We start from the raw sequence: 576,716 nt of genomic DNA, 5'->3' as shown, positions 1-576,716 counted from the left end.
ATGTGCTGAATTCCGGTAACAGGATTCCACATTCTGGAAACCTATTGGAGCTAGGTTAATTTTGATCACAAATTTGGAAAGTATGACCCAAATTTAGTAGGATTACATACTTGGTTTATCAAAATTGGATAAAATTTGGATGTGATAGAGCAAAATTAAATTTTTTGGATTCTGATGACGTCATAAAGTTAAAAAAATCGTTTTTTTGATAACACAGGCAAATTTGATCCGATCTTATTGGAATTTATTTTGAAACCCACTATTTTTGGGTTATTCTTTTCAGTTCTGATGCCAGTTTTTCGCTAGTTATCATTTATGTGCTGAATTCCGGAAACATGATTCCACATTCTTGAAACCTATTAGAGCTAGGTTAATTTTGATCACAAATTTGAAAAGTATGACCCAAATTTAGTAGGATTACATACTTGGTTTATCAAAATTGGATAAAATTTGGATGTGATAGAGCAAAATTAAATTTTTTGGATTCTGATGACGTCATAAAGTTAAAAAATTCGTTTTTTGATAACACAGGCAAATTTGATCCGATCTTATTGGAATTTATTTTGAAACCCACTAATTTTGGGTTATTTTTTTCAGCTCTGATGTCAGTTTTTCGCTAGTTATCACTTATGTGCTGAATTCCGGTAACAGGATTCCACATTCTGGAAACCTATTGGAGCTAGGTTAATTTTGATCACAAATTGGGAAAGTATGACCCAAATTTAGTAGGATTACATACTTGGTTTATCAAAATTGGATAAAATTTGGATGTGATAGAGCAAAATTAAATTTTTTGGATTCTGATGACGTCATAAAGTTAAAAAAATCGTTTTTTTGATAACACAGGCAAATTTGATCCGATCTTATTGGAATTTATTTTGAAACCCACTATTTTTGGGTTATTCTTTTCAGTTCTGATGCCAGTTTTTCGCTAGTTATCATTTATGTGCTGAATTCCGGAAACATGATTCCACATTCTTGAAACCTATTAGAGCTAGGTTAATTTTGATCACAAATTTGGAAAGTATGACCCAAATTTAGTAGGATTACATACTTGGTTTATCAAAATTGGATAAAATTTGGATGTGATAGAGCAAAATTTTTTTTTTGGATTCTGATGACGTCATAAAGTTAAAAAAATCGTTTTTTTGATAACACAGGCAAATTTGATCCGATCTTATTGGAATTTATTTTGAAACCCACTATTTTTGGGTTATTCTTTTCAGTTCTGATGCCAGTTTTTCGCTAGTTATCATTTATGTGCTGAATTCCGGAAACATGATTCCACATTCTTGAAACCTATTAGAGCTAGGTTAATTTTGATCACAAATTTGAAAAGTATGACCCAAATTTAGTAGGATTACATACTTGGTTTATCAAAATTTCCAATATGATACTTTTTGATACCTTTTAATGAGCAATTTTTTCTTTGTATTACCTACTCTGTATTATTTATTTTATTTATTATCAACAAAATTTCGATTTTGGAGGTTAATCAGTTCCTTATGCAAAATACCCCAGTATCATTTAGGAGAGTAATGAGTTCCATGTTCTGCTCGGAAACATAGAGAGAAATCAATACTTTAATTTGATACTCAATTGAATAAATAAAAAAAGTTTATCAATTAAATGTACAGACTCTAAGGTAAAATTACACGATTATGGCGATTCTCTCCCATTTTGCTTTTACTCTTATGTTAAATACTATCAGTATACGAATTTTCATCAAAAAGATTAGAGCCGATCCCGATTTTGAGTTTGCTTTTCTTCTTAATTAATAAATTATAGTTTAAAATAACTAAAAAACATACTTCATTGTACTAAAAATGCTCTCTACATGAATTCTTTAAAATAACTGATTTGACAGATATCGAGAACCCCACGATTTGAACTTTACGTTACAATTAGTGCAATAAAGCGTGTTTTTTTAGTTTTTTGAATTATAATTGATTTTCTTGTTTTATAGTCTCCTTAAGTAAAAGAGTGTGCACTCTTAGAGTAACAACGTAGAATAAAAAAAAAAAAAAACTGAATGTGCTTCGACCTCACGACCTTCCACATTAGGAGCGGACACCAGCACCGCTATACCAACCAACAAGATATTACTAATAAAGTAATAAAGAGTGATCCTGGTCACGAAACCAAGATTAAAACTCTCTAAAATCTTCGATAATTGTAAGAGTGCAAAAAAGCGTGTTAAAAATACAATAAGTATTCCGTTCAAAAGTTACCATATGCACAAAGCTCTGCACATATATAAATCACAAAACGTTAAAAAGGTAGTAAGATAATTACGATAATTTTAAATAATTTCGCATACGGTAATATTTTGGCAATTTAAAATCAATTCACGGTCGTCACGTCATTGATTTATTTCAAAATATTATCAGGAAATTAAATAGCCAGCTGTAAAAGAAAAAAAAAAAAAAAAAAAAAAAACAAAAAAAACTATAAAAAAAAAACTTAGTTTATTTTAAAACTAATAATATTTAATGTACCTAAGTGTATTTTATAAATTCATCTATTTTCGCTACGATTAGGTTTATATATAAATATACACATACATGTATTATTTATACGCTTTAATAAGAGATGTGGTTGAATATAGTTGTATCTGGGGCCCTCAGGGGCCAACTCTCGTTTAGAATGTAGGTCTGTGGGGCCCATTGGCCAGTGGGTGGACCTAGTGCAACAGGCCGTGGCGGGGATTACCAAGTATCTCGATAGCTCACAGAGTCAAAAACAATCCGCTCACAACACAGTACTAGGCCGGCAATACCGGCAACAAATAAACTCTTTATATACAGTTCATCATTACATACATTCATAACAAAGTGTTCCATAAAAATAGTGCATAGTGTAACAATTCTTTAAGGTTCTTAAAAAAAAAACTTTAAACAGTGATGTTTTTTATATTTAATTGACGATACCAGAAAGGATGTATAAAAAGGATTAAGGTGTATGGAATTGTGTTACCTGCTGAATTACTAATTACAAATTGTGATCCAATTTTGAAGTGAAACAAATTTTTGTTATATAAAGTACACATTGTATAAAATTTCTCCAAAATTCCTTAATAAATAATTTAAGTTACTTATTGATAACTACTTTACAGTGATAATTAACTTTAGTAAACTTTACCATGCATTGAAATCACTTAAACATCTGTTTGGTGCAGTGAATTATTTATTGGAATATTCCTGCCATGTGAAAATAACTTCTTAAAAACGTGGTTGACGTGGAATATTTCTTGATTATTAATATTATTTTCGATGGAATATCTGTTTTAATAATTTTTTTTAATTGTTATTATTGATGATTTGTGAGTGTGCATTTTTTTAGTATAATGTGTTCTCGTAACTTTTTTATGGTATATTTAGTGCATTTAATTTTCAAGTAAAACGATTCAAGGTATGTACCCTATATTTTGTAAGAATTGTTTAAAATTAAATTTATAAAATAATTTTAATTTTCTTTTAATTTTTTGTAAATAATATACCTACAATGAAGTTAAAACTTCAGTGTATTCTAAATACAAGAACTGTTAGAGAAGTTTACAGTTAAATTTTCTCTTTTTGTCTTACATACATACATACATATACATTTAAAATAAGAAGTGATTAAGTATGTTATTTATTAATTTTTTTTTTAATTTGTCAAAAATATTTATTAATTATTAATTATTTATTATCTTAATCTCTAAATTAAATAGGTAAATTGAAAATGTAATTTGTAAGGGTTTCAGTAGCCGACATAGGTATTGAAGAATAAGATAAATTCCTTTCACAGGAAAATACATTTTCTTACGATCAGATATTTCTAAACGATGCCTGCAAGATTTTTACAGCGCTCTACTGGGTATAATGTAATTGAAAGTGAGTCGATTTATGAAAATAACGTAAATTTCTCCGTTTCGATTCTACGTGGCTCAGGGTCGAAAAAAATCAGGGCCGAAACCACAATAAAGCAACCCGGGGCATCCAAGGTGAGGGTCCCTCTCAATACCATTTCCACAAATTTTTCAAACTTATTTCACATTATTTACTGCTGTGAAGGATCAACCAGCTTCAAGCAGTGCAGCACTTGCGTTAGACTCTTTGGATAAAAAGTGTCTTGCTTGTTTGGATAAAAGGATCAAAGATGTAGTTCCACATGCAAATTTTGTACATTGCGCTTCCCATAATTTAAATCTTCTTTTAAAAGACGCAGTATCACCCAATTGAAACATTGAGGCATTTTTTGAAACTGTTGAATCTGTTAACGATTTTTTTGGCGACAGTATTACTCGACGGAGCCTACAGAGAGTTTATGAAAATGGCATCAACTTTAATAACATTAAATCCAACTCGCTTTTTTGGAAGGTACGACGCTGATCTTGCTTTGAAACAACGGTTTTGTGATGTATTTAAAATTTTGAGCCAAATAACACTAAAAACCAAAAAGTCGAGAGAAACAGAGTCGAGAGGAACATGGCATTGGAAATCAGGAAAAAAAAGAAACTTTTAATTTAGATTTTTTTCTTGTTTTTCAAGACGAAATATTGCGAATAATAAACTTTCCATCCAAATCACTGCAGTCAGAAAAAATAGACCATTTTTTGTATATGCTCAGCTCTAAAATGCGCTACAGAATAAAAAAGCTTGCGGGCAACTTTTGATTCATCACTGATAAATGTGTCTGAAATTTGCGACAAGTAGTAAATAGAGAAAAAGTTTTCAGACAAAAGAACGCGTAGGGTCAAATCTCAGTTCGATGAATTGTCCCAACATGAAAGAATTACCAATTCTGAACAACGCTTCTGTTGTTCAGAATGAGTCAACTAAGCAACGAGTCAAAACTTTTTACCCGATGATAGATGCAATATCATCGCAACTAGAAAATGGATTTGTTGGAATGAAGAATGTTTTGGATACTTATAAAATTCTGTAGCCTCAATATCTCACAAATTCATCAAAAATTCTTGTGTTGGCGCAAGAAACTGATCTGTTCAAAGCTTTTTCGAATTACGTGTCACCTTCTTTCTCTTCTCAGTTGCTTTCTGTAAGGTCGACATTTTCAAAAGAGATGCCTAAGAGTTAGCCCGTTTTTTGACCATCCAGAATTCGTCATTGTCGTCCAGTTATCGTAATGTGTGCACAGCACTTCTGATGTTCCTAACTGTCTCTGATACTGAGTGATTTTTGGATGGGGCTTCCAAATTTGTTTTTGCTCCAAGCCCATTTCAGCTCTAATTTCGGCCAGTATAAAGATATTATTTTGTCGAATGGAAAAACTTTTCCCGAAATAATGATCTAATCAATTCAGTAACATAGAACGCGGAGTTCTTTATATAAAAATTTTCTTTAAATTTCTACACCGCAATGAATGCACGGCATTTGAGATATACCTATAAAATCTAGTTTTAGTATATCAGTTTACAACAAAAGAACGTTTTTCTTGGTAAAATTCTATCCTTACTATCTTTTTAACCGAAAGTGATTACCAATTTTTAGATGTTATTGAGTCTCACTTGAAATTTCTAAAACTTTCTATTTTAATAGCTCTAGATCAATGATTAATGGCCACAATGTCCAAAATACACAGATTTATAAGATGTGTGTGGGGTTTTGGGTCCAAGCTCACATATAGACAATAATGCCCTTATTAGGACAATGCTCATATATCTCTACACATCACATTGTATGAGAGACGTTTAAAAAAAATCTTCAAGTGATATTTCTCCATCAGGCAATATTAAAAAATTGATATTTTACGAATCTTACTTATTGTATCCCTAAACAACAATTTTAAATGTTCGGGACTCTTCGCATTCTTTTATTTCAATATACATAGATATTGATTGAACTCACCATGAGAAAAAGCATTTAAATCGATACCACACACTTTTTTTCCTAAACTCTTGCATACTCCACGAAAACCTGTTCCCCGTCACGCAATCGTTATATGGAGGCTACGAATTCTTAAACGGCATTACTAATAAGAATTATAACCAAAAATTTTGTGATCGTTATAATTTTTATGTTTTTAAATCAACTTTAATCAATTTTTAGCTATGGCCCAAATATACAATTTGACACGTCAATGACCCATACCTTAAAAATAATGCACACTGAATTAATTATTCTTCTAAATTAGTTTGGTTTCTTAATATTTATTTATATTCAATGCCTGAAAAGTTATGTTTTAATGTAAAGGTTGTCGCGTGAAAAAATGATACGATTTTCGATCGATTTCCATTTTTTCTTGAATAATAGCTTAATTGTTAACTTATATTAATTTTTTTTTTCTATCATGAAATATTTTTTTTGATTTGGGAGATTTAATATGTAAAATTCTTCTATTTCATAAGGAAGTAGTGATTTTTGTCCTCAAAAATCCCAAAATTGTGAAAAGCTGACACATACTTTCATAGTCGCCTGAGAGAAAAAAATTTACTTAAGACCAGAAAAATGTCTTAGCGTAAAATTTTTTTTTGTTTTCTTAAGAAAATTATTGTGTTATTGGGCAATTTGACCAAAATAAATCTATTCCAGCTTATCAAATAATCTGGATTTATGGTGGTTTCAACCGGCTATAACACGCCATAATCATGAAAACTTCTTAGGTACCCACTCGATAAGACCATTAAATTATCTCTATCCATACGGAGGACAAGGATTGAAAGTGTTGAATTAAGTTTCAGTAAACTACTACAAAAAAGGTACTCTTAGTCTCTATGCTTGTGGATTACTCAAAATTTGCAATATTGAAAAATTATAATCCCATTTCAACGAAACTTTAAGAAGGTTCACTGTTGACTTTGTACTTTTACTGACATATGTATTACACCAAATCCGAAATATGTATAAGATCGATCTCGAGATATCTATTATAAACTGACAACACAGATCTTACAAAAACTAACTCTTCCTCCCCGGCGAGTCCGAGTTCTACCTTTCGGTTACCAAATAAAAAGCAGTCAAAACCATGCCAAAGAAAATACTGAAACCTTTCATGAATTTTCCATTGAAATTCCAAGTATAAAATAATAAGGACAGTTTTATTATTTAGCAAAACAACCACTGATAAAATTCTCCTATTTTTACTTGAAATTTCAATGAAAAATTCAAGAAAGGTTTCAGTGTTTTCTTTGGCATAGTTTTGACTGCTTTTTTTTTTGCTAACCAAAAGGTAGAACTTATCATAATGAACTTCTACAAATTATTACGCTTTCTACAATTATAAAAAATAGTATATTACATACACACCACGGAAGTAAGTAAAGAATGTCTCAGTGTTTCCTTTGGCATAGTTTTGTCTGCTTTTTCATTTGGTAACCAAAAGGTGGAACTCGGAGCCACGGGGAAAAACTAGTGTCAATATAAAGCATAAAGTCCTCACGCTTTTATAATTAACTATTTAATAACAGTTTCGTTTATGTTGAGTGCTTTAATATTCAAGTTGTGTTTTTAGTGTTTTTTAAGCTATAAATTTTTTAACTTACAAATTATTACATCCAAAAAATGTGTTAATCTAAATAAAATGTAAGATATTTAAAAGACATCTAATTTTAAGACATAAATAAAATAAAAACAATGCCGTATATTTGGTTTTTGTTATTATGAGAACCATTTATACTTACTATGTACTTAAAATATTATAATATCTATTTGCATATATTTATTCATTTTCTTCATTGTAATAAGTGTAATATTCAGTTTGTATGTATAATAATACAGTAGAATCTCGATAACTTAAACCTCGGTAACATAAAAACCTCTGTTACTTCAAAAAATACTATGTTCCCTTCCCATCAGAGCCCAAAACCTCTATAACTTAAAATACGCAACCTCTATAACTTAAATAAATAATCTCTGTATAGGCCCTCAGTAACTACATAGAAACATGTATATACCTCTATATTAACTAGGGTACATAGAAACATGTACATACCTCTATATTAACCTTTACCTAACATAGACACTTGATAACTTAAAACCTCTATAACTTAAAATATTTTGTGTTTCCCTTGGACTTTAACTTATCGAGATTCTACTGTATTTGTATGAGTGCAAACGTAGCTGTAGACATGCTGGACTGGACCGAAGTTACTAGGTTATTTTACTCGTGCATTGAAATCACTAATACATTTATTTTCACTTCTGTATACAAGATGCAATTGTATATACATAATTTATAAGAGTAAAAAGACCCAGAAAAATAATTATATGGCCCACAGTGGAGTATTTATAACAAATTTCCGGACAAAAATCAGAAAGCTCAACTATTTTATTTTCCATTGAAAGTTTTTTTTTGGTGTAGTTAGATAACCACTACATCACCATGACAGGCCACTTAGGTTTCCTCAACCTCGCCCCCGTCTATTTTGTAAGCCACAATCTATCTGCTCTTACGGATGCATGTTATTATTGTTGTCGTTCTAGATTTACCGTGTCCTTTAATTTACGTTTACTGTGTTTGTTAGTGCAATTGAGTAGATATTTATATTGGATATTGAAGACGAAGGTTTGTGCTTTTATGTTGCTATTTATATAACTAAATATTTGTGATTCATATTGACTGTTAAAAAAAGGTAATTTTTCAAAGCTTTTTGTTTATGTGTCAGGTTTTGTCCGGCAAGATTTTTTCTAACAATGTAAAGTTTAAGTATTCTTTAATGTTTATGCTTATATGCTTTTCTTTTAAAACCAAGATAAGCGTAGAGATTACGATAGATAAAAGTCAGAAAAGGAGCAAGCAGTTTTCCAGTGAAACTTTGTAAATTATAATTCCAAAATCACCTAACGTGGAAAAAAGCAAGCATAGATAAGAAAAAAAGTGGCTCAGAAGTAAAAAATATTTATAAAAATTTGAAGAAGAACATGAAATAATTGGGTTTGAAGACGAATATGAAAATTTTTTTTTTATTATTGCCAAATAAAAGGAACTTTTGCGTCTAAATATTCTTCTGAATCAATTTTGAGCATAAAAATCCCTTCAATATTTTGTCCGAAAATTTGGTATAAATACTCCACTGTGCTGCAGTAGAAAAATAATTCTGTGCCCGAATATATTTATTTTTCTATGCCAAAATATTTCTATGACACATTTCCTACTTACAAGTGAAATTTACAAAACTTAAAAAACCCCCGGCGTATATATTCTACGTAAAAATATTTCTATTTCAATTAATAAATTCAGGCAAACAAATAAAAAAATATTTTTTCAATTTTGATAGCGAATTATGTTATGATTACTTGACGATATAAGACGAAATGTAAGAATAAAAATTTTCGATATCGTAACTTTCAAAATACTGAAAACTTTCTTTAATTAGTCTGCGATATCTCGAAAACCAAGGCAGATATCGAAAACTTTCTTATTTTTCGTCTATATTCATATAAAAGATAAGATAAAAATAATTTCAACCCTAAAACTACCCTGCTCGTACACCCCTTATATAGTGGAGACACTGGGTTATATTTCTTTTCTGTGTCATTACTAATATGATTACGTTCTGTTAAACAGAGATTTTTGAGATTTCTCCATAGAGCAATGTATTTTATATGGATTTTGAAATATATTTAAATATGAGCCATATGAGTTTTTTTGTTGTTGCATATTTTCGAATTCCACTACGTCAGTTAGATGATATCACGAAATTGTGTACTTATTAGAATTTATCTTATCGCAAAACTCAAATTGAGGGAAAAGTGCGCTAAAGATTTGTTTCTGATGTGAAGCAGTTATTTGTCAAGGATATGGTGTATTTGTATCTCGTATCAGTTGCAATGCAAATCCTAATTTGAGAACTAACAATTTTTTTTTTAAAATTGTTTCTTCATTTTTTTTAATAAGTAGTTAGAGGTCGTATGGAGTCTTTCACATGTGTTTTATATTTTAGCATATTTGATACATTATGATATACAAACCTATAATACTTTATCTCATAATATACAAACTTTTGTTTCTAGGTTTAAAAATTTCATTTTTAGATAGATATTTTTAATGTGCTTAGGATGGTGGATATATTCTAATTTTTATAGTGATTTAAATATAATAACAATATGTGAATAAATTTATTAAAAACTAAAACTAAAAAATAAAAATAATAATGAACCATTATTTAGTTAGATGATACAATACAAAACAATTAGAAACGTACAATAGAATTAAGAAATTTATTAGAGTAAATTATTTTTTATAGGGTAAGATGTAGTACCTAGGATACAATGTATTCATTCTCAAGTGTCTCGACAGGTATTGCTATCTGGGAAATAGTATCTGCCTATATGAATACAAAGTTTACTTACTAGAAGGCAATTGATTTTTTTTCAAGTTGACTACTTATTATGTTTTGTGGTCTAAATTATACTTCACCTAAATCACTAGTAGTTATTGGTGGACATTTTGTTAAGCGATATTCCGTTTTTAAATACAAGGTAAAGTTTGAAATTATACGGAAAGTACGGGTACTTGATAGTAGGTACGCCTTAAGTATTATTTCTCCTTTGTTGTAGACAAGCATGTAATAAAGGTAATCGTAGTAAAAGTGTATACAAAGCCTCCTTCACCCCGAGTTAATAAAAGTCGATGCTGCCATATTGCCATCAGCCACGGATATCCATAATAATCTTTGGATCACAGGATGAACGCTAGGATAAAAAAACTGGCAGACTTGTGCTAACTCGAACCCATTAATGCATGGACAACCCGGGTATTCAAGCCATCCGTGTCTGAAATTATAGGCACTATCATTTTTTGAACTACAAAACCAGCTAATAAGCTATTATAAATTAAAACGACCCACCCTGTATATATTAGTTATATAAATTATAGGCACGGATATCCGTGGCTGGTGGCAATAGACACTCCGAATAAAAATACTAATGTTATAAACAGAGACTTTTTCTACTACAATATTTTAAAAAAAGGGCTTTAAAATATAGCTCTAAATTTTGATTCTTGGTGCTTGACTCTCCTTTCTATGTATTTTTAAATTTAGAGTATGGTATAATATTCATTTTTAAACGAATATTATATTAAAAAATACGTACGAATCCAATAGATATATCTTATTGAATACTTGGTTTTAATATTAATCAAACTAGTGAACTCGTGCTCAGCCTCGCCTCCGTCAATATATTTTATATTGTTCCTATATCTGGCTGTTTAATTTGCTCTCTTGCACATTATTTATGATTTCAATTGCCACGTGATAGCTTTTATTAAATAGCTTATATAAAAAACAAATTACTTCCATATCAATATTGGTTTTCTTTACTAAAACTCTTGTGTTGTATTATAGACTAATGAAATCTTGCAAAGAGAAACTATCTAAGCAATTTTGGAGAAGAAATTACGTGATAGCATTTTTTAAATAGTTTATATATAAAAAAAATTGCTTCCATAACAATTGGTTTTCTTTACTAAAACTCTTGTGTTCTATCTAATTAGAAAAAAATTAAGTCCTTCGAATTACCATCTCAGGTCAGAAATACGTGTTTATATCTATATAACGAAAATTATTACTATTAACGAAAGAGAAAAATATAGGTACTACCATTTATTATTTTTAAGAAAATTTTTATGAAAAAAATACTAGAATGAAACCCTGATTATATATTTTCAAATTTTAAATAATACAATAAGACTCAATCGAAACTTAAAAATTCAAAACATGGTTGGTGCAAGATCAAAAAGAAGACTCGACTGACCAAGACCAAGATTGAGATTATTCTTACAAGGAAAAGTCTCAACTCTGCAAGACCAAGACATATTGTTGGAAGAAGGAATAAAAGACCGGTACGAAGATTCAATCGTCATGATCAAGACCAAGACCAAGATAACTATGCTCTTGGTTTTGATCTTGTTAATACTAAATGTAAATAATTTACAATGCCTTACAATCTCACTAATCTGGCACTTCAATAGATCGATACGTCCAATAATCCGATACCCTTCGGTAATTGAATTTTATGAAAAAAAATTACCAAAAAATATGATTTTCCAATCTAGTGATCCAATATTCCGGCATCCTCTGGTTTTTAATACTACCGGATTAGTAGATTAGATTGTACTGTATATACCTGCTTAGGATATTAACATATTATTTGACAATTATTATGACTTATACTATAATGTATGTTTGTTTGGAAATTACAAATGATAAACAGCTCCGGGTCATGCAAAATACGTGTTGTATTTCTGTTGTACAGAAATGTTTACGGAAAGTACACAATGTATACAGATAAAAAGTTTATTGGCGAAAATTGGCAAAATGAACCAAAATTTGCAAACCAACGTCGAACAGTGCATTCCTGATGAATGATAGTGTTATCATTGCCAAATACCTGGTTAATTTTTTGGGCTCTTTCGGCAGCGCTTTAGTTCAATTTGAATTTGTAGAGAAAAATTTGCCGAAAATCGCTTAACGATATCATATAGTAATATGTCATAGCTTCATTTGCACAAGTTTTTCATATACACAATATACCGCATTGAAAATTCAAATGAAGCAATGCAGAAAAATTTAGTCAACAAAAAAGTATCTTAAATGACCTAATCGCATTTTTCTATGTCTTAAAAGATACTTTTGCTAAAAAAACATAAAAAATTTTAATTTAATAAATAAAGTGCTATAGTTCTAGATTGTTGAATTAACAAAGGTTTTATTTTCTCATTTTTATAAAATTTACTATATTTTTAAGGTTCGTAATATTCTGGAGATCTTTCATCAAAAGAATCCTTTGTTAACTAGGGCAATAACAATATCAAAGCAGTTATTGCCCTAGAAACAAAAAAGGGCAATATTGTTATTGCCCTAGAAACAAATCAACGACGTTGTTGAACTGTAATCTAACATTATATGGCTGCGTGGATATTTAAACCACAATAACTTCAAAATTCTTGTCACTGTTTCTTAAAAATTGTGGTTCTTGTGGTTTATATGTCCACAGGTGTAATTACTTGTTAGTTAGGTTACCGAAGCCACCGTAGCCCGTTTGATAAATGTTATACTATCAACATATACAGGGAGTTTCAAAATAAAGGTAATATTTGATCGGTTCACTGCCCAAAATGACCTCGCCTTATTTTTTATTTTTATTTTTTTTTTGAAAATAAAATGCAGCGCATGTTATTGCACTCACTGATAATGTAGCTTTATATTGTAGAAAGAATTTTTTAAATAGGTGCAGTAGTTATTGAGTTTGTACATTATAAAAAAAAAAAAGTTCTTATCGACTACAAATGATATGGGTCTTATCGACTACAAATGATATAGGTCTCGGGCCTCTCAGATGTACTACGTTTGCGCAGTGAGCCATTCAAATAAAAACTTTATTTTGAAACTTATTGTGTCTATTAAAATTTAATTTATTTGCATTTTTACTTTTATTGAAATACATATGACCAAGTATCAAACCTTTTGTATGTAGAAAGTTTTATATTTCCGAACATTCAATGATCGAATTTTGATATAAACAATTAATTGTAATTTTGGATTGCAATGTTAAGAGCGTTCAAAATGAGCAAAGTACGTACAGATTGTTGGAAAGTGTATGAAGATGTTGGAAAATAACCTGCATAAAAGTTGCATATGCAGCTGTTATTATTCTAATATAATATATCAGGGATTTTGCGGGATACATTTGACTTTGAAGGTCAATTTTAAAGCCATTTGATGAATATTTCTCTATTTTAAAGTACTTATCCTTTTCTAACTACAAAGGTAGAACTATCTACTCGTTAAAATACTTCGATCATAAAGTAAATCTACACATTAAAGTATTTGGACGCACGGCAACTTCAGTTTAGTGCAGTGCAGTGGAAAAAACATTGGAAGTAAGTTTTGTTAAGTTAACAATTTTAACATACTCTTTAGACATTTCTATACAAAATAGATAGAAAATATTTCACTAATGTATAGATCGACCTTAATACTTTTTGCCGATCTTTATATTAAATCTTCTTTAATTCATTTCTTTAATCACTATCCAATAAACCAACAAAGTAAATAACGACAGGACTGTGAATAATAATCTGATTCGATTATACTAATATATTTTCATAAATTTACTTTCATTCTCGTTAAAAATTAATTTGTAATTAATTAGTTCAGAACAAATCCTTGTGAAAAATTCTTATGAGAAAAATTTTTTGTAGGCCATTCCGAAAATTAATGTATGGAGCACACTTTTTCTCAACTGTAGAGATCATCTACACATTATTTTTATAAAATTAAATGTTTTTTATTGTACAGCGTGTGAAGATTTGTAAATTAAAGTTTAATATACCAACTCAAAAACAATACGAATATGAAGACTATATAATGTAATACACTTTTTAGCCCACAGATATTAATTCTTTTCAGATTGCATTTGTAAAAGAATATAATATAAGATACACATAGTTTTAACAATGAAATCAAAATCAACACCTCACGCACACCCACTAAAATAAACAAGTCGTGATGGATATGCCTTTTAGAGGTCAGTTCAACAACTTTTTGATTAAATAAATTATTACATTCAATGTTATATTGTAGGAAAATATATTTTTCAAATACATGTAATGCTTCAATTTAGTTTTCACCTACTTCCGGACTTTCGAATAATCTGAAATTTTGCAGGTGTAACGGAATTGGAATGTACGATACGAAATAAAAAGTAAAGCATGTAAACCACCCAACGAATTTAGGGGCGCATATATCTTAATTAGACTTAGTTCATGTACATTCAAATATAACTTAACACGCTACAGCTATTAAGCTGGAGCTAATAAAGCAGTTTATTTACAGCTATTAAGCTGCAGAAAGGAGTATGTTAACTTTTTTTTAAAAGGAAGTGTAAATGTCATGAACTAAATTTATCTACGATGTAGGTATAATGCATATGCAATTGAATTTAACATTCAATTTTACAAAAATAAACTTTCAACTTTTTAAAAAAATATACTAAAGAGAAAAACTTACGTGCGAAACAAACTTAATATTTGTTAACCCCCCCCCCTCCATCTTTTAGTTATGCAATATAAGCAAAAAATAGGCACTTATCATTATTTTTTATAGCTTATACCCATACAATACACATCATATAACTATTATAAATACAATCTTTCTTTGTTTATGTACACAAAAACTACTGGACGGATTTTCATGAAACTTCACAGTATTATAGCATATACATCAGAAAGAGACACGAGCTTTTATTTATTTTAGTATCTATATCACAACCCCCAAAAATGGGACACCCCTAAACTACCCTTTTCACAGTTACTCACGGTAAAATAATGGAGGTTCAATTTTATTCATCGAGTAATATAGACAATTTCACATAATACTTACTAAAATTTCAATATATACGTCGCAACATACTTAGAAATAAATCCCCAACTTCCTTCGATACATGCTAAAAAGGTGAACCATGCACCTTTCTGCAAGGATTTGCATTTGACTGAAATTCCATAAGACAGATGGTAAGAATCAAAAATTTTAAAATTTTCAACGCAAGCCCTCTCTTTTCCTCTCAAATCGAAAAAACAATCGATTTTCGGGATACAAAGTATATCTTTCTATCCGAAAATGAATATTATAATAACAATAACATTGTGCTATATTTTACTTGACACATTTATACAATATAATTTACTGCGCAAGCTGTAGGGTGCAAAGATATCAAAGTAATACCACCCATAGAAATGCATAACAGAGACACACCACAAAAAATAATAGTTAAACCTTGGAAAGCATCTTAATTTATGTAAATCTATTATTTGGTTCATAAAATAAAGGACGTTGCCTGCGTATTTACAAACAAACTTTCAAAACCATACAAAAAAGTTCAATGAACATCTCTCATCAAAACGGATTTAAAGTTAAATCTTGAGAAGGTCAAAGACACTCGATAACATTGAAGGCACACAATAAACACGAATAATACGATGCAAGAAGATACACAAATATAAGGTACCTACATAATATCAACAAGTCTCTGAACATATAAGCCTCGAAGAACAAATCACGGGTAGTTTCAGTTATCATTTTTATGAAAATAATTTTTGATTTTCGATCGATCAGAGTCTTTTTTAGTAGTTATTTTTCTTTCATTTCAGCAGGTAACAATCTTTCCAGAAAATGTTATTTGTCTTATAGCACAATCATTTTTTTATATTTTTGCCAGAAAAAATTTTCTAAAATTATCAACAAAAAAAAACTGAAATTTTTTGTTTAGAAGTCATAATAAATATTGATTTTCTTAGTCAATAAGTAAATAAAAATGTTTTACCATTTACATAAAAACTTGTATCAATATTCCTCAAGTTTTAAGCTTTAAAATCATACCAAAATTAAGAACTGTACATAAAAATGGGAAATTTTTTTAAATAAAAACACTAACTTTTTTTTTTTGATCATTTTCATTTTTTCGGTATCGAGTAGTTTCTTTGTATTAGTTTCTAAAAAATATTTTGAGATAAACGAAGTCTAAAATTCAAAAGACTTCTTTAATAAATCGAGAATACTGTTTAAATTGCTTTCTGGAACCCAAAATCATTCTCAAAAATTAAAAGGCAAAGAAAGAGGGTAACAGTGGCAGCCTTTCCAAACATTCTCTTCGTGTATTGAGTATTTTTCTTTTTTAATCAATTTTAACAAAAAAAAAATTAACAATTCGACACGTATGTAAGAATTATTGTTAGAACTGCAATATATTCACAAATTATTAGGTCTTACAATAAAAATATAATACTATAACTATTGTATATGTATGTTTGTATGCATGGTTTCCAACGCGTTTTTTCGAAATTATTAAGCGCTTTTGACCATTTTTTATTGGCTTATATTTCAAAAACGGGTTTAGTAGTTTTTAAGATATGAGTTAATAAATGCAAGTGTGACGACCTGGCTCAATGACACGTGCTACGGGTCAGAGGGAAAACATCTCAAAGCCTTGGCCAAATTCAACTTTCAAATTTTAGATTTTATTTAACTTGGTCATTAAGACGTATGAAAGTAGGGGCACAAAAACTATGAAAAGTACAAAAAATAGAACCGACTTCATTAAAATGCACGTAAAAGTAAGAAATAATTCTAAAGAAAATAATATTATCAATAGTTTCCTTTTGAGCAATTACGTTTTCAAGCCGACGCCAAGCATATCCTTAGCTAAAAATTGATTCCTTGTGTCAATTTCAAACGTAGGTAATTTTTCAGAAAGAAATGATTTATAAGATTATTTACTTTAAAATAATTTTTACTTTTTTGTACATTTTTTTAAATTCGATTCTACTAAAAAAAAAAAAACAATTAATTATTCCAAAAAACCATTTATCAAAATGATTTGTCTATTTATTTATAATTTTTACCATTTCATAAATGATTTGCTTTTCTCAAATTACTCTAATTGTTTAATTGGAACAAAAATTTATAAAAATTATTTTATGTGTTTCTAGATTTATGTTTGAGGGCAGTTTGCTAATGGATCTAGTTCGTTTCTGTTCACAAATATTTTTCTTGGAACATGTAAGTATAAACCCAACATTTACATTTATTGATAAAAGTACAGTAAAACGTCGATAACATACATATTACCTACCATGATATAATATCATTTTCTTACAAATAATTGTAATTTATCCATGTCAATCAATACTTCAGACGTTCATGTGACGTCGACTCGATCGAAAAGTGATAATAAATGAAAGAAATTAAAGTAAATGAATGGTAAATATAAAAAATGAACGGATAATTTGAAGAAAAAAAAAAAATTAAATTAATTAATAAACAATCCAATTATAATTCACAAAAATTGGAAATTTTAGTTTTGATATGAAAATACTGGCTGGTAAAACATTTTGAAAATAAGGACTTATTCAATTTTCAGCTTAAACTCTAGTTGAGGATCATCCGAATTAAATGAACATCAAATAATAATGAATAAACAGGGAATTCTATGATTGACTGCAGACCTAATTTGGGAGATATGGGTATGCCAAAATTGAAAAATTTGTTCATTCACTGATAGTCAGTAGACTGTGGTAGGTGTACATTTTGCAAAATTAAATACCTCCTGGTATAATATTCGTTTTCTCAGAATAATATAATAATAATGGAAAAAAGTGAGATAATTTGATAATTAAATAAAGACAACAAATTAAGCCAATTAAATCATTTTATAGTTTTGTGAAAGTCTCTTCCATATTCTGATTGTTTATTAAATGACACCAACTACGTCTGAGACTATGGTGTGTGAATAAAAAAAAAATTTTCAATTTTTACCATAACCATATCTCCTTTTTTTAGCTCATTCATAAAGTGAAGAGGTCTGCAGTCAACTATAGAACACCCTGTAATAGCGTTTTGTTTTTTAATGTACCCCTGTGCCAAAAATTTTTAAAGTTTTCTTAGTTTGCAACTTTAGTTTCTTACACAAATTTTATGAGCATTTTCATCAACTTAGATTTTTTTTTTGTTGAAAAATTTTCAAAATTGATTAGTTGATATTTTAAAAAATTTATAATTTCTTACATTTTGGTGTGTTCCTAATTCTAAAAATTGTTCACCATAATATCATTAACCTAAATAATGTTAGCTAGTAGATATAAATTTAATATTTTATAGCTAGCTAGGTATCTATTTATCACGTGACCATAACCTCATCAAATAATTTTAAATCTGATGTGAGTGCATTCTATCTATTAGCCAATAAATTAAATACATATTATAGTTAATGATAATTAAATATAAATTAAATTCTTCACAGAACTTCAAACAAACAAAATAACAGTTATTTGTAATTTTTTTTACTACCAAATATTGTAGAATTAAAATAATATTAGTTGTGATAATAAAAAATTTTATACTAGGTATAGGAAGGGAGCTCACTGCATCGATTTTATACTAATAATAATATGTGCATGTTGGCTCATTGCTTTTTGTTTTTAGTGAGCCTAGCCGATTGCCCGTTCGCTAAACCAACGATCTCAAAATCCCAACCTCAACAAGGTGGGATCTCAAAATCCCAACCTTTACTTATCTTGCGCTTGTAACATTTTCAACTGCAGATCCACCCATCATCTTTAATTCAGTTGACTGTTCATTTCCATTTCTATAACATTAACATGTTTATATTAGTTCTTAGTTTACTTGTATGGGAAACAATAACTGGGCCAATCTGGTTCCAAAGCTGGTTCAAGCCTGACAAGTGATTGTTGTGGATTGGGTCAAGTTTGTAAGCCATGGCTTATTAATAAATTATATTAAAAAGTATGCTTTAAAGATCATTTCCAGTTGTTTGTTATTTTCGGTTGAATCTCAAGCCCATCTTGGTCTCATAATAAAGATATCATTTTCCCTTAATATTTAAAAGATGCAATTTTCAAAGTTACTCTGGAGGGCAAGCAAGATCAACTTTATTTGCAATTTCTATAGATTTTTGCATAATAGGTAATACAAAATCGTCAGCAAACTTTAGATTAGTTAATTTTAAACTGTCGATATTTCTACGAAATTTTCGCCAATTTACATTAATAAGCACAGTCTTGAACTTCTTAAAGGGTGCATCAATGCCCAGCGATCAGGTTTGTATTGAAATTCTTTTTGTACAAAACATCTTAGACAAAATGCTTTAAATCTATAACCACTACTGATCAATTTTTCTGCAGTTAATTAGTACCTATATCTTACTTAATATGTGCTTCCCTGCACAATTGTATCTCCTAAAGGAGACAAAACTATATCACTCTTGTGTTTTCATTATTTTGTCTTTTATGTCTGAAACTCTTAAAATTGAGGACCATACATTCAAAAACATGCAGTTTAGTTAAGATCATATCCTCCGCTGCACGAGTGCCATTCTAGCCCCTTTATTTGATGCTATTTTATAGATACTTTTTGGCTCAATCAGTCGTAAGACATTGTGATTCTTACCTCTACAATCCATATATTCCACGTATATAGCCATACGAACATAGGCTCGGCCATCATTGACCACTAGCTTGGGCCTCGCGGTGAGAAAAGAACATCTATTTTTTGCATATATTGTATTAATTTATTGGATAATCCGCGAATGCAGAATGAAATTTAAAAAAAATTTAATAATCAGACAATGAACCGGCGAGACCATTTCCTAGTTTTTTGACCGTCGACCTACCGGAAATTCTCCTAAACTCCCATAAGGCCAGCCCCCCCTGGACGAAAAACAATTTCAGTTCAAACTTTGCCTAGTTCTAAGTATACGTATTGCTGATTAAAAAAATAGATAGTGCAAGAGCTCTCATACTAAATATATAAAAGGTAAGCAATTACAATATTATAAAACCAAAATACAAAAAAGACAAAAAAATTATTTTATTAAAATATATAACCAAAGTATAAATTAATTTTTTCGTAATACGAGTTTGATTTAAGAAGGTGGAGTAGAGCATGCTGTTATTTTGATTTACCAGATGGCAATTAAAGAAATATTAACTTGTTGCTATTTTCAATTTCTAGAAAAAAATTGTCGGTTTTGAGTTTAACTATCCATTCATATAAATTACTTCATTTAATTAAACAATTAAGCTTCATCCCTTGATTAGCATACATTAATTTAAATAAAAAAATAATTAAACAAAGCCTGAGTCACCTGTATAGGTACATAACTGTTTGCAAAAGCTTCAGGCGCTCTAGTTTAAAATGTTCAGGGTAAATAATTTTATATATATGGTACATTTCATGTGGTCATTGTGCCTAGCGGCCTTATATTAGCTTTTATGTATATTGTCGATGAGTCAGAGAAAAATTTATTTTCTTTATTTTACATACATTAAAATAAAAGGAAATATTTTTGAAAAATATTGTTTGCACAAATATTTTAAGGATCGTAGCACAGACACTTTAGGCATTATCTAGTTGTACACCCGTAATAAATATTAATCCGGTTTTCGGAATAATTCAGTTATCTAAAGATTAAATTTTTATATCATAAAACCTCCACCATATTAGTGATTTACAGGGAGTCTGTGGAGGGGACAACTAAATCAACCCCAACTCTGTTATCTTATAAAATTTGCAATAAATGCGTTTTATTTAAAATATTTAACATGTGAATATCAGAAAACTCTTATGTGGCTTTTAAACGGAACATTTCAGAGAATTTTTCATCAAATAAAAATTTTAAAGCTTTTCAAAATGTAGCCACACCCAAAGTTTCAAAAATTATTCCTAATATGAACCGGAGCCTCCTGTCAATTAGAACTAATAATTTTGATTTCAAGATCTGCACCAAACAATTATATACTAACAAATAATTAGAATTTGTAAAATTTGTATGGACCTTTGCCCTATAACATAGAAGTTTTCTTTTTGTTATTTTCCAAGAACTGTTATGCCAATACTTCTCACTTCAACTATTGAACTCATTTTAATAATTATTTTTGCATTGATATAATTAAGTCTTATTTTCAACAGCATTGTTCTGTATGTATTGAGTTACAGACTGTAAGCAAAGTCACTGGACCATTTTAAAATGGAATATTTTATTTTATTCAATTTCTTTTTTTCTAAACCATACATATTATTTGCAACTTTTTTAGGGAAATGAGTCGAAATATTCGTAAAGAAAACATTAAAATCATATTTCCTGTCGATTTTTTAATTAGAGAATTGTATGTTTTTATAGTAGCAAAGTAGAATTTTATATACAAAGTAAAGAAAGCTTTAAAGAACTTTACTGTTAAAGTCGCTGTAAACTACATGACTGTTAATGTAAACTACTGGACTTCTTTTCAAAATTTGTTTATTGCAGTCGGGTTTTTTATTTTTTTTATTATTTATTTTATTTTTGACTTTTTAGTGTTCCTTCACTAAAAAACGCTCTTATTAAAAATTTAAAGTCAATTTATTATTCCTAATTAAATATAAACATATATATATTTTTGTAATCCCCTTTTCTGTATTTTATTTATTTTGATAGGCTACTCAATAGGTTTTTAATTTTTTTTATTAACGTATTACCATTTCGCTTAAAAAATCCACCATTTTGTTTTGCTTTTTTCAAAAAACTATCTAAGAACACTTGGGTTTTTGAGAGAATTATAATGATGCCTTGTTGAAATCCATTGAACCGATTGGAAGGTACGAGGTAATAAAGAATTTTACAAACAAATACACATAAATACAAGATACGCGCAAAAACATAACCACTTCTTGACAGTCGGGTAAAAAGTTTATGATGAGGCACAGAACATGGTTCCAGCCTAGAATAATATGTTACCATTATAAGAATTTTTGTCCAAAATAAAGCTTTGATGTCTCTTGTTTTTCCTAATTTTATAGCAGCTTATTTTTATCAGGTTTTTTATGCCAAATTTTAAGCACTCCATCCCTGAGAGATTTTTTCACTCTTTATATTTCTAGCAAGCATAAAAGAAGTGAATTGCTTTTGAAAATATATTTTAAATCCTTAATTTTCTTTGTTCTTTCTTGGTTAAATTGGGATTACAGACGTATTTTCGAAGTTATAATATCTATCCTAGGTTTAAATTATGGGCGATTTCTAATATTTGTACCTTTTATTTAGTATAGTCATAATTCTATCTACTTATTCTAGGTTTATGCTCGTGAGTTATTATACAATACAGTAGATTAATTAGACATAACAAAGAAATTTTAATCAAAATTAAGGCTAATAATTCAGAATAAATTAAAACAGTATAAATAAAACTCATGCATCCCTATTGAAAGAAGAGCAGTGTCCATTAAAAAATTTCAGGATGGAAGTGTTTCATTAAAGTCATCGGACATACATATCAATAAACTATAAATAACAAATAGATAATTTTCTTTTTTTTTTTTGTTAAATTCAGGTTATTATAAAATGCATATAAAAAATTTCAAATGTCTCCTCATACAATAACTTTGATACCGTCAAACTATTCAAGCAGAAATATTTAGTTAAATAATATCAACAATACTTAGGTATATAGGCTGCTTTCTAGAAAAAATATATTATAGATGATATTCTAGTTAACACTTATATAAGAATTTTGATACCTAAAAATATTAGAGAAGACTATCTTAAAATCTTTGCACGCTCCAAATTTCATATAGTCAACGATATTAATAAAATCACTTTTATTAAGCTGGCCTTTGTTTGATAATATAAGACTGATGTAATTTGTCTGGTAGTGGCGAAATATTTCTTTTGTACTTATTTCTAGAGGGATTAGAATACTGAAATGATCGTACCTCTCCGATTTTTTACGATGCAATTCAGTCGTTTTCTAGTCGGCGCAATTCTATTTGTAAACTTAACAAAATCACTATTTGTGATTTAGTTAATATTCGTTTCCATTTTTTTTTTTGGGACGAAAGGTGGCACACAAATAATCGACTATTTTTTTATTCTTACAAAAAAATAAAATAATTTTACCCGAAATATTACTTTGTTGAGTGATAGTCCAAAGATTTTTGCATTTGTTTTCTATTTTATTGGTGGCGGCTCAAAAATTTGCCGAGCTCAGAATCTTAAGAGCGTGACGCTCTAAGTAACACTATTGTTCTGTGTTGTTGGATTCCGTAAAGCCTTCATACACGCTAAAGACTAAAAAATAACGCCAGTTTTATACCTACCACATGGATGTTATAACAGAAGATGGATGTTATAACAATTTGTTGTACTTTTCAAGAAGTCAAAATTCAAATTTTATCATGCCAGTGTTTTTTAAAGTAGAATCACTAATATTCAAGGAAATCGTTGGTGGAAAAAAAGACTTCTGTGAAAGTTCAAAAGAAAATGATCCTTTGATGATGTGGTTAATTAAATCTTATAATCTGACCTTTAGGGTGATTTAAAGGTCAACCAAATATAAATTATTGATAAAAGATGAAAGACGTGGCAGGTACTTTAAATTAGAAAGTTATTCATTATAAATAAACTAACAACATTGTAGGAAACATATGTAGAATATTGCATTTTTGTCGAATCTATTCGGTTACGAAAAGTTTTTTCTCAAAATTTGTTCCTCTTTAAGGAACAAAATTGCTAATTTAAATCATTTATCAGGATTCTAATTTACAAATAATTAATAACTTACAGCATATATCGGACGTTTACATATATACAGTTTATTTTGTTTCCCATTCTGTTTCCGAACTATTAAGGTGGGAACTTTTTGAAAAATCTCCTGCGCACAGGTTCTTTAAACAATTAGCTATAAGCGTAGTTAAAGTGTTATTATACACAAAAATATCCATATCTTTTCGTTTCTCAACTTAGGATTGCGATTTTGTGATTTTCAGATTACATTTCAGACTGATGGGCCCTTCAACATGTCTCATTTTGTATAGTAATTAAGATAACTACTAAATGCACCCATTGTCTGCATCTTCTACACCAGAATGTATTGTTAAATAAATCGGAAAATAATTAGTAAACAAATAAATGAAAGAAAAAAAAACATAATGAGAAAAATAAAAAATGTATAAAAAAAATAAATAAATATAAATAAATAAAAGCAAATTTAAAAATTTTGTTGAATGCAGTTAGTTTCTCTTTTTACTTCCGTCAGTGAATAAAAATGAATGCATTAATCAAAACCAATTATGACTGAATAATAAATAAGAAAAAAAACAAATATCAGAATATTTAATGGTCAACAAAATACCAGAACATTATATATACAGTCAAACCTGGGTAAGTGAGAACTGGATAAGTGAGAAAACTCTATAAGTGAGAGTAATAGCCAGGACCCGTCATTTTAAGCTCCCAAAACCTCTATTAGCGAGAAACAGAAACCTCTGTAAGAGAGAGTCGTTTTTCGCTTATGGACCTCCGTAAGTGAGACTGCTACTTATCTATACCTCTGTAAGCGACAGTCGAGCTTTATTTATTAATATTATTTAGGAGGAACTATAGCTACAATCATATTACATATTTACTACATTCGTACTTGCTATGACTTGTTATTGCTGCGTACCTCTATAAGAGTGAAACGCTACCCATGTACCTGCATTAGCGAGAAACCTCTATAAGCGAGAATGAGATTGTGCTCCCTTGAACTCTCGCTTATCCAGGTTTGACTGTATATAACTCAGGAGTTATATTCCTACTATATAATATGACTGGTTAGTTTAAAGATAATGTTATTTACTACTCGTATTCATAAAATCTATTTTATTCTTATTCTATTAATCCTTCGGTTTGATGCATTTCCAGCTTTTAGCAAAGTCCTAAAATTTTAGTTGTCTATAATACTTAAAATGGCAACTATAACTGTTATTTGTTACCAGTTCATACCATTGTGGGTGGGAACCTAGCGTGAACACACTTTCCTGATGAGCCCCTGAACAGTGTTTCTCGTCAACTCAAGAGCATTATTGATATTACCTCCTTTGATACCAGGTATTTAATTGACACCTGCCTATCTAAGTAAATTATGAAATAACTGTTTGATCAGCCATTATTGCTTGCTTGAATCTATTTTTGCAGTATATTGCAATATATTAAAGCATATCAGTCACGACGTGCGCCTTTTGATTGTCGAGTAGACACCTAGCCCTCGTAGGAGCTGTAGAACATTATAGTGTCTGTGTGCTTTTATTTATTGTCGAACACTTCGGAACAGATAGTCATCTATTCTAGCCTTCGTTCGAGCTACATAACGGTATCGATATTCATTTTTACCCCTTGCTCTTTAATTAAGGATTAATTTTCCCATTCTTCCCTTGATACGGATGTACATTTACACTTTCTTTTAATTTATCATTGAAGTTTTTATAGTCTGTTGGCCATTTCGTCTCACTGTTAACATCCTTGTTTTTCACAAATTTGTCTCCCTGAAACTGAGAGCTGTCTTGATTTCAACTTTTTAAACTCACTGAGGTCATTAGTAATAACTCTTCGTTATCCTCTTTTTAATAGTACTTGGCATTTGGAGCCCCCCCCCCATCTCGAAACCATGTTGAAAATTTAACAAATTAAAAGCACTAGTACGTTTTTAATTACTATAAACGCCGAATAACGCAGTCTCTATCATAGTTATGTTATTCTATAAAATTTATAAAGTCATACAACAAAATGGGGCCACTGAGGCCTCTAATCTAGCTGGTCCCTGGGCCAGAGCTTTGTAGAATAGTCGGAAATCCGGCGTTGGGTGCGCTAGTCAAATTCTTGAAAACGACTTATATTACATTACTCCAATCTGGCTCGTGTTGTTCGCACCATTACAAAACGACATTACTTATATGAAAATGGAATGCTTTGCATATTATATTTTATATAGATGCAAAGTAATGGAAGTTATAAGATGTAATATCTACTTTGTACTCTTTTCTTAACATATCTGGTCCATCTTTTATTAACATTATATACAATTCTGTGTATATTCTGTGTAGATGAATTTTTTGATTTTATGTACGATGATGAACGCTGCTGTGCACAGGGGGAAGCCATTCAATGGAATATTACATTTGACATTTCTAATGCCGCTCATTCCACTCGGCTCCTAGATGTCATGCTCTACTAACGTTCTTTAATGTTATTAAAAACTTGTGTGTGTTGTGTAAAATATATGTAAGTGTTATATGAATAACACTTTACAAACATATACTTTGTCTCATTTTAAACGATTTTATTTAAAATAAAAACTTTATAGCAAGAACTATAAATTGACTTGAAAAAAGAGCACTAAAAAGCACTTACAAAAAGAATAACAAATATTCTGATATAAAATAGAACAATTTTATTAATAATTTCTTTTGTCTTATTTTAAACGTTTTTATTTAAACGTAAGCTAAACCTGCGCTCTCGTTGGTAGCTTAAAATTCTGTACTTTAAGTTCATGCGAATCATCCCAATTATTACAGTTATTCGCTAAAACTGCAGAAACAACTTTGTCTTAACCTTTGTACCATGCATATGTATATGAAATATATCAAGGTATACTTTTAGTCCCAAGTTTGTAACGCTTAAAAATATTAATGCTACGAACAAAATTTTGCTATAGGTGATCATAAAATCCTAAAAAAACCATTTCCGGCTGTCCATTTGTGATCACGTTAACTCAAAAACGAAAATAGATATCAAGCTGAAGTTTTTATAGCGTGCTCAGGACTTGCAAAGTGAGGTCAAGTTCGCAAATGAGCAAAATAATTGGTTCGTGGGATTTGTACGACCCATCTTGTAAAGCGTTAGAGATAGAACAAAAATTTAAATGTAAAAAAAGGTCCTTACAAAATAATAAATAAACAACTTTTCTATGAAACATTTTTTTGTAAATATAACTGTTTACCCGTGAGGGCGCATATTAAATACGTTAAATTTATACGTTACATAATATTATGTTTGTATGTTATAGCATATATAGGTACTATATTTACTGAGGAAGTAAGAAGAAAGATACTTTTATTACTTTGTGTGTAAGAGTGGCTATCTTTCTTTACTTACCTGACGTAAAAAAAGAACAATTGCGTAATCGACACTGTTTGTACATGGTATTGCAACAATTAACTCAGTCTATTGTTTGTTTCCACTCGTTTATATTTGGGTTGTTCTACAATCTATGGAAGAAGTCTAGTCTTTAAATTGAACTTAATTATCAAGCGCATACAACGTCTTTTAAGCAGCACAGGATATTTTTAATAGAATATATAGATAGTTAGCAAGGCTAATTTAGAAACATAAAATAGTAGTAATCAAAAATTTAACCAGAATTCGGGTTTGAAATCTTAATAAATTGAAACTACCGGTTGAAAAATCTTGAAACTACTGGTGGACCTTGAAATAGTGCTCTTTTGTGAATAAACACTACAGCAACGTAATGTAGGTATTCAAAAAAAAATTAAATTTTTATGTGACAAAACTTGATTAACATAACTTACTAAATGTCTCTATTATAATATATTCAATACTAATAATCGGCGCCAACATCAAAATTTCACACCTTCCATTTGATCCAATCAATGTTGATTAAACTATCAAACCTTCTTTATTAGAAACTTTCATTTATTTTGTCTGAAAATATAAACAAGGGACAATAAATAAGACAAACAAATACCCTGAGAACATTAATTTTAAACCTAGAATAATATGTTTAATACCATTCTGCTGTCCGAATGCGGTAATTTCGAGACATTCTATATATTCATATATCGGTAACTCAAAGAAAATATTTGAGTAAGGAGTGCACGAAAGAATAGGTGAAGGTGTAATACCTTACTGAGAACAAAATTTACATTCATGTATATTTTACAACCAATTTTTATTCCTCAATTAAACAAATATAATGTAACGACAAAATTACTCATATGCCGGTATTTGAACCCGGATTCTCTAGATATTATAGTGTCTTGTACGTTACCTAATTCATCACTTCTGTTATATGTGATTGAAAATCAAAAACCTTACAAGTTTCTCTTAAAAGCATATCTTTCTTTGAGCGCATAGTAACAGCTTCTATTAGTATTTTTATTGACTCGGAGGGAATGGGTTTTTCTTTTTTCTCACTTTTACTACGCTTTTCTATATGTGGTAACCTAAGACGAAATAATTATATAATTATAAAAATATACCGTATCTTTTATTTTGTATCCGGGAGTTCAGCACCTCCCTTGATCCGAGCTTTATCGCGGGGCATCACTTAAAATTTTACTTTCTAAACATTTTACATTACTTTTCAAAATGAAATAAGACATAACAAAATACCCACCAATAAGTAATAAACTTGTAATAAGTAATGAAATTTTGTGAAACACTAAAATAGGTTACTTCCACTTTATTTGAAAACAAATGCAAGTGAGCAATCTATTATCTACGTTGCTTGCCTTCTAGTAACTGAACTTCTTTACATAATTGATTACCTTATATAGTCAGCAACTGTCGAAAAATTAGAGAATGAATAAAAGTACACGGTATTCTTGATAATACTCTGGTCTATCTTTCATAAGGAAAACCTGTTATTTTTCCTTTCAAGTGTTATTGGAGCTTGTATTGAGGTATGTCCTACTTTAAACAATATTTTTATAGCATGTATATCAAATATACCAAGGTATGCTAAGCTTAGTCCCAAGTTTGTAACGCTTAAAAATATTAATACTATGAACAAAATTTTGGTATAGGTGTTCATAAAATCAACTAATTAGTCCATTTCCGGTTTTTTGTCTGTCTGTCTGTCTGTCTGTCCGCCTGTCATCACGATTACTCAAACACGAAAAGAGATATCAAGCTGAAATTTTTATTGCGTGCTTAGGACGTAAAAAGTAAGGTCAAGTTCGTAAATGAGCAACATAAATCAATTGGGTGTTGTAAACGGTTAGAGATAGAACAAAAGTTTAAATGTAAAAAATGTTCCTTATAAAAACAAAACAAACAACTTTTGTTTGAAATATTTTTCCGTAAACATCACTGTTTACCCGTGAGAGCGCAAATTATGCGCAAATTGTATAGTATGTATTATATGGGAATATCAGTTATATATGTGTGACATGTATGTATGTGTAATGTGACAGAGTAATCAGCACTGTCTATACATGGTATTTCAACAATTAATTCAGTCAATTGTTTGTTTTCACTTGTTACAAATAAATTTTCGAATATTATCCTCAATAATTTCAATAATTTGAAAGCTAAAATCTATAACTAAACTTTCACAAAAACTTCAATACTATATATCTTAAAAGTACAAATGATTTTTCTTCATGACAACTTTTCATGAACTATAACTCCAGTCAATATGAAATGAAAATGTTTATGCAATCTTGAAGGTCACATATAATATAACATTAAAACATTTTTATATTCACAAAGATAATACGGATATCCTTTATACTTTTTAATACCACACTTCGTTAAGAATATTGTCTTTCAAATAAGAACGGAAATACTACTATGAGAAAAAACGTATTTTACGTGGATATTGATTTCTGTGTACAACCCAAAAAGTTAAATCAATCAATCAGCGTTTAAAACCATTTTGTTTCCAAATTCTATATATTATCCAATTTTATTACTTGTTCATATTTTGAAGTAAATGAGTAAATATTTGTATTGTTTACGCTGAAAAAATTCTTATTATGAATATATCTATTCAAAATAAGTGTCAATATATATCATCATTAGGAACTCAAAATCATCATTAGAAACTCAAATTGCCTTTCTGCGCAAACATGATTTAAAACAAGTGAAAACAACTGAATTGACTGAATTAATTGTTGATATATCCTGTTTAGAAAGTGATGAATGTCAGTGCTGGCATTATTTTTTATAAATTACAAGAGCTTAAAAAACAGCACATTTGGATCTCGAAAATTTCGTAAATTTTTATAACACCACTAGTTGAAACTATTTGCAAATTTTCAAGTCCCTATTTTTTATAGTTTTGGAGAAAATGGACACTAAATTTTTGTTCTAATTTGCGCCCTCGCGGGTAAACAAAGGTGTTAATGAAAAAATATTTCATACAAAAGTTGTTATTTATGAAAATTGAATATCGCTGCACCGTCTTTTTATGTTAATGATTATTCAATTTTCTTTTTGAAGCGCCAATATTCAAAGATACTGAAACTGTGTATAAAGTTTTTCTTATTGATTGACATGAGAATCTTTTTTTCATAAAGTCACTTAATCCTGTTGCATTGAAACCAAAAAGGGAGGGAGGGATCCTAAAGGAAGGTAAAGGGTTACTTACTCGGAAAATTTTCGATAAATCAGAATCTGTCATATAAAATGGAGGTTTCTTTTAGAAAAGAGTTTTAATGCGACAATACCCCACACAATATAATTCTGAACTTATTAAAACTTAACTTTATTAAATCTACTAAGGAAATATTCCTCTTGGTTTCGTAAATAGTATTGAAATTCACATTAAAATTAAAATGATTTTATACTTTTTAGTCCATATATTAATAAAACGGATGATAATACGAGCGATTGTACACTCTGTGTGCTTCAAATATTAAGTAGTATCTCTGGTTTGATTAATTATTTTGAATGAATGAATTTCTGAATGAAATTTTTCATACAACTAAAATAAACTTTCTCAAATTCTGTACTTCCTGTCATGTTTGTTTCTTGTGGTTATTAACATCGAGTAATCGGAAATGGAAAAGCTACATTTAAGGGCTTGCTTGTTATGTATGATATTTTAATTATAGTCAATATTTATTTACTTCCATTATTTAATATTTATAAAATATAAAATGAATTATGATCCAAAAATAGTCAAATTTCACTAATTTAACAAAATTTATGTTCCCCCAACTCGTTCTAATGTTCTTATGCATACACACAAAACACAAATACATATAGGTACAGTAAAATATATAATACCTCTATAAACAAGATGCAAAATAATTTGTATTATAGAGTAGCTATTCCATTGGATCTTTTTAAAATTTAAAGCGATTATTTGAACTTATGTCAGTCCTGAGATCGTAGATCGTAGTTATTAATGTTTAATGAAACTACTAGCATGATACCCGCCCGCTTTCCTAGGCAATTTCAAGCCCACCGCGTTATAGTCTTCATCTTCCTTACACACTCGAAATAGTTCCTCCAAATTCTTCCTTGCCCTCACCCCCTTCCATTACACTCGAAATTCTTTCTATTATGAATCTAAACTATTTAGTCTTTACTTTTCTGTAGTTTTCCATTCTGTAGTTTTCGAAATCGTCTAGCAAAGCGGCTGGGTAACTGAGAGTATCTTTATAAATTATAACCTATTTGTTAGTCTGATGTATGAGCTATATTATTATTAAGTTTCATTGAAACCCATTCGCTAGTTTTGTTCATGAAAGCGTAATAAACAAACTTAATTTCACTCTTATAACATGTAGGGATTCAGTCGCTTAAAATTATCTTCGAGCGACTGAATAAAGCTTCATATTAACCAAGTTTTTTGTTTCATTGTTGCTATAAGCGTAAGTTATCATATTAAACTCTATATTTTTATTATGAAACCAAATTTTTACATTTGTTTCAAGTTTTTGTTTACTTCATATAAGCCATAATCTTTCATACATGATACTTCTAACAGCTTTTTCTATCTGAACATATTATACCACGTAACATATGAGGGTGAGACTGTACACTTACATGGATAAGCGCACATTACGTATTTTTATTTGAACAACTAGAAAGAAACAAAAAATTTATTAAGATCCTGTTAATTTTCATTGGTCACATCCAGAAACAAGGAAATAAAAAAAAGTACCTGGGTTGAAACCATGGGGGTGAACAATGAAAATTGGGAAAATTAACAGGATTTTCGAAAAAAAAAGACACATATACAAATTTCAAATCGATAAACGGATAAAGTAAAGGATATAATCGCAGTGCTTGAAATTCAATTGTAACTTTAACCATTCTTATCAGGAAAACCGCTTTTCTTTATAAATTTTCTTTTCCACCAATAAATATTTAAGAGAATTCTTAAAAAAATTATATAGTTTCACGCCAATCAAAAATTTGTACATAACAGCCGTAAATAACAGCAGTCCAATATAATTTAGTAATTTTTTTCAATGTTTGATATCTGGTGCTCAAAATATGGAGAGAAATTTTAAGAATTGAAAAGTTATGCAAAATCGGATTAAAGGTAAAACACATGTACATGATATGCTTGTCCAAATCAAAAAGTTGAAATGGAAGAGGTTAAGTAAAAAGGAGTAATCAAATGAAAATGACTCAGAATCAAGAAAAGTCTGAAATGAAAGTTAATGACATATATTCGCAGTACTGACTATATGTAAAAGACTCTTCTAAGGTAGCGGCTTAAAACAGAAACCGGATTTTGTTGAAGGGTGTCTTTCTCAAGTAAAATTTTTGACTTATTATTATACAAAATAAAATAAATAACATTTTTCAATACACATATTGTATACAGAGGACATGTTAAGTATTTTATATAAGATTTTATAAATATAAGAAATCATTCTTGCAAAGTATGCTGGCATGAACAGTTATAATAGGCAGGCGGCCTTGAATGCCACTGGCTAGATACAAGAGTTGCTTGTTCTAATGTCTTTTGTTTGTACTTCCATTAACATATTGTATAATTCAATGTAGATGTAGGTTTGTATTATAATAATAACTCTTTTTAATTCGAAAATATTTATTTTATATTTAGTTTTATTAATACACCCTCTTCATATGAACATCAAGATATGGGTTTGTTTTTATTATATTATAAGTTTATATTGATTTTATATGCATATATATCTTTTGCAATCAAATGCCGGAGAACTATTATTGATGGTTGTAATCGATTTCTTAGACAAGCATATATGAAAATAAACTATTTCTACTAATTATTAGTTTCTTTGAGTACTTTTTGTAGGTGAATTATAAAAATCGTGGGAGTAAGAACATTTATACATCTAAAGCATTTAAACATTTTTTAAATTTATGAAAAGGCTATATGATATCCGCATCTTCGCATGGAATGTTTTTGCATTTTAGTAATTTAACATACTACAATGTGTTACACCATCTTCAAATCGATAAAATAAAGCTCTTCAATCTTTGTTTTGTGTTTGTTTGTCTTTGATTATCAATCTTTGATAATATATTTTGCTAATAACATTATAAATAATAGTTTAAGAAACTAAAAAACACGCTTTTGTAACTAAATAAATTAAAAGGTAAAAAATAATTTTTTTTAATAATTGTACATATTTTATAGATAGATATAGGTAAAAGTAAAGCCATTATAAAATATCTTTAATAGAACCCCACGCTTTTCACGATAAAATTATTTTTTTGAATGTGAAGAAATTATTTTTTACCTTTTAGTTCAGCTAGTTACAAAAGCGTGTTTTTTAGTTTTTTTAAACTATTATTTATTTGGTGTTTTTTAATTTTTTAGACTATTAGTTATTTATCAAAAATTCAGTATAAATATGGTGGGAGCGCAAATAAATGTATATTTTTAGATACGGAAATCGTTATTCCAGAAAATGCTGATCAGGATAACCGTCTGTAATCAAACGGTTAAAGGCGATTGCGCCTGTACTCGCTTGGCGATTGAACCAATTGCCGGATTATTGAACGGTGCTGGTCTATTGAAATGCCGGAATAATGAAATTGTAATATACATATATTGAAATAATAAGTCTAATATTTATTTATCAGTGAATCGAAGAAATTGACTTTTATAGATATATATATTTATGTGAAAATTTTATAACCAGAAACACCTGCAATCGGCGGAACCTTGGTGTTCAAACGGCTACTTTATAGTTTAATAAACCGCCCACACTATACTTTATATTACAATAATTATATTTTTATTTTTTTAATATTATTGGATAAAATGATTTAATTAAATTATCCGCTATTTTGACCTTTATCCTGTACACAAAAAATTAAAAAATATATAATCGCTAATTTAACGAATTTCACTTGGATAGAAAACATATAAATTTAGGAGATGGGGATTTTTAACTTATAAAATTAGAATAATTTTTATATATCAACTAGTGTCCGACCGAAGCTTCGACTTCGGCTTCGGCCACCTTCGGTCAAACATTCGGTTTCGGCCTGAATTCAGGCCGAAGCCGCAGCTTTGGCCGAAGGTTCCTAGCAAACGTCGGAATTGAACGAATTGTTCTAAATGTTATTATTATGAAATAAATTTCAAGGTAATTTTTTTAATCATCTTTAGATGGACTTCTAGATCAACTTCTAGAGATCAACTTTAACATTAAAGTTTTAAATCATGTTTTTAAACCTTCGGCTTCGGTCAAAAATCGACCTTCGGTCGGACACTAATATTAACGCTCCTTTTGTTATAATACCAAGTAAAGAAAATATTCAATTATCTGTCCAACATGTAGTTTATGGTCCATCCAAAGTTGTAATTCATTACCACAGGCTTTTTCCAAGATAAATAATTTTTTTAGTGTTTCAATGTAAAAAAAGGAAATTTAGATTAGCCCTCACTTTAATTGTGTTTCTTCTAATGTTTTTTATGTGTGATCAAATTATATCTCACGGTTCCAACAAGTGATAAGTAAATAACAAAACAATGTCCCCAAAATTACCACAAATTTTAATTAGTTAACTTCTCGAAACGCAAAGCGGGCTGGACAAAATGAACCAAGTGGTTCTCATTGCAGAAACAAGATCTTATCTAACGATGAAATAAAGATGCTAAATGTTTCTATTTATATTAACCTCATTGTAAATGCGCTGAGCTGCTAGCATCGACAATTATAAAGTTACAATATGCAAAATAGCTCTCCACAACTTCCTTTGATTTTTATTTTTTCTACATATTTTATTTAGCAGGTCCATTTTGCCTTAAGGTGTGCCATTTTACCTCGATATGACGATTAAATGAACCAAAATGATCAAGCGCAGATCCAGCCCTCAAAAAAGGTGATGGGCACGGCACAGCAACCGAAAATCGGCCAAATGCGAATCGGAGTATGAACACACTCAGGGTCGATACAGTGCATTCTTATAAAGGAGATGTTTCAAAATATATGACGCCCTGACCAAGATTTTGTACAGTAAATGAATAAAACTGTAAAATGTTAGTTTATTTGTTCACAAAAATTACAAAAGTAAATGTCCGTTTGTTTACACATCACAGTGTCACATTTAGTAGATATGGCTGAATTATTTCCACATTCTATTTTCCATTTTGCCATCCTGGGTCATTATTCATTTATAATAATGACCCAGATTTATAATATATAATTCCCTATCAGTAATGAATCGTCGGTACATCTGAATCACTTTTTTCACTGACTAGATATCGATATTCCAGTTCTTGATATCAACAATTTTTTCATTGATAAAGGAATCTAATAGATGGGTATGTAAATTAATTCCGAAAGTACTCTTCTACCGATTTTGCTAGGATTCTTTCAACTTTCGGAATCTAAATGCTTCGAAACGAATTTTTCAACAACAAAAATTTTCCCCCAAAAATTATCATATGGGGGCTTAGTATGAAATTAGGAACAATAGACTAACTATTTGAAGGGATTTATTGTTTTTTTTTTTTTTTTAAATTTTAATAAATCATAAGTCTATTTAGGTGATGGGCATTGCCTATTATGCTCATATGGGTGGATCAGCCACTGAAAATGAGGCTATTAAAAAAGGTTCAATATATTTATATTCTTTGAATCATTCCGTTCGAGTAATAAAATCATCCCCGAATGATGTAAAAAGCAAGATAACTAAAAAAAGTTCTTTTTAAGGACGTTGAAAGTTCTGTTCAAAAAAGTAATTAGTTTAAAAAAAAAAAAACTGATTTTTCTTAAAGGGTACCGTTTTTCCTTCCTTTCTCCTATACATATTCTTTAGCTGGAAATAGTAGGTATTATTATTCATTACCTATATCTGCTCTTATCTGTTGGAGATGCATGTTTTATAAATACAACTTCTTTAAATGCCTTCATTGCAAACAATTGTTTGTTGATTGTATACCTTGTCCACAGTTATTTCCAAAGTTCAATCTGGTTCAATCTTAAATGGTAAAAGCATTGAGTATACAAAAATTAATTTTTATACCATGTATATTATATGAAATATACTAATTATACCATGTATACTAAGGTATACTAAGTTTAATCCCAAGTATGTAACGCTTAAAAATATTGATACTATGAACAAAATTTTGGTATAGGTGTTCATAAACCTAATTAGTCCATTTTAGGTTGTCTGTCTGTCTGTCTGTCGCCTGTCTGTCCGTCTGTCAACACGATTACTCAAAAATGAAAAGAGATATCGAGTTCGTAAATGAGCAACATAGGTCAATTGGATCTTGGGTCCGTAAGACCCATCTTGTAAACCGTTAGAGATAAAAAAAAAGTTTAAATGTTTCTTCTAAAAAATAAGCAACTTTTGTTTCAAACATTTTTTCGTCAACATCACTGTTTACCCTTGAGAACGCAAAATTGTATAGTACATATTATATGGGAATATCAGCTATATATGTGTGACATGTATGTACGTGTAATGTGATAGAGTAATCAACACTGTCTATACATGGTATTTCAACAATTAATTCAGTCAATTGTTTGATTTCACTTGTTTATTCTTGAATTTAAATGTAAAAGCGTGCAGGATTTATTTCTTGTTTATGGGTTGCTATTCCGTTAATTATTGGTGAGTAAAATAAGATTGTCTTCATCGTTTGTATGTTCGTAGTAGATTGCATGTATTTTTGCTAGCAATTATGGTGGAGGGACTGGGAAATTTCATTTTTATGGAAAACTAGTTTGCTACCCGCCAGCTTCATTGGGCTTAAAAGTAAATGCCATCGCTTTGTAGGTAGAACAGATTTTTATTCAACAACATACAAGGTACCCCGATTAAACGGTTGTTTAATTTAAATGGTGTGGTTGAAATAGAATAACTTATTTTGTTAATTTTTGATCTTGTCAAACAAAGACAGATGGTTTAAAGGAACATAAAACTGCACAGTGTTTTATAAAGAACAAGCTATGAACTATTATTATAATCAAATGTTGCTTTAAATAACTAATTAATGGGTATTAAATTTAGCCGACTTTCATTGAGCTAATAATTCTTTAATTTTTCATTTATATTTTCACTTTTTGTTAAAATATATTATTGAAAAAAAAAAAAGATGAAAAACATCGAGTATGCAAAAAAACTACTGATTTTCACTCAATTTCAACATTTTAACGCTAACTTGACTTTAACCACCACTCTTTAAAAGTTATATTTTGTTAACTTGAGTCGGCAGGAAACTTTGGATTTGAAAAGTCAAATCTTACAAAGTATAGACCAAAGATGAAATTTTTATATAGAAATTAATATTTGAATGTCTGCGTACTCGTACGTTAGCTTTCTATGCGTATACCATTGATACTTCCGTTTCTGACATAGTAACGTCAATCTATCCATTAACCTTCATTTTGAGAAAAAAATTAAAATCCTTGAACTGTTTACTAAACTGAGCAAAGCGAGCTCTAATCTCTTTTGTTTAATAAAAATATGTACCGTATATTTAATTTAGGAATGCAAAGATATAATCTCTAAAGCTAAAAATCTCTTCGAGTTTCCTTTTCGCCTCAGCTATTTTTAGGGATGTATGCATAAATATATGTATACTGCATTGCGACCGAAAGGAGCACTGAGCCTGAGACCCTAAATCTAGTCGAAGTTATCCCTTGACTCGTCTTTACGGGTGTCAATACAAGAGGAATGTGACCGTATTCCAAACAATGCTTTAAGATTAATCTAAGTATCTGTGCTATATTATGAGCAATTAAGCGGCTTTCAATGGCATCTGTGATATCTTAGGAAGGAGACAAGGAGTAATAATATGTGGTGGTATTTGGTTATAAAGTTGGAATTGTCCAGTGATTTGGGCAGGTAAAAACTAGCAGTTAGTAAAATCTCAACGTATTGAAGTTTTTTCAAAATGTACAGACTCTAATTTTAGATTAAAAAATATTATTTAAATAAAGTGCTTATCAACAACAAAAAAAACCGTTTTTTATAGGAATGTTTATAGGAATTGGCCGGTATTTTTTTGATAATAAGAACCGATTCTTATGAAGAATTTTTTAATAAAATGAAATTATTGAAAATAATGAAATCTCTGAAACTTATGCCTACTAGAAACTTTATTCGAATTTAATTAAAGTTTTGAAACTTTGCGAAATTATTTAAATGCTATTATTTTGTGAATATTTTCCTATAATTTTATGGATTGGTTGAAAATATAAGCAATTTTTGAAAATTTATTACATTTGACATAATTTTTATACAAAGTATTTAGTTTTTCTCATACATTCCGTATAGAAAACATTCCGTATTACAAAGCGTATCATAGGAATTTTCAATGTGGAATTATAAATATAAATAAATATAAAGTTTGCTAAAGATTCAACACAAACATAGAGACTCCACATAAGAATATATACAGTATGCCCGAGAAGTTATTGCGTTACCAATACATTTTTTTTATACTAAAAATTCATTTATATAAAGAGCCTAAAAAATTATTTTTCAAATAAATATAAAATCAACCAAAATAAAAGCTATCAAAGATTGGCTTCTCTTTATAGCCAAACAAAATTTAGCATGGAGTAGTTATGGTAGCATATGGCCCTAGTAGCCTTTGAAATCGCAGTATCTTTCGGTTCTCACTGTCTCATTAGTAGTTTAAAATACATATCATCCTTATTTCTTGGTTTATTTTCATATTTTCACTTTTTGACATCTCTTTTTACGGTGTTTTCATATTTTGTTAAGAAATGCGATTACAAACTTCATGCATATTCTCTATTGGATTTTTTTCTTCTACTAACAAGTGAAATTTACAAAATTAAGAAAACTCTACGGAAGTCTAAAGTCGCATTTGAAATATCTAAGAACACTCTTCATTAAATTACCTTTCAAACAACACCAACAAAATCAAAATCATTTCATTCGTTTAGGCGCTATGATGCCACAGACAGGCAGACACACATACAGACACACACACATAGCGGTCAAACTTATAACACCCCTTTTTTTAGCTCGTGGGTTACAAATTTTCCACGCAAAAGTTGTTCGTATCAAATGGGGGCATCTCTTATACCTACATCTTTGGTTGGACCTTAGTATACTCAACATATTTATAGGGAAGAAATGTAGTATTTTTACTGAGGATACGCTCGTTTGTACTATTTTTAAACTATTCGGGGTGGAAACACTTTGCTTCTACATTCTACCAGTGTTCACTGTGGCAAAATATTTTAAAATAAGCCTCAATAAGTACTTCTAGTTTACAAAAAGCTGGAATCACCAGGTTCAAATATAGGTTTTGTAATAAATTTCGATTTTTGTCCCAATTCCCTAGATCAATTTTTGTTTTATATAAGTACGTATTTCGACTACCAAATAGTCATCATCAGTATATGAATTAGCTAATCGTAATTACTCTTAGGGTGTATGTTACTTGTTGCTAATTCGGTGGCGGACTGTACTTTATATAATACAAAAATTGATCTAGGAAATTGGGGCAAAAATCGAAATTTATTTCGAAATATCCTAGAATTCTAATTTATTATCTTTGATAATATTTATATACGTTTTGTGTAACTAATCTTCTAAGTGTAATAAGCTTGAACTAAATATTAAAATTATCCCACAAATCTAAGATATTCGAGGTATATCCGGTATAGATAGATTAAATAAAAATAATAATTCTAAAATCCTATTGTTTATTATGCACAAACATAAACATACATTGATTGCAATGGTATTTTTTTTTATTTTATTCTTGTACAAGTTTCTTGTACATTTTATTTGCTATTTAAATTCAAAACCTAACTAACTTGTATGTAGTTGAGAATTAATAAATTTATAATTTTAAAATAAATTACTTGGGTACATGTACAATTTATTATATACTTATGTTGTGTATGACTCATTTATAAATATCATTAATATATTCAATAAATAATAAAAATACACATTTAATATCAAAAAAAACAAATTTTTATCTTAAAATGGAAGTCGTAAGATGTATTCTATCAACTAGTTTTTTTTTATTATTGTATCTTATCACGACTTCATAGATTTATTTAAGTGTATAAAGTGTTTCAGTATTTATGCCACCACTTTCATACCAGAATTCCGACTTCCGAGAAAAAGTTTTTTTCAGTTTTTTTATTACCATTAAAAAATGGCTGAACGAATTCTGTTGAAAATTTTCAGTTTTTAAATACGCGATTACGCGTCGAATAAGCCACGTGTACATGTCATAATTAGTTCGCGAGATAATCGAGGCGAAATAATTCGAACGAACATACGCACATACATACACACACACACAGACATCACATTGAAAAGGTTTGAGTCGGATACTAAGGCATTGAAACCGCGGAAATATGTAAAACTGGAGATTTTCAAAATCGGCCCCATTACATTAACTCCCTCTGGGAAGTTAAAAATTCTCTCGACAGAATTGAATAAAAAGTAGGAGAGTTGAAAAGAATGTTTTTAGAATAAAATAATTTAAAAAATTTTAGATATTAATTTTCGTATTCGAGATATTAATTTTGTCGTAAATTGGTCAAAATTGGGCACGTAGGTATAATTATCTTGTGTTTTAAACGGCCAAAATTTATTAAAAGTTGGGATTTAATAGTAAGCGCTATTAAGTTCTTAAATTTAATTTCTCGTAAAATTCTGTCGAAAAAAATTGTTACCATAGCTTTAGCATAGGAACTGCTAATACCATTCTGGAAATACGTTAAGCCTAAATATTTTTTTTAAATATAATATTTAAAAAATTTCTAACTGACTTTTATGAGTTCAATGCTGATATAGATACCAATGCATTACTATAAAGGGCAACTATACAGTTTGATTGTTCTATAAGGTTCTAATTAAACAGACTAAATATTAGATGACTTTTTCTATTCACTATTAACACCTGGATGCATAATTGTATCACTGTTTACCCGTGAGGGCGGAAATTAGAACATAACTTTGGTGACCATTTTTTCCAAAAGTATAAAAGATAGGGAGTTGAAAATTTGCAGGTAGCTTCAACTAGTAGTCTTTTGAAATATTCTCAAAAAAGATACTTTCAAAAAGAAAAGATAAATTTTAAAAAACCAAGTAAATGGCGGCCGAAAGGTCGCCATAATTGCAATGAATTCTCCCTCGTAAAAAAAACACTGAAACACTCTTTATATAAATATATATAAAGTAAAACGCATAAACCAAAACTTAAAGAAATTGTATAATAATAAATTTAAAGAATATGAAGGTCATTTTCACACTTAGAGTCAATAATTGCAGTTATTTTATGTTATACAAAAAAAAAATCTTGAATTAAATCCGTTATTTTCAATTTATGAATAATATGAGTAATGTGTGTTTGGCTTAACTTTAGATGTATAACCCGACCTTGCCTGTAAATATACCTAAATATTATTTTTTTACTTAATTCTTTGAAAATTTATTTAATATTATTGGCCGGGGACAAAATCAAATCAAAATCTATTGTTCAATTTAATAATATTTTTTATATTATTATTATTATTATTATTTTTAAATGATTGATCTAATTCTTAAATAATATTTTTTAATTTTAATTATTATAATTTTCGGTGGTTTTTTAGGCGCCGCACCCGTATCCAAACATTTTAAGACAAAAATACTTTTAAATAAGTTTTTATTGCATTAAGGTTGTTGTCTTGCTATGGGCATGTCAACAGAAAATTCAAAATATGTGTATACTTATTAGGAATATAATAATACATTAACCAAAAAAATTTGAAGTCGATTGACCGTCTCTAACTCGAATTAAATACAATTAAATTTCGGATAATTAACATGGAGAGCATAGGAAAGGTTGCGTTTTGTTGTGTTTTTAACAAGTTTTTTAATTCTAGAAAAAAACTTGATTTAAGATATTTTCAAAAAACTAACTGAACATTCATGAATTTGTGCATGTGAGTTTAAAAAAAAACCAAAACTAGTTTCATTCTTGAGACATAATTACTCAAAGTTTTTTTAAAGTTTTGCTGACAGAAACAATTATATTTAGAGTACAAGTAATGTAAGAGAGATGTCTATTATATACAGAATTACATCTGTTTATTATCATGCTATTATCATACAGAATACGTGATAAATGTACAATTGAGTTAAAAGCATGTTAAAATTAATACTTATTTGAGTTTGCTAAGCATATTTATACGTACATACCACTGCTGTATGATGTAGTACAATATTTTTACAATATTGTACAAAGACAACCACCTTAAAATGCCTAGGAAAGTTTCATATTTTTAGCCAAGCAAAACCATTCTGTTCATTTGACGATGAAACCGCCCACTTATAGAAACCGCGATTAGAATAGATTATTGATTATATATAGTCTCATATAAAAGTGTCTCATACAAAACATTTATTTGTTAAAACAAAAGTGTATACTTTTAAAAATATTTTTTTACTTGTTAGTTAAATTTTTTTGAATTATTTGATGGGTTATTTTTACCATGCATTATTATTTCTAGGAATCAGGATTGTTTTTTCTGGTACATAGCAATAATTTGACATCTTGTTATGGTGGTTTTCGCTTTTTCCTTTCCAATACACACGAACCAATTTAGTTACCCAAATTTCTATATTTCTTATTTTATATGATTTAAGAATTTAAGAGCCAAAATGACACTCAATTATTAATAGGTAACGATTGTTTTTCTTCGGAGAATTTTATGATGAATTAAATTCTTCCAATAATTTTCAATATAGACCCTTGGCCCGAAAAATATAGAGTCCCGAGTCGGGACCCTATATCTAACGCCATTCAAATTATTAAAATTCCTTCCAAAAATATTTCTATCCTAATCCGATAATTCTACTTCGACTTTAAACTTTAATAATTAAACTTTTTTCTTAAATCAAATCGACATTTTTTGAATATAAACTAAAATTGCTGGATAAATAGCGTATATAAGGTAGTCAGAATTCAAAAGAGGTCAGGCAGGGAAAATGATTCCATAAATTTTGCTTTAATAGTCGCTCTCGCCATAATATAAATAAAAATCCGAACTCTGTTAATCAAGGTGCGTCATTTCGGTATTAAGTGTAGTAAATTTATGAATTTCAAACTAATTGTGTTTTTAATTTGACAATTTTCGAAATTCTACTCAATTTGGCCTGAAAACTTTCTAAAAGTGAGGCTGCTTCTTTTTGTCTTCGTCTTGATAAACATTAATGTTTATCCACTTTTCTTGCCAGTCTGTATACACTGCACATGAATCTAGTTTTATTACCTACACTGTATAAAATAATTAATAATACATAAAATACCAAAGATAATTGATTTTTTTATGTTTATGTAATTTATCCCTAGAATGGATATATAAAATTCATTTTAAATACCTACATGTACTTAGTTTGAAATATAAAAATGCTTATATATATGAGAAAATTTAAAAAAAAAAAAAAAAAAAAAGATGTTTTACTAAAAATTTTAATCTATAAGTAACACCTAATGAATTCTACGAAAAACAAAAGTTTCTACCTTTATTAACACAAATGCGGAGTTTAAAGAATCCGGTCAATTTAAACATCCGACAAAAAATTCACATCCAGCTGAAACTTGGTAGGATTGATCAAAACACCATCATAAATGAAATCTAAAAAGTCATTATCGATTCGAAGTGGAAAAAATTAACGCGGAGTCAAAGGTGACAAAAATGAGTTTTTTTCGATTTTCAGGGAAACGGTTTTGATCATATAATTAGTTCAGACGAAAACTGTAGATCAGATAATTAAATATAAAAATGTTTGAATACTTTTTGTCCTAAGAGCCACCAACTCTTCCAACTTTTTGAATCGTTATATCTCAGAAACGGTGGGTCTTAAGAAAACAAGTATTGAAACATTTTTATATTTATTTATCTGATCTACAATTTTCTTCTGAGTTAATTTTATGATAAAATATACCGTTTTGTTGAAAATTTAAAAAATGAAAAACCCGTTTTTGTGACCTTTGACCCCGATTAAATTTTTTTTCACGTCTGGGATCGATGACGACTTTTAAGATTTCACTTATGATGCTGTTTTGATCAATCCTTCCAAATTTCAACCGGGTGCGAATTGATGTACCTTCACTCATTCATTTAATTTTTATTTAATTTATTTTTATTATCTAGTTAAATTTTTTTTAAAAATTAAATTTTAAGAACAATACAAAATCATCTATTTTAAATTACAGATTAATGATCTTTAAATAAAAATAACTATATATAGGAGAAGGTGCAGTACCTCGAATTAAAATTTACATTTATGTGTTTTCTAAATCAATGCAATAAAATATCACAATGAAAATGGCCTCCATTTATAGCACTGTTATTCCTTAGCACTGTACATTTTTATAAGAATTAAACTATTTAATCAATTTTGATAAAAACGTGTAAACCATGGTACATAGTTTTGAACCGTGGTACATGATTGTGCATCATGGTACATGATTGTAAACCTTGGTACAACTTCATAATGTACCATGGCTCACGTACCATTATCTCAAAGTAGGGACGTTCAAAATCAATTTTAAAGTTTTATGGTAATTGTATTATAATATCTTTAGTATCAAAAAAAAAATTAGAATTATCTGACACTACACCCATAGCGAGACAACAACCTTATTGGACTTATACGACGGACTTTTACTCTAATGAAGAATTAAATGTGTTACTAGATGTGAACTACCCTCTTTGCTGGGCAGCATCCCCACTTTTACTCCTCCCCCATATCTCCTTGCGTAGGGTTACAGTTTTGTAATGAACACGTCATGCTCTTTTATTTGATACCCCACTTGGGTATATTTGAACTCCCCGAAGGTTAAAAAGAGATAAAACAACTTTTTAAATTTTTGAAGCACATCCCTTTCAACTTCTATTTCAACACCTTACTCTACTATATGCTGCATGTATTATAAAAATCTTCCTCTTGAATCACTCTATTAGAAAAACCGCATCGAAATTCGTTGCGTAGTTTTAAAGATCTAAGCATACATAGGGATTAACGACAAAGAGATTGAAGCTACTTTGTTTTATACTATGTAATTGTTAATACATAACAATTTTTCAATATTCGCGAATAATTTACTTCGCGCATATACAAAAAATGTACAAAATACAACATTAACCTAATACAGCATTACTCCAAGGCACTACATATTACCCTATTCAAAAAATAATAATTATCGGATGTTAATACATGCATTCGTAACTTTTATAAGTAGTGGGTACCTAACTAACATTATATGGACAAAGAATAATAATATTAGAAAGCGGTTAAATATCTATCTATCTATCTTCTGCATATTCAATGTTCAATGTATTTTTAGCTAAAATTATTTATAATTGCACTAATTTTGACATTAATGATATTTCAAACTGAGTTTGAAATTGTATCGCTTTATATGAAAACATCAATTATTTATTTTGACGCGACATGGGTTTCTTTTAATAATAAATGAAGATAAACAAAATATTTAACTATGCAAACCCTCAGGCTACATAAATAATATGAATAGTAGTTAGTAATTTTTTATTGAATTTTATTAGCTTTATTTATTAAAAAAAAGTTTTATTTTCAAAAAAATTTCATCTTGTTATAAACATCGTATAAAATAAAATGAGGCGATACTTCTCAAATACGGAGCTATCTCATGTACTTGATTATTGGTTCAGGAGAGAATTTAATTTCCGCGTCGAAATTTTAATTTCCAGTCAAAGATATCGTTATATCTGCCGATTTGCTTCAAGATTGAATCTCTTAACCCCTAATTAACTTTACGAGTAACGAAATTTCGTCAACGTATCTACATTAAAGGTATATTTTTCCCAGCAGTCTAGTCAAAAATTATTAGCTTATTACCCATGGTAAACGAATATACATAACTATATATACAGGGTAGCGAATTTTAATCTATACACCTAAATATCTCGCTTTGTAGTTAGCCAATCAAAAAAATAACTTAAACAAAAGTTGGAACATCATATCTTGACATCGTATTCTCCTAGTTCTTCGAGTAAGAAGAGAAAAACTTTTTAAATAAGAAAGTAGACCCTCTTAAAAAAACTAACAATTTTTGTTTAAAACATTTTTTCGAAAAAGATTAAGTTACCTTTCGGAGGAAATGCGACTAAAGAATATGCCATTATTGCATTTAATCGAAAGAAAACACGCTAAAATGCTTTAGCCAAAAGTTGTTAAGACAATAGAGGAAATTCGCCTGTGTCCATGACTTTGACCCACAACTATCGATAAATTTTAAGCGTATTTTCTATCGATTAAATGCAATAATGATATATTTTTAAGGCAAATTTCCCCCGAAACGTTTTTAGAAAAAAAAATATTATGAGGATCAACTTTGTAATTTAAAGTGTAATTCTCTTACCGTTTAGGATTTAAATTGGCTATTGGTCCAATCTGATGCCAGAACATGATATCCCTCAACTAAATTCCGCAACTTTTGTTTTAAGTTATTTTTTGATTGGTTTTGAACTACAAAACGAGATATTTAGGTGTATAGATTTAAATATACCACCCTGTATATGGTTATAAAACAAATTTTTAATTAATGAAGTAATTAATATTAAACAGAGCAATCCTGGCAGAATTTACATTAATATTCCTAAATTGTTTATATTGTAAAATAATCCTAATTCAATGCTATTTTCATCAATTAACAGATGAGCGTATATTTTTCTAACTATTATTCCGAAAAACGATTGACCAAATTAAGTCAGAAAATCAATCGTGAGAAAAAACACAAACTTACATCTAAGCTTAATAATAAAACTTATCAGGTATGGTAACTTATAATGCACTTAAGATATACCTGTTGTGACCTATTTGACTATTTAGCATTTCATCCGATCTTATTAACAACTAACGTATGATATAACTATTATCAACAACTAACTATTATCATTATGAAATGAAACAGAGATACATGTAATTATGGCCTCAGGTACTTCAGTGAACGGTGCGAGGGCTTTTTTTCCTGATTCAAATGTCCTTGTCGATAGTGTTTATTGAATATACAAAATAATCGAGCATGAAACATTTTGAACTAAATTATTTAGGTATTTTACTAATTATGTAAAATTCACTAGACCATGGTTCGATTGCTTAGCATATTTTATTCAAAGTATAAATGTCTAAAAAATCAAGTTCATTCATCATACAGAGTAGACAATATGTTAGTTTGGAATATCAAATTGAAATGTAGAATTGTCTCAAAATAAAATTTAAATAAACAAGTAGTCGTCATTTTGGTTTCAGATCTATAAATCTCCCTTATTAAATCAATCAATAAAAAAGAGTGACCAGTCTATCACCTGAAACCATTTTAACTATCATAAAGAGCTGAAAATCACCGGATAACAGTAAATACTTTTTAAAGTACATCTTTTGGTTGCTCCAAAAAAGACACACGTTTAAATATATCACCGTAATATTGTAATTTCCGTCAGATTGTAAATGTATTGAAAAAAACCACTCAAGCGCTATCTCAACATCTAATAAACAAAATTCAACTCAATGCGTTGGGCTTAGTTGGTCTGAGTCAAGATAGCATGAGTTAGGGTGGTTTTTTACCCTTTTTTGTAAGATAAATTTACAATCTTACTAGCTGGTTTACAATATAAGGATGGACAGCAGGTCTGGATTTACAATATTGAGCCTCATGAGCCACGGGCTTAGGTGGCAAATTGATCGAAAGGGTGGGCGACAAAATGATGGAAAGTACAATTGTACGTTGACATATACAATGCGTATTTGCAGCTGCGTGAAAATTATACTAACCAACTTTATTCTTAAGTATCCTAGATTTTTATAACCAAGGTTTAAATAAGTATTCCAACGGATAATGGAAGTTTAGAGATGTATTCCAATTTGCATCGGTTGGATGATTTATTACAGTTATAAACAAATTACTTTATACAGGTTACTGACTTTTTTATTACACGTAAATTTATATAAATTATTTGTAGGAAATTTTAAGGTATAAAAATAAAAATATGCGGATATGTATATGTACAATTTTACTAGCAAATTAATCATATTTTCGCTTGAAACATAAGTACTATATTGCAGAAGTTTCAGAAATATAACATCTCCAATAATAAGAATATAATTCTGTCCGAAAATACGCAAGAAGAAAAAAATACGTAACCGAAATATGTATATTACCTATATATTACCTACCTCTCAGGTCGTCTTTGGATGTGTAGGAGAAAATTTATTTAATGCAAAGTGTTCTATATGTTTTAAGTGTGAAAAATCAAAAGGTAAAAATATTCGGAACGAAGCTACACAAAACAAAGGAAAAAGCCGAAGCTCAATGATTCTGAAAAATGAATCGTCAACCCTGTAATATGACAATAGAGTTAGAAATATAGTTAACAATTTAGCTATGAAACAAAAAATTCTGTTGGTGTAAAATTAATATAGGTAATAGATCCCATTATTAGATATGCTGTTAATATAAAAGTGGTGAGGCATCAAATATTGAAAACTAGAGGCTAATCAAATGAATCAACTTCAAATGAATGACTATCATGAAAATTGCATGATTCTGCCTATATTATTATAATATACGAAAAGTTTCCTGAAAATTGCACTGCTTATTTGAGTAAGTATTTTATCACCATGGTTTTTCTATTGACGACCAAAAGCATATCAAAAATTATTCCAATTTTTTACAAAGCATTTGAAATAATGTTTTATAATTTCCTTCCAAGGCATATCGTTAAAACTTATAGGTAGGTACTTATAAAATTTACCTATACTTATATCGAATACCTGGAGAGAAGTGAAGGCTTATAAAGGCTTCAAGTTCTAGCGTGTTTTCCTTAAGTATGTTCCAACAAAAAAAAAAAGTATTCAATGCAATATTGCTTAATGTTAAATCAAAAAATATTCTGGAACATCCAGAAAGCGAAGTAGTTAACAGTTGAAGAATGACCTCACCCGTATCCATTAACCTTTAGAATGGAATACTTTTATAAAAATGACGTGAAATAAGTTTAATTTTCGTTCATTTTAAGAAAAAACCTAGAAGTTAAGCGTACGCAAATTCAGAATAAAACGCTCCGTAGCCACGTTCCTATTCAAATATAAATTTTCTATTTTTCACAAACTTCAATTTCTATTCAAAATTGAGTTGAAATGAATACATCGAGATATTTTGTAATTTAATACTTGACAAGATAGAGAAAAGATTAAATTAAATTAAAATTCAATAATAATTAACAAAAAAAAAATATGTTAACTAAAACAATAAAAAAAGAGATTACTGCCCCATAACGAATCCCTTACATTTACAATATTTAAATTAATTCTATTCAATATTTAAAAACATTTTAAACAGTGTGGTCAAATGATTCTTCTGTTAAAATGTTTTTGTTGATCAGCGGTCATCCAACTTAAAAATGAACCTACAACTATTAAAACGATTTTTTATTACCATAAAATATCTTACACCTAAATAAATTAAAGAAAGTAAAAAAAAATTAGATGTCTTTTTTGATGAAGGTAAAACTTTCTCCAACTATTATTAAATACAAAATTAACACTAAAAACTAATTTATGTCATGTCAAACACACGACCCTGAGACATTCTTTCTAATTGTTTTTGTTAGAAAAATTCGAAGTAAAATATAAAAATAATACTTAGTATCTTCTACTGGCCACGAAAAAAATTCGAAGTTTTACATACCAATATGCCACCAGTTTGTTTATCGACCCTTAGGTCATTGACACGAATTATGAGCTCGAATTTGTCTACTCTAAAATTTGGATAAAAAACCATTTTATGTTTGTTTGACTCGCGTCAATAATCTTGAACTGACTCTAAAAAATAAAGTGATGGTCGAATAATGTTGGTATAATTTTCTTTCCTTCTTTGATGAAATATATTACTTACCAGTCCTAAATTAAAATAGATAATTGGAAAATCAACAAAAATAAAATGTTTCCAAGAGATAAGTTAAGAGTCAGCTTTGAAAATTATACATTTTAATAAATATTTGCTCACCAAGAAAAAAATTAAATGCTTAGTTGGCACAGTGTTCGCAATCAAATGATGACTCATGCTACTGTTCGATATGTTTACGGTCATAGACTTCAGTCATAATTATTCAATATTTCTCAAAAGAGATCGTTTTACTGGCCTTATAAGAAAATCTAAGTAAAAAGATTCCATTACATTTTTTACCAAACAGTTCACATAAAATATTACTTGTTCTTTTACGAATTAGAATGAAAACAAAACGATTAGAATTAAAATTACTGATAAAATGATCTAAATCAGCACATTCAAGACCCGCCACATGATGGGGGATCATTTTTCCTATTATAATTTTACTTACAAAATAGGAATCATTTTAACGTATGTAAATAAAGTGGATCCTTTTACCTTTAACGACTTATTTGAATATCATCGTCATAAAAACTGACCTTAAAATCTATTTTACCTATGCCTATCAAAATGTGTTATAATATTATTAACAGTCAACAGAAGCCAAGAATTAAACAACCAGCCGGCGAAAACTAACACAAAAAAGGTACATTAAAATTTGTCTTACTATAAATCATAATAAAAATTTATTATTTTTGCTACTAAACACAAAATAGCTTACATCGCATAAGTCTTTGTTGAACGATTAATTTGATCACGATAAATATAGTAGATGGCTTAAATGGCTCACCTAAATAATGAGGGATCATTTTACCCTCAGGGATCATTTTATAGCACTTTCCCCTTCTGTCTTCTTCGATTCAATACAGAAATAATATTTTCTCACATAAGAGGATGATCTAAGCTTATATGAATTTAATATTAAACGACATATACAATCATTACTAGATACTATTAGTCTTCTTAATACAATAGGTTATTTTTGCCAAATAAGGCGAAAATGATTAATATTGTGAACTTTATGTAATACAAACTTTTTTTTTAAATATCAAATTCTTATTTGAAGAAAAAAATTTTAAGAATTTTATAGTTGAGAGCATTTTTTAACTGATTTCTAAATTAAAATAAAATATGTAAATTATTTATATTAAAAATATAATGATTATTTTAGCATCTATACATGTTTTTTCCCAATATCTTATTGGGATATTTTGACACAGAAAATTGTTTTCGTTATTTGAACTTTTTATAAAGTTTTGTTTTATATAGAAATATTTATTATCTTTAAATAGCGATTCAAATACTTTTCCAAAAACAAAATCTTTTAGTGATAATTATCAAATTTTTCTTAATATTATTTAATTTCAATTATTTTGTTTTATTATGTAACTAATAACAGATTGTTTTTTCTTTTCAGGCATTTTAATGAATCGATTGTTTTGTATTCGTCTTCGATGTTTGTTGCAGAATTATGGTTTACACAGGTTAAGTATAAGATTAGTTTTTTTTTTAAATCATATAATAAATATAAAAACAACTAAAATAAAAACCTTCAAAGATTTGTTGTATCTTTTTCTAACAAAATAGAATTTAGTATAAAGTAGCTTTGGTATGATATGACTAAAGTGTCACAGTATTTGTCGGATCTCTCTGTCTAATTAGTAGTTTAAAATATTTATATCATACGCATTCTTGGCCGATTTTAATTTTAATTTCATTTTTTGTCGTCTCTTTTACGGCATTTTTTTTCTTCATATTTTGATAAGCGAAAAAACCTTCATACATATTCCTTATTCAAGAATACCAGTTCACCAATACCAGATTTGGAAAATTTTTAAAAGCTGGCCAAACATTAAGAAAAAATAAGTGAAATTTGCGACAGAATCTAGCAATAGAATCAGGGTCTATAGAGTCTTCAAGATTTTAACACGAATGACAAAAATTATATTTGCAGAAGATATTTGCAGTTTTTCAGGCCAGAAAAATTCCAAAATATTTATGTATAACTTTTTTTTAAATTATACTCATCAAACATATACCTATGTTTCCTCATAGTTTCCTCAAGAGGTGAAATCCCGAGATAATTGTATCTACTAATCTACTTAAAAACGCAGCACTTTCCGTGATTTTAGCTTGCAACAGATTTTTATAATTAGTACACACGGAAATGTATACTGAGACTGAACTATATACCTATTACTTACTATGGGCAAAAAATTGTGGCATTAGGTAAATTTGTGCATTAAATTACAAGAGTTATTTTTTTATTTAAATAGGTTCAGTATCACGTACTGAATGTAAATGCACAAAATCCTTACAAAAATAAGCGGGGGAAGTGCCTCCATTTTAAGGAAAACCGTTTTGGGCTTTGTCTCCATAACCGTGCACTTTAGACCAAAAATGGTAATAGTCTTTATTGTAGATAATTAATAAAAAAAAATTATTTTACAAAAAAAGGTAAGTAATTTAATGATCTACAATAAAGGTTATTACCATTTTTGGGCTTAAGTGCACGGTTATGGAGATATAGCCTAAAACTGTTTTCCTTAAAATAAAAGCACTAGATCCATCTATTTTTGTAAGGATTTTGTACATTTACATTCAGTACGTGATACTGAAACTATTTAAATAGTAAAATAACCCCTGTAATTTAGTGCATTATGGGCAAGAGCTAGAGAACTATCTTCTATATAACCTATAGTAATATAATTATTATGCATCAGCATTTAATGACATAATGATTGTAAATGTAATTGCAATTGAAGGTATAGGAACTGAACTGTGCAATAAAAGACTTTATTTATTTTAAAACAAATAAAATAAATATATAAAATAAAATCAATTTACTTTTAATACATTATATTTTTATTATTATACTTATATTATATCTATGTACAGTTTACATGTGAAAACAAAGAATAATCATAACATAGATACAAATCGTGTATTAATCGACATTCACTTGTACCTTATAATAAATTATATTTGTGAATGACTTTTAAAATAATAATTTTTATAAAAAAAAAATATTATTGTGTGAACTCTTCACATAGCCTCCGTATATAGAATAAAATAAAAACCTATATGGTATACAAGTTGTATTATATCCTGGAATGAAAGCCAAACATGTGAAAACGCTCCCTTTCAGTGAAAATTAGTTTGATACGAAGTTATTTGATTACCAAATATACATCTATGTACTATGTATGAATGGAGACTTCTCAAACATTTCGAAAATGCGACCAAAAAATATGAGAAAAGTGAAAAAAGGAAATCAGTAATCTTTTTTTATGTATATATATGAACCCCTATTTATCCTGGTCACGCTATAACTCGAGAACGGATGGAGCAATTCCGCTAATTCTTTTTCGTTAATTATTATTGACAAGAGAAGGTTTGTAAGAAAGAAAAAATTAAGGAAGTTGAGCGGAACATTTAATAAAAAAAAAAAATTTAATAAAAAAATGTTAAATGCAATAAATGGTGGAAACGCATGTAAATATTGCATTATAGTACACGTACTATGTATTATGTATTTATTTGCGCTCCCACCAAAAAAATTCACTTGTGCCAAGAAAAGTTTTTTGACGCAAGAAATTTGCAAATTAGATAAAATGATCCTAAATCGAAAAAATTCAATTAAAAATTAGCATTGAAAATATTTTGATTATTTATATAGAGGTAAAAATTACACTCTTATTTCAAGGAACTACATAAGAAATTTTTTAAACTTTTGTTGTAACAATGAAAAAATTGTGGTGTGAACCATGTGAACCATGGTGTAAAATAGTGGTGGCAAACTTGAAAAACCAGTTAATCGTATGACGACGTGTTTTGTATATTGAACAAAATATCAAAAAACCTAACGATTTTTAAAAGCGTTACGAAAAGTAAATTTAATCTCCATTCTCATTTGTTATTACGATTTTATTTTAACTTGAATTGCAAACCTTAAAGGTAGTTTCTTTGCTTGAACTACTGTGAAATCCACTTTTCACCTAAATTTAACGAATTTTTGTCACAGACTAAGAATAGGGCATTAATTATTTCGTGTGTAATTAAACGGTCTAAATTTCTGAAATTTTTGGATTTAATAGTAAGCCCTAAAAGTGGGTTTCACAATAGTTCAATCAAAGCAACTACCTTAAGTAAACTAAAGTTAACTTGATAGTAAGCAAATTTTAGAACACACTTTCGTCAAATATTTATCATACAACCTAATATTATAATAAGAATGGAAAATACGCTACTATATAAGTCTTAAGGTAGTCCTTTCACTGGCTGGAACAAAAAAGATGCTTCTTTTCTTTTAATTAACATTGGCAAAAAATATTGTCTTAAATCAAAGTATTTACTTGCTGCCTTAAGAACAAATTTTCTTGCTAGTACTTTTTTCAGTTTATTATTTATTTCTCAATAAATTTCATGGTATACATGGTATAGCTGTATTCGAGAGTCACAAGAAATACACTTGGAATTGGCCAAAGTAGTCATTACTGAAGAGATAGCTGCTTTTCCTCTTTGCACAGAAGTCTCTAGCGCCTGATGGAACAGGGAAGAACTTGTGAACGGTATTCCCAAGAAATTGAATGTGTTAACAACTTCGAAGCAGAGTTTTTCAAATTTAAGCACTTCACTCTTTGGATTTTTTCCACCGTTTTTAAATATCACGATTTTTGATTTATTGTGATTGATTACCAAGCTGTTATTTTAAGCATAAGAGGAAAGCAATGAAATTTTCTAGACCAGATCCGAATAGCTATCACCCAGAATGACGAGATCATCAGCGTGCAGAAGCATTAAACTATCGTTGAGACCATCGACATTTAGTCCACATACTCCATTGCAACGAAAAAAGTCTTCGATGTCATTAATGAATGTCGAGAAAAGCCACGGACTCAACGATTCACCTTGCATTACGCCTTCTTTTACGGGAAACTCCTTACTGAACTCACCATCTACTTTAACATGGAAATGCGCATTTTCATACAGATTCTTTAATATTCTTATAATCTTCCCACTGATTCCAAAAGAAAAAAGTTTATCAAAGAGTTTATAGTGGTTCAGAGAATCAAAGGCCCTTTTGAAGTCAACGAATAAAGCGTAAAAGTGTATGTTGGTGAAAAACTTGGCAGAACGATTACAGATAGCAATGCCACGATAATTTTCATGGTTATTTACGTCACCTTTTTAATGTAACATCTGTATAATGATTTTGCACCAGCGCTTTGGAAGTTCTTCTAATTTAAGTATTTTATTGAAAAGAGTACTCAGGTACAACAACCAATTGTCAGGGAGATTTTTTAAAAGCTCATATGAAATCCCATCAAAACCGGGAGCTTTAAAATTTTTGCTATCGTTCATGGGTGAAGTCAATTCCTCGAACGAAATATCAACATCAAGAAATGGATGTGTGACATCAATATAGCATTTGTCTACTATAGTTATATTATTGACAGGATATTTAAATTTAGAGATGAGTAAATCCATTGTAGACATTCAGCTATTCAATCTAAAGTATCTAAAAAACAACGTATATAGAATAATAATTTACTGCAACTTATTGTCGCAAATATAATGCAAAAAAATTTTCTGAATTTTAAATTTATAAGGTGCGTCAGTCAACTGACATACCTTCTAAAAACATGTTGAAAAATGAAATCATAAAAACTAAAAATTTCAGTTCATTATACATTGATCTCGCATTGAAATCTCTTAAAATATAAACTAATTTTACCTAGATTTGTTTTGTATTCATACATGTATACGGTGAACTACAAACGTCGAATATGCAACAGTCGCTACTTTATATTTTTTGAATTATGAGTAATACGTAAGATCAGTCTAGTAGATCTTACGCATATATATACAGGAGAATGCATAAGCAAATATAAAACCATACAAATTATGTGTAAAGATGATTTATCATTTAGATATTGTTTGCATTCTAAAGTCGTTAACATTTTTAATTAAAATTAATTAAAGTTAAATAATCAAATATTTAACATAGACATATTATACTATATATATAGGGTGGGCCATTTTATTATGCATCATTGCATTATGCATCGGAGTATCTCGCCGGAGGCGAAACCTATTCAAAAATGACATAGACAAAAATTATAGAGTTTGATGGGGGATATCATGTTCTAACATCAGATTCGGCCAAGTTCTTTGGGTTGCTTTAATACCCAATTTAGATTCTAAACGTAAAGAGGTAGAACTACACTTTAAATTAGAAAGTTGATTTCGAAATTGATGATTTTTTCGAAAAACATAATCTTCCGGAAGAAATGCGACTTAAAAATATGTCATTATTGCATTTAGTCGAAAGAAAATACGCTTAAAGTATATCCATAATTGTACGTCAATGTCATGGACACAGGCGAATGTCTTCTATTGCCCTTGACAACTTTTGGCTAAAGCATTTTTCAAATGCAATAATGACTTATTCTTAAGTCGCATTTCCTCCGAAAGCTAACGATTTTCGAAAAAAAGTATTAAAGAAACCCGAAGAACTAGATCCAGTTTGATGTCAAAAAATGATGCCCCCCATCAAACTCTATAATTTTTGTTTAGTTATTTTTTGATTGGTTAATTATAAAATGAGCTATTAACCATTATAGATGCAAATAGTCCATCTTGTATATATATAACATCATTTGAAGGTTGGTACTATATAAAAATAATATGCATTTAATACTAGCGACGCCATTTATGTGTCAGACCGGGGACTTATCAGCCAACCTATTATAAATGCACCTTTCTGTATTATCAATAGATATGTATTATCAATATTTGAAACCTACCCAGATATATTAGTGAATAATGATAAAAGTTGAGTGTCTGTATTAATAGAATAATCGTTGGTGCCCTCATTATGAATAGTGTTGGCATTTTTCCTTGACTATCCTATTAATATCTACTTATTTTATAATAACAATTGTTAACCTTTAACCTAAAATGTTAAGTTCTTCTGAAATTATTATTGGAAATTATATACGAAATTAGTTTCTTCTTGTATATACCATACTAGTTTTGTTATTTACAGAGCATGTCAGATATCTCTAGATGGTAGCAGAAGTTAATACCTTCTATCGTCTGATCCATTGTTGTCTTCCTTTTAGTATGTATTAATTAAACAACCGTTTCTTAGTACTTAGGTAAGTCAATCGTTACCAAAAACAAGTTTTCTATTTTTCTTTCAATTGCATAACTTTTAAATTTATGAATACGTTTTATAGGAGTACCTAAATAGCTACATATAATTTTACCTTTCCGAAGTGTCCTGAACAGTAAGGATATGTAACCACAATAGCTTACGTAGCCACTATAGACATAGAGAGCTATTGTGCTCGATAACTTAACCATTTTATCTCATCTGGAAACTTGGCAAAACTTTTGTTAAGTTTGTCTCAACAAAGAAATGGGGAACAGTGGAATAAAATGAAACTTTATCCATTTTAATTAAGCCCAAATGAAAGGAAACAGTTTTGGGGACAGTCTTGAACTTCAATAACCCCAAAGTAGGAATAGCCGATACGGATGAAGGATGTCGATGCGGGCATCTTTAGAATTCTGAAAATGTAATAAAAATGCAAATTTTACTAATTTAAATAAGGCTCAAACTTTTAGTAATGCAAGAGTATTATTCTATTGACCAAACAAAATTACCATATCAAACAATACTTGATTAAAAAAAAATACTCAAAAAAATAAAGCCCAAAGCACAGCATCTTATATTTCTCAAAATAGGATATTCAAAGAGCCATGCCCGTCTCTTACGCTCATCAAATTTGCTACCATTATGTTTCATACTATTCCTTGAAAGTTTGGAAATTGCAACTTTATACTTATTTACATTTTTACATCATAATCGGTGAACCGATCTTGATAAACTTTCAAAAAGAAATGGTTTTAGATTTTAGAAACGAACAAAAACTACCTTTTTGGATGTACGAGCACCAAGGCAATTTTAAATAAAAAGCATGATTTTTTTATGAAGTTGGGCTAATTATTTGCCCGATTTTTTAAATAAATAAATGGCTTCAAAAGTAAGCATATTTAACATTGGTTTTACGGTAAAATGGTAGATGGATTATATGTTTTCATAGATTTATCCAAAACTAGTCGATGGAAATTTAAAAAAATCTATTTAAATTGAAGTAAAACTTTAATAAATTATTGAAAAAAAAACCGGTTGTGTCTGACTAATTAAAGATGTATGAGCAAGAACGGTAGTGGGGACACAAATTAAAAAAAATTTTTTTTCTTCAATTTTGATGGTGAATTATGTTATAACTTGACAATATAAAACGAAAAGTAAGAATACAATTTTTCGATATCTGGAGTAATTTTCAAAGTATGGAAAATTGAAAATTTTGTTTAATTATTTAGTATTCGATATTTCGAAAACCAAGGCAGATATCGAAAATTTATATATATTTTTCGTCTACATTCATGAAGTTATAACAAAATTCATCATCAAAGTTGAAAATAAGGCACAGAGAATTTCAACCCTAAATCTAAAATTGCCTTAGTTGTCGTACTACCTTAACTATAGAAATTTACCTTGCCTGCGGGAATTCATAATTATATAAATACGAAAATTATCTTTATTCTTTGATAATGTGTTGTCTTTTCAATGCGAAACCGCTAAGCAGACCATCATTTGGAATAGGGCCATTAAAAATTATTAGTATGTGCCCTTATTTCACGCATACGAAGCTGCAGATATTAGAGACTAGTTTATAATTAACATCGAATATTTTAAATCTTTGATTCTGATATCGTTTAATAGGTACTCAAATAACACATAAGTAGTAAATTTAATTGAGTATGATTGCCAATAATACGAATCAAATAATATACAACAAAAATATAGCATTAAATGGCAACAAGTTTTACCTTTTACATATAATGTATTGGTTATTATGTTGGCAGGTGTTCAAATAAAATAATCAGTATAAAAAAACATAACAAGTAAGATTTTATTTATAATATATTTTTATTTATATACGTTTATTACCTGTAGCATACATAATATGGAGATTGCAGCTATATGTTCTATTGCCCCCTTCTGTATAAATGGCTATAAATGCATTATAGATATTCATAACATTATATATATATATATATATATATATATATATATATATATATATATATATATATATATATATACATATATATATATAAAATACCAATTCAAATTTACTACTTTGTGATAAAACATGCATTTTCATCTCAATTTAAATAAAATAACCTGAAATATTGTTTATGAAGTCTGAAAACATTTTTCCTACGCCGAAAATTCCTTAATAATAAGTAGGAAACCTACTAAATGATGTGACTGTTTCAAATTTCCTTCCTAAATTTCTTCGTGACAGATTAATTGCTTCTAAAGTACACTTTTCTACTATAGACCGATTTTGCCATAATGTACACCACTCATTTGCATCAATATACCTTGAAAAAAGGCTACTCGTTTCAGTTAATTAATTGGTGAGACAAAATACGTTATAAAATACGTTATAGAAAGCAATGGATAGGGTCTGGTGCGACCCTTGAGGTCCAGAATAACTTCTCAGCATAATAAATAGTTACACCGTTAGTACGCTTCGATCGACACCTCAACGAAGTCGATATCATTTTGGGTTCGCGCGAAATCGATCAGGAAAAAATTTTTTAAAAAACTCGCTCGACTCGACCGAATTTTATAATATCATTCCTTTCGGTTCATATTACTGTTAATACGCTTTGATCGTCACCTTAACAAAGTCGATATCACTTTTTGTTCGCGCGATATCGATTACGAACAAAATGACCACGAATGAACGTACGTACACACACACACACACGCACATACATCTCCAAATTGGTGTTAAAAGATCGTCCTAACCATGAAACGTAAAAATATGTTAAAAATTTCGATTTCGAAAATCGGACCCAATACAATACAATATAATAACTTCCTATACTGGGCAAGTTAAAAATGGAACATTGTTCTGGGGTAATCAAAATCTTCAGTTCGTTGAAATATCCAGGCATGGGCAAACGTGGGTTAGAGTAGTCACTCAGGCTTCTGTAATAACACGAGTAAGGCAGTGATACCCTAACCAGTGACAACCAAAAATACCAGTAAGGCAGAGAGATAACATTTTTTTCATTACTATTAGAGAAACTGAGATAGGTAGACGAAACGTATACCGATACGCAATAAAGTTATAATAATGGTAATTTCGACTTAAAATAACTCGCCCATGCCTGAAATACACCTCTGTGTCATTATCGCCGTATATAAATATGCGACCATCAACTTCTTTAGGGAAGATGTCGGTGAGAATAGTGTCTCTCAAATCTCGATAAAAATTCTCTGCGGCTTTATTATATCTTCTTATAGCAAATCAATTAAGTATCTAAACATCTGTCAATAATTTCCTTATGTTCGAGAAAATCACGTCGGTTTTCATTCAGCGTTGGGTTTCATGCCGCTACGATTATCAAAATAATATTTGTCCATTTATCAAATCTAAGATATTATTTAAAACAGTACTTAGCTGCCCGTGTATTAAAACTTGTCACCGAGCCATTATATAGTTATATCTCTTAATCAGAAATTGTTTATACCAAATGAGGCTCTTCTTAATTATTCACCGCAAATATTTTGATAGGAGAGTAAAGTCTCCAATAAAAACTACTCTTTGAAATATGATCTTCGAAAGAAAACATCTGTTTTTTTCTATAAATTTAGCCTTAATTATTAGCATGAAGTTAAGTAACGATGTTGTTTCATGTTCTAAGAAGGGTTATACTGATTGGCCAATATTGGGAAGTTAATTTTAACTAATAAAAAAATTCGAATTTTAGTGGCACTGAAGAAAAGAGTTCTTATACTTGTTCGCGTTATCATTTTCAATTACGCAGCTTAATATAAATATAAATACCTGCACTATCTTCTTTTCATTCATTAGGATATAATTAGCACCTTATTATGGCTTACTTACAATGCAGGATACACTGTGATCAATTTTTAAACTAAAGGAAGCCTTTAATTTAAATTTCACTGTATCCTGAAAGGTGTAAAGAAATTTTGGCAAATAGTTATTTGACTAGACATATACTAAGAAGCCTCTTGTTTAATTTCTAATCAAAAATAAAGTGAAATTTGTAAATTTATTGTATACAAATCGAAAATTTTTTTTATATATTTATGTCTGTCTATTTGTTCATCAATATGGGAATAGGGATTCAGTTTATATGATCGTCTTTCATAGCTGTTAGTTGGACAACCGAATGCGAATTCAACACACGAAAGGAATGTATGATGGCATCCTCTTACATTGACATTGAAGACAATCTACGTGAGCATTTTCACTTTCACTCATTCAAAGAAGCTCACTTTGTACAGATTTCAATTCGGAGATGTCGTCATAAAATGTCTAATCAAAGTGTGCAGTTCGTTCATAGCAAGACTTGGATCAGTAGTTTCCAAACTTTTGCTATCCGCAGACCCCTTGTTATGTGTGATCCTTTGGAGGAACCCATCGTGGTGATCTTCAACTCACGACAACATTTTTTGTTCCCCAAAGATATTGAATTCACTTGTTTTTTCCCCACTCAATCTTCATTCTGGGGGTCAATATTGCCTACTTTTGGAACACTGACCTAGACAGTGTCGTAAATAAAAGATTATCATCACCTATTTCTTCTGACTGCGACAGCAGTAAGGAAGTCCTAAATTAATCGTGGTTTACTGACAGTTCGCTAAAGTAAACCTGAATGATTAGTGGTGCACACGTAAGGATTAAAACTTAGGGATTGATACAATGACCTGCCAGTCAGAACAGTAATCATAATGTGACGGGGAAAACTAAATTTACAGTTATTCATTAAAGAAAACCCTAGAAATGTGGTCGTTGATTATTGGTGAATTCAAATACATAAGGCTTGTTAATTTGCTTGACTACATTTTTCAAATGCCTAGCCGTATTCTTGCTTCCTTAAATCTATGTTTTTCAAATGCCTAGCCGTATTCTTGCTTCCTTAAATCTATGTATGCTTCCGACATATATAAAATACATATAATGTATAGTGTATATCTTCCATCTTTGTGTGTAAATGTGTGTGTCTATATACATGTACGTGTAATGTTAGTATATTTTGTTATATGGGAGATTATATACCTGCGATCAGCTTCAGCGCACAATTGGTATGTAGGTCACTCGTGACGTATAATACCACCCTCCATAGCCAGCAACCAACAACTTTTAGTGTGTAGGTATGTAGAAATATTATATTTAAGATACAAATGAATAGAATACGATTTAAAAAAATATTATACATTATCATTTATTTTTTAAAAATTTTTGATCTTTTAATAGTATTTTATTAATATTCTTTAATTTTATTTGAAACAAATCAAAGGTTCCGCAAATTGTAGATTTACCTTTCTTCCAACAAAAATTCAATTATCAATTAGATAGATACTTTATGCTCTATAACCATAAATAGGGATTTTCTTGGTTGGTCACCCTTCCTTTTTCTTGTAATTAGATATACGCTCCATCTTATCATGGTAAACACTTAGCAATCCATTATCGATCTTTTCTTGGTTCTACGTTTGTATAAACTCCTAATTGCCTTACACTAATGGCTTGTAGTTCTATAATAATAATCTAGGCATACTAAGGTGATGAAAAGAGGCATGGCAAAATTGGATGAATATACTATACGCCTACTTTACATTCTCGCTTTATCTCGAATAACTTGTTCCCACTCTTTTCGAGAAACAAAATTTGTTTGATTCTTTCGACAACTAGCATTAAGACCTACAACTCCAACAGCAGCATAAAACCTTATCGTACAACGACACCTATGTTTTTTAAACTTCATTTCATCTCTATTAGTACCAAAGTTTTTCTTCTTAAATATGGCTCGTTGTATTAGGGTGTATTTTTGATGTGTTCGCGTGGTTACAAGCCATTTGTTATTTCTCTTCATTATTATTTTCGGTTGGTGAGATAAGAAAAGAATGTTCTCTCTAGATGGCCTGTACATTCTTGCCTCGTATCTATTATTAACCTCGTTTTCTTGCCTCGTATCTATTATTACGGCTTCGTTTTTTAGAACCTTGTGGTGTATAATCAAGGGCTATTCTTGGGTCTGTGTGTAAACATTTGGTCTCCTTGCATGGGAACAAGCCAGAACTCATTGTGGTATATATTATTATACAGCCGTTAATAAAACGCCATCATACTCCAAGAATACCAGTAGGAAGAGAAAATTTAATGTAAGAGACAAAATAGTTTAAATGTATTAACTTGGCTCAATTCAAACCCCTAGTTTATTGTAGTTTATATCTCTCAATCTATTAGTTTTACTTGAAGTTATACGATAGTTGACGTATGCTGTAAACAAAATCAAAAACTTTCAACTGGAACTTTCAAGAACTTTCTGTTTAAACTGGATTCTTCTAGACATATTTAAGGGGTTTTCTTTATTGGTAAATATAGAAAGACGGGGTTGGCATGCACCAACATGGTTAACAAGTTGCTTGTATAGATAGTTATTATTCTTTTATGTTCCTAAATGTGCAAATATGATTTAGAAATGATCTTCTAGGAATGAAGCCTTTCCGCAATCAACTATTTGAAGTATAATTTCTTCTCTTTAATGTTTTAAATTCAAAAAATTTGAAATTTCAGCCTCTCCTTATGCACCATAGATTTTCTTATCGAACTGCACTTTTTTGGACAATTAATATACATATGATAATCCAGCAAAGACACATAGCAAGTGTACAGTTTCTCCTTTTTCTAAACTGAATTATTCTAAAAAACTACGTGAATCCATTCTGCCATGATTGATCAATGCTTTCATTACTACTGAATTGTACAGATAAGAACAATGGTCTTCCCTAAAAAACAAAAATCAATTTTGTTCTCTTTTCATGTAAAACAATGAATGGTAGGTACACTCAGTATTTAGCCAATAGATAGATATACCTGTAATGAGACATTGGTATTCTTTTAGCCAATGCGTGGAAAAATATATGTATACCTAAACCTTTATAGCATAAAAATGTGGCTGTATATACACTATAGCTAGATACATTTTTTCTTTCGATTATAAGTAATAGGTAATCAGAAGCAATATTATCTGTAATAATTGTATTCGTACACATTCTATACATGTATATTATAAAAAATACATTTCTCTTTTTGACCCAGTTAGATTTCTCATTACTCTTACATGCATCGTGTGTTTTAATAATAATGGACTATGTTTTTTAACTCTTTCTTACTCATAGTATTATTTATTTATTAGAAGGTAATACTTCAGGTACCTACCTGAAGTGAGATATGTGAGGTTATTTGCTTTTAAATCTATTTCAATTAATTTATCGAAAAAAATTATTTTACAATTTATGAAATAAAATAATAAATTTATAATATTCAGCTTATAAGCGACTATTTTTGTAGTTGTATTATAATTGAATAGAAAAAGATAGAAAAAATTATTAGATATCTTGTTGTTGTTTCTTGTTGCAGAGCTGGATTATTAACAATTTGGGCTAAACATATGCTTTTAATATACATCAAAATCGTACAATACTTGTTTACAATTTTTTAAATAATACCATAAATTATTTTAATTATTATTATTTATATTATTAAAAGTCATAATTTTGGCAATATAATTATTATTATCTACAAAACGGTAATTATTATGCAGAATATAACCCGTGTATGCCTATATTTCTGAAAATCTTATTGTACATGAAGCATTATGATAAAACATATCAAGACACCAAACGAATTACGACAAAGAACTCTTGAATACTTTTGAATATGCATCGAGATAAAAAGTACCCTATATTCGAACTTGGACATAACAATCTGTTTACTTCGTCAGACATTGTAAATACAAAATAAGATGTTTCTAAATTATGTTTTTCTCAATCCAAAATTATTTTAATAACATAATTTTTTTAAATAAAATTGAACGAATACATCATAAGTCCAATTTTCGACGTTTGAATCGAATAGCTGCATCATACAGCGGCAATAACTCGGAAAATGTTGACTTCCATGTGTTCTTATGTTTGTAGTTTATTACTTTTTAAACGTTTTGTTGACGTAGGTATATCAATTTATGGTGAAATGGCAAAACGCACTGAGCAAAAATCAACTATCAACCGTCAAATTGACTCTCATCAGAAACAATGGTGCTGTGCATAGTTTTCACACCACTCACACTCTATGCGTCATTTGAGCCAGTTGTCGAGTCATTGTTAAAGCCACTACCATGACGATTAGCCACAATGTGCCACTATTTTTGTCATTAAGAGAGAGAATACTGAGGTTTGAAGCTTTAGAAAACCTAATTTGTACAACTCTGCTATTTGCAAGAAATGTAAGCAATCATGCCAAAATGTTTCTGGGATTATTGCAAACATTAGTGGCACTGTTGGAGAATATATTTCAATAATAGGAATAGGAATCCGAGATATGAGGAACACAAATCATACTAATATCAGTGAATTTATAGTTGCCTGTGAAGTTGAAGTAAGTTACTGGAAATGTTCCATGCAATTAGAGTTGCCAACCATATTATTTGATATAAAATTCTACTATATTTTTGGTAAATAAACTGTTTACTTTTGAAAAATACAGTATACGGAAATTGAGGCTTCACATTTTTCGCTGTTTTTTCTCTATGTACAATTGTGCCCTTATGCCCAAAATCTCAATCACTTCAGCTCACTGAAATATTTCTGGGAGATTTTGTAACTGTCACAGGCCTAGTGGAAGCAACTGGGAGGTGTCTAACATTAAAATTGTGTATGCTAATTTAGGCAATATGTAGTAGTCCAACGAATGCATTGGTCAGTAGCAGGAGGTAATTTATTATTAAATCCAAACTAACAAAATTTTTTTACGTCCCCCTTCCAAAAAAGATACCTACTATATTTTTTTCGATAAAAGGTGGCAACATATCCTATGTTTACAATAGATGTTTAAACTTACCAAACTGAAACTTAGAGCTAGGCTCCATTTACACGACATGTAGCGGAAAGCGGCAACCAAACGAAGCCATGTTTGATTTCCATCATATCATAGGCAGCCAATAGCATGATTGCATCTAAGGAATACAATCAAAATTTAAAATAATTTGAGATTATGACGGTAAACAAACATGGCTAGGTTTAGTTTGCTTCCTTAGCTTAATAAAACATCTTATCAGAAGTCCTTATACATACTTCCAAAGACCAGCCATCACTTTTAAATTATTTAACCTCTACGTTTAGGACTTACGATGCCACAGAGAGAAACACAAATAGACACCATTAGCAAACCCTAATCACTATAGTATATATAAAAGGTATTTATGAAAATACAACTATTATTTATTAACAGATGTCGTGACGGGGGTCTCTTTAAATTTTTAATTTAGTATTTTTTAATTCAGCACTCCTAATTTAATAATTTTTTGTTTCAGATTCCCAAAATCAAAGACAGCATCAGTAAACGCTACCTACAGCTTTTTTAAAAGTCTCCACAATTCTATTTGAATTTATCAGCATTATGGATATAACAGAAACTTTCCGTACTGAAGATATATCTAAAACCGATTTTTTTGATTTCGTAATAGCCCCGGATAATAATCAATCATTCCAATCATTTACAAAACAAATGCGTGCAGTGAATGTATATTTAGAAGACGACAATGGTGATCCAAAAATCGAACCGAATAACAACACATTAATAATTGACCAGGATCATCAAACACTAAATAGTACAACGCTAGATGTAACTAATTCAACCTTAAATTCATCATCAATTTCCACATCATACGATCCATTATTTTGGAATTGTGATAAAGAAACTGTACGCCTAGAAACAGCAATATTAGAAGACTTAAATAAGTATTGTTGGAGTCAAGATACCACTGACACCATTGTAACGAATAATATAAACAATGCTAACAGTGGAAGTTCATGTGATACTGCCAATAACAATAACAATCCTAAATTATTAAATAATAACACCGATGGACATATATACACATTAACTGTATTAAATGGCGTGGAACAAACACATTGGTATCGCCCACCAACAACTTTATTATCACACCAATCAATTGTTAAAGATGATCATGATGGATCATTACCTGCACCCAGTCCAATGGAACATATACCACAACCTCAATTAGACATTGATTCGATATTAAACATAATTCCAAATGGTTATAACAATAATTATGACCAACAAACATTAAGTCCTCACAATACGGTACAATTAACAACGGACGGTTTAATCAAATCTGAAACATTCACTTACGATGATAGTGGTTATGCAGATACAAAAGATGAAATTACGAATGCGTTAATGATTGATACACCGATGTTAGAAGCACATGATAACTTCAATAATAATAACAATAACGATTGGAAAACTGATAATAATAATACGAATAACAATAACGATAATAATAACAATAATAGTAATAGTAACAATAATAATACGAATAGTAATAATTCTAGTGGAAATACAGCTGAATCGTTATTACGTTCTGCATTACAAGGTAAAACATTTCTTCGATATCAAAAGAAAACTTTACCTCATAGTGAATCACATAGTGAATTAAGGCGAGCATTATCTACTCCACCATCAAAAACTGAAGAATTACCACCCTCTGCTACCACAAACGATCATCAAATGATGACTTTACAATTAAGTAACAATAACATTATATTATTTGATAACAGCAATCAAATGATTCATCATCCAGAATCGAGTACACAAAGTATGGATGATTTATTATTATCACAATTAGATACAACCTCCTATCCAGTTGAAGATTATGAAAAGCTAAAACATATTGCAAATGAAGTAGTGGAGTCTGTACAACAATACTGCCAATTAGATAGGGTAGCAATTGTTGATGCAAATAATATTTATGTGAATGCAAGTGATTTACAAAGTCTTGGCGGTGGTAATAATACTGAGATTATTGCACCCGTTACAACAACATCGTCGGGTGCAACAATTATCCAAACAACAAATATTAATCCATCACCACCCACAACAAATTTATCAACAATAACTACCGCTGTTGTAACAAGTTCCAAACCAACAACAAAAAAGTACAAACGTACAAATAGTAATAGTTCAACAAAACAAAATACAAATAATAATAATAATATGCAAACAAATGTTCAAACAGCAACATCCACTAGTAATGGTGTTCGTAAAGAACGCTCCTTACATTACTGTAGTATATGTTCCAAAGGTTTTAAAGATAAATACTCAGTGAATGTTCATATACGTACACATACTGGAGAGAAACCATTTGCATGTAGTTTATGTGGTAAAAGTTTTCGACAAAAAGCACATTTAGCGAAACATTATCAAACACATATTGCTCAAAAGAATGCTGCTGCAAATGCAACGAATTCAACAACAAGTTCCAATAAAAAAAATACTTCTGCTATTGTAACAAATAATAATAATAGTACGACGAATAATAAAAACAATAACAGTGGTGACACAACGAGCAATAGTAATAATAATAATAACAATATTAATATTAATAATAATAATAATTCAACCATTATTGTACAATCAGTAACGACACCAATTTCTATAAATAGTATTAGTACAAGTGCATCAGTAACTTGCACACCTATGACACCCACAACGAATGTAATAACAACAAGTAGGTAGCTTTTTGTTCCAAGTACAAGAAGTTAAATTGTAATTATTTTAAAATGATGCTAAAAATGCTTAAATATTTTAAAAGTATCAATTGAAAATGAATTTCAGGACGCTTGTTACCAATTTACCAACAAAGTATTATCATTTAGCATGTAATTTATAAATAGATTATAAGTACTTTATATACGTTTTAGAAATTATATTAGAATTAAACGAAAATATTAATATTATGAGCTCAAATATTCAGAATCACATTATTGAAAGCAAGTTAACCATGACAAAAGGCATTTTAAAAATTCCTTATTATCACAAATATCTGAGATATTTTTTTTTTTTTTTATATAAATCAAAATATATATTTTTTTTAATTATTCTCTCAATGAATAATTATTTCTCATGTATGACAGTTTTTTGTCAAGATTATATTTTTTAAATTGTAATTTAATTATAATAATATTGTTCCTAAGCTTTTCTTTATTGAATAATAAAATATTATTACAATTAAACGATAAGTGTATACTTATGAGCTGTGATTAACGAATGTTCACTTTTTTCAAATTTTGTAACTATTTTTTCATGTTACTGTAAGTTCTTTAGTGTACAATATTTAATAATACTCCTTTTCTATATGTTAAGACTAATACCCCAGTACATAGATACATTAAAAAAAGATTAAGATCTAAAATATTCAAAGCATTTTGGTTAAATCGCGATATTGGAGACAGATTCTGCTGACACATACTAAAAGATTGCTTGCATGATTACCAACTTGTAATCTGTGAAATGACATAAAAATTAAAAATGTATTTATTAAATCTCAGGTCCGTGCGCACTGGATGGGGTTATAGGAGTCAAACCCCTCCTATTGAGAATCTGTCAACATAAATTTTGAATGAACAATATAGTCCTGTATATTCACTCATGTATGAAACTCATTTCCTCTGACTAGTCAGATATCCTTGCATATTTTGAGCTCGATACATTCTTTGATTTTGTTTTTAAGTTTACTTCAACCAACAAACAGAAAACCTGTACCTTGGCGAGGCTATAGAACTAGCTGAGGATATTGAACTGATGCTGAGAAACAGATTTTGATTGAAAGAAGAGGAAACGCTGGAGAAGAGTTCAGGAAAATTTTCAAAACCATGAGCGATATCTGCAATGAATACAACATAGAATTGCAGAAGGCAAGGTTCGCGTCATAACAGAATAAACGCTTGGACATACAGACTGATTCAGTTGAAGATTATAGATGAATTTTCGAATCATCGCAATATTCTATAAATTTAGCTTGTCTCTTTCTCAATAAAATGAAAAATTTTGATGCAAATTCTGCTCGACTTTTTAAACTAGAATATTCAACTTTGCACGATGCTTCCCGTGACACCCGTGCCGACGAAGTATAACTTGGCGAAAACGCATTGCCGGACGGATATTTTCAATAAAGATGCGTTTCCGAATGTCAACTAAATGCTTCGCGTTTAGGCAGTTTTGCCTGTGATAACAGCGACGAATGAAAGCTCCTTTTTAACCTTGTGACGTCTCAAAACATTTCTTATATCGAAAATGTCTGAAGATCGGCTAAACGATTTAGTCCTCGCTCAATATATAATTGTAATTCATAAAATATGTAATGCTAAAATTCAACAAATTCAGAAGATTGTCTCCCCGCATAATTGAGTCACGTTGTATCGAATTTTATAACAAATAAACAACGCTTTCGATCTTCGTACTATAAGGTATCTTCCAAAAACTTCATTAATATTTATCTCATACCTATTTTTGAAGAACGTACGATCTGTATTTTGTACTATTAGCCATAACATATAGAATAATATTAAGAATACAAAAAAACAGTAAAATCATTTCTAATCTATATAAATACGTATTTTCTATTCCAAGTTAAAAGTTACCAGGCTTGTTTGTACACCAATTAAATAATGAAAGTTAAATTTATTTCAAAGCATTATGTAATTAAAGAAAGGAACGTTATGCTAAGTTCACATAATGAGATTAAAAGTTTTGATAATAAATGCTTTTAAGTTATAAAGCTTACACAACGATTATCAAATTTTATGCTCATTTTCAAAAATAGATACCAATATACTGATCAGTACAATACGTATATAACAATGTTAAAAAGATAATAATTGTTAAACAGTTAACTGAATAATACTGGTGTCTATTTGGCAACACAAGCTATGTATTCCAAATTTCATTTAAAGTAGTTCGGCCCTTGATCACAGTTTTTGCTCCTCTTGCGGGAGAAACTTGTGAATTATTTCATTGTTATTTTTAACACAGTACCTTATGGAAGAACTCACATTAATATTCAGCTTCAAAAAAGTTTTCATCATGAAGAAAACTTATCACAGATTGTTTATGCAAAAAAACATTACGTTACGGCGCTTTCCAAAAATAAAAAAATAAAAAAACTTTAGTTTTTGACGTTTTGGAAGCGGATGCCAGACATTACGTTGCACTGCTGCACTACTGGTAACAGCTGATTGAAGCTTTGGCCAGAATAGGAAATCGCGGGAATGTTCAAATTCTTCTCGAAAAACTTTCAAAATGATCGACATTTGGTTTTTTTTTCATGAATGAATTAAGTTTTACAAAGAAATTATCATGGATAATCTTTTGAAATATTACTTTATTTATCAATAAAAAATAATTCGTAATAGGTACGTTATGCTGCCACCAGTGTCACCGATAGCGGCATTTCATGGGTGGGAAGGGCAGCGATCCGACTTTATCCGAAGATCTTATAACCATAGCAGGTTCAATCACTTAACTATTCAAATTGACGTATAAATTTCATCTTTTACTATATTTTTAAAGCATTTTATTACATTTCCGTGATACGAATATTTTCATTGTCAGTGTTCATTAATTTTTTGCATAACTTAGATTTAAATTCAATGAATATAAATTATTTGGCAACTTGACTAGTCACGTGACGGCCGAACTACTTTAATTTTAATGAAACTAAACAATCAATCTTAAATTATTTTGAAAGACATTTTATGAATTTTGTATAATATTTGTTAATTACATACAGTACAGTAACATACAATGAAGGTTATGAACTAAAATATTTTGCACACTAGTACGGTAAAATAAAAACTGCTTTGTTTCATGATATGAACAAAGTTTTAAATTAATAATAAATGCAGTATCTGAATTTAAAAAAATGATGCTACATATAAATGTTAATTCATTCCAAAATTATAATGAAAAGATGTGACATTTTTCACATTTCGTTCACATCGTCAGCTCTTAAATTACAAAAGGTCACTTTGAATACTAAAAATAAAAACTATCGTTCTAGTAGTTTTTTTGTGTAAAAGATGTAGGTAATATATTTATTCTTGCCATTTTCAGGTTTAAATGTATTCATTATTTATATTAAAATGTAAAACAGAAGTACTTAATAATTATAATATTTAACTAATTTTATCTACCAAGAAGTTGAAGGCATTGAATATTCATTTTTATTTAAATTGTTATTCTTTATATTCTTGTTAACAAAATATTTATTACATTTTTATCGCAGTTATACAACTTAATATTAAACTACGGAGGGTAGAGATAAGGAAAACTATCTTAAATAGGAGTTAAAGTAAAAAAGTGTCCATCTAAAAACAGCAAATAACAGTTACAAAATTGACCAGAATGCTCTGGTGTAGCAGGAGGTGTTTGATGTGAAATTCTTTATCCTTCTCGAACAACTTGTTTAGATATTTATCTTACTCTTATTACTTTGAGCACTTCTTTTAAAACTTACACTTTTGCTACAGCAGCGCCACCCTTATTTTCGATGGACACTTTTTATATACAGAGATGGTTCTCCTTATCTCTACTCTCCATATATTAAACCGAATTGAACGGTTGCCATATTTAATGGAGTGTTACACATCAAAAAAGAAAAATGGATCCAAATAATTGTTTACTTAAGTATTAATAATTCTACTCATTCAATATATCAATTTGCTTTTTGCTATTAATTTTTGAAAATAAAACGATTTATAATTATTGTGCCAAATTTTTTTAAATATTTTTTTCAATAATTTCATAATGAAAAGCAGGAACGTCAATATATCTGATTTCGCTTAATCTATCGTAAATAAAAATTTTAATTATTATTTTCATTAAAACGATTGTTTTATATGCATTTAATAAATAATTTAGTATTAGTGATAGCATGTAAACAAGTTTGTTAGAATATTTTGTATGTGATGTTAAAACTATTGTGATAGGTTTATCAGAATAATAATTTGGTGTTATTATTTTCGAAAAAACTTAGCGATAATCACTTAAATTAAAAGTATTGTATTATTTATTGTTTATTATGTAATAAGGATGTAATTAAACGTCCATACATTCGCATTTCTAGTAAAGAATAGAATCAAATTGAATCTGTCAAATATTGTTTATAATAACATGAATCAAGATTCTGTAGATATAATTTGAATTTTGTCTACAAATAACTGCCAATTTCGCATTTGTATTTCATTTCATCAGAAAAGCTACATTGACATATGACATAGAAAACGCTTCAAGTTTCACCATTCATGTTATTGTAAATGAGGCTTAAATTCTTTTAATCGAAGGTACTTGTACTCTCTACTAGCTACAGTTACAAAAGCCAGATTCGAGGGCAACATACTTGTGTACAAAACTCCCTTGCAACGTTTGCTCTACACTTGTAGCTAACTAATGTGTTCTAACTTCAATCATAATTGATTCGTTTAAATGTATTTGAAGAACTTTGGCTATATTTCATGCTATATTGTACAGGTGCCTGATTATTATAGTCAACTAGCTCTAGATTTCTCAACATTTTCATTTGATTTGATTTAATTTGATTCGGCCAACATCTGGATGCACGACTAACCAATAGTACATTGTTTTATAATACGGAGATATTTACTAGCTATGTGTATCCATTGAAAATCAACTATTACATCAATGATTAGATCTCGTATTATTACAGTATTTAAAAATCAAAACAAATCTGTATAGAACTATTAGTGATTAGACCTTTATTGTGCTATTGCCTACTAAATTTCTAATAGTTTATTACATTTGTTTTTACTATTTACCATTATTATGTTGTATTAAAAAGTATTTCTTATATTTAAAGTTCTTTACTAAAAATATGTAGGTATCCATATTGTTTGCATAAGTTGTTACAAGTTTTCATTTGCTTCTCATGTACATGTCTTTTACAAAAATTTTTACATTCTAGTTTTGTTGTATCTCAGCCACATTTCTCATATTTTAAAAATCCATAGTAAATGTTCGAACAAAATAGAATCAAATGGAATCTGCCAAATCTCGCCTATAAGAACATTAATCATAAATAGTAGTAAAAATCAAGTTTTTCTATCTTAAGTGCTGTGTATATGGATCCAATTCATTCTTGCGGTACAATCCAATTTAATTCGAAAATTTAAAAGCCCATACTTGGATTGAACACAATACAGACAAAATATAATGTAAAAATGTTTGTTTAATGATATAAATTAGCCTAATATTTAGAAACTATCTTTACATGCATTTATATCCTTGAATGGAATTATTTCGATTAAGGTAAATGTAAGATTAAGCTCGCACAGCGATCAAGGATAAACCCAAATATGTTATACTCCTATATGGTCAGTTCCTGTAAGTGGAAGCTGTTCCGGTAAAGTGAGACACATAATGTCTTGTGTTCTCTATCCTCCGAGTGACGAAACCTGTTCTGCGCATCTGCTACTGTTATCTAGAGAATTATCAAATTTACAGGCATGCGCATTGTGGTCAACATCTCTCGGAGGATAGGTGAATAATATATTGTCGTCAAAGTTATGTTTACTCTTCAGAGCTTCTTCCAAGTCTTCCAGGTAGAAATGTATACTCTCAATGAGTATCATCCATCTCACTTCGGAACATACATACAGTACACCGTCCATTTCACTTCGAAACATACCTCTTTTGCTAAAATTCATTCAAAGTCAGCCCACCACTGCCATATAGAAGTATAACATATTTGGACAAACCTTATAATACATTAAAAATATTTCTATTTCCATGACGAATTAAATTAGGTAAACTTCTAAACATTCATATTATTGTAAATTAAGACTGAAACAAATGAAATACAAACTAATGTGAAATTTTCATTTAAATGAACTAAAAGTGACAAATTCCTACTTCATGAATTAACTCACAGTCTTTGATTAAATAAGTCTTTGTGTAACATCATCCATCCCCTTCCATGAACAAAATTCTCTTTCAATAAACATTAATGCTCTGTTGAAAGTAAATAACTTTGTCCAAGGTATATTTAATTCACTATTGCCTATAACGTGGCTATAAATCATCATAATAAGATCCGAAATTTTAATATTAATTACATTTGCTAAGTATAAAATTTTAGTAATCATATTTGAAATCAATCAAGATGTACGAAGATTGTGTCGAAAAATTAACTGAGAAACTTATCCCGCATATAATAGTAGCCCGCATAGAGTAGCAGCCCGCATATAATAGGCTTTTGTCCACTAAGAATAAATTGATTGGATAAAAGTTCTCGAGAATTAATCATGACATGTAGATAACAAAACACAAAATTAATTTTAAAAAAATATAAGGGTTATTTTTATTTAAAAAAATAAATTCTTTAAAATTATACATCCGGTCACGTGATAGCAAATTCCAATTAGATTTACTTTGTAGGTACTACGTCACGCCATATGAAAAGCTATGTAAGCTTACAAATACTAAAACATGTAAACTTGCATATACAAAAATTATTATATCATATGCCAAGTAATGATGTCATTCAAGACGCCATGATACTCTCTATACTGTTTAAGTAAATTTGAATTTGTTTTTTAAAATGCAAAATATATACTGTAAATAGTATTTTTTTTTTTAAATAGTACTTTTTTGGTATAAACCAATTTTTCTTTAGGACAAAAGCCTATTTCGTGTAAAAATTTATCCATTAAGGATACACAAATTTTTCTGCCTCTGCCCTTCATCATATTTCTGGCACAAAATTACTCTTTCTTCATTAAAATTTCGGTTTTTACACAGATATGGTTCCTTCACAATGTACGATATTCAAAATGAGAATTCACCATAGGAATTTGAACTTTTAGGTTGAATGCAGTATTCTTATTAGTATAATTATTTTCACTTTATATTAGTAGCTAAAAATGAATGTAATATATTTAGTATTTAATTTTAATATTACTACTAAAATTTGGTTATTGTTAGATATTTTAAATTCTATGAATACTTCTGAATATAGAAATAGATTTTATAATCTTTTTATTTTCTTAAAGCTAATATTCATATAAGTAATGGATGCCACAAGTTTTTCTTCTTGTATGACTTCTTTAAACGATTATCTTGGCGGCGATTAATATTGATAATTTTTCAAATGTGCAGTGTTTCCAGAATGTTTGTAACTGTTATTGAAAGCAATATTTGTAAAATTGCCAGGGAAAAATTTGCGGTAAAGTTAGCAAAATATATCTTACTTTTACCGTTGTAATAACAATAAATACTCTATGAGCAATACTATGAGCAATTTATGATATAAGACTGTACTATATTTAATAAGTTCAAAATTTTAAATTAGATTCTAAATTATCGAAAGGCTGTATAGCAGATATGCTGAAGCCAATTTTAATGAAATAAAAATAAAAAATTATTGAAAAACTCAATTCTAAGAAAATTAAGGTGAAAATCTTTCAAACAATAGGGAATATTCATGTATTTTTTTATATTTTTAATTCATTGTTTACGCCGCTATATAAAACTATAAATACTGTTTCAAAATGCTGTAATTAAGTGTAAAAAAATATTTAAAATGGAGAATAATTTTGAGATGTTTAAACGCAGTCCTATTGGCGATCTCTGTTGATGATGTATTAATATGTGAGCTGTCAGTTGGTGACAGTTCAATGTATTGTTTACTAGAGGTGTAATACCTACGGATGTAGTAATTATAGTATATATCCATGGTAATACCATAAAAAAATATAAGTAATTAATACCATACAGTATGTCAAGTCTGACAAGGCACATTCTATGACGTCACGTCCGTTTTAAAAATTTGAATTTCTCTCACTGGATTTGTACTTTTATTAATTAATTTTAAGTAATTAAAAAATGGTTTAGTTCAAATGTCCAGCCAATGAAGTTACGGAAAAAAAATATTTGAACCAAATTTAAATTTCATGAATATTCCCTATTAGAAAATCTTCAAACATATTGTAATACTAATTAAAGCATAAAAATATGATTGCATTTTCTTAAACAAAACTATTTTCACATGTGCATGAGAAATATATAATAAATAAAAGTTGATGATAAACTACATTTTCATATAGATACAAAAAGTATACATACATATATAAAAAGGATACAACTACAATAATTGTTACCCCTTGTACACAGAAATGCAGTTCTTCAAACCTGCCACGTCATTACTACCAAGCTTATTCCTTATAGGTCTCACTTTGAAAGTGCTAATACACTTCCTCTGTTTAAATATATTCAAGCCAAATTTAATTTGCTCTAATTTAACTCGCTTAAAAAACCTACAGCCTATTTTATATAGTGTACTGAAAAGACATTTTCCTTCGATTCTTGGTGGAATGAATTAGGCTGGAACGATCAAAAGACGAGACAGAAGAATATGAGGAGAAACAAATCTCAAGTATGTAGCAGGTTAAGAAATCTTTCTGTATACACAAGTTTGCAGTTTCAATTAATTTGAAATATTTATGCAGGCGAAGCCAATATAATCATTATACGAGGAGCCAATATAAGCAGCGATGGAGCTTGTATAATATACCTACTTTCCTGTAATTCGAATTAATTACAAATAATTAAAATATCAATTTATAAAATTTATTTTTTTAGTAATTCGAAGAGTTTAGTACATCGAACAGGCTTGGCTTTTATATTTATTTGTTTGGATTATAAAGGCTGTAACCGTACCTTCCCCGATTATCTTTAAATACAAATTTAAATATTGTTTGTGTATAAAATGACATGTTTTTTTAAGGTATTTTATTAATTTATTTTTTATATAATGCTACAACTTGCCAAGGTAACTGGGGGATGAATAAATTAAGTTTTTTTTACTATTTTTTTATTTTTTTAAATATAATTTTATCATATTTATTTTGGATCTCATAAGGTTTGTTACATTTATATTATTATTTCGTTATAAATTGGGAGCCATAAATATTATCCAATTGTTTGTATTTGCAAATTCTATCAACAGTGTTTTTTATTCGTTAGAATTATATATTATTATTTAATTTTTCTATTGTTCTGACATTATTATTATTATTAATATTATATTTCGTTGTGTCCTTAAAGAAATTTTATTAGATTACCTACTCATAAAATTGATTTTATATTTTTAACATTTTTTTATATAAATTTTTTTACTTGTATATGATCGTTTTATATTAATAAATTTGATATGAAAAATTTTCTACATTATTTTTCTTACTTTAACATGCTCTAACGACCCAAGCTATTCACTGTCAAAATGCTGTAGTAGCTCGATTCACTGATGATTGGATTTTCACGACAGTTTATTTTTATAAAAACATAGAAAGGTTTAAAAATTCACCTTTGATGAATAAGTACTTCATTTAATTTAATAATTTTTTCTAGCTTTTATTTTATTTAATTTTCATGTCAAGTCTTCATATCCCTTAATTTTGAATAAAACAACGAAAAAATAAAAATTTAATTTAAAAAACTGAACTTCAATTGATTTATTGATGCTTTCGCCGAACTTTGGTACACATACCAAACTTCTCTTAGATTAGTTCATCATCCTAATTTTTTGGAGAGAACTAAATCAGCTCACAACTGTAATAAATGTATAGTATGATGATTTAATTTATTCTCTGAAATCTTTGTGCCTGAAATTTTCTAAGCCCATCAACTGGTATGTGTTGTTATGTATTCGTTGGACGTATTCATTCACTTTACGGATCGCTCGCAAGTCTAACTTGCCAGAGTTGGCCATCCATTGACTGATTGGTCCACCGAGCAAGTCTACAAATCCATCTAACAAACTCGTCAATCATAGATAGTTGTAATGATGCTTTTTATACAATAAACAAGTGAAAACAAACAACTGACTGAGTTAATTGTTGAAATACCATGTATAGAAAGTGTTGATGACGCGATCGTATTTCGTATGTCTGGGTTTGCTATTTAAATTTCGATTCAGTATTGGAAAATATTGGCTCCAAAGTCAAAGGCGAGCGAAGTTAATCTCGATATGTATGAGGCGCAATCTAAATATTTGCCACTACGTACCCTCGTTACGTCCTGATCACTGGGCAATTTTGACAATTGAAATCAAAAAAGCTTAACATTATGTCGACGCGTAACGAAATCTTAAAACATAATTTTATAAGCTTCAAGATGCTAATCATACTACATTAGAGGATGGATCATCGCTCTACACCTATCCCTAATTGCAAATCCCTTCCCATACGCCAATACAAATGTGCCAACTTACAAAAACAGCAATCAACACAATGTTTTCTGCGGTGCATACTATTCTTGGACGATTCCAATAAATATTGTCCTGTTTCCAACGCACTTAGTTTATGAAATCTAAATACCCGACGAACGTGAATTAGAAAGCGTAGTAGATCGTAATGGACACGTCAACAAACCAATCGTTACATTTAATAGAAAATCATTGTGTCAGCTAAAAATATAAAGACAAATGATATTGCCAACGATAACTCTATTAATCGTCCACCTCGTCTTTTTTACTTTTGTTTCAGTATCAAAACAGTTGCATCGTTTTGAGACACTATTATGTTGGACTTTAGTACAAACATAACAATATACTCGTGATTTTTGATCACACTAAATATAATTTAGAAAATTATGTAAAGAAAACTACTCAAAAAGTTATTTATTCAAATTGATAACAAATTATTGTTTAAAAAAATGTTAATTGTTAAACAAAAAATATAATTTGTTTTGTAGTTAATCAGCATTAAAGATAGCACTCCAATGATAACTTCAACCAAAGGTTAAAATCATAGTCAAATTTTTGTTCATTCTAAATACAAATCTTTGACTCTTAAATAAGTAATAGTTGTCTTATATACAGCAATAAAATGAGTGAAAAAGTTGTTTTAGCATATTCTGGGGGATTGGACACAAGTTGTATTTTAAAATGGTTACTAGACCAAAACTATGAAGTCATCTGTTATATGGCCAACATTGGCCAAGAAGAAGATTTCGATGCGGCAAGAACAAAAGCCCTTAAAATTGGTGCATCACAGGTAAACTTTTAAAAAAATTTGTAAAATGAATTTGTTGACATTGATGCACAGTTAATGAGGAGGACAAAATATCACTATACTCGAAACGCAGTCGTTGTAAAAATGTTTTTAACCGACGATAAAGTCAGATCACTTTTAGATGTATAATGAAAATACTGTTCATTTTTTTGAGTGGAAAATCTCTTTTTGGCAAATCTCTCTACGAACTTAGTAATATGAATTGCATATAAACTTTTATAAAGCGATAAGACTTTAGAGATTGTAGAGTCCCCCTAAAAAGTGTTGAAAGCAAACCGACCACTTTCAAGTCTGGCAATATGGATATATTCTTAAACTTGGATGACCTCTAAAAAACCCATAAACAAACTTTGGTTCGCTAATTTTACAAATTCAAAGACAGCCAGCGCCTGCAGTAATTTGTAAAGTGAATTGGCTCAAATTTGAGAGAACGGACGATGATTGATGCTTTATTACTTTTTTTTTTCAAAGATGTAAATATGGATTCAATCTGAGACTCAAAGTAAAACAGGTGTCTATAAAATTACTCATTCGGATTGTGAAAAAATTCACTTAGAACAGGTTCTGTGGCAAATTTAAATTTGAAAAAAATGGTAATAGAAGACGTTCGAATCGAAAAATCTTTCATTGTCTAACATTTATTAAATTCACAGCACAAAGTTGTTACTTTGTAGATCCTCAATTTTCTTATCCAAATAAATCAAACAATTCTAGTTGATTAGCACATCCCTCCCGATGTTAAAAAACAAGGTATCACATTTTAAAAACAAAATAACATCACACATACCACAAAATTACAACAAATACTAGGTTAAACCAAAGATTCATTTTGGCACTTAGTTTTAACTTTGTTTGCTTTTTAATTTTTTTTGTTCATAATAGGTTATTATCGACGGATTGAATGAAGATTTTGTAGAAAATTTTGTTTGGCCAGCTGTACAAATGGGTCTGATATATGAAACTAGATACTTACTCGGAACATCACTTGCTCGACCTTGCATTACTAAAGGATTGGTGGCTTGTGCGAAAAAAGTGAATGCTAAATACATTTCCCATGGTGCTACAGCTAAAGGAAACGATCAAGTTAGATTTGAATTAAGCTGTTACGCTCTTTGGCCAGAGGTTAAGGTATTTAAAAATTAGTTTAAAATTTAATTATTAAAATAACACATTCACTCGTTACACTGGACAATTCCAAGTCTGTACTCTGTACATCTCGGTTTTAATAGGATATGAAGGAATTTTAATATACATAGTTTGCTGTAACTAACTACATTAGGAATTGACATGGAGGCGTGGCTTAAAAAACATGTCGGAAAGTAACTTACACTTTTAAATGTTTAACCCACGTGATACTTATTAAAACAATTATTAACTAACTATATTAAAATTATTCACACACAATCAAAGATTTTGTAAATTAATAAATTAGTGCGCCCTCTTTGAACAGGAGTTATTCAAACTACACAATCAGGTAGTTCACCTTTTCATTAAAAACAGACTAAAATTCCCACTGAACTGTTACAAGGAAACTAACAAAAGATATTTAAATATCTTCTAAAAAAACTAGGTGGTAATTAGGTATCAAAGTCAGAAATTAAGTGCTCTGTAACTTATACTACTCAATACTGAAAGAAGTGTGATGCTAGGCAACGCAATGAAAATAATAATGAAACGATGAATGTTAAGGAAACACAATTAGGTGCTTAATAAACGAAACGTACAATCTAATATTGGCTTTGGAATTGGCCTTAATCCAGAAATCCGATGTTAATGCTAATAATTTCAGATCATAGCACCATGGCGCCTAAAAGAATTTATAACTCGTTTTGGAGGCAGGCAAGATTTGTTAAAGTATGCAAAAGAAAATGGAATACCTGTTTCAGTAACACCAAAAGAACCATGGAGTATGGACGCAAATATTATGCATATAAGTTATGAATCTGGAATACTTGAAAATCCAGAAAACATTCCTCCAATCAATTTATATCAAATGACAAAATCTCCAATTGAAGCGACTAATACACCACTACGCCTGACTGTCGAATTTTCAAAAGGATTACCAACATCCATATCCACAGTGTATAATTTAGTTGTCACCAAACCGTTGGAAATACTTTTGCTTTTAAATAAAATTGGAGGTGAATATGGTATTGGACGAATTGATATAGTGGAAAATCGTTTTATTGGATTGAAGGTATTTTACTCCTTTTCATAATTTATTTTTCACTACCGACTTTACCCTATTTAGAAACTTGCACAGAAATTATGACATTGATTTTGTGTTAGTTTCTTCCCAATAATTAAATTAAAAATCACGCGTGTTTATTTTAAAAATAAATAGAGTAATAATATAAACTTTAACAATAATTTTATGACTTAGAAATTAAATCTTATACGTAATATACATCTTCTCATCATTTATTTTCTTTTTTACAATACGATAGTTGCCAGTTTTCGAATTTGCCATATTAAAGATCAAATGTAAAACTAGACTTGATACCATAGCAAAATTTGCAAGTAAAATTAAAATTGATAAAAAACGAAGAAGTTAAAAGTATTCAAAGATTGTTGCCCATCTCCTTTTAGCAAAATAAAGCTTTATATGTAATCTCGCGTCACTAAACTATATCTCCCTCTTTGTTTAATTAGGAATTATAAACGTTCATATATTGCATACTACTAAAGTATTCTACATCCAGTGAGAATTCTTCACCTGAAGTTATAAAAACAAATTTGATCAACATCCATATTAAGACAAAACATATTTTATTTTCAGTCACGTGGTGTATATGAAACTCCGGGTGGTCATATTTTACAAACAGCTCACTCGGACCTTGAAATATTTTGTTTGGATAAAGAAGTGTTACGCATAAAGCAGTATTTGAGAGATAAAATGGTTGATTTTGTTTATAATGGATTTTGGTTTTCTCCCGAAGCAGAGTACACTTCAAAATGTCTAATAGAATCACAAGTTAATGTCAATGGAAAAGTTATCGTTCAACTCTATAAGGGAAATGGTTTGTATTTTAAAAGGTCTTATTTAAATTGCTTTCATAATCGCCTGCAGTACTTGTACCAATAGAAGAATAACAGCCTACGGCTTATTTTTGCATGATACAAACCAGAAATTGAGATTTTATTTATTTTTCAGTTCAAATTTTGGGTCGCTCTTCCAAAGTATCACTGTATAACGAAGAACTTGTATCAATGGATAAACATGGTGATTTCAACCCCGAAGATGCCACTGGATTCATCAATATTCAAGCTATACGATTAAAAGAATATAATCGTTACAAAAACCAATTATAAAACTCAATAATTTTTTTAAATAAAATATTAAAATATATTTCGAAAATTAGACTATACATCATTTTTTAATTTACGATTCGATAATTTCTATTTTAACATTATTTTGAATGGAAGAATAAATAACATCTTGGTCATTCATTAAATTCTCATCATTTTCCATCAAAACAATATTTCCCTCCGACATTTGTATTTCAAATACGTTGCTTACATCATCCACAATTACATTTTCCATTTTCATTACTTTATTATAATTTTCGATTTCCATACTATTTTTCGCTTCATTCGATTCTACCATTTTCGCCCCCTCATTTACTATATCAGTAGATTTCAAAATTGTACCATCATTTTCATTCAATATAACAATCTGATCATTAAAAAATTGAATTGTTTGATTCGGCAAATTCGTTAAGAAATTATCATTCACATTTTGAAAATTTGTTTTTGGTTGTTCAATTTGTTTTTCCACATTATTTTGACCCTTATTTTGATCGTGAATTTTTGCATGCCTTAATAATTTTGCACGAGATACAAACCGTTTCGAACAGACTTTACATTCAAATGGTTTCACACCTGTATGCGAACGTTCATGAATTCTTAGATGTCCACTTTCGTAATAACATTTTCCGCATACATTACATTTATATTGCTTGTCACCTTTGTGATATTTTAAATGCCTATTGAGTTCCGGTTGTGACATAAAAGAATTTTCACACAAATCACAAGGAAATTTTCTCGTACCAGAATGAATTTGTTCATGTCGTTGTAATTCAGAGTTAGAATAATATGCTTTATTGCAGAATTTACACACAAATCGTAAACCAAGCTCGTGTCTTTTCGAATGTAATTTATAACTAGATAAATTTGAAAATAATTTATTACAAACTTTGCAATTAATCGGACCTTCCTTTGTATGTACAGTTTTTTCATGGTTACGTAAATCAGATATTCGAACGTAGCTTTTACCGCAATATTTACAAAGGAATGTCGTCTCTTTAGTATGTTTACGCTCATGTTCTTTACACAATGTAATAGTAACAAATTTTTTATCACAATATTTACATTGAAATGGCCTTATACCAAGATGTCGCCGCTGGTGTAATATAAAATCATATTTTTGCGTAAAAGCTTTTGAACAGGGTGGACACCATAATGCCCCTTTATAATGAACAGAAGATAAATGACTTTGGAGTTGTAGATAGCTTTTAAATTTATTGGGACATAAATTACATTGTAAAATATAATGAGTATGCCGTAAATGAGATTTAAACATTTTTTCATTTTTAAATGTCTGCAAACAATGTTTACAAATAAATTTCTCATCAGAATGCTCATTTTTGATATGTTCATTTAAATTTTCTGTACAAATCAAACAATATTTGCACACAAGAGGTTTATTTGATTGTTTTAAGGTATTTTGTTCTTCTTCTATTTCACCATCGGAAAAATCATCAACTAAAGTTTCGTAATTATGAAATCCGTCGAAATGATTTGAAATGTGTACTTGAAGTTGATCGTATTTAAGAAATTGTTTCAAACATAATTGACAGCTTACAACACATTTATTTTCGTTGAAATTATTGCTAAACTTGTTGGGACTAAAATTTAGTTTACTAAATTCATCTTCCGCTTTTTGTGTTTCAATCTGTACACTCTTCTTTTGATCTGATTCAATGAACTTATCATTATTTACAATATTTGTACTGGTACTTTGAGCCATAATTTTTGTATCATCTAGGTTTAAATTTGAATTTGAAGATGAAATATAACTAACGTCTATTAGATTTAAAGGCAAAGGCGCATTGATTGAACTTTGTTTCTTTGGATAGAGTACTACTTCATCTTTTTCGTTATTATTAATATTATCTTTCAATTGATTACCGCCATTTTTATTGACTGGAAGCACTACTACACTGTCATCGCCATTATTAAACTGTTCATCAAGAGTGAATACTTGAGTACCATCTTCTTCCACACATACCAACTGCATCTCATCATGGTTTTCATCGCAATCATTCTAAAACCAAAATATAAAACCAAAATATTGTTTGTGTAAACCAAGTCTATTTTTTATGTAGAAATATGTTTTACTTACCGAAGTTTTTATATTTAAACATTTACGTAAAATTGTTTCTGTTTCAATGATCTGCGAACGAAAATCATAAAATTCATCAATTTTTCTCTTGCATAAGAAACAAACTACATTTGGTAAGCCATCATGGCACGAGATCTAAAACATAAAATTTAAAAAGGAAAAATTAGTTACGAATCTTAAATTGCATAATGACTAATACAAATTTTTAATTGAAGGAGTCCAAATGAAATTTGGAAAGCATAAATAGTTTACATAGCACGAAAAAAGATTTAATATCTCATTGCTCAGAAACGGAAGAATATAAAACATGATATAGTTTTGGAATCCTCAATCCTGGTAGTTTCTTACTACACCTTTATTCAAAAATAATAAGATTTACATTGATTTTGGTTTTTTTATTTTTTCACTTTCGAAATATTAAATTTTATGTGGCTTTTTGCTGCGAAATAAAAAACGAAAAGCTCATCTTATTAGAAGTCTGATTCATGGTAATCGTTTTTATTTGCGAATTCAAACCGGAATCTTATACTTTGTAAGGCATAAATTGTTCCGTTTCCAAGTTTAATTTTTATCGACATTAGTCACGAAAATAGAAATTATTGATTTAAGCCATATCTAATCTGAGCTTTAATTATTTTTTCAAGTCTTTCAAGTATCATTTAGTCCCTCATAAAAAAACTATCCAGAAATTGGAAAAAATGTATTATTCGATATAAACCTTCTCAATCAATCGATTTTGACTGCAATAATATACTAGGTGTCCCAATTAAAATCCAGCTGAAAATTTTTTTAACGTAGATCTTTTGAAAAAAATGACCCAAGTAAAAGTTGTTCTATTTGAAGGGAATTAAACTCTCACAGAGGCCTTAAGTTTTTACTTGCAATATAGTTTAAAAATCAAATTTGTGGCCGGTAGAAGATAGAGCTAATGTAGAAAAAGTTTTAATTAGGAAGGTATTCCGTATAAAATAACAACTTTTATTGGACACATTTTTTCGTCAACTTTATTCAATTTCTACGCAGTAAAAATACTTTAAATATCTTTTCGTTGTAGTAATTTACCTTGATTGAACTAATTTTGTAAACTTTTTCTATGAAAGAATTTTGATTTTCGCCCTCGTTATTAAAATTTTGGAAACACATCATCGAATCATCAGTTCTTAAACACAATCTACATATTTCATCATTAATTTGTTTCATTTTTTTATTATATATAAATATTTTATTATCGAGCTGCTTCACATTTTTTTAAATCAAAAAATTGTTTCGTGTTCGTTGTTATTTACATAGACCTAACCTCAATTTTAAATACGTTAAGGGGCTATAGTCATATGAAGATTATCGACATTTTTTTAAACAAAGTATTTTATGTTAAAATGACCTGAAAATTTGCATGCATGTTCAAAATGATGTTACAAAGGGCTAAAGACTTAAATTTTGTAAATTTTAATCAAAAAAAAATTTACAAATCTATGTACCGATCCTATGTGAAGTTATTATTTTTGTTAATATTTTAAATTCGTGTTTATAAAATGTGAAAACCAAAGTCTTAAAAATTTATAAACTTTGGTTCGTGTATTAGGACTATTATGTGCTATTCAGAAATTCGTGTATAAACTATTAAAATATTTTTGGTGACAAGAGATTATTATTTATTTATGTAAATTTATATGTAAGAGTAGATTATTCGATTTTAATGTAAGTTATGGTTTTAAATCAGACCAGATAAAAATTTTGCATTTTGCACAAAATACTTTCAAAAAGGTTCGTTTCCATAATGCCAAAATGTATATAGGTAGCTTTATATACATGTTTTCTTCTCGACGCCAGATGTCAGCAATAGGAAAATAACATGGCCGCGCCCATATGATCAAGAAATATCGTTACCCCTTAAATAGATGTCACACAATTAACCCAACAAACGTACCAAAATTTATATATGTTTTGAATTTTGTGCTTTTTTTTATATGAATAGCAACTTTTTGTGAGTAAATAATGTGAATTTAGTTTTCAAGATAATAAATTAAAAAAAAAAAAGTATTAAAGTGCCTTTAATTGGATTTATGCACAGAAAATGAGTAAAAGAAATCAATTTAAAGTGCCAGTATCAATATCAAACACAACATCGAGTTCTACAGATTCTTTTAAAACTCCACAAGTTCGTCAACGTAAAATATCTTCATCATCATCAGATCAATCGTCAATATGTTCAAACTCATACATACAATCTTCATCCAAAGCAGATTCACAACATCAGTTAGATTTAAAATACAATGATTATTTACGTGCAAGATTAACGAATAAATTACTGAAGAAAAAAATGAAAGAAAGTAAAGATTTATTAAATGAACAATCAATACAATTAGCAATGATCACGAAAGAATTAACAGACTTAAAATGTCAACTTGAAATCCAAAAGGAAAACAGTTCTTATTCAAAGACAATCAAATGGAAAATTCATGAAAATTCAATAATCGCCAAAAAAGTACTAGAAAATCTAAATAAAAACTGTACAAATTATAAAGAAATGCAAGAATATTTTAAAATAATGTCTAGTCAAATGCCATTAAATAATGTGGATTTAACTGGATATAATAATGAATTATTTTATAAATCGTTATCAAATATTAATGAGTTGTTAACCAATATTTCAAATAGTTTTGCAACATGTCAAATTAATAAACTGCAAGGCATTTTTGAAAAAATTAATATAAAAAATGAACAATTAACAAAATTACACAACGAATGTTTAGAACAATTAAATTTTACTGCAACAAATGTAATTATTAATGCTACTATTCAATTAAGTATAGAATCCAAAAACGAAACGGAGCCCTAGTTGTATTAAATCCTATTTAAAATAAAACGGAAATGTAAGTTATGTTTTATGATCGAAATTAAATAGGTACATATACATAAAAACAATAAATGATTCGGCATGATATTAGCTTTACAGAGAAGCTAATTTTATACCATTTGTGTTTAAATATGAATTTTTGCCTAAAGACACCGTAGAGCTATTTCGAATAGTGTGAGTGGTGTGGACACGATATTTATCTGAATGATTTGAACGAAAATGTGGACATTTGCAACTTTTTTGTGCAACACCTCTATTTTGTGTTTGCCACACCTCTATGGATGGTTTTCTGTGGCGATATGTGAAATCGGTAAATAATGCCACAGGCATAAGACTTGTATTTGTGATATCTTGGGAACTTGGGTTAAAGATTTTTATGTGAATTGATTTAATGTCAACTCTCTGCCCTTTTAAGTAGATATTTCATGCTAACAAAAATATGAAAAGACAAAAATTCCAATTCAATAAAAATCATCTCAAAATAAAAAGCAACTGACGAGGGGGTAAATATGAGCTTAGTGCTAGAGCTTTGCTGCTCACGAATGTACTGTGTATTTCAATTAAAAAAATAACTTGAAAAACACCCGTTAATTATTTAAATAAAATTAAGACAACAATTTTTGTATAATTTATTTTTAAATATATATTTTTTAAATTTTTATAACATTTTTATTTGAATAAATAATATTAATTCTTATTAATTGGTTTATCGCATAGTTTTATTTCAGTAGTTTCCATGGTAACGGCGCACGATTTTATCAATATCATCTCGATCCGCGGCTAAAACCAAGGCTAGAGAAATTTACTTTCTTTTTATTTATAGGCAATTTTATTACAGATATGATATGCAAATTACATACTGAACAAAATAAAATCTTAATATTATTTCTCCAGCCTGTTTTTTCCTAAGAGGTACATTTTTATACCTTGAGTCTATTTTTCGTCATTAGCCGCACGATAAGCTTTAAAATGAGGGATAAATCATGGAAATTGAGAAAGGAAGATCTTGTGATGTTATAGAAAAACAGGCTAATTTATGGATGGAATTTTTCGAATAAAACTAGATTGATTTTGTGTGGATATGACTCAGTAATCATCGGTCGAGATCCTCGTAAGAGATATAACAATGTCACCAGCTCCCACTCGTCTCTCAGAAGCGAGGTTGTCTTTTTCTTCATAACTGCGCAATTTCTTCAAAAATTATTTAAAAATTTGTTTTTGCAGCTACACCGTTAAATAACACAAATCGAAAAAAATGTTTCAAATTAGCATCTACATGATCACTTCAATTATATGTTTAATACTTTCTATTTTTCATAAATCTGTCAAATTTACCAAAAAATAAATAAATAAAAATTTTATCGATTTCTAACGTTAACTAACATGAATCGAAATAAATGTTTCGAGTATATTTAAATTTTTTTTTAGCATAGAGAATTTGAATCTGTACGTAATATAAAATGGGGTATTTCTATTTTATTTAAGATTTTAAAATTGATCCTGCCAAAGATCAAGGGATGAACGATGGAGATTTTATTTTCGTTTCATTAGAAAGATTAAAAAAAATATTGAACAACAAGGTTTTTCTTGAGATTAATTTTTGAAAACTCTGTATAATAACAATAGGAGTGTACATGCAAATTTTCCCTATTTTATATATAATTTTCGAGAAAATCGAACCAAAGTTTTGTCGATTTTTGTCAAAAATTTACGCCCTCACGGGTAAACAGTGATGTTTACGAAAAGATTTATCAAACAAAAGTTGTTTCTTTTTTAATAAGAAACATTTAAACTTTTGTTTTATCTCTAACTGTTTACAAGATGGGTCCTACGAACCCAAGGCCTAATTTACCTATGTTGCCCATGTACGAACTCAACCTCACTTTTTACGAGCACGCTATAAAAATTTCAGCTCGATATCTCTTTTCGTTTTTAACATGAAGCTTATAAGGTTTTTAAGTTATCGTGATGTCGGTCGGACAGACAAACTTGTGACTAAAATTAGTTTACCTTGATATATATATTTCATATATACAGGGTATAAAAAGTTTAAAGCGCATGTTGAATATTGTTGACATATTTTTTTGTATCATTTCATAAATGTCAAAACATATAAAATAATTTTAACTTTCAGGTGTTGGAGGATGAAAATATTAAGATGAATCAAAATCTTAAAGCATCTTTGATTTTGAATCAGACAAATGCTTTAATTCTGAATTCAATTGAAAGTTTTAAAAACAGTATTCTATCTACTTTTTGGCATAAGTTTATTGTATGAAATCCAACTTAAATTCGGCAGGATACTTTAAAAGCAAAAAAATTGTTGTTTGTTTATAGATTCATGAAGGTGCCAGTTTAGATTCAAAACAAGTATTAAAAAGTGTTGTTCAATGTGGTGGTGATATATTTCCAATACAATATGAGCTTGATGGTGAAAACGCAACATTTATTGCACGAAATTGTTCAAAAGCAATTGAAAATCTATGTGCACGTAATTTAGTACTGAAGTATGCCGAAGGGAAACCACCGGTAGGGTACTTAAGCATATTTTACAAACTATTTGTAAATTTTAAACAGGTTTAAAGAAAACTTTTATCTACTAATGTTTTCTGTTTTCTTTTAGGCAGTTTTGAGTATTCATGTGAATAAAGGAGTTCCTAATCAAACAACCTTAAATATTCAAGATGTTATTACACAAGTAATTAAAAAAAGATATACAAAAGAAACTGGTGTTTTAAATTTGGAAAATTTCGTGGATGATCCTGGTACAGTTTAGTACTTATACATAGTTTATGTGTTACAAAAATGGGCATTTTAGTAGCATTTATGAGGGGGTCTCAAAATCCTAAATTTAGCGTGACGTATTTTATGAACGGCCCCTAATAAAAAAGTCCGATTCATGAATATGAAATTTTCCATTTAATCGATCGGAAATTTCTTCATTAATCGCACTTTTTTTTTATTAAGAAATGTAAATCCATACTAATATTATAAATGCGAAAGTTACTCTGTCTGCCTGTCTGTTACTCTTTCACGCCTAAACGGCTGAACGGATTTTGATTTTGGTATGGTGATAGATGATAACCTAGAAATGGTCATAGGCTATAAATAATCACGCCATCGTTCTTAGGGGGTAGGCAGTAGGCAGATAACTAAATTGAGTTAGTGATTTTTAGTCGTTTTTGTTGGGACTTTTGCTCTTTCACGTCTAAACGGCTGAACAGATTTTGATGAAATTTAGTGAGGTAATAGATGGTTACCTAAAAACGGATATAAGATCAAAATGATCACGTCATCGTACTTAGGGGGTAGGAAGTAGGCAGAAAACTGAATTGAGTTAGTGATTTTTTTATGGTTTTTGCTGGGAGTTTTGCTCTATCATGCCTAAACGGCTGAACGGATTTTGATGAAATTTAGTTAGGTGATAGATAGTAACCTAGAAAAGGATATGGAATATGGGGGGAGGGGTGAAAGTGGGAATGTTGCCCAGCAAAGCGGGTAGTTCACAGCTAGTACTTAATAAAACAAAGTCCAATTCAATCAATCGGAATCATTCCTATCTATTTCGATTGATTTTCTATTCTTGAATCGGGCTTGTTTATGAGAGTGTATATAATACGTACTGAAATGAATATAAGTGTTTGAATTTAAATTCAAATAAGTTGAAGTTGAAATTAGGATAAATCTAATGAGTTTATGAAAGCTAACATCTTAATCGCATAGTTTAATTTTCCATAAAATTAGAAACATATTATATTACTTTTCATTTTCCGTTTCATTGTCAGTATTGCTATCAAAAAGTGTGGATAGAAAAAAACTTGAAAAATAAATCCTATTTTAGTACATAAATCCACATTTTTTAACATTCTGATAGAAAGTAATTGAATAAATCGTGAAAATTGAATATAAAATTTTTTTATATTTTTACGTTTTGATGTGTTCAGAATTTGTTTACGCTTTAAAAAAAATCCCGTATTTTGGCGTACGATGACTGGACGAACAAACGATTAAAGTAAAAATTATGATTTCATTTATAAAATACGATGAATCTCCAAAGTGTATTTAGCTTGAGATAATAGACTTCTTGATTCTAATTTTCATGTTGATAAATAATTATAAAAATAATTGAAATTGTTTCAAGATAAATAAAATAGTTAGTTTACTTAATCAAAAAATGATTAGTCTGACCTTCCAAAGTCATACCCACCACACCTTGTGAATATTTATTTAATCTGAGGTAATTTTTTAGATTTACGCAACAAAGTTTTCTGTTCAATCAGTCAGCACAAAGTTTTGATGTTCGTTTTATCGTTAGCGAATGAATTAAATGTGAGATGTTTACAATTAAATAATAATGAGATATCAAAAATTGACGGTCTGGAAGTGATGACTTATATTTGGACCTTCAAATTACTTCATTCAATTGACTTACGGAATAATTTAGTAAATAAATTTTCTTTTAATTTTTAGAAAAATTTTATTTTTAGATATAGCGCTGCACACATCCTGTTAGTCAATATTTTCAAATTGAAGAAACTGGTTGGGTGTCATAAATACTCACAACTATTTTTTTACACGATAATTCCAAAAAACATCCTTTGTTTTTGTTTTTTTTTTTTTTAATTTATTTAAAACATCCGATTCAAACTATACGATTCAAACTTTCGATTGGCAGCACACTTTTAAAATACTTAAAAAAGCAGAAAAATGTCATGTTTCCTTAGTAAATCATGCCCTTATTTTCAACCCTTTTTCGTGAGTATTTTGAAAAATGAAAAATAAATTTTTCGATACATTAGTTATGAGCAAAAAAATTTTTTTCCATTCTAGTTAAGTGATGTGAGACTGGAACGATAAAATGAGCGAACTTGACTTGTCATCATCTTGTGGTCTATTAGTTATCGAGTTATACTTTAATAGCCCAGCAAAATAAATATTTTTATGCTTAAAAAATTCAAGTGAAGTTTTTTCACCGAGATTGTCTTTATTCGAATGCAAAAAATGAACTATGAAAAGTCCATTGTAAAATAGTGTGCGCAAACAAAATGTTCAAGGTCAAAGGTGGCGAAAAAAGATTTTTTTCATTTTTAAATAAATTAAAAATATCTTGAGAACTATTGCTTCTACCTACAGATATTTTGTAGAGAACCTTTTCTATGTAAAATTTACAAACAAATTTTATAATAACTCAAACTGCGATAAACTTTATTAGAGTTTACGAGATTTAAAAAAAAAAATATTTTCGCCATCTTTGACCTTGAATTTGCGCACATAATTTTGCAATGGACTTTTCATAAGAATTTTCTTGCGTCTTGGAAAGATAATTCTTGTGTTAGAACTTCACTTGGATTTTTTAAGCAGATCGACTTTTTTATTGTCTCATTTCACTGGACTGTAAAAGAAGCAATTATAAATAGTATAAAGTAACGTGTTCAGCCTATCTCTAAATTTGTCTCTAATGTTTAATATTATTATTAGATTTAATTAAATAAAGTATTAAATTTTTAATTTTTTAGATCGCTGACATTTCAGAACTGAATTTGTTACAAAAATTTAATATTACTGAACTTTGGTTAGATGAGAATCCAATATGTAATGCATATGAAAATTACGAGTATGTTTCGAACGTAAAAAAAGTCTGCCCAAACATAAAAATATTAGTAAGTGTAATTCTACAAGGGGCCTATAAATTATTTTAAAGGACATTCTGTATTTAGCTAACACTATTTTTGTGAGTATGACTTTAATATTAAAAATGTTCCTAATTTTACTTTTTAGGATGGTGAGGAACTATGTAAAAATGGAATACCGATATCTCGTAAAAATTTTTTAATAAAATATTCATCAATAAATTTAGTTGATCAATTTTTGGAACACTATTTTAAGCTATATGATACAAATCGTGAATCGTTGATTGATTTGTATCATTCAGAAGCGTTGCTATCGTTAACTTCATCATTAATCCCAAATCAAATTACATCAACAACTGAAAAGTAAGAAATTTAATGTCCTGAATCGAAGGTATACTGTATACACCACAAATATCAAAAATTTTATCTTTATGTTTTGAAGTGCCTTTAAGACATCTGATTTAAAAATGTATGCATTTCATTAGATTCTCAGCCAATATTGATTTTAGAAAAGGGAGATGATTGTAGAAAATAAGGATTAAGAAACGGAGAAAAGCTCGACTTGGAATTTCTCCAATCAACTTTCGGTGGAGAAATTTTTTCTATTTATTTTTATGATACTAAAAACTGAACGCCGAGTAAATGTGTATGAAAACAAATATTTCTTTGGCAAGCTTTTTTATCTTTGTACGACAACGCTGAATAGCGCTTTTTCTAGATCAAAGAACAAGCTCCATGGTCAAAGAATAATATCTGTTTTCGTGTAAAATACTCGGTGTTCACTATTTTTGGAGTCGGAGCTCACAAATTTTACAATCTAACTTATAATATATTTTATTTTGGGTCCCGAAGGGGATATATTTTAACAAAATGAATAATCTTTTGGTTCAAAAAAGGGGTTACCTGGAATGTTTTCCGAGACTTTTGAAAATGGGTGATTTCATAGATTTTAAGGTGCTCTTTTCGAATTTCCCTTTTGCTACCTCGTATCTTTCAAAAAGGTCGCCAAATTCGAAAAATGGCATCGAAAAGTAGTTTTTTGACGATATATTCTTTCCGAGTCATTTTACGAGGAAAATATCTATATACAAAATTAAACTGGAGAAAATTTCTTATAATATTATGTCTTCATCATTTTTTTTCATAAATTCAATAGTTTTGGCGTACGAGCGCTGCAATGTGTGGTGCTGTGATTATGCTGAATAACTCGTTTAAACAAGCTAATACCTCTCTAACATACCTCTCAAAAGTGGTATGTTTGCTTTATGATAATAAAAGTCAATTTTTCATTAAAGTTTTTATCGAGTTACTGCTCATAAGGTATCATATATTTATCGCTTGATACGCAATAGTTAATTGCCTGATATTCACTAAAACATTAAAAAAATAAAATTGTTAACAAATTGTCTGTCCGCAGAACTCAATAGAATAATTAGTTTGCGTTCATTGAGCCATTGTTTCTAATAAAGGAAACTGTTTTATTTGCGAAAATCTACTAACGGATGGTGAAGTAGCTGAAGTTAAGCAAAAAGGATTATAGCTACATTTAAAAAAAAACGCGCCGCTCACCCTACCTCAAGTTGGTGTGGAAACGAGCTATTCTGCGAAAACGCGCATTAAGTAAAACTTTGTGGCGTTCGTACGCTGAAACTATTGATATAAATTCTGGGAAATTTTTTCTGGTTTAATTTTATAGATATTTTTTTCGTAAAATGACTCGAAAAAAGATTTTATAAAAAAACTAGTGCAAAACTAGCAAAGTGGAAATTCGCTGCTTTGAAAAAATTGTGGATTTATGTTTGGATTTTGACTCGAAATGAGTTAAGGGCATAAAAAATGCTATAAGTTCTCTAGTTCAATTCTGTTCTATTGTTCTATTCCTTATTTTATAGACTTGATAAATTCCAAAGAATTAATCGGAACTTATTAAATAATAAGGATTCCAAAAAGTATGAAAAGTTTTTGTATCATTCTCGAGAAGATATTGTGAAAATTTTATGTAAATTGTCTGCCAGTGAACATGATTTGTACTCTTTTACTGTAGATGTATTATATCATGTGGTAGGTAACATTTTAATTTCTATTTCAATTTGTTTGCAATATTTATTAAGTTAGATTAGGTTATATAGGCTGTGCACGAAGGCCATACTGAGGCTATAGAGCCCATTGTGATACCTTATATGTCTTTTACCACCTTTTCCGATGATAATTTCATTTATCAGCTCCTCAATTATTTTGAGAGACTGAGTGTACCTCCTTCATGCATATACAATGCACTACACCAGCCCAACTCAACTATTAAATTAATTTTTGTTTTGACGGCGGGAATCGAATCCGCTACCCTATGCTTAACGCGAACGGAATTGGTTACACTTTAAGCTTTAACCAACTGCTGAGCTTCTAGAGTTGACTATTAAAAATAATCTAAAATAAGAGGATAACATAAAATGTATCCGAGCATTTTAGAAAAAAAAGGAAATAAATAAATAAATAAGCTGATAGATAATCATTTTTATTAATTAAAAAAATTAAAATTGTATTGAATGTGTAGAGATATCTCAGTAAATGTTGCAATCAATTCTTTTTGTACTTTCTGAGTATAAACTGTAATAAAAATAAAATTTCTAGGATAAAACAACTGTAATTTCAGTAACAGGAGTTTTTCGAGAAGGAAGCGATAAAGAAAAATACGATTCTAGAAATTTGTTAAATTTTTCTCGCACTTTTGTAATATTAGCAGCAGCGGATGGCGAATATCACATTGTCAATGAACAATTGTTTATTTCAAATGCTACAACGAGTCAAGTAAAATTGGCTTTTCAAAATCATAACGAAATTAAACCAAAAACTTTTACCGACGAAGAACAATCATGTCTAATAGAAACAATTGTCAAAATATGTGAAACTGACGTGGAAATTGCAAAAAGGTTTTTGTTTGATAAATGTAGCTCACAATTTAGTTAAGAGGCAGTATTTCCTCAATTTTGAAAAATGCCTGTTAACTAATTTGTGAAATATTTAAATAATTTTTTTAATGAAATTATTGTAGATTATTGGAAATAACGAATTGGGATCTGAAGTCGTCAATAAAAATATTTGTAGATCAAAGTATTCAGCAACTGATGACGTCATCAAGTCCACCAACATCATCTGACAGTAATCCTTCTTGGCAAATTTGTAATCATATTCCAAATCAACCTGTTGGATTTTCAAATTCATTTCCAGATCCATTTATTGCTGCTCCTCGTCCGCCTATTGGAATTACAATTCCACCCATTGGAATTGCAAATTCACCCTTTGGAATTACAAATCCACCCATTGAAATTCCATACACATCTTCTGAAATTATTCAAAATACACATGTTGAATTTTCAAATCCATTTCCACATCCAACCGTTGCTGATCCGCATCCACCTATTGGAATTGCAAATGCACCCATTGAAAATCCATATCCACCATCTGGAATTCCCTATCCTTCTCTTGAAATTTCAAATTCATCTTATGGCGTTCCAAACCCAAATGATGGAAACATAAATTCATCTCTTGGATTTCCAAATCCATTTTATTTATCGCCTCAATCATCCCAAATAACAAGTACGACAAATGAATTTGTCTCAGGATTACTGGAAGATGATGTTCTGAACAAAAATCAAAATATTATTGAGAACAATTCTGAAAAATCGCAAATTGTACCCGTGTCAGTAAAAGAAATGATTTGTGATGTATGTTATTTTTATAGCAATCATCGGAAAGATTGCCCAAAACATCCAGAAAACTTGGAAAAAAGTCTCGAATCGAATACCAACACATCAATTGTACAAATGTATTCGTTTATAAAAAAATTAGAAATTGAGTCAACACCAAATAAGTTTCCAATAAAAAACGTCCCCCAAGAAGCACAGAAAAAAAATAATTCTCGACGTAAACGAATAAAATGTACAAAATGTCAAAAGCGCCATTTTTCAACAACAATATGCACTAATATTTTAAATTTAGTATCACCTTCAACTAATAGTAATAACATAATTAATATTAATAAATATGGCGAAGAAATCAATTGTGGTAAAGATAAAAAACTTGATGAAGTTTCAACAAAAATGTCATATAATACAGGTATGTAATTTTTCCAAGAATGAAATATGATCGATCAAGAGCGATTCGGATTAATATCTTAAAGGTTTTATGACAAACTATTTCCCTAATCACGAATATGAAATAGAAAACATTATCTGGTGCATCTTGGGATAATTATGCTCTGGTGACCTAATGGGCTTACTGCCTGAGTTGTTAAGATGTCTAGGTCAGTAGGAAATCCAAAATCATCCATAAAAAGCGTCCAGTGAAACAAATTAGCTACTGTATAATATTAGATGGAATTTTACCAATTATTAACCCCTAGGAAGGAAAGAGATCTTAGTGTGGCTTATGAGTTTGTGTTAGTTCTCAGACATCACATATTTAGCAAAATTACATCTATAGAAAATATATACAAGGCAATGTTAGTTTTTGATTTCTATTTTAAAAAATTCCTTAAATTTACACAATTTTTTGAAACTACCTTACTTATTAAAAGCCTTGGAATGAAAATTTATGACAATGGGTTTTCATGATTACTTGGATGTTTAAAAATCAGGAAAAATTGTTATCAAATGTTTTACCATAAAGTGTGGGTTTTATGCTTTTAGCGTCTCAGAGAACAAGTTATCAGTTTCAGTCAGACAACTTTCATTTCCCAAACGACCAGATACAATTTGGGTTGTTGACAATTGACTTGAAATGTTAACCACAAAAAATGGGTACGTGTGTATGTATGGTAACCTGTTAGTGTAACCCAAATATTTTTATTTATATAAATTTTTTGGATTAGAAACTCTCGTAGACGTCCTCAGAAAGCCTAACAAAGTTTCATCACAATCTGATAAATAGTTTAGAAACGAATAGAACAAAAACAGAAGACTTACATACATACAAACATTTATTTTTAATATTTATTAGATTAGATAGATAGAAAATAATGCAAGTACCGATACTCAACACTGTCTATGCAGAGTATTTCAACAATTAACTGATTTAGCCAAAATCGTTTAGTAATCAGTTTAGTTAAATTCAACAGCCACAGAAATATGGAAGGGGTAAACTTGTAAATCTTGGTGATAAATTATGTTATAAATGGACGAAATTAAGCCAAAATTAAAATTTTTCGATATCTACCTCAGTTTTCGATATATTGAAGAAATCATTATTCAAGTTGTCTACTCTATTGAGATGCCATTCATTTTACCAAAAATATCATCGTAATCAGTAATTTAGGAAAAAATAGTAAAGATGAAATGGATCACTTTTGAGTATTACTTTTCCAATTTTAACTATTGTATATTATTTTTCCATATTAATACCAATAAAATTATGATTGATATTCTTATAATCAAAAATAACACAAAATTTTGGGGGTCTTTAAGAGTTTTTAATTAATTTTTGGATTTAAAAATTAGTTTCAAACATAAAAATTCGAAAAATCAAATCTATAAAAAGAAAAGAAAATTTTTTCCGTCAGCAAAATTATTTTATGGGAAAATAAAAAGAAAAAGGGCATAAAATTTCCCCCCTATGCGTTTGCATTCTAACTCGTAAGATTTTTTTTGATGTCACGGAATGCATTGCAAATTTTACTAAAGAGAATTTATTATTTTTCCCCATGACTTATCGTGTAAGTACATCCTAAAACATTTTAAATCACTATTTTTCAGATTCATCAAATCCACTTGAAAAATTTATAAAAATAAAGTCAGATAGTAGTTCTAAAGCATTCCAAAGAAACTCTGAAAACACTGATAGTACCAAAACAAATTCTAAGAATACTGATCTTCATAAAAAAAACCAAAATGTCTTAAATTTAAATAACGGGAATATAGAAAAAGCATTAAAAGGTAGTTCTGAAACTACTGAATCTTCGGAGGCAGAAAAATTATCTACGACCGAAGAACAAAAATCGGAAAGTAGTTCTCATATAACTTTTGAAAAAAGTACCAAAACTGATCTTAAAATAGAAACAAATTCCAGTAATACTAGGCTTGTTACAAAAAATCAAATAGACTTAAATTTAAAATCAAATAACGGAAATAAAGAAAAAACTGTACAAAGTAACTCTGAAACTATTGAAATTACGAAGACAGAAAAATTATTAAAAACTGAAGTTGATGCAAACCAAAAAATCGAAAGTAGCTTTAAAACCGAAAGGAATTCTAATAATATTGGCAACAATTTGAAACTCTTATGTTGGTATTGTAATAAACCAAACCATGATGTATTTGAATGCCGAAGTCGTAAAAGACATATTAGAGAAGGAATTTTTGATTTCGAAAAATTTTTTGAAACTCTAAAAACAAAAAGTGCTGTAACAAACACTACAACCGCTGACGTTCAAAACATTACTGAAGCAACATTAAAATGTAGTTCTGAAATTATTGAATCTATAAAGATAGAAAAAATTGAAGATGAAAGTGAAAAACAAAAATCTGAAAAAAATAATAGTACCAAAACAGCTCTTGAAACCGAAACGAATTCTAATAACACTGGTAAAAATTTGCAACCCTTATGTTGGTATTGTAATGAGGCAAATCATGATGTATTAGAATGTCAAAAGCGTAAAAGAGACATCGAAAATAGAGTTTTTGATTTCGATAAATTTTTTGAGACCCTAAAAACAAAAACTGAAGTGCCAAATACCGAAAAAGCATTAGAAAGTAGTTCATCTACGGGAAACCAAGTTTTAAAGTGTACAAATTGTAAAAAAGAAGGCCATACAAAAGAGTCAGTCGAATGCATATCGCAACCTAGTAAAACTGATAAAAAATTACATCCTATATGTTTTTATTGCAACAAGAAAAGGCATAAGCTACTTAATTGCGAAAAACGTAAAGTTGACATTTTAGATGGAATTTTCGATGACGATAAGTTTCTTAAAAGTCTACAAAAATTTGAAGCGGAAAATAGTTTTAAAATTTCAGGTGTCACACAAAAGAAAATTTTATTATGTGACTTTTGTTCATCAGAAGGACATACACAAAGTTTATGTAATAAATTAAACGGAATCGTGACAGAAAATTTAAAACAACTTGGTACACTCGACCCTTTTCACATGAACTCGAGTGGCACTATAGTTAAACAATGTGGTTACTGTGGAAAACTTGGACATTCAAAATATTCCTGTAAAATAATAAGAGCAGAAATAATGGTGATTGCAACCGAAAATGTAAATTCTGAAACTTTGCAAAGAATGTTGGATACAAACACCTGTAGTTATTGTAAACAGAATGGACATATAAAACGTCAGTGTGTTAATTTTAAAAAGAAACTGCTTAAGCATATCCAGAGGATGGCCTTGGTTAACATCCCAAGACTTGATTACTGAACAATCTGTTAAATGTGTATTTAGGAAAGTTTTTTTTGTAAAAAATTGTAAACTATTACCGCATCGTTTAATATCATGAAAAGGAACCTTAGGTATTTCTTTACGAACAGCTGAAAATTGATGGATCTATATTTAATTCACTATAGACTAAAATTAAAAACTGAAAGCTCAAAGCTTTCAGAAAACGTGATGAGGTCTTTTCTAATGGCAAATGTTCTTCAACCCTATTTCAGATATACTAGTCATTTTTCATTTGTTTGTAATTTTCTCTTTGTTTGGGGTTCTAGTAATGGGTGAACTCTATATTTGATGTGAATATATTTAATCGATTGAGATTTTATAATTAAATAAAATAAAGTGCACTCGCTATTCTTTTTCGAAGTCTACACTTGAAATGAAACAAAATATATAGTATAATTTTTTTTAAAATTAAGTTGCGTTCTCGTTTAAAAATGTTGATCATATAAATTTTTTAATAGTGAATAAAAATTTGTGTTTAGTAATTTGATACCCGCCCCTTGAAAATAAATATGTTTTAGTTAATCTGCAAATAATTTTGACCATATATAATACAAATCGAGAATCAAAAATAAATAATTATCGAGGAGTTTTTAATTTTTTTCAAATGTTTTCTTAACAGTTTGCTGTTTAAAATTGTTTTTTTTTTTTATTCAAAGTTGGTTTTTGATTTTTTTTTAAATTCAAGGAACACCTCTAATATTTACATGAGTTTACATGCCCAAATGGCACGAGCTAGTTTTTCAATTTTAATAATAAGGGATACAACGAGCTATCAGGTATAGTTTAGCTCTAAATAGAGGGATTTAGCTAAACTAGCTTTTGTACTAAATAGCTACGTTTATGAAAAAGTTGAAATTTTGAAGTGTTTTGTTTTAAATAAACTTAAAACGGAGTAACAGATTATACAAAAATTTAGTACAGTGGTACTGCTTTATCAGATACAATTCAAATCACATGGCAAACATTAAAAAATGTTTAGAAGTTTGGAAGTTCCACGATTTTGTATATATCTGACATTAGCCTAGTCGATGTCTGCCAAGTCTATACTATTGGTAGATTTGTTACAACAACGTTGAACCCGGTTGAAATTTCACTTCTTTTTTTACTTAATAGACTGTATAGCAGTGTTTCTCAACCTTTTGCGAACCGGTAAATACCTCAAAAAATTACACAAACCGGCAGTTTCTTCTGGAATTTTACTATTATAAAAAGTTAATACCGTAGCGTACTAATCAGATGTAACCGGGTACTGTGTGTTAAACTATTTAGTACTATTTATTCATTTTTGATATTATGAAAAGCTTTTGAGTATGATTTTCGAACCCCACCTATATACGTAAAAAAGAATACAATTCGACACATGCTTAAAAAAATACATAATTAGATTCACTGTTTTATCAAAACCATTGAATTTGCTTTTGTACGAATCGTTAGACACATTCAAATATGAATTACACCTGTAAATAGTATTAATTAAGGCTAAAGAAATGTGAATAATATATTGTAATAAAATTAAGGAATAAAAGAATAATAAATTTTTTTCAATTTCGTTTTTTATATTGAACTTGAACCAATTTACCGAAAAAAAGTTTAATTAATTTTGATGGTCGAAATGCATTAGACCGTGGGACAGAAGGGGTGCTTTGCTAAGTGATTAATATATACCTACTTGAAACTTCGTGAGTGAGTTCCGTTTGGCGAGTCTACCAAACTTCTTTCTGCGACTTTTATCGAAAGTGCTGCGTTTTTAAATGAACATGATAACGGCATATTTAAGCTATTGGTCTAAAAAAACGCGGCATGGAATTTGTCGGACACTATGAGTCTATGACCACTTGATAAATTAAATAATGATTAAACAATTCGGCAAAAGTGAACCATGTATGTATTCAAAAACAAAAGTTTTTCTTTTATTTGTGACGTAATTTCGTTTTACTTTGAACATGTTTAAATAAAAGGAAAAAAATGAAGTAATTTTTCAAAACCAATCAATTTTTATTCGAATTATCTTTTTATCCAAACATAACAGTAAAGTTATAATAATACATGTTAACTAAATAACTTTTAATAAATCATTTTATATAATTTTATAATTATAATTTAATCAATTCGAAATTTCACAATCTACCTTTAATTAGTTTCGATTTATGAACTCTCTTTGGTATTTGCATTTGCATTATATTATATATTATACTGTTTTGTAACATCACGTGAAACTTGACGTTCTAGTGATGCACAATATAAAATCTAAATACAGTGAAGTTCGTTTATAATGATATTAAAGGGAAACGATAATAAAAAGTTTGAATACAAAAGCCTATTCTACAACTGGAGTAGTACGCCGTTTGTCGGATACAGGCTGCATCCGAATATTTGAATTTTCAATCCAATCCAATAACCGACATACGATCATGAAACAAGTGTGTCAAATTTTCACCTTGTCCTAGTCTTCTTGCGTTAGTATACATCGATTAGGCAAGCGACATTTATACTTTTCCAATTATTTAGAACTTCTTGTATCCTCAAAATATCATTGGTCACATCATTTTAAACAGCGAACAATGAAATATTTGTTATGAAAAAGTGGCAAACCTCGTTTGTATTAATAAAATTTAAAAAAAGACTCTCCGATGAAGATCTTTTACAACAGACTTTTGTAAAAATTTATAATTATTAAAATTTGGCCAACTTTTCGAGTCTAATACTCTATGCAGTGCTCAAATTCTCCAAGTATATAAAATTGATTAAACGAAGTCTATTTCTAATTTCTAATTTAAGCCACCAATTTCTAATTTACTTGTGGACTAAGTATATACCATTTGCTTTATTGATATACACAAACGAAAGATACACAGAACACCATGAAAATTTGGAAAATCTGCCTCTTGGTTTAATTGTAAAAAAGCAAATGCACTTCGAAATACTTATCAATAATTCAATAAAAGCATAATTTGACTCTACATTGCATGAAATCAGCCTCATTTTTTTGCTTGCTTTTCTTTTATCTCTTTTGAAAAGGGCAGATTAATTTTGCTTATAACTAGTTGATAGATAAAGTAATTTTAGCCAATTTAAAGTTCAAGGCTGATTTCTCTAAATAATAAAAAATTAGCCTGCCTTCATGAAATTTAGGAATGAGCTCTATTTCTGCATTACTTTATTAGTCTAAAAATTATATCCTTAAATAACTTTTCTAGAACTTTTTAAAACTTATTTATGGCGCCCGACTTAAACACTTAATCGTATAATTGACATTGTATTTATTGAGAGCAAGATATATCTGCAACAAGCAAGTGGTTTGTTGTCGGATGTGATAAACAGAATTTGTGCTAGTATTCGAATTAAAAAGTAATGCTCCTTCATAGGCGATATTTTATTATTTATTTAGTTATTATATTAAACGATTAGATATTGCATTCGGATTTATAAATAAACGAATTTCACTGCCACCCACTTTTAGAATCGTAATTAATATAATAAACAATTTTTTATATACGTGTAATACAACTATTATATCATTTTTGGAATGTATTTTATAATTTCCCGAAATAATAAGTAGACAGTTCAACAATTGTAATTTAAAAAAAAGTCTGAGCTAGAGTACGAAAGCAGAATATGGCAACTGTTAAGGTGGTTCGATTAAGTACTATAATTTTGAAAGCTATATGTTTAAAAGCATATATACAAAGGTTAATTTTTACATGGCCAAGGAAATTTAAAATAGTACAGGCGAGAAATTTTATTAGGCCATAAATACTATAAATAAATGTATAAAAACATTTAAAACGGTAGCTTTTTTTTACATCTAAAAACACTTCCAAAAAACTACTGACCCTTGGTCTACTTTATATTTGGAATAGGATCTTCTACTATTTTTCACAATATATTTGAAATGCAAAATAATTTCAAAAGTAGGAAAAAATAGCCGGAGTAATCTAACCTATTGTTAATTTAATGAAGGAATCTACGATCATGGAAAAAAAGATATTTAATAAAATACGGAAAAAATTAAATGAAATCGACACTTGGTTTTCGATCTTTCTGTTTAGTTTTACTTGTACAGATATAAAATTTGCACAAATAAAACAACTAACACTTGGCTTTATTTATTACAGTTTAAGACCCTATTCGTGTAAATATCAAACCACCTTAATTTAATTATTAACGAAAAGAGATATCGAATACATTAATAAAATACTGAAATTTAAAAAAAAAATATATATAATACTTTCTTTTCCTAGTATTCCTTACATAGTTTTTTTTATTTATTCAAAAGCGCTCAAACGATTTTTTGGTGAAAATTAAAATAAATTTTATAGAATCTAAAGTAACATCCAGTTAGAAATTCTACATTTAGAAATTCCGACAAAATGAAGACAATTCTTCATTTATGTTTTATCATTTTGAACTATATCGATCCAAATCGATTTTTAAATAAATTTCACATCATAAACCTGAGGTTTTAGTTTACAATGCTTGATAATATCTACTACAGAAATTCTTACAAGTATAAACACATTTTCTTAACATAATAATACTACGTTTATACATTTTATTAACATTACGTTACATCAGAGAGGCTAATTCAATAAGCATGTCTTCATCTTCATCACCAGTTTTGATTTTTAATTGTGATAACAATACATTAGTTTTCAAGAAAAAGGCGGAAGATTATTTTAATTACATATTTCCTTAAATTAGTAACATCTCGTTTTTCAAACGATTCAATTAATATATTCGGGGTCCAAAAAGTTTGTTTCCATCCTAATACAAAATTTCGAACATTTTTTGATGGCATCTTTATGATATAAGTTTACTGAGAAATAACATGACCGTAAACCAGACTCCTTCAATTGACTATTAGGTAAGTAATTCCTAGATATTAGAAACATCGATTGATCCAGTAGAATAATACATGAATATCAGTTAAGTTTTAAAAATCAACTAGTATTGAAAATATTCAAATTTGAATTTTTTTTTGTTTTGTTCGCGGCGGTTTTTGATTCTTGATTAGACTGAAATTCATGATGAAAATTATTTGTAACATTCAAATAATGTTTTTCTATAAGGCATAATAGTAGCTAATTTTCGAATTTCCATTTTCAAACGTGTTACCGTTAAAATTAAGCGAGTACTCGAAAAAATTTGTTCGTACTTTTCATCTCATTTCATCAAATTATAATAGAATTCTTCATTAGAATTTATCACTCACAATATTGTAATCACGCTTAGCAATTCTTTATGGCGGTTTATCTACGAATTTTTAATTATCAGAATTTCAGTAAAAATATCTGTAGACCTTAATTTGTGGAAAATAGCTATAGAACTTTGACCCAGCATTATGTCTAATTTTTTTCAATTTAATTGTCTTTTTTTCTAAGATTTGATACTTTTCACAGAATGTATATTATTTTCTTAAAAAATTATACAAATCTACAAAGACAAGTTAAGGAAGTCTTGCGAAAGGATTTAGCATGAACAGAAATCGTCTCGACTATGTGAACATAAAAGGCTTGACAAAAAACTAGTAATATTAAAATTATAATATATCGCACAAACTGGATATCGATATTAAGAAAATAAAAAAACAATCATTTGCTAGTGTTGTATAAATAAATACTTTATATGCACGTGAGCATTCAATATACCGAGTCTAACCGGTTGAAATGTAAGATGTAAATTTTCTGGTTGATTGCATTGCGATATCCCAAAAGGTTCAAGGATATATCTTGTCATGGTTTTTTAATAAATCTTCTCATGTGGAAATGATCAAAATATTATGTAATACAAATCGAAATTTTGTATTAATATGGATTGTCCCACGACTAAAACGGTCATAATTAAATAGAAATAATAAATAAGGAAATAAATATTAAGTAATTTGAAAGGAAACTTTTTTCAGTGATTTCTAGTTGCTTAAAGAAGCAAGGTCACTTAAAAATCCTTCAGGTGTTAATATGTGGGAAGAACCTATAATAACTTCCCAATTTTTAACGGCATTTGTGACTTCATATGCACATCGTATTTCAGAGAAGGAAATTCCACCAACCACAAATACAAGTAGTCGTGGTACATTTTTAACTGTTTGTTGACCTTTATCTTTATGCCAATGACCATATCGTGCACTAAAAACAATAGTAAATAATTAGTAAAAATTGAAAAATACTTTTTCAATAGTTTCTTCTCTAAAAAATATAAAATAATAATAGCGTTCGGTTTAAAAAAAATTAAATTGCAAAAAAATTGAAAAAATTTATTATCTATTAATCAAATTATTCTTTTTTTTTGCAATTAAGTACAGTAAACGTAGCTCAAAATACATAAAATCTCTTGTTTCGATTAACAGAAGGATCAATCCTGATTCATTGACAATTGGGAGTTCAATGTTACGTTCATTGAATTAATTTGAATAATGGGGAAGGTGATTATGATTTTTATATATTTTAGGACGTAATAAGCGATTTTGGGTTCTTTTTCGAGTTAGATAATAGGTCTGTTATATACATACCTTGTGGGTGCATGGTAACCAGAACTTTGTGCACGTCCAGCTAAATATGGGAAATGTTTATGGTCGAGTTTATCTTCAATACAATCTTCCATTATGTCTTTAATCACAGGCGTCCAACGGGACATTTGATATGTCTGTTCAGTTATGCGTTCTTTACGTGGTACAGTGTAAGGCTTTCTGCGATTGCCCTGTAGAAATATTGCAAAATAATTAAACACATAACTCGATCTCCTCAAAGCAATATACTCTGCTCCACAAAAAAGAGTCAGCTTTTAAAAATTCGTTTTTGTTTTGTAATAAAATTATTTTATCTCGAATTATATTTTAGTAAATATTGCATGTTTTTAATGACACGGGCTACGACAAAATTATACGAAAATAATATCAAATAGTAAACCGATAATTACACTTGGATTAAAGACCGGATAAGTTAGGGCTAAATGTTTCTCCGAATTAATAACTAAATAAATACCAGGCAGAAGTTCGCGAAGGAGCAGAGAGGTAATATGCATCATACGATTTAAGTACAAAGTACAAGCTAGTCTCTTCTACTAATTTCGTGATAGAATCGGTTTATTTTATAATAAATAATTTTAATTGATCTCAAAATTTTTCGAACTTGCGTTCATTCTTAAGAGAATCAATCTTGAGAATTGGTTTATTTTAATTATCGCACTCCCAAACCGGTTTTCAATACTCGTGAGACTGCTCAAAGTATTTGACTCTTGCATTTTTTCAAGATCACCAAAAGAAGTATAATTTTGTAGCAACACCTGAAGTAGGCTTAACACAAATGAAGGAGCGAATTGTCTATTTTTATTTCCAAAAGACAGGTAAAAATTCATTGAAGATTTTATAAGAATTACTCTGCGCATAATATCGCTAAATTGACTGAAAGGTAAAAATTTTATCTCTCGAAATACCGATTTGCTTAGTGTAAACGCATGAATGAACATAAATTAAGAACATAAAACCAAACTTTGAATACTTAAAATTGTTATTCAAACCGAAGGAATAAACGGTGTTAAACTTGTTTAATTATTAGAAATAAATTCTTAATTACTCTGCCATTAAAAACATAATATTTACTTAAACAGCATTTGGTACGAGTAGTGTAGCACAATTAAGCCGAAATTCTAACTTACCTCTACGATAACGTTTACACCAAGATGTTGTAAATTAGCGATAGTTTGCTTATCCTGAATTTGGGCATGAGTAACAAGCTTAGTTAAATTTTCATCGGATATTCCATTTTTAGACATAACGTATAATGCAATAATGCGCATTTTATCATATGGATTTGTGATTTTTGGATCAAGCAATATCGGAACAATATTTCGCATATGATCTTTTATTTTTTCACCTTCAGCATCAGTTCCCATAGCTAAATCTTGCTCCACTTTGCATAATTTGTCCACATATCCTTGATAGGATTTCATGCAATCTTCTGCTAAATGCAAATGTGTTGCATATTTGGATAATTCTTTTTGGTATTGTGGCATTTTTTTGATCATTTGTGATAGATCACGCATTGATTGTTTATCTCCTTGTGGCATTCTTTTTGAATCAGTGAATTTTTTTAAATTTTTTGTTACGTTTTGCGATACCACAGCAATATGTTGATGACGCAAGTCTACCCATAGTTCATCATTTTCATCTAATAAAACTTCTTTTTTATCTGATGATCCAGCAGATGCTTCATACCTAAAATAAGAGAAAATGATTTACTGATTTATATCTCGATTCTATTATAGTAGGTTCATTTGATGGTCTCGACAAAAAAAAAATTTAAACTAGTATAGACAAAAGTCTATTTTTTGGTCTAAAGTCAATAGATCTTGAGCAGTTAGCTGTTATTAGTACAAAATATTAAAAAAAACTCGTTAGCAACAGTGCTCCATCACTATAATCATATTTCCACCTAATTATATATTTAGCCAGAGTATTTTTGATTTACCTCTCAAAGACTTATCCAACAACAACCTACACGAAAAAAAATTTTCTCTCAATATCTACAGCTAAGTTCCCTTTAATTAACGTATTATGTTCGAAATAATTTCGTTTGAAAGTAGTCACATATGAGAATATATGTAAGTAAAAATATGATCCACCTTTTGTCTCTTCTATCAATAAAAAAATCAGCTGAGTCTCATCAATATTGGTTTAAAATTTTTTTACTTGTGTTGTGACATCTTAGCATTAAAATTCCATAATCAAAACTAATTTAATTATCTTAAACTTACTTGTAAACATCGTTTTCAATTGGCAGCAAATCATACGCCATAGCTTGAAGAGTTAATTCATGAAGTAAAGGAGAAACACAATCGAAACCTCTATCCAGGATTAAAAGTTGAGAACGTGCTTTTTCTGGACCTTCTCCCATTGTTGGTTCGTCTGCTTTGTAAGCATCCAATTTCTGTTGTAATAATTGTGCTAACTCAACGTTTCTTTCCCAATCACTATAAAATTCAAAATAAAATAATTTTAATAAATTCAAAAATAAAATATGTAAAATATAAAAAATCGTAGATTGAAAATAGAATTCGGGAATTAAAAATTATTTTTCCATTACAAAATATTTTATTAAATCTAGCTAAAAAATTACAGCCAGGTACTTCAAACTTATAGCAGCTGTTTTACAAAAATTAACACTTACGCTCTATAGCGAACAGATGGATACTCTCCCAATGTAGCGCATAATGTGGCAATTTGTTCTGCCATTCGCTCCATATTAGCCATTCGAGTTGAAATTAAACTGGGATTATAACTGCATTGGAAAGTATCGGGAGAATCCAAAGAAAATACCTTAATAAAAAAAACATTTTCTAATGAAACAAAACGAATAGTTCATTTATACAGCGTAATCTAATAAAAGCGCATTTCAAATAGGTTTATCCTAGCTTTCATGAGGGAAGGCCAATTTTTTTGTATTACGGAGGGGAGCTGGTGACAGTTTTTATGCCACATTTTATCGATAGAACTGATTCAATAAATGAGGAAGCTATTGGTATTCCAAGCCGTACACGTTGCAGGGCCCCAAATATCACCAAAAAAAGAAATCACAAAATAGTCTTCAAATAATCACAACATCGTCATCCGTCCATTGCAAGATCCGCTGCCGGACCCAGCATCGTATGCGGCTTGGACCAATAGCTTACTCATGTATTGGGTCAGCACTATCGATAATATGTGTGTAATATTATGTGCAAAATATTTTTTTACCCAATTTGAAAATTGAAACAAAATTCACTTCAACTGTAGAGTGTCCTTGCTCTCCCATGAAATGTAGGATCAAACCCCACTTTTTCAAAAATAATTTATTTATAGGAGAACGTAAAAAAGCATAATTGAGAAAAACGAAAGCATAAATACAAACTCATGCAAAAGTTATTAATTTTATTAAAGCAACAACCCAATAATGAAAAGAGCAAAACAAAAGCAAAATTTTTTTATAAAAATAATTGACTCGACCTACAGTGGTGAAGAGGAATTTCTAATTTAAAAATATTAACACACCTGACTTTCATAAGGCAAAAATGCAATGTTGATTTCCTTCAGAGTTTTAATTTTTTTAGCAGCACAAGATTTGCAGAGTTCATTGAACAATTCCTCTGGACACACTGATAAGAAAATTAATTTATCAGTATCTTATTATATCACTGAATTAAAAATATTCTAGTACTCATTTATTTCTCAATTTTATTTTTATTAAAAAAATCCTCAAAAACTTTCATCGAGTTTCCTAATACAATGAATATTTTATACAGGGTAATGTAAAATTAAAAAAAACGTGATGAGGTTGCCATACCACATTCTTTAAAGGTTATGAGTAATTAATAATTATTTAAATTTTATTCGCCAATTACCCTCATCGAGTTTTCTTACAAATTATACATAAAAATGTAGCTGTTAATATTACGAACACGATGGTTTAGGACTGTCGTAATATAATAAGCAAATCTTAGGATTGTCGCGAATTGAAGTTCAATAACTGAGTAAAGGATAGTAATTCAAAATTTCACGTTTCTTAAGCGATATGGCCTGGGGCGTGATTGTATATCGAGATTTTGCCATTTATCTCTTCAATTAAGAAACCCCCACTCTCCAAGCGTCACACAACTCAATCGGTGCTACATTCAACACATGCCTATAATAAATACCACTTTCCTAGATGCATTGGTTAACGCATGTACTCATGGAAGATGTCATACTCGTGGAAGATGTCTATGCGAAGATGCAAAAGAATGCTCTCAACAAGCATCCTAATCAAAAGTGTCAATGGATTCAAAGTTATCAAATGAACATTTTTCCAGATATTTCAGTTTTGTCCGAATGGACTAACATGGAATGCGGTTTTAAACTTTTATACTTCGTTTTAGTAGACAAAAATCGAAAAATAACGATAACTCTTACAAAAAGATTATGGCTTCGCAAGAACTTGAATCGTTTAAGCCCGTGTCAGAAACGTCGGCTCAGTTTCAGATCCTGTAATATATGGTCGAAATTATTAGATGTCTTTCTTCTTCCCTATTTGTAATCTATTGATAGAACACTTAAGTGTATTTATGGATTAGTAAAATTTATTAGTAACGCCAAACCACCAAAGCAACCAAATTGAGTTCTAAATCGTAATATACCTGTTCTTCGTATGGAATGAATGCAATATTGATTTCTTTGAATGTTTTTATATATTTTACAACTTTAGATTCGGCTATTTCTTTGAATAAGTTATCAGGACACCCTAAAGGAAACATTATTTTAATTACTCTTTATTCGAAGATTTAAATATTTATGTTTAAACTTAGGGTGGCGATCGATTTGTGTTACAAAATGTGTTATTGTAGACTGATTCCAAATTAAAAACAGGTTTTTGGGGTGCTGAATGAATCCAACTATGTCATCAATTTATCATTTATTAAACTCTTAGAAGCCATTCATTCATTACGTAAGGGTCCCGAGAGGGGAGGGGTTAAAAAACTCTACATGTCCTTATATTGAGGGGTGGCTATTATTTCCATGTAATAAATAAGGAAGTACAACAAAATAAAAAATATATAAAAGGTTTTGAAATAAGGATGCTCAAAACTTTAACAACATATAGCGGAACCAATTGTTGAAAATGCGGCTGTCAAATTTGGGCGTAATAGTAAATTGCCTGGCAAGTCTTCATAGAAATTTACAGTGATGAACTAAGTATTAAGCAAATCATTAAACTATATTACTATCTTTTCCATAAATCCAAGTACGGTTAACAGATCATAGTTCGTTATATCTCAGTTAACCAAATTTCAAAAATATAGTGCTACTTATCACATAGAGCATATATCAATGAATTTTTATAACACCGCAAATTCGCGGCATTACATCGGCCTTTACGCATAAAAATAATATTCCATTGATAATGCCATCACAAAAATTCAAGCTGTCTCAATTGTAAAAACTTTTAATTTCTATAATATTTGTTTATATTTTTTCTGGCACATTAATGCTCAGAATTTATAGAATCTAATAATTTTTAAGTACGCAGGTTCCTCGCCACCCTTAATCCATACATTTTTATATACTATAATACCAATAAGACTTAGATGAAGCCTATTGAATAAATACTTAATTAAATATAAATTATGTAACAATTCTGCATTTACTTTAAAGGCGAAAAATTTAAATTATTATTATTATATTAAAGACTTTTTGTTAGAACCAAGATATTTGTATTTAGAAATATACATTACCTTCAGTAAAATAAACGTGTGCAGACCGGTACATAGTACGATTGGGACTAGCAAAATCATTCATTAAGGCATGTACTGATTTTTCACATGGGGTTATTAAATAAATAGCCTCCATTGTCGATAATGGTTCTCGTTTTTTATGTATATCTTCAACAATTGTAATTCCTTCAGCTGATATATCGTGCATTTTACAGCAAGCCGAAACCATTCGCATTGCTAACTGATCAACAACAAGAACACGCCAATCGACATTATTTCCTGGAGGTCCATTCTTTTTGGGTGCTTTCTGTTTGATGACTTCGTTCATAATTTCTATAAAAAAATATATAATATTTAAAAAGCAAAATAGTTGGAGAGATGGAAGTCATAGAGATTACTTTTGATACAGGGCTCTAAATCTCATACTGCTTAGAAAATTCGTATTAAAATTTAAATTATTAAATTATTTTCGTAATGTACAGGATGTCCGAATAACACATAAAAGTATCAAAGTTGTGTTTTTTTAAATGGAGACACCCTTTATATTATTTTATTTGCAAGTTCTGCGATGAGAATAAAAGTTAATAAAATATTTTGTTGTTAACTTGCTGTTTGTAACAAGTAATTCTGGGTTGTCAAAAGAGGCAATATAACCGCTAATTTAGTTTCTGAATTTTCTGTTACAGATTTTCTTTTAATGGGCGGGTTTTTCATACTGATGAAAATATTTGTTTTCCATGATAACGTAAACAGTTATCTATATAAAGTTTATAGTATTTGATAAAGAATTACATTTTACATCTGCTGTTCACATAAAATACAAGGTGTTCGATTTAAGTTAAACAAGTTATTAACGTTTAAAATTTGTAATTCTTTAGTCATAATTCTATATACGTAGTTCAATTGCGACAGAAAACTCACGGGTCAGAGCATTATTTTAGTGTGAAAGAATAGAGACAATACTTTTATTGTCCATTAAAGTGAAGGAGTTCAATTACAATTCAATCATGTCAAATAGAAAGTCTCGTGTATGCATTTTTTTTAAAATCAATTGGGATATGATTCCCGTAAAGTCAAGTATAAGCAATATTAAATGATAAAGTCGGATATTCGGTGCATTTTACCGAATTATCGCCGACTACGTAAGTGGCCGGCCAGGTAGTTGGCCGACTAGTCGGAGTATCACTAGTTTTAATACATTGCCTATTTTCCTTTCCCAGAAATCGGAGTTCATCGAAGGACTAAAATCTATATAAATTAACAATTTTTAAATGAATTCGTCAATAAGGTTAAAAGAAAATTTTGCAACATGTATATTGTATGTACATTGTACATATTGCTTATATTATGCCATAAATGTGTATTGTGTATGACTCACAAAGTATTACACATAAATAGTGAAGATAATACAATCAATATTTTTATCAATCTTTCCAAGGAAAAATTTTACATGTGAATAAAATCTGTTTTAATAAAAACAATTGATTTTCTTTCAAGTGCCATATAAAATGGCACAGTCCGGCATATTATAATATTGATTGAAAGATAAATAGTGAGCTTAGCTATATATGTTATTAATTGCGAATTATTATCCTTTCCTAATAAACGACATGAAGTCATAATTTTTTTCAACTCCCACGCAATTTATTTATCCGCCTACATTTTTTCCCCAGCTATAATAAATTTAATCAGAATTTTCGACTTACAAACTATTAAATGTAATAATATGAGTGTGACGTCATTCGTTATTTCTCACGCATACACCAGAATATCGACAAATCAATATTATTATTACATTTAAAAAAGAATTGTTTTATAAACACGCATAAATTAATATATTCAACAAAATAATGAATTTTCATGTGATTAAATCACGCATGAAATAATGTAAACTAATGAAAAACCAAATATTTAAATAAAATAATTGCATTTAAATATGATACCGACAAAGAACCATTCATATTACCACTACCCATAAAATAATAATCAATTAATATTTAATTAATTAAATAATTATATGTTTCATTTGATTTGATAAAATGAAAATCATAAACTTATTTATTTTAAAGTAGTCACAAAAAATTGTACTTACTTAATCCAACCTGTGTTTTTAGAGCCATTTTTTATATTTTTGATTAAATGAAAATGCAGTCAACGAATATTATTGTTTAAAAACTGTATTAATTTATAATTATTGACTCGTTAATTAAACTGACACTTTTAATTTATTATTTGTAAATTAACTTCTTTAGGTACACAACAATCATCACTAAATTGACACTGACTCGAAATTTTATCAATTTGACAGAACAGAATTGGTTTGGTATAATTAAAAAGTAAATGTACTACTAATGTCATCTATCTTCCCTTTATGGAAGGAAGAACCAATGGTGTAAAAGAATCATACGGCCTCTATATATGGTTCTATTTCAAGAAATGTAAATAAAATAATACGGTTTTATCTCCGATTTATAACAGGTCTAGACTCTAGATAATCACCTAATTAGTCCATTTCCGGTTGTCTGTCTGCCATTTCCGGTTCGCAATATAGGTCAATTGGGTCTTGTAAACCGTTAGAGATAGAGCAAAAGTTTAAGTATAAAAAATATTCCTTATAAAAAAAATAATCAACTTTTGTTTAAAACATTTTTTTGTAAACATCACTGTTTACCCAGAAGGGCGCTAATTAGGTGCAAATTTTATGCTAAGTATTAATATGGGAACATCAGTTGTGTGTGCGTGGCTAATTAAAAGTGAATATCTTTTTTTATTTACGTGATGTCAAAAAACAAACTATTGCATCATCAACACTGTCTATACATGGTATTTCAACAGTTAACTCAGTCAGTTGTTTGTTTTCACTTGTTTTATATAATATTACTATAAAATACTATATAATACTATTTTAAGACTAGTTTATGTTGTTACTTATATGTATGAAAACCTATGTGATAGAATGTTTTGAATAGCTTTCCTGTTTTTGGGAGGTCAAAATCTATAAGAAAATGTAAAAAATCCTATGCAGTTTTTTAGTCGCAGAGTGCAGATCTGTGTTATCATTATTTTATTTTTCTGTGGTGCCTTTTCTCTATTGTGCCCAGCACATACCGGTAGAAACGCAAACAGGCTTATACTTTGCGATAGTGGCGCTACCCGCTACGAATTAACTTTTGCTTCGCCTTTTGGAGCACGCTGTACATCTATACCATAATTGTCAATTGAGTGAGTGTATACATATCAAAACGTGATTTTCCTCGTTTTTTGGTGATCATAAATAAACTTTTTCGAATGTAGAAATAAATTTTACATTAAAAATAAAAAAGAACGTTATTATATATCAGTCCATATATGTTGTAAATAGTTAAAAAAAGTTTCCGATGGATTTATTTTAGAATTTGAAACAGACAAATATTTCCATTATGAATTCTTTAGATGATTCTAATGATTCAGATTCAGAATTAATTGGCAATAATGATTCAATAATTGGAGAAATATTAATACAGATGAAATCCGAATTTAATAAATCTGTAGATCCTTCAATTATAAAAAATAAAATTGTTAATAATCAAGTAACCACTTCGGAGTCTATTGACACTGCCAAAGATAATTGTTTACCACAAGAAAGTACCGTGACGGAGGAATTTGTTACGAAATCTGTAACTAATATCTCTACAAAATCTATTGAAAATGTCGAAAATTCTCTAGATAAAGAAGTCTCAAATAATATTGCAAATGGTAATAATCAAAGCAATGAAACTACTGAAAATGGAAATAAAACAAATTTTGTAAATAATACGGAAGATAAAGTTGTTCATATTGAACAAGAAGAAACAGTACAAAGAAAAACTAAAACTAAAATTAATAATACAATTTTAAGTAATCGTAATGAAATGCATGAAGAGGAGAACGAGTTATTGACTGAAGACAAAAATCTAACCGTTCGAGAAAAGAAAAAGTAATATTTCCTTTTATAAATTTAGTAGTTACCAATTCTATTTCTAATTTATTTACCAATCTAGAATGAATTCGTATATACCCATACCAAATAGTCCTTGATTTCCTATTTACTCCGATTGAAATCCATTCAAAATTTTGAATAATAATGAATGGGGAAAAATTTATTTTTCTAATCATTCAGATTCACATTCTTGAATTCTGATTTATTTTCGATTCAATTTATTTAAATAAGAAATCAATCGGAATTACCAAAGCTAAAACGTGAACAATATTTAGGTTCTATTCAAATATTATTTAGTTTTCCTTTTCATGGGCGATACATTTTAATGATGGAGTCTTGTATTCGACCATACAATATTTTAATTTAGAGAACATAATTTTTCGAGATCTCGCTTATTTTTCATGTAAAATACTGAAAATGAAACTTTAGTTATTTACCATTATGGCTTTAAGAAATGCGATATTTACGATAGGAAAATCACATCTTAAGTGTAATAAGGGGGTTCATTTTAGGTCTAGCTAAATGAAATGAGTGAATGAGCTTTAGAAAAGCCTAACTTAGACAGATTTATGGTTTTATATCGATGTTTCTATTTTATCTTCATGGTAAAATAAATATATTACTTTAATTTTATGTAATTAATCAAGTTCCGGTAATTAATCAAGTTATTACTAACATGGTGACTACTGTAAAAATCTGAAATCTCAAAGTTTTAGAAATTTTGACCGTTTAGAACGCGAGATAATTAATGTCAAATTTCATTTTGATGTAAATTGATCAAAATTGGGAATTTAGGCATTAATTATCTCGCATTCAAAACGGTCAAAATTTTGGAAACTTTGAGATTTAATAGTAAGCTCTATTCTTTGTGGAAACAAATTGGTTAAATTCTGTCGAAAAGTTGGTTTTACTCATCGTGCTGAAAATACCTTAACCTTAGTGTAATAATATCAATGAGAACTCTAATCCAATATTTTTACATATCTCCAAAACCATGCGACTTAAATTAAAAGTTTAAATTTTGTAAACAAATTTCGATTTTTGCCCCAATTTTTGTATTATATTAATACGTATTTTAACTACCAAGTAGTCATCATCAGTATGAATTAGCTAATCGTAATTATTCCTAGGGTATGTTACTCGTTGCTAATTTGGTGACGGTCTGCAGTCTATAAGAATAATTGTGATTAGCAAATTCATACTAATGATGACTACTTGATAGTCGAAATACGTATTTATTATTATAATACAAAAATTGACCTAAGAAATAGACTCGTTTGCTGTTTCATTTTAAGACTTATAACCCGATTCAAGGCTAAGATAGTAGGTTGTAAAGCGTTTATAGAAGCAAGCGTATAATATTCATAATAGCAGATATAGGTTGTTCAAATCAAAATGAGAGTTTTGAGAGTGTAGATTTCTGTCAGTTATTTACACATAAATATACATTCACTTTCCTTCTTATTCGGTTTCTTTTCATTTTGATCGAACTGTAATTTAGTACTAATAGAATTTCTTTACTTTCTGATAGACCACAAGCCCATGCTGAAATTTTTCGAGTAAAATGACCCACCAAGAAACATGTTCAAAAAGATGCTCCTATATGTAAAAGTTAGTTTAAGCACCATGGTGTCAGTTTTGCGCGGTACAGGAGAGTACAGATGAAAATATGGGTGTCACCACCTTAGTATCTCACCCATGCACCAGTAAATAATATGGCGTTGCTGGATACTAATTCTGCATAAGTATTTGAAGCGAATTCCATAAATCCAGTACAGAAATAAGTCCGATAACTTCGGTAACCGAAATTTTAAAAAAAACTTTTAATCTCCCGTCAATTTCCGAAGCCCTACGTGATTATTTCTGTGCGGTATTTATGTCATTCACTAAGAATACTTATGCAGAGTAAGTATCCACACCGCACATATTTGTTGGTGCAGGGGTGGGATATCAAGGGGTGTGACATTCACATTTTCACCAGTACTCACCTGTACTGCGCAAAACTGACACCACGGTGCTTAAACTTAATTTTCCATATAGGAGCATATATTAGGTTACTATTAGGTTAACCATCAAGTTACCAAATGAAATAAAATGTTTTAAATTTGTGATGTTTTATCTTAGTACAGGTGTTTGTTTTTATTGTTCGACATATAAAATCAACCATATAGATTTAGAAATATATTTTCTAAAGAGCTTTTCCAAATCGGGCTTTAGCAAAAGTTATAATTAATAGTCACAATGAATAATATCCAACATACCATACCATCCAACATTATGAATTTAGATATTCGGAGTCCAATAAAAATTATTTCAGTAAAATTAAAAAAAATAGTTCTATAAATATTTGTTGTAGGGAAGATAATATTCGTCCACGGTGTCGCAGAAGAGCTTTTCCAAATCGGGCTTTATCAAAAGTTATAATTAATAGTCACAATGAATAATATCCAACATACCATACCATCCAACATTATGAATTTAGATATTCGGAGTCCAATAAAAATTATTTCAGTAAAATTAAAAAAAATAGTTCTATAAATATTTGTTGTAGGGAAGATAATATTCGTCCACGGTGTCGCAGTTCGTTACGTAACAAATTAACAGTTGAAAATCCGGGATTAAAACGATCATCACGTCGATTAAGTAAAGATTTCGGTGAAACTGTCTTACAAAGTGCAATTGCGCGAAAAGAAAAGTCGTACAATGAGACTGTAAAGCCACAGAGATTAAGTCGCCGCTTAAAACCGAAGAAGTTAAATAATACGGAAACACCACCGAAAAGTCCTCGAAATAAACGTCGAAATTCGATTAGTGAAAAAATTAAATCGAACGATGAAAATAATTCAAATGAAAATATTTCGACATCTTTAGAAAATAATTCTTTACTACCTCAATCCAATGAAAATTTATCTGAAATAATTTCTGAAAATATTGATTCAGATATAAAAGAAAAAACACCTCCTAAAAAAAATAAAAATGTAAAAAACCTAAGGCTTCCAAAAAAGAATGTTGAGGCCGTAATTGACAACGCGATTTTAACAATTGAAAATACCTCAAATCAAATTGAAAGTATATCAAATGAAACTGAAAATCCTTCGGATACAATTGACAATAAATTGTCACCGGAAATTCTCGAAAATGATAATGCAATTCCTTTAATTTCATTATCAGCAGAAGCCAAAAAACCTTTAACGAGACGGAAAACAAGTGACAGCGACAGCAAAAATGTATTGGAAAATGCATTGCCTACAATTGTTCGAAGACGATCACATCGTCAAACTACTTCGCCACAACAAGTAGATCAAACTGATAAACTGCCACCAGATCAATCAAAGAGTCCACCAGCAATCCCACAATTGGAAGGCTTGAAAACTTGTCTATGTTTAAAAAGAACCCAAATTGAAATAGAAATTTCAAACGAAAATGGTAATGATAAATGTTATCTAATTGAAATTATAATTTAACTTTAGATTTTGTAATTTGATTTTTTATAGAAATGTTTTGTACTGCTGTGGATAGTGTAAGTGGAAAGTGTATTGGATGTAATAATATGGCAGATATTTCGGATATTCGGCGTCCGTCTAATAGAGTACCATTTTTAATTCTTTGTACGGTGCATTTCCAAAGAATTATTCGACACAATTGTTGTCCCGGATGTGGCATGTTTTGTACTGAGGTAAAATAATAATAAAAATTTAAATTAAAGCTGACATTTGCTTCCTATTCCTATATATAGCTTCATAAATGTCAACATATTTTACTAGAAAGCCATTTTCTATAAAAAATTTGCATGATACGATATAGAAGAAATAGAATATAATTTTGTATGGTTGTATTGTACGATGATAGCAGAAATAACAACAACAAAAAATCTATTTTAAAAATGGTCATATTCCACTTAGTTATTTTTTTAATTGTAGGGAACTTTTATTTGCTGTAAAAATGGTCATCAATATCACCGTGAGTGTGCTAGTATTATCGATGTGACGTATGACGGACAACATTTGGAAGAAAGACCTCTGCAATGTTTACATTGTGGATTAATAGAAAACCAAAAAGAAGTACAATTAATAATGAAATCTTCAATTAAACTTGCATTTTTACCATTCCAAAGATCTTATTAGTAAGTTATAACAATTTTTTTTTGTAAATTTTAGTATTGTGAATGTTCTTAATTTTTAGCCCTGCTGCAAAAATGAAAATCCAATATATAGAACACGATCAATATAAGATGGTTGAAGATAATGGATATTATTTGGAAAATGAAAATTACAAAAAACTTTCAAAATTATGCACAAACAAAAACGATAATGGATTTTTGTTTACATCTGAAGATCTTTATGAAGCTGCTGAAACTGGGGATATAGAAAAATTATCTGAAATCATAGGTAAACAAATATAAGCCAGTCAAGAGATTTATCCCCATAGTTTTATCTTGATACCTTGATATTTAGAAAGCTTTGCCTTCGATAGTGTTTACAAAAAGTAGTGCTACCATTACTACTACAAAATACGATTATTAGAGTATTATAAAATATTACTTAGCTAAATTCTATGCTTTTCGATTTTTTCTATCAAAATAAGAAAAATTTACAATGATTCAAAATACAATGGCAGATAACCATTTGTAGAAAAATTTTCATTCTTTAAGTTGTTTCTTAGTAACTTTTATTGCATTTTCCATATTTTCAAAGATATTTGCATTGAATTTTTTTGTTGGGCAAAAAAGACTCCAAATATTTTGTCCCCCAATTTTTTACCAACTTCTTTTTATTAGATTATCATTAGAATTATCTTTTTTTTTTTTTTAAATTTGAAACACCAAAATTAAAATTAATTTTTTCTATATTCTCATCGACCAAATTTAAATATAAAATATAAAATACCTCTTTTAGAGAAATTATAATTTTTCAATTCGTTTTCAACCTAGATAACCTTAAACCTTTGCTTTGGCGTCGTAATAATATCTTGATCGTATTCAAAATGAGTTTCTTGTTTTTAGCAAGTGGAATCGACTTACAACAGTCTATTGACAGTCACGATGGTGATACAGCATTACATGCAGCATGCACAGGTGGTCATAAAATAGCTGCTTATATGTTATTAGTAGCCGGTGCATCTGTGAATGTTATAAACAATGGTCAAAAAACCCCGTTAATGAACGCAATACTTGGATTTCATGAAGAAATGTTATATTTCTTAATTAAAAATGGTGCCAAGATATCGTTTAAAGGGCCAGATGGAATGACTGCTTTACATTTAGCCGCTAAAATAGGGTTTTTAAACGGATGTAAAATATTAGTGTCTTCGTCAAATAACGATAAACAATTTATTGATGAAAAAGATGATGGAGGATGGACACCATTAGTATGGGCGTGTGAACATGCTCATGGTGATATTGCAAGATTTTTATTGTGGCGTGGTGCCGATCCACAAATTAGAGATTTAGAACATAATGTACCGTTGCATTGGGCTGCGTTTGGCGGAAATTACGAAACAATAGATTTATTATTAAGTCTCGGGGTTGACGTTAATGCTAAAAACGTTCATAAAGAATCTCCTTTGTATGTTCATTTTTTATATTCACAAAACTAATAAAATTATTTTCTATTATACTTTTATTTACTGACAACTTATCAGTACCTTTAAAAAAATGCAATGACAGTTTGCGGCCGGCATTTGTCTTTAAATCGATGAATACTTTGATTCTGTGTCCTTATTGATACCAGAAATTGAAAAGTCTACAATACAAATAAATCGTTTAGTTAATTAACCAAATTTAATAACAAAAAGATTTACGAATCTTTTAAAAGTTTATTATGCAGTTACATGACTGGCAAAAAGTACAAGCATTGCAATTCTTTTCTTTTTTAACGCCCTTCACGAAATTACTTATAATCGTTTCATGATTTTATTTATTCGAGTTTTCACACAATGATTTCATAATTTATATAATACATTGCCTGTATCTACAAATTGCACTATTAATGATCAAACATTGTGTGAAACTCAAATTAATAATAAACCCTATGAATTTGTATTTGAATAATTTCATAAAATTTTTTTATATGACGGTTAAATATTTTTTAGGCATATTGCTGCACGTCAAGATCGATATGACTGTATAATTATCTTGTTAGCTCACAAAGCAATACCAGATTATGTCAATTCTGATGGTGAAACACCACTGGATTGTTGTGGTGAAAAATCACAAAAGTGTAGAGATATAATATCGTTAAATATACAATTACGAGCCATGTTTTCAAATGTTCCATCTAAAGATCCAGTTTTAGCATAGTAAGTAAAATGTTTCGGGAAGAAAGGTGCATGCAATTAAAAATAATTATGACATTTATTCACGTATTTAATCGATGGAAGCGGTTTGCCGTTTGATAGAAAGTTAACGCATGCTAATTAAAAACTGATTAAAGGTAGAATACTGAAATTCTACTTCCAAATAAAAAAAATGGCTTAAATGAGTTTGGATGATTATCAAATACGTCTGAATCCACCTTTTTTATTTCTTGAATCATAGTATTAAAAAAATTATTTTAATTAATTTCAGTGATATATCTAATGGCAAAGAATTAAATCCTATTCAGTGTATTAACTCTTGTGATGACGAACCAAAGCCTTCCGATTTTATTTATATAACAGAAAATTGTATTACTGCAGATATAAGAATTGATAGAAAAGTGACAACATTACAATTCTGTCGATGTGAGGATAAATGTGGAACACCATCTTGTCAGTGTAACAACATATCGCTGAGATGTTGGTACGATGATCAAGAAAGATTGTTACCTGAATTTGATTATTTAGGTATTATTTTATTTCTTTGTTTCTCTTTCGATGTAAATACACTAAAAAAGTTATAAAATTTGTCTAGCTATCTTTCGACAGCTACCCTGGTGGAAAAGTATTTGAAGAAAGAATAAGCATAAAAACTCGGAAAAAGTCATAGAAACTCTGAATAACTCTGAATTTTTCAACGTTTTTGGACAATCTAATTCAGAGTTATTCAGATTTATTAAGTCTGAATTAGACAGTCAAAAAACGATGAGAAATTCAGAGTTCCTAAGTCATTTTCAGAGTTTTTAAGACTTATAAAGACTTATTCTTTCTTCAAATATTTTTTCCACCAGGGTAACCTCATCACTAAAGGCTGTGTTTAAAAATATCTCCCTATTAAAAGAGCTTAAAAATATTAAATATTGAAATGTATCGGAAATTTGGCGATTTCGATTCAATTTTTTACAAATCCATTCAAAATTTGAATCAGAATGAATAGTAAACTAAAGTGATTTTTTATCTATATATAATATACCTTAAAAATTTAAAAGAGCCTAATATTATCGAATCGTTCCTATTTTCTAATAATTTACAATTACTAGGATAGATCAAAAGTCTTCGTTTTAAAAAAAAATTCTTTTTGAAAAATAACGATTCAACATTTTTTTTTTAAATTAGCAAATTGAATCTGATTGCCGTTTACATCAATGATAAAGAATTCAAAACAGAAATAAAAATTCTGAAAGGCTTACAGGCATAATAATATATTTTTATATATTTTAAGGCGAATTTATTAAAAACACATTCAAATTGTTATAATTCAAAATAAAGTTTTTATAAAATTGTTTTTTGGAAGGCTCCTAATAATTGAAGAGAGTGGTGTCTAGTTTAGAATCTCGAATCTTTTTTTAGTCTAAATTTTTATACTGGTCCATGAGTTTTTCGGTGTAAATTATATTAACAATATTATTAATATATTTTGTTTTTTTATCCAGATCCACCAATGATATTTGAATGTAATCAAATGTGTTCCTGTAATACAATAACGTGTAAAAACCGTGTTGTCCAAAAAGGTTTAACACAACGGTTTCAAATATTTAGAACAAAAACAAAAGGATGGGGTGTAAAAACTTTACGATTTATTAAACGTGGTACATATGTGTGTGAATATATTGGAGAAATTTTATCAGATTTAGAAGCAGATCAACGTGAAGATGACAGCTATTTATTTGATTTGGATAGTCGTGTATGTACAATTGGTTATGGTATTTTAACAAAAGTAAATATTTTGTTTTGTTTTGTCTTATCTATGTTCTAATTTAGTCGTGCTTGTAAATCAAAAGGGTTTTCGTTCATTTATCAATTTTTATTAAATAGTTACCCGCGTCAATTTATTCTCTTCTCTCAACCAATATCTACCAATTGGTATAAGTTGAAAAAATGAAATGTATAGGTATGTTTACAATAACGATGGCGTTAACAATAGCCGAGCAGCGACAAGAGTACATGAAATTTAGCGGATGCAGATCCCACTTTAATATACGTGAATTCCGTCGCTCTCTTTCAATATTGAAAATTTAAATGTATGTACTACAAGTAATTAGAAAACGTTGGTTCATTATCGGTCTTTGATTCGTGCAATTGAGACTTTTGATCCAGACTATGATATTTGTCCAAAAAATGATCACATTCATCTCTCTTCAAAAAGGTCCAACAAATTTGACTATATGACCATATGGATCGAGAGTCGAAAATAAACTGTTATCAAGATATTACAATTATCAAATGTTCTCTTAAATGCAACACCCACTCCAAATGCTTGGCGAGAAATGTCTGGTAACAAACCACACGACTAATAAAATTTTTAAGACGTTTTTTATGAAGAGGTTACTCGAAAATCATTATACACTTGGATTGGTAAAGGTTATCTATCATTGTATTACCGCAATGTACCAAAAAAGTGATTACAAAAACATAATTTCAGAAACTCGTTGTAAATATTAAAATAAATACACTGACAGGCGTTATTATTAAAAACTATGGAAAAAATTATAAATTGGCATTTTGTAGATGGAGTGCTAAAACAGCATTCATTCAAAAAAATAACAAAGTGCTTCTTCACAATGGAAATCCACAAAACTGGTGTATCTCATAAATAGCGTCGAAAAAGTCCTAGAAGGTAAAGAAATTGATCTTAATGGAAGCTGTGAGAAATAAAGGTTCAAGCAACACCACTGCTAAGTGGATAGACTCAGTACTTTCCCACAATCACAAAGACATACAAACGCACTTAATTGGTGTCACCACGGTAAAAACATTGTACCGGTCTGGTTTTTTAATGGGTCACTGTTGAAGCCGTTATGTAGACTACTGGATTTGTTTTTTCAATATTAAAATCTATGAAATATTTCAAGGTATACTAAGTTTTATCCCAAGTTTGTAACACTTAAAAACATTGATGCCACGATCAAAATTTTGGTATACGTGTTCAAAAATCACGTAATTATTCCATTTCCGACTGTCTACCTGTCCGTTTGTGAACATGAAACTCAAAAACGAAAAGAGGAGATATTGAGCTGAAATTTTTATAGCGTACTCAATACGTAAAAAGTTCGTAAATGAGAACATAGGGCAATTGGGTCTTGGGTCTGTAGTAAACCGTTAGAGATAGAATAAAAGTTTAAAGGTAAAAGGTGTTTGTTATAAAAAAATAAGCAACTTTTGTTTGAAACATTTTTTAGTAAACATCACTATTTACCCGTGAGGGCGCATTTAGGTTATAACAAATATAGTATGTATATATATATATATTATATTAAATTAGACATGTTGTTTATATGTATGTGTTTGTTTATTACGATGTACATTGTGGAAGTAATAAGAAAGATACTCTTATTAGTTAGTGTGTAAGAGTGACTATTTTTCTTTACTTACATGACATAAATAACAAACGATTGCATAATCAACACTGTCAGTCTATACATGATATTTCAACAATTAACTCAGCTAATTGTTTGTTTTCATTTAGTAATTATTTTTAGACCCATGTGTATTGGATATTATGAGTGATTTTATATAAAGGAAAATTTTTAATTGGGCAAGTTAAAATGAAACCTGTTAAATTTTATGTAACTCAAGTACGACTAAAACATAGATTAGTAAACTTTTAAATTTGAATTAAGAGAGATTTCTAAATTTTCATGTCTTGTATTTGGTTTTTCAATTAAGATTTCACGTCAATCTCCTTTGCCGAGCTATAAGCGCCCGTGGCTGAATTTACGTAGCCTATTTGGGTGGGGTCTAGTCATCGGTCGATGCGTACTTTGTACTGTGCATCGAGCTGTCTAAATGATTGAAAACAATTTCAATTGTTTTCAATCACTTTCAATAGATTGAAAACAAAAGACAGCCTGATGCGCAGTACAAAGTACGTAACGACCGAGGAATAGACCTCCCCAGAAAGGCGTCTTTTTTCCTGCTACCATCTCTACTCGAGTTTCACGTACTTATATATATGTTCTTGTACCAATCATTCTCCGATAAAACAGCTGTTTTTTGTTTACTAAATTTTTTGCGTCTGGCCAAGTAAATCACTTTTATTATTTATTTTAAATTTTATTTAAGATCAAATACCTACATTTTTTTTTAATCAAAATATATCTTTAACAACATAGAAGTATATAATAACAAAAATTGAAAATTATTATCAATTTATGTCATATAATTATTTTTTCCAATTTTTGACAGTACAAAGCATTACTTTTTTAATTTTTGAAATTTTTTGATAATTATTTAGATTTAAAAAAAACAATTCAATTTTGATTCCTTGAAAACAAAAAATTGAACAAGTGTTTATCGAAGATATGGGCTCTTATAAACGCTAGAAAGAGTATCTCTTAGTTGGAAAACCCAAAAGGCTTATTATCAGGCTATTTACAGCTGAACCAAAAATTATATTTTATTCAAGTTTTTTTGAACAACTTTAATCTTTAATAAAGTTTTATTTCGTCACAACAACAGTCAATCCAAACCGTTTACAATCACGTGACAACCGCTAAAAAATTTAAATTTGTTTCGGGGTTTTTTAAATAAATAATAATCTATTATATTTTTACCATACTATGGCAAATAGAATTTGAAACCCACAATCTTTGCAAATATCATTAACTATAACAATATTTTTTATACTGTCAAATAGTCATTTATTTGTTTCATCTCAATATTTAAAATTTATGGATTTAATAAATAAACGATAAAATACTTTAAAATCTCTCTTAAAGCATTTCCAAATTTTGTTACTTCTTAATAATACTTATTTTTAAAATATTTTGCTTAGTTTATTTAGTTACTATTAACAAGTGTGGATACAGAGTATTGTTTGAGAATATTAGCTTCATGCTTTATTATTAATAAAATAATGCAAAAAAATAAATAAAGCAACGCCTAGTAAGGGAGATCCTTAGACCATTAAGTACATATCATGAAGCATATAGGCAGGAGAACGATCGCTATAGAAAATATTGTCCCCGAAATATGGATAAAATAAGTGAGGCGCTGCGATCAATACGTAGTATCAATAAAAGCGGGCTGTTGTGCGCTAATTTCAAATGATATATCAATTTGTACATTATGCTATCAACAACAGCTAACTTCACAGATACTACTTCTTGATGACAGCGCAGCTGGTGGCTTAAAAATGAACTATAAATTCTACAAATTTTTAGGGACAGGTACGCTAATGCTTTAGTACATAGCGATCTTTCTCCTGTTCTATAACCTTCATGGTACATATAATGAGTACCGCCTATCTTCTCGTACAGTGAGAGGTGTGTCAACATCTGAGGAGTGCTAATTGCTTGGGTCAGTTAAAAACACTTATAAAAAAAATACATTTATTAAAAGAATATATTGATATTTATCAAAAAAATGTACATTGAATATAGGGACATTTATCAGAAAAAGCATACAATGAATGTCAAATTTTCATATCAAATGTTTGAAAAATGAATCTAAAATGACAATTATGAAAACAACACTTTGTTTCGACATGATGGATTTGACCCAAGCAATTACCTCAGATGTTGGCACACTTTAAATCGTTTGACGCTCGGTGCATGTACTAAATGGTATAAGGGGAGATCCTCTCTTCTTGTATCTACCTTTGATTAATAATATATATCATGTCTTTGGGCACTATATTATGTAATCATAAATAAAATTTTGTTTTTTAATTTTTCACACTAAATTTAGGAAGGTGAAACTTACTGTATTGATGCTAGAAAATATGGTAATTTAGCTCGTTTTATTAATCATCATTGTTCTCCAAATCTTTTGCCAGTACGAGTGTTTATAGATCACCAAGATCTACATTTTCCAAGAATAGCATTCTTTGCAAATCGAGATATTGCTGCCGATGAAGAATTAGGGTGTGTATATTATAAAATTATCTAATATATTGCAATATAAAAAATAAATAAAAGTAAAAATAATAGATATCATGATATAGAAGAATTTTACACAGTTATTACCAATTATTTAGTGCAGGGATGGCGAATATTTATGTGTCAACGTGTCATTTTTTTCTAAAAAATATTTAATGAGCTCATAGACCGTCGAGATAGTGCCGTCAAATAATTTTGACTTCGTGATTATTGAGAAAATTCAATTTTTTTTCAAATCAATTTCATTCCCAGCAAGCGAATTTTTAATAGCCGTACAAATATCTGTACCCTTTGTAGTTGTTAGCAACGATGTTATGACAAATAATTCTTCTTTAATGACGTTTCAAACGCAATATCGACCAAATACAGATTAGTGATGCCACCGGTTTCGCCAAGACATAAAAAGAACGGAATTAATGCCAATTTTCTTTACATTTCCGACTAATTTTAAGATTCTTTCTTTTGTTTTGTTTCTAGATAGAGTATCTTTAATGTGCTGAATTATCTTTATTATCGAAATCATCATAAAGTGAAAGCGTCCATTCTAACTAGGCTTCTTTCAAAAACTCCCCCTCTTGAAAAGATATACTATGTTTTTCTGCACTCGTAAGACAATTTTTGACAACATATTTAATCATAGACGCTGACTGTTTACTTCTGTCATTCATTGTACTTGTAATTAATTCCTTTTGCTCTGGTTCGCTTTTTTGACCAACGGATTTGTGATTTGTTTTAAAATGCTGTTTTATAGATAATGTAGACTCTCTCGCGTTCGTTCGTACAGTAATACTTCATAGTGAACTTTGTGAACGATGGCATGCTCAAAATAATGTGTCACGTGTCATTGGTTCGCCAGCCCTGATTTAGTGACAGTTAATTATATTGCTGGTGTGCAATCTTACAGAACGTGGTTTGGATCTCCGTTCATTGTATTTTCTTTATATTTAACATTTGTGCTAAAAATATGACTAATATTATTAATTTAGTTAATATTATTCTTACCTTGCAGGTTCGATTACGGTGAAAAATTTTGGATAATTAAATGTAAATCATTTACTTGTACCTGTGGTGCTAGCAATTGTCGCTATTCGGATGCTACAATTGAATCGACTTTAAAAGTGTATCAACTGAGAGAAGAACAAATTAACTTACAGCAACAGCAATTGCTTTTACAGCTAAACAAATAATAAAGAAATATTTATTTATGATTTTAAATTTATTTGAATAAAAATGCTGTAAATAAAAATATATTGTTTTTTTTACTTACCTCTGTAGGACAAAATACCAGATATATCTATCCATACATAACTGTGCGTGTACAAGTTCTTTCAATTTACAAACTAATCTTAATTTATCTTATATATAAATATTATAAGATGAATAACAGATTATTGAACTTGGCGTAACTACTACTTAGACACAGCAATTGGTCATATTTAGGACCGCTTCCATAAAATAGGGACTGTAGTCATTCTATACGCAAGTAATCTATAGAATTCACGGTGAAGACGCAGGAATTTACCAACATTGATTTAACAGTCAGTTATATTACAGTATCAAATTTATTTTACGAGAGATGACTCAAAAAATTGAGTCATTTCTCGTAAGCCGGGTGCATGTGTGGGTATAGCACTTGCCTGTGAAACCAAGGTACGCTGGTTCATATCCTGGAGTGGTTAACATTTTTATTTTTAAATTAAATGAATTTTTTCTGATGTTAAAAATTTTCGCCTCCTTTTCTAGTTTAAATTATCTTTAAACCCGCCCTCTTGTTATAAATAATGTCAGTTTTACATATGTCATAAATCACTATTTTGTCAGGGGGTGGGTATTTAAATAATCAAAAATATATCTCACTCTTTAAATAAATAATAAATATTCTCCTGTTACAAAATATTAAAAAATATGTACAAAAAATTGAGCTCCGCGATCTTAGCACCTCATGTGCGGAATTTCGATTGACCAATTATACCATCTGAAAGGTCAGAAATTGGTCATAAAAGGTCAGTTGGTCTCATTAATTGGTCAGCATCAGAAAATTTTTTATTCAAGATTAAAGTTTTTCAAGGTCAATTAATAAGTTTAGCACCTCATTCGCAGAAAAAATAAAAAACTCCACCTATGCGCGATCGGGAAGCATTCGCTGATAATTGGTCAGCTAATATAAATAATTGGTCAGTTTAATTTAATATTAAAAAAAATGAAAAAAGTTGTCTCTGTCGTAACGCGCATGCTTTGAGCCGGATGGTTTTATCAGGGCAGTGAGTACTTACGCACAGCTCTTCACTATAAACCAGACAGAGTAGGGGAAATATTTTTTTTATAATTTTTTTTTTTTGATATGTACTACTATCAAATATACATGTATATTTGATAGTAGTACATATAAAAAAAAAAAAAAATGGATAAAATTTTTACTTTTAAAAAAATGAATTTTCCCTTTTATTTAAATTTTTCACTCTTTTTATACCATGTATATATGAAATATACATAGTTATATTAAGTTTAGTCCCAAGTTTGTAACGCTTAAAAATAATGATGTTAGTATAAAAATTTTGTCATAGGTGTTCATAAAATCACCTAATTAGTCCATTTCCGGTTGTCCGTCCGTCCATCCGTCCGTCTGTGGACACGATAACTCAAAAACGAAAAAAGATATCGAGCTGAAATTTTTACAGCGTACTCAGGACGTAAAAAGTGAGGTCAAGTTCGTAAATGAGCATCGTAGGTCAATTGGGTCTTGGGTCCGTAGGACCCATCTTGTAAACCGTTAGAGATAGAACAAAAGTTTAAATGTAAAATTTTTTTTCATAAACATCACTGTTTACTCGTGAGGGCGCCAATTAGGCGGAAATTTTATAATAGGTACTATACTTGATTATCAGTTATGTATGTGTCACATGTTTGTATGTGTAATGTGATAAATAAATCAACACTGACTATGCATGGTATTTCAACAATTAACTCAGTCAATTGTTTGTTTTCACTTGTATTATATATATTTGTACATATGTCACCTATAAAAAATTTGAATGAATAATAATAATAGTTATTTTATACAGTAAAAAATCAATTTTCGGGATAACGTTTTCAAATTAATATAAATAAATAAATATCGTTATATATTTTAAATTTTGTTTTATTTTATTCTATCCCATTTTTCCTTTCAGAACAAAATTATTAATTAACTAATTAATTTTTTTTTAGTAAAGGTACAAACAAATTCTTATAAAATATAGGTGAGATAAAGAAGTTGGATTGTAAATACGTAATATTCTTTTTGGATTTTCATTTTATTTTTGTGTGGTATTTGGTTTGTAAAAAAAAAGTTGATGCAAAAAAATTTTTTTAAGATGAAATTAATTATATGGAATTATGTGCAAGTAATTCGTAAATAGTTTTTATGTATTTTGATTTATTTCATTTAAATAAAGTTGAAAACTCAAACCCTGTTTTTATTTTATTTTTCCCCATCTCTCTGTAGCTATACAATATTATTTCAGTTAAAAATAGGTGAGTATTTCGAACTTCACGATAGGTAAGTATTTCAAACTTCGTTTGCCATTTTTTTTTGTAATAATACTACTCAAAATTTTCCGAAAATGAGTACTTTTTGTTATAATTTAAGAAAGTCGAAAATATCAATATAATTATTTATTAATACGAATAACAGAGCCCTAATGGTATAATGGTTAGCGTATCTGACTTCGAATAAATAGTCCCTTGGTTCGAAACTAGGTGAGGACATATATTAAAAAAAAGTTCATTAAATCTTTTAAGCAAAATCTGATTTTTATTTTCATTTTTTTTCAAATTTCCACCACAGCATGTTTGCCTAGTAAATGATGAAAAAATTAGTTTTTTTTCGTTTAAAAACTTCAATTTTTTTCACATTTCTACTAGGAGAACATCAAGGACGGACGGAATAAGTAGTACCTGATAGCAAGGTAATTGTTGTCACCTCGTAAGTCAGAAAGTTAGTGGTCTGCACACCCGTGTTTGGTGAGTGTGACCTCTAGTGGGCAGACCAATAACTTTCTGCCAAAATAAAATTTTAGACTTTCGGGGTGAAAACACTTACTCACCTTTCTCCTTATCAGGAACTACTAATTCCCACTTATGTTCTCCTAGTACAAATGTTGAAAAAATTGAAAATTTTTTCGAAATTATATTATTTTTTGAATATAAAATTAAACTGACCAATTTTATTTATATTAGCTGACCAATTATCAGCGAATGCTTCCCGATCGCGCATAGGTGGAGTTTTTTCAATCTTTAATAAAAAATTTTCTGATGCTGACCAATTAATGAGACCAAATGACCTTTTATGACCAATTTCTGACCTTTCAGATGGTATAATTGGTCAATCGAAATTCCGCACATGAGGTGCTAAGATCGCGGAGCTAAAAAATTGTTTGGTTATGCTAAAATTTGAAACTTTTAAATTTTTATCTCACTCATATTCTCCTGTTACAAAATAATAAAATTTGTATTTATAAAATTAAAAAATCGCTCGGTAAGAAAGACTAAAATTTGAAATTTTGTAACAGGAGAATATGTTATATATTTTATCCTTTTTTTTTTTTTTATAACATTCGCCTATTACAAAATATTATAAACATACTTATTTTGCTTGCATTTTTGTTGTACATGATAGATAAAATTTTTCTTGTTAAATGAAATTTTATAAGATTTTATTATAGGAGAACATGTTATTTCACAAAAAAAATTAATTATGTTAGTCTCACTTTCCTACTCATGTCATAAATCACTGTTCTGTCAGGGGGTGGGAATAAAATATACCTCGCCCTCTTACTTATTTGCCGCTTTTGGTTCTCATAACAATTATCTAAAAAAAATGACATTATCTCGGCACAATAACTTATTTAATTAAAAATAAATTGGTTCGTTGCTAAATTCGAACCGAGGTACTCTGTAACCTGAGACGACTGCGCTAACCACTACTCTACCTTTGACATATTAAACATATCATTAATGTAATATACATACCCTTTACTCACCTCTTTTCAATAAACTTGTTTTCTTCCTAGTATTTATTTTTCTTTTACTAACCCATTTTTCATTAAACTTATCCATATGTATTTCTTTTACCTCACCTTTTTTCAATAAACTAGCTTATAAATGAATAATTGTAGTAATATTTTGTTAAAAGACAAAGGCAAGTATAATATTTAATAATAATTAAATCAGAAAAATTGATAAAACCGATATTTTATTATAATATATTTTTGTACATATTTCACCTAAAATAAATATGAATGAATAATGGTTATTTTATACAGTATAAAATCAATTTTCGGTCATTTTTAACAATTTTTTTATACGGTATCTATAAAATCATTAAAATTTTTTTTATCAGTTCTTTAATGTTAAGTTTTATTTTAGGTTTTGTTGAACATGTTCTCCTAATCATATATGTACAAAAAATTCATGGATGTAAAGCTAACGTAATTTGCCCCCCCCCCCCCCCACAAAAATTTCTTTTCGGATTAATTAATTATAAATATATATCTTTTTTAGTCTATTGTCCGTCGTTTGCTCTTCATTGTTCGAGCATTAAAATTATTTGTTCGATCGTTGTTTATTTATTATTTACTAAACAATTATTTGTTATTAAGTTAGCCCCCCATAAGATTGATTTCCACTTTTTTCTCTTTGTTCAAAAAAAAAAAAATTAATTAATTTGAAATATTTATAATGCAATAATTGCTAATAATAAACGAACAATCAATAATTCCTTAAAATACATTGATTAAGGAAGTAAAAAGTGGAAATCAATAGTAGGGGGGGGGTTAACTCAACGATCGAAACTTTGTGGGGGGTCAAATTACGTTAGCTGCGGACTTAAGTGTATTTGGCGCTCTATAGGCTGATGATGTCCATGAGCTTTTCTTTTTTTCTCTACCTTATCTTCAGATGATTGATTTGATGCAAGCACTGACATTCAACACTTTCTATACAGGGTATTTCAACAATTAACTCAGTCAATTGTTTGTTTTCACTTGTTGTTGAAGATATACCTGCCCCTGAAATCATCTTGAATGAAAAAATAAACCTTACTACATTAATTTTTCTTTAATTTTCCGGTTGTTGCATTCAACTAGAAACTATAAACTGCTTATTCGAAAATTATTCAACTACTAAGTTAAATAATTTTCCAATTGTTCGAGTTATATAGTGCTAAAAAATGCAGAAGTTTATAGAACCTATACGGCATTGAATTTTTTGGTTCACAATTACAATGATCTGATTAATACTAACAAGTTCAAAACAAATCTCTAACTTTATTATAACACAACAGAAGAAAAATTTCAAGAAAATGATAAAAGATTCGACACCGTTATCAAGGTGATAATTCTATCAACCTAAGATATAATTATAAATGGTAAATAAAGATTAGTAAATAAGACAGCAAACAAAATTTACTAATTGAAAATTTTTTCGTAAATTGACTGTTTATAGTTATCTCTAAAATGATTAGATTATAAAGATTTAAAAATTTGCATCCGTTTGTTTGTAAATAAATTGATTTCAAATTGCCAATCAAATTATGACACTAAAAATTTTTTATTCATAAGTAAAGAACCAATAAAATTATGCCAGAACATATTAAAATAAGTTTTAATTAAAATTATCATTAAAAAATGTTTATCAAATGTTTCTACGAATTTTTCAAAATATAATAATAAATTTATATGTTTATTTTATATTAAGAAATAGCATAGTCGCAGGTATATTGCGCTGACTTTAAAGTCAACAAAATCAGCTATTATATCTTTGAAGTATCCAAAACTTAGTTAGTATTAAAGTTATATCTTTACGAAAATTAAAAATGCTCTAAAAGAATCTGAGATAAATGCAAAAAGTACCAAACTTGGTTAACGCCAATTCCGTTACCTATCCTAAACATTTCGACATGCATATACCTACACAGTTTTTAGACCAAATATTTTTGTCTTAACGGGGGTTAATCAGAAATATTTGGTATAAAAATTTCATCAAAAAATTGTCTACACATCTAGGGAGCAAAAGTAAAGAAAAATAAAAGTGTTTGTCACCCTCAGCTTCGCCTCGGGCGACAATGAACATGAGATCTGAAACATCTTTACTTATGCTCCCGTGGTGTGTATATTCTTTTTCTCCCAAACGGAGGCAGAAGGCGGTAACTTCGTTTTACACAGTGGGCAGAAAGTTGACACTTTCAGCACGGAGGTGAGAAAATGGCATTTTGGTATAAATACTTAGCCAACAAAATCTAGGGTAAATCCACGTCCATAGGAGAGGGAGAGTCAACTGGGTGAAGTTTGTTGAAATTGAGGGTTTTTTTTTAAATAATACAGGCGTGTGATTTTTTTATTGTTTCATATTAAACGACTTTGCGATCTTAAAATAAATGTAAATCAGACAATATTCAAAAAAAAAGTTAACAAATTTTTTTACATGGGTCCCGTTTTGCATCTTTGATGACGTAATGGCCTAAGAAACAGGCTTATTGTTTATCTAATTTGCGTAATTTATTTGATTCCAGAAAAACATTAAATTTTATAATACTATTAATATCAGTAATTTTATCTACTTATACAAGTATTATTACCACAGATATGTAAATAAATAACACGATTCAAAGCAAATCATGAATGAAACATTCATCTGACTTCCATATACAGGCAGTTAAGAAACTTAAATACCTATGGGATTATGACAATCGATCTTGGGTAGTATCATCACGACATCAATTATAATAAATAATTAGAGATATGTGTTAATCCGCCTTCTAACAGTACTTTTTAAGATAGTACTGATAGAGAGAAACTGATAAAATGGGGAAAAACTCAATAAAAAACCAATAAATTTTATTCGAAACGCTTTTTTTTTAAAACTTAACGGACTCGGAACAGATACAAAATAATGCGTGTAATTCAGACACATATTTCTTATACCAAAAAGATTACCACTTCTTGAAATAAGACCATTTGCTCAAAAAGATTCCATACAAAGTAATTTTAAAAAGTTTCCACTCTTGTATTTAAAAAAACGGAACGGAAAATCATAAAACGTGAAAACATAAATGGGTCCATTTTTAGGGGGAATGAAAATAAAGTATTTGGTATTTTATACGGTTAAGTTTTCACGGTCAAACAAGTCTCAACTTTGTTTTTAAAGGGAACTATTCTGTTTCTTTGCTGCAAAAAGCCACTGTAAGAATATCATATGGAAAAAATTTGTGGACAAAGTTTTATTTTTCAATGAAAAATGAGAATCGGTAAAAAATTATTATTTTGAGAATTTGCTAGAATTTTCTTAATAGAAACTTTTATCTGAAAATACCTAAAGTAGATGGCCAAAAGCCTTCAAAAAATTCAAACAAAAGTTGCTTCTTTTACTTCAAAGAACAAAAATTTGTAACAAAAAATATGTTGTTCTATTAAAAAATGCAAAATAAATACTATATTTTTAATCCCCCTAAAACTATTACATATTTTTCTGTTTTTTAATTTTCTTTTCCGTTTTTGAAATACAATGGTGGAAACTTTACAAAAATCGCCTTGTATATAAGACGCAAAAACTATCCAGGAGGCTAAAATATTTTGTAACACACATTTTAAAAAATGTGTTAAATTTTAAATTATATTAATGAAATAAATTAGATATTTTTTTTAAGAAATTAGGAATATACTACAATTTTTATTAAAACCAGAATCAGAATTATTTTACTACTTTGTAATTTGTATACAGAGGTAAAAAGTAAGATATTAAATTAGATGATTGAGAGTTCGTAGTTTTATTTGTTAGAAGATTTAAATGAATTATATTAAAGCTGTTCTGGGCCTGGTTAAAGTTTTATTTTTCGATCTCATTGAATTATCATTGATGTAAAGTTATTATCACATTTCATAAAAAAATATGTTTTGACTATTTGCAAAACAAATTTTTACCTACTAGTAGTAATATAGAGATAATGTTTAACTACTACCCAAAAATTCAGTGATGAGTTTTCAACGAAACTTTATGTATTTAGGTCCCCTGATCAAAAAATCGTATTTTACACCATTGGTCCATATGGGTGGATTGTCTGTGTAAGTATCTTATCAAATTGCTTCCAAACGAAAAGACTTATATATAGCATGAAAATGTTATGGAAAAATAAATTTATGATTTATCAAGTATAAATTTATGATTTTAAATTTTTACTAAAAAAATCTCAATAAGAGAAAAATCTAAAAAACTATTTTTTGAAGTTTTTCACCTTTACTCAATATCGGGAGTAAATAAAAAATCTAATTTTGCATGGTTGCTTATTTTTTGCATGGTTGCTCATGCATCGCCAGAAAGATCTTTAAAAATAATCAAATTCATGCAGTAACCAAGCGTGGATTTGGATTAAGAGCGGTTTTATTACCTAAATTAGTTATAATCCTGATTTCATTCATTTGGATTGGAAAACTATATTTTACAAATGATTTATAATAAATCATTAAGGCTGTATTAATCGAAATGAATCATTATCACGAGCGAAGCCGCGGCAAGATTAAAAACCACCGCACATTCTAACCAAATATATTTTTTCCGTAAGCTCCACGAAGTGAGTGAAATGGCCAGTAAAGTATTGATAAAATATCATTTAAATAGTTTGTAAAATGTAAAATTGTGGTCCGTGCTAGAAATGTAAATTCAATAAATTTTAGGTTCTTGGTTGTATTCTACGGATCCCAACACTTATCTCATACTAAAGAATAAGATATTAACTAGCCATTTAAATATAAATAATGTGCCGGTTTGTCAAATTTGTATCATTCAAGAGTAATCATTTATTAGACAATTGTTGTAATAAGAAGCTAAAATAAAATGAACGGAGATTTACCTTCAACATTTGTACAAGGATTTCATGATGAAGATGCAGTACGGAAAATGAAATATGTACCTTTGGGTGACACTGGCTTAATTGTTTCACAAATTGGGATAGGAGGTACTTGTTTCAGTTCTTTGTTTGGGTAAGTACATTAATTTTTTTTTTTTAATTTTTTAAATTGGCTAGCATCTTTGGGCAAAATTTAATTAAATCTTAACTAGTTTAATCTTATCCCTAAAGGGCAAGATCGCGTAATGGACCAATTACACGATCAATAAAATACTGTTAGTATATATTTGACTATATGGTGTTATAGTATTATTTCGTGCAATGTTCTAATATAATATTTACACTATTTTTTTGTTGAAGTAAGAATATAAAGCTAATCCTTTCAATAAAAAACTAAAATTTTAGGCCTAAAAAATAAAAAATACTCATAGTAGAGAATTGTATAAGTAAATTCTTCAGATTCCTAGTAGCAAATGCCTAGCTTGATTATAAAATCATGGTTGCGCCGCGGGAGTATTGGGAAATTCATCCTTGTTAATTCGGTCCTCAGCCCCGAACATTGCCACATTTACAACTGCTGTAGCCCGTAGGTGGATTTGAGCCCTTTGACCAAAAATTCCACACGGGAGCCCTTAAACTAAAAATTTTATTAATGATAAAATAAAAAAATTTAAATATTTATCTCGGTGGAGGACCTTTTTTAGTGGAGGCTGCTTAAATGGTAAACGCGTCATTTACCAGAACAATTGCCTTACACTCCCGATATTATCAGGCCCCTGATTATTAACAATTTGCTATATTATAGGTCTACGAAATAATACATGTAGGAATCTTTTTTTTCTTTTATGAGTCAACTGCTTAACGGAAGAAAATGGGCTCAGCATAAAATACATGTTATAAAAGCGCCTCATGGCATTACTGTTAATTTATTACCCGTTATATATTTCTTCCGTATCCTAATGTATGAGAAAGTACCAAATTTACAGAAAAGGTGACCTCACCTTTACTTTTATGTATTTATAGGTATGATAAGTATCGTTTAATGTTTCAGAGAATATGATGAAGCTGAGGCAATTGCAACGATTCACCAAGCATTAAAAAGTGGTATCAATTACATTGACACTGCACCGTATTATGGACAAGGCTCGTCTGAAGAACTAATAGGAAAGGTATACTTTATAATTTTATAATTTTTAAAGGACTAATAATATTCTAAAATAATGTTGATTCAAAAAGCATGATTTTGCTGCGATACGAAATATGATTTCTTTATATGTATATGATAAACTGAAAGGAAACCATTCTTTATTCTATTTTGAAATTTTTAAGGCATTGAAAACAGTTCCACGTGAAGCATATTACATCGCAACGAAAGTTGGACGCTATGGAGTTAAAAATTTCAATGATAAATCAGATACTGGATTTGACTATACTGCTAAACGTACTCTTCAAAGTGTTGAACATAGTCTTAAATTGCTTGGAATAAATGCAGTTGATGTTATTCAAGTATGTATAGTTTGTATGTTTTTTTATTAGTGCAGACGTATTAACATTTTTGAAAAATAAGAGAAAACTAACAATTGACTGAGTTAATTGTTGTAACACCATGTATAAACCATGTATTGATTGCAAGCTGTCACATTACACAAACATACATGTCTCATATACATAACTGATATTCCCATATCACACATACTATACAATGTGTTAACAAAATAACAGAAAACATTGAAAAATTACATTACCCACATCAAAAATCCCCGAAAAATCGGAAAACCCCCCAAAATTTTGTTTTTCTATTCTATACATGCTAGAAAGATGGGACTTTCACTTTGCATAATCGTAAGCTACTAACATTTAAGATAAATAAGTTTTGGAAAAAAATTTTTTTTAGATTCATGACATTGAGTTTCCAGAAACAATCGATACAGTATTGAATGAATGTTTGCCTACTTTGGAAGAACATGTTGTAAACAAAGGCAAAGCTAGATTTATAGGAGTTACAGGCTATCCAGTTTCAGTGCTAAAGGACTGTGTAGCAAGAAGTAAAGTGAAAATTTCTTCCATTATTTCGTATGCTCGGTTTACACTTATCGATGATACTTTAAGTGAATATCTGGAATTTTTCAAGGTAATTATTTATTTTAAAATAATTTGACGCAAATATGCATATTTAATTTTGTAAATTGCATGTCAATATCCATTCATTGACAGCAAAGATGGATTTATGGTAACGCTTTATTAACGGAAGTGATTAGTTAAACCTCAAACTGCATTAAATTTTCACAAGCTTGCCCAATTACTTTGTTAATGTCCATTAAATACCCTGGTGGAAAAAATATTTGAAGAAAGAATAAGTCTTAATAAGTCTTAGAAACTCTGAAAAAGTCTTAGGAACTCTGAATAACTCTGAATTTCTCAACGTTTTTGAACTGCCTAATTCAGACTTAATATGTCTGGATAATTCTGAATAAAACACTCCTAAAACGTTGAGAAATTCAGAGTTCCTAAGACTCTTTAGAGTTCCTAAGACTTTCTCAGAATTTCTAAGAATTATTAAGACTTTTTCTTTTTCCAAATATTTTTTCCACCAGGGCGACACTTTTAATAATTTAAACTTCAATATTTATGATTGTCGCTATCGTAGTTTGAACCCATAATCTCCCAATTACAAAAAGTAAAATGTTCGTCAAACTGGCAGTGTTAACTGTACATTTTTCGCTATATAGTGCTCTTTTTTCTTAATGTCATAAACTTTAAGAATATAATTGAAATTTTGTAGTAAAGTAGTTAAGCTGCAGTAAATTAAATATAAAAATTAATGTATTAAATTTTCTTTTTTTTTTTTTGTTTATAAACCAATCAATAAATATTTCATTTTACAACAGGAAAATAATGTGGTGGTAATAAATGCAGCTATTTTTCAAATGGGTTTATTATCCAATGATGGACCTCAACCTTGGCACCCAGCTCATGAAAAAACAAAACAAATTTGTAAACAAGCTGGTGATTACTGCAAGGTAATTTTGAATGTATATATAATCAGCAAATATCTCAGAATTTAACCATCTTCTCAGTTTGTATAATAAAAGTAAATATCTATACCTAAGTAAAAAAGTGTTTCACCTTTGATATTTGGCACTATTGTTTATTTGTTTGTAACAACTTCGTATCGTAAAACCGACTCCTCAGGGGGAGGTGGTGGCTTAAAACTCTTTTTTAAGGATTAATAAAAATCAGATTTTTTCCAAATTACAAAAAAAATAGGCAACCAATAAAACTATTCAAATAAAAGTTGAAGCTGAAGTATTTGTGTATACACTGTGTTCTGTTATTGACTGCAAAAACCCAGCTTACCAAAATAAGCTCATCAAGAGCAACAAAAAATCTCTTTTCCAAATTTGGATCTGAGGCCTAATTTGGGAGATACGGGTATGGCAAAAATTGATAAATTTGTTCATTCGCTGACTATCATTTGATAACCAGTGGCCAATAATAATCAGTTATATTACATTATATTTTGCGTCTGAATTATATCGTATAATTTTATTTTTCGTCTGAAAGAAGTTGAAAATAAGGTACAAACAATTTCAACATTAAATGTAAAATTGCCTTGGTGCTCGTACTACCTTAAGGACTGATATGTCGCAAATATCATACAACGGAATACACAAAGAAGACAGCTAAGACAGACATATTTTGTGAGAATACGCATATACGAGAATACGACATATACGTATCGATATCGTACTTCCTGTGTTCTCTTTTTAATTTAGTGATGTGTGTTGTTCGCCACATATCTGGGAGCACCTTTTGTCATTCAAAAATTTTATCTAATCATGTTTTTTTCAATCGTAAATTAAAAAAGTTTGTTTTTATTTTTTATTATAGGCACATGGAATAGAATTAGGCCAGTTGGCTTTGTATCATGCTTTAACAAAACAACCGGGTCCTCCATTACATTTAATTGGAATGAACAATCGAAATATATTGCAATCTAACTTAGAAGTCATTCACAATTCAATTAGCGATAAACATCTTGAAGTTTTGAAAGAAATTAATGAAAAGTAAGTAAAGGAAACTTAATTATCTTAACAGAGCAGAAATGGTAGACTATTTATTCTTTCGAGGGATAGCCCAATCCAATGATATACATTTAGATCAGAAAATAGCTTGAAAATTTGAGGATGATAGTTTTTTTGATGATAATTACCAGTCAGTAATGGAAGCGATCATATTCCTAATTCTTAAATGTAAAACATTTTTATTTTTGAAGAAATTTGGTATGCTGTGATGAAAGACGGGAGAGAAACAAATTTTTTTCAAATAATGTTATTCATATAATAATCTTAAAAGAAATTTAAGTATTCTGAAATTCTGCGATTTATATTCTTTTCTAGATTTTTCTCAAAAGTGGAACATCGACACTGGGAAGGAGTTGAAGTTAAAGCGTATCGTCAAACATTTGGATTAAAATATTAATATTTTTTTATATCTAACCGAAAACCAACAAATGCTTTTATTTATTTTCCGAAATAGGTTGCCATCATTCTGAACATATTATTCAACGTGAACAAAGTTTTCCTCATTTAGTAGATATACAACCGACAGGCCCTCGAAAACAAATTTTGTAAAAAAATTAGATGAAACGGTTCAGGGATTATCTTCGAAACAGCAAGTCTCAGAAAAAAATGAAAGTTGTCTTTGAAATATAATATTATCATTACCTCTCAGAATTGACCTCGCTCATGACTGAACGAGGACTTAAAAAAAGTTGAACAAAATGCACCAAAATTTATGAAAATCAGTTCTGCGTATCCGGAGATAATCTCTGCACCATATAAAAAATATGATTTTTAGAAAAACGCGTTTAAAGTTTTTTTTCTTATGTTACGCGTGACGAATAATTTTATTACGTTACGCGTAACGAATTTTGAATTGCAATTTTATACAAGCAACTAACATCATCAATAACAAATTTAAAAAAAATCGATTTTAAAAAGTTCTGCCAGTGGATCGACTTTTCTATAATAAGTAAATGTTTATAATTATATTTATATTTATAATAAATAAATAACTATTAATAGATATATTGTTTAATAAAATCATTTGTATACCCTTCCAGGTGACCCTGTAATCTTCGTTTCACTTACAATAATTGTTTGATTATAACTTTGGATAAGCGATTATTAATCTTAATAAACCTGCAGCTCCAATTCAATAATGTCAATTAGACAGCTTGCGGCCTGGCTTCTCCTTCGGCTATGGAGCTCACTGGGCTCGCATATAACTAGAATTCATTTTACTATGCTTGGTCCCGCTTAGTCCTCCCGGTAAATACAAACTTTACTTTCATCTTTTGATCAATTAGATGGTCTTCGACCTGGCTGAGCCAAAATGGCTTTTGGAATTTTTACTTTTTTTATGCGTTTTCATATATATATATATATATATATATATATATATACACAAAGTCCTTTTTTTGTCCCGAAGACGCCTATAAAATTTTCAGCTCGATATCTCTTTTCATTTATATGTTATCTTGATGACGAAAAAATTTATATTTCGTACAATGATTTCATTTAGTTCCCAGACACCCATTCTAAGGTGCTGGAAATACTTCAATGTTAAACATTTAAATTTATTTTACGCCATATAGATTCTCTATCCAGTTTTATAGAAGTGAATTTTACACACAAAATAGGGATCATTTTGTAGCACTTTCTCCTATATATAAATTGAAGTATAAATATATACTTTGGTGAAATATTTTTATCTATTTATCTCTCGCAAGTAAACTATGACACTAATTATTTTTTGTTAAAAAAACACTAAAATGATAATAGTTTTAATCAAATTAAAATAAATAAACTCTTAAATGATAAAATATTTCTAAATTTTTCAAAATATCAAAATATTATTAACATTTATATGATTATTTTATAAACAGTGAAATTATGCACAGAATAATAAAAAAACCGTAGCGCAGAAGCTGCTTTAGCTAAGTGAATTACCTCATAGATTGAAAAAATAACACATTTTTCTTAAAATCGAATATTGCATTTTTAATTTCAAATACTAAGCGCTTAGAGAAAAACTTTTTTGCTTAAAACTGATCAAAAAATATTTTTATTTTGAAAAGAAACAAAATTTTGTAATTTGTGTACCAACCTCCTCCCCATCCCCCATTGTTAATTTGTCGATTTAGCCCAGGCGGAGGACTTTATTGCTGCTTACTGGCTATGGTCTATTCATTCGTGTTCTTTACAACATTACACATCGAAATACTCCAAGATTATATTTTTACTTAGGTACTTTATATCAGATCCATATCAGATCTAACAACTAAGCTGTACATAGAAGTCAAAAGTATTTAAACAAGATTGGAAGCCAGTAGCAGTAGTAAAACATCATTAAATTTCAGTTTATTTATTTTTATAAAACAGTGGTGAATTTTGCTCAAAGTACTACCTCGTGTATGGTAGCGAGTTATGGAAGCTGAACCAAAAAGAAAAACAGACACTGAACATATGGGAGAGAAATATTTGGAGACCGGGAAGTAGGGGATTTTTGCGAAGATCAAACCAAAAACTATACGAATTATATAAAGAGCCCTGTATAATAAACGTGATAAGATCACAGATACAAGATATAGCGGCGAGGCAAGTACTGATCAGAGGAAATAAAGTCAGTGGAAAAAGATTTGCGAGAACTGGGAACTGGGAACTGGAAATTGGAAACGAGAAGCCGAGAACAGAAGCAGATGGAGACATGTCTGCTCGAAAGCCAAGGGCCTTCCTTCTAGACCTGTAGTGCTGGTCTATTTATTTAAATTACCTAATACATATACATATTAATGAGTTATTGCTTAATGGCATCCTATTTATGTTAATGTAATATGTGATAATCATTTTCATAAATTATTTCCTAAAAGTCAAGTATTTTAAACGCAAGCTTATTTCAAATGGGTATCTTTTGGGCAAATATTTCCTGCTTGTCTAAATCGTACGGCACTTCTTATCTATTGATTTTCAGGTTTATATTAATAACATGCTTTAATATGTATTTTATGAATTTTTTCTTACTAATTTATATAGTCATGAGAGAGTAGGTAAATAGCAAGTTTGAAAGTTCGACGGATATCGGGATATTTTTTTGTGGTATAAAATCCACAAAAATTATGAATTATTATGAAAGGATTTTTTAAAATTCTTCAAATTTGACTTCCATAAAAACTGCATTCTTCGAAATTGTAGAGCATATAATTAATTTGTAGAGCATATGTTTCTCAAGCACTTTTATACTACAGGTACATAAAGCACAAAAATAGCTTGCTTTTAAAAAAAGTCGAATAGATGAATCTTGAGACTGAAATGTAAAAAAAATGCATTCTTTCCCGAGTTCGGCCTCACTTTATTTTAAAGAACATCTTTTACCATGATACACTTTTGACAGAGAGCGTTTCCTAAGGTACCGTCAACTGGGGTAACTTTGGCCCAACTTTCCCAGTTTTTTGTGAAACAAACCAGTTTTTACCAATCTATTTGTGATGAAGATTGTGTTTTAAGTTTTTCCAGTTATTATTCGATTATGTGCCACAAATTTAAGCATTAGTATAAGTCCCTAATAATTTTCCTAACCTAGATAAAAAATTTTTAAAAATTGGGACAAAGTTACCTGGGATTGGGGTAACTTTGTCCCATCCATTAAAACCTTTGAAATTTAGTACCATATCATAAGTGGAGCAAAGTTACCCTATACAAGATTCTTTTCAAGTATTCAGTTTTCAAGTTTATTAGATTTTTACTTTTAAACTTTATGATTTGGACAAAAAAGTGGAAAAGGAAAACAAACTGCTAAGAAAACCACACTTTATTGTTACAAAACGAAGTAAAAATCACACTTTATTGTTACAAAAGGAAGTAAAAATATTTCAAGTTATTCCACGAAATTGTCTAGTTCTGGGACTGTGAACTGGTTCCTCTTTGATGCTATTTTAGGAGGATTTATTTTTTCCCAAACGTCATCCCAGTCATAGGCCATGCGGTCTTGCTTCTCAGGCCAGCGCCAGAATTTTATTTTCTTCTCCATGCACTCAACTACTGGGCCATGATCAAAAATGCTTACTATTTTGCCAGGGTACTTTTGACCATTGTAGATCACAATTACAAAGTTATCAACGGCAAAATCTTCTGCTTTCCATTTTTGTTTTTTTGTTTCAGCAGTAGGTTCGGCTTTCTTAGATTCTTCCTGAAGGTCTTCTAGGTCTGAAAATGATTCACTCACTCCATCTGACTCTAATACCATTTCCACATCGTCTTCATCCGAAGAAGAATTGTAAGTCTGTTTATGCTTCTTCTTGGGAACTTTTTCTTTCTCAGATTTTGACGAAGTCTGCTTTGACGAAGAGGGTTTATTGGTTGCTTCTAAGATACCGGTAGCTTCTTCTACATCCTTAACCGAAACACTCTTTCCTGCGGGCACTTGCAGCTTCTTCTTTCTCTTTTTGGGGCCATCTTTCGTCAAGTATTCAGCTCTCTTTTTCTCCAGTTGCTCAAGAAAGGCTTCTCCTATTACTGTGTTGTCAACCGGTTGGTTTTCTGGCAGCCTGTCTAGTAGTTTCTGTTTGTTAAAAGGATGGATTCCACACTTTTCAAATCCAGCCATCAGGTTTCTTTCTTGATTTTCTGCCAAACTAGCCATTAACTCTTTTAATAGAGTCGGAAATGCGTCCTTTGGAATGGTTGTGAACTTAGAGCCAGAAGCGGACTCTTTCCATTTGCTTAAGATTGCTCGCCATGACTTTTTCATGGGGGAAAAGAAGGCCACATCTAGAGGTTGTGTAAGATGGGTGGAGTTCGGTGGTAAGCAGACAAATTTAACATTGTTTTCTTCACAAAGCCTAAGTACGTTTAAACTAATGTGTGAAGACAAGTTATCCCCGATAATAACTTTTGGCCCATTTTGAGTTCTCACATGAGGTAAGAACAACGACTCAAACCAATCTTCGAAACATATAGCGTCAAACCAGCCACTTTTAGAACGATTATAACGAGCCCCTGCTGGTCCATTCTCAGTCCAAGTTGTCCACATGTTATCTGCCTTGTACACTACATAGGGGGGGAGAAGAGTCCCTGCAGCATTTCCAGAAAACATGAGAGAGGTTGCACTTTTACTATGATTGCATATGTTTTCCACATATTTAGCTCCCCTCTTACAAATTACCTTTTTGTTTCCAGGGTCATCTGAAAGATTTGTTTCATCGTAGTTCCAAATATGAGTGGCAGGAACGTTTTCGATAACTTCTTTCAGGTTTTCCATGTAATTTTCAATATCTTTAGCACCAACTTCAGCTCTTACTTTTTTTATGTTAGAGCTGAGACGACTTGTCAGCTTCTCATGCCTTTTCAAAAACGATTTGGTCCATTCGTAGCCAGGGAGGTTGTTTTGAAACCTATCTATCTTGACACCTTTCTTATCTAAATAGCATTTTACTGCATATCTGAAATCAGTCTCAACAACTGGAAATCCATAGTCAGATAGTGTTATCAAGTGCTTTTCAAAAGCCAGCTCTTCTTCATCGCTAAATGTTCTTGCTCGACCAACTGTATTCATATGCCTGCCTTTCAATTTATTCTTAATTGTAGAACGAGGAATGCCATACCTTGTTTCTGCAGCTCTTTGTGTTAACTCACCTGATCGTATGGCCTCAAGACATTCATCCAATATTTCTGGTTTGTAGTTACCGTAATTTCTAGTCCCTAGTGGTTTTATCCGGTTTCTTGGCATTTTCCCTGCAACAAAACACACAATTGTTATTATATACAGTTTAACAGGGATATACTGCAATGATTTAGCATCTTAAATGGATAAATAACAGCAAAAAAATTTTGGGCCATGTTGGGCCAAAGTTACCCTAAATCTGGGACAAAGTTAGACCAACCTACAAAACTCATCTCAGTTTGTAAACTATAAACATAAACAAATAGTTGTATTGATATTAAGTTAAACAAAGGATTACAGTAAAAGAAAATTCACTTACCAGCTCTCAACAGCTTAAAAATAAGCTTGAGGAAACAAAAGTTGGAAGACAACAAAATCCAGCACTTTGACAACACCAAGATGGAGCAGCACTGCATTGGTGGTGAAACGTGTAACTATACCCAGGTTGGCTCAGAAGTCTGGCCAGTGTTGCTATCTATCGGGAAATGCTAGAACTTAGTGAGTAAATCAACCTAGATGTCAAAATACAGAACATTTAAACTTTTTCTAGTTTTGGGCCAAAGTTAACCTCAAAGGGCCAATGTTACCCCAACTGACGGTAATGATATTTCTGATTTTTTTCCCACGAAACTATTAATAGTACAGGTATTTAAGCTTTAGGGTTTGCTTGGCAATATAATGAAATATTTATTGTAAAATTTTCAAGCAAAAATCGTAAAATCTTCGTATCTAGGCTTCTAATCGAGCTTTTATGAGGATTCCCAGGGCGTTTATTGCGATCAATTCAAGAAAAATTGGCTCAAATTTTTCCATTTATTTAAGTTGTAAAATTGTATTTATCGGTCAAGTGTGGGTTGAAAAATGAACAATTAAATTTTTTTTTTTTAATTATCGAATATAAAGTCTATAATTAAATGGAACAGCTTTTTGCTAGAATGACGTTTTCAAATAGTTTTCGAATATCCATAAAAAATTCACAATTTTTGTAAATTTTTGGCCACAGTAAACTATTTTGACCTCGAACTCATCAAATCGTTAAAAACTATTTTTATATTATGAATGAAAGATAACTCTTCATTATCTTCTTAGAAAAAGTAATTAATTATAATGAAATATTTGCTGTTATTATTATTATTGTTAAGGTAACCGCACACTATCTGAAACTCTGATGAGAATATTTTTACATCGGTGGAAAGTATGCCAGTATTTAGGATACAATATCAGAAACTTATTTCTAATACATGTAATATTTCTCACGAATAGAACTTCGTGAGCACAAAAGGCGGAGTCTACTCAAAACTAAAGCAAAACTCAGTATGAATGATGTCATTAAAAAATACTAGTATGCTTCCCGGCCGCTCCGGTCACAAAGTACCTGAAGCCTGATGAGGTGCCGGATCTTGTTTAAACATCTGACGAGAGAATTCTTCTTACAGTGTAAGGGTGGCCTTAGATTGCATTTCTATAGAATCATGCAATAAAACCAAACTAAATTTGAATTAATTAAGAATACTAATTTAAATACTTTTGCTAATTAATTTTAATCATTACAACATATGCGCAATTCAAGTAAGAATAGTTTTTTACATATTTTTTTACAAGTTTACGACCATCGACTCATTTTTAGTAAATAGTTCCTGCAAGGTTATACCTTAAAAATTAAGGTGACTAGTGTTTATCAGGGTTATTATGCTGAAACCAGATTAAATGAAGTGAAAACCTGGAATTATTAAATGTATTATATATGAATTCAAAATTTAGGTTCTCAGTTGTATCCTACTATCCTCATACGCCTATTTGGAATTGATTCGTTTGGGGGTAATTAGTAAGCTTATACTAGCTCTTTTATAAATTTAGTAGTACCTATATTTTGTTGGAAGAAATACGCCACTGTTGTGCGGAACCCAACACTTATCTCTGATGATTATAATAGCTTCTTTAATTGAATATAATATGCCGGTTTGTAATCATTTGTTGTAGCAATCATTTATTGAAGTACACTGTAGAAAGAAGTTTTGCAAACAATGAACGGAGACTTGCCACCAACATTTGTACAAGGATTTCATGATGAAGAAGCGGTACGAAAAATGAAATATACACCTTTGGGTGATACTGGTTTAATAGTTTCACAAATTGGTATTGGAGGTGCTGGTTTCACTAATTTGTATGGGTATGTAAATTAGTTGATTTTATTCATACTATTCATTTTAATTGACTAAACTCCTGGTATTGATATTTTATGATTGAATATTGTTGTATGTTGATGTTGCATTCTACCTCTATTAGCTTTAAATTAATTGAAATTATCTCATGAAAATAGTTGATGGAAATTTTGTGTTATATTAAAGCCTAATCTACACTTTAAGACTATGTTCGAGTCGATTTACGCGTCCAATCTAAGCTTAGGTTGTTGAGTGAGATTGTAATAACGGCTATCAGGAGGTGGAATAAAACAAGTTAAAAAAAATTTGATGTAAATTGATTTTAATTTTAGGTAGGTCAGAAAGAGTTAATTTTTCTACTTTCTCGCTATACCAGCTTTTGCAAAAATTCTTCAAAATTCTTCTAATTGTACCAAGTACGATCTAGAGCAGGTCATGGTGGTCATAAAAACTTAGTAAATAATTTTGTAAAATATAGTTTTCCTTATAGGTCGCTTTGAGATGTCGGTAAATGTCTTTTAGTTCTTCATTCTGAAGTAAAGTTTTTCACTAAAACATTAAATTAAGATGAATTAAAATCAGTTGATCGATTTTCAAGTTTAGCTACAAAAATTCTTTGTATTAAATATGATGTTTTTCGGACAAACCAAAATTTACAAATCCCACCCCGTAAAGTGGTAGTTAGACTTCGATAACTGGAATTATATCACCTGTAAAACAAACACCGGGGTAATCATTCCATGATTGTGGGTAATCAAAACGGGTAGTTTTAAATCAATCTCTTAATTTGATCTGATAGAAAATCATATAATCTTGAAATAATGTTTTCTCAAGAAGTTTGATTTTAAATTGATAATCTTCATTTGAATGAATAATTCAATGTTTCAGGAAATATAACGAGGATGAAGTCATCGCAACAATTCATACAGCATTAAAAAGTGGTATCAATTATATTGATACAGCACCTTTCTATGGAAACGGTTCTTCAGAAGAAATATTAGGAAAGGTAATAAATATATAAAAAATAAATATAAATAGACTACAAGAGCATGCTAAAATTTTTCGGGTGAAATGACCCACTAGGAATCATCAATCATGTTATAACATTAATAATTATTAAACAATAATTTATTAATGTTATCAAGTGATCATATAGTGTCCGAGAAATTCCCTGCTGCGTTTTTCCAAATCGTTAGCTTAAATATGACGTTATCATGCACATTTGAAAACGTAGCACTTTCGAACACATTCGTAGAGAGAAATTGTGGCAGACTTGCTAAAAAGAAGCCACTCACGAAGGTTCAAATATGTATAATAATCATTTAACAAACAGATTGCTGTCCCGCGAACTGGCATCTTTATACCTTTATACACGCGAATAATAGTCATTTAAACCAATTGGATGTTCCAAATTTTTGCAGAAGGAGGGTGGTGATAATGAAGTGTAAACAATTTATTTTAGGCGTTAAAAACTGTTCCACGTGAAGCATATTACATCGCAACTAAAGTTGCACGTTATGTAGTTACTAATCCTGATAAATCTGTTGGTGTTAAATTTGACTATACTGCTAAAAGCACACTAGAAAGTGTTGATCAAAGCTTAAAATTACTTGGAATGAATGCAGTTGATATTATTCAGGTAAGAAATTTTTAGTTTTGAAAAAATTGGCAATAATTTTTGGGGATAAATTTCTATTTTAGATTCATGATATTGGATTTTCAGAAAATCTAGATATAGTTTTAAATGAGTGTTTACCAACTTTGGAAGAAGTTGTTAAAAAAGGAAAAGCAAGATTTATAGGAGTTACAGATTATTCACTTTCCACACTAAAGGAGTGCATACAACGGAGTAAAGTGAAAATTTCTTCAATTCTTAATTATGCACGATTTACACTTACCGATGATGCTTTAAGTGAATATTTAGAATTCTTTAAGGTAATGTATTTATGAGTAGTTCTAAAAAAGAAAGATGAAAATGAAATCGATTTTGACTGAATATTGTTTCCGAGTAAAAATAAAATTAACACAGAAACCAATTATAGAAAGTTATTTAATTGGTATAATGCATCTATATAAAAAATAAGTACCTTGGCAAAATTTACTCGTTTCCAGAACTACTCCTATATAATTTCCAAAAATATTATTAACTAAAGTGAATAAACTAATCATTATTCAAAATTACAATAGAAAAGAAATGTGGGCGTAATAAATGGTGCTGTTCATCAAATGGGAATGTTAACAAATTTTGGACCTCAGCCATGGCATCCAGCTCACGAAAAAACAAAACAAATCTGTAAGCAGGCTGGTGATTACTGCAAGGTACCTAATATTCGATAGACAATTCGTAAAACTGTAGAAACATACTTCTTCATTTGCTAGAGTGTATTTTAGGCTAGATATAAACGTCTACTCTTGCAACTGAGCTATAAAATGAGTATGTAAATGCATTTCTATTGGTACAATAATTTGTAAGTAACTAATAACAGAACGGTAATTTCTATACATACTAACTTGTGGATTGGGGTTCATTTTAAAATATTTAAGATTATTTACTGGAATTATACATATTATCCCTATTTTTTATTTTTTTTTTACAAATTTTGCAGACACATGGAGTAGAACTAGGCCAGTTAGCTTTGTATCATGCATTAACAAAACAACCTGGCCCCGCTGTTCACTTGATTGGATTGAACAATCGAAATATATTAAAATTTAACTTAGATATCGTTCACAACTCACTTAGTGATAAACATTTAGAAATTTTGAAAGACATCAATCAAAAGTAAGTGGGTACATAATAAAAACTTCCTTGGTATAATAAATAGTTGAATTAATTATGTTTGCTTTTGGGTGTTTTCTGAAAATTTATTGTATGATCTGTATACTCAAAATGTTTTATTTCAGCTAATCTTCTGCAAATAGTTCTTTAAGTCGTTAATTTGTTGATTATATTCAAAAAATACTTACTATACATTTATGCTTTTATAAAATAGTAGCTGTGAACTATCCGCATCGCTGAGCAACTTCAATTTTAAACACAAAGATTATTGTGTTATAACCTTCACTTCATATGCCGTCACTTACCCTCCTTTTGTTCACAATTTAGTTTAACCTCTAAAATAATCAGTATTTCTCTACTATATTATGCATGTTTATACATAAAAACCTTCCACTTGAATCACTCTATCTAAAAGAAAAAACCGTTACTTAGTTTTAAAGATCTAAGCATACATATAGGGACATAGGGACAGGTAGCGGGGAACGACTTTGTTATATACTATGTATTGATTTGTTAAATAAACTTCTCTTTCTCTTTTAGATTCCTCTCAAAAGTGGAGCATCGAAACTGGGAAGGAGTTGAAAAAGAAGCTCTTCGTAAGGGAACTGCATTAAAATATTAATGTTATTATATTACTTGCCTCCTTGTTGTGAAATAAAGATGCACAGATATTTCAAGTTTAACGGTTGTTAAATGCTACTTTTATTAATAATGGGGCTGCTAAATTAGCATTTTTCAATAAAATTTCGAAAGCACACATAGTAAATAAAAACAATTGGCAATATAATATATTGCCTCCGTATCTACCATTTGTTATTATAAACATTGTTATTGTTTTTACTTGTTTCAAGCTAAATGGGACAGTCTGTATAAAATCTGTAATGCAAAAGATAAAACTAGTCAAGTTTTTTTAAAGCAAAATAATAAAACCTATCTTTGAAGACTGGCAAGAAATGATCGTCCGTAAAAATCTTATATAGATACGCCGTTAGCAAATCTGTGTATCATTCCTTTAGGCTTATTATTTGAATTAGATAGTTCTGCTTAATAATGTAAAATTAATATTAAATATAAACGGTTTTAAACTAACTTTTATTAAACCAATTGTTAATAGTTCTGGACTATGATAAAAATATTATATAAAAAAACTTACCTAACTAAATTTTTTCAATTGTATACCAAAATAAAATTGTAGAATTATTGTATATCAATATTTATGTAAATAAACACTCCATATCAATAGTGGAAAATAAAAATTGTTTCACATATCGTTTAATTTTTTGATTGAATACATATCTGTATGTGATAACTGTGGGTCATGGATTACGAGTTGTTAAAATATTCCGTAAAATTTTAAACTTGCTTCTGATCAAATGAAAACATTGATAAATTTAAGCAATATATAATAAGTGGTAGAACACACGTCGCATTAAATAGAAGAAAACGGCACTTGTTATAATACACAGGCTAACAGATACATTCTTATGTTAAGTTTCAACTTTCCTTGATCTTCTATGAATGCAATAGGTTAAATACAAAAATTCAAATTGGTTCAGCCACGATCTATGGTTTATATATTATACGATTATATTAACAACCGAATGGGATTTTGTCATACGCCGTTATTGTTTTCATATAACACTCTACGCTACAAATAGACCATCTGTAGGACTAAAATCCCATAAAACACCGATATTGTAAATGGGCATTTTTAATAAAAAAGCATTTGTCAAAGATAGAATTTTTGTAAATATTTCTCGATAGCTTTTGAAACCGAATTAAACCCAATCAAGTACCAAAAACGAATCATCATTCTTTAGTTTCGTTTTAGTCTCATAAATTCTGTTAGTATACCTATTGGGAATCGCAATCTGCGTGTTGTTTTTTTTTTTAATCTACAAAGGAACTCAGGATATGGATAAAATATTATGAATCCTGAAAATCTTAAAATCAAGACTATTTGACACCATACAACTTACAAGTTCAAATTCATTGCTTCGACAATAATTTATTGCAGTTTTTCATAAATATCAATACTCTAAATAAATAAATATGTACATTGACAATAAATATATAATTTAATATATATTGACTTTGGTCGCTTTCTAGAAATACCAGATAGCATTCAAATTGTAAAATATTGTATACGTTTTTCAAAATTATCACTGTAACCTCTGAATCGATTACAAGTCGACTATAATTTCAATGCCATTTACTGGTTTTTCTTGGTAGCATTAATAATAATACTTTTTTTAGACATATGAAAAATCTTTGAAAAGTTCGTTCCTTTTTTTTTACGTATGCGCCATCAACATTTTTACGTAGAGACTTTTTAACTTTAAACAAAGTTTTATATGCTAATAGTACTTTGTGATAACTATGTCATTACAAGACTTTGCGATCGCGAAGTTGTTACCTGTGTTACCTTTTTTGTCTATTATTTTTATCGATTTTTTAAGATCCCCTGCTCAGGTGTCAAATGTGCGATACATATCTCAAATATGTCACATTCAGATTTTTAATAATCGAAAAAATAAATGAACAAGAAAAAGTCAAAAAATCGTAAACAAAACAATCAAACAGTCGTAAAGACATTTGTCAAATGCAAGTACTATTCATTTCTTGAAAAGAATTTTAACTGTGCTTAAAATTACTAGATCACTACAAATTGAAAAAAACGATATAAAACAAAAAATTTGTTCAATTTCCATCCTTAATCAACACTTCACTTCCTGGTCCAAAAATATTTTTATTAAGTACTCATTTTCACCGGTTAAAAACCAGAAAGAAATCATAAAACCTTCCAAAGATTTTGCATACTTTAATTTTATATATTTATATATAATTATAACAATTTTTTTAATTAATAAATACTAATTATATATTGTTCACAAAAACATTTGGCCTTTTCTGTACTTTTATTTTAAAATAATTTTTGGTCTAGTCTTAGACTAGGTGTTTTTTAGGAATTGTGTGTAACAAAATAAATCATGCAAAAAATGTTGTTTATTTTTGTTAAAATAAAAATTATTTAAAGCAACATTTTTTCGCATGAATTTTTTAATGTGTTTTTTTGTATTATTTGAACGTGTAAGTTATATTTGTGTCAGTGATTTTGGAATATTTTTCACTATGTAAATTGTGAAATTTGATACCGTGTTTATTTGTTGTTTTTGCATTGTTTTCAGTCAGAAGATACGTTGCCATGTAAAAATTGTGGATTGATATGTCATTATCACTGATTTATTAATTTTTAATTAAAATACTTTAAAAAAGATGTGTTTCAAGTAACACATTTAAATTAAATAAATAGTTATGAAAACATGAAAGTTATAAGAGAATCACTTTTATGTATAAAATACCTTTTACCAAATTTTTCTCCAAAATTACTTTATTTGATCTTGAAGGGCATTAGCAAGATTAACAATTCTCGTATCTCATTAACTATATAAATTTATCGGTAGATTTTCATTACAAAATATTCAACTTTTCTATTGCTTCTTTCTATCGCATTTTTCTTAATTTTAATTAAAGTAATTTTTTCATAACTTTGAGTTTCAAATTCAAACTTGGTTATTGTTTTTTAAAATATAATTCCCAAAAAATAATGTAAACATTTTAACAGATGATAGAACTCATAAAAATAAGAAACATTCGAATTTGGTACTTATTCTGGAGCAGAAAATCTCCTTCCAGAAAAAATTTTCATTAATTTGTTTGAAAAACTTCTTTTTCTATAAATTCAGAACGTTTTATACACCCATACCCACATCAACCTTTTTTAATGAGCTCTACTAATATGTGAATCATCTGTAAAATTTTTACGATATTTTTCCGAAACTCTTTTTCGTTTGAATGAAAAACAGGTAAATCAATCATTTTCGCATTCTCAATTAAGTATGAAATTAAGTGGCTACACCGGGTATACGTACAAATAGCAAAAGAATCCTTCCTACAACGTGTACAAACTTTAGAGAGTTGCATTCGAATTTGGAAATTATAACTCTGATAAAAAAAAGTTGAAAAGTTTTTTAGATTAATTAAAATATCATTTTTCTTAACCGCCTTAATTTTGTTCAAGATTCTATCGACCCGTTTCATTTGAAGAACTATCAAAACTGTAGGCGCGTTAGATGATTTTTGGTAAGGTAAAATCTTATGTCATCATCATCAACATGCTGTGCTAGAAAACACTGTATGTTGTTACTTTTTTATTATTTATAATAGTTTTTTATACACACGTTAATAAATTTAATTTACAAATTTTAAAATTTTAATTAATAACAAAATTTAAAAGAAACACGTTTATTCCAAAGTTTTACTTTCATCGACAGTCTCCATGACTGGCTATCTTTTTTTTTAATACCGTAGAAAATCGAAAGGTGGGTGGTAAGTTTTAAAATTTTACATGTTTTTATAGCTAGGTTTCTGAACCTTTAAGATTTCGAACTTTCTGAATTACATGTTTTCATACCAGAGGTTCTGATCGTTTTTTTAGATTTCGAACTTTTTGAATTAATCAGTATCAGTAATGCTTAGTATGTATATTACATTTAATTGAAAATGTGAAAGATTTAATTATCAATCAATATTAATAAATATGCATAAATACTTATAAAATAATAAAATATGAACTAAAAAATGGGTTAAATCAGTGATAATTGGACAGTGATGGATGTAATGTTTTTGATGGTGTATTTGGTGGATAAGAAAGACAGAAAAAGAGTAGAGATATTATTCCTACATTACAATAATAATGCGGAATTTACACACTATAGGCACAAGTAATTGACGTAGCGAGCAAACTAGTTTACATGACATTCACATATTTTTTTTTTTGGTATATTTATAATACACAATTATATTATTTATATACTATTATTGTGACATCGAGAGAAGAAAAAAGACAGAAGACACACATTGAAAGAATTTATATGAAATATTTTTGAAGAATTTGTATATTTTCTTCCTTATTCCTCGCAATGTTGGTTGTAATAAATGAATCTTTTTTTTAATATAATTGTGTGATGGTACTTTTCTTTGTAAATAAATTAATCCAACCAACAATAATTTCACATAAAGGTACATTATTTTATTCTTTTTAAATACATTACGTTTATTATAGCCTACAAGAATTATTTTTAATTAGTTTAAATTACATGAGAGTTTTATATTTAAATATTTTTCTGAAGACATTCTAATATTGTCAATTTTATTTGCTAATTTTGTTATTTCTTTCTTTAAAAAAATTTAGACGAAATATAAAATTGATTCATATAAAAAAAAAATAAATAAGATTAAATTAAATATATTTAAAAAGTATCACAGAAATTTTTTATTTATCGAGAACAATTTCAAATAAAAACAAAAACAATCGTATTCAAACTCTATAGAATTAAAAAAAATAAATAAAAAACTGTCTATATGCTTCCAAAAAAGGTATCTATAAATTTTTGAATTTTTAAATATCATAAAATTTTCTTTTATAATATTATGCAAACAATTTTAATCACAATCTCTATAAAACTTTAGGTGGGAGGATGTAACTTAACACGCGTATTTTGCCCCAATCCCCAACTTCAGATTATTCTAAGAAACTGAAATATTCCCTTTCACTATACTTGATAAATCAAACTGACTGATGCTTTATATCATGGCAATATCAATGATAAATAAATCTTAAAATACGTCTTTAATAATTTATGTCTAAAACTGAGAAAAAATTTTAGTCAATATAATTAAAAGGAAAATCTACGACTTCAAAATACTTATTTTCAATTCACATCCAATAAGTTCCAGATGAATTTCAGTAATGTGCGTAAAACAATGTTTCAATTTTTAATCAGCAGGGCATAAAATATCTTATTAAAATGTCTTCAGATTTGGCATCCCGAAATGTATCGTTATTTATACCATAGAAAAATCCGTACAAGAAATTACATCACTATAATTGGAAACAAAAAACAACAAATTCTATTAAACACTAAACAAAAAACAAAAAAAATATGAAATTATACAATAAAGTGGGGTAATGTTTGTTTTAACTACATCTATATATAATTATTTCTATTATAATTATACTGTCTCTAATTAGGTTTTACTATATTCTAATTGTCTTTTATTTCTTTATTTTAATATTTTTACTTAAAAACTAATAAAAAAATTATTTTCATAATTTTGTCATTTTTGTTTTAAACAATAAATTTTTCAAATATAAAATAAAATGTTTCAATTAAAACAAAAAAACATACCTATTTCTAACATGTACTAAAACAAATAAGAACAACTTTATGAGATTTACAAGTAAAAATGAGATATTGGATACTAAAATAAATATCAAAAACATTATTGATTTATAAAATTATGATAGCCGGGAGTTGTAAGTGTAAGAGTAATAAATAATTATCATTTATACATTTCGTTCCTTATATATTGGAATATTCTCAGTAACAAAAATATAATAAATAAAACAATCAATTGTTTTTTCAAAAATTAAATTGAATTCAAATTTTATTTAAAATTTCAATAATTCCTTCGAAAACGACTTCGGCCAGCTTGATGTTAAAATATAGCTTTACCCTTGCGTATTCTGTTCATTATTTGCGAATTTAATATATTTTGATTAGCATGTTGGTTATCTTACTGTTTGTTTACTATTGATTTATTTTAATACTATACAAAATATATGGTTTTACTATAGTTACGCTCGACACTACTTGAGTAGAAAAATATACAAAAAGACAAATTTTGGAAATTATTTTACTGAGAAACGAGACAGTGGATCATTTTGAAAATTTAAGAATACATAATAACTTAAACATGGAAATTTTACATAAGATTCGTGGTAGATTTGCTCGAACTTCCGTAAAAGACTAACGTTACTTTTTAATATCAAGATGGTCGATGGTGATGATTTTATTTAAGATAAATTGTAGATTAGTATTATTATTTACAACAATTTTCGTTAATTTTTAAAAATATGGAAAATGCCTTATTTTGAATCATAAATACTTATGATAAGTATTGGGATCAATAAACATTTTTCAAGTTTTTTAAATTATATCAAAATATTCCGATGCTAATATTAATCCACAGTTTAGCCTAATTTTGTTCAAATAAAGTCCTGACAATCGTTTGTAACTGCTTATTAATTATATTTTAGTTAGATAATAGAAAAACAAGGGAGATGCGAAATATTGAATGGTTTCATTCATGAAGAATGTAAGAGAAGGAAATTTAACTCTGGGTTTTGAGTATACGTCCGGCACTTGTAAGTTCGCATATCTGAATTTAGCGGCGCTGATTGTGTCTCACGACCATAGCGTATAATCTTCACAGTATACATAAAGTTTCGCAGAACCAATACGCATGGTCATGAGTTACAATCAGCGCCGCCAAATTTAGATAAGCGAACTTACAAGTGCCGGACGATATGGGCCCATCGAATGCATTGCCCAAGATCCAGTTAAGTTAAGTCTCTTTCTTTTATAGTCTTCACGGTTTCATTACCAACGCACATAAAATTATACACTATCATAATTAAATGACAATAATGGAAACGAAATCAACATTATTGAAAATAGCATCTGATATTTGATGCACTGTTCTAAAATGTTTTTTATTACTAAAACATTAAATATTTAAAATTTTTTTAAAATTTAAATACGTTTTTTTTTTTACAATTTGACTAAATATGGCCGTTGAAACCAACTACGTAAAATGTACGTATATATTGACATTTTGTTGATATTTTTTGTGTATATTTCACAAACAGTACATTGTTATAAGAAAAATAGGAAAATTTATACATTGCTATTAATTAAATTTAGGCCTTTTAAATTGTTTTACAAAGAGTAAAAACTTTATTTATTTCGTTTTTTATATTCATAACATTCTCTTATTTTGTGTACATATATTTTATCTCTATATAATATAAAATTCTGTATTACCTTCATCCAGAAGTGCAATATTATTATCAATCTAAATATTGAAAATATTGAGCCCCCGGCTAATCCGGCGCCCCTTGTAATCCGACTATTGTTTCTGTTTTGAAGTATGAATCGTACTTCAGAGTATAACATATTACAAGGTACTCTTTTGTCAAAAATTCCGGACTATTGGGTCTTAGGCAGTACTCGATAATCCGACAAATTCGATAGCCCGACACTGTCCTGCAAAACGTTTGCCGATTTACCGTTTTTCCACTGTAGTCATGTGTTTGAAAATTCTATAAAGTTATATTTTAGAAACTCGTCTAAGTCGAACGAATAATTCTTATTGAATGGAACAATTGTTCTAGATAAAAAAAATCTAGTATTCTGCCCTTGAGTATTCTGCCCAAAAAATGATCCTAGATTAAAGTTATAAATGCAAAAATTTGTATCCTTTCAGCGATGATAGTCTAAAAGAACGTTTGTAATAAAAACTATCTGTAAAACTGCGACATTATCCGAATAAACAAAGCAATGGGTGCTTTTTCGATGCTGCAGTTAACGAAGATATCTTACCAACTTGATATTATCAAAAGTGACAAGCAACGTATTTTTTTAACGATTGTCAAAACTATTTTGCAAACTGCTTTCATATATGAATGCGACAATAAAAAAATGAGGGAAAAATAGAGAGTGTTCCAACGTTCATTAGAGTACCTTTGATGAGTATATTCGGTAAATTTTTTTATAGCAAATCCAGAATTTGTTTGTAGCTTACAATGATGTAGGAATTAATGTATAATATGAATCGTGCAGTATAAAAACTGAAGAGAGAATAACAAGAAATTATGTTTGGTTTTTTCAATGACTTTGTTTTGTATGTTTTAATATTATCTATAAGTCTTTAGTTGCAATACGAGAGTAGAATGATAAGAATATAAAAAATAAAATATAAAATACATTCCTTAGTAATTTAAGCATACGAAAAACAAAACATTGATAATGTGTCACAATTAATTTAAATTAGATATGTTTATGATATGTAAAAAATTGGACACTTATGTATCATACTAATTAGCAATCACTGTATAGCAAAACCGCTGGTTTGTAAGATTTTATTAAGAATTTTGCTTCAAATTTATGTATCCTAGAATAATATAAAAGTATAAAAATGTTGGAATAATTTATTAACAATGTATTGCTTGTGAAATTTTTTAGGAAGACTGTAATTAATAATGTAATAATAATAAAATTTTTAGCAGCTCTTATTTAGCTGCCATACATTTTATTACAAATATAAAATATCTGTAATATTTTTGAATATTTGCATTGACTATTTTAAAAAACTACACTTTTCAAGCACAATTACATAACAAATCACAAAGAAAAATTTAAAAAACAAAAATTTAAAGATAAATATTAATTTTAGGAATGGATTACAGATACATTATTAATATTTATATACAATAGCCATAAATTGTTAGATCTACATTAAGCTTTTTGATAATTCAGATATGAATAATTTTATTTTCATTTTACTGAGATATGTGTGTGTTTTTTTAATGAAATGTCTCTTCATTATTTTTTTAAATTCATTTTTTTTCTTTAAATTTTTTAAGTTTATTAAGCATTTTTGTTACCTACATAATGATACTGATATGTTCCTACATATATGTCAAAATTTTCTATTTAGTAAATAGGTCTAATTATAGTTTGACACTTACTTTAAGAATTTTTATTATTTAGTAAATAGTTTAGGGTGTTTTTATTTATATTTTACATTTAAATATTATTTTTTATTTGGTACTTTTATCAATATTTCAGGGTTGTTATAAAAAAAGCCTTTTTTTACGGGAATATTATTGAATTTTTAATAGGTCAGAATTCGCCAAACTATTTTACGAATATATTAAAGCTCGCTAATAAAACTAATAAAACTTTACAAAATTGGTAAAATACAATGATTTCAATTTTAAAACTCTGATATAACATCAACCAGAAAGAAAATAAACGAAAAATACACCTGTTTGAAACAATTAAAATTAAAAGCAACTTAAGGCTGTTCTATACACATTTTTGATTGGCGTGAAATCATTCTTTGATTGACATGAAAATATATAACTTTTAATAACTTCTTTTTTTTTTTTTATTAAAAAAAAAGAAGCGGTTTTCCAGATAAGAATGGTTAAAGTTACAATTGAATTTTAAGCACTGCGATTATACCCTTTACTCTATCGATTTGAAATTTGGATATGTTATAGGTATTGATATTCTATCTGCCCTGGGTACTACTAAAAACGGTCAAATAATGATAATTAATTGCTTTGTGATCATAACGTCAGTTGGATAATTGTTTATAATTTAAAAATGAGTTATTATTCTATTTGTCGTTGATGCAAGAATACTGTGTAAAAAATAAAAAATAATTTTGAATGCAAGAATACTGTGTAAAAACTACGAACAGATTGTGGATTAAAGTGCCAACTGATATAACTATGAGAAAACTTGGTTGCAAATTTGCGAGAAGGGATCCCGAACTGTTATCTGAAGAAACTGCTTTAAATGAATCTGTTATTGCTGAAGTTAAAAGGATAAGAATATTTATATCTAAAAATTTTGCCCAAGACCAAATAGAAGAAGATAATGCCATAGCATCATCATCTTGCGTTGAAGGTAATTTTACATAAACGTATTAAGTGTTGCTTACTAAAGTTTACACAGCTGTATGACGTAATAACATGGTAGCTACTATTTCATGGTGTTAAAAAACAGATTTAAAAAACTGAAATACTTACTTGAATTTAATTATAAAATTTATTTTGTTATTTTTTGAACTAAAACTAACATTTTCCGACTATTCTGCCTGAGCTATGCCAATAATATGATTTTAGATTTTGTCTCAAATAGAGTAAAACACCCTATTGTGTATAAACACTATTGCATAAAAGCAACCGCTATTACCGCTATATACGGAATTTAGTACGTATCTTACGATTTATGTTCGAAATTATGAAAAAGTTTTTTTTAATCAAAATATTGATATATCCATAAAAGTACCTTTTTAATTATGTAAATTTAATGTTTAATTTGACTACTATGGTAAAACCAAATTGTTTCATTATTCATGTGCCCGAATGAATTTTTTTATACAAGTTATAGCAAAATAAAATGTTTCTTCAAGTTAATATTTTTAAAAATGTATACATCATTGTAATATTTTATTTTTAATAAATTATCAAAAATATTGGACATTAAAAGGACACTGTAAGTTTATACAGTTTTCAAGATTTGATACAACTTTAAAAGAAATTACAAATTTGGCTTTTTTCTTGTTTAGAACGAGATATTGAAATGGTCACGTATTTATTTTTAAATTGGGGGATATGTGTAAAATATGTTTTTTAGTTTACGGACCATGCCGTTAAAATTATCTATTTGCAATTTTAACAAGTTTGAATAGTCTACAAATAATAGTTTATTTTGAATTTCATTTCGATTTCTAAGAAACAATTTTTCTAATTAAATACATTTTTAAAAGCGTATTTAACATATAATGGAGGTTATGTTAAAACAGTTAGAAATTTATTTTACATTTAAGCATTTGGTTCTAGAATCTTACTTTGGACATATTGACTTATCATTTACCGTTTTCCAATTTTCCGACATTCAATCTGATACGTGTCTCTTTCGATATTAGTAATATTTCAGAGAGAAAATAATATAGAAAATTTGAAAACAGTGAATTATCGTTATCGTTTACTATGAAGTGTTAGAAATGAGCATTGTATTTTAATTTACTATTGAACAATGTTTGATTAAAGTAATATATTTATAAAGAGGAATTTGCGGGAATTGCAAGAACTTCTTTAATAGACCACGAACATCACAAACATCGCGAATAAACTACAGCCACCTCACCACAGTGAAGCAAAAAAAAAAAAAAAAAACTGAATGGTATGCGGTAATGTTGTATTTCTAGTACCTCCATGGTCAGCGTTAGAAATAATAGCTAGGACATTTTTTTTAGCAGAATAGTAAATTATTCATTAAAAATGATTTATGCTAAAAAGTATAACGTTTTGAGAATCATTTGTATTTCTAAATTATTCTAACGGCTAAGTATAAAAGAATTACTGAAAATAATAATTTTAAAATTAGATTGTTCCCCAGCACTTGGTTAGTTTTACAAAAAATAGAATATGAGATAAATTTTGATTATTGATAAAATTGTATTACGGTCCCATTTAGATAAAATTTTCAATTTTTCTATTCACGTTAATATAAATATCAAAAAGAAATTCAAAATAGTAATAACAATAATTTGGCTAGAACATAGACATTAAAATCTAAACAATTAGTTTCGATATAATTAGTAATAAAAGATATTGCTCATAACATTTATAAACATAGAATTATAGAAATTTGACTACGTTTCACATTTGATTAGCTCAATTTCATTTTCAAAAATTCTAACTCATACCTTCACACAAATTTATCTAATAATTTTTAACGGAATTTTATAGAGTAAACGTCGAAAAATATTGCGTAAAATGTTAATTAGTCTTTAAATAAAGAAATAATTTTTGCCAGAGATTTTACCTACTTAGCCGATAATGTATTGACACGTGGCATGAAAGCGAGACTTATAATATTGGATTACATATTTTTGTGATTGTACATCTGAAAATTAATTGATCTAGGAAATGCACTGTTTTGTGCTAAAATGTAGAAATTATAGAAATTATTTAAGGGGTGCTTTAAGGCTTTCGAATGTCATATTATACTCAAGAAGGGTATAGAGAATCTAAAGCAGTACCCTGCCGAACGTGGTACTATTCTTATTCAATTATTATTATTATTGTCTCGTCAAAAAATCTGTGAAAATATAAATCACCAAAAAGAAATATCTAATTGATATTGATTGATCTATTTTGGATCACTTTATTTTAATCAAAAAGTGGGAGTGGGGCAGTGGTGAAGCTTGTAGTTGACAATATACACTTCGCGGATGAAAACCTTGTTTTCTGAAATAAGATTCGCAAATAATAGCTAATGAGTATTTTGAATCAGTTGAATCACTTGAGTCAGTTTTGAGTTTTGAATACGTATACAAAAAACTGCTAATTTTAACGCACAGGCAATAGCAAAATTAACATTGCCACAAAAGCATTTGACAAGAAGTATTTTTAAAGGATAGAGTAAAGTGAGGGATGATTAGATCTAAAACGTTGGTAACTATTTGTTAAATCGGTAACTAATGCTGCTGATATTTGCAATCTCACGCCATACTAGTTATTTCAAACGTGCTAAAAGATGTTTTTGTTAGACAAGTTGTTGGTGAATGCGAAAATTAATGTTTTTAATAGTAATTTTATTTGTTTTTCCTATTTAACAGGAAAAATTGCAATTATTCCTCTTTTAGTTAAATTATTTTACTTTTCCACTGACTTGGAAAATGTTTATATAAACTAGGCTATTAGCTATTTGATAACTCGCTTGTTAAGAATAATTTCAGAAAAATACTAATAGATTTCGTCGTTTTGCGGTAATGATGGCTGTCAATACATTTTACACATTTTTTTAATTATTTTTGTTAGATAAATTCTATGTCAGATTGGTATCAACAATTAATGCACTAAGTTATTTATACGCTATTGAAAATGAAATGAAGCTGAATTTTTTTTTTTTAATAACTAATTGTATAAAATACATTTTTCTTCAAGAAAGAGTTATTCTATATTTTTTTTACTTGAATGGTTCGTTTTGGAATAGAATTGAACACTGATAGTTTGACTATCTCTGTTTATCGCATATAAAATTGCACACAAATCTTCATTTATTCAAAAAATGTGAATGACACAATATTCAAGAAACGTGTATTGTAAATACTGAATTTTTTTATAAATACAAACAAAATTGTGTTTTTTCTTTTGTAAAACGTCACTTTCGGAAAATTTTTGACCATATTTTTTTCTTTTTAAATTTTCCATTTATATTGTCATTTATAATAATCAACTTCATATTAAATATTAAATTTGTATATATTTTTTTTTTTTTTTTGGAAAATATGTCGTAAAATTACAATTTTTAAAAAATTTTCTTAATACTTTTTTTGTTTGTTTGCAATATTGCATTTAATTAATTTGATAATAAATAAACAAATAATTGATTTTTATTGATCTATTATTAATAATATAAATATTAATTAACATATTACTTAAAATGATATAACTATGTATATATAATTAGGTACATATATTTTTATATAGATATAGATACATAATTATATGGCCTGTGTGAAGGGGACGTTGTTGTGTTTTAATGATAATAAAAAATTAATTAGTTTTGTGTTAAAACCTTGCATTATTAACACGTTGCATTTACATGTACATATGTGGTTTCAATTCAGGAATCTTGATCCATTCTTGCATTGTTTCCATTATTTTGTGTCGTACCATTATTATCGATAGAATGACGGGCCGATGCCATATTTCGTGTTGAACTGAAGCAAAGTTTCATTATGAAGGGAAACTTTGTTCCTGAAAATTTATTTATTCATATTAAAAAACTTATGTGAAATTTATAATTAAGTGTCTATAGTCTATACATAAAATAAATAACATTTTCAAGGGGATGTCCTCCTCCCATCTAAGTCATGATTTATTTAAGTTTCTAAAAATTTGAGAGAGATTCTGCTGTAGATATTTATCGATTTCAAGTGGATGATTCCGTCTATCACAAGGATTGAGAAGGTTATGCAAGAATTTTTCTGTCCTTTTTTTTATAGCTAAAAATTTGTCCAAGGGAAGTTGTTAGGTGCTTCAACAAAACTGAGCTAGGGCAAAATTGAGGTTGCTGTAGGAACTACACTTAAGTTATATGCTTTTAATTGTCCCTTTTTCTTATTTTAATAAGAAAATCTTGCTGATACTGTAGACTTTGGCCGACACTCAACAAAGCGGTATATCTGGGCATGGCGGTAATCCGATACCTTCTTTGTTTCAAATTAGAGGTCGCTAATTGCAAAAAACAATTCTATAGGATATATACTATTAAACTAAGGATTTATACAACGTTTTATACTTAAAAAAAAAACATTTTCCAACATTTTTTAAGTTAATAAATAAAAATTAAACGTAGCTTTAAATTGTATGAATTATTAAGTGGAACAAATAAGTAATATTCAAAAGCATTAAAACGTCTGACATATGAGCCTACCGCTCTATAGACTGATTTGTAACAAATTGATGCCAAATTGGCAATCTATTTTCGTCCAATTTCAATAGATGGGAGAAATAAAAGTGATTCTTTTACACTTTTAAAAATGGTTTCTTATGGATGTCTAATATGGATTAACAATCACACATTCATTTTGTAATTAATTTAATAAAAAATACCTGAGTTTTCAATTGCTGCATGATTGCAACACATCACAGCTGAAATTGCTTCTCCAACAGTAGGGAATTCTAGAAGACCTGATGATGACCGTTCAGATCGCATTGGAAACATGCGTATTGTTGTTGGGGGTGTTACACCATAGTCTCTGAATACTTGTAATAATGTTGCTTCACTTACATTTGGTGGTGTGTTGAAAAAATGTAAGATCTATAAAATTCAAATATAAAATTCGGGATTAAGTCATACTGGATAAAAATAACTTAGCAATTAAAGCAATTATTTTTAATTGCTTTAAAATAAAATAAAAAAAGTGATTTTATAATTATTCTGAGCATATTCCAACTTTCTTTTTCTTCAACAAGTGAACAGTTCTGATCTGGAATTTGGGATTTTTTTAAATCAAAAACTAAATATATCCTTGAATAAGTAAATCATTTCAGGATTTCAGAACTCAACCTTGAAATGTATTCATGGATATTTTTATTTTGTACAAAAATAACTACGAAATTGGTTCCGTTTCAATGGCTGCTAGTCCGCTACATGTATAATAACGTATCCTTTTAAAGGAATATTGGGATTACAAACTACCCCCCACGGTTATACCCGCGATTAAAAGAGATTTTTAGAGTTTTTATTGTTACGGTGTAAATTAATCAAGTCTTATGGAGAAAAATGCGCGAAAAATTTATTTCACGAACTTTTAGAAAACCCTTTAAAAAACACGGTTCCTGTATGCTATCTCATAAGAACTGTGCCTTTTCCTAAACTATCACTACCTATGCAAAAAGTCATGTTAATCCTTTGCTCTATGAAAAATTGAAACAAATCTATCCCACGGGAACTATACATTTTACCGGAATAAAAGTAGCTTATGTCATATTCCAGTGTTATTTCGTGAAAGAGTAACAAACATCCATCCATGCATCCATCCAAACTTTCACGATTATAATATATCTATATCAGATTTATAATCAAAGGTATACACCAGCAAAAGACTCCACAAATTATATTTTTTGTACCTAAATAGTATTAAATTATACATTTTTTTTAACTTACTTTACTTGGTGGTTGGATACGATTTTTACTAGCCATTGCTGGATTTAAAAATCGATTATTTTTATTGGAAGTATATTCTTTAAAACTTGGTGTTTTGTCGGGTAATGGATAAGGATTTGTTACTTCACCAAGGAAAGCTTGTTTAGAGAACGCTAGTTGTAAATGTTGTTCTTGTTCGCCTGCTACAATCACATTATTTAGGTTTTGTACACATCGTTCAACTGCTACACTATCACCCATTTGCACCATTGCTGTACCTTCTTTTGTTTTTAAAAACTTAATCTGTAACAAAATTAAAGTATATTTTAATAAATTAACAAGTACAGTAATTTGTGTATTGGTGATGGGCGATTAATATCATCATGGGGTGCTTTTTAAAATTAAGTAACATTCAGCAGCCGCATGACAAATGCGGGTTTAAGTACTGTCTAAATGTATTTGGTAATAGTAAACGATTTATTGAACAGTGATGACTAATGTAGTTATTATCTTCTTGAGTAAACTGGTGTTGTGTGTACCTCAAGATACCGCATATTATACATAGTGTGGTTTGTCTGTTTGTCCATGTTAGTTATGACAAAAACTTGCTGTGTGTATGTTATTTTCGAACGAGAGTACTTAAATATAAATGAGTTCAAATATAGCGGACTTCGTGCTTACACATCTGTCCCTTTTACAAAATTACTACCGCAAAAAAATATACAACAACCGAGCGGAAAGATGTTACCTACATATAAAAAAATAACATTGTGTGGACATACTCATTCAAAGGTTGCTAAGTGACAACAATATTTATTTCACTTCCAGAATAATAAGGACTGATTTTATCTACCATAATCAATTGCATCTGAAGCCCCAGCTAGATATCATATTCATTTATTAATAAGTTGACAATATAGGTAACATTGCATTGCTTTTGTTACTAATGTATTCATCGAACGATACAAGAGTAATTAATATCAAGCAAATATCCTATGAGTAATTAATCTTCATCTGCACAATAATATATCTTGATTATTGTGTAGATGGAATTTGTATCATTCTTTAGACAAGGAAAAGCAGGACCGCTTGAGCAAATTGACGCTTTTTGGTAAACTCCCACCATAGCGGCAAGGTGACGAGGATCAAATTCCACACTGAAAAAACCGCGACACTTTTTATTTCGTTAAAAGTCACAATGTTTGTAAGTACTTAAATTTGTTATCGTTGGTACTTTTGACTTACATCAGGGCTCATTTTAAGGGTAAAGAAGTGAGATTAAAAAAGCACTAATATACGGAGAGTGGAAGTATTGTTATGGTAATCGGAAACTCAGGACTATTTGAAGAAGGAAAGTAATTCCTTATAAAAAATTGTTACGCCTTTTAAAACTTCCATTTTTTTTTTCAATTTATATGTCCTAAAATATTTTTATTACGATTTTTGAATTTCCTCCTTGGCATCTAAATAGCTGTGTTTTCACTCAAAACAATAATCACATCTGGTCAAGAGTTATTAAGGGTGGATACTTTTGAAATGAACACACTGTAGATATGGTTAGATATGTAAAGGTATGCAATTTGTATGCTTGAAATTTTGCGGCTGTATATACACGACGTCAAATCTATTGCAGAAGGAATCTTCAAGTTCACTACTTTATTGTTAAGATGGACTTTAGTAGAGCCCAAAAGGATCAAGGATAACATAGTTACATGCCAACGAATATTGTGCATTTTAATTCAAAAAAGAGTCGTTATTTTTTTTTGTTTAGTGAAATTGCATACACAACAACGGATTTTTATATCGTTAAGTCAGCTTTGTAAGCAAAAAAATAAAACAAACAATAAAATATCTTCGAGCAAAACTATCTGTTCAAACACTTGCTTGATGGGGGATTTAAACACTAAACAATATTTGCTATGCCAAGACAGTCCCGTTTAACACTAGCTTTATCATTACAACCTTGTATACTCACTGTCAAAAAAAATGCCACAGTTAAAACATTCTAAGCGTACTCAAAATATGTTATGTTATAATAGTAACACTTAGAATGTTTTAAAACGAGAATTTTTTTTGACATTGAGTATACAACAAACTATGGCCCTCTATTTCAGAGCTTTCTTGCTCAAAATGTAGATATATTTGATCAAGATTGCATCAGTATAAAAGTATAGAAATTAACGAGATTTATTGTGAGTAAATGTGATTTTATTGTTATATCTCCATTTCCTGCTTTCTAGAGAGGTGGAATATATACCAGTTTTTATCATAGGCTTTTAGCAAATCAAATTTTATCAAAATCGGGTCAATATTTTGCTTGCTGCTGGAACCGCCAGACAGAGAGACTACAGTGTTGTAATGGCAGAGATTTAAATGGTAATTAGATTAACAGTTCAATAATACTTACACGAGCAACATTCCCATATAAACAGACAAGATTGAATAATTTGTCTGTGTTTGCTTTTTGTGGATCTAAGCCATACACCATCATCACACATCCTTGTTGTGCTCGATTTGAAACAATTGTGCCTCCTTGAAATCCAACATTTCTATCGCCCATTGGACCAATTGCGCCACCTGAAACAAGCGATAGCAAATTGAATAAAAATGGTTTTTTCTTGTTATTTTCAATATAATAGTATTAATGGTCAGTTCGAATTTTGGGCCTTTTATGCATTTTTCGAATCACAAAATTAGTAGAGATATTTTACTTTAAAATTACAATATTTGATTGTTTCTTCTCATTTTATTCCGTTTTATAAAACAATTAATTATTCTATGACGAATAAAATTAACTAATTTAGTAACATGCACTATTGCTTCAATAATATAATCAATATTTTATAAAAATAATGATTTTAAAATAACTGTGAAAAAAATTATTGACTAAAAATAAAAATATTTCTTATAGCGAAAAAAGAACATAACAGGTAGGATAGATAGTTAGATTTTTAGGTACCTGGTATATTGGCCGTGGGCATTGTAGGACCTCTAAATGCACCACCAATACCAGTAACAGCACCACCTCCACCGCCACCAGCAGTGTCTTTCATCAATGGTGGTCCACCACCGTGATGTGGTGCATGGTGTGCGGCTGCTCCGCCCCCACCAGCACCAGTTGCTGGTGAATAAGGATCTCCAGCACCGTAACCAGTACCAGTACCAGTATATTCGTCAAACATATGATCATTAGCATAATTTGCATTTGCATCTGAAAATTAATATTATACCTAAGTATATTATTTCATGATATGTAACATGTTATTATGTATTTATTAGCAGTTACGTGTTCTATCAAATTTATAGGTATATAGGTAGTATCTGTTTTTGAGTAGATTATGGAGTAGAATTACACTGAGCACAGTGACCTATTTCGCTTTGGAGATAGGATGTATACAATTTTTATACAATGTCTATCATAATTTTTAACGATCGGTTTTTTTAACCGTCTAATTAATCTGAAATTAATGATTCAATATTGTATTTTAAAATGTATAAAAATGTATTAATTAATACATTCATTTTTTCAATAAACTTCACAAACGATACAAATAAGCTAATAAGTTGAAATCCATGATATTTCATGAATATATTTACGATTACAAAAAATTCAGTAAAACAAGTTAAAATAAACAATTGATTGATTTCACTGTTGAAATGCCCTATGGAGACAATGTGAAATATCTAGTATTATTTTTAAGTTTGAAAAAAATATCCATGTATAGTACGACAAAACGGCGCTCAGATTCCCTCGAAAATTTCAAATGTTTGTTCGAAAATAAAAAATTTTTACATGCCTTAAAACGAATTATTATTAAATAAACCCTTTTGAATTTTTTAATATTATCAGATTGATTTAATATGAAATTAAAATCAATAAACTCACTATTTGAGCTCACTACAAAATTTTCAACTTTATGTTATGTAAATTATGTTTTATCTCCTACGGTTTACAAAATGAGTCCGGCTCATTTACGAACTCAAACTCACTTTTTACGTCCTGAGTACGCTATAAAAATTTTAGCTCGATAACTCTTTTCGTTCTTGAGGTTATCATAATGACGGACGGGCGGACAGACGGGCAAACGAAAATGGTCTAATGATTCGATAATCACCTATATAAAAATTTTGTTTGTAGTATCATTATATCTAAGCGTTGTAGACTTAGGATAAACTTAATATAAGTACTCTGTATAAAAATTGCTATATTTAAACTGTCACAGATAGCTTGCTAATGGAATATTATTTTGATCTGCCCAAGTATTTTCTATGTATTTTCTATATATTCTATAAACATAGAGGTCGTGCGAGAATCATTTACAAAACAGTTTTGTACAAGAATTAAATTACAATATGTCAAGATAGTATCATTTTAAATTTATAGAAAGACATTTGATTTCATTGTATTCGCATGGTAGACATGAAACATTATAATTAAAAAACTATCACTTTGACAAATAGTATAGTAATAATTAAAAACATTAATTATTTTTTAACTATTTAATAATCTTGACATAATTATAATTTAAAATGTCTAACCAAATAATAATTAATATTAATATAAAATGGTATATTATGTTTCACAACCTAGATATACCTACTTTAAATTATCTTAAAGAGATCAAAAAAATTTCCATAAAAGGTAATTTAAATCAAATCAAAGTGAATTAAAATAATTTTTAAAAACAACAAACTATACTGGAGTTATTTTACCAAGGCCAACATTTAAAAAATCAATGTACGTTTTTAAAGCACACAGTTTAATTTAAGTGGTTCGATCATTTAATTCTGATTTAAAATAACTTATATTTAGCAGAAATATAAATTCGGATCAGTTAAATTGTACAATTAGGCTCGAAAACACACTTTAAAGTTCAAAAAGTTGGCCTAGGTAAAATAACTCCAGTATAGACACAAATGGTCTAGAAGCCTTCGATTACATGTTCAAATTTTATGCAGTTAGATTTTTAATTGATTTTACTCATGTTACACATTAAGCACCTTCAAAAACCTGGAGTATGACATAAATAGCCAAAAATGATAGCTATTTACCAAAATTTTATCATTTTAGTTAAATTTTAGTTAAATCGTATGTACAGAGTGTCGCATTTAAGATGAAAACTTCCTCATATTTTCGTAATTTATAGAAATAGCGATTTGAAATCGATGAATGAAATTCAATGACGAAATCAGTGAATGAAAAATAAATCAAAAAGCCAAAAAACCCACAGACCCGTGCTAACCCGACCCCATTTCCTGTAACATATACACAACTTATATATTCAAAAACATACAACGCTTCAATTACATTCTTCTCGATCCTGTCAAAAATACGACCATTATTTATGTTAATTGTATATAATTTTTTTCGAATTTTTTGGAACGTTTTGGAACGAAAGTTCTTTAACGCGGCTAGCCATAGTGAGCAAATTGGCAAAATTCATCACGTAACATTGTGACATATGCTTTGTATGTGTGAGTGTGTGCCATATCCATGACAATCAATGTTCACCTACTATATATGATTTTTATTTATTATAGTATACGAATTTTTCCATTTTTTTACTATTTACATCCAAAACTAGTTGTGTGACTATGTATATATGCATATGCATAACTAGTTTTGATGTAAATAGTACAAAAATGACAAAATTCGTATACTATAATTATGTGTCCAAATTCATTACTATTCTGTCAAACGAACATCAATTTATAATTCCATAACAAATTATTTTAACATAACTAATTAGTTTATAAATTTATTTAGCTAAGCAATCAAAAACAGATTATATGTATAATACAGGTTTACAAAAGTAAGTTAATAAAATTGTATATAAGTATTTATTTAACGTTTGCATTTGTTTTTGTACAGGGTTTTATAAGGTACCTCGTTCCTAGCGGGGGTCCCACGACTGCAATTTTTTTTTGCATATTTTTATAAATATTTCGAGATTTTTGAATTTTAGAGCATATTAAATCATCTCTTACAAAATTGCTCAAAACATGACAACGAACAATACGGTTATGGATCGTATATGAAATGGGGGGGGGGGGGGTAGGCCTCTCTAAAAATCGTTCGAAAGGACGTGGCACGTGTTTTCCTCAAGGGAACATACTGAATTACCTAAATTAATTAACTCAAATAATTATCAACCCAATTAAACTCTATCTAGCATAACTTGATACACATTTAATTTGCAGTGATTTGACAAACGTTTCACAGTGGAGTATTTATATCAAACTTTTGATCAAAGGCGGAAAATTCTACTTTTTTGTTTTGCTTTGAAAATGGTTTATTGGTGTAGTTAGATAACCACTCCATCACAAACAGGTCACTTGAGTTACCTTAACTTCGCTCCCAGCCTGTTTTGTAAGCCGTAATCTACTATAACTTTTTTGATTTTACAAATGTCCGTGAATTTCCGATTGCCATAATAACACTTCAAACATTAGAGTGAATTATAGTAATGCATCTATTATGGTAACAAACAAAACGTGTCACGCTTTTAATTTTATGAGACTGTATATGCCGGTTTCTATGTGTATTCCCAAATTATTTAGGTTGTCTCCCTGTCTTATCATACAGGTTATTTATAATTTAAGACACTATATGAGAAAATAATTTTCTTGAATCAAAGTAAATAAGTTTATATAAGCATATTTCAAGCTAACAATTAGTTGAGTAAATATTACAAATTATACAAGATTGGCCATATTAATAATATTTACAGACAGTCCTTATTAAACAAACTTTCTAGGAAGGTACCTACCATACAAGACGAACGAATCTCTTATGAATAGTTTACAATAATACTTGAAAATATTTACATAAACTACATAACTTGCTTTTATCTTTAAAAGAGCACTACACTACTTCCTTATATTTCCATGTCAAGAAATTAAAATTTAAGGTCACTTACATTATTCAACTCAACAATATTAATAACTACAACATAAAATTTGTAGTTTGTAAATTGAAAAATATCTAAAAGGAAAAAAATGTTGTATCTTTGAAATTTTCCACAGGTCGTGATTAGGTTGTAAATACTTCGTATCAAAAAGTCGAGAGATTGCCGCAACAAAGAACATAGAACAAACGATGAAATATAAAAGTTATTTCTTATAAAAAAAAACAACTTTTGTTTGAAACATATTTTCCTAAACATCGCTGTATATTCCTGAGGGCGCAAATTAGTACAAAACTTTACTATCCATTTTCTCCAAAAATATAAAGGATAGGGAGCTGAAAATTTGCGAATAACTTCAACTAGTGGTCATGTAAAACATTCTCTAAAAAAAAAAAAACTTTAGACAATACTTTCGAAAATTTCCAAATTTTAAAAATTTTTGAACGTATTTTCTAGAAATTTTTCTGTTCTTCTAAAATGTTTTACAAGAGCACTAAATGCAACTACTTGCCAAGTTTCAACTCCCTATCTTTTATAGTTTTGGAGAAAATGGACACCAAAGTTTTGTACTAATTTGCGCTCTGTTTCAAACTTAAGAAAATGTTTCAAACAAAAGTTGTTAATATTTTTATAAGGAATAACTATTAACTTAAAACTTTTGTTTTTTTTAACGGTTTACAAGATGAATCCTTTTCATTTTGAATGAGTAAAAATGCACCATTTTAAAATTGGCATATCTCGGTCAATTTTGAAGCTAGAAAGTCGAAAAAAAATAAAAATGTATACAATTAAATTAGATAGTACGTAAATGAACTTTTTTTTTTATTTGATGCACAGTCTATTATAATTTGAAAAATAAATTGATTAAACTCCCTAACTACTCCCAAAAAAGGGGATTAGCCCCGAACCTGAGAGGTCAACTTTTTGATACGAAGTTTTTACAACCTAATAAACAACTGGAAAATTTCTAAGTTGCAACAATTTTTCTTTATTATCATTATTTTTTATTTAATTTTGTTGTGCTAAGTGTGCAATATTTGGAATCATATTTTAATCTTTAATGTCAAATCTGTAAGTTTGACATAGCAAAATATTTTAACAAAAGTTGCCGGATTTAACGGTCAGAAAATGCAGAGTGGTAGAAATCATTTTCCACTCAAAACTTGAAAATAATGCTTTAACTGAAAACAAGTTTCAAAATATTTTCTGGCATAAAAAATGGCAAAGATATGATAGTAAAGTGTCGATTTTGGATGATAAATAATTTTTAGCGAACAAGTCAAAGAATATTTTCGAATTTATGGCTTAATTAAATTTAACATTTTGTTTAGGACTGAAAACATTAAAGCGAGCGAAAACTACCCTTTAGGCTCCTGAGGAGCTGCAGAGCCATGCTGCAAAGGGTTTTAGTTGAAAGTTTACGAATTTAACTTTTCATTCAATTCTATATATTCATCTCTTATTTTTCAATTCGTTGCCTTATAAGCCTGATTCCTGGACATCTTGATATACTTTTAGACTAGTCAACAAATATAAATTGATAAAATAATAGTCTTAAAAATACGTGTGATAGCTCGTTGGATTTGGAATGATGCCTAAAAAAATGCCAGAAGAGTTTTTCAAAAAAAAAAAAAAAAAAAAAAAAAAAAAAAATTGCAAAAGTTATAAACAATTAAAGCTAAGATATAAGAAATTTTTCCGCTAATATTTCATAAAATAATAATATTAAAGAAATTTTAAAATGATATTCTTAAAGAGGAGGAAATTTCCAATAAAAAGCTCCCACTTCCGGAAGTCTATCTCCATTAATTAAAATCTTAATTTAACGCTGAAAATAGCATCTCTTTACATAAACAAAATTTTGTATCACTTTTCGTATACAAAATTGAATAAGAAATTCTTAAAATTGAATTTTATGCTAAAATAAAATCAAATAAATGGTTTCATTGTTTCGATTCTGCACTTTCATTAAAATTATGAGTGTACAAATATTTGTTTAGGCGTATGTATGATTATAGACCAGGCGAGGAGTTTGTAGAATTGATAGCAGAGTTCTTAATATAAAATCTATTATTGTAGTAAAAGTTTTAAAAGTATCAAATTCAGTTAAAGTATAAAATACCTAAAGACCTGCTACATAATTGTAATAAGTATTTTCAAAATTAATTAATTGACCTATATATCGTATATACTCGTGTATACTGGCTGAATTATCTAAGTTAATTAACCCAAATAATTACTAAACCAATTAAACTCTACCTACCATAACTCGATACACATTTAACTTGCAGTGATTTTAGGATGTACGAGCTCCAGGGCAATTTTGGATAAAAGGCTTGATTTTTTTTTTAAATATGAAGTTGGACCAAGTCTAAATAAATTATGAAAATTTTAGTGGGTGAAAGTAGGCATATTTAACATTGGCTAGTGGGAAAACGGTAGATGGATGATATGTTTTCATAGATTTATCCAAAACTAGTCGGTGGAAATTAAAAAAAAAACTATTATAATTAAAGTTAAAACCTTAATAAATTATTGAAAACCAAAAAAGCCCGTTGTATCCGACTAATTAAGGATGTATGAGCACGGTAGTGGGGACACAAATTAAAAAAAAATATATTTTCAATTTTGATGGTGAATTATGTTATAACTTGACAATATAACATGAAGGTAAGAACAAAATTTTTGTATATCTGGAGTAATTTTCAAAATATCGAAAATTGAAAATTTTGTTAAATTATTTAACTTTCGATATTTCGAAAAGCAACGCAGATATCGAAAAATTATATTCTTATTTTTCGTTTACATTTATGAAAATTTAACAAAATTCATCAAAGTTGAAAAAAAAGTACAAATAAATTCAACCACAAGTCTAAACTTGCCTTGGCACTCGTACTACTTTAACTAACGTTTGTTAAATTACTTCAAACTTGTGGAATCTTTTTCTTTAACGGTAACATATTCAATACAATTCAATACAAGCATTATAAGTAAGTACCATACCCTTCTTTTCAATTGATATTCTCTCTAGTTTTTAATTTCAAGTATAAATTCAAATCTTATATTGATGTCTTATTAAAAAAAAATTTAATTTCCTCTTCGTGTATGAAAATTATAAAGTAATCGTATATTTTCGTGATGATTTATTTCTCTGCGTCTGATCTAAATGGGATGTTTACATGTACGTATTTATCAACAAACAATTTACTTGCATGCAACAGTTGTATAGCCGGTAAAAAGTCATTGAATTCGTTGCCAAAAACATGTAATGAATTATCTATGAAATCACACCTGTACTTTTAATATACTTATATGAGGTTCATTTTTTTTGTCTCAAATTGTTTTTATAATTCTCAAACCTTGACTCATATTTTATGATTCATTGACAAAATATATACGCATTCACCTGAAACTCCGTGTTATTATTAGATCAAGAATGAATTCATCGTTAATATTGATTGTGTTCATTAATAATAAGTTTTAAGATATCACTTACTCTTTGAATTTTAATTGACACGTAATTTGATTCATCATTACAAATATAGATCAACTTAGAAACGTCTGCCAAGGAATTCCTAATTCATATGTAAGTATAACATAAAAGTTGTTCCTAATTTGAGAATGTACAGTCGTTAAATTATGATCCTATTTGGCGAGTCACATGTCAATTATTTTTACGCGAATAACAGTTTACAAGAGTAACTTGTTAGTTTGATGATATATTTATATGGTGCAGACCAAACCATTATAGTCTAAAAGCTGAAATTTTTCGGGTGAAATAATCCACCAGGAATCATATTGGAAAAGATGTTCCTATATGTAAAAGTCACTTTAAACACTATGGCGTAAATTTCGCGCGGTACAGGTGAGTACAGGTGAATGTAACACTCCTTGGTATCGCACTCCTGCACCATCAAATATGTATGGCTTTGCTGGATACTAACTCTGCATAAGCATTCGAAGCGAATTACATAAATGTCGTATAGATCACGTCACGATCATAAATCACGTAGGGCTTCGGAAATTGACGGTAGATCATTATTTTTATTTTTTGCTGTTACCGAAGTTATCGGATTTATTCACTTCGAATGCTTACGCCGAGTAAGTATCCACCAACGCCGTACATATGTGATGATGAAGGGGTGAAAACCAAGGGATGTGACATTCATGTTCTCACCTGAACTCATCTGTACCGCCCAAAATGAATGCCTTTTTGCTTAAAGTTACTTTTATATATAGAAACACCTTTTACTACATGATTCCTGGTGGGTCACTTCACCCGAAAAATTGCAGCATGGGCTTGTAGTCTATTAGAGAGAGGCATAGCAAGTTTCCGTTTCGATTGAACACTTTACAACTTTGAATAATAGTATTTTTATCTTAAATGGGTAGTTTTAAAAAAATTTTCAAAGAGCTGTATAAGAGATTGTATATATAAATTGTAGATAAGAAAATCAATCTTTTAATTTTTTTGGACATATGAAAAATTTTGTTCTACAAACTTGGCAAAGCTACAATTTGGCAGGGGTGGTATTGTTACTTTTTTACCTCGTTAATTCGTACCTATTTTGCATAGATAATCACGTCCCAAATAAATGGATATTCTTTATGAGAGAAGAATATACGCTGATCCAATTTCTTTTTCAATGGCTAGATCATTGAATCTCTAGGTTTAATTATTATTATTTAAATATTCTTTATTCAATAAGCGTATTGTTAAAAATTTTTTGGATCAAGTTTCGGCAGCAGAGATTACTAATATTTCATTGTATAATTAGTCATAAAAAAAAAGTACCTTTAGTGATATAAATTCTAGATGTTTGGTCGTGTTATAATAATCCATAATGATAGGTATATATCTACACTAAAAGACACACCTTATAGGCTTATATGTTAAATGTTAACAAATGTAATACTTAATACTTTTTTAGGTCACCTTACATGCGTTTAAACTAGAACACACCCACAAAAAATTGTCAACTGGCTTGAGTAAAATAAATTTAATTCATATTTAATAAATATATTAATTGGTAACTTATGAAATTGATGCATATTTTTAGAAATGTATTGGAAACACTAGTCAACCTTTTGTACAGCTTGCGATAAACATGATATGACTCCATAAACTCTTAAAGGTAATAAAGTGAAATAGAACAGAAAAACCCTTTTTTGATTCGATGTCACACTAAGGTTAATCCATTATAAATGAAGTCCATAATTAGGCTGATTTATATAGGGTCGAATTTATTTAGATCGGCTACTTTTTTACAGCTGAGATGATATATCATGTTAAAAAAAATATAAATGGTTATTTCCAATGAAACATTCCCTTGAGTAGAAACGTCTATTTACATAATCTTCAGATTTCATAAGCTATTCACTTGAACGGCTTATTTTTAAGCCTTGAAACGAGAAGGATGCTAACTCTAAATGCAAACTCTACATTGTTTGTGAAAAGTCCTTTATTTCTAGATGCTATTTACCAAATTTTTGGTACATTTTATATTGAAAGATAGATGATATATGGAGCCAAAGTGTACTATTATATATCCTAGTACACTTGATAAATATCAAGTCTTCTTTTCAAAGTGTCCTCTGAAATATTCATTAATAACATTAATTATACCATTTAAGTATGAAATATATCAATGTATAGTAACTTTAGGCCCAAGTTTGTAAAGCTTAAAAATATTGATGCTTCGAGCAAAATTATGATATAGGTGTTCATAAAATCATCTAAAGAGTCCATATTCAGTTGTCTTTCTGTCCGCCCGTCCGTGTGGCTGTATGTAAATACGATAACTCAAAAAGGAAAAGAGATATCAAGCTGAAATTGTTATAGAGTGCCAGGACGTAAAAAGTGAGTTCGTAAATGAGCAACATAGGCCAATTGGGTCTTGGATCCGTAGGATTCATCTTATAAACCGTTAGAGATAGAACAAAAGGTGAGGGTGCAAATTAGTTTATAACATTATATAGTATGTATTTATATGGGAATATCAGTTATATGTGTGTGACATCACATAATCTAAGAGTGACTATCGTTCTTTACTAACATGACGTAAAAAAACAAATTACGTAATCTCGAGAGTTTTGATTGTGGAATTAATAGCCCTTTATCGTGTCATCGAACTCATAACTATTACATTAATTTATATAACGCATTACGTAAACATCATTAACAATTCAGAAAAAAAAATTTCCCTGTCGCATAAAAATGTACCTAACTAGAAGTATTATTAATGAAGCTATTTACAAAAGAACTAAACGTGAATAATAAAAGGTTAAACAATTAGGAGTCAGTTTTTATATATAAATGAGGAATTAGAGTTTATGACATGAAAAAAGATAATAAAACAAAAGAATAATTCGAATCGGTCAGGTGAAAATTACCTTTAATGGATTTCATAGTAGTAAAACAAAAATATGAAAAATATGAAAACAAGCACGTGAAAAAATATGTTTTATTTTAATTTCTGTGGAAAATTTATTGAAAATTCAAAGTTTCCGAATGATCTTTTGCTAGAATTACAAAAGTATTGTAAATAGTTTAATGTATTTATCAACTGATACAGCCAAACAACTTTTTTATAACTTAAGCATTTTGTTTTATATTTAATAAAATAACTTAAATTATTCAGCTCTATAATACTTACTGTAGTATTGTTTTTAATGCTATGGAATTCCTTAAAGGTAATTTTCACCTGACCGAAACTCTGAGATGCTTTTGTGGTTTGCATTTTTTTGACTCAGTACTTTCAAGCTCGGCTATCAAGAAAAATAGTATACACCCATGGCTAGAATGTTGGATGTCCTGACGTATGTAATTTAAAGTCTCGGCTTTGCAGTGGGCGTAATCAACTTGACGTAGCCCATGCAGGAGAACGCCCTGTTATCGAGAATTATTTTATATAACAAGTTGTCTAACAGGACATAAAGAATATATCTGCAAAGTCTCAACGGAGAAGTAATCACAAAGTTTTTTAACGTGCCATTATAAATTTTTGGTAAATATATAGTTTTCTTAAAGTTTTCAATAAAAATTTTGTAAAATTACACACGACACACGTGTGTGTTAAGAAATTAGGTTGTTAACCAGTTTTGACCTAATATCGGAAAATCGAAAAGTCTCATGTATTTCTTAAGGGGAAGATATTACTGTGAAATTATTGAATCTAAAGAAATTGCAGAAAACTCAAGTCTGAACAGAATATAATATAATATGGAAGGCAGAACCGTTTAATTAAATAGCTCAAAATTAAAGCGTCAAATGAAACTAAAACTTAAAATAACATAATCATTTTTGTTATTTTATTTCTTCTAAAATAGGAAAACATGGAAGGCTTTGGAAACTCTTTTCTAGAGAAAAGTCGAATTTTGAGGATCCAGCCAGTGCAAAAAATGAGACAAGTTTTGCAATGCACGCTGAATAGTTTGAAGATTTGTTCACCTTCGAGAGTCTTGAGAATATTATGCTTTTTGTTAAGGATTTTGTAACATTCAGATGAAATAAAACATAATAACATATCTAAAGTGCCTTTTTTTATAATTATATAAATGTAAATATAATCAAAGAATGCACGTAGCGACCGTATTATGAATAAACCACAAGGTTTTTACAAAGAAAATGAGTATTAAAAGTGTACTTACGTTTCTTTCAACTACAATAAATTGTGAAAATTTTTTAATAAATAATAAAAAATTCAACAAAAATAACTTGAATGTAGGTTTTTTAACTACGGATTCCATACAATTATAAAAGTACCTATATGATATTGTTCTTTCTGCTAAATTGAAGAAATTAATCAAATATAATGTAAGAAAGAGTACGTTTGGAGGGATACTCATTTATTTGATTCGTTTTTACTATGTATTGGGTTTTCCATTTATGGGTGTCATTTTAATTTTTGCTCAATTTTTGTACTGTCAAAGATATTAATGATATTTTTTGGCAATGTGTAGTAAAATCTATAATAAAATTTATGAACATCTTGTGGTGTACGCTCCAACAAAGAATAGAAATAGCGAAAATTTACAATAGATATGGTGAAAATTTGTCGTGTGATTTAATCATAGAAGTAATAACGTACAACCGTAATGTGACCATCCAAACGGTTGATCGTTCTAGAGAGAGACCTAAGAAAAGTACGCGTATAGCTGTCTTATATTGCCTCTATGAAATACACAGACATGCACGTGTATATACAATAATTTAAAATATTACTATTCGCGCTTTGTCAGGCTGCGAAACAAAGAGGGAAGACAGAACCTTTTTTCTTCCTCTTTTTTAGCGGTCAGTAAATCACTTATTGCGTTTCCTATGCTTTTAAACCTCTATGTTACATAATCTCTTTGGATTTAACACAACTAGATTTTTTGCTATGATACTACGCCAATGACAAAGTTTACGCCAATAAATTAATATTCGGTTATTAGCGAGAGAGCAGCTAATATGCGGCTGATAGTTGCAGTACTTATTTCAAAGAATGGTTTGTAATAGTGATCGTCGCTATTTAATTGTTATTGTGTTCCGTAAAAGTAAATGCAGAATTTTTTGTGAAATATGATATCATTTGACTATTATTACACCTACAGCAAATATAGTCGAGATAGTAGGGCGCTTGGCATTAATACAAGAGACCCGGGTTCGATTCCTAGTATAAACAGATTACTCGAGATAAAGATTTACTCGAAAAGTTATTTGTCTTTATAAGTATGCGCCATTGTAACACTATTAATAACCAAACTAAATCGACAGAAAATTCTCAATTTGTGTATACATATTAAGAATATAATAATACATTTACCATAAAAATTTGAAGATACGGCTAATCACGTCTCTAACTCGAGGTAAATTTAATTAAAGTTCGAATAATTAACATGGAGAGATATTGGAGACGTTTGGTTTTAAACAAGTTTTTTAATTCTAGAAAAAAAACTAGATCTACGATATTTTCTAAAAACTAACTAAATATTCATGTAATTGTTCTGAGTTAAAAAAAAAAATGTTGAACGATTCATTCTTGAGATATAATTACTCTAAGTTATTTAATTTTATTGTTGAACAGAAACAATTATATGTATAGAGTATAAGCAGTTGAAGAGATGTCTATTATCATACAGGCTTTAATACGAGAATACCGAAGTTTAACTACGAGAATATCTCGCGTTTGTACATTAGAGTTAAAAAGAATACTTTATTTGACTAGGTATGTAAACTAAGCACGTGTACTATGTATTATTGTTCATATAGTACACAACATTTTTACAATATTGTACGAAGACAACAGCCTTAAATATAATTTGTTATGAGGACGTTAGGCATGAATCGAAGAAAAAGCGCTCGATTATCTTAAATTAATAATATCTACTTGAATTGAAGTACAATTAAACTGAACATTTTTAGTAAGAAATGTGTGTTATAAAATTAAAATGACACCGATTGATGGAAAACCTTTATAATAATATTTTGTTCGCACATAAAAAATATTGTAGCAGAGCAATAAAAAACATAAATAATATTAATATGAAAATTAAATGTAAAATATGCACTTGAGGCAACCTAAATGAAACTCTTAACATGGAATGCTTAATATCAGCTTTATGTTATATTTTTCTTTTAAGTAATTATTATTCTTTTAAAGTGATTATTTTTCGTATTTATGAAAGTACGCGTAGTATACTTATACAATACAATGAAAATTGCTTGCAACACAGGACTATTAATTATAAATCATTTTCATCACTAAATGAATACTTCTAGTAAAAAGAGAGCTTTATTCATTTAGAGTCAGTTTTTATTCATTTAGTAATTCATTTAGCTTAGAGGTTATTTTGACTGCAATGACTGAATTTCGAGTTCCTATACTTTTTGAAAATTCTGTATGAACCTTACCATGGTTTTCTGTTTTTATGAGTCTCGTTTTGGATTAAACATGAAACAAGTTATTGCAAATTATGAAATATTGCGCTAATTTATTTTATTTTTATTTATTTTTATGTGCGTGTAGAACAGCAGTTTATATTAATTAAATACTACCTACAGCTATGTGGGATGAGTGTTACACACTCAGGAGCAATGAGTATGGTGACTGTTAATTAAAAATTATTTAAACAAACTCAAAATTTGTTGTATTCCGATTTTTTAACACCCTTTTTATTAAGATGAGTTACATGTAACAAACAATCCAGAAATTTATGGTAGGTTATTATTTCTTAATAGAAACGTATTGAACAACACTTATTAAGCTAATTAGTTATACAGGGTATCCCTAAACGGTCGGAACAATGCTCTAGCAGATATATTAGGTACAGCTCAAAATAAGTCGATTTAGCTACATTTCTCTTAGTATGAAGTTGTTTCGGCTGGGAGCTAGATAATCCTAAACTTTTAAAATCGTTTTTTCAAGCAAAACCCCAAACGCGAAATACTATTTTACTAAAATTAGTAATGTTGACTTTGTTTTATAGGACAAAAAAGCTTATTTGAAAATTTTAAAAATGATGCCTCTGGTACATTAAAATGAAAAGGAAACAAAAGGCTTATTGAAAAACCCCGATCAACTATTTTATAAATTTAATACTAAAGAGAAAGTTACTCTAAAATTTATTTATACATTACTTTAACCAAATATTTCATTCACGAAATACAATATATTGGGTTTAATAACTAGTATGAAACGTACTTAGGTACCCATATATCAAAGCACATAATGATATATAAGTATTTACAGTGAGATTAGTTTTTTCGTCGGGGCAACCAGCTTATAATCCTCAAAAACCCAGAAATATGAATATTTTTAAAGAAATAATCAGAGAATTTTAGTATAGAAAATTACATTAAAGCAGGAATTAAAAAAGTTGCCGAAGTCCTGGCTTCTTTTTATTCGAAAATGTTCTGTTTTACGACCGCCGGGTAGTTTTTAATTTAGTGGCAAGGTTATATAATATATTTTATATGCTTGAGGATGAAAAGACACTTTTTTCAGTTTTAAATTATCTATTAATTTAAATTTTGATTTTGAAATTCAGATGACTTAAATTACCGGCATCCAGTCAATAAATCTTTATAAAAACTGTTCGACTGCAATTTTTAAAGCTGATATAACGAAGTTAAAAATAAAAATTCGTGCAATCTTGGCTTTTAAGTAAACTGTAAACCGTAAGAGATACATCAAATGTTTAAATATAAAAAATGTTTCTTGTAAAAAAACTACTTTTGTTTGAAACATTCTTTTGTCAACATCATAGTGTTTCTCTCTACCTAAGAAGAAGCTTCGAATGGCGAAGTAGGCGCAGCAATGGAGCAAATTTTTAAATACATTGAGAGAACTGTAAAGCTGATAGTTTTCAGTGACAGAACTAACAACTCCTAATTAATTAATTTCAAATGATAAAACAATAAAAATGAGACAAATAAACCATTATGACGATAATATTGTATTTTCCAGTAAATTTGGATATAGTATAATAATATGCTTTAATTCAAATTATCTATTTTTTGTTTAATTAAGAATTGTTAATAGATAAGCTTAGCCGTATGGAATAATTTAGGTTCGGGCTTAATTAGTGACATCACGAGTAAGCTATGATGTTGACAAAAAATGTTTCAAACAAAAGTCGTTTGAAATTTGTTTACCTATAAACTTTTGTTGTATCTCTAACGGTTTACAAGAGTCCAACCCAAGACTCAAGATCGTACAAATTTTTGTTTTTTATTTCTTTATGTAAACTTTAAACAATGCAATCGAACAGTTTTTATAAAGATTCATTGACTGGCTTACATTCCGAGATTTTACGATTTTTATGTCCTACGGTGCTCTATTAATATTTTTGAGACCGATGAGAAAAATTGTTCTTCAATTTTTTACAATTTTCAATTCACTTTTTAATAGTATAATTCGTAAATCATCGATAAATGAACTTCACTGTATTTGATTCGTTTAACGAAAAGGAAATGAAATTTAATTCTAAATTAGTTTACTAGAGCAATGAATGAAATGAACACAATTCAATAGAATGAAATTGATATAAGGGTTGTGTTTATACCATCACACACACCTTCATTTAAAACCTACATTAAATGGTTAGTAAAACCCTATCAACTACCCTCCTATCCCAAAAATACTGTTATATAATAATTATAATGAAATCCACATTGAAAATTTATTTTCATGTTATTATTTCTAGACAGGGGTGTCTATTATGTGGTTTTATTGTGGAATACATTTTTTTAAAATGTTTTACAAATTTTATTTTTTATAAAAAGTTGATATTCTAACGATATGAAAAATTATTAATTAATTTTTTTTATGTGGATTGCTGATGAAAATCAACTGTGGTAGATGAGGCCTATAGGAACTAGTACCATACCTTCCTGATAATTTTAATTCCTCAATCCATCACAAAACGATCCAAAAAAAATTTTATCTGTAGACTGTCAAATAACTCGCCAGTTAATATTTACCCATTAATATTTAAGTGGCATTAAAACAATATTTAATTTTTTCATAAAATCTAACATAAAAATATAACCCCTTCTTTAAAGTAAACCAAATGTGTCATATGAACAACCAAAAAAACGTATAAGACATCATTTCTCTATGAAAAAATCAAATAATGACGATGAGCTGTTCAACATAGTTTAGTTTTAAGCAGCATTCCCTGAGTTATTTTGAGCAAATCGTAAATCACCATTCAATTTTCAGTAAAAGAGTTAATTGTTGACTGAGTTCATTGTTCAATTGACCTACGTTGCTCATTTACAAACTTTAACTCAATTTTGATGGCTTGAGCACGCTAGAAAAACTATTTCAGCTTGATATCTCTTTTCGTTTTAGAGTTATCGTGTCGACGGACGGACAGAATTAGATGATTTTTTGAACCAAAATTTCGTTCGTAGCATCAATATTTTTACGCGTTACAAACTTGGCACTAAACTTAGTATACCTTGTTATATATTTCATATATACAGGGTATAAAAATACTAACGTTATAAGCACTTAAGGCTGATCGAACATTATAAACTTATATATTTTTAATGATATTATATATAAAAATAATAAAAAATCTAATATAATAAATATTTTTTTTTAGTGCCCAGTTTTTATTAAATATAATATTTTTAGAATATTTTTAGAAAATTCTAAAAGTTCTGATGAGTGAAATTGCAAAATTACAATTAAAACTGACCATACAAAGTATTCTTTGTAAGTAATATTGCCATGTAGAACACTGCCTCTCTTCTCTGATTTAAAAGCTCATCATATTTTGACTAATACCCTGTTTAAATTATCACAGAATTTGAACCAAGAACTTTATCCAATAAATTTTTCATATAATAATGAATTAATCTTTAAATAATAATAATAAAAATTAATGGAACTCTGAAATTAGCAACAAGTTATACTTTATCCAAGTATTTTTTTAGCAAAACTTGTGTGTTATCAAAGTTTCAGTATCGTCAAAGAACTATGCCCCATTTGATTTATAATTTAAACGTAAAGTGTATAAATAAAACTTCTTCGTAAACATTGATTTCCTAATCTTCTGATTAAATGAACGCTGTATTTTTTTGCAGGAAAATGTAATATTTTGATAATAAATTATAATAGAATATTTAATTAATAAAACTTAATAATATTGATATTTGTATAAAATCTCAATTAACATAATACTAATATTTATGGAATATAAGACAAGGTACCAAATAAGATTGATTTCCTGAATAAATTAAATAGGGGAAATAACATTTTATTTGTAATAGTATCTACTTTCTTGATTTATATGAATAAAGAAGCAGATAGATAAGTCTATAATACCTACTCTAAAGTGAAATATGATTATATTTATTGGGTAGAAAATTAGTTATTATATTATACGAGTATGATGGTGTTCATTCCACTGAACCAAATCATTAGACAATGCTTGATTGGTTGCATTTTAGTATTTGCTTTATCATTTAAAATTCATTGGATTTTGTGCCCTAAATCGAATGTAGGTTACAAGTAAATTTCATAATTTTAACAAATATGTTATCAAATATTGTATACATTTGTAGCATAATTTGATCTCCAATTGAAATATTATTTAAAATGAAATGAGTTTCCATTAATTTTTCTTTAACTTAATTCGTTTGCAAAAATCTAGAGCGGGGTTATCATTCGGCTTTAAAAATTAAAAGTCAAAAACTATTTTATAACAAGTGAAAACAAACAATTAACTGAGTTGAAACTGAGTTAACTTGTTGAAATTCCATGTACATACATTATTGATAACGCAATCGTGTGCTTTTTACGCCATGTAAGTAAAAAAAGATAGTCACTCAGTAATAAAAGTATCATTCTTCTCACTTCCACAGTGGACATATTAATAAACAAACACATACATATATTACAATAAAGATACACTTGATACAATACAATACATGTACAATGTTCTAATTTAATTTGCGCCCTCCCGGATAAACAGTACAGTTTTTCTACTTGTACAGAGTGTTAAAAGTGAATAAATAAAAAACTATACTAATGTTTGATTAGTGTGCGATGGCATGTAACATAACGTTTCGTGTAAAAATATTTTGCTAAAACTAGTTTAATCAATATATGTTACGAACCAATAGTCTAACAGTCTATTCTTTATCCAAAATAATTTGAACAATGAGTGTTTGATACAAATAGACTTGGAGCTACTGATACAAAATTACATTTGTTACACATAAAGCCATTTATTACAAGTGTGAGGCTCAATCGCAGTACGATAACTAATACTATATATTGTTGTGATAGCAAAAGATTTGGCTTTCGATGCCGAGAAAATGTTGAAAAAATTAATATAAATATAAAAAAAAAATTGGCATTTTCATAATTTTTTGAATTCGCTGGAAAGGGAAGACAAAATTTCCCTCTTAACCCACTTTTTTTAAAACATTATACACTAACAATAAAACACCAGTCGATGGTTTTTATTTATTTTTATTTTTTATACTATGTACATATAAAATATACATAGTATATTAAGTTTAGTCCCAAGTTTGTAATGCTTAAAAATATTGATGCTGCGAAATAAATTTTGGTATAGGTGTTCATAGAATCATCTAATTAGTCCATTTTCGGTTACCGTCCGTCCGTCCGTTCGTCTGTGAACACGATAACTCCAAAACGAAAAAAGATATTAAGCTGAAATTTTTACAGCGCACTCAGGACGTAAAAATTTAGATCGAGTTCGTAAATGCGCAACATAGGTCAATTGGGTCTTGGGTCCGTAGGACCCATCTTGTAAACCGTTAGAGATTGAACAAAAGTTTAAATATAAAAAATCTTCCTTATCAAACAATAAACAACTTTTGTTTGAAACATTTTTTTGTCAACCTCACTGTTTACTCACGAGGACTCTTATTAGATGCATATTATATAGTATGTAATAATATGGGGTTATCAGTTATGTATGTGTGACATTTATATGTATGTATATGGGTAATATGATAGAGTAATCAACACTGTCTATACATGGAATTTCAGTACTTACAATTACTGACAATTTACTCAGTCAATAGGGTATTATCGTTAGTCAAAAATAAATCATGAAATTTGAAAAAAGTTAAAATGAAATATGAAAGAAATATTAAAATGAATAAAAAAGGTTTAAAATTTAATTTAAGTTTTTGGCAAGAAAGCGTGTGTATTTTTCCAAAATAAATTTTTGGTGGCTTTTTATTAGCAAAATCAACATTTTGAAGTACTTTTTCAAAAATAGTGAAATACCCTACTGCTTGTTTTCAATCGTTTAAATGTTAATATTTATAATAAATAAATATAAAATGCTGTGTAAATATAAAATGCAATAAACTATCTGGTACGTTCAACAGTATAAATATTTAGATATAATAATTATGTATTTGAACAAATTAATTATATTTTACTAAATATGAACACATAACAATAACCATTAACCTGTATTTGAATTTGTACATAACATTCGTATGAAATATGAAATGGTAGCTATTAAATTTATTATTAAATCATCTCACATGAAAATATATTGAACAAATATGATGAGAATCTGTAAATGAATATAAACTAATGAGCATAGATGGATAATTGTTATGGTACGTCAGTGACCTTTTGACTTAATTATTCAAAGGTAGCTTGTAATATAAATGACGTGCAATTAATTTGCTATAAATATAAGTAGTTAACAATTGTTTAATAATACATCTAATAATTTCAGTATCTTCTAATAATTTCAGTATCTTTATGACTATGACGTAGTTCAAATACAGAAATGAAACGTAGTATCTTTTTCATTGTATCCTTTTAGCTGCAATTACACATATAGTATAATAAAAAAGACAATTCTTCTTGTTTCTTAGCACTTAAACAGCCTCATGAAGTACAAATAAATTATTTGAGACAGTTTTATTTTTACATTTACATTGCCTATAATTAGGGCAAAACTAAGCAGATTAGCTTATGTCACTCAAGTTGGTAGCAGTAGTTATTAAATTTTTACACACTTGTAATACTACAGTAAAAAGGTGACGCACAAAATTACTGTGATTTTATATACCCGTCGAATTAACAAAACCATATGCTAGGATTTAATTAACCCTCAAGAAAATATCCTAGGGTGCTCTCTAGGGTGCCAGAAGAATGTCCGTAAAATAAGGAACAAAAACTTTTAATGTGTCGCGTTGGGTATAAAATATTTTTATACAAGTCAACGAAACTTTTTCAAAAGCGGTTTTAAAACATTCACTCTCCTACTTTCGCTTGTTATACTAACAAATGATAGACAGCGCTAAATTCGATTAGATGAAATTTCAAAAAGTGTAGGTTTCTATCAACGACTAAGAAACCTCCAACTCTCAATACTTTTTTTATGCAAAGTTTACTTGACAGTTATTATACGAACTGGATACAGAAAATATTCATATTATACACTTTTTGTATTCATTTATACGATCTGGAAGGGCCGATCTTGGACATATTCAAATTATACATATAAGGTAGGACATACAATTATACAAAATAGCACCCCTGTTAGCATCACCGGTAAAAACTTACGAACCAACGAAAAAGTTTATATGATATGCTTGGGTGTATGGTACCTTTCCACTTTTTATAGAATGCCATACACGAGTCATTACTTTTTTATTTGTATTTAACTTTTTTTGCACGGCGTAATAGGAGCGCTTTTTTTCTATTTTATATTTTTGTACATAAAAAATGTAATATTGAAATATGCTTTTCATGAACTTCGATTTAATACACCAAATGATACATTAAATGACTAGTTAGTTTTTTGTTCGTAATTTTAAGGGTCTACGTTTGGCGTCTAAGGGAGTTCAGCAACTCTTACGGGCTTACCTCTGGCACCTTAGAGAGCTTGGAAAAATATCAGGATATCAAATATACCCCTGAAACATATCGTGGTCAATGCCAGGAACATATCAGGGTATAATGATTTTGTACAAAAAAAACTCTACCGGCCTAAGTCAAGATAAACTCATCTTTTTGAGGGTGGAAACAAAAATACGGGAAGGCTGTAAAAGTACACATGAACATCCGCAGCTTTTGGTTCAAAGGGCGGCAACACACGAATGCCTGGGAAGGCACAACTCAAAAAATGCACCAAAATTTATGATAAGTCCACGTTGATTGGGGAAGCTGCCCTGGCCTATTCCCTTCGGTATACCCATGCAATTTCACAATTGCATGGGCGCACCTTAAAAACTTCGAAAAAAACGAACTTACTTGCAATAAGTTAAAAATTTGTGGAAGCATTGTTCTTAGGTGGTCTAACAATCCATAGCTTCCTCCAACACATGTAGATAACATTTTATATCAAATTTCAAGGATTGAGCAACAGTCTCGAGCTGAATACTGTTAGACGTTTGTTTCGTTTGTTTTAAAAATTCAATTTTGTAAATTTATTCTTTCATTATGAAAATGAAATCAAAGTTATTTTCCCTACAACAATAAATCAATTCTATGAACAAACAAAACTTTACGACGAATTATAGTATTATGTAGTTATTTTAAATGTCATAATTTAACCTTTAAAGTCTCAAATGCTTTTTTAAATACCATTACAAACAGATTAAATGTGAACGCAAATTGACTATTCAAGGTATTATCTTAAAGTCATGCCTGGCAACTTAAAAATTGGCTTGTAAACCAGTTAAAAACTTAATTGCATACATTAATATCTTGTCTTAAATTTTCTAATTTTCAGCTCAACTTCCTTATTTCAGTTCTAACAAACAAAAGTTGCAGAGTTTGATGGGGAACAATATTTTCTGACTCAGATTGTACCTAGCTCTCCGAGTTGCATTATTTCATATGTAAATGTTCGAATGAAATTAGGAGGTTGAGCTGAACACTAGAAAATTTAAGACACAATTTAAATACAATAAATGGTGGAAACGCATGTAAATAATGAATTATATTAACTCCCTTACCATGTGCTTATGTATTTATGTATTTATTTGCGCTCCTACCACATTAACTTGGAATTATGAACAGGTATTTTAATACTATTGAGGAATACATTTATTATTATTCAGGTATTGTGAATAGCTATTTCTTAGAGCTGTATGCGAGAGCAGTAAGCTCCACTGTCGAAGGCTTCAGCCAGGCCGAAAGCCGAAGGCCTGTCCAAGAGATAATAGTAAAAATTGTGTTTAGCAAGTGGTCTTGCGGGTGAGCTTAACGGACTTAGGGGGCGAGCCATGCATAGTAAAGCTAATAATGAATTGGAGCTGCAGGTTAATTAAGATTAATAATCGCTGATTAATAGTAATAATTAAATAAATTTATGTGAAACGAAGTTGTCCGGGTCATCTAGTTAATTATATTATCAAGAAGTTTTCAATGCGAGATAGTTTTTTTGTCTAAAAACGGTTAAACAACTTTATTTTCACAATTTTCTTGCTTTAACTTTTGAGCATGCGACAATTTTGAGCATCCCGAATTCTATATTATATAAATACGGTTCACATTTCCGTTTAATAATAGAAATTTTAAAAACAAACCTCTTTGCAGCGATCGAACGTTCGCTACAAAAAATAAAAGTCTAAAACAGATAATAAGCAAGCATTTCTTTGGATTATTTTCTGTATACCTATACTATCAAACATATGTTATACACATTTTACGTGTTACTATTGAAGACAGCTAATATGTTATCGAAGATATATAGGATGATCTAAAATCATAGATAGTAGAAAAGAGTTGAGTAGAAAATGAAGTTTTAAGATGAAAATTTTTTTAGGTTTTAAATTTATTTTTACCAGGCTCGAATCCTTTTAATATATCATTATAATCATACCATTAACATACAACAACTGTGCTTGTCTCTAAAAAGGAGATTACATAGTATAAACCAGATAAATATTATATAATATAAACAAGAATTTAAATCTATGATCAAAGAAAATACTTTGTTAGAAAATATAATAGCTGATTCATTCATTGCTTAGTAATATGTACAAAGAAATCTTAGACATGTTTTGGCTAGTGTGTGCTAGTGCCTAAAAACTAGTATATTGTGTAAACGGATACACAATACAATAGTTTTTAATATCATCGCTTTTATGAATGACATATTGTATTAAATGTATCCCCGGCTTATTATAAATACCGTTAGTTTATAATAAATCTAGTAAGATTTGAAATTGACAATATTTAGTGAAGGAAAATAAAGGACCCCACACACAATACATTGATTTTTTGTTTCGCTTAAAATATTTTGAAAACTATGGATTAAGGTAGTTTTGATCATGCTGATCAAAAGTTCTTATGAACTGCACACACACACTTACACTAGACATGCTTCCAAAGAAAATAATTTGCAAAAAGAAAAAAAGTGTAGAACAAGACAGAAATGGTATTAGTATGGCTATATAAAAAAGAAGGAAATCTTATATGTTGAGATGAAGAAAAAGATTTTTGAGAGTTGATTCCATAAATTTTTGAGCAGCATTGATCAAAACTACATTAAATCATTGTTTTCAACAATTTTTTACCGAAACTAAAAATCAATATCTCATGTAGGCATAACCTTTGAAGGGCTGTTTTCTTGGAAAAATATAATAAAAATAAAAAAAGTAGGATTTGAACAAACCAATGAAATACTTTTTTAAAATGTTTTTTCAAAATAATAAAATCCAATTGAAATAAGTTCATATCCCTTCTTTAGTTTAATATTATTAAATGAAATATACTAATATCTACTGATTATCATTGGCTGCTGGTTATCGTATCATAGTTAGTGAATGAACAAATTTATCAATTTTTGCCATACATGTAGCGCCCAAACTAGGGCTTTAATCCAAAATTGGTAAATGACTTTTTCCTTCGTCTTTATGAGCTTATTCAGTAGGCCGACGATCTGCAGTTAATAACAGAACACCTTGTATATATATAATATCAGTTTACAATCTGGCTAGATTTATTATAAAATAATGATTCTTACAACAATATTTCTAGATCTATTATAACCCAACGATTCTTACAGACATATATAGTTTTGCAAGAAGAATAGCAATATATTTTATTAAAATTCCAAGACCGAGCAGAATATGATTTAAAATGTATAAAAGAAGCTAAAAAGCATCCCATCATACCAGACAGCAAAATTATTAAGAAAATAATTTAATTTTATTTTTCGAGTTTTATGAGACCAAGAGAGCTATTATTTAGGTAAAATAATTTTACTAGAATGTCTAATGAAAATCGATTTGGTTTTTTTCGTCTACCAAAAATAAGAATACCACTGAACTAAAGCATTATTATATTTTCAATGAAATCTTAGGAAATCAAAACCCATGTATTGCCGATTTTCCACTAAACGGAAAAACAAAAACAAAACACAAACTCAAATAATAACTTAGCTTTTCGTAAATATCTTGAAGACTGTCTTGTTTTGCGACAGTTGGATAAAAATAACAATAATCACATCTAGTTTTTAAAAAATTATTATTTTTGATTTGTTTCAGTATTAGTTTTGTTTTTTTCCGGTTCTAGAAAATACAAACACAACATAAATTCAACTGTCCATTTAGTGGAAAACCGTCTTAAAAAAATTGGAAATTTATTATTTGAGGGTCTCAAGTATACGTACCACCAGATCTTGTTTCTTATATTTTCATACTGAAATAGTAACCGTGAGTTTCATAATGTGAGCTAGTATCACCTGAATCGTCAGCTGCCAAAACCTGGCATTGATGGAAAAGTGTGGTTTCGAGCTTGTCTACAAATCTAATGTCTGATTTGGCAATTGGTTAAGATAATGAATATTTTCTTACAACTTTGAGGGGAGGAGCTAGCGACTCCCAGTTCAACTCAGGATTGGATATTATATGGAAATTGTTGTTCTGGTCTGATCACAAATGCATGACAGTGCTAGGTTTTTGCCACTTGACGACATTTAGGTGTCACTAGCTATACTTATAGAACCTACTCTTTATAGCTCAAAATAGGAATGATTTTTGAGATAAACTCCAACTTCTCATTTTAGCCTAAACACAAATTAAAGTTTCAAGCATTTGTTTACGAATAATCATCTTGTAAAATTTTATATCATTTTCAGACGTGTTTTACTCTTGAAAAAGATTGTGTATATCGAATACGTTTCTAATGTATCTAACCGTAAGCTTCAAATATGTCTAATAAGAAGAGAAAAATGTTATTGTAATGTATAAAAATTTGCACAAAAAAATTCGTATTATTTATACAGGGCGTTTCATCATAAAATTATATAACTCATAGAATAGGGTTTAGTATCAAAATATATTTAGTATCAAAGATGTATCAATCTGTCTGTATCCACGAGTTGCCTACACGGTTATCAAAAAAGTATATATTTAAATTTACCATTTCGCATATGCCCGTTAGATTTATTTTATTCATATAAATCGCAACAAAATTCTTTTATTAAAATTTATGTTACTCCGTAAAACGTAAAACATAGCCCTTTCTGTTTTACCTTATATTTTATTTTCACATTGTTCATTGTATGTTGTAGAGAATAAAATACCTAGGAATAGAGTATAATTAAATGAAAATTCTGAAATTAAAGCTTGGCTGAATAATTTCTTCTGAAGATGGAACAAAATGAAAGAATTAACGTACTGTATAATATGTAATTAATTGTAAAATAAATGAAGTAAGTAAATAGTTTGATGAAAACTTACTCAACAGTCAACACATTAAACAAATAGTAGTGCATATTGATGAATTTATTCACTGATAAAGTTTGTGCTAATAAGTGAAGTTTAACTGAATCAGACAGACACGTCTCATTTATTTGCAATTAGTAGGGGAAGATGTAGTGCCTAGAATCAAAATTTATATTTATGTGCTTTTAACACTTGGGAAACATTCGAAAGGCCCCGCAATACTAGATAGGAACATGACTCGCTTTAAAAATTTTTCCAACCACTCCCCAAATGTGATTCAGATCGTTTTAATCAAAAACTGTCACTAAAACTTCTAACGATACGAACGATTTATAGTACCCATATGACTAGAAAAATGGCTTTGTGTGAAACTTTTTCAAACCGCCTCCCAAAATGTTCTTTGGATCGTTCTGGTCAAAAACTTGCACCGTCATAAAACTTTTTAACGGATAGTTTTCGAGCTAAGGACAAAATGCAATATTTAATTTAATATTTTATGGAAAGTAAATGGTAAAAAATTAATATAATATTCATTCAAATATTAGTTTTTTGTTAAAACGGTAATTCTCCTCCACTTAAAAAGATTTTCACACTCTTCTAATATGCTACGTGTGTCAAAAAAGTCATTTTTAATTTCAACTGTTCATATTAAAAGTTTTGAAGATTTCTTAATATTTTGCTTACGTGACTCAACTACCTTAAATATTAAACAACTATTGATAAATTAGTATTAAGCATATACTTAATATGTACCATGATACAAAATCACAATCTTCCATGGTTCACACCCTAATTTACCTAGAAATACCAAATATACCTGAAGGTGCTCTTTTCAATATGTAATATTACATAATGTACTGGAATATAGTATTACAACTTATTCACTAATAACTAATGATTTACGTTGAGTATAATTTAAAAAACAATATGCAATGCTTAGCTTGAAAATAGCCAGAACAATTAAATTTTTTTACTTTTTCGCAAAAAAATAAGATGAATTTTTAATATATTCGAAAACAATTCAAAATTAACAATTAGTAACCAACCCATTCATTCAATGTAAATTTTATGATGCATTCGAATAAATAAATCCTCATTTCAATACATCTCAGGTACCTCAAATCTTCATTTAAATACATCTAGAGCCTCGGTACGGCATCTTACCTATATTTTAGTAATAATACATACATTTGAGAAGTTTTACATTGGTTTCGGTTAATAAATGACATATTTCATAATTAAGGGCCCAGTTCAATATTTTCTGATTAAGTAAATAGGATATTTCAATTTTTATGTATTAAAACTTTTAAGTAATCAATTTTTATATGTATTGATTTATTTTATATTAGAAATGAAGATTGCAAATTTCGAGCAAATTATAAGGATAGGCGATTTTTGCCAATCAATATAATCAATTTTAACAAATTTCTGCTTCGCGTTTTGAATTTGACAATTGAATTGTAATTTTTCATGGTTCAATTTTTAGTTGAAACTGATTCCAATCATAAAGATTGCAAATTCGGAGCAAATCATAAGGATAGGCAATTTTTACCAATCAACATACTCAATTTTAACAAAATTTCGTTTCGCGTTTAGAGTTAAGTTTATAAAAACGATTTCAAAATTTCATGTAAACCTACTTATTTTGTATTATATTGAATCTGTATTGTACTCTATTGTATATCTAATTGTAATACTATTTTACTATACGTTTCCAATTCTATTGAATAGTTAATAATCCTCCTTTTGATTGTAATTGTATTAAATGATTGAACTGTTCTGTTTCTTCGATTATTTTGAAATGCATGCAAACTTTAAATTGTTATCGTACAAATCAATAAAACTAGCGTCAAAGTTCTATTTCAGACATAGCTTAAATTTAATTTCAAGAAATATTTATTTATATATTGGAAGTGACCTAAAATTATTGAATAATGAATAAAACAAGCCGCATTAAAAATAACTTTTAAAGTCAGATAAAAAACTTTCTGATTTGGTAAGTAAAACTTGTTTTCATTAACCATTGTATTCATTGAGTGAAATTTAATAAATTATTTTCTACAACTAAATCGAGCATCATCTGATTAATGCTGTTGTGCGAAATGTGAACCTCAATTTATTTAAGTCTTTGATTAACTGATAAGTTCTAATTTGTCTGTTCGAAATCGAGGATTTATGGTTAATTCAAATTAACTTTAAATTAGTCTTTCAAATAGCCAATAATCTATTTATATATATTTCTAACAACTATTGTAAGAAAAAATTTTCTTTCAATATTTGAAATAGTTTGAAAATGGGAATGAGTCTTGGAAACGAGCTAGTTTTACAATTAAAATATTCATATTTGTACGATAAGATAAAAAAGTTTGAGCTAAAAAGTTGTAAGAAATAAGCTACCCAATAATTTTGGCAAAATCATCTCAATCTAAATATATATAAATGAACCCTTATTTTGCAGGTAATCTAATCATGCGTGAACGAATCGAACAATTGCGCTAATTCTTTTTTTGTTTTGTTAATCATTGCCAGGAAAAGGTTTGTATGAAAGAAAAAATTAAGAAAATTGAGCGGAAGATTAGAAAATTTAAGAAAAACATCAAATGCAATAAATGGTGGAAACGCATATAAATAACGCATAATGTTACATCTTCATATGTACTATGTATTTATTTGCGCTCCCACCATATTTATCCACAATTGTGAACAGGTATTGGAATAGTATTGAGGTATAATTTATTATTATTCATGTATTGAGAATAGGTATTTATTAGAACTATATGTAAGCGCAGCGAGCTCCACTGCTAAGCGGACTAAGTATGAGGCGGGCTATTGAGTGGACTTAACGGACTTAGCAGGCGAGCTTAGCATTTGTAATGTCGATAATTAAATCGCAAGGGAAGTCCCTAAGAGTTTGTGGCATCAATATTGAAAATTAACGATTCAAATTCAATTTCTATAGTTAAGACAACGTCTTTCAGGTCAGCTAGCACTTAAAATAAATATAAATTAAATTAAGGTGAATTGTTCACGGCTGCTTTCTTTCCGTACCATTAATATTTTCAAGTGCATTGATATGGATTCAGCTTCTCTTTTGAGGCGATAATAGTGTTCCTAATATAAAATTATCAGCCTATTCAACTTTATGTGTGAAATAATGTTTAAATTTTCTGGATTGAAGCTTCTTTTTTGTGAGCTTATGCTCAATTTTCCTAGATTAGTATTGTATGGTATAAATAAAATGCGGTACTTCTTATATGATATTAATATTATATTCTTGATAGTCCTCTTAGTATAAACTATATGTATAGTACAAGAAACAGATATTTTAAGCTAAAAAACTTTCGAGATTCGTTGAAAATTTTGTTATAGGTAGTTGAAAAGCTTTTTCTACGAAAACTTAAATTTTATTGATTAACTGAAAGAAGTAAAATTCTGTATACTTCTAGAATTAAAATTGCCTGACTTATCTACTTTTATAATAAGCTCATTAAATAACAAATAATTTTGAATTTTGAAATAGGCCTCTTATTTTTTTACCAAATAGTAATTCATTTTCTCCATCATTAAAGGTTGAGGAATTCCTTAGAAAGTGCAGAAACGAAAAGCAATCAAATCTTCTTATTATTTTAAAAGTTTTTAGTAATATTACAATTATTTCACTTGAAGGATTCTGAGTTATCCACGAAAAACTGGTAAAATGTGGAGGATTCGTAGATATCAGTATATAGTAAAAAGTAGCATTTAACTTTAAGAAACTTTTAAGTTGTTGAAGGAAAGTGGTATTTCTGAATTTTTCAAAAGTATCAGGTGACAGCAACTTTGATATGTTATTTTAAATGAGAGTTGATTCGTTTCTCTATTACCTGTGCTAGTCACTATGTTTTTAATGGTTTTTACCTCTTTCTATAATAAATGTAATACAAGGAAGTAACATAAACCTCGATTGTAAACATGGTAGGGAAGGTATAACAAACACAATACAATAGAACAATGCTTACAATAAATAATACACATTACATTTAAACCATTTTGTAGACAATACTCTACAACTAACAACTACCCATATACATTTAAAAAATGTTCCATTTACCCTTATAACACTAACCATTTCAGATGTTTAGTTTTAATGTTTTAAATGTAACCTCGTTTAGTTTACTCAAATATATATTAAAAACAAAAAATAATATCATTAAGGAAATACAATCTAATCACGTAAATTCAAATAAATAGGAAGCATAAGATTCTTGATACTCGAATAATTGTAGCACGGTCAGATGTCAAGAAATCTTGTTATTGGTACAAAGCCAAAATTTCTTATCTTCTACAATGGATTACAAAAGGCCCGTGCGCAGGAATACCTAAGGAGCGAAGAGGGGCGCCTAGATCACAATACCACAAAAGCAATTAGTGATGAGCGAGACCAACACCAAGATCAACCAAGATTGTTTCACGAATTTAGTGTAATGGGCTTTCACGAATTTAGCATCTTTGTCTTCCTTATTGGTGTTAGTCTTTCAAGTCTTGTTTTGTCTTGCATTTTTCATTCTTACTTCCTATATAATTGAGTATAGTCGAGTCGAATAGGCCTCTTATTTTTTTACCAAATAGTAATTCATTTTCTCCATCATTAAAGGTTGAGGAATATTCATATTTTTTTCACGTCAGAAAATTAAAAAGGCCAGTTTATTGACTATTTTTTATATAAAAATAGGCGATGAATGGTGGTGACAAAAAATTTGTAAACCCTGGCACCAAGGTCTTCATTGTTAAAAATTATGATTTTTGCAGCAATTTTCATGTTTTGAGGTTTTTCGACTTTTTAAGAAAAACGATGCGCTTTACATAAAAGTTAAGAGCCAAAAAATTAAAATTTTAACAAAATACGCCGATTAAGACTAGTTGGGACCATTTATTTTTCAATTGTGAAAAAAAGGTCAAAATTAACAATTTCTTTCTGATTTTCGGCTCAGCAAAATAGGTCATATGGATATTTTATTTCAGTCGAAATGTTGTATTTGTTCATAGAATACACAGAATATTTGTTATTATTTCTCACCCATTTTGCAATTGTTTAAACAAATTAACTTTGTTTATAAGAGATTTGCGACTTTCTGTGACATTCTTAGAGCTTCTCACTCCGAATGAGCATAAATATTAATAAGAACTAACAACTGCATCAAGATCTTGTCCAAAAATTTTTATGTTTCATCCCTCTCCCATTGCTCGGAAAATAAACGACTTATAAACAAATATATTGGCTCGTAGAGTCGTATCAAGAAGACGGCTGAACCGGATTTGTTAAATAAATGTGTTAAAAAATTATTGCCTGTACATTACTTTTTCACTTATCCTGTACTAGTCTATAAAATAAGGTAATTTTAAACTTATCTAATATAATGTTTGAAAATACACTACATTGGATAAGTTTACAAAGTGAACGTTTTTTACATGAAATAGATTATTATTGTTCTGAGAAATAATTTATTCAACTAACCTAAATACAGGCAGTAAATTTGTCACCATAATTACCACTAAAGTCCTAAAGCACCTGGAATACCTATGCCTAAGTATACCCAACAAGTGTTACGTTATAAATGTAAAATCAATATATTCATGACATAATGTACCTATATTGAAACATACACCAATACACCATTCACATGAATATTCCTTAAAATATTTTAACACATCGACTTACAACACGTTCATGTTCAAAATTTTTGTTACATTACTTATTTTTTTAAACACACACCTTTCTAAGAGCAACACACTTAAATTACGAAAGCCTGAATGTTTCACTGTCAATTTATGAGAAAGTGGCGCTACACCAGCTTATTTTTTAAATGTGTACTACCCACAAGTATAAAACCAACTTTTAAAAAAGGCACTAGTTCATTTTCAACAAGTGCACTTGTGACTTGTGGCATTAAGGAAACGAATCTTTTTGAAGATGTCAGTCGGTGATGACTATCCTTTAATTAGACACTACCGAAACTGTCTGGAATTATTAATAATTGAATGCCCGGATTTAATAATAATATGATAATGTTTATAATTTGTCTTATGTAGTTAGTTCAATTTTCTTTAGTATTATTCAAAAATATAATGCTTTAATTGTTGATGTTTTTCTTTTACATCTGCACATTTCTAATTTCTAACCTTTAAAAGTAATAATAAGTGTTTATTATGTCGTTACAATTAGAAATCTGTACATGACAAAATACTGAATCTTAAAAAAGATTTGTTTCCATAATGCCACAAGTGCACTTGTTGAAAGTGAACTAGAGACTTTTTAAAAGTTGGTTTTATACTTGTGGGTAGTACACATTTAAAAAATAAGCTAGTGTAGCGCCACTTTCTCATAAATTGGCAGTGGAACATTCAGGTTTCCGTATTAAATGCACATCAATTATTTGCCTGTTATAGATAGTTTTGAACACTAGTAACCTTTGTTTTGAAGGTATAACCTTGTAGAAATGTATCATCAATTTAAACATTGTATCAACACATGGAAAACTTCTACACATTAAAAACGTGGTAGCTCTAATGGTTAGAGGATTGCAACTGGTTAGGAATGCAGAAACATGGATTCCTTCTCAAAATGTACTTAGGTTCATACTAAATTGGATCTGGTGCGACCACATGAATAACTTCTCAGTATAATAAAAAGTTATAAAAAAATTTAAGAAAACAAAAGCTCGCGCGGCTCGAAACAACTCGACCGAATGTTATAAAATTCTTTTCGGATCATGTTGCCGTTAATACACTTCGATCGGCACCTAAACGAATTCGATATCGTTTTTTGTTCGCGCGATATCGATGACGAAAAAAATGTCTACGCACGTGCACACACACATACTTCTTCTCCAAGTTGGTGTTAATGCCTTGTCGTAATCATGAAACGTAAAGATATGTTGCAAATTTCGATTTCGAAAATCGTACCCATTAAAATAACTTCCGATAGTGAGAAGTTAAAAATATTGGAATATATGTATGTTTATAGCGCAGAATAAATGATGCACAAAACACATATTAAAAATGTATCAAAATAAAAAAATAAAAAAACAAGAAATAATTATAATAAAATAAAAGAATACATTTTTGCACCATAGCTTGTTAACGGTCTGATCAAAAGCTCTCACGGCCACAAAAACATAAAAATTAAACGAGTAGTTTCTGTGCTACGGGAGACTAAAGCTATACATATATTATAGTTATATTATATGACTACCTTATGTGGTATGCGTGGGTGTATTATTAAGACGATTGTCATACACTATAAATATATTATATGTGAGCTTTAATCACCCGTAGCTTGAAAACAACCCGTAACAAAATTGTGTGGCCATGAGAGCTTTTAATCAAAACGATCTGAAGAACATTTTGGGAGTGGTTCGAAAAAGTTTCACAGAAAACCATTTTCCTATCTAGTCGTGGAAGGCCCTTCAATCCTTAAATAGTAGCAACGTATAATAATGATACATGTTTTTTGATTCAAGTTTAAATAATTTAATTTAGCTTTCCTTATGAATTATAAAAAAATTACTCCGGATGACATGGAATTTAAAATATACATAGTTCGCAACACTGATACTCATTCATACTAGATCCTCATGCATAATATTGTATGTTTGAACATTAAAATTCTGAAAAATGTGTTATTAAATATTTTTATTTATAGTTTTTTTTTCTGACACGATTCGATTACTGATTTTATTTCAAAACCACACATATTGTTTATGTCGTCTGGTACCATGACAAAACAAAAATCCTTTTAGCGAAATATATTCGTAACGACACTATAAACATTTGCCATTTTGATTGGCAATATAAATTGATAACATACATATATTTATTAAATATGAAAATAACCATTTAAATATATTTTATTCATTTTACACGTATGTATGAGGTTTAAATAAATATATAGTTTAGTATAGTTCGTGATTTCATGTTATACTGGCTGTGTAACCCTTAAAGTTCACAACAGTAATATTATGTCCCAACAGTTGATTTCCGTTCTTTTACGAAATATATTATTTATATATAAATAGAACAATTTATTATACCGGGTGCTACCAACATCAAACCTGATGATAATATTACACATACTCCAATCATCTTAGGGTTTCACCTTGGAATCTAACGGAATAAGCTGAATTTTTGTACGATCTTTATTTTGATAGTACAAATGTTGTTTCAAAAGTCACATATGATCCTGCGTGCGCGACGCAGGTAGATATTCAAGGTCAAAGATCTCCAAAAACAGTTTGCTGCGAATATTTCGTGTCTTTAGCCTTCCTTAATATTCACTATAATAGTTGTAGAGGATAAAATTTTCTACAAATTTTGCCTGAAACTTTTCTTTGTATGTTGAACCGTTTTTTAAATAGAGGGCACAGAAGGTGTTGCGCTCAGCTTAACGTACTTCGGTGCTGAGTCGCTATTTATAAATATAAGGTATTAAATAATTATTTAAGTAGTATTTAATGAATAATTATTGAAAAAAACCACATAATAGACTGGGAATCACGATTGACCTTGTCTATTATACAGTTTTTTCACCTAATTATCGATTAAATACTACTTAAATAATTTTTTAATACCATATATTTATAAATATCGATCCAGCACTAACGTACGTATAGTTCAGCACTCCATCTTCTGCGCTCTCTATTTCAAAAACGGTCCAACGTATAAAAAAAGCTTTCAGACAAACAGTATCTCAGCGATACGTATTTTTAAATATATGGTATTAAAAAATTATTTAATTAAATAGTATTTAATCGTTAATTAAGTGAAAAAACCGAATAATAGACAGGATCAATCGTGAATCCTAGTCTATTATTTTTTTTCCTTATCTATTCATTAAATACTACTTAAATAATTATTTAATACTTTATGTTTATAAATATTGACTATATAACTTCACCACTCACTTAAGAAACCCTGTGTCGTGAACAATATAATAAAAGATTTTTAACGGTAATAACGTTTGGCATGGTGATATTTGGATAACAAATTGGTACAGTTACGAAAGAGTAGATTTTTCTCAATCTATTAGATTTGTAGATAGTGGAGCGGCAATTCTGTATGTATTACGGTTAAGACTATTATTAATTAGTAAGAGAAATCTTAACTTTTTTTACTCTTCGTTAAGAAAGGAAATTTGGTCTGTTAATTTTAGATAACGTTGCTATGTTTTAAATAGTTTGAATGATACACTCGGTAAATATAGCAATTTATTATATATTAGCAAGTAGAATTGTAACGTTTCTGGAATATATATTCTTTCTATTTGTTCAAACATATATGTATTGATTTTAGTCACGCAATGCCTATACAAACTACGATCAATTATATTTTCCAAATGTAAATGATCATCAAATTATGTTTTATAAGTAATATTTAAATAAATATTATTAAAATGTTGTAGGAGTGGCTGATTTAAATCAGTTCATTTTAAATTTGAAACTAACACGGCCATCAAAATCAATTAAACATATATTATTTCAAGATCAATAGCCGAACAAAAAAATTTGAGCATATAGAAAGATTGTAGAAAAACGATGTAAATTGATAATTATACAAAGAGTTTATTTTTCTGTTAACTATTTTTTCGCTGAGCACGAACATTTTTTATAAGCGGTTCGCGTGTTGTTTTGTTATTTACTGAACCATTTTATTTTTTAGTTTGCCTAACTACGGATAGTAATTAGATCCAAAAGGAAAAAAATACGCCAATCATGAAAATAACTTACATTAATAACGTACAGAATATAATTTCATGAATGCGTTAATCATTTACATTTATACTTTCACTCTGTCTAATGTTCATTTTCCTAATTTTCATGTCACTAATTTGATAATGACATCCAATGACATTCAGCAGTGTTATCTCGCAAAATTTTTTGGTAGCAATTCCATATTAACCAAATGACTTCCCTAAATACAGTCAAAACTAGTTATAACATACGCTATAACGGCGAATCGCTTATAATGTATGTTTAAACTGAGCTACAAATATATAGCTCGTGCAATTAGGAGATTTGTAGAAGTATCGATTAAAATGAAACACCTTGTAGATTTAACAACAATTAAGATTTTATGTAACAAGCAAGAGAATTTGAGATTATAGATTTTGATATGTCATTATATTACATAATTAAATATGCTTCGACTTCATATCATTTTCATTGTTGTTTTCATATTTGACATTATATATTAATAATATTTTTGTTTGATGTTCATAATTATTTGAGGTTTAATTACTGCAGGTAATAGCTAAACACCACATCTAAGTTTGTAACATTGTAATTCCACGAAAAAGTTAGTTCCTTTATTTAACATAACTAAGCCTTGTAACTATGTAATTCTTTGACAAGCTTTGTTCGTTCATATATGATTTAAATATTATGTCGGAAGCTTATTTAATTTGCAATCAAATACATCATAACTTAAAATATACAAGTTAAGTAATTTTAATTTTACTCTATAAAAAAAGGGGATAATCCTGATGTCGAATTGGTCATATCACTCATAAAAATGTAAAACTAGACTTGATACCATGAGATTTGAAAATGAAATTAAAATTGATTACAAAACGAAGAAGTTATAAGCAATCAAAGATTGCATCCAAAGGTTGCCCATCTCCTTTTAACAAAACAAAATTTGGTATATAATCTCTAAGGCGATACTTAAGTATGACGCCACTAGTGTGCATCTTTAAACGTTCATATCTTTCATACTAGTAAAAATTTTTTAAAACCAACTTCACTTTTCTATTTGTAAAGTGAGAATTAATTCTTCATTTGAAGTGATTTAGTTCGATCCCCTATAATTTTATTTGGATTAGGTTGAATCCGAATTACGAAAAATATTCGAATGACAGATTATGGCACTTTGTTTAAAGGTTCATACGTTTTAAATCTGTAAACTGTACTAATCAAAAAATAGCAAATCATTTTGGTTGACAGGTAATAGTTGAATAATTTTATAGTCAATATTATTTTAATATAGAGAACCACGTAAGAAAACTTCGAGATAAATTTATTAATTCAATTTGTATGAATAGTCATGCTGTAAGATGTTACTCACGAGTTTGCCGGGCGCAAACTTGCTAGATACACCAATGTTTTTAAAAAATTTTTTTAATCACGTCATATTAACTTTTTGAAACTTGAATAGAGTTTTTTTTGGATGATTTTACATAAAAAAGTTCAATTATAAGTTATGAAAAATATTTTAAAATTTTCATACCCACGAAATATACCAATAAATTTTCATTAATATCGGTCGAGTCGTTTCAGAGGAATGCAGGCTATGTCATATGTCAATTAACAACGAATGATAAAATCATGCCAAGCTTGGTCCAAGTCTGGATATCTGGTGCTACCCATGCCTGAATTTTCCACCTCCGCCTTATATCAAGTGCAAATAAACATACAAATTATTCTTTCAAATCGTTAATTGGGTTTTTTACGGTACCATATTTTGTTCTTACCTGATAATTCGGTGATTGTTATGTATGTATATGATATGGTAGGTTGTTATGTATTATGCTGACATTGTTTTTAAGGTATACTAACACTCCAAGACTTGATTCCGGTGGTAATTGAGACAAAAATTTTTTCGATGTTAAAATGTTCATCTTTTAAAAACTTAAAAATCTGTCAACTGGTTTTCAACAATAATATTAATTTATTTTATCAGGATAAAATACGTAGAATATAAAAATCTCTTCGTATATTAAACTGAAGCTGCGATAATATAATTGTTGTTTTTCAATTATTTCCCTCCATTAATATAGCATTACTTTCCACGTCTAGGTTGTATAATAGGATGAATATGCAATAAAAATGTAAATGACTTTTGAAATACTTATATTACCTATCTCTATACCTTTCTAACCTTACTTACATGTATGAATGATTTATAGGATTTTTATATTTCTCTAGAAAATAATTTAATTTCTAAGCTGAAAAAACATTTCAAATAAAAGTTAAACGACAAGATACAAATATTTTTACAGCATGAAATTTATTACTTGAATACTAGGTACTTTTCATTTTCAACCTTTTTAAATCAAATCTAACAATATAGGATAAACTCTTTCATTTACAGAATAGCGCTGACGCTATAGGTAGCACGTTGAACAACTTCATATGATATGACTTTTTTAAACAGCAGGGTAAGTTGAAGTATATAGTGTTTTTTACCCATACATTAAAATATTATATTGAAAATTGTCTCTGTTTATAGCACTGTTATTTCTCAATACTAAGTAATTTTTGAGAGTTAAACTACATTCAAATAAAAAATTGTGACCCATAGTACAAACCACAATGTACCATGCTTCACAACAAATCTTACTCTATATACAATAAATATTAAATACCCGATATAACTTTGATGTGTTTTCCCTCAGGACGTTATATCATAAAACCGTAACTGACATCATGCAGTCAATATGGAAGATATAATAATAATAATAATGGGGTTTTACCTTCGTTTCTCTGACATATATGCCTACAACAGAGGCCACTCACATCATTATTTGTTAATCTTTATTTATTAGATTAAATTCACATATACAATTACAATTTTATGATGAGGGTGGATTCAGTTACTTCGTTCTTATCAAAGCGACGACAATGTGATCAATTCTACTGCCCAATTAATTAAATTTTAATTGCTCACACTGCCGCTGCCCGGATTCGAGCCCGCAACCTAAGTCTAAATAAAAAAATTGGTTAACATCTAATGCCTTACACCGCTCGGCCACTTCTGGCTCTCTATATGGAAGAGATAAATACGCTTAAATCTGAAAAAAGCAGTGGTCTATAGAATCACTAAACCATTAAAAAGAAAGGCTTTTTCTAGTGCACAGTTCATTCATACATTTGAAGAGACTTATTGTAAATTACTATGGTCTCTCAATATACATCTATTTATACAACCCCTACTAAAATAGAGTTTCCGTCTTTTAAAAGGTCATTAAGTATTTCATAATAAGCGCAAAGAAATGACTTAAAACTTGAGGAGTTTGATCATGTTTTGACATCAGATCTATTTCTCCGAGTTTCTTTAATAGCTAAATTAGATTCCAAACGTTAAGAGAAATAAAAGAGAAAATACTTCAAATTAGAAAGTTGATCCCCATAAAAAAACTAACATTTTTCATCTAAACCATTTTTTTCGAAAATCGTCAGCTTTCGGAGGAAATGCGACTTTAAAATATTATTATATTCTTACAAAAATAAAATGCTTTAGCCAAAAAATGCCAAGGGATATAGAGGACTTTCGCCTGTGTAAATAACCTACAATTATCGACTTTAAACGTATTTTCTTTCGATTAAACGCAATAATGACATATTTTTAAATCGCCTTTGAAAAAATGTTTTAAACAAAAATTGTTACTCTTTTTATGAGAATCAACTTTCTAGTTTAAAGTGTTCCTAGATCCAATCTGATGTCGGAAAATGATGCCCTCCCCCAAAACTCTATGATTTTTGTTTCAATTGTTTTTTGATAATGAGCTATTAGTCATTATATATTAAAATGGTTCACCCTGTATAACAGTTAATAAAAATGTTTGCAAATTTCATTTGTAGCAAATTTTTTGTAATAAAATGCCATTATTTGACATATTAAATATTAACCCGCTAGCAGACATTTTCTCTATATATAATAAACACGTACCACAAAAACGTTTTCTAATATAGAACAAAGCAAAAAATGCTCGTATGTTTTCTTAAAATATGAAATAAAGATGATATACGAATATCCGATAGCATTTTTATGACATATTAAAAATAATACGAATGCAGTGAATATTAATAAAAAAAGACGACGGCATGGTATAATGGTAGTAGTTGTTATATTAAATAACAATTTTTCTTCGAATATAAATTGAATTAAAATGAAATTGTAATATAAGGAAAAACTAGAAACTCTCACAATTGTTATTTTAAAAGTATTCCTTGCGTGCAGAACCGAATTTAGTGTTGTGCGCTAAATTATTTATTATTGAGACTTTTAATTATATTTTCAAGATTTATTTTACAAAATGAGTTCATGACTTATGTATTTTATCACTTCAGATGAAGAATTCTTACTTCACGAATGGAAAAGTGAAGTTGATTTTTAAAAATCTTTACTAATATGCAGGGTATGTGCGTTTAAAATTCCTTATTAAACTAAGAGGAAGATACCCATTAGTGACGTCATACATTTGTTTCGCCATAGAGATTACATATATTATTTATCGCTTTGTTTTGTTAAAAAGGGATGGACAACCTTTGAATGCAATCTTTGATTCTTAATAACTTTTCGTTTTTTTATCAATTTTAATTTCACTTAAAAATTTTGCCATGGTATCAAGTGTAATTTGACATTTTTGTGGGTAATATGGCCAATGCGATTTTGATTCAAATTTGACCACAAAATTTAAGCGAGACGGCGCTAATTCTGATTCTGCACGCAGTAGCTAGTAAATATTACAACAGTAAATGAAATGGAGTCGATATGATAAAGTTTGCAAATAAATTGTGCTTCTTTTGAAACATATAGGTCGGATATTTTATTATTAAGCTCAACATTATATGAACGCTTTAAAAAAACTATTAATATAATACTGACTTAGATTGTATATAATGTTTTGCATATTAAATGAAATTTGAAATGCTAAAAGAGTACGAATTTAACACCTTTTTTTGCGATGGCTTAGAATTGGAACAAGCAGAAGATGACATTTTGAAGATGGTATTTATCGCTATGCATATAATATGGATTCATTTTTCTTGAGCAGAATTGTACCAACACAATATTTAAACGGGAATTTGTCATTATTAATAAAAACATAATACACAAATTTTATATTTAATTATTCAATAATTGTTAGCTTTAATTAATATACCAAACCACAAACAATGTTCAAACAAAATTATTATGTAGGTTATCTTATATATATAGGAGACTCATCACGATATCTCTGAAACTATAAGACCTAGAGAATTGAAATTTGGCAGGAATATTCCTTTTGCCAAGTAGAGGTCAGCTAAGAACGGATTTTACGAAATTCCACCCACAAGGGAGGTTGCGGGGGTGTTCATGAATAAAAAATTCATATTTTTCAATTATGGCTTTTAATAGTTCAAAACTTGCTCAGAATGTTTTAAATTACATTTAGAAATTTTTTTAACCTTCGGAGGGTAGAAAGGTGTAGCGAGAAAGTGGGAAGGAAATATCGAATATTTACAAATATACCTAAGTGGGGTATCAAATAAAAGAGCATGACGTGTACATTACAAAACTGTTATCCAACGCAAGGAAATGTGGAGGGAGGGGTGCAAGTGGGGATGTTGCCCAGCAAAGCGGGTAGTTCCCAGCTAGTTATTAATAAATTAAATCTTATTAAAATTTTACTTGCTTTTAGCTTCCAATTATCATATTTACTAAAAATGATAAAAGGAAGCTATTGTAAGGTCATATTTTAACTTCATTACATGTTGATTTTTATTGAAATGATTTTTTTTATATGTTTTAAACATGAAATATCATACATAAAAAAGCGGGAAGGGGTCTGAGAAGTTGACGATACCAAAATGTATTTCTGTAATAGTTTCTTAGCATAAAATCAATTCATAATCAAATTTTGAACCCTCTAATTCAAACTCAATTCGGAAGAGACTGTAGAGCAGACATAGGCAAATGTGACTCAGAGAAGTCTCTTGGACTCCTCACTTAAAATACGAGTAAGACAGTGACAACCTAACCAGCGACAACCTAAAATAGGAGTAAGACAGAGAGACAACATTTTTTTTTCTACCTGTTACTTGATTTTTGAGAGAAACTGAGATAGGTAGAAGATTCGTATATCCGTCTCGCTTACTCCTCTATGAGCAATGCGGACTTGGATAAAGAGACACACAATATAGTTTGTGACACACAATAAAGTTATAGTAATGGTGACTTCGACTTAAAATAACTCGCCCATGCCTGCTGTAGAGGCTCGCAAAGCATTAACTGCCGCAAAACAACATAGATATTTCAACAACGAAAGGGCGAATGAGGGGTGGAAAGTTGTAATACCCAAAAGGATGTTCCTCGACTTTTACTTAACTAAGAAACAAAGTTTCAACTCTCTATCTCAGTTTAGTGGGGTTGTAGAGGTATTTTAAGCCATAAAACGAAGAAGAAATTAGATTTCGATGTAAAAAAGAATGAATGGGGATAGGAAATTGACAGTGCCATAAGGTATTTCTTATCTATTGCAAGGTACTTCTTAAAAGCAAGTTCAAACTATCTTTTGGTTGGTCGTTTATAGATCCTTACGACATACTAGTGCGATTCGATAATATTAAGGGGGTAAAATAAGTAAATTTAAAAAAAATCCATCATTATTGGATAAAGTATGTAAAATCTTTTATTTGTAAAAATTCGTTTCAAAGTATGACTAAGTATTTCAAAAATAATTTATTTATCAGGCGAATAAATTTCAAATAATATAAATTTTTTTTTAGTAAAAATTTTTTTTTAAAAGATACAAAATGAAAATTGATAAAATACATTTGCAAGATTTTTTTTATACGCAAGATAAAATAAGCACCTGTAAACTGAACAGTATGTGTTTCTTTTACTTTAAATGGATGTGCTTTTTGTTTACATGTTGTTTTGAACTTCAAATGTAGGTAAGTGGATACTTTTTTTTCTACATTTTTTTTAAGAGAGCAACACAAAACAATAAGTGGCTCCTGTAATACTTCATCTTCTTAACGTCAAAGCAACAGCAATTTTTAATTAATATCCTTATTTAGTTGTTTTCTTTCTTTTATTATCATAATTTTTTTCTTTTCACTTATTAATACCACAATTTTTTTCACGATTTTATAACATTCAATTGAGCTTTATTTTACTATTAAAGTGAAAGCAAGTAAAAGGATACTTTGTCTTTAATGGAAGAAAGTATTTTCGTCTTTGTAAATTAATTTCCTACTAAATATATGTAATACAGATTTTTGTTACTCTTGTCCATTATGCACTAAATTAATTATAGGAGTTATTTTTTTATTTAAATAGGTATAGTGTCAAAAACTGAATGTAAATGCTTACAAAATTCTTAAAAAAAACAGGACGGAAGTGCTATCATTTTAAGAAAAAACCGTTTTTGTCTATATTCCTGTAGCCGTGCACTTTAGATCAACAATGGTTATAAGGTTTATTGCAGATAATTAAATTTACTATCCTTTTTTTGTAAGTTTGTTTTTGTAGCACTAACCGTTTATACTTTAACTTATTGACTATTTGAGCAATATTCTGGCCAGCAAATAATAATATATAACTCTGGCCAGCAAAATACATTGAGATAACTAATATTTTGGCAGCGGAATTTTGAAGCATTATAATAATAACAATAATTTTATTGAAAAAGACTCCTACAACAAAAGTATACAAAATGTCAAAGGGTACAATTAGAAAAGTAAATGGTATGGAGCTATTTCAGCTAAATAATCTTTTAATTTAATTTTAAACTGATTTAGCCTCTGATTGGATTTCTTTCGGTAATTTTGAATACAATTTGAAACCCGTATACATCGGGGTTCTTTCAAAGAAACTAGTTTTGTGAGCAAACTTATAGTTAAGTGTCAATCTTGTGTCATAAACCTTATCTGTATTATTTTTAAAATATCGATTTTCTTTCATATATACTAACAATTCATATATATAAATACCCCAATAAGTTAAAATCTTATGTTTTATAAACACTTTTTTGCAAGTACTTGTACTGCTAATCCGAAAGATATTCCTTATAATCCGCTTTTGGGCTACAAAGATTCTATTTGATTCATTACTTCGTCCCCACATTAGAATGCCGTATTTAATGTGTGAAAATACATTTGCATAGTAAAAAGCCAGAAGCTGTTGGTGATCTAACTACGATCTTAAAACTCCGCTAAGCTTTTTGCATAAGTGCGTTATATATGTGGAGTAAATTTTAAATTTTGATCTATGATTATACCTAAAAACCTTGTTTGATCGACATATACAAGATCTGTAAGATTAAGAGAAATTAACGTATGATCAGGTTCATCATTAAGGCATTATTGATTCTAATAAAATGAAAATACCTTCAATATATCTTTGGCATATCATAAACCGAAATGGACATTACTTTCCACCTTCATTATAATTGAAGGTGAGACCCTAAAAAATACAATTTGGCCATTTTAATTAATATTTTCTTTTTGAATTCAAAGTGAAATCAACAGGAGAATAGTTTTGAAAATAATAAATGCAAACGTTATTATATTGAAGGTAAGAAGAAATGTTTGTTTTGAAAATACTAAGGGATGGTAATTTCATATAAAAATTAAAAATATATATACATATATCACTAATAAAAATTTATTTATCGAGTCGAAACATTGAGTAAAAAAGTAAGAGTAAGCAAGAGACAAGAATATGTGTATACTCGAATTTTCACTTGAAATTATAATAAAAAGACGTCAAACAATCTATATCTGACTCGAAGGTAAATATTTAATAAAGTTTCGTACAAATACGTACGTACAAGTGAACTCTGTTATGAACGTGATACGAATTCTAATTTCAATCATCTACATCTTTTCATTCTATGTGCTTACTTATATACATCGATTAAATTATACCGGATATCCTATTTTGTTCATACTGTCAATACAAAATTTTTGTGAATGACAACATAAGGTTTTCATACATTACCACAACTGAAAATTTCGAAGGTTTGTTTCAAATTAAAGAAATTTTTAGGATTTTTCTTTATTAGAAGAATATAAAGGCACTGAGCCTTTAATTATTTCGAAGATGCTGCGTTAATTGAAAAGAGGGGGGACACTAGACATATAAATCTTGCAAAGAAAAAAACGCGACACTTTTTTTCGCAATTACTTTTCTTGGGATCGGACAGGGACCTTTTAGAAGTGAGTTTGAAGGAGTACTCCAATAAACTTCGTATTATTTAGAATACAATATTATTGTATTATTATATTCTTTAGCTTTATTTTCACCCTTCGATTTAATAGTCGTTTTACAATTGTACGTTTTTTCGCATACTAACTATGAAAATTGGAAAATGTCAGTTGGAATTGATATCTACACACTATATTCTTGTTCTGTACATAAACTTAAGTTATGAATATGTGACCATTTCGTTGTGAAATGACACAAACCACCAATATACACGTTACGATTCTCGCTTAGGGCTTTCCGGTTATGGATGAATTGGGGACATTATGTAAACCACAAAGTCGAAAAAATTAGGTCATGAATAGTAGACCATGTGACTGAAGTAGTGCTTTGTTAAATGATTAATACATACTTGAAACTTCGTGAGAGGCTTCCTTTTGGCGAGTTTACCAAACTTCTTTCTACGACTTCATATTTACTACGCATGATAACGTCATATTTAAGCTATCGGTCCGAAAAACCGCAGTATGAAATTTTTCGGACACTATGACCACTTGATAACATTAATAATTGTTTAACAATAAAATATTTTGCCCAGCAAAAATACTGCGCTGATGAGCTTGGCTACCACCTCGAACATGCCGTACTCAAGTACTTTTGGTTCATTTTTACTGAATTATTTAATTATTCATGTAATCAAGGTGTCATAGTGTCCGACAAATTCCATGCCACGTTTTTTCAGGCCGGTAGCTTAAATATGCCGTCCGTAATCATGCTCATTTGACAACACAGGACTTTCAAAAATAATCGTAGAGAGAAGTTTGTAGACTTGCCAAAAGGAAATCACGCACGAAGTTTCAAGTATGTATTAATCATTTAACAAAGCACCCTTTCTAATCGACGATCTAAGAAAAAAGGTTTTGATTGAAAATGAAAAATACACCAAAAAAATTTTGTTCTTATACAAAGGAAATAAAAAAAGTGCTAAATCTCACCTGAACAAACAATTTAAAATCGAAGTTGTTAGCGTTTTTAAATTTATTCTGTTCAAAAAATTTATAATATGTTATGAAAATGTTCCGTTTATTGAATATCACTCAGTATTTACCACCAATGAATATAAAAAGCCGAACGTATTCTCTACTGATCTGATAGTACAGATATAAGTAGTACATATTATACTATGTTACCTAGTATCAATACCAACTTCAGAACAACACATTTAGAAATAATTTAAAATCTATTTGCAAACATAATACTATAAAAAAAAATGTTATGTACTAACGTTATCAATTTTTTTCCCCAATGAACAACATAAATTTTTCGCGATAAATAGAATCATTATTCCTATTGTAGTTTTTCTTTTTAACCAGATTTCAAAAAGAAATGTTAGGTGTTTCAGTCTGGTGTAGTATTTATCCTTTACATTCCCATTCACTTTCTGAGTGAGTAATTTATAAATTTTAACTTCGTAAATTTGACTTTTTTGACACTTTAAATCAGAGGTCCTCAATCCTTTTTTGTCTCGTGGACCACTTGTCATGTTTTTCAGTTTTGTATGCAACGAATGTAGTGCGGTGAAAAGTTTAAAAAAAAAAAAACATATTTAAGTACTTAAATGAGATTCTCTAATTCTATTTTTTTATCGAATGGATCTTTTGTAGGTCATCGTGGACCACTGAGGTTCCATATGGACCACTTTGAGAATCACGACAGTTTAAACTTTTGTTTTTAGTTTTAGGTCTTCGATTTTGAATTGTTCTCCTACTATTTGGTAAGTCGATTTAAATTCGCGAGTTATTTGTTTTTTATAATTGAGGTTAGCAAGGAATAATCAAATCTGTCTGCAACATGTTACGACATATATTAAAAATTTCTTATACATTGATCAGCGAAAAAATAGTTCAACTCATTTTTATGAAATGTGAGACATCTGTATCTCTGAGAAAAATAACCGGATTGAGTTCATCAATAGCTCATTTGAAAGCTAACAGTTTATAATTTCAATATCAGGAAAATTTCACCCCCTATCGGCTTGTGTCATGGCTTGGAAAATTAATAAAAGTTATCCATTAATTTTATGTTCTTCGGTAGCGTACAAGGTGTGAAAATAATTTTTATATTTATATCTTAAATAACGAATAAAAATTGAAATTATGACCTGAAAATGATACCAATATGCAGTTCAACCACAAAATGAAACTAAAACTTTGATCATTTCTAGACATTCTTATACTATTTTTAACATATTTGTGTAAAAAATTGTATATATTAGAAACTTTTTGGATGAAAGTCAACTAAGTCAACAGGTTTATTTCTCATTGAGTAACAAAATATACTACAATCATATTAAATGAAGTGGGTAAGTTTTCAGCTTAAACTTTTTTTTTTAAAATTATGGTAATAAATATATAATTTATTTTTATAACTAAAAGGTATAAAGTGTTCCAATTGTATGGTATATAATAAACAGTGGAGTCTGTGGCTTTAATTGTGTTAATTTCCGTCGGAATGAGATAGCTTCTCTCAAAATAAGCATTTAAGTTGAAATTTACGAATGAAGTAAACAATTATAATTGAGAAGTTAATAAATAACTTGTTGGTGTTTGTTTACAAAAAATATAAGAATTTGAATAAACAGTTGAAAAAACAAAGGAATAAAATATACAAGACATCAAAAGAAGTATGTATGACTTGAAAGAAAATCATGCTCATCATACAGTTTCAGTAGCTCAGTGCGAAAGCGCTGGTCTGGCGGCCAAATGCTCTATTCTACTTCGGAGTGATTTTTTCATAGTAAACACTTATTGATAAAGAAATAACCTTGAGGAGTCCTTTACTAACAAAAATGGATAGACGTTAGTAAATAAATAAAAAATAATTCAGTGTGATTTTTTAGTTTCTAACTAAATTTTTTGAAAACAGATTGGAGTATTAGATAGTGGGAAAAAACATTTCGTTTTCGAAAAAATTAGCTGGAAACTTTTAAAAATCATCTCTATAATATATTAACAGATGAAGGCAACAAACGGTGGAAACACAAATAAATTTTGTAATATATCAATTTGTTGTGTATGCAATTAATTTTTTTGCGCTGCCACCATATTTATTAAACAACTATTAATATAGTTGATTTTAACAACAATTTAATTGATAATTTATATATTTTTTTTGGGGGTGGGAAAGTTTTAGCTGACCAAAATGTTTTCAAACAGTATAGTTATTTCGCGCTTAAGTAACTTACGTTCATAGCGATAGTGATTTTTTTAAATTTTAGCCAATTTCAGCTTTCAGAATGGACTTGTGGAATCCAATTTTGGAAAATGGACCTTTTGGTGTTTAATAACTAAAAAATGGCTAATCTGTAGAAACTAACATCATTTTTTAACAAAATACATAACAACATATGAAAAAACCGCCTTATTATGCCCTTTTAAAGCCCGCTTTTCCTAAAATTTCCAGTTTCTTAAAATTTTATTCATTAAGCTGCCAATCCATACATGAATAAGGTAAAATGCTACAGATTGATTAAAAAAAAATTTATCAGACGTCACACGATCGTGATTTAAGAGTGTTATCTCCGTACAATAAGTAGTGCGTTACTTTTAACTCTAATGTAAAATGCAGAGATATTCTTGTAAAAAACAATGTGTATCGACCCCAAAATTTTTACGACTCAAAAAAATCGACTTCAAATTTGGGGACGGATTGAAAAAGTTTCTCAGAAAGACTCCCACAAGATTACGTTTTTCTACGTAATCTTGCGGGGTCCTTTAAGCTAACAAAAAATTTCTTCAATTCAATTAGATTGCTGCAGAATATCAATTTATCTATATGAAAGTAGAAAATGGATATTTCTTGTTCGTTTGTTTCATCTTAATAATCAAAATGTAAAATATATGTAAATATTTACTTTTTTAAGTACAAAATATTATAAAGCTCTTATATCTAAATCGCACACCACTGTATAATATGTATAAAGTTTAAAAGTTGTCATATACACATTTGAGCATGTGATGTCACATATATGCAGTGAATTTTATATGTGAAAAGCAAAAAGCAATGGATGGACATTTGTGAAGTGAATTTAAAGTAAAAATAAAAGTTTAACGATTGTTTCACTTTACAGTTAGTTTTCAAAACAACATAGTAAAATAGAGAAGTTAGTAAGTAGACGGTTTATTGAAAAGCAGTTTCCTATAAATGTACCATTCACAAAGTAAACAAACTATGTAACTAGTGCAATAATAATGCACCGAACACTGAAAAGTAATAACAGATGGATGGCAGTTTTATACATATACAATACACATACAGTGTGATCCAAATAACAAATATTTCACAAATCTGCAACTTAAAAGCTGCTCAGGATTTTTAAACTGCTCCTTAAAGGTTTTTGCCCAGTGTAGTTGTTTCTTGCAACTCTTAATGGAAAAATCGAAAATTCTGAGAATTCAGGAGGTTAAATGGAAGGATGTAGACTAGAGACCGAATCTCGCAGTATTAAAAATTGTTAGTTGATCATATATCGACAAATAAACAATACTTAATTAGTTTGTAACAGCCCATGCGGAAAGCAGAATATGGAAAGCAAAATGTTTTCTGAGGAGCATCAAGAAAAAAAAAGTTTCAAAGAAAAAATAGAAAGTTTTATTGACCCTAAAAACATATAATAGTTTTAAAAAAAACTAAAAAACACACTTTTGTAACAATCTGAACTAAAGTGTAGAAAATAATTTCTTTCAATTCAAAAAAATCAATTTATCGTTAAAAAGCGTGGGGTGCTAAATTTAAATTATTGTAAATATTTTATAGACAGATAAAGTAAAATCATTTTAAAATATCTTAAAAAGATATACTTTTCTACCTTTTAGCTCATCTTGTTACAAAATGGTGTTTTTAGTTTTTTTAAACTATTATTTATTATTTGTTTTTAAGAATTTTAGACTATTATTTGTTTATCAAAAATTCCGAATGAAATATGGTGGGAGCGCAATTAAATGTATGTATTTTCAGATATGGAAACCGTTATTCCTGAAAATACTAATCAAGATAATTTTATAAACTTATTAAAGTATTTTATTGTCATTGGTAATAAATATGCCAAATTTCGAGTTATTTCGACGTCTATCAGTTCATAGTTTTTTTTTTTAACTTAGGGAATGCGACGAAGAAGAAATGATAGATTGGATGAGACTACTATGCTTTAAATGCTTAAAGCAAAAGTCTAAGAGAATGGGTTTTTATTTTAATAAGGGGAACAAAAATTGCCTTAGTCATTCAGTAAGAGAATCCAAACCAGCTTTTCAACCTATCTTGGGTGGCATAAATATAATTACATTAGTAGGGTTGTCTATCAGTTCATAGTTTTTTTTTTAACTTAGGGAATGCGACGAAGAAGAAATGATAGATTGGATGAAACTACTATGCTTTAAATGCTTAAAGCAAAAGTCTAAGAGAATGGGTTTTTATTTTAATAAGGGGAACAAAAATTGCCTTAGTCATTCAGTAAGAGAATCCAAACCAGCTTTTCAACCTATCTTGGGTGGCATAAATATAATTACATTAGTAGGGTTAAGTACGTTATCAAAAATATTTTTAGAAACTTCTCAAAATGATTTTTTCTTATAATTTTATTCTCTAATCTATCTATAATCTAACATCGTATATAGAAAATCGTATTTCGTGAATTTTATAAACACAGAATGAATAATTATAAATATGTACAAATGCTTTATTTGCTAGCTATAGACATACCTCTTAAAAAGGACTCTAAAATTTAAGCTAAATGTGTTGTATTTATAAATACAACACATACGTATACGTCTTATATTTGGAAATTAATTATTTTTTAAATCGTATTGTAATTCGTTTTATATGACGAAATAAAAAAGCTACTTACTAAAAGGTTGTGGACGTGAACTGAAGTGTGGATCTTGAAGTAAAGGTTGTGATCGACCATTTGTGTGGTTGTCTTTGTTAACTGTAACAAATGAAACATTTATATTATTTCTTTTTATACGAAAATATAAAAAATAAAAGTTTTAACAAATAAATAATGAGAAAATGAAAACTTAAATGTGTTTTATTATTAAATTTTTTATTCGTATATACCTACCGACATCTTTTATATTTTATTTTCTTTTAAACATTATAGACTGTTTTGTGTTTCATAATGCGTTTTATATTCATATTTCTATAGCAAAGTTTTTTTTATCAATAAACTTTTAAAAAAAATCAACATAAAGTTACTCAACTTTTATATTAATTCTTTTTTATAATAATTTTGATTTATCCACAGAATAAATCGATAAAATTTCTAAAAAATTTTAGAAAGAAATTATTTTTTCTGTAAAAGCTAGGCTTTTGTGAATCGAAATTTAATAATTTATTAAATAACATTATTATTATAACGCTTATTAGTCCATACTCTTATTTATTTAAAACTGTTATCTTTTGATCGTATAAAAATTAAAAGTTCAGTTTCAAAGTTAAAACATTAAAAAAAGAACTAGAAATTTGAAAATAATAACTTTTATATGAATGATTTCTTATTTATTTTTATAATTATATCATGGCGAATTTCTGATTAAGAAAGATCAACAAATAATTATAAATTATTTGAAATCATAATTAAACTTATTTTATTGAAACTGTAATATACTCCCACATTAGACTAACACATGAGCTATAATTTATAAAGATATATAAAGAAAATTAAATTTAGTGTATGACATTTCATTACGCCATCACTTAGAACGGTTCAACTTTTGCTTTTATTTTGACTTAGAATGTACATCCGTGGTCATTTTTTTCCTGATCGATGTTGCGCGAGTAAAAAATGATATCGACTTCTTTGAAGTGTCGATTGAAGCGTATTAACGGCAATATGATTCAAAAAATTTCATAACATTCGGTCGAGTCGTTTCGAGTCGGGTTTTATAACTATTTATTATGCTGGGAAGTTATTTGTGTGGATCTTAAGGGTCACACCAGAGCCTATCTAGGGCTTGTTTAAATACGAATCAAAGTACTTATAATTATAAATACTTTGAAAAAATATTACTTACAATTAATTATAAGTACTTCAAAGTACTTATAACTATATTACTTATAAGTACTTCAAAGTACTTATAATTATAAGTGATAAGTTTACCTGCCTAAGTAACGGCATTGCTGTGGTATTGTTGATACAGTATCCTTGTATCCAAATTGATAATGTATAATTGATTACAAATCGTGAAAAGTTCAGAGCTAATGATTGAAGGTCTATTAGAAATAAACTGTATGAATTTTAACCATATTAATTTATTTTGGTTACACCTACTTTGTTATTCGATTTGTGGTAATCATTCCATTAGTAACAAAAAAAACAATGAACCAATACATGGTAAATAAATGAAATTATATTCGACAGAAAATCACTAGTAAAAATTTGTGGATGTGACCTATAAAAAACAGACCAAAGACTTTTATTCGCTGTTGAAATAAGCCGTATAAAGACTGTGAAACGGTTGGAATTCATATTTCTTTTTTATCCTATGCGAGATCAATGAGATCCATGGTTATCAACTCGCTTACAAATACCCTCAAAGTGAACAAGACATCAATCAAGTTGTTTTCATTTCTGCATTCATATGTAAGAGCACTCTCTTACATTTTTGGTTCCAGTTCCGGGAATCGGTTCCAAGCCACCTGGATGAGAGTCAAGTATTACTCGGGTTATATTCCCGGTATCAGCACCAAAATGTGAACTCATGATTTATATTTAACTCACGTTATTGAGTTGATGTAAATTGTCGAATTGATTTGATTGATATAAATTTACTTTAATAAGTAATTTTGGTTACCATATATGTATTTGCTTTAATGGATATCTTGATTCAAACAATCCGTTATAACTGCATACTGCATGATCTAATAAAATATTTTAGTAAAATTTATTTTCTACAATTCAGTAGATGATATAGAATTTGCCACATTAGACATAAAAATGTAAAAGTAGACTTGATACCATAACAAATTTTTAAAGTTAAATTAAAATTGATTAAAAAACGAAGTTATAAGCATTCAAAGATTGTTCTTGTAAATCTATCTCTTTCTATCACTCAACAAATTCTATTACTCAACAATGATGCCACTTTTAAAGTATCTTCCTCTTCGTTAAATAGACAGAGAATGTAATGAAATCAATGCAGAAAATGCTGCCATCTATTGAGCAAAGCAAACAAATTTGTTATGAGTATTATTTCTTATTCAAATTTTCATTTTCGAAGCGAAAACAATAATTTTTTACCAAAACGTTAACGTTAACAAGAGTTGTTCGGTATAAAAAACAAAAAACACAATACAAAATAATAACATATCTAGCAGTACCATTATTTTTGTTCAAATGTATTCACAGTTCATAATATATTCATTACACAAAAACAATACCTATACTGAATATAAAGTATACTCAGAACATATATGTATGTCTATTTATTTTTAAAAAACCAGTGTTGGATTAATTATTAATTTATTTTCAATTAGAAATAAAAAACGATGCTTTATGTAGGTAGGAAATAAATATGTTATACAATGATTGTTTTTGAGTTATTTAAATATGAATTACTTTCTCTATTCATGAAATGTATTATTTTGCAGATTTTCGTTAAAATTTACAAAATATTTGACAAAATTTTATTTTAACTATTATACAGGGTGCACTGAAAGGTCCGGACAATGCTCTACTACATGCAGCTTAGCTCAAAATAAGCCGATTTAGCTAAACATGTCTAAGTAAAAGTTGCTCCGTTTTGTCGCTATACGGTCTTGAAGTTGCAATTTTGAAATCTTCCATAATTTTAGAACGGATAGCGCGATTTTTATAAAACTTGATGTAGTGACACACAAACAACCTTATAAGTAATATCTAAAGCCTCCCACATTTTTACACCCATGGAATCATAAAGAAAGTAGCGATACGAATTATTACTGTTGTATAAGTCTTATTTTTATCTAAAAAATATCGGAATCAAATGTAAATAGTTTTATAATAATGGATTTATACGAGCACCCTTTTGGTATAGTAAACAGTGAACGTCATCTAAATTCCATACTTAAAATTCTTTACCTTCATGGGCGCAAAGCTACCTGCATATGGGGGATGTTAGCTACCAAAAAGCCCAGATTTTATGCCCATACATTGATATTACTTATAAGGTTAATATGAGTTGTTTTGTATGAAAAACAGTATCCATACACCAAATTTTATCTAAATCGCGTTATCCGTTCTAAAGTAATGGAAGAAAACCGATTTCAAAACTTCAAGAGTGTATACCACCCAAACTTTTATTGGGGCATGTTTATCTAAATGGACTTATTTGATCTAAGATATGTGGTGGAGCGTTATAAAGACCTTTTAGCTTTACCCTGTATATATTCTCGATTCATATTGTTTTAGTCATTTAAAAACCTTAAAAAATTTTTCGAAAATAACATATATTTTGATGGAATTTATGATAAAGGATTTAAATAAAAATTAAGAATTGATTATTATTATTTATTTTAAACCCTACTCGATTTAAAATTTTTTTATATATATTTAACTTGAACACATAACAAGTGAAATTTACAAAAATTTAAAAAGCCCTCGGCACCAATTTTTCGGCAACGGAACCATAATCTCGCATTTGAAACATATTTAAGAATACCCCCCAAAAAATTGCCTTTTTACTTAAAACCATTTCCAAACTGAGCCGATTTGGAAGATCATCGCAAATTTTTAGTTTTTTCGGAACAATAAATTCACACATAAAACAAAGCTAAGAACACTGTCCATTAAATTACCTTTCAAACAAAACCAAAAAAAACTAAATCGGTTCATTTGTTTAGGCGCTAGCACAGACATAGCAATTAAACTTATTAAACCTCTTTTTTTTAGTTCGGGAGTTAAAAATAATTGGGCAAAACCTTTAAAATTTCTTTTAGTTAACAGACCTGACGTGCGTCTAGATTTTATTTATAAAACCAAAATTGATTGTGGGTCAATTTTTAATAAGTAGGACAAAAGCTGAGGTTTTCTACCATAAATTCAAACATGTTTACATGCTCTTACTGAATGAATAAACAATTTCTTTACACTTTCATAATATAAATGTAGTCAGTTTCATTGTCATTGTTGAATAGGTTTTCAAACTCCACTACCTACATATTATTTTCTCATTTCTTTCTGTATAATAAACAAATGTATGTAAAAATAAACTCAATTACAAATAAAATGGACCCTTAAAAATGTCTTTTTCGTTTATTTTATTAACCCCCGAACTAAAAAAATGAGGTGATATAAGTTTGACCGCTATGTGCGTGTGTCTGTATGTGTGTCTGCCTGAGTAAATATCATTAATAAAAAAACTCGACCGACTCGAAAAGACCCGACCGATTGTAATGAAATGGTTTTTGAATTATATTGACGTTAATATGCTTCGATTGACACCACATCATGATATCAATTTTTGTTCCCGCGATATCGATGACGAAAAATGACCACGAATGTCGAACAGACACACACACACATACTTCATCTACAAATTGATGTTAATTCCTTGTCCTGACCATGAAATGAAAATATAGTTTTTAAAAATTTTTATGTCGAAAAACAGACCCATTACAATAACTTCCTACACTGGAAATTCCTTCCTTTCAGGTCCTAAATACTTTTCCTGCTTTTGGAAATGAGCCCCTCAAGATGAAAAATATTAAATAAAATGATAAAGTGGTGAATATTTAAATAAATAAAGATTAAAAATAACGATTTTGGTGGCCTGTGTTATAGATGTATACGTCTGAGAAATGCAGGTTAAACTTCCAATATTTAGATTCAGTGACCTTGAAAATTCCTTTGACTTCATTAAGTCGTTATAAACTTTCAAAATGAATAGTTTAATAACGACAGTGTCTCATTTTTTTTGTAACAGAGTTTGTAAATACCTACCAATACAAAGAAATGTATGATGGCATTACAAAAATATAAGTATTAAAATGAAATGTTTTCTATCGGCGTGTCAAAGTAGTACAACAAAACAGGAAACGTTGTTGTGTTCCATATTTGAAAGCTTAGAAAAACAAGTTGACAGTATTTTCAATTTTTGTAACATGTAGCATTTAAATATGTCATCGTACTGTCAAACTAAGCATGTTTTGAACAATAACTACCAAGGAAAATTTTATTTCTATATCGTAGTTAAAGAATGGATGCCATTCATATTTATCATGGGTATAAAACTTCTTTTTTTTTGAATACACGCATAGAAATTGAAAACAAAGTGTAGATAAATCAATTAAAACAAGTTGAAAATGTCTTTTTAATACATTTAATAAATACAAGACTTAAAACAAGTATTAATCAAGTCAGTGTGATATCGAAGTCGATTGCACTTGAGACCATAGTTGGAAGGGCTCTTACGGGTCGAGTGAGAAACCACAGTCTTTTAAATTTTTAATCTCGTTTAAGAAACAAAATGAGAGGTTTATGGAATTTAAAAGCTAAGATGTCAGCGCCACGAAAAAAAAAAAAATGTAAATCATGCCTGTTCGACTCAACAGACTTATAATTTTATGTACTTTAGTCCCGACTTACTTTTTTTTCAGAATTGCACATTGGAACGCCACAACGACATTTAAACCACATATAGTGACCCAAAGTAAAATAAAAACAATATCTTACATACAGGACGTCTACTTAAATTGGCTACATATGGAAAAGTTTTTTATTATAAGGTTTACGAAAAAAAGTTATTCTTTATAAAAATCTCTGGTTTCAAACTGTCAAAAATATTAACATTCAGGCACTTGACTTTTTACATCGAATGGGTAGGTTGTCCACAAATTGAAAAAGTTTGATAGGAACGTTAATGGTCGTTTAAAAATGTAGATCATTTTGAACAGATGAATAAAGGAACGGTTCAAGAAATCAAAAGTTTCGATGTCAAAAGTGAAGTGCTGAATGTTGAACATTTTTGAAAGTAGAGATTTTTATAAAAAAAACTTCTAGCATGCAGCCAACTTAAATGCACCCCGTATGTATGTTTTATGAATGGCATACAAGATAGGTACAGGTAAGTAAACAATATTTTCGATAAATATATTCGAGCTAACACCTATAGTTTTTTTTTCTATCGCTAGGTAGTTTTTTTAGCATTATATGAACTGTAAAGTATGTAGTCGCTACGAATTGTTAGAAATGCATTTTCATAGCTACCAAAATTAATTTTCATAGAAACTCAATTTTTAAATAGGTTTCAAAATTATAAAGGAGCTACTTACTCAATGGTCACTTATATAAGAGATCTGCATAAATATTTTCATACAAAAACATATCTCATATTCATTTTAGAGGCGCTAGTACCAATATGAAATTTAATATGTCAGTTCCTCTTTTATATTCAAAAATGTAACCGATACTAAAATGCAGTAAGAACTTATTAAAGAAATTCTACGTGTAAAATTATTAATATAATTATTTCAATTTTCAATAAAGTTTTTCATTAAACCCAATTTGTGTAATAAAATTCAAGAAGAGACATAAAGAAAAGGCGGTTGAAAAGTTAATTTTAAATATACTAGAATTGAATATTAACTTTAAAATCATGATTGCCTAGCCCAGTAAAGTAAGAAGTTTCAATGAAGCTGAAGTTGGCCGCTAAAAAATACCCACCAAAAAAAAATAGTCGAGAAAATAAAGGATAAAAAAAAAAACATTATTTGTGACTTAGAATGGAATAATTTAGAACGCTATATTATAAGATCAACTCCCAGTATCATTAAGCTACCCATAAAAAGTGAAATTAATAAGAAAATCTTGGGAAAATCATCCTCTTTGTATTATTATGACCAACAAATTTATTTTGCTTACGCTAGTTTTAAGCAACGTTTAACAATGAGTAATAAAAATAAGATATTCAACAAAAAAAATATGGAAAATTTCGGAAAATATGTAAGAAAATTTTCTTATGAAAAAAATTTTTTTTTGGAAAATTTTCTTGAATTTTGAAAGACATGGTAATGTGCGTGAGTACAAATTTTTTGTGTTACGTTGCGGGTGTTTTTTGGAAAATTGACAATAACTTTTTTCTGCAAAATAAAATTTTTTTTTAAGGTAATTTTTTGGAATAACGAATGCATTTCGAAACTATCTATCATCATTAGGTCACTGTTTGAAAACTATATAGTGAATTTTAGTTGAATTTTAAAATGGGTATTTATCTTATAGAATAGTCATGTTTGGAAAACGTCATAATTTTCTTTAGCAAAATAACTTTTTCTTTTAAGCAAATTTTCTCGATAAATGAAAGGCTATTGAAACAATTAAGCATCATTAGATCAGTGTTTGAAAACTATATAGTGAATTTTAGTTGAATTTTAAAATGGGTATTTAACTTATAGAATAGTCATGTTTGGAAAACGTCATAATTTTCTTTAGCAAAATAACTTTTTCTTTTAAGCAAATTTTCTCGATAAATGAAAGGCTATTGAAACATTTAAGCATCATTAGATCAGTGTTTGAAAACTATATAGTGAATTTTAGTTGAATTTTAAAATGGGTATTTAACTTATAGAATAGTCATGTTTGGAAAACGTCATAATTTTCTTTAGCAAAATAACTTTTTCTTTTAAGCAAATTTTCTCGATAAATGAAAGGCTATTGAAACAATTAAGCACCATTAGATCAGTGTTTGAAAACTATATAGTGAATTTTAGTTGAATTTTAAAATGGGTATTTATCTTATAGAATAGTCATGTTTGGAAAACGTCATAATTTTCTTTAGCAAAATAACTTTTTCTTTTAAGCAAATTTTCTTGATAAATGAAAGGCTATTGAAACAATTTCGGTAGAATTGGTCACCGTTTGGCTACTATTTTCAATGATTACCCTATCTAATATAAGTACATTGTTAAAAAATTAGCGGGTGTTTTTCGAAAATTGACAATAATTTTTTTCAGCAAAATAAAATTTTTTTTTAAGGTAATTTTTTGGAATAACGAATGCATTTCGAAACTATCTATCATCATTAGGTCACTGTTTGAAAACTATATAGTGAATTTTAGTTGAATTTTAAAATGGGTATTTATCTTATAGAATAGTCATGTTTGGAAAACGTCATAATTTTCTTTAGCAAAATAACTTTTTCTTTTAAGCAAATTTTCTTGATAAATGAAAGGCTATTGAAACAATTTCGGTAGAATTGGTCACCGTTTGGCTACTATTTTCAATGATTACCCTATCTAATATAAGTACATTGTTAAAAAATTAGCGGGTGTTTTTCGAAAATTGACAATAACTTTTTTCTGCAAAATAAAATTTTTTTTTAAGGTAATTTTTTGGAATAACGAATGCATTTCGAAACTATCTATCATCATTAGGTCACTGTTTGAAAACTATATAGTGAATTTTAGTTGAATTTTAAAATGGGTATTTATCTTATAGAATAGTCATGTTTGGAAAACGTCATAATTTTCTTTAGCAAAATAACTTTTTCTTTTAAGCAAATTTTCTCGATAAATGAAAGGCTATTGAAACATTTAAGCACCATTAGATCAGTGTTTGAAAACTATATAGTGAATTTTAGTTGAATTTTAAAATGGGTATTTAACTTATAGAATAGTCATGTTTGGAAAACGTCATAATTTTCTTTAGCAAAATAACTTTTTCTTTTAAGCAAATTTTCTCGATAAATGAAAGGCTATTGAAACATTTAAGCACCATTAGATCAGTGTTTGAAAACTATATAGTGAATTTTAGTTGAATTTTAAAATGGGTATTTATCTTATAAAATAGTCATGTTTGGAAAACGTCATAATTTTCTTTAGCAAAATAACTTTTTCTTTTAAGCAAATTTTCTCGATAAATGAAAGGCTATTGAAACAATTAAGCACCATTAGATCAGTGTTTGAAAACTATATAGTGAATTTTAGTTGAATTTTAAAATGGGTATTTATCTTATAGAATAGTCATGTTTGGAAAACGTCATAATTTTCTTTAGCAAAATAACTTTTTCTTTTAAGCAAATTTTCTCGATAAATGAAAGGCTATTGAAACATTTAAGCACCATTAGATCAGTGTTTGAAAACTATATAGTGAATTTTAGTTGAATTTTAAAATGGGTATTTATCTTATAGAATAGTCATGTTTGGAAAACGTCATAATTTTCTTTAGCAAAATAACTTTTTCTTTTAAGCAAATTTTCTCGATAAATGAAAGGCTATTGAAACATTTAAGCATCATTAGATCAGTGTTTGAAAACTATATAGTGAATTTTAGTTGAATTTTAAAATGGGTATTTAACTTATAGAATAGTCATGTTTGGAAAACGTCATAATTTTCTTTAGCAAAATAACTTTTTCTTTTAAGCAAATTTTCTCGATAAATGAAAGGCTATTGAAACAATTAAGCACCATTAGATCAGTGTTTGAAAACTATATAGTGAATTTTAGTTGAATTTTAAAATGGGTATTTATCTTATAGAATAGTCATGTTTGGAAAACGTCATAATTTTCTTTAGCAAAATAACTTTTTCTTTTAAGCAAATTTTCTTGATAAATGAAAGGCTATTGAAACAATTTCGGTAGAATTGGTCACCGTTTGGCTACTATTTTCAATGATTACCCTATCTAATATAAGTACATTGTTAAAAAATTAGCGGGTGTTTTTCGAAAATTGACAATAATTTTTTTCAGCAAAATAAAATTTTTTTTTAAGGTAATTTTTTGGAATAACGAATGCATTTCGAAACTATCTATCATCATTAGGTCACTGTTTGAAAACTATATAGTGAATTTTAGTTGAATTTTAAAATGGGTATTTATCTTATAGAATAGTCATGTTTGGAAAACGTCATAATTTTCTTTAGCAAAATAACTTTTTCTTTTAAGCAAATTTTCTCGATAAATGAAAGGCTATTGAAACATTTAAGCACCATTAGATCAGTGTTTGAAAACTATATAGTGAATTTTAGTTGAATTTTAAAATGGGTATTTATCTTATAGAATAGTCATGTTTGGAAAACGTCATAATTTTCTTTAGCAAAATAACTTTTTCTTTTAAGCAAATTTTCTCGATAAATGAAAGGCTATTGAAACAATTAAGCACCATTAGATCAGTGTTTGAAAACTATATAGTGAATTTTAGTTGAATTTTAAAATGGGTATTTATCTTATAGAATAGTCATGTTTGGAAAACGTCATAATTTTCTTTAGCAAAATAACTTTTTCTTTTAAGCAAATTTTCTCGATAAATGAAAGGCTATTGAAACATTTAAGCATCATTAGATCAGTGTTTGAAAACTATATAGTGAATTTTAGTTGAATTTTAAAATGGGTATTTATCTTATAGAATAGTCATGTTTGGAAAACGTCATAATTTTCTTTAGCAAAATAACTTTTTCTTTTAAGCAAATTTTCTCGATAAATGAAAGGCTATTGAAACAATTAAGCACCATTAGATCAGTGTTTGAAAACTATATAGTGAATTTTAGTTGAATTTTAAAATGGGTATTTATCTTATAGAATAGTCATGTTTGGAAAACGTCATAATTTTCTTTAGCAAAATAACTTTTTCTTTTAAGCAAATTTTCTTGATAAATGAAAGGCTATTGAAACAATTTCGGTAGAATTGGTCACCGTTTGGCTACTATTTTCAATGATTACCCTATCTAATATGAAGCTGAAGTTGGCCGCTAAAAAATACCCACCAAAAAAAAATAGTCGAGAAAATAAAGGATAAAAAAAAAACATTATTTGTGACTTAAAATGGAATAATTTAGAACGCTATATTATAAGATCAACTCCCAGTATCATTAAGCTACCCATAAAAAGTGAAATTAATAAGAAAATCTTGGGAAAATCATCCTCTTTGTATTATTATGACCAACAAATTTATTTTGCTTACGCTAGTTTTAAGCAACGTTTAACAATGAGTAATAAAAATAAGATATTCAACAAAAAAAATATGGAAAATTTCGGAAAATATGTAAGAAAATTTTCTTATGAAAAAAATTTTTTTTTGGAAAATTTTCTTGAATTTTGAAAGACATGGTAATGTGCGTGAGTACAAATTTTTTGTGTTCGCGAATTTTCTGAGTGTTTTTTTTACGTTGCGGGTGTTTTTTGGAAAATTGACAATAACTTTTTTCTGCAAAATAAAATTTTTTTTTAAGGTAATTTTTTGGAATAACGAATGCATTTCGAAACTATCTATCATCATTAGGTCACTGTTTGAAAACTATATAGTGAATTTTAGTTGAATTTTAAAATGGGTATTTATCTTATAGAATAGTCATGTTTGGAAAACGTCATAATTTTCTTTAGCAAAATAACTTTTTCTTTTAAGCAAATTTTCTCGATAAATGAAAGGCTATTGAAACATTTAAGCACCATTAGATCAGTGTTTGAAAACTATATAGTGAATTTTAGTTGAATTTTAAAATGGGTATTTATCTTATAGAATAGTCATGTTTGGAAAACGTCATAATTTTCTTTAGCAAAATAACTTTTTCTTTTAAGCAAATTTTCTTGATAAATGAAAGGCTATTGAAACAATTTCGGTAGAATTGGTCACCGTTTGGCTACTATTTTCAATGATTACCCTATCTAATATAAGTACATTGTTAAAAAATTAGCGGGTGTTTTTTGGAAAATTGACAATAATTTTTTTCAGCAAAATAAAATTTTTTTTTAAGGTAATTTTTTGGAATAACGAATGCATTTCGAAACTATCTATCATCATTAGGTCACTGTTTGAAAACTATATAGTGAATTTTAGTTGAATTTTAAAATGGGTATTTATCTTATAGAATAGTCATGTTTGGAAAACGTCGTAATTTTCTTTAGCAAAATAACTTTTTCTTTTAAGCAAATTTTCTCGATAAATGAAAGGCTATTGAAACATTTAAGCACCATTAGATCAGTGTTTGAAAACTATATAGTGAATTTTAGTTGAATTTTAAAATGGGTATTTATCTTATAGAATAGTCATGTTTGGAAAACGTCATAATTTTCTTTAGCAAAATAACTTTTTCTTTTAAGCAAATTTTCTCGATAAATGAAAGGCTATTGAAATATTTACGCACCATTAGATCAGTGTTTGAAAACTATATAGTGAATTTTAGTTGAATTTTAAAATGGGTATTTATCTTATAGAATAGTCATGTTTGGAAAACGTCATAATTTTCTTTAGCAAAATAACTTTTTCTTTTAAGCAAATTTTCTTGATAAATGAAAGGCTATTGAAACAATTTCGGTAGAATTGGTCACCGTTTGGCTACTATTTTCAATGATTACCCTATCTAATATAAGTACATTGTTAAAAAATTAGCGGGTGTTTTTTGGAAAATTGACAATAATTTTTTTCAGCAAAATAAAATTTTTTTTTAAGGTAATTTTTTGGAATAACGAATGCATTTCGAAACTATCTATCATCATTAGGTCACTGTTTGAAAACTATATAGTGAATTTTAGTTGAATTTTAAAATGGGTATTTATCTTATAGAATAGTCATGTTTGGAAAACGTCGTAATTTTCTTTAGCAAAATAACTTTTTCTTTTAAGCAAATTTTCTCGATAAATGAAAGGCTATTGAAACATTTAAGCACCATTAGATCAGTGTTTGAAAACTATATAGTGAATTTTAGTTGAATTTTAAAATGGGTATTTATCTTATAGAATAGTCATGTTTGGAAAACGTCATAATTTTCTTTAGCAAAATAACTTTTTCTTTTAAGCAAATTTTCTCGATAAATGAAAGGCTATTGAAATATTTACGCACCATTAGATCAGTGTTTGAAAACTATATAGTGAATTTTAGTTGAATTTTAAAATGGGTATTTATCTTATAGAATAGTCATGTTTGGAAAACGTCATAATTTTCTTTAGCAAAATAACTTTTTCTTTTAAGCAAATTTTCTAGATAAATGAAAGGCTATTGAAACATTTAAGCACCATTATATCACTGTTTGAAAACTATATAGTGAATTTTAGTTGAATTTTAAAATGGGTATTTATCTTATAGAATAGTCATGTTTGGAAAACGTCATAATTTTCTTTAGCAAAATAACTTTTTCTTTTAAGCAAATTTTCTTGATAAATGAAAGGCTATTGAAACAATTTCGGTAGAATTGGTCACCGTTTGGCTACTATTTTCAATGATTACCCTATCTAATATAAGTACATTGTTAAAAAATTAGCGGGTGTTTTTTGGAAAATTGACAATAATTTTTTTCAGCAAAATAAAATTTTTTTTTAAGGTAATTTTTTGGAATAACGAATGCATTTCGAAACTATCTATCATCATTAGGTCACTGTTTGAAAACTATATAGTGAATTTTAGTTGAATTTTAAAATGGGTATTTATCTTATAGAATAGTCATGTTTGGAAAACGTCGTAATTTTCTTTAGCAAAATAACTTTTTCTTTTAAGCAAATTTTCTCGATAAATGAAAGGCTATTGAAACATTTAAGCACCATTAGATCAGTGTTTGAAAACTATATAGTGAATTTTAGTTGAATTTTAAAATGGGTATTTATCTTATAGAATAGTCATGTTTGGAAAACGTCATAATTTTCTTTAGCAAAATAACTTTTTCTTTTAAGCAAATTTTCTCGATAAATGAAAGGCTATTGAAATATTTACGCACCATTAGATCAGTGTTTGAAAACTATATAGTGAATTTTAGTTGAATTTTAAAATGGGTATTTATCTTATAGAATAGTCATGTTTGGAAAACGTCATAATTTTCTTTAGCAAAATAACTTTTTCTTTTAAGCAAATTTTCTAGATAAATGAAAGGCTATTGAAACATTTAAGCACCATTATATCACTGTTTGAAAACTATATAGTGAATTTTAGTTGAATTTTAAAATGGGTATTTATCTTATAGAATAGTCATGTTTGGAAAACGTCATAATTTTCTTTAGCAAAATAACTTTTTCTTTTAAGCAAATTTTCTAGATAAATGAAAGGCTATTGAAACATTTAAGCACCATTAGATCAGTGTTTGAAAACTATATAGTGAATTTTAGTTGAATTTTAAAATGGGTATTTATCTTATAGAATAGTCATGTTTGGAAAACGTCATAATTTTCTTTAGCAAAATAACTTTTTCTTTTAAGCAAATTTTCTTGATAAATGAAAGGCTATTGAAACAATTTCGGTAGAATTGGTCACCGTTTGGCTACTATTTTCAATGATTACCCTATCTAATATAAGTACATTGTTAAAAAATTAGCGGGTGTTTTTTGGAAAATTGACAATAATTTTTTTCAGCAAAATAAAATTTTTTTTTAAGGTAATTTTTTGGAATAACGAATGCATTTCGAAACTATCTATCATCATTAGGTCACTGTTTGAAAACTATATAGTGAATTTTAGTTGAATTTTAAAATGGGTATTTATCTTATAGAATAGTCATGTTTGGAAAACGTCGTAATTTTCTTTAGCAAAATAACTTTTTCTTTTAAGCAAATTTTCTCGATAAATGAAAGGCTATTGAAACATTTAAGCACCATTAGATCAGTGTTTGAAAACTATATAGTGAATTTTAGTTGAATTTTAAAATGGGTATTTATCTTATAGAATAGTCATGTTTGGAAAACGTCATAATTTTCTTTAGCAAAATAACTTTTTCTTTTAAGCAAATTTTCTCGATAAATGAAAGGCTATTGAAATATTTAAGCACCATTAGATCAGTGTTTGAAAACTATATAGTGAATTTTAGTTGAATTTTAAAATGGGTATTTATCTTATAGAATAGTCATGTTTGGAAAACGTCATAATTTTCTTTAGCAAAATAACTTTTTCTTTTAAGCAAATTTTCTTGATAAATGAAAGGCTATTGAAACAATTTCGGTAGAATTGGTCACCGTTTGGCTACTATTTTCAATGATTACCCTATCTAATATAAGTACATTGTTAAAAAATTAGCGGGTGTTTTTTGGAAAATTGACAATAATTTTTTTCAGCAAAATAAAATTTTTTTTTAAGGTAATTTTTTGGAATAACGAATGCATTTCGAAACTATCTATCATCATTAGGTCACTGTTTGAAAACTATATAGTGAATTTTAGTTGAATTTTAAAATGGGTATTTATCTTATAGAATAGTCATGTTTGGAAAACGTCGTAATTTTCTTTAGCAAAATAACTTTTTCTTTTAAGCAAATTTTCTCGATAAATGAAAGGCTATTGAAACATTTAAGCACCATTAGATCAGTGTTTGAAAACTATATAGTGAATTTTAGTTGAATTTTAAAATGGGTATTTATCTTATAGAATAGTCATGTTTGGAAAACGTCATAATTTTCTTTAGCAAAATAACTTTTTCTTTTAAGCAAATTTTCTCGATAAATGAAAGGCTATTGAAATATTTACGCACCATTAGATCAGTGTTTGAAAACTATATAGTGAATTTTAGTTGAATTTTAAAATGGGTATTTATCTTATAGAATAGTCATGTTTGGAAAACGTCATAATTTTCTTTAGCAAAATAACTTTTTCTTTTAAGCAAATTTTCTAGATAAATGAAAGGCTATTGAAACATTTAAGCACCATTATATCACTGTTTGAAAACTATATAGTGAATTTTAGTTGAATTTTAAAATGGGTATTTATCTTATAGAATAGTCATGTTTGGAAAACGTCATAATTTTCTTTAGCAAAATAACTTTTTCTTTTAAGCAAATTTTCTTGATAAATGAAAGGCTATTGAAACAATTTCGGTAGAATTGGTCACCGTTTGGCTACTATTTTCAATGATTACCCTATCTAATATAAGTACATTGTTAAAAAATTAGCGGGTGTTTTTTGGAAAATTGACAATAATTTTTTTCAGCAAAATAAAATTTTTTTTTAAGGTAATTTTTTGGAATAACGAATGCATTTCGAAACTATCTATCATCATTAGGTCACTGTTTGAAAACTATATAGTGAATTTTAGTTGAATTTTAAAATGGGTATTTATCTTATAGAATAGTCATGTTTGGAAAACGTCGTAATTTTCTTTAGCAAAATAACTTTTTCTTTTAAGCAAATTTTCTCGATAAATGAAAGGCTATTGAAACATTTAAGCACCATTAGATCAGTGTTTGAAAACTATATAGTGAATTTTAGTTGAATTTTAAAATGGGTATTTATCTTATAGAATAGTCATGTTTGGAAAACGTCATAATTTTCTTTAGCAAAATAACTTTTTCTTTTAAGCAAATTTTCTCGATAAATGAAAGGCTATTGAAATATTTACGCACCATTAGATCAGTGTTTGAAAACTATATAGTGAATTTTAGTTGAATTTTAAAATGGGTATTTATCTTATAGAATAGTCATGTTTGGAAAACGTCATAATTTTCTTTAGCAAAATAACTTTTTCTTTTAAGCAAATTTTCTAGATAAATGAAAGGCTATTGAAACATTTAAGCACCATTATATCACTGTTTGAAAACTATATAGTGAATTTTAGTTGAATTTTAAAATGGGTATTTATCTTATAGAATAGTCATGTTTGGAAAACGTCATAATTTTCTTTAGCAAAATAACTTTTTCTTTTAAGCAAATTTTCTTGATAAATGAAAGGCTATTGAAACAATTTCGGTAGAATTGGTCACCGTTTGGCTACTATTTTCAATGATTACCCTATCTAATATAAGTACATTGTTAAAAAATTAGCGGGTGTTTTTTGGAAAATTGACAATAATTTTTTTCAGCAAAATAAAATTTTTTTTTAAGGTAATTTTTTGGAATAACGAATGCATTTCGAAACTATCTATCATCATTAGGTCACTGTTTGAAAACTATATAGTGAATTTTAGTTGAATTTTAAAATGGGTATTTATCTTATAGAATAGTCATGTTTGGAAAACGTCGTAATTTTCTTTAGCAAAATAACTTTTTCTTTTAAGCAAATTTTCTCGATAAATGAAAGGCTATTGAAACATTTAAGCACCATTAGATCAGTGTTTGAAAACTATATAGTGAATTTTAGTTGAATTTTAAAATGGGTATTTATCTTATAGAATAGTCATGTTTGGAAAACGTCATAATTTTCTTTAGCAAAATAACTTTTTCTTTTAAGCAAATTTTCTCGATAAATGAAAGGCTATTGAAATATTTACGCACCATTAGATCAGTGTTTGAAAACTATATAGTGAATTTTAGTTGAATTTTAAAATGGGTATTTATCTTATAGAATAGTCATGTTTGGAAAACGTCATAATTTTCTTTAGCAAAATAACTTTTTCTTTTAAGCAAATTTTCTAGATAAATGAAAGGCTATTGAAACATTTAAGCACCATTATATCACTGTTTGAAAACTATATAGTGAATTTTAGTTGAATTTTAAAATGGGTATTTATCTTATAGAATAGTCATGTTTGGAAAACGTCATAATTTTCTTTAGCAAAATAACTTTTTCTTTTAAGCAAATTTTCTAGATAAATGAAAGGCTATTGAAACATTTAAGCACCATTAGATCAGTGTTTGAAAACTATATAGTGAATTTTAGTTGAATTTTAAAATGGGTATTTATCTTATAGAATAGTCATGTTTGGAAAACGTCATAATTTTCTTTAGCAAAATAACTTTTTCTTTTAAGCAAATTTTCTTGATAAATGAAAGGCTATTGAAACAATTTCGGTAGAATTGGTCACCGTTTGGCTACTATTTTCAATGATTACCCTATCTAATATAAGTACATTGTTAAAAAATTAGCGGGTGTTTTTTGGAAAATTGACAATAATTTTTTTCAGCAAAATAAAATTTTTTTTTAAGGTAATTTTTTGGAATAACGAATGCATTTCGAAACTATCTATCATCATTAGGTCACTGTTTGAAAACTATATAGTGAATTTTAGTTGAATTTTAAAATGGGTATTTATCTTATAGAATAGTCATGTTTGGAAAACGTCGTAATTTTCTTTAGCAAAATAACTTTTTCTTTTAAGCAAATTTTCTCGATAAATGAAAGGCTATTGAAACATTTAAGCACCATTAGATCAGTGTTTGAAAACTATATAGTGAATTTTAGTTGAATTTTAAAATGGGTATTTATCTTATAGAATAGTCATGTTTGGAAAACGTCATAATTTTCTTTAGCAAAATAACTTTTTCTTTTAAGCAAATTTTCTCGATAAATGAAAGGCTATTGAAATATTTAAGCACCATTAGATCAGTGTTTGAAAACTATATAGTGAATTTTAGTTGAATTTTAAAATGGGTATTTATCTTATAGAATAGTCATGTTTGGAAAACGTCATAATTTTCTTTAGCAAAATAAAATTTTTTTTTAAGGTAATTTTTTGGAATAACGAATCTATTTCGAAACTATCTATCATCATTAGATAAGCGTTTGAAAATTATTTTGTGAATTTTAGTTGAATTTTAAAATGGGTATTTATCTTATAGAATAGTCATGTTTTTTGAAAAACGTCATAATTTTCTTTAGCAAAATAAGTTTTTCGTTTAATAAAATTTTCTCGATAAATGAAAGGCTATTGAAACATTTAAGCATTATTAGAATAGTGTTTGAAAATTCATTTCAATGATTCCAATATCTTAAATGAAAGTATAATATGAACATTGTTAAAAAATTAGCGGGTGTTTTTTGGAAAATTGACAATAACTTTTTTCAGCAAAATAAAATTTTTTTTTAAGGAAATTTTTTGGGATAACGAATCTATTTCGAAACTATCTATCATCATTAGATAAGCGTTTGAAAATTATTTTGTGAATTTTAGTTGAATTTTAAAATGGGTATTTATCTTATAGAATAGTCATGTTTTTTGAAAAACGTCATAATTTTCTTTAGCAAAATAAGTTTTTCGTTTAATAAAATTTTCTCGATAAATGAAAGGCTATTGAAACATTTAAGCATTATTAGAATAGTGTTTGAAAATTCATTTCAATGATTCCAATATCTTAAATGAAAGTATAATATGAATGAACATTGTTAAAAAATTAGCGGGTGTTTTTTGGAAAATTGACAATAACTTTTTTCAGCAAAATAAAATTTTTTTTTAAGGTAATTTTTTGGGATAACGAATCTATTTCGAAACTATCTATCATCATTAGATAAGCGTTTGAAAATTATTTTGTGAATTTTAGTTGAATTTTAAAATGGGTATTTATCTTATAGAATAGTCATGTTTTTTGAAAAACGTCATAATTTTCTTTAGCAAAATAAGTTTTTCGTTTAAGAAAATTTTCTCGATAAATGAAAGGCTATTGAAACATTTAAGCATTATTAGAATAGTGTTTGAAAATTCATTTCAATGATTCCAATATCTTAAATGAAAGTATAATATGAATGAACATTGTTAAAAAATTAGCGGGTGTTTTTTGGAAAATTGACAATAACTTTTTTCAGCAAAATAAAATTTTTTTTTAAGGTAATTTTTTGGAATAACGAATCTATTTCGAAACTATCTATCATCATTAGATAAGCGTTTGAAAATTATTTTGTGAATTTTAGTTGAATTTTAAAATGGGTATTTATCTTATAGAATAGTCATGTTTTTTGAAAAACGTCATAATTTTCTTTAGCAAAATAAGTTTTTCGTTTAATAAAATTTTCTCGATAAATGAAAGGCTATTGAAACATTTAAGCATTATTAGAATAGTGTTTGAAAATTCATTTCAATGAAATGCATTCGTTATTCCAAAAAATTACCTTAAAAAAAAATTTTATTTTGCTGAAAAAAATTATTGTCAATTTTCCAAAAAACACCCGCTAATTTTTTAACAATGTATTTATATTAGATAGGGTAATCATTGAAAATAGTAGCCAAACGGTGACCAATTCTACCGAAATTGTTTCAATAGCCTTTCATTTATCAAGAAAATTTGCTTAAAAGAAAAAGTTATTTTGCTAAAGAAAATTATGACGTTTTCCAAACATGACTATTCTATAAGATAAATACCCATTTTAAAATTCAACTAAAATTCACTATATAGTTTTCAAACAGTGATATAATGGTGCTTAAATGTTTCAATAGCCTTTCATTTATCTAGAAAATTTGCTTAAAAGAAAAAGTTATTTTGCTAAAGAAAATTATGACGTTTTCCAAACATGACTATTCTATAAGATAAATACCCATTTTAAAATTCAACTAAAATTCACTATATAGTTTTCAAACACTGATCTAATGGTGCTTAAATATTTCAATAGCCTTTCATTTATCGAGAAAATTTTCTTAAAAGAAAAAGTTATTTTGCTAAAGAAAATTATGACGTTTTCCAAACATGACTATTCTATAAGATAAATACCCATTTTAAAATTCAACTAAAATTCACTATATAGTTTTCAAACACTGATCTAATGGTGCTTAAATGTTTCAATAGCCTTTCATTTATCGAGAAAATTTGCTTAAAAGAAAAAGTTATTTTGCTAAAGAAAATTATGACGTTTTCCAAACATGACTATTCTATAAGATAAATACCCATTTTAAAATTCAACTAAAATTCACTATATAGTTTTCAAACAGTGACCTAATGATGATAGATAGTTTCGAAATGCATTCGTTATTCCAAAAAATTACCTTAAAAAAAAATTTTATTTTGCTGAAAAAAATTATTGTCAATTTTCCAAAAAACACCCGCTAATTTTTTAACAATGTACTTATATTAGATAGGGTAATCATTGAAAATAGTAGCCAAACGGTGACCAATTCTACCGAAATTGTTTCAATAGCCTTTCATTTATCAAGAAAATTTGCTTAAAAGAAAAAGTTATTTTGCTAAAGAAAATTATGACGTTTTCCAAACATGACTATTCTATAAGATAAATACCCATTTTAAAATTCAACTAAAATTCACTATATAGTTTTCAAACAGTGATATAATGGTGCTTAAATGTTTCAATAGCCTTTCATTTATCGAGAAAATTTGCTTAAAAGAAAAAGTTATTTTGCTAAAGAAAATTATGACGTTTTCCAAACATGACTATTCTATAAGATAAATACCCATTTTAAAATTCAACTAAAATTCACTATATAGTTTTCAAACAGTGACCTAATGATGATAGATAGTTTCGAAATGCATTCGTTATTCCAAAAAATTACCTTAAAAAAAAATTTTATTTTGCAGAAAAAAGTTATTGTCAATTTTCCAAAAAACACCCGCAACGTAAAAAAAACACTCAGAAAATTCGCGAACACAAAAAATTTGTACTCACGCACATTACCATGTCTTTCAAAATTCAAGAAAATTTTCCAAAAAAAAATTTTTTTCATAAGAAAATTTTCTTACATATTTTCCGAAATTTTCCATATTTTTTTTGTTGAATATCTTATTTTTATTACTCATTGTTAAACGTTGCTTAAAACTAGCGTAAGCAAAATAAATTTGTTGGTCATAATAATACAAAGAGGATGATTTTCCCAAGATTTTCTTATTAATTTCACTTTTTATGGGTAGCTTAATGATACTGGGAGTTGATCTTATAATATAGCGTTCTAAATTATTCCATTTTAAGTCACAAATAATGTTTTTTTTTTATCCTTTATTTTCTCGACTATTTTTTTTTGGTGGGTATTTTTTAGCGGCCAACTTCAGCTTCATTCATTTAAGATATGGTATGGTTTTCAAACAGTCATCTAATAATGCTTAAATGTTTCAATAGCCTTTCATTTATCGAGAAAATTTTATTAAACGAAAAACTTATTTTGCTAAAGAAAATTATGACGTTTTTCAAAAAACATGACTATTCTATAAGAAAAATATCCATTTTAAAATTCAACTAAAATTCACAAAATAATTTTCAAACGCTTTTCTAATGATGATAGATAGTTTCGAAATAGATTCGTTATTCCAAAAAATTACCTTAAAAAAAAATTTTATTTTGCTGAAAAAAATTATTGTCAATTTTCGAAAAACACCCGCTAATTTTTTAACAATGTACTTATATAAGATAGGGTAATCATTGAAAATAGTAGCCAAACGGTGACCAATTCTACCGAAATTGTTTCAATAGCCTTTCATTTATCAAGAAAATTTGCTTAAAAGAAAAAGTTATTTTGCTAAAGAAAATTATGACGTTTTCCAAACATGACTATTCTATAAGATAAATACCCATTTTAAAATTCAACTAAAATTCACTATATAGTTTTCAAACACTGATCTAATGGTGCTTAATTGTTTCAATAGCCTTTCATTTATCGAGAAAATTTGCTTAAAAGAAAAAGTTATTTTGCTAAAGAAAATTATGACGTTTTCCAAACATGACTATTCTATAAGATAAATACCCATTTTAAAATTCAACTAAAATTCACTATATAGTTTTCAAACACTGATCTAATGGTGCTTAAATGTTTCAATAGCCTTTCATTTATCGAGAAAATTTGCTTAAAAGAAAAAGTTATTTTGCTAAAGAAAATTATGACGTTTTCCAAACATGACTATTCTATAAGATAAATACCCATTTTAAAATTCAACTAAAATTCACTATATAGTTTTCAAACAGTGACCTAATGATGATAGATAGTTTCGAAATGCATTCGTTATTCCAAAAAATTACCTTAAAAAAAAATTTTATTTTGCTGAAAAAAATTATTGTCAATTTTCGAAAAACACCCGCTAATTTTTTAACAATGTACTTATATTAGATAGGGTAATCATTGAAAATAGTAGCCAAACGGTGACCAATTCTACCGAAATTGTTTCAATAGCCTTTCATTTATCAAGAAAATTTGCTTAAAAGAAAAAGTTATTTTGCTAAAGAAAATTATGACGTTTTCCAAACATGACTATTCTATAAGATAAATACCCATTTTAAAATTCAACTAAAATTCACTATATAGTTTTCAAACACTGATCTAATGGTGCTTAATTGTTTCAATAGCCTTTCATTTATCGAGAAAATTTGCTTAAAAGAAAAAGTTATTTTGCTAAAGAAAATTATGACGTTTTCCAAACATGACTATTCTATAAGTTAAATACCCATTTTAAAATTCAACTAAAATTCACTATATAGTTTTCAAACACTGATCTAATGATGCTTAAATGTTTCAATAGCCTTTCATTTATCGAGAAAATTTGCTTAAAAGAAAAAGTTATTTTGCTAAAGAAAATTATGACGTTTTCCAAACATGACTATTCTATAAGATAAATACCCATTTTAAAATTCAACTAAAATTCACTATATAGTTTTCAAACACTGATCTAATGGTGCTTAATTGTTTCAATAGCCTTTCATTTATCGAGAAAATTTGCTTAAAAGAAAAAGTTATTTTGCTAAAGAAAATTATGACGTTTTCCAAACATGACTATTCTATAAGATAAATACCCATTTTAAAATTCAACTAAAATTCACTATATAGTTTTCAAACACTGATCTAATGGTGCTTAATTGTTTCAATAGCCTTTCATTTATCGAGAAAATTTGCTTAAAAGAAAAAGTTATTTTGCTAAAGAAAATTATGACGTTTTCCAAACATGACTATTTTATAAGATAAATACCCATTTTAAAATTCAACTAAAATTCACTATATAGTTTTCAAACACTGATCTAATGGTGCTTAAATGTTTCAATAGCCTTTCATTTATCGAGAAAATTTGCTTAAAAGAAAAAGTTATTTTGCTAAAGAAAATTATGACGTTTTCCAAACATGACTATTCTATAAGTTAAATACCCATTTTAAAATTCAACTAAAATTCACTATATAGTTTTCAAACACTGATCTAATGGTGCTTAAATGTTTCAATAGCCTTTCATTTATCGAGAAAATTTGCTTAAAAGAAAAAGTTATTTTGCTAAAGAAAATTATGACGTTTTCCAAACATGACTATTCTATAAGATAAATACCCATTTTAAAATTCAACTAAAATTCACTATATAGTTTTCAAACAGTGACCTAATGATGATAGATAGTTTCGAAATGCATTCGTTATTCCAAAAAATTACCTTAAAAAAAAATTTTATTTTGCAGAAAAAAGTTATTGTCAATTTTCGAAAAACACCCGCTAATTTTTTAACAATGTACTTATATTAGATAGGGTAATCATTGAAAATAGTAGCCAAACGGTGACCAATTCTACCGAAATTGTTTCAATAGCCTTTCATTTATCAAGAAAATTTGCTTAAAAGAAAAAGTTATTTTGCTAAAGAAAATTATGACGTTTTCCAAACATGACTATTCTATAAGATAAATACCCATTTTAAAATTCAACTAAAATTCACTATATAGTTTTCAAACACTGATCTAATGGTGCTTAAATGTTTCAATAGCCTTTCATTTATCGAGAAAATTTGCTTAAAAGAAAAAGTTATTTTGCTAAAGAAAATTATGACGTTTTCCAAACATGACTATTCTATAAGATAAATACCCATTTTAAAATTCAACTAAAATTCACTATATAGTTTTCAAACAGTGACCTAATGATGATAGATAGTTTCGAAATGCATTCGTTATTCCAAAAAATTACCTTAAAAAAAAATTTTATTTTGCTGAAAAAAATTATTGTCAATTTTCGAAAAACACCCGCTAATTTTTTAACAATGTACTTATATTAGATAGGGTAATCATTGAAAATAGTAGCCAAACGGTGACCAATTCTACCGAAATTGTTTCAATAGCCTTTCATTTATCAAGAAAATTTGCTTAAAAGAAAAAGTTATTTTGCTAAAGAAAATTATGACGTTTTCCAAACATGACTATTCTATAAGATAAATACCCATTTTAAAATTCAACTAAAATTCACTATATAGTTTTCAAACACTGATCTAATGGTGCTTAATTGTTTCAATAGCCTTTCATTTATCGAGAAAATTTGCTTAAAAGAAAAAGTTATTTTGCTAAAGAAAATTATGACGTTTTCCAAACATGACTATTCTATAAGTTAAATACCCATTTTAAAATTCAACTAAAATTCACTATATAGTTTTCAAACACTGATCTAATGATGCTTAAATGTTTCAATAGCCTTTCATTTATCGAGAAAATTTGCTTAAAAGAAAAAGTTATTTTGCTAAAGAAAATTATGACGTTTTCCAAACATGACTATTCTATAAGATAAATACCCATTTTAAAATTCAACTAAAATTCACTATATAGTTTTCAAACACTGATCTAATGGTGCTTAATTGTTTCAATAGCCTTTCATTTATCGAGAAAATTTGCTTAAAAGAAAAAGTTATTTTGCTAAAGAAAATTATGACGTTTTCCAAACATGACTATTCTATAAGATAAATACCCATTTTAAAATTCAACTAAAATTCACTATATAGTTTTCAAACACTGATCTAATGGTGCTTAATTGTTTCAATAGCCTTTCATTTATCGAGAAAATTTGCTTAAAAGAAAAAGTTATTTTGCTAAAGAAAATTATGACGTTTTCCAAACATGACTATTTTATAAGATAAATACCCATTTTAAAATTCAACTAAAATTCACTATATAGTTTTCAAACACTGATCTAATGGTGCTTAAATGTTTCAATAGCCTTTCATTTATCGAGAAAATTTGCTTAAAAGAAAAAGTTATTTTGCTAAAGAAAATTATGACGTTTTCCAAACATGACTATTCTATAAGTTAAATACCCATTTTAAAATTCAACTAAAATTCACTATATAGTTTTCAAACACTGATCTAATGGTGCTTAAATGTTTCAATAGCCTTTCATTTATCGAGAAAATTTGCTTAAAAGAAAAAGTTATTTTGCTAAAGAAAATTATGACGTTTTCCAAACATGACTATTCTATAAGATAAATACCCATTTTAAAATTCAACTAAAATTCACTATATAGTTTTCAAACAGTGACCTAATGATGATAGATAGTTTCGAAATGCATTCGTTATTCCAAAAAATTACCTTAAAAAAAAATTTTATTTTGCAGAAAAAAGTTATTGTCAATTTTCGAAAAACACCCGCTAATTTTTTAACAATGTACTTATATTAGATAGGGTAATCATTGAAAATAGTAGCCAAACGGTGACCAATTCTACCGAAATTGTTTCAATAGCCTTTCATTTATCAAGAAAATTTGCTTAAAAGAAAAAGTTATTTTGCTAAAGAAAATTATGACGTTTTCCAAACATGACTATTCTATAAGATAAATACCCATTTTAAAATTCAACTAAAATTCACTATATAGTTTTCAAACAGTGACCTAATGATGATAGATAGTTTCGAAATGCATTCGTTATTCCAAAAAATTACCTTAAAAAAAAATTTTATTTTGCTGAAAAAAATTATTGTCAATTTTCGAAAAACACCCGCTAATTTTTTAACAATGTACTTATATTAGATAGGGTAATCATTGAAAATAGTAGCCAAACGGTGACCAATTCTACCGAAATTGTTTCAATAGCCTTTCATTTATCAAGAAAATTTGCTTAAAAGAAAAAGTTATTTTGCTAAAGAAAATTATGACGTTTTCCAAACATGACTATTCTATAAGATAAATACCCATTTTAAAATTCAACTAAAATTCACTATATAGTTTTCAAACACTGATCTAATGGTGCTTAATTGTTTCAATAGCCTTTCATTTATCGAGAAAATTTGCTTAAAAGAAAAAGTTATTTTGCTAAAGAAAATTATGACGTTTTCCAAACATGACTATTCTATAAGTTAAATACCCATTTTAAAATTCAACTAAAATTCACTATATAGTTTTCAAACACTGATCTAATGATGCTTAAATGTTTCAATAGCCTTTCATTTATCGAGAAAATTTGCTTAAAAGAAAAAGTTATTTTGCTAAAGAAAATTATGACGTTTTCCAAACATGACTATTCTATAAGATAAATACCCATTTTAAAATTCAACTAAAATTCACTATATAGTTTTCAAACACTGATCTAATGGTGCTTAATTGTTTCAATAGCCTTTCATTTATCGAGAAAATTTGCTTAAAAGAAAAAGTTATTTTGCTAAAGAAAATTATGACGTTTTCCAAACATGACTATTCTATAAGATAAATACCCATTTTAAAATTCAACTAAAATTCACTATATAGTTTTCAAACAGTGACCTAATGATGATAGATAGTTTCGAAATGCATTCGTTATTCCAAAAAATTACCTTAAAAAAAAATTTTATTTTGCAGAAAAAAGTTATTGTCAATTTTCCAAAAAACACCCGCAACGTAACACAAAAAATTTGTACTCACGCACATTACCATGTCTTTCAAAATTCAAGAAAATTTTCCAAAAAAAAATTTTTTTCATAAGAAAATTTTCTTACATATTTTCCGAAATTTTCCATATTTTTTTTGTTGAATATCTTATTTTTATTACTCATTGTTAAACGTTGCTTAAAACTAGCGTAAGCAAAATAAATTTGTTGGTCATAATAATACAAAGAGGATGATTTTCCCAAGATTTTCTTATTAATTTCACTTTTTATGGGTAGCTTAATGATACTGGGAGTTGATCTTATAATATAGCGTTCTAAATTATTCCATTCTAAGTCACAAATAATGTTTTTTTTTTTATCCTTTATTTTCTCGACTATTTTTTTTTGGTGGGTATTTTTTAGCGGCCAACTTCAGCTTCATGAAGTTTCAACCTGTTAAAAAATTTATTTTTAATCAGATAAAATTCCCTATGTTTAATATTGAATTTTTGTTATCTGTGTAATAATATAACAAATTCATTTTCGTAAGGTTATATAAAGAAAAATTACAAGAGCATTACAAAGAGATACTTTTATAGACCAGATAGAGTATATCCAAAATTAAGAAGAAAACTAATACATAAGAAATGAAGTTTTTCAACTTGTTTACGATATCGATTTATCTTGAATTTGAAGGCGCAAGTGTTAGAGTGCAAAGTGTAAAGAAAGTATTAGGAATATGAATAAACAATAATTTTACTTCCATATTCAAATTCAAAAAGTACAAAGTTTTGAATTTTTTTATCAGTTTTAAGCAAAAAAGTACCCTTGTGATTTTTTCCCTACACTTAGTTTTTGAAATATAATTCTTGAAAAAGATAAATGCAATATTCGATTTTTAGAAAAATGTGCTATTTTTTCTATCTCTGAAGGATTTCGCTTAGCTAACGCAGCTCCTGCGCTACGAAATTTTTCATTTTTATTTGACAGATGGGTACTTTTTTCCACTATCCCTATCCCTAGATAATTTGAATATGAAAGAAAGTAAGGATGTTTGTTTGTTAACGTTTTCACACAAAAACTACTGAATGGATTTGAACGAAACTTGACAATCATATAGCTCATACATCAGAATAACACACAGCTATAATTTATAAGGATTTATTAAAAAAATTAAAATAGTTATATTTATTGGTTTGACATTTCATAAGACAGGGTGCAGGAGATACAATTTTTGGATATCGATTCAGCCCAAGGTTATCAGACATCAACAGGGTGAGTTTGTTTAAATGAAAAAAATTACAGTAGAAGAAAACTCCTGCCCAAATACTTCGACAATATATTCCATGTATGAACACTATTGGACTAATTACATCCATAGAAGTAAAAAATTTATGGTATTTATGGAAAACATATTGCCATATGGCTACTCAGAGCTGGCATACGTGCTTGTTAAGACAAGGAAGTCTGTATAAGTGGAGACAAAAATAAATCTTCCTTCTCCACCCTGGCAATGCTTCTATTATACTTCTTAAAAGTAGCCCTAGTACATATACTTTACAAAAACTCATACTCTAAGGTTGAAATTGAAATAACTAAATTACTAAACAGTTGATATGTTTGAAATTACTTTTCACCATGCAAAATGTTTGTATATTCAAGATGTATTTATTTGATGTATTACATTTACCGGCACCTTCTACGATGTATCAGCAGAAGAAAAATAAATTTATTTCTTCGTTCTAGCTCATTAAATATTTCTAAAGCTGTTTTTAAATATTGAATGTACAACTTTTTAGATATTATTGTGAGCAAAATTTTTTGTTATACGTCCATGCAAATTAAACTGATATAATTTTAACTATTTAGAGCCAAAAAAGCTTTAGATCAAAAAAATTCCTAAACATTTTTTCTGAAAATAACACATAACAGAAGAAAAATTAAAAATATTAATTATTTGTTTTTCTTTTTAAATAAACTTGTATTTGATAAATTTTTTTACAAAATGCAACTGATTACAAGAATAACAAAAATTTATGGGTAATAACTTTAATTTTTTCCTTGACTCTAATTGTTTGTCGAAAAACGATTAATTGTTATATAATTATTGGATTAAATAACTCTCAGTAGACTAATTCTTATCTTCACTTATCCGTTTTGCATTCATGATAAACATAAATGTACAAAACAAGTGAAAATAAACAATTAACTTAGTTAATTATTGAAATAGCATATATAGATAGAGTCGAATGTGCCAGTCTTTGTATTATTTTTATAAATAGGCCAAAATGATATCAGGAAAAATTTATCTAGGATTTATTTGATTGTTTTTTGGGATTTACATACTTTGGAACGAATTTTTCAACAACAAAAACTTTTCCTCGAAAATTGATCTCTTTCAATAGCTCTTCGAATCTACCTACAATCTTTTTATTTTGTCAGCTAATAAATAGAAACTTAAGTTTAGGTACATCTAGTTTGGGTTCTCATGGATCCAAAAATAAAGATAATACAAAAACATATTTCAAACAAAAGTTGTTTTTTATAGATAAGATAAATTTTAGTTAAGAAACAATTGTTGTATTTGAATTTTTGTTCTATCTTTAACATGCTCCAATTGACATATATTCCTCGTTTACGAACTTAGTCACTTTTTACGCCCTGTAATTTTAGCTTTATAACTCGTTTTCGTTTTTGAGTTACTGTGCTCACAGGCAGACTAAGAGACAAACGGATGGGCATGCGGGCGTACAAAGATAGAGTAATTAGGTGATTTCATTTGTAGCATAAATATTTCTAAGCGTTACAAACTTGGGACTAACCTTAATATACTCTGATATATTTCATATAAAAATAAACAAATTATCTTATTTAATTTTATGCGACAACTCTGTTGTAAACTGTTTTATGATGGTTATTTCACTTGTCTTTTGCATTAAAAAAAAGTTTATATAAATGACATATTTTAACATAATCTAAATTTTCTCGCAATTCCACATGGATTGCTTTAAGAATAGTTATTGAAGTGAATAAAAAAAGAATCAAGCATTGTAAAAATAAAGTAAATTCTATATAAATGTAAATTTATATTTTTACATAATTTTTTTTTTCAATTTCTACAACCTAAAAATATAATATAATGTTTGAGGTTTAAAAATAATGTATGAAATGTAAATCATTTCAAATGTGTTTTTTTTTTCAATTTAACTAGGAATTGTTCATCAACAGGTATGCGACATGAAAATAGGTTCTTTAAAGTATAATATCTGGATGACCGATCGAATCGGTATTTTTTGAGTTAAAAAGACAAATTTTATCACTAATATAATAACCGTTTAAAATGTCTCTACACAAATAAAAATTTGAATGTCCCGCTAATGTACTTTATTTCGTTAACTACAATAAACACCAATTTTACAGTAAATATTTAAGTTTTTCCAGAAAAGATGGTCAAAACGACGTTTTTAACAATGATCGCCTAGCTAGATCGACTTTTCGCCCCAACAAACCCCTGCATATCTATTTTCAAGAAAATCGTTGGAGCCATTTCCGAGTTCGTTGATATGTATATAATATATACAAGAATTGCTCGTTTAAATATATAAGATTTCTTGTTTATTATTATAACGTAAATCAATCTGGATTATAGTATTGAATAATTTGAAAATTGAATATTTTTAATATCGATACGTACACAAAGATTTATAAAAGAGAAGGTGTACAACTAATACAATCATCCTAGATTTTTTAATCGCATTTTTGGAGGGAAACCCAGGCTATTTTTAGCGAGCTCTTGCTCGATCAGTAACCTTTGATTCGTTTGGAAACCAGTAAATTGAAAATTTGAAATTTTTGAAACTTAAATCCAAGCAAGAAATACCATTTTGTCAAATTTGGGTACGTTGTCATTGTTTTATAGGACCCACATAAAAAGTTTGTCATCAATTCATTGGCTTAGAAAGTGGGGTTATTTAGATTAGGTACTTATACCCCGAATTTCTACGCCCATGGAGATAAACAATTGAAAGTATTGAATTTAGATTCAGTAAACTGTATAAATTTTAAACGTTCTTTGATTGGCCTGAAACTTTATAATTTTTTTAAGAACTCTTTTAAATATTAATCAATGGAACAAAAATTTATAAAGAAAAGTGGTTTTCCAGATAAGAATGATTCAAGTTACAATTTCAAGCTCGGCGATTTACTATATCAATTTGAAATTTGGATATATTATCTACCTGCCCTGGTAATTTATTTTTCGAAAATTTTCTTAATTCTCCAATATTCATTGTTCACACCCAGGTACAGTGGAATATGAAAAATTTCTATACTCCCAGGGCAGGTAAAAATACCGTCCTATTAAAATGGGTGAAAGAAAAATTGCAAAATTTTCTTTCACCACTTAAAAGGAGCTTTATTACTATAAAACAGTTAACAAAATTAAGAAAGATAAAAACAAACAATCACATAACATAATTGTGAATTTATGCTTTGTTCAATTTGTAATGTTTGTAAAATGTTAGTTGAGTAGATTAGGTCAAACAATACCTAGAAATATTACAATAAAGAAAATTATAAGAAATTAGTTGAACAAAAGAGGGCAACAAACATCAAATATGTATGGTTTATTCTCATATAATATTCATGTAGTGATTTATTTTTCGAGAATTGGTATTTGTTCCAACGAAATTACACATACAATTTCATAAGTTATTTAACATTGCAAATGGTAATGCCATTATGAAGATTTGTTCAAGGAAAACTAAAATTTTCTTTTCGCTCATTTGGTTACATTTATTTTAGTGTAACAATTTATTCTTGTCCAAAATCCCATTGAGAAAAAATTCAATTTGGAAAATTAAATCTCTAAATATTATAAATGCGAAAGTAGGCATGTTTGTTTGTTTGTTTATTTGTTACGCTTCCACGCTAAAACTAGCGAGTGGTTTTTAATGAAACTGTACAGAAATATAGCTCATACTTCAGAATAACACATGTGATATAATTTATAAAGATAAATTAATAAAAAAAGAAAAAAAAAACTTTAAAGATTAAATTAATTTGACATTATCATAAATTACAGATTTCTGTAAAAGTAGTCATTTGACATTACCATAAATTACAGATTTCTTTAAAAATGGTCAATATAAAATATTTCACGGCCGTCTTTTCTGATATACTCAATGAATAATTACGACCATTATACATTTAAAACCTAGAAAACCATACACATATTTTACCTGTATAAAATAATCCTTACCATTATTTCGAATGTTATAGAAAGGGGATAAGCGAGAGCAATCTTTATCAATCTTTACTTTTAAACCTAGCGAAGCGGGTGGATCCCTCGAGTGATAGTCTAACATAAATTTATGCAAAAAATACAATAGAAATAGCTAATATAGTCCATGCAGTGGTATTAAAAATGTCCGAATTTAGTGGCAGAAATCATATTAAATTAATACAAAATATGAGTGCGGAAATATATGGTTCTTTTTCTGCGACCTATAGCCGTGGTGGAGACATTTTTCCGTAAATCGAGGTAAAAATGAGGTTTTACCAAACAATTCTAAATAAGTTTTGCTAACATTGCCTTTAAGCAAATATTTGGCACTACATATAGTGGTAGATTATTTTTTCTTAGGTGTAAAAATAGCATTGATATTAATTATCCAGCAAAGTGACCATACAAAGCCATTATTTCGATCGTGTCTAGACTACACATTCGGGGGAAAGAGTGTTAAAATTCTTAGTAAACTACGATTGTATTTTTATAAAAACCTTCTGCGTCACAGTTTTCATACTTTGTTTTTAAGTAAGAAATTTTTGTTAGTGAATTTTATATTCATTTTCAGTGTATTCTGTCTGTGTTCTACACTCGAGGAATAATAAACACTAGTTATGATAAAGTAATTAGCTTAAAAACAAAATTAAAGAAAGTGTTACGAATAAAAATTTATAAAAATATGGGGACATTTTACTTACAATTACGAAGTTATACAACATAGTATAGAATAATATGCAAAGAGAATATGGTAAAATTAGTGGGTAAAACATATAGTCATGACTATCTTTGTATATAATCTCTAGATAAAGCTCTACATAATTTATTAGAAAATTTGACCAAACCCAGAACTTAATTACATAACATTGTCATAAATATATCATACAATTTTAATTTTCCATTTCTAGAACTATTATTTCTCCTCTCTACATTCAAAATTAATTTTGTTACCCGTCATATGAATTTAATATGAATCAATATTTATGCGACTTTAACAATCGGATGCATTATTGGGAAGGTTCGAGCCAGTGTAGATTTTAATGGGTCCCGACTGTCAAAGTCTGCTATGTAAGCTGCAGGACTTGTTTTTTTCTTTTCAGTTTATATTTAACTCGGGTATTTGGTCGGGTTTTCTGATTTTTTAAATAATTTTTTTTTAAGTTTAACGAGTTAAAATTTTTTTTAATTGGATCTAAAATGACGTTATGGGTTTACTCAAAAGTGGATATTAAAATTTCTTAGGAAATAAAAATGCACTTACTTATCAAAAATCAAAAATGTCATCATTTAGGCACTGTAATTTCATACATTTCTTTGTGAGATTTTAACAAGCTTTTTATCTTTGTTCTAAGTTTAACATAGAACCCGAATCCTCAGACACTTTTGACAAACATAGTAATGTTTTAGTTTATAAATATATAATTTATTGAATGCAGTTGGTGCATTGCTCTAAGGGCCAAGCTTCTACAATACCTAAATGAAAATTCAGCTCTAGAGAATTGATAAAATGTTACCATTTGTCGTTCGTTATTTTATATGATTTCGAAAGATAAAATAAAATTACCTAATATTAAAAAATAATTGTAACAATTTTGTTATATACACTCAAGTAGTAGGTACTTGAAATGATTTTTCGTATTGACTAACAACCACGTTTGCAATTGAAATAAACAGAAAACGAATACAAAACTATATGATTAAATCCTCAAGGAAATTAAATATGATTATACTCAGGAAAACAGGATGTTTTAAAAATAAATTTTGTTAATATTGTAATAAGTTCCTTTCATGACGATTAAATACAAATAAGGCACACAATATTTATTTACTTTTAGTTCTTGCATGTACAATAGAAAGCAAAAAAAAAAACATTGTATGATTTGTATGATTATATACATAGGTACCTACTTTTAAAACGACACACGTAATAATCAAAATTTAACTTTAGGTCGATTGCACACTATAAGATACTACCGCCTAATAATTAATACTAGCTTACACCTACCCGCGGCTAAAATCAGGCTGGAGAATAAATATAGGTTAGGTTAGTTAGCCGAGCCGAGAAGAACACAACTTTAAAACTTCATCTTACCATTTGCTGTAAACAATATTATTGAAGAAGAACTGTTTTTAACGTTTCTCATATGTACTGTTACTGTTACTTATTTACTTCACCAGTTGATTAGTGCTTATTCTTACTAAACAGTGTTCATTAATTGATAACACTAACTACTTATGCTTTACTTGACGTGAAAATGAATAAATGAAAATGAATCACTGTATCTACATCATCTGCATGTTTATAATTGAATTAACCAATAGAATAATTAAAATGCTTTTAATTTAATTGAAAATGTGGTTGGTATTAGAGTTTAGTATTTTTCATATAAAAGCTTATCTATCTAATCTCGTTTAAAAAAGTTTATGGATTTAAAACTCATTTAGTAATTCAGACGGATGCAATTTTTTATTTTTTTTTTCTAAATTTTAAATAAAATAATTTGTGATAACTATAAAGTGCATACTGCCACAATAATCAATTGCAGAAGGGGGATAATTTAAGGATGAAGCGTTAAAATGAATTTGCACCTGTCTGTGGATTAGTTGACCTTTTTTTGCGGATACTTTATATTTGAATGGTACTTTTTGAATAGTAGTTCAACCCAGATGGTTTAACAGTGTTCGACTAAATTTCGAGCGTGAAGCTGTTCGTGGAACATCAACTAAGTTTTCGTATCTGAAAAAATTATCGAGATTAGATATTTATCAATATCTCCAATCAGAAAAATATGGAAACCTATATGTTATAAATGTGAAACTAAGCATGTTTGTTTGATTGTTTGTTTGTGACGCTTTCACGCTAGAACTAGCGAATGGTTTTTAATGAAACTGTACAACAATATAGCTGATATATCAGAATAGCACATGAACTATAATTTATAGAGATATATTAAAAATAAAAAAAATAAATAAAAAAATTTAATTTAATTTGACATTTACTATTTTTTAAATTTTTACAGAAATATTTAATTTATTTAATATATTATATTTTATTGTTCAAAATGATGATTATAGATGGAGCATTTTGAACCATAAATTAAACGATTCTGTAAAAATTTTTAATGTCAAACAAATCATGGAAAACTTTTCTGATAAACTCAATGAATTATGACTATTTTACATTTAACAAAATTGAAAACTGTGTATATCAAGAGAGGGTGGAGGCTATAAAGCGGTGGTTTTTACTTTTAAGCCTAGAGAAGGGGGCGGGTATCAATCTAGTTGGAAATAAACAATTTTTATATTGCTACTTGCACTTGCGTGAATGTTTTTGTCTTTCAGTCTGTCTGCAAAGTACGGCTTAGTTGCTGTGTAGAGTTTAAGAGAAAGAAGAGGCGGTACAAAATATTTTTTGTATTAGAAATGCCTCGGGGAATATTATAAAAAGGGAAATATCTCGCAAAATGGGTGACGAATATTTGTGAGAAAGAATGTCAATTAAAAGATGTTACAAATATAAAAAAAATTTCTTGTGATTGATTTTTGAATATTAAGAAGTGTTTGGTCGAAAACAAGAAATTACCTTTCCGGTTCATAGTTTGTATTTTAAAATTATTTTCTAGTATTAATTATTTCACGATGAAATAGAGCTCGAATGACAATACAATATTATAAAAAGAAATTTTTTGGTGGAGGCGTTGTGAAACTAAAGTGATTAAACCATTTGCTGCTGTTATGACCTAGAGTAGCCGGTCGCATATGTGTTTTTACTCAGGAAAATGCTTATCACTTTAATCTAATGTAACCATTTTAGGCACAGACAATCGCCAAGTATTTCGGCGATCGTGAAAATGTATAACTATTTATAAAATGAAACAATTGTCCACCTGCAATATAACTGCAGTGTAATTTAACTTTTAATCATTAACCTTCATACAAAAAAACTAGTATAACAAATAAATAAAAAATTGAATTGCTGGCTGATAAGCTTGAAAATTTTTTAATATTGAAGTGAATAAAAACTTTTATATTCGAGATATTTTCTATTACTCGAAAAAACATAAAAATGAATGTTGAATAACGAAACAACAAATCAACAGCGTAGCCATACAATATGAATCTAATGCTATATATTTTTTTTTAGGTTTTCAACATTTTACGACAAAGAATAAATAAATAATACAAAATATAATCATAAAAAAAATCGTCACAGGAGCTGCGCAAACTAAAAAAATTATAAAAATTAATTATAATAAGTAGGGAAGGTGGGATAGGAAAGGTTAATTTGAAAGGCTCGAAAGGCAAATTCAAGGCAACCTTAAACACAATTTAAAAAAAGAAGAAGGAAAATCGGTTTTCTTTTCACCGTCAGCACAAAGAAAGTTTTCAAATGAGCATGATAAGAGTTTAGATAACACCTTTTATTATAAAATGGCAACCAGGTGAAAAAATGCTCAAAATACGGAAAAATTTTGTTTTTGAAATATTTTAAAAACAAAAAGTAAGAGAGTGTTAAAATATTTACAAAACATTATGCAAGGGCTTCAAACAAGGCAGTTTAAGTTTTCGAAAAGAAAATTTTAATGCAACAATTATTTCAGAAGATTTTAAATCCACATGAGTGTGTCAATTTTGCTTGGAAAACGAATATCTTGGTCCAAAAAGATCGCACAGAAATTTTTTATAGCTCATTTACAAGAAAAATAAACAAGCTTGCAAAGTAATTTTTAAAAATCTAGTAAGCTTCTAAACTTCATACTAAATTTAGGGATAACATTTCTCACCTCCTTTTCAATCCTCCGTAAAATATATTCCAAGGGTACCTATAAACTTTCAAAGGATCGATGGACATTTTAGAAAATTTTTACAAAATTCTATCTTCTTTATTGAAGCAATAGCTCATTTTTCTTTAAAAGGATATTCGCTAAAAACTAAAGGTATATAACAATGACTGTAACTATCAACTATATGGTTACTATATATACTTTGACACGTTGAAAATATGTGACATACTTCCGCCATGTTTTTTTCCAATATAACATTTTTAATCCAATTCAGCATTCATATAAACACGTTGGTTTTGAAAATATAAGAGACAATTTTCATGATGTATTCAATGGTTATTTAAAAACAAAAAGTTTTTATAGTTATAGTATGTAAAATATATACTGTTTTTGCTAATATGCTTCAGAAGAAAAATGGAAACTTGTATTCAAGAATTCATAGAATTTATTATATTTTTTCTACTACTATCTACATCTTTGATTTCCTCAGAAAAAAAACAATCAATAAGGTCATATTTCCCCCTCAATTAATGTTTCGTATTGTCAGATTAATCTCATAAAGCAATACATAAAATAGTCATTCTCAGGGACTAAATAACTGATACATTGACGGTCAGCCTAAATCACTAATGATGGAAGTTTGAAATTTCGAGAGGATATTGATTTTATACTATAGGTGTTATTTAAGAACGGATATACAAACCGTCATTTTTGAGTTCACCTTTCAACCGATTTTAAAAATTGCTTCACCTATAGAATGAAACATTATCACTAATTAACATGGGCTGAATTTTATTTTCAAAAAAGTTAGGGTTCCATAATAAAAGATAAAACACCCTTTTAGGGAAAGAATTTCGAAATCCTTTCTGAAAGGACACCTACAGTATAAAATCAATTTCCTATCGAAATTTCAATCTTCTATCATAAGTGGTTGAGGCTGGAAGTCGATGTATCAGTAGGGACATTACATCTTTCCTCTCAAGATTATTTCGACCTTCTGGGAGATTTCTCTGAATCATCAAAATCGGAGCTGCTATTGAGGACTGCCGAGTAAAAACATTTATTGACGCGATTAGATATATTACAATAGTTTCGTAGTTCTTGGTGTGAGAAATAAAAATCTCAAAAAAAAAATGGTACTTTATTTGTTTCAGGCCCGGCTAAGCAAGGCTATTTCTGTCCAAAAATATTTATATTTAAAAAGACGGTCGGCATTCTGTTGAATGTAAGCGATTATTAAATTATCTGCGACACCAAATTTATATTTAACCTTTAGTAACTAAAAATCCTACGTTATGCCATCTTGTCTTTTAAAAATAAACCTTATTAGATTAAATATATCTCCGAATGCACCCAGTGGCGGATTAAGTATTTTGCCGCCCTAGGCCCTGTCTGATTAGCCGCCCTTTTTAAAAGATGAAATTTTATTTTTTTGAATCCGTTTATATTATTTATCCGTTTATAATACTTATATCAATTCATATATGAAACACCAGAATCATTGAAAATAAAATAAGAAAACATTGTGCAATTCTAGAAGCGGCTTACATGTAAGATTAATTTTACAAAACATTTTTTATCAGTATTGCACTCACAAATAAAAAAGTTAATCAGAAAATAAATTCCATTCTATTTCATAGAAATTTATTTGTAAATTTATATAAAAAAAATTCGAATAGATCCTTAAAATGTATTGTCGTTACATTATATCAGATTTAAAATTTTGACATTCTGAAAAATTTGCCGCCCCCCAAATTGTGCCGCCCTAGGCCCGGGCCTCACTGGCCTAGGCGGTAATCCATCACTGAATGCACCTCCATTTAATATGATTAAATTTATTAAATTTATATATTTTAAACATTATCAGACTTTGCATATATTTTATTGAACTAATAAAAGAGAAAAAACTCGAGCATCAAGTAACATTGTTGGGATGAATTAAATCAATTGAATCGGAATTGTTCATTCCAACACTATATTTTAAAGCTGATAGTTATAGGTCATATATTTACATATAAATAAACATACATATATTTCTGTATGCATTAATGCAAAAGCTCTGCTTTGTTGCGCGTTTGTGGCATTCCACATGACCAAAGCTACTTTATTATATGAACACGTACTGAAAATAAATTTATTCAAAAATAATGTATATGAAAGAAGAAACAAAACGTAATTATAAACAAGTTTTTCAATTACTCAAATTTGTTTTACTACAAAAATTTATGACAGTATTTCATTTTTAGCTAGTTTTTTATTTCAAATTTTACAAATATTTCCTGAAAGTAATTATGGGTAAGCATATTTTGAAACAAAAGGAGGTCTGTAGTAATGATCAATGTGACTATGAGAAGCGATGGGAAGAGATAAATTATGTTAAAAATTACTGAGGTTATTATCTTTTTTATCTCCTTATAATTCATTAAATAAGACTTACTAAGTAAGTACTTTTACTGATTCCAACAGACAAATTATAAAATGGTTTTTGGTATTTATTCTTTTAATGGTACTAATGAACTGTTCTCATTTGCCATTAAATTTAAAAACATCAATTTTCGATGTTATTATTCTAATGAACTAAATAGAGGTCTATATATAGTTTTGATATGTTTGTAGTTCAAATAGAGAAATCCGGGACTAGTTGGTTACAGTTGATTCAAGAAATTGATTAAACAAAAGATAATTGTTTTATATATTGAACTTTTTATCGTACGTAACAAGAAACGATATAACAGTTTCAGTAATACATTTTTAAAAATTATTTAATCGGAAAGATTGGATTGGTTGTAGGTACACTAAATCTTTGCTTACCTAACTCAAATTTAATCTTAAAAAATGAGTTTTCCCAAACTTATTTTGGCGTTTATTACTCAATTAAATTAAAATTCAATGATTTTATAGGCTTAAAAATGTGTGTTGATGTCAAAAGAAAGGACGTTCCCAATAAAATGAGAAAATCACTTATAGAAGACGAAACCCACAAATACCCTTCATTTCATCACATCAAATGTGTTTTATAGAAAAACTAGTGATATAATTTTCTTTATAGAAAACTAGCTGTTACCCGCCCGCTTTGCGTGGCGTAAAATATACCCTCTTTGCTGGGCAACATCCCCACTTGCACCCCTCCCTCCACATTTCCTTGCGTTGGATAACAGTTTTGTAATGTACACGTCATGCTCTTTTATTTGATACCCCACTTAGGTATATTTGTAAATATTCGATATTTCCTTCCCACTTTCTCGCTACACCTTTCTACCCTCCGAAGGTTAAAAAAATTTCTAAATGTAATTTAAAACATTCTGACCAAGTTTTGAACTATTAAAAGCCATAATTGAAAAATATGATTTTTTTATTCATGAACACCCCCGCAACCCCCCTTGTGGGTGGAATTTCGTAAAATCCTTTCTTAGCTGACCTCTACTTGGCAAAAGGAATATTCCTGCCAAATTTCAAGTCTCTAGGTCTTACAGTTTCAGAGATATCGTGATGAGTGACTATCTATCTATCTATCTATATCTATAGAAAGTCTCCTATATATTTATAGATATCATGCTTTCAACAAATGAACATTAGTTTTCCAAAATAATCTTAAGAAAATTAGCTTTGTTACATAAAAAAGCATACGTTTAAAAACACTTCAATGTAGAATTTATATGTTAAAAACAAAAGCTTTAAGAAGCTCAAACCAAAAAATTTAACACCGCAAGGGACATAAAAAAATTTACCTGATTGTAAGGGGCATTAATGAGAATGCTTATATACGATTTAAAGATAATCCTAAGAAAACATGAATTTATGGGAACGTCATTCATAAGACAATTTATAAAAAAAAAAAGTTAAGTTGGTAGAAAGAAAAAAGTTTCAACACTTCCAATTAAACTTCCTATCATATTGTGCAGTCTTTGAACAACAAAAATTGTGAAAAAAAAAATTCCTAAAAAACAGAGTTATAGAATTTTTATTTCATTGAGAGCTTACGGTCTCAATATTATGAATATAGAAATTGAATTATTTAAATTTACGTAGTTATTCAAATCTGATACAAAAAAATAAATAAACCATTTAAGACAGGGTATAGAAATGAAGAAAAACATTATATAATTCAATTTGATGAAAGACGATCTGTTGAAGACAAAAATACCTTTATATTCAGGTCAGATATAATTTCCTGCACCGCACACCAATTTCATTGAAAATGTAATTAATTTTAGAAACGTTTCTCATTCGAACAAAGATATACAAAACTGATGTAGGCAGGTATACTTACATATACCTACCTACCAGTGAAATGTAATTGGAATGAAATGGGATTATGATGAAGGATGAGTTATTTAGTGAAAATTCATTCATTTTGTAGGTTATTAATTTATACCCTCTATTTACGTTTAACTTATACTCTTGAGCTAGATTCATTCATGACTTTTGAAATTAGACATTAAGATCATTTTTAACCCCCGAACTAAAAAAAAGGGGTGCAATTAGTTTGACCGCTATGTGTGTGTGTCTTAGTGTTTGTCTGTCTGTGGCATCGTAGCGTCTGAACGGATGAACCGATTTTAATTTTTTTTGGTTTCATTTGAAAGGTAATTTAACGGAGAATGTTCTTGGCTATGTTTCAAGTGCTAGCTTAGGTTTCCGTACTCGAAAAAATTAAAACATTGGCGATGATCTTGAAAATCGATTCAGTTTATAAAAGGCATGACACATAAATTACTATGGAAATGAATGGTCAAATAAACCTGATAAAATAATTAGGTAATTCAAAACAATTATTCAAAAGAACAAAGTCAACTCAAATATACCATTTTTTATAATTAAAATATTTCCAAAAATTGACCATCACTTTGATATTGATTTAAGAAGGAGGATAAGTTTAAAGTGTTTATCGGTGCGCCTATGTGTTTCTCAGTGGCAGCATAGTTTAGGAGCTAAACGGTCGAACCGACATTAATGAGAACATTTTATAGCTAAGTTTCCAAAAATCGGTTTACAAGAAATAAATCGCATTTGTCGGGGGGGGGGGGGGTTAAATTTTGTTTTCACTTTTTATTTTTATAAGTCAATATGGTTTAGTTGATAAAATCATTAAACGTTAATATTATACTTCATAAATTATTTGGTAACTTAAATAGTACAAAGTGAAAAAATTTCATTCTGAAAACTTTAAAGAATTTTCTTATAGCGTCCTACACATATGACTTAATTAACATTAGCCCTTTTCAATCGGATGTGGGCATATGGTAATATGTTTACTAATCTAAAATGAACTGAAAAATACATATATAATATCGACTCCCATTGATGTAATTAGCATTTAATTAACTATTTTATCCAAATGTTCAGGTAAGAGTTTTAATTATACTGTAATTCATAAAATTTCAAATTTATCTACGATAAAGGACAAAAGTATCTTTAAAAAAAGGATTTCAAGCTGGAAAGGGTTAAATCCAACTGATATAACTCCAGAGTAATATTTGTTCTACAAATTAAATTTCCCTAAATTAAACAAATTTAGTAGTCATCGCTTAGTTAGTGGTTTAATGTTGCATAAAAAATTTTAAAATTTTGGAAACTTTTTCACTGAAAACTAAACGTTTTTGAAATTTTAAAAGACACCTTTTTACTTTAAATAACCCAAATAATATATAGAATTTTGTGTTTATCGAAAAAATCGTATTAATTATGTTTCTCGAAAATTTCCGAAAACCTTTTCTTTCACGAGTTTTTGATATTCCGCGAAATTTTCGAAATTTGAGACAGTCATTGTTAATGTCAACTTAAGCCACTTAATATTATAAACTACTTGTAAAATTCGGCGTTGCTTGGGTATTTTCCTTTCTACAATATTATTTTAGACTCTTGAGTTTTAATAAAAATAATCTTCGTCTCATACACTCCTGAAATGAAATTTTAACAGCGTATTCTACATCCTTAAAAGTGATTTTTAGCTCAAAAACGCGTCGTCGACATATGGAACTTTTAAAAATCTGTTTCTTAACCCGTTAGAGGCAGAAGAACATCTAAAAAATTTTATTTTTTTAAAAATGAACATTTTTATTAGAAACATTCTTTCATAAAATTTATAAAAGTTATATTAAAATTTTATTATTATATCAACTGCCAAAATTGTCACGAAAACCAAAACTGCCACGTTATATCCTTGGTCGGTTGTATCTCCCATTTGTTCACAATTTCCTGGTTTTTAATTTTTACCGCAGAAAATATATTTGTGTAATTTTATAATGTCGACTAGTATTTTTAATTTTATAATAATAACTTGTAGACTACCGCTTCACTTACCACGCTTTCACTTTTGTTCACAATGGATTTAAAATTTTTGGTGCGAAATCCTAATCTTTTGAAATTATAGTTCACATAGCTCATGTTTGTCGCTTTATAATATAGCTTTTCATAGGTGAAATCATTTTTAAAATCAGTAGTTTTTTAGTTTATTCATTACAAACAAACATGCAAAATATTTTCTCTTTATAATATTAATTAAGATTATAATCATTATTATTAAGGGTTCACCGATTGATATTCAAGTGTAAACAGATTATTTAAACAATTTATTGTTAGTTGTTATTTTCGTTTTGTTTTTAACTTTATAATTCAAACATTGTACACTTGTGATAGAAATTTCAATTTTATTATCACGGAATATACGAAAGTAAACACAGAAATATTATAAACATTATAATAATTACATTAACCAATTTATCATAATAAATGCAATTTAAACTTTAGTACAAAATAACAAACAATCACAATTAAAAAAATAAAATAAAGCTCATGCTATAAATATAAATTAATGAAATCCCGCAATAAACGTTGCGATTCATAAAATCTAATTAATATTAACTAGAGCATTTATCTAACCCTCGATTTACTAAACCACTATGTAAAACAGATAAATATAATGCGATAAAATTTAATGAAAAACAGCTTTAACACAATTGTTTTGATAACAAACCATCCTTATTTTTATGTGAAAAAGTGCTGTGGTCTGGTGAGACATGCATTGATGATTAGGGCAAAAATTAGTCATTAATAGAGAATTGAAACAAATTTGCATATCGCAAGAATTGAAACTTAATCTCTAAGATTCATGTCAAGAAGGTTACCAGATCGACCGGGTATATTTGTAGGTGCATTAGCAATGTTTTTTTTTTTCAATGACGTTATTTGGCTGTCACCGACGATTTTTTTCTATATAAAAAAAGTTACTCTAAATATAATTCTTCCCTATTATTATTTTCAAACGCAACAAATTCGATTTTTATACTGTAGTACTTCGTACTATATCGTAAATTTTTTTGGCTTGTATCATTTTCAATCAATAAAAACAGTGAAAAATATGGAGAAAAATAATATAGCTACTAGAATGTGTGTAAAAACTTCGTTTATTGACATTCAATCAATCATTATTATACAAAAGATTATCGTTGATAAGAAGTGATCAATAATAATTTTGTATGTACATTTAGAAGAAACACTTTTATGTGACAACATAATGTTCGCTTCATCAACGATGGATAAACAACAAATTGTTACAATTCAACTCTATTTGTAAACTGAAATTTATCTTCATCACAATTTTTTTTTAAAAGTATAATTTTCCTTTAAAGTAGTTCACCCGTTAACTCATTTTTCAAGAATTTTGAAACGTGATGTTAAAAATTAGTAGAAAAAAAACTTTGACACAACTCACTAGAGGCAATAATTTATATTAAGGAAGTACGAGCGCTAGAGCAATTTTGAATAAAAGGCTTGATTTTTTAAAAGTATGAAGTTAGACTAAGTCTAAATCAATTCTGAACATTTTAGGTGGGGTTGTCCGATTATTTAAAGTAGGCATATTTAACACTGGTCTACTGGGAAAACGGTTAATGGATGATATATTTTCATAGATTTCTCCAAAAAACTCGTTTTGCCCGATTAATTAAGGATGTATGAGCACGGTAGTGGGGGCAAAAATTTAAAAAAATATATATTTTCAATTTTAATGGTGAATTATGTTATAACTTGACAATATAAGACGAAAAGTAAGAATACAATTTTTCAATATCGGGAGTAATTTTCGTAAATTGAAAATTTTGTTTAATTATTAAGCTTTCGATATTTCGAAAACCAAGGCAGGTATCGAAAAATTTTACTCTCATTTTTCGTCTACATTTATTAAGTTATAACAAAATTCATCATCAAAGTTGAAAATAAGATACAAATAATTTCAACTCTAAGTAAATCGAAAGTTACTACTATCGATTATAAATTTTCATTGTCATTTTAAGTAATATTGCTTTGCAGAAAAGTAAAGAACTAGACGCTTTTTAAATGTATTTGTTCAATTCAATTGGTATAGAAAATAAGGTATAGTCTTGACAATAAGTTATAAAAAAATTGTTTCTCAATAACAAAAAAAAGAAGAAATTAGATTACTTTTTTATTTATTTTTTTATCAGAAATACATTTGAATATTTTAAATCTTGCATCATATGTTCACATGCAACGAAAAGTATTAAATAATAGACTAAAACCAATCTATTTCATTGCAGTTTATATAGTTTTTATACCATTTTCACAAGTTTTTCAATAAACCTGTCATGAATATAAATAATGCTCATATTATTATTTTTCGACCATTTATTTCTTGTTTTAAGAAACAATAAAAAATATAATAAAAAAAACTTTTCCCATTTATTATAACAGCTCTACGTATGTCACTGTGTTTTGCTCTTATATACAAAGGCTGTTCTTCGTGGGGAAGGTCTAATTTAAAACGTTAAAGTTATTTTATTTATTTTTCTTTCAGCAATTTTTAAATCAAATTCGAAAATAATTTTGGAAACTAAGACTATGATAAAATACCCGAAGAATGTATGCAAAATTTCAAATCGATATTCCAATAAGTAACGAAAGTATGAGGGTGTCTTCATCTTAAATGAGACACACTGTATATTACAGCTTGTAACGTTGCCAGATTTGCTGTACTAATACACCTACTTAAGGTATCACGTTCATCTCTCACTCCGATCAAAATGCTAGCAAATATTAATTCAAAATCAATTATACCATACGACTGCAAACAAAATTTTTTTTTGTAAATTCCGTTTGAAGTGCGGACATTAAAAGTCGTCTGTCTTAACAGATTTACTGCTACAACTAATTCTACTTTTCTTAATCCATTTCCGCAAGTGTGTCTACATTTGCTGGAAATTGTATCTCTATGTTCTGTGTTCCATGAGCAAGAGTGAAAAGTCCTCCAAACTTTTTTCAGCATAACTGAACAAAATTGTCTTTCCTCATAATAATGGTCCTTTGTCCTAAAATTTTTTTATTGCTTCAGAAGACGTTCGTTCTCGAACCAAACATCGTGTGAAATTTATTTTTGGATTATATCAATAACTACGAAAATATGAAGGGTTTAAATGTACAAATAAAAAGAAAGGAAAATAACAATTTCTGACGCCCTGTTAGCTCAGTTACCAATTCCGTCCGCGGTATGCTTAGAGTAGCTGGTTAGATTCCCGCCGTCGCAACAAAATCAATTTAATTAATAGTTGTCATGGGCGGGTGTAGTGCATGGTATATGCATGAAGGAGGTGCACTCAGCCTCTGAAATTGAGGAGCTGATAAATGAAATTATCAGCGGAAATGTGGTAAAACACATATGGTATCACAATGGGCTCCATAGCCTAAGTGTGTCCTTCGTGGACAGCCAATATAACCTAACCTAACCTTACAATTTCTGACGTCATACATATCAAAAATGTTTTTGCAATAATAAGATATTAATATAAGAATTGCTTATGCCTTTTATGTTTATCGATTTTAATTTTGATCAATTGATTTTGATATCAGATCTTGTCATCTATTCCCGATTGAAATTCACATCAGGACAAAGGATATTGCGTTTGTTTAATTGTGCCTCATGTTCCCCTATTTAAAGCTCCCAATCTAAATTTGCTGATGATGTGCGTACGTGCCGATATCTATAAGTCTACTTTGAATCAGTTTTATCTAAATTTGATACATGCCTACAACATAAATAAAACAAGTGTTACATTACGGTATACATTAATCTCCTTATGTTTGCATACATAAATACATACATAGACATTGTATAAACACATAGAACACAATATATTGTGTATAATCTGTATTCAAAATGTTATACCTATCTATTGTATACAAATATGATTTGCATACTTAAATCTCTTTGAATGATTGGGTAAATGTCAAATGCGGCTTCAGACTTGTAGTAGTTATATACATTATACAAACAGTATAGCCTTTTATATTATGTGCATGCAAGGAAAAGGTGAAGTGCCTAATATGAAAATTTACATGTATGTATTCTTTATAGATATGCATTAAAATACCACAATGGAAATGGTCTTGGACGAAGAAGCGAAGCACAAAAAATGATAAAAGTACGAAAAATTTGAGCAGTAAGTGACATTTGAATGAAAGGTTTTCGGCATTCGATTCGTTAGAGCGACAGGAAATTTTGTGACCTAGGCTGATTTATAAGAAATTAAATATATGCAATTAGCATAATAAATATGCATTCTATAATTGCATTTTAAATTGGCCGTGAATATTAAATTCACAATTGAAATAGGGGTGGAAAAGAGTGTGCTTCAAAAACTTTAAAAGTTTTCATTGATTTAGCTCAAATTTTGACACACACGATATACAACCAGCTTCTAGGATTGTTTTATAATAATAATAATAATAATAAAGGGGTTTAACCTCCGTTTTTCTGACGTATGCTTATAACAGAGGCCACAGAACATCATTATTTGTTAATCTTTATTTATTTAACTACATCCGTATATATACAATTACATTTTATGATGTGGGTGGGATCGGATACTTTGTTCTTATCCAAAGAGCATGACGTGTAGATTACAAAACTGCTACCCCCCCCCCCCATAAAAGGATATGGGAGGGATGGGGTGAAATTGGGATATCCAAGTCTTGTATCAAATAAAAGGGCATGATGTGTACATTAAACAGCTATAAGTTACATGTAAGTCAGTTCCACCGTTTAAAAGTTGTGAACTCTACAGCCTACCTGAATTATCATAAGATACCCACATTTCAATAAAATTATTAGCAATATCTATCGAGAAACTACAGAGGATTTAACGAACACATCACTCTAGGTCCTTCATCTTACCCTACATAACTACTTACAAACTTACAAACTTATTGATAGATATGTGGCAGTATCAAAATAATAAGAAATCGATACAACCACTGTTCTTTCTACAATCATACACAGTGCTTATAAGAATTTGGTGTCAAATATTGATTTTCTTTTATCAATGGCTCCTAAAGTGACTTTGTATGATTATTTAAATTTACACCCGAAAACGATTACAGACAATTAAATAAATAAATCAACACACTTTATTTACATTTCCCACCTTCAGTTCAATAAATGTGTGTTTCTTTATTAATGAGGTTTGAATTTAAGGCAGAATCGATTATTTAACAATGAACTTTGTTGGGTTGATGTAAACCCAGAACCATACTTGAAATCCTGTATAAGAGTTATTTTTACTATTGTTTGATGAAAAAAGAGTAGTAATTTCTCGTTATCTATTAATATTTTCGAAAAGATCTATTACAGTTTTGGAGAAACGACCGAATCATGCCGAAAAATGAGAAAAGCCTCGAAATTTTTGATCTTATTTCAGTTTTGGAGATACCGCTTTTCAAAGTTTGTCTATTTTTTCAAGTTATAAAAATGAAACATTTACATCACTGTTTACCTGTGAAGGTGCAAATTAGGCCATATTTTGGTATACAATTTTTCCAAAACTATAAAAAATAGGGAGTTGAAAATTTGCAGGTAGAAAATGATTCTAGTTAGCTAGTGAAGCTAACTAGTGTAGCTACTTCAGTGAATCATTCTGGAAAAACGAAAAAAATTTTGAAATTTTTTTTTTAATTTTCGAAATTTTTGAAAACCAGTGATGTTTACGAAAAAATGTTAAAAACCAAAGTTGTTTATTTTTTTTATAAGAAACATTTTTTCCAGTTAAACTCTTGTTGTACAGCTATCTCTAACGGTTTAAAAGATGAAATTGAATTTCACAAAATAGACAAACATTGAAAAGCTGTATCTCCGAAACTATCGGTGATATAAACGCCGGTCTTATCTCAAAATTGTTGCAAATTTAATATGCTTTAAAAATGAATACCACAATTTTGGATGAAAAACAAGTATTTCTGCAAAATCGGCAAAAACTGAAATAAGGTCAAAATTTTCGAGGCTTTTCTTATTTTTCGGCATGGTCCGGTCGTTTGCCGAGGTCGAAAACTTTTATTTAACATTGCCTTAAAATTGCAAACAACATATGAAAAAAACAAAAATATCTGATTGGATGCAAGGTTCCCCGCCTTTTCATGTATAATTTGACTGAATCGATATGGTTTTTTTACAAAAGATGTATAAACGAAGGATTAATTGATAAATAAAATTAAAAACTATGGCATCATTTCCATTTACACGTATATTAGACTCTCGAAATAGCTTGAATGAAGAGTGTTTAAAATGAAAAGACAATGAATACATAAACACCCGGTACGTAAACAATCACCAAATAAAATATATGATTTGTAACAGTATGATTAGTCTAGTGAACGTATGATTGGTTCAAATGAAATACTAGGAATATTGTTTGTTGTTCATTCTTCCTGATTGGTATATTTTATTATTATCAGTTACCTATAGTTGTTTTATTTTATTTATAGTAATCATATTGATTTGGCACAGTTTTGATAATCATGTATCTACCTATCAACCTATCTAGTACATACCACCCACCTTCTACAACTATACACATCCAGACTACCTACCTACCAACTTCATTTATAAATATTGTGTACCAGTAGTAGTATAGACCGTGAGCTCATAGTGAACCGAAACTTCGTTGGTTCTTTTTGTTTGCCATTTGGAGGATTGATGAAGATTCGAGTGTGTCGAATTTATAGTCTTATCAACAAGTTACAATTTGTGAAACAGAGAAATAATGGTCGTAAAAATACGTGTGATACTTTGTTGGATTTGGAATGATGTCTAGAAAAATGTGACAGAAGCGTTTTTCAGCACATAAAAAATTGCTAAAGTAATAAACAATTAAAGATGAAAAAAAGAGGCATTTCGTTTTTCCAATCTATATATCTATCTATATATTATAAATGCGAAAGTAAGCATGTTTGTTTGTTTGTTTGTTACTCTTTCACGCATTTTTTTTAAAGTTTTAAAATTTAAAATGTTTTGACGTGATCTTGTTAAGTATATATATAAGAAGGGCTCCACGTAACCAATAAATTTACGCCAATTATTTTTACAATGCAAACAAAAATTCCAGAAAATTCGTCGAAATCGTTGAAAAATACAAAAATTGAAAGACTCGATTTCCATAAATTTGAATCTTTAACCATGATGAAAACCTAAATTTTCTTTTAGTTAAATTAAGATACAAACTTCACTATCACTGACTAAAAAATCCCTTGGGATAAATTCTCGCAGTCAAATGTTAGTTTGTCAATTCTAACGCTAAAAATACCACGAATTCCCTATTGGAGTGAGTGAGGTTTGGTTGAATTTAGACCTCGATAGATTCGGCATCTGCGACCAAAAAATCCATTAGAGCAAATTCCGGAGGCAAAATATTTATTTCATAGATTATTTCTTATTGGGATATTTTGGGAGGGGTGTTGAAATTCCCCCAATTTTTAAAGTGAAGGTGGATGTTAGTGGTAATGAATGTTTTTGAAAGTTTTTTTTTCCGGCTTATTTACTGGACCATTGATTACTAAACTTGTCTTTATGAATCCTGCAAATGATTGTCATAAAGAATCATAGAAATTTCGTTTCATTATAAGTTCACGATCTAGTAGTCAAGCCTCTATATTTAATACCAAAATTCATTCATACTGAAGTCCCAAGGGTCATCAAGTTAATCATTATCGGATACAAAACTATATGTAAAAAAACTATAATCCAAAATTGATGTACAATTGGGAATTCATTGTTTTCATGTGACGTATATTACATATACCAAGTGTCTTGCTTGAATAAACATCGTATTTGTTAAATGAAAATAATGCCAAAATATAAATGCATTATTAATCGCCCGGAAAGGCTAGTTTTAAAATAAATTGAAATAGCAAGAAATATATTTGTAAACAAATTATATACATATGCCGGAAATCAAACTTGAGCCTACCGTTATCGCGATAATTGCAGTGTAAATTCTTCGTCGCATTTTTTACAATCATTTTTTAAACAACTATTTTACTTACAAAATTTCTTGTAAATGAGGCGTTATCTTGTCGCGATTTGAAAAATACAGATCGTCCAATAAAAGTCTCGAAAAGAATTCAATAGCAAAATATTTGAATAACAAATAAAAGAATTAGTTTTTTTCTTACCCTGAATTAAAGAAGAACTTTTTAACGAGATCCGAATTGAAACCTGCGAAGGCGACCAAAATTTTTCCGGTCCTCATTAGAGAGAACTCCTCATTTACATGAACTGTCGTAGATTTAAAATTTGTCATACTAAGTTGATTTAATCCATACACCTATTTCTAACGGCCTGTTTATTAATGAATATGTATACTGATGAGCATAAAACAATGAATAAAACATTTCAATTGTAATGTAAAATTTAAAGCCAGGGATGGGATAATTAACAGAATGAATGTAGAAACCATCCCATCCAATATATATCAAGATGATATTACTGAAATAATAAAGGTAAGATCGTTAATCCTGATGATCCTGATCACGATACTAGGGCAAAATAATTAAATAATTTTCATCGGACTTTGCTATGGTTACCAATTTTCAATTTAATTAATAGTTTTCAATTAACAATTAAAAATAGGTAAAAATTGACTTATAGAATTTTATTACATTGCTTGTTAGTTACAACAAGTTAATTTTTATTAAAACGTATTAAAAATTACGTTTTGCAAGTTTGATAGATATATTTTTTTCAGGACAACTGATATATTCGTCACGTGGGAAATTAACTACTGGAAAAATAAATTAATTTCTACAGAAATAAAATTTCTTAACATTATTTTTGTCAAATTTTATAGTTTCGTTAAAGTGACGTAATTAGCCGTATGTATCACAAACACACGAAAAAAAAAATTATGTAATATGTAAATGTGTAATTTGGACAAGTCGCAGCCTAAAACTTAATTTCTTCAGTTCTTTTTGCTATCAATAATACGATTTTCAAAAATTGTTACTCTAAAAAAGCTTTTAAGTGTATATATATATAAAGATATTTATCAACTTATCATATTGGTACTTATTTTTTACTACATATATTTAGACAATGTTTAAAACTTAAGTCTTTTTGATTATCGTGTATAAAGTAACCGAATAATGGTATTTTCTAATAACAATCACATTATCTATAGAATGACGAAATTTTGTATTTGGGACTAGTATAACATCTACTTGACCACCTTTCCTGCAATATCTTGTACGTATCAATAACAAAAATTATCGATTCACAATTAAAATAGAAAAATTCACTTTGCTTATTCCTGAATCCATTATGGCTAGCTTATAACGTTATACAAAAATTACCATGAATTTTTTACAATATAAATATTAAATTTCCTTTTTTTTCGTTTTATTAATTAAAGACTGCTTACAGTTTTTGAAGACCCTGTACCTATAGTATATATATTATAGAAGCAAAAATAATTCGTTTATAGTCTTCGTTTTCCTCCATTTTCTAATTCCTGTCTTGTTTGCTTTTGTTATTCACATTGTATGTATTTCCAATAGTTTAGTTTTAACATGCTTTATTATTAAACTGTTGATGGATAGAAGCTTTTAAAAGCCATTTTATAATCTTATTTCAGCTGAATAAATAATTATTGACTTTATAATAGAAACATATACTTGAAAAGAAGAAGTATTCGAAATCTATCACAATAAGTATGTCACATAGCTCCTTTCCAAAGGAAGCAAAACAAATATAAATGCTCTACTCTATACTTGCAAAAATATTCTTACAAGAATAATTCTTTGAAAATAAGATAGTATTCGAATCGATGATTGTACGTTTCCACATAGTTTCTACATAGTCTGCGAAAATGGGCAAAGTGCACGGATAAAAGGATATTTTCATATTTGCACTAGTTGAGTAACGAACCTTAAAAAATTCCTCAAAGTATTCTCATTTTTTTTATTTTATTTATTTTCGAGCACAACAATCAATTTAGTATTAATTATCCAAGTAATTAATAGTATATGAGTAACGCTCATAATTTTATGGTATGTCATATTAATGATTTTTGCTTCTTTTATGTTTACATGGTTATGTATGAAGTAATCAATGCGACAGTAAAATTCATACTCTGATGTTCATTTTTCTATTCTCGTGATACCTTGGAGTGGATATTTTGAGAAAGAGATTATATTAGCTATATTTTAAGCAAACCGTATTTATTCACCTTTTAGTAATTTGGCTGAAATAATTCCCCCCACGGTTTCCGACAGTGACTTTAATTTTAAGCAAAATATTATGCCAGATATTCAATATCGTGAGTTCTGCGCTCGAAACCATGGTTTTTCTTTCCAGTATAGATCTACATTTATTATAATTATAACTATTTGCTCTGTACATTTGAAAATGCTAATTTAATATGCAAGTCTATATTGCAATGCATTCCGTTAAAATTGGTGTTAAATAGACAGACATAAGCATTTGTATATTATTTTAAATTTTAATTCCTACAGGAGCATCATACAAGAAAATGCTTTTTATATTAACATGAGTACAAAGAATAAAAATAGTCTTTCTATGTGTTTTAGCCATTACATTAGCATATGAAAGGCACACAGGCAGAACATGCAAGGCCACACAAACTGAAAATGTACTTTTGATCAGAAAGTAAAATATCAATTAATTAAATTAACTTTCGAACCATTTTTGTAAACATTGCGACATAAAAAAAAAATTGAAACCATTTATCACCATTTATTAAAAGCTAATTAAGAAGAGCTAATTTATTAATTACACGCAAAAAACATGCTATATGTAAACAAAATACAGGTTACACGAAAACAATTTTCGGATTTTTTTTAAGCCAATTGAAGTTTTTATTTCAAATTATTGGATAATTTTACACAAAAAAAATCTCGCAGGATATTTTTTCGAAAAGATAGCCGTATTATATAATTACTTTCGAATTATATAATGTTTAATGATTGAAAAATTCAAAAAAGACCATTTTCAAGACTGAATAAAATACCAAAATATGTTAATAATCTTTAAACAAAATCCTGAAAAAAAATTACAGATTTTATTGTAACATCAAAATTTTAAATTGTGAAAGGGATACTGTATGTAGAATATTTCCCTGTCTAATAGTGTATGTTAGGGGTATAAGACTATGAATTTAAAAATAAAAGCATGTCTTTAGCATGCACCTATGACATGGACGTAGTATGAATTGCACTGAATAAAGAAATTTAAAAAAGCGACTTCTTGTAGAGATTTCGATTTTTGCACTTTAAAAAACCTTACCGCAGTTAAAAAAACACAAAAATGTGATATCACATGCTTTTACTCTGTGCCCTTTATACATCGTTACTTATTCAGTTAATAATTAGTATATTATACGATTAAAAAATTGAGCATTGTATAAATGTAAATAAGTACATTATAACGAATCTATCAACTTTATAGTAAACTACTGTTTTTAAATAAATTAAAACTAGAAATAATTGCAAACAACTAAACTATTGTTTGCAATTATCTAGTTTTTAGTTGAGTAAATTAAAATATCTTTTCTCTTTTTCGCCAGATCATTGGAATTGCATTAAGACGGTAAAATTTTAGACCAAGCATTTTGAATTATTATTGAGGCACAATATAACTAAAGATTACTATCTGAGGTGTTCCAAGGACATACACTCCTTTTAAAGGAAATATATATATAGCTTACGTAGAAGCGATTATCAGAGACCATCTTAAGGGAGAATTCATGGTTTTGCCAGTATATTACTACAGTTGCCCGAACGAAGAGAAAACGATGTTTCAAGTATAAGAGAGTTAATTTAATAAAAAGACTGTTCAAATTCGTTAACAAGAAAAATCGACCTATAAACAAGGGGTTGGGTGATTTGCAAAATGCAAAATTTAGAATTTTTCAAAATAAAAAATATTTTTGTATTTTTTTATTAAAAAATTACAGTGATTTTTTCTCTAGGCGCTTAGTTTTCGAAATAAAATTTTTGAAAAATTAAAAATGTAATATTCGATTTTTAGAAAAATATAGGTTTTTTTTTTTTTTTTTTTTTTTTCAATTACTTAAGAAATTCGCTTAGCTAACGCAGATCCTGCGCTACGATTTAAAAAAAAATTTATATTTAAACAAAAGTTTTATTAACTTAAACTTTAAGAATGTTTGTAAAAACAATAATCGGGTACTTCGACATTTTAACCTGTTAAAAGTTTAAAATTTACAGGTAATACAGACTCCATCATTTCAAAACTAATATAAAGTCGATATTTACTTAAATAAAATAAAATTTCTATTATAAACAATAACCAAATTAACTTATGTATAATGATTTCGGTACACATCCCGTATATTTTTATAACAATAGATTAAATTTGTTTGGCATGCTTTTCATATATCTTTGTTCAGTGAATCTAATATATATAGACATAGGTTGGTACATATAGAAATCGACTTTGAATATATCTTAAATTATTTATTGAAATAATAATATTCAGTTATTATTCATTTGCATAAACATATTGTGTTCTAATTTAGCATGTTAAAATATTCAGACTTTTTATTTTAGTAAAAAAAGACACTTGTGCAATCGAACGTTGCAGAGTACAGACAGACAAGCTCAATTTAAATGTTGGATTATAAATAATAAAAGCCATTAAGGAAACATCAAATATACTATAATATGTATATTATTTTAAAACTGTAGATATATGCTTTTAACATTGTTGCAAATAGATTGGGACTTGAAACAAAACTATGAATTTTAACAAGAATCTATTATTGCATTCCAATTGTACTTAGAATAAATAATGATTTATTTAACGAAGAATGAATGGTACAATATACTAGTACTAGGGCTGTAACGTATTTATATTTATTTTGGCGTTACACATTATTAAAGGGAATAGTAACATTTTTTTAAGAATTAATAATTGAGACGATACTCGATAATATCTTTATCTTACTCATTGCTATGAATGGAAAATCTTTTTAAGAATTAAAAACTGAGATTCTTGTGACTGTTGCTGTGGAAGAGGAGGGAATATACAAAAATTTGAGAAATAGGGTTTCTGGTAACATTCGAAATATAAGAATATAAGAATATAAATCTATAATAAAATGCGGAACACACATTTTGCAAAATCAAGTACTTTTGGAACCTGGTTTATGTAGGGCGGAGTTTAAATAATATTATTTGTTTTCGTTTTTAATAATAAAAAAAAAAGAGACAATTTGATAATTAAATAAAGACCACAAGTTAAACCAATTAAATCACTTTATAGTTTTGTGAAAGCCCCTTCCATATCATTGGTAATTTAAATGACTATCATAAACAAATTTTTCAATTTTTTTCATAACCATATCTCCTAAGTTAGGCCTCAGATCGAATATTGGTAAATAACTGTTTTTCTACGTAATTATGAACTTATTCAGGAAGACAAACGTTCTGCGGTCAAACATGGAACACCCTGTATAGTATAGAAACAGATACTATAGTATACTACAGTATTGAATAGGATTATTCACCAAAAATATTGTGATATCATAAATTGCCATATGCTGGGGTAATTGGAGTTCACACAGATACTGACATAGTGCTAGCCACAAAAAATTTTTTACTCTGTACTTAACTCACTGGTTTCTTTTGAGAATATTGGGAATGAGATCTAGGAATCTCAAGTGAATATGCAAACTATCAATTTCAGTTATATTGAAAAATAGCATAGAATGCTTTAGAAACTTTTAGAACTTACCCGAGCAACAGGTATGGACCATATGAAATTATCTTGAAAGGACCTAATAAATAGACAGACCAGTACTTATACTGTAGTACTCATTAGTGTGCAAGGAAAACTGCATTTCGTGTATGTTGTGCTCCTATGACAAATTTTGATAGACGTACTGTACAATAATGTGCTGTTCTTTTCAATTTTCTCCTTTTTGAAGGGTTATCTATTAACAATAAAAAGAAAACTGCAAAAATCTAAAAGGTTGTCTTTTTCTAAATTTTTTTACACATTGTATCATGTATATTAAGTACTCGTAACAACCCTATATAAAAATATAAGTGTAATAATGTTAGCCTAGCTTTCAAGTGTGCTGCTGCCAAGATAAAGAGTTTTCATCATACCATAAGAACTAAGAAGATTCCACACTCTTTGTGAAGTATATACATACATATTCGTATAATGTATTACGTTTAGATACACACAAGCATCTAAATGTATCATATCCTTTATGTAACAATTGCTCAAAACATTCTTAGGCGCGGAAACGAAGTACTGAAATTCGAACATTCTAACAGTAATGAATGAAGTTTTCTCCATTCGATTCGTTAGAGCGTCAGGAAATTTTGTGACCTAAAACTTGATTTATAAGATATAAAAAATATGCAATTTGCATAAATAATATTCATTTTATAACTACCTGACACGGCGAACCTCTTATCGCCTAACAGTCGATTTTTTGTAATACATATTCTGCTATTTGGGACACCGGGTCAGTAAAGAGATGTTTAAATTTCAATTGACATTTTAACACAGACAATTTACATTTTGCCATAAACAATTTGTTTTTGAGTAATGTTACAATAGTACATATATTGAGACGTCACTCGATTGTTTTGCTTTCCAGGAAACCCTCTACTAACACATAAACCTTATGGTATGGTATTTAGGTTCAAATTTACTTTTAATTATGGGAATATAGAAAAGTGTTGATTTAAGATTTTTCTAGGCAATTTTTTAAATTTTTCTCTCCGTATGAACCTTCCTCGCACTTCAAGAAACATTATTTAAAAAAATTTGCGAAATCGGTTCAGTTTCTCTTGAGATTTGCGCTTAGCAACACATTCAGCGATTCATTTTTATATATAAGGTTGCATTTTTAATTGACCTATAAATACTAAGTTCACAATTCGGTTAATAGTGATGAAAATGATTCCACAAGCTTGTTACTCGAGGGTTTTTGGGGTCGCTAAACACTAATATCGCGAAAGAATTAGTCTACGAGGTACCTGGTGCCCAGGGAGAATGGTATCCTCGTTTTCCTCATAAATTTATGTTATTAGTACATGATTTTTTATTCTCACGTAAAAATAACATTAATTCACGGGGAAAACGAGGATACCATCTGTCTCGACATTCGTATTTAGCGACTCCAAAAACCCCCGAGTAACAAGTTTAAAACCATTGTCATCACTATTATTAAAATGCATATTATTTATGCAATTTTGACTTCTTATAAATCCATTGAGGTCACAAAGTTTCCTGAAGCTCTGACGAATTAAATGCAAAAAAACGCATTCAAATCCGTCTTACTGTTCAAATTTTTCGAACTTTGACTGTTTTTAGTGTTTGGTTCCGCGACTATCTATATAGTTTTATATCTACAACTGAAATAAATTGTTGTTGAGTAATTAAAATTAACAGCAAATAAATACGTATATATTCAGAAATTTTATTTGTTTAGCAATTAATAATGGTAGCCAAATCATTTTCCCTTAAAATGGTAAATTGTACCATTAATATTTATAACTTTTTCATTCTTTCATTAAAATAATTGTTTAATGCTTAACGTTAATACCGTATTCTAATTATTTATGATAACATTCATAATAAATAAAGTAATTACTGGGAAATACGAACACACTAATCAAAATTTTGTTTCTGCCATTGGTATTTTTCAGCATTACATAAGGAAAACATTCATGTCGGATATAACCTACAGATTTCGTAAAGTTTAAAAAAATACGAATTCAAGGCAATTACAATTTAGCGTTAATCCTATTCAAAATCATTACAAGAAGCAAACAAAGTACACAGAAAAAAATTAATTAATTTAAACAACAACAATTTTTTCTTATAAATATCACACTAGTTTTAAATAATTTTCTCTTCGTGGATCCATCTTGGATCAAAAATAGATTTGTTGCTTTTTGAATACATATGTAAGTTAGTTTTAAGCAACATACCTAGGCATTCTACTCCTAATTCAGTATTCCTAGGGCATGAACTTACATAACAGGAAGTAGTTATTATTAACAATATTTCAATTAACAATTTAAACCGGCAAGTCGAGACACTTCTTGTGGGGTCACTTAAAGTTTAATTAATTGTTTTTAAGTAACTATAAAATATTCCTATAAACTAAATACCTACGCCATCTTTTTAATTTTGTTTGTTTTTCATAATTTAACGATCAAATTAATTCAAAATATCATACTAAACAAATTTATCTTTTAAAATTAGATAGTTCCATTAGGTAAGGTAATATATAAAGACCAGGTATCCCAATCATTCATACGGTTGCGCCGCCAAGAGTGAGTCCAGCATACTAACTGACAGATAAATAAAGAACTTCCATACTAACTCCCATAATAATAAATATATTTTTTAATAATTAATTAGTGACTAAAAAAAATTAACATTAGGTTGATAAACGTATACTTAAATATTCGAATATATATGAAAATAATAATAATATATTCAAATTTCTACGTCAAAAAATTAAAGATCTTCATTGCTTAGTTGATGAAACACAGTATATCATTGAAATACCTGGTAATTGCGAATTTACAAAAATTAAAAAATACGAAGTGTATTATTATTATCTTTGTGGTTGGGCAGTATTTGTTTCGTCCTCTGATTCCGAATGTGAAAGAGCAATTAATTCTCCAGTAAATGCAAGCTCTGACAGCACAGATGTAATAAATCGTTGTCACTTAAAGCATCCTAGTGAGGCAGTATATCAACTTCTGAAAAAAGCCGTAGAAGTTTTCATTAGCTATGGGAAATCATTATTGCATCTACAGAATGTTCATGAGCTTTTAAGCTTTTAACAAGAATTATTCAGGAATGCTGTAAAAAGTTCACTTTCCTGGATGCCACAAAATTCACGAGAAAGTTTTGAAGAAATTCATTTCCTTATGGTTTCTTGTTAAAGAACGGTGCAACCAAAGAACCAAAATATTGTTGTTTTTAGTTCTCGAAGTACATATATGCGTACGTACTTCTACAAAGACTGTTCGCACATAAATTGTTAAAATTTTTGCAATAATTATTATATAAATGATATTACTAATTTACTTGTTCTCGGTATTAAGAATACTTTAGACATCCACAAAATATAATAAAATTATTTATTATTATTATGGGAGTTATGGGAGTTAGCATGAAAGTACTTCAGTTGACAGTTAATATGTCAAACGCTGGACACATTTCCCATCATGCATTGCATGATTGGAATACCCGACTTGTATATTATCCTACAATTGGGTAATTACTTAATCCAAAATTTAAATTTTTAATTGGCAATGAACTTACTGTAAATTTCAACAAACCAAATTTATGAGGCAAAAATTATATTAGATAGATTGTTAATATTTTCGGAAAATTAAAAGTGCGGTTACTTTCATAGAAAGTAAGCAATATAGTTTATATAAACGTATAATCAGATTCCTTTATTATAAAGAATGTATTTTAAATTTATAAAAAAAATATTGTAAACATTCGAACTATTGAAAATATAACAATACATTTCACTTGAACACAAAAAAAAAAAGATTGAAAAAAAAACGAATAAATAATACTTACAAATTGTTGATCCAGAAATTTTAATCGATAGGACAGCTCAATTCAACCATCAGGAATCAGGTGATGATGGAACAAATGATAGATGGATGCATGCGCTCTACGACCCATTTGAGAACTCGTCTGACCCACCAATAACCTGCACACACAACAGACAAACACTCACAACGGTGACGAAAACTCGATAATCGTGTGTGTCTTATTACAGAACGAGCGATAGAGACAGATAGCAAATAGAGAATTGATTAATTAATATATATATTAATTGATTAATGTGTTATTATGTCGAGTTAAAATAAGTGTTCACGATATTTAGGTTGAATATTTTTATTTCTGTGGTGAGATTTGTAGTATAAGTTTTTATATAAAAAAATTAACTATCTTTAAAAAAAGTTTAATTAATTTTACAAGTTATTGAAAATTCTAACCTATATTTGATCGATGTATTAGATGGTTATATCGGTTGTTGTGAATGTTTGTCTGTATTGGTGCGTTACAGGATGTATAAAACATATTAAGTATATATTTGAAATGTAGCGCTATATCTGTGGATAGGGATTAATTTGGCTGATTGGATTTTTTTTGGTGATACACGCATTTGTGTTATACTGCGCATATTATTTTTTTTATTTGTAGATGTTATTGTGCTAGAGAAGAAGGATGCAGAATAGAATTTGTTAATAAACTTTTTTTTAGGAAAAATTCAATTTATTTTTAATTTATCGATTATAGACAAAAACACTCCCAAAAATACCTCGTATTTAAAAATATTGACAGTATTGATTGTGTAAGAGGTTCTTGTAGCATAAATTATACGAAACGCAAAATTATATTAATAGTAGAGTGAGAAAACAAAAAATTTACAGTAGCCTTAAAAGTGAAGTTAAATAATTTTATAATTTGTTAAACCGGGGCTAGATGTATTAAACCGTAAGAGGTGTGAAATTTTTTACACACTGATAGATATATTGCACTCACTGGTACATCTGGTACATCATTTCATTCTAAAAATAATCCCATCTTGGCCCTAAACAACTCATTCGTAAGGAGCATTTTTTTTAACATGTAGCTCAAAAATTATTATTATTTTTTTATCGCTTGTGGTAACGGGTTACAAGGGCAGTGGAAATTTTGCTGATTTATTTTTATGATTATTAGCACATTTAGATTTCTTGGTCATTGGCTGGGTAAATAACAAAACTTATTTTTGGATGCCTACATGAATTATTTTTGAAGATGCATTGAAAAATTTACTTGTTGATATTAATTATTTGGCACTCAAAATCTCAAAAAGAATTAAAATAAAGAATGCTATTTGTTATGATAGTATGAGAACGATGTTTATTATGCACAAATCATTGCTCTGTTTAGAAACACTCAAAAAGATACAAGTGGGCTTATGTAAGTATTTTTTCAAAGAGTCAGGATGGCACTTTGACAAATTTGCATTGATAATTTTTTACGAACGCTTCCAGGAATTTAATCGATTGAATAACACAATCCGATGAGCTTATGATTTCCGGAGCGAGAGGCTAAGGGATGTCAACATTAAGCGCCATCGATATTTTATTGTACATACAAAGATATATGATTATATACATTGTTTTTTATATTCCTTTTTAATTTCTAAAATTTCTGACTTAATATGGCCACCCGACTTAATATGAATCCGAACTAAGGAAGCAGCTTTGTATCAAAAAAATATGCTTATTTATAAATCCGATTATTTTTCGGATAAATCTATATTGAGCAAAACTTTCTTCTTTGCAATCCGTATTGTATTAATCATGAATAATTGCATCCTCTATTCTAGTTAGATCTATTTTAAAATTACGCATGTCAAGAAAAATAAAGACGGAAGTTGATAGATTTTCAATATATAATAATAGGCTTTTGTCCTGCTGTCGATTTCAATGTACCTTTCTTTAAAATTTGAAAATATGCAACATAAAAAATATAAGCAATTAAATAATTTTTTCTATCTTATTCTTGCAAAACAACTTTTGATATGTAGTCTCTATGGCAATTTCAGGTTATGACGTCACTAAGTGTTATTTTCCTTTCTTTCTATTTGTACATTTAATTCTTCATATTTTCGTAGTTATTGATGTTATCCAAAAATTGATTTTACATGATGTTTTGACTCGATAACGAACGTCTTTTGGAGCAATTAAAAAAATTTTAGAACAAAGGCCCATTCATTTAGACATCAAAAAAAAAACTTTAATCATTTTCCCACACAAAAAAAACCTTCGACCTTCAAGAATCTACTCATTATCTAAGAAGAATCTATATCTATCAGAGTTTAAAAAAATCCACACCTCAATCGGTTTAATACTTTGTAAAATTATTTGATTCCAATTCTAAGATTTATGCAATTTTTATTTTATTTTTTCGGAAAATAAATGTGTAAGATAAAAATGAATTGAAATTTCCCAATTTAAATTTTCTTTACAATGTGTATTAAGTATAATTTTTTTTTACGTTTAAACAGAAACAAAATTGACAAGTATTACATTAAGCAATAAACAAACACAAGCATATCAAAAATTACAACTACACAGCAACTAAAAAAATTAATTAAAAATATTATTTTTGTTTGCAGTCAGAAACGTTTTTATTTTAATTTTTTTTTTTTAATTAATGGAGATAAAGCGTATGTTATCCATGATAATATTTTTAATCTTGTAAATAATATTTTGGATCCTGTTTTGCTTCATAAACATTCACATTTGTTTTATGGTTTTTGATGTATGATGTGTACGTGTATAATTAGAGTACCTATTGTTATGAGATTACTAAAATAGTAACTGTTGCTTACAACACCCTATGTGGGCGAATTTACATCATTCAGGAAGAATATGAAGGCTAAAAACTTTTTAGTGGAGTGAGAAAAAATTCAAGGATATACAGGGTAGACCATTTTAATATATTGTGGCTATTAGCTCGTTTTGTAGTTAAGCAATACCAACCAATAAAAAATATCTTTAACAAAATTTTCGGACTTAGATCCTAAAAGGTGAGAGATAAAATAACACTTTAAATTAGAAAGTTTATTTTCATTAAAAAAACTACTATTTTTTATAACACTTTTCCGAAAATCGTTAGCTTTCACAGGAAATACGAATTAAAAATATGTGATTATTGCATTTAATCGAAAGAAAACACGTTAACTACAGAAAAAAGCTTTATCCAAAAATTGTCAAGGGCAATAGAGGACGTTCATCCGTGTCCATGACTTTGACCTGAAATTTTAATTTAACCATGATCATCAAATGATCTTGAAAATTTACATGTACTTAAAAAAAGTTTTAACACAATCGAATAGCCTTTATTGTCTTTGATATTTTTTCTCTAGAAAAAATTTTTTTATGTGAATCAACTTTCTACTTTAAAGTATTATTCTATCTCTAACTTTTAGGGTCTAAATTGATCATTAAAGCAACCCGGAAAACTAAGCCCAATCTGATGTCAGAACATCATAATATCCCCCCAACAAACTCTGCAACTTTTGTTTAAGTTATTTTTTGATTGGTTAACTACAAAACAAACTATTAGCTATAAAAGATTAAAATGGCCCACCCTATATACTTTCATTTTCATTAGAATACAGCAAGAAAAATAGTAGTTTATTCTAACAAGTGTGAATAGCTGATGATTATATACCGTTAAAATGAATACTACTGTAATAATCAAGGAGCCTAGCCGACACGCGAGTGAAGTGCTTCATGCGAGGACTCATTTTAACGAAGTATAAGCAGGTACAAATGTATTAGTTTAATAGTTAGTGAGGTAAAATAACTTGCACACATACGCGTAATTTTTTGTAATACCTATTTCGAATGTTAAATTTGAAGAAAATTAGAAAAGACAGCAATACCAACTTTCACAAAAAATAATTTGTACACTTTACTTATTATATTTGGATAAATAAAATTATTTCTCTAATTTCCGATAATGTGTTATACTAATTTGTAATAGAGCAATGCATAAATTATATAGGAACTGACTTTCCGCACTGCTTGTGGAAAAACAAAAGACAATCGGATAATGTAGCTGTTTGTTATATACGTGAGCTGTTGGTTAAAAGTCTAACGCTAACTTTTCTTGTTATCCAAAGAGGAACCGTTCGAAAAAAAGAGTAATTTTGGATTGTGGGAATTTTTGGTGTACACTACCGTACTTAAAATATGATTCAGGTTGCTTGCTGTTTGTAACAAACCTTGAAGGTTTGATAAATTCCAATTAGAATATCTAATTAAGTCTCTTCAACTGCTCTAGCTAGACTCGCAAAATGGTAAACTTTAAGGATTGTAATAAACAATCAAAAACAAAATCGGAAGAGTTTAATGTGGCTTCAAAATTATAAGCAAGCTTTCGGCACTATTTTCCAGAACATTTTTCTAAAACAGACCATTTCGATGAATTTTAATTTTTTCTGAATTACGAGAAATTTTTTTTGTTACATTGTGTAATTATTTATTCAAAAGTAACAAAGTAACAACTTCCTGTATGCATTTTCAACGATCAGACGCTTTGTTGCTATATCTGATCTTCTGGTCTCTTCTCAAACAATCAATCTGCATACATTGTTGTATAGAAAACAACATTAAGTGATCTGCATATGTAGCTTTGTCTCCCGTGTCATATTCATTCCGAAAATTTTCATAATCAAAATTAATGATGATTATGACACTATTGTATACATATTTTTGATAGAGGAATGATTATATAATTCAAATTTCAATTAAATAATGACAATATAGTGTCTGTTTCTAATCAGTTAATTACATCTCAAAACTGTTAATTAATATTTTAGATGAATAGTAAAATATCTATACACCGTTGTCCATTATATATTGCATGTAAACTATTTGATGCGAGCATAACTGAATTTAGCGCCACCGCACGGAAACATATTAAATAATCATACTAAGATATTTTTATTTAAATAACAATCCAGTATTAATAGTGAATTACTATATAAAATTTAATAATTGCAGACATTTTTTCGAAATTCAAATATCTGAAACATTATGAGTTATGTCTACACAATAAATTTATCATTATTGTAAAAGTATTGCCTAAACTCAACAATGATTCAGTCAAATTATACATGAAAAGGTTGTGAACCTTACATCAAATAAGGTATTTTTGTTTTTTTCGATAGGTTGCAATGTAAAGGCAAAGTTAAATCCAAGAGTTCGACCGAAAATAAGAAAAACCTCGAAAATTTTGACCTTATTTCAGTTTTTAACGATTTTGACTTGAAGGGATTTCCTAAACATGATGTAGCCGAAAAAATGTTTCAAACAAAATTGTAAATTTTTTTATAAGAAACATGTTTTATATTTAAACTTTTGTTCTATCTCTAACGCTATAACTATACAAAATAGACAAACTTTGAAAAGCCTATTGCCAATATCTCTGTACCTATCGGTTCTATAAAAACCGGATTGATCTCAAATTGTTTATAAATTTTACCTTCTTTAAAAATAAATACTACAGTTTTTGATGAAAAATCAGTCCCTCTGGGTCAAAATCGAAAAAACAAAAATACCAGATTTGATGTAAGGCCCAATGTTTAATGTAATTGAATCATAAGTGGAAATTATTTTTAATAGTACTTAAATGTGTTATCTCTGGCGCAATCTCTGTTCTGCACTCAACGAATACCACATTATTGAATTTTCATAGAAATTCATATATATTATATTTTGTATTATATGCATTATCGAATGTCTATTATATTTAATGTCATTAATATAAAATTATATTTTGGTGATAGTGGTGAATGTTATTATAAAAACATTTTGATAGACAGGTTTTCAACTTGTTTTGATGTTTTTCGATTGTATACTCGTTTTTCCTTTATTGGGTTTATTAAATTTACTGGGTGTAAAATAATTTAGAAAATACTTTAGAATAATATAGAAAATAAAATTTATTCGATTTTATACAGGCAATGAACATTTCATAAAAACGAAGAGTGTAATTGAATTGAAAGGGCTATAACACCTCCAATATCGAATTTAAAAAAGAAAAATATAGGAAAACAGATATTGAAAAAAAATCTATATTTTTTCATCATATTTTTCATATAAATAAAAATGAAAGCTTTCAGAGCCCACAAGAAAGCATTTTCACCTACTCTTAAAAAGTTTCAATTATGTAGTTCAAAAGCTTTCAAATATGCTTTAATTTTAAAGGATATGGCATATAAATTGAAACATAATTTAAAAAAACCTAAAATTGAAAATATGATATTTTTGAAAAAATAAGCTGAAAATTAGATGTTTTTGGTAAATGTTTCTATTTCTTAATATTTATATCACTTTAAAATTTTATTAAATAATTTGCGGTATTCATCAAAGCAGTCTTTTAACACAAATTTTCGTAGCATTGATATCATTGCCGAAATAATTTTTTAAGAAAGTTATCGACAATGGTTAAAAGTCTGGCCAACTTTAACGATCATTTCATATTTGTTTATTCCTTACTATTTTTAAGTAATAGAGAACTTGTACTAATTTTTTTTTACCACAAATTCATATATAAATGAAAATATAATTCATCTCAAGTATATTTGAGGAATTTTTTTAAAATATATAATTGCATTTTGTTATTAATTATTAATAAAAGATCTATACTTTTTAATAAAAAAAAAGGGTAGAGACGTATTTACACCCGTAAAGGTCGTGAGCCAATCGGAATCACGCTAAATATACATTTTTCAGTTTGTTTCTATGGAAAATTACGTTTAATTAGACAAACCATTCATCATTCTGCATGTTATATCATCGTTGCTAAAACGAAGTGTTGACGTCACTGAATTTATAGTTTCGAAAAACCATTTTCAATTATAAAACTAAATGAAGAATCAATTTAACATTTTCTTTTAATTTTTCTTAGTAATTTTTAGTAAACTTTGGAAAAAAATAAAATTAAAAACATGCAACTTTTCTATTCAAACATTATAGCATACAAATGATATTCTAAATCTGTTTCATTAAACTGCGCAATAATAATTCATAACAATCGTGTAAGACAATATTATAAAAAGAATAGACAAAATAAAGAAAGCATATTTGAATAAGATAACGCCCTACTTGTTCAAGAGTTTTATTATTACTAGTAAATTTTTGAAAATAGTAAATATGATTTGTCTCAACTCCGCGAGTCATAGAAACTCGTGTTAGTATTATATTTTGTTTTTTCTTTTGGTAGTAAAATAACCAACCTTAAAGACTTAAAAGAATAATATTCTTGTCAAGTATTTTTCACAACACACAATACAGTAAAAAGATCCTTTTGTTATGACTATTAAATATCTGACGTTTTCAAGTATGTTAAAGCCACTGTATTGTATTACGTTCATGTTTTTGTAATATTTTTATATTCAAAAGTTTTACATTTACCTACCGGAATTAAGAACTCACGTCAACGTTGCGAAATACATTTGTAAAATTTGTAATTATTTCCACTTTGTGTCCTATTTTATAAAGACTATTGATTTTATAAACAACTTCTCATGACAAGAGTAAGTTTACTTGGGAATTATTATCTGTAGCACGGTATGTACTTAACGAGATAAAATCATGTCTTAAGGTAAGAGTTTCAAACTCTTAAATTTAAAATCAGTTTTTTAGTTTTTTGTACGAAGTTCGGTTTTGAAGTTTTTCGGATTTAAATGGATATTTCCATTTTGACCATTCTTGAATTTTTAATTAGTTTCGACGTCTGTATGTTTACACGTATATGCATGCTTCAAAATGGCATTAATAAACAACGAGCCGTAACTGTCGAAACTGGATTGTAAATAATAGGCCATAATAAACGTATAAAATCAGACCTGTAGATAAATCAGGGTTTCAATTTGAAACATTTGAATGTTTTCAAATAAAATAATTATAAAGTGTTACAAAAGATGAACAATGAAAACTAACTAGCTCTAAACGAAATTTGCGTTAACAACAGTGTTTACCCGTGAGGGCGCAAATTATATAGTATATATTATATGGGAATATCAGTTATGTATGTGTAACATGTATGTATGTATAATGTGCTAGTGTAATCAACACAGTCTTATACATGGTATTTCAACAATTAACTCTGTCAATTGTTTGTTTCACTTGTTTTAAATTATTTTTAAGAGGACCTAATTTTCAAAATTTTTAATGAATTTGAAATACCTTTGATTCGACTTGATAACGTTTAACAAAAGAGTTCAAAATGTCTTTCAAGTGTCTCTCAATTATTAAAAAAAATCCTATTTTGTGTTTCAAAATTTGAGTATACTTGACTTGTATGATATATATTCATTCATTTTCGTTCATAATTATTTAATTAATTAATTAAATAGTAAGTAAGCATACTTAGAAATATCTTACAAATATTGTAAATATAATAAATAATACTTGTTAACAACCAATTATAAAAATGTGAAAAATCATAAAAAATTATTTTTAATACATGACATACAGTTTACATAAATTGTAAGTATGTTTGTATTATGGCATCACTACTGCGATTGACTGACAAACTGATTTTTATGTTGCCAGATGATTTTTTTAAATCTTTTTTTATTACTGTATGTATTGAAAAATGACACAAAGTAAGTAAAAAATGATTGTCAGTATAACAAACAAACATTAAAAGATGTATCATAAAATTCACAGTTGTTCTGAGAATCCGATGTCCGATTTCACTTATAAAATAGCTTAAGAGGTAGGAAAAAAAACAGAGAATTAAAATCGAAATCTCGAACATTTTATGGTTACTACTTGATTATTATTCGTTGTGTGCTGAAATAATTATGACTTCTATGTCGTTTCATTTTACTTTTAAGTTTGAGGCTTCACACAATGATTTCATCATTTATGTTATAGTATTGCCTATATCTAGAGCTAAATAATATCATTATTAAACCCCCAACTGCAATTCACCCCGAACCATTTCTTCCGTGATAAGAGTTTTTAACTTCCCAGAGGAAGTTAATGTAATGGGACCAATTTTGAAAATATCCAGTTTTACATATTTCCGCGGTTTCAAGGCCGCAATATCCGAATCAAACCTTTCCTGATGTCTGCCTGTGTGTGTGTGTGTGTGTGTGTGTGTGTGTGTGTGTGTGTGTGCGTATGTTCGTATGTTCGTTCGTTCGGATTCTTTCGCCTCGATTAACTCTCGAACCAGTTATGACATTAACACGTGACTGGGCTTCTTCGACGCGTAATAGCGTATTTAAGAGTTTTCAGCAGAATGAGTAGAGCCGTTTTTTAATGGCAATAAAAAAACTCGAAAAAACTGAATAAAGGAATCTGAAAAGTGAATAAAACATATCATTTATGTATGGAGATAATGATCGATCCAGCATAAGCTGCAGTACATGTTCGAAGAACAATCTATGAAGGCTAACAAGACCTTTTTTTAATATTTTTTGACCCTTTAGGAAGTTAGCCGTGTGGGCTGAAGAGGTCACACTCACACGACCTCAGTTCCACACCGACGATGTACTACCAAATTTTAACAATTATTTTTGTCGTTAGCTCCATATATAACTACAATATTATTAATATGCCTTGATGAAATGAGACTCTAAGAAATTCAGTGAGAGCGTAAAATACATTAAAATACAATTATTCTTAAATAAGGGGTTTATGATAAAAATATGACATTGAATCAAAAAGTCGTAATAATTACATTGTTTTTGCAACAAGTTTCTTCTAATATCATAAAAAAGTATATTTATTAAAAGTTCAGTGTTGTTATATTGTTTGTTTATAGAACCATTAATTATAATATATTCAAGTAAACTTCTATACTTTAATATAAAATTTGTGTACATTTTTAGCAAAACGTTTAAAAATGATTATAAATATAAATTGATGATTATTATTATTAATGGCGTTGACATTAATGGATGTTATATGTAAATTCAATATGAACTGTTAACTGTACTGTATGTGTGTATATTATAAACCTCAATAATAAAGTTTTCCCAATTATAAAAGTGATCAGCTTTTCTTCCGCTTTGAGAATACTATAGCTTTACACATTTTTAACTTTTTAAAATTATACTTCCTTTTATAGGCTGTGGAAATTATCATATTAATTCATTAAAAAATTGTACAAACTAAGACTGTGAGCCCATAAAAAAACGATATTTCAATGATGATTTTTGATTATATTAAAAAATTTTAACTGGGACTCGAATTTATGGAAATTGATTTTTTCGATAACTATTTTCTGTCCGCTTTATACGTTAAGCAAATCGAAAAAACTTGATTTCTATATATTCGTAACTTGAGTAACATTTGAAACGTCAGATTTCGTTTTTACCAAACACACTTACCTTACAAGTAAGTCACTTTATTTTTTTTTACTTAAAAAATTTTTTATTTACTTTTCCACAATAAAGACAGTTTAAAAATATGGTGGAAGCGCACATAAATGCATAGAGCATAGAAAAAAGTTTATATACTTTCTAAGGTATCACCAGCATGATTTGGCCTATTTTTTTCACAGGCTCAGAATAATGTTAGCTGTGCGATCCCGAAGTTGCAGAATTTTAGTAGTTTAGCGATATAACCAACTATAAAGTTCGTTATTTTGAAGATCAAATCAGAAAAAGTTTTGTAAAGTAAATTTTAAAAAAATTCCAACTATACATATAACTAAAGTCATACTCACCCGCTTCGCTGGGTTTAAAAGTGAAGATTGATAAAGATTCTCTCGCTTATCCTTTCTATAACACTCGAAATAATGAGGAAGATTGATTTACACAAGTAAAATATATGTATGGTTTTCTATTTTTTTAAATGTACAATAGTCGTAATTATTCATTGAGTATATCAGAAAAGATGGCCGTGAAATATTTTATATTAACTATTTTTACAGAAATCTGTAATTTTTGGAAATGTCAAATGACTACTTTTATAGAAATCTGTAATTTGTGGTAATGTGAAATTAATTTAATTTTTTATTTTTTTTTTTATTAATATATCTTCATAAATTATATCTCATGGGTTATTCTGAAGTATGACCTATATTGCTGTACAGTTTCAATAAAAAACATTCGCCAGTTTTGGCGTTAAAGTGTAACATACAAACAAACATGCTTACTTTCGCATTTATAATATATAGAGATGTTGTATATCAAATGAAACAGCTAGTTATTAGGAATTCGAATTTTTTACAGTTTTAAAATTTAAAGTTTGAAAAGAATTGAAAAGTAATATAATCCACAATCGAAAAGTTTATAATACCCTTCGTATAAAATCATCGTAAGCACTCAGTCTAAAATTTCTTGACTCAAATTTACATGAAACGGAATCATAAAATCTTCAGCTTTAATTTTCAGAGAAACAGAATTGTTTGTGAATAATGTTGGTTAAGAAAACTTAATCAAATACAAACAAAATAATCATCAAAATTACAGGCAGCATATTCAAAAATATTATTTAGAGGAATACCATGCCGTCATAGAACACACAGAAACGCATGTGATTGAATGGACATAGTAGCCTTAGTAATGGGACCCTGAAAGCGCTCTCATAATGGACGGAATCATTGAAATAAAATACTTCGGCAGTCAAGTCATTATTACCATTTGTTTTCAGTTTACCTTTAAATTTTATTAACAATATAAAAAGAAATGCAACTGTTGCATTCTTAATGGCATAAAGTATATTTTTCATTTTGTTTGTTTAAATTCTACATAAGCATAAACAAACCATCACTCGAGCAGCATTTTATTGTTATTGTGTTTAGAATTAGACATATAATAACAATAACAATAACAGTATAATGCTATCCATATACTAACAATAGAATAATATAACGATAATGCAATGGTGGCCACGTTTACCTGCAATTGCTTTATACTGTGGCATAAAAATAGTTTAAATGGTACGGCTTACATGACCTAAATAAATTAAATTGACTGCCAACTACTAGCTAGAATTTTTCTATATAGTTATTATTAAGGTTAACAATTAAAATGCACTGATTCACTTTTATGGTTGATCAGATTTGAGATTTAACTGACTATGTAGAAGAATTAAAATTTCCCTTTTTGTTTTTCGAAAAGTTACTATAACACAGTTGTTCCAACGAAAAAAAATAACATTATGGATAAACGCTTTATGATTGCAACATGAAAAAATTTTGGAAACTTTTTACTTGTGCCATGCGTTTATTTATTTGCGCCCTAACACATTTACAATTATTAAATTAAATATAAAGGCTATCAATTTCTTTTTCCTGGGAAATTAAGAAGGGAAGATGCACAACCATTCGTAATACAAAATTTCCAGACTCCCAGGTTAATTTCTAAGCTAATTGTATTTAAGTTAGGATACACATTTTCGAGGTGCGCAACAAGATATAAAATTCCAAATATAAAATTCTACGGTTCATGGTTTTTGAGTTATATATTTTTATGTTCAAAATGAATATTTCCGTTAATAAATCGACATTTTAGTTTAATTAGCAAAAAGAAAAAAAGGATCTTCAACAGAAGTATAAGAGAATCTTCAAAAAGAGTTCGAAAAATCATTTTGCATTTAGGAAATATAGCTAAATTATACCGAAATTATATCACCTCTGAAATATGCAGCGTGATTTACAGGATGAATTTTCCACCTTTATATTTTGGAAAATAAAATCGGAATGGAAAATAACAAACACGTATCGAGCTAGCCCTTTATTTAGTTTTTTTTTTATACGGAAACATCTGCATGGTCTAACAGAGGTTAATTTTGTATTGTTTTAAAATAATTTCTAGTTTTTTGCTACAAAAAAACAATAATTGAACAATTTTTTGTAGACAAAATTTTCCTCACTTAAAAAATCACCTGTTTAGTGCTTTTACTATTTCTGTTATCCATTTATAGTATTTAGCTGTTAAATTGACGACTCTTGAATTCACCAACTTTGTGTAGCACACAACTTTTTAAGCTCTTCTAAAACATATACCAACGCTATACTCTACACAATTTAATTTACAAGAAAAGAACAACATGTTAATTTAACACTCAAGGAACATAAGACCTTGCGTGAAGCTGAAATGAAGTTAAAATATTAATATTCTTGAATTCTTGCAATTAGTTCTTATATTTGACTGGAAAATAAAATATTTCCGTCTTTGAAAAAAAGTTAAAATTATTGTCGCGTAGTTAAAACAAGTCTGTTTAGTTCATACAACAAATTTTAATATTTCAAATTTTTACCTTGATGTTTTGAATAAATATTCATTTAGGGAATAGCAAAATTCTAGGAAAGGAATAATTTCAGAGGATCAACACACAAAAGATAAATTATTTATGTAAACATGTAACATAAAATGTAACGAAACACTATCTAATATTTTGAGTTATGCGTTCAAACGAAATAAATTTTATATACAAATTATTCAAGTTAAAGTGTACAAATACAATATACAATTAACCTTAAATAAACTCGACAAATATAGCAGGTAATATTTTCCCTACATTTCAAAACGAAACTGAAACACGTTGAAAAATCAACGTTATTGATAAGATTTCATAAATTTCTTGAGTCAAAGCCGAGTTTGTGGCACGACGAGACATAAGTAGTAAATTTGGGGACATCATACGTATTCTTTGAACAATTCTGAGACAGTTGTTAAGGAGCTATATCCACTATTTAATTTAACCAATAAAGACATTGTTGAGTACATTCATGTGCGTTACTAGAGAGACTATTTTCGACCATGTTAAGAATAGCTTCTTCGTCAGAAAATTATTGCTATACAGGATGTACATTTAAGAACACTTGTTTATTAGTAAATAAAGTAAATATCGGCATATTCTTGATTTGATACCGTAGCCATTAAATTAATCTTAAAATAACAACTTAAAAAATAAAAAACACAAACATTAATAAGCCAATGTCACCATAACAATAATATGGCAAAATAGTTACATTGTCTACTAGATTTATTTACTATTAAGTTTACAACTTTTGACTATTAACTTTGGAAACATAATAGTGCACATTGCTCCATAACTATTGGGTTTTGGACAAAAGTACCCATACAAGGCACTTTCGACTTAAAATGGTCCAAGGAGTACGCTTCTCAGCTATGTCAATTGAGTCACGGAACACCCCCTAAATATGCGCATTTCTATTTTTTTTAGTTTTCATTATATATAAATTTTGCCCAATGTTTATGCGTTCATTCAAATTGTATAAATTTGCTTTAGCTACCTTTATCGTTAATTCATTTCGGTACCCACCAAATATAGTTCTTTAGAACAAACTAGCGATTCGCTAGGGCTTCACCCGGGTACTTAGATGACCGCCATGTATGTAGCCGATTGACTCCCAAATAGGCACACAAAGGCTTATAAAATTTTGTATATATAGACAATTTTTTTACATCTAAAAATAATTATAGAACTTTAGAATTTATTATTTAATTAAGATGTACTATACATAAAAAAACTTCCGGAAAATGAGTCATCATCTTAATATCTACATGTTGGTGAAAACCGTTTCAAAATCCGTTATTTGGAAGGAGTTAGAGAATAAATCGAAAGATGTCGAACGCGACTTTCTTTTATACTATGTATAGTCATCATATTTCCTTGCTAATTTAATTACTTTCGAAAATTCTCCTTTTAAAATTTCTTCGAAACGGTATTACATAATATTTTTAATTAAATAGAAAAGTACTCTAAACGCAAATCAGCAAAGCAATTTCTTAGTTTTTTTCCTCATTTTTTCCTTCTTTCTGACAGCTTATAGTTTCCTAAAGACCACAGGATTCTTTTTAGTGAATACTTTAATGGAAACTTCCTATATCAATTCATTTATGTGATAAACTATCACTTTACATATACATATATATCACACATACATAACTGATATTCCCATATAATACATACTATATTATTTACGCCAAATTTGCGCCCTCACGGGTAAACAGTGATGTTTACGAAAGAATGTTTCAAACAAAAGTTGGTTATTTTTTACATTTAAACTTTTGTTCTATCTCAAACGGTTTACAAGATGGGTCCTACGGTCCCAAGACCCAATTGACTGATGTTGCTCATTTACGAACTTTTCTTTTTTTACGTCCTGAGTACGCTGTAAAAATTTCAGCTTGATATCTTTTTTTTTTTTTGAGTTATCATATTGGCAGACAGAGGGACAGACGGACAGATAACCGAAAATGGACTAATTAGGTGATTTTATAAACATCCATACGAAAATTTTGTTCATAGTATCAATATTTTTAAGCGTTACAAACTTGGGACTAAACTTATTATACTTTGCATATTACAAATATGCAAGGTATAATAATTAGTTATACTGTAAACGAAGAATAAACACTTTGCATTAAATAAAATAAAACATCCATGAGACTATATTACAGAACATAAATCATTACTTTCATATTAAACCTAAAATAATGACTACGAAAAATATTTTTGGAATGTATGTACTATCCAACACTTTGTTCTGTGTACTGTGTTTTGTATCTCTCTTACGCCTGAAGAAAATATTCATATGCACGACTTATTACGAAATTTCTGTATAATGATGCTAATTTTTTTTTAAACGAAATAAGGTGACATTTTATAGAAAAATAAAAAATTACAAACAATCTGTATAGTACACTATATAAATAATGTGTAAATTTTTCACCATTTTCTTCGTTCCGTCGTAATACGATAAAAATGATTAAGTATATGAAAATTAAATATTTTATTTGTAGAAAAATAAACTAAAATGCAAGAAATGATTTACGTTTCGTGAGATGAGTGTAATATAAATTTTGATAGTGTGTTTACAATAATATAACGATGATAAAAGAACTTTGAACTTAATGTCGTTATTTACACATGGGTAACTATCAAATTTTTTTATTCTTTTCGTAACGACTAGATAAGAGTGGAAATAAGATAAAATAAATCATTGATAATAATCATATGTATAATATTACTATTCATTATTTACAAGACTTATACAAAATTTTAAATAAAAAATACTTTTTTAGATACAGTCAAGTCGATTAATCGATTAATTTAAATAATGCAGAGCGTCTCAAGGTTTTACGTTCATGTGTGATGAATGACAGACAAAATTATTTAGTTCAATAAAAGCTTGATCTTTAAGAAGTATTTGAAGGCTTGAAATACATAAATAATACCCTATACCGACAGTGTTGCATATCATTGCTTGTATCATTTTTAACCGACTTCAAACAAAAAAGGTGTGTGTGTTACCTTTAATGTGTGTTACCTCCAAAATTTCGAGTGGGATTTTGATGATTCTTTATCTATTTGAAAGCTGTTGCCTCCCGTGTGGTCCCATTTCATTTTGGCCCAGTTCTGAAACGGCATCCATGAGAAAACCATATAAGTCTTAAATTTTCATTAAGTATGCACGACAAGATTACGAATAACTCAATATCACGTCAACTGATTTCGATGACTCTTTTTTTAGTGACAAATTAGTTAGTGTACTTCAGATTCACTAAAAATCACAAAATAAAAAAAAACTCTTAAAAAAAAGAAAATCGACTTCAAAAGAAAAACTTTTCCAAAACAAATTAATATGCACTAAAAAATAAAAAAATAACGATAATATAATGTAGTTAAAATTATTGTTATTTTCGGATTTCGTATCAGCCAAGCTAATGTAGCAAACTGTTCTGTCAGAATTGTTTCCTTGGCTGACACCGACTCCAAAACAAAAATAACAATAATTTTAACTACATTATATTATCGGTATTTTTTTACTTTTTAGTGCATATTAAATTGTATTGGAAAAGTTTTTATCTTGTAGTCGGTTTTCTTTTTGTTGAAAGTTTTTTATACTATAAATAAGTTTAATACCCATAAATATTCATGTAGGATAAAATAGTAGGAAATATTCCTCAAAAAAATTTTCTACGACTTTTCCATTGTATTTTTTTTTTCTGCAAGGTTTGAAATGAATTTAAAATAAAGTATCTTTGAAAATTGGCTACTATGACCCTATGAATATTATCGGCTGGCTTTAGTATGAAATTTACATCAATAGGCTCAATATTTGAAGTTACCTACAAATTTTCAACTGTCTATATAGTTTTTGTGAAAATAGAAATTAAAGCTTTGCTCTAATTTAACAGTTTTTACAATTAAACTTTTGCTGTGTCTTACAGTTTATAAGAAAGCAAGATCAAAAAAACCGTTTTAACTCGTATTGTTGAACATTTTGCCCAAAAATGTTTTTGCTTTATTACTATGTGTTGAGTCATGTAAGTTTTTAAATATGTATATATATTCTTTATTGATATACAAAAAGCAAATCAATTATTACAAAATTACAGCTTGTGTTACAGAATAGTGCAAAATTATAAAATATGTATTTACGTAAAAATTTAAAAAACAAATTAAGTAAAATAACATAAATTCTTTACAATTTACTAGTTAAAAGTCAGAATGGCTCATATATACGTTTTCATGTTTTAATGTGTGTAAAACAACAAACTTGGTCATCAAAACAACAAACTTATCCTCTTCGATAGTATGAAATTTGTATAAGTCGTCACTACTCCCATAGCATGTTTCGGTCGACTGAATCGAGAGCTTTTTTTTGAGTCAATATAACAACAGTAAAGTTTTCGCCTTTTCATTGCTAAACATTTTTCATAAGGGCATCTATTATGACTATGTTGAGTTTTTAAATATGCATTTTACTTAAAAAGAATATTGCTCATATCAATTTGTCAGACACTTAAGAAGTAAAAGCTAGTATCTATCGCGTATTTTCGAATGCCAGACAGCCAATATTTCTTTTAAATTATTTTCTTATTTGATGCTCGTCCTCAATGAGTATCATCAATTTAAACCTTGCGCTCTGAAAGAGTTCTCCTTGCTATGAAAATTTTCGTAGAGGACAGGATAGTTATTAGACACGAATTCGACAATAGCGTCTTAAATTTTCAGTTGTAGTATGTTTGCAATGCTAGTGACAGAAAACAACCAATATTTCTGGTCTAAATGCTAAACACCAAAACATACCGGTTATAAAAAAAGTAAATGATCAACAGTGTTTATAAATAAAAAGCATGATAAAAAAAATAACTGAATAAAAAAACTGAAGGCAGCTGTGTTTAATAAAAAAAGAGTGTAAAGAAAATGTAATATTTGAAATAACAAAATGTAATTTAAAAACAACTAACTGTTCGAAGAAAATATTTACAATAGAAATACTCTCATTGTTAAGGCTTATAAACGATTTTATAACAGCAATAATATTGTGTACGCTATTATGAACGATATAACATCATAATATGTGAAAAACCACAGGGAAACACAAGATCGAGTAAATTATATTTGAACTTATTTCACTCGACGTAGTAAACTCAGCAGGTGACATATGTTTGAATTGTATTAAAAGAAATAATACATTTGTTATTTCTACCTGTTCATTGAATAAAATTCTAACAAGGTAATGTAGACTGAGAAACCATGAGTCTAATATGCAAAAATTCTAAGATTCTTTTTGGTACAGCTTTAAGAAATTATAGGAGACTCGGGTAATAAAGAAGATTGGGCTTTTGACCATGCTCGAGTCATGGCTACGCCAATTGAAATCGATTTTAAAGTTTTCCGAAAACTTTTTTGTCTGCCAATTAACAGAAAATAATTGGCAACCCAATAGGGAAAAATTTTTTTTTTTCAAATCTTGTTTTTCCTAATCTTTCACCATAATAAACCGTAAATCTTGAAAGATCCTTAGCTCGTACTGTCAATTTCTAACTTTCTAAGCAGATGTTTTGTTAATATTCATAAAAATATACTTTTTCTTTCAAAACTTCAACCCCTTGAATCTAGCAAAGGATGCTTTTCTGGCTATAAGTGTTTCGAGAAATCATCATTATTTTAATATCTTTCTAGAAAAAAACGCTTTTTCAGCTAAGACTGTATTGGGAAATTGTCACTATTTTAAGGATATCATTTGATGAAGCCCTGCTCTTATAACTTCGTTCTCCCTATATAAGCTTTTAATAAATATTTCAGTATCTATTTGATTCAGAAGACCAGCTTGAACAAATTGGCTTTTAAATTTTTTAATATCTCTTTTTTTGCTAAAATGCATATTTTTTTAGCGAAAAAAAAGAAGGATAATTTCAAAAATATGACATTTTAAGTTCAGTTTTTTTCATGTACCTAAGATTATACGCTTTATACATATGAAATATACAAGGTATACTAAGTTTAGTCCCAAGTTTGTAACGCTTAAAAATATTGATACTATGAACAAAATTTTGGCATAGATGTTCATAAAATCACCTAATTAGTCCATTTCCGGTTGTCTGTCCGAGTGTCCGTCTATCCGTCTGTCTGTCAACATGATAACTCAAAAGCGAAAAGAGATATCAAGATGAAATTTTTATAGCGAACCCAGGATGTAAAAAGTGAGGTCGGGTTCGTAAATGAGCAATATAGGTCAAGTGGGTCTTGAGTCCGTAGGACCAATCTTGTAAACCGCTAGAGATAGAACAAAAGTTCAAACGTAAAAAACTTTCCTTATAAAAAAATAAACAACTTTTGTTTAAAACATTTTTTTGTAACCATCACTTTTTACCCACGAGGGCGTTAATTAGGTGCAAATTTTATAGTATGTATTAATATGGGAATATCAGTTATGTGTGTGCGGCTATTTAAAAGTGAATATCTCTTTTTATTTACATGACGTCAAAAAACAAACGATTGCGTCATCAACACTGCCCTTACATGGTATTTCAACAATTAAGTCAGTCAATTGTTTGTTTTCACTTGTTAATATTAAAATAACCTCGTGAATGAGACTTAAAAAATTACGAATTCAAAAAAAACTATGAATTAAACAATTTAGAAACAATTTTTTTTAGTTATTTTGTTCTAATTTGTTGTAAATTCGAATTTTCAAAAACTTGAGAATATCAACATGAAGCTTTCGTATCGGAAATATTGATATGAAATTTTTTTTAAAAATATTTCATTGTATACTTTAAAGCATTTATAAAAGTTTGATTCAAAATGAACTGAAATGGATTCGCTTAGATATCATACATTAAAAGTATCAACAAAAGATACAATTGTAGCCTAACTTTTAAGAAAGTAAATAGGGTAAAAATATTTTATTGATAACGTTTTATGTGAGAATAAAACTTATTCAAGTTACAGTAATGGATATTGTTATCATACTATATTTGTCATATCAAACTTCCCTATATGATAAAAATTGAATAGGGTAGCAACAACTTTCAGTAAAGGCTTGATTTTTTTTATATGTAGTTCAAATATGTTAATAACTTAAAAGTATTTAAAATTTGAAGGAGAAAAATTCTATGATATTTAAAAAAAAAAGACTCGACTGCTATAAACAAAACATGGAAAGTAAATAACAAGCTCAGTAGTACATACAGCGATTTTAACAGTCGGGACCTATTAATGGGAAGATTTAATGAATCCCGTCAGTTAAAATCGCTATTTAAACTACTGGACTTTTGTTTTTTTTTTCGGTATTTGACTAAAGCAGTCGGGTTATTAATTTTTATACCATGTATATGAAATATACTAAGATATACTAAGTTTAGTCCCAAGTTTGTAACGCTTAAAAATATTGATAGTATTTTTATAGCGTGCTTATAGCGTAAAAAGTGAGGCCAAGTTCGTAAATGAACAACATAGTTCAATTGGGTCTTGGGTCCGTAGGACTCATCTTGTAAATCGTTCGAGATAGAAACAAAGTTCAAATGTAAAAAATGAACCCTATAAAAAAATAAATAACTTTTGCTTGAAACATTTTTTCGTAAACATCACCATCACCATCATTTCGTTAACCCGTGAGATCGCAAATAGTTGAAAAAATTTTTCAAAATTTAATCATGAGTACAAAGTCAATAGCTCCATTTCCTTCGACAGTTCGCTAATAAAAAAGGTTCTTTTGAAAACTTAACGGTTACGAAGCCGTGAATGCACCTTGCTAGAAATTTAATTTAATGAGTAATAATTGGAAGAAAGTCTTTAAAAGCTTGCGAATATTCAAACAAAAATTATGATTACATAAAATGTAATTTAGCAAAACACAGTTGAGTAAGCAAATATTAAAATTATTTGTATAACAAAACTAATATGAATGTTAATCCAAAAAGAATTCCCAATAGATTCTTAGGATACCATCTAGCATTCTAGCAAAACAAACAAATCCTCAGACAAATGAATAAATGATAAAATAATTTAATTTTAAATAATAATATGTAAAAACATTATAATTTACACAAATAAGTATTTAAAACAGAATAGCGAGTTAATTAAATTATTCATTATGGGGTGTATGGTTATTCTAAATCCGTTGTGGTAAATGGATGGGTAAGTAATACAAGAGAGAAGTGGAATTTTAAAAAAAAAGGAAATTTAACATAACGTCGAATTCTATATACAAAAATATAAATGAAAAAGCTTTCATTTACATTATTAAAAAGGTAAAAAAGAGATTAAGGATGGATTTTCCTATGCGGAAACGGTTTCAGCAGGAACCTCTATAACTATTATGTACAATATACAACAATAAATGCTCTGTAAATACTTACATATACATTTTTTTCGGCATTTATTTTTTTAGGTATGTTTATTTAACAGGATGTAGCTCTCAATTTTTTGTTTTCAATTAAAAAAAAAATTTAAGCCTGTTTAATATTTCAAAACTAATAAAAATGAACAAAACACATTTGTACTGTAAAATATCGAAATGTAAGAAACTTATTTTCATTTCTAAAGTAAAGTTATTCATATACTAATCGAAAATTATATTAACTATCAAAAGATTTATTGAAACTTTTTTACAGAAAGAATTTATTTAAATTGACTCATCTTACATAAGTTTTTCATCGAAAAAATAAAAAGCTCACAAGCTTCATTAGTCTACAATAAACTTTATTCGACTATCGTTTTCTTAAAAAAGAAGAAACTGATTCGGAATTATTTTTATATGTAAAGTTGTATCAATAAATATTTAACATATGCGATGAATTAATAAATGTATTTGCTTCGTGCATTAGTTTTATTTCAGGAAGTTACCATAGTAATGACACACTTTTATAAAAACTATATTAATATAATTGTATAGATGGACTTTTCACTGACAAAATAAATCAAAAGTACCTTTGACCTCAGGCTTTCGACAATAGTACTTTTGACTGAAATGACAGTCACAACAATTGTAACTACTGTTCAATGAAGCTGGTCAAAAGTAGTTTTGATTAGCTGAGTTAAAAGTACTTTTGGTTGGCTGAGAGTTTTGATATAAATTGAAAATTTAATACTATTTTCTAATAAATTTAAATAAGTTAATTAAATGTAACTTATGTTAATTTACAATTAAAAAATATTATTTATGCACTTTCGCCTTTTATTTTCACAATTTCAAATGATTTTAATATTTACTATATCATTTACACAATTGAAAATTAGACATATTTTAAATAAAACAGATAATTTATCGGAAATTTTAATATTCTCCCATCCAAAAATGGTTTCGACACAAGATAACAAAATTTTTTGCAAACGTTCTATCTTAGTAAAATCTAAAAAGCGCGAGCGACTGGATTTGATTTTCCCTTTTAGTAAAATGTAGAAGAAAGTAAAACTATTTTATACAAAAGCTAATTTTTTTAGGAAAGTAAATACCTCGATTAAAAACACGACTAAATATGGTAAAAATTTTTCGTATTCGAAATCGGGTTCTCAATAATTCAAATTTTTCGTAGAAATACTGCTGCTTGATGCGATGATGCCTTAATACTGTTTAAGTGTATATATATTACATGAAATCAATAAATGCTAGATAATATTGTTTATAAAGTCCTGCATTTTAAAAATAGTCTCTTTATACTTCATAAAAATCGATTTGTATTTCTTCGAATTGGAAACTAACAGTAGGTACCTCCCACATCTTTACACGTATTGAATAAAAATAATAAATTTATTATTATTTAAAATATAAAACAAATTAACCTACATATTCAAAGTCTCATTATCCACTTAGGAAATTTATAACTATGTTTGTTTTTTAAGTAAAACAGATTGTAGCTTTACAGTAGGTATTTATAAATTTATTATTAAAATACAGGAAGATCAAGGCATGAAAAAGCAAAGCATTATTTTATAAATATTGTATAGAAAAACTTTTGTATTTATCTCTAAGTCCGTAAATAGTAGCGAAACTATGTGAATTTGACACGTAGAAAATTTTATATATTCGAATTGACGTAATGGATCACATGTTCATACCAATATTCGATAAATAGACAAGATATTCGCGAGAGGAGCGTAATAAATTTATTAAAGAGGATTTCAAGGTCTCTAAATTGATATTTGAAGGTGAAAAACGAGCCAACCAGAAAATGTCAACTTTTAACAAAACTTTTCTATTTAAAAAAAAAAATTTAGTTTCGATATATATATATATATATAATTTTCGATTAAAAAAAAATTTAGTTTCGATATATATATATATATATATATAATTTTATAATATATAATTTTGGAATTTGAACAAGAATAGAAATCTGTCTATGGACATAATGCTTATTTACTTAGAATTTCGATGAAAAAAATGAAAAGTGATTTCGACAATACTAAACGTATACACAAAATTTCAGAACCATTTTCAAAAAAAATCGAAAATTTAACATGAGTTCTTATGGGCGCAGGGGTTTCTCATACCATACTTAAAATTTCTATGAACATCTTTCCAGTTGCACAGAATTGTTTTATTTGTAAACTGCACTGTCGAACATGCATTCCTACTGCACCTATTTCGCACAAATAAATAATTAAACAATTTGATTGATGACAGCTATTTTATTGACAACAGTGTACTCAAATATCAGTGTAAGTGTTAAATAAAATGGTATTCTGCGTGAGAAATTCAAATAAAAATTTTATAATTTAAGTGTAAATTAATCGAACTATTAATTATTTAATATTTTTGATGGATTTTGTTTGATTTGTTTTATATGATTTTGAACTAAATGAGTTTATATCAAGATTGTCTAAGGTAGGGAAAAAAAAGTGTGCGACATCAGGTTGGCATTATAATAATTATTTACTACTACTAATACATATTTCGTGCGAAGTTGCCAGATTCAAAGCAACATCACAAACTGTAGTTAGCGTAGACCCACTTTTTATTGCACCTTACTTCATTGTGGGCATAATACTTTAAATATTGCAGCTGTTGATTTGTTTTTGCTTCGATTTTACAGTAACGACATAATATATGTGGAAAAAATTTACGTCATTATGAAGATCATCTTCACTTTTTCACATGTTAATGTTTACTATTTTTTATTATAAAATACCATTCACCTACCGATGGGGAAAATATAGAAAATATAGAAAATGTTGCTTTTTATACGCTATTATGAAGTAGTGTTCAATAGAAAATATTTTTCTAAGTTTGCATCAACACAAAGAAAATAATCTAAACGATAATATAAAAATATACACAAACATACATATATGTACACATACACACACATACACATTCATACGTATCATCAATATTATGTTGATATGTCATAAACCTTCTTATTTCTTTGTAACGGGTGATTCAAACTTAAACAATATAAAAAAAACTTTGACTTTTTCAGGTTTACTTTCACGCAGCAAAACCCCAAAGCGGGTCAAAAAGATTATATACCAATATCATATCTACGTTCTTCGCTTATTTACCTAAGGATATCTGGAAACCTATTCTTGTGTAGGTACCTGTACTTAATAACAGTGAATTTAACGATATATTTTTTGAATACATCATTTTCTTTATATTAATGTTTTTTAAAGATCACAAGAGATGAAGTGAATTAATTTTTATACTCTGTATATATGTAATAAATATCAAGGTATACTAAGTTTAGTTCCAAGTTTGTAGCGCATAAAAATATTGATGCTACGAACAAAATTTTGGTAGAGATGATCATAAAATCACTTAAAGAGTCATTCCTGGCTGTCTGTCTGATCGTCTGACCGTCTGTGAACACGATAACTAAAAAAGAAATGAGACATGAAGGTGAGATTTTTATAGATTCCTCAGGACGTAAAAAGTGGGTTTGAGTAACGTAAATGAGGAACATAGGTCAAGGTTATGGTCCGTAGGACCTATCGAGTTAACCGTTAGAAATTGACAAAAGTTTAAATGTAAATAAATGTTTCCTATAAAAAATCAATACCTATTCACCATGGCTTGGACTACGCTCGCATATAGCTCTAATAAATACCTATTCACAATACCTGAATCATAATAAATAATACCTCAATACTATTCGAATAGCTGTTCACTATTCAAGATAAATATGGTGGGAGCGCAAATAAATAATAATTCAATATTTAATCTGCCGGCTATTGGATGGTTGCCCATACAATACCAATATTACTGTTCATGATTTAAAAATTATATAATTTTGATTAAATAGAAATCCACTTTTTATAGTAAAGAAGAAAATGTTGAAAAGTTTTACCTGAAGGAGAGAGCAGGAAATCAGCGACTCATCAAAGATACAGTATATGATATATTACTGTAACATTTCAGAAAATTCTATCAATTGAATCATCTATTAGTACTTGTACTGAGTTGTACCAAACATGATTACATTCCGGCAAACTGTGGTTGGTTGTTCACTACCAAAAGTACTGATAACCAACCATATCACAAACAAGTGTCATTCCTTGCTTACATCTATCTGATTTATAATGAATTCCTGCCAGAGGCGGAGTATTATTAAAGTACAGGCTGCGCTGTGTATAATGTATGATGATAAAAATATTTTTATCCTTAGTTGCCATGAAAAGATTTTTATCTGGAATCAAATATCTACTCATCTATTAAAATATAATATGGAAATTTTTATATCATTTACATGAGACTTTTATTCGAAACTTTTAGTGCTTTTTTTTTATACAATTCTTAAATGATAGACTATGGCAGATATCGTGCACTGAATGATAGGCTACGAAAGCACGCTACAAATATGTATTATTTAGTTATATACAGCGTGTCTATTTAAGTTGGCTACATCCGGAAAACTTTTTATTATAAGGTTTGCGAAAAAAAGTTATTCTTTATATATCTTTGCTTTCGAAAATATTAACATTAAGCTACTATTTTTGACACCGAATGTTAAAGACAGGAATGTCAAAGGAAATGTCATAACAGGGCGTTCACAAATTGTGATAGTTCGATAGGAATGTTAATCGTCGTTTAGAAATGCAGACCATTTAGAAAAGATAATGAGGGAAACGGTTCAAGAAATGACTCCCAAGATATATAATAAAAAGTTTACATATGTATCCAACTTAAGTAAACACGCTGTATATATTGTTATTATATACTATTGAGTTATAAACGTAAAATGCTCGGCTTTGATAGGGTAGGTTTCAAAACAATCCAGAACATTTTTTTTTAAATGTTATATAACTTCTAAAACTTTCTATACTTTCCTATTATCCACAATGACTCAAATTCTTCGCTTAATTCACTTTGAAGTTTCAAATGTTGGCCACTGTGTGTCGATCTTATTTCGTTCGTCTCGAGTTCCTTCAAGTATTAACTGGTCAAAATTTTCGAAAAAGCAACAACTTTGGGACCATCTGAAATCGAGATATTACGACAGCAGTAGAAAAAAACATATTTATGTGGCAATCTCTAATATAGAATCAAGAAATACTGTATATAACTATAATATATATTTCTTTAAATTTAAATTCAAAGCTTCCATTTTTTTCTACTTCTACTCATTAAGGTGATATGCCCCCTTAATCAAACTGTGAGAAATACCAACATTTTTGTTTCTTGCCCACGCTATTTTCACGGTGTATAAATTTCAGTACCAGGTAGCAGAAAGTGGAACTAAATTCAAATAACTAGGCTAAATAAGGAACTAAATGTTATCAATCTAAGTCATTTGCATAGCTTTTTGATTGTATGACTGAATATCGGCGAGACGGCTAGTTTAACAGTGCCGTTAAAAAAGGCTAAAATCTTAATTAAACAGCAAATTAAGGTAGTTGGCTGCGACATACGCGACGCATACATAGAGGCAGTGTTTGTTAACATTAAACATTTCTCTTAAAGAATTTATTTCTTGTAAAAGAGATTTATGGAAATATTTGTACCTGTTTTCAAAGTATATATTTTAACATAGATAAAAAAAAACAGAATTAACGAAGCAAATTACCCTGCATATATTAAAATCTATTTGACTTTCAGTTGCTAATTAATCGTTTTATGAACAGCTATCACACCAAAAATCTACTAAGATTATTTTTCTTATATTTAAATTCCTCGGGAAAACGTTTAACGCCCTTATATGACACAGAAATGTTATTTTAGCATTATAAATGGCATTATAAAAGTATAAAATTTTACATCCAAATAATTATTCATTTGATACAGTTAAAATTATTCGATAGTTCAATTCATTTAAACAATATTTGAACTATACATAACAACTGAATAAAGTATAAGTAAGTAATCTAAAAAGAATAAACACAAAGTAAATAAAGTCATTTATCGACGATAATTTACTTGGAAGTGTAACAAATTAACAAAATATATTAGAGTTTTGTTTGGAAGACTACAGTCAGTCGGTAGGAACTAATACTACATGGATTAAATCATATACGAAATTGTACCATTTTAAAATGATACACAATTTAACAGTTTAAATAGTAATAGTGAATCTGACACCGAATACGAAACAAGAAGGAAAATAAACTCATATATATTGTAACATGAATGCATATATTTTACACACATACAGATGATTCGATTCTTTTAAATCACTCTATTGACTTTCTTTAACTTTTCGAAAATAATGCAGTACGAATGCAAAGTAACGGAGCCTCTAAGATTAAAAAGTTGTTCAAAGGACGGTCCCCCGACTGTAATGAAGCTTTTAATTATCATAACAGATGCATATACATTGCAAATATTTGTATTTTCAAACTTTCAACAAATACGTTGTTATAGAAGAAAAGAAGCCAAGAAACATAGCGTTTTTTGATTAAGTCTAATCAATGGCTAAGTCTTACCAATACAAAAAAATTTAATGGAGAAGTCCTAGATTTCAAAAAAACTTATCGAATGACGTCTAGCAAGTCCGATTTGAATGCGTAGGTGCCGAAAACATTTGAAAAATGGGCGAAAATAGTCGTTTTTACTTTTGCTGATAACTTTTTTTATTTTTCGATTTCAAAGTTGATAGTCAGCTAAGCTATGAGCAATAGGTTCACAAATCTTCAGTATTTTTTTTAGCAAAACATTTTGAAAATTTTTCGACATAGCACATTTTTTCGAAAAAGAACACCTTTCGTAAAAATTTTCCTCTTGGTCGAGTGATTGTAATAGAGCAGTTTTTCGGGACGTAATCTCTTCGCCTAGACTTTTTTGATCATGATATTTTAATGATATTTTAGTAATAAATTAAATTTTAGATACCGAAATCCGGCAACGGAAAGTGCACTTTTTTTGAATTTGTTTTTCGCGGAAGAAAGTAAAACTCTCAGAGCTCTGAAACTTGCACAAGTTACTAATAAATACTTACTTTACATTAAAAGAAATATTTCCAATTTTTTCGTGAAACGACGGCATATGATCCCGTTAAAAAATCCCGTTTCGGCATCAAAATGAAAAAATTTCACTTGCTGCTAAAATATAGCCATGTTCGAAGAAGTCTAGACAAAGAGATTAAACTCTGAAAACCGCCCTACCATAATCCCTAGACCAAGAGAAAAGTTCTTACACAAAGTGTCTTTTTTCGAAAAAATGCGATATTTCGTAATTTTATTGTGTTATTAAAAAAACGCCTCTATAAAGTTACATTTACACATAAAATGAGCGGTTGGATGTTTGTTTATCCAGGATTTCTACTTTTCGCATATATTTCGATATAATCAAGTAAGTTGGATATATTTATACTATGTGTTTTTGTGTATTATATATTAATGGAGCTAAGAGAACACCACTTTAAAGGATGTAATATTTTCTAAAAACTATGTTATCTTCATAAATTTATGGTTTATTCTCAAAACTCTTTCAATGATGCATATCGTAAATATTAACTGTATTTAAATTTTTTATATTATTAGTTTCGTTTTCAACCATATTTTTTTAAAGTAGGTCACAATAATTTTTACTTGTGACCAACTACCTTTATTCAACGATGGAGGTTTCTCGATGGGAGAGCTTTATCCCGTTGTTGTGATAAGGAGTTGCTATAATTGCTTTGCCTGTAAGTAAAAGGTGTTAAAAGATTATATGAATTTGCATATTTTGTTAAAACATTTATCCAGGTGATGTGATGGTTCACATTATTGGATATTTTCTTGTTTTACAAAAAGAGAATTTAAAAACACACTTCAGATAAAGAATTCACACAGTACGGACAGAAAAATGAAATTGATTTCTAGTTGAAAACTTCCACTTAAATAAAGAGGACGGCATAGATTAGTGACATCTTTTTGATCTGATCCCTCTGTTCAAAGTTTCAAGAAAACCAAAATTTCCTTATTTTATTAAAATATTGCGCTTAAAAATGACCATATATTTTTTTCCTTACCTTGGGGCAGCAAAATGAACCAACAATTAAATATCAGTGCACAAAATAACAACCCCTTTGAAAAGTACTTTCAGCTATTCGCAACGGGTTTCGAAAGGGGTTCGATTTTGACTACCATGCTACTGGCTAATAATTCTGAAAAATTTAAGGTGATTGTAAACCTACAGTATTGTAAAAAAGTTTTGGTTTATTGCACGGTACATACATATAAACCAAATACCTGCTTTGTAGTCAAGTAATGAATTATTTTTTGCTTTACAATACCACGCAACTACAAAAATATATAATATATTGTATGCAAGTGATGCTTATAAATTTGATAATATAGATATCGCTCTTCAATCATGAATACTCTAACTATAGTCGTCTCTGTTCATCAAATGATGTATCTTCGAATTTTCATAATTAAATTAAAATTTTGTTGTTATATCATCGGAAACCTTAAATTTTTATGGTATTATTATTTTTGATACAGAAATATCCAATTAAACAGGATAACCTACATGATTCATCATTTTTTTAGACAACTTTGAACGATAAAATAATAACAAAAATCCCGGTGATCTAGAGGTTTTTTGTGATTTTTGGAAACTTTGTTATTCAAAAAAAGTGTTAATAAAGTTTTATTGAAATCCCTATTATTATTCAATCCTTGCATATCTTTTTAAGTCACGTCTCATGAAATTATAAGCGGACAAGTTTCACATCTTAGTATTGCAAATTTAGACGTAAATTTGTATCCATTATTCAACAAAAAGTTCTAATTCCATATGTCTACTTTTTGTAAACTAAAATTTTTTACTAGTAACTACCATAACTTTAAATATGGGATCTACAGCAAATCGTTTATCCATGCATGTAGAAAATATTGTGTTTGTATTTTCATCAAGATAATTTCAATTTATTTTACGTAATTATTTATAAATTTTTTCAACCAATTGAGTAAAATAATGAACCCACATAATACAATAAAATAATGGATTTTTCAATGCACACTTGAACCTAATTACATGAACACAAATAATAATTTTAAGAAGTAGAATGTCAAATAAAATTTACCATCATATTTCATTAAACATAATAATTAATTAAAATGAAATTACATCGAACTCTCAATATTATAAATGCTTGAATAGACATTTCTGTTCGATATAATTATAACAATTAATTTATCTATTTCATTTCGTGATAAATATATTTATTTGGGTATTAGTCGCAGAAACGAAGCAATGCAGTTCGAAATATTTGAAATGTAAGTCAGATTTGAATGCGGTTTTCGGCATTTGATTCGCTCGAGCGTTAGGACCTAAATTGAATTTAAGAAATTTAAAATATGCAATTTGTATAAATTAATATGCATTTTATAATTGCAATTTAAATTAACCGTAAATATACTCATTCACAATTGGTTTAATAGTGATGATAATGATTCCACACTTATTTGCGGGTTTTTGGAGTCGCTGAACACGAATATCGTGTCAAAATTGGTCTTTGATGCCCAGGGTAAATAGTATTCCCACCATTTCCTGAAATTACTGGAAAATTCTCTATATCTAAACTCGTTACCCGGGGATTTTTGAAATTGCTGAGCACAAATATCACGGCAGAATTGATTCTTTAGGTACCTGGTGGTCAGGGAGGTTTGGGTACAATGGGTACCCGAGTACCAGTGCCTGATTCTGTCACGATATTCGTATTAGCGTATCATGAATTTCCCAAAAACTCCGAGAGACGACGGGGATACCATTTACCCTGGGAAGCAGGTACCACATAAAATATTTTTTACGCGATATTCGTGTTTAGCGACAAGTTTGGAATAATTTTCATCACTATTAACCGAATTGTGAATCTAGTATATTTGCGATAAATTTAAAATGCAATTATAAAATGCATATTATTTATGCAAATTGCATATTTTAAATTTCTTATAAATCAATTTAGGACACAAAATTTCCTGACGCTCTAACGAATCGAATGCTGAAAACCACATTCAAATCCAACTTACTGTTCCAATTTTTCGAACTTTGACCGTTTTTAATGTTTCGTTTCTGCGACTATATAGATATCTAAAGTATTATATATAGGGATGAACTTTGTAAATGAACTTGAGTGTATAATTAGTTTGTAATACTAGGGGTTATACATATAATCTATGTATGGTATACTTTCGTTATATTGATTCATTGATTGGAATCTATTAAAGTAGTTACTACATTTCACAGATAAGAATTTTATTCGAAATATTGACTTTATTTATAACTATTAATTATATATTGAAATAATTAAATATTAATTGAAATGGTGTTTTCTAATTATTTATTGTACCTTCTTTATTAGTTTGGTGGCACAGATACGGCTAATGATACGTGAAAAACTGTATCGAATATGATGTAAAAACTTTTTTGTTTACTAACAATGTCGCAAAATAGTTTTTATTTATTTTGTAAAAATTTATCCTGATACTTGCAGAAAATTTTACCTAAAAAACAAATTTTTTTGCCTAGAACACATTTTTCGAAATTTTACGAACTTCAGTTAAATGTTGACTAAATAGTACAGTTAAAGATTTTAAAAATAAAGGAATATGAAAGAAACTGCTCGCATTTTGCTCAAACCTCATGGAATGAGATTCTTAGGTGTCAAATATCATTAGTAACGCATGCGTTAGTGGCGCAAATGTTTCTATTTGTTAACAAACAATAAATTGTCAATTCAAAGGAACGATTAATGTTAAAGTTGACTTACAAAATTAATAAATAGGCAACTTGAATTGCGTATACGTTATAGATGTATAATAGTTTTCGATTATTTGACAAACACTTAACATTTACGTAATACAAGTTGCCTTATTACAAATTTTCTAAGTGAACTTCTTTTTCGAGTCATCCCTATCCTTATTTCTGTATTATAAATGTGAAAGTAAAGTTGTTTGTTTGCTACGCTTTCATGCAAAAACGAGTTTGAATGAAATTTTACAAAAATAGAGCCTATACATCAGAATAACTCAGGAGCTATAATTTATAAAGAAATTTTAAAAAAAAAGGAAAATTTAAAAAATTTAATTTCCTTTTTTGATCTTTTACTACTAGTTGTGAACGTCATTTAAAGTATTAATTAAAGATTTCTGTAAAAATGGTGAACGAGATACTTTTTGTGGCCATCAGCTCTGATATATTCAATAAATTATGACTTAAAAATAAGAAAATTGTAAATATACTTTTACCTACGTAAAACAACGCCTATGCCTGTTTCGAGTGTTACGGAAAGGGGATAAGTGGCAGCAAGGGGGGTGAAAGTTATAGCGGGGTAGTTTTTACTTTTAAGCCCAGCGAAGCATGTGGGTATCAAGCACATTAACGAGGATGCAAACCCTCTGGAATAACAGTACTCATTTTAATAAAGAACACAGACAATCATTTTTGTCTTCAATTATATTTTGGACCCCACAATGCTACTTTCATTTGGTCCTTGTAATATATGGCTTAAAAATGCTTGAATCCATCTGTATACGCTCTGATTTTGAATTAACGAATGTATTTCAAAATTAGCTCAGATCAAATTTCATTTCGATCGAACAATAATTGCAACCTTAAATCGAAATCTAGTATATTGGATCCATAAAACATACATAGCTTAATTCCTTGAAAATGAAATTTGCTAATAGTCAAGATAGAGAATCTCATTTACAACTTTCATATCGATCTTGATTATTGTGATACTAATCTTAATTATTATTAATATGTGATACTTAATAAAGCAATAATAAATGCAAACCATTCCTAAGGTATGTATATTCAATGGATTTACGTTGAATGTGTAGATAGTAGGTAATAGTAGGTATAACGGTTATTGCATGTCACTATTTTGTATATTAAATTAATAGCTGTGAAGCCATCAGGTAATAAACAATATCATGTCTAACCATAAGAGATACATGCGGTATACCATTGGTATACAGGGTGGACCATTTAAATCTATTATGCAGTTGGAGACTTTGATGAGGAACATCATGTTCTGCCATCAGATCCAGGTTACTAATCAAGTTTACATCCTTACAACATCAAGTTTAAACCCTTAAACAATTTAAATTGGAAAGTTGATCTTCATACAAAAATTAACATTTTTTCGAAAATCGTTAGCTTTTGGAGGAAATGTGACTTGAAAAATATGTCATTATTGCATTTAATCTGCTTTAGCCAACAGTTTTCGAGAGCAATAGAGGACATTCGTCTGTGTCCATGGCTTTGACCTACAACTATCGATAAACTTTAAGGGTATTTTCTTTCGAAATACATAAATTACAGATTTTTAAATTGCATTTCCTCCAAAAGCTTACGATTTTCGAAAAAATATTTTAAATAAAAAAAGTCACTCTTAGTATGAGGATCAACTTTCTTTAAAGTGTTATTCTATCTCTTTTCTTTTAGGATCTAATTTGATTATTAAAGCAACGAAGAGAACCAATAGGTCCAATCTGGTGTCAGAGCATGATGTTCCTTATCAAACTCTACAACTTTTGTTTGATTTATTTTGTGATTGGGGAACTACAACGAGCTATCAGCCATATTAGTTTAAAATGATTCACCCTGTATAGGTACTGTTTTAGATTATTGATTAGTTTCCCATATGAATACAAGTGGTCAATCATTGGTACTGAGAAAGGTTCAACTTAAATTATTTGTTAAATTTAATAAGCACTATTATTATCTATAGATACATCAATATTGAATATCGGAATGTATTGTGTCGCAAAATTTTATTACTGTTAAATTTAAGTGACCTATTGATAGCAAATAGTGAAGATCTGCAGGTTTTGGTAAATAGAGTTCGTGAGGCAAGTGTGAACGCAGGTTTAAGGCTAAACGTTAAAAAAATGCTTGAATGGTGTTTAATAAAAGAAAAAATAATGAAAAAAAAATTTTAAGTGTAAAACTACAATTAATAAGAGTAAAGCACCTGTTTAAGATAATAGACAGTGATATGGAAAGTGCATTGAAAACTAAAAAAGGGTTTAAATCCAAATATTAAAATGTGTGCTTTTATATTGTTGGAACTATGTTCCTTATCGACAGGTACCTTCTAAGGGCTACCTAGGAAACTAAAACTGTTTTAATCAATTTAAATTGACACTTTTTGTATTTAAAATCGAAGTTCGTTTTCTGTGTTTCCTTCCGATAGTGAAACATACAATGAGATCGATCAATAGAATATTTTGGATATTCTGACACAAAAAATAATGTAAATAGAGTGGAAGAGTTGTAAAACTAGATGGAAAAATCTTTCTTTCTGAATCGTCTATATGGACTATAAATCAAAGGTTAAGATGCTCAGGTGAGAAAAAAGAACTCTATCAAAATTAATGAAAATAATTATCCCTTAATAAATACTAAAATTTGATTGCATATATTTGATATTCCTGTTAATATTATTTTATGTTACAAAAGAGCATAAATTTAAATAGAGTATAATACGTTAAGGTAACGTTCAATGAGTATAATCTTTTCTTTTTCAACACCTGTTTCCATTAATATAGGAAAATCAACTAGGTTGCAAACTAAATTTTGAGATACCCGATATATCAAGAATACTGTTAAGTTCATCTATGGTGGTCGATGATTTCATTACTGGTATAGAGCGCTGCTAGCAACAATTTCATTTAAATACACTGCTTGCAATTTATAACATATCGTATGAAAATTTACAAAATTATAATCTGGATGAAATTTCGAGTTATATTTAGTTTAAAACTATATAGCCTAATAAAATTAAAGTCTTTCGAAGAATTAATTTCCAGCAAGCTGGAAATCGTTTTGATACCATTTGGTCTGGTCTTAAATGCATGTAATCCAAGTTTGCTTAATTCGGGGAGGTTTGCATAACTTTTTGAATCCAAATAATTGCGAAATTTTTGCTTCTTCTCAACGGGAAATATCATTTTATTCAATATTAAAGAGGATTAAATTCTACGTCAAATGAGCATCTAAAACTTCAATGGAATCAAAATTAAACTTTTTAATTAAATTTTTTAATATTTTTTTTACACTTACATTTTAATTACGCTATTTTTATTTTTTTGTTTGAGAATTATTCACAAGACCATTAGTTGAGGCTACTAGTTGAGGATATGTTAGATCTTCTTTGAAAAAGTTTCCATGAAACTTTGCATTTTTCTAAAGGAAAATTAACCTTGGCACATTTTCTTTAGATATAGAAAAAAAGACATCTTTAATACATCAAACGGATATTTTAATATTAATTATATCTTCGATTTTATTCCTACAAGAGAATCGTGTTGAGTCTGATGGATCTTTGAAAGACTAAGCACCGTTGATCGATGAAAAAGCGCTTTAATTGTTCTTCTTGTTCAAATTAACACAAATTTGAGATGAAAAAGTGCTGAATTCAGAAAGAATAACCTCGAAGATTATTTATGCACATGCTAATGGATGCTTAAGTTTTTGTTATTTCTTTTCATTTTCACTTCATTTATTAGTTGTTTTAGTCATATTAATATACAATTCATATTAAAATACGTACAGAAGAAAAAAAAAAGTAAATTTTAAATTTTATATTTCATTTAAATTTTATGGATTTGCATGTAGAATTTAAAATCAAGGCTTTAAAAAATAACTATGTTTGTATTAAGTTACGAAAACGGTAATTTTAAAATGTACTTTTTTTAGTAGAGAAAAAAAAATTAGTTGACATATTAAAACATCTGTTCTGTTATATGTGGTTTGGAGCTTTTTATATTCAACGACTGTAGCATGACACAATTACTTAATATAGCGGCTTGCATCAGGTATAGATAGGTTCATATAGAGATACTGTATTACATAACCTAGTAGTACAATCATCTTGGAATTACAGCTTCGAAAGAATGAAAACAAGGGAAATTTTGTAGAAATATTTCTTGTTTAATATGTGGAATCAAATAAAAACAGTATCCAACTAAAACGAAGGCAACAGAGAAAAATAATGGACCTTTTCTGCCAATAAACTTTATTGGGGCAGTAAAACGCACTTGAAAAGTTACGTTTCCAAAATTTTTTTACAATATCCTGAGAAAGAACAAAAATTTAAGGTAAGCTTATTTATGAATATTGATTTTCCTTTGTTTTCATTTTTACGCTGGTTTGCGAAATAAACTGTTTTAAATGACTGTATTATAGATATAGCTTTGCTACTGAAAACACACTTATATACTGTATATAAACAAAACAGATGCTTTGTAAATTATATATTAATCTCCTGCTTTCTAAATATTGACATCGGTAAACATAATTTTATCCACAAATCCAAGAAATTGAAAATCGAATATGATGCAAAAATTATTATTATACAATTATCTTTCGTTCATAGTACAGCCAAGCTTGCTATACTATAGACACGTTTTTAAAACTTTTTTGTAAAATTATAGAAAAATAATATTAAAGTAGTTCTTTGCCTGCATAATACAGTATAAAATTATTGGCTTATTTCTCATTCTATACGTATATACAGATCTATACATCTACACTGTATACATTTATGTTTTTTACTGCTTACTGTAGTGTACACTACTACAATCAAATACAATAAATACACACATACAACCCTCTATTAAAATTAATACTATAAATGTAATTATTTCATTTAATATTTTAGGAAAACTAAACGATGAATAATTTTATATTTTATTTTTAATAAGTCTAAACTCTTCAAAATATTAGTTTTTTGTCAAAATGTTATTTCTCCTTCACTGGTAAAAATTAAAAAGATTGCACACTTTCACACACTTGCTACGGTAAGTGTGTTAAAACTGCTATTTTTAATATCAATTATCTCATTTTAGGCGCGATAAATTTTAACAGCGTGTGTATTAGGCTTTTATAATTACTTGCCACCAAATAGTGCCTAAAAGTTAAAAGATTTGATAGAATGTTAAATAATAAATTTAATTATCTTGTATAACGGAGTGCCAGGAAAATATGAAAAAAGAAAATTGACACAGAGAAATCTATTTTTTTGAAACCAATCAAAAAGTATGGTTTAAGTAACAACTTTCTCGGTATCAAAATTGACTGAGACATGCATGTTACTTTTTACCATAAATATTTTTCAACATAATATACGAAACCCCAAATAAGCTGTTATGCGAAACACGAACACCGAAATCCAAAAAGAGATAGAACTTGCTTCGTGGGACACAAATTGTTTCATTAACTCGCCTTAAAGTATTAAGTTCGGAAAATATTAAATTGATAGAAAAGAAAAGCAATCGAATCTCCAGTTATTTCATCAAATGTATGATGATATTATACCCTTTTCGATTGAATGTAAAAATTTGGGGTTTCGGGAAATCCAAGACAGAAGTGAAACTTCAGTAGCACTATTATTTAATGTACGAATGTAATCTGTAAATGGGAAATAGAACTTTTGTAAAATTTTACAACACGAGCGTCACTTGTTGTGAATGGGAATTGGAAGAAAGAAGAAAAAAATGAGCGGAGTTTCAAGTTCCGTAGCTTCCAGTGCGATGACGTCACGTTCTTTTTTACCGATCCACTCTCTGCATTTCTTTTTTGAGTGATGCGCATAAAGGAGATTTCATCACTTGAAAAATGATAATTCGTAGAACTTATATTCGGCTATAACTTTTTCTAGCTAAAGGCATAGGTCCTTGGATTTAATTGAGAAAATCTGATTTCTCGATGTTAATTTTCCATTTTTCAAATTTTCCAAGCACTCCATGATAAATGCTAGTCTTAATTATTATTTTACATCCTATCAACAAATTTTCATCTTCTTCACTTATTTTTTAGCTCAAAATATCTACTGTCTATGTGCTATTACTATATTTATAATAAAATTAGAATCAAATCAGGAACGACTTTCAACAAAAATATTGAATTTGTGTAAAAATGATATAACTACATTTATTTTAGTAGCTATTATTAAAATTTATGTAAATTATTTTTAAACTTGATGTCACATAAATATGTTTCATACATGCAATATACACGAATGATGGTTTAACTTTAAAGGAAATGCTGTCAATCATATTATATACAAACATAAGTCATTCATGTAGAATAATTGATGGGCATACATATTACTATGTTGTTATTGTTATTCGATAACAAGTAATGAACGTTTAGAAGATAAAGTTTAATTGATTTAGTTTTGTGTTCAATTAATATTTGTAAGTAAAGATGTTAAATTTTAAGTGGCACAAGATGTATTAAGATACTGAGGGAGGCAGTAAATCGAACAATGTAGTTTCCACTACATCTCACGTAATTTTTCAGTTATTAGCACAAGTTCCAAACTTTGTGAGTGGCTTCGTTTTGACGTGTTTGTAATCCTTCTTCATTGTATAACCGTTTATTGATTATTTACGACGATAAACATTGATTAAACACGACATATTGATTATTTCACACGACAGGCCCCTTTTCTCTGAAGGTCCCTAGAAATTTAACTGGTTAATTATGATATAATAATGGACAACTATGCCAAGTTTCATTAAATTCTGAATGCAAAGTCTATTACCGATAGACAGTACTCCCTTAAGTAATAACTAATGAGACATTAAACCTTGCATGCGCTCCCGACCTAATTTTTTATTAATTAAAATATAATGAATGCATTTAAAAATTAATTAAACATAGAATAACAATAATAGAATCAATTTGGTGTGTTAACATTGAATTTGAACAAAATTTTATAAACAATAGTGTGCAATAAATGATGTAAGTAGAACTAAACAGTTAAATTAAATTAATATGTGTGTAATATACATTAAAAAACAATAATGAATGATATATTTATAATACATAACTGAACTTCACATTCATTCAATTTATTGATTGATTCAATGTTTGTATTGTAACCAAATAAATCAAATTCAATGGTAAAAAATTTTTATATACAATACATTGAATCGCATCATTCGCTAGTTACCAATATTCAACTTGATTGGCATTGTTACCATTTTTTATTTATCCACAACGATTCAGATGAGAATTTAGGATCCATCAATTTATATTTAGATAACAATTAGTGAAAATACATATACGAGTGGAGGATTAATACTTGTACAGTATGTTCTGGGATAAATATTTGATTCTAAGAATATTGAAAGGACAACGCGCAAATCTTAAGGCGCAATTCCACTGAGGCAACATGTAGCATGCGCCATTGACACATGCTACACACAAAACGACAAAAAATATGTTGACTGTTATTACAAGATGTCGAATGCGTCATCTCTCGACATGAATCCACGTGTCGAACGGTGTCGGCGTCTAGTGAACGCATGCCACACTCATGCACAACAAAGCGCATACGACATGAGGCAACAAGTCCGCATGCTACATTTAATTGAGTTTTGTGTTTCGTTGTCGCACGCCTACATTAAGCAACATTTGGCAACGAAGATCGAGCGACATATCGCCCAGTGTTGCCTCAGTGGAATTGCGCCTTCATGGAAATCGGTTCCCACCTAACCTGTGTAATTTTTGATATGTTATAGTTCTAAACATTCTAAATGAATGAATGTTATGGGGTTAAAGATTAATAATCAATACTTTTGGGGTTGTTAAATATTTTCTCCACTGATAAAGCAATTAAAAGCAATTTTCAAGAAATAGATTCCAAAACAAGAAAGTAGGAGTTTTTTTAATAAGCACGATAAGATTTTAGATAATACCTTGGTTTACAGGGGCCAGATGAAAAAACGCCTAAAATATATGGAAACATCTGTTTTTTCACATGTTTTAAAAACGAAAATTGAGAAAGTGGTAAAATTTTGGCAACTTTGTCAAAAATCAAAAAAACCGTTAAAATTTCGTAGTTTATCAGATTTACGAAGAATTAGGGTAAAAATTATTTCAGAACGACAGAATATTGCCAAAAATTTCAAATAACTTTGAAAGGCATTATCTCGGAAACTATTGCATTGAGTTCATTCTAGTCTCATATTGTAGCCAATTTAGTCAACTATCAAAAAATAGTCATTTGCCGAAATTTTCACGGTTTTTTTAGATTTTTGACCAAGTTACGTTCTGGGCCACAAACTTGGATTATTCATTGGGCCAACATAAACGAATCTGCAAAAAATCAGAACTACCGAATTTGACGCAAACTCTGAGGTATAAAGCTACGTTGATGAACTTTCAAAAGGTTATCTCGGAAACTATTGAGTTTACAGAGACAATTCTAGTCTCATATTGTAGCAAATTTAGTCTTCTTTAAAAACGTCCAGAAAAAGCATATCGACTTTTTTGATCTTTGACAAAGTTGCATTCGGCGCTGGAGGTTACAAATTTTGATTATTTTACACAAAACTGACGCCATGGTGCTTAAACTTACATGAACATATAGGAACATCTTTATCAGCATGATTCGTGGGCTGTCAGTTCACCTAAAAAATTTTAGGATTGGCTTGTAACCTATTATGCTTTCTTAATGAAACTCGACGGAAGTTGCCACCCTTTTCGGCAACATATTATGAAGGTTTTTATGCATAAGCAGGAGTGCTAAAAACTATTTTTTAAATCCATTTATACTAAAAGTATTTTGCTGTGTTAGTATGTACGCCTAAATATTCTTGAACATCGAATACCCAGACGTTGAACATATGTGATTGATTCATTTGAAAAAAAAATGCCTACTAACTCAAATATTTACAATTCAATATTTTTATGGTTTCATATTTGCAAAATAATAAAAGTTATACTTTTAAATAAAAGCTTTGATTGAGCTTAAACTATATAATATTATGTGGAAGAAAGAAGTAACAAATATCCTGTATGTAATAAAAAAAGTAATGGATTATAAAATGAAATGGTTGATCTTTCGAAAATTCATGGTATTATTTATACCGAAAAAATATTTTTAGATTAGATATTCCATTTTGTAGTATCTATTATTTTTTCCTGACCTAAATCCTGAATTGAATGTTTATTTACTATGCCATTCTTTTTAATATTTTAGTGCATTCTTGAAACTTACCTAACGTACCAATACTATTCGTGTGGCATTTATACGTGCGGCAGTTTTATGCGTTACAATAAAATCATTTTTAGAGAAAATAAGTTTACTACAAACTCTGAATGAGAAAACAAAATGGTGGATATTTTTGTCATTTTGGTTTACAAAGTCATCAGGTAATGAGAAAATGCCATTGTTTCACGTTTTTTATTAAAACTAACATGAAAACTAATTTCAGTTTTCAATATGAATTGGGTTTGAAAAATAGGTATTATTGTTTCTCGTCTCGAACAAATTTAACAAATAACACACAAGTTTTTGCCTTACTTGCAATTTTATGACTTGCGGTAAAATTATCGATATTTACATTTCTATGCACTATTTTTCCAAGTCATAATTTCTTGACCCAAACTCATAGTTATAGGTATATAGTGCCGCAGAAAGTTCCTTTGATATTTGACCATTTACCGGGCATTAATTTGACCATTGACCATGACCTCGCTCTCCATTGGCTTTTTGTTTTCGCGAATTGTAGATAGATACTAAAATCATCCAAGGAAACTAAAAAATTACGATAATGGACGCGCTATGAACTATTTATTTATAAACCACCCCAATAATACAACTTTTTGTGTAATTAAAACAAACAAATAGTAGTGTGATTGCAAATAAATCGAATCGAAAAACTTTTAAGTGCTCTATTTTTCTTTTAGTAATTGTGCCCTATTAGCATTGATTCAACATTTTTACAGATAAGAATACCCCAAAAAAAATAACTTTTTGAGTAAAACGGGCAATATTAATGTGTTTGCAAATAAATCGAATCGAAAAGCCTTTAAGTGCTCTATTTTCCTTTTAGTATTTTTGGCAGGAAAGATATCGTCTGTTAGTCAATAATTTTTTTTTATGAGCGTTTGGAACTAAGTACCATAAAAAGTCATATTATTCAATAGAATTGCAACCTTAAATCGTACACTTCACATACATTTATGGGGCTAAAAATTACAGAAAAATAAATTTTATCTATATAATTCATTCATTTAAATTACTTCATTTAAATAAAAACTTTTAATGTGTTAAATGTTGAGTTTATTTTGTTAGTTGAAGCGGGTAATCATGTAAAATAATTTTAATATAAAAAATTACGCTATTCTACATTTTTTCTGTTCAGTTTTCATTTCATTAACTTAAATTTAATTCAGAAATTTTAATAAGTAACTTGTTTGTGTATCGTAAGTAATAATCTTAGTGAAATGGAGTCAACCTACAACAAGGATATAAAAATGTGTAACGTAGAAGATAAACTGTGTAAATAGGTGACGGTGTAAGAATAAATTTTGTTTCGTTATGTTCATAACTGTGACTGACTGTATGGTGAAATTTATATAAGAAACTGAATAAAAATCTAGAGAATGTTTCATTAAAATGGATATTATTAATAGTAATACTTTATTCTATATAATTTTTCTTTATATTTTTACAACATGGCCGTAATCACAAACTACAAAAAATTCATGAATGTGATTTTCACCCACTTAAAACCGTCGGATTGAATTGAAACTTCGCACCCTTATTAAGGACCAATGACCAATGAATACAATAATTAATAAATTTGTCCGATTATCCTAATCAGAATTATCAGATGAACTAAAAAGTAGAAAAAAATTTCTATAACTTAAAAAAATAAAAATAGAGTGAGAAAAATAATTTTATCGTAAAAGAACATGCGGTACTGTTTAAGATATTTTATAATGACTTTACTTTTACCAATAAAATATTTACACACATTGAAATCTAGCACTCCACGCTAGATAAAAACTTTCTCCTAATCACTCTTTTTTCTTTGTTTCTTTTTTTAACATATAAAAATTATTCTCTACTTTTTAATTCAAATTTCAAATCATTGGTGACATTTTATATTGAGCGCTTCAAGCTTTTACAAATAGTAGTACAATTTTTTAGTACAATAAAAGCTTGTGCTGTAAAAAGTATTTTTTAATTAAATTTATATTATTTACAAATAAATAAGGAATATTATGATAAAATAATTGCACTAAAATCTTCACTCTCTCTCGAACAGTATCATTTCAGTTTAAACGACCTATACATATTTTGCTTTTTTTGTAAGTACTAGAGAACGTCTTTATAGTAGAGGTCCGTGCTTTTCGGAAACACCATAGATAAAAAGTCATTACCTTAAACTTCCAATTAAAACATGCAAGTCGTATAGATTTTAATATTAAATATAGAAATGTAAAGAAAAACAAACAAGAAACAAAAATAAAACTTTACGCATAACAAGTGTGATAACTTTAAATTATTATAATTACACCAGATAATATTCGCATAAAACAAATTTAATACGCAATAACCATTTTTAATGAAACATTCTATATATTCTTCAATAAAAAAGTAACTAGATTGAGGATGTAAAAAAATGTATCCATCCCTATGTAAAAATTTAATTAAAACCGTGGTGCGATATCAATAAAGTAGAGAAAAAAGATACGAGAACAGTATAAAAATAAGAAAAAAAAACTTACTGCCAATTGTGTAGTCCCAACTTTCTGCATCATTTTTGTGTACATTTAATTTATCCGGCTGTAACAAAAAAGAAATCGTTCTAATCAAACAAGAAAGAATACGAACAAATTATTATAATATTATTGTTGAAAAAGATATAACACAAAAAGATATCAGATATTTTTTATAAGATACGAACACTGCCATATGTTCATTAAACGCCATCAAAATGAATACTTTTTTTGATGTAATCTTGAAATTGAGAAAGACGTAATAAATAGGTATAATACAAAAGCCTACAGTTTTTACACTTAAATATAGAAAAGAAAGAAAATTTCCTTTAATGGAAATATATTATTTCTTCTTTAAACATTTTTCAAACAAATTTTAGATTTAATCAATTGTTAACAATACAGTGTCCATTAAAAAGTCTACATTCCAAAGAAATGTGTTCTTACTGTTTAGGGAGGGAGGAGATGTAAGTGGAGTAAATCAAGCATAGGAATTCAAATATTACAAAGTCTAGGAGGTCTAGGAAGAATGAGCAACCACAACCGACTTTTTGATGAGAACTGAATCCTTACAATCGTCTGGGATTCAATGTAAAATAAAAATAAAAATAGATTAAAGTAAGTCGTATTTGGATTGACTACAATGATTTTTCTATTTATTTTCAATTTACTTTTCGACTCTTTACGACAAATAACAATCAATATCTATCCTTTTTTAATATTTTTGTAACATTAGACTATGTGTATAATTTTGCAAAGTGAAACAAACAGCTGAAGTTGAAAATAAAGTAAACGACTGAAATTGAAAATACAGTAAACTCCATAATTTTTAGGTAATCGGACAAAATTGACCGAAAATTTTATAGATCCGGAAAATTGTTGTAATTACGAGTTGATTGGCTCGAGTTTGTCGACTATAGAGGAGTTGGTTGAGTTCTAAAGTTTTTAGCCCTTGCGTTCACAATTGGGACACTATCACAGAATTAATTTATTTTTAAAACAACCTATTTCTAGAAAATTTTTACCAAATTAGTGCTCAAATTAAAACATAGTTATATTCACATTATAATTTAATAAAATTAACGTGATTATTATGCAAATTCGAGATATTGGATATTTTAGAATTGATAAATAGACTCATCTCTTATTAAATTATTAGATGTTATTGTTTTTTTAAATTAATCTAAAAAGTTGACATTCATTCTTAATAAAATATATTACGTTTAAATTTGAAAATAATACTTTCATAAAAATTGTTTAATCTGAATTTTGCAACAGAAAACCAGAGAATTAGGTAGTAATACGTCTATTATTTAAAAATATTCAGAGTTTATAGATAGCATGATAACGCCATGCTCGATAAATATACTTTGTTGTTTTTTTTTTTTTATTCCACAGAGAAGTTGTGGTTGTGATTTTTTGTTTTATAAAATACTCTCTCATACTTCTGGGAAACATAAATCAGTTTTCACTATAAATTTATAGAGATTGTCATTCTATAACTGTTGTAGCAAATCCTCTTACATATACAAACAAATCTATGAGCTGTCACTGTAAAATTCACGATTCATAACTAAACATGAATTATGTGTACACACGCAGACAGACGTAAGTAAATTCAGCATTCTTTTCAGAACTTTCGTTTTGCCAAAAAAATAAGCAGAACTCAATTCTTAAGGAGTATAAAACAAAACCAATTTTAAGCTTTAGCACGTAAAAAAATCCATGAACACTAACTTTCTACCGCGTAGTAAATAAGTAATAATAATTTTGCGAAGGAGGGCCTGCACAAAAGTTATTGGTTTGCTGTCAACATTTTAAAGTCATACCTTTTAGATCCTGACCAAATGTTTTTGTCGAAAAATAAGTAGAACCCGAGAAATCAAGATCAGAAATTCTAAAAAAATATTTTAGAAATATTATACTTTCTAAAATAATAGAGGGAAAATGTGCTCAATTTACTTTTTGCCAATCATGCTTCGTTTATACTATATTTTTGAGTGTTGTGTCGTTATATTTACGTACCAATATGGATAAGACAGGCAAATATAGAATAGAATAGTTTCTAGCTCGAATCATCAATACGTATAGGTGCCTACTCTGTATATAATATTTTTTAATCCAGAATAATGTCAATAAATACACGTCAAGTACTATTGTATACAAAATATAAAAAGTGAGATACTCGAAAAAATAGTTATACATAGGAACACAATTTGTAGGCCCTATCTTCATCCTTAGCAGAAACATAAGTGTGAGAAAAACGAATTTAGGAAGAATGAAATTTATATTACCCCCTATTATCTCTTAAACTTTTACCCGAAAAAACAAAAAAACCAGTCTCTCTTATGTAATTAAATATGCGTTAATTTTACAAATAATTTTTGCGATATAACCCTTATATTGTTGGGAAAAGAATTTTTCATCGTTTATATGAGAGCTAGTGGCCGCCAGACTTGCAAGTTGCGGTGTTTTTACAAACTACACGGTAAGAAGTTTTTTATGGATATCACTATGTAAGTGTGAACGCCATGCCATACTGATTTGACAATTGAGGGAATAATAACATTACCAATAGTTCTGGCGGACGAATCAATACGGTATGGGCGTCAGGCCCACACTAGTTGGCAATACCCACAATACTTCTGGTGGATAGTATCTGTCTCAATACCATACCAGAATTGTAGTACACCTCAAACATTTCTTACCGTGTATATATTTTCATAATGTTTATTTACTTTCTTATATAATCAATAGTCTATCTGATGTCATTAAGTTAAGAAAGTGCAAAGTTATGATTTTTAGAACACAAGATAAATTATGCCCGTAATGTTCGAATTTACGGCATAATTTTCATTTTTTCATTTCTTTTTGCTCCAGTTTCACAAGAGCAAGAATCACTACATTCCGATAAATTTTGTAAAACTACCATTTACTTTCCAGTATAGGGAATTTCTTGTAATCGGTCCGAAAATCCAAATCGGAATTTTCATTCCTTCGTTTTTTGCGTGTGTTTGGGGCATTTCTCATTCGCGATTTTTCGTGAATAAAAGGTAATATAACATGCGTAACATGCGTAATATAACATCAAGCTGTGGTGAAAAGACGGCAAATGAAGCACGTAAAAATTTTTATGTTAATATTAAAAAATTGAAAATTTTGTTTATGGGTAAAGTTGCAGAAAAAAATATTAACAGAAATAAAACTAATATTATCAGAGCTATAAAACTCTAAAAAAATACTTTTCCCAGTGCTGGATATTGATCTCAGTACCTGCCTCTGACATAGTGAGCGCGTATTCACCCTCTAAGTAAGTAATAAATAAGGAATGTGTGTACCATAAGAATAGCACTCACGTGAAGAGCTTATTTTTTTTTACTATTTATAAGCTTTCGATTTTCTTTATAATCTATAATTGTTAACATTATTTCATTGTTTTAAAATTATGACCATGCGATTTATTCTGGGTGACACACAATGTCTGAGCCGAAAATAAACAAAACAGCACTGCTCAATTTAACCTGTTTGTATATGGACATTATGTAAAAAATGTTTTTCTTTATATAAATATCAAACAGAAATGAATAAATTAATAATAGATAAAAATACTTCTTTACGCTCACTTAATAAGAAAATAATATAATATATAATGCCTGTGTATTTATAAAGCATATTTTTACTATCAACTTTCAAATTCCTGTAAGAAATGACGCCAAGCGTTCCAAATTATTACACAAAAAGAATTTCTTTATTTTTTATTATCAGGAAATGAATCAATGATTTATAAAGTATATAGTACTATTGTTATTTTTTTATTTTGCTTTTTTTATAATTCTAGACACGTTACAAAAAATTAATATCGTTTCAAAAGAAATTGATATTTTGTTTGTTAAATTCTTTTGGCATACTTTTTATGTCTTATTGTTAAATTGATTTGCAAAATTTAGTTTTGTAAGTATAAATAAATGTTTAATATAACAATAGTAAAACTAGACCATTTGCGACAAAATATTTTACTTAAAATATTCAGTCAGTTCAAATTAAAGTCAGTATTTTATCCGGCGACGGGTAGGGTTATGTTTTTGACCGATATGTATGTATCGCTCATCTGTGCCCTTAAATCTTCTAAGACTACATAATCACACTCTAAAAAGTATGAAACCAATAAATATTTCCATTTGAAATTGTTATGATAAGTAAAATTGTCATTACATTCGAGCAACCTCTTTTCTGGCCTGTGAAAATCTTTTTTAATCTTAGAGGCTTTTTAATCTTGTTTTCCAACTTTTTGGAAGGGGTTTTTTAAGCTGTCGAAGTTTTAGTTATTGAACTTTATTTTATTTTCTCTTGAAGTCGAATAGAATATATCAAAATCATATTGCCCAAGACGAGGATTGTCTATTAGAGCCGTATAAGCAAATAATACTTGACTCGGATGAATAAGATATTTTTTAGTTTTTGAGTTTAGGTTATGAAAACCAAAAAATTTGTAATTTGGTCCCCCAAAATAAATAAAATAGATGTCAAAAATGAATACACAACATGCTATTACAGTCCGAGTTTAGTTCTGTGAGTATCTTTCTTCAATAAAAAATACATTCAAGCATGGGATCAACCGCTGTATTTGAAGAAATTCATCAAACGATAGTGTAACGCGTAATTTTAAATTTTAAAAATTTTTATGCTACGCCCACTTTTGCCATGATTTATGGAAATTTAACGAACTGCCACCTAAAAGATTAAAAGTTACATTTCTCTGTGATCGTTAAAATATTTTATGAACTCTAAATTGATTTATGTGTTTATTGTAATTAAAACAATAAAAATTTGTTTACATATTGCTGATGATTGTTATATTTAATGGATAAATTATGGTAATGAAAATTAACATTTGTTTTTCATCAACTTAATTAAAAGCATTTCATTTTAATAACTTCCTGAACAAAACTTTTAGCGTTAATTCCTCTAATTTATGGAGTTACAAAAAATTAATGATAAAACATTTCCCAAATTACCAAAATACATAGAATTATTATGCACAATGAAAAGGATTGTTGTTAAAGGATTACAGTTACACGTTGTTCCAAGTGCAACAAACAAGCTTTTAATGTACTAATAAAAGGGTTAAATATGAATAACACCTGAGTTTCCTAAGCGACTAGAAATTTCGGTTAGGCTTTTATTAGATATGAATGAAGCATTTCTACTTCTCGTTCGGTACAAAATAAGGCCCAAATAGACAACGTAACGCACGTCCATCTTCACGTCTGCATAAAATTCTCTAAAGCGGCATGTATTCGGAAGCCACTCTTGTTAGGAACTCTCCGTTTGATACGAATGAGGCAGTCACATAAGTCTCGAAAGGAAAACGTAGCGCAAGTCTATTTCCCCGCCTAATGTGGCATGCATTTGGAAGACACACTTAAATTATGCTTAATAATTTGAGGATCTCGAACAGAAATTAATTTTTTTTCTTTTACAATTCATTTAACAAAAATGTTGTAAAATCAATTTAATTTTACATCGTTTCTATGCTTATATTTTTTGTAATAATAGTCTAGTCGATAAGATGAAATGTAGAAATAATGGTCGTTGGATTCGGAATGATATCTAAAAAAATGTAATGTTTTTCAGCACATGAAAAATTGCAAAAGATGAAAAAAGGCATTTCGTTTCGTTTCGAAAATATTTCATAAAATGTTAATATTTAAGAAATTTAAAAAAAAACGATCCTTAAAAAGGTGGAAATTTTCAATATCAATAGTTTAATTATGGGCAAAATATACATTTTTAAGTTAAATCGCAGCACCAAAGGGTTTAATGATAATTTTAAGGAGGAGGTTATCAATTCGAGGAGGTTAACGATTTTGAAAACAAATTAATATGCACTAAAAAGTAAAAAAATAACGATAATATAATGTCGTTAAAATTATTTTTTCTTTTGGATTCGATTTTCTTTTTGTTAAAAGTTTTTTTTATGATTGAGAGTTTTTATCATCTCTGAAAGTTTCTATCATCTCTGGTGTTGCGATACAATCATCATCAGAGTGCAAATTTTTATTTTTTAATGATTCTTTTATTAGGAGAAAAAGACGAAAAAAAACAAAACGTTTGTATAAAAATAATATAAATAGTATATATTTCTAGAGAAGAGAAGGATTCAAATAGATAACCTCAATTGCAACAAATTTATTACAGTATACAATGCATTCTATGTCATACATAATTGCCAATGTTTAAATGATAATAACTCAATTTATTGGAATAACGTCAAAATATAAAGAAGAATTTTATTTTATGTCTTTGTAAATGAATATAATAAATCAAGCTATTCGTAGCATGAATAGTTTGATTATTGTTCTGAATTTACAGTCAAAGGTCTTTAGGTCACACAGTTTTTTCGAAACCCGTCAAAAACTCATAAAAACATCAAAGTCTATCACGTAGTATCGCACAAAAGGTTTCTACCAGAGATTCTAATCCGTTAATAAACTTGATAGTATAGGTTTGGGTATCATTTTAGGAAATTAAAACTATTTCGGTATTGGTTTCGGTTACAATATCTATACACATAAAATGCTTTGTCCTGACTGACTGATATGATTGACTGACTGCCTGACGGCATCAACGCACAGCCTTAACCGCTGATCGTCGAGACTTGACACTTGGAGGGCGTGTCTTTGTATGACATAGGCATACGATAATCCACTCTTAGGGAGTGAAATAGAGAATGAAAAATTGTATGAAAATCCGTCATTTTTTAGTGCACTACTTAACCGATTTTAAAAATTCTTTCAACCATAGTATGCTATATTATCAAATAGTAACATGGGTTGCATTTTATTTAAACATTAAATTAGGGTTCCGCATCGAAAAATTAAAATCGAAATTGTAAACAAAAGGGAGGATAAGTGAGGGCTATGAAGCCGCAATCTTTGTTTTTAAAGTTGAAATTATCCAGCGACGTTTGCGGATATCTGCTAGTTTTAAAATAAATCAGTTGTAGTTAAAATTGATAAAAAGGTTTACGGTTATTTACTAGTGTAATGAAATATTATTTAATAAAGCCATTTAGTCATTTCACTTTAATAGAAGTTAATTAATTAAAATTGTAGAAATGAAAGTTAAAGTTTTTGCATAAAATTCAAATTTGACTTTAATTGAATGTCACACAAATAAAACCAGTTAAAAACTAAAAAAGTTTCGATAATAACATAATAAAAATTGTAAAAGTTTCGGTCATGAATATTTAAAAAAAGGTTTTATCCGAATTATTTTATTTCCGTTAAAAATTACTGATTTTCCCTCATCAGTATTGTAGACACAATGTGAATATTTTTAGAGAAATCATCATATTTAGTGTTTTACCTATTTAAAAAAAAAAAATTATCTGACTTCTCTATTATTTTTTATTTAAGAATCACTTTTTCTTTATTCTGCAATTCCAGATCCAATTTATCAATTCGTCTAGAATAAAATATTAAACGTACAGACACAATTTGAATATGGGTTTTTGATAGTTTTATATAATTCAGCTTACAGTTAAAACGCTGGATATATTTAACTAGTCTCCAGATTTACTAATCTAATGGTTATTTCAACTTTTCGTGATGATTTATGGACAGCGATGATTTGTTTTATTCAAGGAGATATGCAAGGATTGAACAATGCTAGAAATTATAATAAAACTTTATAAATAAATTTCTTGAATAACAAAGTTTCCAAAAATCACAATTTATTCCTAGGTCATCGGATTTTGTATTATTATTTAGCGTTCAAAGTTGGTTGAAAAGACTTTGAATCATATAGGTTATCTTTTTCAATTGGATATTTCTATATCAAAAAATCTAGAGAGTGTGATAAAAAATTATCTAAAATATTTAGACAATCTTGTAGTTTATAATAATACTATTAAAATATAAGGTTGTCGATAATATAAAAACAAAATTTTCATTTTATTATGAGTTCATCGAAGATCTGCCATTTGATGAACAGAGACGACTATAGTTAGAATATCGATGATTGAAGAGCGAAATCTATATTATTAAATTTATAAGCATCATTTGCACACATTATATTATATATTTTTGTAGTTGCGTGGTATTGTAAAGCTAAAACACATTATTTGACTACAAAGCATGTATTTGGTTTATATGTATGTACCGTGCAATAAACCAAAACTTTCTTACAATTCACTTGAATTTTGCGTACCCATATATTGTTGAAATTAACTTTATTTCTTCTCTTTGCCAGCTAGCCAGCCTGAACTAAATTAAAAACAAATTATGTTTTAAATTATCTGTAATGATAATCTAAAAAAGTGATATTTTCTTCAGGTATAAAAAATAATTCATTCGTATAAGAAATGGCACATATACATATTACATTTTCAGTTTTTACTCAATGAAACAAGTTATATGATTCACTTGACGAACGTAGGTATGTACGTTCCAAACATTTATTTCCAATAGTATCGATGCCAAAAAAATAATTATAATTTATACAGAACAGTCCATAAATATGTGTTAAATTAATTTTTTTTATTAACTAATGTTCTCTGTAGTATAGATAGATTACAAACAATTTATAATTACTTAAAGCAATCACGTGAACCAACCATAACAAAATAAAATTGCAACATATTATATTTGAGAAAATTTAAAGCAATAATTTTGATAATTATTTATTAAAAGCATATTTTCGTGTAGATAATTGTACAATAATAAATATTGAATATATCATGGAAATTTTAATAGAAGTTATAAATTGGAAAAACATTTTTGAAAAAAATATTTGTAGCTTTAGCTGATGCCAATGATTTTGTAAAAGAATTTCAACGTAGGTTATTCGTTGTGTGCGTAGTCATGGTAGGGATAATAAAATCGATGCCAGCGCTTTAAGTGAAAAATTTTGGAGATAAAGTGGGCTGTTATGACTAATTTGCAATTCTTTACATGTTAATGATATAGAAACTGTCAAATTAAAATGATTGAAAAACACTTATTAATTAAACTTAATGCATTAAAAATTGTGAAAATAAGAAATCAAATTGTACAAATATTATTTTTCAAATGTTAATTATCGTAATTATTTATTTAAATTTGTGAAACAAGAATATTAAATTTTAAATGTAAGTTTTCAATGCAATCCACACAATTATATATGCATCCATTAATTCTATAATTAAAGTAGTGTATCGTTGTCATGGAAACGAAATTCACGCTCGGAGCGAATAATAGGTACTCAATGGAAGTCATACCAGCCACAATTGATGCCTTATAAAAAAAAAATTAAGGTTTAAATTGAACCATCAATTTTTTTGAATTATTTTTTCATGGCTAAAAATTTATCCATGCGAAGTTATGACTTTAGGTAGGACAAGACAGAACAAGGGTGGCGTTGAGAAATCTGCATTACTTAAGTTGTGGACCCGGAAAATTTTTAATTTCCCCGCTAACTCATTTAAATTGATGAATAATTTCTTTTTTTCTTATTTAAATAAAAATAATATCGACTCTACGACACCATAGATCGTTGTCGAAGTACAGACACACCTATTTACTGGCTGTCGGCCAGGTCCGAAGAAAGATCTCTAGTAGTACAAACACAAAGTACCAAAAGACGGGCAGGATAAATTTAAAAGAAAAATATTTTTTCTAAAAATCTAAGGAGTGAATTTTCAGTGAATTTTTTATGTTTTGGAACTTGGGATTTTAAGTCACCGCTAACAAGTCTCTACGTCAAATCCCGTACATGGCTAAGGGCCTTGTATCGATCCGAGGTCTACCGTATCGGAGAATCGATTATCTTCGTAATAAAAAAACAAAAATTCTTCAATTTAAAGCTGACTGGGCTCCAAAAAAATTTCCGGATCCATAACTTAAGTAGTACAGCTATCAATATCGCCCTTATGTTATGTCGAATTACCTAATAACTTCACAAGGATAAATATTTAGCTGAAAAAATAACTCCAAGAAGTGTACTCCGGCTTCAGGACTATATGTGAAAAGGTTCAAATATCAATTCATTTTATTAAAGTTTTCTGGAATATAGAACTGAAATGATCAAGAAAACTAAATATAACATGTTGAGTTAAAAATATTGTAAAATAAAGCATTACTATAAATGACTTCTTGAATTGCATACATACAAATACTATATTAAATTAGAATAAAATTTGAATAAATAAATTTAAAGTTTATAAAATATAATTTGTATGCAGAAGTAAGTTGTAAATGTAGCTTCCGTTTTCATATTTTTATTCACTGTGTTACTAGCAACGAGGTAGGTAGAAATAGGTAGGTCGTTGTCATTCTGAAGATTTTTTGAAATTTATTTTTAACATGAAACTATATTAATTAGAATATTTTGTAAGGATAATTTATATAAGATTATAAACTTTTTATACAGACAATGTTGTAAGATTTGTAAATTATAATAAATTTACATTTACTTAACTAATAAAACATTTGTAAAAAACAATAACGAATGTAACAAATAGAAAACAAATTGAAGAAACTAAAACATGATGCTTTTATTGAGAGAAAAAAATATTTAAGTTATTTTTAAATGTATATAAAATATGGCAAGCTGTATAGCATTTATGACTCATATAGACCAGATCAATAAATTCCGAATTAAGTAAATTATTTTATGAACCATAAATTAATTATTAAAATTTTCATTAATAATTATTATCTTGCAAATTGGTTATTTTAAATAAGTTTTAATAATAGACAGGGCATAAAATGGTACAATAGACTTTATAAACGTTATATGCTCCATAAAACGGCTAATGTCTACCTCGTTTTTAAAACCCGTCGGCACTCACGTTATTTTGCTCACGCTTGATTTAAAATATAAATAAATTTAATATAATTAATTGTATCTGTTTTCGAATTATGCACTTTTCGAAAGGTAATGAAATACACCCTACCAATATAAATTGATTTAAAAATAAAAAAAGCATGTAAATTATTTACTGCTGATTACTCGTAAGTTTTACAATTTACTGCTGATTACTCTAACTAAGTTTTACTGTTAAAACAAGTGAAATTTACGCAATTTAAAAAATCCCCGAATTTCAGGATCATCGCCTATTTTTAATTGTTCCGGGTACAGAACCCTAAACTCGCACTTGAAAATTAGCTAAAAACTAAGAAACATAACTAAGAAACGTGCAACAGGATCAACTGTAATGTTCTGAGTAACTATTCCTAATCCACGTTCCCTGTGATTCAATTTGGTTATATAGAGCTAAGAACACTCCCCATTAAACTAACTTTCAAACGAAACAAAAAAAATCAAAGTCAGTGCATTCGCTTAGGCGCTACGGTACCACAAACAGACACACATTAATAACACCCCTTTGTTGTTCAAGGATTAAAAAACGCAAATTGTTTTAAACCTGAAATTCTTCAAAAATTTAGCCATGTAACAGCATGTTTTCAATTAGAAAATTCAAATTCGCTTTGCATATCCAAGCAAATAGTTTATTCAACATGAAATGAATCATTCGGAGAAGTTTCAAATAATTTGAATGAAATCTGTATTTTCTAGTTTAGAATTTTATCTCTGGGAAACCAATACTGCCGTATTAGTAAGTTATTCTGTACTAAAATATATTTTTTCCCAAAAAATAACAAATATAATAACAAACATAAATACAATGAAAAACAAACGAAAAGTAAGTAAATAGTTAGCAATAAAATAAATATTAATTTATAACATTATTTTATTTCTTAAATGTCGGTTTATTTCAATGGTGACAATGAGAAGATAAACGAATTATTATTTCACCACCACAGCAAACGACAAATTAAGTTTCTATTGTGTTTACTAAAATAACAAATGTGAAAAGATAAAAATTATTCTTAGGAAAAAGTATTAGTAGAAGATCGATTTATTTTGCTATATTTAAGAGCAGACGCTAGATGCACAACACTCACCGGCACCGAATTTCGTGTGCAAAAACAACTTCGCATGAAAAACGATACAAACATTGGTAATATTGCAAAAGAAGTGAGGTATTTACTCGTTAATCGTAGTTAAACCTTTGAGAATTGTATTAAAATTTCAAGTTATTAAACCAGATGTTTAAGCAATTTCAAAAATCAATTTCTCGACAATTTTTATTTTAGAAAAAAATGAAAATCTATAATGTTGGGTATTGAGCTATTATTTCATAATTTTTAAGTTACAGTGTTTATTATTAATAAACATGATACTCAAAAAGCAAATTATAGTAATATTTAAGTTGAAAATGCATGTTTTCGAATGACCTATATATGTATTATTTGAAATTACGGTCATTTTTTATGATTCTATTGACGTAATTGTATGCCGGTGACTGGAGGTATACAAATGGAAAATTAGCGAGCAAAACTTTACTTACGTTTTGATTAGAGGAATCATAAAGTATAAGAAAGAATCAATCAAAATTCAGAGTCGATGAGACTTAACGTCTTTTAAGAGTCAATAAAAAAGTAATCGGGATAAACTAACCACTTTCCAAACCAGCAACACGAGTTTTCAAATACTTAGATAATTCCTGTAGTAAAACTTTTAGTTCGCTAACATTATATACTTAAACTCAGATAGCGCCTGCACTGTATTGAAAACATATGAAAAGACGATAACATGAAACTCTTCAACCTCAATAATTCGATAAATATAGATTTGGTTACATTTCTTCTTGTTCTTACTTCTGTGTTCCAATTCAAATTTCCATAAAAACTGTTTTCATAACATACAAATACGGTTTATAAATAGAATAAGAATTTATATTTCCTTAAAATTTCGTCCTGTTAAATTGGAGAATTGGAATAATCTCAATAGAAAATGCTGATAATTACGATCTTGTTATATGTAGAATATTTCGATAACCTTTATATATAGTTATTCTCGGGTATTCGATTTGGAACTTTTGTTTCTTTCTTTGGCCTTCTATCGGTATTTAAAAAATTGATGATAAGGAGATTCACTTTAATGAGATAACTATCCAATAATTAATTTTGAAAGTTGAATGCCTGTTTCGAAAATCAAATTGATAAATGATCAGGTACAAGTTTAGAAACTATCCATTATATTCGATTTTACCATCTCTAAAACTAAAGACATTGGGTATGTGTACTTTAACTCTACCATCTCTAAATTTTTTAATAGATTTTACCATCTCTAAAACTGGACGTGTACCTTAACCTTTAAGTATTATAAAAAGCTTATGTAAGTTTCATGTACTGTAAATATACCTGCTTCTAAATATTTAATAATTTACTTTTTTCGATTTTTCTTTGTAGGCAGTTTTAACGAAATTATTTCCAAGACAAACTTACAATTACAAGAAAACAAAATTATGTAAATAGGTATGTATATTTCAAACGATGTTTTATGTTTTTAACTATGCTTTTTGAAATATTGTAATTAAGATATAATTTTTTTAATAAAGCCCTTAATAATTCAGGCACAGAATAAGAGTGTTATGTATTCGTTGTCAATAAGTGTAGTGTGCCAAAATAAATCTTGAGTCTCATTTCCCTGTCCTCGGTTTCGATTTCTTTTCATTAGCAGTTCAATGAAATCAATGAAAGTGGGCAGATAATGTTACTAGATTCGAATGATGGAGTAGTCATGCGATGTGATGTTTTACGTCACGTATTTCCAACATGAATGGTATATGAGGTATTTCCAACATGAATTTCCAATAAGGTATTTCCAACATGAATGCACTTGTCGACAGATTTGGTCTATTTTTTTTTCACAAGATCATAACAATACTAGCTGCGAGATCCCGAAGTTGCAGAATTTTTGGTCGTTTAGATCGTGAGATAATCAGCTGCAAAGATCGCGATTTCTTCATTATTCAAAGCGTATAACTCACTGTCCTTGCAGCTATTTTTTACGATATTAAAAATTTTTTTCGATAGAATTCGAAAAACAAGATGGAGAGTTTAACTGAATGTTTTTACGTAAATTGAGAACGTAGGAATAATTATCTCTGTTTTAAACGGCCAAAATTTCTTTAACCAGACTTTGGGATTTATAGCTTTAGCATATTAACTGCAAATACCATGCTGGCAATACCTTAAAGTTTATGCTTGAAGTATGTGATAGGACTTAAGCTTCCTAAATTTCTACACCAAGAGATAGATACTGGTATTAACAGAAAAAATATGTTCATTTATTCCAGATATTCATAAGATCTAAAAATATTGTTTTATATTGTATGATAGCAAACTGCGTACGACTCTGCTCAAGTTTTATTTCTAAAAAATTCGTGACAGTAAGTTAGTTCCTCGACTATTCTTTTTAATTACATACACCTTTACTAAGAGTTACGGGACAAAATATAATATTTTTCACTCTAACCTAAACCTTACACACCTACCCTCTTTCTAGTTTGAAAATAATACAAACATAAATTTTGTATGAACAAATTTTATTTCAAAAAATATAAATTAGATGAAAACAATGAAGGAACAAACTTTTTGAAAGGAAACTGAATAACAATAACAGAAAGATTACATGAAAAACATCCATTACGAAACAACCATAATACATTTCGAACCTTTAATTATTCTAATAAAATTATTTGTAGTTAATTTTGTATATTAAAGGTATACTAGACCGTTTTTCTTTTATTTATAATCTATGTGTTCTAGGTTTTCAGATTTTAGGTACCAAAGTACAACTACTTAATAGTGTGGTAACAAAAAAAACATCAAGTTTTCGCCTTGGAATTCCATCCCTTATTGATCACTTGTAGGAACACCCTGTATAATTAAAAATTGATGTACGTCAGTGTCAATTTTCTATAGGTCCAATCAATCATTAAATTAACCTGATTCTTATACTTCTTGGATCAAAATTACCCCACCCACTAAGTTTCATCAAATTTCAAAACAAAATATATAAATTATATGTAATCCGTGCATTTTTTGTGACACTGAGATATTTGAAGAACATTATACTAGCCAAGAAATTGGAAGCTTCAATCTTAATATTGTAGAACAATTAATAAAAACAATTTGTTGCGACAAATGATTTGGCAGATGCATACACCAAAAATAATGACAAACAAAAGATTTATATTAAAATTTTTTGAAACGCATGATAATAGATAAAATCCATTATGCTCCATTGTACAATAAATATACAAATTAGTAGGTATATCGAACGGCCATTTGTTTGCCAATAATATATAAACAGCCCATAAATTAAAACTAGACTAAATAATTTTGCATAATGAAATAAATACACTTAAAACAGGCTTTTATTTTAATTTTATTACCATTAAAAATTTATTAAATTGTTATTGTCTCGTCTAGTGTAAATGGCGTTTTAAAATTAACATAATAATGGTGAGATATGTACATTTGTAAACACCTAATATTCAATATTAAATCACTATAAATAATTTCTATGAAAATTGTAGATTCAATAAAATATAATTTATATTGCATTTTTAATTACCACTAAAAATTGAAAATATTTATTTATTTTAACATTTGCCAAGGTTTCTTTTCATTCTTATGTACAGAGAGATTCCGTATAAAGGGCACTGAGGAAAAACACGCTAAAACGTGCAAGTCATACACACCACATTGAACTGAGATACTTGCAATTAAAAGTTTTGAACATCCTGAAAATGAACTTTTTGAAATAAAGAAACAATTTTCTAGTCAGACGAAAATTACAGAAATTGCTAAGTTACACCCAAAACATGCTCATGTCAAAGTCCAGAAATACACAGGTAAAAAATATAAAAGAATATAGAACAGCAAATAAGTTGTAAGATTGGAAACGAAAAACATGGGCCCCAAGTAATTGGTAGAAATCGTTGCTGAAATTATGCTGAACGAGTAGGGACAATTTCAGCAACAATTTCTACCAATTAAATGGCCAATCTTATTACTAGAGTAGGTGCTGGTTTTTTTATGATGAAACGCCCCATGTTTTTCATTTTCAATCTAGCAAGAAGTATTTTAATAGCTATCAAAAGTTCCCAAGAATGAATTTTCAGGATAGTTTAGAAAAAGTTATAAATCTGTTTATGGTTTTAACCTCCATAAGGATTAGAAAAATTATTTTATACTTTTTAGTCCGTTATTAAAACATGACAATTTAAAAACAAATTTTATTTTATTATTATTTTTGTCTTTTTCGTTTCCTTCACCTTTCTGTGCTCCTTTTCGATTTTCTTTTTCTTCTCACATTTTCATTTTCATTCACGGGAAGTTAGTTTAAAATCAATTACATTAAATTCCACGTTGACAGACATACAAGAGAGCGAGTTAATAAAAAACATAGTAAAAGAACACAAAAGTGTGACTTAGCACGTTCTTCCATGTACCCTCCATACGTAAGGAATGAATAAGATAGCCGTCCGTCACAATGAATAAAATTTTTAATTTATAGATTATTATTTAATACACAATGGCAGAAAGGAATATGAAATTTTGAAATTTTTATTTTTATCGATAACAATAGACGTCACCAGAGAAAATATTTTCACATATGCAACAGCGAGCGTGTCATATACATTCGCCGTGTGAAGTAGTTTGACAGGGAACAAATTGTATTTCTTATATTCTCATCGCCAAGAAGAAAGGAATTAAATAAAATGTTAGTTTCGAGATATTTTGAGTTGAAAATTTATTGAAAGTTTATTTTAATATCCCGCAGCCACTGAGTTGATAGTGGATAAAATATGCTGATAATATTTTAATACATTGAAGTAATTTTTTTCATTACTACTTCAAGTAACAATTCACAGTATCTGTAAAAAAAACTAATAAAAATTGTATGCGGAACCTTTTTCTGTTAGATACTTTTTGAAGTATCTATTGTAGCAAAAGTTTACTTTAAAGCATCTTGAAAAGGTACTTCAAAAATTGCCCGTTTAAGGTTATAATCGTCAAACTAAGAAAAATTTTCGAAATTTTCATGGGTTTTTTCGATTTTTGACAAAGTTGCGTTCGACGCTGGAGATCACGAACTTCGATTATTCATTGGGGCAACATCTTAAACAAGTTTACTAAGAAGCAGAACTATCGGATTTGACGTTAGCTCTGATGTATAAAGTTTCGGTGATAAATTTTGAAAGGCTTTATCTCGGAAAGTATTGGATCTAAGTCCATTCTCTTCTTATATTGAAGCATATTTAGTCTTCTTTAAAAACGTTCTGAAAAGAATTTATACAAAAATTATTCCTTCAGGGTTATAATCGCCAAAATCCAAAATTTCACGGATTTTTCGATTTTTGGCAAAGTTGCGTTCAGCGCTTGAGACCACAAACTTGGATTATTTATCATAATCATAAACAAGTCTGCAAAAAATTGGAACTACCAGATTTGATGCAGACTACCCCGTACTTTCAAACGACAAAGTTACTGTATTATTATATTAAGGCCCCTAAAAATTTAACTGGTTAATTATGATATAATAATGCACAACTATGCCAAGTTTCATTAAATTCTGATTGCAAAGTCTATTACCGATAGTACTACCTTAAGTATTCTGAATCTTATATTAAACAGTCTTTATTAAAAATTAAATGTTGACTCTTTTGTTGAATATTAAGTATTTTTTATTAGTATATTCTAAATTATTAGTTTGAAAACAATAAAAAAAATAAAAATGAACTATATAATTTGAAATTTCATTGTTAATGTAAACTATGAAATATAAACTATAAAAAAAAACTATGTCTACAAGTATAAATTATTGTATATTAAAGGTTATCCTCCATAAATTTCATACCCCAAAGACACATTGCTGATATTATTTTACACAAAAATTCGATATTTATTACTGTGTGCATAAGAGTTTGTAGATATTTGAAAAAACTCATTAGTTTTATAATATGACGTTATCTTTTACTATTTAAGTTTCAATCCACAATACGTAACCCAATTTTTATACGCCTTAGTACGGCTTAGATGGACCTTGACATTTACCTTAGTTTCAACTTTGATGATGAATTTTGTTATAACATCATGAATGTAGCCAAGGAAGCAACTCTGACAGAACAGGTTGCTACATAAGCTTGGCTGACACCGACTCCAAAAATAACAATAATTTTAACTACATTATATTATCGTTATTTTTTTACTTTTTAGTGCAAATTAATTTGTTTTGGAAAAGCTTTTCATTTGAAGTCGGTTTTCTTTTCGTTAAAAGTTTTTTTTTATTTTGTGAATCTAAAGTACACTAACTAATTTGTCACTAAAAAAAGAATCATCGCAATCGGTTGGCGTGATATTGAGTTATTCGTCCTCTTGCCGTGCATACTTAATGCAAATTTAAGACTTTTATGGTTTATTCATGGATGCTGTTGTCAGAACTAGAATCATCAAAATCGGTTCACCCAGTCGAAAGTTCTGAGGTAACACACATAAAAAAAACACACAGTCGAATTGATAACCTCCTCCTTTTTTGTTTGAAGTCGGTTAAAAATAGATTTGACCATATTTTACATTTTATAAAAATAACTTTCGTTGGGAAAACAGATGGATGAAGTTCGACCCTAATTCGGATCCTGTACAATAAGTTTTAAATTGGTTGCTAAATGTTACGAGTGATTGCTAATTTCAAGGCGACGCGATGAATGCACTTTTTGCTTTTCTTCTCATAAGAAATGAATGCTTAAGTGAATACATTTCAATATTGTTTTTGCAACAGGACTCGTCCAAGATCATTCCATCAATACCATAATGATTACATATTTCTATTTTAAAATACCGTAGGTTTTCGTATAGAAAAAGGGTCATTACATAATATGTATGCAGGAGAAAATGTGATTTAAACAGAATAGTTGATAACAGATAAAACATAAGTACAGGTAGTCAAAGATTTATCGACGTGTATGGAAAATACCATTTTTTTATTTATATTCTATAGTGGTTATATAGTCGCAGAAACGAAATACTACAAAAATTTGAACAATAAGTCGGATTTCAATGCGGTTTTTGGGACTCGTTACGTTTGAGCGTCTGGAAATTTTGTGCCCTAAATTGATTTATAAAAAATTAAAATATGCAATCTGCATAAATAATATGCATTTCAAATTAACAAATATACTAAATTCACAAGTAGGTTAATAGTGATGAAAATGATTCCAAACTTGTTACTTGAGGGTCTTATGGGATCGCTAAACACTAATATCGTGTCAGAATTGGTCTCCAAGGTACCTGGTGCTCGGTAAGTGGTATCAACGTCGTCTCCTGGAGTTTTCGGGAAGTTTGTTATATAATCGGTCCAAACATGTTTCTCGGGGGTTTTTGTGATCGCTGAACACGAATATCGAGACAGAATCGGACGTCAGACCCGGGTCGCGATGTTCGTCGTTCTGCCATGATAATCGTGTTCAGAGACTCCAAAAATCCCCGAGCAACAAGTTTGGAATCATTTTCATCACTATTAACCGAATTGTGAAATTAATATATTTACGGTTAATTTAAAATGCAATTATAAAATACATATTTTTAATTTCTTATAAATTTATTTGAATAACAAAATTTCCTGACAAATCTAATAAATCGAATGACGAAAATCGCATTCAAATCCGAAATACTGTTCAAATTATTCGAACTTCATTGCTTGGTTTCTGCGACTAATAGCCTATTTATAAAATTTATATGGAAAACCGCATATTTTCTTTTTTTTGCTTTTAGTATACCTATATATATATATTTTTTTTTAATATTGAAGTGGTATTTTGAATTTATCGTTGGTCAGTTGTTAAGTGTCACATATTTCCTACTAAAAAGGTTTGCCTTTTTCCTGTTCAAGTAAACATGAATTTTTTAACGTTGAATATTATTTTCATTGTTAGTCGTTATGATAATGAAATGACATAAAATAAGTGGTACAAATATGAAAAAAATCTTCTTGATTTTGACAAGAGTTGATAAAGTGTTTTTAACTGTTTACCTTCTTCTATACCTTACCTTCAAAAGGATCACTTGTATGGAATTTGATTTGAAATATTTTTAAGCACACTTTTTTGTTTTCAGTATAAAATTCAGAAAGTTGAGCAAATTAACTAATCTGGAATTGAATCATTTTAGACAAACACCTTTTGTTCATGAAATATTATTACTTAAATATTTCATCTATACTATCTTAAGATGATGACAAAGCATGGTGTTCCATTTTCTTGCGTCTTCCTAATTAGTGAGTGAAAAGTAGTCTGGTTTGGATACGAATAAAAAACAGTTCCAAGGTTTCTCTATATGGTTAACATATATTTGGTAATAATTTATTTTCTATTTTAGATTTTTTTTAAAACACAGGTCTAATATTTCTTTTATCTAATGAAATGTGGACTTCGAAGATCCCACATACAAAATTTCATCTTATTTGAACAACAGTGGACTTATGGAGGTGTCCAAAAATAACGGAGAAAAATGTAATCAGACATTCCGAAAACGCAAGAAATAGTGTTCTAACTAGATCTACAAAATAGATTTATAGAAGCGCCTTCGACTCCTTAGAATATGAAAGATTGATATAAGGATTGAATCGAAATTTTATGAATAAACTGTTGTATAAATGAAAACTCGAAAAAGGGCTATAATTTTGATCTGCTAGACGAAAAGAATGACGTTTTAGATGTGTCATATCGATCTTAATTTGGAGACAAACAAAATCCAATATACAAACCGGTATTCTGTGATAAACATAAAAAAATTTTAATAAAAATACTTTTTAAGGGACAAGCTTTTATTGTACTAAAAAGTAGAAAATAATTTTATCTATAAGTCACTCATACCCGACTATTTGTAAGAGCTTGAGGCGGTTAATTTAAAATATCAAAAATTAATCGTAACGCCTCATCTACTCCACATGCCTAATTTATTTTCGATTCATCCTTGATATTAAGCGCCTCAAACTTTTACAAATAGTCGGGTATGAATGACTTATAGGTAAAATTATTTTCTACTTTTTAGTATAATAAGAGCTTGTCCCTTAAAAAGTGTATTTTATTAAAATTTTTAATTTAAGACTAAAAAAATGTATTTATATAAAATATGGTAGAAGCGATGGGAAAATCAGGACGGCGCAACCTTACCATGTATTGTCATCCAAACTAAATGTGCATGCAAAATTTCAGCTCAATCGGTTGAAGATATCTACTTCAAAATTGAGTTAAAAGAATCCACCGTAACATACATACATACATTGCAAGTTAAATAAAAGCTTTTAACTTGCAAAAAGGAAATTTGTTTTTATATATTTCTAATTTTAAGCAAATTATTTTTATTTTTGTATTCAGAAAAAAAAAAACAAAATTAAAACGAAAAATTAACAAATCTTCATTAAATAAAAGAAAAGTTTAAAAAGAAAAAAATAACAAATCTTCATTAAATATAAATATACTAAATTTAAAAAAATTGATACAACAGCATATAATTAAAAATGGTTTGAACATAGTTTTTAAACAGAAAATAAATGAAAATATATTTGTATCTACTTAAATATTTATATACATTCATTAATAATAAAAGCGAATTCTTTTTAAAAACAAAGTAAGGAAGTAAAACAAATTACATCAAAAAGATCTAGACTAGTCGAAAGTGGCGTACTTCAGTGTAAAACTGTTTTTCTGAAATCCAATAATCTCTATCTCTATCTCTATATATTATAAATGCGAAGGTAAACATGTTTTTGTTACGCTTTCACGCTAAAACTAGCGAATGGTTTTTAATGAAACGATACAGCAATATAGGTCATACTTCAGAATAACACATGATATATAATTTATAAAGATATATTAATAAAATATAAAAAAATTTAAAAATTAATTTGTCATTACCATAAATTACAGATTTCTGTAAAAGTAATCATTTGACATTACCATAAATTCCAGATTTCTGTAAAAATAGTCAATATAAAATATTTCACGGCCATCTATTCTGATACACTCAATGAATAATTACGACTATTATACATTTAAAAAAATATAAAACCATATATATATATATTTTACCTGTGTAAAACAATCCTTACCATTATTTCGAGTGTAATAGAAAGGGGATAAGCGAGAGCAATCTTTATCAATCTTTACTTTTAAACCCAACGAAGCGGGTAGATATCACTCTAGTAGAGTATATAAAAACTTACGTACTGAACCAATTTTATGTGAACATATTATGATTACCCTTGTACGCTTATATAAACGTGAAATTTATAAGAATCAAAAATGGTTTCAGGATAGTCAGTATGGATACATATTAGATTTCACAAAATTTCAAACTATTCTCTACAGTAATAGGTCCAATTAAGTAGTTATTGAAAGGAACATGTTTATACACTGAACAATAAAAGATTGGCATTTGGTTACTTTCCTCCTGCCCGTTTCAGGACGCCCTTGAGAATAGCACGTCCTTGGCAAAAATGAAAAACTATTTGAAGTTCTAACGGAGATAAAATTGAAATTCTCGGAGCATTTTAGACCCTACATCAGTGGATGCTCTTTACTGAGAAATCGTAAACTCTTCGTACTGAAATGCTAGAAAAATTTCGGTATCAATATCTTTCGAATAATTCACGCCGGTAACGTCTAGACTACTATTAAATACAAGTTAAAATACCTGACGAAGTAGAGCATGTGCTGACCTTTATTTTAAATAAGTTATTTCTGGAGAAGTAATTAAAAATTAGAACGTGTTGTTGTAACATCTTACAGTTTTATGTATTAAATATAGACAGTCGGTAAATAAAAATTTAGTGGATTTGTGTTTAAACAGATCTTTTACTGCTACAATAAAAAAAATATCAAACTGAACTTGCTATTTTTATTCTTCACCGTTAAGCTGAATTTACAATGAAATGGAATTTATGTAAACAATTCAAAAGAAAAATTATTTTATATAATTAATATAGTTTTGGAATTTCAATTTCATATACTATTTAATCAGATTTAAAATAGAGTTAGAATTACACAAACTATCTATTTTTTCATCTTTAGCAGACTGACCAGCTACTTAACTTTCCGACGTTGTTTTATAAAATAATTCAGCTTAATTATGCTTTATCCAATTAAGATTTTTATTTGTTTAAAAAAGAAAAACAAGTGTTGATTACGCATAAGCATTGATCACATTACACATACATACATGTCACACATACATAACTGATATTTCCATATAATACATACTATACAATTTAAGCATAATTTGCGCCCTCACGGGTAAACAGTGATGTTTACGAAAAAATGTTTCAAGCAAAAGTTGTTTATTTTTTGATAAGGAACATTTTTAACACCTAAACTTTTGTTCTATCTCTAACGGTTTACAAGATAAGTCCTACGGTCCCAAAACCCAATTGACCTATGTTGCCAATTTACGAACTCGATCTCACTTTTTACGTCCTGAGTACGGTTATTAAATTTTAATGTGATATCTTTTTTCGATTTTGAGTTATCATGTCCACACACGGACGGACAACCGGAAATGGACTAAGTGATTTTATGAACACCTATACCAAAATTTTATTGGTAGCATCAATATTTTTAAGCGTTATAAATTTGGGACTAAACTTAATATACCTTACATATTACATATATGCATGGTATAAAAATTCAAACTATTCAGGGACACATAGAACGTCATTTTAAATTGAAAGAAAACAATTTATTGACGAATTCTGTTATTCATATGACCCTGAAAGTGTGTCACTCAAAAAAATAGGAATAAAAAATAATAAATAAACTATAAAGAACATTAATAATGCCAAAAATCACGAACAATTGCACGAGCAATTGACTGCAATAAAGAGAGTAAAGAAAAAACTATATGCACTACATTACACATATTATATAAATTCTACACTTGTGTCTTTTGATGATTTATTTAAAAAAACGTAAATATTGAATCTTCAGGATTATAAATCTAATAAATATAATAGCCAATAAATCCCTATCGCTATATATTATAAATGTGAAAGTAAGGATGTTTGTTTGGTTATTTGTTTGTTACGCTTTCACGCAAAAACTACTGCCTCAAGCAGGGGTGGAGGGGTTATAAGTGAGATCAAGAGAGGGGGAGGCTATAAAGCGGTGGTTTGTACTTTTAGGCCCAGTGAAACGGGCGGATATCAAACTAGTAGATTATATACACTCTCAAAATACCGAACTGGAAACGAAGAAGTTGAAAAATACAAGCTGTGTTCTTCCTGGTGAACAGTAAAATTTTTAAATAAGGAGTAATTATAATCAAAAACTTTTATTTTTATAAAAGTTTGTTGTAATAATAAATTCTTTACAAAACAATTCAAGTATCAATTATTCGAGTTTATTGACCACTATCCAATTTATATCCTAAGTTACTCAATTACCTTTACCACTAAAATTGACAAATGTGTAGCCGTTTTTAATTTATTATATCTTTATTAGAACGGTGTTCGATCAGAACAAAGCTATGATTTGAACTCCGCTCATATAAGCTATATTAAGACTATAAAACTAGAGACTTTAACATTAATTCGAGAAAGAAACAAATGGGGTATTAATTTCAGACATTTGAGTCTACTGGGCAACGAACGATTACTCTTGAAAAAATTAAAAAGCTCTAGTGGCCATTAAGCCAAACTCGATGAAGAATGAAAGTGTTTTTTGTTATCTTTATTGCCATTTTCAAATAAGAAACTTCCTATAAGATAATATAATTCAGAAAGCCTATTTTATACGGAAAAGGCTTTGAATTCAATCAAATTTTAGTCAACATTCATTTTTCGGGAAAAAAATCAATCAAGGAATGATTCAGAAACTGAAATGATTCCTAGTCAGTATACTACAAACAAACTTAAGTAAAATGAGAAATATTGACTAGAATTAATTCAAAAATTTCTACGAGAATCAATGGGATCTCCTGTCTTTTGGAGACGATCAAAAATGATATAAAACATGACTCAAGAACTAAAAGTACTTAAATAAAATAAAAAACTGTACTTGATATAAACGACAAAATCTATGATAATAACAACACTTGTCACTACTAAAATATTTCTTTATTTTGAATGGACATTTGCCAATAATAACAATAGCTGTCACAACCATTTTCAAAATTAATTATTAAAGATTTTTCAAGTTTTTTATTTTTATTTTTTTTAAATATGTGTGTTTACTTACACCAAATGTGCGTAATTATTATAATCAATAAGTAGTTTACTTCATCGTAGATGATTAAATTTTAGAATAGCAGATGTACCCATAAAAACTTCCGTTAAAGTTCATTATAAAACTGTGATCAATTTAAAATGATTGACTTATCTTAGTATACGAAATACCGACAGCCTGCCACTCAAAAATAAATTATTTGTACGTTCATCATTTTACAGAAATCTTTAATTTGACTTTAAAATGATGTTCATATATGGCGCAGTAAAATCTCAAAAACAAAGTTAATTTTTTTAAATACATATTTATAAAATATTGCTCATGTGTTATTCAGATGTATAAGCTATATCATTGTAAAGTTTCATTCAATCCATTCAGTAGTTTTTGCGTGAAAGCATAGCAAACAAGCAACCTTAATTTCATATTTATAATATACTAGCTGGGAACTACCCGCTTTGCTGGGCAACATCCCCACTTGCACCCCTCCCTCCACATTTTCTTGCGTTGGATAACAGTTTTGTAATGTACACGTCATGCTCTTTTATTTGATACCCCACTTAGGTATATTTGTAAATATTCGATATTTCCTTCCCACTTTCTCGATACACCTTTCTACCCTCCGAAGGTTAAAAAAATTTCTAAATGTAATTTAAAACATTCTGACCAAGTTTTGAACTATTAAAAGCCATAATTGAAAAATATGGATTTTTTATTCATGAACACAACCCGCAACCCCCCTTGTGGGTGGAATTTCGTAAAATCCGTTCTTAGCTGACCTCTACTTGGCAAAAGGAATATTCCTGCCAAATTTCAAGTCTCTAGGTCTTATAGTTCCAGAGATATCGTGATGAGTGACTATCTATATCTATAGAAAGTCTCCTATATATTTAATATATATATATATATATATATATATATATATATATATATATATATATATATATATATATATATATATATATATATATATATATATATATATATATATATATATATATATATATATATATATATATATATATATATATATATATATGGACAGGCACTTGCATTAAAAGATTAAATACATAAATAAATTACAGTTTACAAAATTAAAAACACACGCTTTATTAAAACTAAAAAGTGAATAATAATTTTTTAAATACCCAGGGGTGAAGTTAAGAATTGCTTATTCAGGATAACAAAGTAAAATTTAAGAAAAAAACTATTGACGTGGTAGGGTTACTGCCTGACGACCTTTCGCTAAAAGACCGAGCACCCCAAATATAATAACAGGTCCCCGTTGAGATTAATATTAAAATTTCATGAAAATTTTATTACGTAATAAAGGTAAGGTTATTCTTCATGACTCTGGTCAGGATAGTGGGATAAAATTATTATATTATTGTATTATCATCGGCTCTCGATGCCAATGGAAATTTACAAGTTATTCGGGCAATCAACGTAGGTTAAAATTGACTTTTAAGATTTTATAACATTATTAGTTACAAGTAAAGTTAATGAGTGTGAAAAATTGATAGATGTATCTATTAAAAATTAAATTCGAAGTAAGTTGAGGAGTTTATTTAATGCTTATGGAAATCTAGAAACATTTTTAGATGATACCAAATATTGAGATGTAGTGTGTGCGTCCAAATTTAAAATTAAAACACAACGTAAGTTTAACAAAAATTTCGACAGTGAAAAAATACATTTTAGAACAATTAGTTTGTAAAATCAATTCGTTTTGATATACATGACTAGAAACAAGTGAAAACAAACAATTGACTGAGTTAATTGTTGAAATACTATGTATAGACAGTTTTGATTACTCTATCACATTACACATACATACATGTCACACATATATAACTGATATTCCCATATAATACATACTATACAATTTACGCATAACTTGCGCTCTTACGGGTAAACAGTAATGTTTACGGAAAAATGTTTCAAACAAAAGTTGTTTATTTTTTTATAAGCAACATTTTTTACATTTGTTCTATCTCTAACGGTTTACAAGATGGGTTCTAAGGACCCAAGACCCAATTGACCTATGTTGCTCATTTACGAACTTGACCTCACTTTTTACGTCCTAAGCACGCTATAAAAATTTCAGTTCATATCTCTTTTCGTTTTTGAGTAATCGTGATGACAGATGGACAGACGACAGACGACAGACAGACGACAGCCAGAAAACCGGAAATGGACTAATTTGGTGATTTTATGAACACCTATACCAAAATTTTCTTTCTACTGTCCATATTTTAAATGTTACAAACTTGGGACTAAACTTAGTATACCTTGGTATAAAAATTTCATTTCATATACATGGTATAAAAATATATTCTAAAGCCATGATATATTCTAAAGAATGCTTCAGTGATGATTTCAATTAGCTAATGTTCCATATTTTTTTAATAAAAAAATAAATACCGAGTATATATATTTTAACAATCAGATATAATGAAAAAAAAAGATTTTTTTTGATAATTAAAAAAAAATTTTTTTTTCGATAATTCGATAAAATTTAAAACAAAAATTTCTTGAAAATCGAAGAAAAAGTTCTTAAATATACAACAATTCTTGCATAGTTCAGTATTTGCAATTTCAGTGAATGCGAGCACGCGCGCTTAAAATTTGAGAAGGGTCGATTTTCCGGCTCATGAGTGATTCAATAAAGCTCCGGGTCGATTCGAGGCCGATCGTCTGCTGTGTCCGCCGCGTCGCTTCTACTACTGAATCCAGCGATCACAGACTTTTTCTTCAACGACTTTTCTCGTTAGTTCAAGCATTGTTTCATAAAAGGTTTAAATTTTTATCTATTTAAAAATACTATGGTATTACTCATACACAAACAAACAGGTACAAAACCACCGTTTACATATAAGCCATTGTGATAAAAAAACGTTTACACTTTCGTTATTATTATACCACTATTGAAACCTTTTTCAATTTTCATAAAATATAGAAAGGAACAAAAGCAATAAAAACTCTGTCATGTTTCCTTTTAAAAGTATATCATATAAAATTTTTTTATTTATTAAATTGACAGAATTTTTTTTTCAAATGATTTTCTATTTGTAAGGAAATGAAAAGTAAAACATAGAAATCATCCATAATATAATTATTATACAAAGAATATAATAACCTATTTACGATACCTTTTTTACATAATCGATAGAAAATACTTCCAGCTGTTAGCAATGAATGAAAAAGTTACCTGTAACAAAGGAAAAATAATATTAGATCATAGGCTTATAAAAAATATGCGTAAATAGTCATTGTATTCTTGTTCTTGTTATTATTACTTGTAGGATAGTGTGTTTATTTTGTCATATTGGACTAATAACAGACGCAATTTCAAATGGCACTTCCTGTTTTGTGATACTTCATTTGAAAGGGCATAATGTTCTCTCTTTAACCGCAAATACCTGGTCATCCACTCGGTATTTTTTGAGTGACAAAGACACTTTTATCACTAATATAAGAACCGTTTATAATATCTCCACACAAATACCAATTTGAATGTCCCGGTAATGTACTTTACTACTTCATTTCGTTAACTATGATAAACATCAATACATGTCAAGAAGAGTCATACTTTGAAGTTTTTCCTGAAAACACAGATAAAATAGCGTTTTCTAAGAATGAAATCTAGCTAGATCGATTTTTCGCCCCAAAAATCTCCTGCATACTATATATACAAGAATTCTTTGTTAAAATATATAAGATAAAAATGAAATCGATCGATTGGTTCTTAAAATAGACTACACAGAAGAAGGAGGGAATCTTCTTCTTCTGGAGAGTCTATTTTAAGAACCAATCCATCGATTTCATTTTTTTTAATCATGGTGAACAGAGAATTTCATGCCCTTTCAAATAATGGATAACAAGATAGGCAATGTCATTTGAAATTTCAAAGTGAGGGTGGAAAGGGACAAAGAGGTGGATTTTTTTAGGTACCATTTTTGAACTTCGCCCTCGATATCTAAATCGATGTGGTTTCACTCAAAACAATAATCACAGAAGGTCAACAGTTGTTAGGAATGGATGCTTTTGAAATGATCACACTGTACTTTAAAGTGTAGTGTGTTTCTTAAATCGCACCATGACCTATGTGTTAATTGCGATAAAATGGAAATTGTTAATCGGTAAATAATAAAATAAAAGCAAGATCCTAAGATAAATGTTTGGTTTTGAAAAGCAAATTAAATTTTATCTTTAACTGAAAAATTTATTGAGAGACATCGGCACATACAGTAAGTAGTTTGAAAGCTTCGAAAAATTATGGTAAGGTTTTATGTCATGATTGCCTGTTCAAAAATTATTAGTTAACAAATTAGTGGGTAACAAACACATTAAATAAATTCTGTGTCAGTATATTCTGGCCACCAGTATAGTTGCTCTTATTTTTGTTTTAATAGTTACGTAGATTACTTAAAACAAATGTCTTTTGTGTCTGTGTCTCCTCCAAATCAGAATATTTATTTCTTTTTTTTTTTAATTAAGAACCACTATATGCATATTTTTTAATAATAAATCTATTTGTTTGTCTACTCTCCTATTTAAATAAATTATATTCTGATTAATGATTGTTTAGGCTTACAAAAGACAGACGATACAATAAAGATTAGAATGATTTCATTTGTTTGCTGGTCTAATTTTTAATAAAATATTGCATAAAATACTAAACTTTTCTGCGTAATTAATTTTGATTTAATGCCATTTCATAAAAATAATTAATTATAAAAAATATTATTGAATTTGTATACCAACTGCGCATTTTCGAAAAGAAAAAGAAAATTTATCTTTTTATCGCTAAAAATTAAACAAACATTTTTTAATTTTCTGAAAACAATTAAAAGAATATAATTACTAAACGTAACGTTAAACTAATTACAGTAAAAATTTTTAATTTATTTTTTATTTTAGTAAGCAAAACATAAAAATATCTACCGTTTTAATTAGAACTGTTTTTTATAGGATAATTTTTTTGTTGATTTTAAAACGAAGAAAAATAGAAAATTACACGGAGAAATTTGTCAACAAAGTCAATGGTTTGTTTTATAAAAGTCAACAATATGTGATTGTAAGCGAATATATTTATAATATCCATGACATTTGAATAAAAATTCATTATAAGGATTTACCTAAATAATTTTTCTAATCCATCAAATCTACTACATAACGCAACCAAAGATTAGTGCAAAAGACAAGATTTTGTTCGATAAGTCCTATGCTATGAGAACTAGTAAGGGACAAGCCTGATAAAGCCTAAGATACTATGCGGCATGCCTAAGGCAGGGCTTCCAAATCTCAGAAAAAACATGTTTTGTACTTAATTTACAGCCCTATAGCTTTTTTTTTTTTTTATAAATCTGAGTTTTTTAAGAGCTTTGATCAATAATATCAATTTCGAAAATTGATCAAAATCAAGAGAGCAATAAGAAGGTTAGTAAATGTATAACATTCTTCAGTTCGCTCTCTAAGTCAAACGTGCCTGAAGGAGTTTTACTTCAATAAATAACCAGATACCAAAGGAGCCAAAAGCCTTATTATACATTGAAATAGCCTTGGAAATTAGCTTTAATGAAATTTTTTATTGATGAATTCCAAGTTTGTAGCTTAAGTGTATAATAGAGCAACAACCGCACGAAGAGAAGTTGCAACAAGTCATTTTATTTTGAATATTTATAAAAAGGATAGCTCCGTGTAGAAGAGAAAATTAATAAGTAAGGATAATATCCATTACCAATAGAAAAGTAAGATTTCGTTATTTTACCTTGATAACATGTTACATAATACAGATTTTGCAATAAAAAATAGCAATTAAAAAAATAATCTTCTTTATATTACATATAATATAATATTCATTAAACAAAATCTGGTCTAGACTTTTCATCATCAACAACGATTGCTAATAAAATCAATAAGGCCGAATTAAAACGCCTATATTATTTAGGCTAGAACATTACCTAAGCTTATGGCGATTATGATGAAAATACTGAATAAAAAAAAAGATGAAAAAGTTTTCGTTTACTCAAAAATAATTTTTTGAATTAAAAGGAAAAGAATTAGATTTTGTTCTTCCAATAGACTCGATTATGGTAACCAAAAACTGCATGATTTGATAACACAATCATAGTTTTTTTATTCAATTTCCCACCAAATTATTGTAATATTCTTCATACATAACATAATACATAATAACATAAATAATATTGCATAATAAATAATAATGTAACGTCATTCATTGAATTTTTAAATTATTAATTTATTTAAATTTAAAATACATCAAACCATCTCGAAGTACAAAATTTTGCAAGCTTTTAACATGTATAACTTGTAAACAACACTTCATGGGTTGTTTATTATTTAAATGACTGAAAACTCAGGGATAACAAAAAGTAAGCAGGATTTGTTATCCCTGTTATGTGTTACTAATCATTGTAACATGTACAAAATTTAGCAAAAAAAAACTAAATAGAATATTATGGTAATAAAGAAAAATTCATGCGTCTTTGAAACTTTTATTTTTTATTAGGTTGAAAAACTTCGCAAAAAAAGTCGCTCAGGGGCGCGCCTTACCTCAAAATTTTCAGGTTAACATAACGTTAGCATTATTTTGACGATTTTTGAACACCCCTTTCCCCACGTAAGCATGCATAAGATTTATCGATACCCCTTCCCCATTTTACGTATGATTCAATCTCATTTTGCCGAATAATAAAACGTTGTTAGAAAAGAATCAGTTACACTAAAACTCACAAATAATTCTAATATTAAATTAAAACCCCCCTCCCACCATATAATCACATGATAATATTTTTAAAACACCCCCCCCCCCCCCCCAAAATACTTACGTAATTAATGAATGAACCCCTACATCAAGGTATATTGTTTTAAGTCCCAAGTTTGTAACGCCTAAAAATATTGATGCAACGAACAAAATTTTAGTATAGGTGTTCATAAAATCAACTAATTAGTCATTTTCAGTTGCCTTCCCGTCTGTCTGTCTCTGCGTCTGTAAACATGGTAACTCAAAAATGAAAAGAGATTAATTTCGTAGAGAAGAAGACAGGTAAAGATCGTAAATGAGCAACATAGACCAATCCGTAGGACCCATCTTGTAAACCGTTAGAGATAGAACAAAAAATTATGCGTAAAAAATGTTCTTTATAATAAAACAAACAATTTTTGGGGAAACATTTTTTCGTAAACATCACTGTTAACCCGTGAGGGCTCAAATTAGGTTAAAAACATTATTTAGGATGTGAACGATATTGTAAATATTTTAAATTTATACGCACATTTATTATATATGTGTTTGTTTTGTTATTACCATACCCACTGAGAAAGTGAGAAGATACTCTTATTACTTTGTGTGTAAGAGTAGCTATCTTTCTTTACTTATATGACGTAAAAAAAACGATTGCGTAATCTATACATGGTATTTCAACAATTAACTCAATTGTTTGTTTCACTTGGTTTTTAAAAAAATATTATAGACTTTCTTGTGAATGTATAATAATTAAATAAAATACAAACGCACGTTGCTAGATCAAATATAACTGACTGACTAAGTAATTATAATAATTATCTGTATATACTAGATTGACGATTCAGTGAAAAAGACTGGAGGATTTGTTTGCGGACCGATCAGACTCAGATCAGAGTTGACAGTGTGGACAAGTCTGATATGTCAGGGTTACGGGTTACTAAGGCTAGGGTTGAGTTTTGTCAATTAATCAATTAGAATAATTCACTTTAAATATAAGCAATTTTTCTTCTTCTTTAATTTCGAAAGCATATTTTTCGAGTAAAATGAATATCAGTTCAGCTTTCTTATTAGTAGTAATAGTTAATATTTTATCAGTTTTAATGAAACTATGATTTCATGTCGTATTACTTTAATATAATTAAAACTATTCATATGTAAATCATACTACAGTTGAGTATAATTAAAACTATTCATTCGAGATCCTTGATTTAATTACCCTTTTAAATTGAGAACATGAATAATACTAAAATATAAACTTATACGTGTATTTAGAATTAAATAAGTTCATTGTATCTGGAGTTGTTTGTACTTTACAATTCCATTAAGAAACATCTCTTGGATAAATAAAAATAAATTATAAATGTGATTAAGATTTGAAATTAATTATTAAAAATAAAATATACAGCAACTGACATAGTTTATTAAAATAAGTTTGTTTAATTAACAGAAATATAGGTTCGAAGAAAATCTTTGTTTTCATAATCGTATCCAGTTACAAGAGCATTTTATTTTGCTTTTATTCTCGAATTATTGTTTTCATTGTATGTCATAAATAATAACCATTGATTAAATAAAAAATTTTAAATAGAAATGTTTATAATTTTTTCCCCAAAGTATACGTTAGAGTTGTAAAACTCCTTGTATGCTTGAAATTAAAATTTAAGTTTAAAAAATAATTTTCCCTTTAAATAATGAAAAAGTATTATTAATAAATCATCAGAAAACTAACTCATAAAAACCAAGTTTTTAGTACGATATCTCTTAAATGTTAGCCACAACAACAATCAAAAAAATCTTTGGAAGAAGACGTGCTGCCTCCCACTGCCAGAACACTTCAAATCTTTGAACACTTCAAATCAAGCTTCGAACATTTCAAATAAATCGTACGATCATTAATGTAGTGGATTTAATATTAGCGAATTGCGAAGGAAATGGAGAAATTTTGGCTGTCGATTTTGAAAAAATTTCTTCAAATATTCATCGATTCTACCTAATAGATGTCAAAACTGACCTTCGTTACAATTTAAAAATTGGTATTTGAAAGGTCAAGTTTGTTAATGAGAAATCAACAGATAAACGAGGGGTGGAGGTTCGCAAAGTACAAAATTTACTCTTGCAAAGCAAAAAAGTACTCTTATGATTTTTTTTCTCTAGACGCTTAGTTTTCGAAATAAAAATTCTCACAAATGGAATCTTCGATTTTAAGAAAAATGTGTGTGTTTTTTTTTTTCAATCTCTGAGGGAATTCGCTTAGCAAACACAACTTCTGCGCTACGAATTTTCGTTGGAGTGTATAAATCGTATTATTTTCAGAACTCATTTTTTACTACACAACTGCTAAAAATATATGTAGGTACTTATATTTGACAGTATAGCTATGGAACTTTTTAATAGTAGAACTTTTAAAATTAAACCTCTCAAATGGAGAAAAATGTCAATAAATATTTCAAAAATTAATTACGTCATACAGATTTAAATGTTTTTGGAATGGGTCCGAAACTCCGAATGTGTTTGTATGTGTGTATGTGTGTGTTCGGGAACATTTTTTCGTCCGGGACAAATTGATAGGATCTAAAGTCAATATCGATCATAGATAACAGCGATCTCAGATATGTGCCAATCATTGCATAATAAAAGCATGATGTGCTGAAAAGATTTCCAAAAGCGACGATTTAAACTTGCAGTGTTGAATTGGAGGAGAAGAAACCTCTAAGCTACAATTCTGTTCCAAAATACTAGTTAATATTGCAGTGTCTTAGATAGTTATGGGAAGTTATTTTCATCTTTTTGGAAATTGAATGTGTTGGTCATTAAGGGTCGGACTCACATGAACAGATATTTTTAAACCCTCGAACTAAAAAAGAGGTGTTATAAATTTGATCGCTATGTGTATGCCTGTGAGTTTGTCTGTCTGTGGCATCGTAGCGCCTAAGCGGATGAACCGATTTTAATTAATTTTGGTTTCATTGGAAAGGTAATTTAACGGAGAGTCTTCTTATCTGTTCTTTAAGAGAGAGTGTTTCATGTGCGAGCTTAGAGTTTTGTACTCAAAAAAACTAAAAAATTGGCGATGATCTTCAAAATCGATTCAGTTTGGAAAAGGAATGACATATTTTTTTAAAAGATAAAAAATTAATATGGAAATGAATGGTCAAATAAGCATAGCTCAATTCATTTCGAAAAGTGAAACGGTAAAATAATTATGTAATTCAAAACAATAATTCAAAAGAACAAAGTCAACTCAAATATTTCAATTTCAATTAAAATATTTCCAAAAATATGTCCCAAAAAATGATAGCTTTCTAAGTATCTTTTTTATCTCATCTGATGTCCTTGACCATCACTTTGATATCGATTTAAGATGGAGAGTTATAAGTTTAAAGTGTTTATATGTGCGTCTGTGTGTTTCTGAGTAGCATCGTAGTCCCTAAACGGTCGAACCGACTAGATTAAGAACATTTTATAGCTAAGTTTCCAATCGGTATTCAAAAAATAAATCGCATTTGTCGGGAGTTTTTTTAAATTTTGTAAATAACACTTGTTAAACATGTAGTTTAACTGTTACACCAATTGTAATCATGAATATTAGCCTTTGTTTGATATTGAATAGTCACAGACTACACAGAATACGTAAACTGTTTACTGGATGTATAATAAGAGTTAAATAATCGTCTTGTTTATATTCAACATTCAAATGAAATAATAAGTTTACTTTTTCAATGTTTGTTTGTTTAGAATGTTTTTATAATGTTATAGCGAATGTTTAGATTTATGTAATGTTTAGAATACAACACATAAATTTTGATTCTAGATTGATATTTTCGTATGAGAGCAATAAATTACTAAAATATATGTTATAATTTATTTGAATCATTCATCATTTTATAAATTATATTTAATAATTACACAGTTTTTTTTTTTTTAATTTTATAAAAAAGTATGTTTATAGTTTTTTTTTTACTAATAACATTAATTCTTTTATTTATTTTGAAATTGAATGATTATTTTTTTACATTTATTTAAATGTTAATTTTGTATTTAAAAAAAAATTGTTTTTTATTATTTCCTTTTTTCAATAACATTACAGGTTAGTGGCCGATTGAGAAAATCAAGAGCAATAATGTTTCGTTTAAAAATTAAGATTATTAATTAAAATAAACCTTGGCCTAGAGAAAATTCTTGCGACAATCTGATTAAGCTAAATCTTACTAGTCTAAATGTAGTTATTACAGTCAATGTATCCAAAAAAAAAGTTTTAAAATAAATACACACACATGGTTATCCAAAAAGATGTTATCACTTGAATAAGAAAGACGAGTATTTTAAGCGGTTAAAATAAGTTGTTATATATCATGGCAAGAACCTTCACCTACTGAGCCATATATGATTTAGTATTATAAGTGCAGTTTTTTAATAAGCTACCAGTGATTAAGAAGAAGCCATGTTCCTATGATAGCCAGTCCACTTCCAAATTCTCATAATTATAAATGTTCACATAAGTTTTAATTTCACACTCATGTTCCGTAAGTACACAGAAACTTCATATCAAGGGTAGGAAAAGATCACCTTTGTATTGGTGACAGCTCGTCAGTCACATGACAAATTGCCTACGATTTATAACCGCAAATGCACAAACTTGTTAGTGTTTCTATAGAAAAACAAACTGTTATCATATTTTTTTTGTTTAATACAAAAATCCTTGTGATATATGCATATATGGCGGAAGTTACGGGAAGAACAATAAAAGCAATTCAATTTCCCGACTCTTTGATTAAACCTTTATCATAATAAAGAACGAAACTGACACCTTATATATGAATTTTCTACCTCAACTTAAGTTTTTAATTTTCAAACACCAGATTTCTACACTTAATAATAAAAAGCTTGCTAAAAGAATATTCTAAAAATTTAACGTTTGCATTCACTCCATATATTCACTGGCACAAGTCCTACCAATATCAAAACGTAAATAATAGATTACAACTCGAAACATTGATTTTCGACATAGAAAAGTAATAATTTTACATTATAAAAATATACTAAAGGTGTTTACGTCTAGGGCCATGCCAAATTTGTGGAACTCATTTTTATACACGAGGTAGCGAGTCAAGCCAAGTTCAACCAAGACAACGGAATCAAAATCAATTTAACATTAATATTTGAAATCCTGTTTATTTGTTAAAATCCCTTAGATTACTAAAACCGAAATTTCATAAATACACCTAAACGGTTATTGAGTAATCAATATAATTAAACTTGTCGTGCAATTTAATAATTTTCCGGAGTCTCCAAAAAAAAAACTAAAAACAAAAACGAATCAAATTTCCGTACGTCCTAAAATGATTATCAAAAACGTACGTTTTTCATAGACCTATCTGTAAAAATGTAAAAACTAGAATAATAGTTTGATATATAACATTTAACGTCATAATCAATAATAGTCAAAAACAGATTCTATGTAATTTAATTTGTATGCATGCATTTATACTGAGTAACAAAAGTGAGGAGACGATCCAAGAACTTTACAGAGAACCATTTTTCTGAAAACTAACAACTTTTTTTCAAAAAAACGGTAGATATCGGAAGAAATGCGACCTACAATTATGTCATTTATGCTTTTAATCGAAAGAAAACACCCTGAAAGTTAATCGATTTCTTAGGTCAAAGTCATGGACACAGGCTAAATGTCCTCTATTGATCTGGAAAAATTTTGGCTTAAGTATTTTTTCGTAGTTACCGTGTTTTCTTTCGATTTAATGCAAAAATGACAGATTTTTAAGTGGTATATCCTACAAAAGCTAAATATTTTTGAAAAAATGATTTAGATGAAAAATTTGTGTTAATAAGTGTTAATCTACCACTCACCGTTTAGAATCTAAATTTGCTATTAACGCAATCCGAAGAACTACGTCCAATCTGATTAACAAAACATGATGCCCCACACCAAACTCTACAATTTTTGTCGAGACCATTTTTTAATAGGTGCGTCTTTGGCGAGATATTCAGATGCATGGATTAAAATACCCTGCCCTGTAAATGACCCTGATCTTGAAACGGCCATGGAAGATCAACTTCAAAATTTCAAATAAAAACTAAAACTTATTTAAACTCAAAATTTATTTTTAAATACCTAGAATTTTAATTTAATATCTTTGATAATACTTATATCACGAACTTTTGTATGAAACCTTTTTCAAAATAATAATTCTCTGAAAAGTGCGTCGCGTTACTTTTGTTACACAGTGTATAGACTAATATAATTTCCATCCATAGTAATTACAAGTTTGAAGCATGAAAAAAAAAACATAAAACATGGTTTAGTTTTTTTAAAATAACACACAATTACATTTATAATGCATTTCATTATTCAAATATACACAGAATCAGAATCAGAATGTAATGTAATGTAGTCAAAAATAAACATATCACATTCAACAAATGATTCTCATTTGTAATAAATTTCAAAGAACACGTGTTCATAATCACTATTATAAACATTTATAATATAAAAAATATTAGAATGAATTTTTTTTAATAATGTGATTATTAATGGGGATGTGGAGAACTTATAAATTATGTATTCTTTTTAAAAAAATTTACAATAAATAATATTGTGAATTGTTATAGGTGTTTACTTCTATCAAGGTGTCAATATATTGGTCAAAAATTGCTTACAGTTGAAATGGCACCTTACATAATACATTTTTGACAGCAAATGCTATATAAAAATAATATAAATAAATATTAACTCAAGCCCAAATCATACAGCCTTATATGAAATTTCGGACAAAATATCCTACCAACTTAGCTGTCAGGTGGATAGTGGATATGTACTTTTCTTCTGCGTCTTAAAGTTTTATGATGATTAACAATATGTTGAATTAGTGCTGCCAATGGGCGGACTCGGATTTACCCATTCCCTCAAACGAGATTACCTGCTTTTACAGGATACTTGTGATCCTTACCAGTGGCGGATCCAGAATTTCGTCCAGGGGGAGTTAAAATTAATAATAAATATATATATAGATTTAACACCATTTATTTTGAAGTTAAATTATATAAAATGTCAAAATAATAATCCTTATGAGAGGGGGGGTGGCTTGAACTCGAATTACCCCCAGTGTATCCACCAATCCTTACCAACTCTGTAATTAAATACATATATTTCGCTAATATAACGTCACTGTTTTTCGCTAATCTTACGTCACTTTTGTGTCGATTTTCACCAAAACTATAAAAGATAGAGTGTTGAAAGTAGCTTTAACTGGTGGTCCTGTGAAATATTTTCAAAAACGAACAAAAATTCTAGAAAATAGTTTCGAAATTTTCGAAAACCAAATAAATGGTGGTCCAAAGGCGGCCATAATAGTGTTGGGTTTTTAAACTCTTCTAATTTATAAGAAAAAATAATGCCAGCACTGATATTCAACACTTTCTATACAGGGTATTTCAACAATTAACTCATTCAATTGTTTGTTTTCACTTGTTTAATTTAAATTTCTGGATTAATTTATTTTTTGTTAATTATAACTTATTGTAGCAGGAGCTATGAATTACAACGAATACTAGAGCTCTTTCTATAGCTCGTTATTATAATACGCAGCCCTTCAATTTACATTAGAAACAACTTCCGCTTAAATCACGAATGTGTGATTTCAGCCTTAATGTTGTTTGTTACTTTTACATCATTATGTTTATATTTTGCAAATAATAACTTGCAAAAATAACTTATCTCATTTGTTGTAGTACATTATCATTAAATTTAATTTAATGTCTGCTTATTAATAAAAAATATTTTGATGGTTATTTTGGGTCAATAACTTTCAGTTATTTTAAACGAATGTACACCATATTAATTTAAGCGGAAATGAATAGCAGGAAATAAAAAAATATTATTGTTGCTTCATTTTAAATTTAAATTAGCATACATATTTTAAAATTTTTTTCATTATTTCCGAAATTGTCAATTTTTTTAAATTGAAATATACTGAAAATTTTCACAATCTAACAAGCTTAGACACAAAGATAGATTTTCTAATAATGGCTTTAATTGTTCACTGCAGTAATCAAACTATCTAATTTTGTACAACGTAAAAATCATCATTTCACCTGATGAATCGTGAGCAAATATGCAGTGGCAAAAACTGAATGAAAGATTATCTTTCCAACTATTATTGACACAAAAGGATATGACGTATGGCTTTCTAGGTATAGGTTTTAGATCATTTGATTGGGAATAAATCATTTATAATTTTTCACATTTTATGAATTAATCGTTCGCAGTTAATTTATAGGAAGAAATAAATAATAAGAACAGAAAAAATGTTAATTATTATTAAATAAACTAGCAATTACTACTAACGAAGCAGTGCAAGCAAGCTAAAAATACGTGTACTTAATAACGGTTGTGGGATTAAGAAGAAGTTAATGGATAAATGGACAGGCAGATGCAGATAGCGACTTTCTTTTGTCCTATGCATAAATACTAAATCTCATTAAATTCGGCTACTATGGGCTAGATATTTTTAATTTTCCGTCAAAATTAGAAACTAAAACTTGTATACCGCCAGTATAGACCGATTGATCAAGCAGATTATCATAGCTATGATGGTTTTACGAATTCCAGTCTGATTTCGTTTTAAGATATTGTACATGACATTTGGCGTCTTTTTAAAATAGCGTTGGTGACGATTATTTATTTAGTCATGAAATTTAAAGGAGCTGTAGCAAAAGTCATATAATATTCATAATTCAAGATAGATTTTAAAAACTATTAAAAAAATTAAGGATTTTGAAGAAATAAAACTTCTAATTTTCTTTGCTTGGTCCACTATATTTAATTAAATTTATTCTGACACTACACTGCGTCATCTATGAGCATCATTTTGAACCATCAATTAAAGATTTCTGTTAAAATTGTAAACGTTAAAATGTAAAAATACAATTCATGGCCATCTGTTCTGATATACTCAATGAGTTAAGACTATTTTTCATTTAAAAAAAATTGGAAACTGTACAAAAAAAATTTTACCCTGCCCCTATTTCGAATGATATGAAAGGGGGATAAGTGAGAGGAAGAGAGATGAAGGCAATTACGTGGTAAACTAGTTTATTAATAAAAGATGATTAAGGAACAGAATGAAAGTGCAAGACAGTTAGTAGGTGTTGTAACTCAATTAAAATGCAACGGTGGTAATATTTATGTGATACTAATAATATATGAACAAAATAATAACAACGAATATATAATTTATTTGTGGTTACTAGATACAATTCATTTTAAAGTTAATAATACTATATAGTTGAAGTATAATTAATTTGGTTAGAAGTTGTAGAGTAAACTTGAAATGCATTAATTCAACAATTTCATTCGTCTAATATATGTGACGTATGTGAAGTATTATTAAGTAAAACAGTTTTTTACTTACTTTTACTTCTTAACATGTCTCTACTGCATATTTATATTATAAAACTAAACTTTTTACATTTATTCCAAATTTTTATAAGTCAAAGTCTCTCATACATGATAATTTTAATAACTTTTGTTATATTAACAAATTATGTCTCTTAACATATGAGAGTGAGACTATATACTCCAATGGGAAACGCCATTACGTATTTTAATCTGAATAAATAGAAAGAAACGAAAAAACTTACGCAGAAGCCGAGACTCGAGCTTGAGTCTTCTAGTTACCCAGTCTAGGACGTAACCAATTCCGTCACTCCTGTTATATGTGACTACAGTTATATGTAACCTCTTCGTGTCTATTCCATTTGTATGCTTGTTATGTAGAACACAAAAACGTTATCGTACTAGTATACATAGTCATATATATAGCCTAGGAGGGACATGAAAGTTTTACTATCGAACAGGTACTTGGGTTTTCTGATGCGGAAAATAAAGAGTTAAGGTTACTCAAACAACTGCCGGAAAATCAGTAAGACGGCCGGGGGCCGTAGGCCTGGGCGGAGAAACAAATATGGAAAAAAATTTAGTAATATAGCAAAACTCGCCTTGTTGCTCTAATATTACATAGTTTTATTATAAAACTAAACTTTTTAGGCATTTATTCCGAATTTGTTGTGTACTTAATAATAATAAATAATTACAAAGTAAAATAACTCGTTAAAAATAATATCATTTCATACAAAATCAAATACCCGATCATCTTAGTCAAGAAAACGGGTCAACCTCGGAATCTAACGGAATAAGCTGAATATTTGTACAAACCTTTATTTTGACAGTACAAATGTTGTCTCAAAAGTCTATCTATTTATCACGTGTGCGCATCCTTAAATATTCAAGATGTCGCAAATAATAGGCTGCAATATTTTATTTCTTTTGCCTTCAATCGTATTTATATTTATTATATAAGAGTTGTAGAGGAAACATTTATCTACAAGTTTTGTCTGAAACTTTTTTTTTAAACGTTGAACCGTTTTTAAAATAGTTTGCGCCGAAGAGGGAAGGCTCAGCAAAACGTACGTGCAAGGTCAATATTTATAAATATAAGGTATTATATAAAAAAAATCGCATAATAGACAACATTCGTACTATCAAAATAAAGGCTGGTACAAATATTCACCTTATGTCGCCAGATTCTGAGGTGAAACCCTAAGATGATTGGACTATTATTTTTTGAAATTGCAGAACGTACACCGTTATGTTTGAAAACTAGATTACTACATCTACACCGAGCATAATTTATTATAACACCGCACCTTTCATCTAATAGTAACGTATGTTTTTTATTTTAAGTATTATTTCGGCATACTATTAACCAAACATCGCCTCACGCAGACGATAACATCAAATATTCAATAATGTTACAAACAACAATTTTTTACGATCCGATGATAAATTATAGAAATAATTTATTTTAGATGTATTTTCGTAATTTTTTTTAATATCTTTTAGAACTTGATGAAACATTTATAGACAAAAATATGATTATAGTGTGTCAGGCGTTATGTATATTATTATCAGCGTAGGAGCTACGGTAACAAAACAAATTCCCTCGAAAGATTATTGAAAGAAACTTATTATGGCCTAGTCAAAACAAAACAAATTGGTGACGATGTTTACACAGAATGATGGTGGTTGGAAGGAATTCTAAGAGTTAATAAAACTATTTAGGCTATATATCCGTAATCATCAATATTACAGAAAATACATCTAACAAAAAAAAGTAATATGGTTGAGAGGTTGTAAAACCAATTTGACTCCAAGATAGACAGTTAAATTGCCCAACACGTAGGCTAAAAACAAGGATAAAGTTGTAAAATCGACACCGAAACTGATAAAAAATGTCTACAAAACAGAAACTCGAATTTAAACACGTTGCTTGCCCGAACTTCTCCTCCCTCGATAACTTTTAGTATGTTATATTCTAGGTTTTAATAAAAAGCATATATAGAAGCTTTATTTAAAGTATCGCATACGATAACGATTTCAAACCTGAGTTAAAGTATTTTTACGCTGCGTTTTTAGCTGGCACATTAATAGGACACATTCATTCATTTCTGACATCTAGGTACAAAATTTGAGATCTAAATTCTATCATCGGTACAAATGCAATAGCCCCATTTTCTTTACATTTTTCTTTACATGTTATAATTATAAGAGGATTATAATTATTTTATGAGTGGAAAAACAAGAACATTGATATACAATTTGGGAAATTTTAATATCAAATCATTTTTGCACTTTAGAGAATCATAGCTATCTATTTAATTACAGTTGGCAATCTAACTTTCTTTATTAATAAAAGTTAAAAGAACTAATAAATTCCATTCAAAATAAATGCAAACAAATAATTTCGAACTAACAATCTAGCAGACTAAAGCATAGATGTAACATCGAAAGCTTCATGCCAGAAAGGTGCATCCGTCAAAACACAACTTCTCTGGATTACCGATTGCAGTCGAAGACAAAATAATTTGTGCTTGATTTAACAAGTGAAATTTACAAATTTTAAAAAAACCACGGCAAATTTTTCCGGTACGGAACAATAAACTCGCACTTGAATCATCATACAACAGAAGCACTTTATAGTTCCCTTTTTAACATGAATGAATTGTTAAATTGATTTAAAAAGCTTATGAGTCATGTAGAAATATTGTTTTAAAAATATAAATCTCTCAAAACAGCGGAACTTCAAAGTAGCATTGGAAGCAAAAAACCCATTTTGATAAATAAAATCATAATTATTAATAATTTCGATTAAAAAATATTTAAGTTTATTGACGTTATTGCTATAAAACAGTGTTTTCTTTATGGGAGGTACTTAACAGTATAAAATGGAATGATAAACTAGTGCAAACACAGTTGATTTATGTACAAAATTTATTACAATAGACCTCAGTATTGGATGATCGGAATGAAATTGAATTTAATAATTCAGCAAGTTTATATATGACTTACAAAGACTTTATAACTAGTAAAACACTATTTCATTTTAATATTTAGTCGTAAAAAAGAAGTTGGCTTAGGTCACTGCTGCGCTGATAGCGACAAATCATAAAAAGCGAAAATCTAAAAAAAACTAACCTTTTAATTATCATTCACAAGATTTACATTCCATATGTATATCATTTGATTTTCCATATGTATTAAATGACTCTTTAAGGAGTATTTAATGAATAATCAACCAAAAAAGCCACATAATAGACTAAGTTTCAAGATTGACCCAATCTAGTATACGGTTTTATTACTTAATAATTCATTAAATACAATAGCTGAGTGCTCCATCTTCGGCGCGCGTTATTTCCAAAACGGTTAAACATTTAAAAAAAGGTTTCAGACAAAATTTGTCAAAAATTTTATCCTCTACAACTTTTATAATAAATGTTAACACGATTGAAGGCAAAGAAAACCAAATATTCTCAAAAAACTGATTTTTGCAACATTTTACCTTAAATATCTGAGAACGCGCACACGTGATCATATGTGACTTTTGAGACAACATTTAAAAAAAAAAGTTTTTACAAATATTCAGCTTACTCTGTTACATTCCTAGGTGAAACCCTAAGATGATTGGACTAAAATAAAATATGTTATAATGTACAGGTAGTCTGAGTTACTCTGTACAGGCATACAGTGATACTATTAATTGTTTATGTAATAATAGACAAAAAAATGACCATAGAGAAAGAAGATTCAACTTCGGCTGATTTGTATCGAATTTAAAGACTCTTTTTATTTAGCATATAAATATGATATTTTAATAATTATAAATATTTAAATATTAAATGATAATTATAATTTACAATATAATTACAATATCATATTAGTGTGAAATTTGATATAAATTTTAGAAATTAATATGATAAAATATTTTTATTTAAAATAAATATTCATAATTCGATTTCATACAAATTTAATAAATCAATTAAAACATGTGGCATGTATGTATGGTATTATTTTAAAATTAAATAATCTGTATTTATTACTAATTTAAAACTTTAAAAATCAATACATAATACCACAATAATTTTAACAAATATTATTAGAATTATATATTGGGTTTTCCAACTATTAAGAGATACTTTATCAAGCGTTTTTGTTAAGAACCCTCATCTCCGTTAATTAAATAATCTGTTGTTGTAATATCAACACACATCAGTAGTTTTTAAGAGACTTGTGTGGTAAACACTCCAGTATGATTCCAAAAATAAAAAAAAAAAAGTAACGTTTTGAACTGTTAAAAAATTTGGAAATAAAAATACAGCTTTTTTTTTGTATTATGGCGCTGAAATATTAATTGTAAAATCCAATAGCATTCTTCAATTCATTTTAATTACAGCTTGATATTCCTATAATCACCTAGCTTTATCCTATGTACTAAAATAATCCTCTAAATTTTTGCACAAGACAGGTCCGTTCCTGTATTAATTTTAGAAATCAAATAGTTGTTTGATTCTTAAAAGAACTTAATTTTATAGCTACTTTTAGTTTTTACTGTATGAAATAATTGTAATTAAATTATATTTCTGATTTAGAAGTCATTCCAATATGTGAGTACATTACGTTTGGTTTGATAAGGATAATTATTATGGCATAACATAAAAATTACATTGTCTTTACTTTAAATTATCTCTGTTTTCTGATAACTTTCACAACTCAATTTTTTAAAATGATAAGACATAAAATTTTGACATAAAATACAAATTGACAGATATAAAAAGACTTTTGCAATTTCTCAAAATTCATGACAACCTGAATCAATTGAAAAAGTTTTAGTTTCCTAGATGTGGGTTTTTGGTGGCAGTTTTTCTGGTTTTAATTCCCAACCAGCAAACAAATATCGAGCGATAAGGAACATAGTTTCAAAAAAACAGCGAAAAACCGAAAATTTAAAATTCCATAATTTTGAAAGCTTTGTCGCTTAAAATAAATCACGATTCACCTTCATGTCGCAGAATTCTGCAATTAAAAGAACAACATAAATACGATTTAAATATAAAACGACATTAAACCATATGACATTTCAACCGGCATGGCGTCGATTCAACCACACTTGATTATTTTCTAGTGTAAAAACGCCCCTAGCAATAAACTCATTATAATTAAGAAAGTGATGGATTAGACCTCCCACCTCTAAAGGCGGAAAAATAAAATAATAAAAATTTAATACTTTTTCGACATCTTTTTTCATATTATATTCTGTTTGATGTAAACACGACACGCGTTTGTGTGGAGTAAATTGAGTCATGTAATGTGTTGGTGGTACGTGCGAATATATATATTTTTTTAAACACACTATGTAATTACAAATGCCAAAATAAAATAAACTATTTCTTAAATTCTAAAAATAAAATGACTTAACTGCATCAATTCATGTTCTTCCATCGTAATTAATATTAACACATATATTATTATTTATTATATATTTGTACTCAGTGTTTCTACACTTCTATATCAACCGCGCCATCATTTTCTATTGAATAAATAATTTTATTTATTTTATTATATTATATAAAGGACATATAATTTTGTTTGAAAACTTTTGTGAATTTATGTCGAAATTAATAGACATTTAATAAATTTTATTAGTGCATTTACGACAAGTATAAAAATCAAGCATTTAAATTGATGAATAGAAATTATTTTATTTTGTAAAACAATTATTATTCAAAAACATGTCTATCACATACACAACAATTGTGAATATATTAATATTAATATTAATTATTTATTAATATATAATAAATAAAATGCTTTGGCGGCGGATCAACGCACAGCCTAAATCGTTCGATCGTAGAGACCTGAAATTTGGAGGATGTGTTCCCTGCATGGTGTAAGCATACGATAAAGAAGCATTTTCCAACGGAGGTGAAATAGGGGATACAAATTTGTATAAAAATCCATCATTTTTGATTCCACTACTAAACCGATTTTAAAAATTCTTTCACTTATAGAAATGACATTGTTTGCAAGTAATATGAGCTGTATTTTATTTTAAAAAATAGGGATCCGCATCAAAAAAGTATAAAAACCAAAAAATTGTGAACAAAAGGGAGGATAAGTGAGGGCTATAACATGGTAGTCTTTTAAACGTGGTAGTCTTGTATTTTAAAGCTGAAATTTCACAGCGAAGCGCGCCGGGAATCTGCTAGTTAAAATATAAAGATTGAAATATAAGAACATTATGTTTAAACAAGTACTTTCGTCTCCGCTACTTTTTAATATTTCCAGCTAATTTGTTCTAAGAAGCTTAAATGAGGTGTGTAGGATTGTTTCGTAATGTTCTACAATAAAAGTAAACAACGTGTCCAGAAAGTATAAATAAAAATGTAACCCCTTGGTGTCATTTGTACAGCGTCTCTCCGTACCACTCCTTTGTGCAGTTATTGCATGTTTTCAAACTTGAAAAGACCAAGATCCCATTTTAATAAAAACCATCTTTTAATACGGAAATATATGATGAGGGGTGAGGGGGAAACATATTTTTAAGCCCAAAGGATTTTTTTTGTTATTCAGTGATCCCAAATAGAGTAATGAAGCCACAACACGTACAAAATATCTGTTAAGGATTCAGGAAATTTTTAACTACTTCTTCTTGTAATAGTATTCATAATTGTTGAAATTTTTCTGTTTGTTTAATCTTACCTATCTATAGGTTTATGAAACGTCGAGAAGAGACTGACTCCATGATGACTCAATTAGTTAATATTTGTACATTCAGATAAGATAATTTGTTCATATATTTTTATTACAAAAATCAAAATATATGAAGTTTTCAAAATAAAAAATTATTACATATATTTATAAAGTAGTTCATTCAACCCATTTACTTGTATAAAGATGTGTTTTAAAAAAACTTTTAACGAATACATTATATATTATATATTATATACTTGTTGATCAATAATCTATTTTAGATGATAACTTTTAAAATAAATATCTCAGTGAAAGAAAATAAACAAATTTAAAAAAAATATGATTCAATCATTTTTATCTGATGAATATTTTTGTTATTTTTTTAACGATATATAGATATACATAATATATTTATAAAGTTTCATGTCAAACACATTCTACAGTGTCCGTCACATACATATGGGAATTAACTTACTTCTTAAATTGCTTTTTAGATTTTATAGAAATGTCAGCTTTCAAAATACATTCCGTAAATGCACGTTTATTGGCTATTAAAATTTTTATACTCAATATACCTTTAAAATTAAAAAAAAATTAATTAAGTGTGATTACCGTAGCTTCAAACAGATTAACTCTTCCTTTTTGGTTTATGATTAGAAGAGGGTCACCAAAGTCTTTGAATAATAATAATTTGGTGTGTAAGCTTGGATTAGTTAAAAAAATACAAATTGATCAAAGATATTTTTTGCAATAACCAAGTCTGCATTTTTGTATTAAGATATTATGGGAGATGTATCTAAGATCTGAATTTTCAGAACGCCTCAAACACCTTACCAAAAATGTTTACCAGATTTCGGGATAAAACGTCATTGTCATATGTAACAAGTGGAATTTAATAATGATTAACATTCAATATGAGTAATGATAAGTAAAAAACGATCGAATCGAAAGTGCTGTGTCGATAATTGTGAAAACACACCCAGTAATAATCCAGAATTACAATTTTTCCGTTTTCCCGGATATTCTTATGAATAAGAGAGAAACCCAAACCACAAAATACAATAAAGTAGAACACGAGATGGTGTTCTACTTTACTAGCGTATAATTCATCATTAAAATTGAATATATAACTTTTTTTTTTAAAATCAATGAAAAGACTTTAAGGCTGATCGTAAATAAAATAATATGATATTCTTATAAAAAGATTGTCTGCGTTAGCTTTGTAATTAATAGAGTTGTTTTAGAATTATAAAGTTTTATGAAAATTGGTAACTTGATAGCTACATGTTAATTGAAATATTTTTAGTTTTAAATAATCTTAGAAAATACATGACCTTCAAGTCTAGAACAAGGTTTTATTGTATTACCTACCTATTCATCCCTTAAATTTAGTAAAAACATTTAAACAAAGTTTTTAATTTGCTCAGTAACCTTCCTGATACTTCTTACGCTATTAAATTCATTATGATTCAACTTATAATAATAATCCTTGTAGTCGTTTCCAAAAGCTCCCATTTTTTCTCTCTGAAGTACTAAAAATATCAACTCATTCTTGAAAGGTACATCGATTGTTTATTAATGTGTCAAATCAGAGTTGAAAGATATTATATATAACTACAAGGTCATGTTAAAATTGATGGAAATAGTTGAGTTACCATTGGATAATATGGAGTACTAGGAAAAATAATCCGTATAAGTGATGTATGAATGAAGTCGACATCGTACATATTTCGTATGGTTGTGAGCGATAACGAAAGCTCCCATAAAGATGAACTTCTAAATATATATAGTATCTTTTTCCTGTACCACTCTTTAACTGTGAGGGGGACGAAAAAAAACCAATATGATCTTTGGTGACATATTGGTTTAGTGAATTTATTCCTTTCATTCCTTAATTAAGCTGATGAGTCCAATTTGAAATTTGTCCTCTTTGGCAATTATAGATTAGGTAGACCGAAAATACATTTTAGTCCATATGTTATATAATATTCCGAAAAACACGATCACTTGACGGACGTATTATTGCGTTTTTAGGTTTAGTTGTACCTAATCAACTTGTAATTTTTATACCACGTATATTGAAATATACATAGTATATTAAGTTTAGTCCCAAGTTTGTAAAGCTTAAAAATATTGATACTACGAAAAAAAAACTTGGTATAGGTGTTCATAGAATCATCTAATTAGTCCATTTCCGGTTGTCTGTCCGTCTGTCTGTCAACACGATAACTCAAAAACGAAAAGGGATATCAAGATAAAATATTTATAGCGTACTCAGGACGTAAAAAGTGAGTTCGTAAATGAGCAATATAGGTCGATTTGGTCTATCTTGTAAACCGTTAGAGATAGCTCAAAACTTTGAATGTAAAAAATGTTCCTTATAAAAAATAAACTTTTGTTGAAAACATTTTTTTGTAAACATGACTGTTTACCCACGAGGGCGCTAATTAGGTGCAAATTTTATAGTATGTACTAATATGGGAATATCAGTTATGTGTGTGTAGATATCTTTTTTTATTTCCGTGAAGTCAAAAAAAAAACAATTCTGTCATCAACACTGTCTATACATGGCATTTCAACAATTAACACAGCCAATTGTTTGTTTTCACTTATTTGGCATGCCATGCATTTTCGTATGATGGACTCTGTATTGATTTGAAAAATTCAGGATACGTATATAACTAAATTATGAATATATTTAAAATATAATCACAATTTATAATACATAAATATGCTTTAGACAGTAAATGCAGCATGCACTTAGAGAGGGATATAAATGTTCTTGTCAACATTTACAAAACTTAAAATTTCTATTTAATATACAAAATAATAAACTGCTTGATCATATATAATTGGCAATATGACTTAATGATTCATGAAAAGTAATGTTTACTACAAATTAGAAATTATAATAAGCGTCTACCATGATTTGGCATCTAACTAATTTTCAAAAACAATTCCGAACAAATAATTATACTTTCTATGCAACAAAATTAATTAGAAAAGCATTCCTATCAAATTTTTAACATTATTCGAAAGAAATAAGTAAACAAAGGTGATCAAATTTGGATTATTAATTTTTAATTGTAATAGAAACAAAATTATATTGGATGAATAACATAATTTTTTTTAAGTTTTGTACATTGGATTATGGCATTTCTATTTGAAAATTTAAACTAAAAAATAAAGTAAGCACTGATATTCAACAATGTCTCTACAGGGTATTTTAACAATTAACTCAAAAAATGGTTTTAAAAATTTCAATAAGAATAATAGTTTACTTAAATTTTTTAGGCAATTATGGAAATTTTTCAAAAACCTCTCGCAAGAAGAAGATAAAACGTAGTTAAAAATGAAAATCAATTTTTTTTTTCTGGTAAACCATGGCACAGTGTTTCGTCTAATGCAAGCTAGCGGGACAAAATTATTTTTTGACTTATTTTTATTGTTTATGTATTTTCTAGGTATATTATGCTATTTTAAGAAAGAAAAAACATAATTTGTACACATTAATGTATGTAGACCGTAGATCGGTATTGATATCACAATTTCGCACGTGTCATTATCATTCCCGGGGTGAAATGTAGGTAAACACGCTGTAATTAGGGGTATATACCTAGATACGTACCTTACTTACTACCTAATTTGGGTAGAATTTATCATTTATACTTCCTAGATTTTAACATTAAAAAAAAAAAGAAAACATATGAATTGTCAAAAACTATATTTGATTCGGTTTCAATATTTTTTCAAATTTTTATATATTAAATTAACTAAAATATGGTAAGAATAAAATAAATAAGCTAAAGTACTACGAAATTATTTAGAAATATAAAAAAACTTAAAACTATGTAGGTTAGTTGCTAGAAATATAAATCTTAAAACGAGTAACATATACTATATTTAAAAAAATATATAATACTACATTAAAAATAAAAAAAATAAATATTAAAAAAAGTTAATCAAGAAAAAATGTAAAGTTAATAGTCGTCATCAGATTCTTCGTCATTACTATCCCATTTTGTAGAGTCTGACAACAAATAATCCTCCTCATTAATTTCGCGTACTAATGACGTGGATTTTGATGAAATTGAAGGTGGGGCAATTAACGGCAGAGTCTCCGCTGGCAAAGAAGTATAATTCTTCCGTGGTAACTCTCTAAATGCGTTTATTACAGGATCGGAAGTAATCAGAAGCATTCTCAATAGATCTGTATTGGAGGCAACACGTGCCCTCTTTCTGGTGTTTTGCTCACTGAATCTACGGCAATCTTTATTTCTTACTTCCTGAGCTTCCTTGGATAGCTGCCCAATTGGAAGAAGACAAGATTAATGACTTCTGTACTGTCTATAAGACTTCGTCTGTAGCGTTGCTGTTCTCGAATCTCTGCTTATATAGAATGTGCCCCGAACTACCATCACAGCCCCATTCACTTATCAAAATGTAGGATGAACGAGGTAACACACTTCTGATAACTTTCGACTGAGCTGCAACTTAGTTCATTTGCAGATCGAGTTTCCAACAGGTCTACTACTCTTCGTCTCTTTGTTTTCATTGATAAGTCATCAAATGACTTTTCTGGTCGGCCTATATTCTGACCTCCTGAGGTCGTTGAAGATGTTGAAGGGCACGGCTGGTTTACACATACAGTTAATTCCATCCCGCACCCATCCAACCAGTTCTTATGTTTCATTAAAAATATTTACCTATTGCATTTTGATGATGCCCACTTTTCACTAAATTTCGAGGAAAAACTTGAGATTTTCGTCTTGAGTTTTCTTGTAGATTCTTCAGACATTTTATTCAGGCTATGTTTATTACATAAAACATCAAAAATGCGATGAATTCTTTCACTTTTGTCATATTTTAGCCATTCTTCGAAAAAATCCGATTTCGTCATAGTTACGACTCGCTCTGAAAAAAGGACAATATTTTTCCTTGCGGGGGTTTTCGGGCCTTAAAATATATATGAATCTTTTCTTAAATGTTTGAAGTATAATATACAGAAAAATCTAGCTGGATACATGTGGATACAAAAAGTTGCAACCCTTTAAAGTTTAAATTTCACAAAAAATATTAAGTACTTCTATGATATTAGTCTAAGCCATGGTACACGAAAAATGTGAGTGATTTAATTATAAAAAAAACATAAAAATAGGGTACATACCTTCAACTAAATGATCCATCACGAAAATCACTTTCCACTATACGACAAATTTTAAGATATGCTATCGAAAGTGTGAAAAAAATTCAACCGATTTACAAATGCTACACTACCTTTGTTATCACTGTACTTTGAACACAAACACCTACCTGGGTGGGATGTTTAGCCCAATGGTATCTTCGAATTTGGTACCTACAAAGGGTTGTTAACATAATGTCCTTATCATTTTTTTGAAATTGCGTTATGACTTTTGTCCCGCTAGCTCCATTTAAACGAAACACTGTGCATGGGTAGATATTTAGATAATAAATGTTTTTCAAGTGTTTCTGATAAGTATATTCGCTTAACTGTTTTATTTAATGTATAAAAAAAAAACATAGGAGATAAAAAAAGTAATCCTATGTATACATCATAAGATTTTGAGATTCTCTACGGAATATCATATTTAGATAACCTTTCTTGAGAGACATACACGAAGGACTACTATAATTGCACTTAGACATTCATCCCTTTATCCGTTATACTTTCTTTTAAATCCAACAATGACAGTTCTTTCAACGACACTACAAAGTAAAAATTTATTGATTATGATTTGATATGACAAAATGGGTCGTATGTTTGATTCAAAAAATGAAAACAAACCGTGGTGGATAAGATTTTTAGAAGCCAGAACAATAAACATTTTGTTTGGGTAAATTATTTTCCACAATCTTGAGCAAGGAGTAACCAGGAATTACGTAGTTTCATCATTGCATCATCAAAGTTATTTTCCCTATCCTGTCGTCTTCGTAACCTTTAACAAATTTCTTTCTTGTGTTAACAAAGCTGCTCTCAAAAAGTATATGAATATACTGGATCTTACCGAATAATTTAGAGGATCAAATGAATTACTTACTCAGCCTGGCGAAGCATTCTACCTATTCCCTTCTCTCACATCAATTCATGTAGTAATAATAAAAACCGAAATATTCCAAAATTTTGTGTTTCAAAATATATCTAAACTTACAGATGATCAGATAATTGATAAATTGTGGTTAAATTTATTTATTAATGAATTATTTTGGTTTTTGAAGTGGAAACAACAACTTTTCATTAAAAAGTTCGATTAAATAAGTTAAATTTTAAGGTAATAACTATTTTGAATGTAGATTGTATACAGGATGTTTGATAAATGATAAATCACTACAAAGTTTGAAGGAGGATATACTAAGGCTAATTTGCAACTTTACTTAAATTGTAGCTGTTTTTTTCTAAACTTGGTGTACTTATTTCAGGAAAAACTTTTTCACGTCATTATCTTTGGTATAATTCAAGTATTTCGTAAGCAAGATAAGGAAGAGCAGTTAAATTTTTTTCTAATTTTGGTGTTATAATAACTTCCTCACGTCGTTGGTATAATTCAAGTATTTCGTAAATAGGCTTAAGAGCTTAGCTTTAATTGGTTTTACCATAAGAAAAATAGAAAAAATGCTAAATCAATGGCTTATGTAAGTGGTGATTTGATAATATAAAAGAAGGATTAAATAATAAATATTTGGAAACAACATAAGGGGATAAGTAAGATTTTTGTACCGAGTTACCAGACATCCTATAGAGAACTTTTTCTATTTATGGCGATAGAATTTACAACTATAAAACACGCAAACATTTGTTGCTAAATTTATTGTACATGTCAAACACAGACAGAAAATAGAGAATTAGAATATTAAAATAAATTAATTGAAGTGTAAAAATATTTTATTATATTAATTACTTAATATTGATTAAAATATTGTTCAATTCCTATGTGCTTTCCATTCTTTTAATGGAAAGTGAACATGATATTAACATTTAACCACAAAAAGCAATGAAATTAACCGATAAATATAAATATTTTTCATAGATCAAGAGCTGGATGCCTAAAAATAGAAGATAATTTCAAAAAAATATCAATACTATTTTGCAGTTAGTACCTGTATACAAAAACGACACTTTAGCCTAGTAAAAAAATAGATCGATCTATGTGTGATTAACGATAATTAGTCTAAACCAACTTCGACAGCTTTTTAGTAATATTTTCCCTCAAAATGACTTTATTATCAGAAAGTCAATAGGGAAATGCGGCGGATATTTAATAAATACGCTTCATTAAGCACGCTATAAAAATTTCAGCTTGATTCTTTTTTTCGTTTTTGAGTAATCGTGATCACAGACGGACAGACTACAGACAGACAGACAACCGGAAATTGATTAATTAGATGATTTTATGAACACCTATACCAAAATTTTGTTCATAGCATCAATATTTTTAAGCGTTACAAGCTTGGGACTAAACTTATACTTAATATATTTTGGTATATTTCATATACATGGTATAACAAATTAGTTTTTTTAAGCAGCTAGCTCTTGGACTGTATTCTGTATAAAAATTTTAATTAAAGTCATAAAAATAATAATTATTTATTTACGAATTTTTTTAATCACATTAACAGAATAAAAGTTAAGTCTCAAAGGTCTCCAAATCATATTTGTCTATGTGTATACCGATGATTGATAAATACTGAACAATTAGTAACATATTAGTACACATTATACTAATTATTCGTAACATATAATTAATTATGTAAAATATGTAATTAAACAATACATAATTAATGTGTTTATAACACTTGTGTTATGCAGATAATTTAACTGGTTAGGTATTAAATTTTTTAAACTATTTCTTCAGCATTATCGTACAATTTTAATAAATTTCTTTAACAAGTAAAATTTACAAAATTTAAAAAACCCCCGAGAAACTTTTCGGATACGGAACCCTGAACTCGCACTTGAAACATATCTAAGAACATGCTATCCGAATAGCTTTTTTGAAAATACTATCTGGTTGATGGCTTTTCGGTAAAAAATTTCAAGTCAAAAAATGCTTAGAATAGTCACAAAAAATTTGACTCCGGAAACAATAACTTTTTTAGCCAACCGTCTATCATGCAAGGCGTCTAAGATACCAATAAGTAACTATAAAATACCCAATAACTACAGAGAAAATTCTAGAAATAATATTGCTTTAGTTCGATTTGTTCTTTACTTTTGTGAAAATTTTATTGTAAGTTTCAGGATAATTTTCAAAAACATCCTGTATTAGGATTAATCAAACAAATGCACTACAATATTGAGTTCACTAAGACGTTTTATGATGGAAGTTGAAATATCTAATTATAACTTTAATAATTTTGTTAATTATAAGACATTATGCTATAATAATTTTATTTTAATTAATTGCACTTGCAGGAAATTCATAGTCAAATAATTATTATCCATAGATATTTTATAAAATTTATGATGTGAATCTGGATGATGTTAATGACAGTAAAATTTTACAGTCAATTCTTTTTTGATTATGAATATGTATTCACCATAATTCTCTAATTAAAAATGTTTAGTGTAAAGCAGAATGACAGAGAAAATAGTAGGTTTTAATGAAATCCATGTTTCGTTATTAATCTCTTCAAATCATTCAATTATATATTATATTCATAATTTTTAATGAATGTTCAAGTAATCGTAAGTTTAAAATAAAATTTGTCATTACTATGTGATATTCGTTTATTTCCGTGTCTTAACATTTATTAACCATGCTCAACTTTAAATCCTAAAGACCTTTTTAAAAACTACCAGTGTCGAGAGTATAGGTCAGGACTATGTCAGTACATAAAAAAAAGTGTCCGTTGAGAGGATTAAATGAGGATAGCGCTGCTGTAGCTGGAATTTTTAGAATAAGTGCTCAAAATTATGAGGGTAGAATCTAAAACGAAACAAGTTGTTAGAGTAGGACAGAGATTTCCTAATCAAACAAGCGCTATTATGGTTAATTCTAGAACAGTTATTTAATGCTTTCAGCTGGACATATATTATATTATAACTTTGGCCTATACTTAAAACTTATTTAACAATCAAGTGCAAGTTCATTTGCTAATATGATTTTTGCGTTTTCATTTATTACACAGGTTAAGGAAATTTATTTCAGGACGTACAAATTATTGTATATAAAAAATTATTTCTTTTATTAAAAAACATAAATTTTACTTGTGAAATGAAAAAGTTCTGTTCTGCCTTCTTATAAAGCATGTATGCAAGATCCGCAATAAGTAACACCTTTTTTTAAATTTATTTCATTTTCAAATGCTAACTCTTAGCCAAAACACTGTAAATATCTAAGGAATGTCTATTTTGATTTATTCAAATCTAAGCTGTGACCAAAATAATTTTTTCGGCAAAACATTTAAATGGGATGGGAAGATTAGGGGACCAAAATCAAGCGTTCGAAAGTTTGGTTGTCAAATTTCGTTCATTTAGGCATGATAACCACCGTGGAACAAGACAAGACATACACGATGGAAAGGTGGAACAATATAAGACATACAATAATTTCCATTAGCTCCTTTTGTAGATAACCAATCAAAAATTACTGGGGAAAAAATTGTAGAGTTTGATGGGGGGATATCATGTTCTGACATAAAATTGGACCTAGTTCTTTGAGTTGCTTTCATAGCCAATTTAGATCCTTAATGGTAAGAGTTAGAATAACACTTTAAATTGGAAAGCTGATCCTCATAAATAAACTAACAACTTTTATTTAAAACAGTTTTTCGAAAAAAGTTAGCTTTCGGAGGAAATGCAAAAAATATGTCTTTATTGCATTAAATCGAAAGAAAATAAGCTTATCGATAATTGTAGGTCAAATTTATGGACACAGGCGAATGTCCTCTATTGCCCTTGATAACTTTTGGCTAAAACATTTTTCCTCAGTTCAGCATGTTTTCTTTCGATTAGGTCCAATAATGACATATTTTTAAATAGCATTTTCTTGGAAAGCTGTACATTTTCCAAAAAATTGTTTAGATGAAAAATGTTAGTTTTTTATGTAGATCAACTTTCGTATTTAATGTGTTATTCTATCTCTTGCTGTTTAGGATCTAAATTGTCTATTAAAGAAACTCAAAATACTAAGTAAAATCTGATCTCAGAACATGATGTCTCACATCAAACTATACAATTTTTGTTGAAGTTATTTTTTGATTGGTTAACTACAAAAGGACCTATTAGCTATTTTAAGAATAAAATTACCCACCTTATACATATACATTAAAATAAACAAACGAGAAATAACTAAATAAAATACTATAATAATACTGAATAATATACGATAACCATAACTAAATAATAAATGAAAATATACTTTTAATATAAAAAATTTATATTAAACAGGAATTGGTTACTTTGGTCTGTTCTAGTTTGGTAAGTTTTGCGGGTTTTTTACCTTAAATTTATTTAAATTTTAATCTGATTTAACCAGGGAGCGTATTATCTTTTTTAAATTTCCTTCGTACGGTTCATGTATACGACTACTTTTATTATTTATTATGACTCTATCTCATACATACTTAATAAAATCGTAATAATTTCTCGAATTATACTTTCATTTTTTTTTTCATGCAAAAAAAAACGTAAATATACTTTTACATACATGCAATATGCAAATTATACATGGATATGTTATATAATTAACATGTTGCCGTGAAGTTGATGAGTTAGTAATTACTGTTTATTACATAAACAAAATATATAAAAACACAGTTCACACTCTACTAATCATATTTATCAAATTGGTAAAAAATAAATCACAATATTCTAGGTAAGAAGAACATCCTCGACCTACATAACTTGTATAAGAAATTATTCACACATGTTTTTAAAAAAATGGGGGATATCTGTCCGTAAATCTTCTTCTGCACCAGCAAGCAAATTTTCTTATTTATATGAAGTAAAACACAGAACAAAATAAATAATAAAAAAAAATAAAAACCCGACTGCGTTAAATAAAATCTGCAAGAAAGAAACAAGGTCAGTAGTTAACATAGCGACTTTAACTGTCGGGGCTCATTAATGGGAAGATTTATGAGTCCCGACTTTGTAAGAGCCCCGATTTTAATGGACCCCGAGTGTTAAAACCGCTTTGTAAATTGCTGGACTTGCTTCTTCCTTTTCAGGTTTTGTTTCACGCAATCGAGTTTTTAATTTTTTTAAATTTTAAGTTACTTATATATTTATTTTTTATTGATATAATTTGCCATTTTGCACCAGAACTCGAAATCGTAATCTCAATCAGGAGGGATATAAACCTTAAAATAACTTCGGGTAGGTACGCTTTTTCGACAAGGCTGCATCACGAAACGTGGGTAGATAGGTAGTGATGGACTTATGGAGACTTTGTACCAAATTGCGTACATCTTCCTCCCTGTAACTCATTATTTTTGCAAAAACTTACGATCGAAGGTATGTAGATAAAATGTGCTGCCATGTAGAATGTGCTGCCACAAATCCATCGCTAACTTTCTGTCCATGATTCACGTTGCAGTCAAGTTTTCTCAGAATTAGTTTAATTTAAAGGGTTTATAACTTCTCCTGATTGGTATTACGAAATCGACTCTGGGTAACGATAAATAGGACGATATCTTTAACAGGTATTAAAATCTCTCTAATACACGTAACCATCTCAAATGGATTTTTACTGTGTATCTCACGGAGTATATGTGTAAATTGAATTTTATTATTTACTCATGATGCGATTATTCAAAGAAATTTAAGTAACCGTTAAAATAAAAACAAATTTTTTCAGAAATTCGTTAAAATTCTAGTTCACTAAAAATAATATTTATCAAATTGATAAAAAAACAATATTCTAGGTAAAGATATCCTTGACCTACATAACTTGCATAAAAAATCATCCATACATTTTTTAAAGTTGGTGCATGGTAGAGCAGCATTACGTTAGTATAGATAGTAATATGAACGATGAATATACATGTGATGTATGTTAATTGTCACATCTTAAAATAACACATTAATTAATCATACGGCCGTCATCACTTCTGTCAGTCCCAAATATATTTCAATCTCTATTTTAAAATACTGCTTTCTAGAGAAATGCTGAAGTATAGATGAAAAATTATAATAAGGAAAATTAAAATTAAATTTTCAAATTAATATCTAACGAAACGCTCATTTAGATTATTATAGTTTCGTGAAAATTTTTTGAGAAAAAAGCAGCTCTATCTCTGATTAAAATTGTATGAAAATCGATTGCAGCGATTTTGATTAAATATATTTCAATAATTATGTAATGCTATGAGTTAAAGAAATGAAATAATATATTGACAATCCTTTTTATTATTATCCACACTGGCGGATCTACTGGTAGGCTGAGAAGGCTGGAGCTGGAGCGGCAAATTTCAGGGAAATATGTCTCAAAAAATTTGTTTTTCCTGAATATATAAAAAATAACATGGAACAAAAAAGTATCGAAAATTTACCAAAAATTAAGATACTTTAGTACTATACAGTATATAGAATACTCCAAAGTGTATACACTTTTATTCATTTGATTTTTCAAACATATTGACATTTCAATAGTACTTCAGACTACAGATAATGATTGACTGCATTAAATTAGAGGAGATATTTTATTAAGTTCAGTATCACGTACTAATGGTTTATTTAATTTTATTATTCGACCTATTTAATTTCTCGAAAAACTCATTCTGCATGAATTCAAAAATTTTCCATCGTTTTTCCATCAATTGAAAAACAACCAAATATCAAGTTTTTTGCTGAAAAATAACCCTAGACAACTAGTCATAGCTGAAACTGCAGGAAGTTTTGCACCAAAAAACAAAAGCTATAATCAGGGCCGTATCTACCGTCCTATCAGCTGTATCAATGATACGGGGCCCCGAACGTGTGACCGTAAGCAACGTGTGACCTAAGTTATATGTTTGAAGTATTACAACCGGAGAAATTCCTATATTCTTCAAACGAAGTGATGAAAAACGCTTCCGGAAAATTCTCTGCTAAATACAGTAAAGACATCTAAGTTAATCTTTATGAACGGCTCTTAAACATGCTTAAAATGTTCAAGTAGCACCAGCTTAAAGAAATTTTCAAAATTAAAACTGATAAAAAATTACCTAAGGACTTCGATGAGACAGGAACGGTTATCAGATTTGTCACTATTGTCTACAGAGGCTGAAATTCTAGAAAAATTGAAATAGACCTATATTATTAGTTTCTAATATTTATTTTAATGCAAGCACATTAAATTATTTTTGTTCCTTTTGTCAGAAATCTTTTCCTTTCATTTGAGCCCCCCAATTAATTTTGGCTCTAATATATATCTTTATTTTAGAATAATCGACTGATCGCCAATTTCTATAACATTTGCGGTGTTAAGGTAATAGTTATTAGGTAAATAATTTTTGCTTATTCGCTATAGGTAAGAGGCCAATGACTCAGCTCTCAAAAGCCTTAAATAATGGTGATTATACTGGCTTATTCAGCAAGTACCACTCTGAGCTAATGTAACTTAATGTTTAAAGGTTATATTCTTTCCTAAGTCATCGCCAACAAACAACCATTGAAAAATTCTATACAACTTTTATGATTCATTCAATAATAACATAATAATAAGTTTCAAAATTTCATTACTGTTCAGTTATTTTTTGCAATTTATTTTTCCATTATCAAACTAATAAATAAAGCAATAAGTTATAGCTATGATACACAATTACAAAAAAATTTACTGTTATTTCATCTTGGCAATGAAATGGTTGTGTTATACGGATATACGGACACACAAATCAATATTATCCACCAATGATAAGCTTCATATATCCATATTATTTATAACTTTTGAATTAATTTATAGGTTTACTAAATATGGTAACACATTTACATTGTATTTTAAGTATACACGTACTGTCACACGTGTTAGTTATAACATTGACTGCCTCTGTTTCATACCACAAAGATTTCTCCATTGATTTAAAAAATACATTCGACATGCGCCATTGTCAGGGTTAACATAAATCTCATTCCATTTTTTGTCTAAGTTTAGTCTTGATGTTGGTATTCTGGTGTTTGTTTTGTTGATACATCAGTTTGTATAATCTGGTGTACCACCATATTTTTAATACTATCATGGTTGGATATTAGAAATAAATAGTTGGTATTTATATTTGAAAGAAAATATAGTTGACAGTTTTTATTTATTGGTTTAATTTATATAAAACCGATTAAAATATTGAGATAAAGTTTTAAAATTTAAGGCAGTCTGATTGTTACAAGGTGAGGAAGTCTCATTTGTACTCTTTCAACTCGGAAGAGGTTAAAAATTCTAACACTATTGGTATACTTGAGCAAAAATTTTCAAGTGAAATGAGAAATTCATTTGCTTTTTCTACTTTTTTTCGCTAGGTTTGTAGTCGGCCCAAAAATGTTAATTGAATGAATTCAATGATAGACCAGCAGTTTACCACCCGCTTCGCTGGGTAACTTCAATTTTAAAAACATTCAAATACTTAAAAAATGACAGAGTTCCATAAAAACTTTCATCCTCTATTTAACCCCCTTAAAGAATGAATTTTCATAAAAAAGTGATGCAGTCTTTCGTCTGAAGCACATATATCAATTTTTACAATTCTAACTTCAAAAATGAAAGTTTTATATAAATACTGCTAAGCGAGACCAAGAGAAAGACCAAAACCAATATTTAATTCGACTATCTTTGTTTAACGAATTTAGTGCAGCGGGTTTAATATCTTTGTCTTACCATTGGTCTTGGTCTTGCAAGTCTTGTTTGCTTTTGCGTATGTGTGGAAGCAAGATCAAAGTAGAACACCAAGTATGTTATACAGAAGCAGTTAATTACAAAAGAATCAAGATCAATGTGTATGACACAGAGCGAAGTTCACACCTAACTCCTTGGGGGATTAATTTCGAAAAATCTTCTTGGTGCATATTTACGTCATTTAAGATACGTTTATGCAAAATTTCATGTTTCCAGACCCGCCGGTTTTAGCTGTTCTTTGATCCATCAGATAGCCAGTTAGTCAATTTCTTCTTTTTATATATGTAAAGATTAACATTAATGGTACATAAACAATATCTAAAGTTATAGGTTCGATTTAAAGCCCACGTTTACAAAAAGAAATCCGCGTTATAGACTTCACTTGCCTTGCCCTCTCATGCCCCTTTTGCTCAAAATTTCATGAGATTCGACTTTTTGGTACGGAAAAATATTTTTTTGTAAATAAAATACAGCCTATCTTACTCGCTGACAATATAGATTTATACGTAAAAAATTTATTAAATCGATAAAAATAGAGTTTAACCATCCATTACCAACAAACATACTTTTTTCTTTATATATTTAGATCTTTTTCCTTTATGTAATTAGTTTGTTTTTATTAACTTTAGATAATCAGCTTCTGAATTACCAAAGTAGAGAGATTAAAATATTTTCTTATTTAGTTCAATTAAAATTATTTAAAGTTTATAATTGTTGATTAAAATATTAAGATATTGAAAAAAAGTAATTATAATAACGGTGTTTGAATATAATCGATCAATTAATCAATATAAATTAGTTTTTGAAATTAAAAATGAAACGTTATTCTATGACTTACAAGATACTTGATGTATTATTCTTATATATAAGTCTTACCTGTAACAAAAATGGAATAAAGTTATGATCGATAATACAAAAATTATTACCATTCTAATAAAAATAAATCGTATATATAGCACAATTTATGTGCAGTCAAATGAACTTTTATTGAACTTTTATGTACGGTGGTGGTTCAATTTATGTGTATCACTGCGGGAAAATATTTCAGATGAAATGAATTAATAATAAATTTTATTTTACACCTTACTTTTGTTCATGTAAATGCCAAACTTATTACTTGTAGTAGATATTTTTGTAAGAATTCGTATCAATCTCTCAGTTTTTGCACACAAGAGTAAACTTTTGGTGATATATAGAATTTGATAAGTAGAATCCTATATACATACTATTCAAATAGCTGTTCACAATTCTAGATAAATATGTTGGGAGTGCAAATAAATACATTTGAATGCCTAGATGCTATGTTATATATTACTTATATGCGTTTCCACCATTTATTACATGGGTTTTAATTTTTTTGCGCGGAATCCACAAAAACATTTTGTAGTGGACCTAATGGTGAATATAAATCATCCTCGCATCTATTTGAACACATTAAAAACATTTCATCAAAATCGGTCCATCTGTTTAGGAGGAGTTTCATTACAAACATACGCGATTGAGGTAATTTTTGGTGCGGAATTCTCAAAAACATATTTTAATGGACCGAATTGTAAATCACGCATCCACTTAAACACACACACAAACTTAATTAAAATTGGTTGCTCCATTTAGAGGTTCAATTACAAAACACGCGATGTAAACACCCAAAAAGTACTCAACGTCCCAAAAGAAGTTTTACTTAAAAAAGTTTTTAGCAACATAATTTAAAAACAAGTGAAAACAAACAATTGACTAAGTTAATTGTTGTAATACCATGCATAGACAGTGTTGATTACTCTATCGCATTACACATACATACATGTCACACATACGTAACTGATATCCCCATATATTACAAATTATAGAATTTACGTCTAATTTGCGCCCTCACGGGTAAACAGTGGTGTTTACGAAAAAATTTTTCAAACAAAAGTTGTTTATTTTTTGATAAGGAAGATTTTTGTTCTATCTCTAACGGTTACAAGATTGATCCTACGGATCCCTAGGTCAAGACCCAATTGACCTATGTTGCTTATTTACGAACTTGACCTCACTTTTTACGTCCTGAGTAGGCTGTAAAATTTCAGCTTGTTTCCTTTTTTCGTTTTTGAGTAATCGTGTTGGCAGACAGACGGACAGACAGCCGAAAATGGACTAATTAGGTGATTTTATAAACACCAATACCAAAATTTTGATGAAAGCATTACTATTTTTAAGCGTTACAAACTTGGGACTAAACTTAGTATACCTTGCATATTACATATATGCATGGTATAATGAATTAAAAATGAATTAATAAATATATATCATTAAATAATTTAAATTATAGTTTAATATTTATGTACTCTATTTCTAATATTTCGGTTCATACTTTATTTTTAAATAACGATTTATTTTTGGCAGTACTTCGATTCTTATTTCCATATGAATGGAAAACTATTAAATTAAATGTGTGTTTTAAAGGATCGTTACATTTCAAATCTGATACACTTTTATAATTCAATCAGCTTAATACAAAGATCATGAATAATACAAATTTTATTACGAAATAAACTTATTTATTCAAAACGCAATACACTCATATAGTGATGGCAACACTGGGATAACCGTACAACATACAAAAACCTTATAAAACTTACGCATAAAAAAACGCAGATATCCATACCAAATTTATACATAATAATAAATTTTTACGCTATTATGTTGGTATATACCTATATAAACTTCGTGAACGGTTTACGATAATTTTATCAGTATTTTCTTTCTAGACTTGTAGATGCTTTCATTAAATTATCAGTCAATTGTTATAAGTATGGTGAGTGACGAAACTTAATAGGTCTAAAATAACATGAATATGAAAAGAAAAATGATGATTACGGGCGTAATTTCAGGACGATTAATCGAACTTGTCGATTAAACAACGGTTTTCAAACAAAAATTTATTACGTAAAAGTTATTAAATTTTCCGGTATAAAAAGTGGGCGCAATCAAAAAGCCTACATGTTGAAGCTTGCATGTGGGATATATTTGCCAATATCAATATACCAATACAAACTAAGTAGGATAAGTTAATTTTCAATCTTCAATTGCTTGTTACAAGCCAATTTTTTAACTAAGAAGAGTCAATAACGAAAATCATCATGTCATACTTTTATGTCGGTTCAAAGCTGTCATAATACTGCTGCAAAGATACCTTAATTTAATTTTACAGCAGTATGGAGCCTATTAACATGATGATTTTCGTAGGCATCTGTTCGAAAATGATTAGTTAAAAAAAATTATTCCGGAACAAATGACGGGCGATGAAAGAGAACGATTTGTTTTTTTCGACTAAACGGGTCCAGTAACTATTATTCACGTTTTAACAGTTTTTGCAACAATAGATTATAGATTAGTTTAATTTTCATAAGATAGATTAATTTTCATTGGAACTTTCACCAAACTATTTAATACAATTTTAGAATATAAACTCTCTGAATTGCCAGGGGGAAATCTCGGCTTGGTAATCGATGGATCAGGCTCTCTAATTTAGGTTTTGCGGACGAGGTGGCTTTGCTTTCAGATAATCCAAAAGACTTACAAACTATGGTCAATCAATTGAATTCTTCCTGCAAGAAAATAAGGCTGAACATAGCTCGTAGTAAAACAAAGGTCATGTCCAATAGCCAAATGACATTGATAAATTTAAAGAGAGTCGCTCTTGAATATGTGCACCAATATAAATACCTTGGGAAAATAATAACGATGCAAAACAATTTGGACGAAGTTAAAGCCAGACTTGCCGATGCATGGAAAAAGTTTTGATCTTTAAAACACATATTCAAGGGCTGCATTCCAAAAGGTTTAAAGAGAAAGGTGATGGATGTTTGTTCCTACCAGTTCTAATATACGCCCCCCAGGTTTCGTCACTGCCAAAAAAGATTACACAAAACTCCGTTCATGTCAACGTGCACTAGAAAAAGCATGCTTAACATAAAAGAATCGCAAAAAGTCCCATCTCGAGAGTTAAGATACAGAACAAAAATAAAAGATGCGACTTTACAAATTAAAAAGTTGGGGTGGCAATGGACTGGACATGTGTCGAGAATGGAAGAAGGGCGTTGGACTTTGAAGAAAACTGTATGGACACCGTATAATTGTAAAAAAAGAAGAGAGCGCCATTGTAAGCGATGGAAGGATGAGATTGTAGAATTTGCCGGTGATCAATGGATGCGCGAGGCCGAAGATAGAGAAAATTGAAAACTATTAGAGGTGGCCTTTGAGGTGGCTTAAGGGCTGATTATAGCCCTTATTATTATAATAGATCAATTTACCCGATTATTAAGAGTTTTATTTATTAATTTGATCAAGTAAAGACCGCCATACTTGTATCAAAGGACGGGCAAGTTTGTGTCAGTATCTCCAAGTTCATTCAATTTTATTAATGTATTCTAACATTGTAATAAAATTCGTGAAATCAATAACATTTTCATAGGATAAAAAAACTTATTTTGTGTGTATGGAAAGTAATCAACTTATAGAAAATATCAGAGGACATTGCGCTATCGCTGATGTTTCCCTGACAACGGGGAAAAAAGTATACTAGAAACATCAAGTTATGAATGAAGTAGGAATAAAATAATGTTGTTATCTCGGAAAATCAATAGAATAAAAAGAAACAACAATACATACAAATAAATAAATAAATAAAATAAATTGGCTGGTGTGATCTTGAGTGTCGTTTGTAACACACTTTTATTACCTTCGATTCCTGAACATTGTTAACTTTTCATGAACCCACAACTAATTATCGTATCGATTTGAAAATATGTGCAAACCTCGTGGCCATATAATATAATACTGCCATCTACCTGGTAATATCATGGAATTCGCAAACATTTCATTCCAATGACATAGCATGTACAAATGCTTAAAAAGATCTAACCAAAAGATATCTAATGCCATTCAATCAAAACTTTGTGTAGGTCAAAGAACAGTAGTGATGAGTGGGGAAATATGCGAATAGACTAAATAAAGCAATTTTAAAATGGTGCATTTTTTGGTCATTCAATAAAATTTAAAAGAATTCATTTTGTGAACCGTTAGAGTAAACATAAATTTAAATGTAAAAGTTATTCCTTATCAAAAAATAAACAACTATTGTTTGAAACATTTGTTCGTAATCATCACTGCTTATCCGTGAGAGGATGAAACTTTAAAAATTTTCAAAAATATTATCTAGAATTTTTGTTGGTTCTTCTAGAATGTTTCACAAGACCAGCTACCTGAAAATTTTCAACTCCCTATATTTTATTGTTTTGAAGAAAATGAATATCAAAGTTTTGTACTAATTTGCGCCCTCACAGATAAATAGCGATGTTTACACCAAAACTTTTATTGTATCTCTAACGGTTTACAAGATTGATTCTTGTTCATTTGATTAAATGAGTAAAAAGTGCACCATTTTAAAATGGGCATATCCCAGCTAATTTTGAAGCTAGAAACTCGAAAAAAAAATGCACAATCAAATCCGCTAGAACATCAAATTGAACTTTTTTATATTTGTTGCATAGTTTTTCTTTGATTTTAATTTGTAAAAAACTGATTAAAGGCCCCAACTATTTCCTAAAAAAGGAGGTTAGATCCGCCCCTGCCAGGTCGATTTCTTGGTACGAAGTTTTTACAACCTAATAAACGACTTGAAAATTTCAAAGATGCAACATTTTTCTTTATTACCTTATTTAATTTTGTTGTGATTTAGACCATGCACGCTTTTAAAAGAATGATTAGGAACATTTATAAAACTTGCGGATCATCATAACCAAACGCTGTTGAAGTTTGTATTTTGTCAAGCTAAATTTCCAAACTATACTGAGAATGGTTTTTTAAATTATGAATATCCAGTTTTCAATACACTTTTAAACTAAAAATCATTCGAAAAAATCTAAATAATTTTTTTTGTAGTTAACTGTATACATGTTTTGACACAAAAGATTGCAATGAAAAGTGAAGATAGATATTCAAATTTCTGTACTTTTTAAATTTAGTTCGAATCACATGCAAAAATGTAAAGAAGTAGCATAAAATATTTCTTACGTTCTTCCAATTTGTTATTAATGTGCTATCATCTATTTAAGTTATGGTTGAGTATTCACACAGTTATTACAGATAGATAAATTGCAATTACTTGCATGATAATCGTCTATTAATTAAAACCATATTCTCGATCAACTAAAATACTAGGCACGAAATTCTTTGATCCGGATAAATGACTATTTATTCAATCTATGTATCATCTGTCATGCTTCTTTGCGCAATCTCCTTATCTATAATCTTTTAAGCCAATAATTTAACGCTTTAAAACCAACGTTGCAATCTCTATATTATACTTTCTTCGGAAACTGGGTAGCCGTTCATACTCCCAACTTTTCTTTAAAAAAAAAAAGATTTTAAATGAAAATAATTTTACAGCCTTTTCTGCGTAGATTTATATGAGTAAAATATAATTCGTAAGTTTAAGTTTTCAACTGTAATATCTCTTGTGAGAAATATAAGTTCAATAAACTAGCCCATTTAAAATTAAATGTGAAAAGTCTTTTGTTTCAATGTTAAATCAAGTAGCCCAATTTTGTTAGCGGTTGGAATATAATTACTGATGGATTCGTTACTTTACCGAAATAATCGTGATTAAATGTTGTACAGATTTCTGTGATCGAATGGGAAAAACAGTTTTCACTTATGTTTTCCACAATTTTCTTAATTTGGAATTCTTATTTATATCAGTATTATTATATCTCGTGAAATGTTTAGAAGAAAAATTACTTAATGTCTTTTTTTCACTTTAGATCACCCAGTGAAAGTAAAATATTTTATCTTTATTTGGATTTGGAATCCATCTTCTTTCATAATTTTGAGTTTAATCGGCTTTAAGAATCGATAAGTTAAACCAAAGGAAATTGTAAATTTTTAAATGTTTTTTTTTTTTTACCAATGCGGCACGGGCTTTTAGATCTCAAGCTGTAAAAAAATTAAGTGGCGGTCGTCACATGAAATTGAATTCTAAACAAATTGTGTGGTTATTGTAGGTGGAGGGGACAGCTGAATCGATCGAACGCTATCTTTTTAAAAAATTTACAATTATCATGCTTTTTATTTAAAATATGACTACTTACATGTAAATGGTATAACAAATGTCAAAACAAAATTATTAAAAATAATAATTAATTAAACCCGTTGCATTCGAAATTGTGAAAATAAGAGACGAAATTGCATAAATAATATTTTTTAAACATAAATACTTATTTAAAGTTAGAAAATAATATTAAATTTTCAATGTAAACCTTATATGTCATTCATAGAATTATACATACATATATACAGTCACACAATATAAATAAAGTAGTGTATCGAAACCATGGAAAATGCCTGATATAAAACTCATACACGGAGCCAATACACAGATAACACAGAAGCTACCAATAGTAGCTTCTGCTATTAGCTCTGTAATAACAAACAGAAGCTGCTTATGTGTTCACTTTTTATAGTAATTCTTAACGTTGTTGATTTTATGTAGTACAATTTTTTTTACAATATTTACAAAATATTTTTTATGTACATAAATTACTTTTTCATGGCTTTTAATAATAACGGTATATGAGCACAGATATTATAGGTGAATAAAATAAATATTTGAATTGCTAAATAAATAAATAATTCAAATAAAAATGAAAAAAAAAAAAAAAACAATAGAAGTGCATCTATGTGTGTAAAATGCATAATATAATATATGGAGTGGGTTAGTAAAAAGTTTATTATTACAACGCTGCAAATAAATTCTTACGCAAAAGTTTATTATGTTGAAAAATGTATACTAGAAAGACTTGTACCACGAAACGAAAAGGTCGTGAGAAAATTGAGCACCTAAATTTTGTTTTGTATGACGTTAGTGTTTTTTTCCAGATCGCAATTATTTATTTTTAAGACTGGCAAATTAATTAATATTAATATCTCATATTTGGAGATAATTTTCTAGAAGTGTATAGCAACCATTTTTTCGGTATCGAAAGTAAAAAAAATAGTTGGTTGTTGATCGGCCTTAGTGTAGACGCAGACGCGCCCCCTGAATGTAATCATGGTGGCGCCTATGCTCTCAACACTTCTTTATCTAATTCAGGCATGGGCGAGTTACTTTCAGTCGAAGTCACCACTGTTATAACTTTATTGTGTGCCAAAAACTTTATTATGTGTTTCTTTATCCAAGTCCGCATTTCTCATAGAGGAGGAAGCGAGACGGGTACACGACTCTTCTACAAATCTCAGTTTCTCTAATAGTAATGAGATAGGTAGAAAAAAAATGTTGTCGCTCTGTCTAACTCGTATTTTTGGTTGTCACTGTCTTACTCGCATGTTAGTTACAGAAGTTTGAAAGACTTCTCTAAGCCACGTTTGCCCATGCCTGATCTAATTCAATTATTACAACAGTTTATTATTACATTATAAAATAGTAAATACAACAAGATAGGCACTTAAATATGAATACAATAAAAACGAATAGTACCTATAATAAAACTACTACAGATGCCCCGCGGCTTTATACATTATTACGTTCAATTACTATTTAAATATTTATTGTTGGACGATTCTGTGTGTGGGTAATGCAATCGTACATAACTTTAAAAACATTTTGTTATTTTCTCTATAAGTCGAAATGAATAATACATTATTGTTATGATCAAGATTTGTGAATAGCAATAATAATAAGCGATTAATATGTATAAATTTTATTTTGTTTGTATTGATTATAAAGTGATTTATTATTTATTATTATATAATCATATTTATTTCATGATGATTAACATTTCAACAGAATTAATTATTATATTCTGATAAATTAAAAATAAATTAGCTTGCATTCTATTAAAATCTGATCAAAACAAATTTAAATTTAAGGAAATATCACCAAGGCTGTGTATCTGTACAAGAATACCATTATATTTTTCGGAAGGTATACTTTTCAGTCCCTTCCGAAATAAAAGTGAGAAAATGAAGCACCAAAATTTTTCAATCAATATCTTCCAGTCTAATTACGAAAATTCAAAGAAATTAATGTAATATTCCGAGAGATTATCGGAACAAATCCATGCGAGAAATTTGAATAACCAATGAGGGAAGAAGAAATTTCCATAGCTCCTCAAAATCGAGTGAAATGTGGGGAGATTTTTTCGACTTGACTATATTGGAAAGCATGGTCGGATAAACAGCGGTGAATCTATCTGCCACTTTACATTAAATACTTTTCACTTACTATCACTCAGAAACGACTTATATTGCCCCAAAGTTTTTCAAAACATATATATTCGCTTAATATCCACAATTTTATCTTATTTATTTTGTTTAGATGATTTTATCATCTTCCCCCTACTTCGGATTAAGACGCCCAAAGTTGCAAAATGACAATTTTATGTCCTATAATTAACTAGTGAATATTCACTTCTAACGTAGTAGTATAACCATGACGAACAAAGCAACTATAAATTTACATTTTTCGGTGTTTATATCTGGCTTCCTATTGAGTCTATAAGCACCTAATTTGCCCCACAATTTAGATCTTTTGATGTAACTATATGTCCTCGCTGATTGTTAGATCTACCTCAATTTTCTTTTATCTGCTCTTCTATCCTCAAATGCTTCCCTGATTTGGGATAGGAGAGCGGCCCTTGAATGAAAACGGAACACAGAATAATTTCAATGGTTGGTATTATAATATCGAGGCAGCCATCTCGCACGGATTTTTCTGTGCATTTCCTGAGGTCTTCTTTGCTATCTCTGATTCTTATATATTAGTTATGTATATTTGTTTGTAATTTTCTTTATTTCCTCGTATCTGCCAAACGGCTCAATAGATTTCGACATTGATCTTATCATTTGTATCAAAAACCCAAATGTTCTTAGATGGGTGTTTGAAAAAACAAAAATTAACCAAATCTATCGAGTAGGATATCAAAATATAGGAAATTAAAAGGGGATTACAAAAATATATATAAATTATATGTTTAATTTTTCTAAGGAATAATAAATTACCTTAAAATGTTTTAAAATAGTATATACTAAGAGGTTATTTTTAGTGGCGGGACACTAAAAAGTCAAAAATAAAATATATAAGTAAAAAAATTAAAAACCCGACTGCATCTGAAAAGAAAGAAACAGGTCCAGTAGTTTACATAGCGACCGAAGACCTAAAATGAATCAAATCTTATAATGGGTGCCCACTTTTAAAGTCGCTATGTAAACTACTAGACTTTCTTTTCAGATTTTATTTAACGCTGTAGAGTTTAAAATTTTTTGAATTATATATTATTCAATTTTTTAGTTTATATATTGATTAATTCATAGTAAGTACTGCATACAAAGTAAGCAATTAAAATAACATAAATAATATATTATTCATCATAAAATTTAACAATCACATTAATGTCATGTTAATAACTAACAATGCACATTAAATAAAATATGCACATGTAAGAAATATTATAATTGTTTAAAATAATAACTACACATCCGTTGCAAAGTTATATTTCAATCAACTTCGAATGCACCGTATGTAATTGATAAACAAACAGCCAAGCAATAACATACATCTACCTATCTAACTGACTAAACATCTACTAATGTTCGTTCAAATACTTAGAACAAAGTAACTATCTTGTAACCATCTCATCCGTCGTAATTTATAACATTTGACACTCAGTTTGTGTTAAACTTCTTCTTTATGAAATTATACTTCCTGTTTACATGTTCCAGATAGTACTAGTAGATAGATATTTAAGATAGGCACCGCACCGCACCGCACTGTTTGTACTATACGTAACATATACGTTAGTAAGTGACTCTACTCTCTTAGCCCCATGGAGGCTGTCAAAACTTTAATTAATATTAAACTAAGTGTATCTACTAGCTTTAACAAAACATTTATCTAAACTTTAAAATGATTGCAATTGTGTATTTTAGTTTTGTTTTCACATATTAGAGTTTAAATTTTACTTCGTATGTATTTAAAATTTTAATACATTTCAGAACGTATGCTTTTTGTTATTTTGAAACAACCCGTGATGCAACTATTTAATAGCATGACGGAATACTTCTGTAAGGATAAGATAATTCTATTAAAAAACAGTAAGAGTAGATTCATTTTTATCATAGGGCAGAGACGAGTTCAGAAACTTTTGCCGAGCGGCCGGGCTTTCAAAAATTTTTCCGGGCCACCGCGTGGTCAGGGTCGAAAAAGCAAAAATTAGCATTATGATTGCTGAATCCCCACCACGATTGATTTGATCTCAGGTACTAGAGTAGTGAGAATTGATTTTGTTCATGATTTTAGTGTTTATAGGACTTTTCATTTTACTTTGTTGATTTCACGATAGGAAGTCAGTTGTAAAACTTTTATATTCGTTCTATTTAAGTCACGTTCTTGCCGAATTTTCATGTTTGCTCGTTTAGTTCGATTCATGTTTCTGTAAAATTTTTATGTCTGTACCTTGTAATTTAATGTTGATAGATACTTAAGGATCAATGCCAAAACAAACTGACTGATAATTTTCGTACAAATTTATATTACTTCATACTTATATTTTTGATGTAGTTGAAATAAATTGAATATGACGAAATTGGATTTTTTAGAATTTCCCGCTTCTCACTGCAATTCGACCCCCCTCCCCACAACATTATGTATGTTAGTATGTTTATCCAGAGTCTATTTCATAATTTATCTACAGATTTAATTTTAAAATGCGTTGAGTAGGCAGCTACATCACTGATTTTGAAACCCTGCACTTCTTACAAAATTTCAACGGGATCATAGAACATTTGGTAATAATCTAAAATATAATTAAACAATACCATACGAATAAAAATTCCTTTAAATATTATTTATTCGAATAATTTTATATCCACGTCACAAAAAATTTTCGTAAACAATATTTTTATCAAATTTTAGCATTGATGGAAAATTTATTTTTAACTTTTTCATTCATTATCTTAAAATTTTACTTTTAAAATGAAAACGGTAAAAAATGAAAAATATAATGTAATAATAAAAATGTAATGTTTCTTTTCATTTACCAGAAAGACATTTGATCTATTAATAGATGAATAATAATAAAAAACATAAAATCAAATGAAGTAATAAAATATAACAGCATAACATAGACTGACAAAATCAGCAAAATATAAGAAAAAAACAATAATCTATTTTTATGATGAATAACACAAAAAAAATGTCGCTAATAGCCGAATCGAATAACCTTTTTTTACGTCAGAAAATTGAGAGGCAAGTTTATTGACTATTTTTATATAAAAAAGAATGCGCTAAATACTATAGTTACAAATAAAATTTGAAAGCCCAGGTCTTTATTGTTAATAAATACGATTTTCAATTTTCATTGCTTAGAGATTTTTTGACTTTTTAAGGAAAACGGTGCGCCGGACATACAAAAGTTAATAGCCAAAAAATTAAGATTTATTATCTGATTTGGTTAATTATCTCGGAAATTAGATCGAAAGGTAAAGAACTTTTCGTTCGTTTTTATAAGCGAATTAAGGAAGTCGACAGTTCTGCAGTCCATTATAGAACACCTTGTAGATATCTATACACCGTGTTCTGTTATTAACTGCAGAAACTTAACTTTTCAAAATAAGCTCATCAAGAGCAACAAAAAAACTCTTTTCCAAATTTCGATCTGAGCCTTAATTTGGGAGCTACAGGTATGACAAAAATTGATAAATTTGATTATTCATTGGCTATCATTCGATATCCAGTAGCCAATGATAATCAGAAGATATTATTAAATTTTTTTTAAATAATATTCAACTGAGGTAGGGATTTTTAGAAATTATAAAATGATTTGATTCGATTATATTATTTTGCAAAAACATTAAATTATTGTACTTAAACAAACAAACTATGTGACAATGGGTGTGGTTTGCGTGTTTACGTCCAATGATAAATTGTTTACTTATAAGTATTATTATTTTCTCAGAATAATAAAAAACAAAAAATGTATAAAATTATTAAATTGTCCCACTTTTTATAATTTAAATATTTTTATTCTATTATTCTTAGAAAATAATAATAATTATAAGTAAACAATTTATCATTGGACCTAAGCAAGCAAACCACACCCATTGTCACATAGTTTATTTGTTTACGTACAATAATTTAATGTTTTTGCAAAATAATATAATCGAATCAAATCATGTTATAATTTCTAAAAATCCCTACCTCAGTTGAATATTATTTAAAAAAAATTTACTAATATCTTCTGATTATCATTGGTTACTGTTTATCGAATGACAGCCAATGAATAATCAAATTTATCAATTTTTGTCATTCCTGTAGCTCCCAAATTAAGGCTCAGATCGAAATTTGGAAAAGAGTTTTTTTGTTGCTCTTGATGAGCTTATTTTGAAAAGTTAGGTTTCTGCAGTTAATAACAGAACACGGTGTATATATTGTGTATCAAAATATCTTGCCAGTTGGAAATGTAGCCGAGAATTGCCTAAACCACTTTATTTTATTTTTATATTTAAACAAATATTTCTAAAGCTATTTTCGTATTTTGAAAGTCAAAGAACACAAAATAAACTCGTCATACATTTTTCTCTTAAGTAGGTTGTTTAAAAGAAACTCTAAAAATAAAACTTCTTCACTATTACTTGTTTTGCTAAAATATTTTCAGAAAACTTCGATTTACTTTTTATTTTATGTTGTTGACAAATTAAGTCATGGGCTTAAGGGACAAACATAGCTATAGAGGACTAATTAGATCATTCTACGAACACCTGTACCAAACATTTTACAGTAGGGACAGATACTAATGACATACTTTCTGAAAAGTATTACATAGTAAAGTTGTAAAGTGAAATACAAAATTAATATTAAAAGACCTTTTCTATGACATGTCACATAATAGGGAAAATATATACATTATTAATACAGATTATCCCACCTAAAACCGCATATCCTACATCCCACAAAATCCATAATTGCATTAAAAACAATGATTATTGACCATATAAAAATTTTGCAGTATACAAAAATGTTAATTTGTAATAGTTGGCTTGCATTGATTCGAAAACTTACATACCTGATCATAATCACAATATTGATCAAGTGATAAATTCCGCGAATGAATCCAGTATTCAATTCATGAACATGTGTGTATTTTGCAATTTTCTATTAAAAAGTGGTTATTTAAATATTTGTGATTATTTCATCGAAATATCGTTGGAATTTATTTATGGATGATTGTTTCCACGGAACTGAAAACTTAAAACTTTGGAATATCTAGCCTTCGGCCTGGCTGGAGCCTTCGTGAGTGGAGCTCGCTACGGTAGCACATAGCTCTTACAGTCAATTCACAATACCTGAATAATAAATAATACCTCATAATTACTGTTTAAATAGCTGTTCGCAATTCAAGATAAATATGGTGGGAGCGCAAATAAATACATTTGAATAGTAAGATACAAGGTAATATATAATTTATCTGCGTTTCCTCCATTTATTTCATGGTTTTTCATTTTTTGGTGCAGAACCCTCAAAAACATTTTGTGGTGGACTGAATTGTGAATATAAACCTTCCTCGCATCCACTTGACAACACACAAAAAATTTCAACCAAATCGGTCCATCGGTTTAGGAGAAAAAAATTCACATTTACCAGGAATCAAACCCGAGTCTATTGTATTCATTAATGTTGTAAGTCAATGCGCCAATTTTTCAACGCAACGAATTTGAGTCTAAAATTGTTGTAACATACATATATGGTCAAGCTGGTAAGACGCTGGGCATGAATCTAAGAGATGCGACTTCGATTCCGGATAAAGCTGTACTTTTTTTACAATTTTAATTAACCTTTAATTCTATAAGCATTATTTGTCTTCAAAATGTAAGCCTCTGTATGCAAAATTTATAAGTACACGAACAAAAATAATTAGTTAAACTACGCGTTTAAAAAGTGCAGTATTTTTTAGATGAGGAGCCATTCTGTATGTTCGACATGTACAACTATGACAAACGAATAGAAACCCAACCCTAATTATGTAGTGTAAAAGCGTTTGTGGTAACTGCAATTTAAAGATGTTTAAAAACACAGTACAAACATTTTAGTTAAAATCGTGTACGTGGTGTTATTTTAACAATCAGCTTTTAACACCTGTCATAAAAAACACCCACAATCATATAAATTTAATGAAATAACATAATTACGGTAGCTAATACGAACTAAAAAAGACATGATAATTTATAGGCAAGCATTGTGTGAAATTAGCACCTTAGGTGGTACGTAAATATCACATTGAAGAAAATATTATAAAATAAATTACAATAATTTATCTATAATTACATAAACGCCAACTGTCTGTTTATATCATTTACGGTTATTTTAGTTTTGGTTTGTTCAGAACTTTTGTCAAAGATTCAGTGTACGGTAGGTGTACCTCAAAAATTATATTTATGTATTAGCACAAACTACATATAAAAATTTTTGGAAATTGAGACTCAATTTTTTATCATATTTTAGATTTTGGCATCCTTAAAACAGTCACAATTAATTATGTTCCAGATACCAACGATTTAGTTCTATTACTAGTGGTCTACCATTTCATATATTGAGGGTAAAAGCATATAAAAAGATTCTCCGATATTTTTTAGTAATTAAAATTAAGTTTTCATAAAAAATATGACAGGACCTCGCACTAATATTATGAAAATTAAGTATATAGGTATCACTAATAATGCAAGAAATAGGATGATTTTGACATACGCATCAAAAGTGTCAATAGGCAAAGGTGTAAAACACGATTCCCAAAGTGAGCGCTACCGCCGCCTGGGGGTCGCTGCAGGAAACCAGGGCGGTGGTGTAACCATAAAAGACAAAAGAAAATAATTAGAAAAATTGTAACGCTTATTACAAATTTATAAGTGTGCTGCTAAATTGATAGCAGCACACCAGGTTCATCCTTCACATTAAAATTAAGATACTTTTTTGTATCATCTTTATTCGTAATTTAATAAATAGTTGCATAATTTCAAACTTCGATGTTCTTAATTTACAACTTTTTTTACTATATTTTACTCGTTAATTCTTCTTCTCACAGATATAATAATATTTATATTCCTTATTAATTGCTATTAAAACAAATAAAAAATTAAGGGGGAACTTTGTAATATTTTTTCTGGAAAGGGGGCGATAGGTCAAATAAGTTTGGGAATCACTGATGTAAATGATCCAAATTCAAACCATTTTGGGTTTCGCAAATGAAATCAATTTTCTGTGTAGTTGGTATAACTACCAAAAAAATTCAATGAATAATTTGTGTTGTAAAAGATGGTTTTAGAGCCAGGTCAAAAAAAAATTCAATGAATTTACTAGAGCTGATAATTTGAGGATTGGTTATAGTAGTTGTGTACACACACATACTGCGCTCAGTCAAGCGAACGATAGAACAAGGGTCAGATATATGCTATCGGAACAGTTAAGTTTTACGTGGTACTAAAATGAATTTACTAAAACTGAAAATCGTTATACAGATTGTATATTGCATATTAATAACAGTTATGATTGTCAGTCAATTAGGTGTTAGAACAAGGCTGGTCAGTCAGCTTTTGTTTATGGACAATAAATACATCAGATTCACTTATCCGTGGTATTTAAATGAATTTATTAACGCTAAAAATTAGAAAATAGATAACAGTTATGATAGTTAGTCAGTTAAACATCAGAACAGGGCTAGTCAGTCAGCCGTTATTTATGTACCAAAATTAAATAAGACTCATTTACGATTTCCGTGGTGAATTTATTAAAGCTGAAGGTTCGACTTTTATTTATTGTTTATTCCCTGAATTAAAATGAACTTCTGCTAAATGATAAGCTTTCCAAAATAATATAATTTTCTAATTCAAATCTATCTGCGTATATTTGAAAGGATAAGTTGCTCAATTCATTTCTCGGTATGATAATTAATTAATCTAAGATTAACGACTGCATTCCATTATGACCACATACAGTAAGAATGCGAACCAATTAAAATTAATATTTTTATCAAGATCAATTTCAAATTAATATGACATTTCAACTAAAATTAATAAATCATCGTTAAAATGACACATTATGCTTTTCTGATTGGCACCAATTCATGTTTCCACATCATGTAGTTCAGGTTCTTCAAGTCAAAATACGGAGAAAATTGATAATATAATGCACCATTATTTTTTACATAAACATTCAATTCTGTCAGTTTTCCTCTAGATATTCCGGTACTATTAGTATTGGTGCTCCAAAAATAACATAAGTGGAAAATTGTTATAAATTAATATCCAGCGTCTTCTATCTGGAATTTAGAATAAAATAAATGCATTTTAGCATCCCCCCCACACTATCAAATAGCTAATTCTTTCTCAAAAGGAATGAATAACATGAAGTAGAATTTCTCCTGTCGTCAGTAGTATGACAAAATAGGGAATATTCATGTACTTTTTTTATATTTTTAATTCATTGTTTGCACCGTCATAACATAGTAAAAACCATAAATACTGTTTAAAAATGCTGTAATTAAGTGTAAAAAAATATTGAAAAGAGAATAATTTTTTAGATGTTTAAACGCAATCCTTTTGGCGCTCTCTTTTAATGACGTATTAATATGTGATCTGTCAATTGGTAACCGTTCAATGATTAATTTACACTTTAAAAAATGAATTTACAACACAGAATTTACACACGTTATTATTAAGTTTTCTAATAAAAAGCCGTAGAATAATATAACTCAATGTAATACCATACAAAATATAAGTAATTAATACCATACAGTATGTCAACAAATCTGACAAGTCACATACTAAGACGTCACGTCCGTTTTAAAATTTGGATTTTCCATTAAAGAAATATGAATTTCTCTCACTGAATTTGTACTTTTATTAATTATACTATTCAAACCACAAATATCCTTTGGGACCACTCTGTATTTATAATAGAGCTCTGATTATAATTCATTTCATAACCTGTGTAACTTATACGAATTAAATTATTTAAATTGAATTAAAATCCCAAGGGATTACAATTTAAATTAAAGACAGATACTATGTATTTAAAAATAGAAAGAAAACAGCTTTTCTTAGATTAAAGATAGAGATTACGTATAGCTGAAAAAAAAGAAAAACGTAAAAAAGAAACTTACCTTCGCATAATCAATCTTCAGTGTACAACAACCGGAATATATATCAGCACCATTTAGTGTATCTTTGGCACGAGTCGCAGAATCAACACTGTCAAATGTATACGCAACAAGTTAAGGATAAAAGAACAAACAATATTGATAAAAGTAAATATACAAGAAAAAAAATATACAGTTAAATTTTATATAAATAAAGTCTAAAATACTATGTTCAACAGTTTATTATTGTTGTTTACATAAACAATACCAGTGAGTAATGCGTACATAACATGAAACCAAATTTGTATTTTATTGTTATTTTTATTATTTTATATTTTTGGTAAAAATTTTCCAAGCATTTCAATTTTCTCAAGAGATCCTCAAGCTTCTTGTCGGTTTTATATCGTTATTTAAGAAGGAAAAAATTTATTTAGGTAGAGACTACTATTTACAACAGCTAAATTTTTCGAGGTTTCTATATTTAATCCTATGGCATTCTAGCGACTAAAGTCTGTGGCATTGTAGCGACTAAACGAATGAACCTATTTTGATGTTTTTATTTCGTTTGAAAGGAAATTAAATGGAGAATGTTTTAAGCTATGTTTTAAATGCAAGTTTAGAGTTCCGTACCCGAAACAACTAAATAAATTGCGATCGGTGGAAAAATCGGTTCAGTTTGGAAGAGGCTCTAAGGAATAATATAATTTTTAATGGATAGTATTTTAAGATATGTATAATATTTCAATCTCGTAAAAAAATGACGATCTTATAAATAAAATATGACAGCAAAAGATTCAACGAGATATTGTTTTCACACTTTGCGGGTATTTTTCCTAAGAAAAATTTTGCATATCTTGTAATTATTCGTTTTGAAAGCTCGTGCACTTCTAAAACTGTACATCTCAAAAAAACTACTTTTCATAGAAAAATTTATTGTGGACTTTTGAAACTTCATATTTCCTATGATTTAGGAGAAATTATAAATTAAAATTTTTGTCTCAAATTTGACCACTTTGATACCCTTAATATTATTAAATGAGTTGGAAAAAATTACGGCCAATTACGGCCAAGATTTGAAGCTACCTACAAACTCGCAACTGTTTTATTTGAAAAAGTTTCATGAAAGCGTTAAGGACAAATTTTTCAAATAGAAAAATTTTTTCCTATAACTATTCTTGACGGTTAAAAAACCTACAAACGAATCATTATTTATGAGTATAAATAATTTCTTTTTGGTTAGTTTTGGTAGCATTACTTTTAAGATCGATTTCTGTTAAATATCTTAAAAAATGTGATCAATCACCTTATATGACCCTATGCAAATTTTCAAATTGAGATGCCTATAAATAACGAAAATATGAGTGAGTTTTCATCTTAAATGAGACACACTGTATAAAGCTTATCTTAAAATGTCCAACAAATGTGTACGTAATAATATAACCAATAGATTTGTTATTATTTATCATTTGTTTATTTAACTGGTCCCTTGGTGGCCAAATTGTATTGTTTCCATATCGTTAATATAATGCTCCTGTTTTATTCAATTCTCAAAGGACATTGTCGTAAATAATGGTTTTAAGCGTTAAACGAATATTAAAAAAAGGCAAATAAACAGTAAAATTATGTAAATTTAACTCTACTTTAATTTCAATAAAAAGTGACTGCATGAAAAGAGTATCGACAAGTTTCGATACTCACCTCGGCCAGGAGCATCGAATTTGTAAAATAATTGCATAGTGGCATATAGGAGCCTAGCTAATTGCACAGTGGCATAATTCAAAAAAAGAAAGCATTCGAAATTTTTCCTAAAATTTGGCTTTATCTTCGAGAAATTGCTACATATTCCGGGAAAACAATCGAATCGTCGAATCGGTTTATTTTTTCATAACCTTATACATGCAAGGTATAGCCAAATAGTTAGTTATTTTGAAAAGCCTGTAAAAAATATAATTAATGTTTCCAACTTAAAATAAAAGAAAAGCTTTACATACAAGATAATTAATTAGTTGTATGTTTATGTAAATCGTAATAAATTCAGTGAATTGTGAATTAGTTGGACCTAACTACGTGCATCTTTTTCTTTCAAGTTAACCAAAAGAATAAAGTGTATCACGATAGCCCACCGTTGGTGAAGAACTGAAAGAACGGGTACGATACAAAGTGCTTAACGTTCGACAGTCAAAAAAGATTACGCTTGCAAGATGACGTCTTCCGAAAGCCACTTTACTTTCAGTTAATTTTCTTGAATACTATTTAAGGATGATAATGTTATGAAAATAGCTCATTATAAATAAATAGCTATAAAATAGCTCTAACCTTGCCTATATAGTTTATTTTGAAAGCAATCCTAAAAAAGCATTCGAAAGCTTATTATCTTATCAAGTACTCATTTTTTTTACTTATGAAAGTCACGATGAACTGTTAATTGAAAATTAAATAAAAGTGGCTGGTATTCGTGTTCAAAATGTAAAGCAACTGTCTAAATTTCATCTTTTGGGAATTACCAATAGCAAAACTTTGGAATTATCAACAATTTTCCAAAATTTGGTGTGGACGTTGTTTATAGGCTTCTTTTCTTCTTCTTTAAGAAGATAAATAAAAACCAGTGCATTTCAATTCATTTTTTCTGACAGTAGGGGAGAGTGGGGTAAACACGAAGCACGAGTAATCAAGAATAGTGGAGTTTTGAAGTTTTTATCATTATTTTTACTTCAATACATTCATTTAGACTTCTTTTATTAATTTTAGTCTATTTTTATAAATATTTGGCATATTATTCAATTGGTTCTATTAATATTTAAATTATTAAATATATATATATATATATATATATATATATATATATATATATATATATATTTAAAGACTCTTCCTGACATCTATTGGTGTATATCGTAGTTAATGAAATACAATGCAAATTATAACTCTTCCTGACATCTATTGGTGTATATCGTAAAATTGCTCGTTTAAATATATATATATATATACAAGAATTGCTCGTTTAAATATATAAGATAATGAGTTTCTAGTAAGTTTTTATTATATATATTATATAACAGTATTATCCTAAAAAATGGGGTAGTTACCCTGGAAATAGTATAATTTTAATGGATTTTTTCTTAAATCTAAATGTTACATTAACCTCTCTTATATATGTATGTACATATCTATACGAGCTATGATTTATAGTTATATTTTCTTCCGATAGATAGAGTATTTGTTAGCATTAAAGTCCTGTAAATATATTTACTCCCTGTACATAACGATAAGTCTTGTAACTACGAAATCTTGTAAGTTGTTGCTATACAACTGAGAATAATCACATTAAAAGTTATGTTAAACGTTTTATTTACAATATTAATATTGATTTATAAAACTTTCAAATATTGTTTACAATATTACGCACTAGGTAGAAAACTTTCAACAAAATCATTTTCGTGAAAACAAACAAAACTTAATTATACCTACATCGTTTCTTGTTGCTCTTGCAAACAAATCTACTTGTAACACGTTTACAAAACCCTTAGAAAGTTTCCTATTTAACTTTGTATAGAAGAAAATTTCTTCTAATTATTATTATACCTATTACGCAACATTATAATACGTATTATTATAAACAAGTTTTATAAACAAAACAATAAAAACAATGGTTCTTAATTACCTGAAATAAGGTATTAAAAAATCAAAAACAAATTTGAACAATTAAATAGTTAAAATAAATATGAAATGTTACGTAATTAATTGTTTTAATTAGAAAAAAAAAAAAGCAAATTAAATGAAATATTGCAAATCATTATATTTATTTAGATTCTTGGCTATTTATCAGTGCAGTCGCTGGTCAGTATGGAAATAATTCATAATTGTATTACGAAACGAGTATATTTATTGTCAATGACACATTTTGAATTAAGGGGCTTAGTTCCCAAATGTTGCCGTTATGAAATATAATCTGGTCACTCCCACTAGCAGGACCTCTCTGTCGATGGTTGGTATATAATAAATAAACAAATAAATAAATAAATAAATAAATAAATATATATATATATATATATATATATATATATATATATATATATATATATATATATATATATATATATATATATATATGTATATATATCGTCGTTTAATAATAGTAAATTATTAATTTCAAAGGCCATTTTATTACTACGTTTACTATTAAAATGGCCTTTGAAATTAATAATTTACTATTATTAAACGACCAGTGTGTCAGTTAGGCACTCTATAGTCCATATGATTACTTATTTCTAAATCGCACGTTCTTGGTTTCGATTTCTTGTATAATAAAAAATTAATTTGTTTAAACCGACTTCAAACAAAAAAAGAGGAGTTTCTCAATTCGAATGTATTTTTTTTTTCTACTTGAAAGCTGGTGCTATAAGTCTCAAATTTGCATTAAGTATGCGCCCGACAAATGGACGAATAACTCAATATCACGCCAACCGATTTCGATGATTCCTTTTTTAGTGACCAATTGGTTGGTGCACTTCAGATTCATTAAAAATCAAAAAATCAAAAAATTTTAACAAAAAATAAAACCGACCCGGAACCGGTTTGGAGCCGTTGTCAGGCAAGTTAATGTAGCAAACTGTTCTGACAGAGTTGTTTCGTTGGCTGACACCGACTTCAAAAATAGCAAAAATTGTAACTACATTATATTATTGTAATAATTTGATTGACTTTTAAGTAGTCTGACATTTTTTATTTCATTTTACTTATAAGAGAACTCTAATTATTTTGATTACTGTTTGTTATTCAAAAGAATACGCAAATAATTATTTTTTTACTTTTTAGTGCATATTCATTTGTTTTGGAATAGTTTTTTTTTGGAGTCGGTTTTGTTTTTTTGTTTTATTACTTCATAGTTTCTGATCAAAACGCTTTATAAAGTAACGGTACAATTAACGGACAAACATAAACTTAAAATGATGGGTTGACTAATATTCAAAAGATAAAAATCTGATTGTTCATAATATGTAAAATAAAATGAAGACATCAATTATTTTGCATTAAAATAATAAACAGCCACAACTTATACCTACAGTTCAATATATAAGGTACATACACTGTTAGACAAAATTATAGACAAATATAAATAGGAAATTGTTTTCTACAAAATACATCTGCTTTTAAAAACAGAAAAATTATATGACGACAGATTGAAAATTTATCGAAAATATCAACTGACTCTCCTTGACATTTAGATAGACGACTGTCAGCTTGAGACACACCAAAATAATCAATTTTCAACAGTTTGTCAAGTTACAATAATAATAATAATGGAGTTTAAAACCCCATTTCAATTCGCCAATAACTCGAAAAGTATTGACTTTTCGAAATATCTATCTTAAATGACACTTTTTGCTTAGATTTCATCGTTCTATCGACTCCCTAGAAGGGTTGGTTACCACCCCATTAGGCATGATATAACTTTTGATCTAGAGGGTGAACAAAGCTTAATTCAAAATTTTCATCGGAATCGGTGCTATAGGTCAAAATTGAGAGATTTCGTCGTTCTTTCTTCTCCTTTATTGGAGTATATATCCTATAACATTTAAAATAATTGAATTCTGTAAATGTATTTAACTGCGTAAAACAAACTCTACCCCTATTTTGAGTGCTAAGGAAGATAAACAAGAGCAAGGGAGGCTATAACGCAGGTCATTACTTTTAAGCCCAGAAAAGTGGGCGGGTATCAAGTCAGATACTATTTTAATAATTAAAACAAAAAGTTTCAAATCATTTTATTATACCTGTAATTTTATTTTTTTTTTTGCTGAATTTTGGTTGGTACGGTATTTCAATAAAAAAAAAAAAAAAACTGTAATTATTTTTTCAGATAATTTTAACCGTTTTTAAATTAACTCTCGAAAACATTTCCAATGCTCGTACAAATTTCTCTGTGATAAAGTTTTGATAATAAACAGAAACAGACATTATATGTAACAAAAGTAGGTCCAAATACCTCTTCAATAATTGAACATAATTTATTAGAATCAAACGCGTCATCATTGGAGAACATAATGTTGTTTAACTCTGTACTTATATTTATATCTACGTCATAGAGGCTTTTATATCCATTCTAGATTAAAAGATTAGAATTTTAAAAGTTGAAAGCCATTATTTTTCATTTTAACCTTGAGAAGAAAAGTATTCATAATGAATATTTAGGATTATAAACGTAAAAACATTATAACATTCCATAGATTCGAATGGGCGAGTGGTATTTATAAAAATAAACAATTTCTTTTTTTAAATTACTCATCTAGTAAGTCTAGTAGTCATTTTGGTAAAGTAAAAAGGCATATTCAACGTTTTCATAGATTTCTCCAAAACTAGTCGGTGGAAATTTAAAAAAAACTATTTTAGTTAAAAGTTAAAGCCTTTAAATTATTTAAAAAATAGCTGTTGTGCCCGATGAATTAAGGATGAATGAGCCCGATATTCTGGACACAAATTTAAAAAAGGATATATTCAATTTTGATGGTGAATTATGTTATAAATTGACAATATAAGATTAAAAATATACCATTTTTCGATACCTGGAGTAATTTTCTAAATATCGAAAATTGAAAATTTTGTTTAATTATTTAGCTTTCGATATTTCCAAAACCAAAGCAGATATCATCATCAAAGTTGAAAATAAGGGACAAATAATTGTAACCGCAAGTCTTAACTTACCTTGGCACTCGTACTACCTTCGGCAGTTAAAATCTTGGGCAATATTCCCCTCTACAGAAAAGTGGCTTTACGTTTTATATTTATTTCATTTGAATAGGCATGACCGGCGATACCCCACACAATGAGTCAAACGTATCGTATTTAAAAAAAATACTCGGTGAAATAATTTATGTAGTTATTATTATTATCTTGAGTTGTATTAGATTTCCGAGGCCTGAGAAGAATCATAAGTACTGAAAAGTATGAGCAAAATTTTTGAGGTTCAATACACATCACTCAATATTAACGTTAGAAGAAAAATCAAGGCAGACTATTTATTTTATTTTCAAAGATCTGGCCATATATTTCAATCGTAATTCAATCGTAATTAAACAAAATAACGGACAAGGGCTTCGGCTTTATCATTTAAAAATTAGAGAATCCATATAATATTCAAGTCTACCACATTCTACCTCAATAAATATCAAAAGAGCACGCTTCTAGTTTTATTCGTTTTAATAGAATGTTTTCCATTTAATATTACCGGGGTAAAAATAATTTGAACGTTGCTATTCGACTATTCGTTCTATTTTTATTCGCTTGAATATTTTATATAATTTATGTAACACAAAATTAATTGCGATAGTCGCACAACTAAAAATTATATTACTGACAATAAATATATCATGCATAGACAGAATACATTTTAGGATCTATTCAAGCAGAACTTAAACATAAATTGTCCGTAAAAACAATCTAACAGCTAACGCAGTACGAAAATAATAATATAATCAATTCTCTGATTGATATAATGTATGTCTAAAAAGTAATAAATTTATTCAACCAAATCTCGTATGTCTATTTCTATAAAGTTGATAAGTATTCACGAACTAAACGAAGATATAAAAATATCATCAAGCGTGCTTAATCAAAAAAGAAATACACGCAACTAGAAAAAGTGACCCACTAGAAAAAGTTTTCACAAGATAATTTATATGTTAAAGGAAACACAGTGGAATTATTATATTATATAAAATATTTTAGGCTATAGACAGGAACAAGCTTTTATTGTGTTAAAAAGTAAAAAATAATTTTTCCTACGAGTCTCTCATACTTTGAGTTTTGAGGCGTTTCGAACCCTTGTTATTTTAATTTGAAGTAAAAGTTTGACTTAAAATTAATTTAAATTATAAACGCCTTCCTACTATCGATATGCATTTACTTCCTAAATTGATGCAATAACTTATATACAGGGTGGGCCATTTTAATCTGTACACCAAAATATCTCGTTTTGTAATTAGCAAAACAAAAAATAACTTTAAAAAAAATTGCGGAGTTTGATGGAGGACATCATGTTATGACATCAGATTGCATCTAGTTCTGCGAATTTCTTTCGGAGCAAATGCGACTTAAAAATATATCATTATTGCATTTAATCGAAAAAAAAAACGCTTAAAGTTATCTATCGATAATTGTAAGTCAAAGTCTTGGACACAAGCGAATGTCGTCTATAGCCATTGGTAACTTTTGGCTAAAGCATTTTTCCGCAGTGAACGTTTTCTTACGATTAAATACAATAATGATATTTATTTGTCGCAAAAACTGTTTTAAACAAACCTTGTTAGTTTTTTTATGAGGATCAACTTTTACAATAAGTTTAAAGTGTTATTCTATCTCTTACCGTTAAGGATCTAAATTAGATATTGAAGAAACCCGAAGAACTAGGTCCAATCTAATGTCAGAACAAGATATCCCCATTATACTCTGCAACTTTTGTTTATTTTTTAACCCTCAAAACAAAAAAGGGATATTATAAGTTTGACCGCTCTGTGTGTCTGTCTGTCTGTCTGTCTCTCTGTGGCATCGTATCACCTAAGCGGATGAACCGATTTGGATTTTTTTTTGTTTTGTTTGAAAGGTAATTTAATGGGGAGTGTTCTTACTTACGTTTCAAGTAGAGGTTTAAGGTTGTGTACCCGGATCAACTAAAAAATAGGCGATGATCCACAAAATCCGATCAGTTTCGAGAAGGTTCTAAGGATAAAGGTAATTTAATGGAGCGTGTTTCCTTGTCGGGGGCTTTTAAATTTTGTAAATTTCACTTGTTAAAATAGGGGTCCTACCCTGAATTTGGATTATTTAAATATAATTTAGGAAAGTGCTTTGAAAGAAATTTAAGCTTAACTATGTTTCTTAGTAAATTTGCATTACTTTTAAACAATAAAAACCTAACAGATACTTCTATCTCCATAACATATACAATTTTGAAAGAGACTAGTATCACATTTTGGAAACTAGCACTGATGTATGTTGGTATTTCAAGGCTAGACAAAAATTCAGTGGGGGTAGTTTAACGCATTATAGTTTCATTGAACTAAGAACTATCTAACCATAACAAATTGAAATTAGTATAATTCCATACATTCAATTGACATAAAACTATCACGAACAAAAAATTAAAAATAAATTTGATACCTATATTTACCATTTTTTGGAATTTATCATGCATGAATTCTGACGAGTAATAGTTAAATAATAGGAATGGCAAATTTTTTTGAAATTAGTTAACTACCAGAAGAAATTGAACCTAGAAGTATTTCTTTAAGTCAAAAAGTTCAATTTTCCTAGTGGTTAATAGGGGACAATCCGCTCTGAAACCCGTGATCAGTAAATAACGATGCTTGGGCAGATAAGACTAAGCGAAATACGGAGTGTATGGTTCATGAAAAGTGTATTCTATTCTTAAGCAATATCAAAAAATTGTACCAGATCAGAACTCAACATCCGAGTATAAAAAACTCCTTAAACAGAAATTATATCAATGGAAACTTTCTCATCGAATCATTGATCGATATGCTAGAAATTTTTTATTATAGAACCGATACTGAAGTTATTTCATTTGACAAATGGCGCTAATTTAACAAATGCGAGAGTTTAATAAACTTAAAGCTTGTATTTAGACGCCACACGCATCGATGTTGTTTGGCAACGTCCACGTTTGTTTGGTGCAGTTGTGCGTCAAATGTTGACATGTGCAGAATTGTTTTTTATATTTTAATGAATATGTAATAAATATCGGCACTGCGATCAACATAAGCCCTTCTGGCAATCAATAATCATTCATGGTCAGAAAACTACCATTCAGTTACATGTTAAGTAAAATCTTGTATTAAGTAAAATTTTCATAGTATATAGCTTGAGCGTCTCTTGAACAAGTTACGAGTAAAGGGTTAAACAAATTGGCTTCAGTACAAACTAAATAGAAATATGCAACTACATGAAAATTATTAAGTAGGTAAATGTAAATAACTGAAACAAATCGAAATTGGTACATCGTTGTAATCAAGTGAAACGCAATTTTTTTACACACACGGAATTTAATTAAAACTATAAATATAAAAAGTGTAACAGTGTATTTTCAAAGTTATTTATTTTGGAGCATGGTAAATGAACTTTTGCATAAAAAATAAAATAAAAAAAGATTATAAATTATTGATGTTGACACATATATTTTAAATATATTAAAAAAATTATAAAAAATGTAGATCGTCTGAGTGAGCATATATTACAATCTGAAACAATAAATAAAGCTAAACTTATAAATGGCAATATGCCACATAACGAAAATATTAGAAGGAAATACAAAATGTATCACGATATTCTACAGGTTATGAGAAAAGTACTAGAACACGAAAAAAATCATTTTAGAAAACAAATTCTGTACAATTTTTGTTGTGTTGGGGATGGTCTGAAATTTAGCCCGACTTTCAATTTGCATCTTTCGACTGAAATTCGCGTACTATTAGTGTAGGAAATTTATATTTAAAACAATAAAAAAAAACTTTTACTAGCTTTAAGTACCATTAGTAAATAAAGTTTAAAATAAGAAAGGTACCTTTGCCCTTCCTTTTGTGTTCCTAAGAGCTTTTTCTGATTAAACTGCAAACATTGATTGCGGCGTATCATTTGGCATGAAAATGAAATTCAATAAAATTATGACAAAATGAGTACTTGGCGTTCTGAGATTGATCCCATATTGCTGTTTCCCTTACAATGATATCCTGCCATTGATGGCTTATAAGTTACTTACTATAAATTTGAGCTTAGTTGTTTAAAAAAGCAACGATTTTAGCCTCAAAAACTCTTTTTTTTCATTTTAGTGACTAACTTTTCGATTTTGTTATTGCTAATTTTTTCATAATTATGGCTCATGAAAATTTTAGAAAAAAACTCATAAATTTCTCCTTTTTGTCGATTCTTAAGGAATTTTAGAATTGCTTGATTGGTCGCTTAATATGGTCAATGGTTTTTACTATGGTCAGCTTGTGAGTCTAAAAACCTATCTAGAAGGTATAATGTTGGATATTACTATTCCTTCCACAAAGATTGTAAATTTTAGCCCAAAAATACTGACAACAAAAAGAGAGAATAGGAGAAAAATTGACAAAATTTAACCAAATTATTAGAGAAGGACTTCAGACTTAATTTTTTCAATTTCTGGTAAAAGGATAGAAGTTGTTGAGTTATGTATTTGGAAAAAGTTTCCAATTTCTTCAATCTCGTATCAGCTATGAGTTAAAATTCACTTTTTATAATGACCTTGAAAATCAAGCTACATTTCAATGTAAAAACCTAACTTCTAAAATTATTTTTTATTGAGTTACATTGGCTATTCTGATACTTTTCTACCACTCTGTACATGCTGACGGAATGTATTTCAATAGTAGGTTGTGTCTACTTTTCATTCCAAATCAATTAAAGTCAAAAATTTTCAAATATAAGAACTAATTTTGTAAATCCGAAACCAATCAATCATATTTATTTTTGAAAACTATAAGGAAATTTTATGAAACATTTTTCGAATTAAATGGTAATGAAATGTGATCTATTGAAATTTTTATTTGTTTGTAATAAACATTCTAAATTTTACTGTTTTAAATATACGCCAGTCAAATCCTACATTTGAATCGCAAAGTATAACTTTTTCGGTCTGTTATTTGGACTCCTGAGAGAAGTGTGAAACTACGTTTTGCAAGAAAAAAAAGTTACTTTTTTGGTCTGTTATTTGGACTCCTTAGAGAAGTGTGAAACTAAGTTTTGCAAGAAAAAAACTGCAAAATTTGCTGACTTTTTTAGTTTTTGCAGTTCAATTCAAAAACTATAAGCTTTTGACATTAGTTGCTTCTATTATTTGAAAGAATTAAATTTTTAACAATTGAGGCCAACCCACAAATCTGTATGTATAACAGTTTTTGAGATATGAAGCTTGAAAAATGATGAATTTTGCAAATTTTGGAGTTTTTCACCTATTACGCTGGTAGGACAACTTTCAATAAATTTAGTATCGCAAAAGAGCGTAATAATCGTAGCAAATTTTATAAATGAAGCAAAAATGATATAACTTTGTTTACATAACTGATTTATAGACGCCTACAAATAATTATATAATTTTATTACGAAACGCTTTTCAATAAATTTTTAGCTTTGAAAAAACTAAATATCCAACCGCTTATAATATATCAATTGCCGGTATCTGCCTTGGAAGAAGATGATCAGCTATTAAATAATATTAGTTTTAATTTTAAAATATTCCATTATAATATAAAAGGGCGTTAAACCAGAAAAGATTTATCTGTTTCATATGACAATATAAAACCTTTTGAATTCTAAATCAGAAGCTCTAGAGAAACTAAATCAGAAAAGAAAAGTGACCAAAATAATTCTTTTTTAAATTAACATAATAATATAATATTTAAAAAAAAATATTCATACAAAATATGTTTTTATTTGTTGACCAACAAAATAAAAAAATTCAAATTAGATGCAAAAAAATTTAAATCCATATCCGTTACAAAAAAATATACAGAGATGAGAAAAAAGTTCGTCAACCCTGAAATAACATTCAAATTGTTCTATATTAAGGGAAACTGATAAACGTTCAAGGGGGTTATAAAGCGGACTTTTTTTTCGCAGATTAGCAAATAGTTTAAAATAGTACACAAGAGAGGAAGTGTGGAGTAAATAAATTATGAACCGATGACGAAAAACGAAGTCCTTGTTTTTGCTAGAACACACACACACACACACCCATTGACCGCTTCATTCTTCAGATATAATTACTCAAAGTTAAAAAATTTATTGTATAACAGAAACGATTATATTTCTAGTATAAGTAGTGTAAGAGGGATGCCTATTATATACAGAATCACAGATATCTATTATACAGAATACCTACTGTTGTATATACATCCGACATCTCTTTTAAACTACTTATATTTAAAACTTTGAGTAATTCTATCTCAAGAATGAAGCGGTAAATAATTTTGATTTTTTTTAAACTCAGTTTTTCAAAATATCTTAAATTTAGTTTTTTTTTTTTCTAGAATTAAAACATTTTTTAAAAACACAACAAAACACAAACTTTCCTATGCTCTCCATATTAATTATCCGAACTTTAAATGAATTTATTTCGAGTTAGAAAGGGTCAATCGACTTCAAATGTTTATGGTAAATGTATTATTATTATATTCTTATTGAGCCCATAGCGAGACAACAGCCTTAATATAATAAAATGCTACTAAAAACGACTACTTTAAATCATCGCTTTAAGTTCGTGGAAAAAAGTCATAGCTAATTTTTCCAAATACTTTGTATGGCTTGAGAATTCCTTTCAAATAAGGGGTCCCTTAATTCTCCGTTCCATTAAAAAAAACGTACTTCGTCCCCTTCGCCCACCTGTTTCCCTAAATAGTAGTATGAGCGGCATTGTCATTAAAAAACCCCCCAGCCTTCAACTTATAAAAATTGTAGCCATTTTTATCTTAAACTATTTGAAATCAATTAAAGGGTTAGCGACTCTTTCCCATCACTGTATAAAAAAAAAAAAAAACTGTATAAATTAGTGAACTACACATCTTAACCACAATTTTATAATAATAAAAACTTTGCCAATAATATACGTGTAAGTGTCATGTAAAGCATACATTATAACTCGTATATTTGTAAATCATCTAATTTTCAAGTTTAATTCTTTAATTCATTTCTTAGTTCTTGTAAAATATTATTAGTCACATTTCTGAAATTATAATTTATTTTTGTACACACATTTAAACTGTCTTTACTGAATAATTTTTCAGACTTCTATCAAGAAAATAAGTTGTTACTTATTTAATTTCTTTAATTCGTATATTTCATATATGAAAAAATTTATTTGAAAAAATAAACTTGAAATCTATAGGTTTTTTAAACTTTATTTTATCTTTATTAAGGAGATTGTCCCGTCGGCTGTAAATAAATTACGCACTTTTTATGGAAATAAATTTTTATTTTATTGTTTGTTTAATATTTAAACAAGCACAGCGTTTTAAACAATATAAAAAAAAATTACTTATTTCAGCGAAAAAATTACTATTAATTTGCTTTTAGCCTGTTTAGTGACCGAACTAGTAAAAATGCGTAATCACCTTTAACGGTTTGACTACTAAGACAGGGAAGTTGCGGGTTCGAATCCAGGCAGCGACAGTCTTTTAGGGCGGTAAACTGATCACCCTGTCGTCGCTTGGATAAGAACGAAGAAACCGATTCCACCCGCATCATGAATTTAATTCAATGAATATATTCAAATGTAGTTTAAAAATAAATAAAGATTAAAAATAATGATGTAGGTGGCCTCTGTTATAGACGTGTATGTCTAACAAACGGAGGTTTTAACGCCATTATTATTATTAATTTCCTTGTAATACTTTATTCCAAATAGAAGTACGTCAATATCCGCTTGACATTATCCTTTTAACAAAAAATTATACTAAATGTTATGGCAATAGGGTCGGAGGAAAATTTTAGTATTTTTTTTAAATTCTTTAAATTTATGAATTGTATTTGTTTTTTTAACTATTATACCATTAATATGAAATATACAAGGTATATTAAGTTTAGTCCCAAGTTTGTAACGCTTAAAAATATTGATGCTATGAACAAAATTTTGTCATAGGTGTTCATAAAATCACCTAATTAGTCCATTTCCGGTTGTCCGTCCGTCTGTGGACACGATAACTCAAAAACGAAAAAAGATATCGAGCTGAAATTTTTACAGCGTACTCAGGACGTAATACGATAAGTATTACATAGTATAAGATATTTATACTATGGACCAGTGAAGGGATCTCCTTAAAAAAAATTGTATATTTATTCTCTACAATATTAAAAACGTGGTGTGTTTTTTTAAATAAGAAACGAGTCATCATTTTTTTTTATTTGTAAGTTTTTTTATATCATTGGTTCACCACATAAAACAAAGTCAATATTCTGCCCATGGACCAAAAAGGTTTTTTTCAAGATAAATAAATAAAAGCAAAGTGTCTATTTATGATATTGATATTTTAAGAAATGAAATGGATTTCTTATATATTTTATTTGGAAACGTAAACAAATTTTGCCTTCTGGTTTTCTAACCAATGTATCTATTATTGAGTTTTCTGATTATCACAACATTTGAAACAATAATGATATACTAGTTCAACCCTAAGGACAATGTTAATGAAACTGGGAAATAGCTACCAATTATCTGCCATGGCTTTCTTTGATTTGATCTTTAGTATAATTAAACGTTAAAAATCTATAATATAAAAATAAATCGCTAAATGTGTTGCTAAGCGCAAATCTCGAGAGCAGCTGAACCGATTTCGCTTTTTCTTTTTTTTTTATAATATTCCTTGAAGTACGATAATGGTTCTTACGGAGAGAAAAATTAAAAAAAATCGCCTGAAAAAGTCTAAAAACAACACTTTTCTATATTTCCATACAGAAGATTCGTAATAATAATTAAAAGTAAATTTGAACATTAATACCATTCCAAACAGTTTAAGTGTTAGTAAAGGGGTTAAAACAGTTGAGTGATGTTAGTATCGTATAAATATTAATGTCAATATTTATCAATATTTATACTTTTGTAACATTACTCAAAAACAAATTGCTATGGTAAAATGTAAATTGTCTGTGGTAAAATGCCAATTGAAATGTAAAAGTCTCGACTGTTAGACGGTACGAAGTTTGCCGAGTCAGCCAGTATTAAAATAAAATGCTTAAAAAATTGCAAAATACTCATTATTTTCACTTAAAGATAAATAAAAACAAACTATTAACTAAGTCAATTGTTTAAATACTCTGAAAAGAAAGTATTAAATGTCGTTGCCAACATTATTTTTAATAAATTAGAAAAGTTTCAAAATCCAACACAATTATGGCGCTATTAGTTTTAGTTCTCTTAAACTTCGAAAGTAGTTTCAAGGATTTTTCGAGAATCTCTCACAAAACCACTAGTTCAAGCTACCTGGAAATTTTTAAGTGTCTATCTTTGCAAAATTTTTGTAGGAAAAAATATTTCCAACAAAAATTGTGTATTTTTTCATAAGGAACATATATTTTGTATATTTAAATAATTATTTTTAGCAGCCAAGTAAAAAAATCAAAGATCGCGTGGTCAATGCCTGGCGAAATTTGTCTAATCTGATCTGTAGAACCGACTAGTCGACTGAGTAATAATTTATTCAAACAAGCTAAGTCTTCGGTTCTTGAAAAGCAGTCGGTCCTAGAAAAATCACTACACCGCTCAATATTAGGAATCACTACAGACAAAAATTGTTGATTCCTGATAAAGATGCATTTATTTGCGCGTATTTTAATTAGTTTGATATAAATCATCAATTATTATTAGAAAATTCAAGAACATTAAATTATTATTTTCTTAAAAATGAAATGAAAATACTAATATGAAAGATAATTTAATAATTCACGTACATATTTTATATTATTCTATTCATACCATCATGTAGAATATTATTATTCCGTCATAGTTCAGTGAATCTGACAAGAACCGCATATTAAAACAAACCAAAAATCTTTTTAGTTAATTAAAATTAAAATGTACAATACTAACTAAGTATATATTTTTATATCACCGGTTTACTGTAAGAATCGTTTGTTTATAAAAAATCTAGACAGCTTGTAATTTGTCGAAAGATTCTAAATAAATTATTATTATTTACAATCTAACATTATTATTTTCGTAGGTTTATAAACATAACAATTGCTAACTGTAAACCAAACGATTTTCAGTTGTTAGTTAATAAATGAACATGTTATATAATCTACGTGACGCTATTCAAGTATTGTTTATCAGATGGTCGATTTCCTAGAGCTTAAGCTAATTTATTTTGTTTTAAATTAAATTAATTTATAACTATTTATAAATTTAAAATATATCATTATATATTATATTATTAGTAAACTATCATTTGATTTGACCTAAAGTCCGTCGACTTAAAAGCACTCCTGCTGTTCTTAAACAGCTCCAAAAGCTTCATGGAGTAGTGGGCGGGGATGGGTCAACCCTTTTCGGTATCACAACGGACCCTATGGTCTAAGTGTGTCCTACCCCAGGACAACCACTCTAACCTAACCTAGCCTATGATTTGATTATCAATATAGAATAACGACTTCTTCAACCAATGCATTTTGTCAAGTGCTAAAAATTAAGATTTGACTGATAAACATTTTAACTCTATAAACATACGAAAATAAAAGCGGTTTTTTTCATATTGTTCGTTAGCAAACGATCGTCAGTTTACAATCTTACTAGATTTATTATAAACGATCCCTGTAATGATCCGGTGTCTTTTATAAACACATAAAACAATGTTTTTAAATCACATGTTTGTTGTATCTAACAATCAATGTAGGAAATAAAATAATTTAATATTTCTTTACATATGTCTCAACACAGCAGTTCTCAAACTGTGATAAGATGTTAAAAAATTGCATCAAATTTGTTTTTCTTAAAAGATGCTGTTATAATGCAGTCATAGATTTATTAAAAAACATAATCGAGAAATAATAATGACCCGACTGAATGTTATTTAAAAAATATTAGGTTGGTCTTTAATGACAATTTAATCGCACAATACATAATTGTTGAGCAGTAAAGAGATCTATTGCTATATTTTTCGAAAATTAAGATGCTCTTGCTCTTGTTTACAATAGAATTTAAAAGAAGCTCTAATTTTAGAGATGAATCTGAAGTATATATATCGAAAAATAAATGCAAAATTTGTGATATCGGCAAATAAAAAGTTTGAAAACGACTGATGATGTTTGAGTGAGATTCATTCTTAACGAAACAGAAACCTCTTTAAATATATAAGGGCTAAAATAGACAAAATAAAATGTTTGCAATATTTCAAATCATTCACAAAGGATATAACTGCACATATTGCATTTGGTTTTTGGTTAAACTTTCTTCAAACTTTACATACATAATGTAATTAACGTTCTGATTAAAATTGAAAATGGCCGGAATCCTCTGAAATTATTTGCTTTGAAATTACTGCCCTTAGAATAGGGACAAACCGAGTTTCGCATTTCTATATGAATGAATCAATCCAAGAATGGATGGATTATCGTAATTGAATACTTTCAACTTCATAGGCACTAAATATTCAGTTAGGAATGTGTAAGAACCGTTTCAAACTATTCATCCTTATAAAGGATTATCCCTAAAAGGTCAAGAATAAGTTTAACTTATTTTATCATAAATTGAGATAATTTCTTATTAAAAGAGAATCTTTTCAGAAATGGACTTTTGCTTATTAATTGACATATATTTTTCATTTCTGAAAAAAAAAAATTATGGAGATTTTTCACTTTATATTATGGACGCATTATACACGTATTTTTGTGAATGACCTTCGTGAAGTTGGACTAAATTTTGAATAAGAATTATCGAGATTTGTATAGGTATATTTAACCGATAAACTACCTTCAATTAAAAATTTTTCTCCATTTACGTGAAAATACGCAATCTTTTAGCTTTTAAAACATTACCATAAAATTCATGGTGTGAGAAAGTTCTTGCCTTCAACCACAATAATACAGAAATAGGAAACTTGGTTTTCACATTTTAAGGACTGCAATTCCAAAACGAATGGTTTAGAGAGTTCCGCGAATTTTAATTCTTAGTCTAGATAATAAGCATTATTGTCCTGTATCTAGAGTTTAAAGAAATTTTAACCAAAAACCAATCTTAAATTTGCGAGATATTTTGTTAATTATGATACAAATAAAAATGAATGAAAAGTTTATACATTTCATCTTTAACCCCCGAACTAAAAAAAGGGATGTTATAAGTTTGACCGCTGTTTGTGTGTCTATGTGGGTATGTCATCTGTAGCATCGTAGCATTTAAACTGATGCTACGATGCCACAGATTAGCCGATTTTAATTTTTTTGGTTTTGTTGGAAAGGTAATTTATCGGACTTCTAAGCTATTTCAAAAAAGGTAATTTAATGGAGAGTGTTCTTATATATGTTTCAAGTGCGAGCTTAGGGTTCCGTAACCGAAAAATTTATCGACGTTTTTTTTTAATTTTATAAATTTAACTTGAAAAGCTGTTTTCAATGTATGATTATTTTGTTTATTTCATAAGAGAATTATTTTGAACGTTACTGTAACTAAAAAAATAAAGCTATAAGTATACAAAGTGTTTCCTATCTGCTTATCTAAATTTTATTATTCAGTAATTTATAATTTACAGTTTTAAATCTAGAATTAATCTAACAATATTAATGTATTGTACCATGACGACACACCAAAAGAAGGCTATATATATATAATTCAGTTAATTATTTAATGGGTATATTATACTATACGATAGAAACTTAATAATTTGAATATCAAGGAACATTATGAAAATTATTAAAAATATTCCGCTTCGATAATAATTATGATAATTAAAAATCTTCTTCTGATAAGTAATATTCTTTAGAACAATTAAACATTATCTAAACTGCAAGAAAAATATCTTAATATTTAGCAACTCTTAATTATTAAAGCGTTTCCTCAAAATTATTTATGCCCAGAAAAATTTTAATAACAGTTGATTACATTCAGATGTGAAAAAAAAATGGATAATCAAATGGAAGAACTCAAAAAGGACCCCACAGGATTAGATAAGAAAATGGCTTTCTGTAAAACTTTCTCAAACCGGCCCATAAATTTTCTTCTGATCGTTCTGATCAAAAGTTCTAACGCACACAATAATACTTTTTTTTTTAGTAGTTTTCGAGGTACGAGCGATCAAAGTACGCATCGATTTCTATGAAAATTATTAAAACCGAAACCAAACTGTTCTTTGGTTCGTTCTGATGGAAAGCTCTCAAGAAAACAAAATTTTTTATTAACTGGTATTTTTCGAGCTACGCGCGATCGATCTTTAATTTTAAGCTCATTAAAAATTACATATATATATATATATATATATATATATATATATATATATATATATATATATATATATATATAATATAGAAATCATTAATTTATGTTTCAAAATAATGCTCACAAAAAACGTAGTGAAATGACATAGACTTTAAAAAAAATATTTTTATAAATTATAGCTCATGTGTTATTCTGATGTATAAGGAGCTATATATCATTTATTAGTTTTTTCGTGAAAGCGTTACAAACACACAAACAAACACACACATACCAAACATGATAATATATAATGTGTACCTTTGATGAACTGTAGCACGAAAAATACCAGTTTAAAATTTCTTTTGTGGTGAGAGCTTTTGATCAGAACGATACGAAGAACATTTTGGGGGCGGTTGGAAAAAAGTCCTTTGTATTCACAAAATGTTTTGGATTTTTAAAATTAAACACACTAAAAAGTAATTTGTATTTACCATGATTTTTGTAAAATTATTGTATTTGATAAAAGCCTTCCCGAAATAGATAGCTAAATGATGACATCCATTGGCTACGGAATAAAGCTCGGCGCCTAGATTACGATATATGAACTACAGTAGTAAATATTTAATGAATCTTGTAAAATGAAGTTACTTTAATATTCAATACTAATTTGTGGAAAGTACTTACGTTTTATTATTATAATCACAAAATACGAAGTTAATTCAACAAGAATAAATTCATCTTAACTTTGAGGTTTATAAACAAACACGCACATTTGTTATATACATACATAATATTTTATTAATTGTGCCAAATTCTATGAATAATATACGTTATAACAGGTAATTTCCTGTCCATCCATTTCAATTATAGTAGATTAATTAATTATTCACTAAATATGAAATTTTAGTTTATAAAAGAGATTAATTAAATGTAAACCAGCCACCACATCTGCATAGACATACATCCGGAATAATTCCGTCCGGTATTTTGGTTTATTGAATTTTTTGTAAAATATATTCATTTACATGATACACGGGAAAATTTTCATTTATGAACAACACTCGAATGAATAACAGAGATTCCACAGGCGGAATAAATTACTCATATTAAACGAATATAGGTTATTATGAATTACTACACATTAATCTAATTTCTTTAAGCTGGACAAAAATAATATTTTGAGAGATAATATACAAAAAATACCATCTCAAAAATGTTTTTGAATCAACAAAATTTATTTTAAGAAGAAGAAAAAAAAATGAATAAATAAGTTAGTGTTGACTACCGAATAAAACTTAAAAATCGGTTCAGTTGAAAAAATTGTACATTATATGTGGCACTTGGCAAGAATTCAAGAGACCCGAGTTCGATTCTTCGTGTACGCAAATTTTTTTCAATTCTATTTTACTAAAATTAACGCTACAAGATATTTGTTTTTATAGTTTACGCAATTGTATCATAAACAATAATTATAATCGTCAATCGACTCTGACGTTTAAATTTGTAAACAAAATTTAGTAACCAAACCTAAAATAATTAATGAAAAGTCACTAATCGAAAAAAACGCTAAAAAGCATTCTTTGGAAAATGATTGACCTTTTAAATTATGACGTCAGTGTACTAGTGATGGGACCAATATATCAAAACCTTTTATAAGACCAAGAACAATACATTACCACTTATAGTATGATCAAATTAACTTTTTGAATAATTTAATTCTGAGTTCGGAGAAAAAAATTGAATTTAGTAGATCATTATGATACAAATTGAGGAAACTAAAATCTAACATTTTTTGATGGTCGGAAGGGGTCCAAAAAAAATGGTAAAGTGGCCTAATCCGGTCTTTCGCGTCAGACACCGTCGGATTGAGTTAAAAATAAAAAAGCGTTTAATAAGCTTACGCGCCGTAAAAAGGCGAAAAGAATGAGCTGCGAATGAACCCGATTGGTCCATCGATGTCCCCACAAATTGCAAAAAACCATCGATTTTGCTCGAAATTTCAAAACTTCATAGCTCTTGTTGTTTTAAAGATTCAAAGCTGAGATTTAAATGGATTGTAGCTTTTGTACCCATGAAGTATCACACACAATTTCAGCAAGATCGAATGTATACTTTTTGCACACCACAGCTGAATGCAAAAAACAGGGCTTTTGTAAAATGACCCTAAAAAAGTTGTGGTGCGGTAACGCGCTATTTTTTTTACGCGATCATATGCTTCAATAGTTAAAGTAATATCTACTAAAGTGTCAACCTCTCATCTTAAGTAAAAGTTACTAAAATATTAATTTTAAATTACTATTATTTTAAATTATAACATTAAAAATAGGAGGGGAGTAATGTGAGCAATTATTAAGAGACAGAAGTTATGTGACATTATAGTCTTAATAATTGCTCACATTACTCCCATCCTATTATTAATGTTATAATTTAAAATAATAGTAATTTAAAATTAATATTTTAGTAACTTTTACTTAAGATGAGAGGTTGACACTTTAGTAGATATTACTTTAACTATTGAAGCATATGATCGCGTAAAAAAAATAGCGCGTTACCGCACCACAACTTTTTTAGGGTCATTTTACAAAAGCCCTGTTTTTTGCATTCAGCTGTGGTGTGCAAAAAGTATACATTCGATCTTGCTGAAATTGTGTGTGATACTTCATGGGTACAAAAGCTACAATCCATTTAAATCTCAGCTTTGAATCTTTAAAACAACAAGAGCTATGAAGTTTTGAAATTTCGAGCAAAATCGATGGTTTTTTGCAATTTGTGGGGACATCGATGGACCAATCGGGTTCATTCGCAGCTCATTCTTTTCGCCTTTTTACGGCGCGCAAGCTTATTAAACGCTTTTTTATTTTTAACTCAATCCGACGGTGTCTGACGCGAAAGACCGGATTAGGCCACTTTACCATTTTTTTTGGACCCCTTCCGACCATCAAAAAATGTTAGATTTTAGTTTCCTCAATTTGTATCATAATGATCTACTAAATTCAATTTTTTTCTCCGAACTCAGAATTATCTAAAAATTGACGCCATTTTTTTTTTATTTGATCACACTATTAGACAATATCAATATCAAGATCCAATCCATATGAATTAGGATCAAGACCCAACTCTGCAACACCAAAACCAAACTCTGCAAGACAAATACTTATTTGCCAAAGATCAAGATTTATAACAAGACTTTTACCAAACTTATAGTTGAAAATAATTAATGAACTCTTTAGTGAATTTTTCAATGTGATTTTTTACTATACCTGAGTAAATTTTTCTTTTTAGCATTTTAATTAAAATCAGAGAAATAAAGAAAACACAATAACTAATCTACTAACTTTCGGTGTAACACAGTTTTGGTGATAGACTTTGATTATCTGTTCTCATCTTTTTATATAAATATTGTTAATATTATATATAATATAAATTAGATAATTGATTATTTGGTATAAGTGTTCATAAAATCACCTAATTACTCAAAAACGAAAAGAAATATCAAGCTGAAATTTATAGCGTGCTTAGGGCGGAAAAGGTGAGGTCGAGTTCGTAAATGAGCAACATAGGTCAATTGGGTCTTGGATCCGTAGGACCCATCTTGTAAACCGTTAGAGATATAACAAAAGTTTAAATGAAAAAAATGTTCCTTATAAAAAAATAAACAACTTTTGTTTGAAACATTATTTCATAAACATCACTGTTTACCCGTGAGAGAAATTGTATAGTATGTATTATATAGGAATATCAGTTATATATGTGTAAAATATATGTATGTGTAATGTGTGACATAGTAATCAACACTGTCTATACATGGTTTTTGCAACAGTTAACTCAGTTAATTGTTTGTTTTCTCTTGTTATTTGAGTATTTTTTATATCTGTCGAATCAGTTCTCAATTAGCTGTCATTTTCAACAACTGAAAAAAATTATCGTTTAGCACTCGCTCAACATGTTTAACGATCACTATTTTCCCTTAAAAACCCAATGTTACATTTTATACATTTTTTAAATAATTTTACAATTTATTCTCGCGTTTATCAAATAAATGTGTGTAAATACAGTCATAAAATAAAATTAATGAATCGTGAAATTATTATTGCCGTGTACCTACAACATTGACAAAATTTAATTAAATAAATATTATTGCCCATTAATTTGTCCAGAATTTTGATAGTTTTAATATTAAAATTTATTTGACAAATTCGATTTATTTTGTAATTTAATATTTCAAAACATACATTAATAATATGAGTGAAGACATTATCCAATTCTATATGTACTGACTAACAGATTCCTGAAAATTGTAATAAACTGTCACTAAATCATAAAATTTACTATTTTATTGCAAGGTGTTTGCAAATATACCTATTTGACAATTTCCTTTTTTACATCATTTAATTGCTTGAATTTAAAAGCTAATGTAATAGCTTGAGATGCACCTATTTAGTTTTGAAATTCTAATCATAAAACTATCTTAACCGTTCATCCCCTTGCAATTATCGGCTTGAAACTTTATAAGGACCGTTTTATAATAGACACTTCCAGGAAATTTTTCGATGTACCAAAAACACGTCGAATCGATTGTAGGGACCAAAAAAAAAATTTTTTTGCAATAAACATATCAGCCAGCTTAAAAAATTGTGACATTAAAACACTTCAGAATCGGGCGCCATGTATCATGTCGTCATCTGTTATGACAATTCATAGTAAACAAGCAGAGAATGCCAGGGCCCAAAACTTGCGATATGATGAATGAGAAAGAGACTGCCAGTGAGTTTTCACCTGCGTCCTTGTCTAATCTATATGTCATTAGCAACATATTGCTTACATTATTGCTATTAAGTAAATAGTTAAAAAACGATTTATGGAATATTATTTAATACTTTACAAATTATTCAAAAAGTAGAAACGTCAAAAGAAACTTTTTTTACATAACAAACACAATATAAACTGCGGCCACATATTGGAGAATATGCAAACACTTTTTCATATTTCAGAAAAAAATAAATATATATATAGCCTCTTTTTACAAAACAAATATAATAACAGACACAAAATCTCTATATATCATATAATTATGACATATGACTATAGCAAAGACTCAGGGGAACTCACTGGCAGTCTTCCCTCTCATTCATCATATCGCATCCACTTACAGGCTAGCAGATCTCTCGCGTTCTCTATGTATATAAACTCTTTGGATTCAAAACCATTCATAAAAGATTTACATCTTGAACATTAAATTTTTAATTAAATGAACGATTAAAAAACGGTTTCGATAAGATGAAATTTTATGGACTTTAACTAACTTTTAAGACAAAAAAATTGGGGAAAAAATTTTTTTCGAAGTGTCTATTGCACAATTCTATTTTATTTACACTTTTATTCCTCAAAGTCATTTCATATCCTCTTCCAATCCACTACCACCTTGATTACTATTTAATTTGAATCTCAAAAATTTTGTTAGTCTTTTTTTTTTTACTTTGTTTTGTTTTTTATAATTTAATAAAATATAATACGTTGAGCTTAATTGTGTGCCTTTAAAGTAAAAAACTTACTAACAAATGTAAGCAATTAATGATTATTTATTAATCTTAATCTCTATAGAATTTTTTTTTTTGCTAAAAATATCCTTTGTTAAATAGCTAAGACAAATGAACTTTAAATTGCGCATGGTATTATTGAACTTATGTATGCAAATAGTATTTAGAAGACAGTGACCATAGTGATATTAAGACACAAATACAAAAAACAAATGATCAGAAAACAAACGTCGAACATTATTTTCATAAATAAAATAGACTCAGACAAAAAACAATTCATAGTGCGTATTTGTATGCGCTCAAAGAAATGTGGTTACTCTCTGGTTTTAAATACAATGTGATTCAAAAATAGCTTTTTGTTAAACCTGTTAAAACAATATTTCGACCGGTGTATTCATGGATTAGTAATCATTAGCTCTCACAAAATCATATCATGATTTAAGTAATAATACTAGACTTCCTGCATATTTATAATAATAACTTATATTAATAACTATATTAATAAATGATAAGCTTCGCTGTAGCACTTTATGCTTGCATAGAAATAGATAAAAAGTTTAAAAGCGAGTAAATTTTATAAAATTTGATAGATCCCCCATAAAAGACTTCACAACTTTTAAAATGGCTGAAACGATTTTCATGTAACTTACAGTTTTATAAGATACACCACTTCATGAGCTTTTATTTGACCCTACTTGGTTATATTTGAAAATATTCGATTGTACATCCCCAAGTTAAGCATCAAATGTGGGTTGAAAATATCTTGCCAAAATTTGATCTCAATTTATGCAGAAGTTGTTGACCATTTGTAATTATTAATTATTATTATAATTATTAAAAATTTATTGATAAAAATATTCTTAAGGAAAAAATTCCTCTCCATTAAAAAACTAATTTTTCCGAATTAAAGAAAACTTCTTTCTTCTGATAAGATCAATAAACATTTGCATTTCCTTGAGTGTGAAGTAACTTTTGTGTCATGCTGTTAAATGTAACGCACAATAAATATTTAAGAAAAAATAGAATAACAAGTAGGTATCTTAGTGTAAGAAAGACGCGCATGGTTCTAATATTGTAAACAGTATATATTGGTTTATGTATTGCGTGTATAAATAGTGCCAAAAGAATGCTGAACAGGATGACAGATGAAGATTTTCTAATGTTACTATTAATATTTTTTATTTTCTCTTTTTTCTCATTACTCAACTCAATAAATTCACTTAGGCGATTACATAGGGGTTATAATAAATAGTAATTACATCGCTAGACTGTTTTTGCAATGCACAAAGCAAATGCAATATTTTGTTTAGAAATAGAAAAGTTTCAAATTAATTGTAAAATTTTCGAAAACAAAATTATTGTACAGGGGAAGAACACGCTGAGTCCACTTAGTTTCACAGACATGGAACTGAGATATTTCCAATGAAAGGTATCGATTTTTAGCTAAGTACATGGTTAGCGTTGACTTGAAAGCGTAATATTTTGTCTAATATAAATGATACCAACTTCGAAGGGGATACCCTATCCAAATAAAAAACAAAAAGTATCAAAATCAAAACCAATTGACAGGATGGCTTGAGAAGCTCCTCTTTTTTCGTCAGCTGAAAGATTTCACCGTTGCATGCTTTAACCTTTGTAATCTGAAATACACGTTCCATTAAAAAAAAGAAAAGAAAAAAAAACAATAAAAAACACAAAAATGGGACATCGCATGTTTTTACCATGCACCCTTCAAATAATGAACATTGTGTCTTCATCCAATAGTTTATGTAAGTATCACTTTAATGCTACGATGTTTATGTTTGCTTTTAAAAGACCATCAGTTTAAAATAAGATATAAGAAATTAAAAAGGTGTAAATGTTTCTAAATCGGTTTATATTAATTACTGTAGTTAGTAATCGTCTTAAAAATAAAATGTAAGAAAATCAATTGGATGTTATGGTATTGTGTAGTTTTCGTTTAAATAATGAGTAATTCTCTTTCCTAACAAATGTTTCCAAATTCCAAAAAATGTATAGGTCTAAAAATATCTAATCTGGTTATTTACATATAAACAAAGACTTATAGATTCCTCAAAACGGAATGTAGATTAGCATCGTCTGCCATTTTTATATTGTTTGCAGTCATCAGATCATAATGGGTGTGGGAACAGTTCTTACAGCTATAGCAGGAATAATACACTTTTAAATAAAAATGAAATTAAATCTAGTTTTAAGAGCTAGAGTTAAAACCTAGTAATTGTTTAATAAACACTCACTGTTTTACTATTTGGAGGGCATAAGGCACCTCCGCGATAGCGTAAAATTGTCGTCTAGAAGGCGTTTTTAGTCGCTGAATACGAATCCGGTGTCGCTTTGCACGGATTCGATCACGTATTCTGAAAATCATGCTACTTTTGGCCAAGAAAAAATCCCCTGTAGCACTGGTTGGACGATAAATACCTAGGTCTCTTTATTTTTTTTGTAGGAATTTTCGGTCATATGGCACGATTTTCGACGTACGTGTCAAAATTCGTGTAATCAAACATAGGATTCGTATTCAATGTTAAAATCACTTACTAGAAGACCATTTTAAGCCAACATTTCCAAAAGAATTTTGGCTACATGTTTCCCCCGCTGGGGTCATGCATCCATACAATATTTTATGTCTAAAGTGATCTTATAAAGTGTTCCAATTTAAATCAGTAGATAAAATCTTATAAGCTGGATTGTCGAATAAGCACAATGATGATATTAGCGTTACTAAAGAAATAAATTCAAATTAAGTTAAAATTTAGTGTTAATTCTTAAGGTCATACTCGCCGGTAAATAAGCAATTTATAAAAAAATAATTCTAGAACAAACGATTTTCTACAATTTTCTCATTATAAATTTTTCAAAACATCATATCAGAAAGTAAAAAATTAATTTCCAAACCTTACGAAAAAGATGATTATTTAAAGTAAACGTTTTTGAGACGCATTGTATTTTCTACTAATCGTATTATATTTAATTCCTAATGCTTAAAATCTTTAACAATTAAATAATATTATTTAAACCAACTTGAAAATTAACAAGAAAATGCCTGGGGTAAATAAAAATTAAACGATTGATTCATAAATAAAGACATAAATTATTTAATTTCAATTTTCGAAAATATGGATTTTCTAATAGACCATAAGACACGCCATCATGATTTCGTTCTAGAATTTAAATGCTTGATTTGAAGAAAATTATCTTATAAACAAAATTCTAAATGTGTGAACTGATTAGTTTTTTTTAAATGTAACTAATTTTTACCTCTATATAAACAGAAATTGCGTTGTGTATTCTACCGTCATAATTCAAAACGCTTGAATGCCCACCATTTATAAATACCTCTTTTAGCTTTTTTCCATTTTACGATATTAGACAGGTCAATTCGATACAATGGTGATTTATGTGGAAATTTATTATTTGGTCCTAGTTCCTGCTCGAGATCGTTTTGGATAGTTATAAATCAATTGTTTCTCAAAAGATTAAAATTATATGAATACTAAAACAAAACAACTTTATCATAAACACAAACTTGCTATTACCATGGGGATATTCCCGGCAAAAAGGGCTTCTAGTGTTGGATACTATTTTTTGTAAAAATCTTTATTGATTAGAGATACAGTGCAACCTCGATATAACGAATCTGAAGGGAACCAGTAAATATTCGTTATATCAAGTAATTCGTTGAACTGAGGTTCGTTATGTTGAGGTTAGATTGGTCTAAAATTCGTTATAAAGAGGTAAAAGAATAGTTTTATTCACCTCAATATGTATTACGTACTTATACTAATAAATGATAACACATTTTTATCAAATTACTACATATGTATATGTATTTGCTATGTATTTATACTATTTCTTGATAGTTGAAAATTCGTTATATAGAGGTTGTACGCAAAGAATATTCGTAATGTAGAGGTATATTTTATATTGACTCTTATGGACAATTCAAGGGGATTACGAAAAATTCGTTAAATCGAGGAAATCGTTATATTGAGGTTCGTTATATTAAGGTTGCACTGTATATATATAGCGAAGGAAGCAACTAATGATCGTGAGTTCGTCTACATAGAATAAATACTTCTAAGTAAGTCAATTGGTGAAAGCTTAGAGAAGAAATTAGCTTCTCAAAATACTTATTCTACGCAGACAAAGTCACGGTCATCATCTCTTTATTTATGTGTTTATATATAACGACATCTATGAGTACTAATCGAAACTATTATCAGAGAAACTATAAGACATTTATATGTTATGACCTATAAAAACTTTCACCCCCCATTTCACAAATTTCAAGTTTTATTACCGCAATAAAAAGTAACCTTTCCAGGTCCTAGCTGTTTTCTATATCGAAGTTCATGAAAATTTTTTTAGCGGTTTAGGCGTGGAAATGCAACAGACATACAGACAGACTGATAGAGATTCTTTCGCATGTATCTTACCTATTAGTTACGATTGATTATAACATTACTCCGTATATTTTTAGGAGAATTATTGCAAATCCAAATCGATCGTTAAATTGATATAAATTCTGCTATCAGATGGCAATTTTTGTGGAATATGAAAATAAATGAATCAATAGGGAATATTCATGAAATTTTAATTTGGTTCAAATATTTTGTTTTTCTATAACTTTAATGGCTGTACATTTAAACTAAAACATTATTTTAGTTATTAATATATTTTTAATTACTTAAAAGTAATTTATAAAAGTACAAATTCAGTGAGAGAAATTGAAATTTCTAAAACGGAAATTCAAATTTTAAAACGGGTGTGACATCATATTATGTGGCATGTCATAAGAGGTTATATATAATGTTATTACTTTCATGGGCTTGTCAGACTTGTTCACATACTGTATGATATTAATTACTAATATTTTGTATGATATTATCATGAATATATACTATAATTACTACATCCGTGGGTATAACACATGTAATAAAAGTACATTGATCTGTCAAAAACTGACAGATCACATATTAATACGTCATCAACAAAGAGCGCTAAAAGAACTGCATTTAAACATATCCAAAAAATAATCAATTTTAAATATTTTTTTACACTTAATTGCAGCATTTTTAAACAGAATTTATATTTTTTACTATGTTATAACGGTGTAAACAATGAAATAAAAATATAAAAAAATACATGAATATTCCGTATTATTTTACCACACTTGTATACAGAGATCAAGTGAGTAACTTACACCATTTTATAAAAAATTCAAAAAATTTTAATTAGCAATAAAAATTCGATAATAAATGAGTGAAATAAATAAAATTTAAAATTAAAACAGTTTAAATGAATGTTCATTAAAATTTTAATTTAAAATGCAAACAAACGCGAAGACATAAAATATGTAATATTTTCACATAAAAATGAAAATAATCAATCATTAAAAATTTTTATGGCACGTGCCGTTTCGTCACAGCGGCATTGTATGTCAATGTTATTATTTAATAAATGCTGGGACAAAGTAAATGGTTGGTAATATGTTGTACTATGCTTGAAGTAGAATTTATGAACTATTGAATGAAGAAGCATGTGATAGCATATTCATATACTTATTAACTTTCAAATAAAAAGTTATGGTTTTCATATCAAAAATCAAAACCAAATATTTTTTTTTGAAATTGGTATTATGATTATGTTATACGACGTCTAAAAGTTTTATTTACGCCCAAAAGCTACTCCAAATGCAAATTTTTACAGAAATTTGCATTTCACAGCGAATCGACCAAAGATTCACGAAATTAAAACAATATAGGTTAGTTTAGGTTATATTGGCTGTCCACGAAGGACACAGACTATAGAGCCCATTGTTCGGGAATCGAATCCGCTAGCCTAGGCATAACGCGGTAAACTTTTTCAGAAAAAACACAAATTTTATAGTTTATCGGTTACTTTTAGTAAAACTTAGCAAAGCTGAAGCAAATAGCTTTTGATATTCAAGAAATTGAATTTTCGTAATTAAAAAGTATCTGATTTCTGAGAATCATATCCAACGCGGTTTGTTTTCGTTTAGTAACGCGCTTGTGATTAAAACCACATGTGAATTGTATCTAACTCCTTATTTATAGACATTATGTGCGAGTGTATTTGTAAGTGTTATATATTCAAGTACCGTCTGTCTCCATTCCATTTACATGTGTTCAAGGATTATTGTGAACACTATAGTAGTAGGGTCATTATATTAAATCGATCGAAAAATTAGGATGAATAACAATAAGTACCCTGTATATAAAGAAAACGTTGATAATGCATTATTGTTCTTACACATGATACATTTATAAAATGCTTCGGGGATATGTAAAAAAGTAAATAATTAAAAAAAATGAAAAACCCGACTGCATTAAATAAAATCTAAAAAGAAAGAAACAAGTCCAATTTACATAGCGACTTTAACAGTGGGGGGGGGGGCATTATTGGGAAGATTTGAGCCGGTCTAGGTTTTAATGGGACTGTTAAATACGCTATGTAAACTACTGACTTGTTTCTCTCTTTTCAGATTTTATTTAACGCAGTCGGGTTATTTTGGACTTTTTAGTGTGAAATCATTGAAAAACCCTGCACTTATTATACTATTTTAAGACTATTAAACCAATTTGTTATTATTCCCATTTTAATTTCCTTTATTTTGATACCCTACACGATTGTTAATTTTGTTTAGTTTTTTCAAACGCTTGGGTTTTTAAGACAAATACAATGATATCTAAAATGTTGAAATTCATTCAGTCGTTTGAAAGATGCGAGATAATAAAGAAAACACACAAATATACTCCTTGACAGTCGGGAAAAAAAGAGGTCCAATTATTGTAATGATAAAGCACTCAAAAACTTCCGCCTTTGTTACTCTTTCCAAGTATAACACACCTACCTTCTATTTTTAAAAAGAAAATGGTTCTTTTTAATCTATTTCTTACGATCGGCGAATATTTGATGGTACTTTCGCATATTTTCGTGACCATAGAATCTGTTCAACAAAATCTGTTATAACCCGTTTTTCATCTGAAATTGATTTATCAATTTCAGTTGAGCTATCTTGTGGATTTAATCGGAAAAGGATAAACATATTGCATTTCAATGTATTTCAAATATATTATATACTGATTAAATATAGTATACCGTGTGTTTACTTTAACTTGAAATATACGTGAAACTCCAAAATTAAGTTTAATCGAGGAAAATGCTTCAGTATTGAATTCGAATTGAAATTTTCAGATTCATTTTAAACCTCGCCCTGATTCATAATTAACGAAAATATTTTTATTTCTAAACATTTTTTTGTAAACCGAATAGCTAAGACAATAATTCATAGCTAACATTTAGCTTTTAGTGCGTCCCTTTATTCAGTTTGAACAAAAATAGTCTTTATAGAAAAACAGACGACGTATTTCATACAAGAGGTTTCTTAAAACAAAACGTTTTCTCCCTCTAAAAATTCATCAATTTTCAATCTTTGATGTACCATAAATAATTGAAGGTCGTTTGCATTAACCTAACTTTGATAACTAATTCATGTGAAGAAAAAAATTTGTAATGTAACTTTAATTTCTTTTCTGGTAAATAACAAAATACAGTTATTTTTATTAATTAATCTTTTTGGATAACATCAAAACGACGACAATATGGATTTAAATGATTTAAATGTACAAATAGAAAGAAAAAAAAATGACACTTTATGACGTCATTACCTGAAATTGCCATAGAGACTACATATCAAAAGTTGTTTTGCCAGAAAAAATTATTTAATTGCTTCTATCTTTTATGTTTATCAACCGATTTTAATTTTGATTTCATCATGTTGTCATCTAAATAACTCTGATAACAAAAAGTTTATCAGTTAGAATCCATAAGGCTCATCACTATGTGTAAATGATTATTCATAAAATAAATGAAATACTTATTTCATGAAATGAAATATGAAATTTTAACATATTATTACAAATAGTAATTACATACACTATAAAATGATGACTATAAAAATGAACCATCAAAAAATATAAGATCACCTGTTGAAATTACTATACTATACAGAATATACCAGAAACATTAAAAAAGTCTATACTCCACTCAAAATAGCTGAATTTACTCTGATTTAAGAATAGTAGAGCGTAAAATTACCTATCAAGCCTTTAGTACTTTCGTTCAAAACAGACTTAAATATGTATGTCTCGTATTTCTTAACTTTATACGAGATATCGATATACCAACTTAATAAACTTCCCGCTTTACATCTTTGGATTCTGGTTTGTTTAAAATGCACACTTTTTGGGTAAATGGCAAAAACAAATATGGAGAATAGATTTAAGATAGTAATTTTTTCGAAATGACCGTTTTCTTTTTTTGCGCATAAGAATATGTTTCTTCGAAGTAAAAAACAACTACAACTAAGCAAACTACTACTAAGTGGTATTCGCTATTCCTTTTACTTCGTTAATGTATCCTACTTTGAGTGGAGTATTATGTTGTTATAAAAGTTAACATTGGCTGATCGCCAAAAACTTAACCAGATGTACATAATAAGTTTGTTGTGTAATATTTTGATGAGATAATTCTTTATTTTTGTTATGAAATTTTATAATATAAACATTAGATTATGTAAAACTATAACATATATTGCAACTTTTATTTTTTTGTATAGGATAATCTACAAGATGTTTCGTTTAAAAGCAAAAATCAAAGCCATTAGTTTACAAATATGTTTACAATATTTGTAATAACAATACACAAGTTAAAAATTGTGAAAAATAATGTAATACATACATAATTGTTGAGAATAATAACAAAATACTATCTACAAAATTGAAATATAATTAAAAAAAGTGTCGTGAGCACCTGGTAGGAACTTTATTACTTTCGTATGTAGGTACATTATAAATGTAGCGCTTACATTTCAACTCCGGATTAGGATGAGTTCAAGACTACTTTTAGGATTGAAAAAGAAAATAATCGATTTTTAAATTAACAAGATTGTCCATTTGACGTTTTTAAATTTACGTTTTCTTACTTTATTTCCTTTCTAGGTATTGAAGGGAAATAAAGTAAGAAAAATGTTAAACTTAAATACGTCAAATGGACAATCTTGTCCTTCCCCAAAATTAGTTTGTAAAAAATATCGTACCCTCATTTTACTTTTGTCTGAAATTCTTAGTAGAACTTGTTCACTAGCTAAGCGTAGGTGGCAAAAGTACATACAAACAGTTTTTTTTAAACTCATGCTTAAAATCTTAAGTGAATATATTTCATCTCTATGAAATTTACACGACAATTATTTACCTGTGATGAAATTTTCGATAATTGCTATTTTTAAAATTAAATTACCCATATTTATACAACTATTCTTTAAAGGAATTACAACTTGTCAAGGCACAGCAAGTAATCACTCGAAATTGATAAAGTATGTTTATGAATTCTACCTCCGTACAGGCGCTAAACCATTTACTTTTTAATGGGCGTTACTTCTCAAGAAAGGGTCCATTTAAGACAATTGTGAAATTAAAGAGAAAGATAATCACATTCAAATCAAACTTTTTGAAAATAAAGGACATATAAGTACTTCAGGAGTAAACTAAAAGTTCCAATGGTCATAAGCCCAAAAACTGTTAGTTTTTAAGATATTTTACTAAGAAGTTGAGAAAAACATACAGATTTCAAATCAACAATAAATAACATGAGTATTAATAACGTCAATCGTATATCATCTATTTCTGTTTAAAACCTTTTATTTAAAACCAGACATCGGGGAGAGAGTGGTGAACATACATGGTACTTAAATCAAGAGTAGGTTTTGTTATGGTTTTAGTGATTTTCTAGGCACATGTACAAGTTTAGTATTAGTGATACATTAAACATCAATTTATGTCAATAGGAAGTTGAGTAATTAACAGATGAAACATGTGAGTGTGTATGTTATTTTCAATCTAATCCATCTTGTTAAATTCTCCCCTATTGCAAAAAGATCGGAATGTTAGTACGATGGACACACATCAAAAAAGATTTATTGACAATTTTTTATCCTGTATGGTTACATGACTTATTTGCGAATCTTAATCTGTTATTCGATTTTACTTTGATGTTTTATTATAATATAACGTATTTCAAGTTTTTCCATTGTATCGGATTCTTCTCTTCTGTTTTAATTGTAAAATATTCTTGCTGTTCTATTATCTCTGACCAGTATGAAGGGGAATATCGTACTGATTACCCCATTTTAATATTTTCTCTTTGTGTAAAACTTATATTCCCGTTTTGAAAAAAACAATAAACAGAAGCTATTGTAATCGAGTCAGGGGAAACAATTTTAATCTCCCTCAAAATTGAAAACTTTAAGTTTCAGAATACATTGATTTTGAAAACTGTAAAGATTGTCCGCGGTATTGCGTACGCTGTACTAGAAATACCCAATTAAATATTAAAAATATCGGACAATATTAAGGAGGTGAAAAAAATTACGTTCAATTTTTCAATAAATAAATAAACTCTCTGTTCGCCCCTTTATTATAATCAACTGGAAACCTTCTATCTTGCACAGTTTCGGAGAAAAAAAACATCGGGGCACTATATTACGTAATTTAATTTCTGGAAGTTCTCTCCGAAAACATAAAAGATAGAACGTTACCACGTTGGTATGAGGCTTTGAATTCTGCTTTAAATATTCTTTGTTCTGCATGACTTACAGATTTGTTTACTATAAAAAAAATACGCGAATCCATTATGGATCTATGGTTGAATAAAACACTCTAACATGAATATTAAATAGCGTAAAACTACAAGACGTCATAATCTAAAATTTGATAGAAAGAAGAAAAGATCAAGCTGGGAATCCATTCACTACGGTAGTTTTGGTAGACCTGTACCGGGAGGCAAGACAATCTAGTCCTAAGAATCCTCCCAGTGACTTTTTTGTTACTATGCATAATAATAATGAAGTCTTTCTCTATTTTTCATTAACCAACATCTTTTTATATGCATTTTGACTGTAAATTTTTATTTCATTTCGATAACACTAGTAATAGTTCAATTTTATTATTTTTCTGACAACACCGTTTCGTATCTTGAATTTTGCATGGCACAAAAAGTGTAGAGAATTTGCAAAGATCAGAATGAAGGAAGATGTTATATTACGTAAAAAAAACCTATAAATAATAAAACACAACCTCGGTGGTAAAAAACATACCGATTGTACACTTTCACACGAAAAACAATTCGAATGTTAAATAATAAAAATAGGTTTACTTCAAATGCGAATCATTCAGGATGAATAGAGAAAAAGAAATTTTATCAACAAAGAAAAAAAATAAGGTCATGATTCAAGTAGATGTTAAACAATGTTTTTTTTTATTTCGTCTTTAGTGAAAATGTGTTCATAAAAAATATTTTCACTCAAATTGACATGTTAAAAAATGATATTGCCAGGCAGGGATCTACGAATATTCTTTGTAAATATAGAGGTTTTGTGAAAATAAATTTTGGTTTGCCTGAAAAACGATAAAAGCTCAAAAATTGGTTTTGGTTTCAGTATACAGGGTGTTCTGTTATTGATAGCAGAAAATTATACCAATAAATTAAGCTTATCAAGACAAATGGAAAAGTTCTTTACCAAATTGCAATTCGAAGCCTGATTCGGGAAATGTGACTAAGGGAAAAATAGAATGATTTATGAATTCACAAACCTATCAAATTCATTAAATTAGTAGGTGTCACTTTAGAATATAGAGGGGACTATCATAAAACAATAATTGATTGTAAATTAATTTAATTAGGTAGCGAAAACTAAAAATAATATTTTGTCGTCTTTATTTATAAAGAAAAAAAATACAAACATATTTATAAAACTATTTCACCAATACAGTGACATTTAGATGTGGGAGGTATCAAATCATATATTAACATAGGTAATTATATATAACAGCAAAGGCAATGGAGGGTATTTTCATAAATATTTGTATTTAGCCTTTGAATACTTGATTTTAAAAAGTTAAGAAGAACAGGTTCTCTGTTGCTCTTTTATGATAGATTATATACAGGGCGTTCTGTTATTGATAGCAGATGTGGGAGGTATCAAATTATATATTAACGTAGGTACGGGGATATTAAATTGTGTAATACATAACATTCTATTGTTATAGTTTCAACTTTCTAGATTTTAAAATGAAAAAAATTTTATTATCTATGTGCATGTGAATAAATCACAGCTCACATTTTAAAGACACGAAATGATAGCTTTGCCATTTTTGCGTTCTAAAAATATTTCAAATTCATAAAATTACTTTTAATAGAGATCGACCCTTATACATTCGCATTAACTTTCTTGTTTAAAATTAAAATTAAATTATATCCTCTTATCTAAGACTTGAAATCAGTCATTTTGATTTATTTTCTTATCATATAAAAACAGTATTAAAAGTTTTACGATCAATTTTTTATTATTATAGTTATAATCATCTTTGGGTATTATTTTTTAAGCTTTAGACGTATTTACCATCAAATAATGTATACTTAGTTGTAAAATGTAACTAATAGCCGACAAACTTGATAATACAATACACTAGAATCAAAGTTTTGAGATCTTAAACTATAAAAGTAATACATTATTTTTTTTGAAACTTATATCAATGACTCACATGTGTAACATAAAAATCAAATAAAATACTGACTAAAGTTCATTGCTTTTATTATAGTTTTTTAACTGTTTCTTTTACAACTTTGTCATTAATCTGCGGTACGGAACGATTTATAAGAATATCAATAAACTTATTATTTTTTCTTCGAAAAAAAAATTGATTATACATCATGTTCCGGATAATGAAAAACAAGTGAAAATAACAATCGACTGAATTAAATAGTTGAATCCATAATAGTTTCAATTCCTTTGACCTTAATATATTACTTAACTTACACTGCGAACACCAGCTTGGGGGATCTTTTAGTTCCTTTTAAAGTAGTATAGCAGTGTATCGAGACGGGAAACTGTTCAGTCATATCAGCAATCATTTTGTACTTTCGATTGTGTCGAGCTTTACTTTATGCTTTAAGTAATATATTTTGAATTTTCCTTTCCTAATAATCCATTATAATATTAAAATTTTTTAATAAAAATCTATTGTAACATATGTTTTGTCTTGGTTAAAGACATTTTCAAACAATCTTAATATTATAGTGGATATATTTCGTGTATATTTCAATTATAATTTTTTAATTGTTTATTATACAACTAATGGTACGAAAAACTTTGACAAAATATTAAATTTTATTGGCCTATTTTAACACGTATTAAAAATAAATAAAAAGCAAAAAAAACTTTTTTAAAAACTCAGTTGACTACAAATTAACTGTCAAATTCGATCAGCTGTTAAATTCATTGACATAACTGTTTTTTTTTACAAAAGGTAACGTAATTTTAAATTTTAAATTTTAAATTATATTTTTATATAGTAATATTAACAACCAAATTTTCAGAGTATTTTAAATGGTGCCTCTGCTAGGTATGAACTTCACTTATTCACTTTAAATGAACCCTTCAAAGCGTTATTTTCTCTGGATAGTTTACGACAGATTACAAATTTTCTATGTTACGTTTTAACTAATTTGACAAACAAAGTTTTGTTGCGAGTAAATTTTGAATATATTTTCCAATATTAATCCAGTGTCAACTCGAATCGTTTACTAAGAATAGAAAAATAAATTTCTGTCGCTTGAAAGTCAACCTTAGAGTTCCAATCTCCGAGAACCGAAATAACCGTACCATTTAAAAACGAACAAAAGTAAGCCTCACCTTATACGTGTATGTCTGTCTGGTATTCAGATTTATATTATCATCGTTTGCGATGTGAATTATCATGTATGGATTGAAATTTCAGATTCATTACTCCCTCAGATTTTTTAAGGGAATGATTCAAAGAGACTTTTAACCGAAAGCATTATGCTTTTGACTTCAGACGAAAATTATACCATGTAGTTTTGATAAAAATCGTACTCAAAAAACTACAACAAATTGCAATTCAGAGAATTAACAGAAGAATCTTGACCGTACTTATTTTACTACTCACTTTTAAGTGAGTAAGTTTTTGGCAGATATTTATTTCCGTGAAATGGAAAATATTCATTATCAAATATTTAAACAAAATTAGCAAAAAAAGAATTTGGTTTCACATTATTTGCATTACTTACAGATGTTATTTATGTTAAAAAATCAATTTTATTTATGTAAATCAGTATTAAAGGATATTCAACCATAGCTTGTACTCCATTCTTTTTGAAAATCACAATTCGTAAAACTTGACCACTTGATTGGCAGATTGTGTGTAAAACTTCCTGCAACAAAAAAAGAAAATATATATTAAAAACTATTTAGATATTATTATTTGAATTAAATAATTTTTAAAACATACACATACAAAATTTAAAAAAAACAAGCAGATAAGCCTCTTAATGGAGAGTATAACCTTCGTTTCTAATCGTTTAAAAAACGTAACCAAAAATGCAATAAAACTTTATTTGTATAAAAATATGTAATTTTTGCTTCTTTAATATGTATAAAATGAAACCCCTATAAAACATTTATTATTTAAATACAATTTTGAATTTGAGTTTAGGCTTTTTATTTATTTGCCCTTTTCATAGACTAATTCAACTTTTTGATAGATAATTTTGCGATTTTCTTACATAATAACGAATGCAAATAGTCTTCATATCACTATTATTATTAATAGTAATCGTCGATTATTCTGAGAATTTTAACAATAAATATTCTTCATTAAAGAGAATTGAAAAAAATACACTCGAACCAGGCTATTCAACACCCTACCAATTAGGCTAGTTCTAGACACAGAGTGCAATTTTTTCAACTCATTGAAATTTTACTTTGTTTATCCACTTATTTATTATTATTACTTTTTGTTTTTGTTTACTTTTAATCATACATACGATATTTATTTACATCATAATCTCTCGATTATAATTGATGTTTTTAATATGATACATACAGACGTAAACTAAATATTGACAAATATCTTGTCTAGTAATTTTAATTAAAGAGAATTGAAAAAAATTGGTAGGGCGCTTGACTTGAATCCAAGAAGTCCGGGTTCGAGTCCTGAATCGAGTGTATTTTTTTCAATTTTCTTTAATTAAGATTACTAGACAAGATATTGTCAATATTTAGTTTACGCCTGTATGTATCATATTAAAAACATCAATTATAATCGAGAGACCATGATGTAAATAAATATAGTATGCATGATTAAAAGTAAACAAAAACAAAAAGTAAAAATATTCTTCAAATAACAGGTTTGGTTATATCGTTCCACCATTTGAATTGCAACACTACTAGATTAATCACAAAATTTTCCGACATGTTAATTTTAAGCAAACACTATTTACAATTTAAGGCATTTGCAGAAACTACACACCAAAACATTGTTTGGCGTTATTAGCTATCGGAAAATAGATTTTTTATTAGGAAATCTAAAAAAGGATACAATTTAAATGGCGAACGATCATCATTTCGAGATTCATTATTAATATTTTTTGGACAATCTAGAAATGGAACAATTGGCTGTTCGATAGAGGAAACTCTCCTCTGTATGGTTAAAAAATGTTATTTATTTTTATGGCAGTTGGACCAAAAAGCCAACACCTTCATATTATGTCAAAGTTACGATGACAAAGATATAACTTTTTCCCACTTTTTCAAATCTATGTATAAAAGTGTAAAGTTGAGATTTTTACGATCAAATCATTACTGGAAAAGTAGTGTAGTGCATCTATATCTGAAATGACTTATTATCGATTTTTTAGAGCCTTTTCAACAAATTTCCGGTTCAACAACTCTGCTAGTAAACATTATTACGATAAGATAAATGAATTTGTGAAAAAAGAAACATTTTGAATTTATATCTGTATTCGATTTAACGACATTACATGATTTCAAATCATGGTGTGATGATTTTTTTATGTGAAAGTTGACAGCTTTTTATATTACATAAAAGAATCAAATAACACTACCTACTCATTGTATACAATACATTGACGATAACCAGATTACGTTTATCTCGCTTCGTTCTAGTATGAACTAAATTTTCATCAGTTTTTATTATTTACTTTTATGACTCTTTTAAATGAGGAAATAATGAGTACATGATTACAAGAGAAGATTAATAGAATTTCGTTCTTTTTTATGTTCACTTTATTTCTCCAATTAAAATTTACAGTTATTTTCTCGTTAATGGTTACTTCTTCAACTGGTTCAAGAAACAGAAAATGCTTATTTTTTTTTGGTATGGAACAATTTTCAAGTGAAACTGACTTCATATCGAAATTACCTTAATTAAAATATTCTTGCTAGAACAGATAAAAAAAATTCGTAGCGCTTATTTTGCTTAGACATGCTATTCATTCAAGGATAATTTAGTCTAAAGAACGATCATCATATACTGCAGGCGGAAACCTCCAAAAAAGGGAGGTAAGTAGGCTCATAAGCAACAGCGACAGTCCATTCAGAGATGTCACAATATACAGCCAGCCTACAATTAAATGTATAATTAAAAGTCGTCAATATCAGAGATATAGTGACGATTGTTGATAGATATTGACTTACATACAAAATAGCAAAGTAGCAAAGTTTATTCAAGTCTCCAAGTGAGAATCACACTGTCGACCAAGCACTCCAACTCAGCCTAGCCTCTATTAATTTTACGAGAAATAAACCTAATTTTATTTTATAAAAATCTATTTTTTTTGTAATTAAAACTTAACCAAATTTATGGGATAACATTTTTACTAAGTAGTTGATATGCATTCACCAAAGAAGTACAGAGCTGTCATATTGGTTACTCAGAAAAATTATTCTTCGAAGACAAACTAATTTTTGACCTGAGCATAAACCCTTTTAAATTTGCAGAATGTCATCATTAACTGATGTTTTTAGATTCCTTGTCGACTTTGTTTGGAGTCGGAAGTCATCAGACAAATAACTGTTTGCTGTTATATTATACTTTTGACGTATATAATTCAATTTTTCATAACAAAATCATTCTAATTAAATGTAACATACAATATTAAAATGAAGTACACGATTTAAAATAAAAGGAGTGACTATTACGTTTGGCCTTCACATTTTTTTATAGTGATGACAGTACCAGCTCAGTACTGGTATCAGTAAGTACTTCACGTTGCAATATCAGTTATTGTTAACGAATAAGTCGAATTTACAATTAGCCTATTTTGAAAGACATTCAACACAATGATAAAAGTAATATAACAATATTTTATGCAAATGTGGCGAGTTTTTGCCACTTGTAAATTTTTCTGTGTATTATTCAAACGGAGCCTATTCCTCTAATAAAAAAAAAAAAAAAAATGGCGCAGGAGCTGCGTTAGCTAAGCAGCGAATTTCCTCAGAGATTGAACATATAACACCTTATTCTAACAATCGAATATTGCATTTTTATTTTTCACGAAATTTTATTTCAACAACTAAGCGTATAGAGAAAAAATCACAGGAGTTCTTTTTTGCTTAAAACTGATTAAAAAATACAAAAATATTTGTTATTTGGAAAAAAATTCAAAGCCCCCCGCTACATGTTTATCGGACGATTTTGCTCATTAACGAGCTTGACCTTTCCAATACCAAAACCCTACTTAATACACCAAATTTTACCAAATTTTATTCAAATCGGACTTAAATTGCAACCGCTAGTGCGTTTACAGACACAAACGTATAGATGCGTTTGTATATACATACATTTGTATATACATACAAATTTTTAACGAATTGTCGTAGGAAATGGAGCTATTGCTTTTGTACTGATGGTGGAAATTTTGAAAAAATTTCTTAAAATGTTCATCGATCCTACCTACTATATTTCCAAAATTCCACCATCAGTACAAAAGCAATAGCTTCATTTCCTACGACAATTCGCAAAAAATTTCTATAGATTAATACTATGAGCCATGAATTTACAACGTGGATTTATTTTATGAAAAGTCTTAACGATATCAACGAGATATACTGTGTGTACGGTATTCTATATGATGATTATATGATCTTAAACCAATATGTACCGACATTTACATGTTTGTAATTACTTTTAAACATTTTTTAAAAACTTATTTACACAAATGTCTGGTGTTGTTTTCCTAATTTCGTGTTGAATAAATGAGTTTGTAACATGAAAATAATGACAAATAAAAATAAATAAAGAATATTATTCTATTAGTGTAGCATGAAGCGGCGTACAAATGACGAAAATTTTATCTAACAAAACTAGCATTATTTCTATATAAAAAAAAACTATGTTCGAGCTTGAAATTTGTTCGATTGAGATCCGCTACTCTCTTCTTTTTATGAAAATATATTAAATATACCAGAAAAAATTACAGTCTAGAGTGATAACAGCTTTGGCGAACTGAAAAAGTAGGAGCATTGCATTCGATGGAACAAATGAGAGAGAGTATTTGATTTGTACCCTTAATATCTCGAGATTTTCGTGTAATTAATAAAGGAACGAGAGCTTCGATTTTTGAGAGCTCTCTTCAATGTGGCGGGAATTATTTTTTATAAATCTTCTATCAAAATCAAAAGTTGAGTAGCAGGTACCCTGAATTCAGAATTAGTCACAAAGTCTAATGATCCCCTCATACAAATTTATTAAAGAAGTCTTTAAATTCAATTTGATTGATACAACTTTTCAATATAACTTCTACGAGGTATTGATGAAAAACTGCACGTTAGTCTTGGTTTTACATGCAAGAATCTTGATATTTACTTAATCATACTTTTCTTAGTAACCAACAAGAATTACGAGTAAGAAGATTTAAGAAAAAAAATTCATTCAGCCTTCTTTATTTAGGATTTTGAATTCCAAAAGACATAGAACTAGAAAACGAGGGACAAATTTTAAGGTGAAAACCGCGTTCCGTTGTTTGTTCGTGACCAATTGTTTTTTTCATGCTTATATGATACAAAACAGTAAATGAGAGAAAAAAGTGAAAATGAGCTTTGCTACCCATTGTATGTACACAGCTTTGATCGCTAAGTGACACAAGACGAAGAATGACAACGCTCATCACTTTACTTGAGTTATTTCACCGAGGCAACATTTTAAAAAAAACAAAGTACGTTTTAATAACACAATTTAATTTAAGTGGTTCGATTTTTCAATTCTGATTTAATATAACTTATATTTCGCAAAAGTTATAAATTCGAATCAATTAAATTGTACTATTAGGCTCGAAAACACACTTTCAAGTTCAAACGTTGGCCTCGATTAAATAACTAAAGTATAGTCAGAGGTTCTTTTCGTTAGCAATTTTTCGGCGTTCGTACGCCGCGCCGCTCCGTCTTACACTAATATGTATTCGTTGTGTGCGTAGTCATGGTAGGGATAATAAAATCGATGCCAGCGCTTTAAGTGAAAAATTTTGGAGATAAAGTGGGCTGTTATGACTAATTTGCAATTCTTTACATGTTAATGATATAGAAACTGTCAAATTAAAATGATTGAAAAACACTAATTAATTAAACTTAATGCATTAAAAATTGTGAAAATAAGAAATCAAATTGTACAAATATTATTTTTCAAATGTTAATTATCGTAATTATTTATTTAAATTTGTGAAACAAGAATATTAAATTTTAAATGTAAGTTTTCAATGCAATCCACACAATTATATATGCATCCATTAATTCTATAATTAAAGTAGTGTATCGTTGTCATGGAAACGAAATTCACGCTCGGAGCGAATAACAAGTGCATGCACGTTAGAATAAACATATAAATACATGCATAGTGTGCGGCTGTACGGTGTACATATGTGACATGTTAGTGGTTGATGTTGATATTCATTCTACTTCCATTCCATCAAACATATTATAATTATTTCTTGTGGAATGTACATGTCTAAATGTTTTATAGCGGTATAATTAATTACCTTCAACTACATGATTATATAGAAAAAGCGTGTCATCATAAATGAATACTATTTATCTGATTTTAAAATGTAATCAAATAGAATAGAATGAATGATTTTTAAAAAAAACTCGGTTATTATGTTCATTTAATTATATAATTCGTTTTTTTTTATAACTATTATTATCATATCATTTTAAAGTATAATTTATTTAAATTATACAAAATATTAAAATATATCATATTTATACAGAGCTTTGATCTTTTAATTTAATGGTAAGATATACAAAGTATAGATAGTAAAATTATTTTTCACATCCTCTGCAGTTGCCATAACATAATAGAGTTGAATTTGATCTTGCTTGTCAAAGTTGTTTAAAAATTTGCCCATCCTCATAATTGGTAAGAGATCCATAAACAAGTTAACGACAAAAATTAATATTTGAAAAAAAATTGTATATCAAAAAATTGCTCCTGAAATTCTCTTTCAAAATATACAATTGCTCCACTTAAACAATTAATAGTTAATTAGTTATTCATGATTAATAATTTTTCCCCGATTGTCTCCATTTACATTTACATATACATACTTCAATCGTTAATATTAAAAAACAATCAAGATGGCGTTAGAAGGAATTAAATGACAAACTAATTTGGCGTTTAAAACGCCAAATTTTTTTAATAATGAATAAATAATTAACTACTAATTATGTAACTGAAGCGATTATATATTCTGAAGCAGCATTCCAAGAGCAATTTTTTTATATATAATTTTTTTTAAACGATTAAAATATGTAAATATAAATTGAGACAATTGGGAATTCAAAATTTCTAATCATGAATAACTAATTAACTGTTAATTATGTAAGTGGAGCATTTCATTTTCATTTCATTAACGCTTTTTTAAATTTATTTATATTATAATTTTATTGTACATAGCCTATAAGTATATTTATTTTCTATATAAAATGGCCATTTTAATATGCAAATAATTAATTCAATAAATATTTACATTATAATAAATATAATTATAGTTATTTTGATTTTTGTTCTAAAATTAATCACTAATTCAAATTCGTGCTTGTAAATTAAAGAATATTTAACGCGCAAAATATTTGACGGGTGCGCAGAATGTGCGAAAAATCCCTCATCATGCGCCTAAAGATTATCGAACGATTGACACGAGCATGAAGGTTATAAAGAAGGAGAAAGATCGCTATGTACTAAAGCATTAGCGCACCTGTCCCTGAAAATTTGTAGAATTTATAGTTAATTTTTAAGCCACCAGCCGCGCTGTCATCAAGAAGTATTATCTGCGAAGTGGATGAAGTTAGTTGCATAATGTACAAATTGATATATCATTTCAAATTAGCGCACAACAGCCCGCCTTTATTGATACTTCTTAGCGGTCGCAGCGCCTCACTTATTTTATCCATATTTCGGGGACAATATTTTCTATAGCGATCGTTCTCCTTCTTATAAGCTTCATGGACACGAGTGTGGACAGGTTAATAGCATCGTAATTGATATAATAAGCCAACATACTAAGGAAAAAATGCGGAATGGATCAGGCAATGCGCAATCAGGAAAGAAATCTTACCTATACGACGTACTACATCGAAGAACTTATATATTACGTTCAAGTATAATATGAAAACAAAGTAATGTTTTGAAAACACGTCAACAGTTAGTTGTTCAACTAGTGAAATGGCCAAAGCTAAGTGCATGCGCGTTACCGACGCATAGGTATTCATAAAACTACACAATCATGTATGGGATGAAAAAATGATGTTAGTATGGTCATATATTACTGTATACAACTGAATGTATACTGTTTTTTGTCATGTAAAAATGTAAAAATTATATGATTCTCTATGATTATATGATTCTAACCGTTGAACTATATGGTAATAATAAAAAAAGGATTAATCATAATTAAAAAAGTTTGTAAAAGAAAAATATCTTTCTAAGTAGACTTTTTGTACAAAGCCAGTGCCCACTTATAAAATTATTTGTAGCAAGTCAAAAATTTATGCAGGCGTACTGTTGGTGTAGTCTAACAACAATAAAAAATTATGTAATCGAGAAAGAGCAAAAAGAAAACAATTTTATGACAAACAAAAACATGAGTTTTGAATTATTTTTTAATTTTATTTAAATAAATATAAAATAGCTCCAAACATTATAAATTTGCTGAATTTTTACCTATTATCTAATCTCTTTAATGTTCCCTGATTGGTCTAGAACTATTGGTATTAGACATATATTACATGGCATATACTATATAGTGTAGTTGGATCTCACACAATAATTTTATTCCGAATTTTGTTATCTCGGAAACCAATATGGCTGCTTATTTGTTATTTTCCAGATGCAATACATCCAGTGTTACTCCTTCCAACAAGGCGAATCGAGCGACATTTCGTTAATAGAAGGTTACGTTAGGTTAGAATGGCCGTCCTGAGGTGGGACACACTTAGACCATAGGGTCCGATATCAATTTAGGTACAGAGTAATTCCATAGATGATTTATTAAAAAAAATGTTTGACTTCAAAGAAATAACCGTTTCCTAGATTTGAAATACGATGACAGGAGTAAAATATCCTTTTTATGTGTCGTATAATAAAAACTTAAAATAAAAGCTCGAGTGCTTAAATTATGAGAATAACACAAAGAATACAATTATTAGTAGCACGTTTTAAACTTACTTCCTCAATTTTTTTATAATATAGTTCAATACCGGTAGGTATAATTAATATTGATCGTAAAAAACAACGGAGATAGGGAGCAGGACCCTTTTTTTATTAAGGTAATAGATTGGAACCTCTATTTTGTAAATACGCATATGTAGTTCTATTTTATTTGATAAATTATTGAAAGGGTAAATGTCCATTAATTTCACTAAAAGTATATTTTTAAGTTGATTTACCGATTTTAGGTAATAAAGCTGCAGAGTATATTTACATACAGTAGATATATTCAAATGAATTTATATTTGTTCTAATTCGTATACATTTACAAAATTCATATCGAGTATTCGAGTAAAACGGGAACCTACACACAACTATTAAAGAAATTTACATTGTAAGTTTATATAGCTTGTGCAGCATTATCATATAGCAAGTTGTGTATGAAGATACGGTATATAAATACATTTCGCCGTGGATTTGAATTCTCCGTCTGTTTAACCATGGCAAAGGGTTTAAGAGAATTCACTTTCAACAATATGTCAGATTTCGGAAGTTTTTCATAGATGTATATTTACAAATATATTTATTTTTTAATATAATTTTTTTTAGCAAAATTATGACCATTTTCACTAGGTATCATTCAAGTCAATTATTTCTAAAGTTTCTCAAGACTCTTGGTTAAAGGGGTCACTTTTGGAATCCCCTGAGACCCAACAAGAGAGCCAACTCATAAGAAAATTTAAAAGGAAAATGTTTAAAGGAAAATGAATTGAAATTTGGAATTTAATCTTCATAGGTCGTTCCGTGGTCACTTTTTCGGAAAAATGCTCCTCTTATCAAAACTATTGTAACAAACAAATACCAAATTTTAAACAATATTCAACAACAAATAATAATGCAGAAAATACTTATCTATGATGAAAAAAGTAAATAAAAGTAAGAAGAAAATAATACATTTCATTCTTCATGATTTACTCTCCATGGGGCAAAGTTTGTTCGACATTGAAGTTGCATGGTCTGTTGAATTATACCAACAAAGATTGCAGGCAGGTCTTGTCGTAAAGTATGCATCCTTACTATATAGTATTATTGAACATGTAAAACGCTCTAATGTATATTTTTATTTAAAACTGGTTCGGCAACAAAAGTAATAAAAATGTACACATGCAAGTGATAATATTTATAGAATCCCATTGTAACATTTAGAAATGCATACATACATCGATTAAAATAATAGAATGATATTTTAATCAAATATCTTGTTTATTCTTTTAGTGTTTATTAAAGCTAGCTTAAAATCTAGTCAAGGCTATAGTTATTTCTACAGCTTTGCTCCAAGATTCGTTCTCGTAGCCCCAAATAGAAGCAAGGAGGAGGTTAGATACGGAAATATATATAGCGATCGATTTATATACCGTTTTGCACCAAATTTCATCCATCTACCTAAATGAAAATTTTTGAATTAACTTTGGGAATGTATATTTCAACTCTGAGAGTAGATGCCAATCATTTCATGTTTCACGACTATATTCTTCCCAAAAGGATCTATTTGAAATATTTGAAGAAAAACAAACATTGAACTCTCTCTCGTAACGAAGCCTGAGTAAAAAATTTCTTTAACCCAATATTATACCCCTTTTTAATGTGTACAAAATTTACGATGTAATTGACATTCAAACGATATCCTTTGATGAATTCAATGCAAAATATAAATTTTAAAATACCAATATTGAAATTGAAAAAAAAAAAATTAGGAATTAAAGAAAGTCAAACTGAACATTCAGAGCACTTAACCATTTTCTCAGTAAATATGCACTTCAACCAAAATTGGCAACAAAAGAAACTTTTTAATTTTAATGATATCTTGACAATTCGAAGAAAACTTCTAATTCCCTTTTCCCAAAAAGTGGTTGGCACACAAAGTTTTTGGTTATCGTTTACGGGATAGGGTTTTCTTCATGCAAGGATACTGTAGCCTTCATCATATACCTTGAAAAGAGTGTTACTAAATGATCCTCATCGACTTTTAGTTATTCAAAACCGTCTAATACCTATTGTTATATGACCAAAAGTAAATATATATTCTTGTCTTATCTACACCACTTAAATAAAATATCGAATCAATATTTACCCCGTTAACATAGCCCTAAGCCGTTGACGTCCTTGCATGTTTAACGCTTATGTAAAGTTTTAAGAACAACTACATCAGGTATACATGATAGCCTTCTTGTTTGTTAGTTTCAACAATACAGTCACTACTACTAATTAATAAGTTAAATAAATTATCAACAATTTCTAACTTTTGGTTAGTTTGGTTCATGTCATAAAACTTTTAAGTTACTTTGAATAATGTGGGCTACAATCATAATTCAATTTTATGTTTTAGTATCATAAACAATAACAATAAATTTTGATATTAATGGGGTAACCTAACTATCTTTGCTATATAACCACTATGCAATATTGTTTGAAGAACCATTTTTAAAAATGAAAAATTTAAACATAGTATCATGAAAATTATCTATAATACAACAAAAATAGAATGTGGAAACAAGTGAAAATTGATTAAACTTAAAAAACCCTGTTCAGACGGTGTTGAATACCAGTGCTCTATCTTGGGAAAACAATGAAAAGTTAAAAAGTTTCAAAACTTTTATTCCACCTTTTACGGTTTACAAAATGGGATTGTACGCTCATAATTCGAGCGACTGATGACCCAATTCACTTACCTATTTTGCTCATTTCACATACAAAATCAAAAACACTTTTTACGCTCTGAGTACGCTAAAATTTTAACTCGATATCTATTTTCGGTTTTAAGTTATCGTGTTAAGTTAACGATTATTGCATCAATATTTCTCAGTGTTACAAACTTGGAACTCAACTTAATATTGGAACTAACTTTCATATAGAGTTTAAAAAGAATTTTATTTTGCTATTAAAGGCGACAAGGTGTTCGTTGCCACAAAAAAGTTCATTTTAAGGCCTTGATAGCTTTATTTGTTTGGAATACAAAACGCTTACGAAAGGAGCATGGGAAAATGTATTTACTCCAAATTGTGAACCTGTAAACCTTCGGAAAAAGTTATAGAAAAAACAATAATTCAAGCATGATTTCTTCGAATATGTGGTTTGAAATCTAATACTTTCTATTAGGCAATTATACTCGTTTTCGGAATGTGTTCATTATATTGAGCGAAATATTCCCTTTTCACAAAAAAATTATTTTATTTATTATTAAAATTATTATTTTCGTACCCCCACCTCCCTTGGGCCAGGTGTAGATTGGATAGCCCATGTTCAAGGAAATCGGTTTTTTTTTAAATATTTATTTTGAAAATTTGATCGTATGGGACAAAAAGTTTTAGTATGATATAAATGTCCTCCATACTTTCAATAAATTTTACCATTTTATTCAAACATTAATTTTCTACTAAAAGCATTTCCTATTTTCACTACTTCTTCCTGTGTGCCTGCGTATCCTAAATTTTTCAAGAAGGTTTTTTCAAATTGATTTTACTGTAGTAATAATAAAAACCATACAATGTTTCTAAATAATTAATAAAATATAGAGATAGGGTCAATGCAGAATTTTGTGCTATACTCCGTGACATTGGTTACAGGTGTAGAATAACCATTAAACTACCTGCCTGTTCAGTTTTACGAGTAAACTGGACATCGAGTAATATATTGCTTCTTTTATTGCGTTATTTGTAGTATTATTTAGATCTATAATGGCTTTCAATAAACAAACGGCCATAATAGTTACGTTTAATTCCACCATTATTTTTATTAAAATTAAATATGCAAAGTTTGTTCTCTTGTACAAGAATAGAGAAAATTGTAAATTCAAAAATACTCACCGTAGAATTTTCGTGTACAATATATTGATTGAATTATACAAACCTCAAAAACTATTAGACGCGGAATGTTGAAATTTGGTTAAAGCACCTATGTTTTTTTGCATTTGCTTGTTAGTCAAATAAAAACCACTAAAACTAAGAAACCCTCCGGGCGGACCCTCCGGTCAACTTCCACCCCGCTGTGCTAACCGAAGTTATCGATTTCCGCCTCCGCCGAGCTGAAAAATTGTATACGCACCACGGGAGCAAGTTAAGTACGCCTCAGATCTCATGTTCATTGTCGTCCAAAGTGAAGCAAAGGGGAACAAACATTTGCAATTTCCCCCGGAGGGGAGAAAATGAACATGGATCAAAATAAATTCTTTACTTATGATCCTTAGATGTGTAATATACTATTCTTAAGTCAGGTTTTCTGGGAAAACTCATTTAAAAAATCCTCCAAAAAGGATGGGAGGGATGAATTCAGAGGATAGGATGATATTGGGAGGATGCTGACTTAAGAAGGAACCTCACTGAGTTGGAAATCGTCAGATGATCATATCTCAACAAATTAACGATACCTGGCCAGTTTCTGATAATTTATGCGGAAAACAAAAATGAAAAGCGATAACGTACTTGGGGAAGCATGAGAATACGAAGAAGAAAATGTATCTAGTACAAAACCGGGTTTCTTTTAAAGACAAAAAAGGTAAATTAAAAATTCAGTGGCATCATCCCTAGTTCCATTCATTTCAATTTCAAGGATTAGCACGATCCCTACTAGTTTCATCAAGTAATAGAATTTCCGATTTTTTTATTTTCATATCCTATATTTTGAAATATATCAAGGTATATTAAAATTTGTCCCAAGTTTGTAACGCCGCATCGACGCGTTGCTCCATTTCGATGATAAAGAATAGAAACTAAATACCAAAACTGGCTTTCAGAAATGTAAATATAGATTGTTCTTGTGTCCGTATAACCTTAAATATCCACATTTGAAATAATAAAGGAATTAAAGTATAATAAACAAATAGTCAATTTTAGAATATGAATTTTACATAATTTTTTATTATTTCATACATATAAATAATAATATTAATATATAAACTGAAATTTATTCAAATGAACTGTAATATAAATAACTTGTTTTCCATTGAAATACGAAGCTATTTATTATGGAACCACCCTTTCACCCAACAAATAATAAAACAACGTATTTACAAATATAAAAGATGCCATTTTTAAATAAATGATCACAATATTTGAATACTATATCTGTAACACTTATGGCGTAGATATATTTCACAACCGGAAAATTATAAAATTGCTAAAGAAATGATAAAAACACCAACTTATCGCAATCGAGTTGCTGGACGAAATTTTTTGTCAAAAATGAAAAAGTTTTATAACAAAACAGTTTTTAATTTTTCATAATAATTAGAAAGTTACATACAGTTTAAAAAAACTTTTCAAAAGAGTAACCAAAACATCCGAAGAAAATGTTATTTTTAAGGTTTTAAGGTTTATTTTAAATGGTTTGTTCATTAAGTTGAAGTTAACAATTGAATATTTTACTAAGCATATGGAGCTACGAACAAACAACGAACTTTTTACCAGAAACATTTGGATTTTCGAATAAAAAATTATTTTCAGTTTTTAATTTTATTTCAATGTATTATGTATGCATAATACTGATGAGAAAATTGATGAGAACGAATTTTTAAAATTTTATGCAATTTATTGAGTATTTATAATTTAAATTCGGTTATTGATAGTTTTAATTAAAATTACCTATATTGAAAAATTTGTATTTCCTATAGGACCATACTATTGGCGACATTTTACCTTTGAACGGAAATTTTTGATAAAGATAAAGGCGTTTTAAGGTAGTACGAACGCCAAGGCCTCACCCTATTTTTAACTTTGATGATGAATTTTGTTATAACTTCATGAATGTAGACGAAAGATCAGAATAAAATTTTTCGATATCTGTCTTGGCTTTCGAAATATTGGGAGCTAAATAATTTAGCAAATTTTTCGATATTTTTAAAATTACTCCAGATATCGTCATTTTATTCTTATATTTTTCGTGTTATATTGTCAAGTTAAAATATAATTCAACATCAAAATTGAAAATAAATATTTTTTTTTTAATTTTTATCCCCACTTCCGTGTTCATACGTCCTTAATTAGTCGGACACATCGGGGTTTTTTTTATTTCAATAATTTATTAAGATTTTAACTTTAATTTAAATAGTTTCTTTTCTAATTTCCACCGACTAGTTATAGAGAAATTTATGAAAACATTTTATCCATCAACCGTTTTCCCACAATACCAATGTTAAATATGTCTACTTTTGATGTTATTTATTTATTAAAATAATCGAGCAACCCCCTCTCCCCCTAAAGTTTTCAAAATTGATTTAAACTTCGTCAAAGTTCAGATTAAACAAGTCACGTCTTTAATCCAAAAATGCCCTGGCCATCGTACATCCTTAAAGAACTCCTTATTGTAAGATAAAACTTGTTTAAAATGGCCGATCAAAACAAAAACCAGAGGGATAACTGGAGGCCTTTTTTCATTACACAAAATCAAATAGCTCTTAACTTACCTATCCCTATCTTGGAAAGTAGACACATTATTTTGTAGAGTCGAATATCACATGCGAACTTCATGATCACAAAACTCGAATGAAAGGAACTTTTTCTTAAATTTTTCTTTAAATCTTAAATATTGTATGAACAATCATACAATAGTTTAAAATTCCAGCCAGGTGATAGAGTTCCCGTAAATGAAAGTTTAAGTTTTTCCTATTTTGCTAATTGCGCTTAACAAAACCACAATAACATTGACATTTTCCTACAGCATTGTAAGAAATTTGGTTCATAAACATAACGTACCATTATAATTTAGCTAGAAATGTTTAATACTTGATCGAATTGTTATTTGATAATACGGCTGTGATACATTTATGCACAGTTGTACGTATAATATATGTACATAAATTCATTAAAACATATTTGTGGATTGTGGGCAAAATAGAGTTATGTTTTACAATAATGGAAAACCTCTCTCGATGACGTTATAGAATGAATAACAAATTTTAGTATAATACAAAATTTTATTGTAGCATGTTTGTTGCATTGCCTGTTAACAGGTTTATAATTACATGAACATATGCTGTCTATGCTACAACACTTTGCATAATTTTAATTGTGAACTGCTGCTGTGTTTCAGTTATTGAAACTCAACTTGTATGGTTACTACATACAATTAAAACAGATATCTACACAATTCATTAATTATCTAACATATCCAATAAAAAGTAAATTTATTTCATGCTCCTCCGTATATTTTAATCGATTCTAGATTTTTTTTATCATTAAAAATAAAAAACAAAACGGGTTACATACTAATGACGGTAATAAAATGATACAAAAACAAGGTATTTTAAAACAAGTGAAAATAAACAATTAACTGAGTTAATTGTTCAAATACCCTGTATAGAATGTGTTGACTATTAGTGCTTGCTTTATTTTTTTATAAATTAGAAGAGTTTAAAAAATCAACACAATTATGGCGGCTTTCCGAGAGCCATTTATTTGATTTTCAAAAATTTTCTAGAATTTTTTTCGTTTTTCGAGAATACTTCACAAGACCCCTAGTTGAAGCTACCTGTAAACTCTCATCTTCTATTGTTTCGGAGAAAATGGGCATCATAATTTTGTCCCAATTTGCGCCTTCACATGTAAACAGTTACGTTTACAAAAAAATGTTTCAAGCAAAAATTGTTTATTTTTTTTATAAGGAACATTCTTTACATTTAAACTTTTGTTCTATCTCTAATTCTGTAGAAGATGGGTCTATTTTATTTATACCACCATTTAACTTATTAACCTTAAAATAAACATGCATTTGGAATTGATCGAGGCTTACAATGTTCGTACTTTTGTTTTAAACAATCTGATTTTTTGTTTTCTTTAAATATCAAGTTAAAAAGGCACCGTGTACAGGGTGTTCTCTTATTGATAGCAGAAAATTATACCAGTAAATTAAGTTTATCAAGACTAATGGAAAAGCTATTTACCAAATTTCGATTTGAGGTCTAATTTGGGAGATGAAACTATCAGAAAAATAGAAGGATTTATGCATTCACAGTCTACCCAATTATATCAATTATTGTTTTATGATAGTCCCCTCTATATTCTAAAGTGACACCTACTACGTTAAATGAGTTTGATTGGTTTGTGAATGCATAAATCCTTCTAATTTTCTCATAGTCACATCTTCGGAATTAGGCTTCAAATTGAAATTTGGTAAAGAGCTTTTCCATTTCTCTTAATAAGCTTAATTTACTGGTATAATTTTCTGCTATCAATAGGAGAACAGCCTGTATACATATGTTTGTAATACGTATACTATGATATGATACTATATACTATATCGTGTACTATATCCTCTTAAGCGTCTCATAAGCATAACTTTCGCTTTTCTTACTTTAATACACGTTCTTAATTCTTATGTAAATGACAGAACAAGTAATTCCATCAAAGTAACGAGGCACCGGGTGCCATTCCCTTTTGAAATGGGTGATGATACCTTATAAAAAATCAAGAATAGAGTAAAAGAGCCTTCAGAAAACAACAGCTATTTAAAATGAGTAAAATATTCAATTTCTTAACAGGATTCTGAGAGACTGATTCAACAGAGAATTTTAATCAATTTGTTGATTAAAAAAGTAGATTTATAAAAATTTTTTTAAATCAGATGTTAAATAAATTTATCCGGAAGAGTATATGCGTGGATTCTAAGACTCCCACAATTTGTTGAAGCTTATTTCCAAAGAAAAGTTTTTGAGTTGGCTATCCCAAATATTTTGCATTGTTGTCAGGATACCCTTAAACAAAAATTGTAATAACAAAGGTAATTAACAATCATTAAAAGTACTTTTTTTATTACAAATGGTACCCCACACCTAAGCACCCAGCAATGAAATGTATACTATTATTGTATTATGTCACATATAATGTATGTAAACATATAAACAAACATTATGTTGAAATTTCCATTTAAAATAATAAAAGGATTAAAAAGGATATTATTATATTATCAAATTTTATGACATTTTAATGACTATACTACGCTACTACTGCTATGCAAAATTTTATGAGGTAAGTACTTGTGTGATATTTTATAAGTACAATATATGTTATAAATTATAAAATGGTAGAGTGTTTTTGCTGTGCGTTTATCACTGAAAATTACAAGAATGGGCGTTTGTCCTAAAAGTTTTTATTGCTTCAAAGGGTGTTCGTCATCGAAACAAAACATCGTGTGAAATTTTTGAATAACATCAATAACAACGAAAATAATGATTTAAATGTACAAATAAAAAGAAAAGAAATTAACACATGGTGACGTCATAACTTGCAATTGCAATAGAGACTACATATCAAAAGTTGTTTTGCAGGATAAGATTCTTTCAAGAAAATATTTTTTTAGGAAAAATTCTTTAATTGCTTTTACATTTATCAATCGATTTTAATTTTGATTTCATATCTTGCATTTATCTACGCCCGTGAGATAAGAACTACTTTTTTCATTCACTGTGCGTGGAAAAAATATTTCATTTCTGTAATGAATTATTGACCACACTTCGAAGTAGTGTCAAAATGTAAACAAACAACAAGTTACTATATTACGATATATGTGTTATTAATTAACGTACTTCTGTGATTGCCCAACTCGATACGCACTCGTAGTGCAAATTTCACACGCGTACCTTAATAATGCGGTTATCTCACTAGTATCGTAAATAACTAATACATAGCCTCACATATACACAATCTTTATTAAGCCAACGTAATTTTAATTTATATATCATTCTGATTATGAATACATAAAAATATATAACATGTTATATTTATATTTATTCATATTAAATATCCTTCAATTTATTGTACCATTCATAAATGCGCATGAATCATGAATCTATTTACAATTAGAATTTGGCGCTCACGATGCAAGTTAATTATATACGAAATTCGGAATGCGATGATTTTTACCGGGGGTGTATGTATATGCACAATGAAATATACGTGCGATAAGAATCAAAACGTATTTATTCATGTATATTCGATTTTGCAAATAGATCGGCAGAGATAAGAGTGTACTTATGTATTTTCGATATACTACCAATATGTATTGATAAAGTCACAACAATTTAAAAGTTTGTGAACACTCAGTAAAAACTTTTAAGACCATAAGGCACCTTATATTTTGACTTCTTCAATTTTTACAAGAAATCCACGGTAAGTACTCGATAAAATAACGCGCATTAAGAAATCGATGTTTTAAATATTACCACGTTTTATAAAACATTTAGTTTTATTATCAAAGAAGCAACATTGACCTTACTATACTTTAAGAGATCCGAGGGAATGACGATACATTTACAATTTTGTGTATCTATTTATTCATTCTTTACATTTATTTCAACTATTCTTTTAAGCACTATTTAATGACAAACAACAGGCCAGGTTAGTATTTCCTTAGGTAAGGAGGCTTGTTTCGTAAAACTCAAGGGCAATGAATTTGCGTCTGCAGTCACGGACAACAGCTAGTAGGTATAGTATTATGTAACAAACTCTTATTTCATAATAACAAAAAACATTATAAATACAATATTTTATGTATGATGAAAAAGAATATCTTTTAGATATTAAATAACCGTAACTAAATAATCTTGTTATCAAAATAATGAGATGTTGAATTCACCATTATTATTATTTCTATAAAAATCAGTCCAATTTTACCAATAGTGCAAGCGCCAAAAAACATTTTTAAGATTCATTCGGATTTAAATTCGTATTGATGATTGACATACGGAAAGGTATTATAATAATAAGATATAATTCCAGCGTAGTATATAATTTTTATTTTTATTTTTTTATTTAGCAAATGGTTTTTATATTGATGCGTTTTAAGTTTAGCATCGACATAATTCTGCAATATAAGAAAAATAATTGAGTCATTTTTGTTTTTTCAAGTAATAAGATGAATAATGATTTAAATCCGACATTCGAAATACATTTAATTTGTTTGGTGTCATCACATACTTACAACAAATTTATTTTTACAAATTTATTTATTTTTCTTTTATACTTACAAACTCAAATAAAGCGGTTGCCGCCAAAAAGGATAACTTACCTAAAACAAAAAGAAAATTAAAATTGGTATGATAAAAATTTAATGAATCCTCGATTAAAAAAATTTTTTTAAGTTTGTAGCCGTTCACGGCTACTAAATAAAAATTGTGACTTCCACATCACAAAGTCCTAATCGAAAATTTTATGTCTTTTTTATTACGTTTAATAATTATTAATGTTATCAAGTGGTCATAGTGTCCTACAAATTCCATGTCGCGTTTCTTCAGAACTATACCTCAAATATGACATCATCATACAAATTTGAAAACATAGTCTTTTCAAAAAAATCGTGGAAGAAAGTTTGGTAGACTCGTCGGAATGAAGCCACTCACGAAGTTATTAGTATGTATTTATCATTTAAAAGAAACCTGTGCTGTCCCATGGTCTATTTGAAATACCTGAACTTAAATATTTAAAAAAAATGTTAAAAGTTAATCTGTGTTAAAACATGTAAATAATATTAAGTAATTTTCATATAATTTCGTAATAGTATAACGTACATTTTATATATTCGTATGCACTTTAAACTTGGCTAGAAGTTCTAACTAAAATTTCTACATAATAACAATTATGCAAAATTGACTAATAAAATTGTATGCACAGTACGTGGCGTTGAGAAAAGTTTACATGAATTTTTCTAGTAACCTAAAATCTTTTACCACACATAATATGCAAATGAGAATGTTATACACATGCTAAATATGTGGTCTATTTGAGCGCTTCAGGGCATAGTTTTGAATATAAACATACGGAGTGATTTTATATTATTATTGAACTCACAAAAATGAAAAGTCTGCTATAAAATAATATGGATATAGTTTTAACGCAATATTAACATATAAATGTGTGACACTCCAACGGGTTCTATTTGGCTATGTTGTAGCGGAACTCACTAACGACCTGCCAATGGTAACGATGTAATCAAGGCTGGGTGACATACTTTACCCGAACCCCGACCACGACAAGCAATTTACCAGTGTTTGACTCAGGCTGGGTGGCGGCTAATAATGAGAGGTTTAGTTTAACAGCCTGCTAATCAATTAAGTCTTGGTTTGTCAGTTGTTACCTTATATTTCCAGTTTAAGTCTGCCAGTCTTTGCTGAAGTTAAGGCTTAATATATTATAATAAATAAAATCTTGGTTTGCTGGTGTTTGTCCAAAATTTGGCCAAACTTAGTAAATTATAAACTGGTAAGCCAAAATGAATTTAATAGCATTTGCCCAGGCTCCTATCAGGACTGACAAGCCAGGGCTAGGCGAACCAATGCTCATTCATGTCTTACGCAGGTATTTCATCTTATTTATGCATTCGAATATACAAATATACAATACTCTTAACCATACATTTAATTTTTAGATAAAACTCACACAAACTCGACAATCCATCTTTAATAAATACTTTCGAACGCATTGTCTTTGGGTATATTTTGATTAAGACAGATGATTATATTTTCACTTTGCTTAAATAATTTGTTCAACTTGCTTTCCAAATAATTTGTTCAACTTGCTTTCCATAACAAAAATTTATGAAATCGTATAGCTCTTACTATCATAGTAGATAACGTGCAAATCATTGTTAAGCCTACTAATTTTCAACTTTATTTTCAGTTTAAGACGTAATGATGATAGTACTCAGGTAAAAATTTTCTAAATTTCTTTTTCTTCGAAAAAAATGTTCCGAAGTTTCTTCTCGTCTTATCATAAACTAATTTTATATCAAATCGTCATAGCTTTCTAAATAGTTTTCTCCCTTGAATTGAGCGTTTTCCCTTTAATTGAGAAGTTCATCAAAACTTTTCTCTAGCCTTATGTTTTATCCTCATTAGATCTGAAAATGTATATTTTTCATCGGGTCTAAAATTTAAACATGCGAAGGCACAAAAATTCGCACCCGACTGAAATTTGGTAGGAAATGATTTTATCATAAAATTGGTTCAGATGTAAATTGTAGATCAGCTAATTAAATACGAAAAATGTATCAGCACATTTTTCCTTCGAGCCACCGTTTCGGGGATAACGATTCAAGTTAGAAAGGTTGTAATCGTCATAATAATTATATGGCTTACATTGAAAATTTAATAATATTTTCTAACAAATTTAAATCATTATGTGAATTTAGGTACATATCAAAAATATTATCCATATAATTGCTATATATTTCAATATTTTTAATTGGGCATTTACTATACCATTAACATATAAATAATTGAAAATTTGTCATAACATCCACCTCTACGCCAAAATTATCCACTGGAAGCGCTAGCGTCGATTTGATTGTCCCTACCATGACTACGCATCCAATGGTATAAATGTAACCTACACTGACCGATAGAAGAATATTTTTACTTATATTACAGCTTCAGTGATGTACGTGGCGTACTTATACATATTATGACGATTACAACTCTTCCAACATTTTGAATCGTTATATCTTAGAAACAATGAATCTTAGAAAAAAAAACTATTGAGGCATTTTTATATTTAATTACCCGATTTACAATTTTCGTTTGAGATAATTTTATGATATAACACTTATCGTTTTGCTGAAAATCACAAAAAACCTGCTATTGTATCCTTTAACCCCGCGTCAATTTTTTTCCACGTCTCGGTTCGATGAAGAATTTTTTAGATTTCATTTTTGATTTATGAAATTTCAGACGGATGTGAATTTTTGTAATTCACTCATATTTTTTTATTTAATTTGACCGGATAATTTATAAACAATCTATAGGGATACCCACCCGCTTCGATGGGTTTAAAAGTAAAGATTGATAAAAATTGCTCTCCCTTATTCCCTTTTTAAAACACACGAAAAAATGGTTAGTATTGTCTTACACAGGTAAAATATATGTATGGTTTTTTCTATTTTTAAATGTATAACAGTCGTAATTATTCATCGAGTACATCAGAAAAGATGGCCGTGAAATATTTTATATTGACTATTTTAACAGAAATCTGTAAATTATGGTAATGTCAAATTAAATTAATTTTTAAATTTTTTTTATATTTTATTAATATATCTTTGTAAATTATATCTCAAGTGTTATCCTGAAGTATGAGCTATATAGCTGTACAATTTTATTCAAAACCATTCGCTAGTTTAAGCGTAAAAGCGAAACAAACAAACAAACAAACATACATGCTTACTTTCGCATTAATAATATATAGAGATAGAGATGGATTTAGGAGATGTGATTTTAAATATACACCATTTTGATATATGTTCATGTTGGTTGTTTTTTTTTTTATGAGCTATGGCTTAAGATTGTTGGAAACATATTTTAATATAACAAATATAATTAGAAATAAATCAAAAAGAAAATTAAAGTGCATATATATTTTTGATATTGACTATAAATATTATGTTCTAGTCGAATACCAAACTCATAGGAATGCATTAGGAAGTAAAATCGATTATTACTATTATATAATTTTGGCACAATGCCAATTGTTTATCGGACATTAATGTCACATGTGCCAAACAAGTTTTAAATACTTACTTTAAAGTTTACATTCTATATAATGCCACAATATTTTGAATAAAATGTTGAGTTCGACAAACAAATTATCTCCCATGCTGGTTGAAATGCACTTTGATGCTAACTTTATACAAAGTTTTATCAGAATAAAAAATATAAAAAAAACAATTCTCTGTAATTTTATACAATTGTAGCACAAACAACTAACGAAATACAATTATCTACTGTACTATTAATTTAATTATTAATTTTTAAAATATTTTGTTTCCTTCCAACATATATGCAAGGTGGTACCATTAGTCGAGTTGAAAAAGTAAGTTTAGTCTCAAGTTTGTAACGCTTAAAAACATTGACGCTACGAACAAAATTTTGGTATAGGTGTTCATAAAATCACCTAATTAGTCCATTTTCGGTTGTCAGTCCGTCTGTATGTCAACACGTTAACTCAAAAACGAAAAAATATATCAAGATGAAATTTGTATAGCGTGCTCAGAACATAAAAAGTAAGGTCGAGTTCGTAAATGAGCTTCATGGATCAGATGGGTCTTGGGTTCGTAGGACACTTTTTTTAAACCATTAGAAATAGAACAAAAATTGAAGTATAAAAAATGGTCTTTATAAAAAAAAAAAAATACTTTTGTTTGAAACATTTTTTCGTAAACATCACTATGTTTGGCTATCTTTCTTTACTTATATGACGTACAAAAACAAACGATTAAGTAATCAACATTGTCTTTACATGGTATTTCAAGAATTAACCAAGTCAATTGTTTGTTTTCACTTGTTAAGTTATTCTTTATGGTTGAATAATACAGAAAATATAAAAAAGAGCCAGTTCTACCGTTTAGTTTACAAGATTAACTGTTTAACAAAGTCATATTGATTGTGTTTTTTCGATTTACGCCCACAGGATAGGAGAGAAGTGCCCTACTTCCAGGCATCACAATCTCTTTATTTTATATTTAAAGAAAACTTTTGTATTTTATAATATGGTTTTTTTTACTTTACCTCACCGTTTTCGAAAATTTGAAAAAAACGGATTTTAGCCGAAAACTAGTTTTTGACCAAAATAAAGATTATGTTGTGGTTCCAATCAAAAATTTAATTTGAAAGCCATTAGATATTATACTTTGAACAATTCTAAGTATTTTTGACTCGTGACAAACCTGACCTATTATAGTATGTAGGCGTTAAAAAAACGCTGAGATAAGGTAAAAATATCAGAGTCAATAAGTATTGAGAATTGTCCAAAATAAAAAATCATATACTTTAAATTTTGGACCAAAACCACAAAATTAAATTATCTCCTTATTTTCGTCAATAACGAATTTTTAATAAAACTTTGTACTTTATTTTTTTTAAGCGTCTATTTACTTATCGAAAACAATGAGGTGTGGTGAAAATTGGCACGAATCAAAAAATACTTCGACTAGAGTCGTCCAAAATATAATATCTAAGGGCTTTCGGCAAAAATCTTTTTTTTTTTCTCAAATGCTTGTACATATCTCGAAACCGAAGGGTTAGGTAAAAAATGGCAGGAATAAAAAAATGAGAATTGTATTGGCTTTTTAAACTCTTCTTATTTATAAAAAGATAATATGCAAGCCCTGGCATGCAACACTTCTTATACGAGATATTTTATCAATTTACTCAGTCAATTGTTTGTTTTTAGATGAATATTTGAAATCCAAAACATAGCCGACCATTTTCAATTATTTTAGTGTCGCAATGAATAAAAGGCTTTTACTTCAAAAAAATTCGTTTAAATCTTTTTTATTCAAAACTTCTTTTATACTTAAAAAATTGAAAAACATTAAAGATGATAAAAAAAAAAGGAAAAACATTCACAAAGGCATTCTGCTTGAAATAATCAAGATAAAATATTCAACTAAGGTACAATATAACGTATTCATATGACAAGGGTGACAACACAGATGATGACGCATTTCAATTTACTCCACTCATTTTGCTAGTCTTATAAATACAAAATTAGAGGAAGATAGTGAAAAAAAGTTTCTCTTTAACCAAGAAAATCCAATTCATTTTTGATGGACCATCCGTAATTATTTTCTCAAAAGAATAAAAATATGAAAAATGTGTTATTAATCGTAAAACACAAGCAAAAATTTAAAACTCAACCGAGTCGAAACGAATCGACCGAATGTTACGAAATTCTTTTCAGATCATATTGCCGTTAATATATATCATCAGGAAAATATGACCACGAATGTACGTAGCACGTACACATACACACATACTTCTACTCCAAATTGGTGTTAATGCCTTGTGCTGCCCATGAAATGTAAAGATTTGCTGAAAATTTCGATTTCGAATCGAATCGAGTCCATTACTATAACTTCTTATAATGGGAAGTTAATAAGAACAAATTGTTCAAAATTCTAAAAACGACTCAGTCAAAAAAAGTCTGTTGTTCTCTTAAAAACTTATATAATATTTTGATGAAATGAAGCCCATAATAAAAAAGTTATTATCTCGTCTAAAAGTAAGATATAGTTATTTTTTCATATAACAACCAAATTGTATTTATATATTATCATCTTAAAAATTATAATTTAAATATTTTATAGAAACAAAAATAACCATTATAGTTTGAATTTTCGCAAATAAAAACTATCCAATTATACAAATGATGTTACACCTCTGTTAGCATCACGGATAAAATATTTCAATATAAAATTAAACAGTTTAAAATGATATTATTTTTATATTAGTGCAGCACATAAGGGCCGATTCGTCGGGAAAAAATTTATTTTCATATTCCTCGATATACTCGCCTGTGGTTATTTTAGAGTGACTATACTCTTTCTTTACTTGCATGACTACCTTACTTTACTTACATGACGTAAAAAAACAAACGATTGCGTAATCAACACTGTCTTACATGGTATTTCAACAAAAAATTATAAGGCCCCTAATACATTAGAGCTCAATTTCATCTATGCAGATATAAACGCTTGTTTTAAATTAACATATAGGTAGATACACACATACGTCATTTGTTGTAAAATTCCTGTCTCTTATAGGTTATAAAAGGAAATGGTATCTTTGAAATAATAAAAATTCAATAGTTGACGCCAAGCTCGAAATTTTAAATTTTTTTACCATTGTGTCTCAACTGTTGCTAATTTAGCTGTAAATTAACTCAGAAAACCTTTATTTATGGACCAACAGACGGTATAAAGTCGAACTCATTTCATAACCATATGAAACATATTATTGATTTTTAAACAGTTCTTACATAGATTTTCTATCGAAAAGTGTTCATAACTTTTTTAACACTAAGATAATTTTTTCTATTATTCAGGCAAACCTATACCATCATTTTCGTAATTAAATTATCTTTCTTCTGATAAAATTTCGATTGGTTAACAAATTGAACCGTTTCTTGTATTATGTGTTCCACCAGATTTTCGCTTGACGAACTCTCGATCTCAGTTTAAAGACGTTTATCGAATGTAAATATGCAAAGAAATCGAATCCAAAATATTTTCCCGGCAGCAACGCCCTTATGTGCTCTACTATATATTGAGTGCAACTGAAGCATGGATAACATGTGCTCAAATGCATAGAAATTTTCAATAAAAATAAAATGCACATTATGTTATTTAACACTCTTGTTTAAAGTTTAATTTAGGTTTTAGGTATGAATGGTGTACAAATGAATATAATAAATATGTTTATTTTGAAGGCTGTTGTACAAAATTAATGATTTATAGGTCATTAATGTCTGCGTATGAATTTATAACCTCAAATCATACTTTATAAAATTATATGAAATTCTATTTAAAAATGGAGTTACACTGTGTGCGGATATTATTAAAAATTACATGTTCACGCAAATTTTATAAGTGTTGTTTTTTCCTTTTTATATCAAAACAAAGAAACGGATTAAAGAGATACACAGACCTACAAGTAATTAATAGGGCATTAGTTTCTTTTTATCCTTGCTTTATTTGGCAAAATTATTTTCTTTAACTCATGCAAGAGTATTTCCTTAATAAATACCTAATTGCTTTTTTAACATTGGCGAATTTAAGCAACAAAGTACAGTACACCTTATTTTCACATTGTGAAAAAAAGAAACGAAATTAATAACTAATATTTATTAAATGTAAATAAACATAATTACATATTTCAATTTGATAGAAAATATTATGAAATTTTCAGTATAACAAACCATAGAAATTACACGCCCATCCTTACAATTATATAAATAATGAATCGTTACCATGGAAAACGCCACCAAGAAAACTCATGCATGGTACGAATAGTAGGAACAGTTTTCTTCACTACTTTGGAAACCTTGATGCAATGTAAATATCACGACAAAAAGTTTTATTTTTTAAAATATATCTATACACTCTTGAAGATTTTATAAAGACGTCGATAATATCAGAGTGTATTCGTCAAACAAGTTAAATAAGTTATATGAATCAAGAAAGTTTTATTTAAATGTATTATAGCCAACGATTCAGAAAGTTTGAGATAAAATCATTCTCAATAAACTTGTATATAAACTTCAATAGAAAAACTTTTCGTTTATAATCTGTTACTTGATTCACATTGTAGTTTGAACGTAAAACACTTACAGCAGATCACAGGAACTAATATTATTATTGCTAACCATTTTTAATTAAATTTTTTTATAAAACTTAGTAAAAACAATTAAAAATAACAATATGTATCCTCCTATAATACCTAATAGAAAATATAAATACTGCATAGATTAGAGAAAATGCAATAGCTATTTACCACAAAATAAAATAGGTCGTCGCGGGTGTAGCCTTTAAAGGTATGACCAATAGTTTTCTACATATAAACTTATAACTGGGTCAATAAAGTCCAATGTGGTTGGGGCAGGATTGACGTGAAACTTTATAATTTTTTTAAGTATTCATTGGTGGAAAATAAATTTATTAAGAAAAGTTACAATTGAATTTTAAGCACTACTCTATCGATTGGAAATTTGTATATGTTATTCATATTCTACCTACCCTGGGAACTTATTTTTCGAAAATCTTGTTAATTTTTCTCATTTTCATTGTTTACATCTTTTTCTTATTCCACTGTACCTGGATGTGAACAATGAAAATTGAAAAATTTACTGGATTTTGAAAAATAAAAGTACACATGGCAGGTAGAATATATAGAAGATAGAATACGAATAACATATCCAAATTTTAAATGGATGCAGGAAAGGGTATAATCGCAGTGCTTGAAGTTAAATTGTAACTTTATTTATTCTTAGCTGAAAAACCACTTGTCTTTAAAAATTTTTTTTCCATCACTTGGTTGATTTATTCAACTTCAAATAAATATTTTGATTATTAAATAACGTAACGGTATCATAGGCTTTTTTTTCGATTTTCATGATAAATAACTTTTTTCTATCCTATCGTATCATTAAAAAGTTAAATTAAAAAATAAAAAGTTGATAACAAGCTTTTGTAACAGTTATAACTAGATGAAATGATTTTTAATCATAATTGAAGTTTAACGATATTAAATCGCAATATACCTATCACAGCGATATATTCCGTTACAAAATAATCTGTTTGTATTGTAACGAAACGTTCTGGTTGAATTAATTTTTATAATTGCTACACAAAATTTGTATTGGACTCTTTTGTATTGGTGTTTTGGAAAATAAAAATAGCAGTGCAATGTTTTTACCCCGATTATTTAGTTTGACCCATATGTATTATGTATGTTCATCTGTTCCCATCTAGTATTTTAACTACAGTGGACCCGCGATAATCCGGCAAACGTTTTGCAAGGTAATGCCGAATTATCGAATTTGTCGGACTTTAGAGTACTGCCACAAATCTCCTTGTAATCCGGAACTTGTTGAAAAAGAATACCTTGTAATTCGACAAATTTCAATCATTTTCTAATTTCAGCCACGAAGAATTCATGTATTTATAATAAATCTGCATTGTTATTACCGTTATAGTTATGTCGGATTACAATGGGTGCCGGATTAGACAGGGGCCGGATTACCGCGGGTCTACTGTAATTATCATAATTTGACAAATGAGGTGTCGTTAGAAGAGTCTTGATTGCCCACTGATTACAGGCTATGTGGTGTCAAAATTAAATTGAATATGGTGCCCTCTTAAGTACATAAAATAATGATCGAAAAACAAATTTCTTTAAAACGATTTATTTATTCATTTCAATCAATATTTTTACATATTTAAACATGATAAACTTATCAGTAAACTAAAAAAATTCGACACTGTCACCTTACGTATACAAACAACATATTTGTAATAAAACCAGATGTTTACTGATCGATCACTTTTTCGATCGATATGAGTATTTAATTGTGATTAGGTTTGTTCAAAAGTCGTTTTTTTGTGTTCATATTTTAGTTCTAGAGGCTCTGTTACTTTTTAAAATTAAAAATTTATTTAGTGGTTCTTATTTTTTGAATAAAAAAAACACCAGGAATAACGTACTGCCTCGTAATAATGTACATTTACCTTATACTTCGAATACAGTTCATATTTGCATTATAGTACAAAGTTGTTGAATGCTTGAAATGAGTAACGGTATGAAAATATTAAGTATAAAACAAACTTGTTTAATATTTAAACATTTATAAATTGTTCAAGTCGTTGTTCTCGCTTTCTTATGCTTCTAATATTTCTTTCATCAAAGAAGATAAACCATTGCATCCGTATGCAATTTGTGTATGGATAATGCAAATTTAAGATTCTCGTCCAATTTGTGTTTAAATGGTAAAAGTATGGTAATTACATATTTTACACGGGCAATATGTAGATCAAAAGAAAATTTAATAAGTTATTATTCTCTAATTTCTATTTCATTGGTAATTAATGCATTCTAGCCACTTTTTGTAAGCAATGAGTAAAAAATTAAAAAAAAAACAAAAAGCAAAAAAGTATGAATCGTCGAACATTAAAAAAAATTAATTTTTCTTTTTCTATTTAATACATTATTATTATTATTATTATAAATTATAATAATACCGTACTATCGTAATATCGTAAAATTAAAAAAAAAATTTTTTGTTAACTCTATTGTATGACATTCTGTAAATGTTTCCGCCTATTAATTTTTTTGGGTTTATCAATAAAAAAATTTTTTGGTGAAAAATAAAACATTTTAAAATACTCACGTTTTTATGGCATATTCGCATAAAAAAATATGAAAACATAAAATGTAATATTTATTTAAAATATACAAACAAGCATGTAGGCATATTATATACTAGAGTGATACCTACCCGCTTCGCTGGGTTTAAAAGTAAAGATTGATAAAGATTGCTCTTGCTTTTTCCCTTTCTATAACACTCGAAATACTGGTAAGGATTGTTTTACACAGGTAAAATATATGTATGGTTTTCTATTTTTTTAAATGTATAACAGTCGTAATTATTGAGTATATCAAAAAAAAATGGCCGGGAAATATTTTATATTGGCTATTTTTACAGAAATCTGTAATTTATTGTAATGTCAAATGACTACTTTTACAGAAATCTATAATTTATGATAATGTCAAATAAAATTAATTTTAATTTTTTTTTTTTATTAATATATCTTTATAAATTATATCTCATGTGTTATTCTGATATATCCGCTATATTGTTGTACAGTTTCATTAAAAACCATTCGCTAGTTTTAGCGTGAAAGCGTAACAAACAAACAAACAAACTTTCGCATTTATAATATATAGAGATATACAAACAAGCATGTAGGCATATTATATATTTTCTGGTATACCTCAAAACGCTGCTATTTATATTAAATATTTAACTCCCATTTTTATTCACATGGGCAATCTCTGTGTGTACAAAAAAACTTATACATTTATTGTATTATTGAATTTTCTATTTTGAAACGTAAGAAAGTTTGTTTACCATAAAAATTCATTTATTTATATAAAATAACAATATTTAATTAACGTTGTATGAATATTTTTTCGTTAGATTAAATAAAGCTACTTAATTTAAGTAGGCCATAAAATAGAATACAATCCATAACCCAATCCATAAAATCCATACATTTAATCTTTCAGGGTTAGCATAATTACTTGTATCTAAATCGTTTTACATGTGTATCAAAATAGATATCTTAACAAAATAAAAACCGACGGGTTATAGCAGTTTTCAAATTTAGCAAAATTACACGTTTAGAAATGTGGAAGCTTTTATATCTTCATTTTTCATGCTTAAAAAATTAAGTTTACATCAATTTCAACTATTTTTGGACGCTATCTTAACTTTTCGTTGGACGAAAAATTCTGCAAATCAATTTTCGTGATTACTTCAATGTTTAAAAAATATTAAAAACTAGTATATTTTCTCATAAATTTCAGAAAAAGTTTAATCTCCGTCAATCTGAGGCTTTGAAGTGGCTACAGCTTAATTATGGCTTAAAATTTTCAGGAAGCGGCCAACTGCCATCACACATTTCCATTTTTGGCCTGATATTTCATCAAGGTCTCTGGATGTATTGAATAGTGAAAGACCATGAAATTATATTATGACCGAAATTTTGTAGCCCTACCTTTAAAATGATCAAACATGTCTATTTAAAAACTAAATAAAATATTTGTTAAAAAATTCTAAAAAACTAATATTTTGAATTGTCAAAAATAATTATATGACATTTCTAGTTTTTTTTTTACGGAATTTTGAATACTGTGGCTGCCATTTTATTTGTAATCGTATACAACTGCAGATTTCAAATTTTAGTTTAAGAATATTTATATTGAATTCAGTGCATGGAGCCATTTTGAATATAAGCAGGCATATGATATGATCTTTCATACCTTTGTGTTTGTTTAATATAGCTGGACACCTTGCATCTCCCTAGCTAGTTATATTAATTACGAATAGTTTCGAATCGAAGGTCTTTTGAGTTCAACAAAGTTAGTATTTAAAATATCATTTTAACCTTTCAAAATTATTGATTTTTATTTCTTCTTCTAACTCACATGCATTCGAACTTCTCGTAATGACCATTTTATTTCGCCCCATTGTTGTTTCTCGAAAAATCTTACATAAGAAAAATTATCAAACTATTACTTCAATTTATTAACTCAAAGGTTATTTTTCTGGCCTCTAAATTTTTCTGAATCATGAAGTTAGTTCTAGTTTTATGGTTTAATTACTTTACAAAAATCAGATTCATTCAAATGAATTGATAATAATTACAGAATGAATATCGTTATAATGAAAGTTAATGGACCGCTTTAAAACACATTTATTTTTTATTATATCAAATAACACAGTTCAATTTTTTTTGTCCGTGCTCCACATTTATTTTTTGCCAAAATATTCTCAGTCACAATATGCAGTTAGTCAACGTATAGTGATGAATGAATATGTAGTAGTCAACCTGTCTACGTAAGTCAACAGGTTTTAGAGTGTCGTAATGTCAAACAGATTAACGTAATCTTGCTTGGTATAGAATGTAAGGTAGGTACTAACTAAACAATTAAACACGTTTATTTAGCTTCAATTTAAATTCAGGTTATCACCATGAAAAAACTTAATAAATAAACAATGCAATAAACAAAAGTATTTTGCCCAACCAATATTTCAAAAGTTCATTCATCATTTGTTTTTGTTTTCTTCAAATATTAAATATTTAACAAGTGAAATTTACAAAATTTAAAAAGCTCCCGACATTTTTTTTGGATACGGAACCCTAAACTCGCACTTGAAACATAACTAAGAACTCCATTAAATTACCTTTCAAACGAAACAAAAAGAATCAAAATTGGTTCAACCGTTTAGGCGCTACGATGCCACAGACAGACACACACACACATAGCGGTCAAATTTACAACACTCCTTTTTCTGGTTCGGGAGTTGAAAATAGTTTTTTCGGTCTTATATAACGGAGTTAACAATCGGAGGCGAAAAGCAGCTAAGAATATTCCAATTCGTACAGGGTATTTTTAACATGTCCACAAACTGACTAAAATAAATTTTGGTTAGAAAAAATTATTTCATTCTGCGATTTTCGTTTTTTTTCTAATTCCACCCAATCAGTGAATTGAGATCAATTTGAATTTAAACCGATTTGTTCTAGTTTTATTATTTATCGAATAAAAACTGAACAGTCCAGTGGTTTGTATACTTATTCCTTTATGAACTACCGAAGCAATAACTATTATATTAATATTTCAAGATAGTTATTATCAATAATGAAATATGTATTAGTAAATAATAGAAATATGAAATAGTTTTACACTTCCAGCTGAATCAATGAATTTTTAATTTTAAATATTAATATTCAATTTTACTTTTATTACATCTTTTTTCTTGCAATAATTATTAATTTTCGTTTTTTTTTTTTAATTGTGGCAATAATTCTTAGGTCATAGGATTAAACTGAAATTTTGTAAGCAGCGCGCATGCTCTCCAAGACTTAAAGTTTTTACTAGTTAAAGGTACCGAGAAATAATTGGGAGCATGTTTATTTTCAGGAATAGTTTTCATGTTTCGACGATGTTTTTTTAGACGTAAAAATAAATTGTAAGAATTTTGCCACTTATAAAAGGAATGAAATGATTGATTGACATTTTTCATAAGATTGAACTTTTTTACAATAATTTCAGGTTGAAAAATACTCCTGAAACATTATTTCCAGGAGAAAAAAATCATTGAAATACGAAAATCGATATAAATTATATTTAGCCTAACAAAGTTTGGATCGTGCGGGCAAGTTTAAAATTGCTGGGAGAGAGTGTTTTGCTATTCTTATAAAGATGATTGAAAAACGTATGCAAAAATAGAATTAGAAAAACGGATTTCGTTTAGGAGTTCTCTTCAAGTTGCTGAAATGAGCTAACCCTTTATTTATCGATTAGCTTGATACCCGCCCGCTTCACTGGGCTTAAAAGTAAAAACCACCGCTTTATAGCCTCCACCTCTCTTGATGTCACTTATCCCCCTTCCATAACACTTGGATTGTTTTACGCAGCTGAAAGATATGCACAGTTTTCAATTTAAATTGTAAAATAGTCATAATTGATTGAGTATATCCGAAAAGGTGGCCATGATTTGTTTGACATTTACTGTTTTAAATTTTTACAGAAATATTTAATTTATGGTTAAAAATGATTATCATTCCATCTGTGATCATTATTTGGAACCATAAATACCATAAATTAAAGATTTCTGTAAAAACTTAAAATAGTAAACGTCAGATTAAATTTAATTTTATATATATATATATATATATATATATATATATATATATATATATATATATATATATATATATATATATATATATATATATATATATATATCCTCATCTTTATAATTCATAGCTTATGTGTTATTCTGATGTATGAGCTATATTACTGTATAGTTTCATTAAAAACCATTCACTAACAAACAAACATCCTTACTTTAACATTTATAATATATTGGGATTCACTTAATAGCCAACCCTACATGGCAAACCATGAATTGTATTCTGAGGCCATAAATGGATTTATAACAAATCTCAACCCTTTTGATCCCATATAGGGTACAATATAGTTTCAAGGGAAATATGACTTACAATGGATATCCGACAAATTGAATCTTGCTCGCACGATTTAAAATGAAGCTTATTTATCAATGATAATGTATGTTAATTGGCAACGGGCCGATACAGTAAACGATAGAATAGATTTGTATTCTTTTAATTTTATGTATAATATTAAAATGGATATTGCATTTAAATTCTTCAAGTGTACCATTCATTTTAAAGCCTATTCGCAACGAACCAGTGCCCTACATTCAGATTTGAAAAGAAAGTGTAACATTTTGATATTAGATATGGTTTGGTTTCAATTCTTTTCATTTAAAATGAATCATAAACATTTATTTATTATTACTTGAAATATAATATGTGATTCTGAATACAACTTACTTGTTGTTAGTAAAAAGGAAAGTGAGAGTGACTTTACATCATATGATTGACAGGCTTTTAAAATGCTTTCAACATACTACAACAATATCTACAATACAGCACCCTCACAGTTGGTGTTGTTTTCATATTTTTGTTAAACTGTATTTATTGCTTGTAAATATAGTCGTGTCATTTTAGCATTTCATAGAGAATTTTTTTGTAAATCAACCTTTCGAGCCGGTTTTTTTAAATGATCAGATAGGTTTATATATAGGAATTTACATCTAACTTGTTGCCGCTAGAAAGTTTTGGTTTTCGATATGGGCCCAATAGACTAATCATTAGAATTCATTTAGAGGTGATTTTTGAAAATTTTAAAAACTTGAAAATATGGGCCAGAAACGTATACTTGGGGGTTTTAGGGGTTTCTGATCACTATTCCGAAATCAGATTGTCGATATAATCTCCCCCTCTTGAGGTAATTTACCTCGCTGGTTCAAAATTTCAATATTCTGTAGATATTCAACAAAATGGGCCAAAAAAGTATACTCGGAAGTTTTTGGGGTCATTGATCACGATTTCGAAGTTATAATGGGGATATACCCCCCCCCTCTTAGGGTTTTTCGCCCTTCGTTGACCTAACAATGCAATTTTCGGTAAATATTCAATAACCCCAGGAGGGGGAAGTATATCGAAATTCTGACTTCAGAATAGTGATCAGTGATCCCGAAAATTCTCAAATGTACGTTTCTGGCCCATTTTGTTGCATATTTTCAAGGTTTTGAAATATTCAAAAATCACCTATTACAATAATGGGCTTTTATGGCCCATAGCAATGGCCAAACTTTCTAGCGGCAAGAAGTTACCTAGATGTAGATTTTGATATATGGACCTTCCTGAACATTTAAAAAAAAAACTGGCCCGATAGGTTGAAATACATAAAAATTCTTCATTTTAGCCTTTTTTGATCTAAACTGATTCGTCTAGTATAACTCAACACAGGAAACTTATTAAGATATAGTAAAAGAAAAGTTACTACTTAACGTACTCATGTAGTATGCGATGTTTCAACAAAATGTCAACATCTATTTGATAAAAATGTTACTGAAATTTCTATCTACGCTTACGTTTGTTGTAGATTGTAGTGAATGTTTTTAATTTAATGCTGTTTTATCTAGAATCTTTTAAAAATTACAAGAATTGATTAAAGAGACTGATGATACTAAACATATTTATTTATATCTACACGATTTTTATTTTATTTCATTTGGAAATTCTGGTTTAATTAAAATGAAAAAATATTTCTTTTTTCGGAGAACAAAAAATGAAAGAAAAAAAATTCGTTGTGCAAGGGCTGCGTTAGCTAAGCAAATTCTCTCAAAGATTGAAAAAATAACACATTTTTCTTAAAATCGAATATTGCATATTTATTTTTTCAAAAATTTTTTTTTCGAAAAGTAAGCGACTAGGGAAAATAGGACTTTGTTGCTTAAACTTGATTAAAAAAATATTTTTTATTTAGAAAAAATTTGTACTTTGCGCACTCCATTTCCTTCAGAAATTCGCTTAAAATGTAGGTTGATGAGAATTCACACAAGGTAGGTCATTAATTCTTATTTTTTATTCTATATTTCCCAAGATCCCTAGGTGATGTGAAAATCAGACGACGACGTGTTTTTCTTAAACCTCGTAAATACCTGGTTACTACTTTGTGTGCGGTCCTTTTCATAAAAATTCTCTTTTTTTTTTTAGTCTTAGTCAATTATAACTTTCTTCTCGAAAAAATTTGCCATTTTCTCTTTTTACCTTTCTCCGGAGTCCCTAGCTAATGCGAGACTCCCAGGCCGTTGCCTAATCCGCCTAGTGGTCACCGCCTATATTATAATATAAAGCATGTTAATTCGTCACTGTCTATATAAGAAAGTTTAAAATGAAGGTACTTTTATATTTTTTTTCGTTATTTCTTAGAATATTGATTTGAAATTTTATCATCATATACCTATCATACAGATTGATAGGTCACAAATAGGCCTACTACAAATTGATAAATAGGGCAAAGTTAACACCTTTCTCGATCTGACCTTCTGTAGGTAAATTCAATTTTGTTTTAGATTTTTTTAAAACTGAACATTCTTTCGGAATCAACCCTTTTTGGTGCGCATTTGACAATTTTAATACAAGTCAAAACAACCTGACCTATATTGAATTTCTGCTGAAAATCATTTTGCGTCCAAGATCAAAACGACGGAGTAAATCAATTTTGTAATAAAAATAGATAATTTGTTATGAAAATTGGAATTGGTATCACACAACTAATTTTAGGGTAAATATAAAAAAATTTACATTTGCCACGGTTAAGTGAAACTCTTTCCTACCGAAGTTTTACTTACTTCATTCCAAAAATACAAGTTTATAGTAAAAGCATTTTACAAAATGTAATATAATTGATAATAATAAATTTAAACATTGATAAATTGAAAATGTATACCTCTATCGACCACTTTCGTGAAAAAAAATCAAGTTAGAAACATATAAATAAATGCAAGTTGTATTTCTTTCATTCCAATACATTTAAAAGCATGGGTAACACACAGAAAATAAATAGCAAAATGTTGTATATTGGCATATAACATTTTTTCATAAAGTATTTCCATAAGTGTATTACGAAGTACGTATAAATGTTTTATCTGTTTAGAAAAACCCCCCTAGCAATATTATACATATAAAAATGTAGGAAAAAGGTATATCTATCTCCATTATAAAAACCAGCGGTTTTTATAATATAAAGTATACAAATTGATTAAAATCCAGCGGTTTCAAAAAAATATTTACTTACAAAAAGTAATTGTCGTGTTTAGCCTTATAAGTGGCTTAATTTCCAAACAAACGCAAATGCGCTCTACATATGAAATCGATAGATACTCATATGACATAAATGTAAAAGTAAAATCTGCATTTTACTATCAAGAGTATTCCTTAAACGAGATCCTGCAAAAATTTTCCATGCGAAAGTTATTCAAGCTGAAGGACGGTCGTCTTTTTTATACCATGTATATGAAATATACCAAGGTATACTAAGTTTAGTCCCAAGTTTGTAACGCTTAAAAATATTGATGCTATGAACAAAATTTTGCTATAGTTGTCGTCTGTCGGTCTGTCATCACGATTACTCAAAAACGAAAAGAGATATCAAGCTGAAGTAAAAAATATTTCTTATAAAAAAATAAACAACTTTTGCTTGAAACATTTTTTTGTAAACATTACTGTTTACCCGTGAAGGCGCATATTATGCGCAAATTGTAGTATTCTATGGGTATATCAGTTATATATGTGTCACATGTATGTATGTGTACTGTGATGGAGTAATCAACACTGTCTATACATGGTATTTCAAAAATTAACTCAGTCAATTATTTGTTTTCACTTGTTTTAATAATAAAATACGATTCAAATACGACTCTTGTATTCCTGCAATGTTAATTGCAGTCAATAAGTGTACAATTTAATGAGGATTTTTATCAAAATAATAAAATTAAGCGGAAACCCGTTTTGTTATTTTGATATAAGTAAATTGTATTACTTTTTGAAATGCTCTGACGACTCCCGTAGAAAACGCCCTTTTCTATTGATGGAAACGACAACTATATCTTATGCCTGCCTATACCTATAATAACCTAAAAAATAATAAATTTTTATATTAAAATTGTTCCATATAATGGATATTTTATATTGTTATTATCATAAATTCACCAAAAATATTTGTAAATTCCCCTACAACAGTCATTGTTTGGTGTTTTTCGTTTTCATGAATACCAACCTCCTACATACCAATCCAACCATAGCACCTTCTCATACACAGCTTCTTTTATGAAATGTATACGATGATGGATCGTGCGAAAATATACAAACGCTTATTAATTGTGTTGCCTTATATTTTATTTATTATGTATGCTATACCTTTTTACCTGAAACTTAAACCAAAACAGCTTTTTATACCATGTACAATATGAAATTTACCAAGGTATACTAAGTTTAGTCCCGAGTTTGTAACGCTTAACAATAATAACGCTTAATAGTAAATATTGATACGATGAACAAAATTTTGGTATAGGTGTTCATAAAATCACCTAATTAGTTCATTTCCGGTTGTCTGTCTGTCTATCTGTTATCACGATTATTTAAAAACGAAAAGAGATATCAAAACAACCCATTTTGTAAACCATTAGAGATAGAACAAAAGTTTAAATGTAAAAAATGTTCCTTATAAAAAAATTAATAACTTTTGTTTGATACATTTTTTCGTAAACATCACTGTTTAACCGCGAGAGCACAAATTGTATAGTATGTATTATATGGGAGTATCAGTTATATATGTGTGATATGTATGCATGTGTAATGTTACAGAGTAATAAATACTGTCTATATATGGTATTTCAATAATTAACTCAATCAATTGTTTGTTTTCACTTGTATAATGTATATTTTTTATCGGGTTACTTGTACATTTCGTTTATAATGATGTTATTTATATACAATACCATGTTTTAGTGTATTTTCAGTAAAAACATCTACAGTAAGGTAATTATATTTGTGGAGAATGTTTTAATTTGATTTCCCTTTATTACTTACTTATTGCTATTATCGGAGGTTCAAAGTAGTGATACGACTTGTGTCATGTTTTTATAACGCGAGTGATTTCAGTGAATTTACCATAGTCATACTCGAATAAAAACGAACTTGGCTTCACAGAATTTGTTCACAATTTTATGGATTTTAATTTTTTGGTGAGGAAATTTTGGTTTTTTGAAAATGAAGTTTTGCCCATGATACTTGCTAACATTGTAACTTTCTATAGGTCCAATCACCAAATTAACCAGATTTTTATACATTTTTTATCAAAATAATCCCATCCACCGAGTTTGAGTTTTTAATACGGACTAAAATCGATTAAAATATTGCAGCATCTCAGAAACTCTGCATCAAATCATTAAATTAACCTGATTTTTATACTTTTTGGATAAAACTAACCCCATCCACCGAGTTTGATCAAATTCCAAAACAAAATTTTTTTTGCGATTTTCTCGATTTTATCAAAGGGGTGCCCCTTAAAAAATTGCAAAAAAATCGAGAAATTTTGTTTATCTCCAATTTCGATAAAACTCAGTATATAAGGTAATTTTGACCTAAAAAGTACAAAAATCGGGTGCATTTGACGACTGGTCGAATAGTTTTTGAGATACAGACTAAAGCCGTTCCAAATATTGCTATATGAAACTCTGCATTGTAACTTATTATAGGCGAAATAATTTTTAATATTGATTAAGTAGTTTATTCAAAAATGACGAATTTTCATACAAACTATCATCCCCTTTTCACCACCAAAACTACAGAGTCTCATATAAACTTTCATCTCCAATTTGACTCTCTTAAAGAATGAATTTTTATGAAGAAAGTAAAATAAACTTTTGCTCAAACCATGAGCTCATAGAGGATATAGGTTCAGACTTTCAAATTATAAAGACGTTTCCCCAACATACCACTTGTGAGAAGAAAGCAGAACAATTAAAAATATTCTGTAAATATTATAAACCATATGAAGTTAACAAAACCTTGGTAACATTACAAACATGCAACCATTGATCTATATTTGTCTATAAAACTACTAACATGGGTTTCCCATTTACGAAATTCACATCCCTGTTTTAATCCCTAAGGGGATAAATTTCCAAAAATCCCTTCTTAGTGCTTACTTATGTCATTGAAGGAACGTGCATACAAAATTTCAGTGCGGTTTGAGCTGTGCGTTGATGGGTCAGTCAGCTTCAATTATCTTAAATCATATATATATGATCATCATTTTGAACCATAAATTAACGATTTCTGTAAAAATTTAAAATAGTAAATGTCAAACAATGCATGACCATCTTTCCTGATATACTCAATGAAGACTATTTCACAATTTAAAAAAATTGAAAACTGTGCCTATGTTTTGGCTGTATAAAACAATCCCTTCGAGTGTTATGGAAGGGGGATAAGCAAGAGCAAGAGAGGTGGAGGCTATAAAGCGGCGGTTTTTACTTTACATCCCAGTGAAGCGGGCGGGTATCAAGCTAGTATAAAATATTCTTACTTATTTTCTACAAAACGCCGTTTAACAATTCAATGTTTCAGAACGTAACATCGAAAATCATCACCAGTTTTCGTAAAATTATCTTTAGTCGTTGATAAAATGAATTAATTCTCACTAAGTTGATTTATTGTCCTCATAAATAAGGCAATGATCTTACTATTGTACATTATCACCCTGGAATTTGTAAATTTATTGCAGAATAATAAATAGGTTCAACCTTATAATATGATGTTTTGTAGGCTAAAATAATTAATCATTCTCTATGTAGAAGTACCTTCTATTTATATAGGACTGACGAAAAAGATAATAACAAAGTGAACAAAAATTGATTTTCATATACATTCAAGAGGATAAGTATTGTTAATAATAATTTTCGATATTATAATACCAACCCATTCATAATACAAGCATAAATAGCATAAAGAATTCAAAAAATAGATTAAAATTGATTTTCAGTACAGAAAAAACTCAAGTATGAATTATTAAGAACTAGATGAATACCCGCCCGTTTCACTAGGCTTAAAAGTAAAAAACACCAGTTTATAGCCTCCACCTGTCTTGATGTGAACAGTTTTCATTGAGAATATCAGAAAAGTTGGCCATGAACGGTTTGACATTTACTATTAAATTAAATTTACCATCTATATTCATCATTTTGAACCATAAATTACAGATTTCTGTAAAAATTAAAAATAGTAAATGTCAAATTAAATTTCATTTATTTATTTTTTTTAATATGTCTTTTTCATGTGTTATTCTGCATGAGCTATATTTAAGTATGAGCTATATTGATGTACAGTTTCATTAAAAACAATTTGCAAGTTTTAGCGTGAAAGCGAAACAAACAAACATCCTTACTTTCACATTTATAATTTATAGAGATAACTTACTAAATATTAAGTATTCGAATCAAGCTCATACATACCTGAAAATAAAATTAAAAAAATTAGATATATACGGTAGTAGAATTAAATCGTTAACAATCTATAGTCTGAAATAAAACTCCGAAATAAGTGGAAAAAGTTTGCATGTGTAAATTGCAATGTCTGAAAAGAGGTGATATATAGAGCCGACTCAATTCAAATGTACCATTGGTTCCGTTACCCAATGTTATACCCAATTAATTTTCTTATTGGGGAAAAATAAAAGAAATAATTAGTTATACATTAATTTTAAAATTGTGACGCAATTCGCTTCAATAGGCTCAAATAGTAAAATAAAATGATAATAAAAAAGTGCAAAAAGATAATGTTTCTCAACGGTGTCTGGATTTAAACAGGGACGTGAAGTGCTAAATATAACCATGGTTACGTTGATAAACAACAATGTACCATAGAGCAACAAAAGTATTTGTCCTGAATGAACAGTTAAAAGTATAAAAGTGAAATAAACAGATAGACAAATTTAATTCAGCCAAAGTCATCATGCCTGTTTCCATTATTTGGATAAACTTTCGACTATAGACACAAGACACTATTGCCACCTATTATAACAACAAGACTATACGTCAAAAAATCGTTAGCCATTGCTTATAAAGAAACGAAAAAAATATGTTTGATTGAATTCTTATTGTTTGTTCTCAATCTATCATCGTTTTATAATCTGGCTAGATTCATTATAAACTAACGATTTTTACAACAATTCGGAGACATAAACACTATTAAGTCAGTCCATAGTCCGATTTTTTCTAAAGTTACCAGTTTATTTTTTTCAAAAATGGATTGAAATTTAAAAAAACGGAAAATCAGGGTCCTTTTATTTTCGGGACAAATAATACAAAAATACATTTGTCTAGTTTAATATTCTGATGACACCTTCTGGATTAAGCAATGGTAAACTAAGCCAAAAGTTTCCTCACCTCCTCCAAAGATAAGAACCAGATTTTACCTTTTTCTGATATTCCAATCTGTTTTTGAAAAAATTATGAAAACTTTAAAAAAATCACTTTGTTTAAATTTTAAACCAATTATATTTATTGTATTTAGAAATAAACAAAGAAAGACTTTAATATTTTAATTATATAATGATTGATTTAAAATGGTCTTTTATATAATAATTATATTAATTTAGCAAGATTTTACAGTTAAAAATTGATAATTTACGGATAATTATATTGGTATTAGTAAATATATAATGAATATAATAGAAAACACATTTATTAAGTATGAATCGGGCAACTTCGGGAAGCATTTGCAAACATAATATTCTAATAATAAATCACCGTGGATTTCCTATACAGAATTAATTATTATTTGAGAAGAAATTTTTGTAATGGAGTCAAGAACCGAATAGGAAACAAAGAAACGATTTGATGTAAAGGCAAACCGAAAATATGGAATAATTTTATTTCCAATATGAAAAGATTTGATACATTTTTAGAATCACATCTGAAAAGGTGTAATAAACAAATTTTTCATAATCTTTAAAATCTGCCGAATCTATTGGGTATTAGAAAAATCTATTAGGTCCTCTTCAAAAGTTCTCTAACAGTTTTTCGATGTCTTTTATATTAGGAACAAAGCAAAACTGTAATAGCAAAAAACACACAAAACAACTTTTGTACTAGACAATTTTTCGAAAATCCAGCCAATTCGACAACGTTCGACCTTCTAGTTTTAACGCCCATATCTCCGAATGAAGGGTTTTCGGACATATGTTTCAAGCACCAAATTTTTGTTTCGGTGAGCCCTATCATACCTTAGATTGTTGAACCATTTGTTTTTGTACACTCGGTATAGAAATATAAAATAATTTTAATAAAACGGTACGAACTTAAAAAAAATAAAAACAAACAATTGACTAAGTTAATTGTTGAAATACTATCTATAGATAGTGTTTATTACGCAATTGTTTGTTTTTTTACGTCATGTAAGTAAAAAAAGAACTCTTAGATAGCTACAGGCGTGTACATATAACACGGCTGCGTTGTGTCACATTTAACTGATATTCCCATACTATAATGTTCTAACCAAATTTGCCCCCTCACGGGTAAACAGTGATGTTAACGAAAAGATGTTTTGAGCAAAAGTTGTTTGTTTTTATAAGGAGCATTTTTTATTTTTAAACTTTTGTTCTATCTCTAACGGTTTACAAGACCTAATTGACCTATGTTGCTCATTTACGAACACAACCTCATTTTCTACGACCCAAGCACAATATAAAAATGTTAACTTGATAAAATCTCTACGTTTTTTAGTTATCGTGTTTATGGACAGATAAACGTACAGACAGACAATCGGACGGACTACCGGAAAAGGATTTTATGAACACCTATACCAAAATTTTGTTCGTGGAATTAATATTTTTAAGCGTTATAATCTTGGAACTAAACTTAATATACCTGGATATATTTCATATTTGCAAGGTATAAAATCGTGAACTTTTATATATAACATGGAATAAATTAATTGAAAAAAGATTGTTTATAAACAAAGTATTCATTCATAGAATTCAATGTACTTCAATAAACTTGACCTTGACATCATGTAAATCTTGCTAACAGTATCTACCATCACTATATTTCAGTATAGAATATTATTATTATTATTGTTAGTTTATCCATATAAATATTAAAAAAACATTCAAGTAATATGTAACACGTTATACCATACTTTGTGTTCTATACTTTGTTTTACTGCATGCAAACCATAAATTTATTATGAATAATTAAGAAATCATATTCAACTTAAAGAAAGACATTCCATTTGCGGTATACCTAGGGTAGCTGGTTTGATTTCCGCCGTCACAACAAAAATTAATTTAATTAATGGTTGTAATGGACTGAAAGATTACCCTCATCGCTTAAGGGACGTTTTATACATTTGAACCTTTGTTTTATCTCTAACGGTTTACAAGACCAAATTGACCTAGAACGCTATAAAAATTTCAGCTTGATATCTCATTTCGTGTTTGAGGTCTCATGCTTGCAGGGACAACAGAGGGACAACCGGAAGTGGACTAATTAGGTGATTTTATGAACACCTATAACAAAACTTTATTAATAGCATCAATATTTTTAAGTGTTACAAACTTGGGCCTAAACCTACCAAACCTTGATATATATTACATATATACAGGGTATAAAAATCGATTTGACCTTGAAGTGATCTTCATATTGTAAGGTTAAGGTCATTGTATTGTAATCCATGGCCATTCGATGGTAGGTACGAGCGAAATCATACAACTTTTGCAACTTTGTCATTTTTTTCCATAATTTTCTAAGAGGAGTTTCTCGAAATTTTTGAATACCTATATATTAGGTATATATAATCATGAAGAAAATGATATTGTGAACTCGATGGAATAAGCTTTTCTTAACAAAAGTCAGACTACTTGAATTAAGACAACCTTAAAACACGAAACCCTTAAATACGCTTAGTTTTGCGATACCACATTCTACACCACCGTCTTCGCTAAGTTATTATTTACATATTAACGTTCATTGTAACAATTTCCGTTGAAAACTCAATACCTAATTTTTTGCGATTACAATATATTTCCTTTTCCTTGTAGAAGGAAGCAACATTCTTAAATAATACAGGGAAAAATAAATCTTAATTAAGAAATCATAAATTACAAAAACAAGTGCACTTGATGGAAAATATAACAGTATGATATTGATCATTATCATGAGAAGGAAGATATAAAACCTCTTTCAATTACGTAAGTTCGATAGTAATGGCATAATTAAGTAACATTAAGCGCAAGTCATTAAAAGCAAACTTATAAAAAAGTATAAAAAAGAATACGTAAAATATACCGTAGCTTTATATAAAAAAAATTAGCTTTAATTATAATAAAAGACTTGTTATTAAATAATGATTTTCCTTCTTTAAAGTTTAATGTTTTCTCAGACGGAGCTGAAGAAAAGCCTTAGTAAATGAGAGTCGAAAACATCGTTATTAGTACATACATCGTATATACAGGGTGGGCTTACCCATCGTAAAGGAAGACAATACAAACCACACAAATAATATTGAATTATTTTAAACATCGATTACTATATTTTGTTAGGAGATATATAAATAAAATCCTTAAAAATCGGTTTTTATGGTTCTTGATTGATCGTTTCAAATTAACACTCATATACTGCCATGTTTCATTTGTGAAAGAATGGTTTTTTCGGAAAAATTAAAAACAAAAAGCTTAATTTTTCGATTATTGAACTTTAGAAAAAAGAAATTTAGTGCACTGCCAGTCAAACAGTGTATAGTTTATTGAATAGATCTTTAGTTCTGCAGGAAACTCCCATTCTTCTTAGCACAGCTCCGGTACTATTTCTGTGTTATATTAATGTTTTTTTTAGCAAATAAGGACTTTCTTTGCTTTGTTTTTCAAGCAATTTCTTTGAAGCAAAAACATAAATAATATACAAAGCACAAATCTACCTTAAGAGTTTTTAATTACCCTTCTGCCTATTGACTAGATTAGAAATTCCATTCTTATAAAAAAAGAAGAATTCCAGAAATGAACTATTCTTTGATTGGATTATTTAAGCATATACACATTAAATCGAGATAAAACACAACTAAGCTACAAACGAAATAGTTTTGTTAATTAAAATCACACAAAAACATTTTATCGTGTAGTTTGAACCCTCATTGTATTTTCAACATCCCAAAAAACTATCTTTAAAATAACATAAATTTATTACACAAAAAATACTTAAGAGATTTGAAGAAACACATCAAATGACATAACAGTAAGTATTAAATAAGATAAAATAATTACATACTTGCAGCAAGAGTGTAATGTAGTAAGTTTTAACAGGCATCGTGGTTTTGATATTATTTTGAACGAAAATAAACAAACTTTAATCCTCTGTGGTTTTATTGTTCTATATTATATAATATAATACTTCATCATCCACAACACATCACAGGTACCTATTTTTTTTATTTAATACAATTATGAAGCTTGTTATATTCTCGAAAATATAAGTTTCAGACAAATGTAAGTATGCATTACAAAATAGATATCTGATACGAAAAGCGTTTAATAAAACATTTTTTTGATTCGTAGATAGTTAGGGGATTTATATCTCGGGATCCCTGAGTTACTTTCTTCATGCACGCCCGCTGGGTTTAAAAGTAAAAAATTATAAAAGACCACCGCATAACAACCATCACCTTTCTCAAAGTACACGCTACGATTAATAGCAAAAAGTTATTCGTGTTCAAAGTCAAAATTTTTTCTCTTTTTGAGTCTCTTTTTGTAATAGTTTGTCTTTTCATGGGTAAAAAGTGATGTTTTCGAAAAAATGTTTCAAACAAAAGCAGTTTATTTTTTTATAAGGAACATTTTTTACATTGTAAATCTCTTACCATTTAAAAGATGAGTTCTACGGGCCCAAGACCCAATAGACCTATGTTGCTCAATTACGAACTTGAAATCACTTTTTACGTCTTAAGCACAAAATTTCAGCTTGATATCTCTTGAAGAAGAAGATGCACTATTAAAAAACTATTTGCAAAATATTGTTACAAAAAGAAACTCACGAAAAAATTTTGACTTTGAACAAGAATAACATTTTTGTTATCAATTGTAGCGTGTACTTTGATAGAAAAAGGTTTGAAGATAGAAGGCAGGCCAGTCCAACGAATATTTGAATGGAGATGAAAAGGTTAATTTCCCGAATACGCAAAATCAGATATAAGGTCTTCAAACAACCCCCTATCGAATGAATAAATAAAAAAATTTAGTGTCAAAACTTTTGGGTCAATCCGTAAGTGCTGGCGTATAAGCTTCGTTATGTATTTTCCCATCTTAGTATGATTGGGCTAGCAAAGAAGTTTGAATGGCTCGCATTATAAATTTGTGATGTATGTTATGAAGAAATCTAAACCCGATGTAGGTTTTTTAACGCTCAATGAGCATTTTCGTTCCTTGCCTCTAGCATCTTTCCAAATTACAACCAGAAGTTGATGCATAAAATGTTTTGCTGAGGAACAAAACCTTTGCTGAGGAACGTATTTCATTTACCTACTAAAGAGTCACCACAACACACGTATGCCGGTGTAGTTACTATATATCTATTCCATCGTCAAGGAAAATGTTTTTTTATGAAGAAATAAATGAATATTTAAAAACGGAACAAAATTTTAAATAAATGCACATCGTACACAACATATTCGTAAAGTTATTCATCAGAGAAACGAATTTCCACAAATTGTCATTTGCCTAGAACAATAAAATAATATAATGCCGTAAACTGCCCAATGGGGGTAAAGCTAAGGTTTTTTTTCTTCAGTTTTATAGGCAAAAAATTTACTTTTTGAATGTTTTTTTTTTTTTTTCTTTTTGATGAACTATTATTCATGATCAAATAAAAATATTAGACCATACCATGCAAATTTTTAATAATATAACAATAGGATATTACACCTCTAGAGGGTAAAAGTAAAGAATGCCTCAGATCTCATGTTTATTGTCGCCCGAGGCGAAACCGAGGTTGACAAACATGAGATCTTCTGCATACTTGCTCTCGTGGTGTATATACTATTTTTCTTCCCGAAGGAGGCAGAAAACGGCAACTTTATTTTGCACAGCGGAACGAAAGTTGACACTCTCTGCACGGAGGTGAGCAACAGTATATTATACTAAAAGGTCAGAAAGTGAGAAGAACGATATTATCGATCTTCGAAGAAAGATGTCATTACTTTGTGTGTAAGAGTGACAATCTTTCTTCACTTACATTATGTAAAAAAACAAACGATTGCGTAATCAACACTGTCTATACATGATATTTCAACAATTACTTCCGTCAATTGTTTGTTTTCACTTGTTTTTTCTAAGCTGTATAACATTGTTCCTGACTTAGGCTAGTCAAATGTAAGTTTGCCTTAAATGTTTTACTCCTACAAGAGTTGGGTTACATAAAAATATACACAGGTACACATATTATTTATTAGTGGTTCTCATACAGAGGCATTTATATAGTAGTAAAATATATCTAGGTATATCAAAATGTAGAGGTAATTTACTTTTTGTTATGTTTCAGATATTTCTCTATGTTAAGGGTACACTGAAAAAAAAAATAATGACAACCTCATCCCGAAGTTGGCCGTTTCATATTGTAAAAGTAACAATACTTTCAGGCAATTGCCTAACGATTGGAACAAGTACAGCTAAATATTTGTATTTACACTAGAATGGGATTGAATTTAAAATATGAATTCATTGATACAAAATCACTGAAGTTAAATAAACAAAATCATAACTTCTAGGAAAGAGATTGATTCTAGTTTAAATTCATGCATTTTATTGATGGGAATGAAAAAATTCCACTCAGTTGGAATATATAATCGTGTAAATAAAGCGAATCGATGAATTAAAAATAATTTCATTGCGTCTGCTTTAAATAGAGTAGTCTCGTCAAAACGAAGCCACTTTCGAAGTATTTATTATTTATCATTTAAAAAAACCCATGATATCTCTATTTATATTTACTAGACTTGCTCAAGGAAGAGACTTACTTCAGGTAGATAGGTTTGGTATCTATGACAATGATAGTAGTACATGGTAGTATAAATAATCCCTTTTTTGATGAAATTAGGACAAATAGATTTTATAATCCATAATATATCCAGATGTCCCCAATTAGGACAATGCGTGTCCATCATTACTGGATTCCTAAAAATGATAATGGTACTTGCTTCTACCTTTACAAGCAACAGACGACCTTACTTACCGTATGATATTTATGTCTCATTCTTCTATTTCGTGGAACAAATAAACTTTTTCTTTCTAAAATATCTAAACCTGAGTAAAATCACTACTATACCTGTTTAAGAAATAACTTAACTTTCGCTTAGGCTCGACTGTATCTTTCATGTAGTCAAACAGCCTACATGTAAGGCAACATTTAGGTGGAAAGCCAAACACTTTTCATCCAAAATTTTAATTTTATTAAAAGACGTCAACTCCAATACTGAATTTTATTCTTCTCTTGACTTGTGTATTCAAAATTTCAATTAAACATTTAAGTGATAAAATCAATAATTAATTAAAATATTTTAATTAATTTAAATTCAGCAAAACACTTTTTTATTACATTTAACATGGAAACAATGACTGTGGTTGATTTGTCACAGATGAATTTGAATGACGTGTGCATACACATTCCGCCAGTTTGGTATATTTCAGTATTTAAAGTTTGGTATAGTTGTTTTGTTTATTAGATATACACTGTTATCATTAAAATTAATTGTATTGGAATGTAAGTATATTTTACTGGGTGTATATTAAAACAAATCAATAATCAAGGTGGTAGAATACGCTGAAAAAATATGCTTGTATATCAAGCATTTGCCTGAAAACGAGATCTTTCGATCTATATATAGGAATCAAACCTTCACACAACGTTTTGGAGTTGTTCCGAACCTGAATTTGTAAATTAAAAAAGATAGTTTGAATGAAAAAAACTAATTGAATTTTTACGAGAAATTGTTTTTATCATGATTTGTCTCTTAATCTCCTTCTTATCATTTGTCTGCAGGTATTTTATGATTTGTTACTAGTATAATGCAAAAACATAATATTCTCTTGTAAAAACACAATTTCCTATTGTTGCTACAAAATAAATTGGTAAAATTACAACAAATTTTAGAATTAAAAAAAAGTTATAAATTGAAATCATCACACCATTATTGTAGTATTACTATTATTCTTTTTACCCGATTATTGTGTTATTTTGATCAAATATTTGACTTGAAATTTTGTTTTATCTCATATTTTCGACAATCTTAAATAATTTTTGTATCATGACTCGTTACCTCTCACCTCACCGGTTTTGAGATATAAGCGTTATAAAAGAAAATTCGCATTTTTAAGCTAAAATCATTTGATATCAACAAAATTGACTATTATAGTATGATTGCGATCAAATATTTGATTTAAAAACGATTGAAATTTATATTTTGGGCTATTCTAGCGTATTCTTTGCGTCTTGTAATTTTTCAACTTACCTCACCGTTTCCGTAGTCGAGATTTAAGCGCTTTACGATTTTTTTAAGCGCTTATATCTCAAAAACGGTGAGGAGAGATGAAGAGAGAAATCATCCTAAATATGATGACATAGGTACAACTAGTTTCAAAACAAATATTTTTTCAATCACTTGTATCTCAAAAACTGTGAGTTTTAGAAAAAAATGTCGTAAGATAAAAATGCTAAGAAAACCCTAAAATATAAGATTCAATAACTGTTTTCTCAAATTTCATGATTTTTCATCAGAATTAGCTAAGCGCACGTGCACATACTAAGAGCACACTTTCTAATCAATATAAGTTTTGTTCTACACTCTCATACGAACGTTTTAAACCGGGTTCCATAAAAAGCCACGGCATTGCTTAACCTGTTGATCTTTTTCCGGCTATATTTCTTTCAGTATTAGTTTAGATTTTGACAGTAATTTGGTTAATTTCATTGGTGGAAAATGCGTGCAATTACCGCACCATTTATCCCACAAAAAATAAGTGAAAAAGTAGTCCTTATCTGACGGGCGTAGATAAATAATTAAAATGTCTTCAAATAAAAATTAAGTATATAAAGTAATTGAAAACAGTATACGAAGATGTACTTGACTTAATTATATATGTGGTGAATACATTGATTGGTATACTAACACAATTTTCTTTGATCATCATATATGTATTAAAACTAGTTTGTTTCATAATAGGCGAGACATAAGAAAATAATTCTCTATACACTTGAATTTTAATGACAACCAATACATAAATAGAATACTTTTTACTATATCATAATTACCTACAAATGTACAGTGTGTCTCCGGAATTGGTTAGCTATAGGTGCATAATCTTGTTCTTCGTAAAGATAACAAGTGAAAAGAAAACTTGAGTGAGTTAATTGTTCAAATACCCATGCATAGAAAGTTTTGAATGTCAGTGCCCGCATTATTTTTATTAAATTAGACGATTTTAAAAAATCAACACAATTATCTTTTTTCTCCGAAGATTAAAAAAAGATCCGCTAGAATGCAGCACTAGGAAGAGGGGGGTGCATTTAAAAGCCTGCAAGGATACAAAAAAAGCAATACACTGTATCTTTCCAAAAATCCATAATTTGCGTGTTGGGGACCATGAAACGAATTGATAACACATTCCTATCCTTCCCCGTCGACCTTTCATGCATTGCATAAGTCTATATTTTTGGGGAAACTATGATTAAAAATATACCAGAAGTAAATAACGCATAAATAGCAATAATATAAACAGTGCACTAAATATTTCTTGTTTATTTGAATAATAAAATTAATAAATGCAATAATTAACATAATTATAGAATGATAAATATATATTAAAAAATTAGATCAGAAGCCTTTCTCCTTAGATTAGAAGATATTTATACACCGCACACACATAAAACAAGTTTCTTTAATAATTCGACCGCTCCTACGTACGATGTATGTAATCACCATTTATGAACTGGTACAGATACCTGTTTTATTAACTTAATTAAACCGTTTTAATTATTCTATTAAATTATTAAGATTATAAACTATAATATAATTCTACAGCACCAAGAAAATATGTTATGATTATCTTAAGAAAATTTTTAATTAAGTAATTCAAAGTCAATAATTAGGTGAGATTCACGTCTAACGTTAAGTTAAAAATGTTACCCTATTCTATTTTGAACACATATTTTAATTAAACCCAGTAGATATTTTGGTGATTAATATTTGAGTTGAATTTCAAAAAATTATTTAAAAAAATGTACCTAACGTGTTCAAACTCTGATATGAATTTTACGACAAATAACTTTTGTCGAACTAACGTACAGATGATCATGCAGGACAGAATGATCAGAGTTGAATTATTATTTTCTCAGTTTTACTTTGGAGGATTCTCAAAATATACATTAGATCTTACTTACAAAGGAGACTTGGCCATGTTTATTAAATTAATAATGAAGGGTACAAATATATATGTAATTTTTAAGGGCATACAGAAATTTCCGTGTTTTTTATCTAATCGAATAGTTGTAATTTGTAAAAAGTGTGGCAAGGAAAGCACGCCCCATTTCAACGTCAATCCGAAACTAAAAACCTCGAAATCCAACTTATTCACGTCTGAGGTACTTACTCTAATTCGAAAAAGGTAGTAAAAACGTGACATAATATACTTTCTAACATGTAAGGCCATGCCAAAATGTATTTCTAACGTCGGTACGTTGAAAAAACAACTTAAAATAACTACGTGTCAACTCCAAGTTAACAGAAATTCATTCTTATATAAACAATTGTATAGACATTATATTGTAATGGTAAAAATTACACAGTTGCGTAACTAAAAAACTGCACAGAATTTTGAACTGCTTCTCGTAGATTTTTAGCCACCGAAATTGGGAAATATATTAGAAATATTCTATTGTGTCTTTCTTGCAAAACTCATTTGAAAAATAAAAAATTTGAGGAATCCAGGGACGAAATCAGTATCCCCCCTGACTCAGGAGAAAACATCCCAATATTGGAAATTGTCAGTTAATTGTTGACAATTGTTAATTGTTAGGAAGTTAACCATACTTGATTAGTTTGCAATAGCCCATACAGTAATCATAAAAATGCAAAAATTCTCGGAGGAACATCATGAAGAAGAAGAAAATGTTTCAAAGACAAGAAATTAAACTTATAATTCAGTGACTTGTAAGTACCATCTCTTCAATTCATCGACATCTAATTTTGGCCTTTTTAAATGAATTTTGCAAGAAAATTTGACGTGGTATACGGAAATGTATATTAATTTTAAATGCAGACCTTAAAAAGCATATAATTTTCCAAAAATATTGGATTGCGAGAAATGTCACTTACACATTCGGAGGAGATAATCTTTCAAGATACTGTCAGATTAACAGAATATTACATACCTGGAACAAAAAGAAAATATATTAAAATTTGATAAAATAGAACTCGAGGATATACCTAACTCTATCTTTATATATTATAAATGCGAAAATAAGCATGTTTGTTTGTTTGTTTCGCTTTCACGCTAAAACAAGCGAATGGTTCTTAATGAAACTGTACAGCAATATAACTCATACTTCAGAATAACACATGAAATATTATTTATAAAGATATAATAACTAAAAAAAAAAAAAAAAATTTAATTTGACATTACCATAAATTACAGATTTCTGTAAAAATAGTCAATATAAAATATTTCACGGCCATCTTTTTTGATATACTTAATGAATAATTACGACTATTATACATTAAAAAAAATAGAAAACCATACATATATTTTACCTGTGTGAAACAATCCTTACCATTATTTCGAGTGTCATAGAAAAGGGGTAAGCGAGAGCAATCTTTATCAATCTTTACTTTTAGGACCAGCGAAGCGGGTGGGTATCACTCTAGTACATACATATCTCAAAGTTGATATCTTTATTGGAATAAATATATAGATAATATAAAAAAAATCCTGTAAGCCTGTTTGCATGGTTTTTTAATTTGTTTTGAAATGAAGATAATTAACTGAAGGATTAGAAATAAAGACTTTATTTTGAATTACAAATAATAAAGAGTTGTAAATCGCTAATCATATGGCGACTAAGAAATGTTAACAAAAGTTAATAAATATTTCAACTGCGTGACTAATTTCATTTTTTTTTATAACTTGAATGATGAGATGAATATTGTGTACTACATTTACTTTAACTGTAAACTAAAGGCCTACTAGGTTAGTTGACTATCAAAGTGTATCAATATTTTTTTATTGATGTTATAGTGAAACTGTATTTGTAATGTTTATGTATTTTATTTAAATAAAAACATTATGGTGTAAAAAAAAGGTGATTAATAATAACTACCAAAAATAAAAACATGAAAAATTAATTATATTTTACATTGTTTTGATTTATATTAGGTATGACGTTTTTTTCTAAATTAAAAATAGTCTTTTTTTAATAAAAACCTGTTATGTTAATTACAGTAACTGACCGTGAAAATCGTCACCATTAAAAAGTGGTGTAAAATGCATTACAGCATGATCCAATTTGCTTGTTTATTTTCAATTTTCATGTCTAAATATTTGCCAACCAATCCTAAAAATGGGAAGTTTGGACCTAAAACAGGTAAGGTAACACTCGGATAACATTTTGTATGTAGCGGATGCATTGTAGTTAAAATCTCGACATCGAAATAGAAAATTAACAAGAAAAATGAAACATACATTATTGCAACTAAAAGCGATGAACGCTTACCTTGGAATGTAGCACGCATGGCTGATAAATTAATTTTACATCAATTTTTAATTGTGGATGATAAGTAAGACAAGGTGCGACGGTCACATGCCATACTAATATTATGTAGTTCGCTCAATTATGATTTCTTATATTTGATTAATGAAGCTAATTTTCAACTTACATCTCCTTGGTAAATTATTGAATAAATACTAGGGTATCCCGAGACAATCGTATTAGAATAAAAACGGGTATAATTCTAAGAATAAAGTTTCTTTATTGATTTTGAATCTGGTGATCATTTAGGAGATAAATCCTCCTTTACTATCGATTGAAATTTTCAGAATTTATCGTACACAAAAGTCTTATTTAAATATTTATAGTAAGTAAAGTAGAAAATGAAACATTTATCTTTTACACATTTTACACGGCTGTCAAGAAGTGGTTATGTTTTTCGTGTGTATCTTGTAGGTTTGTAAATTGTTTATAATTTTATATCTTCCAAACAACTTGATGGATTTCGACAATAAAGGTATCGTTATATTTGTCTTTAAAATCCAAGTGTCCTTAGATGGGATTTTGGTAGAGAGAAGTTTTGTAGACTCTAGAAGGTAATAAAAATTTTACAAAGCACTCTTTCTGATTGACGATCTATAAAAACATCATAATTTCGCTCAGTAACTTTACAAATTCGAAATTATTTGTAATAACTTTTCATATTATTTGATTTTTATTTTGTAATAACTATTGAACTAAATATGGTAAATATAAAAAAAAGGTATCATTATTTTTATTATTATTATTTTCATAAATTTTATAATTACCACAAAACAATTAGTTAAATTATAAAAGCTCGCAAATGCGACAATAAAAATATAGGTTTTTAAAATTAAAAAGTTGATGACCAATTTTTGAATACAAAAAATACATGAGGATAAAATAAACAAATTAAGGTAGTACGAGCACCAAGGCAATTTTAGATTTAGGGTTGAAATTTGAAATTATAATAAAATTTTTCGATATCAGCCTTGGTTTTCGAAATAATGAAAGCTAAATAATTAAACAAAATTTTCAATTTTCGAAATTTTGAAAATTACTCCAGATATCAAAAAATTGTATTCTTACTTTTCGTCTTATAGTGTCAAACTATAACATAAGTCTCCATCAAAACTGAAAATATATATTTTTTTAATTTGTGCTTATACATCCTTAATAGTCGTTCACATCGGATTTTTGATTTCAATAATTTATTCAGGTTTTAATTTTAACTTAATAGTCTCTTTTTAAATATCCACCGACTATTTTTGGAGAAAAGTATGAAAACATATCATCCATCTACCGTTTTACCATAAAACCAATGTTAAATATGCCTACTTTTGAAGTTATATATTTATTTAAATAATCGGACAACCCCCTCTAAAATTTTCTAAATATATTTTAACATAATCCAACTTCAAATAAAAAAAATTAAGCTTCTTATTTAAAATTGCTTTTGTGTTTGTACCTCCTTAACAAGATGCACCTTTCAAAAAAACAAGTTAAATAAATGACTCTCAATTATTTATTAAAAAAAATGGTTTAATAATTTGACAAAATGTAACATTTTAGGGAATAAACAAAACATTAGCCAAATGAAGGAAATTGGCATACAGTAAGAAATCTATGGCGTTTACTACAATGCCGATATGATATAAAGACAGATACTATAGAATCTATGTTAGCATAAGTAATATGTATTGAATAGAGTTATCAACCAGAAGTATTATGATTTCACCATCCGACATGGACCTGACGTGACGCCCATACTGAATTGACTCGTCCGCCATAACTATTGATAATGTTACTATTCCACCGATACTGACATAGTGATATCCACAAAAAATTGCTTACCGTGTACCTATTCATGAAGTTGGCTTGAAAGAGAAAAGATTACAAGCTACAAGTAATAATTCAGTATCATAATTCTACAGAATCCAACAAGAAAAAGCCTTGTTCGAATGTGCCTTAATCCGACACTGACTGACTTACAGAATATTAAGAGATATAGTACATTGTCGGTTAATAATTACAATGTTATTACATGATGGTTATGTTTTATCAAATTAATATTAATTCGGGCTTTAATAACCTTATTAATAATGAAAGATATATTTCAGTACATTAGACTGAATTAATATAATAAATAATTTATTGTTCTCTAACGGCGTCACCTCTTCTATAATAATGTTGTGTTAGTCACCTATGATAAGGTACGTTAAAATTCTATTTTATTTAAAAATTAATGTAATTGAAATAAAAAAACTACTTTTTCAAATGAATAATTTATAACATGGAAAAAATACTTATGATTTATTGCTAATTTTTGTTGTCTTGTAGTTAGTCTACCGCACTTTCATGTTAAAAGAAATTATTTGTTTAATACTAAGAATTTCCTGATTAATTTATTAAATTTATTTTTATAACAAATTGTTCTTGTTTTGTTATAATTAATTACTCCAAACAATTTTTAATAATTTAATAAAAGTTTAATTTTTTCTAAATTTCGGAAAAATACCGAAATTTGTTTTAATTAAAGGACTGAAAGTTCGATTATACTTGTGTTAATAAAAAATTGCTTTGGTAACTTTGTTTTGTGCAACGTTTTAAAGAAGTAGTCACCTTTCATTTAGTGGCTAACTTGCATATATGATACGACGTAACAATTGTTGGCCTCTGATTGGGTAACGCTAGCGTTTTTTGTCGTCCAACGTTGAGACCCTCAATGAAGCTTTTCTTTTAATGTTAACTGACTTACCATATTTCTTAATATCTCCTGGCTTTTAACAGATCTTTCACATCCTTGCTTACATTGTCGCATTTCACAGGCGCTTAAGCCATAAAAAAAACGGTTTATGCTTTGAAGAAAAAAAAGTTAAGTATTCGTGAATGCGTATGGAAAAAAGAAACAATGCAAGATGGATATAACTGTCATAGTAAATATTTCATGTAGACAGTGCAAGATTGATAAACACGGTAGGAAATGCATGGCGATTATTACAATGCTGGTATGGTACATAGAGTTATTTACGGCGTAAATTAATTTAAACTATGGTGGTATATAATAGTTCTATCCAACCAAAGTGGCACTAAGCAACCGAGAGTGGTAGAAATGAGTGCACATACATGTATATATCTTGCTCAGTGCCACTTTGGTTTGATAGAACTCTCATTTACAATTCACTACGGCGTTATTTGCAATACTGTATTGTAAATAGCGCCATAGTGTATTGTAAATAACACCATATTTTATTGTAAATAACGCCATAGTATTGCAAATAAGTCCATATACCATACCAGCATTGTAATAAACGTAATGCATTGCTTACCGTGTATATCGATCCTGCATTGTCTACATGAAATATTTGCTATGGCATTTATATCGATCTTGCGATACACATCTATCTTGCAAATAACGTTACAGTATTGTAAATAACGACATAGTGTATTGTAAATAATGCCACATACCATACCAGCATTGCGTACCGTGTAGATGTCATAGAAAATATTTCAAGTAGAGAGATGAGTATCTTTGATGAAAACATGTTCGTTAAGTTAACAAATAAAAAAAAAAAAGTTTAAACCAAAAATTTTAAATATTAAAATAAAACTCATGAACTTCACTGATTTTGTCTAACTCTGTTGCTTCTAAGATTGATTATGAACACATAAATGAATATGAAAATTACGCAACGGTTGCTATGTCTAATCATTATTATTTATTTTTTTTTTTTTTAACATTTTTAACATAACAAAAACTTAACCAACATGATCTTTATGCAGCACTAATTTAATAAATTATAAATTCATATATAAAAAAATTTTTAATGCCAATCAAAAGAATATTCAAACAAAAAAGCAAAACATTTACTACTGTTCCTTTTTAAAAATATTTTGTTTATACAAACAATTAAAGGTAGCAACCAACTCAGTAAACTGGTTAAATAACCCTGCATGTGATGAGTACAAAAGTTTGAGTTTATTGGATCTCCAAAATTATAAGTTGGTGGAAATTAAAAAAAAAAAATATTTAAAGTTAAAACCTTAATAACTTGATAATATAAGACAAAAAATAAGAATTAAATTTATCGATATCTGGAGTAATTTTCAAAATATCGACAATTGAAGATATCGAAAAATTTTATTCTTATTTTTCGTCTACATTCATGGAGTTATAACAAAATTCATCATCAAAGTTGAAAATAAGGTACAAATAATTTCAACTCTAAATCTAAAATTTCCTTAGTGCTTATACTACCTTAAATAATATGTAATACGAAATACGCTAAAATTGTATGTAAAATATTTAAATTATGTCTGCGTTTCTTTCATAGCAAAACTGATAACTCTATTATGGCAGCTTTAGAACAGACATGGGCGAGTTATTTTAAGTCGATGTCACCATTGTTATAACTTTATTGTGTGTCATAAACTTTATTGTGTTCTCTTTAAATAAGTCCGCATTACTCATAGAGAAGGAAGCCAGACGGGTATACAACTCTTCTATCTGTCTCGCTTATCTCAGTTTCTCTAATAGTAATTAGATAGGTAGAAAAAAATGTTGACTCTCTGTCTTACTCGTATTTTAAGTTAGGAGTCCAAGGGACTTCTGTAAGTCAAGTTTGTCCATGCCTGCTTTAGAGCATATACTGACACAATAGTATTTATTTCTTTTTGTATTTTTTTAAGGTGCTAATTTCAATGCTTAATGCATTGAAATTAATTGCTTATCATCATTATTAAATCATCATTAATTAATAATTAATTTGCTTACACATAAATTTACGTTAATTTGCGATTAGTAAAAACAACCTCACTTTTGTTATTTACTTCTTCATACGCATTTAAATGACTAACCTATGAAAGTGTAAATTTAGTAAATGATAATGAAACATCAATCATTTTGCAAAATATTAAAATTAAAATAGGTTCATTCATTTAAACACAAAATAACAAAACATGATCTAAACTAATAATGTTTTATGAAAATATGTATAAAAACGAGGTTAACACAATAAAGCTATGTTTTTGACCTATTTCGTTAGAGAACAGTAGTAAAACCAAAACATGAATGCATAATAAATGACGAATATATTCTATGTAAATGTAATATGTATCTTGATAATGAAAACACACCAGTTATGTTTATTTAACTATGAAAGATTAAGTACTAATAAATAAATGAAACGTTATAAAACTGATATACGGTGTTTAAGAAAAAGGCGTTCAACTATCTAGTAAATTATATGAATCAATTATCATGTTTATCTTAACGATTTTAAATTGTAAAAATTTCGTAATTACTGATCATTGATTTAAGTCAACGGATTGTAAATTATTTACAATCTTGTTTATTTACACATATATAAAAATAATATGTGGAACAGAGCTAAACACAACTTTAACACATTTATAAAATTTTATTTGTTTGTTTACCTACCTAAAATATTATTATACTAGCTTGATACCCACCCGCTTCACTGGGCCTAAAAGTACAAACCAACGCTTTATAGCCTCCATCTCCCTTGATCTCACTTATAACCCTTCCATAACACTTGGTGGAATTGTTTTACGCAACTAAAAGATATGCACAATTTTCTATTTTTTAAATTGTAAAATAGTCATAATTACTAATAATAGACATTTACTATTTTAAATTTTTACACAAATCTCTAATTTAAGGTTCAAAATCATGATCATTATTTTTTATCTTACGAACAAGACAAGAAAGAAACCGTTTTCTTAGGGCTAAAAAAATCGTTACAAATTAATGTATTATTAACACGTTGTTTTTACACAAAATTTGTAAAAAAGTTTTTAAGGTATGATTTAAAATATGTTAGTTTTAGTCCACTGGTTTATTTGACCCATACATCTAATATGATAAAAACTTTATAAAATAAACTTATCCAAGATTTTAAAATAACGTACTAAGTTGGATGGATAAATAGAATTTCTTAGAGAGTGACACGTTGCATCGTGAAGTAATAAACAAAAAATGACCGTGCCAAGTATTCACCATACTTTATGAAACACGAACACGAACACCACTGATTTATATTTGGTTATTTATTAAACGTCTTTTCATAATAAGTATGGTATAATATATATTTAAACAAACAAGTTCAATTAAATTTAATGCTTCTGTTTTATACACAAATAATGTGAAATAATAGATATTTAAATAAATAATTTATTTATAAATTATACTATTAATAAAATTTTCCAGATGTATGTTTAAGAATCGAGTTATAAACTATGATACGATTCGATCATAAATGGATCATGACCAATCTAATAAATTAAAAATTATCTATATAAAAACCCTAAATAGACGAGAAAATTTCACATTTTACTGCGAAAATTTACAAATTAAGATAGATCGTGATGAGGTTTTTTGCATTAGGTTCTAGAAGATAATTATAAACTTTGTGAACATTGCAAATTCTTAGGAGATTATTTTCATCGTTTGTGCATTAAAAAATGCATTTTTTGTACATATAACATAGTAAATATATTGATTAGAAAATGAATTTTTCAAAATTTCTTTAATATCTTTACGTTTGTTTCATGACTATAAATAAAAACAATTTTGAATATTTTTCAAAAAGTTTTGCTTTTGAAATCAGGATGCTCAGGTGCCCAGGTACTTCGGGAAATTATTTTAACATCGGATTCTTATTCAGCGACCCCAAGCCCCCCCCACCCCCCGAATAACCATTTTCAGTCCATTTGATCAATTTGACGGGATATAATAATTTTTTTTAATTGTTTAAAATACTACATCACAAACATGCACAAACGAGGAAAATTATCTTCCCATAATTTGCAATGTTTACAAAGTTTAACATTATAGAACCTAATGCAAAAAACTGCATCTTGATCCTTCTACTATAGAAATTTTCACGGTTTTAATGATTTTTGTGATAAAGGACCTCGCACAAATTAGATGTAATCTGCATTTCGGTCAAACTTTTTCAAATTTTGGCAAATGATAGATTAAGTCATTCTAAAGAAAAGTTCCCAAGGTCACAATATTAAGTCATGAAAATGACAGGATTTCATGTTATAACTAAATTAAAGTTGTACTTATCGGTATAATATATGCCTATGTGTGTATAGACAAATACATTTACAGATATGTATAACTACATTCATACGTGTGTTTTTTAATGTTAGGGTGTTGTTTTTTAATTCTTGTTTTTTTGAAGAATATGTTACGAAATTCAAAGAAGAAGTAGTGTTAAATGTTCAATGGATCAATAATATGAATTGTTAAGATCAATATTTTCAGCTACATATAAACGTACATGATTTTTGACAATTAAATTACAATAATTTTTTTTATATAAATGAATACATTTTCCAATAATTTTAATTTAGCGATAACTTGAAATCCTGACATTTTCATGATTTGTGACCATGGGAACTTTTATTCAAAATGACTTAAACTATAATTTGCCAAAATTTGAAAAAATTTGACCGAAATGCAGATTACATATAATTTGTGCGAGGTCCTTTCCTCGTCTAAAAATAACTATTCATTAGTCGAAATGATGTCAAATACAACAATAAAGGATAAGAAATAAGCGGTGAATTATATTTGAAAACAATGAAAACAATTTTTACAAACCTGACTAATATTTTTTTTGAAGTTCTAAATAATATTGGGTTTGCACTGAGGGGATATGCTTTAATACTCGCTGAAACTTTTTACTAAAATTAGTTCAATTTTTTTGATCGTTAGTGTTCCTTTATAGTAAGTTAGAAGCATACAAAAATTTGTTAACTGTATTATATCTTTCAAAAAGAAAATATTATTATTCTTCTCATTTATAACGAAAAGTTTTGAAAGTAGTACAAAACTCGATTTTCTATTTTCTATTTTCTTTTAATTATATGCTTTACGTTAAGAATTTGATTAAAACAAAATCACAAGAGGATTAGTTTAGTTCTCAAAGTTAGTTATTAAACTATTTTGATTTTTCTTGTCCTTAAGATAGTGTGAGAGCCAAGGCAAATTTTCTTGTTCTTAGACTTGTAGTTGAAATTAATGGCAAAATTTTTCGATATCTGCCTTGGTTTTCGAAGTATCGAAAGCTAAATAATTAAGGAAAATTTTCAATTTTAGCAAAGATAAGTATAGGCATTGCTTCAAACAAAAGAAAGTACATTAAATTTTCTTTTAAATGTTATTCTGAAAAGTTTTTGGTTAAAAATTGACTGAGATACAGCCATTTAAATCTGACTTTTTTTTGCATTTCATCCCTTGTTCGCATTTTATTGCGCGCTTTTTTAAAAATTAACAATCAAGCACTTAAAATGCAACTAGGCCGAAAAATTTTTGCGGTATGTTGCTTAGTAAACTTTACACTAAAAATTTTGAGGGATGAAAATTGATTTTTTACTCGAAAACTGGAGGATTCAGAGAAAATAACATGATTAAATTTTTTCCGAAGCATTTCGGTGAATATTATTTATTTGCTTGAAAAAAATTAGTTTTAAAAATATCCTACCCGGCTACTCACCGACAATCTGCACTTTTACGTTCAGGACCATTTTTTAAAAGGGGCCCTACAAAATATTTCCATGCGAAAATCCTTTATACTCAATAACAGATAGAAAATAAGTTGGCATAGATACATAAGTTTTCAAAATTAAATAATGATTTTGTGGCATATTTTTAACCAAATTAATGCGATTTAAAATGACTACTGAATTTCTTATTCTTTTACTATCAATCGGGATTTTGACAATACTATTATGTTGCCCCCCTCAGCAATAAATAATACGGTAATAGTTAACCAATTATAACAATTATCAGTTGATAGTGAAGCATGTAAACATTTAACTAATAACCATCATTGCATTACACAGCACATCTTGTTTGAATGAACTACTCACTAAACCACATTTGAGACATTAAACGTAAAATAACAAGGAATAATTACATAATACAATAACAAGATACATATTAATTAATTCTATTCATGGCTTTCAATTGATATTGTAATTGTTTGGTTATAAACTTTGAGTACAGACATTATAACTACTTACAATAAATAGCGAACTAATATTTTGTATTTTTCTTGGAACGGAGAAAATATGATATCCAAAAAGGTAAGGACTTTCTTGGTACTGTTTCAAGGGTCAATCAATTTTTATCATTATTAGTACATTGATGGCATTTAGTACGAGTGCACTTACGTAAATCCTGCAAAAGTGACCCAAATTTGGACGATAGATTCTTTTTATTAGTTCATTCAATAGGGGATTGTTTGGAGACCTTAAATCTGATGTTGCGTATTCGTAAAATTAACTTTTTCGCCGCCATATTGAAAAATGTCTTTTTTTTCGTTTCCGCCCATACCTCACGTACTATTCATTCAAATTTGATGATTTTGATGTCGTTGAACTTGCCTGCGTTATATCTTCAAACCCTTTTATGTCAAAGTACACGCTAATATTGATAGAAAAAAAATTATGTTCAAAGTAAAAAATGGAACATGAAAAACTTTTATCAATCGTAACATATACTTTGACAAAAATGGGTTTGAAGATAAAACACAGTCCAACGACTTCAAAATCATCTTTGAATGTAACACAAGATATAAGCCAAAACGTAAAAAAAGACATTTTCCAAGACGGCGGCGAAAGGGTTAATTTCCCGAATACGCAAAATTAGATTAAAGGTCTCCAAACAACCCCCTATCGAATGAGTAAATAAACAAATCTAGTGTCAAAATTTTTGGGTCACACCTCTACAATTTCTGTAAGTGCACCAGACTATTTGTTATTAGTTATTAATTATTATTATATATTAATTATTAATAAAAAGAGTTGAAGGGAGGGAGATAACCGTGGAGGTTGTGAGCCAATCAGAATCGCGCTAATTTAAATTCCTCACTATGGAAAATTATGTTTAATTAGACAAACCATTTATTATTATTTTATCATTTCTCTCTGCGTTGGCGTTGCTAAAACGATGTGTTGACGTCATTGACGTGTTTGAATTTATAGTTCAGAAAAACCATTTTCAATTGTAAAATTACATGAAAAATCAATCCAAAAAAAATTTTTTTTAATTTTCTTAGTAATTAATAAATTATCTACGTTTTGAAAAATAGAAATTAAAAAACATGCAATTTTTTAAATGCTGTCAACACTTGTAAATTTCCTGTCATTTTGATTTACTCAATTGTGTTGTCAATAATTTTATTTTAATAGTAACGGCACACAAAACAAATATCGTCTAATAACACGCGAAAATCGAAAAACTTAATTCCTATAAATTCGACATTTGAGTTACAATTAAAACTTCAATATTCTTTACTACCAGATTTTACCTTTATCAATCCTGAAAACAACAGAAAAGAAATTTCCTTTATGGATTTGCGATATAATTAAAGAAGGTATAAAAAGGTACATTTAGCGCCTTCACAATAGTAATTGAAAATTCGTTTTGGAATGCCTATTGGACAAACAAATTGAGTCATAAGCGAAGCACGGCATTTTTTTAGTCGGGTAAGTATTGCGATCGGATCCCAAGATTATAATCCATACTAATTCGCGTTTTCTTGTTAAACAAACAACTATTGTGAACGAAACATAAAGACAGTGCATTTATTCCAAGAATTTTTTTTCTTATGGATAAGTGAATTAAATTTTATTGTTTTATTTATTTATACTGCATTACAAACACTATTTACTTACAATTTTATATAACATTTTTCTTGAAATCAAGACAATATAGTACTTCAAGACTTTGTGAATGAAAATCTTCAACATTAGAAACCATTAATTGATATACAGACTGATCGAAATATAAGCAAACAAAATATCAGTGATCCAAGAATTAAATCCCTAAAAACTTAAATTTTCAAATTTCTTTTTATAATAGGTACTTTCTTACACTTTTTAAAGGTTATGAAATCGTTTGTATACTTTTATATTAAATGGAATCACCATTTTCCTCCCTTAATATCGGGGTAAATATCGAAACCTTAATAATTAAACAAATTTTCCATTTTCGATATTATGAAAATTACTACAGATATCGAAAAATTTTATTCTTACTTTTCGTCTTTATTGTCAAGTTATACCGTAATTTCATCATTTGTGTCCCCACTACCGTACTTATACATTTTTTATTAGTCGGGCACAACGATTTTTTTTTTGTTTTCAACAATTTATTAAGGTTTCCCCATAAGTCCCATAAGACCAAAAAATATTCAAAATTAATTAAGACTTAGTCCAACTTCATATTTAAAAAAAATCATGCATTTTATCCAAAACTACACCCTTAATGGCGCTTGGACATCCTTAAGATGTAGTTAAACTGTTCATAGTCATCAGCTTAGTGACCCGCAACATAATCATTTTTTGTTTTAAAATTATTGTTCGTGTCAGAAAGATTAAAGATATGTGGACGTGACAATCTTTTCAAAAGCATATGATTCTTTCATCCTCATGTACTGAACTAACTCAGCCTCGCTGTTGAATAAAATCGATAGAATCAACTATGTCAAACTGTTACATAATACTATTTCAGATAACATAACATTTTCTTTTTAATTTCCTACCACGTCAATCGTATTCCTCTTAAAATATAATATATATGTATATCATGAATTCAAGATTGTTTCAAAACAAATAAATCATTTGAAATGTCTATCTATAGACGTTTACATGTGTTTGTTTACTAACAAACGATACAACTATAGCAGAATAAAACAAAGGTTATACACATAGTTTAAACTTACCTTTAAGAATATCTTGATTCAATCAAATTATACATGAAACGGCGTGAGCCCATAAAATCAGGTATTTTGGTTTCTTTTATATGTTATTTGCAACGTAAAGGCAATGTTAAATCCAAGTTTTCGACCTCGGCAAACGACCGGTTCATTCCGAAAAATAATATAAATCTTGAAAAATTGGACCTTATTTTAGTTTTTGCTATTTTCACCCGGAAGGACTGATTCAAATTTATTTTATACAAGCTTCACACCTGTCCGATTCGCTGGGTTTAAAAGTAGAGACCACCGCGTTATAGCCTCCACCTCCCTTGCTCTCACTTATCTCCGTTTCCTAAGACTCGAAATAGGGGAAAGGATGATAGTCTTACACAGGTAGATATAAAGTTTTTTCTTTTTTAATGTTATATAATCCTAATTAATTGTGTGTATCAGAACAGGTGACCATAAATTTAATTACGAAGTTTGATTGAATATTTTAGTTTTTATAATTCATAGCTGAATACTAAATGACTGAATTTTAATAAATACAATAAGCGTGCTATAGTCTAATAAAATTAAATAGAATATCAAGGTAATAACTGATATAATTGAAGAGTAAAAAACTAAATGATTCATTTACATATAGGTACGTCGTAAATAAATTGGATTAAAAATGAGACTGTTTTCAAACTCTTAAAATATTTAAGTCACAAATTTATGCACTCAACATAAATTTTATATATAATTTCAAGTATCGAGGGATAGAAAGGGATTTTTGAGGGTGAGATTCATTGAAAAAGGGCAGCGGCAAATAATAAAAGTTGGTATTCTTGATATTTTCGGCTGTTTTTGAGATGGCTTACCAAGATATTCTTACAACTTACATCAAAACAAACAAATTTAAAAGAAATGTTTCCGTGATGACGGTAAATTCTATCAATTAAACCATTTAAAAAGGCTAATCGTATTTTTACGTCTAAAACATTTGGTAAACTTTTTTTTTTCTAAAAAAGCGTAAAATTTTCTAATCAATCCACCTAAGCTGCCCAAAATCTGGGATTATGGCGAAAAATTATTTTTTTTTAATTGAAATTCTTTCGGCTTAATAAAACTTACCGAGGATTTCTTGTACGTATGAACTATCGATTTATATAATAGATTTTCAAATTCACAATTGCGGATTTTTTGATATCACCGGCTCATCGCCTATATTTTAATACACGTTATAGTTTTCAAAGCATAATAATTATGAATTATAAATTATTTATTATCAATATTTGTTCCACATTATTTGGACATTGTGAATATTTGGGTAATATTAGTTTAATGTTTTGTTTATTTTAATTTAATTAACCCGTTAAATTATTAAATTTTAGCTTGGAGCACATAATTTCATGTTTGTTTTATAATTTCGTATTATATATAGAATATTTTCATACTAAATAAAATTTTGAAATTAGTGACCGTAACATGTGTATCAAGGTTTATGTTGTCAGGTAAAGTAGTTTAATTAGATATTTTTTATAAAACATAATTAACTCATATAGTTTTAGCTAATACAATTTATGTAAATTTATAAAAATAATAGCGTGTTATACCCGCACTGGAAGAATACCACAACGGCATATAATTCGAGGAGGACAAAACTCTTTTGAATTATCTGATGCCTAGAATAAGAAGCCACCGTGCCATTGAGCGAATTCGAAATGTTCAGACGATAACTACCGTTTCTGAAATATGCTTGGTCATGGAAGACGCGAGACAACTTGATTTAACGCTTCATCATACGCAAAGTAATGTTACTCCCCTATGAGCTACCACTTGTTGAACTTGTTGAAATGTTAAAATTATGTCTGATAACCCTGATTGGCAGATGTCCATAAGTTGTCTCCTTCACCCTGATTTATAAAATGTCAAAAAAATAAAATTAATTGTTTTTTTTTTTAATACATTTTTATAAATTATAGCTCATGTGTTATTCTGATGTATGAGCTATATTATTGTACAACTTCATTCAAATCAATTTGCTAGTTTTTGCGTGATAACATACAAACATCTTTACTTTCACATTTATAATACATAGGGATATGCAATGGTTTGAAAATATACAATCAAAATAACCAAAATTTTTTTTTTCGTTTTTTGCCAAAAAATGTTTTTTTTATTTTATTTGAAAACAAAACCCTATTTACAATCAGTGTTCAGCCTACAATATTCTGATTAAATATTCTCATTTCAATTATAAATTAAACAAAATAATAAATTTGATTCTATATACTACATCTTTGCAGGTGCAGATTCTATATACTACAACTTTTGTCATGAGGAGATGGACTTACTTGAGCCAGCCTCTCTTTGACGACTCTCCGACCTGTAGTCCGTCGACGTCAAAGCTCTCCTGCTGTTCTTAAACAGCTCCAAATGGCTCATGGAGTAGTGGCCGGGAATAGACCAACCCTTTTTCGGTATCACAACGGACACTATGGTCTAAGTGTATCCCACCCCAAGACAGCCACTCTAACCTGACCTAACCATATACTACATCTTGCCTTAGGTATATTTAAATATTCAATAATTGATATTTTTTATACGTATAATTAATGTATAAGGTTCATTAAAAATTAACAATTACATGGTCGTTTCACGTGTGGTATTATTTCATGTATTAAACGCTGTACATGAGAACAATTGATTAGATAAATATGCATTAAAAAAGCAATTTTGAATGAATAAATTATTAAAGAAATGTCGGTTCTATCTATTCGGTGTGAATAGAAACATTACTACACTGATTATAAATTACACATACTACGTATACCGTAATTGTTAAGGATGTAAGAGCGCCGGGGCAATTTTGGATAAAAGGTTCAATTTTTGTAATATGAAGTTGGACTAAAGTCTAAATCAAATCTGAAAATTTTGGGGGGAGTTGCCCGATTATTTAAATAAATGAATAACTTGAAAAGTAGGCATATTTAACATTGGTCTTATGAAAACAGTAGGTGGAAGAAATGAAAACAGATATGTTTTCATAGATTTCTCCAAAACTTGTTGGTTCGTGGAAATTAAAAAAAAAAAATCTATTTAAATTAAAGTTAAAACCTTAATAAATTATTGAAAACAAAAAAACCCGTTGTGCCCGACTAATTAAGGATGTATGAGCAGGGTAGTGAAAACACAAATTTAAAAAAAAATCTATTTTTATCAATTTTGATGGTGATTGACAATTTCGATGATGATGCTATGACATGACAATATAAAACGAAAAGTATGAATACAATTTTTCGATATCTGTAATAATTTTCAAAAAATATTGAAAATTTTCTTTAAATATTTGATATTGGGAAAACTAAGGCAGATATCGAAAAATGGTTATTCCAATTTTTCGTCTACATTCACGAAGTAATAACAAAATTCATCATCAAAGTTGAAAATAAGGTACCAAGAATTATCACAAGTCTAAACTTGGCTTAGTGCTCGTACCACCTTTAAAGTAACCATTTTATCAAAAATATGTATTCGATAACGGGTATTAAAGAAATGTCGCTTCTATGCATTCAGTGTGAATAGAGACATTAGCTATCTCATTAAACATTACACATATGTACAGATGTACTACGGTTACCGTAATTGTTAATAGTAACCAGTTTATAAAAAATATGTATTCGATAATAGGACGATATTATTTTTAACCGACTTCAAACAAAAAAGGAGGAGGTTATCAATTCGACTGTGTTTTTTTTATGTGTGGTTACCTCAGAACTTTCGACTGGGAGAACCAATTTTGATAATTCTTTATCTAGTTGATTTCATTTCATTTCCATTTGCACGACAAGAGGACGTATAACTCAATAACACGCCAACCGTTTTCGATGATTCGTTTTTTAGTAACAAATTAGTTAGTGTACTTCAAATTCAATAAAAATCACAAAATAAAAAAATCGCCGATGTTATTTCTCTTAAGAATAGTACAATTTTCTAACAGATTCATGTACTCGATATTTTCACAAAAGAAATTTTTCTACCAAACTATTACCTAAGAAAATTTTCAACGGTAACCATTTATAAGTGTTATTCGTTGTTGGTACGATTTGTAGCCAGTTTAAAATGATTTATGTACTGAAAACACTAATAGTCAAAGATATTAATCAATTTACTAATGTTATTAATCATTTTTAATACAAGTTGAATTTATAAAATTTTATAATAAATTACATAATGTTCAGATTATTAATAACAAAATATTTTACGGGAAATATTGCTTATCATAACATAGAAATAACACAGTGAAATACGTGTTAAGGAAATTGTCAGATAGAAATTGTTAATAACCATGCATTTCATCTTATAAATAGTACCGGCAGTAGAACCTACAATTTTTGAATACAGTCAAACCTGGATAAGCGAGAGTTCAAGGAAGCACAATCTCATTCTCGCTTATAGAGGTTTCTCTAACCCGAGTTCCTCGCTAATGCAGGTACATGGGTAGCGTTTCTCTCTTATAGAGGTACGCAGCAATAACAAGTCACAGCAAGTACGAATGTAGTAAATATGTAATATGATAAAATATAGTTCCTCCTAAATAATATAAATAAATAAAGCTCGACTGTCGCTTATAGAGATATAGATAAGTAGCAGTCTCACTTACGGAGGTCCATGAGGGAAAAACGACTCTTTCTTACAGAGATTTCTGTTTCTCGCTAATAGAGGTTTTGGGAGCTTAAAATGTCGGGCTATAACTCTCACTTATAGAGTTTTCTCACTTACCCAGATTTGACTGTATATGATTTTGAGCTTATTAATGATTGCATTTAATAGTCATCCTTGATGGCACCTGTAGAATTCAGACCAACAATAGATATAATAATCGTCATTTTGAGAAATGTTTCAAATAAAAGTTTATATGAATATTGTTCTGAGCAACACATTCCATAATCTACTTTCATGATAAATCAATATTTACCGAAACATTTAAATGCAACACACTTATTCGGCGCTCATTCTCTTGCTATATTTAAAATATCTCCGGAATTTTAACTTAAACTAACTCTTTTCCCAACGACATTATTATATTTCAGAGACGTATTTCAATGATATAGTTAGATTATATTGCATCCAAGTCGTTTTCAATTGCTACAAAAGCGTTGTAATCTTATATCATTTCGCCTGTAGCTAAACTAACTAAACTAACTAAATTATAGAATTATTCTACTATATGATGCTTTTAAAATACTATATACCATAGAGTTTTCCATTAAGAGAGTCAAAATTATAAATTAAACAAAAGGCACTGTATTAGACTTCATGTTTCAATGACAATGGTATCTGAATATTGACTGAGTTATCTGATTTCAATACTTTTACCAAACGACGAATAATCAACTGCGAAGGACGATTTACGGTAATAGTAAATCACGTAGTATGCGAAAATTTTGATAAAAAGTTCAGTTTTTATTCATTGCTCAACAATGCCTGTTGAGGAGCCTGTTGAGTTGTATATGTGCATGATGAATTACCCAAATTAATTATTATGTCCAGCGAAGCTGCGGTTGCCAATTGGCTGGTATTATAAATATTACACAAAATGGCATGAAATACTCTTTCGAATAAAAAAAAACTTATTTTTCACCCATACACATCCTGTTAACTTGCCAGTATATAGAGAGGTTCGTGTGAAATCAGGAACAGGACTATGTATTAACAGCACGTTTAGATTGATGTGTGTGTGTGTAAGTTTATGTTCGGGGCATTTTTTGATTTACTTTTTCTTGTGAATGAAAGATAATAGCGATCTCGACTTGCCGTATAATCGTTGTGTAATAATATTAAGATATGCTGAAAAGACTGGTTAATATAGAAAACTGACAAACGCCACAATAATGCTTTATATAGACAAACGCAACTGCTACACTAATGTTATAAACCTAAATGGTAAGCCGCTTGAATATGTGAAAAACTATATATACTTGGGTAAACAAATATTATTCGAAGGAAAAAATGAAGTACAGATCGTGTGATGTATTAACAGGAGTTGGAAAAGTTATGGTCCCTGAAGGAAATCCTAAAAGCAGAATTTCCATCTGAAGAAAAACATCTGAGACACCTGTATTCTGTATACTCTCACATACGGATGCCAAACGTAAACATATAATCCCAAAATTAAATCTAAACTATTTGCTGGCCAGAAAGTAATGGAAAGGAGCGTATTAAAAAAAAGGAAACACAAAAAGTAAAAAGTAAACAAATAAGACGCAAAACCAAAGTTATATATGCATTAGACTATGCCCTAAAACAGAAGTAGCGGTGGACGGGACATATAGGAAGATGCACAGATAAAAAAATGGGCACATGAGGCAACTAAGAAGGAAGGACCAACATGACAAAGAAGAAGAGGACGTCCCAGAAAAAGGCTGGTAAAAGATATAAAAGCTATAGCGGGAAACGAATGGAGGAAGTAAGCAATGGGCAGAGAGGTCTTGAAAAGCTGGAGAAAGCCTATATCCGAGAAGGGGTTCCGATCAATTGAAAACTTTTATTAAAATACAGGTTATAATAATTTGCAGATTGAAATAAACGGGCTTTATTATTATTATTTAGCTAAACATCTCTGTTAAAATGTGATAATTAATATTGCAGTGTTTAAGACAGTTAGAGAAAGTTATTTTCATGATCCTTGAAGAACTAATGGACCATTACAGTCGCACTCACATAAACAGAATTCTACAGTTTTAAATTCGAACACTCTTAATGGAAAACCCTTTACTAAGCAATACAGCTAAACAACGACATTTGTATCACAGTTTGATTATACGTTTTGCATTTATGAAACAACAATAATGATGCATATTTATGAAGAATATAAATTTAAAGTTGTCTACCATTCCGTTACCAAGCAAAGCAAAGCAAAGCAAACTTATGTAGTTTATCTGCTATAATGCAATAAATGTATTTAGTGGCAGGAAATGCATCATAATACTTGAATTGTGTATCAACAATTATACATAGTCTGCATAGCATAGGGCAGTACTTACACACAATCATAATAATACCGTGTAGGCGACATTGAACTGTCTTATGTATAATTTTTCAATACAGATATTATTAACATGCAATAAAATCTATTCAAAGGTTAATTTATTTGTAACTGTGAAAGTAAATATTTCTTTTGCAAGTACGGAAGATAATAATTGTAATGAATTTTCATTCAGAAAATAAAGTAATAGGGTACTTTCGGCAGTGAAAAATAAATTATGTTTGATAAAAAGTAAAATTTATGTAGAAATATACTTAAATATACTGATTTTGAGCCATAAAAGCATATAATTAATTGTTTTATTTTATTAAACTTAAAAATCGTAGTTTTTAAACTGTATATAATGTAACCTAAAACACGAGCGAGCTGTGAAGTGATGTCATATCGGCATTAACCATAGAATATTATACATAAATAGCGCAAGGGATATGCTAGCCTGTAAGTGGATGCGATATAATGAATGAGGGAAAATATTGCCAGTTAGTTCCTAAGTGTCCTTATCATAGTCATATGTCATAATCATATGATGCCATATCTAGCCAATGGCATATAAATTAGACAAGGACACATAGGAACTAACTGGCATTCTTCTCTCTCATTTATCATATCGCAAAGTTTTCAATTGAAGGTCTTAGGTATGCAAATCACTCAACAGATATTGTTTTTCATGTTTTTCAAACTCGGCTATACTTCTAGAACCTCTGATTAACTGTGAAATCTCACACTATAATATTCGAGAATAAATAGCAATATAAAAACAGCCTTTCCCCGGAAAAATATGCGGAATCAAAATACGAAAGAAACCAAGATATAAGATGTAAGGGTATAAATAGATCATTAGATGTGCTCATTTAGTAAGCCCACTTCACTTTCCTATTCGTGAAGTGATAATGCTTCATGACGGCAGAAAGTCTTAGAAACTACCTGATTAATAGATCAATTGTAATTTTATCTGTGGTACTTAATTTTAATCCACATATTATATTATTTATTTAGGGTAGCGGGTTCGAATACCACCTTTACAAAAAAAAAAAAAATTAATTAATGGTTGTGATGGGCTGGTGTAGTGTATGGTATATGCGTGAAGGAGGTGTACTCAAACTCTCAAAATAATTGAGGATCATTAAAATTATCTGCGGAAAAACACATTTATGGTACCACAATGGACCCTAGAGCATAAGTGTGTCTCTCGTAGGCAGCCAAAATAACCTAGCCTAACGTATAATTTCTTGTGGCAATGGCATCTTTTTCTATATGCAAATGCCCAGCTAAATACAGTTTTAGCAGCAACTTTTTTCTTAAGGTATATTTCGGATGTAGATAAATCCTAGTGATGAACAAGATCATGTTAGTCCAATTTTAGTCTTGCAAAACCAAGTCTGCTCAACTCTTTATGCTCGCGCCCATGTTTAAAATTGAAGTATGTCACTTATTTCGTGCATAGTGCCTTTACATGGTATAAAGAACTTTCATTCTTAGTACTGCATTAATAATTTGTAACATGTATCTAAGTATTCACTTCAAGTTGCAAGTATGTTGTACATTTGTCATTAAAATAATCATCTTTGGCACCATTATTACAACTGCATAATATACTTTATTAACTAGTTTTGTTCTGAATAAATCATATGAATGTCATATAACTGAGACGTGTCTGAGATTCGTTATAATTTTGTGATAAGCAGTAAAATAAAATAAGTAATATCAACACATTATTTTAAATTTGATACTATTTTCTAGATTTAATTAATTTGTTGATAGTGTTAAGGAAAATTAATGTGGAGTGCAAAAGGATTTCAAGCTTGAAAAATTGATTTTCATACACGTTTATCAAAGATTTATTCCACGGGTAAAGGGTTTTATGCTTTGAAAATTGGTTTTCCTACGCGTATTTCAAAGACCTATTACAAGGGTAGGTACCACGGATATAGGAATATTTTAGAAAGGATGGAGTATAACCGAGTGGGGTGAGTCTCACTCAGGGGGGAGAGGGAGGGTATCATTGAGCCTACTTTCTATTGGCTGTTAACTAGGCGCATGCAGAATGTATGCTCAAAGCCTTCTTCAAGTTTTTTGGATTCGTTTCTAAGCATGAAAACATGTTTGATATTAGGTTGACGTGTGTGGACAACATAAATAAAAAATCTTGTATTCAAAAGAAAAGTAAAATTTGTAAAGAAAAATAAATATGTGAAGTATTTATGCTTGTTTTAAAACAATTTTTTCAACGATATAAGTAACCTAAACGCAACAATATTCTATTCAATTAAGTGAATATTCAATCTTCAATCCTAGTGTTACGACTATTATAAGTTAACTAATGCAATTCAAAAGAAGACTTATGTCTCGAAAATATATCGATTAATTTTCAATACTAAATTTTAACATATTATAGAATTTTTATACCATGTATATATGAAATATACATAGTATATTAAGTTTCGTCCCAAGTTTGTAACGCTTAAAAATATTGATGCTACGAAAAAAATTTTGGTATAGGTGTTCATAGAATCACCTAATTAATCCATTTCCGGTTGTCCGTCCGTCCGTCCGTCTGTGGACACGATAACTCAAAAACGAAAAAAGATATCGAGCTGAAATTTTTACAGCGTACTCAGGACGTAAAAAGTGAGGTCAAGTTCGTAAATGAGCATCATAGGTCAATTGGGTCTTGGGTCAGTAGGACCCATCTTGTAAACCGTTAGAGATAGAACAAAAGTTTAAATGTAAAAAATGTTCCTTATAGATAAATAAAAAACTTTTGTTTGAAACATTTTTTTGTAAACATCACTGTTTACCTACGAGGGCCTTAAATAGGTGCAAATTTTATAGTATGTATTAATATAGGAATATCAGTTGTGTGTGTGTTGTGTATTTAAAAGTGAATATCTTTTGTTATTTACGTGACGTCAACACTTTCTATACGATTGCGCATCAACACTGTCTATACATGGTATTTCATGTATTTTTTGCAAATCAATTAAATTAATTTGAATACGCATTTATTTTGGAATAAGTTAAATTTATTTATTCATTAGGTTAATATAATTTTCTCACTGATATTGCTTGTGTAAATTGTATGTATATATATCGAGTCATATGGCAAAGTGGTGAGCGAGTCCGACTCGTAGTACTAAGATCGTGGGTTCGAAACCCACTAAGGTAAAAAATTTTTTTTTCCCTACGTTATTAATTTAAGTTTGTGTAACAATCCCACAGGTGTTTTAGTCACTCAAAGTTTTTCATTAGGTTTGTACAGCTTTATCACCGATAATGTCTCTTGATATTGTTTCATCATATAAGAGGTGTCGCAGCTCAGTGTTAAGCGCATGCGACTCGTAGATCGAAGGTCTATGGTTCAAAGCTCGGGCAAATAAAAATTTTAAATTTTTTCTCTACATTTCATGTTCTGATTTATTCAAATTAATTTCATTAATTTAAATGCGTGTTAAATTTCCGCGCTTTTTTCGGGTGTGGTCAATCAAAATTATTCATTAGGTCAGTAGTGTTTCATCGTTCATAGTGGTTAGTTGGTTACATTTGTGCTTTGTGTTTCACCTTCATTTGACTTCCAAACGTCAAATTTCATTTTCGAATTTGTTTCTGAGTAAGTTTTTGTTTTAATTTACATTTTTCTAATTCTTTTTTTGTACATTGTAAAATTCTATATTATATTTAATTTGTTTCACATTTTGTCCAAATACTTTTTTACACAAAACTTTTAATATTAATTTAAAAAAATTATGTTTGAATCATTTGTTTATTTTTTCCAATTGAAATCACATTCTAGAATTAGTTGTTTTATTATTAGTGATTGACTACAAGTATTTTTATTTGATTTCAAAATTTTTCGAGCTTGCGTTTATTCCCAAGAAATTCAATCTCATTTATACAAAATTTATTTATAATAAATATAACAAAATGAATATGTACTATGGTTCGATAAAATTTTTTGACGTTAGTGTTATTTTAGATGTAGAGTTTACTAATAAACACACAGTTTTAATATTAATAATTATAATTTTTATTTAAAGACGTTCATTCATCAACCAGTTTTGCTATGTGCGTTTATATGGAAACAGTATTTAAATTTGAAATAATTTTGAATTTTTTTTTGAAATTATATTAAAATTTTTAACTGATAAAAGTTTCAAGTATAGTTATCGATATAATTTTTGAGAAATATCGATTTATATTTTCCATTTAAACCTATGTTAAAGATTAATTTTTGTCACTTTTCGAATTTAAAATTTAACATTAATTACGTTTCGAATAATTTATATAATTGTATATCTTTTCTTTCTTAAATCATTCAAAATCATTTAAACTTTTTTATCATCATAATTATTTTTATTTGTCTACTTACAAGTCTCATGAATGTACGTCCTTAAATGAATAACTAAATAACTCTACAATCACTTGAATATTCATAATATTAATGAAATGTTTTAATATTATTGTTTTAATCAACAACTACGTTACTAAATATCGAAAAAAATTCTATCAAAATAATAAATAAAACTAAATTTGTATTCAATTGATTTCAACACTCCGCTCAATTCAAACAAAACAGATTCCTATGGACTTAGCAAATTTGTGAAATTTTTGATTTGATAAACCTTTGGTACAAATATCAGCCAGTTCATTTTTTGTAGGTATATAATCAATTTTTTTTTAAATTCTGATCGAATGAAATGTAATTTAAGTTCACGTACATGCGTGAACCTGTTTTGCTACGTACGTTCATAGGAAACCAGTATGTAAATTTTAAAGAATTTTAAATTAATAGAAATTTTTTTGAAATTCTATTAAAAGTTTAAATACTTATTACCTGGTAAAAGCTTGTAAAAAAAAGTATTGGTATCGATATAATTTTAGAAAAATATCGTATTTATATTTTCCATTTAGTCCCATATTAAATCTTACTTTTAGTCAATTTTTTAAACTTAAAATTCAATGAAAATAATTCGATAACAGGTTTTTTTTCTTGTCTTAAATCATAGAAAATCATTTAAACTATCGCATTACCATATTGTTTTTTATTTCTCTACTATTATCGTTGACGCATGTACGCCCTTCAATTATTTGAAAATAATATATTTTGAAAATCTAAAAAACAGAATATTGTTGCATTAGCTAGCTGCGGTTTGTAAAATGAATGTTTTAATATTATCGTTAAACCAGTAATTTTTGAGGATAATCAATCAAGTATTCAATAAGTTAAGAATTGGGAAAGTAAAAGAAGTAAACATATTGGCATTAAATACCATTTCATTCGATCAGAATTAAAAAAAGATAATTTAAAAATTGAACATATACCTACAGAGAATCAATTGGCTGATATTTGTACATACACTAATAATAAAATTATTTTAATTATTTATCACTAAAATATATTTATTCATTAGGTTGGTCCAGTTTTACCACCGATTATGGCCGTTTAAATTGTAACAAGCATCAAGTCGTGTGGCAGAGAGTATAGCGAGTCCTACTCCTCTTACACAGGTATGGAGTTCAAAATCCAGGTAATTAAATTTTTATTTTTATTTTCTAAATCTCATGTGATAATTTATTCTTAGTAATATAATTAATTTGAGTGTGTGTTTTACTATTCACTATGAATAGCTTATTTATTTGACATTTATCTATTCCCTTCATTTGAATTCCAAATCTTAAATTTCATTTTCGGGTTTGTTTCTAAGTAAGTTTATGTTAATAAAGGTAAATTAAGATTAAATGAGCCATCTTTAATTGTTTATGCATAAATATTATTGCAAATTAAGCAATTTTTAACTTTTATGCCCAGAGATATTTTTGTTTTTTTTTTCAATTTATTTTACTCTAAATATCAGTTCATTAATTTAAATTTGTAAAATCGGTCTGCCCTATATCCTGAGAAGCGACGTTGACTAACTAAGGTTAGTATGATGTTTCTCAGGAAAAACTCGTTCGATTTGTTGCATGTGTTATAACACTATGAGAAATTGTGTAGTCAAAAATCATTTTTTTCTCGTTATGTCTGTCTATAAGCCAAGCGCCTCGATAGGGGATTGTATCAACTCATGATGACGGTGAGACGGAACATGCAAAAAAGCGCAGTCATCGCTTAAAGTGAGTTAGGTATATCTAGACAGATAATGTACGGAAAAATGATCTTGATTACATGGATTTTTCGCCTGTGCTATAGCCTGTGATATTTTGGATTGGTTTCATTCTGGGGTAAGTCTACTTATAACTGGGTTGAAAAATTGCCTAATTTTTCTTTTTAAATTTTTTTTATTTTCTTTTTTAAATATATTATTTTAAATTTGTAAATTCGGTCTGCCCTAAATTCTGAGAAGCGACGTTGACTAACTAAGGTTAGTATGATGTTTCTCAGGAAAAACTCGTTCGATTTGTTGCATGTGTTATAACACTATGAGAAATTGTGTAGTCAAAAATCAATTTTTTCTCGTTATGTCTGTCTATAAGCCAAGCGCCTCGATAGGGGATTGTATCAACTCATGATGACGGTGAGACGGAACATGCAAAAAAGCGCAGTCATCGCTTAAAGTGAGTTAGGTATATTTAGACAGATAATGTACGGAAAAATGATCTTGATTACATGGATTTTTCGCCTGTGTTATAGCCTGTGATATTTTGGATTGGTTTCATTCTGGGGTAAGTCTACTTATAACTAGGTTGATATGGTTAATTCAAATGGACCTCCAGAAATATTTATGCATAAAGGTTATTGTAAATTAAGCAATTTTTATTTATTCCTTTTCTTTTTAAAATAATTGAATTTTTTTCCAGAGATATTTATGCTTTTTCATCTCCGACATTGTCATTTGTATAATTCTGTGTTTGTGACTTGTAAAATTCATATCCTATCCTAGAATTATCTTTTTTTATCATATCCTATCCTAGAACTTTCTTTAATTGTTTATGCATAAATATTATTGCAAATTAAGCAATTTTTAACTTTTATGCCCAGAAATATTTTTGGTTTTTTTCAATTTATTTTACTCTAAATATCAGTTCATTAATTTAAATTTGTAAAATCGGTCTGCCCTATATCCTGAGAAGCGACGTTGACTAACTAAGGTTAGTATGATGTTTCTCAGGAAAAACTCGTTCGATTTGTTGCATGTGTTATAACACTATGAGAAATTGTGTAGTCAAAAATCAATTTTTTCTCGTTATGTCTGTCTATAAGCCAAGCGCCTCGATAGGGGATTGTATCAACTCATGATGACGGTGAGACGGAACATGCAAAAAAGCGCAGTCATCGCTTAAAGTGAGTTAGGTATATCTAGACAGATAATGTACGGAAAAAATGATCTTGATTACATGGATTTTTCGCCTGTGTTATAGCCTGTGATATATTGGATTGGTTTCATTCTGGGGTAAGTCTACTTATAACTGGGTTGAAAAATTGCCTAATTTTTCTTTTTAAATTTTTTTTATTTTCTTTTTTAAATATATTATTTTAAATTTGTAAATTCGGTCTGCCCTAAATTCTGAGAAGCGACGTTGACTAACTAAGGTTAGTATGATGTTTCTCAGGAAGAACTCGTTCAATTTGTTGCATGTGTTATAATACTATGAGAAATTGTGTAGTCAAAAATCAATTTTTTCTCGTTATGTCTGTCTATAAGCCAAGCGCCTCGATAGGGGATTGTATCAACTCATGATGACGGTGAGACGGAACATGCAAAAAAGCGCAGTCATCGCTTAAAGTGAGTTAGGTATATCTAGACAGATAATGTACGGAAAAAATGATCTTGATTACATGGATTTTTCGCCTGTGTTATAGCCTGTGATATTTTGGATTGGTTTCATTCTGGGGTAAGTCTACTTATAACTAGGTTGATATGGTTAATTCAAATGGACCTTCAGAAATATTTATGCATAAAGGTTATTGTCAATTAAGCAATTTTTATTTATTCCTTTTCTTTTTAAAATAATTGAATTTTTTTCCAGGTTTATGTTTTTTTTATCTCTTTCTTATATTTTAGGAATACCTGTCCTGTAATTATCTTGAGTGATGTCAAATTTAGGTTGATAGTATTTGGGGATTGTGAATTTTTTTTTTTTAGGAATTGCGATAATGTTATCCAATTTGTCATGTTCCGGTCACGACAAATTGGATGATTATTTATCTTTTTCTTCTGTTTAAATGTAACCGGATGCACTTAAATAGAAGGAAAAGATCGTGGATTAGGCCTATAGGGGATACCACGTAAAAAAAACGCGCTGATGTATCCTACCTCAATGGTAGTGTGGAAACGGATACAAATTTCTTTTATAATGATTTTCTTTTACAGTGAGAATTTTGGGTTACAAATGACAATCTTGGCTAAAAATGCAACGATCTGCCAAAATTGCAAGTATATCAATCGAATATAAATAATATCAACAAACATTTAAACAAACAACAGACTTAACAGCACACGTGAGTATTTGTTTTATGTTTCTTGTAAATAAGTCATCCAAAACAACATTTATCCAACTCAACAAGATTCAATGGTTTTCGTGATTCAATATTTTGTTTCATATAAATTATATTTGAAGGTATCATAAAGTTTCAATGCCGGAAAATATAAAATTTGTGCTTTTTATTTCTTTATAAATTAATAATTTATTAATTGATCACTAGAAAATAAATATTGGCTTAGGATATCGATTCTAAGTGCTGTTAAATTAGTTGCAAATATTATTTTATTATTTTAACATTTGGACAACTTTTGCTTAACGATGTTCCAGCATGGTATTTGCAGTTTCATTGCAGCATATGTTAAAGCAATGGTACAATTTTTTTTTTGACAGAATTTAACGAAAAATTAAATTTAAGAATTTAATAATGCTTACTATTAATTCCCAAAGTTTCAGAAATTTTGACCGTTTAAAATGGGAAATAATTATGCCAACGTCCCAATTTCGATCAATTTACGTCAAAATTAATATCTCGAAAGTGAAAATTAATTTCTAAATTTTTTTTTTAGAATTGTATTGTATAAACATTTTTTTCTACTTTTTCTTCAATATATAATAATATCATAAAAAATAGTTGGAGAGACCGGACATTTTACATGCTTTAAATGGGACATGACCCTCAAAATCGCGAACTTTGTCTTTAAATATCTCGCGATCTAAACGGTCAAAAATTATGAAATTTTAGGAATTCATAAATAAAGCTATTATAAACCCGAGAAAAAAAATTCGGCCAAATCTGTCGAAAAGTGATTTCATGCTGGTACTACCTTAAGCATTTTTCTGTATCTTGCGTTTTTTTTTTCTTTCGATTCAATGCAACAATGATATATTTTTCGTATTTCGTCGTATTTCCTCCGAAATCTTACAATTTTCGAAAGAATATTTTCAACCAATTTCCTAATTTAATGTGTTATGCTATCTCTTACATTTTAGGATTAAAATTGATTAATAAAGCAACCCCAAAAACTAGATTCAATCTGAACGAACTATTTTAGCCATAATAGATTAAAATGTTCTACCCTGTATATCCAGAATTCATGTTCCCAGAACATTTTTCCCAACTAGATTAATCAGTCCCTATATGCGTAAAATAGTATAAAATGCGAAATAAAAAACCTTATTTGTATCTTCGATTGTCAAGAAAGAAACAAGCTTTAAACTTTTTATTATTTTTTTATTTAAAATTTGCACTGAATTCTTAAGATCGTGTTAAATCGATCTTTACCGATGTCATTCACAGGTAATTACAGTAAAATTGAGTTATAAAATACTTGATATTAAATAAAATGACTTGCAGAGTTGCAGTACATGTAATAAATTAAGGGCATTATTTAATACTTGAAACAAAATATGTAATTATGAATATCATGAATTTATAAATAGGAGCCGAGTCGAGCTGAGCCGGCATCAACCAAAATTATTTACTTTCACTCATAGCACGTCGATCGACCACCGTTGGCATTGTGCATGACTGTTCTACGGGGCAGAGACATACTGGCGGTGTAATACGTATTGTTTTCAACAGTTAAACAATTTTTTAATTTTATTACAAGATAATTACTTTAATCTGATTACTAGACTCTTTTTTTTTTATTTGTTTCCTTTCAAATTCAGTTTCTTTGTCGATATGTCCTAGATATCTTTCTTATTTATTCCAAATATTTTGATACTTTGATTTTTATCTTAATTAAATTTTTCTTGTGTAATTCAATGGCACGCCTCACATAGTTCAAGTATCTTACAAAAGTGATTCAAGACTCAAACAGACTTAATACTCTTTCTATTTTTTATCAGGGTAAGCTTTCATTTGGGAAAGTGGGATCTTAGATTAAAGCAATTCTGGGTAAAATGTAAACGCAATTGGCAACTGTCTATGCATGGTATTTCAACAATTAACTCAGTCAATTGTTTGTTTTCACTTGTTTGAATATAAAATTAATGTAAACATTTATTTGGGGAATTTATTACTTATTTATGTATTGAATTATGTACCCGTGAACCTAATCTTTTAAATAAGTTAAGTTTTATTTTTATTATTTTAAGAATTATGTATTTACGATATATTTTTTAGGTAATTAGTCGGTCATAGGAATATTAAAGGTACATTCTTTCAGCCAAGGGTAATTAGTTAAAAATATTATATTAATAATTAATTTCTAAATTGTATTTAAAAAAAAAAAAAAAATTTTTTTTCTTTCGGGTAAAAGATTTTAATTTAAATAGAAAGATTTTTCCTCGGAACAATCTACAACACACGCAGAATTAGTGACCCATTTAAATTTTCCCGCAATTGGGAGTGCGAACAGTTTCAGCCAATCAAAAGCATGGATATAGGAATATTAAAATTCCTAAAACCATGGATATAGGAATATTAAAATCTAAAACACACACAGTATTTTACATTACTTCCCTCCTGAGTTGAACACCCTCCTCGTCTAAAGTAGGACTTTATACTACATCCCTACTATAATTACTACATCCGTGGTAGGTACTATTCCATGTAGAAACATTCCCCATGTATCCACGACAACGCGGTTTCGTTTATTAATTATTTAGTAAAAAAAATAGTTCAGTATTTGTATTCAAATGTAAAACATAAGTACCTTTGTATAAAAAAATTCAAGAGTCATCAACGTATGTTTGGTTCTATGAATTCAAATAATATCATCTACTTATAATTATTAAATAATTACATGTTATTTTACAAACACTACGTCAGTGACATAGAAAATAGAAGAGCTCCCACAACTAATCATCGGATTTGTATAACACACAAGTACTCATACTCACGTTTGAATAATTAAAAGAAATAAATAACTTCAGATTTAATTTGAAAATAATTTAAATTCTGTCCTTGTGAATGCCCTTGTTACTCAGCTGTTGAATATTTTAATCGTAAAATATTTACAATTGAAAAAATTAAAAATTTGACTCTTTTTTCCCTATTTAATATCTAAAATCAACAAAAATATTATAAGATAGTAATAACAAATTTGATTGCCTCATTTTATCACTTTTGCTTCGCAGGAGGCTAATAGTATTTTGACGACCTTATTTGTTGTTGTATCGATTTTTTCTTGACCTTTTGGCCTTTATTTCTACCAGTTTTGTCACTTGCGGCTCTTATGGCTGTCGGTTTCCAATGTTAATATTCTGTCTATTCGAAAAACAAAAAACGAATTTATCAAGATAAATACCTCACTTTTTACGCCCTGAACAAATTATAAAATTTTCAGCCCTAACTCTTTTCGTATTCGAGTTAAATCGAGTTTACGGACAAACGAAAATGGAGTAATTATGTGATTTAATGAACGCGTAAACCGAAATTCTATTTGTAGCATCAACATTTTGAAGCGTTACAAACTTGAGGTTAAACTTAATATACCCTGATATATTTCATTATTAGGGTATAAAAATCTATGGTAGTACTAAAATAATCTATACCTTGATAAGCATTTGAAAGTTGAAATGAGAATGCCCCTACGCAGTATCGTTATACATTTTAATTCTCTATATACGAAGTTATTTTTGAGAAACATCAATTTATATTGTCTGTTTAGTCCCCATCTATAACCTTGCTTTTCAATGAAAAACTTATAATTCAACGAAATTAATTCGATAACTTATCCAATTAATCTGTGAAACGAGTGAAACGACTTGCTGCTAAAATATCATGATTGAAGAAGTTTAGGCGAAGAGATTAAGCCCCAAAAAACCGTTCTGCCATAATTCCTTCTACCAAAATTCCTTCTAGCCATTGATTAGTCGTTAACAAAACACGATATGTTTCTTGCTTTCTTCTATAACGTATTTTTTCTCAAATTTAATACTGGACCTCCGTAGATTAATTGGATTAAACAGTATATTTTTCCTTCGAATCATTCTAAATCATTAAAACTTTTTTTATTTTTCTACTAATATCATTGATGCATGAACATCCTTAATTTGTTTTACCATATGCGGTTTGACCTATTGCAATCACTGAAACCACAACAAAACGTACATGCCCTTTGAATTGGAATTCTCTACATTGTAACTTTTGTAATGAAATTTAAGCGTCATGCTTACGTAAATATACAGTCGTGTTTTGAGTTTATATAATATGCACAAATCATACCATAAATTTAAAGTGTAGCAGAAATTTTCATAAATATGAAATGAATTCACATGATTTCAATACTCTGAACACTGTAATGTGTGCAACTGTGTATGTGGTATATATGTATGATGCTATGACTCTGTGGACCAGTGTTAAATGTGACATCCATAAATGTAAACATGTCAAAAGTGAAAAGTTATGATATCATCAGAGTATTTTATAACGTGTTTGTGTATTACATGTAAAATGTGTGCTACAGAGTGATCAAATTCTTGACAGCTTTAAATCAGCTTTACACTTTCTTTATGACTACAGTGTCATCAAAAAAAAAAACCGAAAATTATTACTCTATGCAATTCATTTATAGAGGGTGAACCATAAAGTAAACATCAGTTCAACAGAAACCAATTAAAGCTACGAAGTGATTTTCGATATAAGCTCTGTGAAGATACAAAATACTACAAAACATTAAAAAGAGACTCAAATTGAAAACACGTTTCATGCACTTCGTGATTATTTCAACACCCACAGCTTTCTAAATTAGATTACAACGTCGAACGTTTGGTTTACGAAATTGGTCCAGTTGGTAATATGGCAAAAAGTTGTACAAAATTAATATTATAAAAACAAATTAAATTAAAAAAAAAAATTTACTTACATATAAAGAGCGAATCTTAGGTATATTCAGAATTAATAGAAATATTACATACCTGAAAAAAAAAGGAAATACATTTAATAAAATTTCGTGAATGGTAAAGTAGTAGTCATGAATCTATAAAAATTTTAAGGATGACTGAGTACGGTAGTCGAAGCACGAATTAAAAAAATTTATATTTTCAATTTTAATGGTGAATTATATTATAGCCAGTGGAATTTAATAGGTGGCAAAGAAACAGTTGTCCACTGGACCACCGGGGCAACTCAAGGGTGCCTCTTGTGCATTAACGAAGATTTAAAAAACGGGCCCCATTTATAGATTTTGCCCACCGGACTTTTTTTCTTAAATCTGTCACTGATTATCACCTGACGAACTAAGACGAAAAGTAAGAGTACAATTTTTCGATATCTGGCTTTAAAATATCGAAAATTGAAAATTTTGATTAATTATTCAGTTTTCGATATTTCGAAAACGAAGGCAAATATCGAAAAATTTTAGGATTATTTTTCATCTACATTCATGAAGTTATAAGAAAATTTATCATTAAAGTTGAAAATAAGATAAAACTAATTTCAATCCTAAATTTACCCTGTTCTGCCTCTGTTCATGAATATTAATGCTGAAATTTTAACCATATATTCTTTGAGTAAAAGTCTGCTTTAAAAAAAATTTTGAGCCTTTAAATCAAACATTGTTGTCATGCTTATTAAATAAGAATAAATTTTTAAAATATAATATATAAATATAATAATTTTCTCAGGTATATCTATCGATTTTAGTGGAGATAGGTTAGGTTATATTATATTAACTGTCCAAGAAGGACACACTTAGGCTATAGAGCCCATTATGATACATTGTGAGGCTGAGTGCACCTACATCATGCATACCATGCACTACACCAGCCCATCTATTTTCACAGAGTAATGTTTGACATTTCGACAAAAATGATAATTGCAAGGTAGTGTAGGTTAATTGAACGAAATGTTTTTATTTTATTTATTTTTTGTTTTGGAAAATTACTGGCTAAAAAATTATCCGCCTTTTTTTGAAACTGTACTGAATAATAATCACACTCTGTACAAACACGTAAGTTATTTTGGAACACAAGCAAATATGTAGATTTATTTTTTGTTTAAATATTATCTTTACATGTACGCCTATTATTTATTAGCATTTCCTTTGAATATTTAAGGAGATTGTTGCATTTATCCACACAAAAAATAGGATAACCATGTCAAAATTATTTAGCAAACTAGTAAACAAGTGTGGTGGATATTTTGTATAATTTTACGATGTTACATTGTTTAAAGAGCCATTCATTATGCCAAATAATTAATATTCAAAATACTACAATACATAATTTTCATTGTTTAATATACTACTTTAACTTTTCATTTACTAATAAATATTATTATGACATAAATGTAAACGACTTTTGAATTTAAACTGTACACCCTTCTACTGTTATTTGTATTCCAATAAATGTGTAAAGGTGTCTTCAATAAAAAAGATTCCAACTAATTTAAAATTGTTGGAAATAATTTTTATAACGAAAGATATAGTTGATAAAAATTTGAAAGTTCTACGTGCTTATAAATTCGACAAATCCTCCCATTTGACTATCAAAGCTCTCGTGAACACAGCTCCAAAGGAAGAAATTTACGTATTTTTCAAAACAAAATATTATTTATGTGTTTGTCCTCAGATACAAATACAGTTTGGCAGGAGTTATGAAAGATATGATAAATGTGAAGAAAATATGAAAGTCATTGGTCTACCTGAATCAAGAATGACTTGCTTATGGACAGCATCTGGACACTGGAGTATAAAAGCAAAATTTAAAAATACATTATAAATTTTAAATGATGTTTTCCTGGAATTAATAAAGTATCTAATGGAATAAATACTCTGAATATAGGGAGAAAGCTGGAGAATAATATTTTTTGTGTTTAACCAGACATTAGATAATAAGATAAAAAGAATTTATTGCCAGATTATAATATTACAATTAAGTATTACAAATATTCGTAGATGTTCCAATGTTCTATTACCATCTCTTATTGCTATCTTTGGTATATTCCAAGTTTTGTTTTACGTATTAATTTTAACAATTTTTATGTTTTTTTTACAATGTATTCTTAAGGATAGATTTAGGGAAAAAAGGATGTGCAACATAATATAAAAAAACCCTACTTCTTATGTAAATGTATCATTTGAAACAAATCTGAGAAAGCTATCAGTGAATTTGATATTTATTTATTTTGGGAATGATGAAATTTAAAATTTGAATTTTGTTATAATAGTAGATGCTTAGTTCTTCTATGTTTATAACTTTTATACTTGTGTGATAAATCGTTTTTAGTATAGTTTCCGATATTGGCTACCTCTTCGTTTTCGTGGACAGAGGACATTTCAAAAAATTTTTTTGTCATATCGTAGACTGTCTCCTTTAGATATGGGTGGTCCAGCTCTTTGTGAATGATTCTTGAGCTATAAAATCGTGGATAATTTCCAACGATTCTTAGAGCCCTGTTTTGGACTGACTGTATTTTTTTAAAATTTGTTTTGCAAGTGCTACTCCAAACAGGAGCAGCGTATGTCAAGATTGGTCGTATAATAGTTTTAAATATAAGAAGTTTATTTTTTTCACTCAAGATGGATTTAGAGCTAAATATTGGGAATAGAGTTTTAATAGTTCCTAAAGATTTCGATCTTACTTCATTAATGTGCTTAGTGAAAGTTAGTTTTGAATCTAGGTGTATTCCTAAATATTTGACGTACTTCGACCAATGTATTTGTTCGTCATTGACATATATATGATGATTGAGGGTGGGTCTTCGTTTGGTAAATATGATGGCTTCTGTCTTGTGAGTGTTAATTTTGATTTTCCAAAGTTGAAAATATTTAATAATTTTCTTAATTGCGGTGTTCAGTCTGTTGGCAATGGTGTCAATCCTCCAAGATTGCGTATATAGTGCCGTGTCGTCCGCATACAATGCTAGATTTACTTTGGGAATTTTGGGTACGTTGTTTATGTACAGATTAAATAAAAGTGGTCCCAAAATGCTGCCCTGGGGTACACCAGCTTCAATTGATCCATCTGTTGAGCAAGATTTGCTAATACATACCCTAAACTTACGATTTTTGAGATAAGAGTATAACAAATGGATTATATAGTCAGGTAATTTTAATTGAATTAACTGGAATATTAACCCTTCGTGCCAAACGGTATCAAACGCCTTTTCGATATCTAGCAAGATCATACCTGTGTACTTATTTAGGTTATAACCATCTGTAATTAAGTCAGTAATTCTGGCCAGTTGCATTACCGTTGAATGACTTTTACGGAAGCCAAACTGTTCATTTATTATAGTCTTGTTTGTTTCTAGAAACTTGACTAGTTGCGATGCAATTATTTTTTCAAAGACTTTTCCCAATACTTTTAGCAGGCTTATCGGTCGGTAACTGCCGACATCACCAGCAGGTTTGCCAGGCTTTTTAATAGGTATGACTTTTGCCATTTTCCAAATAGTAGGGAAGTATCCAAATTGTATCATAAGATTTATAAGAATTGTAAGATGAACTATTGCTTTTCGTGTCAAGTTTTTTATGACTATTGGGTATATGTTATCGATGCCAGGAGATTTTTTGTTTTTAAGATTTTTTATAACAGACAGTACCTGTTTTGGAGAGGTCAGTTCTGCTCCCAGGAACTTTTCTTCTGCTGGAATAGAGTTTTCTAAATAATTGTGTACACAGGCATTAACCTTGTTGATATGGTTCGGTGTGCTTAAATTATGGTTTTGGATGTGTATATTTTCAAAATGTTGAACAAATACATTGGCCTTATTTTGATCGCTATATACATAATCATTGTTATTTTTTAATGGAGGAATGTTATTGACTTTTTTTGTAATGGATTTGGTAATTCTCCATAGCGTTCCATCGTTAGGGTTTAAAGTTTTTAAAAAGTTACCCCAGCAATCATTCCTCCATTGTCTTAATTGTGTTTTGACTTCCTGACATAGTTGTAAATAAATTTGTCGGTCGTACATCAACCTTCTTTTTTGATAACAACGTCTATAGAAGTTTTTGACCAAAATAGTGTACCTAGTTTTAGGGGGTAAGTTATAATATTAACCAGACATTCAAATTTAACTAACTAACATACATTTCATTTCACAACGACTCACATTTGCATTTCAATCGATTTTATACATACGAACAAATAACTCATTATCTTATTCTTTTTTTTCGAGTTTGGTGGCCTTTTTAAAAATCCATAATTTAGAAAGGAGAGGTTAAATTTTTTTAGGATCGTTATAAGTAATTTGCATATTTTTATATTAAATTACTAGTTATTATTGCCTATACATTTTGGTAGTTTTTGCTTGGAAATTCCAATAACAATTGGTCGCTATAACCGATACATGAGTTTAACGCTATTATGGCGCTATTTTGTTGTTATTTAACTGAAAAAGTATGTACGTTATGGTCGTTATATGCGATACATTTATATATGTTTGTATATAAGGATTCAGTCTGGACCTTCAAATTTCGCCGTTTTAATCAGTTTTAATACTGTTAATTAATGGTTAAGTAATTAATGGTTCTTAGTTAATAAGAAGAATTCCTGTCACAATAAGTAAATATCAAGAGCTCTTCCAGAGGTTTTCATGCAGGACTTAGACCAGACCAAGGTGAAAAAGTATGACTAGATTCTAAACCAAATTCTCATATTGTTCATTACGACAAAAATGAGAAGACATATTTCTGAATACGATTGTACGGAATTTATATTATTTTACGATTTATTGTTTTAGATAATAAATAACGGAAAGTGGAAAAATGTTTATATTTTAAAAATAGTTATACAATTATACATTAACAAGAAGCATTCTTTAAACATTTTCCATTGACATCATTTACACATTTGTATCCAATCAGTAATGGTACGAATTCAATTGGATTAAAAATTATTGATTCACAAAAAGTTGTCCATGCCTTGTTTTTTATATTTGATTCAAAATACAAAATTAGTGATATAAAGGCTTTTTCGAAATGATCGCTTTTGGGATATACATTCACAAAGAGAATATAATTGTAGGTAGAAACGTTCTATAGGAATTTTTTCCATACGATGAACCGATTTTCAAGAGTGTCAAAACAAATAAAGAAGCTAGAAATCCTCAAGGTTCCAGAGATGTTAATCAAAGAATTATTGATTTATTTTGGTCGTCCTGTTCGGTCCGAATTCCTATACGAATGCTAAAATTTACAGCAGCTTATCCTCCAACGAAATTAAACCATTTATTTATAGCATCGTGTGAAACATTTAAACGTATTCTGATACAACAGAAAAGATAAAGGGCTAACATAAAAGTGGTAAATTACATATTTGTTGCCAGAATCGTGGTTGATCTGGCAAAAACCAGTTGATTTTAATTTTGAAAGGCAAGGTGTGAAAGAAGCCCGATTTTTCTAGACTCGTGAGTTTCCAGCCCTTGCTCAAAGCTTAAGCACGCACGTAGTACATTCATGTTTGGCACGATGTTTCGTAATTCGAAGTTAATTTGAGCCGTTTTTGGCTTGTAAACTTAGATAAATTTACCACAATCTCGCTCCAAGATTGAGTTAATATCAGCACAGAAGTTATATCGAAGAAATAGAAAAAAATAATTCGTGAGAATGATTAATGAATTACAAAGATATCCATTTCTTGATCATGGTTTTCCAATCCCCTCAACAAATGTGCTATAATATTAATATAACAACAAACAAATAATAAAATTCAAATCAAAAGGCTCAAAAAATTATTGAACAATATTGTCAAATTATTTATTTAGAAAACTAATGGAAAATTTTTATCTTTCTTAAATAAAAAAAAATGGGTCAAGTGGGAATAGGACACGCATAGAAGGGTTTCGTAGTTACAATTAATCTTATGTGTGAGAGCAGTACTACAAAGTAAAACTAGATGGCAGCATATTCGGAGGGTCCAAGAATTTTTTATTACAGAATCGTGTTGAATTTAAAACTCCTATCAATTTTAATTGAAACAAGTGACAACAAACAATTGACTGAGTTAATTGTTGAAATGTCATGTAAGACAGTGTTGTCATGTAAATAGATAGCCTCACAGAACTGATATTCCCATAAAATACATACTATATAATTTGCACCTAATTTGCGCACTCAAGAATAAACAGTGATGTTTACAAAAAAATGTTTCAAACAAAAGATAGTTATTTTTTTTAATAAGGAACATTTTTGACATGTTGTTCTATCTCTAACGGTTGGCAAGATGACTCAAACGGAATAAAAGATAATTTTGACAAAATAAATTAAAAAAATCGGGTTTATTTAATGATCGCATCCAGGTTTTTCCAAAACATCCAAAAATTGAGTTTATTTAATGATTGGATGCGTGGCTTTTGAGATATAATCAAAAATTGGACACAAAGAGCGATTTTCTCAAAATTTATGCTTATGTATCGATGGGGTTTATGTATACAATCGATACATAAACCCGATTTTTGTATTTTTTGGGTCAAAATTAACTTATATACAGTTTTTACAGAGAATACAGAGTTTTATTGAAATCGGAAACAAAAATTTTTTCCCGATTTTTTCTAAGGGGTACCCCTTCAAAAAATTTTTAAAAATCGGAATTTTTTTTTTGCCTTTGATATCCATAAAAATCATTATATAACATAATTTTGACCCAAAAAATCAAAAAAGAGGGTTTATTTAATGATTGGGTGTGCGGCTTTTGAGGTACAATCAAAAATTGGACACAATGAGCGATTTTCTCAGAAACTATGCATCTAATCGATACATAAACCCGATTTTTGGAGTTTTTGGGTTTTACTTTACATACAGAGTTTTATCGATATCGGAAACAAAATTTTTCCCCGTTTTTTTCTAAGGGCTACCGTTTAAGAAAATTGCAAAAAACCCAGACCCAGTTAATTATGTTGCTCATTCACGAACTCGACCTTACTTTTTACGTCCTGAGCACGCTATGAAAATTTCAGCGTTATATCTTTTTTCGTTTTTGAGTTATCGTGTTGGCAGACTGACAAGCGTTACAAACGTGCTACTAAACTTAGTATACCTTGATATATTTCACATATACATGGTATAAAAATATGAAAATATGGATTGTAGTTATCTGTATTTATTATTATTTTTTTGTTTTTGTAAAGGCACTTTCAAACAAACATGTTGTTTCGAAGCAAGTATTACCGTTAAATCCATCCCTAATAAATCTGTACAAATATATTGAATAATTTAAGAATAGGGGATAATCCTGATGTCGAATTGTCCATATTACCCATAAAAATGTAAAACTAGACTTAATTGATTAAAAAACGAAGAATTTATACGCAATCAAAGATTGCATTCAAAGGTTGCCCATCTCCTTTTAACAAAACAAAGTTTCATATGTAAAACATAATTTCAAACGTTTATAAAACGTTTAAAACAAAATAATTTAAAACATATTTTGCATACTAGTAAAGGTTTTGAAATCCAACTTCACTTTTCAATTCGTGAAGTGAGAATGCTTCATCTAAAGTGATAAACAAAATTTAGTTCGATCCCCTATTACATATTTTATTTATTGAATAATTTAATAAATAATTATTGAATGAATATTTAAAAATAAAATAAAACTTTTCTCCTCAGGTGTTATATCCGACCGACACTTTTTTTTATAGTTTATTATCAAAAAAAATAAGTAGTACTTTCAATGAGGCGGTGATTTTGTGATAACGGTGCCCGCCCCTCATCAAACATAATTCCTACCGAATATCCCACGACATCTATCGTTCTTAAAATTTAACGTGGGGACGGTTGTTTAAACAATTTTTGCATCTTTTGAAGGCGTTATGCTACAAATGACAAAGATTTACGATTTACTTTAAATTTGATTTTTGTGTCACAGAAGGGTATGAAAAAATTGTATGGGTTCCTTTTTCATTTTCGATAACGGAACCCTAAAAAAGAATAAAGTTTCATTTTGTATATATGCACAAAATCATTTATAAATAATTAAAATAAGTAATCAGTCAGACTAAATGAATGTTTTTCAATTTGGTTGATGTCCAACTGAACATATGAACATATTGTGGAGAAATAACAAATAACGAACAATGTAAAATTATTTTTAGATTGAGTCAATAGCTGATAGATTATATATTTTCTTGACTTGTGTGTGCTTGTGCTCCAAACCAATACTTCAGTACTTCACTGTATGGTGCAATGTATGTGTGTCAAGTACTTAAGTTATAATAAACGTAACCACGTCGTTATTCAATTGAATATGGTTGGTACCTAATAACTTATGATTGAAGGCAATAAATATTTACATATATTTATTTATAAACCGAACAATAACATGAAAACACTATTGAGAAAATAAACTTTTTAAGAGAATGTATTCAAATATGTACGTACTTTTTCACTTGATGCTACTTAACTTATTTTCTCTGAATATTTTTAAGGTTGTAAAGTAAAGTGAACCATGCGCTCACGAAAGCTAAGCCAAGCTAAGCCTATACGGGGAGAATTAAAATAAAATGTGCCTAATTTTATTTTACGAGGGTACCTTCCGGGTCAAACAGTGGACAAAATTTTTTGTTTATTGAAACAAAATTGATACTTTTTTATGGCACCCTCGAAAATAAGGAGACCATATTTCACCGTTTTTTTTTTTTATATTAGGCTAGAAACTTTTGAAAAAGTCATCCAGTATATATTCATTCAATGCAAATAGTCAGATACTGATTCTTGTTAATATACAGAGTGTTCCCTTTAACTCGAGTCTAAACAAAAAAAAAGATTTTATAAAAAGTTTTTAACAAAAAACTGGAGAGCATACAAGGTTGTGTGATGAGTTAGTACTATGAGGTTGACTTGGAATTCTTGGACTAACGAAGTCTTTTAAAAATAAGGTCTTGCTCATAACTGGTAAGAGATACAGACATACATTAATTTTTTTTATCATAGAAAGTCGTTTGTTTATCTTAACAACTCCTACGATTTTTGATCGAAACATTTTTTTCCATTAAAAAAGTTTAAATATTTTATTCGCCAAAACTTTAAAACTAGATTGAATTTTCTTTTTTTGATTAGAGAAGAATTGAAAAAAATACACTCGAACCAGGACTCGAACTCGGACTTCTTGGATTCATGTCATGCGCCCTACCAATTAGGCTATTCGAGTTCTAGACACGAATGCAATTTTTTTCAACTCATTGAATATTTTTGACTTTGTTTATACACTTAATTATTATTATTACTTTTTTGATTGTGTTGTTTACTTTTAATCATGCATACGATATTTATTTACATCATGGTCTCTTCGATTATAATTGATGTTTTTAATATGATGCATACAGTGTAAACTAAATATTGACATATATCTTGTCTAGTAATCTTAATTAAAGAGAATTGAAAAAATACACTCAAACCAGGACTCGAACCCGGACTTCTTGGATTCATGTCATTTCTTTTTTTGATCTAAAATAATCGAAAACGTTAACAGGGTGGCCAATTTCTGGAAAACTCTTGAAAGCCATGGAATATCAAACAAAGAAGCGTATTTGGTCGTGTATTATAGAAAGAAGCGTGGTAGATTTTCTAAAAAGATCAGAAACTCTGATATTCCTACTCGATCGTTATACCTCAAAAGCGATACGGGTTTTTGAAATGCTGTTTAAGGATAACACAAGTTTCTTGAATTTCCTTTCCAGTAGTGAGGTTCATTTTTCTATGTTTCCCGAATAGCTCAAATTATGTTTTTTGGAGCCTTTATTGTGTCAGCAATGCTACCCATTTCGATCAAAATTGTCTTAGCAAACAAACTTAGAAAAACAAACAAGCTTATGTATTTCGCATAATAGTACTTCGAATAGTGTGTATAAATAAATACTGACGAATTTATTAGTTTGGATAAAATTGTTTACATCTATATTATTTGGGTACTAACAGGTATCCTAAATATTTTCTAGTAAACAGCAATACATGTAGCATAAATAAGTAGAAATATTTTATGCAAACAAAAGCAAGAAAATATTTTATGTTTTTTATTAGAAAACAGAAACGTAGGTATACGTATAATGTACATCCATACATACCTAAGCGAACAAGTTGTAGGTTAGTGGTTGAGAACTGAAATGGAATACAACAGCTTTGTCTATTAAACAAAGAAAGACTGAGCATTGTTCTATATGAATGGAGTAAATACATAGAAACTCCCTCTCTGGTGTAATATACATGAAGCAAACAATTGGAGCGAAGGGTGCAAAAAAAAACCAGGAAATGTCACATTTTTCATGTTTTAATCAGAGTGGCAACATTTTGTTTGTAGTTTCATTACTGATTATTGTCCAACATTCAGGCTGAGTTTTTCTTCAAATGTGTCATGCATTGATTAATCTGGGATTATCAGCTACCGCTGATAAATCATATACTCTTGATCTAAGAGTCTGCAGCCGTCACATTAACTGCGTTCTACAAACCATTTATTTTTTGGAAACTTAAACTCTTGAACATTAAAAGATGTTAGTTCTTTGATCAGCTCAACAAAATTTCGTATAGAGTCGCTCTTTAGATTAAAAAAAAAGAGTAAAACGTTGCCTGAATTCAACACTGTAGTGGCCAGGTTTCAACAAGGCTAAGATAACTTAAGTATTTTAAAAAGCCCCATTATAATTATTATAAAATAAAAATGCCATCATATTACGGTTTCGGGACCTTGCACTTTTTTGTATGTCACAAAAACTTTAATTGCAATTTACTAGCGATATTGTAATGGACCTAAATTTTATATAAAAGGCTATTTGCCTAGTTTTAGGAAACCATTTCAGATTATTAGATGGTATTTAAGAGCCTATAAAAAGGGTTTACTTCTGATTATTTTACGCAATTTATCAACAAAAAAAGGCCAATAAAAAAATTTGTAAAAATGTATCGTACAATTTTTAAAGTACTGTACAAAACCTTGAAAAAGAAAAAAAATTGTGAGCATGTTCTCAGAATTTAAATAAAATCATCTGGAATGCGGCAAGCATTAATTTAAGGCCCCGTGGTAAATTTATCAGTTTTTGTACTGAGTAAAACATCAAATGATGTACGAGCAATTTTCTTTTCATTATAACTCCGCTAATTTTCGTGCAAATGACTTGAAATTTTGTTAATTTTCAAGGTTTAATCTAGTACTTTAAAGAGTTTATGGTATACATTTTTCTAAAAACATCAAATTTTTTAGTAATTCGACATTAAATACTCCGAATTTCAATCGCCAAAAACTCGGAAATTACTGACTTTTCGAAATATACTCGAATGACTATACTTTTTGCTTAGAATTCATCACTCTATCGATTCCCGGCTGTCATTTTCAACAAATATTTTTTCCACCTCCATAGAATGGGTGGTTACCAGTCCCTGAGCAAAAGAGCCACTCAGCATTCCATCCATCCTTTCCTTGGGGTTGCTTGGACTTTTATCTGTTTACCGTCAAATTTTCATCAATCGAGCCTATAGGAAACAATTTAGAGCCTATAGGAAATAATTTGCATACAGTATTTTCAAAATCAACAGTATTTTCAAAATCCTTGATCAGAATTTTCATCAACCAAACTATCTATCTTTATTTTTACCTTTACCCTTAAATTGCACTCTACAATATATTATGTACCGTACACTCACATAGATTCGTACAAGCCCAAAGGTATGACGAAAAGAAAGTGGGAAGAATGAAATAAAAGTATCAAGAACATAAAATGAATTCTCTTTCCTCTGCTCGTTTTTGTAACATTTATATTTCTTTTTTTGTTTTCTTTTTTTTTTTTTTTTTTTTGTTACACTACTTTAATATTAACTAAAACACATAAATATTTCCACTATTACGAAAAATTTTTGTACTTAATATGAAAAATATATGTTTAAAATTTTCTTTATCTTACAGATTGTTTGCGGTATCTGCCTTCTGAGCTTCTGGTCAAGGCCGTTTTATAATCATTTTAACAAGTATTCAAAAGAGAACACAAAATGGATTTGCATGTTTTAAACTGTATTGAAAGAAATGTTTGTGGTACGTGCAATGACTGATGATTCCATATTATATCAATTTGATTAAGCAATGTTTTGAAATTCAGCATATTATACAAAAAAGATCCGATCAATTGTTGCATTCCCATGTGCACGATTCAGCCATTACTTATTCATCTCATAACCTTTGGTTACTATCAGAATCTGACTATTACATAAAGGCAAGTTGCTAAATATGTTATGCAATTGATAAATAAATGCTACAAAATATCTTTCATTTTCCCCCGACCCCCGACTAACAAGTTTAACATGTTTGCGTATCTGTTTCTCTGTGATTCTGTCTGTGACATCGTAGATGATAGTTTTTTTTTTTGAAACGTAATTTGAGTCAGAGTATTCTAAGCTATATGTCCCAAGTACAAGTTTAGGGTTCCGTACCCGACAACTAAAATAGAGATGCTTTTCTTGGAATATAGCAAAGAGCTCTTGCGATTAAATTACCTTTCAAACAAAAAACCAAAATCGGTTAAAGGACTTATTTCTATGCTGCGGCTGACAACACAAAATCAATTAATTAATTAGTTAACAAAAATCACTTTTCCAAAGTAGTGGTTTCCAAAGTATTGATAACAAAAAACTTCTTCAGGGCGATACGCTATTGATATCTGTATGAAGAATCTGTCATAATATCATTCTTTATAAGATCCAAAACATAATTAAACTGAGCGACGTTTAGCCAAAAAAATTCCGGAATTTTGTTTCATCCTGCAGTAAATGCTGATTCATAAGTTCTGAAAAGAAACCTTCATATTTCCTTGTTTTATTTAAGTATGGACTTCCGCATTACCCTCAAGCATCATTTGTTCCAACACAATTTCTTCTTCTTCAATCTCTTCAAGCATTAATAGGCGTAATAGAATCTCGCGGTCACTCATTTAACTTCAGTTTAGGTAACTTCACTTTGATGGACCGCACACGGCTGACGCTTCAGAAGAACAGTCAAGTACGCGTCAGCAGTGTGCTCAGCATCAGGCGAAAGAAAGGCACTTCATCCACTTGAATTAGAAAAGAAGCGATGATCTTCAAACGACTGAGTAAATTTTCTAGAAACATAGCTAAGAACACTCTTGATCAAGTTACTGTTTAAACAAAACAAATAAAAATCGGATCATCCGTTTAGTATATACGATGTTAGAAACGAAGCGATGAAATCTGATTTTATGTCGAGGGTTTCTTCACATATTTAATTTATTATTATTTATAAATAGTTTCGATTTTTATTTTAAAAAACTTGTATTTCGAATTTGAAAAGTCAATATTCTTGATATTCGGAACAAAATCGTATTGTGAATAAGCTATTTTTTTATACACGCCAAAATAACGCACTCTTTTGATCTAGACCACGACCACCATCACTTCAAGTTCAATTAGTATAACGTTAGTCCAATTAGTAGGACGTTAGTATAACGTGTTATGATGATCAAAGTTGAAGTGAAATTATAAACGAAAGAAAATAATACAGAAATATATATTCATTGTTACCATGGAAACCAGGCAGCATTTCTACATGGGCCATTTAGTAGTGTACTGTTATAAAGAGATGTAGCTATGAGATTTTTTCTCTTCACAGGAATTTGTCAGAAATGAAAATGTAGTCAGTCTTCTAGCATCTGTTAGACAAACTGCAACATCATGCACAAGGTATCATTGCTATATACATACTTGTGTATCTTTTAAATAGCATAATCAATACATATAGAGAGAATTCAAGAGAGTATATTCACACAACAGACACATTTTGTGACCGTACTTCTATAGAATAGTCGATTAATTTGAATTCGTTCGGGAAAAATTTGCCAGTCGAATTGTTTTGTATATACACGTTCAAGAAAATAATTTTTAAGTGAAACATCTTTTTGACAGCTATACAAATTGGTTCTTTTACTCAAATGAAACTTTTTTTCGTTCGTTCCTCGGTTTTCCGTTTTCGAGTTATAATGACGGAAAAATGGCGGATTTTGCATTTATATGTCAAAATAGAAATTGACTTTACAGGCTACAGAATATAAGCAGAAGTATAGTTTTTTTGAAAATATATTTTTGTTAAAAGTTTTTTTTCTCCAAAAAATTTAATGTCCATGCCGAATTCCATTACAGAAGGATATTTGTCTTCACGTTATTGATTATATTGATGAGCAATAGTGGCTAAATTTGAATTCACAAACGTTAATTATTTTTATTTATATATTTATATAATTGATCAATATGTTTATTTCAAGCTCTCTGTTAACTGGTAACAACAATCTTCATAAAGTTGTCTCAATTTCATATGGGCTAGACATAATAGATATGCGATCATAATAACCAAATACTCTTTTTAAAGCAAATGCAAATAAATTTTCTTTTCATCAATCGATTCGCTTATTTACACGATTATATATTTCAAATAAGTACAATTTTATTTTCCATCAATAAAATGCATGACTTTAAACTATTGTTTATTTAGCTTCAATGATTTTGTATCAATGAATTCACATTTAAAATTCAATCCCATTATATTGTAAATGCAAATATTTAGCTGTACTGGTTCCAATCGTTAGGCAATTGTTTGAAAGTATTTTTACTTTATTTCAACATGAAACGGCCAAACGGGATGAGGTTGCCGTTATTTTTTTTTTTTTTTCAGTGTACATATTAAATGAATTGGCTCTTCATTTTTAGCATGTAAGGCCATTTTCACAAAAAAAATACCAGAGGTATTTGATAATCAGAATAACCCAACATTTCTGTGAAAATTTCAAACAAAATGTTAACTATACAAATTTTACAATTTTGTAAAACTTTAAAAAAAGAGGGACCTGATTTTTTTTTCTTAACCTGTAATAAGGCACATAACCCAAAAGTAATTATGGGGAAAAAATCAAATAGGAAAATTTTTTCCAACGCTTGTGATGTTTTCGACTTTGGTATTATGTATCAAGTGGATTCTATGAAGCACATTGGAGATGCATTCTACTATTTACGTGTATCTACGCACACACGAAAAGCATTTATTATGAAATAGCATGCGCGCAACATGTTTTAACACTTTATGTATGTGATCATTATTTGTGCATTTGATAATCACAACGCTATGTGGTCAAAGTAAGCACCAACATTCAATATATTACAATGACAGTTGGTAATAGTGTTGGCGAAGATAAACAATGGCTTGCGAAAGAAACCGTCAGGTTTCTTTTTCAAAAATGGTGGAAATTGTTTATCGGAGCATATAACACGTGGAGATAGAAGACAACTAGAACAATCTTGTCAAACGACAAAGTAAGAAACTCAAAGCATTAAATATCAATCCCATAAGTGACCAGAATATGATGATAGTGTATCACCAACTCAAACTTACTTTTGCATATTCATTAAATAATGAAATATTTGCCCTGACTAGTAGTCCAGTGCAGTTAGGGACTGCTCCAAAGTTTGTGAAACTAGATTTTTTATTCATTCATCCAATAGGGGGTTGTTTGGAGACATTAAATCTGATTTTGCGTATTCAGGAAATTACCTTTTCACCACCATCTTGGAAAATTACTTTTTTTGCGTTTTCGCTTATATCTTGCGTTCTATTCATTAAAATTTGATAATTTTGGTGTCGTTGAACTTGTCTGCGTTTTATCTCCAAGCCCATTTATGTCAAAGTACACGGTACGTTTAATAGAAAAATAGGTATTCGTGTTCAAAGTCGAAAAAAACTTCGTGAGTTTCTTTTTGTAATTTTATCTCGAATCGTCCCATCTTAAATTCGTTAGCTTTTTTTACTTAAATGCTGACATGGATGCAGAGGACGTATTATCTGCCTTGTGATTCTGCTTCATAGTCAATTATTTATGATGCTTACTTATAACATAAAATAGTAATAACTAACATGATGTAAATGTGACTATAAGTTAACATAAAGATAATGATAATCTTTAGGAAGGGATTGGTCGATCAGATGTTACAAAGAACGCTTTCCAAGCACAATCATAATTGCTCTTGGAAAATGATACGGGTTATGATAATGTTTATCTATGTTACTAAAATGTTACTAAACACTAAACCTAAAAGGATAATATCATAGTTGGGTAAGATGTAATACCAAGTGTGCAGTGTACTTTTATTCATTCTTTAATTTCTCTCGTAAAAGTTAAGTTACTAGAATTAGCACCATAGAGAATAGAGTTCCGCGAGACGAGATCAGATCTCTTGTATCGATTTAAAAACAATTTTAAATTGCCTTTTACCTATCATAAATTAATATTTAAAATCTTTTTCGCCCTTTAAGAAAAAAAATAAGATGGGGTTTTCAGAGTGTGGTCTTAAAGACCGTTCATTTGATACTTAACACATTACATTTGGCTTCACTGTTTATCACAGGCGCCATATTTTTCTTTTTTTTTTAAAATAAGCTTAGCTTAAACCAACGTAGGTACGGTTTCAGCACTGTGAGAGAACGACCATAATACACAACCGTAATACCAACCACACAATCGTCATTTTCATTTCTTGGCTATCCTCGTAAAAACACCACACGACGGGGACCCTAATTACGAAACTTTCACTGTTCCAGCGAATACTCCTGAACTGTCGATAAGTTACAAGGATTTATGAGGTTATTTTTCATAGCCACAAATTTCTTTGTGTGGGTGTATCAATCAACACAAGCTTATATTTATTAAATGCTTTGGTCATACATTGTAAGTATAATTTGACTGTTTGTAAACCAAAGAAGAACTAACAGGGTAGATTAAGGTTTGCAACTTTTTCATCAAATTCTTAACTTTGATGATAATTAATGATATAATGTAAGGGATTTAAAAAAGAAGTAAGAATAAAATTTTGGAAAATCAAGCCAAATATCGCAACATTTATTCTTACTTTCCGTCTAATTTTATCAAGTTATATGATTTTCAAGTTTTTTTGTTTTACAATCAAATTTTGGTGAAAATTATAGAAATATTCCGTCGATGCTTTTAAAATAAATAAAATAATTTAAATAATTGGATAGCTCCCCACAAATTTTCAGAATTCATAAAAAATGAAGAATTTTGTTGCTTGTACTTAATGAATATTTCATTAAATATCTATCATAATGGTATGACGTACAATGTAGTGTTCTGTACTAAAGCTAATAGCAATAATAAAGCATTTCAATAAATTAGTAGGTATTTTTTTAATGGTCACATTTTAACTTGAAATTATGATAGTTTCAAATGATCGTATACATAATTTCACGCAAAATTGAAGGTTAAAGAGATTCATTTCATTACACGAAATTTTGACGCAATAATATAATGTAAAATTATTTCTACCACAAGTAAAATAGTTTTACAACTATAATTATTTAAGACATAACATCTGTGCCTTTTACGAGGTTTACTATCTAAATCTATAGTACTATTAAAATCGTGACCCGAACCTACAGAATCGTCTATTAGTACAATCTCTTGGTTGCAAAAACGGTTCAACTAAAAAAAAAAAATAAAATGAGGTATGCATCGAATTGGGCAAGTAATCCCTATTTGGAGTGAATGAAAATTTCAAATGCCCGGAAAAAATAAAATTCTTTTAATTTGTCGAAAAAATAGCGACAAAAGAAAAAATTTTGAGACATACGTTAAATCTATTTATTTTTTTTCTATTTTTTTATAATTTACTAAATAAGTCAAAACATTAATATTTTACCAGTAAAATAGATAAAACTGAAGAATGTCCCACTTCAATATCAAATAACTTGGCCTATTTCATCTCACTCTTCTAAGAATAAGTTTGAATATGAAAAAAAGTTTGTACTAGAAAACTACTCCAGCTATAAACGAGATTTAAACACTGGCTTACTTATCTTTCATTAAAAAGAATTTTTGTTGAATTCATAAAATAGCAATTAAAAACTGGGGCATGTTTACATATCTACCGGGGGTTTAAAAAGTTCGAGACTCCAGCTTAATCTAAAAGAAACCTTCATGGTTAAGGTCAAATTCAAGGGCACCATTAGATTGTACTTTTGTATTGGTCATATTGTTTTTCAGTCATTATTTTCTAAAACTTAAAGGGGGTCTCGAGCTATTTAAACACCCTGTATACTGTATTAAACTTCATAATTCAACTGAAACTGAAATTCCAACTTAAGAACCGTACTTTATATCGTTAAATTTTGTTATGTAAACACATTACAAGTATAATGATTTGCCTTAGTAGTTAAACAATATAATGTTATTCGTAAACGAGAACAGCTGATGAACACGCGAAATTTTTTTCTTATAGAATATGATGAAGCATGCCACGAGATAAAGTTTATTTATAATGTACTAGCTGTTACCCGCCCGCTTTGCTGGACAACATCCCCACTTGCACCCCTCCCTCCACATTTTCTTGCGTTGGATAACATTTTTGTAATGTACACGTCATGCTCTTTTATTTGATACCCCACTTAGGTATATTTGTAAATATTCGATATTTCCTTCCCACTTTCTCGCTACACCTTTCTACCCTCCGAAGTGTAAAAAATTTCTAAATGTAATTTAAAACATTCTGACCAAGTTTTGAACTATTAAAAGCCATAATTGAAAAATATGAATTTTTTATTCATGAACACCCCCGCAACCTCCCTTGTGGGTAGAATTTCGTAAAATCCGTTCTTAGCTGACCTCTACTTGGCAAAAGGAATATTCCTGCCAAATTTCAAGTCTCTAGGTCTTATAGTTCCAGAGATATCGTGATGAGTGACTATCTATATCTATAGAAAGTCTCCTATATATTTATAGATACAGTTTGTATAATTTATACATTGTGTAAATATGACTAAAAAAATTTTAACTATCTCTTTTGACTTCCAATTTAACAAAATAGTAGAGTCTTTCTTTTATATCCTGTATTAGACCTAAAGTAAGTAGTCGAACATTCAATTACAAGCAAGGTTTATTGTTCACAGAATTCTGGTTTTAAAGTTACTAAGATTTTTCTCTATCTGTAAGGCTAACGTGAGTTTCCTGAGAAAAATGAGTTCAAGTGTCTAATACGCAATTTTTATGCATACTCTTCGAAACGCTTTGTATCTTGTGAAAACAAGCCGTGGGTAGAGTCTGGTGCAACCCTTGAGGTCCACATGAATAGCTTCCCAGCATAATAAATAGTTAATAAATAGCGTTAAGCGTCCAAGCTCTTATTTATAATAAAACTTGATTCAGAAAGAAACAATTTTTCCTGTATTTTTAGAAGTATATTAAATTTAACCTAAAATAATTTTTCTTAAGCTGTTTTCATAGACAATCCTAAGAAATACAGCCTGTATATTTGTAAAACTTACGATTTTGAATGTTTATACTATACTACTAACATAAAGCGCCTCAGGCATCTTCCCTGCTAAATTCCTATTTAATATAGTTGGTTTTGTTTGTCATTTTTCTCTACCTAAGAATTAAGTATTTACAACAGTTGTACAAAAGTATTTTCTAGTTTAGAAGAAGTTTCATGTTCAGAATTACATTTTCTAATGTACAGATTATTAAAACATCTTGAGACAAAATTTTCAAAAATAGAAAGACACTAGTTATAGAGCAGGTTCTAGATAGAGTTGAGTGTGCAGCTTAGAAATCAATATTTCCTTTTGGAAAGATCGATATATTCAATGACAGGAAAATTCTCATACGTTTGAATAAAGTTCATCTTACAATTGACAAAAGATTATTTATCGGGTACATGATAATTTTTTATTTTGTAAAAAAAAATAATTGTTTTTTATGCGACAGTACTATCACACTGCAAATGTTTTAAATAAATACGATAAAAAAAATAGAGTAAATAAACACGATTTAAAAACTAAACAGATTTATGGATACAAAAAAATTCTTAAAACGTTTTTATAATAAATAGATCATTGTATCGTATTCAATGGATTAATTTATATTTTCAGTTAAATAACCAATAAAATATATTGTGAAACGTACAGCATTGAGTACACGGAGAAATTCAATCATTAAAATCCGTCATAGTAATTTTAACTTAAACAATTTCAAACCTTCTATTCTTATTACTTTTTGTTTTTGTTTACTTTTAATCATGCATATACGATATTGATTTTCATCATGGTCTCTCGATTATAATTGATGTTTTTAATATGATACATAGAGGCGTAAACTAAATATTGACAAATATCTTGTCTAGTAATCTTAATTAAAGAGAATTGAAAAAAATACACTCGAACCAGGACTCGAACCCGGACTTCTTGGATTCATGTCAAGCGCCCCACCAATTAGGGCGCTTGACATAAATCCAAGCCCCTAATATTCTTAGTCAGAGATGACTTACCCACTTGTCCATAAAGAAATTTATTTGTGAGCGCTTACAACAAATTAACGCTCATGCCTGGGTTTTGAATTGTCATGTCAGTCTTCAACAAACTCACAAACAACTTGATCGGAACCATGTGAGTTTATGGGTAACTGGAAAAAATAGCCTCCAATAAATTGACCGGAAATTTTATAGTTCCGGAGTTTTGTTGTAAATATGAGCTGGTTTCTGAAGTTTTTAGCCATAGCGTTCAAAAATGGGACCCTATTACAGAAATTATTTCGGTCTATTTTTTCCAGGTCTATTGTTTTTGGCCTATTTTTTCCTAAATTCGCATGCACAATAATTGCTAACAGCGTAAATGTTGAAGGTTGAATGTATTTAGTAAATTATTACTAAAGTATGCGATCCATAAATATGGTAAGCCATGGTAGAAGTATGTGACCCAATCGGATTCGGATGTTCGAATGAATGCCATAATTTAATCTGTCAACTTTCGCATTATGACCATTTTACTCACGCTCGATTTAAAACATAAATAACTTCTTATCTTTCAAATGGTAGGTAGGAATATGCGGTTGAAACTTTTTTTTATCTACACTTAGTTTTATCTATTTTCAAATAATGAATTTTTCAGATTTTTCAACCTATTCTACAGTTAAAAAATTTTTTTTTTCAAGTTCTTCAGAAATTTTGAGAATTTCTTTTATCGCGAGAGCAAAGGTGTAGGTATGCAAAAAAATATTAACTTCGGTAATTTTCGGGCCTGTTCGTTTACTTTCGTTAAAACACAATCCTATATATTATAAATGTGAAAGTAAGCATGTTTGTTTGTTGCGCTTTCAAGCTAAAACTAGAGAATGGTTTTTAATGAAACTGTACAGCAATATAGCTCACACTTCAGAATAACACATGAGCTATAATTTATAAAGGTATATTTAAAAAAAAAATGAAATAATTAAATTTAATCTGACATTTACTATTTTGGAAATCTGTAATTTATGGTTCAAAATGATGATTATAGATAGACCAGATCTATAATCATCATGATCTATAATCATCATTTTGAACCATAAATAAAAGTATTCTGTAAAAATTTAAAATACTAATGTCAAACCATTCATGGCCAACTTTTCTGATATACTCAATGAATTTTGACTATTTTACATTTAAAAAAAATTAATTCTGTGCACATCACGGGAGGTGGAGGCTATAAAGCGGTGATATATACTTTTAAGCCCAGTGAAACGGGCGGGAATCAGGCTAGTTTAATAGAAATCTTACTTAGCAAATAAAAAAAACTTGTGATAAAAACATGATGAAATTATTTAAATGATTTATGAATTAATTAAGATTATTTCTCTGCTCTAATATTTTCACTCTCAAACATCATTCAATAATAATCACGTTATGAAAAAATTTTTAACTAGCTCGTAGGTATTACAGTGTCACAAAAAAATGCACGGATTACATATAACCTATATGTAATCCGTGCATTTTTTATGACACTGACTATAGATTAAAAAATAAATTTATATAAAATTATGTAGAGGTTATGAAATTACAAAGCTAAAAGAAATTTAACGAAATTTTTGACGCATGTGCAGAATGCTTGAGCAGATCTCTCATCACGCGACTAAAGTTTATCGAAGGCATGCATATTGTGTGTACGTATCGTAAAGTATGCGTACTGTACTATGAGCAATTTAAGTACATTTAAAATATATTTTTTTTAAATATTTGCAATTTTTTTAACGCACTTGAAACATTATCACAATATTCTAACTCTTCTCAAAAATAAGCAATTCATTCAAAATGTTTCTTGTAATTGCTTTATAAACTAGAGCTAATATTTTTGAATATTAATTGTTAAACTTTCTCCCTGTATATTCTATATACAATCAACTCTCAATAGCAATGAGCAAACATCTCAACTACATCACGTCTAAATGTTTATAAATAATTCATAATAACCACATTCGTATTCGTATTCTATTATAGAGAACACTCAAGTTCAATTCAATCTACATTTTAATCATATTAGTAGCAGCTCTAAAGTTTAAACTTTTATTTTTGTCTAAAACATGTGTTATTTCAACATGTGTTTCATTATCAAATAATTGAAAAATACTTATGGAAGAGGTTAGGTTAGGTTAGAGTGGCTGTCCTGGGGTGAGACACACTTAGACCATAGGGTCCGTTGTGATACCATAAAAGGGTTGGTCCATCCCCGGCCACTAATCCATGAACCATTTGGAGCTGTTTAAGAACAGCAGGAGGGCTTTAACGTCGACTGACTTTAGTTCGGAGAGGTCGTCAAAGAAAGGCTGGCTCAAGTAAGTCTATCTTCTCATGACAAGAGCTGGGCAGTGACAGAGAAGATGAGACATTGTCTCCTCCTCGTCACCACTGTGCTCCTGCAGTAGTCGTGATACACTGCCAGGCCTAAGAGTTCAGCATGCTTGCCGCCCAGCCAGTGTCCTGTGATAGCCGCAACAACTTTGCGAACAGAGGCCATTGGAAGTGATATGAGAACTTCGGAACGCCTGCGATTGTACTCAGACCATATCTGTCTTGTAGTACCACAAGTACGTTCTTCCCTCCATCTAAGATTACCTATGGAATAAGTAGCTTTTCTTTCTGTTGAACGAATTTTAAGACAAAATTTAAACGTCAATATTCAAACGAAGCCCGTTCGATTAAAACAAATTTTTTAAGAGCAAAAATTGGTTAATTTATTAATATGGTCTTTTTTGGAATTTAGACGTTTTGGAACGAAATTTGGCATAAAAATTCTTACTACACCATTACATCAAATTGTAATGTATACTGTTAAAATACAAGAAAAGAACGATTATTTTCTTTCACCGTTAATCTTTTAAAATAAAAATTATGTTTCTTTATAAAAATGCAAATTGAAATTTTCTTGAAAAGTGTTTGAGAAGTAAATTAATGAATAAAATAAACACGGTAAATAAATAAATATATCTCATACAAAACATTTAAATATTAGATAGAATTAATTAACGCAAAAGTGTGTAGAAGTCAGTTTTAACAACTGACTCGGGTTAAATAAATCAAATATATATCACTTACAACTGAAACAACCTTAAGGGTAGATGGTGGTGTTAACGTTATCAAAACTTAAATCTTCAAAATTAAGTTTACTACAGAATGATTATTTCTTGCAACGGAATGACTTTATAAATTTTTTAACTCCAGCTCGCAGAAGTTAAAAAGAGCCTAAATGGCCGAGCAGTCTAAGGCGTTAGTCTTTGAACGTTGTACTATAGGATGCGGGTTCGAATTCAGGCAGCGGCAGTGTAGACAATTTATAATTAATGCGAGTGCAGAATTGAAAACATTGCCGCTTGGATAAGAACGAAGTAACCGATTCCACCCACATCAAAAATGTAATTGTAAATATGAATGTAATTTAATAAATATAGTTTAACAAATAATGATGTGGGTGGCCGCTGTGATAAGGCATATGTCATAAAAACGGAGGTTAAACCTACATTATTGTTATTTTTAAAAAAAACTCAGCTCGCAAATCTTTGTAATTAAAGCTAAATTTAATTCTTTGTATTGCTCGAAATAATTTATAGGAAATACTTATTAAACCATGTCAAAAATTCAAATTCAAAAACAAAATTCAAAACTCTAAGAGGATAAAATTTGTATCTTCTTTCAGAGCCTTTTCACATTACAGTCTTAAAATTTGAGTCAAAATTCAAAGCTTAAAATTTATATCTTCTTGCATTTTAAAATTGATTTTCAATTTTTTATAAAATAATGTACTTACTAATACATTAATGTACTAACTCTTGGATGATAACTTCATCCCATGATGATAACTTCGTAGGCTGAGTTTAAAGTTTGATTTCGATTAAGTATCTTAAAAAATGTGACCCATCACCATGAAGGGTGATTGTGTACGGTAAAGTAAAAAAAATTCAATACTTGTCAGTCTTCCGTCTTCTTATGAACGAATAAATATCAGTCTTAAAATTGAAATCTTCATGCAATTTGCTAATAATAAAAAAAAGTCAATCGTAACTTACCACTGTGATGGGATACATTGGGTTAATAATTGTGAAAAGAAGCACATGATTAGGTTTTGCTTCTTCTTGTCGTTTACGACGTGGTTCTTCGCCGGCATTTCCACCGCCAGTTGATGCATCATTCGTCTGAAATCAAAATATATAAATTAAATTTAAGTTGTTTATGTTATTCACAATTCTAGAGTTCTAGACTTTATAACTGTTGGGGGGGGGGGGGGGGGTGTTTCCTAAAAATACACAATTTGTTTTGGCACAACCGTCAAATTTTGGTACACGGGATGGATAACCCCCCCCCAACATTTCAAAATCACCCCTCTATAAAAGCTCCAAAAACAATGGTGAGTTGTTTTTAATTTCTGTTAATGACATTTTTTTAATATTTGGGTCTTGGAAAATGATATTTTCACTCTGATAGAAATAATAAATTTTCAAAAATAAATTTAGAATATTTTGTAATCGACAGGAAATGGTATTTTTTTATTCTCATAATTTTTTTTATTAATTTCAATTAATTTTTAACACCAAGTGTTAACAAAAATGAAAGAGTTAGCTTATTTCTCTTAGTCTCGGACTAGGCGGTACAATTAAATTACATAAAAACAGCAAACTATTCATTACATATTAATATTCATAAATATATTATAAATAATAAATAATTAAATCATAATTTAATGTTTCAAATAAAATACCGTTACACCGTCTAACAACATCAGCGTCACTATTATATTGACCATAAATTAAAATGGCATATAACTTTGGCCATTGAACTTACATTATGTATATGTATATCTGATAAAAAGAGTTTAGAAAAAAAATCAAGTTTTGAGGTAGAACACTACATCATTTTATAGTTCATCAACTACTTCCTACAATAACAAAAAACACAGTATGTTTTAGTAGAGTGCAACATCTATCATGTATCTCACATAATTTCATTCTTGATTTAATATTACAAAATAGGTATTAAATTTTTGTTTTACTTTTTCAGTTTAACTTAATGAGGACACGATTAAATGAAACTATAAGGAATTTTTTGTTGAGATTAATCAAGATGCGAAGTTTTTATTGTTTTTTATACAAGGGGTTTTCAAAAGCATGAAGCTTTTTTTTACACATCTAAAAAACTGATTTCTAGGGTTGGAGTTTCACCTTTTGCATTCAAAGGAGATTTTCATCCTTTTAAGCTACCTTTCTCAACGACCGAAGTCAAATTGAATAAATGTGTTCTGAGGTGTTTCTATTAAGTTTTTTGGCCATAAAAGAAAAACAAAATTATGGCCCCTGTTAACATCTCGATAGAAAACCACTTCTTACATTACTGAATATTACAAATGTGAAAGTAAGGTTACTTGTTTGTTTGTTACGCTTTCACACAAAAAATACTGAATGGATTTTTATGAAACATGAGCTATAATTTATAGATATATATTCATTTATTTTTGAAAATTAAATTTAGTCTGACAATTCACTGCACCATCTATGAGCATCATTTTGAACAAAAAATTAAAGGTTTCTGTTAAAATGAAATGTTCTGATATAGCTACCTTTCCTTATTTTGAGTGTTATGGAAGGGGGATTAGTAAGAGCAAGGTGGTGAAGTCTGTAACGCGGTGGTTCTCTACCAATGTCTTTTAGACTCTTAAACCCAGAGAAGCGGGCGGGTATAAAACTGGTTGATGCATAAGTATTCATTGAAATAAACGAATTTATACAAAAGCATAGACATATAAAAATCTTCTAATGTAGAAGTTAAACCAGTAGCGTATGTGTATTTTTATTGAAGTCAGTATTTCCACTGTATGCAGTATATCAGACAAAAAATAATCAATCACAACTGCTTAACATTTTATTGCACCAACCATCTATCATGTCCAAACACTAAGAATTAAATACAGAAACGAAAAAGTTGTAAATCCACACAAGTTTATATTTGGATATAAAAATAGCATTTATATATATTTTTTCACCCACAACTAACACCACGCGTATTAAACAAGTTTTAAAACAGGTTTTCTTAAATCATGGAAAAAGAAATTTATCAAATATAATATACCACACCTAATCGAGTTCAAAGATATTGAATCAATTACTTTTATTTATGTCATATCAATCACATTTACATCATACAGATGTGTGGAACCGAATTGTACGGATAATTTTGGCATACAAGGTGTAATGGTTGATCCACACTGAAAGAACTATAAAACACGAACCCTAAAGGAAACCATGGTTTAAAAAAAAGTGTCAATAAGCTGGATCATTTTTATACCTGTATGAAATATACCGGAAGTATAAATGATCCTAGACAGTAGCGAAGCTCTGAAAATAATGGTTTATTAGAAAAAAAGTTTCATACAAAAGTTGTAAAGCTAAAGGAGTTGTAATAAATTTCGATTTTTGCCCCAATTCCTAGATCAGTTTTTTGTATTTTTAAAATACGTATTTTCGACATATCCTAGAGTTCTCATTTATTATCTTCGATAATATTTATATTTAAAGGAGTTGTATAAATTCTGAACTTGAGTGAGAACCTTAGCTGTATAGGATACTGAATTCAATAGATTCGACTTGAATTAGTTTTTTTTACGTTGTAATTCTAATATTAGAAAGAGGCAGAGAAAATTTTAAATTACTAACTTTTTATATTAGGAAAAATGTATTTTGTAAAATACGTGTTTCAAAAACTAACTGGTCTTTAATCAATTTTTTCTTACAGCACAAATATAACGCTCTTTCTGCTGTCAGAGCGTGTTTTTAAACTTCTATGGTTGAAAAATTTCTTTCGTTCCGAGTATCTGAGGTGTTTTTGACTACCAATTAAGACCAATTAAATATATTTACTTTGAAATTTAATAATGCTCATAATTTTTTAACTATTGATTTGGAAAAAATTTAAGCTTGGGACATACACTCACTGTCAGAAAAAGTGCCACAGTTAAAACATTCTAAGCGTACGCATCATATGTTATGTTATAATAGTAACACTTAGAATGTTTTAAAACGAGCATTTTTTGTGACATTGAGTATACATGCCCACACCGAGCCCGATAAGGTGTTTTGGGACGCCACATTGATATCATGTTCTCTGCTAGTTCACACCTATTCGTGCAGAGATCATACCAATATCACTCCAACATGTCTGACTAATTTAATTTTACTTTTTGATGGACAAGATGAGCTGGCGGTTCAGTCTAGTTGCTAATTATTTTGATTTTATTCTTATATTTAAAAACACTTTAATTATAAAATATTAATTGAATATTTTTCTTGTTAATTATAGTAATTATAAAATTGCAATTATTTCTTTATCAGTTAAATAGTTAATAAACGTGCAATAAATTCTTTCATGTAATGTTCGTGAAACTACATTCTTTAATCATTCCCAATTTACCACCAATGCAACTTATCATTTTTCACCACGAGATGATCGTTACAGCAAAAGATATATATTGGGGAGACTTATTGAAGTCAAAATCATCGATTTCCGTCAGGAGATTTTATTGACTATGTTTATATAAAAAAAATTGTAAAACCACGGTTTCATAGTAAAATAAAATGATCTTTTTCAGTGTTCAAATGCTCTCAACAAATTAAGAGTTAAAGATTTTTTTTTTAAATGTTCCTAATAAAAAATTTAAAAACTTCTGTTTGAAACATTTTATTGTAAACATAACTGTTTATCCGTGAGAGCACAAATTAGGACAAAACATTGGCGTCCATTTTCTTCAAAATTATAAAAGATTGAGAGTTGAAAATTTGCAGGTAGCTTCAACTAGTGGTCATGTGAAACGAAACACTCTCGAAAAATGAAACAAAATTATAGAAAATACTTTCAAAAATTTTCGAAAACGCAATAAATCGCGGTGGAAAGTTTTGGTTTTTTAAACTCTTCTAATTTATAAAAAACACTTTCTAAACAAAAAATTTCAACAATTAACTCAGCCAATTAATTTTTTTCACTTTTTGTATAAGGAATTTGCGATTCTTTGTTTTTTTTTATCACTTACTACTCATTATCGATCGTTAATATTAAAAAGAATTAATAACAACTGCACAAGATCTTGCTACAAATTTTTATTTTTTACGCCCCTCCGATCGCTAAGAACATCAAGTGCTAATAAACAGATGGAATATCTGGGCTCAGAAAATTCGTGTCAAGATATAACAAAAAAAGAAGAAATAAATTTAAAATATTAGTTAATTGTTTCAAAAAAAAAATCTTGCATTACCATAAATTTAATATATTTGGCTATAGTTTTAAATTTTCAACAAAATAAATTCATAAAGTTTTTTATACTTTTTTTTTCTTTTATATATTATAATATAAACTTATGAACGCGGTAAAAGCTTCCCTTTTTTGTGTGTAATTACTAATTATATATAGCGTTGTAAATATGTACACTTTCTAGGCACGTTTTCAGTCTTATATATCCCGTCAGCACTCTCATCAACCGTTCGGAAATCTTTAGTCGCTTGGGGAGACATTTTCTCACTCGTTCTGCACCTGCGTCAAATATTTCGCGCGTTAAAAAGGTTAAAGATCACAAGCAAATAAAGCCAACTTAACAGTCGCATAACTTGAAAATTAATTAATTAAAAACATAATTTCTAATGAAGCCGCGATTTAACAAATTTATTCTTGTCATCATTGTATTTAGCGCATCTTTTTACATAAAAATAGTCAATAAATAAATATTTTCTGACGGAGAAAATGTTTATCCAACTCCCCTCAAAATAACAAACAAAACTGTAAACCTCCATGCTTGATGTAGACATTTATAACCCAAACTAATCAGAAAAAAGTATTATAATAGTATTTTAATAAAAATTAGAACTCGCATTATTGAATTATTAATATTAAACTGATATAATGATGGATTGGCTTCAAAAAAGAAATAAATAATATAATATTTGTTTATCAATATGCATTCTTTTAAAAAATTTCTTCCTTATTAGTAAACATTGTATTTATTTACATTTCACACGTACTTATACAGGCTGATTTTCTTTAAAATTTCCACCATGGTATTACGAAACCGGAATAGAAAATCAAGAAACACATGCCTGCTCATTGGTAAGGGAAACGAAAATATTAAAATTCAATTTTTTTTAAAGGAGAATGGACGTGTTCATGTTCAAGCGAGGATCAACTTTGGTTTTTTACTTTGAACTGAGTATATTTTTTTTGTAACAGATTCTTGTTCTTTGCCTCAAAACAACTTTAGCTTTTCAAGTAAAAATGAGCATTTCGGTGGGCTGTATTATGCATTTTGTTAAAATATATCTCCTTCTGGGCACAAAATAAAAATTTAACAAAATGAACGTTTGTCTTGAAAATTTTTTTTTCTAGAACTCAATTTTTTCACGTGATTTCAGTTATTTTTGGGTTAAAAAGTTTCCACCAATAAAATTTCCAAAATAATATTTCCCAAAAAACAAATAAAGTTTCATAACAAAGTTGACTCTCTGTTTGACCATACAAACGGCACTGTATCAAAAACTTTGGTACTGTATTTTCAATGCCCCAAAAAATAGACAGAAAATACAGAGTGATATACAAAAAATACAGACTGTCCCAGGAGTAACGGGCGCCCTTGTTACATCATGTAGAAAATAAAATTTTAAGACGAAAATACCTTTTCCCTCTTCCTACACATTTCACACACTTACACGCATATGCATATGAACACGCCAGCGTAACGTTGAAGCTACCGCGTTTCACTCTCGCAGTTTCTTACACTCCCCTCCCCCCTCACTTAATTCGTAGCTAGTTATCCGAGCATCGGATCAAATAATAGATGAGGACATTTTGTCTTAGAATTTTATTTTCTACCGGATGCAAAAAAGCGACCGTTACTCCTAGGACACCTGATAAGTGGGAGCTTTTAAAAAAATCACCATATACAATGATATATATATAACTGAGTAAATGCGGACATAAGATAACCAAATGAATAATAAGAAATATTGTAGGTAATTAAATCAAGAAATGTATCAAATATATGCAAGTAAAAAACAAAACTTTCTTTTTTTAATCAGCAAGTAAATGCATTTATAAATAAATAATTGAATACATAATAAGGTGAATTATAATGGAGAACATAACTTCATGAATTAAATTGCTGCTTATGATAACACATAAAGCAAATGGATTAATTTTAATACAGTTATATCGCTTAAATAAAACTAATAAAAAAACGTCAATCTTAACCGGTTTTTATTTATATAAAATTACCTTAACTCATTTCAAATTAACTCTTATTAAGAATTTACTCATTTATATTTTGAGAATAAACTAAAACAAAATATCATTTCTGTCTTTTATTGTATGATACTTCCGTCGGCCTGACATTACGACTATTTAATTATAGTAGGGGAGCCCAAGAGGGTGTTTTTGTAGTAACTCGAGCGCGTCAGATTAAGATATGGGAGGTTCCTTGGACCTTCCTTAGTACCTCCACCAAATATCAGCCCTTAATACGGGGGGACGCGCGTAGGGCAGACGATCAAATTAGTAAAAACGAAATTTCCGATATTTGAATTAACTCGAGCGCGTCAGATTAAGATATGGTGGGTTAATTACATGCTAAAAAATGTACATTCCAACAATCTGACGACTTCAGCGAAATCCAAAGAAATGGGAGACTTGCAAAGTTTGTTACTCGTAGTAACTCGAGCGTGATCAAAAATTTTTCATATTATTGAAATTTATATTTTTTTCCATGGAATTAACCCACCATATATTAATTTGACCCTATCGAGTTAATTCACCTATCGCAATTTTGTTTTTACTCATCTGACCGTCTACCCTACGCGGGTCCCCCCATATTTAGAACTAATATTTGGTGGATATATTCACGGTGCGAAAAATACAAAAAAATTCGAAACAAAATCATCTAGTACAGGAGTCGGCAACTTTTTTGAGACCCTATGCCACATTTAAAAAATAAAACTTTTAATTTTGGAAATTTTTGTTCGTTACTCTTCCAAGTTATTAATTTTACAAAATTTCACTTTAGCAATTTCTTTTCTAAGGAAAATAAATGCCCTTTTCAACAAAACTGTTTTTTTACGTATCTTGTGTCAATTCTAACCACCAACAAAAATTATGCTAGTATAGGGCTCTAGAGCTCTACTAAAAACGTACCCCGCAGGTTTAAGATTTGGCGGTCCATTAATTTCTCCCGTATACAGATTTTATTCATCTCCAGAATGTAAGTAATTTTCGTCTTTTGTACATGATTTGATTATTAAAATTGGCATACGGTTTTACACATTGCGCTGTTGCAACTATTTTATATGTAACAAATTTTTAACAAAAAAACCAATTTAATAATTTTAATTATTAATAATAAATAATTTTGCACTCGTAAAAATATTTAATTACAAACATATATCAAATATTAAACTGTCCACTCATCAAAATATAATAATCCCTTATACCGGGTGTTAAACTTAATAGTTAACGAGATATTTGTAAAAAATATATTTTCGCGACCTTTCACTTTGAATAACTTTTTGAACATGATTTTGCAATGGACTTTTCATAGGTCATTTCTTGCATCCAAATAAAGATAATCCCTGTGAAAAAACTTCACTTGGATTTATTAAGCAGAAAAACTTTTATTTTCTTGGGTTAACTGTAATGCGAGATACTATCTAAAGTTATAAAGAAATTTCTACATTTAACACCTTAACTACTAACACTATTTCACTAGGAAGCTACTAAGGGTACTCTTGTGTTTCGACGATTTGAATTCTCTGCAAAACTTTAACTTTATTTTCTTCTTCATAGTTTTGGTGGTACTTCATAGTTTCATGTATTATGTATGATACTCAGCTCATGTTAAAATAATAATATTCTATAACATATAATATTTCACATACTGGGATTTCAGAGGTAGTAAAAATCTGGACTGAAAAGTACCACTGGTAGCTAAGGAGCTAAAATTAACAAAATAAGGTTCTGTTTATAGTAATTTGGTTGGACACTCTTTATATACGTAGATACAGAAAAGAACAATAGCACAATCCATCACTAACATAAAACAAAAAACAATATTATATTTGAACAACAAAACAAAAATGTGGTTACTAATTTGATATGCATTATCATTTATCATTTAGCATTTACCTACAAAGTTTACGTATGGGTTGATATGTACTGTAGGTATGTTTAATGTATTATTATCACAAAGACTAATTATATGTATAGTCTCATAATATTATTAATTACATTTAATATTTCATTAATAACATTAATTATTATTTATATTTAATTGAAAAATATTAATTACACAAACGATTAACCACACTTGGAAATTAAAAACGTATTTTTTTAAATTAAAAAAAAAAAAATTATAATATTTTTGGGTGGCGCTATATATTTGGGTTTATAGAAAGATGATAATGCGCGGAAAGCATAATAGTAACAATGAAAACTATCCTAAAAATTCTATTTTCTTCAATAGAAATAGACAAACATCAAATTTTTACTCCGGTGTCTTTACTCTTTACAGCTGTACATGGTTTATTATATAACAGGTTTATTCGTTACCGCAAATAATAAAGACAAATAAAGAAACTTACAACTAAAAGTAGAATAATATATTATACATATCTATATGTCTAAGAAGGTAACAAATTAAAATATTCAAAAAAAAGTCCATCGTTTTATACTGTTTGTAGCTTACCTACTAGTAAGACTTGTAGTTGAAATTATTAGTACCTTATTTTCAACTTTGATGATGAATTTTGTTATCTTTATAAATGTAGACGAAAAATGAGAATAAAATGTTCGATATCTGCCATAGTTTTCGAAATGTCGAAAGCTAAACATTTAAACAAAATTTTAAATCACAACTGAATGTTCACATTAAAACATTTATTGAAAAAATTTTCCTAGTTAGTGCAATCACAGCATCGTGTTAAGTCAAGTTAATATGGCTCGTGTGTGTCAAAATTATGTGCTAATTTTCATGGAATTTTATGATTGGTATCAACGCAAAATTTCATGGTCCACCACATATTTAAAGTCCCACGAAATCCCGCAATTCGATCTTTTATTTTCAAGCTTTTAATCTATCTATTTTTTAAATTAATCATTTTACTAAAATGATCAACATAAGAGACTTTTGTTAGGAAAAAATGTGCCCGTTAGTTACGCAATAAAAATTCAAATCGCAAATGCAGCATACCTACACCGCACTTTACAGTTAACAACTTTGTTTTCAATTAAAAGTTAAGGCTAAAGGGTCAATAATTCACTCAATTTTTATATTAGGATTTGCAAAGGTGTTAGATATTCTCTATAAGGTCATATGAAATATAATATTTTTGCAGTGTAGAATTGTAATTTTTTAAGTGTTTGAATAAATTATAAAAAACTATTAGCTCTCAACTTTATACATTTGTAACCGATTACTTATTAAAAAACAAAAAAAAGGAATTTTTTCATATGTAAACCGGTTTACTGTTAACCGCAACTTCATTATGTTGAGATTCAAAAAATTCTTCAAATGTTAGACGAAATCAGTACAAGAGACATTAAAAAATCTATTTTATAATAAATGTTCGTAATTATTATTACAAATCAACTTTGATTACCACCTGTGAATCGTCACCTATGCAACATCAACTTATTCAATGTCAGGTATAAGCTATTTCTAAAGACCAATAACCAACCAGTCTTATTATTAGAGATTGTCAAATACACCACAAAAATAATTTAGCAGAAAATAGCGCAATAATGACTTTTCAGAGATACAGTGCAACGGAGGATGCAGATTAACAGACAATACTCTGTACACTTTGCATGTTACACCTGGAATGTATTGGAAAGCGTTGGGTTCGGCATCTCATACACGTTAGTCAAAAGACAAAATATTATTAAATTAAGTCCAAATTTTTTTCCATTTACTAATAACAAGGACTATCATCATGATTAGTGGTGAGTAGGAGGAGACAATGTCTCATCTTCTCTGTAACTGCTCAGCTCTTGTCATGAGGAGATGGACTCACATGAGCCAGCCTCTCTTTATCAACCTCTCCGACCTGGAGTCCGTCGACGTCAAAGCCCTCCTGCTGTTCTTAAACAGCTCCAAATGGTTCATGGAGTAGTGGCCGGGATTGGGCCAACCCTCTTTCGGTTCAAAACGGACTCTATGGCCTAAGTGTATCCCACCCCATGACGGCCGCTCAAACCTTACCTAACCTAATCAGATGATTTAAAGAACTCAATAACTCAATTCAAGATAGTACTTTTTTTACAATTTCTAAAAATGTGCAGCAGATCTAATGATACCAAAAACTAGGTGAATCAAATTTTTGGGCTGTGACTCTACACGGTAAAAATGCCTGGGGTTATAGTATCTATGTTAACAGAAGCAATTTTAATACAGTATTGAAGAGCTATTCACCAGAAGTATTGTGGGTATCGTCAAATAGTATGGGCCTGACGCCCATGCTGCATTGATTCCTCCGCCATAACTATTATTGCTAATGATAATATTCCTTCAATACAGTACACATAATAGCGTTCATACCAATACAGTATGGCGTTTACACGGAAACTAACATAGTGGTAACCCAAAAAAAATTTCTTAACGTGTATTATCTTTCTTATTGAAATGATTGAAGAATTTTTATTTTTAATATCCATAATCTATAATACTACTTTTAACTTAATTATTTGCATAAATATGACTGATATTTCAAAAAAGCAGTTTGACCCCAGCCTAGTGGATCTTTAGAAATCATTTTATTACTATTTCTAGATGTTTTTCATCGAAAACCTAAGCCTAACAATTTTTACTTTTACTCATTTTGATATTTTTTTTAAATAATATTCTTACGGCTTATAATTATATATATACATCAAATTTTTTATTCATAACCTTGTTATTTCAAGCTTAGACTTTCATGTTTTGTTAAAAATTGATACACAAGCCTTTGTAATAACATCAGGAAACAGGAAAAAAATTTTCATCTGGAATGCCCTCCCCTTTCTTTTATTAAGGAACGATAAATAATAGAAATGCTTATAACTCTGATCTACAACAGTAGATTTGGTTTAAAATGTTCTCAAGTCTTTCTAATAACATCTATAAGCTGAGAAAATTTTTTCATCCGGAATAAAATGTAAATTAAAGCTAGCAGCTGCAAAGCCATTGCGTATGTTTATTTTAATTAACATGTGCAGGAGAGGGCATCTCGGATTAAAATTAGTTCCCAATTTCTTTTACAGCCTCATATTGAAAATATAACAAAATAGGACAAATATTGGAGTATTTTAAAGTCAATGAAAATATATGCTGACAGGAGCTAAATTTTATTATAATTTAATTTATCCAGATAGTATATGGTTCTTCTAATTTGAAAAATTAAATTGTACTGCTTAAGTTTGGATCTATGACCTGTGAGTCAATATTTATAGCCTGAAAAACTCCGACACGATTTTATGAGTTTCAGAATTTCTCACAAATATTATCGCGTTGTATTTGAGGGTTTCTGAGCACTATTTCCAATGTGATTGTGACGAATTTTAAATTTCTATTCGTGAAAATAAAACGAAAGTACCAAAAGAATAAAATTCAATCTATCGCTTAATTTTCCAAAATTTAATCATTGTGTATTGATTGATAAGAATTAGTTCTAACTTTCTTATAGTGTGATTTCTTAGATCCTGGTCAAATCAAGAATTAGTTTTAGTTCCTAATCATTTGAATTAAGTTGTCTTATTTTATTACCTGGTACCTAATCGCTTCTTTTATAAATTAATTTCTACCTTCTAAACAATGGATTTCAAACGTTTAATAACGTCAAATTACTGTCAGGCTTTAATATTTTCAAAATCTCGACAAGACGACACTAATGAGTTTTAAGTAGTGTTTTTCAGGAACTTATCAGTGAAAGGCAGCATAAACCTTAACCAGTAAACCTTTAAATAGTAATTATAACAATTTCATAATTTATTTTGTTTCATGATATTATGAGAAAAGTAAATCGTTTAAAGTTTTAAACTGATTAAAACCGCCAAATATAATTAGATTGAGATATTGTTACACAAATTTAAAATCATGATTTAAAATAAATCTTACGAAATTACTATTAAACTTGACTTTAGCAAAATGAAGAACAGGAAGTGTAATTTTAAATATATGTTTGGTTTTAGTAAGAGTCCCATCTTTGGTACCCCAAATTTCATTTTACTGTCATCGACGGTCATTAAAACTGACTATCGAATCTAATTCTTACGATAATCAATATTTTATCAAATAAATGAAAGCAATGAAAATTATTAACATTTTTGACACTTATCAATCGTTTCACGGAAAATTTAAACCGCTTTAAAATTAAAGGTTTACAACAAGGAAATAAAAGTCCTTAATATTATGTATAACTTTAAAAAATTCAGCGAAATTTACTACACATAGGCGTAATAATCAAAATATTAAAAAAAATTATATTTGAATCATTCAAATAATCCGGTTATATTTTATGACATGACAATTCTCAACCCTGTCTTATGGTTGTTTATTTATCAGCCGATCGATTGAAACTAACCTCTTACATTAATAACATAATAAAGTTAAAGGTTTAAGAAATTTTATATAAACAAAATAGAATAATAATAACAATTACAACAATAATATCAAATGTAAACAAATAATTAATACAATAATATTGATAAATAACACAAATCAACTTGACACCGGGAACAGTCATTTGACAATCAATATGAATAAAATAAAATTTTCTGACTTACACGATGATTGCCCGAATCAGTATCTGTTCGCTGTCTTTTATTATGAGGTCCTTCACCGTTATACGCCATTTTAAATCACTCACTTTATGCACAAATTTTTATTTTATTATATCACCGAAACAACAAAAACTTCCATTCACTATAAAGACTCGGAGTGTACTGAAATATAATTAAGTTTATTTCCACCACCTCTTTCGTTAGATATATGTAGTTCAATAGTGTGTTCATAGGTGGACCTAGCAGCTGGAACTTGATTTAGTAGATGTATATATGCAATACACAATACATTTTCTTAGTTTTGGAAAATTGTCAATAGGTGAATTTTTTTAACGTACATTCTAAGGATAAATTGTTGAATGTTTTATGATGTAATTAAAAACGATTTACGTTTTATTCACATGCGTAATACGTCTTCATACAGGATTATTGTTTTATTTATCTACCAGTTCGTTCTTAAAATGCGAATAAAATAATTATAAGTACCTAAGGGTAAATTTTATTTAGTTTTATGTATGTTTTTTTTACCAAGTTTTTAATTTCTCCCTTTTTAGATACTGTAACGACATTGCGATTGCGTTTCTATCGATTGTGTATGTACATTCGATAGGTGCGAGTATTACCAAAGCCGCGCTTGTTTTTTGTACTCCAATATTGCCGAGTAATATTTTAGAAGTAAGAATTGCGTTTTTATTTCGTATTTTAACTCTAAAAATTTTTCATATGTAGGAGCAAGATCCTCTAATACAAACGCCATACCGTAGGTATAGTAAAAATTGTTGTAGGTAAAATTTCAATTTTAAATTTGAATAAATAAAAATAATAGATATTTAGAATCATAAAGGTACAAGAAGCCACGAGACAATAAAATTTTATCCGTTTTTTATCATTTATTTCAAAAGTCCTCAAATTTTTTTGTCTCGTGGACCGCTTGTTATGTTTTTTGGTTTAATATGAACCTCCTGGTTAACTAAGATTATATTTTTAAAAATGCAAAGACTTTGAAATATGTATTTAGACTCCTTTCTAACTGTATTGAGGTGTAAAATTTAACATTTAATTTTTACAAATTTATTAATGAGACTGAAACCAAAATAAAATTAAGTATCTACTTAAATGAGATCGACTACCTTGGATCCTCGTTTAGATCTCACAGACCAACAATTCTTTTTTCAGCTCACATCAACCCGTCGTAACACTTCATTATTTCAGTATATTCCGAAGTAGATTTTATTAGTCATCATATCCTTTTTGTACATCTTGATGCTTTTACGCAACGATTGTCAAAAATCTGAAATCGTTATTCAATTTCATTTACGA

The 576,716-nt window shown here is 28.6% G+C and overlaps 10 protein-coding genes across 14 annotated transcripts; 6 read left to right on the top strand and 4 right to left on the bottom strand.

The window, feature by feature from the left end:
* The first annotated feature begins 66,977 nt into the window (after positions 1 to 66,977).
* On the top strand, positions 66,978 to 69,119 carry LOC123292706 (putative uncharacterized protein DDB_G0291812). The gene is made up of 2 exons (XM_044873420.1): positions 66,978 to 68,859; positions 69,022 to 69,119. Exons 1-2 carry the CDS (start codon positions 66,978 to 66,980, stop codon positions 69,117 to 69,119), a joined length of 1,980 nt encoding a protein of 659 aa, XP_044729355.1.
* Positions 69,120 to 80,190: 11,071 nt separating this feature from the next.
* On the top strand, positions 80,191 to 83,808 carry LOC123291675 (argininosuccinate synthase). The gene is made up of 5 exons (XM_044872041.1): positions 80,191 to 80,449; positions 81,350 to 81,595; positions 82,257 to 82,664; positions 83,247 to 83,487; positions 83,622 to 83,808. The coding sequence occupies exons 1-5, from the start codon at positions 80,282 to 80,284 to the stop codon at positions 83,777 to 83,779; spliced, it is 1,221 nt and encodes a 406-aa protein (XP_044727976.1). The 5' UTR covers positions 80,191 to 80,281; the 3' UTR covers positions 83,780 to 83,808.
* Positions 83,809 to 83,897: 89 nt separating this feature from the next.
* On the bottom strand, positions 83,898 to 87,071 carry LOC123292705 (zinc finger protein 354B-like; the record flags this gene model as incomplete). Its single annotated transcript, XM_044873418.1, has 3 exons — positions 86,934 to 87,071; positions 85,872 to 86,006; positions 83,898 to 85,793 (listed from the first exon to the last, which is right to left on the bottom strand). Coding segments are annotated over exons 1-3 (2,169 nt in total), but the record flags the coding sequence as incomplete, so codon positions are not given.
* Positions 87,072 to 87,945: 874 nt separating this feature from the next.
* LOC123292704 lies at positions 87,946 to 102,243 on the top strand. The gene is made up of 11 exons (XM_044873417.1): positions 87,946 to 88,356; positions 90,863 to 91,000; positions 91,066 to 91,257; positions 91,352 to 91,493; positions 92,978 to 93,171; positions 94,245 to 94,388; positions 94,507 to 94,721; positions 96,251 to 96,419; positions 96,987 to 97,285; positions 97,408 to 98,471; positions 100,106 to 102,243. The coding sequence occupies exons 1-11, from the start codon at positions 87,946 to 87,948 to the stop codon at positions 101,767 to 101,769; spliced, it is 4,632 nt and encodes a 1,543-aa protein (XP_044729352.1). The 3' UTR covers positions 101,770 to 102,243.
* Positions 102,244 to 106,074: 3,831 nt separating this feature from the next.
* On the bottom strand, positions 106,075 to 116,309 carry LOC123293178 (protein ROP). Of its 3 annotated transcripts, none has more exons than XM_044873910.1 (8): positions 116,102 to 116,309; positions 114,031 to 114,342; positions 112,936 to 113,039; positions 110,955 to 111,103; positions 110,542 to 110,757; positions 109,444 to 110,002; positions 108,299 to 108,486; positions 106,075 to 107,915 (listed from the first exon to the last, which is right to left on the bottom strand). In XM_044873910.1, the coding sequence occupies exons 1-8, from the start codon at positions 116,127 to 116,129 to the stop codon at positions 107,699 to 107,701; spliced, it is 1,773 nt and encodes a 590-aa protein (XP_044729845.1). In that variant the 5' UTR covers positions 116,130 to 116,309; the 3' UTR covers positions 106,075 to 107,698. The 3 variants fall into 3 exon arrangements, with proteins under 3 accessions (XP_044729845.1, XP_044729844.1, XP_044729846.1); XM_044873909.1 differs by lacking the exon at positions 112,936 to 113,039 and adding an exon at positions 111,815 to 111,918; XM_044873911.1 differs by lacking the exons at positions 112,936 to 113,039; positions 116,102 to 116,309 and adding exons at positions 111,815 to 111,918; positions 114,408 to 114,429.
* A 780-nt stretch (positions 116,310 to 117,089) lies between these two features.
* Positions 117,090 to 131,387, top strand: LOC123292703 (histone-lysine N-methyltransferase EHMT2-like). The gene is made up of 11 exons (XM_044873416.1): positions 117,090 to 117,964; positions 120,519 to 121,393; positions 121,462 to 121,643; positions 121,888 to 122,090; positions 122,150 to 122,355; positions 122,970 to 123,531; positions 124,058 to 124,264; positions 124,533 to 124,789; positions 125,755 to 126,038; positions 130,010 to 130,185; positions 131,210 to 131,387. The coding sequence occupies exons 1-11, from the start codon at positions 117,429 to 117,431 to the stop codon at positions 131,385 to 131,387; spliced, it is 3,666 nt and encodes a 1,221-aa protein (XP_044729351.1). The 5' UTR covers positions 117,090 to 117,428.
* An 8,619-nt stretch (positions 131,388 to 140,006) lies between these two features.
* On the top strand, positions 140,007 to 145,096 carry LOC123292207 (L-galactose dehydrogenase-like). The gene is made up of 7 exons (XM_044872773.1): positions 140,007 to 140,213; positions 141,132 to 141,249; positions 141,410 to 141,586; positions 141,975 to 142,211; positions 142,969 to 143,100; positions 143,972 to 144,147; positions 144,481 to 145,096. Exons 1-7 carry the CDS (start codon positions 140,068 to 140,070, stop codon positions 144,560 to 144,562), a joined length of 1,068 nt encoding a protein of 355 aa, XP_044728708.1. The 5' UTR covers positions 140,007 to 140,067; the 3' UTR covers positions 144,563 to 145,096.
* Positions 145,097 to 147,560: 2,464 nt separating this feature from the next.
* On the bottom strand, positions 147,561 to 150,360 carry LOC123293767. Of its 2 annotated transcripts, none has more exons than XM_044874673.1 (2): positions 150,123 to 150,360; positions 147,561 to 149,874 (listed from the first exon to the last, which is right to left on the bottom strand). In XM_044874673.1, exons 1-2 carry the CDS (start codon positions 150,217 to 150,219, stop codon positions 148,019 to 148,021), a joined length of 1,953 nt encoding a protein of 650 aa, XP_044730608.1. In that variant the 5' UTR covers positions 150,220 to 150,360; the 3' UTR covers positions 147,561 to 148,018. The 2 variants fall into 2 exon arrangements, with proteins under 2 accessions (XP_044730608.1, XP_044730609.1); XM_044874674.1 differs by lacking the exon at positions 150,123 to 150,360 and having other exon boundaries at positions 147,561 to 149,214; positions 149,306 to 149,938.
* A 1,133-nt stretch (positions 150,361 to 151,493) lies between these two features.
* Positions 151,494 to 155,910, top strand: LOC123292305 (L-galactose dehydrogenase-like). 2 transcript variants are annotated; one of them, XM_044872902.1, is made up of 8 exons: positions 151,494 to 151,621; positions 151,784 to 151,973; positions 152,854 to 152,971; positions 153,428 to 153,604; positions 153,667 to 153,900; positions 154,153 to 154,284; positions 154,572 to 154,747; positions 155,285 to 155,910. In XM_044872902.1, exons 2-8 carry the CDS (start codon positions 151,828 to 151,830, stop codon positions 155,364 to 155,366), a joined length of 1,065 nt encoding a protein of 354 aa, XP_044728837.1. In that variant the 5' UTR covers positions 151,494 to 151,621; positions 151,784 to 151,827; the 3' UTR covers positions 155,367 to 155,910. The 2 variants fall into 2 exon arrangements, with proteins under 2 accessions (XP_044728837.1, XP_044728835.1); XM_044872900.1 differs by lacking the exon at positions 151,494 to 151,621 and having other exon boundaries at positions 151,732 to 151,973.
* A 13,060-nt stretch (positions 155,911 to 168,970) lies between these two features.
* Positions 168,971 to 575,534, bottom strand: LOC123293240 (heterogeneous nuclear ribonucleoprotein L). Its single transcript, XM_044873989.1, has 11 exons — positions 575,400 to 575,534; positions 562,634 to 562,759; positions 451,009 to 451,094; positions 411,318 to 411,414; positions 330,320 to 330,377; positions 225,044 to 225,124; positions 174,068 to 174,319; positions 173,516 to 173,685; positions 171,130 to 171,411; positions 170,073 to 170,280; positions 168,971 to 169,214 (listed from the first exon to the last, which is right to left on the bottom strand). The coding sequence occupies exons 1-11, from the start codon at positions 575,466 to 575,468 to the stop codon at positions 169,081 to 169,083; spliced, it is 1,563 nt and encodes a 520-aa protein (XP_044729924.1). The 5' UTR covers positions 575,469 to 575,534; the 3' UTR covers positions 168,971 to 169,080.
* Positions 575,535 to 576,716: the final 1,182 nt, after the last annotated feature.

The sequence above is a fragment of the Chrysoperla carnea genome, chromosome 2, assembly GCF_905475395.1.
Source record: "Chrysoperla carnea chromosome 2, inChrCarn1.1, whole genome shotgun sequence".
Lineage (NCBI taxonomy): Eukaryota > Metazoa > Arthropoda > Insecta > Neuroptera > Chrysopidae > Chrysoperla > Chrysoperla carnea.
This window is presented reverse-complemented; position numbering and strand designations above follow the sequence as displayed.

What these genes read in the sequence shown, in the direction of transcription:
- LOC123292706 (XM_044873420.1), top strand. Translation starts at nt 66,978, where the DNA reads ATGGATATAACAGAAACTTTCCGTACTGAAGATATATCTAAAACCGAT. An exon ending in TGCAACGAATTCAACAACAA is followed by an intron (nt 68,860 to 69,021) that starts GTTCCAATAAAA and finishes TTGTACAATCAG; the next exon opens with TAACGACACCAATTTCTATA.
- LOC123292305 (XM_044872902.1), top strand. Translation starts at nt 151,828, where the DNA reads ATGAACGGAGACTTGCCACCAACATTTGTACAAGGATTTCATGATGAA. An exon ending in AGGCTGGTGATTACTGCAAG is followed by an intron (nt 154,285 to 154,571) that starts GTACCTAATATT and finishes CAAATTTTGCAG; the next exon opens with ACACATGGAGTAGAACTAGG. An exon ending in TTGAAAGACATCAATCAAAA is followed by an intron (nt 154,748 to 155,284) that starts GTAAGTGGGTAC and finishes TTTCTCTTTTAG; the next exon opens with ATTCCTCTCAAAAGTGGAGC.
- LOC123293178 (XM_044873910.1), bottom strand. Translation starts at nt 116,129, where the DNA reads ATGGCTCTAAAAACACAGGTTGGATTAA. An exon ending in CCATCTGTTCGCTATAGAGC is followed by an intron (nt 110,758 to 110,954) that starts GTAAGTGTTAAT and finishes TGAATTTTATAG; the next exon opens with TGATTGGGAAAGAAACGTTG. An exon ending in ATTGAAAACGATGTTTACAA is followed by an intron (nt 110,003 to 110,541) that starts GTAAGTTTAAGA and finishes CTCTTATTTTAG; the next exon opens with GTATGAAGCATCTGCTGGAT.
- LOC123292207 (XM_044872773.1), top strand. Translation starts at nt 140,068, where the DNA reads ATGAACGGAGATTTACCTTCAACATTTGTACAAGGATTTCATGATGAA. An exon ending in AAGCTGGTGATTACTGCAAG is followed by an intron (nt 143,101 to 143,971) that starts GTAATTTTGAAT and finishes TTTTTATTATAG; the next exon opens with GCACATGGAATAGAATTAGG. An exon ending in TTGAAAGAAATTAATGAAAA is followed by an intron (nt 144,148 to 144,480) that starts GTAAGTAAAGGA and finishes ATTCTTTTCTAG; the next exon opens with ATTTTTCTCAAAAGTGGAAC.
- LOC123293240 (XM_044873989.1), bottom strand. Translation starts at nt 575,468, where the DNA reads ATGGCGTATAACGGTGAAGGACCTCATAATAAAAGACAGCGAACAGAT. An exon ending in CTGATTCGGGCAATCATCGT is followed by an intron (nt 562,760 to 575,399) that starts GTAAGTCAGAAA and finishes TTTTGATTTCAG; the next exon opens with ACGAATGATGCATCAACTGG. An exon ending in GTATCCAACCACCAAGTAAA is followed by an intron (nt 170,281 to 171,129) that starts GTAAGTTAAAAA and finishes TGAATTTTATAG; the next exon opens with ATCTTACATTTTTTCAACAC.
- LOC123292704 (XM_044873417.1), top strand. Translation starts at nt 87,946, where the DNA reads ATGAGTAAAAGAAATCAATTTAAAGTGCCAGTATCAATATCAAACACA. An exon ending in ATTCAATAATCGCCAAAAAA is followed by an intron (nt 88,357 to 90,862) that starts GTACTAGAAAAT and finishes TTTAACTTTCAG; the next exon opens with GTGTTGGAGGATGAAAATAT. An exon ending in AAATTTCGTGGATGATCCTG is followed by an intron (nt 91,494 to 92,977) that starts GTACAGTTTAGT and finishes GTAATTTTTTAG; the next exon opens with ATTTACGCAACAAAGTTTTC.
- LOC123292703 (XM_044873416.1), top strand. Translation starts at nt 117,429, where the DNA reads ATGAATTCTTTAGATGATTCTAATGATTCAGATTCAGAATTAATTGGC. An exon ending in ACCGTTCGAGAAAAGAAAAA is followed by an intron (nt 117,965 to 120,518) that starts GTAATATTTCCT and finishes TATTTGTTGTAG; the next exon opens with GGAAGATAATATTCGTCCAC. An exon ending in GTTATGGTATTTTAACAAAA is followed by an intron (nt 126,039 to 130,009) that starts GTAAATATTTTG and finishes CACTAAATTTAG; the next exon opens with GAAGGTGAAACTTACTGTAT.
- LOC123293767 (XM_044874673.1), bottom strand. Translation starts at nt 150,219, where the DNA reads ATGCAGTGCTGCTCCATCTTGGTGTTGTCAAAGTGCTGGATTTTGTTG. An exon ending in TTTTAAGCTGTTGAGAGCTG is followed by an intron (nt 149,875 to 150,122) that starts GTAAGTGAATTT and finishes GTTTTGTTGCAG; the next exon opens with GGAAAATGCCAAGAAACCGG.
- LOC123291675 (XM_044872041.1), top strand. Translation starts at nt 80,282, where the DNA reads ATGAGTGAAAAAGTTGTTTTAGCATATTCTGGGGGATTGGACACAAGT. An exon ending in CTCTTTGGCCAGAGGTTAAG is followed by an intron (nt 81,596 to 82,256) that starts GTATTTAAAAAT and finishes TAATAATTTCAG; the next exon opens with ATCATAGCACCATGGCGCCT. An exon ending in ATCGTTTTATTGGATTGAAG is followed by an intron (nt 82,665 to 83,246) that starts GTATTTTACTCC and finishes TTTTATTTTCAG; the next exon opens with TCACGTGGTGTATATGAAAC.